Source organism: Tachyglossus aculeatus, chromosome 2 (genome assembly GCF_015852505.1).
Source record: "Tachyglossus aculeatus isolate mTacAcu1 chromosome 2, mTacAcu1.pri, whole genome shotgun sequence".
Classification (NCBI taxonomy): Eukaryota; Metazoa; Chordata; class Mammalia; order Monotremata; family Tachyglossidae; genus Tachyglossus; species Tachyglossus aculeatus.
In genome coordinates, this window is record NC_052067.1 from 74,917,810 (window position 1) to 75,435,587 (window position 517,778).

Below are 517,778 nucleotides of genomic sequence, written 5' to 3' on the forward strand. Positions count from 1 at the left end.
AGCCGGTGGGACGAACGAGGGGCGGAGGATTCCACATCCTTAAAGGAAATTCTCAGGCCGGGAAGAGACGCACGAGGTTCGCATGGCAAGTAGGGGCTGGCTCTCCTGGGAGTTCCCCGTTTGGAGCAGAGAGAGCTCCCTCCAGCTGGGAGAGGCTTCACGCGGAGCTTGGAAGGCCTCCCTCTCCTCTCCCGCCCCCTGTCTGTCCAGTGCACCGACTTCCCCCTCCATCTCTGTGTGTGTGTGTGTGTGTGAATCCCTGTCCCTGGATGTCTCTGTCTGTCCCTGTATTCCCTCCCTCCCTCTCCCAGGACTGGTTTTTCAGGTCCCCGGGCGGGACGCGCTGGGGGATCCGATGACGTCTCCGGCGGAGCACTCCCCGCTCTCCCCTCCCCGCTTCCTTCCTCCCCTCCCTCTCCCCTTTCCCTCCCTCCCTCCCTCCCCTTGCAACTCCCGTTCTGGGAAGCGGTGCCAGGAATAACCCCCCCCCCCCCCCCGTCCGCCCGCGGGATCCGAGCGGCCGGGCCGGTCTCTCCTCCGGAAAACTGCGGCTCCCGCCTCCCAGCGCGGCCTTCCCCTTTCTCGTCCCCGCACAGTCACAGAAAATAAATGCAAGGAGAGAGGAGCCTGGGCTGTCGGGATCTCTCCCTGTCCTTAAGGAAAAGGCTGCCAGACACCCCCCCTTCCCACCCCCAGTACGCACGGGCTTAGCAAGGAGCAACCACAGCAGCAGAAAGAACAACAACAAGGGCACGGGGCGGGCTGGGGGTGGGGGTTCCTCCTCCTCCTCCTCCTCCTCCTTCTCCTCCTCCTCCTCCTCGGTGACTTTCCAGGTGAGCAGCCGCCGTGAGGATCCCTCGTCCCCGCTCCTCTGCGTCTCCCCTCTCCTCCAGCCGAAAGGGAGGAGGACTCAGGAGGAGGAGGAAGCCGGGGGACTGCCGTCTTTCCAAACGAGAGGAGGGTCTTTAAAATTTATATATATATATCTGATTGGGGCACCAAGTCCCTGCCAAGTTGTGCCTTGGACGTGGAGGTGACCAGCACCATTGCACGATTTTTTTTTTTAAATGTATAGACTTCGGGGTGCTGGATGCTGTCTCGGGGGGCGTCGATAATTTAGGAGAGGATCATCAGCAGACTGGTAAGTCACCTCGGTGTGGATCCCCCTCCCCCCCCCCTATTTTTTTTTTCCCATCACTTTAGGCTGGCCGTCTCTCCCTTCCCACCCCCACTTCCCCCCCCCCCCAAGGGTTTCCACCGGGTGAGGTGGGAGGGGGTGGGCGCGGGGGAGCCTAGGGGGAAGGTCTCCGGCGGGTTAGGAAATGTGGGGAATACCCTGGCTGTAAATCTATGCAGATTAGGGGGAGGCTGGCTTGCGTAATGTCCTGGGGAAGGGGGGGTGCAGAGGAGGAATGTGCACGGTTACTAATGAGAGACACGCACAGGGCACACACGGCTACTGCTTCTGCTGCTCGCTGTCCCCATTGCAAGGTAGCAAGGGGGGGGGGGTGCGATGGAGAAAGGGAAAACAAGGAGGGGGGGGGGTTGGCCGCTGGAATTTCGGCGACTTCCAGGAAGGAAGGAGGGCGGGGGGACGGAGGGGGGGGGGTGGGTGGGAAGGCATCTGTTTGCTTGGCCCAGCCGGGCGGGTGCCTTGTGCGCCGGGTGCCCGGCGGGTCTGCGCCTTTCTGTCTGGTCCCCCGAAGTGGGTGGAACCGTTGGCCCGCTCCGGGAATGTTCCATGACGTGGTGCAGCCACAGGAAGGGGGTTAACGAGGGGCTCGGCCGCCGCCGCTCCTGCCATCAAAGCAGATGTGCTCCTCCTGCCACCCCTCCTCCTCCTCCTTACCGCCCACTTCTCCCTCTCTCTCTCTCTTTTTTTTCCTAATTGTCTCCCCCTTCTTTCCACGCTGCGCGTCTGGTGGGGGAAGGAAGGCAAGGGGTGGGGGGTGGAAAAACATCGCTCCCTGTGCGTGTGCATGCTGTCTGTCGTGGCGGGCAGGGGAGGCATTCATTCATTCATTCATTCCATCGTTATTACTCTATTTTATTTGGACAGATTTATTCTAGACTGTGAGCTAGACATTCATTCATTCATTCCGTCATTATTACTCTTATTTGGACAGATTTGTGCTAGACTGGGAGCCCACTGTTGGGTAGGGACCGTCTCCGTATGTTGCCAACTTGGACTTCCCAAGCGCCTAGTACAGTGCTCTGCATACAGTAAGCGCGCAATAAATAAGATTGATTGATGTTGCCAACTTGGACTTCCCAAGCGCTTAGTACAGTGCTCTGCACACAGTAAGCGCGCAATAAATACGATTGATTGATTGATGTTGCCAACTTGGACTTCCCAAGCGCCTAGTACAGTGCTCTGCACACAGTAAGCGCGCAATAAATACAATTGATTGATTGATTGATGTTGCCAACTTGTACTTCCCAAGCGCTCAGTACGGTGCTCTGCACACGGTAAAAGCTCAATAAATACGATTGATTGATGTTGCCAACTTGTACTTCCCAAGCGCTCAGCACGGTGCTCTGCACACAGTAAGCGCTCAATAAATACGATTGAATGAATGAATTCTATTTATTTTATTTTATTTTATTTTGTTAATATGTTTTGTTTTGTTGTCTGTCTCCCCCTTCTAGACTGTGAGCCCGTTGCTGGGTAGGGACCGTCTCTATATGTTGCCAACTTGGACTTCCCAAGCGCTCAATACGGTGCTCTGCACACGGTAAGCGCTCAATAAGTACGATTGAATGAGTGAATGAATTCTATTTATTTTATTTTGTTGATATGTTTTGTTCCCTGTCTCCCCCTTCTAGACTGTGAGCCCGCTGTTGGGTAGGGGCCGTCTCTGGATGTTGCCAACTTGTACTTCCCAAGCGCTTAGTACGGTGCTCTGCACACAGTAAGCGCTCAATAAATACGACTGAATGAATGAATTAATTTTATTTGTGCATATTTATTCTATTTTATTTTGTTAATATGTTCTGTTTTGTCGTCTGTCTCCCCCTTCTAGACTGTGAGCCCGCTGTTGGGTAGGGACCGTCTCTGTATGTTGCCAACTTGTACTTGCCAAGCGCTTAGTACGGTGCTCTGCACACAGTAAGCGCTCAATAAATACGATTGAATGAATGAATTTTATTTGTACATATTTATTCTATTTTATTTTGTTAATATGTTTTGTTCTCTGTCTCCCCCTTCTAGACTGTGAGCCCGTTGTTGGGTAGGGACCTTCTCTGTATGTTGCCAACTTGTCCTTCCCAAGCGCTTAGTCCAGCGCTCTGCACACAGTCAGCGCTCGGTAAATAAGATTGAATGGATGAATGAATCGTACGGATTGAGCGCTGACTGTGTGCAGAGCGCTGTTCTAAGCGCTGGGGAAGTACAAATCAGCCGCAGATAGACACAATCTCTACCCATTCATTCATTCATTCCATCGTATTGATTGAGCGCTGACTGTGTGCAGAGCACTATACTAAGCGCTGGGGAAGTATAAATCGGCAGCAGAGACGGTCCCTACCCATTCATTCATTCGGTCGTATTGATTGAGCGCCTACTGTGTGCAGAACACTAAGCGCTGGGGAAGCACAAATCGGCCCCTACCCATTCATTCATTCATTCCATCGTATTGATGGAGCGCTTATTGTGTGCAGAGCACTATACTAAGCGCTGGGGAGGTATAAATCGGCAACATAGAGAGGGTCCCTACCTATTGATTCGTTTATTTCATCGTATTGATTGAGCGCTGACTGTGCAAAGCGCTGGGGAAGTACAGATTGGCAACAGATAGAATCCACTTCTTTAGCCTTTCAAGCCCCGGCCGTTATCGCAGATTTCTGTTTTATCCGCATGGGCCTCCCTCCTTCTCCTTCCTTTCCTTCCACTCTCCCCCCCCCATCCCCAATTCTCCTCTCCCTATTATATAACACCCCCCTCCCCTCCACAAGTGCAGCAGATGGATAGGAGAAACCGCTACCCAGAGCAATCTAGCCCGGAACGCGGGAGGGAGAAAAGGTCAGAAAGTGTCGGTGGGGGTTATCCTTTCTGGATGATAATAATAATAATGATGGCATTTGCTGAGCACTTACTATGTGCAAAGCGCTGTTCTAAGCGCTGGGGAGGTTACGAGGTGATCAGGTTGTCCCACGGCGTGGGGAGGGGGCTCACAGTCTTAACCCCCATGAAGTAACTGAGGCCCAGAGAAGTGACTTGCCCAGAGTCACACAGCTGACGCATGAGGGATTTGAACCCATGACCTCTGACTCCGAAGCCCGTGCCCTTTTCCACTGAGCCACGCTGCTTCTCGGATCTAGCGGTCCTTCTTCCCCTCCAGGGTTTCTCTGCTTGAAAAGCAGCTGACCCGCTTTGAGGGCGGGCCTGGCCAGGGACAGCTGCGGTGGGGGGCGAATTGAGGGTGGGCGCCGGCTCTTGGGAAGCCTTTAGCTCCGGGGTTACCGACCCCCCAGAGGAGGGAGGCCAGGGGGCCCGGTGGGCGATGAGAGCTCACCTCCTCCAGGAGGCCTTCCCAGACTGAGCCCCCACCCTCTCCTCCCCATTGCCCCCACTCCCTCCCTCTGCCCTACCCCCTTCCCCTCCCCACAATTTGTACATACTTACTACTCTATTTTATTAATGATGTGTATATAGCTATAATTCTATCCATTTTGATGCTATCGACGCCTGTCTACTGGTTCTGTTTTGCTGTCTGTCTCCCCCCTTCTAGACGGTGAGCCCGTTGTTGGGCAGGGACCGTCTCTGTTGCAGAATTGTACTTTCTAAGCGCTCAGTCCAGTGCTCTGCACACAGTTAGAGCTCAGTAAATGCGTTTTATTTTGTTAGTATGTTTGGTTTTGTCCTCTGTCTCCCCCTTTTAGACTGTGAGCCCACTGTTGGGTAGGGACTGTCTCTATATGTTGCCAATTTGTACTTCCCAAGCGCTTAGTACAGTGCTCTGCACATAGTAAGCGCTCAATAAATACGAGTGATGATGATGATGACTGAGGGAATGAATGAAGGGACAGCGAGCCGGGCCACAGGGGAAGCGGGCAGTGCAGTGGCATCCCTTCACCAACCCGATTCTGTTGCATCGGAGGCGTGAATTTAGGACACCTGTAAGGCTTGTTTTTTAATAATGCACACAGGCAGCATTGTGTGTAACTGTCATAGCTAGAGCCACAATATCCCCCACCCCATCGCTTATTAGTTTAGACCCACAACGGACTTAAAAGGACTTGTTTCCGGTACTTCCTTTATAATGGGTATTTGAGCAGATTATTCCCCCCCCCCCCCCCCTTCCTCTTCTGCCCTTAGGACAACTCGGTTTAATCCTCGAATGAGGGTTCAGGCTCTTTTTGCAAAGGGCAACCCCAATAATTCACTGCAGGATTCGTTTTTCTTTCCTAGATTTCTTAGAGAAATAGAAAGGGTATTGGTTTTTTTTCCTTCAGCTCTGTTGTTTCTTCGTACTGTCTAATCAAACCCAGAAATTACTTGAAATAATAACTAGGCCCGTATTAATTGAATTTTCAATGACCCGGTCTCCTAGAAAAAGGGATTTTAATATTATTAGAGACATTTCCTTTGGTAATAGGTTGCTTCTTTGTCCTTGAGAAAACAAAACCCCCCTGTAACATTTGGACCTGTATACTGGCTCGTAAACAAGTTGCAAATGCCTTTTACACCTGATGTTTAGAGATAACATTTTAACAAGCAGAAACAGACTGAATCCTTATCGTGGTTGGCTTAGGACGTAAATTATTTATCTAAATAGACAATAGAAGTAAACATGTAAGCAGCATCCATTAGCAACATCAAAGATAATTCAGTGTTAGATGGGATTGCTGCAGATATTACTCTTGATAGGCAGTTAGGCACCTGGAAGAAATAAATCTCATTTTGCTAATTCAGAAAGATGTACTAATACGTGAACTTCAAGCAGGCTGTTTGGAAAGTGCCATAATCTCTTTTGGCCACTAGGCTTGACTCTTGCAGCCTATTTCCGTTCATATTTTGAAAAGCACATTTTTCCTTGCATCCGGAGTCAGCTCTGAAGTACTTGGTAGGCAGTCCGTTTATGTTTCCAGGTGTTGAACTATCTGGAGACCCCTTTATTATCGTGTTTTGGGATCTCTTTTTTTTTCTTTAACGTCCTTATTAGTCTTTAGCATGATTTTGGCCGATGGTAGTTCAGCTTTGACCCAGAGCTAAAATGCCATCGTCGATTTTGTTATATTTGGATGGCATAGTATTAAACTTGAAATAGAAAAAACAAGTTACCGCAAACGATCATTTTAATGGCATTTTAATGTACGATCATGAGAATATCATCTTAGGAGTCTTTTGTTTGATTGGACTCCCTTTACATGATATTTGTTTACAAACCTTCTTGTTACTAGGAAGACAAAACAGAGAACTGCATGTATTGAGGCGTTCCTTGTGGAATAATAGTACATGTGTCTGCTTGAGTGTTTGGCACTCTGTCACTATTCAGGGTACCCGGTGGCCTAGTAGAATACCATAGTCCTTCCCTTTTGCAGCACTAGCTGTAAATGTAACCCACTCATTACAGAGTTAAAGAAAATTCCACTTGAATTTTTCCATCAACCAGTGGTATTTATTGAGCACTTACTTTGTGCAGAGCACTGGGACCCTAGCTTTTCAGTTTATAAATCGAGACTAGTCATTTCAAACGGGGAACCTCACTTAAACTTGAGAGGCTATTAATTTGGTGAGAATGCTTGTTTTCTTGAACAGACCAGATTACAACTGCTCTTGAGCAAAAATGAAAGTGACAGGTACTATTTTTGTGTGTATTTTTTTTTTAGTTCCAAAGTTACTTACGAAGACAGAGACTGAAGTTAATTTGAAATTCTAACTGAGGGAAAAGTCAGATGGAAAACAGAAGTATCATGAGAAAGCTTTTATGCCCTGCAGAATGCAATGAGGATAATTCACAGCAGTAATAATAATGGCATTTATAAAGCGCTTACTAAGTGCAAAGCACTGTTCTAAGCACTGGGGAGGTTACAAGGTGATCAGGTTGTCCCACAGGGGGTTCACAGTCTTAATCCCCATTTTACAGATGAGGTAACTGAGGCACAGAGAAGTTGTGACTTGCCCAAAGTCACACAGCTGACAGTTGGTGGAGCTGGGATTTGAACCCCCGACCTCTGACTCCAAAGCCCGTGCTCTTTCCACTGAGCCACGCTGCAGTAGTAAGATATTGTATTCTTATTGTGGAAGAAAGCTGATTATCCAAAATCCTGCTCCTTTTGAACAACCATTTATCCAAACTGAGGTTCCCTTAGAAAATTCTACCCCAAAGAAATCGAATAACCGACCATAATTGAGCAAGCACCTGTGGGAACAGCCAAACTCCATTTTTGTTCTATTATCCAAATTTTCATCCAGTTATCTGAAAACTCACTTCGGATGCCAGTGGTTGGATAATTGGTTGGAGAAACAGCGAGTCCTAGTGGAAAGAGCACATGCCTGGGAGTCAGAGGAGCTGGGCTCTGATCCTGGTTCTGCCACTTATCTGCTGTGTGACTTCGGACAAGTCATTCAGCTTTTCTCTACCTCTATTCTCTCATCTGGACAATGGGGATTCATTGAGCCCCACGTGGGAGATGGACTGTTTCCAACTTCATTATCTCGTGCCTACCCCATCGCTCAGTACAGTGCCTGGTACGTAGTGAGTGCCTGTTAAGTACCATTAAAAAAACCCATTTTTTCTACCATGTTGTACCACAATAGAACATGATTAAGAAGATCGATCAGTTATATAGCAATGAATCAGATGCACCATCTGTCTAAGAAAATCTTAATTTCATTGGAAGGGGAGAGGGTGGCGATATAACAACTACTAGTTTAACACCTAAGTTTTGTACTTCAGTCTTATTGATGGAGAAGGGAAGACTAAAGCTCCTCCTAAATTTAAATTTCTGGTAGTGAGTCGCAGACAGGAGAATATTCCAGTGTATGAGCTGATGGGTAAACACATTTCATTGTATAACCTTTTGACTTAAATCCTTCATGGTGGTAAAAGAAACAGTGTGGCTTAGTGGAAAGATCCTAGGCTTGGGAGTCAGAGGTTGTCGGTTCTAATATCGGCTCCGCCACTTGTCAGCTGTGTGACTTTGGGCAAGTCACTTAACTTCTCTGTGCCTCAGTTACCTCAGCTGTGTATAATGGTGATTAAGACTGTGAGCTCCACGTGGATCAACCTGATAACCTTGTATCTACCCCAGTGCTTAGAACAGTGCTTGGCACACAGTAAGCGCTTAACAAATACCATCCTTATGAGAAGCAGCATGGTGTAGTGGAAGGAGCATGGGCTTGGGGGTCAGAGGATGTGGGTTCTAATCCCGCCTCTGCTACTTGTCTGCTGTGTGACCTTGGGCAAGTCACTTATCTTCTCTGTGCCTGTTACCTCATCTGTAAAATGGGGATTAAAAGTGAGAGCCCCACGTGGGATAACCTGATTACCCTGTATCTACCCCAATGCTTAGAACAGTGCTTCGCACATAGTAAGTGCCGAACAAATACCATCATTATTTATTATTATTCTTAAAAGGGAAAAAACGGTGGGGTGAACCAGCCAGTTGTCATGTTTTCCGGTCATCTCAAACCATGTAGTTTAGAAGGTTAGTCTCTTGTTCTCTCATCACACACATGTATTCCTGATTGTTGTACTTTTGCATGTAGAACTGTTTGAGCACATTCCAGTGAAAGCCAGGTGGAGGAATGTGTCAGTTGGTCCCCTGGGTGAGCTCCGAATGGACACTGAAGGAAAGATGAAGCTGCGATCTCTGAGGAATTCCTGGGAATGTCTGTTATGGGGAATATTAGTATTCTAATAGGACTCCAAATATTTGTAGGGGGTGTTCAGATTGCACAATTGAAATTACTCTTCTTGCTAGCCTTGCGTTTTAAGAGTACCAGAAAGTGTGATTTGGGGAAATGTTTATTTGCAGGTACTTCTGTGGCTCTGAACTCCAGTCCTTTCCTGAGCATGTGCTTCAAATCAGCACTAGAAAGATATTCTCTAAACAAAAAGGAGTTGTTGCCCTCAGTGATTTTTCTTATTGGCTTCTTGGAGACTGATGAGACAGGTCACAATTTTTAAGCTGACACAAATGTGTAGACTTCAGTTCCACATTTGGTTATCCTAGAAGTTTGGTCGCTGTTGATGGGAACTAGTAAATAGCTTTGGTATTTTGGTGCACGTTCTTGGACCTAGGGTATTAGGAAATTTGTTTGATTTTTTTGTTGACCCAACCAGGTCCTCGACTAAAACAGATGCTTCTTCTGGTTCTTAGGTAGAAGCAGCGTGGTCTAGTGGAAGGAGCACGGGTCTAGGAGTCAGAGGACCTGGGTTCTAATTCTGGCTGTGCCACATGTCTGCTGTGGGACCTTGGGCAAGTCACTTAACTCCTCTATACCTCCGTTACCCCGTCTGTAACATGGGGATTAAATCCTACTCTCTCCTACTGAGACTGTGAGCCTTAAGTGGGAGAGGGAGAGTTTCCAACCTGAATAACTTGTATCTACTCCAGTGCTTAGAATAGTGCTTGGCACATAGTAAGTGCTTAACAAGTACCATACTTATTATTATTACTATTATTTTGTAGAGACACGAGGAAAAGGGTGCAAAGATTTCCAGTTTAGGGGGTCCTATATGTTATTGTGACATGGATAGCTTGTATTCTTGTGCAATTTAAGTAAGCTCATACAAATTCTAGAGTGCTTATGAGTAGATATCTTTGGATCCACTTGTAAATATGAAAATAATGTTGATCATTATTATCTGTGGTAAATATTAGACTGATGTCATGTTTTCTAATGTGTGAAACTTTAGAGTATGATATGTTGTATTAGATTTTTTTGACTATTTGTGTAGTAGCTTTTATCTACAATGCCTTTTGCTTGAGTGTGCCAGTCATGTGCCTCAGGTGTGAAATGCCCCTAGAATTAACAAGAAATTTGGCTTCCAAAAGCCTACAGTAAAAATGCTTTAGAAATAAACACGAGGTTAACTTTAGAGTATTCTTTTATTGGTACACAACTCTACCCAAAATTGATTCCATACTTAATTTAATGGTTAGAAATAAATTGCTCTGTTTGGCAGGATTCAACTTGACTATTTCAATTTCATTTTTTAAAAATCTGTAAGTGGAAAATTCAATGAAACCATCATGTGTTCATTATAGAAGAGTCACTTAATTTTGAAAGCTCAGCAAAATATTCTTTTTTTAGCTAAACAGACTGCGGGTAAAATTAGACATTGGTCAAGTTCATTTACTAAAATATCCCCATTAATATTAACTGAAGAAGCTAGTTATGGATTAAAATTCTATGAAAGACATTTTAAATTATTACCCTTGTAAGGTAGTTCTAATCATAAGTGTGGCTGGAAGTGGTTCTTTTTTCAACAATGGTTGTATAATTTATATATAAAGAAGGCCACAGGAAAGTTGATTTGCATGAGGTAGTTTTGTTCAGTAAAAAAGTTAAAGTGCATTGAACTTTGGTGTTTTATTTCTTTGGAATAAGTGCAAAACTAATTTAAAGGTCTTAATATTAAATACTAATTTGGGTTTTTAATTAACAGCAATTACGTTGAGATTACTATACACGTTTGTTAATCATTTGAAAATGGAACCGGTTATGTATTTTGTTTTTGGTATTTTATTTTAAATCACCCAGATTGTAAATGCCTTGTTCTTTAATTATGATGTTATAAGGAACAATCATGTTTTTATTGGCCCTTTTGCCAATTTAGCAAGCCTATCATAAGGTAGAAAGCAATTATTTATTGCTTAAGGGTATTCTTTAAATTTTGTAAAGGCCTTCTATTTAATGGGGAGCCATTTTTTTTATCACCCTCTTGTTTCCTAAATAATGGCTGCAGAGATTTCAGGGGAATCGAGTTGTTCATATGGGGATCCTCCAGATGGGAAAATCTTCCTGGGGAGAGAGGGTAGTGCCCGATTATGCCCTAAAGGGATATTCTGAGAAGGGATGTGATCGTGAAGGAAAATAATTCGCTAAAAATTGTAAGAGAAGCTTGAGAATCATGTCTAATGCCAGAAAGGATCCACAGTGGAAAAGTTTGGGAACCACAGTAGCTGCCCCCAAATTATTAAATAACATTAAGGGTAGGATGTAAACATTTCAAAGCAGCTTTTTTTGGAAAAAAGATTTAGAATGCCTAGTGCCAAAGATACTGTCTGTTAAAAGAAACAGAAATCAATTAATGGCATTTATTACTGTGTGCAGAGCACTGTACAAAGTGCTTGGGAAAGTACAAGAGAACAGATATGGTAGACACGTTCCCTGGCCACAAGGAGCTTACAGTCTAGAGGGGGAGATGCACATTAATATAAATAAATAAATTACAGCTATGTACATAAGGGCTGTGGGGATGAGTGTGGGGTGACTATCAAGTGCTTTAGGGTTATAGCTCCGTGTTTTTAGGGTACCGATCCAAATGTTCCCCTTCTTTGATACTCATCCTAGTCCTACTCCCTCAGCACTTAGTATTGGTGCTGTATTTGCTAAGCATCTCCTATATAAAGAGAACTGTTCTAAGTGCTGGGGTAGATACAGATTAATCAGGTTAGATACAGTCCCTGTCCCACATGGCACTCTCAGTCTAAGTAGGAGGGAGAACAGACATTGAATCCCCATTTTACAGTTGAGAAATGGAGGCACAGAGAAGTTAAGTGGTTTTCCCAAGCAGTTGGAACTCAACAAGCAATTGGTAGAGCTGGGATTGGAACCCAGACCCCCTGACTCCCAGGCCTGTGATGTTTCCATTAGAGCATGCTGCTTCTCACATCTGCCATTTCCTGTCTTTATTTGACTATCTCCCTCCTGCCACTAGACTGTAAGCCTCCTGAGGTCAGGGGTCATGACTACCAACTCTACTGTACTGTGTTCTCCCAAAGTGCTTGGTACAGTGCTCTGGCACACAGTAGTCAATAGCAAGTATTCAATAAGATAACATTGATTGATTCATTGAAAGGATATGATAAGATTAGGCCTTAATATATATTTTTTGTTGCCTCTGGGGAAATTGAATTATATTCAGGGTACCCTTTGGGGTTGGTGTAAGGGACCAAAGAAGGTGATTCCCCTCTCCTAAGTTTCAGTACCCTAGGGCTGGAAAGCAGTGTCACCTGATGGAAAGATCAGGGACCTTAGAGTCTGAGGACTCTAAGTCAGAGGTTCTAATGCTGGCTCTGCCACTCGCCTTCTTTGAGACTTAGGGCAAGTCACTTCATGTCTCTGTATATCAGTTTCCTCATTTCTAAAATGGGGATGCAAAATCTATCTCTTCACCTTTCGACCAATCTATGGAACACAAGTTAATGACATTAATTAGTTGCTAGTAGCTTTGGTGAAAGGGATGAAAGATAGGGAGAAGATTGACACTATTGGTTAAAATAAAGATTTGGAATTGCCTGTGGATTTCACTCTGATAGTCAATCTCTTTTCTTGATAAATATTGATAATCGAGGGTTGGATATAATGGAAAGTAGCACATCAATTAGCCTGGCCTTCTGAATAAAACGGAAGACTAGAAGTTAGGCTTTACAACTGATTACCAGTTGTAGGGTTCCTTTCTTCCTGTGTAATTTATAATTTGTTTATCAGAACTACCTCCATGGCATGTTTTAAAGATTAACTGACAAGTCATGTTATTATTTTAATAATTTGATTACCAAGAACATATTTGGAATAATTCAATTGTAGACTTTAGTATACAGCAATGTGTGTATTTGTAATAATCATTAAATGTATTCTCTTAAGATAGTGTGATGTTATTAATACAGTTAATTGCAGCCATATGTCTTTGTTTTCTGAAAAACAATGGCCAGCAGCTTGTTGCAGTATTTTGCCATGGGAATGAAATGTGTATCCCAGATCCAGGAGGCCTTCCCAGACCCAGGAGGCCTTCCCAGACTGAGCCCCCCTTTTCCTCTGCTCCTCCCCCCCTCCCCTTCACCCCTACTCCCTCCCTCTGCTCTACCCCCTTCCCTGCCCCACAGCACTTGTGTATATTTGTACATATTTATTACTGTATTTATTTTATTAATGTTGTGTATATATCTGTAATTCTGTTTATCTATTTTGATGCTGTTGATGCCTGTCTACTTGTTTTGTTGTCTGTCTCCCCCTTCTAGACTGTGAGCCCATTGTTGGGTAGGGATTGTCTCTATCTGTTGCTGGATTGTACTTTCCAAGCGCTTAGTACAGGACTCTGCACACAATAAGCACTATGATTGAATGAATATATTTCACCACCGCACATGTTTTAGCAAACTTTATATCAAGGGACTCAATCAGTTATATTCAGAAAGTATATATTACTGCCAATTTTCTTTAATTTAATAACCTTAGAGTGGATTTGTTAGGCAATTTCTTGAAACAAATATAAGAAGAGCCTTTAAGATAAATAGCTGTGAAATGAATCATAGAAAAATATGGGATGTGATGAATAGTTGACTATTTGGAAAACTATTAAGGAGTTTGGAAAGTATATTCCTTAATGTTTAAAATGTGGGGTATAGCTGTCATCTGTTGATTTTTGGCCGTGCTTGGTAGGAGATTTGCTAATGCTGATCATGGCTTAAAAAATGGATGAGATAGTCATGGGTTCTAATCCCAGTGCCACCACTTGTCTGTTGTGTGATCTTGGGCAAGTCACTTCACTTCTATGTGCCTCAGTTCCCTTATCTGTAAAATGGGAATTGAGACTGTGAGCCCCAAGTGGGACAGGGACCATGTCCAACCTGATTTGCTTGTATTCACTCCAGCGATTAGTACAGTGCCTGGCATGTAGTAAGCACTTAACAAATATCATAATTATTATGTATTATTATCATTAGGCTCTTATTACCCCATAAACTAATGGAGCTGATCCAGAAAGCATTTTCTGACCTCCAAAAATTTTATTAAAGAGCTTGTTGCAAAGAAATTGTCTCCCGATTATTTTTGGCCACTCTTTTTACTGAGTTAATATGATTGGAAGGAAGGTTATTTGAAGAGTCCAAGACAAGATGCTCTGATTTTATTAATGGTCAGAGTTGCCGGTGTGTGCCTGGTGGGGTGTGCATTTTGCTAACAATAATATTTTACTTCCCAATTAACCTGCAACTGTTAAAAAACCCCCACGCACAATAAAGAAATGAAGGGAATTTATTTAAACGTTTAGTTGATTATGTCTTAATTGACCCACGTTTGTCGATTCTTTCTCAGTTTACGTACACTGTCATGTGTTAACTTGTTATAAAAATTTCAAGATGCCCTTCTTTTAAGAAAGCAATTGTAAGAGAAACCAGGATTCAGAGCCACAGTTACAGCTATTTGTTTAGGTTGGATTAAACAATGGCTGATGCTTTCTTAGAGTGCACTTTTTTCCCCCTTCTGGGCAGGGGCTAGAAAGCTATAACCTTTGTATATATTAGCTCCTTTTGTTGCTTTATAGAATTCAAATGATCCCTTTGGAGAAGAAATGTAGTAAATGATAGTGTTGTGACCCAAGAAATTAAAGGCACCTCCGAAAATCCCTAAATTAAACTAACTCAGTTGTAGGATCTAGCCTGGTGTGACAGAGGGGGTACTTGGGAAGGGTACCCTGAAAGGGATCATTAATAGAATATTGTGCCTTTTATTGCTGTGTTATCAGTTGCCTTTGGGTTTAGGTTGATCATATCCAAAAATTGTTCCTGTCCAGCAATTTCTCTGAAATGAGCTGGTTGTCTCCATCTCTGCCCTAGTAGACCATCTCCAACTGAGAGTCTTGGTGAAAGTTTCAGCAAAACAGACCAGGAAAGTTGGACAGTGGAGAATGAGCTTCCTGTTGTCTTTGAAGCTTAGGTTGCCCCTGAACAGTTAAATTATCTTCACCATCATCACCACTACCATCATCACCATCATCGTTATCATCACCACCACCATCATCATTGTCGTCATCATCAGTCTGCTTATTATTCTCTAGGTTTTTTAAACACCCTTGAAATGAAATATATTAAAAAAACAGATGGATGTATGACATTTTCTGTAAAAAAGAAAATCATGCAATAAAACAATTATTCAAACTTTGCAGTCTGTACACTTTTATTCACATATTTGTTGGAGTATACTGAATTTGAGTTTTGCATTGGCTTATTGTTATTATCGTACTATCATTATTGTTCACTAGTGTTTGATTTAAAAGAATGATAGGGTAATAATATCCAAATTCCTGGGTTAGAGACATTTTTCTTAGCAAACTCATTTTTTTCAAACCAAATTGACCTTATATATTAAGCTCCACTCCATGTATTTTTTTATACACATTTTTACACTGATTCTGGGACAATGTAAATTAATGTCATTTGCTAGAGGAGATTTAGCTGTAATGGATTTTATCTTAGAGTAATGTATATTAACTTTCTTCTTAATCTTATGATTCTCATTAACTCCAAACAGCTTTATTTTTATCAGTCTGTCCATCAGCGAACCTTTTTTGATCACCAAAGAGCAAGAGCATTTTACTTGATGCTGGTTGGAACCACTCTCAGTGAAATGACTGATAGAAGGTGTTCTCCCCCATTAGATTGTAAACCCTTGATGACAGGAAGTGTGTTTTGCTTCTAGCATTTACTACAGGGCTCGTTACTCAATAGATACTCAACACATTTAGTTGATTGAAATTGTTAAAATAATTTATTACTGTATATGAGACAGACCCTTTCCCTGAGGCCTAGTAGCATCGATCAAGAATTATGTATGCAATAAATAGTAAAGGCTGTGAGGTTTTTAATAGGCATATACTTCCCAGAGAATGTAGGCTTTTATGAAGTATTCGAAGGAGTTGGGGAAGGGTACTTGCTAAGGCTGTGAGGTTTTTAATAGGCATATACTTCCCAGAGAATGTAGGCTTTTATGAAGTATTCGAAGGAGTTGGGGAAGGGTACTTGCTAAAGACTAACTGAGAAAATGATCTGCTACCAATGCAATCAGTCACAAATCTTATGAACTCACAAGCTCCGGTTTCTACTCTTATCCAAATAACCTAATGATAGCAGTCACAGGTTCCTCATGAAGAATCCCTGATTTTTTTTTTTTATGTGAATGTATGTGTGAGAGGCAAGACTTACAGAATTGAGTAAAATAAAAGTTCACTTAGGAGAACAATGATGTTGGATAATTGCTATTTAAATGTTGACTACTTGAACATTGTTTGCTATTATCTAAACTATTAACCTGTCCTTTTAAAATAATAATAATAATAATAATAATAGAAATAATATTATTTATGTGCCTACTATGCAGTAAGCACTGGACTAAGCACTGAGGCAGAGAGAAGGCAATCAGGTCAGACACATTCCCTGTTCTACATAGAGTTCATAGTCTAGAGGAGAGGGAGAACGGGCATTTAATCCTCAATTTGCCGATGAGGAAATTGAGGCACAGAGAAGGTAAGTGATTTGTCTAAGGTCACACAGCAGGCAAGGAGTGGAGTGAGGATTAGAACCCAGGTCCCCCGACTCCCAGGCCCATACTCTTTCCACTAGGCCTTGCTGCTTCCTTTAATTTTGAAGATGCTGCTACTGATGGTTAGGTCTTACCGAGTGTGTGAATGTGGCTGAAAATACCATTTTGGGATTAATACACCTTTCTGAATTGTTCACAAGTAAGAATAGATCCTTCCTGTACTAGTGGGGTCTGCCTCTTTTGAACCTGCCTCTTGGCATCGTGGTCTTCAGGAAGCCTCTTCTCTAGGAGGGCAATCTGTCACGTTGTTTTGAAACTGTAACTTACAGTGTATCGTGTCTTTAAAATAATTTGTCTGCCTTCCAGGATTGTGTGTGATCTCTTTTAGTTCCCCATATACCAGCTGCTTCTGGATGGGGTTGTCATGCATTTTTTTCACATGCCCCAACCAGCAGAATTGTGTTGCTGTGAGCATAATAATCATCTTCCTCCCCTTCATCCTTCACCTCTTCCTCTTCCTGTCTTCTTCTGTCTTCCTCCTTCTCCTTTCTTCTTCTTTGTAATAATAAGACAGTGGTCTTTGTTATGCACTTACTATGTGCCAAGTTCTTTGTTAAGTGCTGGGGTAGATACAGTGTAATTATATTGTATGAGAAGCAGCATGGCACAGTGGATTGAGCCCGGGACTGGGAGTCAGAAGGTCATGGGTTCTAATTTTGGTTCTGCCACTTGTCTGCCGTGTGACATTGGGCAAGGCACTTTAATAATAATAATAATGGCATTTGTTAAGCACTTACTCAAAAATCTCCAGTGGCTGCCAATCAATCTGCGCATCAGGCAGAAACTCCTCACCCTGGACTTCAGGGCTCCCCATCACCTCGCCCCCTCCTACCTCTCCTCCCTTCTCTCCTTCTACAGCCCAGCCCGCACCCTCCGCTCCTCCACCGCTAATCTCCTCACCGTACCTCGTTCTCGCCTGTCCCACCATCGACCCCAGGCCCACGTCATCCCCCGGGCCTGGAATGCCCTTCCTCTGCCCATCCGCCAAGCTAGCTCTCTTCCTCCCTTCCAGGCCCTACTGAGAGCTCACCTCCTCCAGGAGGCCTTCCCAGACTGAGCCCCTTCCTTCCTCTCCCCCTCGTCCCCCTCTCCATCCCCCCATCTTACCTCCTTCCCTTCCCCACAGCACCTGTATATATGTATATATGTTTGTACATGTTTATTACTCTATTTATTTATTTATTTTTCTTGTACATATCTATTCTCATTATTTTATTTTGTTAGTATGTTTGGTTTTGTTCTCTGTCTCCCCCTTTTAGACTGTGAGCCCACTGTTGGGTAGGGACTGTCTCTATATGTTGCCAATTTGTACTTCCCAAGCGCTTAGTACAGTGCTCTGCACATAGTAAGCGCTCAATAAATATGATTGATTGATTGATTTACTATGTGCAAAGCGCTGTTCTAAGAGCTGGGGAGGATACAGGGTGTTCAGTCTGTCCCACTTGGGGCTCACAGTCTTCATCCCCATTTTACAGATGAGGTAACTGAGGCACAGAGAAGTTAAGTGACTTGCCCAAAGTCACACAGGTGACAATTGGCAGAGCTGGAATTTGAACCCATGACCTCTGACTCCCAAGCCCATGCTCGTTCCACTGAGCCACGTGCCTCAGTTACCTCACCTGTAAAATGGGGATTGAGACTGTGAGCCCCATGTGGGACAGGGACTGTGTCCAACCCGATTTACTTGTATCTACCCCTGAGCTTAGTATAGTGTCTGGCACATTGAAAGTACTTAACAAATACCATAATTATTATATCAGACACAGTCCATATCCCACATGGGGTTCACAATCTAAGGGGTTGAGAAAACAGGCGTTTAATCCCCATTTTACAGATGAGGAAACTGAGGCACAAAGAAGTTCAGTGTCTTTCCAAGCCTACACAGTAAGCAAGTGGCAGAGTCAGGTTAGAACTCAAACTTCCTGACTCTCAGTCTTTTGCCCTTCATTCATTCATTCATTCAATCATTTATTGAGCGCTTACTGTGTGCAGACCACTGTACTAACCGCTTGGGAAGTACAAGTTGGCAACATATAGAGACGGTCCCTACCCAACAGCGGGCTCAAAGTCTAGAAGGGGGAGAAGTGCCCTTGCCACTAGACCAACTGTTCTAGGACCTTGTTATTGGTATTGTGCATGTTGTGTTGGTTATGGTTTCTAGGTGAGGCTGACAAACCTACTCCAGGAGCTGGATGCATCTTCTGTAGAAAAAGTCTAGCTGTCACAGCTGTATATAAGGTTGGTCATTACAACCACCTTGTAGATCTTCAGGTGGATATGGCGATTGATGCCTCGTGTGTTGTCCCTCCACTTTGAAGTCTGCTGAAGGCCATGCTGGCCTTTTTAATTTCATTTTTTGGCCCCATTCCTTCCCCACTCTGTTCTCCCAGAAAACCCCAGCTCATGTTCTTCATCCCTCTCAAGGTAACTTACTCACTGTTGCCTTTTTTTTTTTCTATCCTTTCCTGTATTGATCTCTTGTCATGCCTTCCCCTCTGCCTGGCAATTCCTCCCGCTTCATATCTGACAGGCCAAAATTCTTCCCATCTTCATAGGCCTCCTGAATTTGCATCTCTTTCAGGAAGCCTTCCCCAAGTAATTTCTGATCTTCCTAGCTTTTATCCCCCACAATTGCCATCTCTGTTCTTCTGTACCACCTAAGGTCATAAGTGCACACAACCTCCTTTAGTAGTTATATTAGCTCATTGTGGGAAGGGAATGTGTCTCTCAACTCTGTTATATTGTACTCTCCCAAGTGCTTAGTACAGTGCTCTGTACACAGTAAGTGCTCAATAAATACGACTGATTGATATATCTTACTCCATCACTTCCTCCTGTTGGTAATTTATTTTATGTTCTGCTTTCCCCCCCTCTATGCTCTCAGCTCCTTGAGGGCAGGGAACAGGTCTACCAATAAGTTTATTAGAGCAGTATTTAGTTAAGTGCTTACAGGGCTAAGTACTGTGCTCTGCACCCAGTGGGTACCTGATAATTGATGGAATAATTGATTCTGACAGTGATGGGAGAGGGTTAGACAGGGTTCCTTCAACTCTAACTCAGCCAGCCATTCCCACAGTAGCCTAAGGATCTTGATAAATGTCTCAGGACAGCTGATTTTACTTTGCACTTTCCAGAAGTCCTGATCTGTTATTGGTGTCAAGTGCTTTTGTAAGGTCAATGAACACAGTATAGATGTCTTGTTGCTCTGCATACTTTTGCTGTCCATATCGGGCTGCAAAGATCATATCTGCAGTGTTGTGTTTTGGTTCAAAGCCACATAATCATCCAGCTAGCACACAGTTGATTGTGCTGTTCAGTAATCTGTTCAGAAGGACTTGGGCTACTATCTTGTCTGCAGTGGAGAAAAGGGAGATTTCATGCTAGCTTCTAGTCAGCCCTCTCTCTTTTATAGAACACCAGCACTGCCTTAGAACTTGAAAAATGTTCAGGTTTAAGATCCTGAGAAGGAGAGATAGTTCCTTAAGTTTCAGAATGCTACCTAACTAATGTTCTTTTCAGTGTAACTAAAGGCAAAAGATCATGGGAAGCAGCAAGGGCTAGTGGAAAGAGCATGGGTATGGGAGTCGGAAATTCTGGGTTCTAATCTTGACTCAGCTACCTCAGCTATGTGACTTTGGGCAAGTCACTTAACTTGCCTCAGTTACCTCATCTGTAAAATGGGGATTAACTCCTTCCCATTCCAGTTTAGACTGTGAGCCTCATCTGGGACAGGGACGAGGTCCAACCTGAAGCTTTTGAATCTACCTCAGTGCTTAGTACAGTGCCTGCCACATAATAAGTGCTTAACGAGCACTTCTCAATGAGCCCTGAGATTCAGGGTGGCCTAGTGGATAGAGCACGAGCTGCAAGTCAGAATGACCTGTGTCCTAATCCCAGCTCTGTCACTTGCCTGCTGTGTGACCTTGGACAAGTCACTTAACTTCTCTGTGCCTCAGTTACCTCATCTGTAAAATGGGGATTAAGACTGTGAGCACCATTGGATTGTGTCCAACCTGATTAGCTTGCCTCTCCCCCAGTACTCAGTACAGTGCCTGGCACATAATTTGGGGAAGGCACATAATTAAAAAAAATCATAAAAAGAGACAAGTAGGTAGTCTGTTCAGAGCTGAATGTAGGTGCACTCAGAACAACTCTCCACAGGACAGAATCTGTAAAATTCTGTGTCAACTGTAACTCCCAGGCATTTTTTGGGATCAGCTCCAAAGAGCGAATATTGCAGTAATCTATTTTGAACAGGGACCAAGCCTTTAGTAATTGTACAAATTGTCCTCTAAGGAAGGATCACAACCAAGAGGAAAAAGAAGAAAATATTTTGTCTAGAAATCTAAAAGCAGGTATTGATCTTATTGGTGATGGAAACTGGAAAGCAAATGTTAGACCATTCATTCAGTCATATTTATTGAGTGCTTTGTGCAGAGCACTGTACTAACCGACCATCTGCCTTTCACACTCGGAAAGGCACATCTTCTCCAGTATTCCTTCATCAGACCAGCCCAACTTTCTTGGGCAGGAGATTGCCCGGTGAATTGGAAGAGAGGGATGGTGACGCATCTTAACTTCTGGCAAGTTTTGTCTGCTGTGGACGTTGTTCAGACCATTAAGAGAAGCCAAACCTGAACCTTTGCATCTGATTTCTCCAGTGGGTCCTGGGACTGAATCAGATCTAAAAACATTATTTTGGGTTATATGTGTGCACCCATCAACTGGTGTTGTTTGAGGAACACATGCCTGCTATCTGGATACTGTTCTTAGGCCTGGTTCAGACCCAGGAAATGAAGAGTTCTCATTTCATTGAGCGTTCAGAACCATAAAAGTTGCAGCCAGGCAAGGATGGGGCCACACTTACTTTCAGTATTTCTTTCTTAAACTTACTACTTTCATTTGGTTGAATTTCTGTATTTGTTATCTACACCTGTTGTCTCCAATACCTCTCCTCCTTGATTCCCTCTGATCTGGTTTCCACACCCTTCACTCTTCCTCTAAGGTCACCAATGACCTTCTTCTCACCAAATCCAACAGTCCCTACTCCATCCTAATCCTCCTCTACACCTCAGCTGCATTCAACACTGGACCACTTCCTTCTCCTGGAAACAGTAGCCAATCTTGGCTTCACTGATACTGTCCTCTCCTGGTTTTCCTGCTGGTTCTTGCTCTCTGATGCTCTTTTCCAGGCTCTTTTGCTGGCTCCTCCTCTGACAGGGGGAGTCCTCAAGGTTTAGTTCTAGGTCCCCTTCTATTCTCAACCTACACCCAGTCCCTTGGAGAACTCATGTGCTCCCATGGCTTCAACTGTCATCTTTCTGCAGATGATTCCCAAATTTACTTCACCAGCCCTGACATCTCTGTTTCTCCACAGTCTCACATTTCCTCCTCCCTTCAGGGCACCTCTACTTGGATGTCCTGCTAACACCTCAAACTAAATGTGTCCAAAGTTGAACTCCTTATCTTCCCATCCAAACCATCCTCCCCCTGACTTTCCCATCACTGTAGACAATACCACTATCCTCCCTACCTCACATGTCTGCGCAATAAATACCACTGATTGATTGATTGAATTGTAGTCTAAATTATTGGATGAATATTGGTTATGTTGGAATAACTCAGCCATGGGATGCAAGATGAAAATAAAATGTGGAGCTGAATTAGAAGAGCACCCTGGTGGTCTGTCATCCCTCATTACTTCTCTTTGGGGCCTGACTTCTGTTCACAAACAGTAGGAAGAGAGACAAATGATAGGTGAGAGCTCATGTGGAAAAAATGTAATTACTTAGTGTGACCTCCCTAACCCTCCTGAAGAGAAGGATAGAGGCCCTATAAGTTCATCTTGTTTATCTTTGTGCAGTTTGTGACGTTGGGTTTGGCCAGATCTCTCATTCAGATTTTTTTTTTATCAGAAACCACTGAAAAATCTGAAAAATCGATTCCAGTAGGCCCTGGTTCTTTGCTAGAATATGACTGTCATTATCGTCCTTGTTCATTCTGGTTTGAGACCAGCCTGATTGAAATCTAGGAAGCCCAAGGAATCAGGCTTAGAACAGATGCTCATTCACCACTTCCTCCAAAGCCTACCTGGAAAAGAGGAAGTCAGAAATGGGTGTAATTAGTCTGCCTGTTAATGGCAAGGAAGATTTTAAAGAGTGATAAATTCTTTACATAGGAAACCTAAGTTTGACTTCATTTTTGGATTTTTGGAAACTGGGACTTGACTTTTTTATTCTTTAAATAAAAATGAACAAGTGGTGCTTTTAATTTTTTTGGTCGCCCAAGTGCTTAGTACATTGCTGTAAACACAGAAGGTGTTCAAATATTACTGATTGATTGACTGATTGAAACCTGTATAGTCATACATCTTTAGTTTGTATTAAAAAATCACCTTTTTGGATTGACTCATTAGCATCTTTTAAACTATTATTGTTATTCTTAATATTAATATTAATCATATTTATTGAGCACTTACTGTGTGTAAAGCACTGTACTGAGCACTTGGGAAAGTACAGTACAACATCAGACACGTTCCCTGCCCACATCAAGCTCACAGTCTAGAGTGGGAGACAGATATTAATATAAATAAGTAGGTAAAATGAATAAATAAATAAATTACAGATATATACATATGTGCTGTGGGGAAGTGAGAGAGGATGAATGAAGGAGCAAGTATTAGAGGCGCAGAAGGGAGTGGGAAAAGAGGAGAGGAAGGCTGTCATGGAAGGCTTCCTGGAGGAGATGTGCCTTCAAAAAGTCTTCCTGCTGTCTTAGACATTCAGGAAAGTTGTAATATAGTTTTTTTTTTTTTACCTGCTCTGAAAATTGTCTCCCATTTTGCCCAAGGTATTTATCTTTATTGAAGAACCAACAATGATATAATGATACATGGGAGGTTAGTGAGCATCAGTAGCCTGATTTCTTTTATGGCCAGCCCTATTTCCAACAGTACTTAGCCTGTGTTACTAGCAGTAAAAATAATCAACTGTAACAGGTTACGGTTATGACATATCATGATGTCAACTTGAATGTTTTAGGGAGTACTCTTTAATTTTCACCAATGATCACAACCAGCAGTTCAGTATAAATCAGAAAGCAGGAAATTTTAATTACATGTTTAGTGTTCAATACCAATTTATAACTTTATGGTATCTGTTAAGCACTTACTATGCACCAGGCTCTGTACTAAGCACTGGGGTAGATACAAGCTAATCAGGATGGATACAGTCCTTGTCCCACCTGGGGCTCCCAGTCTCAATCCCCATTTTGCTGATGAAGTAACTGAGGCACAGAGAAGTTAAGTTACTTACCCAAGGTCACACAACTGTCAAGTGGCAGACCCAGGATTAGAACCCAGGTCATTCTGACTCCCAGGGTTGTGCTCTATCCACTAGTCAACTTGTCTGATTATTATAGGCTTATAAATAGAAGGATGCTGTTTTGAGATTTAATCAGAGTCCCTAGCAATTGTAGAAAATACAATGATAGGTAATGAAAGACTGGATTTTTTCTATGGGGAGGGAATGATTAGATTGGGAGGGAGGAAAATTGGTTCCTGTCCTCCCCAATATGGATAGTAGGGAGTAGTTTGGTGTGGGTCCCATTCACCTGCACATTTGTACCAAGAAAGACAAATTTTCAAAGACCCTGAAAGGGTTTTTGTGGGATTAATTGGCTGCAGGGAATAGACTTCCTCACTTGTAGATCCGGGGGTTGAGTGCTTGGTTTGTTTCTGATGGAAACACTGCTAAGTTTAGAGACCATAAACTCATTATGAGCCCGGAAAGTGTCTGCCAATTCTGTTATAGTGTACTCTCCCAAGCAGTTAGTACAATGCCCTGCACATAATATGCACTTAATAAATATGATTGATCGATTGATTGCTCCCTCTCCAATAGTGGATAGTGGGGGCTTGGAGGGTTGATTTGGGGTGGACCCTTACCTCGATGTAAAATTGTGCCAGGAAAGATGGAATTCTGTATGTGCATCAGTGATGATGGGGCACCCCTCTTTTTTTCAACACCTTGCATTCTCTAGAGGACTAATTCATGCACATGAAAAGTACACGTTAATGCCTGCGTCTTCTAGCTTGTTTCAGTACTCAATTGCCCTGGTTTTCGCAAAAAAAAAAAGAGCTTAACTTTTGTATGGCAGCTGGCAGAGTGGCATATGAAGCTGCTCCTTTAGACTATAAGCATGTTGTGGGCAGGGAGTGTCACTGTTTATTGTTGTACTTTCCCAAGCGCTTAGTACAGTGCTCTGCACACAGTAAGTTATTAATAAATACGATTGAATGAACGCATGAATGAATGAATGAATGGTGCAGTGGTCCAGAGACTTCTGTTCCGGAATTAGAAACTGTACCTACCGCTTTTGCCAGATCCATGGGGACCTGCTGAGAAAGTGTGGATTGCTCAGCACAATCCATCAATACTCATGAAAAAAAAGTCACAGGCCTGTGTGCTGATTTTCTTCTTCTTTCCTCTCCCAACCTGAACTACAGACCTAAGACCACCCAGTTTTGTATCCCAGAAGAATCTTGGAGTCTGAGTTGCCCCATTTGAGAATGAACAGCTCACTCCAATTGTTAGACTACTGCCAAATGTATGCAGTTGGAAAACGTCGTCTATTTGGCCACACAAATGAATGTAATCTCACCATCAGTTGCTTCACCTTCAAAGAACAAAGACAATTCTCCATTATATGTTTGCATATATAAATTTATAGGACAAATAACCATATAATACATCTCTAATATATGTTGGTTTGGGGCTCTGTAACTTTCTAGGTGGTGGTGATACTCCTCATTTTATATTAATTTATTACTTCACACATATCCTGATGTTTTAATAATAATAATAATAATGGCATTTAAGTGCTTACTATGTGCAAAGCACTGTTCTAAGTGCTGGGGAGTTTACAAGGTGATCAGGTTGTCCCACGTGGGGCTCACAGTCTTAATCCCCATTTTACAGGTGAGGTCACTGAGGCACAGAGAAGTGAAGTGACTTGCCCAAAGTCACACAGCTGACGAGGCGGAGCCGGGATTTGAACCCATGACCTCTGACTCCAAAGCCCGTGCTCTTTCTACTGAGCCACGCTGCTTCTCATCTATATTTGATACTCTATGTCCAATGATAAATGGATTCCTTAAAATGTGTTACAGTATTCTGCTTGCAAATGGTTATTATAATGCCTTGGGTAATGAGTTCTTTCTCATGCAGGATTGGCCTTTTAATACAAAACTGCCTCTCTGATATACATATGCAATCTGTGATTTTCAGTAGAGGTTGCTAAACTTGAGTTGATGGAGAGAAATCTGCTTGCTGTTTGCAATCTGTCAACTATTTAAATATATTATATTCATATCCAGGCCTGTATTGATGCCTCTGCTTATACTTTAAAATTATTTGGGTTGTATCTTCAACTCCAAGATGCTGTGGTGTGTATAGGCCATTTTTCTCATAGAAGTCTAGTAATAATAATGCTCATAATACTAATAATGGTGATATTTGTTAAGCCCTTATTTGGCGCCAAGCACTGTGCTAGGTTGAGGATAATCAGATCAGAGACAGTCACACAGTCGCACTTAGACTGGAGTCACAGTCTAAGGGGGAGGGAGAACAGATTTTTAATCTCTAATATTTAGTTGAGGAAACCGAGGCTCAGAGAGTTTAAGTGACTTGTCCAGGGCCATACAGCAGCAGGAAAGTCCCCTATAGACTCTAAGCTCCTTGTGGGCAGGGGGTGTGTCTACCAACTCTCTTGTATTGTACTCTCCCAACTCTTGGTACAGTGCTCTGCATACAGTAGGCACTCAATAAATACCACTCATGGAAGTGGCATAGTCGGACTTAGAACCCAGGTTTCCTGACTGCTAGGTCTGTACACTTTCCACTAGGCAGGCTGCACCATCCAATTCTAGGACTTTTTACATTAATTATGCTTTTATAGTCATTCAAGTTGACGTACTCCTCAATGCCAACAAACCCTGTGCTCAAGAGGCTCATGTTTCCTGGTCCTGGGGAAACCCAGAAAACCGGAGTAGCCTAGAATTCCAGGAGCTGTAAGGCCTTGGGATTGCAGGCTTCGATTCAGTCAATCAAACAGTCATTTATTGAGCGCTTGCCGTGTGCACAGCATTGTACTAGGTGCTTGGGAAAGTACAGTATTTCAGAGTTGGTAGACATTTTCCTACCCACAAGGTGCTATGTAGTCTAGAGGACTTCCAGGAGATTTCAGGTCAGCATGGAAATTCTACCAGGGATAGGGTGGTTCTGGAATCCCCAGTGGGAGGAGGATAGGAAGGGGCATTTCACTGAGCTCTGGGAGGCAGAGGGCTCAGATTCCAGATTTGGTCAGAGCTTTTCTGTGTCATCCATTCTAACTTCTCACAGGGGTTCCCAAAATAGGGTCTCCACGATCTATCTGAACTCCTTAGGTGCGCCCCCCGCCCCCCAGCTCTACTGGGTTTGAAATGCTAGTGGGGTTGTAGATGGCTAGCTGAATCCCAGCGTGCGGGAAAATCTTCCTCGGATGAGAAGCACCCCCAAATTATATATCTACTCAACATTTGATTTAACTCCTCACCTTCGGCTTCAAGGCTGTCTATCACCTCTCCCCCTCCTACCTCACCTCCCTTCTCTCCTTCTACAGCTCAGCCCACACCCTCCGCTCCTCTGCCGCTAATCTCCTCACCATGCCTCATTCTTGCCTGTCCCGCCATCGACCCCCGGCCCATGTCATCCCCCGGGCCTGGAATGCCCTCCCTCTGCCCATCCGCCAAGCTAGCTCTCTTCCTCCCTTCAAGGCCCTACTGAGAGCTCACTTCCTCCAGGAGGCCTTCCAGACTGAGCCCCTTCCTTTCTCTCCCCCTCGTCCCCCTCTCCATCCCCCTCATCTTACCTCCTTCCCTTCCCCACAGCACCTGTATATATATATATATGTATATGTATATATATATATATATATATATGTTCATGTTTTTTACTCTATTTATTTTACTTGTACATATCTATTCTATTTATTTTATTTTGTTAGTGTGTTTGGTTTTGTTCTCTGTCTCCCCCTTTTAGACTGTGAGCCCACTGTTGGGTAGGGACTGTCTCTATATGTTGCCAGCTTGTACTTTCCAAGCGCTTAGTACAGTGCTCTGCACACAGTAAGTGCTCAATAAATACGATTGATTGATTGATTTTATTGAGCTATGAGCATGGCACAGTGGATAGAGCACGAGCCTGGGAGTCAGAAGGTCATGGCTTCTAATTCCGGCTTTTCCACTTGTCTGCTGTGTGACCTTGGGCAAGTCACTTCACTTCTCTGTGCCTCAGTGACCTCATCTGTAAAATGGGCATTGAGACTGTGAGCCCCACATGGACAGGGACTATGTCCAACTCGATTTGCTTGTATTCACCCCAGCACTTAGTACAGTGCCTGGCACATAGTAAGCACTTAACAAATGGCACAATTATTATTATGATGGTGATGATTCCACACCTCACATTAAAATCCCATAAAAGTACCAGGCTCCTCCACCAAAAAGCAAGTAAAAACATTTCCCAGCAACTCATTTTATTGAAACCGGAATGTGGAGATTTTATTCCTTCCTCATTTCTTGCTTCTTGATGGTTTGGCTTTCAGATCTTTTTCCTAAAGCATTTTGATGTGTGATTTGTCTCAGGAAGGGGCTCAAAGAAAACAGGTACAGGTGTAGTGTCATGTTTTCTAACATGGTATCTCAGAGATAAAAATGGTAAGAAGCAAACTTACCCTTCCACCTCCCTCTTCTCTGCTCCTCTCTCTCCACCCCTAGAGAAGAATCAACCCCAAAGCCATAGTGAAAGGGTAATGTTGAGCTGGGTGGAGTGCGTGCTCTGCTGTTTCCAGCAGGGCCAGCTTCAGAAGTGTCTACGGATGTTTTACCAAGTCTGTTTTATCCTCCGAAGTGCTTAGTACAGTGCTGTGCACCCAGCAGCCACCCAATAAATACCACTTATTTCAACCATAAATACCAGTCTGAACTGACTGATTCAGAGGGGAAACAGCTGCCTCAGGCACATCATCAGAGAGGTGGCTGTGGTGTGGTGATGGGTGAGACAACTAAGCTCTTAGTACAGTGCCTCTGCACACAGCACTCAATAAATACGATTGAATGAATGAATGAACTATGGGACAGCAGTCAAAAATTCAAAAGCAGCCAGCTTCCTTCTGCCCAAGTCAGAAAATGGTGCCTGTGTGAACAGGGACCTTGAATGGGAAGACACTGGCTCTGGAACAAAGGGTTCTGGGGTTCAGGCTGACTTTCATAAGAAGCCGTACGTTATGCTATGTGCCTGACTTCAAGCAGTCATATCATAGGGACCAGGAAGAGGTGGAAAATTTTTCCTTCCTTCAGGGCTGCCCTATAGCTGAAGCCTGACCAGTTTTGTGGGGCTTTTTGTTTTTATGGTTTTTGTTAGCCACACGGCAGTTAGCATCTGCCATTCACGTTCTAAGCACTGGGATAGATACAAGCAAATTGAGTTGGACACAGTCCCTGTCACATAGGGGGCTCACAGTCTCAAACCCCATTTTACAGAGGAGGTAATTGAGGCACAGAGAAGTGAAGTGACTTGCCCAAGGTCATACAGTAGACATGTGGCAGAGTGAGATTAGAACCCAGGTCCTTCAGACTCCCAGACCTGTGTTTTATCCGTAGCTCCCCAGATTTTGATTGATTTTCTATTTAGCCATTTTGTATTTTTGCGGTTTTAGGAAATATTTTGGTTCCATTTGCTTATATGAAATGTTGACAATTTTCGATTACAGAGGACATGCTAAAGTGTTGGCTTTATAATGAGTTTTACAGTAATTATTAGCCTTCCAAATTTTTTTCAGCCTACAGAATTCACTGGTCTTGTTTGAAAGGTAAAGTAATGATTTAGTGAGAACTAAAGTGGCAATGTGGTGGGTTGAATTTTGAAAATTTTAATTAAAATTCTTACCTGCCACCTGTTTTGTGAGCTGGCATAAATTCTTACAGGCTGTGGAAGTGTGAATCAAAAATAATTTATAATATATTAGAATAAATTATACATCACTATTACCCATTTATGCCATATTTTCCCCAACAACAGGAAAATGGAATAGGAAATTTTTTTCTGTAATCTGGTATGTGCCATTTTCTGTGACTTCTGAACTCTTTGTAATACCTTTTAGTTCAATCAGGTCATTTCAGTAACCTCAGGTTTCCTTCTTTCAGTGTAGTTCCCAAAGATTACTAAAATTCATTTTTTCAAATGGAAAAAAAAAGCAATATGCCTTTCGATCTGTACCGCTTGCCTTGTCCTGTCAGGGTATAGAATTCCTATTATGGTGAAATTCCCTGGGTTAAACAGTGCCTTGGAGCTGTTACACAGTTCCCTGTTGGCCATAGAATGCAGAAAAGTTTTACAGTGAGGGCGTGGGATACACTTCTCTTCTGAATAAAACTATGAATGACAGCTTTACTTGAAAACTGTAGGGGTGGATCCTTCTTCGAAAGATGTGTCATTTACTCATGGCAGTGTTAGTTAGGTCACTGAGGTGTGATTTAGTACAGGACCATGAACACAACACACAGTAAGAGCTTAATTGACGATGCTGAGGAAGATGAAAATGGAGGTTTTAGGTGCTTTCTTTTCAGCTACTATGTTCTTGCTCCGTAGCACATGGTGCCTTAATACTGTAGCTTTCCATTAGAGCCAAGGGGAAGGCAGGAATTGCAGGGATAATTGAAATTAATCAGCCAGCCCACAAGTCTTTATTGAATGCTTACAGGGTGTGGAGCAATGTAATCGCCAAACCATATTCCAGCTATTAGTTTCAGGCCTCTCTCCCATCAAACCTTGTACCAGAGCTGCTAACAAGAAGCACATGGGCCAGTTTGAGTGTCAGGCCTCTGAATTTCCTCTGCCCTTCTGCTGGGCAGACTGATTGGGTAAGTGTAATGGCCCAAAGCAGGCCATGGCAAAGAAGGAGAAGGAAATGACACAAAGGTCTTGGAAAAAATGAATAATCAAGTGTTGACAGAGCCTGGATTAAGATAGAGCTTGGGTGGATCAAGGCCCCGGGGAATCTAAATTAGTGATCTCTAGGGACTCCCAGTGCCACCTCTTCCCTTGCAGATATCTATATCTCTGCTAGTGGTTGAACCTGCATGGGTTTTTTCACAGTCACTTATGTGTCCAGGGGAAGGGAGGAGGGGAGGAGATTTTTGTGTGTGTGTATGTGTGTGTGTGTGCTGCCCTGTGGGGGCTACTTATATACCTGAAACTGTGGCTGGGATGGAGCTAAGAAGTGGGTGGCTGTCGGGGAAACCACCAACTGACCCCATTGAGGCCAGTGGACCCTGGGCTGCAGGATGGTTAACTCAGAGGGAAACCCAAATCCGGAGCCAAGAAGTCTGTTGATTGACCTCGAAAGCAACTGCTTGTAGCATGTATTCTTCATTAGGATGGCTTCAATCAATCAATCAATGCTACTTATTGAGTGGTTACTATGTGCAGAACACTGTTTTAAGTGCTTGAGAAAGCACAATGCAACAGAATCCTGCCCCCAATGAGCTTTTCTTAATCTGAACCTCGGAAATGCCTTTATCCTTGATTTTTTAAAAAATATATAATTCTAATTTTGAGGTAAACTGGGAAGTTACGTATTCAATCTCACCAAAGCTTCACCCATATGACTGGACATGCTTTTGCGGTAGTTTCAGGCTGCCTGGCCTATTGGAAAGAGCACAGGTCTGGTGGGAGTCAGGAGACCATGGTTCTAATCCAGGATTTGCCACTAAACCTTGGGTAAGTCACTTAAGCTCTCTGGGCCTCAATTTTCTCATCTGCAAAATGGGCCCAAGGTGCCTGTCTCTCCTGTCTCACTGATGGTGAGCCCATGAGGTATGGGGACCATGCCCAATCTGAGTCTCTTATATCTACCCCAGTGGTTAGCACAGTTTGGCACATAGTAATAATAATACAGTTTGGCTTAATAAATACCGTAATAATAATGATAATAATAAAAAATATTGCCTCTGTGGTGGAGGGCTACAAAGAAAAGACCTCTAACTCTTGCTTCGGCACAGGGGAGAGGAGTTTTATGCTCAGCTGCTTCTGCTCCTTGCTTCCCAGAGGGACCTAGATTCGGGTCATACCAGGACTTGAAATCAAATGAGAAATGTTGCCTTGGATTCCTGAAAGTGATCTCTGAAAGGAACATTTCCATTTACCCCCGCGTAGCACAAAGGGCTAGAATATGACAGATAATCTGGGTCTTGTGCTTGTTTACATAGCAGAAGCCATTTGCCTGATTTTCTAAGTAAGGAGCTTAAGACATGCATTTTTGGGAAATGCCTTTTAACTTTTTTTGCAATCTACTTCACTGTAACTCTAGTGCAGACACAGCCTTAATGGTGAAATAGTTCTACTGAAAACCTCGGGATAATGATGATTTCATTGTTACTTGAAATAAACTTACAAATATTTTAATTATGGGCTTTAGTGATGCAAAGCCCTGTTTTGTTTCTGGGGCTTGACCAGATAATATCCGGAGGTCTCTTCCAGCCCTGAGTTCTGTGATTCTGTTACCCAAATAAAGCTTCATGTAATTATCTCTAAAGGGAAATGAATAATCAAGTATAATCATAAGGTAAATTTAGAATCATTTGAAGATATAATTTTTTGAAAAACAGGCCATGTTCATAAATCACTTTAATGACAGATAGCTGTATTTTGATGCTGGTAGCCTCTTTGCCCAGTATCGTCTGCTTCACAGGGTGAAAATCTTGCTTGGGGATTGGCACCTACTGGCATTTGTGCCCAATGGTCATATGTTGGGCCATCCCACCTGGTGTTCCAAACTCTGACCCGAAGTCTGGGGGTACCTGTTTATCTTGTGGTTCCAGGGTCCCATGTGAGCCCCTAGGCACCTTTACTGCAGCTTCCTGCAAGACATCTTTCATTCATTTATTCATTCATTCATTCAATCATATTTTTTGAGCACTTACTGTGTGCAGAGCACTGTACTAAGCACTTGGGAAGTACAAGTTGGCAACATATAGAGACTGTCCTTACCCAACAACGGGCTCACAGTCTAGAAGGGAGACAGACAACAAAAAAAAACGTGGACTGGTGTCAAGTCGTCAGAACAAATAGGATTAAAGCTAAATGCACATCATTAACAAAATAAATAGAATAGCCCACCCTGCAGTGAGATATTTACGGAAAGCCTTCTGAGTGTAAAGCACCATGCTTGGGTGCTTGGGTGAGAGTGAGAAAAGTAAGACACATATTCCCCGTCCTCAAGCAGCTTATTGTTTGTTAGGTGAAACAGACAGATAAAAATCATTTACAAAGAGTAGGAACAGGAGGAAAGAACAAACACATCAAAGGGAGTATGACTATGTCAGAAGGAATCAATTCCCACATGTTTATTCCTTCTCAGCACTTAGGACAGTGCTTGACACAGAGTAAGTGCTTAACAAATATCACAGTGATAATACTAAGTTGGTTAAATGATCAGAATGCCTCCATATGGGGAAATTGGGGCCTTTAGTAGAGTTTGGTAGCCACCAACAGAACAAGATGTGAGAGGAAATTTGGCGGTACCATGATCTTCTAGCTCTAGAATTCCTCATCTCATAAATTCCAAAGGTGATTTTCATTTTCAAGAGCACTGGCCAAAAGGTTTTTTTACAGTGAAATTGTAGTTGAATTTGCAACCTGAAGGTAAGCATATCCAAAAAATAATTCACTGAGGCTTCCAGTGGCCTGGTTGTTCAGCCCTGAGGCCACTGTTACCAAGTGGAAGTCTATTTAATTCAAGAAGCTACGATAAAAAAAAGTGGTGCTGTGATCCAGGGTTCCTAAAATGAAACATCTGAGGCACTTTTTCCAGACTGGTAGCAAAGAGTCTTCCTTCACCTAGAAAGTGCTCTAAGTATGAGATTACCTTTTCCCTTTCAACAGCTGGAATTGGGATTTTTTCTTTGAAGAATCTAATGGCAGAAGTGGTAGAGAAAGGAAGGAGAACAACAGAAGAGGACACTTGGACTTTTCTGACTGCAGCGTGATAATAACCCATAAAAAATACACTAAGAATTTCATCAGTTTTAAACAAAAAAAGGCCCCAGACAAGATGGTTGCCTTTAAACTCCTTTAAGCATATGCGTTTTCATTTCTAAGTGTGGTGTAAAAATGAGAGCAGTAAAATCTCATTGACATCTTATTGTGTGTAGACATTGTCAGGATAACGTTTTATCCTGAAAGGAAAGTCAAGAGTAGATCATGCAAATTATTGCTACTTGGGTACATAGAGCTGTTTGCCGCTGGGTCCTGTGACATGTTCTGCGTTTAAGGGAAAAAAGCCACCCCTCAAAAACCTTCTTCTTTTCAGCGCACTGGAAATGATTGAACTTTAGCCCTCAGTCGGCTGACCCCCTGAGGGAGTGTGAATGTAATGACGTCTTTGCTTGTTTCAACGGCACAACAGGAAGCGTTCATGGCCTCCCCTTCTTCCTGCTTTGAGAAAGTAGTGCTCATTTTTTTTCCTTCCTGCAGTAGAGCCGGCAGAGACCTAGTTTTAGGTCTGCACTCTGCAGCCAGCCAGTGCTAGCTAGCCTAGAGTTCTGATTGATGTTTCCTTCCAGCCGATTCAGCCAATCAGCTGGCTATTGCTGTGCTTTAGTGGTGATGTGAGAAATATTATTTTTTTTTTCCCAGGGAAGTGACAGAGAGGGGAATACAGTTATATTGCAACGGCTTACTTTACAGAGCGTGTCAGTGGATACAGCTGAGCAGAAAACACCAGGCTGGTCGGTCGCTTGTTGGCCTGGGGGAGACTACATCACTTGCCTAATATAGAGGACACATGGTCAGGTGGGCATAAAGCATTAAAGGGTTCCTGAAATTTGGTCCAAATAGTGCTGAATAATGCTGAATATAAAGGGATGGAATAGATCTCTTTGCCTTGATGGAATACAGAATTTTGATTTGTCACTAAATGCCGACAGGAAGCACCGCGCTTAACTCTAACAGCCTTTTTTTTACTTTGTTGCAGAAACACAGATATAAGCAAGAATGCTTATTGCAAAGCACAAATGCTAAGCTGTTGTCTGGAGTGTCAGAATTTTGTTTTATCCAAGTCATCCAAAGCATTAAAGCAAACCATGATTTTTACTATTTGAGAATAGATAGCTCTCAGTATTCCATTTTAGATATATCTTTCTATCTCCATATATAGATATATGTGCATATGTATTTCAAATATAAGATATAGATGTAATACATAGATAAATACATAGATGTAGTATATATACACAAGATATATATATAATATAGATGTAATACATCTATATACAGCTAAACATCTATACATATATAGATTTAACAGTGGTTAATCTCATTTTAAATAAAGTTTATGTCCTCATGAATATTTATAATGTGAGAAATTTCAGAGCTTTGTGTGCATTATCTTTCATTTGAAGATGATAATTGTTAATGTTTTTATTTGAGCTGGGTTTCTTTCAATCAGTTGTCTAGAGAGAGAACAGTGTTAGAGGGAGGAATTCTTCACAGGTGCAGTTTGAGCTGCCCCATTAGCTTGCCAAACTGTCCATCAGAATGGATGTACTAATCTATAATAATCTATTTTTTACTAATCTGAAATTTTATAATGCAAATCTTGCACATAAGCCTTTCCTGCAAGGGCAAAATAAGAGTTTAATTGGTCAGAAATAATAATTATCATTACTTCTCTCACTGAGTTATGATTGGGGTTTTGAGTCATATATTGTTTATAAGTACTTTGGGTCACAGAACCAAAATATCAAAGTTCACTGGGAGAATGGTCAAAGTTCCATATCAAAAGCTTGATGTAGAGAAGTCTTTCTTGATTCAAACAATGGCTCATTTAACGATGGGAAAAATCTGAAGGAAGTTTGTGGGTTTTTTCCATTTATTAAAATATTTTTTTTGCTATAAATCACTCCAAATTGGAATACCAAAAACAAAACAAAAACCCAAACAAAACAAAATGGGTTCTTAGCTGTACCTAACATGCTTAAACTAAATAGGATAATGAATCTGATCTCTGGTCTTCTACTACTTCTATAATTGTTACCTAAATATTTTTCTTTCAAAAATCCCCAAGGGGTCATTAGGCAAGTATATAGTACTACAGTTTTTCCCTTGAGAAATTGTACAACTGATTTACATAACAATGAGAGGAAAGGTTATTTCAGTGCAACTGGCATAAGAGCTATTGATTTTAAAATTAAATCTTCCTTTAATAGTTTTTCCCTGGCAAATTATGGCACCATTATTTTCTTTTATCTTCATTGCCTCACCCATGATCCTAATACTGGTGTTGTCTAATTTTGTTATTAAATGCAGAAAGTATATGTCTATATAGTCTCAAGGTTCTGGACAGGAATTGAAGTTAGTGGTTTAGAGTAGGGGAGCATGTGAGTCAGGACAGATGAATGTTATATCCAGTTCTCTACTTACTCATAGAATGACCTTGGGCAAGCCTTCACTGCTCTAATTCAGTTTGTCCGTTTGTGAAATTTATGTAATAGATGCATGTGACTCTATCCCATTACCCCTTTAGAGGTAATAATTTAAGTGACTACTTAGGGCTTTAGATACATATAGAATATTAATTCACTAAACCTCAATGTAGCCATGTAACTGTGGTAAAAGGGAGGAATCTCTTTACCTTCCCACTGAAACACTTCTGAAAAAGTAGTATGTTTCTTAATAAGAATAGTTGTGGTATTGGTTAAGCACTCCTGATGTGCCATAAGCACTGTACTAGGTGGGGTAACTCTGATATATTGTACTTTCCCAAGTGCTTAGTACAGTACTCTGTACATAGTACAGTGCTCTGCACATACTAAAACACTCACCTGATTGATTGATTTGGGTAGTTACAGTTGTGAGGCTGGGCACAGTCCCTGTCCCACAGGGGCTCATTAGGCTCATTAGGGAGGGAGAACAAGTATTTAATCCCCATTTTACAGATGAGGAAAATAAGGCACTGAGACATTGAGACTGTCCAAGGTCATATAGGAGGCCAATGACAATCCTAAAGAAGCAGCGTGTCTCAGTGGAAAGAGCACGGGCTTTGGAGTCAGAGGTCATGGGTTCAAATCCCAGCTCTGCCAACTGTCAGCTGTGTGACTTTGGGCAAGTCACTTAACTTCTCTGTGCCTCAGCTACCTCATATGTAAAATGGGGATTAAAACTGTGAGCCCCCCATGGGGCAACCTGATCACCTTGTAACCTCCCCAGCGCTTAGAACAGTGCTTTGCACATAGTAAGCACTTAACAAATACCATAATTATTATTATTATTATTATTAATGACAGAGCTGGGATTAGAACCCAGATTTTCTTACTCCCAGGCCCATGTTCTTCCCACTAGACCTTGCCACTTCTTGCCTTCCACAGAAGGAGCAGTTCTTTCAGGCCATTTCAACTCCCTTGCCTAACCCCCTATATGGAATCTGAGTGGCCAGAGCGTTGCTCTGCCTCCCACAAAAGTTTATTCCCATCTCATTAGGATCAGGATGAGTAGGTAAAGTGCTCGGAGAATCTAGGAGGAAAGAGCTAGATCAGTAGATTATTGCTATGTGGCATATTCTTGGGAGGAGCAGAACAGGCACCGGTGGCACCCTTGCACATGTTTATCTAGGTGACAGGCTTGGCCAGGGCATGTCAGGAGATGAGTGGTGGAGTTGTTGGCAGAGAGCACCCTGTATGGTGATTCCCCAGGGTGTTTCTTTCTGGCTTTCCTATGCACCTTTAGGGACATTGAACCATGCAAATTCTCAGTGGGAGTCACTGTATCCGTCTGTGTCACCAAGCAGTGGGGTGTTTCATTCTTGGTCCATTGAGGCAAGCCTCAGCTGTGATGCACCAGAGATTTGGAGGCCTTCCCAGACTGAGCCCCCTCCTTCCTCTCCCCCTCGTTCCCCTCTCTATTCCCCCATCTTACCTCCTTCCCTTCCCCACAGCACCTGTATATATGTATATATGTTTGTACATATTTATTACTCTATTTATTTATTTATTTATTTTACCTGTACATATCTATTCTATTTATTTTATTTTGTTAGTATGTTTGGTTTTGTTCTCTGTCTCCCCCTTTTAGACTGTGAGCCCACTGTTGGGTAGGGACTGTCTCTATATGTTGCCAACTTGTACTTCCCAAGCACTTAGTACAGTGCTCTGCACACAGTAAGCGCTCAATAAATATGATTGATTGATTGATTGATTGGTAGATATTTGACCTTTTTTTTCTGCCGGAATATGCATTGCTAGATTCATCCTGGATGGGAAAGATAACACTGTACTGATTAAATGCTTCCTCTTTGCTCTGGCTTTTTTCAGTCATAGATCCTTTTTCTGGTTGCCTTCATTTTTCTATTATCATTATTATTATGGGTAATAGTGGCCCTGGTACGTATGCCACATATGGAGAATATGAACCAGTGGATATCCAATTTCAAAATTTGCTATTACCTCTGGCATAGTTTCAGGATTTAGTATAGGTTTGGTCTGAATCATTCCTTTCACAGGTGGTCATTGGGGACTTTTCAGTGGTGTGTGAAGCAATGTTGGTAAGCTTTTCTGATCTAATCTTGTTCTCTTTTGAATCGAGTATGGGTATACCGAGTAGGTATAGTGGGAATCACTGTGCTGCTGATGAAAGCATATCGTCTGCATGAGATTTAAATCCTGGTGATTATAAAATATCCAGTAGAACATTTTTTCCACCCACAAACCTATAGGTGTGGACGCCCATTTCTAGACAGATTCGGCTTTGAATGTGGAAAGCACCTTGATTACAAGTAATGTATTGTCTGTGGTCTCTTTCATTATTTTTGGCACTTAAGGCAGCACCGGTATTCCAGAATGCTCTGTTTTACTGATTCTGTCCCCATTTCACTAAGTGTTTGGAGTGGGTATAATGGCCTCTGTTTCCTGCCCCAAATTGTATTGGATAGGGTGAGCAATGACCTCTTCTTCAGTGGTGTATGAAAAAAAGTAAAACAAACAAACAAAAAACTTCTATTGTTCATACTTCAGTTTGCAGATGGTTTTTATTCTTTCCAGTAATACATATATGTATATTATAGTTGTCTGTGATATTCAAAGATGATGCCAGTGTTGGGGAAATTTACCCGTGGGTACACGTGTGGCTGAAAAGGGATCTGGTAGTTCTGACCACACCTTACACTTACAAAAACTATTCCCTATTCTGCTGATGTATATACTGCTTCCTATGCCTGGTGCTATTTTCTATTTTGCCTCAGTCTCATGATATTCTCCAAATGTGGGGAAGAATTCAGGAGTTATGGCAGTTCCTGATAAAATGGCTTTTGAATTGAGATGGGTTAGGGAAGGAATAAAAGGATGACTTAGTACTTCTTTTCAGGTGAGTGATTGAGACTTGAACATAAGTCGTGGATTTAAATTTCAGGAAAGTGGATTTTTTAGTGTGGGCATTAACAACATTTATTGAGTGCCTGGTATGTGCAAAGCAATGTACTACATGCTTTGAGAAATATACAGAAGAATAAAGCATGGCTTTTGCCCTTGGAGAGTTTACAATCTAAGGAGGGGATCACTTAAGTACATAGCTAATCATGCCTCCTTGTTTCAGTTATGTATACTCTTTATTCCATGTTGTTTTTATCTGCCCATAATTTATTTTCATATCTACCTCCCTTGCTGGATTTGTACGCCCTGAAAACAGGTATCATGTCTACTAAATCTATTGTACTTTCCTAAGCGCTTAGTACAGTGCCTTGTGCAGAGTAAGCACTCAATGAATACTATTTATTAAAATGTATTATTAGGCATAAATCAACTATATCAAAGTTGAGTGAGTAAATAGATAATAGATACAAGTAAATACATACATAACATAAATAAATGGGTAAATTCACAAGGTTAGCAGTGTAGAAAAACTTTCTCACTGTAAGAGTTATAAAATTCCTGAAGTGGTGATTGAGGGAAAATCACCATCTCTCTAAACTCAGACCTGCATCTCTTTGGAGTGATAGAGGTTTCTAGACTGTGAGCCTGTTGTTGGGTAGGGACCGTCTCTATATGTTGCAAACTTGTACTTCCAAAGTGCTTGGTACTGTGCTGTGCACACAGTAAGCACTCAATAAATACAATTGAATGAATGAACCCAGGAGTAGCCTGGATTAGCTGGATTTCTGAACATGCCCAGTTCGGGTTTCTTATGTTTCTTTCCCTGTTCTAATGGCTTACTATTGTACCCTTTTGCATTTCCCATAGAAATCTTGCCAACCCTCTTGTCATGTTTGATAATGTTCCTCTTGCCAAGATTTCACTGAGTACCCCTGGACGTATTCCCTGGCATTTACAAAATTAGCAAATGAGCTCCCTACAGAAGTCACTGAAAATGTATCCTAGGGTCATAGTTGCTGCGGTGGGTTCCCGTAACATGAGCCTTCCATTTGGGTGGTGAAATAGAAGAAACACCAGTAACATTGCCTAATAGGGCCATGAACAACTCACTGTGATGCATGCAGACTGGAGAGGGACCACAGCCTTGGTTGGAGAAGTTTTATAAGTTGTGAATTAGGAACAACAAAGTATTAAAGAAACAAAGAGGGAGGAGAGAAGAGAAGAGTGTTTTTCAAGCAGGGGCTGCCTGGTAATTTAGGCAGGGCAACCCACAATAAAATCAAATAATCATGTTCTCATTGAAAATGTCATTTTTCAAATAATTTGTTAAATTCCTTTTTGCCTAGATTCTTTCACCTTAAATCTATTTGTCATTGTTAGCTTAATTTAAAAAATACAGCTGTAAACATATTGTGGTGGATTGACTATCCCGCTGTGAAATAGTCCCTGGAAGTCATTGGCAAAGAGCCCTAATCATGAATTCACGAGCCCTGGGGTCTCATTTAACCCAGGTTCCTTAGTAATTGTGGGACCTTTGGATGCCTCTGAATACCTCACGAGGCTCTGATAATGATAAAAGAAATGAAGTGGAGTCTGTGTATGGAATCAGCTGCCCCTTAACTATAAGATATTATGACCATAATGAAATAATGCTCATTTGATGAATTGCCAGTTAGCTGGAGACAAACCTAATGGGAGGTGTGGACACACAATCACTTCTCAAATTGGAGAAATTTTCATGGCCTTTACTTCAGTCTTCAGGGCCCTGATGAATTCCTGTGAATTAGCCAGCTTGCTGGAGGAAGTTCTAATCCTTGTGCTTTTTATTGCAACTCATCCCAGTGGGGTTGAAAAATGTCCTATAGACAGGACATGCTTTCTGTGGGATTGAGTTCTTGCATGGGCCTCCAGTGGTAGGGAAGGGCTATATGATGGAGAATTCTTGGTAATAATAATAAGGATAATAATAATTATGATGGTATTTGTTAAGTGCTTAATATATGTCAGGGACTGTACTAAGCATGGGGGAAATACAGGCAAATTGAGTTGGACACAGTCCTTGTCCCACATGGGGCTCAGGGTGTTAATCCCCATTTTACAGATGCGGGATCTGAGACACAGAGAAGTGAAGTGACTTGCCCAAGGTCACAAAGCAGACAAATGTCAAAGACAGGATTAGAACCCAGGTCATTTTGATTCCCAGGCCCGTCCTCTATCCAGTAGTCCATACTGCTTCTCATAGGCCATGCTATTTCTTTCTTTACCCTCTCTGTTGCCTGTCCGTCCAACTCTGGGGATTGTTGTGAGCTTCTGCTGCCCCTCCCTCTCCTTGCTTCTCCCTTCCCCCCAAAGGGGGCTCACACCCTTACAGAGGGACAGCAGTGTTGCTGGGGATGATTAGAAGATGGCCGAGGACTGGAAAAGCCCAAAATACAGTTTATCACTTGGGCAGATATGCTCACATTGGTGTTCCCGGGACTGGCAAATGTGTGTGACTCCAGGCAGATGAATTCTCAGTGTGAGGTGCAAACCACTGCTGCTGCTGCTGGACTTGCTTTATATAGCCTGGGGAAAACAACCAGCTTTTTTTCAAGGAAAGTAGTTTTAAAGAAGGCCACCACGTGAGAAATCAGCTAGTGATGGAAGCTTTGTTTTCCTGTTCAAAAAAGATTGGAAAAAAAAAGTGAAGAATACCATGAGAAGTATTTATTTTTTTTAATCTAAAAGTTGAGAAATTTGAAGGTGTTTCTGGTTGTCATAAGCCCCACCCTCTCCCTCTGAGTTGAGACTGTGGTTCCGTTCAGAGGCGTTTGTGCTTCCTTTGGTGAGCAAGATTCTTTGGTGGGCTACAAACACATTGACTACTCTGGGGCCAGCATAATTTGGTTAAAAACATCTAAGGCGCTCCTGGAACTAGTTGTAACAAATGTGTGCAGCATTACCAGTGTCATTTCAGGGAGCTCTACTCATAGGAAATGACAAAAACTAGAAACGGTATCTTGTTGGGCTGGATTTCAGTTGTAGGGTAAGTGCATCCAAGGGCATTCAATTTAGAGGGTTGGTGAGTGGGCGTCATTGTGGGGAATGTGAGATGAGAGGGTATTACTTTGCCAAAGAGGATATGGGACTGTGTGGAATAAGGCATGCATCCCATTTTAACAGGTGAGTGTAAAAAAACCCCGAAAGCATCTTGGGCTGAAGACAAGTATTGCTATTCTGAAATCCTTTTATGAGTGGCAGGGGGAATAGTATGACCTACCCTTTGTTTTGCAGATATCCTCTGAAGGTGTTGGGGAATTGGGTGAGTGAGATCATATCTACTGGGATAGGCAGGCCCACAGCAGAGGTTTGGACTGCAGTTGTTACAGCATCTGTCTGGAGGAGCCTGCCTTGGTAGGGTTGCCATATCTTATCTGTATGTTAAAAGTGAAAGAATCAGTGGCTTGCAGGTTCTTGTTGAATGAGCAAGTGTGTCCCTACCCTGGACACATTCTTGAGATAACCCAGTAAAGCTCTAACAAGGAAATTGTTGTGTAGGGTTTTCGATCAAATATAAAGGCCAGGTTACTGGTTGGAGGTTGGCCGGGGAACAGTAGGAAACAACACAGTATTGTCAAAAGGATATTGAAAATTTAGCTTTCATATATGTATGCAATTTTATATGAAAGAAAATATGCAGAAATTCCGTTTAACTTCTGAGAGCTTTATTTGCATGGGTTTGGATAAGGCTGGAACAAAGTCCAGGAAGAAACAGAATGTGTGTAGGGGAGGAAAGGCAGATGTACCATGATGAATGGATAAATAGAACAAGAGGATCAGCGAACTGGGAAAGCCTTTAGATTAAATTTAAATCATTCATCCAGTTCAGAAAAATGCCATATTGAAATGTGCATTTTAAATCAAAGTACTCCTGTAGAGAATTGTGATAATTTTTGAAAATGTGGGGTATTTTCTTTTCCTTTCAGCTGGGGTAGTGCCCAGATATGGGAATGGAAATTATTTGCCTTGGGAACTCTAACTGTATTACTGCTAAATTACTTTTATGCCATTAAATGATTTCCATACTGGTGAAGCTGGGAGGTCCTTGAATTGTATTGCTGTGTGTCCCTTTCTCCGTTTCCATCAGGGGAAGTACACTGAGTGAACAAAATCCCATATTCATGCATTGGCCTGCTCTTGAATTACTTATGCAGTGGTTTAATAGCGTTGCCCATGAATTAATATTAAAAGTAGAAGTACTCTACATGGCTTGGTGAATAAGAAAGTAGGCTTTGGAGTGGTTTATTTTTACAGCTGTACTTAAGGGTATCAGGTTAAAAAGAGATTTGTTAGGCATGGCCATACGGATGAGTCTTAGGGAGAACATTCTCCTGAAACAGCCATGGGCCTGCAGAGTTGAATAGCTGACACTTCAAACACTCCTAAAATTGGGATGCATCCACACTGCATTAATGCTTTAATGCTTCTTTACTTAGTGGCATCTAAATTCAAAACTACAGCCAAGGATATGAAGAACAGTGGGGTGGCAGGCACAGTGGGGTGTAGCTAGAAGGAAGCAGTACATGTTCTGCATCCGTGAAAACCCCTTGAGTTGTCCTGAAGATTCATCTCTGCATCTGTTTAATGGTAAAGAAGGGACAAAGGTGGATAGAAGGGAGTTAGAGAGGCAGTGGTGGTGATCCTATCCAATTGGTGGTATTATTCACATTAGGATTTCTGGAAACGTGCAAAAATTTTGTAAGCATCTGAAACTACCCAACGAAGTTATGGAGGGAGTAGAAATGGAGGACTAGAACTCACACAATGTGGTCGCCATTTCAGGATACTGGCTGATTATTGCATGCATTTTTACTCTCTCTCTCTCTCTCTCTCTCTCTCTCTCTCTTTCTCTCTCTCTTTCTTCCTTCCCCCGCTTCCATCTCTAAATTTGCTCATAATGTTTCTTTCTAAAGAACAAATCTGATTCTCACATATCTCTTTACAGTGCAAATGTTTCCAGTCTCATTTTTAAATCCCACTGTCCTGATATTTCCAGATGGTGTGAAATCCTTTTCTTTAGTCTGTACAGACTAGAATTTTTGGCGGTGTTATTGTGCTCTCTACTTTGTCAGCTGCTGCCCCAATGTGCTGCAAGGCTCTACCCTGCTACCTCTCTCCTCCCTGCCAGCCCTCCTGGAGCCTGAGGACTGCCATAAGGCCATCCCAGGATGACAGTAGAATGGGGGATAAGGCTGGGGCCTGAATAAAATAAAAATGTTCTCTGTTGGGCAGTAGATTGGATTAATGTCAGGGTTCTTGGGGCAGACTCAGAGGTGGAACAAGAGGTCCAAGGCTTCAGGGTCAGTTGAGTTTTGGGATAGATGTGATCTCTGCTCACTAGGAACCCTGAATGCAGAGTCGGGAGCAGCACAAAGAAAGGGACCAAACTTTACCCTTAACTGCTTCTGGAGCTCCTTTTTGGATGTTCAATGGGGAGGAAGGTATGGGGGTGAATGGTAATACAGTGATCAATGCCTCCCCTTCCCCTGCTCCCCTTTAACAGGACTCCTTTCTTTGCCCTTGTTTGAGGATTCTAATTTTAAGTTAGATTCATTCATTCAGTCGTATTTATTGAGCACTTCCTGTGTGCAGAGCACTGTTCTAAGCACTTGGGAAGTAAAAGCCGGCAACATATAGAGACAGTCCCTACCCACCAACGGGCTCACAGTCTAGAAGGGGGAGATAGACAACAAAACAAAACATGTAGACAGGTGTCAAAATCATCCGAACAAATAGAATTAAAGCTACGTGCAGGTTCGCTTTGTGCAATTGGGTCAAAAGATAATTTTTCACTAGAAATATTCCTGAAAAGAAATATATCTGACCCAGTGCAAATTTGCCTGGTAGTTCAGAACTTTTGACTAATATCCTGTGAGGGCAGATCCAGTCCACATGTTAGTACAATCAATCCATCATATTTACTGAGCAGTTACTGGGTGCAGAGCACTTTACTAAGTGCTTGGAGAGTATGTTACAACAGAGTTGGTAGTCACGTTCCCCACCCACAAGTAGCTTACAATCTAGATGGGAACACAGGCGTTAAAATAAATTACAGATATGTACATAATTGCTTTGGGGTTGAGTTTGGGGTGAATAAAGGGTACAAATCCAAGTGCAAGGATGATGCAGAAGAGAGAAGGAGTAGGGAAAATGAGGGCTTAGTTGGGGAAGGCCTTTTGGAGGCAATGTGATTTTAATAAGGTTTTGAAGGTGGAGAGAGTGATTGTCGGATATGAAGGAGGGGGAGGGAGCTCCAGGTCAGAAGCAGGACGTGGGCGAGGGGTCGGCGGCGAGATAGACGAGATCGAGGTATAGTTATTAGGTTGGTTTTAGGAGAACGAAATGAGCATACTGGGTTGTTGTAGGAAATCAGCAAGGTAAGATAGGAGAGGGCAAGGTAATTCAGTGTTTTAAAGCCAGTGGTAAGGAGTTTCTGTTTGCTGCAGAGTTGGGAGGAAACCACTGGAGGTTCTTCAGGAGTGGGGAAACATGGACTGAATGTTTTGTTAAGAAAAATGATCTGGGCAGCAGAGCGAATTATGGGCTGGCGTGGGGAGAAACAGGAGTCAGGGAGGTCAGCAGGGAGGGTGATGCAGTAATCAAGATGAGATAGGATAAGTGCTTGGATCAACATAGCAGTTTGGGTGAATTAATAATAATAATAATAATAATAATAATAGGATTTGTTAAGTGCTTACTGTGTGCGAAGCACTATTATAAGCACTGGGGAGGGTACGAGGTGATCAGCTTGTCCCACGTGGGGCTCACAGTCTTAATCCCCATTTTACAGATGAGGTAACTGAGGCACAGAGAAGTTAAGTGACTTGCCCAAAGTCACACAGCAGACAAGCGGCGGAGCCAGGATTTGAACCCATAACCTCCGACTCCCAAGCCTGGGCTTTTTCCACTGAGCCACGCTGCTTCTCTGTGTAGAGAAATGTGTAGAGGAAAGGGCAGATTTTAATGATGCTGTAAAGGTAGAACTGACAGGATTTGGGGACAGACTGAATATGTGAGTTTAATGAGAGAGTTGAGTTGAGGACAATGCCAAGATTTGCAGGCTTGTTGGACAGGGAAAATGGTGGTGCTGTCTACAGTGATGGAAAAGTCAGTAGGATGACAGAATTGGGGTGGGAAGATGTCAGTTTTGCGTAATAATAGTAACAATAATTATGACATTTGTTAAGCGTTACTTTGTCCCAAGCACTGTACTAAGTGCTAGGGAAGTTACAAGTTAATCAAGTCGGACACAGTCCCAGATCAGGCTCACAGTCTCAGAAGGAGGGAAAACAGATATTGAATCCCCATTTTACCAAAGAGATCTCATAATGAATGTGTGGTTTAATAAAAGTGCATGGACAGAGAAATATCAAAATCTTTATTACATTTAGAAAATGTCACCTCTTTCATCATCATCATTATCACTAATTAATAATAATAATAACGGCATTTATTAAGTGCTTACTATGTGCAAAGCACTGTTCTAAGCGCTGGGGAGGTTACAAGATGATCAGGTTGTCCCAGAGGGTGCTCACAGTCTTAATCCCCATTTTACAGATGAGGGAATTGAGGCACAGAGAAGTTAAGTGACTTCCCCAAAGTCACACAGCTGACAATTGGAGGAGCCAGGGGTTTGAACTCATGACCTCTGACTCCAAAGCCCGTTCTCTTTCCACTGAGCCACGTTGCTTCTCTAATTGAATACTGTTTATTAATTCTGCCTGCATCCGGACTCCATACGTTGAACAAAGTGACAACATCCCTGTCCTCATCTGTAATAGCAAATGCATTCTTCCACTCAGGAAATTTTACAGTTGGAAATAGATTTACTAGGGGCAGTACCTATCTGCTTCATTTACCGTCATCATCATTCAGGGGATGAAACGTCTTTGTTTTATTTTTATTATAAAGGTCTTCAGCTTTTTCTGGTAGTCAACTAGATTGGATTTCCTGTAGCTCAGAGAAATGTTAGAAATGCTGCAATATCTGATGATTGCTATGAAGATGCATTATTGTAGTGGTTGCCTACAGTTTGACCTTCCAGCTACTTCAAAATAATTGAGACTATGGCTTTTTCAGCTGTTCTAAGACTTTTAGTTTGCTTCCCTTTTAAGCCAACGGCTATATGCAAATTACCACACTGCTGCAGGGTATAATGGGATAAATTTTTCTGGCACAGGCAGAATATTTTCCTGTTAAGAGACTAGTTACTGTGGAAGAGGTTTTCTTGCTTTGCTAATTCATTCACTCGGTCTGAGTTGGAAAGAATTGGAAGGCACATGAGGTTTTAAAGATGTGTGGGTTTCTTTTGGTTTTGGCAAAAAGGCCACCAGGTTCTAGAGAATAAAAAGGATTCACTTTGAATTCTAGTTATCCCTTCACTTTTGGAGTGAAGGGAGGGTGAAGTATTGGATGCATTAAATGCTTAGTCCTGACTCTGCTAAGAGACTGGTTTAAACTGGTTGGTGTTTCTGTGTCTGCTTCTGGTATAATCAGAACAGACCTTTGAAGTCAGATGACTAGTTGCTTACTGGTCTTCTAGAGTGTGAGCCCACTGTTGGGTAGGGACAATCTCTATATGTTGCCAACTTGTACTTCCCAAGCACTTAGTACAGTGCTCTGCACACAGTAAGTGCTCAATAAATATGATTGAATGAATGAATGGTCTTTTATGAACATTTCTAGAATTTCAGCTACCTTCAGAAAGTAAAGGGATTTCTGGAGTTGTTACTTTCAGCATAAAAATCTATAAACAGGATGAGCAAAGAGGTAAAATACTACAGTCACTTCTTAAATGTGACCTAAAGTTGAGACTGGTCATAAGGAGAGGCAGTATTTTGGCTGTTTGTTGTATTAGATGAGAAGGGGTTTATAACTGTAAGGTGTTTTTCTGGTATTTGTCTCCAATTAAAAAAACATAACTGCACTAGGATATGTCCTGAATGTCTTTCATGTGACACTTCCCATTTACTGCGTTCAACATATATAGTCATTTCTCACCATCACAGGCTATGTATGTCTCTGTGGAAGGCTTGGGCTCCAGTGGCAGGAAGTTTGCTGCTTACTTGCAGCTCATAGTACACCAGATCAAGGTGTTTGCATAGCCTGTCTGCTGAGCTTGCCTCTTTCCACCAAACTGAAATTTTAATTAAGGAAAATAAAATGTCCAGGGGTGGTTGGAGGGAATGGAAGAGCACAAACTAGAGACTTTTTCATGAGAAAAATGATTGTTTTTTAAGCCCAGTTCTGTATTTCATTTCCTCTGAAGACCATGCTCGGCATCCCCTTACGATCTTTATCTTGGATCTCACCGATTATCATCATTTGCCTTTTACTGTCTGTGTTTCTGCCTGGTTTCATTTCCTGTGAAACTACCTTTTTCTCAGTTCCAAGGCTGCACTGAGGCATCTAACTTCCAGGGGATGTTGGGAAGTATTTAGGAGCCTCCTCGGATCTTTGGTGCACAGCTGAGATCACATGGTTTTCTGAACTAATTAGACCAGCCAGTAAGTGGGTGACAGTGTATACCTGTGTTAACCTCTCGCTACCTCTTGGTTTCTGCACCAACATTCAACTGTTTGCACTGTTCATCCCAGGTAGTGCTTCTTGTCCCTTATTTTTGTTTTTCATGTGATTCACGGTATTGTTGCCCATTGTTGGGTAGGGAGCGTCCCTATATGTTGCCAACTTGTACTTCCTAAGTGCTTAGTACAGTGCTCTGCCCACAGTAAGCGCTCAATAAATACAATTGAATGAATGAAATGAATGAATTGTTACTTAGGGCCATGTGTCAAGATTGAAAAAAGCCCTCTTTAAGTGAAATTGCCATTTAAAGAGTATCTCAACTCCCCAGAGGGGAGTTGTTAAAGTAGACACACCTGGATTTTATGGAGGTCATTTGTGGTAGCAAAAGGAAGAGTTGAAGGGATGAAAGGGCCCTGAAGATGAGGGGCCTAAACCCAATTTGTTCTTCAGCGAACTGATCCATCGATTGCATGGAACTTTGGCCAGTTTTGCAGAGGAGATTTGCAGCATGCTATATATGTGTTGGCTGTGGCCGTTTGACAAGGCAAACAGAATAACCTCTTCTGCTGTGTGTCAGCTAAGTAAGCTTTTGGATGTGCTTCTAAAATGATTTCATTCTCTTTCTCTGATATCTGCCCTGCATGCTAGGTCTTCCACCCAGGCCTCTTCTAGATCTCCTTTTCCCCCTTCCTTTTAATCCTCACATCTGTGATTCAGGCTCTCAGTATGGTTAACTGCACATTCTATTTCGTATCTCTCACTCACCGACAAATAGAAGTTTGAAAGTTTAAGTGGAATGTTGCCTGACACTAGAGCTAACATTGAAGGACACACACTTTAGATCTTGCTTCTCTGAAGGTTTGGCATCTTGGTGACCTCGTGCAGTAGTTAAGCTAGGACACCAGCTCAGGATAATGATCTTTAATGCTGATCAAGGACAGAAGGCTCCAGACATGTTTACCATCTGGCTTGATTTGTTGGGAATGCTTGCTCTGAGACACATACGAGTACAGTGGAATAGGAGAGAGGATAAGGTTAGAGATGGTGTATGTTTGATCCAGTTGATGGTGCAGACGAAGGTGCTTGGATTTCTCTTGTGTCAATCAAAAGTGGGACACTCATTTTGATTTGTGAATCTTACACCTGTGTTGGATATGTTTCTCTTTTTTAAGCCCCTTTAGTTTAAATTCCCCAATAGTCACCATTTATCTACTTTAAATTAAGGCTAGGGTAGTTTCTGGTCAGTTGTCTAGTCCCCAAAACCCATGTTTCAAGGCAGGTGCAATGTATGGAACCATTTTCTGATTTATCATATTTCCTATTTGGCTTTTCTTGTGAATTGACTCTCCCTCTGTCCTCTTCTCCTTCTCCCTCTGTCCCCTTCTCTTCCCTCTGACCCTCCCCTTGTTTCTCTTGGCACATGCTAAGGGGCTGATGCTGAATGGCATTTTCCAATTGCTTGTTCCATTTATGGCTAGTAGAAATAGAAAGAGGGAAGGACCCCAAACTGACACCTTGAAATACAGGGCATGCCTATTTGTTAACAAAACTGATTTCCACTCTCCTAAATGGCTTCACCAAGTGTCCTGTTCATTTAAAATTCAAAATTAACTGTCAGTTATTCATGCTGATATGGGCAGGGCCAGCTGGAGAGGAAAAAGGAGCCATGGAACATGAACATAAGGAGTCCTCTCCAGGTCTCCACTCAGAAACTCCCTGACTTTATAATGATCCCTTGAAGGAAAGGGCCCCTCCTTAGACCAGTCCTTCTGTGCCCTAGAATGAATTGTGGCTAATGCATCACTCTTTCTGGATGTTAACAGTAATAATGATAATAATAGTGCTATTAAGTACTTATGTTCTGAGCACTGTGCTAAATGCTGGGGTGGATACAAAATCATCAGAGTGGACATAGTCTCTGTTCCACGCGGGGCCCACAGTCTACGGAGAACTAGTATTTTATACCCATTTTACGGTTGAGGAAACAGGAGTACATAGAGGTTTAAGTGACTTGCCCAAAGTTACTGAAAGGAGCAGCAGAGTCTAGTAGAAACAGCATGAACTTGGGAGTCAAGAGGCCTGGATTCTAATCCTGGATCTTCCATTTGCCCACCCTGTGACCTTAGGCAAGTCCCCTAACTTCTCTGTGCCCTGGTTTTCTCATATATAAAGTTTGATTTAATGCTTCCTTGTCCTTCGACCGTGAGCCCCATGTTGGACATGGACTGTGTCCAATCTGATTATCCTGAGTCTGCCCTAGCATTTAGGACAGTGCTTAACAAATACTACAATTATTATCATTAAGCGTCAGAGCCAGGACTATAAGCCAGGTCTCCTGTTCCCCATTCTGGGCCCTTTCTGGTAGGCCACACTATCTCCCTGCTATTGTGGGTATGATTCTGAATGGATATCCATAACGATTCACATCTGGACAACAAGGTCCCCCCGTCCATCCTGTACACAGGACTGGAAAGTAAAGCTGTGAACTTAGACTTGCAGAGCAAAAGAAAATATTGAATTTGAAACATGTAGCTAGCTTCTGTCTCCTTCATTTATAATACTTGCTCAATGTTACCAGAAACAGAGTTCTCTAGTCATATTTTTCACTCTCTCCCTCCTGGTGATGTAGCCTATTTATGGTTGTTACATAAATATTAGGGATTCTCCACCCCTCCCCTCCCCCTCACCACTTATAGAAGAGGAAAACCTCCATTTACCCACTTTTAGAGCTTCTCTAAGAAGTGTTGCTATTGGGTGTCTCTTACAGAGGTAGCTTGCAAAATAATAATAATTGTATTTGTTAAATGCTTACTACGTGCCAGACACTGTACTAAGTGCTGGGTGGATACAAGCAAATTGGGTGGGACAGTCCCCGTCCTGCATGAGGCTCACAGTCTCAATCCCTATTTTACAGATGATGGAACTGAGGCACAGAGAAAGGCCAAGGTCACACAAGTGGTGGAGCCGGAATTAGAACTCATGACCTTCTGACTCACAGGCCTGTATTGTATCCCCAAAGCCACACTGCTGTACAATATGCTAAGGAAAGACTCCTGGAAAGAGTTCCAGACGTGGGTCGTGCTTCATTGGTAATCTCAGCAGAGATGCCAAGGTGTGGATAGGCCATGTGGTCCTCCCACCTCAGAGGAGAGCTCCCTCAGCAAGGGAGGGCTGTCTGTGAGTTTGTTGGGAAGATGAGTTATACTAGAAGGCTGCAGAGCTGCTGATGGTGCCCTGTCTCAGGTTTCTTTCAGCATAGATCTGAGTAGAGAAAGCTGTCCTTCAGGTCTGTCTAACTGACTCCTTGTATCATAATGGTGCTAGTTTTTAGCACTTGTTATGTGCCAAGCACTGTACCAATGCCGAGGCAGATACAAGGTCATCGGATAGGAAACAGTCTCTGTACCATCTGAAATGTACCCCAAGAATTCTCTTAAAGAGAAACACTCATTGAGTAGAAGAGTGGAATCAGGCTTTCTGATTTGAGATACTTCGCTACAGAATGCAATTAACCAAAACGGTTGTAACTTTGATGGAATAATTGGCATTCAAAATTATTAAAATACCAACCCTTCTGACCGGGTGCTTAAATAATGTTCAGGTTGAAACAGATGGCAGGAAATTAAAAGTTGAATTTGTTCGTCAGTGGCTAATCCACACTATTGTGTGAAGGCGAAAAAAAAAATAGGATGTGATAAGATTGGAGAGTCAAAAATTTTGGATTTCTTCGTTGGTTTGAGTCAGGTTTTATGTACATAAACATAGTTTCTTTGTTTTTAATTTCCTTGTTTCTCTTTCCTTGTCCATCTTTAAACAAATTGCATTTCACTAAGAAATACAATCTTGTTTCTTAGATTACAAATGGACATTATATAATGGAATATTTTAATCAGCTCACAAACATATGGCTAAAGTCCTTTAAGGAAGGAAGCTTTCTTTCTCTTCGTCTAGGTAGATAAATGTATCAGAGACTTTTTAAAGTTTTTCTAGAAATGCCCAGTGCATATTGTAGATCTGTTTAATCAACTTTTGATAGACCACACAGTCTGTGCTGGAGTTTGATCCACTCTATTAAACAAATAGATATTTTGGCATGCAAACTCAGTTTGCAAATGAATATTATTTGCTCAGCAGACATGAGGACTCCATATTTAGGCACCTTCCAAGATGGAGGAGATAGTTGGCATTGTTGCGCACCGTGTGTCATTCTTAAGAATTTATCCTTGAAGGTTTTTGCCCTGGTTTACAAAAATAAATGCATAAGTACTCATGTGGCTGAAGATGTGGCATGCCTGGGAAGTAGGATGGCTAATGCTGGTATTTCAAAAACTGGACTCTTGAGATGTACATAGTGTCCAACATGCTCTGCCAGCACGCAGCATGGTTCAATGACTTCTTATGGCTGCCATTTTTGCGGAAGTCCTCCTGACTGAACCTGGATTTACCTGAACCTTTGTCTTTTATATTGTTATACCTTACTCTCCCAAGCGCTTAGTACAGTAATAATAATAATAATACTAATGTTGCTATTTGTTAAGTGCTTACTATGTGCCAAGCACTGTTCTAAATGCTGGGGAGGTTACAAGGTGATCAGGTTGTCCCACGGGGGGCTCACGGTCTTAATCCCCATTTGACAGATGAGGGAACTGAGGCACAGAGAAGTGAAGTGACTTGCCCAAAGTCACACAGCTGACAAGTGGCGGAACTGGGATTTGAACCCATGAACCCTGACTCCAAAGCCCGTGCTCTTTCCACTGAGCCACACTGCTTCCCTATGTGCAGTTACTCTGCACACAGTAAGCACACAATAAATATGATTGACTGACTGACCCATGACCTTGGACATTAGGTATCCTCTCCACCCTCACCCCCTCAGCATCTATGTATATATTTGTAAATGATTTATTTATATCAATGCCGCTGTCCCCTTCTAGAGTAAGCTCACTGGGGGCAGAGAACCTTTCTACCAACTCTATTGTATTGAACTTTCCCAAGTGCTTAATGTAGTGCTCTGCACACAATACATTAATTAATCAATACATACCATTGATTAATGATTGGCCATGACCCTCTTAATTGTTCTGGAGTCTTTCTGTACCCCTCCCAGGTTCGTGTGAACTTAGATGTCTGTTCTGAGTCAGGAATTTGAAATTAGGGATTATAACTGAGGGAGGTTGGGTGCAGAAAATTAAAACAGTGGTCTTAAAGGCATCTAGCACAGAATCTGCGACAGTCCAGTTGAAAACTGGAAAACTGGCCACTCTACTGAGAAGATGGGGGAATTTATTAGGGAATGCCTCCTGGAGGAGGGGGCTTTTAAAGAAGGGAAGGATGTGGTTTGACAAGGCTGAGGTGCAAGGAAATTCCAGGAAGAGTAGTAATAATAGCATTTACTGAACACCCATTGGGTTATTTGCAATAAGTACTTGGAAAGTACAAAACAAGTAAGTGAAACATTCCCTGCCCACAAGGAACATACACTATAATGGGGAAGGCAGGCATTAAAAAAAATACAGAGTACTCAAACTGAATAATTGAAAGTAAAATGTAATGGACTATATACAGAAGTGCTGAAGATAGCTATAAATACATGCTGAAGAGAGCTGATGGATTTATATGATTGGGAATGCTGGGAATTAATTGGGCAAGGCTTATTGGAGAAGGAGGTAGGATTTCAGGAGGGATTTAAATATGGGAAATAGTTGTCTTTAAAATTTTAGGAGGGAGAGAGTTTCCTCAGGAAATCAGCTGGAAGAGGTGGACTGAACTGGAAGATTTGAGAGTGAGGTACAGTTAGAAGGTATATGGGAGGAATAAAGAGACGAAGTTGGAGTGGCAGGTGAATAGAGGAGATGACTAGGATGGGGACAGATGTAGAGCGTTGAAGCCAATAGTGAGGAGGTTTTGTGTGATGTGGAGGGACACAGTAAGCTAGTGTTGTGTTTTGGGGTGTGGAGAGATGTGTATGGACAGCTACGTCAAGAAGATGATCTGTTCAGTGATACATAGTATAAATTGAAGGGGGCAGAGCCTGACGACCAGGGCACCACTGAGGAGATTGATGGAGCAGTGGATTGGAGGTTTGAGCATCTTAGAGAGTTTGAGCTGGTGTATAGCAGAACAGAATAGTGATTTTGTAACTAACTATACTATAAACTTCTTTCTCTGTATTGTGTAAATGAAAACAAACCCATGCGATTTTACCTGAGTGATCATTCCAAATCTCTCAATCAATCAATCAATCAATCAATCGTATTTATTGAGCGCTTACTATGTGCAGAGCACTGTACTAAGCGCTTGGGAAGTACAAATTGGCATCACATAGAGACAGTCCCTACCCAACAGTGGGCTCACAGTCTAAAAGGGGGAGACAGAGAACAGAACCAAACATACCAACAAAATAAAATAAGTAGGATAGAAATGTACAAGTAAAATAAATAAATAAATAAATAAATAGAGTAATAAATATGTACAACCATATATACATATATACAGGTGCTGTGGGGAAGGGAAGGAGGTAAGATGGGGGGATGGAGAGGGGGACGAGGGGGAGAGGAAAGAAGGGGCTCAGTCTGGGAAGGCCTCCTGGAGGAGGTGAGCTCTCAGCAGGGCCTTGAAGGGAGGAAGAGAGCTAGCTTGGCGGATGGGCAGAGGGAGGGCATTCCAGGCCCGGGGGATGACGTGGGCCGGGGGTCGATGGCGGGACAGGCGAGAGCGAGGTACAGTGAGGAGATTAGCGGTGGAGGAGCGGAGGGTGCGGGCTGGGCAGTAGAAGGAGAGAAGGGAGGTGAGGTAGGAGAGGGAGAGGTGATGGACAGCCTTGAAGCCCAGGGTGAGGAGTTTCTGCCTGATGCGCAGATTGATCGGTAGCCATTGGAGGTTTTTGAGGAGGGGAGTAATATGTCCAGAGCGTTTCTGGACAAAGATAATCCGGGCAGCAGCATGAAGTATGGATTGAAGTGGAGAGAGACAAGAGGATGGGAGATCAGAGAGAAGGGTGGTGCAGTAGTCCAGACGGGATAGGATGAGAGCTTGAATGAGCAGGGTAGCGGTTTGGATGGAGAGGAGAGGGCGGATCTTGGCAATGTTGCTGAGCTGAGACCGGCAGGTTTTGGTGACGGCTTGGATGTGAGGGGTGAATGAGAGAGCGGAGTCGAGGATGACACCAAGGTTGCGGGCTTGTGAGACGGGAAGGATGGTAGTGCCGTCAACAGAGATGGGAAAGTCAGGGAGAGGACAAGGTTTGGGAGGGAAGACAAGGAGCTCAGTCTTCGACATGTTGAGCTTTAGGTGGCGGGCGGACATCCAGATGGAGATGTCCTGAAGGCAGGAGGAGATGCGAGCCTGGAGGGAGGGGGAGAGAGCAGGGGCAGAGATGTAGATCTGGGTGTCATCAGCGTAGAGATGATAGTTGAAGCCGTGGGAGCGAATGAGGTCACCAAGGGAGTGAGTGTAGATCGAGAACAGAAGGGGACCAAGCACTGAACCTTGGGGAACCCCCACAGTAAGAGGATGGGAGGGGGAGGAGGAGCCTGCAAAAGAGACTGAGAAAGAACGACCGGAGAGATAAGAGGAGAACCAGGAGAGGACGGAGTCTGTGAAGCCAAGGTCAGATAACGTGTTGAGAGAAGGGGGTGGTCCACAGTGTCAAAGGCAGCTGAGAGGTCGAGGAGGATTAGGACAGAGTATGAGCCGTTGGATTTGGCAAGCAGGAGGTCATTGGTGACCTTTGAGAGCGCAGTTTCCATGGAATGAAGGGGACGGAAGCCAGACTGGAGGGGGTCGAGGAGAGAGTTGTTGTTGGAATTCTAGGCAGCGCGTGTAGACAACTCGTTCAAGGAGTTTGGAAAGGAATGGTAGGAGGGATATGGGACGATAACTAGAAGGTGAGGTGGGGTCAAGAGAGGGTTTTTTTAGGATGGGAGAGACATGGGCATGTTTGAAGGCAGAGGGGAAGGAACCAGTGGAGAGTGAGCGGTTGAAGATGGAAGTTAAGGAGGGGAGAAGGGATGGAGCGAGAGATTTCATAAGATGAGAGGGAATGGGGTCAGAAGCACAGGTGGCCGGAGTAGCACTTGAGAGGAGGGAGGAGAGTTCCTTTGAGGATACCGCTGGGAAGGATGGGAGAGTAGCAGAGAGTGTTGAGGGCCGGGGGGTTGGAGAAAGGGGGGAAGAGACTTTGGGGAGGTCGGACCTGATGGATTTAATTTTGTTAATGAAGTAGGAGGCCAGATCGTTGGGGGTGAGGGAAGGAGGAGGGGGAGGAACCGGGGGCCTGAGAAGGGAGTTGAATGTACGGAAGAGCTGGCGGGGGTGATGGGCATGGGTGTCAATAAGGGAGGAGAAATAGCTTTGTCTGGCAGAAGAGAGCGCTGAGTTAAGGCAGGAAAGGATAAACGTGAAGTGAACGAGGTTGGCATGGTGTTTAGACTTTCGCCAGCAGCGTTCGGCAGCTCGAGCATAAGAGCGAAGGAGGCGGACAGTGGCAGTGATCCAGGGCTGTGGGTTAGTGGTGCGAGAGCGGTGAAGGGAAAGGGGAGCGAGCGAGTCTAGCTGAGTAGAAAGGGTAGAGTTGAGAGCAGTAATCTGATCATCAAGACTGGGTAGAGAGGAGAGGGCGGCGAGGTGGGGTGTGAGGCGCTCCGAAAGATGGGTGGGGTCCAGAGAGCGGAGATCTCTGTGAGGGAGTAATACGGATTTACAGGGGAAAGGAGTGTGAGTGAGGAGGCAGGTGAGAAGATTATGATCAGAGAGAGGGATTACAGAGTTGGTGAGGGTGGACACAGTGCAGCGGTAGGAGATGATGAGGTCGAGGGTATGACCAAGTTGGTGAGTGGGTGAGGTAGGGTGGAGGAAGAGGTTGGCAGCGTCAAGGAGAGATAGAAGGCGGGCGGCAGAGGAGTTGTTAGGGATATCCATGTGGATATTGAAGTCTCCAAGGATCAGAGTGGGCATGGAGAAGGAGAGAAGGAAGATGAGGAAGGGGTCAAAGTCGTTAAGTTGGAAGTGGGGCCCGGAGGGCGGTAGATGACGGCTACAAGAATCTGGAGGGGGTGGTAGAGGCGAATAATGTGGGCTTCAAAGGAAGGGAAGGAAAGGGTACTCTCCTGGTACCTTTATTTTTTCACTTGTTTGGCTCACAAAAATTATGAGTATTTGCTTGCCCATAGTTATATTACATACTTCTGAAGAGCAGCATGGCGTAATGGAAAGAGCATAGGCTTGGGAGTCAGAGGTCATGGGTTCTCATCCTGGCTCCGTCACTTGTCAGCTGTGTGACTTTGGGTAAGTCACTTCACTTCTCTGTGCTTGTTACCTCATCTGTAAAATGGGGATTAAGACTGTGAGTCCCACATGGGACCACCTGCTTACCTTGTATATACCCCAACGTTTAGAACAGTGCTTGGCACATAGTAAGTAAACAAATACCATCATTATTATACTTCTGCCTTGGTTTTTGTCTCTTTGTACGGTTTGTATTTGTGCCATTGCTAATATCTCAGTCAAAGAAAGGCGGGAAGAGTTTGGGGGCCTGTTTTGCTCTGGCCTCTGCAATTCCCTTCAGAGGGCTTTGTACATGGGGAGTAATTTAGTAAATCCCATTGAAGGAATGAATGTAGGATTGAATAGAATCCTAAAGTATGCCAGTTCTGTCATAATGTGTATTTTCACTCCTAGGGAATTTTTACTGCTAGGGAATTAGGGAATGTTCTTCAACAACATAAGCCTGCTTCGATTCACTGTGACCTTAGGATGGAAGCAACAGTTTTGTTGCATATATGAGTGTGCATAACAATGGACACCCTAAAAATTACAGTGGAAGTTTTACAACAGCTCCTATGTAATAGGAGAACTGAGCGAATCTAATTCAGATGCTCTGTAACAATAGGGGTTTAAGATTGTGGGCATTTTCTTGAGTTCAGTGAGTACATAGACCCAGTGTAACTCATTACTGTGAGAGCTGATAGGATGAGCACACTTAGCCTGGATTTTTCATCACTGTAGGTTCCACGAGAGCCCTATATGGGCTGGATTTGCTCGACCCAAACCGGCCCCGATTCAGGTTCCATTCTGTTTGACCTGAGCCCAGCTCCCTGGCCCAAATCCAGTGCAGACTGGGATGTGTTTCCTGGGACCTCTGACACATCCTTCTGGTGAGTTCACTAATACATGGTGATTCCCCATATGTTAGCTGGTTATCCATGCAGTCTCCCAGGGACCCACTGGACATGCCTTGCTAACACCCCAGCCTGTACCATAACCCTTTACAGCTGACACTTTCCCTAGGTGGTGGGGATGGGGACACCGGATTGGGGGAAAGACAGAGTGGGGAGAGACAGGGCCCTGAGGCCAGCTGGCCAGATTTTTTTAGGTGCTCAGTGGACTCAGAAACAGTGGGTCAGGGCCAGCTCATTCAGGGTTTGATCATATGAATTGTTACAGTGGGAGTTTAAAACTTTATGGCCCTGTGCTCTCCAGTGAAAGAGAAAGATTACCCTTGACCTTAAAAATTAAGGTCATGCCTGTAGAATGGGGTGCAGTTTTTGAAGATCATTTTCTTGTAGGAGATTCTGGTTAGGGTCTGAATCTGTGTGGGACAACCTTAATGCTGAATGGTGATTATGGTATTTGTTAAATGCTTACTATGTGTCAGGCACTGAGGTAGATACAAGTTAATCAGATTGGACTCAGTCCCTATCCCACATGGGGCTCACAGTCTAATTAGAAGGGAGTACAGACATTGAATCCCCATTTTGCAGAGGAGGAAAGTAAGGCACTGAGAAGTGAAGTGACTTGCCTAATGTCACCCAGCAGGCACATAGCATTGTAGAAGCAGCATGGCTCAGTGGAAAGAGCCCGGGCTTGGGAGTCAGAGGTCGTGGGTTCTGATCCCAGCTCCGCCACTTGTCAGCTGTGTGACTTTGGGCAAGTCACTTAACTTCTCTGTGCCTCAGTTACCTCATCTATAAAATGGGGATTAAGACTGTGAGCCCCACGTGGGACAACCTGATCACCTTGTATCCCCCCAGTGCTTAGAACAGTTCTTTGCACACAGTAAGTGCTTAACAAATCCCATCATTATTATTGCAGAGCTGGGGTTAGAATGCATGGTAGTGTAACATTAATGGAGACTGTGCTGACCAGAAGAGCCCACTGTTGGGTAGGGACTGTCTCTATATGTTGCCAACTTGTACTTCCCAAGTGCTTAGTACAGTGCTCTGCACACAGGAAGCGCTCAATAAATACGATTGATGATGATGATGAATGACTTACTATAATCCTGATTTTGAGCCTTCCTGGGAAGCTATGTCATCTGAACATCCCTATTAATTGATAATGTTGCAGTCATTTTCACATGTCTTTCCACCAGCCCTGATAGCCCACCCCGCTGTTATCCGGAGTCTAAGCAGATTGATGGTGCAGCACAGAGAACAGGTCAGAGATGCCGGTAGCCCTAGGTGTGCTCTTCAAGGTTCTCCATCAACTCTCGCCATCTTATATATTGGCATCCTGTACCTGGTATTCCCAGCTTGCACCCTGAATTCCAATCCTAGCTCTGCCACTCCTTGCTGTGTGACCTTGAACAAGTCACTTAACTTCTCTGTGCTTCAGTTAACTCATTTGTAAAATGGATGAAGACTCTGATCCCCATGTTGGACATGGATTGTGTCTATCCTGTTGATCTGGTAGGTACCCAGGTATTTAGTACAGTGCCTAGCACACAGTAAGCGCTTAACAAGTACCATAAAGTAAAAACAAACAAAAAACCCTTCATTCTTCCCAAGCTTCCATTCTAACTTTATCTCACATAAGGCCTCTGTCCTTCTGCTCATTCTAAAGTGGGAACTTAGCATGGCCTGGAGCTTTCTCCCTGACAAGTCCTCCAGACAACAGTTCTCCCCATCTTCCAAAGCCCTCCTAAAATCCCACTTCCTCCTGGAAGCCTTCTCCAAATAATTCACATCGTAGTCACATCCCAACAGCTACCTTAAACCTCATATTCTATTTTATTCCTGTCTTCAGCATTTTGTGTGTATGAATATTTATTTTTTCATTTATATATTCAATTATTCTACTACTTTAACCCAATGTACTTGAACTACTTCCTGTTTATTCTTCTATGCACATAATTTGTAAATGCTTTTTGTCTCCATATCCTCTTTTTGACTGTGAGGTCCCTGAAGCAAACAATATGTCTTCCTTCTGTTCTACTTTCCCAAGAACTTAGTGAAGGCCTTCACATTCAGCAGATGCTCAATAAATACTTCTGTGTGATCGATAGGTGCTGTCCATCAGGAAGACCCTTAGGCCTCTAAGGATCCAGGCAGGGAGAATCAACCTCTTGGAAAAATCCCATATATACATAACCTCAAACTGTTGATCATATTTATTGAGTGATTATTGGGAGCTGGACACTGTACTAAGTGCATGGGAAAGTACAGTACATTAGAGTTAGGAGACATGATTCTTTCCTTCAAGCACTTTACAGTCTAGTGGTGGGAGACAGACATTAAAATAAACTACAGGTGGAAGAAATGTGGGGAGAGGCTAGACTGTGAGCCCGTTGTGGGTGGGAATTTTCTCTATTTGTTGCTGAATGTTACTTCCCAAGTGCTTAGTACAGTGCTCTGTACACAGTAAGTTCTCAATAAATACGATTGAATGAATGAATGAATGAGTGTTCATAAGTGCTGGGGGCTGGGTTGGGGGAAGTACAAAGTGCTTAAGAGATACAAATCCAAGTTCATTGGTGATAAAGAAGGGAGGGCAGTTTGTGGGGAAATGAGGGATTAGTCAGAGAAGGCCTCTTGAAGGAGATGGGAATTTAGTAGGGCTTTAAACTAGAGAGAGTAGTGGTCTGTCATATATGAAGGGGGAAGGAGTTCTAGGCCAGAGGGAGGACATGAGCAAGAGGATGTCAGTAAGACAGAGGAGATCAAGGTAGAGAGCATTTATTTATTTATTTATCTTACTTGTACATATCTATTCTATTTATTTTATTTTGTTAGTATGTTTGGTTTTGTTCTCTGTCTTCTAGACTGTGAGCCCGCTGTTGGGTAGGGGCTGTCTCTATGTGTTGCTGACTTGTACTTCCCAAGCGCTTAGTACAGTGCTGTGCACACAGTAAGTGCTCAATAAATACAATTGATTGATTGATTGATTTAGAAGACCCAAGTGTGCAGGCTTGAGTTGTAGTGGGAGATTAACTAGACTAGGGAGGAAGAGGATTGCTGATTGAGCACCTTAATGCCAGTGATAAGGGGTTTCTGTTTGATGAGGAGATGAATGGATAATCACGAGAGGTTTTTGAGGAATGGGGAGATATGGATAGGGAAGCAGTGTGGCCTAGTTGATAGAGCATGGGCCTTGGAGTCAGAAGGACCTGTGTTCTAATCCCAGCTCCACTACTTGTCTGCTATATGACCTTGGGCAAGTCACTTCACTTCTCTGTGCTTCAGTTACCTCATCTGTAAAATGGAGATTTGGAAGACCAAGTGTGGCCTTTGGAAGGCCAAATGACTTGATTTAGATTAGAGTATTTTGGACACATCATCAGGAGGACTAATTCTGTGGAGAAGATACTAATGCTAGGAAAAAACCAAGAAAAATGTGGAAGACACAGGCCAGCAGCTAAATTCATTCACCCAGTCAGTCGTATTTATTGAGCACTTACTATGTACAGAGCACTGTACTAAATGCTTGGAAAGTACAGTTCGGCAATAAAGAGATAATCCCTGCCCACATCAGGCTTAAAGTCTAGAAGGAGACCAACCATAACAACGATAATGGAAGAGCCTTTAGCAGGATTACGGATTATGGCAGAAGATAGGACATTTTGGAGAAAATACGTTCATAAAGTCACTATTAATTAGTAATGATGGTGTTTATTAAGTGTTCACTATGTGCAAAGCACTTTTCTAAGTGCTGTGGGGATTACAAGGTGATCAGGTTGTCCTACATGGGGCTCACAGTCTTAATCCCCATTTTGCAGATGAGATAACTGAGGCTCAGAGAAGTTAAGTGACTTGCCCAAGGTCACAGAGTAGACAGTAGACATGTGGCAGAGTCGGAATTAGAACCCATGACCTCTGACACTGAGCCAGGCTGCTTCTCTGAATGAATCGGAAATGACTCAATGGCATTTGATAGTAATAATAATAAAATGGGGATTAAGATTGTGAGCCCAGTGTGGGACAGAGACTGTATACAACCCAAATGCTTTCGTATCTACCTCAGCGCTGACACATAGTAAGCACTTAGCAAATACCACAATTATTATTATTATTATTATTATCATCATTATAGAGACTGAATTTTTTTTAGAAAAATGATCTGGGCAGAAAAGTGAAGTATGTAGTATGTAGGAAGAGACTGGGAACTGGGAGGTGAGCGAGGAGGCTGGTGCAGTTGTTGAGATGAAGTATGGTAAATTCATGGGCCAGTGTGGTAGAAGTTTGGTAGGATGGGGTGGATTCTAGAGATATTGTGAAGGAAGAATGGAATGCATTTGGTGGCAGACTGAATATGTGGGTTGAATGAGCAAGGCGAGATGAGGGTAATGCTGACTTCAAGGATTTGTGAGACGAAGGATGGTGGTGTTGTCTACAGTGATGGGGAAGTTGGCAGGAGGACAGGTTTTGGGCAGGAAGGTGAGTTCTGTTTGGACATGTTATGTTTGGGGCATCGGTGGGATATCCAAGAATAGATGTCCTGAAGGCAGGAGGAAATGTGGGACTGCAGAAAAGGAGAGAGGGTTGGAGAGGTAGATTTGGGAATCAACTGGATAAAGATAATAATAATAATTATGGTATTTGTTAAGCACTTACTCTGTGCCAGGCACTGTACTAAGTGCTGGAGTGGATACAAGCAAAACAGGTCAGACACAGTCCCTGTCCCATGCAGGGCTCACAGTTTCAACCCCTCCATTTTACACATGAGGTAACTGAGGCCCAGAGAAGTGAAATGACTTGCCCAAGGACACAGAGCACACACGTGGCAGAGCCAGGATTAGAACCCATGACCTTCCGACTCCCTTGCCATGCTCTATCCACTATCCATTTGAAGCTGTGGAAGTGAGTTCCCCAAGGAAGTGGGTGTAGATGGAAAATAGGGAATCAAAACTGAGCTCTGAGGGACTCCCACAGTTAGGGAGTTGGAGGTAGAAAAGGAGCCAGGTAAGGAGACTCAGAATGAGTGGCCAGAGGCATAAGAGGAGAATCAGGAGATGAACAAGTGAAACCAAGATTAGAAAGTGTTTTCAGGAGAAGGGAGTGGGCCACAGTGCTGAAAGCAGCTGAGAGTCCTAAGGGGGCTGGGATGGAGTAGAAGCCTTTGGATTTGTCAAATATGGGGTCATTGGTGACCTTAGAGAAGGCAGTTTCTGTGAAGTGAAGGCAGCAGAAGCCAGATTGCAGGGTGTCATGGAGAAAAATTGAAGAGGAGTGGAGGCAGCACAACTCTGAGTTGAAAGGAATGGTAGGGGAGTAATGGGTGATAACTGGAATGTGCCATGGGGTCAAAGGAAGTTTGTTGGGGTCTTTTGGTAGGATACAGGAGAAGTGGGCATGTTTGAAAGCAGGGGCAAAGGAGCCATTAAACATTGAGTAGTTGAAGATAGTGGTCAGAGACAGAAGGAGAAAGAGTGTAAATGCTTTTTTTTAAGGAGCAAAGGGATAGAGTTGGAGGCACAGGTGGTGGAGGTAGATTTTAAAGGAGGCAGGGGATCCCCTCTTGAGAAACTGCTGGAAAGGATGAAAAAGTTGAAGACGGGGTTGGAGGAGGAGGGGACTGAGAAATGCAGGGGAAAATATTGGGGAGATCACACCTAATGGTTTCAATGTTATTGATAAAATAGGAAGTGAGGTTGCTAGGGGCAAGAGATGGAAAAAGTGGGGGAAGAAGGAGTTTAAAGAGGGCGATAGATCAGTCAATCATTTATTAAGCACTTAGTGTGTGCAGAGCAATCAATCAATAAGTGGTATTTTCAGAGTGCTTACTATGTGCAGAGCAATCTACTAAGCACTAGGGAGAGTAAAATATGAGAATTGGTAGACAGGTTCCCTGCCCACAAAGAGCTTATACTCTAAAGGGGGAGACAGACATTAAAATAAATTATGGCTACGCACATAAGCGTTGAGGGTGAGGTGAATAGAAGGTACAAGTCCAAGTGCATGGGCGACACAGAAGAGAGAGGGAATAGGGGAAATTAGGGCTTAGTTGGGGAAGACCTTTTGGAGGACATGTGGTTTTAATACTGATTTGAAGGTAAGGGGAGTGATGGTCAATCATATATGACGGGGGAGGGAGTTCTGGGCCAGGCAGGATGTGGGCAAGGCCTTAGCGATGAGATAGATGAGATTGAAGTACAATGAGTAGGAGGCTATTAGAGGGCAAATTGAGTGCAGTGGGTCATATTAAGACATATGTGAGATAAGATAGGAGGGGGCGAAGTAGGGATAGACAGGAAGGTCAGCAAGGAGACTGATGCAATAGTCAAAGTGGGATAGGGTAAGTGCTTGGGTGAGTGCTATAGCAGTTTGGATGGAGAGGAAATGGTGGATTGTAGTGATGTGAAGGTAGAACTGATAGGATTTGGCGACATACTATTTGGGTTGAATGCGAGAAGGATAATGCCACGGTTGTTGTGAGACGGGGAGGATGGTGGTGCTGTCTACAGTGATGGGAAAGTCATGGGGAAGACAGGGTTTCGGGGGGATGATGAGAAGTTCTGTCTTGGATGTTTTTAAAAAAACATTTTCAAAGTTTTAAAAATTGTTTTAAAAATTGAAACATCTGGCATGGGCATTGAGCATGGGAGTCCATAAAGGTGGAGAAGTATTGTTGCTGAACCAAGGAAAGGGCAGAGTTTTCGCAGGTAAGGATGAGATTGAGATGGATGAGAAATGCCAACTCTATTGTACTGTCCCAAGCGCTGAGTAAGGGGTCTGCACATAGTAAATCCTCAATAAATACCATTGATGATGACGAATTTGGCTTGTTGTCTGGCTTTCCACCAACAGCTATCCTTGGTACACGAACAAGAGTGGAAGAAGCGTACCGTGGAAGGTGATCCAGGGCTGAGGGTTATTGGTATGAGGTCAGTGGAGGGATAGGGGAGCAAGCCAGTTCAGAGGAAAGGGCAGAGTTGAAGATGTGAATTTGTGTGTTGTGAGAAGGGAGGCTGGATAAGGAGACCAAATGGGGCATGATGGCTTAGGATAATTGGAGGGGGTTGAGAGAAGGAAGGTTTCTGTGGGGGAACAAGACAGATTTATGGGATAGGGGTGTGTGGGAAAGAAGGCGGATGAGGAGGTTGCTGTCAGAGAGAGGAATTGCAGAGTTGGTGAGGATAGATATGATGAGATCAAGTGGATGTCCAGATTGGTGCGTGGGTGAGGTGTGGTGGAGCAGGAGGTCAGTGGAGGAGAGAGAGGAAGCGGGTAGCCGGAATATCGTTGGTAACATCCACTTGAATATTGAAGTCCTTGCAGATTAGCGTAGGGACAGAGGAGAGAAGGAATGTGAGGAAGGGATCAAAATGATTCTGAAAATTGGAGGTGGGGCCTGGAGGGCAGTAGATATCGGTGACCATTAATTGGAGTGGGTGGTAGAGATGGATGATGTGGGCTTCGAAGAAAGGGAACGAGAGGGATGGGCACGTGGGATGGTGCGAAAGTGTTACTGTGGAGCAAGAAGCGAGCTGACTCCTCCCCGTTTTCCCAGTGAGTCTTGGAGAGTGGGAGAGGACGAGACCCGCTTGGAAGAGAGAGTTCGGGATACTGTCATCTGGGGAGAGCCAGGTTTCAGTGATGGTGAGGAGGGGCAGTGACAGGGCTAGGAGCTGGTCATGGATAATAATATCAAGGATAAACTAATGTTTTTCAGTGCTTCCATGTTGGATTGCAGCCATAACGACACTGGTCATAATAACACTTTTCAATACATTAACTCAGTTATATATCATACAGAACCCAATGTTCAAATCAGTCCAAGAATTCAAGCAAAGGGATATTTCCCTATTCTCTTCAGCATTTGTCTACAAAGCTTTTAATTTTCTGGTCCCTTGACTGCTATTCAAACCAGGTCCTACCTGAAGTAGCAAATCCCTTTGGCTAATGTTAGGTAGCTAACGAGTGAGCTATTCTTAATACTGTAAGGATGCAGTGAAATCTTTTCAGCCTGCTGTTAGGTTTGTCCCAAGTAGGCACTGTGTAAAGGTCAATTCCCTATGCAGTAGCAATTGTTGGTGGTTGAAAGAGTTGTTTCTCATGCCATGTATTTTTTCACTTGTGGAATTGCACCTCATGGATTTTGTTTCCATTTGAACAGAACACCCTATTGGGTCACTGTTTGTGGGTTTAAGTGGGTCACAGTAAATCTGTGAGCGAGAGGATAGTAAGCACTGGACCCGAATTTGTTGGCTTGCTCTTAAGGGAGGGGGCAGGGCTGGGCTAGGGAAGAAGGGAGGTGTCTCCGCAGCTGGGTGTGTCTGAATGGGACATGCTTTTTCGAGGGAAGAAAATTTCAGAGGAAAATTTTGTTTGTGTCTCAAATTTGTATTGAGTAAATCTCACACAAAGCATTCACCCAACCACCCTGGTGATTGAGCCAGACAAGCAAAATCAACATGAGTACAGTTGTTAGCGTCACTGGCCCCATCTACAAGACTGCCCGAGAACCCTGAATTCTGACAAAATTTCAGACTTTTCCATCCCCTTGACGTTGTCCTGATGACCTGTGTGGACTCAGGGAACTCTACTGAGGTTACCACTTGGCTGGCTGGCAAACGGCTAAGGAAAGAATGTTAGGGCTACTTCTGGACTGCATCCAATAGTCTAGCAGAGCTGTGGGCCATCACAAAACAATCCCTACCAATACTATAGGCATTGAAAGTTATGGAGGTGGTATAGGAAAACATGGCACAGTAATCTGAGTAATTTGGCTTTTAAATTGCTTCAGAAAACTAAAATTCAGTCTATAAGGGCTATGAGAATTTAAAACATGCACAACTCTTTTTAGCCTTTTAGGGATGGGAAAGCTATATTTCTATTCTTGGATTCATTGATTTGCTTCATCTTCACTGTAGGATGGTTAAGGGTTATTGGGATAGTTCAAGAAAAAGTATATCTGATTTTCAGATCTTTACAGGCTAAGCAACTGCAGTTCTTTACAGTGCTAGGTTCTTTATTTGGAATATTTTGTATAAACTAAAAAGTGAACTTATTTCATGCTTTTTAAGAAATCTCATTCATCTTCAGTTCAGAAATCAGTTTTTACTACAAACTAGATTTTCAGTTTTCCAAGTGTCATACAGTTCAGTTGTTGAATCATAGTTCTAAAAAGCCAATATAAATCCTGTTGTCAAAGAAAAGGGAGCAATAGATACAAGAGATCCATTGATATGGAGCATGGGAACCTTCTTTTGTGAATATGTTAATCATCTTTAATTTTCACAGCAGATGATTTTTTGCAGAGGTGCTCAATCAGCAGTCATTAATGACATTTTTTTATTAAGAAAATGGATAGCTTGCTTAGCCAAGTGCCATATGGTTAATAAATATTGAGAGAATTATCATCATCATCATCATCAATCATATTTACTGAGCGCTTACTGGTTGTGCAGAGTACTGTACTAAGCGCTTGGGAAGTACAAGTTGGCAACATATAGAGACAGTCCCTACCCAACAGTGGGCTCATAGCAGGTGTATTACATGAGTACAGCTAGTTTTCTCAAACAAATATCTATAATTTTCCTGCTCTATCTTTGGTATATTTGTAGATATTTCTTATATTGTCAAGCACGATAAATTTGGAGTTGCCTGGGTGTAAAAGTCAAAAGCAACCCAATTTTATGTTGAGTTGATTTGCTTTAGGCTACCACGGTGTTTTGTGTCTGAGGAGCCTCCCAGCTGCATTCTTGAGCCTGATAAACAGATTCAGCATGGATTAGTGGAAAGAGCATGGGTTTGGGAGTCAGAGGACGTGGGTTCTAATCCCAGGTCTGCCACTTGTCTATTGTGTGACCTTGGGCAAGCCACTTAACTTCTCTGTGCCTGTTACCTCATCTGTAAAATGGTGATTAAGACTATGAGCCGCATGTGGGACAACCTGATTACCTTGTATCTACCCCAGTGCTTAGAACAGTGCTTGGCACATAGTAAGCGCTTAACAAATACCATAATTATTAATTATTATTATTCAAAATAAGGTGGTTTAGGGTGAACCTTGCCCTCTCTCTGCTCTATCTTTCCTCCTGTATCCCTGTGGTTCAGTGACATGTGTAGCAAAATGTACAGCAAGAATTAAGTTGGAACCCAAGTCTGCTAGGGAAGAATTCAGGCATCAGCACAAGCTGTTGGCATGGCTTTTACATATTTTTTTTCTCCTTGAAATGAGGAATCTGAGCCTTTGGGTTCAGATCAGACTGATGCCTATATAGTTGGGGCAGTACCAGTTTTAGACAGATCCCTGGATTCCAGCCAGTGGGCAAGTGAACCTGGGCAAGCCAGAGGTACCTGTATGTTTTTTCTGGGAGACATCTTGGTGCTTGGTGGTGGCCTGGCACATAGTAAGCACTTACCAAATACCAGAATTATAATTATTAATATTATTATTATCATTATTACAAAGGACCCTGTACTTCATGGCAGTGTCTGTGGCCATGAATTCCAGATCACTGCCAGTTGGGCTTGCAATAGTTTAACCCAGTGACACAGTCAACTACCTTTTGTCTGTCACCCCACTATGTGATAAATAGAATCTGTGTGTGAATATGGTAAGTAGCATGGAGTATACCTGAATGTGGAGCTATAATGGTTTTATCTTCAAGTAATAATAATAATAATAATGGTACTTGTTAAGCACTTACTACGTGTCAGGCACTGTTCTAACCGCTGGAGTAGATACAAGTTAAACAGGTTGGACACAGTCCCTGTCCCACATGGGGCTCATATTTTCTTAATCCCCGTTCTATAAATGAGGCAACTGAGGCCCAGAGAAGTGAAGTGACTTGCCCAAGATCAAATAGCAGAGATGCAGTGGAGCTGGCATTAGAACGCAGATCCTTCTGGCTTCCAGGCCTGTGCTCTATCCACTAGAACACAGCTGCTTCTCTGTCTCATGAATCCAATTTACTCACAATAATATGACAGTATCAGAGCTACTTCTCAGTAAGGTTATGGCATAAAGTTGTGTTTCCGCTATTAGTTTTGGCTAGAACCTTGCAAGGGAATTAGGGAGCATCTGTCTGATAGCATGAACCTGTTTGGTTAGAGTACCCTGCTGATCTGGAGGAATGGCCCCTGACCTTTTGAGCAGCAATTGTCACTTGCCACAGTACTGCGTATTGGTGGCCTGCTTTGTGCCCCGTATTGGTGCCAAGGGGGAATTTACAAGGGAAGAATCGTTGCTCAATGGAAAGAGCATGGGCTTGGGGGTCTGAGGTCATGGGTTCAAGTCCCAGCTTTGCCATTGTCAGCTGTGTAACTTTGGGCAAGTCACTACTCTGTGCCTCAGTTATCTCACCTGTAAAATAGGGATGAAGACTGTGAGCCCCACATGGTACAATCTGTTCACCTTGTATCCTCCCCAGTGCTTAGAACAGTGCTTTGCATGTAGTAAGCGCTTAACAAATGCCATTATTATTATTATTATTATTAAGAATGACACAGTTCTTGCCCTCGAGGAACTTAGGGTAATTTTGTTGGAATTCTTATATATATTCTTAAATATACACTTGTCTGCTGTGTGACTTTGGGCAAGTCACTTAACTTTCTGTTCCTCAGTTGCCTCATCTGTAAAATGGGGATTAAGACTGTAAGCTTCACGTGGAACAACCTGATTACCTTGTATCTCCCCCAGTGCTTAGAACAGTGCTTGGCACATAGCGCCTAACAAATACCATCATTATTATTAGTATTATTTTGTTGGGCAGTACTCATAAGGGCACAATGTCCGAAGACTTATTGCCAATTCTAAAAGAACTGATGGTCTGATTCTAAACAGGGAATCATCATCCCTGGCCTGCCCTGTGGAGCAGTTGTAATTTTATGAGTTATTGGCAAAAAAGGGGAAAACACTGAGGAAAAACCTCTTAAGTCTTTTCACTGATTCCAAATGCTACAACAAGATGACACTGTTGAGTCCAAGTAGTTTCAGTAGTTGAGATATTTTTCCCCACATCCTGTTTCATCACAAATATTTATCATTGTATTCATCAGTTCTCCACCCTCTTTGTGGGCTGCTGTGGTTGCTGTCGTTCATCCAACAGGGTTGGGGAATGCCTATCTGAACAGAATGATACATTGCCCTGGGATGCTCTGAGAGCCCTGCTACTCAGTGACGTTCAAAGATGGTCCCTGAGTAGCACCAGAGTGGGTGTCGGCCTCTAAAGCCTGATCAGATAACTGGACTCTGGCTGTGGATCAGCATTCCTTAGTTGGATTGACTTGCTTAAGTTTAAAAGGGTTTTTAGAAAGCTTCCGTGAGAGGCTGGGACCTATTAACCTGTCGCTCCCCTCAGAGATGAATCCTGGGGATTGGAATTGAGGCGTGATAATAAGGGGTGGTGGGCATGGATGTCCTCCTCTGGGGAGCGTAGGGCTCTGGAAAAATTGAGACCCCCAGTCCCCAGAGATGTTAGTTGAGTGTAGTTTGAAGGCATCAAAACCCAAGCAAGAGGAGAAAAATGGTGAAGAAAATCACTAACAGGAAAAATAAAGAAGACTTGAGGGCTAGGTTTGCAGTTTTAGGCCTGGGTGCAGGGAGCATTATTATTAGTGTTCTGATTATTATCCCTTTAACCACGTGCTTTTTGGCAGTCTGTGCCCATTTAGTCTTGCAGACAGTCTTAAGATGTCCATTTGCTTAGGCATAGTAGTTAAAGATGATTCTCACTGAGGAAACGGCCTTCTCGAATTAATGAAAAGTCAGAAATGCTTAGATTTTGAAATCAATATCCATGTAAAGTTAAATCACGCAATATGCTGAAAAAACTCCACATCTTTAACCAAAAGAAAATTGTGGAAAAATATAAACCACAATATATAAGTGGACAATTAAAAGGTTTAAAAGAGATTTGTTCTTATATAATGTGAGTTTTAGACTGTGCCAGCAACATAACTTGGAAGCCTAACTGAAGGAGAGGCGTGAGGACACGTTGCACCATTCTTTGGTGTTAGTTACCCCCTGGCCAAGTTTAAGCCTCTGGTTTCGGCTAGGAGCTTCAAAATACTGAGGCTCTGTGTAGAATGCATCACGCACCTCACTTCCTTCTCCTCCTCCTCCTTCCTCTCTTCCTCCGCCTCTTGCACATTTTTATGCTCTCACCTTTTAAACACATAGATTCACTTTTATTGTTTTGATTAACACTAAAATCATTTTCATAGTCATCCGTACCAGAGGTTGCTAGTGTGGTTGGATAGTGGGAGGGGGAAGTCAGTGGGCAGAAATCTTGCTAGCAAGTGGGAGAATCTATGTAAGTGACAAAGAGACAGAATGAGAAGAATTGGTCTCTGACTAGGAGGTTGCCACCTGCAGAAATTAGATTTCCAGGTAGGAAAATTAAATCTCTTTTTTGCAAAAGACAGCTCATTCATTTCACCAAGAGATGCAGATATTGTTCCAGAGATATATTAGTCATGTTGAATATGTAGATTTCTGTATTTTGTTTCCAAATGATATGAGGAGACTGCTAAAATATGGAAAGGTTTTCATAGGTTTTTGAAATCAACCCGTAATGGAATTTGAGAAATTGATATGATCTCATTTGTTGATGATCAGTGTTTGCTCATCATACATTAGACAGTAAAACAATCCTGAGATATGTCACTTTCCAAGAGGAACAGTTTTTCTACTAGGAAGTAATACTGAACAGAGATTGTTGTATACAATCTATAGTACATTTGCTAAACCTGTATTATGTTTCTTTATCTCTTAACCTGTTCCCCGATCAAAAACCAGTTCTGACCAAAAGGAAGGGCAAGTCCATAGTTCAGTTTATGAGCCTTAAAAATATGTTCGGTTTGTGACTTACTACTTTGAAAATGCAAGAATCACTCTGCCAGCTGCTTCCACTGTGATGTGCTATTCTTACATGGGGTGAGAGAAAAAAACATTGTGGCTGCAGAACATTTAGACAAGATGCTGAAAATCTGCAATACTAGTGGAGCTAATGTTATGCAGCGATTTTTACCTCTGTTTTAGGAAGTGTAAGAGCAGTATACTCCCTGGCAAACATCTCCATTTGAACTACAAAGGTTTCAGTTCCATGGCAACAGGAAGAAGCCAATTGTGTTGGAGGTGTATATACTAATGCATTCAGAGTGTGGGGTTGGGAGGGAGTTGGAAAAAAAAAACCCTCTAAATCTTACCCACACATTTATGAGTGAATATATAATAGACCCTTTGTACTGAGACCAGAATTGAAGTGCATGTAAGTGTCCCTCTGCTCATGCATATGATCTTGTTTCCACCTCCTCCTCTTCCTCCCCCATCCTGCAATTAGAAATGTTCCTGGGATGGAAATGCTGACTTCTTTGAAGTCAGCAAATCTATTTTATTTTAAAATCTGACTAGGAGGCCAACAGGCTGCTGTGTGTCGTGGCCGCACTCCTGGGTGGCACAGTCCAAGTTCAGGTTTCTGTGGCTTCTCAGCAGAGGCCAGGAGTGCAACAATCAGCCTGCTTGTTTGTGGGCAGGAGACTGCTTTGTGTTCCTCACCAGCTGTGCCCCTTCTGTTGACCCAGGAACCACAGTGATGGACTGTCGAGTAGTGGTTACTCAACTTTCTATGCCAAGTATGCCCTTTGGCACTTGGCTAGAGTCTGTGAGTTCCCGTTCTGTTTTTATGCTTAAGGTTTCCTCCCAGCCAGGTCCAGCAATCAGATTTATTTTCACAGCACCTGCAGGTCAATGTTTTCCCTCCCCCTTCTCCTCACAAGAGTTGTTACCCCTGTAGTATTTCTCCAATAATCCCAGATAGGAGGTATTCATTGGTATCCGAGGGGAAACTTGAGAATGTCTCCCGTGGCCATATTTGTTGCTGCTGTTGCCTCATTCTTGGATTTTCCAGACTGAGAAGGAAATAAGAGAGTGGCAAAAGGCTGTAGCTATTGCTGGTGGATGCTGCCATAACGATTGGCTTTTCTTCTGGAACTGCTGCCTAAATTTCGGGTCCTATCCAAAGCTAGAATTTAGGGGCTGTATGTGATCCCTATCCCCCTGATGTGATGCTATACCGATGGTTGGTCACAGAAATGGAAACGAAATGCTCCCCGATTCAGACAACTATCAAAGCCTGCTCCTTTTCTCTCAGAACTTTTTTTCCTTTCATGACCCTTCCCTTTCTCCATTCTTGTCTTTGACTCCTCCCTCATAGGGTCAGTGGGTTCTGGAGTCGAAGGCACCACCCAGAACCATAGCTTAACTTCAGAGAGTCCAGATCCAGCTAAGATCAGTGCTGCTGAAGAGGAGCATGCTCCCCCTGCCTGAACGACTTATGTGGGGTATAGAAAGAGAGCTGCAGTAGAGAGGTTCCATAAGGAAGTAATCCAAAGATGTGAGTCATTCCTGATTGTAGGCAGTGCATATTCTGTCATCTGCTACAATCCAAGAAGCAGGAAATGGATTTTCATGTCCTATGGAAACCAAAATATTTGAGGGTCTGAATTTTCTCATTTATCATTCTGACCTATGGATGTCCCTCTTATATGCCGATTTGTACTTTCCAAGCACTTAGTACAGTGCTCTGCACCCAGTAAGTGCTCAATAAATACAATTGAATGAATGAATGAAAGACTCCTGAGGGGTTTTCATTTTGTGTTTTTTTCTACAATCCGGCATAATTAACAGAGTCTGAAATGTCAAAGCCTAGTCAGTGAAAGTTCTTTGAGGGCAAAAATGGAACCTGATTAACCAGACTTTACCCTTAAAAGCAAATAAATAAATAAGCAAATTGATAGGGAATTGAAATCTGCCATTTCAGCAGCTCTTAACTGAAACAGGTTGAGCATGTCTCATCAAGTATTTGCACTTGGTGTCTTTTTTTGGATACACTCCCAATTTTGTTACTGTGGTTTCTGGTTGCCGCACTAACTAATTAGCTAAATAAGTACATAACCAATAGACTGCATTCAAATTTTAGGATTAAAATGAGTTTTCAAATGGCCATAGATGATGGTGACACCTTTCACTGCACAATTTCTTTTCCTAAAATCCCATTACTAAAAGAACAAGGCCAGTCAGTTAGACCAATGTAGGAGGAGAGGTTTGACATCTCCATTGTTCCAGAGCAGGTACCTCTCTCTGAGAGCTTTTAGGCTTGAAAAGTCCCCAGTATGGCACCTTATTCAGTCATTATTACAGGGAGGACAAAGGCAACAATTTGAAGGAAAAAAAAGAGTGGATTTAGTTCTGCCATAATGAGTGTTCTTACTACACATTTTGGATAGAATACTCTTGGGAAATTAGGAAACATTCTTCCGACACTGTGCGCCTGTCCAGAGAAGCAGCATGGCTCAGTGGAAAAAGCATGGGTTTTGGAGTCAGAGGTCATGGGTTCAAATCCTGGCTCTGCCAATTGTCAGCTCTGTGACTTTGGGCAAGCCACTTAACTTCTCTGTGCCTCAGTTACCTCAGCTGTAAAATGGGGATTAAGACTGTGAGCCCCCTGTGGAACAACCTGATCACCTTGTAACCTCCCCAGCGCTTAGAACAGTGCTCTGCACAAAGTAAGTGCTTAATAAATGCCATTATTATTATTGTTATTATATAATGCATTTCAAATGCTTATGGTTCCATAGCATATGGGCGCACTGTATGGTGTACTTTACTGCAGGATTTATTATCAGTGGTACTAGTAGTAGAGGTAGTAATAGTATTTCTCAAACACTTACTATGTGTGGAATACTGTACTAAATTAGGATAAAATACACAGGTGTGAATTAAACATGGTCACTGTCTCCAAAGGGGCTCACAATTTTCATTGTCGCATTTATTGAGCTCTTACTTTGTGCAGAGCACTGTACTAAGCTTTTGGGAGAGTACAGTATAACAATAAACAGACACATTCCTTGCCGTCAGTGAGCTGATCAAGTGGGAGAAAGATTTGGCCATAGGCATATAAGGAAAGATGGAACGATGAAAATACCAACAACATAAAAGACAAGTGCAGTGATAAATAGAAAAGAGCAGTGGGGTACTGTAGCTAGAGGAGCAACATTTTGGGACACTCCGTATCTCAGCTTAACAGCCAAACTAAAAAAAGCAGTGGGGCCTAGTGGAGAGAGTGCAGGCCTGAGAGTCAGAGGACCTGGGTTCTAAGCCCAGCTTTGTCCCTTGTCTGTGGTTCTTGGGCAAATAACATATTATTATTAATAATAATAATGCTGGTATTTGTTAAGCGCTTACTATGTGCCAAGCACTGTTCTAAGCACTGGGGCAGATACAAGGTAATCAGGTTGTCCCATGTGGGGCTCACAGTCTTAATCCCCATTTTACAGATGAGGTAACTGAGGCCCAGAGAAGTTGAGTGACTTGTCCAAAGTCACACAGCTGACAAGTGGGGGAGCTAGGATTAGAACTCACGACCTCCGACTCCCAAGCCCTTGCGCTTTCCACTAAGTCACACTGCTTCTCTGTGCCCCAGTTGCCTCATCTGAAAAATGGGGACTAAGACTTCAAGATTCATGTGGGACATGGACTCTGTCCAACTTGATTATCTGGTATCTACTGCAGTTTCTGGCACCTAGTAAATACATAACAAATAACATTAAAACAAAAAAAACCCCCCTCAACCTGCTCATTGTTCCGCAAGTAGGGCAGGCTTCATATTATTGGTCTCCTCACCCATCTTGGGCAGGAGCAGGGGCTAATGGAAAGTCCCGTGGAGTGAGGGTTGGACAACTTCTCTCCTGGGCTGCAGATGTTGGTGTTCTTGTGGGCCTTGGTGGTCCAGTGGAAAAAGGGAATGTAGCCCCCGGGTGTAGCAGAATTGAATTAGTTGGTAATTGATTGATTATTGGTGAGAAAGTGAGGGGAAAAGAATGGGGAAAGACAGTGAGAGAAAGGCAGAGGAAAAAGAACCACAAGGGGAAAACAATCTATATTTACTTTGCGGAAACTTACTACCAAAAGAAAAGAAAAAAATAATTCACTTTTGGGAGATAAAATGAAAGCAAATCAAAATCTAGAAGAAAGAAATGTACAAAAGAAAACATTGTAAACAACAAGATATGGGCTGTAATCACTCTACTTTTTAGTAGGGACCAATTAAAAAACAGACTTTAAGCATTCAAAGTTAGAGTGCTTATAAAGACCACAGGTAAAAAAAAATACCTTGCAGTCTTGTTTATTTTGGTGTAGCAGTGTTTTTGCTGACTCTTACTGTTGGTCATGACCTGGGTTAACTGGGCCAGTATTTTAAACTGTAGTGTGCAATAGCAATAATTTCTTTTCTAAATGTCTGTAGTAAATCTAGTGGATGAGAAAATCAGTCTTGTGTTTTGAAAGCTATTGTCCAATTGTAACACCTTTGTGTAACAGCAGCTGATGTCATGCTCCTGCTAGAGGTATTTATACTGTGCAATTGAGCACTCCCTTTTGAATTGACATTCTTTGGTCGACCTAGAAATTTAAGAGATTTATCAATTCAGAGCGACTATAGGAAAATGACTCTTCGTAGATGTCTTCAATACACCAATGCCAAAGTTTTTGTATGTACGAGTTTTGGATAGTGCTCATGCCAAAGTCTACAAAGGAAATAAAGTAGGCTGAAAGTTAGCAGAGTCCTTTTTTAAATTATGTAGGATATGTACCATATCATTGAAAATTTCTTTGTATTTTCAAGCCAATTAAAAAAGAGGGGTGATACAAGGGAAAGATATCAATATTTAATAATTAAGCTATCATTCTCTATTAAATTAAGCTGAGAGTAAAGGAAGGGAAGTTGGCCATTTTAGCATACAATGGCAGTGTCTTTATCTTACATATGGAAGTATATGGTTTTTTTGGTGTAAGTATGAGTTATTTAATTTCCAATGTTATTTCTAAAGATCTATGGTGGAAAGTCCACAATATATTGATTTTTTTCTTTAGTGATACACTGCATTTTCTAAAAGTCGTAGGCCAAAAAACTAAGTAGATTAATACTTAAAGCAGTGAGATTATTGTACAGCTCAAGGTAGAATGCAATTTAATTAATAAACTATGCGTCACAGTTTTCTGGAGTCAAAATAAGAAAAACTGATTATTGTAATAGAATTGTCTTTTGAATTTGGTGACTTATAATGTCTTGTTCTCAAATCTTGATCTCAAATCAAAGAAATAAATAATGGATTATATTTATATTACGGGGGTCCGGGCTCGTGTCCACGCGAGTGTACTGGTTTTTGCCCCGCACCGGTTGGTTTGGTCATTCATTCAGTCGTATTGAGTGCTTCCTGTGTGCAGAGCACTGTACTAGGCACTTAGGAGAGGACAACCGAGCAATAAACAGTCACATTCCCTGCCCACATCGAGCTTACATCCAGAGGCGGGGGTAGACAGACATCAGTGCAATTAATATTTGTCAGGTCATTCGTTCAGTTTGTCATATTTATTGAGCGCTTCTTGTGTGCAGAGCACTGTATTAAGTGCTTGGGAGAGTACAGAACAGCAGTAGGCAGACATTTTGAGAAGCATCATGGTGTAGTGGATAGAGCATGGGCCTGAGGGTGAGAAGGTCATAGGTTCTAATTCCGGCTCCTCCACTTGTCTGCTGTGTGACCTTGGGCAAGTCACTTCATTTCTCTGGGCCTCAATTTCCTCATCTGTAAAATGGGGTGGTGACGGTGAGCCGCACGTTGGACAGGGACTGTGCCCAACGTGATTTGCTTGTATCCACCCCAGCGCTTAGTACGGTGCCTGGCACAGAGTAAGTGCTTAACAGGTACCACAATTATTATTATTATTAAATCCTCATATTTTTCGCCATCAATCATTTACTTTGCTCCTGTCTCCTCACCATATTCTGTTCTTGAAGGCAGAAGGAAATGTATTAGTATTAGTACACAGTAAATACAGATAGTGATAGGGGAGGCTCGTTCCTGTGTGAGTATGGAAAATCAAATGAAGAAGTCTTTTGTTTCAGTCTTATTTATGTGATTTCTAAGATGAACTTTGTGTTTGCCTGTTGAAATGATATTAAGAGAATATTCGTAAAATGGCAGAAAGGGACAGAAATCTTTCCTCCCATATCTTTGTATGTCAGTTAGAGGTCAACATAAGAGTGAGGGTTCCATAATCCTGGCTTTGCCTCTTGACTGCTATGTGACCTTGGGCAAGTTACATAATTTCTTTGTGTCTCAGATTCCTCATCAGTAAAATGCAGATTAAATACCTGTTCCCCTTACCTCTTAGAACCATGAGCCCCATGTGGGACAGGTATGGTGTCTGACCTAATAATTTTTTATCTACCTAGCCCTTAGCAGTGTTGGCACATAGCACTTAAGGAATACCACAATTATTGCTGTTTACTTGAGAATGTGTCTGCTTAGTGAAGAACAAAATGATAGCATGACATTTATTTATTAACGGCCTGGACGAGCTATTAAAAATGGCTTACTAGTAGTCCAATATGCTTTCTATAAGTTTACCACACTTTGTAACTTACAAAATCTATATCATCTGTTAAAAAGGAAGTGCAGGACAAAGTTGAATTCAGCTTGCTCTGCAACATTTCAAGAATCTGCTCATGTTAAGGACTCTTTCCATTTCACCAGACATTATCTGTGCTCCAATTTTCCCTGGTATTTTTAATGAAAATACTGTGGGGAGGGAATAGCCATTTTACATTTATTAGTTTATTTCAAAACAATTTAGGTGCCCTAAGTGATTCTGAAATTCAATTTTAGGGGTAGTTGATGATCAAACAATAATGTATTGAGTGGCTGCTGTGTGCAGAGCAGTGAACTGCTTGGAAGAGTACACTAGAATTAGTAGACATGGTCCCTGCCTTCCAGGAGCTAACAGTCTAGCAGAAGAGACAGACACTAAAATAATTTTTAGATAGTACTGATGTTGAAGTATCTTATGGATCTTTGTGATTACTTTCCAATTCTAAGTGCACCTTTCTCTTTGTTTCTGTACCTCCAATCTCAAATAGATTTTAGACCTTGGGATGAACTGTGGAAATTCTGAGAGTCCTGCAGTCATTTGAAAAGGAAGATTATTAGTTTTTAGACCACATTTCCAGAGTACACTGACAGTTTAAATCCAGTACTGTAGCACAGACTAGGCCTCTATTTTACCTAGCTATTTTCCCTAGAGCCTCAAGAGCTTCTGACACTTTAAGGAAGAGAATTAGAGATAATTAAAGCTGGGTGGCATTTAGGAGGCAGAAGCAGGAATGAGGGTGCAGAACCGGATAGCACAAGGGTGGGGTTGAGGACTATGGATGGGTGTGGGATCCATAGACTGTAGACTCTAGATTCTCTAGTCTGTAAACTCGTTGTGGGCAGGGAATGTGTTGTCTATTATTAACTGCTTAGTACAGTATGGTATTTGTTAAGTGCTTACTATGTGCCAGGCACTGTTCTAAGCGCTGGGTTGACTACAAGCAAATTGGGTTGGACACAGTCCCTGTCCCGTGTAGGGCTCACAGTCTCAATCCACATTTTACAGATGAGGTAATTGTGGCACAGAGAGGTGAAGTGACTTGTACAAGGCCACACAGCAGACTTGCACACAGTAAGTGCTCAAAATATGTGATTGAATGAATGAATAATTAAGAAATAGAAGCAAGTATCCATGGGATGCTGCATGGGACACTTAGGGTCCCAGGGGAACTTTCCTCAGGCCAAGAGCTTATTGCCCCAAATAATAATAATAATGATAATAATAATAATTGGTATTTGTTCAGTGCTTACTATGTGACAGGCACAAAGTGCTGGGGTGGATATAAGGAAATTAGGCTGGACAATATCCCTGTTCTGCATAGGGCTCACAGTCTTAATTCCCATTTTACAGATGAGGTAATTGAGGCACATAGAAGTGAAGTGATTTGCCCAAGGCCACACAGCAGACAAGTGGCAGATTCAGGATTAGAACCCAGGTCCTTTTGATTCCCAGTCCCGAGCTTTAGCCACTAGACCATGCTGCTTCTCTATAAAAGTATGGTCCTGGAAAAACTTGGGACAGATGGGGCCCCAAGCTCACAATCTCTATGCTTTCTTGTTATGATTTAGTCAGTCAGTCAATCATATTTACTGAGCACTTACTGCACGCAGAGCACTCTACTAAGTGCATGGGAGAGTACATTATAATAATGGACACAGTCCCTGCCCACAACGAGCTTAGAGTCTTGAGGGGGAGACAGACATTAAATAAATACAATTACAGATATGTACATAAGTGCTATGGATCTGGGAGAGGGATGGATAAAGAGAGCAAGTCAGGGCGATGCAGAAAGGAGCGGAAGAAAAGGAAAAGGGGGTTTAGTCAGGGAAGGTCTCTTGGAAGAGTTGTGCTTTCAGTAAGACTTGGAAGGTAGGAGAGAGTAATTGTCGGATATGAAGTGGGAAGGCATTCCAGGCCAGAGGCAGGAAATGGGCGTAAGGTCAGTGATGAGATAGACGAGATCGAGGTACAGTGAGAAGGTTAGCATTAGGGGAGCAAAGTCTGCGGGCTGGGTTGTAGCAAGATGAATTAGGAGGGAGCAAGGTGATTGAGTGCTTTAAAGCCGATGGTGAGGAATTTCTGTTTGATACGGAAGCTCAGTTGACACTAAGCATGATAGAGCATGACACCTTTAAGTTACACTGCATCGTAACTTGAAAACCGTATTCATGCTGTTTCTCCTAAATTCCAAAAAAAGTGAAAGCTCTCCCTTTAATCACAGGTTAAAGTGACACCATTGTGCAGTTTAGGCCTCAAGCAAGTGGGAAGTAGCAGGGAACAGAACTAACTGCTCTTTCTACCATTTCTTCGTTTCATAGCATGATCAAAATACAATAATTTACTTATTTATAATGGCTTTTTTTTAACGGCATTTGTTGAGCACTTACTGTGTGCCAGGCACTGTTCTAAGTGCTGGAGTAGATACAAGGTAATCAGGTTGGACACAGCCCGTGTCCCACCTGGGGCTCACAGTTTAATCTCCATTTTACAGATGAGGTAATTGAGGCACAGAGAAGTTATGTAACTTGCCCAAGGTCACACAGTAGAAAATGTTGGAGCTGGGATTAGAACCCAGGTCCTTATGACTCCCAGACCTGTGCTCTATCTACTAGACCACACCGCTTATTTGTTCTCTGTTTCATGGCATATCTTTTTATCATTTGCATTTAGACTCTTCCTCTTTTAACTATTATATATTTGGCAATTTGTGTGCACTTAGATTGAATATAAAATAGTTGAGGAGGGCAATGTGTTCATTGAGAAGCAGCATGGCTCAGTGGAAAGAGCATGGGTTTTGGAGTCAGAGGTCATGAGTTCAAATCCTGGCTCTGCCAATTGCCAGCTGTGTGACTTTGGGCAAGTCACTTAACTTTCTGTGCCTCAGTTACCTAATCTGTAAAATGGGGATTAAGATTGTGAGCCCCCCGTGGGACAACCTGATCACCTTGTAACATCCCCAGTGCTTAGAGCAGTGCTTTGCACATAGTAAGTGCTTAGTAAATGCTATCATTATTATTTGCTTTTATTATATGTTCTCCAGTGCCTAGAAGCAGTGCCCTACACCCATCAATTCTGCTGTTGAGAATGAAGTCCATAAATCCAGAGAAGCAGCGTGACTCAGTGGAAAGGGCCCGGGCTTTGGAGTCAGAGGCCATGGGTTCACATCCCGGCTCCGCTAGTTGTCAGCTGTGTGACTTTGGGCAAGTCACTTCACTTCTCTGGGCCTCAGTTACCTCATTTGTAAAATGGGGGTTAAGACTGTGAGCCCCCTGTGGGACACCCTGATTGCCTTGTAACCCCTCCAGCGCTTAGAACAGTGCTTTGTACATAGTAAACGCTTAATAAATGCCATTATTATTATTATAAGAGGGGAATAGACTGGCTTTGGGGGCAGGAGATCACCTTCAGTGGGGCAGGGCAGACATTAATACAGACCTGGATGCCATGAAATTCCCCAATAAGGTTCCCTTCCTTGTTTTCGGGAAGAAGGATGTGATGATGGCTCACTCCCTCATTCTCTCCTTCCTCCCGCAGGCCTCCAGCCTTGCCAACATTGTTGCCACTCTCACTGAAGTGCATGGGCTGAGAGCCATGTTCTCAGGAGGAAGCAAATTGTACAAGTTAGGGGAGGCGGAGGGAGATGTTAGGTTGGAGCAGGAGGGGCTGGCTCCACTTTTTAGCCTTTGGGTGATCTAAACTGTGGGTCCATACTCACTTCGGGCTTGGCTGCAGAGAGAAAAAGAGAAAAGAGTTCAAGGCCTGAGAGGGAGCATGGTGTAGTGGATAGAGCACAGGCCTGAGAGTCCGGTCATTGGTTCTAATCCTGGCTCTGTCACTTAATAATAATAATAATAATAATAATAATACTGGCATTTATTAAGCACGTACTATATGCAAAGCACTGTTCTAAGCGCTGGGGAGGTTACAAGGTGATCAGGTTGTCCCACGGGGGGCTTGCAGTCTTTATCCCCATTTTACAGATGAGGGAACTGAGGCACAGAGAAGTTTGTGTGCGTGTGGGCAAGTCACTCCACTTATCTGGGCCTCAGTTACTTCATCTGTAAAATGGGGATTGAGACTGTGTGTCCCACGTGGGATAGGGACTGTGTCCAACCCGATTTGCTTGTATCCACCCCACCGCTTAGCATAGTGTCCGGAACATAGTAAGCGCTTAACAAATACCATAATTATTATTATTATTCTTGGGGCTTTCTGTCCCTGGCCCTGTAAATGGAGTCTTAAGAGAGGATGGAAGGTCCTCCCTCCAGGTGACATCATCATATCCTCCGTGCCCAGGGGCCTAACGTGTGATGTCAAGGGTGTAGAGGCAAGAAATCTATTTTACTTGCATCCATGCATACAACAAACAGTTTTGGTAGCATGTGGGAATCAGAAAGTGAAAGTGTATATAGCCAAAGTCAGACTCATCAGTGTAGGGCTGTTTCATTGACCAACGTATTGAGTAAAGTCATCTACTACAATGGAAGGAATGATAAAGATATAAACTGTGTCAGTACACACATAAATGGAGCCATTTCAAAATGTTTTCACGGGAGCAAATGGTGTTGAACAAAGAATGTTTCTGTTGGTTCTGATATGTGACATTCTTTTTTGCAGTCTGGTCCGGATAATTGGATACTGAGGTGTGTTCATCTGGGGTAGGTGAGTGTTCCATAAATGCTTTTATAATTTAGTCATAAAGAATCATCAGATGTGATTATCTGTGTATCTCAGTTTTTAATAGTTCAGTGTAACTTTTCTATGATACATAACAGATGTTGCACTTGGAAAATTAACATCCCTGACGCAGCTGGATGTGCCAGTAATTCTGTTGCAGATTTCAAATAATCTAATATATGAATACAGCCAGGGTGCTGTTTGTTTAATGGTATTTATTAAGCAGTTACTGTGTTTCAAACATTGTTCTAAGCACTGGAATACATACAACTCAATTAGGTTGTACACTGCCTTTCTCCTGCATGGGGCTCACAGTCTTAAGTAGGAGGGAGAACAGGGGAACTGAGGCACAGAAAAGTTAAGTGACCTGCCCAAGGTCACAGAGCAAGCAGTTGGCAGAGCCAGGATTAGAACCCAGGTCACCTGACTCTTAGGCTTCTGCTCTTTCCACTAGGCCATGCTTCTGCTTGGCCAGATACTTCTGGCCAAGACTAAGCCCCCCCTTTTCCTCCACTCCTTCTCCCCTCCCCATCTCACTGACTCCCTCCCTCTGCTCTACCTCCCTCCCCACCCCACAGCACTTGTGTATATATGTACATATTTATTATTCTATTTATTTTATTAATAACGTGCATATAACTACAATTCTATGTATTTATATTGTTGCCTTTTTACTTGTTTTGTTTTGTTGTCTGTCTCCCCCCTTCTAGTCAGTGAGCCCATTATTGGGTAGAAATTGTCTCTGTTGCTGAATTGTACTTTCCAAGAGCTTAGCACAGTACTCTGCACACAGTAAGTGCTCAATAAATACGATTGAATGAATGAATGAATGAATTCTGATTCATTGCTCAGGAGAGTCTGCTAACCAATCAGCACCCATTTTTGTGCTTTCCCCAAAGATAAGCAGACTGAACAAGCATGAGGAGGAGTAGCCGGAGTCATGGAGAGACCCAGATAATAATAATAATAATTATGGTATTTGTTAAGCGCGCTTACTATGTGCAAAGCACTGTTCTAAGTGCTGGGGAGGTTACAAGGTGATCAGGTAATAATAATTGGGGTCTTTAAGCACTTACTATGTGCCTGGCCCCGTATTATGTACTGGGGCAAGCCTAGCAGAGTACAGCCCTTCCACCTTCTCCCTCTACCACCGCTTCGGGCAACTCAGGGAGATGCTGGAAGAACTACGTTTCCCATGGCTGGGTCTCTCCCAAGTCTCCTATTCCTTCCTATTCCAGGGACTGTGTCCAACCCGATTTGCTTGTATCCACCCCACCGCTTAGTATAGTGTCTGGAACATAGTAAGTGCTTAACAAATGCCATAATAATTATTATTATTCTTGGGGCTTTCTGTTCCTGACCCTGTAAATGGAGTCTTAAGAGAGGCTGGAAGGTCCTCCCTCCAGGTGACATCATCATATCCTCCATGCCCAGGGGTCTAACATGTGATATCAAGGGCATAGAGGCAAGAAGTCTATTTTACTTGCGTCCGTGCATACAACAAACTGCCAGCTATCTTCTAATGCTTCTCCCACCACCTATGCCGGCTGGTCAGTTGATATTATTTAGTGGACCTCTGCTGTGTGCAGAACACTGTACTAAGTACATGAAAAGGTGCAAAATAATAATAATGATGGTACTGTTAAGCATTTACTATGTGCCAAGCACTGTACTAAGCACTGGGGTTGATATGAGCAAATCGAGTTGGACACACACCCTGTCCCATGTGGGACTAGTGGCCTTAATTCCCATTTTACAGAGGAGGTAACTGGGAAATGAAGTGACTTGCCCGAGGTCACACAGCAGACAAGTGATGGAGCAGAATTAGAACCCAGGACCATCTGGCTCCCAAGCCCATGCTCTTTCTACTAAGCCAGGCGGCTTCATGATTCCTGCCTTCAAGGAATTTACAATCTAGTGGGGGTTACAAACACTAAAATACATTACGGTTAGGGGGAAGAAGGGAAAGGGGGCATGTCAGCATATGTCAAAGTTTGTGGGCTTTTCCTCATTTTTTCTGCTCCGTATTTTCTCAAAATGCAGTCATCCCAGTGAGTGTTCCCCTATTGTCATCGGCACTGTGGAATTTAATTACTTTAAGCGCTAATATTTTTTTCTTTTGCCCAGAATTGAATTGCACTCTTTGGACATTGCTGGGGAAAATGGGGTGGCTAATAGAGAAGGGAGGTGAAGAGAGGAGAGTGTAAAAGTAGCCAGGGAAAAGGAGGGCAGCACACAGGTGTTTCAGAATGCCATATTCTTAATCAACTAGAGGGCACTAGCGAACATTTCCATCTAGATTCTTCAAACTAGGCCAAATAGACTGTCAGCACATATGCACAGGAGAGAACCGTGAGTGCTTTGCGCAATCTTAGTGCTAAAAATAATTTTGATTTGTATTTATAGCAGTATTATCATAGTAGAGGAAAGTGAGGTGAAACCAGTTGAGGAATAAAACACCTTGGTTACACTCTTGTTGCTGGAGGAAGAGAGGATCACAAGCCACTTTATGTTCTGCTGTTTAAAGATAAAGACGTTAATGTGCTGGTTAAAAGCCGAAGCAGTGTTGCTAATATACTGCTTCTAATTGTGTAGGCAGGCAAGCCGATATCATTAAGAGGTTCAGATAAATTCCATTACTAAGAGATTATTTGGAAGACCTTAAATAAGATCAAGAAGTAAAAAGATTAATGATAGTGATAGGGTGGCCAGAAAAATCCCATTTGTTTTTGTCTTTTGCCTTTTAGATTGGAATTCATGCAGCCGAAGAGGGAAATTAAGTGGGAGATAAATGAAGTCTAAAGCAGAGTTTGAGCTAGTAGTTTTGTGTAGAAGCCCCTACTGTTGTTTATAGAAGTGTCAGCCCAGAGGATGCTGGAAGAGATAACACATTAGAAATTCAAATGTTAAAAAAAAGACAAAAATTCAGCATTAATAGATACCAACACCATGTGAAAGATCTAAAGTGTAAGCTATCTAAGCATGTGCATAGGTTGGAGGGGAAAAAACTTTTTCACGTTGAATAGATGACTTGAGAATTTTTAAATGCAGTGCTTATGTCAAAAAGTCACTCTTTTGCATAAAATAAGTACCAAGGACCTCTAGTTAAGGGTAGGAGTGTTTATTTGTGTCTGATTCTTTAGTTAAACAAGATATAACAAGGCACAGCATAGTCGTGTTCATATTTGCTTTAGAATTGACCACAAATCAATTTGGACAGATAGTTGTATAAACTGGATTCACTGCAAGAGGTGGAAGTTAAAATGAAACAAATTTTTCTTGTCTGAAAATAGAGTTCATAAAGAATGGGTAGTGTAGTTTAAATTGAACCCATTTTGGCATTTTATTTCAATGTACTTATGCTGAGAGAGGAGAGTAATTTGCATTCTTTTGTACTGATTTTTAAATTGATTTCTTTGTCCCTTTTTTAAACAATAAGCAGTTGACTGAAAAGGAATATAAATGAAATAAATATAAGATTGTGAAGCAATATAGAGAACCTTCCTTGGTGGTTCTGTTTAGATTTAATGCTTCCTGCAGTGTTAAAATTCATAAAACAGCTTGCACTTGCAGTAACTTATTTGTATTTGTGGTTATAACTGTTGAGGAAGTTTAAATTTCAACTGCCCCCAACCATTTAACAGCAGCAGATTGACTTCGGGTCTCTTGTAAGAAACTCTAAATGTAGGATGTTGAATAATCCCTCTGAGGGCCCTGTAACTATTTTTATGCCTGGATATGCGTCATCAGTGGGTATTTTCTCTGGTGACTAGCTTGCATCAGGTCTCCTACCATACATTCTATCAGTGAGTGACTTATGATTGATGGGAGCTACGGCTGTTGTTTAGCTTTTATCTGTGACCTCAGCGAATGGACAACAGGAATTTCCAGGCTGTTAAATTCTTTGAATGCCTGAAGCTATGGGATCACTGTGCCGATAAATGCAGGTAGTACAGAGATATGATTCACCGGCAAAGGAGGCATTGGGGGTGCTTGGGGCTGGCTTGGGGGTGGCGGTTGTGGTGAGGAGAGCAGGAAGGAGGGAGGGAGGAGGAGCAGGAGGAAAGGGGAGTTCCTTGTGTGACCCACGGTAAATCTGGCTTGGCTTGCTTCCCAACCCTCTGTGGATGTGTACATGGAAAGGTATGTTTCCTGGACCTGAGGAAAGTAGCCACATTGGAGCACTTCATATGTGCTTTACCAAGTAACCCCTTGGTGGTTTGCTGGGAAATTAGTTTAGATGAGTTCAATTAGCTAAGCTTTGAAGGTAGTTTGTCAGTTTTATCTGAGGTCCACGTGTTGAATTCAAAAACAGAAGAGAATGGCTTTGAATTTAAAGTAGGGTGTCTGTTCTTTCTTGGTGATGACTGAAAGTGAATTTATTAACTTGTTTAAGCCAGATTTTATCTGTATTACATATGGAGGAACACTGGGTTAGACGATTTTTTTAATGTTGAAATTGCACTGGTAACTTTGCCTGAGCTGTTTATTTCCTGACTTTCAGAAACTTGAACTGTGGAAATGAATATGTTGAACTCATAATAAAATGTCTTCCTTTTCTCCTTTTTCTACCAATTCTGTCTCTCATTTACACAGACACACATGATGGAGCTACAGTGCTGTAGTGATTTTTTTTTTCTTTTGTTGTCAGGGTAATGTGCTGAATTTAGTAACTCAATATTTCTGCATAGTAAAAGGAAAGACATTTTTCTCTCTCTTTGTCCTAATTCCTAATCTTACATATAAAAAACGATTCCTTGCATGCCCATCTAATTAGAGCAAGTTCATCTACAAGTAGATGCAAGCCTCCAATTTGTAGTTTAGGGTTTAGCAAACTGTTCTACTTGTACGCATATTTATCAGGAAACCACAGTTGGATTACCTCTATGTAAAGACCCGTGGGATGGACCTAAATCCCAAATTTTAGCTTGAAAGTGTATCGAGAAAACTAAGTGAGCAGAAATGTCAAGTGGGAATTCCATATAAAAAGGACCTGGAAAATATTATAGAGATCAAAATTGTGAAGGAAGATTGACACCAATGCGTAGAACTTATGACAAGTGAGTTATAGTTTAAAATTTTTAAGAGGTTCAGTGAAAGCTTGATTAATCTTGAGTCGCTTGGTAGTTGAATGAATTAAGCCTTCCCAGAGCATGGCAGTTGAAGGATGTTAAGTTTGATAATGTATGGGTGAGTGGCCATTATTTATGTTTACTGAAATGTTCCACTAGCCGCTAGTCACCTACTTCACTTTTAGAAGGCAGGCGTAGGTGTTCTCTATGGGTTGGTCCTTACCACAATGCCCTACTCATATGATCATATTTAAGAAACTTTTTTTTTTGGTAGGGGGAGTGAAGTTGCATCACTTGCCATTTTGCCAGACAGTTATGTATTTTTCAGTTTAAAAAAAATTCCTCAAAGATAACAACTTGTGTAGGAGGCAAATAGCTGCTTATCTGTGAGGTCAACGAGGTTATTCCATGTAGGATTATGTGAGATTAGGCGTATAGCCTCATTTTGTTTTGTGAAAACAAAACTGGTAACTCTCCATGCTTTGAAATTAAAGTATAATTCCCAGCTTCCATATTGATGAACTGGAATAGTTGTTTTTTTCTTGGCAGAGTTTCCTACAGAATCTGAGATGGTTTTTTTAAAATTACTGCAGTAGATAGTTCAGGGCTCTGCACAGAGTGAATGCTCAATAAATACCACTGATGATGATCTTCTCTTAAATTCTATTAACATTTTTGCACTCTCATAACCCACAACCTCAAACAGATGAGATTCCTAGCCCAAGGCACCCAGAAATGAGAACTGCCAGTCCATCCCATGGGGACAATAGCGGAGATATTCTAAAAAAACAAATAAGTAGCATCAGGTCTTGGATTATGAAATGTTTCCAAATTTTTAGTTAAGCTGGAAAATCCAGATGTATGGTAATCTTGAAAATAACTAAACTGGAATAATTAAATTGGAATTCAGTGCAATGCCCAAGTGGGAAACTAAGTAATACTGAAACTTCGGGTCAGAATGAAACTGTATTGCGTAAAATATCCGTCGTTATCATAGGGTTCCCCGGTATGTTTTATTTCTATGGATACCTTCTGGGTCTTTTTTTTTATGTTTTCTGTTAAGCATTAATACATGCCAGGCACCGTACTAAGCACTGGGGTAGGCACAAGTTAACCAGATTGGACACAATCCCCGCCCCACATAGTGCTCACAGTCTTAATTTCCGTTTTACAGATGGGTTAACTGAGGCACAGAGAAATTAAGTGACTTGACCATGGTCCCACAGCAGACAGGTGGCATAGCCAGGATTAGAACCCAGGTCCTCTGACTCCCAGGCCTGTGTTATTTCCACTTAGCCAAGCTGCGTCTCAGAATCTAGGTTATGGTAATACGGCTATGAGGAGGTTTCCAGTGTTTGAACTGTGACCAAAGACAGGTGGATTAATCCTGGGCAGTGAGTCGGTTGACTCTTTCATCAGCGATGTTTGGTTGCCTGGGGCCTTGCTCCAGGATATTGCATTGGAAACATCATTCACAACGATCTTGGCATACGTACCTGGACTACACTGTGAAACCAAAATGATTGAGGCGATTGAGCTATTCTTCAGAACTTGGGTCCTAAATTTCCTCCCAGAGAATTCACTTACCCCTGGAGAATTTGTCTGGCTCTTGAGAAAATCATTAAGAACAGCCTTTGGAGCCAGGCTCTGGGAGCCTCACAAAGACAGGATAGCAGTGGCTTCTCCGGAGCCCAGTCAACAAGAATTTATTGAGTTCCTACAGGGTGCCTAGCACTACAAGCTCTTGGCAGGCTTCCTGCCTGGACTGAAAACACATTGCAAAGAAGTCCTGAAAATTTTCAGCCTGCTAGGACCTCGGGAGGGGCTGGCTAAAAAAAAAAATGAAATGAAGTGGAAAGACAGAGTATGTGGAGACTTTCTGGAGTTTAGACCCTCCCTCTATTTAGAATTGCTCAGACTTCTAGACCACCCTCAGCCTGATTCATTACCTCCTCTCCTCAATTGATGAATCATTAAATCAATCGATTGTTTTTATTGAGTCCTTTTCTTGCCCCTCATTCTGGGTTAATTTTCTAGTTTGCCTGGAATTCTTATGGGATGTCCCCAAGGAATACAATTATTGCCCTTGGGTTCTGGGTGCAAAACAACTCCAGCAGCAGGGATAGTTTCTATACATGTAAATCCCTTTTCCACTGCCAAATCCTGTAATAATAGGAATGGCTTGGGCAAGTGAATGTATAGATATGCATATAAGTAGTTTTGGCATGACCTGTCAAACAGTCAATCAGGGGTATTTAGTGAGTGCTTACTATGTGCAAAATAGTGTACTAAGTGCTTGGGAGAGTCCATTGTAACAGAATTGGTAGACATGTTCCCTGCCCACAAGGAGCTTATGGTCTATGTTGTCAATGTTGGCAGTGTCAACATGGATTATTTGTTAGAATAATGTGCCCAGTTCTGGTTGCTTGGATGTAGTTTGCCAATGTATGCTAAATGGGGTGGAAATTGGAGGTTCAAATAGGAGAAACTTAGACTGAGCATATTATGACGCAGAAGTAATGAGGTGATGGTGATGATGATGGTATTTGTTAAGCGCTTACTATGTACAAAGTACTGTTCTAAGCAATGGAGTAGATAAAAGGGAATTAGGTTGTCCCATGTGGGGCTCACAGTCTTAATCTCCATTTTACAGATGAGGGAACTGAGGCATAGAGAAGTTAAGTGACTTGCCCAAAGTCACACAGCTGATAAGTGGCAGAGCTGGGATTAGAACCCATGACCTCTGACTCCTGAGCCTGTGCTCTTTCCACTAAGCCACGCTGCTTCTAACTGCTTTGGAGCGTATGCTATCTTAATGGCAAAATGTATCCCAAAATATACCTGGTTACAAAAAAAGACTTTAGGGAGAATAAAGAGAATTCCTCCTCCAACTCCTTAGTCATGAATAGTAATAGTAATTATTAAGTACTTGCTTTGTGTAGAGCAGAGCACAGAGTAAGAATTTAGACTCTAAGTCTGATAGGGGACAGGGGCCATGTCCAATCTGTTTATCTTCTTGCTGTCCTAACACTAATTGCAGTCCTTGAAACCTAGTTAGTGCTTAATAAATACCACCATTATTATTGTTATTATTAGAGCACTGTACTAAATGCTGGAGGGAAATACCATAGGAGGTCTAGTTTCTGCCAAAGAAGTGCTTATAATTTAATGAGGGAGGAAGAACAAGCACAAATTGGGCAAAAAGATGGAAGTACTGGGGTATGAAAATTAGGAATTCTAATTTTGCATATATTCATTCATTCAATCGTATTTATTGAGCGCTAACTGTGTGCAGAGCACTGTATCAAGCACTTGGGAAGGACAGGTTGGCAATATACGGAGACGGTCCCTACCCAACAACGGGCTTACAGTCTAGAAGGGGGAATATATATATATATGTATGTATAGTGTATAATAATAATGGCATTTATTAAGCACTTACTATGTGCAAAGCACTGTTCTAAGCGCTGGGGAGGTTACAAGATGATCAGGTTGTCCCACGGAGGGCTCCCAGTCTTCATCCCCATTTTCCAGATGAGGTAACTGAGGCACAGAGAAGTTAAGTGACTTGCCCAAGTCACACAGCTGTCAATTGGCGGAGCTGGGGTTTGAACCCATGACCTCTGACTCCAAATCCCATGCTCTTTCCACTGAGCCACACTGCTTCTCATATGTATAGTAGATGTACAGAGTGAGAGAAATATGTGTTTGTGTATATATATATATATATTTAAGATTTTCCGGTGTGTAGAAGAATAGACAAAAAGAGATAGAAAACCTGATTAAGAAGGCATATGCTCTTCAGGGGACTGAAAGTGTATGAAACCAATATGACATCAGTGTTTAGACCGTGCCAGAAGTAAGTTCAAGAGTGCAGCGAAGTAGCTCTGCAGTGCTGTGTAGTGAGTAGTGTGACTGAAATGTAGGGCAGGTGGACATTGATAATTTGGGAAGGCTTTGTGGATTAGATGAGATTTTTATAAGGCTTTGAACTCGGAGAGGGATGAGACTTGGTAAAGTGAAAAGGGCAGGACATTCATTAGGGAGGAAAAGAGTGGCAGGTGCAGTGAACAGTGGTAAGTGAACTCCTCTTTGCACAGGGACTACCTAACTATGCAGGTGTGACGCTTATTCATTCTTTGAGAAGCTGGTTGTTCTGTTCTCATTTTACAGCTGAAGAAACCAAGGCATAAGGAAGTTAAGCAATCTGCTCAGGGCCACATGGCAGAGTAGCAGCAGATGCAGAATAAGCACTTAGAGCCTGGGGTTTTCAAACTGGTTATCTAACCCATGAGTAACATGGTCTTTTTTGAGTTCTGATTTGGGGACCTACTCTTCCCCTAGCCCAGGGGGTATTAATGGAGCATCATGGAACAGCTGAACATTTATTTTCATTTGAACAGCGCTTATGGCATCTATTACCTCGACACACTCTCTTGTGGGAAGAGGTTAAAGACTCCTGTTTGGTCACTGCTGTGTAAGATACCCTCAGGTGGCAGTGAGCATCCCAAAGCAATAGGCAGGCATTCACTCAATCAGAGCAATAAAACCATGATGGCCTGTGATCTCCAGGAAGGGATTTTTTTTAAGGGTGTCTGTTAAGCACTTCTTATGTACCACACACTCTGCTAGGTGCTGGGGTAGTACAAGATAATCAGCTTGGACATAGTCCCTGTCCCACCTGGGGCTAACAGTCTTAATCTCTATTTTATAGATGAGGTAACTGAGGCAAAGAGAAGTGAAGCGACTTACCCAAGGTCACACAGCAGACAAGTGGCAGAACTGGGATTAGAACCCAGGTCCTCTGACTCCCAGGTTTGTGCACTTTCCGCTAGGCCACACTGCTTCTTTCTGTGAATTCTTTGTGAAGGGGTAGACTCCTCTGCTCAACTTGAAAGCTCAGTTCATTGAATTTTTCTGTATCACTGTTACTTTTGTCTCCTAATGAAGTTGGGTTGGGCTTCTAGGTTCTTGGATGAGGTGGGCTTTGCAGTCTGGTAATAAACGTTCCTCTGAAAGGAGAGAGCCAAGAGGACTTGGAAGAAACCAAAATTCTTGATTTCCCACCACCCCTCTGATGGAAGGGAGAAGTTCAACTTGCACTATTTTGGCTATGTAATAGGCATGGATATCTTGTAAAAATTTGGAGGAATTGTTTCAGTTGGGTTTCAGTCTGTGGAAACCCAGATCTAATAATTAAAATCTGGACGCGAAGTAAGATTTAGCATTTCCTTGGTCTGCTCAATAATAATAATAATAATGACATTTATTAAGTGCTTACTATGTGCAAAGCACTGTTCTAAGTGCTGGGGAGGTTACAAGGTGATCAGGTTGTCCCAAAGGGGGCTCACAGTCTTAATCCCCATTTTACAGATGAGGTAACTGAGGCCCAGAGAAGTTAAGTGACTTGCCCAAAGTCACACAGCTGACAATTGGCAGAGCCGGGATTTGAACCCATGACCTCTGACTCCAAAGCCCGTGCTCTTTCCACTGAGCCGTGCTGCTTAATCAGATTGCAGTACACTTTGGCCAATATGGCTTAAAATGACAGCACCGGGCAGGTTGTTGATGGCATACCCACTTTATAGATAGGAAACCTGAGACCTGGGGAGAGCAAAACGATCTGACCAAGATCACCCAGTTAAAATTAGAATTGGTAATGCATGAGTCCCAGTACTGAGCTTGTTGTCTGTGTAAATGCTGCCTTCTATTAGTTCAGCAGTTTAAATGCAATCTTTGTTCATGAAACACATTTCATTGCTCATTTTTCAATCAGATTAGCTGATCAAAGTCAACTAAATTTATTTTTAAATTAGCTTTAAATATTTAATTGAGTTCCTTTCTATGTACCTCCCAACTACTTCTCTCTGTCCTCACCCCTCCCATCTCCCATCCTCTAAAAATCCTTCCAAATTTTAACTGTAAATTGATAGAATTCCTAAAATTCAAATTTCTGAGCTGTTTGATATGGATAGTTCCCTATTAGTTTTCTATGAAATCACAGCTCGGAAATTTGTGTGATGTTTTTGCCGAGAGTGTGAGGCTGCACTTGAGACTTTTTTTTCTGGTGTTATCTGGCACTGGCTAATTTGTGTTTTTGAGGATCGGCATGTCTGTGATTTCAGGCTAGTAGGGCAATTCTCTGTTTTCCCAAGGTCCTGAGGTCCAGAGAGCTAAGAGGCTTTTAGCTTACCCACGTAGTCCCTTTGTGGGGCAACCTTGTCCTTAGGAAGAAGCTGTAATAGGGGCCTATTTTCAGGGGGAGTTTCAGAGCATTAGGAGGAAGCCATGTGCATCTTCCAGGGTCATTTAATTCCTTTTTTCTTTTTTTCTCTTTGTAGTTAAACTTGAGGACTCTTTGTATCCTGGATGGAATTTGAATAACTACCTGGGATTTCTCTGATTGAACAGAATTAATTAAAATCTCACTTCTTCCATGCTCCCCTCAGTTCCCCCGAAGCAATGGAAGCCTTCCATGAATAAAATTTTAATTTGCCTATCCAACTTGTTCCAGTAAACTCCAACACAAAACCACAAATATATACCTTGTAAATAATATATTAGCTTTATCCAATGTTGAGGCCACAGCATTTGGCCTACATTGTGTGGTGCAGTCACAGAACTATCTGTCTGCCCTCCACATGCCTGTTTATATTTTTGTCCTCCATTTTAGAATATAAGATGCGAAATGTCACTGACCATCCAATATGTGAATGTTGAATTTGTTCTGTGTAGAGCATTGAGCCCAGTGTCTTATTTCTTTGTGTGCCTCAGTAATTTTTGATGAATGCAGTTTTGGATCCCCAAATTGAAAGGCATCAGAAAGAACAGTGAGAAAATTCAGGGTTTATTACTGGAAAGTAGTATTGGTTTGGAAAATGGGATATATGAAGAAAATTTGAAAGAACAGGGAATGTTTGGCTTGGAGAAGAGAAGGGCGAGGGATGATTTTAATAATGTTCTTAAAAAACCCTAATTCTTTTTCACCACCACTAAGAGCACAAAAATAATAATGACTTTTAATTATAGCAGGAGGGACTCAGATAGAAAGATGCACTTCCTGACAGAGAGTTGGTAAACACAAGAAATGGTTATTGAAGGCTACTTTAGTTTTTAAAAGCAGCACAAATTGTCCATCTGTTTGGACAAACAGCATGGAGAAGCAGCATGGCTCAGTGGAAAAAGCCTGGGTTTAGGAGTCAGAGGTCATGGGTTCTAATCCCAGCTCCGCCACTTGGCAGCTGGGTGACTTTGGGCAAGTCACTTAACTTCTCTGTGCCTCAGTTACCTCATCTGTAAAATGGGGATTAAAACTGTGAGCCCCCTGTGGGACAACCTGATCACCTTGTAACCTCCCCAGCGCTTAGAACAGTGCTTTGCACATAGTAAGTGCTTAATAAATGCCATTATTATTATAATAATTATTATAATTATTATTATTATCAGTTTAAAATAGCTATGGGGTGGTTCTGGTATAGGGCATAGAAGTGATTAATGGCCTCCTAAGGTCTTTTCAGGCCCTGTGATTCAGTGAGGAGGAAGAGGGGTAAGGAGGAAGACAAAAGGAGAGGAGGAATATAAACAGCCTCGTTTTCAGAGGGATTGTGGGGATGCCTCCCTCCAGCCACCACTGTCCTATTTTTGTCACCACTCAGTAGCCATGATCCAGAGCCATCAGCTGTAATTTTTCCTGGATCCCTTATTAGTCCGATCGGCAAAAAACTACCTTGTGTCAGTACATCTGGGAGGCACAGAAAAAACGCTCCATTCTTCCCCAGTGCCATCACTCTCTGCTGGGTTGTTTCATAGGGAACCTGGGCTGGGTTGAATTACTGATGCTACCTCTGGGAATGGAGCGGCCTTGGGCAGTCATAAGACAGGAGTAGTCATCTTTCCATTACTGCCTCCAAGAGGGTGTATTGCCTATTGAATATGGTACACGCACTCCCATCTCCAGATGGACTGGAGTTCTGGACTGGCAAACAGTTTGTATTTTGATTTATTGCTGTAATTAAAAAAAATCCACGTGGCTTAAATAAAAGAAGCAGTTTAAAATTTGGGGTTTATTTTGGCCCAAATGCAATATCAATAATAATTTATAAATTTGTTAACTTTGAAATCTGAGACTTGTCTGCAAATGTGAAGGCCCATATAGATCTCTAATTCAAACTTCATGTTAAAATCAGGAACATTTGTTAGCAATGAAATGATTAATGAGTTCATGTTAATATGCACAATTAAAGAATACAATGTGTTTTTGAACCAGTGATTCTCTCACTCTAATGTAGCCAGCAGTGGATTCTAACAAAGTTTTCAAATAATTTTCATCATCAGCTCTTTAAATTTGGAGACCCACAGTATGCCTAACAATTCAATATTCTTTCAAAAATTTCCTTCTTTTCTATAATTGGTCATTCAGAAGGTGGGTATAACAGGAATGGAGTTTGATATACCTTTCAGTCCTCTCTACCTGGCCCCAAATTCCGATGTCAGTTTGGAAAATGTGGGCACTGATTTTTTAAATTTTGGTTTCTGTGTTTAGAGGAGGCTTCAAGTGAAAAAAGTCCACTTTCCACTGGGCTCAATTCTGAAATCTTTAATGATTTTGTTTTTGAACCCTCCTTGTTTGTCATCCTCATGTAATGTTGTGTCATCCCAAAGGGGGAGGTAAAAGAGTAAGTAGCAGGTGGGAATAGAACTTCCAGAAAACTGATTTAATATGCGTCTTACAGGACGTATGGACAGTCACCAGTGTGCTGCCAACCTCTACTTTTCCCTCTAGTCACTTTAGTTCTGCTAAATATGTCAAATTGAGATGAGATACAGCTTGGATTTTGATAAAGAAGCCGTTTTGAGAGACACTTGAAGCACAGAGGCTGGAAGGTCAGACTAGCAAATTTTCCTGAAATATAATTGTGATCACCAACTGATAATACTCCCTTTGCTTTTCAAACAACCTCTTAAATGTATGTTTTTAATAAATCTTTGGCACTGTAATCTGAAATATATGTACTTGTACATACATATATAGTTGCATAGGCTTACAAGCAAAATTCCACTACAGGTATGTGTTTGGGTGAAAGACAATAGTACACCCATTTCACATACACTGAATCAGATTTATATTAAAAAAAGAATCATTCACTTCATGAGAATTGAGTAACTGAAAATGCTTCTCTGAATTAGAAAAGAATGAGTTTTGTGAATACAGTCATTACAGTAATGTATGCATTATGTGAGTTATTAGCACACCTGTTGGACTGTACAGTTGGTTAACATCAATAAAATCATATATTATTTTGTGCGCAAGCTGTTCACCAGCTTGTAAAGTAGAGGCAAGTAATAGGCAACAGTGAAAATAGACACGGTGAAGCAATGAATGAGTGATAGTGAAGATATACCTTCATGAAGGATCTTATGAAATGAGGTGCCACTTTTTATAAAGCCACTTTTCTACCTTCTTTACCATGGCTAATGTTGAGATGGTCTCTCTGTTAACCTTCATGTGGATTATTATATACTAGTACATGAAAGCAGAAAGCTCTTTGAGCTGCCTTATTACTTCTGTTGAAAAATTTATTTTCCCTCCAGAAAGTTCCTTTTCCAAGAAATGTCATTTTCACAAGTTTTTAAACAAATCAATGTTGACTCCATCAAATATTTTGAATCTAATGTAATTTATGGCCAAGCTAAAGTCAAATTCATATTGTTCATAGCTATTTGATACTGACAGTTTTGGGTATAGGTCTGAAGCTTCCTGAGAATTGAGCAATATGTAACGTGAATGGGAAAAATTTGTTTTATCAATCAGTCATAAGTGGTATTTGTTGAGTGCTTACTGTGTGCAGAGCACTGTACTAAGGGCTTGGGAGAGTATAATACAATAGAGTTGGTAGACATGATCCCTACCCAGAAGGAGCTCACAGTCTACAAAGGAAGGCAGACATTAACATATATTATGGTTAGGGGAAATGGCAGAGAATACAAATATGTACATAAGTACTGTGAGGCTGAGGGTGAGGTGAATATCAAGTGTGTAAGGAAGACAAATCCAAGGGCAGAAGTGACACAGAGGGAAGGGCAGGTAGGAGAAATGAGGGCTTAGTCAGGGAAGGCCTCTTGGAGAAGATATGATTTTAGGAGGGATTTGAAAGTGGTGAGATTGGTGGTCTATCAAATATGAAGGGGGAAGGGAGTTCTGGACCCAAGGGAGGCTGTGGGCAAGGAGTCATGGTGAGAAAAAATCGAGATACTGAGTGTAGGATGGCTTTAGAGGAGAGGAGGGTGTGGGTGGGTTGTAATAGGGTGAGGAGAGGGAGAGGGCTGATTGACTACTTTAAAACCAATGGTAAAGCGTTTTTGTTTGATGTTGAGGTGGCTGGGCACCAATTGGAGGCTTTTGAGGAGTGGGGAGATATGGAATGAATGATTTTTCTGAAAAATGATCCAGACAGCAGAGTGTGGTACAGACTGGAAAGGGGAGACAGGAGAAAGGGAGGTCAGTGAGAAGGCTGATTCAGTAGTCATTCATTCATTCAATCGTATTTATTGAGCACTTACTGCATGGAGAGCACTGTACTAAGTGCTTGGAAAGTACAATTCAGCAATGAAGTCAAGGAGAGATATGATAAATTCTTGGATCAGTGTGGTAGCAGTTTGGATAGCGAGAACAAGGTGGATTCTGGAGTTACTGTGACAGTAGCTGTATCGTTTTACAATGGTATTGATTATATAGTTGTGTGAATATGACAAGAATGAGAGGTTATTTTCTTTTTAATCTCAGGTCATTGTACAAAAAAATAGCAAGAAGCTATTGTACAAGGTAAAGTAACTCAGGTTTTTCGGAATTTCCGTTTTGGCTCCATTTGGTCAGGCATTTGGAATTCCAGTGAGCTCTTTGAAAATATCCCTCCTACTCATCTTTAATATACCCTTCCTTCTTATCTTCAGAACAGCTCACTTCTTTTTATAGCATATAGCTGAGTGGCAGGGAAACACTTGTAGTGTGTAAATTTGCATGCAGTATAATAATAATAATAATAAGGCCAACTCTTTCCTTGACCCCCTCCAATTTGTCTTCTGTCCCCTACACTCCCCCGAAACTGCCTTCTCAAAGATCACCAGTGACCTCCTTCTTGCCAAATCCTATGGCTCCTACTATATCCTAATCCTCCTCGACCTCTCAGCTGCCTTCGACACTGTGGACCATCCCCTTCTCAACACGCTATCCAATCTTGGCTTCACAGACTCCGTCCTCTCCTGGTTCTCCTCTTATCTCTCCGGCTGTTCATTCTCATTCTCCTTTGCGGGCTCCTCCTCCCCCTCCCATCCCCTTACTGTAGGGGTTCCTCAGGGGTCAGTTCTTGATCTCCTTCTGTTCTCTATCTACACTCACTCCCTTGATGAACTCATTCGCTCCCATGGATTCAACTATCATCTCTGTGCTGATGACATCCAAATCTGCATCTCTGCCCCTGCTTTCTCTCCCTCCCTTCAGGCTCGGGTCTCCTCCTGCCTTCAGGACATCTCCATCTGGATGTCTGCCCGCCACCTAAAACTCAACATGTCCAAGACTGAACTCCTTGTCTTCCCTCCCAAGCCCTGCCCTCTCCCTGACTTTCTCATCAGTGTTGACGGCACTACCATCCTTCCCGTCTCACAAGCCTGAAACCTTGGTGTCATCCTCGACTCCGCTCTCTCATTCACCCCTCACATCCAAGCCGTCACTAAAACCTGCCGGTCTCAGCTCCGCAACATTGCCAAGATCCACCCTTTCCTCTCCATCCAAACCGCTACCTTGCTGGTTCAATCTCTCATCCTATCCCGACTGGATTACTGCATCAGCCTCGTCTCCGATCTCCCATCCTCCTGTCTCTCCCCACTTCAGTCTATACTTCATGCTGCTGCCCGGATCATCTCTGTGCAGAAACTCTCTGGGCATGTTACTCCCCTCCTCAAAAATCTCCAGTGGCTGCCAGTCAACCTACGCATTAAGCAAAAACTCCTCACTCTTGGCTTCAAAGCTCTCCATCACCTCGCCCCCTCATACCTCACCTCCCTTCTCTCCTCCTCCAGCCCAGTCCGCACCCTCCACTCCTCTGCTGCTAACCTCCTCACTGTACCTCATTCTCGCCTGTCCCGCTGTCAATCCCTGGCCCACGTCCTCCCCGTGGCCTGAAATGCCCTCCCTCTGCACATCCGCCAAGCTAGCTTTCTTCCTCCTTTCAAAGCCCTACTGAGAGCTCACCTCCTCCAGGAGGCCTTCCCACTGAGCCCCTTTTTCCTCTCCTCCTCCCCGTCCCCCCGTCCTACCTCCTTCCCCTCCCCACAACACCTATGTATATGTTTGTACAGATTTATTACTCTATATTTTACTTGTAAATATTTACTATTCTATTTATTTTGTTAATGATGTGCATCTAACTTTATTTTTATTTATTCTGGTGACTTGACACCTGTCCACATGTTTTGTTTTGTTGTCTGTCTCCCCCTTCTAGACTGTGAGCCCGTTGTTGGGTAGGGACCGTCTCTATATGTTGCCAACTTGTACTTCCCAAGCGCTTAGTATAGTGCTGTGCACACAGTAAGCGCTCAGTAAATACAATTGAATGAATGAATAATAATAATAATAATGGCATTTATTAAGCACTTACTATGTGCAAAGCAGTTACAAGTCAAAGTTATGGGAATGGTTCCAGGAATGGTGTAAGTATGTGTTTATTCTTTGAAATCCCACTCCCTGAGGGTGAGGTGACAGTCCATTTTCATGAACTGAAATGAATTAAAAAATAGGCAAGTTTTTTAAAAAATAAAGCCCCCAAACTCCCCTTCCTGAGTTTTTACAGAGTATATATTCAATTCCAAATTTCAATTTTTAAATGGGACCAATTCTCTCTCAGTAAAATACTTTAAAAGTGAACAGGCAAGATACAGAAATTAATGTGTAATGAAAGCCCATGTAGTGCCAATTGAAACATGAAAATAGTTAATAGGCCTAACTAATAATTCAAATTTTTAAGTATTGGAATATGCTTCATTATTCTTTAATGTCAAATCTTTATTTTGTACCAGAGCTTAATGATCAGTTTCTTAGGGAGCTCCCCAAGTCTTTAAATTTGAAGAATTATAGTGCCCTCCATTGCTCTGTGGGCAGTTTCAAGCACTGCTGTGGAAATTGGGATTACTCATTTAGCTCACAAGAGAAAATTATCATTTCAGAAAGATAAAGATAGAGGAGGTGCTAATTTCCCATTAGAAGTAGAAGTGTGTCCTAGTAAGTAATTTCCATAAAACATAGTGCAATTAGGGCACCCAACAAGCAGAGATAACTGCACTCCTTTGCAATAAGATTTACTACTAATAGGAAGTATTATGTAAAACGTGGCCTTTCATTTTGGCATATTTATCAATGCGCACACTTTCTAGGGGTCAATATTTGGAACAAATTTACATATATATATTTATGTATATATGATACACATTATATAGATGATATAAACATATACATATTACATATACATATTAACCAAAATAAGAAAGATATGAAAAAAATAGGATTACCCACCAGCTGAACTTTAGAAAGCAACAACCAAGTGATTGTTTAAATAGCAGACGCGATCCTGGGTTGTGTAACATGACAGAACTGTGAAGAAATGTTATTTTACAAGACTTTGAGAGTCTCTTGTCCCTTTGGGTTCCACTGTAGAGAATGAGAGAATTTGAAGAGGATCCAAGGAGACTGACAAAACTGATTATAATTTGGAAAATGGGGCCTGGGAGTCAGCATAGTAGGAATTGGGACAATTTATCCTGCAGGAGGGAAAGCTGATGGGGTGTCTTAATAAGCACTTCTTCAAATTCAGTCATGGAGCTGTTCTCTTCCAAGATAGTTAAAAAGGAAGAAGCTGAAATTTTGGCAAGAGAATTTTAGACCATACAAGACGAAGAAGTTGTGGAACCTCCTTTTTTGGAGGTACACTATTTATTCTTCTTCTTATGATTATTATTGTATTTAGGTGCTTACAGTGTGACAAGCACTGTTCTAAGTGCTGGGGTAGATAAAAGGTAATCAGTTCTAACACAGTCCCTGTTCCACTTGGGGCTTACAGTCTAAGTAGAAGGAAAGACAGAGATTGAATCCCCATTCTATAGATGACAAAACTGAGGCACAGAGAAGTTAAGTGACTTTCCCAAGCAATGTCAGTTCATTGTGGGCAGAGATTGTCTCTCTTTATTGCTATGCTGTACTTTCCCAAGTGCTTAGTACAGTGCTCTGCACACAGTAAGTGCTCAATAAATATGACTGATTGAATGAATGAATGAGTGAATGAGTTGGGACACAGTGAGCAATTGGTATAACTGGGATTAGAACCCAGGTCCTCTGACTCTCTGGCCCATTCTCTTTCCACTAGGCCTCATTTATTTAAGAAAATAGGATAAGTACCCATTGGTCATGGTGGTTTATATTCAGTGGAACTTAGAAGCTTGGTTTGCATGACCTGTGACCAGAGTCGGGGGGTAGGGAGGAGTACTGCAGTGTAGCTGCCCATAAATAGTCCAGGCCATGCAAGACCCTCTGTTGGCTGAGGAGACAGTGGATTCACAGAACTCACTCCTTTGGCACTCTGAAACCAGTCAGGGTTCCCGCTAGAATATCACACCTCCCTGAGGTCAGAGAGGTGGGCAGCCACAGGGACGGTACCACAGACCCGGCCATAGCCTTAAGATGGGACTGCTTTTTGTTGGAAACTCAGCCTGGTCAGAGTGATCTGTGGCAGTAGTGCGGAGCCTCCTCTGTCACGCCTCGCCACCCACAAACTGTGCTATTCTAGGGCTGAGGTCTCCCTGTGCCTTGGCCTGTGCCAAGATTTCTGCTTTGGTTGCTTGCCTTCCCGAACCCAGGTCAGTGTTCCTTCCTAGAAGTTCCCCCAGCCCAGGCTCTACCAGTCTGTCGGGGCAGAAGCAATATCAGGGACCTGGGGGTCGAAGGGAGCTGGGGGGCTGGCTTCGCTCGGCTCCGTGGTGCAAACATGACATGGTGATACCCCGGGGTCCTCCTGATCCCAACAGGGAGCTCTGGTTTGGAGGCCCTTCCATCCTTCCTTAACTCAGTCTTTTACAAGGAGTAAACAGCCTTCCCTAATAATAATAGTTAATAATAATTATGGTACTTGTTAAGTCCTTACTGTATGCCAAGCACTTTTCTAAGTGCTGGGGTAGATACAAGTTAATCAGGTCGGACATAGTCCCTTTCCTACCTGGGGCTCATATGCTCATTCCCATTTTACAGATGAGGTAACTGAGACCCAGAGCAGTGAAGTGACTTGCCCCAGGTCACACAGCACACATGCGGTGGTTTAGAACCCAGGTCTTTCCAACTCCCAGGCCCTTGCTCCATCCACTAGACACGCTGCTTCTGCTTCCCTGTCGAGAAGGATTTTGGAGATGAATTAGTAAAATGAAATTAGTATCATTATTTAAGAAAACAGTAAATCTCTCAATAGTGTACAGGTGGAGAGGAGGTGCTGAGCTGAAATATAAAGGAAATAGAAATGCTTTCCAATTAGGAATTGGGTGTGTAATGAAGGTTATGCCTCTTTCTGGCTTGTTTTATTATGGTATTTGTTAAGTGCTTGTTATGCGCCATACCCTGTACTAAGTGGCTTGTCCAAGGTCACACAACAGAGAAGTGGTGGAGCCCGGATTAGAACCCAGGTCCTCTGACTCCCAATCCCGTACTCTTTCCACCAGGCCATGCTGCTTCTCTGGTTTTCTGACAGTATTGTAGATTGGGGGTAGGGTAACAAGTTCTGGTAGCCCCTCTGGCAAAGGAACTCAGGGAATTAACCAATAAATCCAAGTTCACCCCTTCCCCACACTCCTTAGTCCCTTGCCCCTTTGTCTGCTGGATGGGTAATGTGTTGCCAGGAAGGGCGGGCCCATGGAGGTGGTGGAAGTAGAAAATATTTGAGAACCATTTGCTAGGTGGAGGTCTGAGATGGGCACCTGGCAGTATATCCGGCTGATATAAATAAGCATATTGTTTTATGTCTTCATGGCTTAGGTTGTAAATCACATAAATCACTCTTGTGTTACAGGTGGATTGCTTATGGAAAGTGATTTAAAGGTGGAGACCCTTTAGCCAAATACAAAATGAATGCCTCATTTATCCCACCTCCTGCTCAAGCTCAGTCTACTTGAGTAAAGAGGGCCGGCTACTTTCTATCACTTCCTGTTTATTTGCAGGAAAAAGCAACATTTTTAGTGTCAGTTCCTCTTGCTTTTGAACTAAATAGCATTATTCTCTGTACTTGTAGGGCAGGCTTGTATTTTCTTTTGTTTCTTATGGTATAGTCGTGGATACTGTTTAAGTGAGTCAATATGCCCTTAGATTTAAAATATATATGGGACATTGAGACATTGTTTTATCTTCTTCCCAGTGTATTCACTGGGAAACTTTTTAGTCAGCCTAAGCTAGTTCAGCAACTGTTTCACCAAACAGGATTGTGGCTCATATCAAATATTTGCTTTAGCAGGAAAAAGTGGCCCTTTTTGTTTTTAAGAAAATTTTGATTTGAAAGATTTTATGAGATCACTGTCCTTTTCAATTAGTTTACACAGGCGACTGCCCGGATTTCTGTTTTGTTCTTAGTTAATCATAACTGTTTAGGAAAGATTGCTGCTTTGTGGATGGAACTCCAAAGACTCATTGTTCCAGGCTTCGGACATCCTCATGTTATTCTGGGCCTACAAGTACTTGCTCTTGCTCTGAAACAGATTAATTACTAAACTCTCAGTTGATAATTAACCATTTGACTTGTTCTGAAGTTACACACTCTCTGGGATAGAAATGATTTCCCAAACTACTGAGATAAGGAAAGGTTATTCCTGGTTTCACAATGTCCCCATTGTTATTGATGTGTGTATAGGAGAGAGAGAGAGAGAGAGAGAGATCAGCTGATACCTACACAAGTCTGGTCCAGCTTCTCATTCAAACCACTTCCTGGGGTTTTCTCGGGTAATGGCAGTGATTCAGAAGATACCACAATGCTTTTAGGGAACTGCTTATTGTGCATTGCTCTGAGACTGCATGAGTCTGGGATCTGTCAAATTCAGAAGAAAACTTTTGGTTGAAATGCAACTAAATTTCCATCCCTTTCTGGCCCCAGGCTTGGTTTCAATGTGATTGTGTGTTTCTGTGCTTTCAACTTTCTTAATCAGTATCCAAGAAGCTGTTGTGTGAGGTGCCATTTATAAAATGGACATGTTCTCAGATAGACCCAATTGTGGGTGGGATTAAAAAAAATTATATATATATTTTTTTTTTCAATGCAGATATGTACATGTATTTTGTGCAAGTATTTTAGTGCCTTTGAAAGCTTATTTTGGGCAGTAGCAGTATGTGATATTCAGATTGATGCTGTCAAGGTGGATGAACTTTAAACCCCATTATTTCACCTTCCTTAGGGATGAAACTTTGGTTTCCTAAAGGGCACTGGATTGATAAAAATGTGTTTCTTCCCTAGTACCACAATTCCACTCCTAGGCAACACTCTAAACATAACAAACCTAAGGCTCTAGTTCCCTCTATGGCTGTCTAGCACTTGGAATGCTCTGTTCTGGCACTCTGCTCTTCTCCTTGGAGCAGGCAATGTGCACTACACTGTATTCTAGAGTTCACTACTTTGAACTAATGTTTAAACCATGGCTTGCTAGTATCTGGTACAATATACTGCACGTAGTATTTGATCTAACATTTAAAGGGACTGTTAGCTCAGTGTCCTCAACACAGTGGACATGAGTGGGTGTAAATAATAATAATAGTAATAATAATACTGGTATTTGTTAAGTGCTATGTGCCAGGCAGTGTTCTAAGCACCGGGGTAGACAAAAGGTAATCTGATTGGACACAGTCCCTGTCCCACATTTCATTCAATTGTATTTATTGAGAGCTAACTGTGTGCAGAGCACTATAATAATAATAATGATGGCATTTGTTAAGCACCTACTATGTGCAAAGCACTGTTCTAAGCACTGGGGGGGATACAAGGTGATCGCATTGTGCCACGTGGGACTCACAGTCTTAATCCCCATTTTACAGATGAGGTAACTGAGGCTCAGAGAAGTTAAGTGACTTGCCCAAGGTCACCCAGCAGACGTGTGGGGGAGCTGGGATTAGAACCCATGACCGCTAACTCCCAAGCCCATGCTCTTTCCACTGAGCCACGCTGCTTCTACTGCTGCTATTACTATACTATACTATACTGTAGTACACTTTCCCATGCACTTAGTATAGTGCTTGGGAAAGTGTAATACAACAATAAACAGTGACATTCCCTGCCCACAACAAGTTTACAGTATAGAGGTGGGAAGACAGACATCAATACAGATAAATACAATTACAGATATATACATCACATGGGGCTCACAATTTTGATCCCCATTTTAAAGATGAGGTGACTGAGGCAGAGAGAAGTTCAGTGACATGCCCATAATCACACAGCAGATATGTGGCAGAGCCAGGATTAGAACCCACATCCTCTGATTCCCAGGCCCATGTTCTTTCCACTATGCCTCAAACTGCTTGTCTTTAGTTTAAAAGTGGTGGTACAGATTTTCCATTTGACCAGCTCACGATGTTCTTGTATTCATCTTAAAGCTATCAAATGTATTGAATGGCAGGTTTTGTCTTTTTTAGGAAGAAATAGGTTATGTTTGTTTCATTCTTCCATGGGTAAAACACTGAATTTCAAAGGAGCTTAATCTGTGTGCAGGGTCAACTGAATTGATATATCTCTTTCAAAATGTAACAATTTTGTCACCTTTCCTTTTTCACCCATTTTTCTCCTTTAAATTTTATTTTTTAATTTTTGGATGTGATAGAGATCATTACTACAAGCCCCCACTCAAAGTGCGAAATGGGATTGCAAGGGTGGAAGGGGATTCTTCAATCAATCAATCATTGGTGCTTATTCTCTTGTATCGTACTCTTCCAAGAACTTAGAACAGTGCTCTGCAAATAGCAAATGCTCAATATATATCATTGATAAGTGCTTGGGAGAGTACAATACAGTGGAGTTGGTATATATGAACCCTGCCTTCAAGGACTTTACAGTCTAATCGTAATAGTATTTATTAAGTACTTAACTATGGGCAGAGTACTTTACTGAGCACTGGGAGAGAATAGACAGATGGAGATGAGGCATGGTCCCAGTCCCTCTGGGGACTTGCCATCTAGAAGTGGGGAGAAGGTACCTAGAGATAGACACATCAGGTATAATGAAACATGAAAACACAAAGTGAATCTCCCAAATGAGAACAAAATCAATAGGGAATTGTGGCTAGAGGAATAGAGTTTTAGGCTTCTTGGAGCTCAGGGTTCAGCCACCAGTATTCCAGGGATTCATGCTCCAGGTGAGTGTGGGAGTAGCTTTTATCCCTGTCCAGGAGCAGGGATCCTTGGTGGCTGGAGGGACAGCACAGTTATCACGGATGATTTTCTCGGCTATATGGAAAGGGTCTGAGAGCATGTGGGAACAGCTTTTATCACCACCGGTCACGTTCAGAGCATGCTGGGAGCAAGGACCCTTGGTGGCTGGAGGGAAGCCTTGGATCAAGAGATTCATTCATTCATTCAATTGTATTTATTGAGCACTTACTGTGTGCAGAGCACTGTACTAAGCGCTTGGGAAGTACAAGTTGGCAACATATAGAGATGGTCCCTCCCCAACAATGGGCTCACAGTCTAGAAGGGGGAGACAGACAACAAAACAAAACATGTGGACAGGTGTCAAGTCGTCAGAACAAAAAGAATTAAAGCTAAATGCACATCATTAACAAAATAAATAGAATAGTAAATATGTACAAGTCAAATAAATAGAGTAATAAATCTGTTCAAACATATATATAGGTGCTATGGTGAGGGGAAGGAGGTAGGGCGGGGGGGATGGGGAGGAGGAGAGGAAAAAGAGGGCTCAGTCTGGGAAGGCCTCTTAGAGGAGGTGAGCTTTCAGTAAGAGATTTCCTTAGTTACCCTACATGTCTTTAAAAGGAACCTAGGTTTTCTGCTTTCACAAGCCTGTAGCCCCAGTTTGTGGTGGGAAGCGGGCTTTGCTTGCCACTCCTTCAGAGAATGCCTGAGGCATATCGTGGATTTTTCCTCTGGGTTATTAAGTCAGGCCCCAGATTCTTCTCCATTTCCCCAGCCCTGCTCACTGAACTGGGTGATGGCAAGAAGCAGTTTCCTTAACATCACAGACTGGAGCTGCAAATGTGGGTCCCATTTCAGTCCCTGGGCAGGAAAGGAGAAGCAATGGGCCACACATCATCCCCTCTCTCCCCACCAGCAGCACCCTCTCAGCTCTTGACTTTTGGGGAAGGAGAAACCAAATCAGAGCTTTTGCTTCTTCCACATGCAGGTACCAGAGCAGTCTGAATTTTCTTGACAGGCAAGGTCAGAAGACCGCAAGCGAGAGGGCTCTCTGAGCTGATCTGGCTTCTGTTTGAGTAGGTTGCAGGAGTGAACAAAGCTGTGTTTCTCAGTCAGTCTCCACTGACTTGGCCAGACTGTTTGAGGGCCTAAGAGGGAAGAATAGTATCTCTCTCCTACCCAGAGTTGTCTCTTCAATAAGGTAACCCAGCCAGTATTCATCCTAGAAAGGAAAGAAATGCACTACCCAGTTCCCTTCCGTCAGTAAATAGTATTGAGCACAAACTATGTGCCAAGGCCTGTATTAAGTGCGGGGTCAGTAAATGCATATTGGCATTTTATCCTTCTCAAAGGGAGGCCACCATCTTGGTGGGAGACACCTAGATTTATACATTTATATATTTATGAACACAGTCACAGACAGACGTACACAAATTAAAGCCTTGGGTGAGTCATTGTCCCAACATGTTTTCACCTTAGTCTGAACTCTTAATTCCATCGTAAAATCTGTTAAGATTAAATTACTGTCATGAGTTTCAAATGACCAAGAATCTACAGGCCTTTTGTTGTAGATGTTTATTTTTGAATCACTAGATCAGGGGTCACAAATAAGCAGTGTTGCTAATGGATAGAGCATGGGCCTTGGAGTCAGAAGGAAGTGGGTTCTAATCCCGGCTCTGCCACTTGTTTGCTGAGTGACCTTGGGCAAGTCACTTTACTTCTCTGCCTCATCTGTAAAATGGGAATTAAGACTGTGAGCCCCTTGTGAGATACAGACTGTGACCCACCTGATTATCTGGTATCTACTGTGGTGCTTAGGACAGAGCTTGGCACGTAGTAAGTGCTTAACAAATATCTTAAAAAAAATAAGATCTTTGGAGAGAAGGCTCTGTGATTCTTAAAACTATGCAAACAATATTTATTGAGGCAATGTTGGGTGAGGGCTAGTCTTTTACCTCCTACGTGGCTGTGAGAATTTGGACTCTCCCATAAATGTATTCCTGGTTTATTACGTTTTTCATCAGTGTGTCTCTTATAAGCCAAATATATTGTCAGATGGCAAGACAGGTTGTCATATGGGGTATTTTGGTCTATCAACCTTGAAGTTATGCTTTCTTTACTTCACTGTGTAGAAGATGGACATCATCTGGAAAACCTGTAGTTGCTGTATGTGAGCTGAAATGGGGTGACAGTGCATGATAGCTGGAGTCAAATGTTGTGAGGACATAGAGCTGGAAAAGTCCAAGCAGTATAACAGAGCCAATGGTTCCATATTAGGGGCTGCTCTTTACCATGTGCATGCTGACACTCCAGGATATGTGTGTGTTCTGAGTCACGTGAATCACAAACTACAGACTTAGCCAGCTGAGGGGAAGGAATTTGTCTGCTGTACTGTAAAAGGAAGTATTTACTGTGTTATTATAGTACATGGCCTATTGCCATTTTTGATAAAGTATTGAAGTGTCGTGCACCCAAAGTCTACTGCCCTCTTGACCTCTCATCAGTCATCAGCTCTATAGTGAAATCAGATGAAACAGCCCAATAGGAGAGCCATTGTTTAAGTATTGTGCAATTCTTCTGAAAAAATTACCAATGGAGGAGTATGTTGCGATTTGATGGACCAATTTAGCTTTAAGGTCGTCTTGAAGCATTTATTTCTCTTTTGCACTTAATCTGGGCCCAAAAGCACAGTGAGAACTTGCAAAGTTGAACTTTGTGTTATGCAAGTGGGCTAGCTTGTGAGACTTGAAATTTCTTTTTTCTTTGCTAAAATATGCAAACACACGAACTTTGGATTATTGCACTAATGTTATTTAAAACATTTCTGTACATAATCTTTTTCCTGTTACTCTAATGCTTGAGAGTATGGAACATTTGCCTTTAAACCTCTAGGTTATTTGAAAACAGGCTGCTTTAGAAACAACCCTGTTTAACCACACATCCTGTTTTTACTGACTGGTTCAGGAAAAATTTAGCTATGAGGCATGTCCATTATTCACAGATTTATGTTATCCAATCCATATATTTATTCTTTTTGCTTCAATAAACAGAGAACTATATCGACAGCAGCTGTTGCTGACCTAAGAGTAACAGAAAGAAGGAAATCCAGGAAATTATATTTTCAGGGATGCTAAACTAAAAGAGGATCTGCCACTCTGAATCTGTGTTGAAAGCAACTGACTTATGGTTAACAATTCAAGCCTGATGTGTTTTTCCCCTTTGGCAAAATCAAGATGAGATCATTGTTATAGGGAGAGAGAAGAAAACTGGTCGGGTTTGTAATCTGCCTGACATGACATAGGCTTTTCTTCTTTTCCTCTTCTGAAATAAGGTGCTCTAATTAGTGTGTACTCTTCGTTGTTTCTTGGTACAGCCTCTGTGGAAGTTTGGCATTCAATAAATTGATTTTTATTAACAGGGTGAAAGGGAAACTCAAATGACACTGTGATGATAGCAAAAAAAATTGGAATTTGAGGACTGCTTGGGATAGCAGCAAACAATTTTTTTTAAGTTGTGTAAGCTTAGTTGGAAAAAGAAAAAAATTCATTCTTGGATTACTGGGTAGTCAGTTGGCTAGAAGCGTATTTAAGTTGTGTAATTCATATGGGCGTCATCTCTGTCAGTCAGTCAGTGGCATTTATTGTTACCCTCTTTGTTGTGTTCTCTTCATCTTAATATACGTGTCAGATTTTCAAAAATAGAAAATAAGAGAACTATCTGACAGTTACAGAATATAACAAAATCTATATGACAAGTTGTGCCAAGGTTTTCTTAACCTCCCCTTCCTTAGAATCCTTCAAATTCATTTATTCTCCCTCCTTCCTTCTCTCCCACCCTGAATACTTTATAATTCTTTATCTCCCACTAATATTACCCAAGTCCAAGGATTCCCCAGAGAGAGGGAAAGAGAAACAGCAGTCACTGCCAGTTCTTCTCCTCTTCTTCCTTTTTGTCTGTAGGTGAAGTCTGGGGGCAGGAAACCATGTGTTGATATTTGGGGAAAGTTGAAAAAATGGATAGAAAAGAGCAGTGGAGACTTATGTTTCACCAAACATATCATATCTTATCGTATGCACTTACAGCCTGTCTGGACTGCTGCAGCAGTCTCCTTGCTCTCCTCCCTCCCTCCCGTCTCTTCCCGCTCCAGTCCATTCTTCACCCTACTGCCAGAATGATTTTTCCACAAAACTGTTAAGTCCATGTCTCCCCACACCTCAACAGCATCAGTGGTTGTCTATCCACTCCACAACAAACAAAAACTCCGTTGCATCAGTTTTGAAGCACTCAGCTCGCCCCTTCCTCTCATACCTCACTGATTGATTTCCTACTACAGTCCAGCCCACCCACTTTGCTCCTTGAGCGCCAGCTTGCTCACAGGACCTCGATCTCATCTATCTCACCATTGACCCTGCGTCCACGTCCTCCCTCTGACCTGGAACTCCCTCCCCCTCTGTATCTGTCAGCTCATTACTCTCTCCTCCTTCAACGCCGTATTAAAATCACACCTCCTCCCAGGTGCCTTCCCCAGTTAAGCTTTCTCTTTCCCAACTCCCTCTCCCTTCTGTGTTGCCTATGCACATAGAGCTGTACCCATTAGGTACTTGATATTCACCCCACCCTTAGCCCCACTTCACTTATATACATATCCCTAATTTATTTATTTGTATTAATCTCTGCCTCCCCCTCTGAACTGTGAGCTCCATTTGGGCAGGGAATGTATCTATCAACTCTATTTTATTGTACTCTCCTAAACGCTTAGTACTGGGCTCTGCACACAGTAAATGCTAAATAGATACCATTGATTGATTGATCAGAGGATTCTTCTGGGATGAACAAATTGTGTGGCAAACAGATCTGGATGGAATTGTGTTGTGCATAGAAAGTTAAGATGGCTAAGCAGGCAGGCATTAGGACCTTTGAGTAGTGTGCATTTGACAGTCTTCAATGAGTTAATATACTTGCCCAGAAACAAGTTCTTTCTGCAGATTCGAGCAGATTATTTCTCAGAAGCAAGGTAGGGAAATGTAGCCGGGAAGGATTGAGATTTACTCCACCTTGGAATTCTCAGGAAAACATGTGAATGTCTAGGGAGATAAAGTGGGGATGAAGCAGCCATTTGAATTTTGCTTGGTTTAAAAGGAAACTTTTGCAGCTGGATGGAACCATTTTAGCCTAATAAGTGTTTACGTCACTGAGAGCCCCATATGCCAAAAGTTCAGTTGAAAGGAAGTGTTGCCAGTAGTCAGAACCATATAAAACCCCTAATTCTGCTGTAGCCTAAAAAAGGCGTATGTCCCTGTCATTACTTTGTGCTGTTCTTCATTTCACTGTGGCTTTCAGCAGACTGTACTATTCTATTCCTGTTTATAAATCTTTTAAGTGTGCACATTAAAAAAGTAATTAAATTGTCATTATAATTTATAGTATGCCTGAAGTCAATCACCTAATTAAACTGCAAGGGAAGAGAGGTAGTGGGTTCATAAGCATTTATTAAGTACTACTGTATTAATTATGCAGGGCTTTTGAACCAAGTAAAAGAGGAAAGGAGTAGAAACACCATTCTAAAAAGGCTTTCTGTCATTGTCCCTCTCAGTTGAATAATTTGAGACCCCCACAAGTTGGTAACATAATCCTAATGCTTTTTTTTGGTTAATATTTAATGAAATTATTTTTTTTTATGACTTTCCCTCACAAGCATTTTCCTGTAATGCTCCTGACAGTATTAATGCACCCCATCCCACATCCTAATTGAATAAGCAATTAGAAATATAATAGAAAACAAAATCTGAATTCAGTTGGGTTATATATAGCTATCCGAATTCCTTTTTGATTTTTAAAATTAGGTCACACATTGGAGACCTGGAATCATCTTTAGGAAGACTGGTATGCTGACAGTTGGACTGGTTATCGAGAGGCCAGTTGGCTTTCTGTAACAATCATAATGATGGCATTTGTGAAGCACTTACTACGTGCCAGGCACTGTACCAAACAAGGGGTGGATACAAGCAAATCGAGTTGGACACAGTCCCTATTCTGTCTGGGGCTCACAGACTCAATTCCCATTTTACGAATGAGGTAACTGAGGCCCAGAGAAGTGAAGGGACTTGCCCAAGTTCACACAACAGACCACTTGCAGAGCCAGGATTAGAACCCATGATCTTCTGACTCCCAGTCTCGTGTTCTATCCATTATGCCATGCTGCTTTCTGTAGAACCACATGCCCTAGAATAAAAGAGGGGATAGAGGGGATTTCACTTAGAGTAACTTTTATTCATTCATTTATTCATTCATTCAATTGTATTTATTGAGCACCCACTGTGTGCAGAACACTGTACTAAGCGCTTGGGAAGTACAAATTGGCAACATATAGAGATGGTCCCTACCCAACAACAGACTCACAGTCTAGGAGGGGGAGACAGACAAAATGAAACAAGTAGACAGGTGTCAACACCATCAGAATAAATAGAATTATAGCTAGGTACACATCATTAATAAAATAAAGTAATTTTTATATACAAATATACACAAGTGCTGTAGGGAGGGGGAGGGAGTAGGGCAGAGGGAAGGAGAGGGGTGATGGGGAGGGGAGGAGGAGAGGAAAAGGGGGGCTCAGTCTGGGAAGGCCTCCTGGAGGAGGTGAGCTCTCAGTAGGGCTTTGAATGGAGGAAGAGAGCTAGCTTGGCAGTTGTGTGGAGGGAGGGCATTCCAGGCCAGGGGAAGGAGGTGGACTGGGGGTCGATGGTGGGACAGGCAAGAATGAGGCGCAGTGAGGAAGTTAACAGCAGAGGAGCAGAGTGTGCGGGCTGGGCTGTAGAAGTAGAAAGTGAGGTGAGGTAGGAGGAGGCAAGGTGGTGGAGAGCTTTGAAGCTGAGAGTGAGGAGTTTTTGCTCGATTTGAAGGTTGACAGGCAGCCACTGGAGATTTTTCAGGAGGGAAGTGACATGCCCAGAACCTTTCTGTGCAAAGATAATCAGGGTAGCAAAGTGAAGTATAGGCTGAAACCAGAAGAGACAGGAGGTTGGGAGATCAGAAAGGAGGCTGATGCAGTAATCCAGTCAGGATAGGATGAGAGATTGAACCAGCAAGGTAGCAGTTTTGATGGAGAGGAAAGGGTGGATCTTGGCGATGTTGTGGAGGTGAGACCGGTAGGAATTGGTGATGGATTGGATATGTGGGATGAATGAGAGAGCAAAGTCAAGGATGACACTAAGTTTGCGGGCTTGTGAGATGGGAAGGATGGTCATGCAGTCCACAGTGACGGGAAAGTCAGGGAGAGGACAGGGTTTGGGAGGGAAGATAAGAAGCTCAGTCTTGGATATGTTGAGTTTCAGATGGCGGGCGGGCATCCAGGTGGAGATGTCCTGAAGGCAGTAGGAGATATGAGCCTGGAGGGAGGGAGAGAGAACTGGGGTGGAGATGTAGATTTGGGTGTATCAGCATAGAGATGATAGTTGAAGCCGTGGGAGTGAATGAGTTCACCAAGGGAGTGAGTATAGATGGAAAATTGTATGGCATAACTGAATGACCTTTGCTGTACATGAAGCGCTCTGCTTCTTGGGAAGTGGCTGAAAACTCTTGTGGAAATAGCATAGGAATGGGAGGCAGAGGACCTTGGCTCTAATCCTTGATCTGCCACTTGCCTGCTGTGTGACCTTGGGCAAATGATATAACTTCTCTGTCCCTGTTTCCTTATCTGTAAATTGAGGATTAAATACTTGTACTCTTTCCTTTCCTCTTAGACTGTGAGTCCCATGTGACACATAGATTAATTTGAGCTTTTTGTTGTTGCTGTTTTTTTAAAAATGATATTTGTTAAGTACTTACTTTGTGCCAGACACTGTACTAAGTGCTGGAGTAGATACAAGATCATTGGGTGGACTCAATCCTTTCACACGTAGGGTTTACAGCCTTAGTCCCATTTTATGTATGAGGTAACTGAGGCACAGAGATGTTAAATGATTCACCCAAGGTCACACAGCAGACCAGTTGCAGAGCTAGGATTAGAACCCAGGTCCTCTGACTCCCAGACTGATACTCTTTCCACTGGGCTATGTGTTTGGCACATAGTAAACACTTAACAAATATAATAATTATTTATTGTAGCTTGTTATGGTGCTGTGACATGGCATGACCTTTAAGGATAGGTTAAGGTTCATCATGTGGCAGTATCTCTTCGAGTAACACAGGAGGCAAGCAATGTTACTCCCCTCCTCAAAAATCTCCAGTGGCTACCAATCAACCTACACATCAGGCAAAAACTCCTCACTCTCGGCTTCAAGGCTGTCCATCACCTTGCCCCCTCCTACCTCACCTCCCTTCTTTCCTTCTACAGCCCAGCCCGCACCCTCCGCTCCTCTGCCGCTAACCTCCTCACTGTGCCTCGTTCTCACCTGTCCCGCAGTCGACCCCCAGCCCACATCTTCCCCCTGGCCTGGAATGCCCTCTCTCCACACATCCGCCAACCTAGCTCTCTTCCTCCCTTCAAAGCCCTACTGAGAGCTCACCTCCTCCAGGAGACCTTCCCAGACTGAGCCCCCTCCTTCATCTCCCCCTCCTCCCATTTCCATCCCCACAGCACCTGTATATATGTTTGCACATATTTATTACTCTATTTTACTTGTACATATTTACTATTCTATTTATTTTATTTTGTTAATATGCTTTGTTTTGTTGTCTGTCTCCCCCTTCTAGACTGTGAGCATGCTGTTGGGTAGGGATCGTCTCTATATGTTGCCAACTTGTACTTCCCAAGTGCTTAGTACAGTGCTCTGCACACAGTAAGCACTCAGTAAATACGATTGAATGAGTGAATTGAATGAATGAATTATTCCACTCCGGGAAATTATTTTTTCTTTTCCATTTGCTTTTCTTTCTTCTTTCCCTTTTTAATCTTTTCGTTGCTTCTCGATTTACTGGAACAGTTTGAGTCAGAGGAAGCGATTCTAAAAAGGTGTGAGATTTTATTAGCATTTGAACAGTGCCTAGCACATAGTAAACACTTACCAAATTAGAGAAGCAGCATGGCTCAGTGGAAAGAGCACAGGCTTTGGAGTCAGAGGTCAGAGGTTCAAATCCTGGCTCTGCCAATTGTCAGCTGTGTGACTTTGGGCAAGTCACTTAGCTTCTCTGTGCCTCAGTTACCTCATCTGTAAAATGGGGATTAAGACTGAAAACTCCATGTGGTACAACCTGATAACCTTGTAACCTCCCCAGCGTTTAGAACAGTGCTTTGCACATAGTAAGCACTTAATAAATGCCATAATTATTATTATTATTATTATTATTAAATACCGTAATTGAAGGTTATCAGTGTAGCTTTTTTGCCCAGTTATAGGTATGTGTACACACACACACACACACACACGTGCGCGTTTGCCATGATTTTTATTTGATGCTTGCTCCAGTGTTTATAGTACCATGCCTAATCATTAGTGCATTTTATTAACATATGTTAAATGCAATTCACTGAAATTGGAAGATCAGAGAAAACCCTAAGGCATTGGGCAGGGAATATGGCTACCAACTTGTTTTACTGTATATTCCCAAGTGCCTAACAGAGGTTCACAGTGGGTGCTCAATAAGTACCATTGATTTACTGATTGATTTCAGGGACCCACAGAAAGCCAAGTATGCCATGGATGTATAAGATAGTGTAGTAGTGTGAAAACTCTGATCCGAGATATTTTTTAAAAATTTAGTGCAGCTCTGAAATGACCTTAAATAGTTATTTATACCACTTATCCTTTTCATGCCTTTTATCCTTTGCATCTGGTAACCATTTCAATCTGTAGGCACATTCATTACGGGGTCTTTGACATTAGCCCTTTTATTAAAGCCGCTGTGTGCTGCAGTAGTAGGTTCTGAAGGGTTTATCCTCTCTGTGAAGAGTTGTGCACTAGAAAAGTTATTGACTTTGCATAGTAACTCTTATGAAGTATTTATAAGTGAGATATTCATAATTTAAAAATAAATAAAAGGGCAACTCTTGGACATAGGAAGACCTAGGCTTAAGAATTAAAAAAACTAAGTGGTGTTTTAGTGTCTTGAATGTTGACAAAGCAGAGAGAAAGAAATGAAATCCTGCACTCAGGGCATCCCCTGAAAGACAACTAGCTACTTAAGTTCATAGTTTGTTTAAAAGTCTTTTTCTGCCATAAGGACTTCCATATTAAGTTTTGTGGCTTAATTATTGGGCTGTGAAAGGGGAATTTATAAGAAGAAGGCAACCACAGCAGTTACTGCACATTTTATTTGCTGCCTTCAATGCAGTATTAGTGCCATAATAACTCATAACTCATTTTGCCTTTATTCTCATTGGAAGTAGTACTAATGGGGGCCAGGTGCAGTGGGCAGCAAACTCCAGCCTGTTGCATCTGGAAGCTGATGTTCACAAGGTCACTTATGTCACCAGTTGCAATAAAATGGATCATCCCATTTCTGCCTATAATTATTCTTGTTGCAAAACCACTTCACCAGTTTAAAGAGCTGACACTGTCAGTCACGGTGCTGTCCTCCGATCTGGAAAACTCACAACTGAAATAACGTGGCAGCTGCAGGTGAGGATTCAGGTCTTGGATTAAGCTTCAATTCTTAAGTCTTAAGAAGTTGTTTGGCCAGTGCATCATCTATTTCCTTCTTCTGTAATTCATCGAGAAGCATTAAGAAGAATACAGCATATAGAAGGACACTCTTTATTTTTTAAAAATCATTTCAACAATCAGTAGCACTCAAGTCACATAATAATAATAGCATTTATTAAGCACTTACTATGTGCAAAGCACTGTTCTAAGTGCTTGGGAGGTTACAAAGTGATGAGGTTGTCCCACGGGGGGCTCACAGTCTTAATCCCCATTTTACAGATGAGGGAACTGAGGTCTAGAGAAGTTAAGTGACTTGCCCAAAGTCACACAGCTGACAAGTGGTGGAGCTGGGATTTGAACCCATGACCTCTGACTCCAAAGCCTGGGCTCTTTCCACTGAGCCACGCTGCTTCTCACATCCTCTAGTAGATCCATCAGGTCCATCAGGTCTGACCTCCCCAAAGTCACTCCCCCCCCCTTCTTCAACCCCCCGGCTCTCAACACTCTCTGCTACTCTCCCATCCTTCCCAGCAGTATCCTCAGAAGAGCTCTCCTCCTTCCTCTCAAGTGCTACTCCGGCCACCTGTGCTTCTGACCCCATTCCCTCTCATCTCATGAAATCTCTCGCTCCGTCCCTTCTCCCCTCCTTAACTTCCATCTTCAACCACTCACTTTCCACTGGTTCCTTCCCCTCTGCCTTCAAACATGCCCATGTCTCTCCCATCCTAAAAAAACCCTCTCTTGACCCCACCTTACCTTCTAGTTATCACCCCATCTCCCTCCTACCATTCCTTTCCAAACTCCTTGAACGAGTCGTCTACATGTGCTGCCTCGAATTCCTCAACACCAACTCTCTCCTCGACCCCCTCCAGTCTGGCTTCCGTCCCCTACGTTCCACGGAAACTACCCTCTGAAAGGTCACCACTGACCTCCTGCTTGCCAAATCCAACGGCTCCTACTCTATCCTAATCCTCCTCGACCTCTCAGCTGCCTTCGACACTGTGGACCACCCCCTTCTCCTCAACACGCTATCCAACCTTGGCTTCACAGACTCCGTCCTCTCCTGGTTCTCCTCTTATCTCTCCGTTCGTTCATTCTCAGTCTCTTTTACAGGCTCCTCCTCCCCCTCCCATCCCCTTACTGTGGGGGTTCCTCAAGGTTCAGTTCTTGGTCCCCTTCTGTTCTCGATCTACACTCACTCCCTTGGTGAACTCATTCGCTCCCATGGCTTCAACTATCATCTCTACGCTGATGACACCCAAATCTACATCTCTGCCCCTGCTCTCTCCCCCTCCCTCCAGGCTCGCATCTCCTCCTGCCTTCAGGACATCTCCATCTGGATGTCTGCCCGCCACCTAAAACTCAACATGTCGAAGACTGAACTCCTTGTCTTCCCTCCCAAACCCTGCCCTCTCCCTGACTTTCCCATCACTGTTGACGGCGCTACCATCCTTCCCAACTCACAAGCTAGAAACCTTGGTGTCATCCTCGACTCCGCTCTCTCATTCACCCCTCACATCTAAGCCGTCACTAAAACCTGCCGGTCTCAGCTCCACAACATTGCCAAGATCTGCCCTTTCCTCTCCATCCAAACCGCTACCCTGCTCGTTCAAACTCTCATCCTATCCCGTCTGGGCTACTGTATCAGCCTCCTCTCCGATCTCCCATCCTCTTGTCTCTCCCCACTTCAATCCATACTTCACGCCGCTGCCCGGATTGTCTTTGTCCAGAAATGCTCTGGGCATGTTACTCCCCTCCTCAAAAATCTCCAGTGGCTACCAATCAACCTACGCATCAGGCAGAAACTCCTCACCCTCGGCTTCAAGGCTCTCCATCACCTCTCCCCCTCCTACCTCACCTCCCTTCTCTCCTTCTCCAGCCCAGCCCGCACCCCCTGCTCCTCTGCCGCTAATCTCCTCACTGTGCCTCGTTCTCGCCTGTCCCACCGTCGACCCCCGGCCCACGTCATCCCCCTGGCCTGGAATGCCCTCCCTCTGCCCATCCGCCAAACTAGCTCTCTTCCTCCCTTCAAGGCCCTACTGAGAGCTCACCTCCTCCAGGAGGCCTTCCCAGACTGAGCCCCTTCCTTCCTCTCCCCCTCCTCCCCCCCTCCATCCCCCCCACCTTACCTCCTTCCCTTCCCCACAGCACCTGTATATATGTATATATGTTTGTACGTATTTATTACTCTATTTATTTTACTTGTACATATCTATTCTATTTATTTTATTTTGTTAATATGTTTTGTTTTGTTCTCTGTCTCCCCCCTCTAGACTGTGAGCCCACTGTTGGGTAGGGACTGTCTCTATATGTTGCCAACTTGTACTTCCCAAGCACTTGGTACAGTGCTCTGCACACAGTAAGCGCTCAATAAATGCGATTGATTGATTGATAGTAGACCTGAGCCCCCAGCTACTTTTGGAGATAAGGGTTTTAACTGTTGAATCCTGAGCTATAGGCATGCCACAGAGTTTAGTCTCCCTCTTGTGCATGTCTTGCTTGCTTGCTGGGCGCACTTTGCAAAGGAAACTTTTTCAGGACAAATTATTTCAAGCTACCTTCCTTGGGTTTCTTACATCTGTAACTCAAAAGTATAGTGCCAATGCCAAGGCATACATACCTTCAAGATCCTCAGGTACTCCTTGCATTAATGTCTAGTCGTGGATGGGATCTCATTTGTGCCTCAGCCTCTCTCACTGGTTAAAAATGTAAGCCCCCTGCAATGAAGAATTTCCACTTGAGAGCACTTAAGTTGGGGTGGCAGCATTTCAGCCACATTGCATTCCAGCACACGTGTCCCTCCAGAAAGTGATCTCGGAAGTGTTAATATACTGCTGATTTAACTCCACTGGCTTTCAGTTTTCCTTTAGGAGAGACACCTCAGTAGATGTGTGAATGACAATAGAATTGTTTCTCAATTAGCCATCTCTGTTCAGCCAGCCAAAGTGGATAACAGCATAGAATTCTCCGGTTCATATTAGGCATGTGCTTTTTAATGTGTCTTTCCCTAATTGTGAACCATATGTTGTCCACATGCCCTTACCATGCAGGTCAAAGCTTTTCATTAAGTTACATATTACAGTTAAATAGGTCATAAAACTGAAAATGGGCATCTTCTGGACAGTATAATGGGAAGGGTCTGGGTTAACTTAACCCCAAAACATCAGAAGTGAATTCCAAGGTCAGGGTTAATTTATGGTTGTCTGCAAGTGCACTTAACAAGACCCCCAAACAGCTTCAGCTGTGACACAGGAAGATTCTTCAATGGGGGAGTCCACTCATTGCATAGACTTCTGCCAGAGGTGCCCAAAAGAATGACAAGTAGGGGTCCCAGAAGTGGTGGGGCTTTTGTTATATTTGCCATTTGAAGGTTACATTTTTTTTTAAATCAAAAAATATACTGAATTCTTATGACCCTGAGTTGTAAATTCAGTTCCCTTAATTGCCCAATGTGGATGAGCAAAGTTTAACCAACTAATTGATCTGGCCCTTAATGGGAGCTCTCTGACAAGCGTGCACACACACAAGCGCACACACACACACCCCACCCCCAATTGTGAAACTTACACATGGTGGGGCTCGTATGTTTTCTTTTGTAAGAGTCAGAAAAAGATGGTAGACAGTCCAAGGCAGTAAGTATTCTGGCTGAATTTCCACTTTTCCCTTTAGAAATGGGCTTCTCGCGAAAATGTTCACCCTTTGTCCACTGTTGAGAACTGTAGCCAAAATAAAGATTGTGGTTCCTGATAAATCCTTTCACCTCAAACATCACTCAGCCTGTTTCTTTGGAAAAAGCATGAAAAAGGCATTTCACCATAGACATGATTTGGGGAGAATTCTTTAAGTGGTTTTTTGTCTCGCTTATTAAAAAGTTCATTCCTGTCATGAGGTAAAAACATTATTAAGTTTTCACTATAACAGATTTGTAGAGGCTTTGGATGCTCCATTGCTGCACATTTGGGCAAGTGCCATTTGCATGTATGTCAGGACTAGAGGGTTTTGCATATTAAATATGCACCCTTCCATTTGGTCAAGGGCAACTGGGAATCAGACAGTTCAAATTGTCTTTCCCTGGCCTTGACTGGCTGAGTGTTGGGGTCCTCTTTCCAGAGTTTCTGGGGTTCCACTGGGTATGCAGTCCCCATCACACTGAAACACAGAACAAAGAGCCAATAGTAATATAATAATAAATAAAAAAAGTAATATGATAAGTATGGTTTTTGTTAAGCATTTGCTGTGTGCCCAACACTGAACTGAGGGCTTGGGTAGATACAGGATAATCAAGCTGGACACTGTCAATGTCCCAGATTGCCGCAGAGTTTCAATGGGAGGGAGAACAAGGTTTTGGATTCCCACTTAACAGATGAGTAAACAGAGGCTCAGAAGAGACATTACATAGCAGACAAGGTTCTACAGCAGGCAGGGGCAAGAGTTGGTTTTAGAACTCAGATAACCTGACTCCCAGACTTGTACTCTTTTCACTAGATTTCCTGCTGAATATCCTTCCTGCTGCCTTGACCAAAGGAAATATTTGTGTGTGTGTGTGTGTGTGTGTGTGTGTGTGTGTGTGTGTGTGTTGAAGAGAATGTAGGAGAGTGTGTGCGAGAGTATGTCTTTGTTTTTTCTTTCCTTTCTATCTCTTTCTTGCCTTTTCTCAACCTTATCTCCCTCCTATAGGAATCATTCAATCTAATGTTATATATTTCTGTATATATGTATATCTGTTTGTATGTATTTGTTACTCTATTTTATTTGTACATATTTATTCTATTTATTTTATTTTGTTAATATGTTTTGTTCTCTGTCTCTCCCTTCTAGACTGTGAGCCCACTGTTGGGTAGGGACCATCTCGATATGTTGCCAACTTGTACTTCCCAAGCGCTTAGTACAGTACTCTGCACACAGTAAGTGCTCAATAAATACGATTGAATGAATGAATTGAATATATATGCATTTAATTAATATTTCTATTTAATACATTTTTTTGTTCCTTTCAATAATAGTGTATTAGTTTAATTATTTTGCAAAGAACATATTAGAAGTGTGGCCCACAAACAGTTGTAAAACTGTACAGTGGCCATTCTGTAGGAAGGAATTTGACTCCTTTCTTCTAGTGTCAAAATAGTTACAAACGGTGAAGATTATATACGAAAAACTATTTCCTCCCTAAAACTTTTCCAGAAAGAAGTCTGTCCTAACTCCCAGGTCAGCATATTTGTACCACCTAAGCACCAAATACTTCAGCCCCCAGAACATATATACTTGATTACTTCCTCCTCTTTGTAATTTACTTTAGCATGTCTGTGCTACTATACTGTAAGCTCCTTGAGGGCAGACATCATGTCACTAACTATTGTACCCTTCCTAGGTTTCCAACAAGTATGATTGATGGGTTGGAATACGCTAAATGAAAAAGAGAAGCAGCATGGCCTAGTGGAAACAGTATGGACCTAATCCTAATCTAATCCTGGCTCTGCCATTTGTCTGCTAGGTGACCTTGGGCAAGTCATTTAACTTCCCTGTGCCTCAGTTTTCTCATCTGTAAAATGGGGATTAAATCCTACTCTCTCCTACCTACACTGTGAGCCCCGTGCAGGACAGGGACTGTATCCAAACTGATAACCCATATCGACCCCAGAATTCAGAACAGTGCTTGGCACTTAAATAAGCACTTAACAAATACCATAATTATGATTAATTATCATTAAATAAAATGATTTCGGCAAAAACGAGCCATTCATGACAGTGAATTTCTTTCAATCAGTCGTATTTATCGAGTGCTTACTATGTACAGAGCACTGTACTGCGCACTTGGAGGAGTACAATACACCAGAGTTGGTAGTCATGTTCCAGGCCCTCATTGAGTTTACACCCATTGCCCTTTTTGGAAGATTATTTTAATTGCTGATTTAAATATCTAAGTGAAAATTTAGGTTTTGCGATTCCCACCTGCCTCTCCACCTGGTAGGGGGCAGAGCCGTAGAAACAACCCTGTCCGGTGGAATGATGGAGCACTGGAATGTTGCCAAAACCTTGGCCGAATTTCGGCTTCTTCCAAGTGGCAACTTGACCCTCCTCTCTCCGTCTTTCTCTCTTGCCTCCTGCTCAACCCTCTTCTCCGGTGAGGAGTCAGCGGGAAGGAAGGAGGGAGGACAGGAAGGCCTGTGCTTTTGTCGGTCGGAGTTAGGCCAAAGAAGAGGAGAAATGGGGGTAAAGGGGAGAGGAGTTCATAGCCATGAGATACCGGCGGCACCTGCCAGAGGGGAGGAGGCAGGACTGAGTGGAGCTGTCAGGCAGCTGTTTCTCACTGTAAGCGGCAGGGAGTGGAGGAAGCACCTTCCCCAGAGTAGCTCCTGGAGCCTTGCCAGGGGCTGCCTCCTCCTTCCCCCGCTGTTGGCAGCTGTGGCTTCTGCTCCTCTCCCTTTCTCAGACGGTGGCAGCGGCATGACGCTGTTCTCGTCCCCCCCTCCCACACACGTGTCTCAGGGAGATGGAGGCGGGGGCTTGGAAACATACAAATCTGATCTAAATTTAAACACTTCATTTTAATAGAAGAAAGAGGTCCATGATTAGGTGTTTACAACACTTAATCTTTAACAATTAAACAGCGGTGTGGGTGGGGTAAAAAATAGCAATGCCCACACTGTAGGTTTTGAGAAAAACAGGAAACTAGTCTTTTTTAACCAGTGATGCCCAGAACTGGTTATTGCACAAAGGTTTGTTTTTTCTAATGCATTGTGGTCACCGCAGCTGGGACAAAAGTAGATTCCTGGATGTTTTGATGGATTCCTGTGGATTTCTTTAGTTGACAAACCTATAGACGAGTGAGCATAATTATCAGTATGAATGTGCTCATTATGGCTGTATGATGCTAGGAAAACAATCTGCCCAAGTATTTACTGCCAATAGGTGGGTATTTGATAGGAGAATCTGGAGACTGTTCCATTATTTCCCCAGGTGGAAAATGACAAGGGCCTAGGCTAGTGCTGAACAATTGTAGGTTGTAGAAAGACCTTTATTATTTTTATCTTCATTTTGATAATACTCATGATTTTGGCAGTTCACAGTTTTCTTGGCAGGGGTGGTAGAAATTTTCTGATTCGACCCATTTACACAAATTCCATTGAGCATATTTACTAAAGCACCTTCATGGTGTTAACACTCACATTAGCTTTACACTTGATTATGGTGAAATCATGATTAAATTCATGCTGTTGACTGCTTTTGAGGTCACGGTGACAGTAGTAATGCTTTTCTATTACTTGAGAAGCAGTGTGGCAATGGAAAGAGCACAAAACTGGGAGTCAGAAGGCCTGAATTCTAATCCCAGATCCGCCACTTACCTGCTCTGTGACTTTGGACAGGTCGCTTAACTTCTCTCTTCCACAGTTTCTTCCTCGAAAAAGTGGGGATTTTTCCAAGGAACTGTGGACAGCAACTGTGTCCAGCCTGCCTATCTTGTATCTACAGGGCTTAGCACAGTGTGTGGAATATAGTAAGTACTTAACAAAATAGGGCTTGTCGGTTCTGATTATGCTATATCTACTCCAGAATTTAGTATGTTGCTTGGCACATAGTAAGGGTTTAGCTACCACAATTATTATTATTAATTATTATTGTCTCCCCCCGGCCCCCACATACACACACCCTCATCAGTACAAGGGAAATGAGGGCATAGGGAATGGTTGGGATGCTCCCCATTGATAGTCTACTTTTCTTTGTTCTCTACCACTCAGTGAAATCAGTTAATAACTAGAACAATAACCAAATGGAGATCACTCCCTCCTCCCATTATCAGCAACCCCTTCTCCTACTGGGTACCTCTTTGAAGGTCCCAGTGAGTATATTTGAATGCTCCTTTTGTAGATTGTAATGCAGTCAGTGGGGTTCCTCTGAAGAAGCTGTTCCAAATGGATGCCCCCTCTCCCTGAGGCCACTGGACCAAAGTACCAAAGAGCTGGGTGAAAAAGGCAATCAGGTTTTGAGTGTTCTACAGCATAATTCGAATTTGGTTATAAAATTCATTTTTTGGTAAGGTAACCAAGCTTTTGGGGTATACCCGGAAGCTTAATTGCTTGACTGCTTATATTCATTCTGATCTCTTCAATAAGTAAATTATTCCCATCATGCTATTGTTAGGCTTATTTTCAGCATCTCTCTATCCAACTGCAGAGAAACTGTAACGAAGGCAAGAGCAGCCTCTCCAAATACTTGCTTTTATTGATTTTTTGCAATACAGTAGCCATGTTGCAGTTATTAGCAATAGAGGTTAACTTTACATCAGTGTTTTTAGTACCACCTTGAAAGAGAAGTACAGTGTTCATTTTCTTCAGGCAATGTCAGAAACACAATGAATCAATCAATCAGTGGTATTTATTGAATCCTTACTAGTACAGAGCTCTTGATAAGATATTATCTGATAACACGAATAATAAATAAATGAGAATCATTGGGGCCTAATGTATAGAACATGAATCTGGGAGTCAGAAGTACCTGGCTTCTAATCCCAGCTCCTTCACTTGTCTGCTGTGTGACTTGGGCAGGTCACTTAATGCCTCTGTGCCTCAGTTACCTCATCTGTAAAATGAGCCCAATGTGCAACATGGACTGTGTCCAACCTGATTAAGCTTGTATCTACCCCAGCACGTAGAACAGTGCCTGGAGCATAGTTAGCAATTAACAAATACCATAAGAAAAAATGAGAATTTTCCCTTTTTAGGAAAACTCAGCAAGCAGGTGAATGGGGGCTCAGCTTTGCCCCTTAGTGTCTCTTTCTGCCTTTGCAAAATTGGATGGCAGAAATTGACACCAACTACCTCACCAGGATGTGGTAAAGATTAATGAGATTATGTGTGTCGGATGCTGTGGAATCCAAATGACAGGTGTTTCATAAGTACTGTCTTACTGAAAAACATTTTCCATCTGAGGATCTCAAAGAACTTTAGAGACAAATATTTCAACTCTCAGGGGACAGAGAAGGTTGGTGATATTCCGGAAGAGTAAGACTTTGATGAGTAACCCAGTTTTTTAGTTTTTTTGTCTATTTTTGCTTAACTCTGTTTTTACAGCCAGGCTTTAAACTCTTGGGTTAAGAAACTCAGAACGTAGGTACATGAAGTTTCCATGTTTGGTAAAACATTTCAATTATTTTAGAAGGATATGGACATATTGTCATTATATTTATACACAATATCTAACCATGGCATTTGGACATTTGGTGGAAAAATTAGATAAAAGCTCCCCCTGCTCAATCCTGTTTGTTTAGTGGTCCCAGGAGGTGATTGTATCTTGGCTGCTTGGAAAAGGCCCCAAACCTTTTTGGGGCATACTTTAACAGACACCTCTATGTAGACATGGATGTTGCTTTCTAGCCTCAGTGAAGTGGACATGGTGGACATCAAAACCAAAATAACCATCTTCCCATTTGCTATGACACTCAAATATGCCCCTTTCTCAGTTTATGATAATATTGATTATTAGGACATTTCCAAAAGTTACAAAAAAGCATACAGACATTTAAAATGACAATTGTTAACTTTTTTTGGAGTGAGGTGGAATCTGGTTGTTGACATAATGGATGATGTGTAACTTTAGCTTCCAAAGATTTTTGTACCATCAAATATTTTCCAGTGGAGAAAAAGCTACCATTTCTGGTGATTTCCTTTTCAGGGTTAGGAGACATTGGATGAAGGAATTGTGATACTTGGGCATCCTCCACTCCTGCTTGGTTCTCTCCTGTTGTCACATCATCTTAGTCTTCATTTTCTTGTCATATGATCAGGGAGTGGATGTCAACTTCTTGATAGGTGATAAAGAAGACCAGGATTGGCCCCCAAAGGTACTGACAAGAATAGCAGCAGTGATTCAGAGCTAGGACCTCTGGAAAATATGTATTGCTTCCAATATCTCCCAATCATCTATCAGAATATATCTTGGGCTAGTGTAAGATGGCAGTAGAATCAGTCAATCTATGGTATATATTGAGTGCTTACTATGTGCAGAGCACTGTACTAAGGACTTGGGAGAGAACAAGACAACGGAATTAGGGACTTGTTCCCTGCCCATAATGAGCTTACAGTCTATGGAACATTCCGAGCTCTGGTTAAGGCATTATTATAGAAAGTGACAATTCCTTATTAAGGTTTCAACTTTCAGAATGATGTTTCAGAATGTTACACATTGAGGTAGAAAATTCAGTTTTGAACGTAGTACCGTCATCCCCTGGTTTGTGACCACCCTGATAACCTTAGCATCCCAATGATGTCTGCTGTAATATTAGCTGATTTACCTCAGCATTCATATGTCTGACCTCAGTGTTATGTTCAATCCCTGCAGATGTGTAAATTCCTTCTACTCCCACCCAGGCCTCCCATCCCCCTGCACGCCAGACTTTTTCTTTCTGTGTTTGAACTTTAATTATAGCCACAGCTGTTGTTGTGGACGTCACCACTACCACTTCCCCTTCCACCCATTACCCCTGGCTTGTGTTTCCACCTCCCTACCCCAAAGAAAATAGGGATGGGGTCATCTGGTACTGGATGGGGGAGTGGCAGTGATGGTAGAGATTTGGAAGGGATGGGAGAGTCTCGCCTCCTCATTCTCCCGCAATCCATACCTGTCCAGTTCTTGTGGCTTTGATTTGTGGGGAGGCTGGACTGCAAGCAGACAAAGGGTGGGTGGGTGTGACCGTTCCTATAGCAGCAGTGTTGCAGTGATGAAAGGTTAAATAACACAAAAATACTGCAGGTGCTCAGAGTAGCTAGGACTAGGGCGGTGGAGTGGAGCTGAGGTACAGCATTAAGCCAATAGAAACAGGATCGGCCGGGAGGGATTTATGGTGAAATTTTTATTTAACTGCATTTATCCGTGGTACTTGGATGCCATTTTGGACTAGTTCCGAAACAGACCCTCACTAATTCCATATGAATCTATGGGAAAACACGATCCCTTGCACAAGCACTCACAGAACATTTACATTTTTGAGGACCTTAATCTGGTTGTATCATGGGGTGTGCTGTAGTACTTTCAAAATATACATATATTGTGAAGTAAGCTAAGTTCATGTCCTCTGGCAAAAGATCTACAGTACTACAACCATATATTTTGGGCTACATGTAACTTTATATTCTAATTTTCAACTTAACTTCATAATTTAAAAATCAGTGGTTAATGCTTTTCAGCTAAAATGCTCTTTGTCAATCAACTGAATTTCCCAGGTCCTCAATTTAATGCATATATTTTCCCTCTAAGTCTTGTATCTGAAACGGTTTTGTTGGAAGTCGCTGGAAAAAGAAGACCCAGATATTACAGTTAAAAAACCATCTTAGATGTAGGAGGACATCTGGGACTTGTTTGGGGACATTTGGGACACCTGGGACCCTCTTTTGTCAGGAAATGTCTCCCAGTGTTTGTAAACTACCATGCTAAGAAAAGCAGCATGCTGTGGAATCTGACAAATTGTAGAAAGTTCATGAGAGAATAACCAGTAGTTGGGAAAAGACACTGAGAAAGGAAATATTCTGCTGGAAGCAAAATGGGTGAGGGGAGGTAGCTGTCTTCAAATATGCAGAGGTGTATACCTCAGAGTTCTGGGACTATTTTTATTTATCTATAAAGATGAATGAAGGACTTCAAACTCCATTAGGGAGGATCGTCGTTAATTACAAAATAAAATCAGATACATTTACTAGTCAATCTAATTGTTAGTGTTTTTTCTTACTACATAAAGTAACATTGCCAAGCATGGGGATGTTCAAGGATAAAATAGGCAAGACAACTTAAAAATGATAACCAATTCAGCTCTGCTCTATTGTAGGGTGATGATAAATGACGGAGGCGTGGGCTTTGTAATCCCAATTTAGCAATTTTTCTCCTTTTCTGTAATTTCAGTTGAATTTCATTGCCTACTAAGGATCAAGCAAGTTATTCCTCTGTGCTTATGGAACAAATCTATGCAGGATATAATGTAAGTTTGGTAGCCGAGGACTCATACTGAAACACCAGAAGGAATTCAACATTTTCTGCATAAATATACATTATTTATTTCAACATGCAAGAATGATAGCATAATTGCAACTATATTAATGACAGAAATTTCTAAATAGTGAATTCCAAAAATATTCTGGAGAATACATTAATAAGAATGAAGTCATATTTCGGTGACCATATTATCATGCCTCATCGGACTGCAGGGGTAACAAGTTATCAAGAACAAAAATGTCTTTTGCAAAATATAGTCATAAGTGCATGCCCTCCGAAACCAATCTAGGAGACCATGGCACTATAAAGTCCTCTAGGTGCATCTGGGTTACCTGAAGACCAAAAACCCCATTCAGTGTCAATGATGGGTAGAATAATACTCTTTTCTGGGATGGAAATTTTGGACTAGTAGGCAAATTGGAGAGTGATGATTCTCAGGGTAACTGTTAAAACATTCCATAATTATTGTGTAAGGAATTAGTTGACTGGCCTATCACTTCTGCCATATGATTTAGCCACAGCGTTTAGTCAGTGAGGAATCAAAGATGTCTTCAGTGCTTTGAAATATATTTACCCCTTCTCTGGTTTTGCAGTGATGGCCTCTGACTGGCATGCCTATATTCCAGTATGTGTGTGTCTTTGCTGGGTTTATTCTGGAACTGGAAACTGGATAACTTATTTTACCACAATAGTTGCATTTCTCTTGACCTAAGAAGCCCTTGGCCTCCCAGCAGTGGACAGGTCCTTTTATTTGAGATTTTTGGGAGCTTATTGAGCCAGTCTAATTTTCCTAGACTGGAATGTTCCCTAAGATGAATTCTGTCCAGCCCATTGGATGTTATATCCAGGACTTCAGTTTTCTTTTCAGTCTTCTTCAGTTTTAATCCCAAGCCTTCAAACTTCCTGTTCATGGAAACCATAGCAGCCTGGATGAGTTCCAGGCTGCCAGAAATATCTATCCTGTGCCTTATAAAGAAATTAGATAATGCTTGTTGGGGGCGAGGGGCTGAGGAGAGGAGGGGTGGTGAATGTGCATCTGGGCGTGAAGAAACCACAGTTCTGAGGCTTGCCAAACCAAGGTCAAGTTAAACCCAAGCTACGTGCCTTGTGAATGCAGTGTCAGATACCTTTCTAGTCCACACTTATTTAAGGGCAGATTAGAGTTGTTTTATAATTTCTGTCCTCTAATAAAAATCCTCACTGTGGATAATGATCCTATTCAAGACATAAAAGAATGGTGGAGAAAAACCTAAAGCATAAATGTAAAGGAGTATTGGGAAGGTGCTTTTGTAATCCCTTGATCCCCAATAATAAAAAAAATCACTTAGTTTCCAAAGAATTTTCACTGAATAAATGACCTTTGGTTTTTGGTCATCATTGCACAACATAAAATTCACCACACTGGAATAACTCAGCATGTTTCCTTTGGTGCCGTTACTGTTTCATGTTCACAAAGGGATTTACGCTAGTTAGAACTTAGAGCCTTTCAGAAAGAGAATTACTATTGAGCCTGAACCCTATTGCACAAAGGTGAGTTAATATTTTGCGGTTAGAGGGAAAAACAAACTCTTTCTTCAGGGTACCATTGGTAAATTATTACATTTTGGCCACCACTGATAATGAGGATAATGATGCTACTAGTAGTAATAATAAGTGTTATTGGTTAAGCATTTACTAATCTCCAAGGACTATACTAAGCTCCGGGGTATCTATTTCAGTTACAAGGTAATCAGGCTGGACACATAAGACTCCCAGAATGAAGGGATGGGAAAACAGGTACTGAATCCCTGTTTTATAGCTGAGGAAACTGAGGCAGAAAGTAGTTAAATGACATGCCCTAGATTATACAGCAGACAAGTGGCAGAGTTGGGATTAGAACCTGGGTCCCCAGATTCCCAGGCCTCTGTTCTTTTCACTACACCGCACTGCATCTCATTAATAGCACTAATTGCACTAAAAGCAGGACATGAATTGGAATTCCTGAGCCAGCTCCTAGAGAGAGGGTGGTGGTGATTGTGGTGGTGGTGATAATGGCTATCAATAGTGGAACATTTATGACATCAGGAGCATAATTTCACCAAAGATAGGTGTCATCCATCATCCATCCTAGCCAGCAAGAGGTTGGTTCAAGGACAGAGGTCTTTCTCATTTCAAAGGGAATTCCACATTTGGATCAGATCCTGACCAATCAATCAATCAGTCACTTCATTCACTGAAGTGACTTCATTGATTCAGTCGTATTTATTGAGTGTTTACTGTGTGCAGAGCACTGAATAAGAACTTGGGAAAGTACAATACAACAGAGTTGGTAGACTTGATCCCTGCTAATTAAAGGCATAATTTGATCCAATGAGATTTCTTGATTTATACTTTGATATTTTCAAATTTATTTTTATTTTGGATTTGTCTTGAATTCACCTGTTTCTTTTTTCCCTTTCAGAAGATTCATTTATGAAATTTTACTGGTGTTTTGCCATATTTTCCAATCCATTTCTTTAAAGGCCCACTGTTATGAACCCTGGACAGTTCAAAATAAGTTGTTGACATCCAATTTAGTTACCAACACTTTGGAAAATATGTGACAAACTAGAAAAATGCTATGAAATTCACCAGGGACCTGGGCAAGATACTACAAGTGCAGATAAAAAACCAAATCCAAATACAGCATGGGGAAAAACTGGCTGGATACAAACATGGTGGCAAAAGATCTGGCGTCATAACTGACCAAAAAGTGAATATGAATAAAAAATATGATAGCCAATAAATAGGAAATATGCCCCTAGAGTTATGACATGCAATAGAGTACTGGGTCTGTATTTACATTCATCATCATCAATCATCAATCGTATTTTTTGAGCGCTTACTGTGTGCAGAGCACTGTACTAAGTGCTTGGGAAGTACAAGTTGGCAACATATAGAGACAGTCCCTACCCAACAGTGGGCTCACAGTCTAAAAGTCTATATTACTAGACCTTTTAAAAAAAGGATATAGGGAACCATTCAATCAGTTAATGAATGGTATTTATTGAGTGTTTACTATGTGAAGTCTAAGCCCCCCTTTTCCTCTGCTTCCCCTCCCCTCCCCATTGCCTTGACTTGCTCCCTTTGCTCTACCCCCAGCTCCCTGCCCTAGAGCACTTGTGTATATATGTACATATTATAATTCTATTTATATTAATTATGTGTAAATATCTATAATTCTATTAATTTGTATTGATGCTTTTGATGCCTGTTTACTTGTTTTTATGTCTGTCTTCCCTCTTCTAGACTGTGAGCCTGTTGTTGGCAAGGATTGTTTCTATCGGTTGCTGAATTGTACTTTCCAAGCACTTAGTACAGTGCTCTGCACACAGTAAGTGCTCAATAAATACGATTGAATGAATGAAGTGAAGAGCACTGTACTGAGCATTTGGGACAGTACAATACAGTAGAGTTGGTAGACAAAATCTCTTCCCTCAAAGAGTTTGTGATCTGGTGGAGAGAAAAGTTCTAGAAAAGAGCAACACAAATGCTTAGAAAAGGAAGGGGTCTTGTGAGGACAGGTTAAAGGAATGGAGATTGTTTAGCTTCAGAAAGAAGTCATCAAGGGTTGGCAATAATTCTTTTGAAGTTTTTGACCACTTTTTACTGAGAGTCAGTTGTTGCAAGTAGACCAACATGGTGCACTGCAATGAGGAAAGAAGTGTGGCACTGTAGGAGCAGAAGCTCCATGAGGATCATAAAGAAGGAGGCCAGAGCAAAATCACTAGGCGCTGCAGGCAACAAGCTAAACACTCTGTTTGTGTAGAATGCTACCTGACTATGGGTCCCACATCAGCCTTTTCAGACACACACACACACACACACACACACACACACACATATCTGTGGGTGAAATTTTACTGTCTGTGGCAGCATCTTCAAATACTTATGGGGAGCATGCTGACCTATTGTTCTCCATGGACACTGTGGATTGAAAATAGGGAGTGGACTTAAGGCAGGAGAGTGTCAGTTGGACACGAGGGCCAACTTTTCTACTGAAAGATTGGATTAAGTTACTGAAGGAAATGGTCATGTTTCCATCCCTGGAGACCATTTAAGAAAAGACCAGTCAACCATCTCCAGTGGGTGATTTGCTCGTTCACCTGCCCAGAGTCCGGACTTTGGAAAAATGGTCTCTAGAGGTTCCTTTAAGGATTTTGATTTTATGATTCTACAGAAGTTTTTAAGAGGGGTAATGTGTAAGGCATTCTATTCTTGGGAAGAATAAAACTTATTTTGATCATCTTGTCCAAATATGTTGGGTATAAATGAGGTGGGAATTTTTATTATGCTTGCAGATGGCAGCATATTTTATTTTTGGACTTTGTAATTGAAAATCTGTCTCCAGAGACAATTTTTCATCTTGCTCCCTAGCCAGCAAGAGGTTGGTTCAAGGACGAAGGTCTTTCTCATTTCAAAGGGAATTCCAAATTTGAATCAGATCCTGTCCAGTCAATCAATCAGTGAATTGTATTTGTTGAAGCTTACTGTGTGCAGAGCACTGTACTAAGAGCTTGGGAGAGTACAGTGTAACAGAGTTGGTAAACACGTTCTATGCCTTAAACAAGCTTATAGTCTAGAGGGGGGAGACAGACACTAATATAAATAAATTATGGATATGTACTTAGGCAGCATGGCTTAGTGGAAAGAGCTCGGGCTTTGGAGTCATTGGTAAAGGGTTCGAATCCTGGCTCCCCCACTTGTCTGCTGTGTGTCTTTGGGCAAGTCACTTCACTTCTCTGTGCCTCAGTTCCCTCATCTGTCAAATGGGGACTAAGACTGTGAGCCCCACGTGGGACAACCTGATAACCTTCTATTTATCCCAGCACTTAGAACAGTGTGTGGCACATAGTAAGCGCTTAACAAATCCCATCATTATTATTATTATACATGCTGTGAGGCTGAGGGAGATGTGAATAAAGGGTACAGAAGAGAGTGGAAGTAAAGGAAATGAGGGCTTATTCAGGGAAGGCCTCTTGGAGGAGATGTGTCTTTAATAAGGTTTTGAATGTGGGGAGAGTGATCATCTGTCATTCAGTTATTCATTCAATCATATTTATTGAGCGCTTAATGGGAGCAGAGCACTGTACTAAGTGCTATGAAGGGGAAGGGAGCTCCAGGCCAGAGGATGTGGGCAGAGGGTCATTCATTCATTCATTCATTCAATCGTATTTATTGAGCGCTTACTGTGTGCAGAGCACTGTACTAAGCACTTAGGAAGTACAAGTTGGCAACATATAGAGACGGTTCCTACCCAACAACGGGCTCATAGTCTAGAAGGGGGAGACAGACAACAAAACAAAACATATTAACAAAATAAAATAAATAGAATGGTAAATATGTACAAGTAAAATAAATAGAGTAATAAATCTGTACAAACGTATATACAGGTGCTGTGGGGAGGGGACGGAGGTAGGGCGGGGGGGATGGGGAGTGGGAGAGGAAGGAGGGGGCTCAGTCTGGGAAGGCCTCCTGGAAGAGGTGAGCTCTCAGTAGGACTTTGAAGGGAGGAAGAGAGCTAGCTTGGCAGATGTGCGGAGGGAGGACATTCCAGGCCAGGGGGAGGACGTGAGCCGGGGGTCGATGGCGGGACAGGCGAGAACGAGGCACTGTGAGGAGGTTAGCGGCAGAGGGTCGGTGGAGAGATAGACAAGATTGTGGTACAGCGATTAAGTTGGCAATAGAGTAATGAAGAGTGCAGGCTGAATTGCAGTAGGAAATCAGGATGGTATGGTATGTGAGGACAAGATGAATGACTGCTTTAAAGCAGATGGTAAGGAGTTTCTGTTTGATGCAGGAGTGGATGGGCAATCATTGAGAAGTGAGGAAACAGGCTGAATGTTTTTGTAGAAAAACGATTAGAGCAGCAGTGTGAAATATGGACTGGTGTGGGGAGAGATAGGAGGCAGGGAGGTCAGCAAGGAGACTGATGCACTAGTCAAGGTGGGACAAGATAAGTATTGGATTAAGGTGGAAACAGTTTGGATGGAGAGGAAAGGGTGGATCTTTGCTATCTTGTGAAGGTTGAATCAACAGGATTTAGTGACATTGAATATGTGGGTCTAATGAGAGAGATGAGTTGAGGATAACACCAAGGTTACAGGCTTGTGAGACAGGGAGAATGGTGTTGCTGTCTACAGTGCTGTCTGAGGAGAGACAGTAACCCTATTTTAGACACTAAGAATGATGACCATTTATGATCAGGCTAAATTGTCTTAAATTCAAATTCATAAATTCAGTGGTTCCATCCCTAAAGAGGAAGTCTTTCTCTCCAAAAGACTATATTTGTTCATGCTATTGAGGTTGAAAAGGGAGTCTGAAAAGGACTCTGTGAATGTTTAATGGTAGTACATGACTCAGTGTAAATCCACTGATTGATAGGTCTTTAAGACTAGATTCCCCTATTCATTCACCGTGTAGATTGAGTAGCACTGAAAACATTATTACACCTGGATGCCAAGAGACCTTAAACCTGAATTAGTGTGATTGACTCTTTCTATACATGTGAGTACCATTATTTAGATGTCCAGGTGTACCTGTAGCTTACAGATGATCTTTATCTCTGCCTTTTTTTGTTTAAGGAAATTTGATTTATATCCTAATTTATCCAAAATTCAAGCCTTGCTGGATAATCTAATACTCTGATTCTCCTATTGGTTCTTTGCCATCTCCTGTTGTACCTCTTTGCTACATAAATGTTGTCGTCGAACGATAACACCTTCATTCATTTTGTGATTAGCCCACATACATGGGAAAGCAGTGGGTCTAAGTGGAGTGTTTTACTCTCTAAATACATATGAAGCTTTTAAATTGGCATATAATGACACTGTAGCAAGGTTTGGATTTTGTTCACAAAGAACGAGGTACATTTTTCTAACCAACGAATCAATCAATCAATCAGTTGTATTTATTGAGCGCTTACTGTGTGCAGAGCACTGTACTAAGCGCTTGGGAAGTACAAGTTGGCAACATATAGAGACAGTCCCTACCCAACAGTGGGCTCACAGTCTAAAAGGGGGAGACAGAGAACAAAACCAAACATACTAACAGAATAAAATGAATAGAATAGATATGTACAAGTAAAATAAATAAATAAATAAATAGAGTAATAAATATGTACAAACATATATACATATATACAGGTGCTGTGGGGAAGGGAAGGAGGTAAGATGGGGGGAATGGAGAGGGCGAGAAGCTCTGCACTTTATTGTTTCTTTGCTCTGCTAAGGGACACACGGTCTGAGAAAAGTGTCCTGCATTCTTAAGCTGCCGAGTCGTTTCCAACCCATAGTGACACCTTGGACACAGCTCTCGCAGAACGCCCTGCTCTCCATCTGCAATCATTCTGGAAGTGTATCCATAGAGTTTTCTTGGTAAAAATATGGAAATGGTTTACCATTGCCACCTTCTGTGCAGTAAACTTGAGTCTCCTCCGTCGACTCATTCCCATGCCACTGGTGCCCAGCATGGGTGATTTTTGACTTTTAGCAGATTGCCTTCCACTCCGTAGCCACTGCCCAATTAGGAATGGAATGGGTAGGCCTCTGCTTGACTCTCCCTCCCATAGCCGAGACTGGTAGAGTACTGGAAACTCTCCAGGTGTGACCCTGAGAGGGGGATCTGGCACTCTAGGGATGATTTAATCTCCACCAGAGCTGCATCCTAGTTAGGGTGTGTAGTTGGTATGAGCAGAGATTAGGGAAAAGTGTGGTGCCGTATTGGGTTTTGGGGTTGAGAAGCAGCGTGGCTCGGTGGAAAGAGCATAGGCTTTGGAGTCAGAGGTCATGGGTTCAAATCCTGGTTCTGCCAATTGTCAGCTGTGTGACTTTGGGCAATTTACTTAGCTTCTCTGTGCCTCAGTTACCTCATCTGGAAAATGGGGATTAAGAGTGTGAGCCCCCTGTGGGACAACCTGATCACCTTGTAACCTCCCCAGTGCTTAGAACAGTGCTTTGCACATAGTAAGCGCTTAATAAATGCCATTATTATTATTATTATTATTATAGGAACTCTTTTCAGTAGGGTGGGTTTTTGATGTGTGATAACTTTCTAAACTGGGCATAATTTTTTCTAATATGGGATGATCTCTTTATTTTTAAACTTTGGAAAAAAACCCTTTGTATCTTGCTATGAAATGAAGATGGAGAAAGCAAGAAATAGGGGGAGACAAGGAAGGAGACATGGGCACACAGATGGACAAGCTACACCAGCTTAGTAATTCAGTCTGGGTTGTATTTGGATGGTAGAATGTTTGGGAGCCCCAGGTGCATTTTTGCTGCATCAGGTGTCTTGGGACTAGGCCTGATAATGCTATGAGGCCCTTTCCAGCTCTCAGACACTGATTAAATGTTGAACCATCAACATTCCAGATTTCTCTGCTTTTCAGAGTTCCCTGCTTTTAACAGAAGCAGCGTGGCGTAGAAAGAGAAGTAGTATGGCATGATGGATGGAGCATGGGCCTCAGAGCCAGAAGGCCATGGGTTCTAATCCTGATTCTGCCACTTGTCTGCTGTGTGATCTTGGGCAAGTCACTTAACTTCTCTGTGCCTCAATTACCTCATCTGTAAAATGGGGATTGAGACTGTGAGCCCCAGGTGGGAGCAGAAACTGTGTCCAACACAATTGGCTTGTATCCACCCCAGCACTGAGTACAATGCCTGGCACATAGTAAGTGCTTAACAAATACCATAATTATTGTTATTATTAATTATTATTAAAAGATTATGAAGATGTGAACTAATTGTTAGATAATAGTCTAGCCAAAGCTCTAAGGGTATTCCATTGGGTGAAACATTTTGAATGATCATTTTGTTTACAAGGGAAGCAGTGCAGTGTAGTGGAAAGAGCACGGGCCTGCAAATCAGAGGATCTGGATTCTAATCCAGGTTCTGTCACATGCCCGCTGTTAAGTGACTTTTCTGTGCCTTGGATACCTCATCTGTAAAATGGGGATTAAATCCTTCTCCCTGATACCTAGACTGTGAGCCGCAAGTGAGACAGGGATTGTTCCCAGCCTGATAAACTTGTATCAACCTCAGCGCTTAGAACAGGGCTTGGCATATAGTAAGTGCTCAACAGCAGCATGGCTTAGTGAAAAGAGCATGAGCTTGGGAGTCAGAGGACATGGGTTCTAATCCTGGCTCCGCAACTTGTCTGCCGTGTGACCTTGGGGAAGCCATTTAACTTTTCTGTGCCTCAGTTACCTCATCTGTAAAATGGGGATTCACTATGAGCCCCATGTGGGACAACCTGATTACCTTGTATCTACCTTGGCACTTAGAACAGTGCTTGACACATAATAAGTGCTTAACAAATATAATAATAATAATAATAATAAGTAACATTATTATTAGTAGTAGTACTAAAGGATATTAGGATGAAACGGACATTAAAATAATGCAGTATGAATTAACACTATGAGAGATTCTGATTGTGCACATTATTAAAAGTCTCCAAAAAAGAAAGCTTGTGGGTCCACACTCCAGTGCTTCTTTGTGCCAGTACAGTTATTCATTCATTCATTCAATCATATTTATTGAGCACTTACTGTGTGCAGAACATTGTACCAAGTGCTTGGAAAGTACAAATCGGCAACATATAGAGACGGTCCCTACCCAACAACGGGCTCACAGTCTAAAAGGGGGAGACAGACAACAAAACAAAACAATTAGGTATCAGTACTATCAGAATAAATAGAATTATAGCTATATACACATCATTAATAAAATAGAGTAATGAATATGTACAAATAAAATAAATAGAGTAATATTTAGTTAGATAACAGTAGAATGTATACTACTTCCCTACAAATTTAAAATGCCTTGGACCAGAGCACAGTTTAGGAAGTAAGATTTATAGCATTCAGATGTACCTGATACAAGCTCCTGGTCTGGTGAAACAAGGCACTAAATTGTCTTTATTTAAGGGACTTTAATGCTTTCTGTTAAGAAATGGTGGTAGAGTCAAAAGAAGTTGTGTAGATATGTGACTACTCAATAGATTGTAAGTCCTTTGAAGTCAGGGACCACATCTTTTGCTTCTGGTGTTATCTTCTAACCATTTGAAGCAGCGTGGTCTAGTTCATTCATTCATTCAATCAATCGTATTTATTGAGCGCTTACTGTGTGCAGAGCACTGTACTAAGCGCTTGGGAAGTACAAGTTGGCAACATATAGAGACGGTCCCTACTCAGCAGCAGGCTCACAGTCTAGAAGGGGGAGACAGACAACAAAACAAAACATATTAACAAAATAAAATAAATAGAATAAATATGTACAAGTAAAATAAATAGAGTAATAAATACGTACAAACATATATTCATATATACAGGTGCTGTGGGGAGGGGAAGGAGGTAAGGCTTGGGGGATGGGGATGGGGAGGAGGGGGAGAGGAAGGAGGGGGCTCAGTCTGGGAAGTCTAGTGGCAGGAGCCCGGGCTTGGGAGTCAGAGGTTGTGGGTTCTAATCCCGGCTGCGCCACTTATCAGCTATGTGACTTTGGGTAAGTCACTTAACTTCTCTGTGCCTCAGTTACCTCATCTGTCAAATGGGGCTTAAGACTGTGAGCCTCACATGGGACAACCTGAATACCATGTATCTACCCCAGTGCTTAGAACAGTGCTTTGCACTTAGTAAACACTTAACAAATACCTTCATTATTCTTATTATTCTTTTTCTTATTATTATTATTACTACACAGTGAGTACCATAGCTGTCCTTCGGATTTGAGAGTGATTCCCCCGATTGTGAGGTTTTTAATCTGTGTTTATGGGTGTGGCTCCAAAGGCTAATAGGCAGCTGACAGTCTCTTCTCCACAGTGTGAATGGAAAGGTTACCCTTTCTGTGTAGCTGCATTCCTTTTCCTGCAGTGACTGTTGCCATTTTTGACGTTGACTACTCGTATCATATTCTTCTCCACGTCTCTGGCCTAAAAGAGTAACCACATGACTGCTACATGCCAGGCTGGTTCATCTACTACTACTTTTTCCCAGCTGTCTGTAGCTATGCCACATTGCTTTAGGTTATGTTTCACTTAGTCTGCAAGCATTTTCCTGCCCTTCTTATTTCTGGGGCTTTCCACTCCAGCACACTGTCAAGCAGCTGTCTGGGGAGCCTGTTTTCATCCCGCCACATACCACTCAACGAAGGGGTGTTACAACAAGCATTGTTTCAGTCCTGGTGGGTGGACTGGGTTGCAAGGCCTCTCTCTTGTGATCCTTTCATGCCATTTGCTATTGATGAATTTTATAGAAAACACAGAGGGAACCATTCAAGAAATTGGATAGGATATCTGTGTTGGGGAGGTTACAAGGTGATCAGGTTGTCCCCCGGAGGGCTCACAGTCTTAATCCCCATTTTACAGATGAGGGAACTGAGGCAACGAAAAATGAAGTGACTTGCCCAAAGTCACACAGCTGACAATTGGCGGAGCCGGGATTTGAACCCATGACCACTGACTCCAAAGCCTGTGCTCTTTCCACTGAGCCACGCTGCTTATATTGTACTCTCCCAAGTGCTTAGTACAGTGCTCTGCACACAGTAAGCACACTCAATAAATACAAATGCCTGACTGGCTGACTGACTGACTTCTCAGTCTACCAGTCTGCTCCCTTGTTCTGAGTAGTGCCCTGGTGGAGATGCTGCTGCACTTGGTACATGGTCTGGGGCTACCAGAGGAGGAGAGCAGACAAGCTAGTCCCACCTATCATCTTCAGTGGTATTTACTGAGCGCTTATTGTGTGCAGACCACGGTACTAAGTGCTCGGGACAGTACAATGCAGCAGAGACAAATTCCCTCACTATTCCAGGCAGGGCATAGCAAGGGTGGAAAGCAGGGAGGGATGTGGTGAGGAGATAGATGGAAGAGAGTGAGATAGGAATACTTGTGATACTTGTTAAGCGCTTACTATATGACAAGCAATGTATATTAATCAGGATGGATAGAGTTCTCACCCCACATGGGACACACAGTAAATGTGAGAGGGAGAACAGGTGTTTCTTCTCCATTGTACAGATGCGGGAACTGAGGCACAGAGAAGTTAAGAGACTTAAGGTCACACAACAGGCAAGTGAAGCAGTGTTGCCTAGTGGAAAGATTATGGGCCTGGGTGTCACAGGACCTGGGTTCAAATTCCAGCTCCACCACTTGTTTGCTGTGTGACCTTGGGCAAATAACTGAACTTCTCTGTGCCTCAGATACCTTGCCTGTAACATGGGTCTTAAAACTGTGAGCACAATGTGAGACATGGAGTGGGGCCAATCTGATCAGTTTGTATCTCCCCCTGCACTTAGTACAGTGCCTGGCACATACGAAGCATTTAGCAAGTACCATTATTACTATTTTATTATCATTATTATTATTAGCTATACCTTGAGGGTAGTCAGCTTTTTCTTGTTTTTGTAGTGCTAGCAACTCTTCCCCCTCAACCCCAGAAGTGGCTCCACAGGAGGCTGCTCTCCTAGTTCCCCACCTGGCCTCCAGCTTGATTCCTCCCTTGAGGGCTGGAGGTTGTTGCTGGGGGAAAGGGAGGGAGACAGGGCCCCAGGGCTTTACAGCAGCTGTAGGAGTAGCAACTGTACCAGAAAGGGGAGACCCAGAGTGAAGGAGGGAGAGAAGGGAGACAGGAAGGGAGTGCGGGAAGAGAGGCAAAGTAAGGAAGTGAGGGAAGTCCTGCTTTCAGGAAATGGGCCTTGGACTCCCCTTTTCCATTACTTCCCCAGGTAACACCTTCTAATCATTCTGCTAAAAATTTTTTTTTAACTCTTATCCCTGTTTTATAACTGGCATTAGCCATTCTTTGTTTTAAAAAAATGTGCCAAGTGTTGGGGTAGATATAAGATAATCAGGTTGGGCTTGGTTCATGTCTCATTTGGGCTCACAGTCTTAATCCCCTTTTTACAGATGAGGTAACTGAGACACCGAGAAGTTAAGTGACTTGCCCAAGCTCACACAGCAGACAAGTGATGGAACCAGGATTAGAACCCAGGTCCTCTGAACTCCCAGGCACATGGTTTTTCCACTAGACCACTCTGTTTTTTCTTTCTTTAAAGTTATCATTTTCTGATTTTTTCAGAAGTCACTAAAACCCTATTGATCAATATGTCCAAAAACATCCCCTGTGAGGTCTTGATTGTCAGTAGTTTACAGAAGAATTAGTTGAACACAAATGCAGAAAAAGTTGCTATCTGATGCCACAAATCCTGTAAACTCATCGTGGGCAGGGAATATAATAATGATAATAATAATAATGATAATAATAATAATGGTATTTGTTAAGTACTTACTATGTGTCAAACACTGTTCTAAGTGCTGGGGTAGATGTAAGGTAATCAGGTAGTCCCATGTAGGGCTCACAATCTTGACACCCATTTTACAGATGAAGTAACTGAGGCCCAGAGAAGTTAAGCGACTTGTCCATAGTCACATAGCTGATAAGTGGCAGAGACGGGATTAGAACCCACGACCTCTGACTCCCAAGCCTGTGCTCTTTCCACTAAGCTACACTGCCTCTTGTATGTCTTCCAACTCTGTTATATTGCTGTAATTCACTCTCCCAAGCACTTAGTAGTGTTCTGTAAAGTAAGCACTCGATAAATACACTTGATTTTTTGATTGTTGCCATTTCCTAAAACCTTATGCCAAGAAATTTAGAATATATACAGAGATATAGTCTCTCTCTCTCTCTCTCTCAATGTATATATATATACATATATATACATATATATATACATATATATATATTCCTATATATGTGTGTGTGTGTATATATATATATGCCCTGCCTGGAATGTGTATATATATACATTCAGAGAGAGAAAGAGAGAGCAACTATTATGTCTGTATATATTGTAAATTGTATATATCGGTCACTTCTCCCCAACCACTGTCCTTAATTCATATTTGAGGAGAGAAGGATTATCTCATAGCATTTCTTCTCACAAAAGGTATGTTTTTAAAAAATGGGAACAAAATGGCTTTGAAGCCGGTGTTGGAGCTCGTGCGATGATTCAGACACTGAAAATAACACTCCACTTCATGCACTCAACTCGGACTCTGTGCTTTGGCATCCCCCCCTGGATTAGCAAAGGAGTTGAAGTCATACCTCCCCCAGCATGCTATTAAGGGTGACATGCCATTCTATGACAAATTACTGGCTTAACTGAGCATGTGCTACTAGAAAAATGTTATTGGCCTGCCCTCCATCCACTCAGAAGCTCCTCCAAGGAAATCCACAAGACTCTGCGTGTTCTAATAAAGCTTTTCCATGATTCCCCCTCCCATACTTGCACCCAAGCATGTCAGTAATATAAATTTTCAGGCTTCCAGTTGTTGTGTCAAAAGGAACAATTGTAGTAGTTATCAATCAACCAATCATATTTATTGAGAGCACTTACTGTGTTGTAGAGGACTGTACTAGTAACTTGGGAGAATACAATATAACAAAGTTGGTAGACATGTTCCCTGCCCACAAGGAGCTTACAGTCATACATCTTGTTTGTTAAAGCTCTTATTAAGTGCTTGACATTGTATTAAGCACTGGGGTAGATTCATGATGTGTATATCTGGCCGAGAGTACTTAAAATATATTCTAGGCCGTAAGCCTGATGTAGGCAGGTAATGGGTGTGTCAACCTTGTTATATGGTACTATCCCAAGCACTTAGCATGGTGCTCTGCACACAGTAATCACTCAGTAAATATGTTTGATTGATTATATGGTTGCCTGGTCCCGTTGGACACAGTCCCTGTCCCTCCTAGGGCTTACAGTTAAGTAGGAGAGAGAACATTAGGAGAATCATAAGAATATATTTGGGGCTTTGACCTAAGGCTGTGACTCATTATATAGAGGATAGCATGGTTATTTGAGGATGAATCTTTTTTATTTTCCTGTAGCAGGATCTAGACACAGTTTTATTCAATATGCCGTAAAAGGAAAGTGGGACAGAGCAATAGAAGGAATCCCAGATTAGAGTGGCTTCTAACTCCTTTGAGCTACCATTACAGGAAGTGCATGGATTGCTGTGAACTTTCTAGGGTTGATCCTCCTGAGTCCCGGCTTTTAAGGCTAGCGATAATGACTTGGTTATGTCTCCGTCTCATGAAGTTATGCTTCATATACAAGGTCAAACTTTCTAAACCAGTCCTAAGCCATGACCTGTCAAATAAATGTAACAGCCAAGAACTGATGAATGTGTAAAGCGGCCTCTGCTCAGCTGAACTGACAGATTTCTAACATAATATTCGCATTGAAACATCGTAGTTTGCATTTAAATGGTCATAATTACTCTATAGAGTTAATGCCCCATTAAGATGAATGGATGAATAGCCCGGCTCACTTAATACTGTTGTTTCAGACAGTCTGTCTGCCGGCAGAGGGCAAGGGTGCATCGGTTTACAATATGCCTTTGCTAGCTTGGAGGTTTAAAGAAAAATTCCCCCCTCATCCCACCTCCCAGCCCCCCTCCCTATTCCCTCCTTCCCTCCTCCCCCTCCAGGTCCCCTCCCTCCCTCCTGCATAACCTAGATCACCTCCCTCCAGAGGAAATGAAACCATAGCCCCAGTGGAACAGGGTAGAAATCTCCGGGAAGACCTCCCCAGCGTTTGGAATTTACAGACTTTTCCACGTCCCAGCTTTCTATTGTCCTCAGGCAATGAACTCCCCTGCTGGTATTGTGCATCTTTGGCCAACTGCCAACCTTCTGGGGCAAGTTTGCTTTTATGTGTGGTTCAAGCTGTCCTCTGTTGCCGTTGCTTTGGCACGGGCTTACACTCAGGCAGAGTACCAGCAGGGATGTCCTTTCTTGTGATATATAGTTCAACAGTCCAAATAATTGTCAGAGCTTTGAAAGACCCCTGCTGCAGTGAGACCATGCCTGTCAGCCCCAAGTATCTGCTGCGCTCTGCTCCTGCTGGTCCCGTCTTTCCCGCCCCCCAACTCCCACCTCCCTCATACCCTGTCCAAGTCTCCATTTGTCTGTCTGTCTTTCTCTCTCTACCCGCCTCCCTCCCCTCCACCCCACATAGGTGTCTGCAAGTACAGTAAATAGGTTTGTGTGGCAGGGCTGTCGCACAGGCGAGGAGCTTCCTGCCAAATGGAAGACACTGAGTCTTCTCACCGGCCTGCCAGTTGGAAGGATTTGTCTTTGCATGGCCCCCTGGCACTTGCTAAACAGGTTGAGCGGCTTTCACTGGGGACCCTGTCACCCTTCACGTGGACTAGGACAGGGAGTCTGGTTTTAGAAAGGACGCAGATCTCAGCTGGGGAAATCTAAACTGGACTGCTATTTTTCTGAGGTTACAGCTCTGTAGTTAGGGGGATGCACCATTACTAATTCAGTTGTGGTAGACTGCAAATGCAGTTTTCTGTGAAGCGCAAAAGCAGTTGGCCCCATAGATTGACAGGACAAGACCCAGGGGAAATTAAGAAAGGGACTTGGAGGATTTATCAAATGTGATAGCTGGGCAGAAAGATTTTGGAACTACTGAGTCTGCCCCCTCTTCGCTACCAATGCTTAAATAAGACCACAGAACAATATTAAGAGGGAGCAACAGTATTATGACAGTTTTATTTCTTGTGATTTTTTGAAAAACTATTCATGATTTGAATGGGACCAAGTCCAAAAGATGCTGTGAAAGATTTAATATTTGAAAGTTGGCTTCATTCAGATCTGTAAGCCAAAGGTTTTCAATCATTGATCCTGCCCAGCGCCCCCTGACCCTTCCAGACTCTGCTTTTGAGCCACCTTAACAGCTGGGGAGGAATTTACCAGACAGTTTATAGCAGCTGGGGAACTCACCAGGAGGCTTGCAACCCCACCCCAGTGGGATTTGCAGGATGGGCTGGGCTGGACTGAACTGAAGAAGGTAAAACAGGCCCAGTGAGTACTGTTCCTCACCATGGGAGAGCCCTCTGGCCATAAATAGCTCGGGCACTGTCCCCTCAGCCAGCTGGAGAGAACACCTAGGGGATTTGAAGCTCACGGGTCATTGAAGGAGGTGTATCAAGAAGGTGCAAGTGGGGTTGAGTGGGGTCACTGTAATAGTTCCGGGATTGGCAGGGGGTATCAGGAAATAACTTGATATTTGCACTGCAGTGCAATGTTTTTATTTTTTACAGCAATTAGGTGTCCATTCATCCAGTTTTATACTAGGTGACTTGATTTTCATCTGGTGTGTTCTTTGTGTAATTCTGAGAGCATTTAGGGTGTCCACCAGTGGCCACCTTAACAACCCAAAGAGATAGTGCATCACCCTTGCAGTTGGTTTGCACCCCTTATTCACCTCACCCTCAGCTCCACAGAGCTTCAGTACATATCTGTAATTTATTTAATATCTGTCTCTCCTCTAGACTGTCAGCTCACTGTGGGCAGGGAATGTATCTACCAACTCTATTATACTGTGCTCTCCTAGCCACTCATAATATCATTGATTGAATGATTGATTGGAATGTTATACAACCCAGTACCCCACCCATCATATAATGGAGGGTTCTGAGAAATTGATGGGGGGTTGGGAAGAAGAGTTCAGTAACTCCTGGGTTCTCTGGCTGCCAAGAGCTTGAGCTCATTGATTGCAGCTGGAAAGTTGCTCTGGAGCACTGTGATGAGCCTAAAAAGTGTTCCATGTAGCGTGTGTGTGTGTGTGTGTGTGTGTGTGTGTGTGTGTGTTTGTAAAAGCCATCTGCACTGAGAAGGAATTCAGAGAGCCCAACCCAATAAGTCCCCAGGCCAGCTATTTTCTACCACTTTCTTGGCTAGCATTACCCTTCTTCCTCACCCTTCCTTTGTTGACCACTGTCTACTCCCCATGTTTCAGAACTCCATGGCCAAGCTTGAGGGGTAGGATGGCCATTGATGGCATTAAATAATTCTGGACCTCTCATTACTGCTTTATCTAAGCAGTTGACATCTGTGTGTTTCCTGTATTACATAACCAAACAATGTAATAGATAAGTGCTGTAAAGGAACACCAACAGTGTTCTTTGCAGAATCTGTAGAACTTATACATTAATCAGGAAGGCAGCATTCTAAGAAAAAACAAATACATAATTCATATAAAAACCCCATTCTCTTTCTGGGCTAATTTTTTTCCTGTTGGAAGTTCATTCATTCAATCAATTGTGTTTATTCAGCACTTACTGTGTGCAGAGCACTGCACTAAGCGTTTGGGAGAGTATAGTATAACAATAAACTTACAATTTCCCTGACTACAGTGAGCTTACAGTCTAGAATGGGGAGGACATTCCATTGCAAAGGGTGTTGGTGGCGTGGAGCATGAGCCACTGGAAAAGTATTTTACTTATGGAAAAAGGTGTTTCCTTCTGCCATTGAAGTAAACTCCCCAAATTCCTAATGTGACTCTATTGACTTCCCTACTAAACCAAAGAAGATGGCCAACTTTAAACATATTATAACATGATTATATACATAGTTGTTGTGAAGCCTGCTGTCATTGTAGCCATTTCACTTTCAGATTTCCATCCACCTGTTTTTTGATATTCTAAAACAGGTGCCTTAGCTGTTTAAAAAACAAAGACATTTTCTCTCTCCTCCAGAGAGAGAATTTGGGTGAATATTTTTCAGAAGGGATCCCTGAAAATCTGACTTCTCTACCCTGACCTGTTTCTGAGCTTTAGCCTTGTTTCAGTGTTCCCCGTTTAGAGGTTTGAACTGCTCCAGCAAAATTTGAGGTTGTCATCTCTGTTGCTGGTGTGTTGTACCCCTCTGTCCATCAGGGCAGTTGACCAAATAGTACATCTATTTCCTTCTCCCTTAATTGGTCTATGTCTGCTTTCTTTGCTCTTAAAGTGCTCACACCCACTCCTTTTGCTATTTTGAACTCTGGAGGTAATTGCCATAAGAAAATTTATCAGCATCTTGTAGTCTTTCAGGATAAAAGATTTGCTGCATTTTCTATATGCTTTGCCTGAAAGTGAGCAAGCATGTCAATCACCCTCTCACTCAGTTTGACATGCATATGACTGTTTTCAGTGAAGAAGCAAAGAATGTGCCTGGCACTTTTGTTTGTGCTTATGTCCAAGTCCCTGGGGGGTAGTTTATGATTTTCCTTCATCATAATTGTTACTTCTTTTCAACACGGCCACCAGAATTCCTTCCCTCTGCTCCAAAAATCACAAAAGTAGTAGAGACCTGCTCCCCCCGCCCACCACTGACCTATGGAGTGGCTTGTTAAGTGAGGGGCATGGTAAAATGGTGAATTCTACTGGACTTCCCTTTTCTTTTTTTAAATGATATGTAAGCACTTGCTAGAGAAGCAGCGTGGCTCAGTGGAAAAAGCATGGGCTTTGGAGTCAGAGGTCAGGGGTTCAAATCCCGGCTCCGCCAGTTGTCAGCTGTGTGACTTTGGGCAAGTCACTTAACTTCTCTGTGCCTCAGTTACCTCATCTGTAAAATGGGGATTAAGATTGTGAGCCCCCTGTAGGACAACCTGATCACCTTGTAACCTCCCCAGCACTTAGAACAGTGCTTTGCACATAGTAAGCACTTAATAAATGCCATTATTATTATTGTTGTTATTATGATTATTATCATGTGCCAGGCACTCTTCTAAGTGATGGGGTAGATACAAGGTAATCAGGTTGGGCAGAGTCCAGGTCCCGCATGGGGCTCACAGTCATAAGCCCCCTTTTACAGATGAGGTAACTGAGGCACAGAAAAGTTAAGTGACATGCCCAAGGTCACACAGCAGACAAGTGGTGGAGCCAGGATTAGACTCAGGTCCTTCTGACTGCCAGGCCTGTGCTCTCACCACTAAGCCATGTTGTTTCTCTGGGACCCAGATCCAAGAATGGGGTGAATGGGAAGGGCACATTTACATTTGCATATGATTTCCATGTAGTTGGTATGAGTCCATACTCTCCAGTAGTTTTCAGGTTAAAATTTTATTGTCATCTTTAAGTTTATCCCTGAATTTTTTTCTTTTCTCTGACCTTTATCAACTTCTAATAAAACTGACCCATATCACTTAAACCAATAAGGGACAGCTAATCCGTTCCCTGAGAGTGAATTGGGAGAGCCTGAATAAAATGTTCAAAACTAAGAAATCTGGTCCCACTGTGACTTATTTTTACTTTGTTACATCATCTTGGAGACAAAAATATAGAAAAGGCAAATACCTTAAATGAGAAAGCTATTGGGAAATGTGATCAAATTATACCAACTGCAGTATTAACTCAATCAGTGGTATTTATTGATCACTTACGCTGTGCAGAGCACTGCACTAAGTGCTTGGGAGAGTACAGTACAGTAGACTAGGTAGACATGATCCCTGTCCACATGGAGTTTACGGACTAAAAAAGCTGACAGTGATTAAAAATCCATGTTTATTCAATCTTACAGCAGACAAGTAGCAGAGTTGGGATTAGAACCCAGCTCCTCTGATTCCCAGGCCCATGCTGTTTCCACTAGGTCACACTACTTCTCAGAATTTCACTCGAAGAGAGTGAAAATGAAGACAGGGAAGAAGTGTGGCTCTTGCTATATAGGAACTCTCTTTAACATGGTGGATGACTGGCATACGGTAACTTTAAGAAACATATGTTCTCGTGAGATAGGCTATGGTGAAGTAATGGAAAAAAATGAAAAAGAATAGGGAAGAGAAGGTTTGGGGATAGTCCTATTCTCAAAGAATGAAGGACTATTCATATTACAGATAGAAAACTTAATCTAGCTTTAGAAAAACACCTGCCGTGTTCCATCACATTTAATAGATTTTCCATATTTGCTAGGAAAGCTAAAGGGATCATGGTTAGAATTGGTGAGCGCAAATAAGGAGACCTGTGTATAGATGTCCTTCCATTGATGCCATGACCTGGGGGGAGTTACTCAAGTGTTCTGTCACAACTCTCCATTTGTAAAGATGAAATTACTATTAGTGTGAATAAAAATTAGTTATGCATTATGTTATGAACTAGAAGAGATTGCTTACCTATAAGAAGTTTGTCAAAGTACTGACTGCCATTTGGAAGTTCTTTTGAGATTCTTCATTGAAAGAGACTTTCTCCCACCAACAAACCCTTATAGGCAAAGTATTTTCACTTTTTAAGATGTCTAGTGTTAAACTGTACTGTATGTATCTGCACTTCATTATTCAGATTCATGTTTGTTGATTTAAAATGATTTGCCCTCCCAACCAGTCCTAATAATTCAACAGTTGTCATTCGTTCTACAACTTCTTTTTTTTCCTGGTAAATCCCAACAATGAAGATTAAAACCATTTGGTCCTTACTATTCAGATATTCCAGTGTGGCCTACTGACATTATTTCCAGATGTTTTTCCTAGAAAACTATACGTTGACTTTGTAAAACAAGAAAGTCTGAAGCCTGACATATGTTTTCTTATAAGTTCAAATGCTTCCCTAAACCAATGTTTACATTACTGGTTAGTAACACATAATTGCCTGTTGGTTTTTCACTGTTAATAACAAACATTAGAATGGCATAAGAGCAAATCCCTCATTCTTTGTGTGGGCATGTAACATGGATACACATGCACACAAAGTAATGGATATGGACAAGCAGGCATGCGCACAAAGGTACGAACACAAAAATACGTGGAGAGGCATCCAGAACAGACGTGAGAGGCGATGAGAAAGAAGGAAGGGGAAGGGATGGGCATGTAGATCTGACTCTACTGCTGCACCATTCTGTGGAACAGTTCCATGTTTTGAAGATGGCCTCCATGGATCCTTCCACGTATCTGACAGATAATTACTCTCTCCCACTTCAAAACTTTATTAAAGGCACTTCTCCTTCAAGAAGCCTTCCATTACTAAGCCCTTCTCTCCTCTTCTCCCACTCCCTTCTGCACCGCTTTTACTTGCTCCTTCATTCGTCCTCCCTCCTATTCTCACAGCACGTATGCGTATATCTGTAATTTATTTATTAATCTATTTATTTATTTAATCATTTATATTAATGTCTGTCTCCCCCTCTAGACTGTGAGCTCATTGTGGGGAGGAATGTGTCTGTTGTTCTATCATACACTCCCAAGCACTTAGTACATTGCTTTGCACACAGTAAGCGCTCATAAATATGATTGAATGAAGGAATGAATCCTCCACTGGCTTTGGCCACAGTACTTGTCCTGCTCTTGCAGATGGTTATGTTGAGAATATGGCAGATGCAACATTGTGTGTGTTGTGTCAGGGAAGAGGGAGCCTTCTTGGGGCATAGAAAGACCCACTTTTCTTAGACGCTTCCTTGAGGCTCTAGCCTTCTCAGCCAGGCACTGCCTGGGAGCCTTCTTCTAGTTAATCAAAGCTTCCAAGAGCAACCCAGATGGCAACACTTTCTTCATGTATATAATATGCAAATAAGTTTTTCTACAAGGCAAGTCTTCACTAGGTGTCTTAAGGATAGTAATTCTAACAGTGCATGTCTGTCTGGATAAAATCAGATCTTCAAAACACTTCTAAAATTATATCTCCTCCAGGAAGCCTTCCCAGACTAAGATCATATCCCCCTGACTCCATTTTCTCTTCCTACTGCATCTCCAATACACTTAGTCCCATCTCCTGAAAACTTAGGTAGTTCCTTTATTCATGTAAATGTCTGTCTCCCACTCTAAACCGTGTGCTCATTTTGAACAGGGAAGATGTCTGCTAATTCTGTCGTACTGTACTCTCCCAAGCACTTAGCACAGTGCTGGTTTTAATGCCAATGTCACCAAAAGTCTGTGGCCAGTCTTGTGTGTTGTGAGAGTGTTTGGATATGGGTGGACATGGTGAGCGAATAACTCAAGGCCCTCTGTTTTCAACATGCCTCCATCACTCCTCAATCAGTCATATTTTTTGGGTGCTTATTTTATGCAGGGTACTGCACTAAGTGCTTTGGAAGAGTACAGTATAACCGAGTTGGTAGACATCTTCCTATTTGATTCCCGGAGTATGTGAAAGCATGAAGGGGACACTTTTTAGAAACCCTTCCCTCATTCTCCCTGCTGCGTTTTCAAGGAAAATGAAGGGAGTATAGGAGAAAAGATTAGGAAAATTAAGTTGTGGTTGTAAAAATGGCCAGACACTCATTCTTGATAATATTCATAATTTTTAATTGTTACTAATGTTGATTAAATTATGATTAGAATTAGGTGTTCATTAGAAGAATCAGAAGTTTGAGCATTCAGGCCAAAGGAGCCTTTATAAACTTCTAGAATTTCTTATGGGGTTTTAATTAACATCTAAATATTAATACATATTCTCCAGCCCTTATTGATTATAGCTAAGGGGCCAATCTCCTCTAAGAAGAAACAGCTTGAACAATTCCAATTTAAAATATGAATCAACTTTTCAGTTACCAAAATTAAAGGAATGAAATCTGAAAACAGCATGCTCTCATTTTCTGTCTCCCATCTATTATTTGAAAAAAATTGTCTTTTTTTTTTTGTCGGGTCAGTAGGGAAAGTTTTGTGATTATGTCTCTGCCCCTCCAAGGCGGGAAGCTTAATGGAGCTGCCAGATGGAGCTGCTCTTGTGCATATTGCTGAGCACACAGTGTGCACTAAAGAAATACCACTACTCCCATCAGGTTTAACATTATAATACCTAGGAATAAGGCCTTCATACTTAATATTATTTTTCCTTTATTCATTTGTGAACCCCTTCATGATAAATTGGGATAGGCTCCATAATGCTGTTCTTTGTTTTCTCTTCCTGGTTAGGTGGGTACTTTGATTTATTAAAGAAGAGTGTCACTAGCAAGACACATCCAAGTAAAGCAGCAGACTGCCCTGGTTGGAACCATTGTTTCATAATCTTTGATATCAGCAGTCAGGTAAGTTGAACCAAATGTTGTCCAGGTCTTTTTTTTTTAAACTAAGTGTTAGTTATATGATTCCAGTAAAGCTTTACACCATGCAATAGTGGTACTGTTTCACATCCCCAAATAAACATTTTTTGGAAGTCTTTTGACAATACACTTTGAATTTCCCATTGGCTAGGTAGAGTCTCTGCCCCATTTTCCAAAGAAGAGATGTCTGTATGTTTTCACCTCTTTTCCTTTTGTCATAGTGTCATAGTGGAAGGAATGTTATTCATCTTACTCTTACGTCATCATGAACTTGAGATACCAGGTTTTTTCCTCTGATATTCAAACCTAAGGACAACTCTGTATACATTTTTTATGGTAGTTGTTAAACGTTTACTATGTGCCAGGCAGTGTAATAAGTACTGGGGTGGATACAAGCAAATCAGGTTGGACACAGGCCATGTAATAATAATAATTGTGATATTTGTTAAGCACTTATATGCCAGACACTGTACCAAGTGCTGGGGTGGATACAAGCAAATCGGGTTGGACAGTCTGGCATGGGGCTCAGTCTTAATCTCCATTTAACAGATGAGGTAACTGAAGCACAGAGAAGTTAAGTGACTTGCCCAAGGTCACATAGCAGATAAGTGGTGGAGTTGGGATTTGAACCCAAGTCCTCTGACTTGCAGGCTCATGCCCTTTCCACTAGGCCATGCTGCTTCCAATTTTGAAACCAGATCTCATGCCAAAGGGGAGCCGTCTTTATAGGTTTTCACCGTTTTTCTTGTTTTAAAACCAGGTTCCATGGATTATTAAGTCCTGAGTATAGTGCATTGCACCTAGTGCATGCAGAATATAAATCAATCAATCATATTTATTGAGCACCCACTGTGTGTAGAGCAGTGTACTAAGTGCTTTGGAAATTCTGTTGCCAAATTGTACTTTCCAAGCACTAGTACAGTGCTCTGCACACAGTGAGCGCTCAATATACATGATTGAATGAGTGAATGAATGAAAGTACGATATAACAGAGTTAGTAGACACATCCCTGCCCAAAATGAGCTTTCTGTTCTGTGGGGGAGACAGACAGTAATATAAATGAATAAATTACAGATGTGAACTAAAGTGCTTGGATGGAGAGAGGTGAATAAAGGGTGTATGTAAATCAAAGTGAAGCAGCGTGGCTTAGTGGAAAGAGCACGGGCTTTGGAGTCAGAGGTTATGGATTCAAATACTAGCTCCGCCATCTGTCAACTGTGTGACTTTGGGCAAGTCACTTAACGTCTCTGTGCCTCAGTTACCTCATCTGTAAAATGGGGATTAAAACTGTGAGCCCCCCGTGGGACAACCTGGTCACCTTGTAACCTCCCCAGCACTTAGAACAGTGCTTTGCACATAGTAAGCGCTTAATAAATGCCATTATTATTATTATTATTAAAGTACAAGGGTGATGGAGAAGGGAATGGGAGAAGAGGAAATAAGGGCCTAGTCAGGAAAGGCTTCTTGTAGGCAATGTGCGTTCAGCAAGGCTTTGCAGGTGGGGAGAGTGATCGTCTATCGAATATGAAGAGGATGGGCATTCCAGGCCAGAGGCAGGATGTGGGCAAGAAGTCAGCAGCAAGATAGAGAAAATTGAGGTGCAGTGAGTAGGTTGGCATTAGAGGAGTGATGTGTGAGGTCTGGGTTGTAGTAGGAAATCAGGGAAGTAAGGTAGGAGGGGACAAGGTGATTGAGAGCTTTAAAACCTCTGATAAGGAGTTTAGTAAGAATAAGTACTATTATTACTACTGGGCAATTTTCAGGAGCGTAGGATAGGCTGAGACTGGCCAGTTTTTTTTTAGTAGATGCATTTCTGTCAAGTTACTGAGTTTGTTGTGATACATGAACTAACGTATAGACTATAGACTACATTGGTTAAGATGTTCAGGTAAGAAAAATTTGAATACATTTTCGATCAGGTTCGGGTCAACATTCCTCATAACATATGATTTATGGCCAGAAGTGAAAGCAGTTTGGGGTTTGGGCCGTGTTTGGGTTGATATTATAAAACGTATATTCTAGTTGGGTTGGGCATCGGTGAATTCTTAGTGGGTTAGGGTCAGGCTCAGGTTAAAATTTGGCAGACCCACATATCACTATTGTGTCATGATAGGATTTGCTAGAATAAAATCCATACCTTCCCTTAAATTTTTCCAAACTCAATAAAAAACATCACACCATTTTAAATCTGGGGGAGGACTACATTTCCATGTGAGAAATAGAAACTTTACAGCCTCCCAGAATTCCATTTACGCACCATCTCTAGGACAGAGACCTCCTAAAGAAGAGGCAAAGACTGTCCCAAATTTGGCTACACTTTTCAGTTCTCCTAAATCAAGTACTTAGTGGTTAAAGGGGACTTTAGCTCCCTAAATGTCTGTTGACAAACAATGGCCATAAAGATGGTCATACTCTGTCAAACAAATCTTAATGTGTATTGGGCAACCATGGAAGCATAGAAGCAGTGTTGCCTAGTGGATAAAGCATGGGCCCGGGAGCCAGAAGGACCTGGGTTCTAATCCCAGCTCTACCACTTGTATGCTTTGTGACCTTGTGCAAGTCATTTACTTTCTCAGTGCCTCAGTTACCTCATCTGGAAATAGGGATTAATATTGAGAGCCCCATGTGTGACATGGACTGTGTCCAACCTGATTAGCCTGTGTCTACCCCAGGACTTAGAAGAGCCCGTTGTTGGGTAGGGACTGCCTCTATATGTTGCCGACTTGTACTTCCCAAGTGCTTAGTACAGTACTCTGCACACAGTAAGCCCTCAATAAATACAATTGAATGAAAGAATGAATGAATTGCCTGGCATATAGTAAGCCCAGAAGCAATACCATAAAAGAAAAAAAAAGTAAAATGACCATTATCTGATATAGTTCAGTATTCTGAGTTCGGGATTCCTTAAAATAAGGAAAATGATCTTTAAGAAAGCAGACGTCATCAGGAATTAGGAACTTCAGGAATTAGGAACAGGAACTTCAACAGGCTCTCCATCACCTCGCTCCTTCCTACCTCACCTCCCTTCTCTCCTTCTACAGCCCAGCCCGCACCCTTCCGCTCCTCTGCCGCTAACCTCCTCACTGTGCCTCATTCTCTCCTGTCCCACCCTCGACCCCCGGCCCATGTCCTTCCCCTGGCCTGGAATGCCCTCCCTCCACACATCAGCCAAGTTAGCTCTCTTCCTCCCTTCAAAGCCCTACTGAGAGCTCACCTCCTCCAGGAGGCCTTCCAGACTGAGCCCCCTTTTTCCTCTCCTCCTCCCCATCCCCCCTGCCCTACCTCCTTCCCCTCCCCACAGCAGTTGTATGTATTTGTACAGATTTATTATTCTATTTATTTTACTTGTACATATTTTCTATTTATTTTGTTAATGATGTTCATATAGCTTTAATTCGATTTGTCCTGATGATTTTGACCCCTGTCTACATGTTTTGTTTTGTTGTCTGTCCCCCCTTCTAGACTGTGAGCCCGTTGTTGGGAAGGGACCGTCTGTATATGTTGCCGACTTGTACTTCCCAAGAGCTTAGTACAGTGAACTGCACACAGTAAGCGCTCAATAAATACGATTGAATGAATGAATGAATCAGATGAATCGCTCTACAGAAATGAGATATAGTAGGCTAGGACAGCAATCAATCGAGTGTTTTTATTGAGCTCACACTGTATGCAGAGTATTACAGTGAATGCTTGGGATACTACAATATTAGAGTTGGTTAGACACACTCCCTGCCCACAAGTTGCCAAGAGAACTACTTGTTTCTTAAGCAAATAATATTAAAGACTAAACCCACCATCCCCATGCACAAAGGTAGGTGAATAGGTAGGAGAAAACCTTGGCAGGGGTGTATGGAATTACACAGACACAAATAGGAGTGCCTGAGACAAATGGGACTAATAGGAAAGTGGAACCAAGGAAAGATTACAAAGAAGGCATACAGATAAAGAGTGAAGGCTTGTAGAAGTAAAATCTGAAAAGCTAAAGCAGGAAATGAGATGTAATTTGCAGAAGATCTAAAAGGGAATAGAAAACATTCCTTGAATATATCAGGAAAAAGGAAGATAAAGGAAAATGTATGCCATTGTAGAAATGTTTTGATTTAAGAAAGGAGTACCATTTGCTTGTAGAAGTTGTTGCTTTTTTTTCAAGTTAATAGGCAATTGTTTCAATAAGAAATAGAGAAAACAACAGTTCAACCAAATTGTTTGAAGTAGAGAACTGCAAATATTTTCCGCATCAGAAGATTATCCCTGTAATAGAAGAAAATTTATACCATGTTTCTCTGAAATATGCAGACTTTTAAATTCACCAGCCAGGGTCCATAAACTCTGGTTTTAGTGATCCCATGGGTCCACCACCCTGCTGTCTCATTCAGTTATATTTATTGAGTGCTTATTGTGTGCAAATCACTGTATTAAGCTCTTGGGATAGTACAGTGTAACAAAGGGACACATTCCCTGCCCACAATGAGCTTACAGTCTTGAGATTAGAAAGCACTTAGTACAGTGCTTGGCACATAGTAAGTGCTTAACAAATACCTTAAAAAGAGACCTTACATTTTTGAGGCCTTCTGTTTTCTACTTGAAACATTTGTAACTTCATCTGCTGAGACTTCTTCTTCCTAAATGGGTGAAATCTATGCCCACTGACACCTCTGCCCCCTCCTCTTGGCCCAACTTTTAGACTCTCCTCTGTAATACCTCCTCCTCAGGAACAATGTGAAGGATAATTTCTTCTTGCACTCGTGCAGATCATTCATTAATTCGATCGTATTTATTGAGCGCTTACTGTGTGCAGAGCACTGTACTAAGCGCTTGGGAAGTACAAGTTGGCAACATATAGTGACAGTCTCTACCCAACAGTGGGCTCATATTTCTAGGCATTCTGATCATTCCGATGACCTCTCCCCTCCAGCTCTTCCTTATCACTATAAATTGTGTCACTTGTGGCCAGCATCTTCATATTTTATATCTACTGCTTTGACTATTCAGGTGAATTTTATCTTAGACATTGAATACGTTAAATCCATAAGGGCTAGAACTTGTCTTGTTTTCTTCTTTGTAAATGTCCAGTTCCATTCCCTAAATGTCCAGTTCTTTGTCCCCCACACAATGAATGTTCAATAAATACTGTCAAATGGATGAATCAAGTTTTGGTTTAGAGGATGTGGAATTGGATCATTCTATAGTGTATTGTTCTTTCTTCAGTGACAGCTTTTCATTTAGCCATGGATTTTGGAGGGTTAGTTTAAGACACAGGGCACTAAATAACATTGTGACTCATAAGATGGATGAGACCTTTCCTACATGTGCTTAGACAAACTTCGGCTGGCACACCCAACAGTGGTAGTGGCAGAATTAGAAAACATCTCAAGGGTTTATAATAATAATAATGGAATTTATTAAGCACTTATTTTGTGCAAAGCACTACTGTTCTAAGTGCTGGGGAGGTTACAAAGTGATCAGGTTGTCCCATGGGGGGCTCACAGTCTTAATCCCCATTTTACAGATGAGGTAACTGAGGCACAGAGAAATTAAGTGATTTGCCCAAAGTCACACAGCTGACAATTGGCGGAGCTGGTATTTGAATCCATGACCTCTGACTTCAAAGCCTGAGCTCTTTCCACTGAGCCACGCTGCTTCTCAGGGTTTGATTTAATGCTTGCCCTAGGATTTATCCTTGTTTTGCCTCGCTGTAAAATGGAGGTGTGCTGAAACTTTTTGCATTTTGGTAAGATGCTTAGAGATCCTCCACTGGTCCTAGAGAAGAGCAAACACTGTTGTTTTCTAAGAGTGCTGTTGCAAGCCAAGCAATCTCATTCTTCTTTAATTTTGTCCAAAAAAAAAAAAAGAAACCTAGAAGACAACAGTGTTTTCTTTCAGCTTCCCTGTTGCTGGAACTTGTGCAATGCTAGATTTGACCTGTTAGCCTTTTCTCTCATGGCAGTGGGATTCCACTGTGGATCTTGACTGTGTTAGTGCAGCCGTAAGCCCTGTGAGCATTCTGTATGTTTAGAGAGGTTGGGAATGAAAAAACCGCAGGAAATCTTTGATCCTGCTTCAGTGGGGGCATGACACAGCATTTTCATTTGTGACAGTCAGTTTTCATTGCAAACGATGCATGGCACCATTTGAAAGATTTCTGGAGCAAAACCTTGACTAAGAAAGGATAAAGGTGAAAAAAAATTTCTCAGGCACAGAGTGATTTAAAAAAGTAGCAGTGTTATTTCCTGTAAGAAGTGCTATAGCCACCGGGGGACAAGAATGAATTTCAGCCTCCGCTACATTATACATTTCCGTTTCTCCCCATAAAACCTTTTCAATTCCTTCAGTGTAAAGTCAACTAATAGGTTAAAATATTAGCTCATCAGCTGGTGGAAGCCCATCTAGAATCAATCTCAGGTGCCAAGCTTGGAGAAGACCCTGGAAACAGGTGCTTCCTGCTCTTCTAGAGTTTGAAGCCCATGCTAGGCATTGAAATTGACAAGATTCCTACTGTCCAGGCACTTAGCATAGGCGTAATCATATCAGTTTTGTCCCCTGCTGCCTACTAAGAATGATGTTGGTAGGGAAAGTTTAGGAAGGCTTGCTCCCTGTTCTCGCTGGACTCCTTGCTCGGTCTGAGGACTGAGTGTCTGAGGATTGGGTTTTCTTAGCTGAAGAACCAGAATTTTAACATTATTACAGCATCCTTCACCTCACCCACCCAGAGTTTCAGGATCTTTGCAGCACTTGGCACTGGGTTGCTGCTCAATTTTGTGAGTCCGTTATCAATAAGAGCTGTGGCTACACAGAAGGGATTGGGTGCCTCCATCGCTGAATTGCCAGGACTAACCAATGACCCATGTGTTCGTTGTTAGCACATTCTAAGTTGACTGTGCTGATATGGTTATGCTCTCTGGATTGGGGGTGTCTGAGCCTTGGGTGGCTGGGCATATGAAAGCACTCAATAAATCCCATTGGTTGATGTGTTGTACTCTCCCAAGTGCTTAGTACAGTGTTCTGCATATAGTAAGTGCTCAGTAATTGTCATTGATTGATATGGGGCTGGCTCAAGGAAGCTGCAGGCTTCTGAGCCCCTTCCTTCCTCTCCCCCATGTCCCCCTCTCCATCCCCCACATCTTACCTCCTTCCCTTCCCCACAGCACCTGTATGTATGTGTATATGTTTGTACATATTTATTACTCTATTTATCTTACTTGTACATATCTATTCTATTTATTTTATTTTGTTAGTATGTTTGGTTTTGTTCTCTGTCTCCCCCTTCTAGACTGTGAGCCCGCTGTTGGGTAGGGACTGTCTCTATGTGTTGCTGACTTATACTTCCCAAGCGCTTAGTACAGTGCTCTGCACACAGTAAGTGCTCAATAAAATGATTGATTGATTGATTGATTGCAGGCATCTTGTGGGGCTATTCCTGAGAATATCATAAGGAGAATGCAGAGACAGCATGGCCTAGTGGAAAGAGCACAGCCCTGGGAGTCAGAGGACCTGGGTTCTAATCCCATTTCTGCCTCTTGCCTGCTGTGTGACCTTGGGCAAGTCACATAACTTCCCTATACCCCAGTTTCCTCAACTGTGAAGTGGGGATTCAATACCTTTTCTTCTACCTACTTTGACTGTGGACCTCATGGGTTAGGGACTGTATCTAGCCTGTTAAACTTGTAATGACGGTATTTGTTAAGCACTTACTATGTGCCAAGCACTGTTGTAAGCACTGGGGTAGATACAAGGTAATCAGGTTGTCCCACCGTGGGGCTCACAGACTTAATCCCCATTTTACAGATGAGGTAACTGAGGCACAGAGAAGTGAAGTGACTTGCCCAAAGTCACACAGCTGATAAGTGGTGGAGCTGGGATTAGAACCCATGACCTCTGACTCCCAAGCCCATGCTCTTTCCACTAAGCCAAGCTATTTCTTGTATCTACCCCAGCACTTAGAACAGTGTTTGACACATAGTAAGCACTTAACAAATACCATTAAAAAAAATGGGGCAACCCCAAAGCAGACTGAAACGCCAAGGATAATCCCTGGGGGCTTAGCAGTTCTGGAAAAACATCCCAGACCCATGTCTGGATCCCAAAACATTGACATAGTTTATTCTGGGTAGGATTATGTCCTTCACCTTCTCTGACTCTGGATTTTCTTTCCCTTTGTGAAAAATTATTTTCCCTTTTATTTCTGCATACTCTTTCAACCACATTCATGCTTTCCCACATTCAGTTGGTCACACACTTTCACAAACATACCCAGCACACACAGAGACACTTACAAAACCATGGCCTCCACACAAATCCCCCTTCCATGTTCTTGGTAGATTCAATCAGTGGTATTTATTGAGCACTTGCTAGATGCAGAGCACTGTACTAAGCACTTGGGAAAGTACAACAGAAGTGAGATATAGAAGATGGTCTCCCTAAGGGGAGGAGTCTAAAATATTGTATTTGTAAATAATCTGAAAATAATAATAATTATGGTATTTGTTAAGCACTTACTATGTGCCAATCAGTGCTATAAGTGCTGGGGGAGGTACATGTGGGGCTCACAGTCTCAATCCCCATTTTACAGATGAGGTAATTAAGGCACAGAGTAGTTAAGTGACTTGCCCAAGATCACACAGCAGACAAGTGATGGTGCCAGGATTAGACCCCACGACCTCTGACTCCCAAGCCCGTGTTCTTGTCACTAGGCCATTCTGCTCCCGTAGTAATAATTTAAACTCAGAATACATTGTATTTGGGGGAAAAAGTGATAAGGTCTTTATCCTTCTAAGGATAAACAGCATCCCTTGAAATGAATGCATTTTTCAAGTGTAATCAAATGTTCCTGGTTTCAGGTTTCATAAAACAAAATATCTCTTAGATCAATATGCATATAATTTCACATGCATAGTTTTATAGGAATAAGATTTACAGGTGACATGTAGAAGCAGTGTGGCTTAGTGGATAGAGCATGGGCTTGGGAGTGAGAAGGACCTGGGTTCAAATGCTGACTCTGCCACATGTCTGCTGTGTGATCTTGGGCATGTCACTTAACTTCTCTGGTCCTCAGTTACATCATCTGTAAGATGGGGATTAAGAGTGTGAGCCCCATGTGGGACAGGGACTGTGTCCAACCAAATCAACTTGTGTCTACCCAGTTCTTAGAACAGTGTTTGGCACATAATAGCAATTATAATGATGGCATTTATTAAGCACTTACTACGTGCAAAGCACTGTTCTAAGCTCTGGGGAGGTTACAAGGTGATCAGGTTGTCCCACGGGGGGCTTACAGTCTTCATCCCCATTTTATAGATGAGGGAACTGAGGCACAGAGAACTTAAGTGACTTGCCCAAAGTCACACAGCTGACAATTGGCGGAGCCGGGATTTGAACCCCTGACCTCTGACTCCAAAGCCCGGGCTCTTTTCCACTGAGCCACACTGCTCCTCAAGTGCTTAACAAGTACCACAATCATCATCATCTGAGAGCTCACCTCCTCCAGGAGGCCTTCCCAGACTGAGCCCCCTCCTTCCTCTCCCCCTCCTTCCCCTCTCCATCCCCCCTGCCTTACCTCCTTCCCCTCCCCACAGCACCTGTATATATGTATATATGTTTGTACGTATTTTTTACTCTATTTTATTTGTACATATTTATTCTATTTATTTTATTTTGTTAATATGTTTTGTTTTGTTCTCTGTCTCCCCCTTCTAGACTGTGAGCCCACTGTTGGGTAGGGACCGTCTCTATATGTTGCCAACTTGTACTTCCCAAGTGCTTAGTACAGTGCTGTGCACACAGTAAGCGCTCAATAAATACGATTGAATGAATCACCATCATCATCACATGTTTCTTCTACAGTCTTTCTCTAGAGTTGGAAAATGAATCTGGAGGGCTCTATTTGGGAGCCGGTAGCTCAGTGGCTGTCTGGAGTCTTTCCCTGGATTGTTTCCTACTGTTCTGACTGGCTTAGTGAGCGTTGTATGTGTTTCTAAAACTATTCAATAGATACGTATATACTCCAGATCAGGTCCCAAACTTGAACCATGGAAGCTCAAGAAAAAGTATTACAAAAGTTAATCGTATATCCTTAAGCCCATAAACTGCCACCCCGAGTAGCAACAGAAGTTAGGAAATTCAGTCCACAGAGGTTTCATTGTCCAAAAGGCAAGAGAAGTAGAACAAAATTATGTGAGCTAGACTGATTTAACATCCTCACTGACACCTGAGGCAGCCATAGATTGGAAATTTTGAAAAATAGTGGTAAATTTAATGATTTTTATTGGAAAAGAATGAATAAAATTAATTAGCATCATACTCCAAACTTCAAAAGCATGAATGCCATGAAATTATCAATCTCCCTCCTCCACAACCCTTGCCCCTCCTTCCCACAAAAAAACAAAACCAAAAACACAACACCTTGTTTTTTTTGAAAATCGGAAAGCTTTTACTTTCAAGAGTCCTCCTCACTCCACTCTTGGGCAACTGCCTAGAAGACAGTTTCAACAATCTCTTGGAAAGAAATAAATAAACTAGTTTACCTTCCTTCTCATCAGGAAGAAACAGTCCAATTCATATATCATGAATATCAGTGTGGATGGTTACGGTTTCCAAACAGTCTTTGAGGTTTTCAGGCTTTAATGAAGTGAAGAGCTCGGGAACTTCCCATTTCTATCCGAGCATGGTGCATATGTGACGGGATTGTCCATAATTCAGGTCTTCTAGTAGGAAGGCATTTTGATAACATTTCTGCTAGCTGGAAAAGAAGTGTGACCTAGTGGATAGACCATAGGCCTGGGAGTCAGAAGGACCTGTGTTATAATCCCAGCTCTACCAGTGGTCTGCTGTGTGACCTTGGGCAAGTTAGATAACTTCTCTGTGCCTCTGTCACCTTATCTGTAAAATGGTAAAATGATTAAGACTGTGATCCCCATGTGGGACATGGACTGTGTCCAACCTGATACAGTGCTCTGCACGTAGTAAGTGCTTAATAAATGCCATTATTATTATTATTAGCTTTTATCTCCCCCAGTGGTTAGTGTGGTTCCGGGTACATTGTAAGCACCTAAGAAATACCATTTTCAAAAAAAGTGAAATAAAATTTCATGAGAGCAAGCCTGTTCCTGCTATGCGTTGGGATATTTATTTGATCCCAAGAAGGGGGTCCCTTTACCAGTTGGAAATAGAGGGCTAGTCCACCTAGGTCATAGTCCCAAACCGGGGCTGAAGTGCACAAATCCTTCCCTGATAGGGATGTGAAACCCCATTTGAACCAGAAGTAGACTTGAACTTATTTCCTGGTAGGGAAGGAGGGGAGAGCTGTTCTCACCTTACCCTTAGGGCCCAGTGAACTCCCATCCACGGATTAGTGATTTCCTGGAAATGAGGGCCTGGATTGCTTCCAGTTGGCCCATACTCAGCCACTGTACTTCATTTCCCACACCACAATGTGCCAGACGGAAGCTGAGCCTGATTTTGTTTTCAAGACCCAGAATCTACAAGTGAGGCCTCGTCCATATAGGCTCTAATAATAATAGTAATAGTAGCATTTATTAAGCGCTTACTATGTGCAAAGCACTTTTCTAAGCACTGGGGAAGTTACAAGGTGATCAGGTTGTCCCATGGGGGGCTCACAGTCTTGATCCCCATTTTACAGATGAGGTCACCGAGGCAAAGAGAAGTTAAGTGACTTGCCCAAAGTCACACAGCTGACATTTGGCAGAGCCAGGATTTGAAGCCGTGACCTCTGACTCCAAAGCCCGTGCTTTTTCCACTGAGCCACACTGCTTCTCTAATAAGGCTGGGCTGGTCAGAGGTGGAAAACTTTAGGAACTTTTTGTCCCTCCTCCCAGAGTAAAAATCCTGCTTTTACTTCATCTGTTCTGAAATGTGTGTACTTGTCTTAGTCCACTTTGCCAGAAGTGTGTCCCTGGGTCTCTCAAAACAAAAACCTAGGGGAAAAATGACTTCTTTTCCTTTTGAGGCACCCAACTGTTGCCAACTCACAGCTTACTGAAATAGCCTAGGAAAGAGTAGTATTTGGCAGAATGGATATGGAAAATTCAGGAAATCCATGGGTGTTCACATTCTCTCACACATTTTCTCTCTCACTCTTTGTCTCCCCCACACTTACACTCTTGCTTTCTCTCTCACAGTCTCTCTCTCTCTCTCTCTCTCTTTCTCTCCCTCTCTCCCCTTTTATTGTCCTTTGATGGAAATGGAGCCTGAAAAGAAGAAGCAAGAGCATTTTTAAATGGATACTTAAATCTGCAAATTTTCATTAGCCTGTCTGAACTGTGTGGTCCTCTCAATTGGGGCATTTCTTGATGTAAACCCCAGATGTTCAAAAGGCTGACGCTAGAATTGAGTTGGCTGGTTCCAGCATGTTTTACATTTTTTTCATAGAGTAGTTTTTGAATTTCAGAATAGATGCTCTTGATTAAACCAGCTGAAGACTGTGTTAATGGTACTGTAATTACCATTTGTCATTACCTTGTGTGCTAATGATTAAAGCAAACATTTAATAACTGTAAGGTAGTAAATATACTTTGGAGTTTGATCCATAAAAAGATCCCCATTAACAAGAATGCCTTTGTATATGACTTAATCATTCATCGGCTATTCTAGAGCCTGATTCTGCAATCAGACTTAAGTGAAGGTTTTGAGTATGCCAACGGTTGCAAAAACAAGCACTAAAATGGCTTGATCACAGTTTTTCTCACATCTTGTCCTAGGATTCTTTGCTATTTATACATAGGAGTATAAATGCATAATAAACAACTATTCCTGGTAGGACTAATGATCCATCGAGTCCACTGTTCTGTGTCTGGCAGTGGCAGCAGGGTGCTTGAAGAAACAGTGGTGATGGTTTTCTTCTTAGGCATTCATTTGTGTTTGATCAGTAGAATTGGACTCTTTAGTGGAAACTCAACTTTGCTTGGGAACCTGGAGGAGTAGATGTATCAAGAAGAAGGTGAAAGGAGAGGAAAAGGGTGGTAAGAGGAGTGGCTTTTCAAATCACTCAACTTCTCTGTATCTCACTTTCCTCATCTGTAAAATGGGGATTCAATGCTTGTTCTCCCTCCTACTTAGACTGTGACTCCCACTTGGGGCAGAGACTTTATAATAATAATAATAATAGTGTTGGTATTTGTTAAGTGCTTACTACGTGCAAAGCACTGTTCTAAGCACTGGGGTAGATACAAGGTAATCAGGTTGTCCCACAAGGGGCTCACAGTCTTCATCCCCATTTTACGGATGAGGGAACTGAGGCCCAGAGAAGTGAAGTGACTTGCCCAAAGTCACACAGCTGACAAGTGGCGGGGCCGGGCTTTGAACGCGCGGCCTCCGACTCCAAAGCCTGGGCTCTTTCCACTGAGCCACGCTGTAATCTAATTAATTTGTATCTGCCCCAGAACTTAAAATGGTGCCTGATACATAGTAGGTGCTTAACAAATATAATGATGATAATAATAATGATAATAATAATGTCTCAGGGCATGATAGCCACCACAGAGAAAGGAGAAAAGAAGAGTTTAGAGAAGCAGTGTTGTCTAGTGGAAAGACACTGGCCTAGGAGTCAAGGGGCCTGGGTTCTAACCCTAGCTCTGCCACTTATCTTCTGGGTGACCTTGGGCAAGTCATTTAACTTCTCTCTACCCCAGTGGCCTCATCTGTAAAATAGGGATAATGACTGTGAGCCACATGTGGGACATGGACTGCTTCCAACCTAATTAGCTTGCTTCTATCCCGGCCGTAGTACAGTACGTGGCTCATAGTGAGTGCTGAACAAAGACCATTGAAAAAGAGTGGTTTACCAAGATCTATTGAGCTGAAAGCAGTATGGCAAGAGAAAGCATCTTTAGGTATGTTGCTAAGTCTCATTGGTCCTGCACTAAGGCTTCCAGGCTCAGCCTTGCATTTGAAAACGCAGTGCCGATGGGGGACTCAGCCAGACATGTAATGAGATCTGTGCAGAGTTGGCCAGGAGAAGACCTCTTAAAGCCTGGGGATGAATCTCCTCTGCCCTAGGATACATTTGCAAGTTAGCAGCTTATCATTTCCAGTTGATTTTGTAAAGCTAGCTCCACATACCAAATAGAAATACAGATGCTGTTCACTCTCTTTGGACCATAGACGTGTAGACGTGTGTGGTGCTTATGACAGTCAGTTGTCTTTTCACGAAGAACCCTGTGTGAAGCAAAAGTTGCTTGTAGTACTCCTTCTGAATCTGGAGCTTTGCACTGACAACAACCATTTCTTCCAACACCACCTCATCTTCTCTCTGCAGAGGTTCTCACTGGTCAACAGCATAATAACAATAATGATAATGATAGTAATATTAATAACGGTATTTATGGTATTTGTTAAGTGCTTCCTGTGTGCCAGGCACTGTACTAAGCGCTGGGGTATATAGAAGCAAATAGGGTTGGAAAAAGTCCCTCCCTGTCCCATGTAATAGTAATAATAATAATAAGAATAATAATAATAGCATTTAGGGCTCACAGTCCCAATCCCCATTTTACAGATGAGGTAACTGTGGCACAGAGAGGTGAAGTGATTTGCCCAGTATCATACCACAAATAAGTAGCAGAGCCAGGATTAGAACCCATGACCTTTGACTTCCAGGTCTGTGCTCTATCCACTACACCGTGCTGCTTCCCAAGCATTTATAATAATAATAATAATAATGGCATTTATTAAGTGCTTACTATGTGCAAAGCACTGTTCTAAGCACTGGGGAGGTTACAAGGTGATAAGATTGTCCCACGGGGGGCTCACATTCTTAATCCCCATTTTACAGATGAGGTAACTGAGGCACAGAGAGGTTAAGTGACTTGCTCAAAGTCACACAGCTGACAATTGGCGGAGCCTGGATTTGAACCCATGACCTCTGACTCCAAAGCCCGGGCTCTTTCCACTGAGCCACGCTGCTGTGTAGTGAACATATGTGTTACGGGAGAACAGGCTGTAATACAGATATGTGGCAAATTAAATGTAGCAATTCCAGTTGGTTTTCCTTTGGACTTTTACAAATTAAACAGACCTAACCCAAAGTTGGGATCTCATTCTAGACTGTTAGCTCAATGTGGGCAGGGAACATGTCTGTCAACTCTTTTATATTGTACTCTCCCACACACAGTAAGCATTCAGACAATACAATTGATTGATTGATATAACACTTTGCATATCATCTTATCCCAGGCAGAAGGTTCATGCTGGCCACTATCCCCTTACTAAGAGTGTAAGGGGAATGAATTGGGAAAATGGCAGAGCGTGGGGAAGAAGCAGTTCCCGTTATCCCACTCATGCCCACTTTTCCCCAAAAACACCCAAACCCATGATCCTTCAGGAAATCTTGTATGGACAGGAGACTGCAGGAGAGGTGATTTGCTCCAAAGTGGATGTATGTGGTTTAAAATAGAATATACTGTATCTTATGCTTGGATTCTGACCAGGAATGGTCATAGAGTCTCCAAGATGATTTCTCTGTCAGGATCTCAGGAGTTATGGGCACATGTGTGCATCCTCAAGGGGAGGCCTATTGGTTAGATCGCCTTTATTTCTTCGACTTTAGCTGAGGATCTTTCAACTTTGTGGAGGCCCCATTGAATTTGCTGGTGGCGAAGCCTGAGGAGACCAGAGGACAGATCTTCCCACCCTCAGGGAATCAATCAGTGTAGTGGTAATGATAATGATAATAATAATGACAATAATGTTTCAAAGTGCTTATTATCTGCCAAGAAATTGCGCTTTGTCAGTGTGACTCACCTTTTAACTCTTTCTCTTTTCTTCTCATTTCACTGCTTTTCTTTACTTTCCTTCATCCTCCACCTCACTCCCAGCAGTGGCAATACTGACAGACCGCGTTATGTCTTACTGTCATGTTCCCCTTGCTCTGCAGTCATATTTTTAGTTTTACGACACCCAAAAGCAATCTGTCAGCATTTCCCCATTCAGTCATTGCCTTTAGCATATATTCTTGAATAGCTGAATGTCAGCTACTTACTAGCTTGTGCATTTTACTTCTAGCCCACTGAAAATACAAATTAGGCTTTTTAAGCTTTGGGACCTTCTACAAGGAGAACAATTAAATATATATTATTTTAAGTTTCTGAAGATTTTCTTTTTTTCCTCATAAAAGTAAAAGATGTCCTTCAAACCAAATGAGAAAAATGATTATTCTTTTACTGAATTTAAAGCTCATACAAAAAACACACTCAGTTCTGCCAACTTACAGGTATTCATTGTATGTTTTGGCTAAAATGCAACAGCAGAATTGGGGATTATAATGTGCTGTTCAAGCTGTTTTTGTGCATGCACTTGTAGGTTCTTTGGTGGAAGTTTTCCTTACCACGGGAATTTGCATTCATTTATTCAGTTGTATTCATTGAGTGCTTACTGTGTGCAGAGCACTGTTCTAAACGCTTGGAAAGTACAGCTCAGCAACAAATAGAGACAGTCCCTACCCAACAACGGGCTTACAGTCTAGAATACCTCCCCAGCCCCTCTCACCCCTGCTTTATAGAACTGGGGCAGCTTACATTTAGTTGGTCAACAAGCTGGCCCTATGTAATTCAGGGGCCTGAAGCAGCATTTGATAGCTTTCCTCAATGGAGTTGTATGTTAATTTTCTAAGGCTGGGAATATTTGAGGGATGAGATACACACAGCCCACGTAATATGGGGCAGTTCTCAGACTCTTTATTAGACTGAGAAGCCCATGTGAGACAGAGACTATATCCAACCAGAATGTCTTGTATCTGCCATAGCCCTTAGTACAATGCCTGGCACATAATGAATGCCACAAGTATTATTTTCATCCTATAACCTTCCTCCACCCTCATCTAGTTTCCCCAGAGTTTTGTTCCTCATAATAGCACAGCGGATTGGGAGGGAATCCAGAGAAGGTCCAGCGGGGGAGGAAGCTGTCTCATCACATTCGTGGAGTCTGCGGTCGGCGTGGGCTCTGTCGGACAGCTGTTCTGCAGCCCCAGATGCTGTGTTCCTTTGGGAAGTCCCTGGAAATCCTCAGGGGTCTTGACCTCTGTTTATGAGACTGGGTGATAAGTCATCAATAGTATTTATTGTGGGACTGTTGGGTGCAGAGCACTTAGAAGAGTACAGTAGAAGGGAGTGTGAGCCATGTCCCCAAAGTTTGTATGGCTAATTGGTATATATTTAAATAGGCTAAAAAACCAAGGCAGTAGTATTATGATAACACCCTTTGAGGGAGAAGTTGGGAGGATGAAAAGACCTTAAGCTGGATTAATTCTCTTTTTCCATTCCTGAGCCCCCAAGTGAATTGTGTTTTTGGCCTGGCTTTTGCGGCATACATGATACAGTGCTCTGCAAACAGAGCTCAATAAATATGATTGATTGAATGAATAATAATAATAATTGTGGTATTTGTTAAGCACTTAACTGTTTGCCAGGCACTGTAGTAAGCACTGGGGTGGATACAAGCAAATCGGGTTGCACACATTCTCCGTCCCACATGGGGCTCACAGTCTCAATCCCCATTTTATAGATGAGGTAACTGAGGCACAGAGAAATTAAGTGACTTGCTCAAGGTCACACAGCAAACGAATGGCAGAGTCGGTATTAGAATCCATGACTTTCTGATTCCCAGGCCCGTGCTCTATCCACTACACCATGCTGCTTCGGCTACATACATCTGCACCTGCACTCATTTTTGGTGCCAGTTGGCTTCGCCCCTCCTACAAGAAGCTTCCAGGTCTCAGGGTCTTGTGTATCTTCCAGCATCACTGCTTAGAATAAGTTGAACAGGACCAGCATGGGCCCACATTGCAACTCTGCTTTACCCTTTTCACTGATCAGACAGATCATCTGGTGGCCATATTGTCGTAAAGTTCAGTTAGAATCATATCAAAATTGTCAGAGTCTCCTGAATCCCCTCGCTGTGCTCTTCCCACAGGAGTAATAACAGAGAACCCATGAACATTATTAACTGACTTACAGACCGATTGATTTGGCTTATCAGTCTCATTGGGAGGATCTCAAGTCAGCTAGGAAAAAAAGCAGCGCATGATTGGAAATAGGAAAACTCTTGTTATTTATTGGTAGGAAGACAATTGTTAACAATTGCGAAAAGACACCATATTCCCCAAATACTTTAATTCTGTTTCTTCTCTTAACAAATAAGAGATGACATGCAGTGGGTCCCTAAATTATTCATAAATGTACACAAACATCCATATCTTTAATATTTTCGAAGGAGACAGTTATCTGACAGCTGACAGATGAGAAACATTTTTCTAGTGAAAAAGTCCTTGAACTCTCTTGAATCTAAGTATAACTTTCCTGCTAAGAGAGATAAGAAAACATTTGTGATGATTGCGTATTTTTTAAGTGTTGTGTACATTTGGATAGTTTATCAGTTGGAAATCAGCTGCAAACTTAAATAGTTTATATCAAAGAACCAGTGCCAATTAACTAGTCAGTTCTGTTTAATTGAAAGAATTATGAAAGGACAAACTCTGAAAGGACTCACTGAATCACATATTATACCACACACATTCTTCATTGAAAGGGCAGAGTTGACCTACAGGGCATGGGACAAGGCCTAGTTGTTCTGATAGGAATTTACCTAGATTACAAAGGCGATCTATCTGATAGAAATCGGGAGGCCTTTTTATTGAAGATATTTTATTACTCAGTTTTAATTATTTATTGCTACTACTATCATTATTACTAGGTTATTTTATTATAGATGTGCCCTGAGGCTTTTATACATTGTGTGCATTTTGGAAATCTAATGAATAAATTAAATAAAAATAATTAAATCCACTTTGTGGTAGGCCCTGTGAATTACCGTTCAGAACAGATGCTGTTAGTTAACATTTTTAGAAGAACAAATGATATTGAATCTTATTACTCAGAGTGGTAACAGGATTACTCAAATGTTATTTTATACACCTGATAAGATTAAGTTTAGAAAAATGTCATATACAATATATAAATCTCTTAAACAAATGTTAAGAGTGGTTTTGTAGTTTGTAGCTTCAGGGGTTTTGTACCAAACAAGATGAAGTTTTCTAAAATTCAGTGAAATTTGCAAAAGAGTGATGAACCATTTCAAAATTCAATTACTGACCTGTATTACGTGTTTCTATGGGTTAAAAACCCTAATCACAGTTTACTACAGTTGGTGATGTCACACTGTTTCTGGTAAGGTGACTTACTGTACCTAGAACCTTCCATGCTTCTCTGCTGAATTCTCCTTTTTGAAAACAATGTAGATGATATTATTTTTCAAACCTTATCTGAACCCTTGATTTTGGAAAAAAAAAAAAAGAGGTATTGTTTCTTCCCCTGTCTCACTGACAGGTTGCCAGCTAGTTAAGCGACTGCAAAAATCAGTGCCGTCTGAGAAGCTCAGATTGATGTAAGCAGGCTACTCCAGATGGCTGTTCTCTGTTTTGTACCAGAGTTTTATAGAATCTTAGTGGTTGCATACTTGGGGTTATGAGGTGTACTGTTCCACTTGTTTTTGCCAGAAATGTACAATGCATTGTGTGCTTGTTTGGGGCACACAAAATAGTTTAAAGCAAAGAAGATGGGGGAGGAATCAGAGTGAAAGGAAGTAAACATGTAGATGTTTTTAGTGGCCGGATTGACTGGTAGATACAAAGTCTTGCAGTCTAGAGCTTCATTGACATCGGTCCAAAAAGGATACAGTTGAGCAATATGCAGGAAGCAATCTTTTCCTAGAAGTATGCCTTTCCACTCCTTTTAAATTATGCTACAACTCAGACATGTCTGGAGGCTGGACTTTGAGCATCAGACACCATTGAAAATAGATCTGCTTATATCAGAGCAGCATACCAATAAATAAATCCCAAATATGATTTTTAAAGGAAAAAAGTGTCTAGTCTGGTGAAGTAGTAGTGATAAGGCCAATTAATCAGTTCTGGTGCAGCTGTTTCCTGACATTTCTGCAAATTGTTGTGGAAAAATTAATGAAGGTTAGTTCAGTAATGGTTTCAAGCTTCACTAGTGGAAAATGTGACAGTATTTCCATCAGCAATTAAGAAGTTGGTCTGATTTTTTTTTTTCTATAGAGGAAGTGGTATCGTGCTTGCATTCCACAGGAAACGGAAAACGACATTCAAATGGGCGGTGGAGAGAAGCCCTGGTGGGTGGAAGCCACCTAGTGGTATTCCTGTGCTGCCCAAAATAGTTGAAAGCCAAAATTAGGACATTGCTCAGAACATAGTTTTACAACACATAACTCTCAAATCATTCATAAAAAATGGTTACGAGAAGAATGCCGTGATACTGTTTTGGAAGATTTTGACTCTACTGTGCTAAACTTTCTTTCAAAATTTAGAAAGATCAAAAAGTATTCTTCTTACGTTTGGGAAACATAAGGTAGAAGTTCTTACAAACAGAAAGTGAAACAGACCAATTTACTCCTACAGCTCAATCGGATGGTGGTGAGGACCGGTCCCAGTTCACATCCTGTGTAACCCTGTGGGATTTTCCCCGGTATTACTTACAGATTTTCCCATGGGGTCATACAGGATGTGAATTAAAGTAAACACGTGGCATGAATGATGAAAAGGAAATTGGCTTTTAAAAAAATCATTTTACTGTTAGCATCCCAAGCTGTTATTAGGGACATAGGAAAGGATTTCTTTTACATTTACTGGGTTGTAAATAGCCAAATGCAACACTGACATATAAACCGTATTCTTTCAAACCTAATATATCTGGAGTTTAAGGTGACATTTTCTGGTTTAGCCCGTCCTCCCCTATCTTCCTTCTGCCGCACGCAAAAGAAATTAATGCTTCATATTTGGATGTAATTTTATATAGTAAATAGGTGATTCTTCACAAAGTCACACAGCCATCTCTCTCTTTGTCTCTCTTCCCCCTCTCTCCCCTTTACCTCTCTCTCTCCTTCTCTCCCTCCCTTTCTTTCTCCTTCTCCTTGTCCCTCCCTCACCCTCTCTCCCTCTTTCTTCTACTCTCTCTCTCCGTCCTTTTTTTACTGGCATTTGTTAAGCACTTACTATGTGCCAGATACTGTAATAAATGCTGGGGTAGATACAAGGTTATCTGGTTGGATACAGTCCATGTCCCACATGGGGCTTACAGTCTTAAACGTGTTTTACAGATGAGGTAACTGAGGCACAGAGAAGTTATGTGACGAACCCAAGGTCACACAGCAGATAAATGGTGGAGCCAGAATTAGAATCCAGGTCCTTCTGACTCCTAGGCCTGTGCTCTATCCACTAGGCCATGCTGCTCCTCTTTCTCTCTTATACACACATTGTTACATACTCAGTAATTTTGTCTCTCATTCTTTTTTTAATGATATTTGTTAAGTGCTTACTATGTGTCAATCACTGTTCTAAGCTCAAGGGTGGAGACAAGTTTATCAGGTTGGATACAGTCCCTGTCCCACATGGACTCACTGTGGAGGTTGAAGGGAGGAGGATTTAATCCTCATTTTACAGATGAGGTAACCAAGGCACAGAGAAGTTAAGTGACTTGCCCAAGGTCACACAACAACCACTGGGCAGAACCAAGATTAGAATCCACGTCCTTTGACTCCCAGGCCCAAACTCTTCCCACTAGACCATACTCCAAAAATAGTGAATCTGTGGGGAATTTGGCAAAAAGGAGGAGCGTTGCACATTGTTAGTGCTTAGTAAATATCATTGATTGATCTCTGTCCATAAAGAGGTCTGCTTCATGGTACATGGTAGAGGGACCCTGATCTCTGCTCAGTGATAGTACATTCCTGGCAGCTATATATAAGAAAAGAGACCTCGACATTCATATTATCTCCGTCTCATAGGCGATTAAGATGTAGAGAGGCCAATTTTTCAGTTGTACTGTTGGAGTGAAAAAAGGGCAAGCATTTTAGCAGGGTAGAGGACTGGGAGTGGACAGGCTTCCAAGAGCTAGGGAAGTCAGAAAGCCACCATTTTAAGTCTTGTCAGCCCTGATTGGAAATTCTCAAGTCTTGTTCGAAACCTTGATAAGCAAGTCAGTTTCTTTCCTTTTTCCTCTCCTCCTCCTCCTCTTCTCCCCTTCACCCTCCTTCCCTCCCTCTGCCCTTCCCCCTTCCCCTCCCCACAGCACTTGTGTATATTTGTACATATTTATTATTCTATTTAGTTTATTAATGATGTTTATATAGCTATAATTCTATTTATTCTGATGGTATTGACACCTGTCTACTTGTCTTTTTTTTTGTCTCCCCCTTCTATACTGTGAGCCCGTTGTTGGGTAGGGACCGTCTCTATATGTTGCCAATTTGTACTTCCCAAGCGCTTGGTACAGTGCTCTGTACACAGTAAGCACTCAATAAATACAATTTAATGAATGAAAGTCAGGGAGCCCAGTTATCAGAAAACTCTTGAGGAGATCATCGTAGAATACTATCTGTGATGAGCTACTGAAATCCTTGTAGACAGTATCTTCACCAGCCTTGTGTGGGAAGAGGGGGAGAGATGCCTACTCTCCATTCTACCTTCTCCATGAACAGTCGACGGTCAATGATATTTACTGAGTGCTTACTTGGTGTGGAGCACTGTACTAAGTGCTCCATAGACTACAATCTCTGCCCATAAGGAGTTTACAGTCTAGAGGGGAAGACAGGTGTTAATATAAATAATTTATAATATATAATTAAAATATAGAGCACCAGATAACATGACCCATTTGGGGTTGGGTCATTACCCAAGGATGTCCAGTAGATGTTCTAATTGTGAGCTCCACCCCGTGAGGGATGGGGATTGTGTTTAATTCCCCTCTGAGCATTCTATCCCAGCACTTAGAACAGTGCTTTGCACACACAAAGTGCTTAAGTGCTACTACTAATACCCTTACTACTACTACTCAGTACAATTCATAGGCAAAGAAGTTGGCCTGGCTCTGCTTCTCTGCTAAAACTCCTCAGAAGACCTTACAAAGCTCTTTAAGAAAGAAGTGGGGTTGGCAGATCCTGCTCAGGTAATGGTTCTCCATATGACGTCAGCATATAGTGCAGAGGGAGGTTGATTTCCCCATTTCTGCCACCCCACCCTCTCAGGAGCCTTGGGTAGGACAGTCAGGCCCATCTTTCCACCCTTGGCCAGAATCCTCAGGCTGGCTAAATCAGGGCCTCGATTCTTGTTTAGTTTTTTAAAATCAGGTAAATTATTGATGATTGAAAAATAAAATAAAACCAGAAGACTAAAAAATAATTAGATGTTAGTAACTGATACAGGCGGGGGGGTTTCTTCCATCCCTAGAGACATGAGAGAATTCCTCATCTCTCCTTCTCCCCCTGCCTTTTCCTCCATCACATTTGCCTTAACTATCATAATGGGAGGCACAGCTCTCCTTAGTTTTCCAAGTTTGAAACCTTAGAGCCCTCTCCTGTTCCTCATTTTCTACCCCCCTTCCCATTCAGCCAAAAGTCCCTGAGCACTCCCTTTGGCTTGTGGATAGCAGAGCCAAACAAGTTACTTCAAGGGCCTGAAGTGAGTTATTGGCTTATTAAGCCATTGTAATACTTACAAGTTACTATTACATGGTTTAGTAACTGCTACAGACCTAACAGCTATTAGCTCACGGACAGAATACAGTTGTAATTTGTGCTAATGTCATGTGGTATTTGGCCTTTCAAACACATTTACACAAATGGACACTAATACCATTAGCCCCATTGTCTTTGAGAAAGACTGTGGACTTTAAGTATCGAATTTATGTAACACTGAATCGTTTGAAGAGGTTGAGAAAACTTTTAAGCAACCATTTCTTCTTCAACCCTATCATCAACCTCATCAGCATCATTAGCATCAAAAGCATCATCAGTTATTATCATCAGTACAGAACGCAAATCTTGGTAATAGATGGAGAGTCAGTTTTTGGTTTTTTTTATATTTGTTAAGGACTTACTATGTGTCGGGCACCCTACTCAGTACTGGATAGATATAAACTAATCAGTTTGGACACAGTCCATGTCCCATATAATAAAAATAATGATAATAATGATATTTTTGAGTGCTTACTATGAGTCAAGCACTTGTTCTAAGAACAGGGGTAGAAACAAGATCATTAGGTTGAATACGGTCCCTGCCCCACATGGGGCCCATAGTCTTAATCCCCATTTTACAGATGAGGTAACTGAGGCACAGATAAGTTAAGTGACATGCTCAAAGTCACACAGCAGACAAGTGGCGGAGTTAAATTAGAACCCACATCCTTTTGACTCTCAGACCCGTGCTGTTATCCACTAAGCCATGCTGCCTCCCATTTAAGTCTCACAGTCTAAGTAGGAGGGAGAACAGGGATTGACTCCCCATTTTGCAGATGAGGAAACTGAGGCCCAAAGGGGTTAAGTGTCATACCCAAGCTCACACAACAGAGAAGTGGCAGAGCCAGGATTAAAACTCCGGTCCTCCAACTTCCAGGCCTGGGCTGGAAGGCCACACTCCTATCAGAGACCAAACTAATGGAGTCTTTGAGAGGATCCAAGTTCACCGTTTTCTGAGTCTTAATACCCATTTTTCGGATAAGGTAACTGAGGCTTAGAGAAGTTAAATGACTTGCCCAAGGTCCCACAACAGACAAGTGGCAGAGCTGAGATTAGAACCAACCCGGGCCTTCTGATTTATAGGCCTGTGCTGTATGCAGGAGGCCATACTGCTCTTCAGTTGCAAGGGAGAGTGGCTTTTGATAATGTACACTGGAAGCGCATTCATGCCGGAGGTATAGAATTTCCCCACCCAAATACTGCAGGCTCTGCTCAGTGTCCAAACCTAAGTATTGCTCTTGGATCCATTGCCTCAAAGGGGGTGGGGTGTGGAGTGAAGCCAGACTATGGAAGGAAAGCTATCACTGGGGCAAATAAGGTTTTTAGTGGGGTCTATTCCCAATGCTAGGAGTTCCCTGTCTGGGCTGCTACAACTGTCCAAGATCCAGAGGTCACTGGAATGGGAGAAGTCCTGGATCCTTACTAAAATGAAGAGTACAGGAGGGCTGGGCCCCAGTCCTTGGGGCCTTTTAACACATGTGTTAAATCAAGGGTGCCAAATTTTCAATCAGTAATTCAATCAATTTTATTTATTGAGTGCTTACCATGTGCAGAGCACTGTACTAAGAGCTTGGGAGAACACACATAATTAGTAGACGCATTCCTTGCCCATAGTGAACTTAGAGTCTAGGAGACAGACATTAATATGAATGAATAAGTCATTTACAATATGTCATTTAAAGATATGCACAAAGTGCTGTGGGATTGTGGGTGGGGCAAATATCAAATGTCCAAAGGTCACAGATCAAACTGCATAGGTGACAGAGACGGGAGAGCAACAGGGGGAAAAGAAGACTTGATCGGGCAAGATATCTTGGAGGATGTGTGACTTTAGTAGTGCTTTTAGTAGTAGTGGTGGTCTGGCATAGATGGAAGGAAAGGAAGTTCCAGGTTAGGGGGAGGATGTGGGAATGGGGTCTGTGACTTTCTTTGGAGCATGGGGATGAGCTTAGAGAAGCAGCGTGGCTTAGTGGAAAGAGCACGGGCTTGGGAGTCAGAGGTCGTGGGTTCTAATCCCACTCTGCTGCTTGTCAGCTGTTTGACTTTGGGCAAGTCACTTCTCTGTGCCTCAGTTACCTCATCTGTTAGATGGGGATTAAGACCATGAGCTCCATGTGGGACATTCTGATTACCTTGTATCTACCCCAGGTAGATACATGTTCTATCACCTGGGCAGCCGCAGCTCCATTCATTCATTCATTCAGTCAGTCATATTTATTGAGCGCTTACTGTTTGCAGACCACTGTACTAAGCGCTTGGGAAGTACAAGTCGCAACATATAGAGACGGTCCCTACCCAACAACAGGCTCACAGACTTCAAACTACCACTCAAGAAGACCACTGGGAGCCATGGAGATTCCAGTCCTCCTTTGCATCCTAGCCCCCCAGCCCATACCTATCTCCGTCTCATGCTTTGGAGACCCCATTCCCCACTGTAGTATGAAGACCCCAATCCTTAGGTACTCTGAGGACTCTGGTGCCGGCTGGCAAGGTGCAAGCAGTGATGTCACTATCTTGAATTCTCCTCTGATTCTTTCTCCAATCATGGGAGTGTCAGGATAGTTTATGCTCTTCCCCTCTAGACTGTAATCTCATTGTGGGCAGGGAGCGCGTCTACCAACTCTGTTATAGTGTACTCTCCCAAGCGCTTAGTACGGTGCTTTGCATACAATAAGTGCTCAATAAGCACCATTGATGAAGATGATGATGATGATGATGATACTGTCCTCCCTGCCTGAAAAACTGTGCAAGTACCGCAGTTGTTGTAAGAAGTCACTAAGAGTCATGGTCCTACCAAGTGAGCAGCTATATTTTAAACACAGAAAGGAATACTGTTGAGGGAGCCTGAGACTGCACTCTAACCTAGAAGTTGTTTAGCTGCAGGATATGAAGGAAATAATCGAATTTCATAGTCTTGAAGACATAGGCTATCAGGATGGAGTTAGGATCTGGTCAACTACTGCTTTCCAAGTAAGGTGTTAAAATCATTGTTGTGAAATCTTTGTTTTAAATCTATCCACTAATTCCTGCTGCCCTCAAAATATCCATTTGGCATTTAATCATTAACTTTTTTAAAAAATCAACTATTAAATTTCCTCACGTCACTGAAATTTCTCTGTGGCTGCCTGGTCTTTTTCCAAGATGCCAAAATAATAGCCTTTTTTTCTGCTCTTTTCTCAATCTGACAGTTTTGAAGATAGTCACAGTATGTGGCAGGGGAAGGGGGGAAAGGAGCTTGTTACATCTATAAAATTTAAGTGTTGCAAAAATTAAAGGGCTGGAAAAGTAAATAGCATTTCCAACTCTTCATAGTTATGAACTCAGGTGTCTTAAATTAATCCTAAATAATCATTTTGCTTTCAATAATCTTGCAGTAATCTGTGTATTGAAAGAGGAGATTTTTTTGTGTGTGTTGATTTTTAAGGAAGATGTGTCTCAGTACCTCTGAGGTCATTCTATTGTGGAATGCTATCAGATCACACACTCATGCACACAGACAGAGCTAATGAGGACAGAGAAGTTTTCCAGAGGAAAATTTCTTGACGTATTGTTCTTTGAATATGCCAGCATTTGTTTACATAAGGAACAAGAAATTAGATTTTTTTAAAAAAATTGTAAACAGAGAAACGCATTTTCCACATTGATTTTCCCCAACATAATTTTCCTAAATATAAATACGTACTTCTCATGGTTTGAAAAGGTTGGGGATGATGAAAAATTTATAGAATTGTGTGTATCCTGTTATCCAAATTAAATATGAAATGTTAGGTGAATACTGCCCTCCAAATGATTTTGAAATTTAAGGAAAAGCTGTGTGACTCTTCCGCACCTCATAATTTCTGTCTGAACTCCAACTCCATTCTCTCCCTCTCCTTTCTCTCCTTTTGATTGATAAAATTTGAGATTTAGATTTTATGGAGGTTTTGTGGGAGGTTTTGGGGTTTTTTTTTTTGTTTGGTTTGGTTTTATCTCTGTGCCCTTGTCCTCTGATACCAAGAGCAACTGGAGCTTTCAATCACCTTTGAACAAGAAGTCCAATCAAACAATAGTCAAATAGTAAAGAAATTGAAGAAGTGGGAATAGAGGGAATAGGAAATAGAACTGCCTGTATATAAGACAAAATGGAATGGAAATTTATCAATTATCTAATTAATTGAATTTAGACAGCCAAGCTGAATAATTCAGGATTGAACTGATGAAGCATTTAAATCTTTCAAAACAAATAGAAAATGGTTGAAACTCTTGGGCACAGATAATTTTAATGCGGGTTGGCATTAGCATGAGAAAATAAACGTAGGCTTAGATATCATGCAAAATATGCGGTCTTGCAAGTGTTAAAATTACCAGACCTGTGGCTAATATTTGCCATTTAAAAAAAAAATCCAGGTTATCATCTGTGTAGGTCAAGCAGATATTGGCATAAATCTTTGCCTAGTCACACTGTGTGGGCATATTCCATTCATTCATTCCAAAACCAAATCTCCACCCCCAGGGATCTGTAAAAATTGAATGAACTTATGTCCTCTAGACTATAAACTCATTGTGGGTTTTTTTTAATTTTTTATTTTACTTATAATAAATAAATATATTTATTATATATATATAATATACAATAAATATATTTATATATATATAATAAAATATATTTATTTTATTTTGTGAGTATATTTGGTTTTGTTCTCTGTCTCCCCCTTTTAGACTGTGAGCCCCATGTTGGGTAGGGACTGTCTTTATATGTTGCCAATTTGTACTTCCCAAGCGCTTAGTACAGTGCTCTGCACATAGTAAGCGCTCAATAAATACGATTGATGATGATTGATGATGATGATGATGATTCATTCAATCATATTTATTGAGCGCTTACTGTGTGCAGAGCACTGTACTAAGCGTTTGGGAAGTACAAGTTGGCAACATTAGAGACGGTCCTTACCCAACAACGGGCTCACAGTCTAGAAGGGGGAGACAGACAACAAAAGAAAACATGTGGACAGGTGTCAAGCCATCAGAATAAATAGAAATAAAGCTAGATGCACATCATTAACAAAATAAATAGAACAGTAAATATGTACAAATAAAATAGAGTATTAAATCTGTACAAACATATATACAGGTGCTGTGGGGAGGGGAAGGAGTTAGGGCAGGGGGGATGGGGAGGAGGAGAGGAAAAAGAAGACTCAGTCTGGGAAGGCCTCCTGGAGGAGGTGAGCTCTCAGTAGGGCTTTGAAGGGAGGAAGAGAGCTAACTTGGTGGATGTGTGGAGGGAGGGCATTCCAGGCCAGGGGGAGGATGTGGGCCGGGGGTCGATGGCGGGACAGGCGAAAATGAGGTACAGTGAGGAGGTTAACGGCAGAGGAGCAGAGGGTGCGGGCTGGGCTGGAGAAGGGGAGAAGGGAGGTGAGGTAGGAGGGGGCGAGGTGATGGAGAGACTTGAAGCTGAGAGTGAGGAATATTTGGTTGATGTGTAGGTTGACTGGCAGCCACTGGAGATTTTTGAGGAGGGGATTAACATGCCCGGAGCGTTTCCGCACAAAGATGATCCGGGCAGCAGCGTGAAGTGTAGACTGAAGTGGGGAGAGACAGGAGGATGGGAGATCAGAGAGGAGGCTGATGCAGTAATCCAGTTGGGATAGGATGAGAGATTGAACCAGAAAGGTAGTGGTTTGGATGGAGAGGAAAGGGCGGATCTTGGCGATGTTGCGGAGGTGAGACCGGCAGGTTTTGGTGACGGATTGGATGTGTGCGGTGAACGAGAGAGTGGAGTCGAGGTTCACACCATGGTTGCGGGCTTGTGAGATGGGAAGGATGGTAGTGCCGTCAACAGTGACGTGAAAGTCAGGGAGAGGGCAGGGTTTGGGAGGAAAGAAAAGGAGTTTAGTCTTGGACATATTGAGTTTTAGATGGCGGGCAGACACCCAGATGGAGAAGTTCTGAAGGCCAGAGGAGACCTGAGCTTGAAGGGAGGGAGAGAGAGCAGAGGCAGAGATGTAGATTTGGGTGTCATCAGCGTAGAGATGATAGTTGAAGCCGTGGGAGTGAATGAGTTCAACAAGGGAGTGCGTGTAGATAGAGAACAGTGAGTATTCCAGACTTACCTCGGTGAAAAAAAGGAACTGTATTGCATTTAATAATATTTCCTTCAATACATCTAACCATTATCCCCATCACTGGTATTTCCTGAGCAGCTACTGAGTGTGAAGCACTTGGGAGAATACACATAAGTCAGGCATATGACCATCACTCTGCAAAAGCACTCAATGAAATCAGGTCGGATAGACTGACAAAAATCATACAGGTATGGGTCTCAATTTTTAGCAAAATGATTGGAAGCTTATCAGTCTTCAAGGTCTAAGTGCTTTTATTGTCCCAGGGAGCATGTCTACCAACTCTTATATTGTACTCTCCCAAGCACTTCATATGGTGCACACAGTAAATTCTCAATAAATACCATTGATTGATTGATTGTAACTACAATACAAAGGTTAATATTCTATTTGATCATTATATTTGAAAGTACTCAGGCTGATTTAAGTATCAGCTGCTGTGCAGTTTACTGAATATAAAAGAAGACTTCTCCAACCTTTACTTGCATTATTGGGTAATGAGGATGAAGCAGACATGTGAAACTTAATACAATGCTTGAGAATATTACATAATCTCTTAATACTATTCATTCATTCATTCAATCGTATTTATTGAGTGCTTACTGTGTGCAGAGCACTGTACTAAGCGCTTGGGAAATGCAAGTCGGCAACACGTAGAGACGGTCCCTACCCAACAATGGGCTCATTCATTCATTCATTCAGTCGTATTTATTGAGCGCTTACTGTGTGCAGAACACTGTACTAAGCACTTGGGAAGTACAAGTTGGCAACATGTAGAGTGCTCTGCACACAGTAAGTGCTCAATAAATACGATTGAATGAATATAAAGACGGTCCCTACCCAACAAAGGGCTCACAGTCTAGAAGACGGGCTCACAGTCTAGAAATCTTAAAAGACAATTAGAATTTGAAGATTGTGCCTTCTGTTTAGGAGCTGAGTTCTCCCCATCCTTAGTGTGAGGAGGGCTGAGCCACACTGGCTGGATCTCTTCTCAAGGTGCATGATACATAACCCCAAATATATATAACCCCGTTTTGGGGGTGGGCCAGTTGCTATATGCTAGTAGTGATAGAGTGTAGTGGCATAGCAGCAGCTGGCATGAGTAGCTCTTATTGAGCTCATATTGGGGCTAGAATCTCATGGTGGCTAAACTCTGCCACTTGTCTGCTGCATGACCTTGGACAAGTTACTTCACTTCTCTGTGCCCCAGTTACCTCGTCTCTTAAATGAGGAATAAGACTGTGAGCCCCATGTGGGACAGAAACAGTATCCCCCCAGTACATTGCCTGGTACATACTAAGTGCTTAACAAATACTACTATTATTATTCTTATTATATTATTATTATTATTGTTATCCTGTATCCGCCAGGAGTTGGCCTGGGGCAGCCTCAGGGAGATTCCAGCTACCATTCAAGGATTCAGCCTAAGCCTGGCCAATTCCCAATTTAGAGAAGTGGTGAGAAATTACAGTCTCACACACCATCCCATCCCCCTGTGGAGATTCCCCCAAATGGAAACCTGTGTGGTTTGAGCTGGATCACCTCAAAGCTGTCCCACACTCTTAGAAGGATGGAGTATGCGGCATACGCTATTTACTCTGGAGTTCAGGGACTCTTGACCAGGAAGCATCTGTTTTCTGAAGCAATGCAAACACACATTCCTGCTTCAGACACTGAATTAGGGCAAAGGAGAAGGGAAAGGCCCCACACCATCTGAGTGGAATTGACACATCCCTATGTGCTCCCTTTGGAGATTCCTGAATTTTCCATCTCTTCAGTCATCGAGACATTTTGCTGTTGTTCTTACTGAAAACATAGTTACCTTCATTAGTATCAGCAGTCAAGGAAAATATCTCACTGGATACTGAGTAACTCAAACACACAAATTCAGAAAAGAGTGGGAGGTTGTTTGTGAATTGAAATGGAAAGGAGAAAACAAAAAAATAGCTATATAGTTGCCCCATTCTATCTATCTGTGTAGATAGATAATATATGATGCATATGTATTATATGCTTATCTTTCATATGCATCGCATATTATGTATATGTACCTTTTATACAAATATAGTTTGTATACACATGATAGTTTGTACATGTGTAAGCCTGTGAGTACTATAAATTAATTTATATATGCCAACGGAGTTTTTAATCAGTTCTAAAACTCTTGCACTCAGCATTTGCTCTAGTAAATACAAGAGATAGGTTAATAAAGGCTAGCTGTAACTATGTTTTTTCCCTCAAAGATTGGTATAGCCCTTTGCTCATCAATATTATTTTTAGAGACTGCTGGTAATAGGAGGTATTCCACATTACAGAACTCACTTTGAGAAGTCTCACTAAAGGAAAATTGAGCCTCATAAACGAAAACGCCTCATCTGGTCCATTTCAGAAATCATAAACTCACGCCTGGTGAACTTATTGACTTAACAACAGCCTACTGGATTTAAACCATCATTTTGTTTAAAATATAAAACAAATCCCTACCATCTGTGAACTTAGGCAATCGGTAAACTCAATTGACATTGAAACCACCTAGATATTAAAATGCCCAAATTAGAGGTTTGTGATGGAAAGCCTAACTGAGCCTTAGTTAAAGTACCACTGCAAGACTGTGCCTCCCAATATTTTAGAAACTAAGCTCCAAAATAAACTGGACCACAGATAGACTCCGTCATCACCCTACTCAGTTTCTCTCCTTACTGTTGGTATATTTTGGCTCTTTGCATATGACTCTACCCTCTCCCAAATATTGCCTTATTATGTGGTGTTTCTTTTTCAGAGACTGGTTTAGTTGCAATAATCTAACCTCAGCCAGTTGAACTCTTCACCCCCGGGGACTAGATCTTGTTCTTGTATTTCATTTGTTTTGGAACAAGGGGCCGTGCTTTGAGGAGTTCAGTGAGTAAGTTATTCACTTATTTTTCTGTTTTATTAAGTTTTGTTTTTTAAAATGGCAGGTTGGTAGGTCCAAATCTAACAACCATACATAGATTGGAACATCGCTGTTACCTTTGGTTTGGAACTGGGTGGATCCAGTCAGCTAGTCTCCAGAGCCCATTCTGGCCTTCTAGGTCTTGTTTGGGTTTTGGGTGTGGAGGGGGTGGAGGGTTGGAGGGTTTAAAAAAAATGCACAACATTTGTCAAAGAAAGTAGAATTTGTAAACCTTTTAGCAAGGCATTTCCAATGATGGTGTGGTTGCATTAAAATTTTCCTCTGCTGGAAAATTTAGGTGGTGCCCTCCAATTTGGTGGACACATCATCAACCCAGAGTTCCATGTTGGCTCCCAGGAGCATGTCTGGAGCATGGTCTATCACAATTTTCTCCACACCAGACAGTTTGGTTGACAGTTCAGTAGGATTGAGAATGACCTGGGGATGTCCAAGGCTGAATCGATGGAAGCAAGTTGGTTTCCAGTGCAGAGCAAACTGAATGGTACTTCGACTAACCCTTTGCTTTTCCAGCTGTTACTCCTTTGCAAGGTGGAAGATGCAGTGGCTGCTGTTCCCCCTTCCTTGAACTGTGTTGAGGAAAGGTTTTTCACCCCCTTCTACTTTTTCTGATTCACTGTTTGGGGAAATGCAAATGAGTCTGCTGAATGGCAGGCTTTTTCTGGGCCTGTCTCTCCTTCGCAGCTTGTAAGTCCTCTTTGGAGGCAGTCATTCAGTCAGTCTTATTTATAGCACACTTACTGTGTGCAGAATGCTGTACTAAACACTTGGGAGAGTTCAATATAACAATAAACAGACACATTCCCTGCCCACATTGAGCTTAAAGTCTAGAGACAGGAATCTATCAACCAGTGGAAATAATTGGGTGTTTTGTTGTGCTTTATTGTGTGCTCCGTAATCATGTCCTCAGGACCACCTTGACCTAGAACATGACATAAGCAAAATGCAAGTATTCCTGGTTTAACAGTAGTTAGGTTTTTGAAAAATGCAACTTTAAGTGAAACTAAATTAAGCCAATCTAATTTCCTCGTGAGAATAAATGTAATTAGATCTCAGGCAAATTTTTTTCAGAAGACAAAAGATATTGTATACACACATGCAAAATGTTTTTAAAAACTTAAGATAAACATTTTAGTACTACTGTATGTTTTAAATTATTTCAGACCTCATATACTAGAACACAGCAGTGCTTGCAAAGCTTGGTTGAGATGGTGGAGACCGAGATGGAAAATTGTCCAGTTTAGTATTCAAATTATTGGTTTTCATGGCTTGCTTACATGGAATTCTGGGCACCCCAGTATCTATTACTGGCATATTTAAGCTCATGATGTTGGGTGATACAATTACACCAAATATTCAGGAAATATTTGAACTGAGATAATACACAGTGGCTTCAACACTGAAGTGTGAGATTTCTTGAATTACATTAGGAAGGTAGTAACCAAACAGTGTCTTTGTAGAATGCTGTGTGACTTTAAATGCATTAATTCCCTAGCAGATAATATAAAAATAAAACAATACTTACAACGATGATACTAGGGAGGCATTCCTGTACAGTCCTGAAAGATAAAATTAAGGATTCACTAAATCAGTCAATACATATTTATTGAGCTCTTACGGTATGCAGAGTATTATACTAAGTTCTTGGGAGAGTACAATATAACCTAGTTGGTAGACAGATTCCCTGCCCATAACCAGTTCACAGTCTAGAGGGGGAAAGTAGTTTCTTGAGAATATCAGATCATTTTTTCATGGTTTAGAAAGCCTAGGTTTAGGGGTCCTGGGAGATTATTGTTATCGGATTAAAATAAAGTGAAATGATTCTTTAGGCTTTAGACATTTAAAAGTCTCTTTGGATATACCATCATTGGAACATTGTGCTTAATTTCACACATTTTCCTCAAAATACTTTTACCAACTTCTTAAAATATTGGGTACATTTGCAATTGAAGGCCAAAGTTTTGACTTTTGAAGTATATGAGATTGATTTTACTGCTGTGGAATTAGGTGGGGTTCCTTTGAGGAGAATGAATCATATAAGACAACATAGAGTGTCATATTATTAAATTTATGTCTCACACTTGGCATACTTAGTAATTGATACTTAATGTATGTCCACAATGATCAATGTTATCCAATGGCAATTTAATGTTAAATAAGGTCCTTAAAATTTAAACAAAGGTTCCATTTAGGAAGTGAATATAGGTGACTTTTTAAGATTCCATGTAGATGCCTTTGGCACACCTCCTCCAAGAGGTCTTCCCAGATTCAGCCCCCTTTTCCTCAACTCCCCTTCCTTTTTGTGTCACTTCTACTCACTCCCTTTGCTCTGCCCCCCCGCCCCCCCACCCCTCGGCACTTATGTATATATGAATATATCTATAATTCTATTTATATTGATGCCTGTTTACTTGTTTTGAAGTCTGTCTTCCCCCCCCCCCCCCCAAAACTGTAACCCGTTGTGGGCAGGTATTATCTCTCTTTGTTGCTGTATTGTACTTTCCAAGCACTTAGTACAGTGCTCTGCACACAGTAAGTGCTCAGTAAGTATGATTGAGTGAATAAATGAGCATATATGTTGGGTACAAACCTACCCAATCATTCCTGTAGGTAGTTTATAGTGACAGCTCTAACTGGGTGTTCTTCTGGGAACACAGGTGTTGGCAAGAAAGGGAAAGTTTTTAATCAATCAATTTATTGACCACCGAGTACAGTGCTCTGCCCATAGTTCAAGCGCTTACTGCGTGTAGAACACTGTATTAAGCACTTAGGAGGGTACAGTATAATAGATCTGGTAGACATGTTCTCTACCCACAAGGAGCTTGCAATCTGGAATATATTTTTCAGTATCCTTGGGCAGATTTATGAAGTTCAACTTGTTGGAAAAAGCCAGCATAAACACTACCTGAAACCAGATAGGTGTCAACATAGCTACTATTTCATTTTAAGTTGGATCCTTGTTTGAAGAGAGTTTGTCTCGTTATGAGATAATAGTGTCCTTGTTTTGTTTTGTTTTTTGTAAACGAAGTAAATTTAAAATTGATTAACGCAATCAGGTTTGCTTCTTGTTTAAATTTCCAGAAATATGGTGGGGATTAGAAATGGGTTAGGCAAAGTACAGCTGACCATCAAGTCTAACCTCCCCAACTTGTAGAGGCTATTTGAAGACCTCTGAAGTTAATTTTAAAGATTTCCAAAGTGAGCCTTTCTCTGTAGGAAAAAAAAAAAAGCCTCACGAACAGTTCTAAAATAACCCAAGTGACATGACAGTACATTAAAACTAAGTCATTCTGTGATTTGAAGCCAGAGTGTCCTGATGTCACTTTTGAGAAGAGAATAAATGGCTCATTCCTTAAGTTGTGCAAATTCTTTTAGATTACTGATGCCCCTATTACAATATTCTGAATGGTTGCTTATTAGTGGTCTGAAATAATTCATGCACTTCCAAAAGGGAGGGAATGACCTCCTTCCTTGTAGGTGGATTAGGGCTAATTGTTTTGCTATGGACTTGCTTTTCCTCTAAAACTGCCCATTGCCTTTGGTCTGCTTTGCTTTCAAAGCCCACTAGTTTGCTAATCGACTTCCTTCGGTCTTAATTAAAGTTAGAGATTCTATCACTAAGGTCAGCAGACACAGTTCAGTGTCACTTGGGAGCTCCTTGAGCAGCTATTTTAATTTTCTCAAATTGGGTCAATTTTCCAGTGTCCTCTTGAGGGGACTGACCAAATGGCTCAGGTTTAAAGGAAGCAAATGAACAGCTGGCTGAAATTTCTCCTTGAGCAAGGATGAATTGATTGTCTCCCTTTTCCTCTCTGTTAGTGTTTTAGTTCCCTACTGACCGTTGACCCTCCTTCCTGTTGACAGCCTCAAACATGTCCATGTTTCTCAGAGAGCTATCCAGATGGTATTGTGAAAAGTGATGGGACATTCTTTGACTGAATTCAGTGTCATTTCCATAGTAATCCAAGGAGTAGATTACTCTATATAATTCATTCTGCTTTCATGATCCTTATCAGTTCTTCTAGTATTGAAATTACTGCATCGTATTAGATTTTTATAGCTCCATCATCATCATCAGTGGTATTAATTGAGCACTTATTATGTGCAGAGCACTGTACTAAGTGCTTATAATAATAATAATAATAATAATAATAATAATGGCATTTGTTAAGCGCTTACTGTGTGCAAAGCACTGTTCTAAGCGCTGGGGGGGATACAAGGTGATCAAGTTGTCCCACATGGGGTTCACAGTCTTAATCCCCATTTTACAGATGACATAACTGAGGCTCAGAGAAGTTAAGTGACTTGCCCAAGGTCACACAGCAGACATGTGGCGGAGCCGGGATTTGAACCCATGACCTCTGACTCCAAAGCCCGGGCTCTTTCCACTGAGCTACGCTGCTTCTCTTATATGTGGCTTAGTGGGTAGAGCACAGTCCTGGGAGTCAGAAGGACCTGGGTCCTAATTCCAGCTCTGTCACATGTCTGCTGTGTGACCTTGGACAAGTCATTTCACTTCTCTGTGCCTCACTTATCTCATCTATAAAATGGGGATTAAGGCTGTGAACCCGATGTGGGGCAGGGACTGTGTCCAACCTGATTTGCCTGTATCTACCCAGCACTTAATACAGTGCCTGGCACATAGTAAGCACTTAACAAATACCACAATTATTATTATTACTATTACCATCATCATCCAACAGAGTTGGCACATACAATAATACCTGCCCACAATGAGCTTAAAGTCTTCACAGGCACTCAGAGAACTCAAAACACTCTCCAGTCTATATTTCATTCATTCATTCAATCGTATTTATTGAGCGCTTACTGTGTGCAGAGCACTGTACTCAGCACTTGGGAAGTACAGGTTGGCAACACATAGAGATGGTCCCTATGCAACAGTGGGCTCACAGTCTATTTCACTTTTCCCCTGGCAAGATTCCAGTATGGCAAGTTTTATTCAATCAAAGTCTTTTCCCTGTGTAGCAGAAGAGTGGGCTGATGTCAAAATCTGTGGAGGTATAAGCCAGGCAAGTAATAAAAAAGGTGGGGGAGAATGCATTTTACCTTGTTTCCTGGGTACAAGATGCTACCCGGATGGGGTACACATTGCTACAGGGCTGTGGTGTTTGGAAGTACCCTGCTTTCAGGCAGGCCCCCTGGGGCTTGGTATCTAGTGTACAATGTACAGCCATCAGTACTCCCTGCTCTGCTAGGTTCAATCAATCAATCAATCGTATTTATTGAGCGCTTATTGTGTGCAGAGCACACAGAGACAGGTTCCTGCCTAGTTCTGTATCCCCACAGCTCCTAGGCCACACGGGAAGGGGAGCACAGCAGACACTGACCACGACACTGTCAGGGTGGGAGGAGAACCGCAGAAGGCCCATGGCTCCTCTGGAAATAGTGCTGTGCCTCTGTGTGCCCCAGTGATGGACTTGCAAGTAATAAATAATAATGATTATGGAATTTGTTAAGCGCTTACTATGTGCCAAGCACTGTTCTAAGCACAGGGGTAGATACAAGGTAATCAGTTTGTCCCACATTGGGCTCACAGTCGTAATCCCCATTTTATAGCTGAGGTCACTGAGGCCCAGAGAAGTGAAGTGACTTGACCAAGTCACACAGCAGACAATAATAATAATAATGGCATTTGTTAAGTGCTTGCTTACTATGTGCAAAGCACTGTTCTAAGCGCCGGGAAGGATACAGGGTGATCAGGTTGTCCCATGTGGGGCTCACAGTCTTCATCCCCATTTTACAGATGAGGGAGCTGAGGCACAGAGAAGTGAAGTGACTTGCCCAAGATCACACAGCTGACATGTGGCGGAGTCGGGATTCAAACCCATGACCTCTGACTCCAAAGCCCGGGCTCTTTCCACTGAGCCGCGCTGCTTCTCTAAGTGGCGGAGCTGGGATTAGAACCCATGTCTTCTGACTCCCAAGCCTCCTGTCTTGCCAATAGACCATGCTGCTTCTCAAAGTTAATCAGTTAATCAAGTCAAGTCACTTAACTTCTCTGTGCCTCAGTTACCTCATCTGTAAAATGGGGATTAGGGGTGTGAACCTCAGGTGGGACAGGGACTCTGTCCAACCTGATCAACTTGTAACTACCTCAGTGCTTAGAACAGTGCTTGGCACACTGTAAGCTCTTAACAAGTGCCATCATTTTTAATATTGTGTTTATTATTACTGTTTGCAGAGTCAGGGTAAACCTAGCCATTTTCAAATGGGGAAATTGAAACAGTGAGCGAGGTGAATTGATCTGCCAGAAGTCACCCAATAAGTGCCGAAAACCCAACCAGAGATGTTGGGCAGGGAGCTCTTACCCCTCACCTGGGTTTTCCAGCTCTTCGGGGCTGGGGCACACCTGCTGCTTCTCCAAGCACACCTCACATGGTCTTCGTTGGGCCCCTGGTAAATAGGATGTGTGTTTCTGTGGTAGATGCTACTGGAGAAGCAGCAGCCCTTGTTGTGCAGGTGAAAACCCTGCGAATGTCTTGTATCACTTGGATATGCTCAGTCATGTTCTCACTCAGCTTAGGCATTGCCTCCCATGTTTTCCAGTTCCCACCAGTTTGGCAGTGCACCCCAATGCACTTCCCTAAATGTAGAAAGTCATGGGTTCTAATTATGGCTTCCCCGTTTGTCTGCTGTGTGACCTTGGGCAAGTCACTTCATTTCTCTGGGCCTCAGTTACCTCATCTGTAAAATGGGGATCGAGACTGTGAGCCCCACGTGGGACAAGGATCTGTGTCCAACCCGATTTGCTTGTATCCATCCACCCCAGTGCTTAGTACAGTGCTTGGTACATAGTAAGCACTTAACAAATGCCATAATAATAATTATTACTATATTAAATATAGACCCTATCCCTTGGCCTGTAAGCCCAAAAAGGAGGAAGAGCAGGAATGAATCAATCAGTGGTGTTAATGATAATGGTATCTGTTAAGTGCTTACTATGTGCCAAGCACTGTTCTAAGCACTGGGAGAGATACAGAGTAATCAGGTTGTCCCATGTGGAGCTAACAGTCTTAATCCCCATTTGACAGATAAGGTAACTGAGGCACAGAGATATTAAGTGACTTGCACAAAGTCACACAGCTGACAAGTGGTGGAGTTGGGATTAGAACCCATGACCTCTGACCCCCAATCCCGTGCTCTATCCACTAATCCTATTTATTGAATTCATTTATTGAGCACCTGCTTTGTGCAGAGCACTGTTCTGTGTGCTTGGGCGAGTACAATATCAGACATAAGGATCTTATGTTATTCTCATCTTGCAAATTAGGAAAGTGAGAGGCCCAGAAAAGTAAGGTGACTTGGCCAAGGTCACATAGCAGGTAAGTGCCAGAGGTGGCATTAGAACCCAAGCCTCCTGACTCCCAGTCCTGTGCTCTTTCCATTAGGCTAGGATGTTTCTTTAGAATTCTTCATTGCTTTTTTGAGATGGGCTTTCCTCCCAACTTCTGAAGCAGAAACTTCCATTTAACTGAGCATGTGTGACATACATGGCAGGCAATAGCAGCATGGGACTATACAGTCTTTAAGGAATTAAACTTAACTTTCCACCTCCCTTCAAAGCCCTACTGACAGCTCACCTCCTCCAGGAGGCCTTCCCAGACTGAACCCCCTCCTTCCTCTCCCCTTCCTCCCCCTCCCAGTCCCCCGCGCCGTACCTCCTTCCCCTCCCCACAGCACCTGTATATATGTTTGTACATATTTATTACTCTATTTTACTTGTACATATTTACTATTCTATTTATTTTATTTTATTAATATGTTTTGTTTTGTTGTCTGTCTCCCCCTTCTAGACTGTGAGCCCATTGTTGAGTAGGGACCGTCTCTATATGTTGCCAACTTGTACTTCCCAAGCGCTTAGTACAGTGCTCTGCACACAGTAAGTGCTCAATAAATATGATTGAATGAATGAATGATCTAAAATGTAAGTGAGTAAAGAAACAACTATTAAGCCAGAAAGCACTATTTCTAAAATTCATTGCATTGTATTTATTGAGTGCTTACTATGTGCAGAGCACTGTACTAAGTACTTCTAAAATCAATTCAGAAACAGGATTCCAAGAAACATGTAGAATTACTCTGTAAATTTGATGACCAGAACAGAACTCTCAATTCCTTCTTCTAGGTCATCAGTAAGGATATTGATTGGAACTGGTTTCAGGAAACTTTGCTGTTCTATAATTATTCGTTTTCAACTTTGAAAGCTAATTGCAATATGTAAACACTGCTTTTATAACAAGGGCTTTGCAGTAATAATTATGGTATATACTGAGCACTTACTGTGTGCCAAGAGTGTGCTGAGAGCTGAGATACATACAAGGTAATCAGGTTGGACACAGCCCCTAAAGTAATAGTAATAATAATGATGGTATTTGTTAAGCACTTACTATGTGCCAAGCACTGTTCTAAGCGCTGGGGGAGATACAAGGTAACCAGGTTGTCCCATGTGGGGCTCCTAGTCTTAATCCCCATTTTACAGATGAGGTAACTGAGGCACAGAGAAGTTAAGTGACTGGCCCATAGTCACACAGCTGACAAATGTTGGAGCCGGGACCCACATCCTCTGTCTCCCAAGCCCGTCTCCACTTGGATGTCTGCCCGCCACCTAAAGCTCAACATGTCGAAGACTGAACTCCTTGTCTTCCCTCCCAAACCTTGCCCTCTCCCTGACTTTCCCATCTCAGTTGACGGCACTACCATCCTTCCCGTCTCACAAGCCCGCAACCTTGGTGTCATCCTCGACTCCGCTCTCTCATTCACCCCTCACATCCAAGCTGTGACCAAAACCTGCCGGTCTCAGCTCCGCAACATTGCCAAGATCCGCCCTTTCCTCTCCATCCCAACCGCTACCCTGCTCATTCAAGCTCTCATCCTATCCCGTCTGGACTACTGCATCAGCCTTCTCTCTGATCTCCCATCCTCGTGTCTCTCTCCACTTCAATCCATACTTCATGCTGCTGCCCGGATTATCTTTGTCCAGAAACGCTCTGGGCATATCACTCCCCTCCTCAAAAATCTCCAGTGGCTACCAATCAATCTGCACATCAGGCAGAAACTCCTCACCCTGGGCTTCAAGGCTGTCCATCACCTCGCCCCCTCCTACCTCACCTCCCTTCTCTCCTTCTACAGCCCACCCCGCACCCTCCGCTCCTCCACCGCTGATCTCCTCACCGCACCTCGCTCTCGCCTGTCCCGCCATCGACCCCCGGCCCACGTCATCCCCCGGGCCTGGAATGCCCTCCCTCTGCCCATCCGCCAAGCTAGCTCTCTTCCTCCCTTCAAGGCCCTGCTGAGAGCTCACCTCCTCCAGGAGGCCTTCCCAGACTGAGCCCCTTCCTTCCTCTCCCCCTCGTCCCCCTCTCCATCCCCCCCATCTTACCTCCTTCCCATCCCCACAGCACCTGTATATATGTATATATGTTTGTACATATTTTTTTTACTCTATTTATTTATTTACTTATTTTATTTGTACATATCTATTCTATTTATTTAATTTTGTTAGTATGTTTGGTTTTGTTCTCTGTCTCCCCCTTTTAGACTGTGAGCCCACTGTTGGGTAGGGACTGTCTCTATATGTTACCAATTTGTACTTCCCAAGCGCTTAGTACAGTACTCTGCACATAGTAAGCGCTCAGTAAATACGATTGATGATGATGACTAAGCCAAGCTGCTTCTCGGTGCTCTTTAATCCCACATGGGGCTCACACTCTAAGTAGGCAAGAGAGTAGGATTTAGCCCCCATTGTATGGATGAGTAAACTGAGGCACAGAAAAGGTAAGTGATTAACTTAAGTTTAACAAGTTTTACCCAAGATTTGCTCAGCAAGCAAGTGGCAGAGCAAGGATTAGAAATTAGGCCCATGCTCTTTCCACTCGGCCTCACTGCTTCCCATGGGCCATGCTGCCTCTTAAATTGTTTCTGTTCATAATTTATAAACACGTACAGTTTTCTATCTAAGCCCATTTTTCTGCTAAGAAATTTTTCTATTAAGGAGTTTTTAAAGTAACTGACCTCATTAAAATAATCTTAAAGATAATTTTAGCATATTTACTGTAATACAATTCAAGTTATAAAATAATTAAAGAAAGGTCTCTTAATCCCCTCTTTCTGGATATACTGTTCTTTCTGGTACTTTACATCAGTTGATGAAAATCATTTTTCACAAATTAGAAAGGATGTTCAGTGTTTAGGTGTAGCCAAAATAATTAGATGTGATGCATAATAATTTCGTAGGCTGATAAAATGTATTATGGTAAATTATCTCAACTAGTTTCGAGTCCACTAGTTGATCGCTGTTTGCAGCATGGAAATGCTTGAAAAGATCACGGCAAGACCAATAAGATTTTCAACACTGCGGACATACAAATGCATGTCTTCACTTTAATAATAATAATGATGGTATTTGTTAAGCACTTACTGTACAAGCAAGTTGGGTTGGACATAGTTCCTGTCCCATGTGGGGCTCGCAGTCTTAATCCCCATTTTACAGATGAGGTAACTGAGGCACAAAGAAGTGAAGTGACTTGCCCAAGGTCACACGGCACACTTTCAGATGTAGTTGGCAACGTCTTTCCACAGGCAACGTGTTCTAGTGGATAGAGCATGGGCCTGGGAATCAGAAGGACCAGTGTTCTAATCCTGGCTATACCATTTGTCTGTTGTGTGACCTTGGGCAAGTCATTTCACTTCTCTGTGCCTCAGTCCCCTCATATATAAAGTGGGGATTAAGACTGTGAGCCATGGACTGTAACTGACTAGATTAGCTCGTATCTACCCCAGCTCTCAGTAGAGTGCCTGGCACAGGAGAAGCAGTGTGGCTCAGTGGATATAGCTCGGGCTTGGGAGTCAGATGTCGTGGGTTTTAATCCCAGCTCCACCACTTGTCTGCTGTGTGATTTTGGGCAAGTCACTTAACTTCTCTGTGCCTCAGTTACCTCATCTGTAAAATGGGGATTAAGACTGTGAGCCCCAGGTGGGACAACCTAACGACCTTGTATCTATCCCAGTGCTTAGAACAGTGCTTGGCACATAGTAAGCGCTTAAGAAATACCAACATTATTATTATTATTATTATTAACAAATACCATTAAAAAGCCATCCAATTTCTGATTTCTTTGTGCTGTACTCCTGCAGCTATACTGGGCCTTATTTTGTGAAATTGTTTCAGGGCTATCCTGTCCCCCCACTCACCCTCCCATAGTTGTCCCTTTTCAGCGTGCTACACGGCAGCTGCTCTGGTAGCCGGCTGTCATTCGTCTCCGCACGTGTCCAGCCCAGCGGAGTTGGGTTGCACCGAGCATTGGTTGAGTTGCTGGTAGGCTGGCCCCGCTCCAGGACCTTGTAGTTAGTACTATTTCATGGCACTGATGAAACTGTTCAAGAAGCTGGATCGGACATCTGTGCCAAGTTCCAGATCCTGCAGTCATGGAGAAGATGGGAAACTACCTCTCTTCTGTTTCAAGTTTGCTATAAATTCCTTCTGTAGACCTTGGTTTAAGACTGAATGGCACACTGGCTCCTCACTTTGACAGCTTTCCAGAAGAAATGTTGATCACTTTAATTTGGTCAGCATGCTTCCTAGATAGTAGGGTTCACAGACTCCTTTCAGCTGTAGAATGCTGAAAAAAATAGCTTTTTTTCTGCACAGAGGGTTTCCCTGACACTTGGCACTAATTTCTCCAGGTTCATAGGGAATACTTAAGGCAGTTAAACAGAAGCTACTCTCTAATTAGAGAAGCAGCGTGGCTCAGTGGAGAAGAGCACGGGCTTTGGAGTCAGAGGTCATGGGTTCAAACCCCGGTTCCGCCAATTGTCAGCTGTGTGACTTTGGGCAAGTCACTTAACTTCTCTGGGCCTCAGTTACCTCATCTGTAAAATGGGGATTGAGACTGTGAGCCTCACGTGGGACAACCTGATCACCTTGTAACCTCCCCAGCGCTTAGAACAGTGCTTTGCACATAGTAAGCGCTTAATAAGTGCCATTATTATTATTATTATTATTAATGATGACTATGCTCTTGAAGATCATTGACTTGTTCCCTGTATTCACCACCCCCCAACCCCACAGCACCTATTTACATATCTGCCATTTATTTCTTTATGTTAATGTCTGTCTCCCCCTCTAGACTGTGAACTAGTTGTGGATAGGAAATGTGTCTGTAATATTGTTGTGTTGTACTCTCCCAAGGGCTGAGAACAGTCCTCTGCACATAGTAAGTTCTTGATAAGTGATTGATTTTCATCCTCAGAGACAAGGGATCATGAATTTGGCTTAGTTTGATGGCCTGCTGCACCTTGTTCAGGACCAGCACATACATAACAGTTCAACAAATATTTGATACTGATACTGACCCGTATCCCATTGTGATTATGAACTAAATAGAGTCAGCACAACTTGAATAATGGTGTCGTAGACTTGATTTCCATTATAAAATCTCTTCTGACCTAGTCATTCCATCAGCAACATTTAAAGACTACTTACTGGCTGTGTCTGCCTGTGGCAATCCCAAAGCTAAAGTTCTCAAATGAATCCTAGAAGAGATGGTTTTAAATGAAGCAAACAGACCCTGCTTTGCTTTCTCTCTAGCTGCAAGGATGTTGTGAGGATGTGCAAATGCTGGTGAAATGATCTGGTATTGAGTAGCTGCATAACCTAACGTTAGCCTGGGAGTCAGAGGACCTGAGTTCTAATTTTGGCGCAGCCACTTGGCTCCTGTGTGACCTTGGGCAAGTTACTTCACTTCTCTGGGCCTCAATGCCCTCATCTGTAATTTGTATATATGTATATATGTTTGCACGTATTTATTACTCTATTTTATTTGTACATATTCATTCTATTTATTTTATTTTGTTAATATGTTTTGTTTTGTTCTCTGTCTCCCCCTTCTAGACTGTGAGCCCACTGTTGGGTAGGGACCGTCTCTATATGTTGCCAACTTGTACATCCCAAGCGCTTAGTACAGTGCTCTGCACACAGTAAGCACTCAATAAATACGATTGAATGAATGAATGAATCTGTGAAATGAGCATTAAATACCGGTTCTCCCTCTTCCTTAGATTGTGAACCCCAGGTGGGATAAGGACTCTGTCTGTCAGTCAGTCAGTCGTATTTATTGAGTGTTTACTGTGTACAGAGCACTGTAATAAGCTATTGGGAGAGTACAATACATACAATAAACAGATACATTCCCTGACTACAGCAAGCTTACAGTCTAGAGGGGGAAATCGACATTAATATAAATTATAGATATGTACATAAGTGTTGTGGGACTGGAATTATGGGGCAGGCTTGGGGGGAGGTGAATAAAGGGAGCAAGTCAGAGCAACTCAGAAGGAAGTAGCATTGTCTGACCCGATTATCTTCTATTACTGCACTGCTTAGTATAGTGCTTGGCACCTAGAAAGCATTTAACAAACACCATGATTATTATTATTGGTGTGGGGCTGGGTACAGAAAAAAAATTGATTACGGTATTGTGCTTTTATGCATATCTTATCCTGGTTTGTCCTGCTGGTCTTTATATTTGTCTCTTCTACTCCCTACTTTAATCTATAGAAAAGGAATCTGTAGCAAACTTGAAACATGCTCCTATGTTATTACATTCAAATTATAAGCACTTTGCATCCAAAAGGTGACACTTCTCTGTGTGCACAGCAAACTGCTCTCCTTTAATACATGAAAGTGTGAACTCCTCCAATTCTAATTTTAATGAGCAGTTGTCTCCACTCAAATGTTAACCTTCCTGATGCAATTGTTTGTCTTCAGCATTATCCTGGCTTGGGGTGTTTCTTGTCCTTGAAAGATCTACAAAGAGTTCATTCAATTTGTCCATAGCCAGGGCCACATAAGCCCCTGCTAGGGCATGGGATTAATCAATTTTGAAAGAACCTCCAACTAGATGCGTGATGTTACCATGTCACACAAAGCATGATGTTTTTGAGAGAGGCAGCAGAGAGAGCAAAGCTCCCCGGCAATTTCCGGGACTTCCTTGCTATCTCCCCCTTGGCATATTAAACCAGGATCCAGGGTGGGGAGGCATACCTGTCCTCACGTATAGCTAGGCTCACATCTTCCCAAGCCACATGGCCTGGCCCCATAAAGGGCAGATTCACTGGTGGGTGGTCAAATGAGTGGCTACCTCGGGCCTCCTGAGTAGGGCAGACCATGTCCAGTTGGCTGGGAAGATGAAGAGGAGGGGCAGCCACCTACTTGCTGGCACTGTATGTGTGGAGATGGAAAAGTATTTAACCAGTTACTAATTCCTTTAACACCACTAACCCAACCTAGGTCTCTTTGCCTGTGCGTGACTGCTGCTTCCCAGGGAGAAACTCCAAATTCCTGATTCAGGGATAAAAGCCAATGATCTTACAGTCCCTCTAGACTGTAAACTCGTTGTGGGCAGCGAATGTGTCTGTTGTATTGTACTCTCTGAAGCACTTAGTGCAGTGATCTGCACACAGTGCGTGCTCAATGATTATGATTGACTGACAGTTTTTTCCCCAGCTTGTTCTTTTTTTTTTTAAGTTAGGAATTTGGATATGTTCCCCGCGATATACAGGCTAAGGGAGCAGGATCAGGTACTATGGCTGGCAGGGGCACTCCAGACTAGATGTGGCCTTAGGGAACACCACTGGACAGGACCAGCCAGCTGGGGAACTCTGCTGTCTCCTTCTTCTCCCACTGACCTAACCCATGCTCAGCTCTCACCTACTGTCACCTCACTCCCTGTTCCAACGTCTTCCCATGCCTTCTGTCATTCACATGCAGGGATTGCCCCAGGCAACTGGCCAGAACTACAGGGAGGGGAGGGAGGTTTGGCATGGAGAGGAGTGTGATTGGTGAGGAAGCATGCCCAATTCAGCTGCGCTTGAGGGTAGCTTTTGGCAGGAGTGGAGGTTCTTGCGGCACTAGCAGCTTGCACGACTGTGGGCCACACATTGGGGTTTTTGAGCCCTTGCAGTAATCCGGCCTTAATCACTGAATATGTTTTTACAGTGCATTTTGATTAGCATGCAGTAAAGGAGGTAGGGAATTTTTGTCCAACAACACAGGCCTGTTTGGGTACCATGCAACGCAGTACTGGAAGAAAGGGTTTGTGTGCATGCATGTGGCATCTGAACAAGTGAGTATTACAGCACAAGTTTTCCTCAATGTGGGTTTTGCAAGGATATATCCCCTCTGTTATAGGAGAACTGGAATTCATTGATAAATAGCAGTCTGGAGAAAGGAAACAGTTGGCTCTTTATAACAAGAATCTCCAAGTCTGTGCAAGTAATGTGGGTGTAAATTCACCCCGGTGCTGATGAAGCTAGTGTTTTCTACAGTCCTGACTCCCTCTCAATCTCATTTTCCCTATGTCTCAGAACCCTGGCCTGAGCATCATTCCCGCACCTCATGTCTGGAGTTAGATTGGGCTGAACACCCCCTCAAGAAGAGGATAGCCTCCCCCACCCCCCATTATGGCCCCTTAATCCTTTCTTTTGACCTCTTCCCCCCAGGGTCAAGGTTGGGGCACATCTCGCAACTTTTCCGCCATGCCTGAATGATTCTCCTCCAACTCTTCAACCTCTATATCTTCCAGGAGTTCCAAGGAGATCCAGGAAGAACATTGTTTTTCTCTGTCCTTGCCCTCCTGTGTTTTTATACTGTCCCTCAGCATTCTTCCATCTCCATTTTCCTTTCAATCCTCTCTGGTTCCCTGCCTGTCGTTCTCTCTCTCTTCCTGATCTCCCTCTCTTTTCTCTCGGGTTCTATTTCTAGTGATAGTCTCTGTGCCTTTCTGATCTGAACTCATGTCTGGGCACAGCCCTGCGGTGCCATGGTAGTTGTGGTCTTTGGGCATGTCTTTGGCTGCCGTTAGGACTGGGACTGTTGGGCTCTCTTGGTGTGGTCTCTGGCTGTGTCTCTCTTTCCTGCCCTTTTTCTAACCCACCTACCTGAAGCCCCATCCTTTGACAGTTGATGAGCCTGTTTGTTCCCGTGCCCAAAGTGAAAATTTGGTACCTAAGGTGGAGTCACAAAAGAACATGGTATATGTAGTCCCTGCCTTCAAAATATTCCCGTGTAATAATCCAGGCACTTTAAACTTAAAAATTTTTCACTTGTATTTAACTCTAGACACACACACACACACACATACACACACATGTAAAAGAAATGTTATATTTTGTGTTAGACATATAGAAGGATGACTGAAATATGTAAAAATCTCAGTTCATTCTTGTGGTTTTTTTTACTCTGTCATTTTTAGGGCAGGAGTTGGCTAGTGACAAAGTAAGGCTTGTGGGTGGAGATCATGTTTATTAAATTCTCCCGAGCATCTAGTACAGTGCCGTGCACACAGAGTAATCGATCAACCAGTACCACTGATTGATATTGAAATTACATTTCATGAAAACACTCAAGACAATGAATACCTACCCACAAGCCTAAAATACAGTCCTCCCACCTCATCCCAAACTATGGCCTAATGGACACCACCTGGCCTGAAGGCCATTTGTTTTTCCTTTCTACATCCTTTCTGTGGAGGGTTCTTGGATTTGACATGAAGCTTAGTATCCTTGCCAAGGCACCGAAGCCTTTGTTCTCTTATTAAGCAGTAGAGGAAGACTGAATTAATTTGAAGGAAAGAGATGGGAATTTGAAGGGAATAAATGTAAGTGGGTTGTTAAAATTTTTGGAGGCCAAATGCAATTTTCACAGGACTCATGATATTTTAGGGTTAGATTGAAAAGAACTTTTCTCTGTTTTACTCTGTTAGTGTTATGAATTTAAACTTTTCTTTAAATCATGGCTTGCAAAAGCATGTTTATTATGACTAGGCATAACACGGCCACATTAAGGTTTGGTCAATGTTTTGAACTACTTAAAATGAATTTGGTTTGGCAGAACATGAATTATATATTCCAAACACTGTCGCTCTCAATTTTAAATCCATGTGAATATGTAAATTAAATCATGAGTACTGATTAACCAAAAGCAGCATGGCTCAGTGGAAAGAGCACGGGCTTGGGAGTCAGAAGTCATGAGTTCTAATCCTGGCTCTGCCACTCGTCAGCTGTGTGACTTTGGGCAAGTCACTTAACTTCTCTGTGCCTCAGTTCCCTCATCTGTAAAATGAGGATTAAGACTGTGAGCCCCACGTGGGACAATCTGATCACTTTGTATCCCCCCAGAAACTAGAACAGTGCTTTGCGCATAGTAAGCGCTTAACAAATGCCATCATTATTATTATCAAAATGATCTTAAATGAACTTTCTAATGACTCAAAGGCCAAAAATATTTTTCAACATTTAATAAATAGCTGAACTCCAAAATGTGGAAATTATCTCGAATTTTGAAAATATAAGAATTGAGTTGGGTCAAAACTTAATAAAGTGTAATTTACATATACTGTGGTGGGCATTCAACAAGTTCTAACTGATCATCTGAAACTTTTAAAGCATGACCCACCACTTGTATGTAGGCTATGCCCATTTAACTTGTCTGTCTCCAAGAGAATGTCAAATATAGTTACCATGTGTGTATCTGAGCTTTGGCAGTAGCTGCAATTCTGACCACAGTCTCAATGGTAATATAATTTGGCAACATCATTTCCACCCTTATGCCATCCCCTGGAGAGAAAAAAAATAACTGTTTCCAGTGCTTTGTACTCATAAACCCCCATTTTATTTGGTTGTATTCATGGGATCCTTTTTTTTTTCATCGTCAGTACATTTGAGGGCTGAGAGTAGAGAAAACAGCAAGTTCACATACATAAATTCACACCTTATCAAACATTTCAAGGGGATACCAATGGATTAGGTTTTACAACAGTGCTGTGGAAACCCCATTAGGCAAATGGATTTGATCCAAGAAAAAAATTTGTGTTGTTGGTTCATAACTATATTTGTTAAAATATCTATTAAAATCTTCAGTTATTATTGGCTGTTAATGGATGTTTAACTAGAGTGAACTATAATTTCATTAAGAATAACAAGCTTTAAGTGCTTTAGAGAAACTATTAATAAACCAAGGCCAGGTATGTAATTTAGAAATCTGTGACATGGAATCATTAGGATAGTCCTATTACTAAGTCTTGATCAAACCACAGAAAATAATCATCACAATCAACATCAAAAAGTAACGGAAACAGTGGCAGTTGGAAAGTAAATGGAGATAGAAGACACTGTAAGGACATAATCAGTGCCGATCCTGAGACAGACAAATGGCCATTTCAGCCTATCATTCTAAGTCCCGTTGAAGCCACAGAATATATGAAGGAGTGGTATGACAGTTCCCCACTTGGGAGCCATCATAATGGTGAGGAATGAGCTATTTAACGCTCCTAACTTTTCCTTGAACCTCCCTAACGTTCCCTTTAGTAGCCCTTTATGACCTTCTTGTCCATGGATTTATACAGACCACTCTGGAGTCTAATATATTCCCACTCTTCTACAGTGCATACCCTTGAAGGTGCTATAGTGTACCCTAAGAGCTGCAGAGAGGAAACAAACCCATCTTCCCCTTGAGTTGAAAGCAGGCTTATTCATGTCCCCTCCAGAGCATCCACAGTGAGCCTCCCTCAGAGCCCTTTCCTTCAGAATCTGGATCGTTTGGGCAGTGTTAGATTTTGGAATGGGGAGACCATGACTATACCATTGTGAGAAAGTCAACCAATCAATCATATTTATTGATCATTCATTCATTCAGTCGTATTTATTGAGTGCTTACTGCGTGCAGAGCACTGTACTTGGAAAGTACAATTCAGCAATAAAAAGAGACAATTCCTGCCCACAGTGGGTTTACAGTCTAGAAGGGGGGGGACAAACATCAAAACATTTACTTGCAGAGCGCTGTACAAGAGGACAATACAACAGAATTAGCAGACATGTTCCCTACCCAATTGAGCATACAGACTAGAGGAGGAGTCAGACATCAAATTTAAATAAGTGATTCATAGTATAAAATTTAAAAATATGTACATGAGTGCTGTGGGGTTGGGGGTGGGGTGAATATCAAATGTCCAAAGGTCACAGACCAAAGTGCAGCGAGCTGGGGAAAGGTTGGCTTAATCAGGGAAGGCCTCTCGGAGAAGATGTGACCTTAATAATGCTTTGAAGGTGGAGAGTGGTGGTCTGGTGCATATGAGTGGGGAAGAAGTTCTGTGTTAGGGGAAGGCCGTGAGAAAGGGGTCGGTGGCAAGGTAGACAAAATCAGGGCACAGTGAGTAAGCTGGCTAGAGTAGTGGAGTTTGCGGACTGGGTTATATGTAGTAGGCGATTAGTGAGGTGAGGTAGGATAGGGAAAGGTGATTGAGTGCTTTAAAGCCAACGTTTTGGAGTTTTTGTTGGATGAAGAGGTGGATGGGCAGCCATCGGAGGTTCTTGAAGAGTGTGTTGACGTGGACTGAACGATTTTGTTGGTAAACGATCTGTAAAGCAAAGTGGAGTATGGATTGGAGTGGGGAGAGGCAAGAGGCCAGGAGATCAGCGAGGAGACAGAAGCAGTAGTTAGGCAAAATAGGCTAAGTGCTTGGCTCAGCATGGTAGCAGTTTGGACGGAGAGGAAAGGGCAGATTTTAGAAATGTTGTAAAGGTGGAGAAGCAGCGTGGCTCAGTGGAAAGAACATGTGCTTGGGAGTCAGACGTCATGGGTTCTAATCCCAGCTCTGCCGCTTTATGGCCGTGTGACTTTAGGCAAGTCACTTAATTTCTCTGTGCTTCAGCGACCTCATCTGTAAAGTGGGGATTAAGACTGTGAGCCCCGCGTGGGACAACCTGATCACCTTGTATCCACCCCAGTGCTTAGAACAGTGCTTTGCACATAGTAAGTGCTTAACAAATGCCATCATTATTATTAGAAGTGACAGGATTTAATGACATATTGGGTGGAAAGTCCAGGAATATTCCCAAGTCACCCGCTCCCAGTCAACCCTCAGATATGCCTCTAAACAGAGCTCAGTTTGGCAGTGAACTTTGGTGTGCAAGGCTCTATTGTTTGACTTTAAGTCCGTAAGGGAGAATTTTGTGCTTCATCCTATGGAAAGATATTGCTAAGGGATTAAGGCAGCCATTTGCTCCCTCTGCTGTGGAGAAGTGGACATATGTACATGACTTAGCTGTCCAGGAATGTCAGGACTTTGGCTATGTTGAGGGCAGTTATTCATGAGTGCAGGATGACATATCAAATGGCTAAAGACCAACAGTCACTAGGTGTAGAAAATAGGCAGCAGAAATTGAAGTTCAGGCCCTGGAAAAATTAATCTCTGACCGATTAGAACAGTTCCCTTTTTCAAAACCTGGGAAGTAAGTTAGGGCAAAGACTTGGGTTAAGGAAAATTTTTCAGTATGGGGTTTGCATAACTTGTGGAGCATCAGTGATTTAACATTTTGGTCATTGGCTGGGTTCACAGTTTGATTTATCAGCATTCCTGTGTACCACTTAAGAAACAGGGACTGGCCTGCTTGTATCTACTTGTGTCTATATGCTTAGTATCCATATGCTTAGTACAGTGTTCGGCACATAGTAAATGCTCAATAAATACCATAATTATTATTATTAATTATTACATGAAGCCCTTTGATACTCCAGCCCCACAGCAGTTATAATAATAATAATAATAATAATAATGATGGCATTTACTAAGTGCTTACTATGTGCGCAGCACTGTTCTAAGCGCTGGGGGGGAATACAAGACGATCAGGTTGTCCCACGTGGGCTCACAGTCTTCATCCCCATTTTACAGATGAGGGAACTGAGGCCCAGAAAAGTGAAGTGACTTGCCCAAAGTCACACAGCGGACAAGTGGCGGAGCCGGGATTCGAACCCAGGACCTCTGACTCCAAAGCCCGGACTCTTTCCACTGAGCCATGCTGCTTCTCTAGAATGTAGATATGTAGTTATGTACATATCCCTCTAGTATTTCCCCTATCAGTAATTTATTTTAATGTCTGTCTCCCAGTGTAGACTGTAATCCTCTTATGGGCAGGGATCATGTGTATCAACCCTATTTTTTGTACTTTCTCAAGCTCCTAGAACAGTGCTGTGCACACAGTAAAACCTCAATAAATACCATTGATTGATTAAAGAGATTATTCTGAGTAACAAAGGAATTCTTAAGCTTTTTTCATGCCATGACTCCCTGAGGGGAGCTATGGCTTTTCTTTGCCTTGAATAACCCTTCTGGCAAGCCAAACAAAAAGTCTACAGTTTGTCTTCCCCTTGACAGTGTGCATATCTTAAAGGCTGGAAGGAAAAGGAGTGCCGGGGGGGGGGGGGGGGGGGGGGGGGGGGGGGGCTAGCTTTCCTCTGTGGTCCCACCACCAAATAACCATCTGCAGCCTTCAGTGCCCCCCGTGGGACCCTTCCTGTGACTCACTGGGTGTTCCAATTCCCAGTTGGAGAGGAGAGGAGGAATAGAAGGAAAAAGGAAAGCGTGTTTGGATAAGCCAAGACTCCTTTGTCCCTGTGTCACTAGCACCTGGATCCAAACCAAGGTAATGTCAGATCTACTTACAACAGCATCAAGGGATTTTCATCAGAGCTGAATCAAAAAATGCAACCCTTTTAATGTCGTGGGCAGGCATAGGTAACACCAAATCTGACTGGCAAAACTCAGTCTGTACCTGCATCTGATTGCATTCAAATGCACTTAATCACATGCACTTAAAACCTTTGCAATCACCTTCCAGCCCCCAAATCTATTGGCAGGGAGTTAACTATTAATAGCAAGTCAAATAATTGTAGATGATGTACAGGTAATTGTAGTTAAAGGAGATTGGCCTGGTTGTCCACATGGTTGTGATGGCAAAATATGATGAAATGAGGATTTTTCAGAAGTTGGATTGTTACAGGTGGACAGGCTCTAAATAGGGCCTTATTATAGAGGGTGTTACTCTTGCCTTTGAGTCTGTTCCAGAAACTTGTACAAGTAGGCTTTGGGCAGATAGACTCTAGAAATTCTTCTTCTTTTTTATCTAGTAAAGGATTATTTGTGGCATTTTTGTGGGCTGTGGCACAGAGGTTTCAGCTGGATTTCTTGACAGCATTTGGTCTGATTTTGATTGAAGTGGGAGGCTTTTCCCTGAGAAATGGGTTGCCTTGAGGCAAGGTCAGGCTCTTTATTCTGAGCATATTAATGGGATTTGATGTTTACAGATTCATTTTTCCTTTTGGCATCACTTACGTAAACCAAAGTAAACATCGGCGGCCTCCTTCTCTGGCTCTGCTGTGGAGAGAACTTGAGAGAGGAGAGCCTATCATTTCTCAAGTACTCTCCTGAACAAGTCAGAGGAAGGGCCCCCAGAGAAACCCGAGCACCGGGCAAGATGAAACAATGCATTGCAGTTATTACTTTCCTGTATCAGGTTTCTCCCTGGACAATTGTATTTAGGTGGGTGTGCTTTGGTTTTTGTATCTGTTCCTGTAAAATAGCCACTCAGATTCTCCTCATTTTAAGAAAAAAAAATATCAGACCATCTTGCTCTCTTCATTTCAGTGCATAAATACTGGCTTGACAAAGCGACCCAATTGCATAGATTTTCAGAAGAGAAGAGCGGAAGGATATGCAGCAGATGAGAAAAGAAGATTTTAATAATACAAGACATCTAATTGGTCCTGCCCTTTTGCAAAACAATGTGGTTGTACGTCAGTCTATGGGACAAACAGTGCCTGTGGCAGTCTGATTACCATATCCGAACAGGTCGTCTTTGTAGAAATTTGGCATTATGTGCCAAGCTGCTTACCTTCCGTAATTGTCAATAAAACATTAATCCTTACCTTTGGGAAGATGATCTATGGCCTGTGTATTTGTTTTGGAAAGTTCATCTTTGTAGTAAAAAGTTCCATAGAAGAAAGTAGGTATAGTGGAAAATGAGTTATGAATTGAATAATTATCTCTGTTTTTGGTCTTCAATCTACTAATATATTTTTTTCAGCTTACATTTTGTGGATTTTTAGTAAAGTGAGCTGTTTGCTTTGTAAGCTAATATTCATTTTTCAAATTTAATGTGCATTTTTTCTCATTGAAGAAAGGAACATAGTCAGGCAATCAGTCAATCATATTTATTGAGCACTTACTCTCTGCAGAGCACTGTACTAAGCACTTGGGAGAATACAATATAATAGACATATTCCCTGCCCACAACGAGCTTACAGTCTAGAGGGGAAGACAGACATTAATGTGAATGAATAAATTACAGATATGTACATAAATGCTGTGGGGCTGGGGTATGGTGGTGAATAATGATGATGGTATTTGTTAAGCGCTTAGTATGTGCTGAGCATTGTTCTAAATAATGGGTTAGGTAAAAGGTTATCAGGTTGTCCCATGTGGGGCTCACAGGCTTCATCTCCATTTTACAGATGAGGTAACAGAGGTACAAAGAAGTTAAGTGAAGTGCCCAAATTCACACAGCTGCATGTAGCGGAGGTGGGATTAGAATCCACTACCTCTGACTCCCAAGCCCATGCTCTTTCCACTAAGCCAGTTAGGGAGATGCCGAAAGGAGTGGGAAAAGAGGAAATGAGGGCTTAGTCAGGGAAGGCCTCTTGGAGGAGATGTGCTTTCAATAAGGTTTTGAAGATGGTCTGTCAGATATGAAAGGGAAGGGCATTCCAGGCCAGAAGTATGATGTAGGTGAGATATTGGTGAGATCGAGATACAGTGAATAGTTGGCATTAGCAGAGCGAAGTGTGTGAACTGGGTTGTAGCAGGAGAGTAACAAGGTGAGGTATGAGGGACAAGGTTATTGAGTGCTTTAAAGCTGATGATAAGGAGTTTTTGCTAGATGTGGAGGAGGATGGGCAACCCCTGGAGGTTCCTGAGGAGTGGGGAAACATGGCCTGAATAGTTTTGTAGAAAAATAATCTGGACAGCAGAGTGAAGTATGGACTGGAGTAGAGAGAGACAATAGGCAGGGAGGTCCGCAAGAAGGCTGATATAGTAGTCAAGGCAGGATAGGATCAATGCTTGGATTAACATTTTGGTACCAGTTTGGATGGAGAGGAAAGGATGGACTTTAGTGATGTTGTGAAGGTTGAACCAACAGGATTTAGTGATAGATTGAATAGGTGGGCTGATTGAGAGAGAGGAGTCACAGATAAGGCTAAGGTTACAGTGGATGGTGGTGCTGTCTACAGTGATTTGAAAGTCATGGGCAGGATAAGGTTTGGGTGGGAAGATAAGGAGTTCTGTTTTGTACATTTTAAGTTTGAGGTGTTGACGGAACATCTCAATAGAGATGTTTTGAGGGCAGGAGTATATGCGAGACTGCAGAGAAGGAGAGAGATCAGGGCTGGAGATGCAGATTTGGGAATCATCTGCATAGAGGTGGTAGTTGAAGCCATGGGAGCAAATGAGTTCTCCAAGGGAGTGGGTGTAGATGGAGAATAGAAGGTTATCCAGAACTCAACCTTGAGAGATCCCCACAGTTACGGGATGCAAGGCAGAGGAGGAGTCCATGAAAGAGACTGAGACTGAGCGGCAGGAGAGATAGGAGGAGAACCAGAAACGGACAATCTCAGTGAAACTGAGGTTGGATAACGTTTCCAGGAGAAGGCGGTGATAGGCCGTGTTGAGCTGAGAGGTCTAGGAAGATTAGGATGGGGTAGAGACCTTTTGATTGTCAAGAAGGAGATCATTTGTGACCTCTGTGTTTTCTGTGTTTTCTGTGGATTAAGGGGATGGAAAACAGATTGCGGGGGGTGGGGGGGGGGGGACTCAAAGAGAGAATTGGAGGAGAGAAACCTGAGACGGCAGACGTAGACAACTCTCTCAAGGAGCCTGGAGTGGAATGGGAGAGAGATGCAAGAGAGATAGGGTGATAACTGGAGGAAGCCATAGGGTTAAGGGATGTTCAGGTTAGAAAATGTTAAACATAGACTCTACCGTTAGTTATTTTACATCTACGTCTGCTTGAGTTGTTTTATTTTTAGACCTAGCTTAAAAGTAGAACTACAGTGACTTTGAATAAACAGAGTTTTCTTACTGGGTTTCAATAATAATTTGAGTAAATACATATTAGACTTTGTATTGTTGAAAAGGAGGACAGGAAACAAGGATATTATGATGAGCAGCTTGAATGATATGATTGCATCAGGGAGAAACAATATATTATCATATTGCCAAGTTCAGGGGGATTTACTCTTAAAGTGATGTTGCTAAGTTTGGTTGATACGTACCATAAAAGATGTTGGGATTGCTTTGAAAGAGGGTTCTTGATTTCATACTCCTGGTTTTATTTATCTACCATATTGTTTTCTCTTTCTACAAATTTTATCTCTTATAGTCTTATATGATCTGATGAACATTTGCTTAACCTCAGTTCCAGAGGGAAAGATACAAGGCACTTCACATGTGTATGAGAGGAATGCACAAGAAAACACTAACCTCATGCAAAAGTCAGCCAAAAGGCTCGTGATATTAAAGAACAGCCCTGACTTCCCTATTAAAAAGTCATTTGGAATAGGAAAGTATTGAAATATCAAAGAATTCTTCCAGCAATGCGTATTTAGAACAAATGTAAAGAAATAAGGAAACTGTAACTTAGCAGGACTCTTGTTTACTTTAGTGATAATAAGGCACGAGTATCCAAAACTGTATGGGCAACGCCAATAAATTTTGGAAAATCCATGCTTAGGAGCCACTGGGATAGAAATTATACTATATAAATCATTTGTCACAAATAGAAGATAACGGATGTGAAATATATCATTGTATTTGTTCCATGTTCCTAAAGCCAAGCAGAAAAGATTTTTTCCCATACATTGGTGAGGCTATACATGCTTTTTTAACTCTTTCCTATAAAAATGTAAATGATGAACAGCTTCAAATTAGGAATAGACATACCTCTGTGTGTGTGTGTGTGTGTGTGTGTGTGTGTGTGTGTATGATTCAATTTAGGAAAGGGGTCATGACTGGACAGAGATCTGAGATCTGGTATCTCAGGAGTCCTGTGAACCATCAAGGTGTTTTGTTTGATGGAATGCTTGTGAATACTTTCCACGTGAAATGTGAATTCTCAGGCACACAAAGAATTTTGTCTTAGCTTCACCATTGCTTATTCAAAACATTCTGTAATAAATAGCTGCTTTTTCTAGAACATTAGTATGTTTGTAATCATTTCTGAACACCGAAGCAGGCTTTTTGAAAAAGACTTTTTTTTGTATTCGTGGATAAAATGAAATTCATGAACAAACTTAAGGATTACTATAACTTCATGTCTTTATATCCACTGGCCACCTAAGGTAATTATGAAAGTTCCTGTAGAAAAGTGATTGAATTCCTTGTAAAACTTATCAGCTGTGGAACCACTTTCATCTTAGGGTTCAGTCATCCTTATTTTATCTCCTTCTTTAGAAATCTTGAGTATCTGAAAGGCAAGTATTGTCATCATTACTGCTTTACAATGGGAAGCATAGAGATTCTGGTTTATCAGAAAGCACAGAATGTGCCCAGGTCTTGCCCTCCATTACCTCATCTAGTGTTTATTCCGGGACACACCTGTCAGTGCCGGTAGCTTGGCAGCCCCGTATCCCTCCTCCAACGCTTCCTGCTTTCTCATCCTCCCACTTCAGTCTCATTCTGGTCCTCGGCTCTGAAGTTCAGAAAGCAGGGACAGTTATTTGCAGAAGGGGCCAGGACATAGAAGGTGGGGCAGCATGTCTCTGATGGAACAGACCCATTTTTTAGCAGCATTGCAGCCGCTAAAAAATGGGTCTTTTAACTGACCCATTTATATAGAACAGGGCAGCATTTGGAGACTAGGGAAAAGGGTGGGCTAGTTTGGGGTGTAGATAAGCGGGGCAGGAAATCCAAAGTCTGTGAAGCGGGGAGAACTAGGTTAGGGGAGAGGGAGCAGGGGTGGGGAGATGGTTAGGTTGAGAGGGGATGTTTCTCTCCTGGGAAATTCTCAAAACAGAAACCAGTGGCAAAACATTTCGACAGGAAGTGATATCTGGCAAGCTGACATGGACTCATACTGGGTTTTAGAGGTTTGTTTTCAACCGAATAATGATAATTGTAGCATTTATTAATCATTTGCTCTATGCCAGGCACTGCCAAGTAGTGGGATAGGTACAAGATAATCAGATAGGACACAGTCCCTATCCCATATGGGGCTCAAAGTCTCGGTAGACGGGAGAACAGGTATTTTAATCCCCATTTAGTAGATGAGGAAAACTGAGGCCTGTCCTCTTTCCATTAGACCACATTGCTTCTCTGAAGGATCACTTCTGTTTATGGGAATGTGGTGGAGTACTGATAGAGATGATGATACAAAAATTAAATGAACCTGTAAAAGAAAAATAGAAGAAATCCTGAGTTAATCTAATTAAAATGGCATTGAATTTGAACAGAAATTGTAAACCTAAAAAGTCAGAGCAGTTGTATTTAGCTCAGATGATAAGCCAAAGGAAACCATTGTAAAGTGCCTAACTGAGGATGTCGCCTTTTACAGATTCTTCCTAGTTTTATTAGAAGTCTCTCAGAAAGATTGGTTGACTCTAATCCAGTTGAGAGAGAAAAGGAACGAGATGAGAGGGAGTGTGGAATGCTGCTGCTGATGGAAATGCTGCTGCTGTTGTTGTAAGAATAGTAATTGTTTATTAAGTGTTTATTGTGTGCAGAACTCTGTACTATGCGCTGGAAGAGAATACATAGGAGGGAAGTAAACACAGTGCTTGTCCTTCGTGGGGCTCACAATCTAAAACTGCAATACTTCATTAGCCGTGGGAGGTGTTCTCCCAGGAGGCCTATGCTGCAAAGCCACACCAAGAAGGTGTTCAGAAGTGGCAAGAAGTTGCTTCGTTCTTGATGGTGGTGGTAGGGTGCTGTAAGTTTACAGCAAGGAGCAATTGCAGCTCTACTGTCAATATAACAAGGAGGGCCACCACATTGGTCACAATCCAATGGGTGATCTCTATTGGGAACAGTGTCAACTGAAGAGAGTCATACTGACTGTTGAAATTTACCCTCTTATACACCCTTCCCACAGGTCCTGTTCTCCCACTACTGATCCTGTTCTTCATCTGTGTCCTTCTGTGATTGGTTGGTCGAGTGTGTTGGTGTCAGGTCCTCACCATAGGTCCCCATCTCCTGATCTCAATCTGCTTCAGCTAGGGCTTGCGGTGGGTTCTTGCTTCCATGCCTCTTGCCGATTCTTCTCTTCTTCTCGTGGTTAGTATTTCCCAAGCCTAGCTTTTCATTTTACACCTGGGCCTTACATCCTTATCTGCATTCCTGGCCTTTCATTCATTCATTCAATCGTATTTATTGAGCGTTTACTGTGTGCAGAGCATTGTACTAAGTGCTTGGGAAGTACAAGTTGGCAACATATAGAGACAGTCCCTACCCAACAGCAGGCTCACAGTCTAGAAGGCCTTCCACTGTACAATCTTTGGTATTCCCTTTGGTATGGCCTTTTAATACATAAACCTACGTTCCTCTCCTTACATTTACACTTAATCATTGACATTTATTTTCCTCTGTATGCTCTTTGGACAAAAGCTCTCCATGTCAAAATATCATAATTTACTATGAAAGACTAATATAAAGTACCAGTGTACCTGTTTTGGAAATCTTGGTTGATCAAAGCATTAGTGTGGTAATTGTTCTTTATTTTCAATCAGGAAAGCCATACTCACCCAGAGTTTAGGTCAACCTGTCAAGTGCCAGATTGATCTGAAAGAGAGAGTGTCTAGTCCTAAAGATAAGGTTGTTATCAAAATAGCAAATTGGTGTCTCAGATTCAAAAGTACAAATATGGTAATCATTTAGTTTTTTTGAACCCCCAACACTACATCACTATAACTCTCTACCAGTGCCTCCTTGGAACTCGCAAGTTTAGGCAGAGGAGAACTTGTCAGGTATCATATATCCAGTGCTGCAAATGGTTAACTTGAGGCTAGGAAGAAGAGACCTGAATTTTTTTTAAACTAGAAGACAAGTGTTCTCTTAATAATTTGCCCTTTACAGCAGCAGAACCTTATCTGACCACCCACATTCATCTGGCTGCTGACGTTGTGTTTGCTTCATTTGCACAAGCTATTTTTACACCTTTTGTATCTTTTGAGGAACCAAGTGGGCCCGTTGACTTGTGATGATTCACTTCTCAGTGTGAACAGGGTGTCCTGAGATGTTGCTACAGTGATGTGCAGAAGGGAAGGAGGAAAAATGGATAAAGCAAACTAATTAATTCTTTTAGGCATGGAATATGCTCAAATCGGGTGGCAATGATAACATAGTCCAATTATCATGTCTTAAGTGCCTTTGGTTGGCAACATAGCTTTTTAAGCCATTAGGTTTTGGATAATCAGTTGTCTAGAAGAATCAGTGATGTTCTGAAAAACCAAATAAGCCTACTCAACTGCTAATTTGCATGGGCTGCAAATTTATGTCTTTTATCCTAGGAGAACAGCCTGCCGCAAAAGGTTTGTACTTTTTGAATGAGCAACTAGAATAGTATTGGGTGGTTTTGTTTGCCTCAGTCTGAATGTTCTTGTTAATCCAGGAAGATGATTTGTTCATGATTTCCTATGTAAAGGACAGTGATTCTCAACTTTCTACTCTACTGCAGTGAGTCTCGCAAACTTGGGAGAGAATTTGTCTCTGGAACAAGGGTTGCAAGATTCCCATGCTGTTGGGAAAGGGAGATTGTTGGTAATGACTTTCTTTGAAAATTCCAGGAGAGGTGATAATAGCAGGCCTAAGGGGACTGAGGAGAGGTTAGGGGATGAGGTGGAGAAATGACATAGGAGCAAGCCTAGTGAGTAGGGGAAAAAAGAGAGAAAAGGTGAATTTAAGGTGGGTGGAGTTTATCTCGAGGTTAGAACTATTTTCCCATTCACCAATGACTCTGAGTTCAGTGATGACTCTGCTGACAGTCAGATTGTGTCCAGGACCTCGAGTTTTGTTGAGAGAGAAGCTCTTGTCAGGAAAATATAGTAGGTTAACTTTGCTTGTCCCTTGTCATTTGGAGTAAGCCTTGCTCAGACACTGAAGGTGCTATCAAATGACATTTCCGAGTCTCCCTCAGCTTGAGATTAGTTTGGGGCTGCCTATGTTTCATAGAATATGTGCCAACCCAACAGTCAGCTGTCTAGAGCTCCACAGCTACCATCTTAAAGACCTTTTCAAACCTCTCTCGTGACCCCCAGCGGGTCTCAATTTCCAGTTTAATCAACTCTGGTGTAAGCAATTCTGGGAAACTACTCTGGGATTTTAAAATAAGGTTATTATCCTAGTTGTTATATCACTTGATATATGTCTACCATTCCCACTATTTTAAATCTTCATCAGGTAAAAAGATATATTTTTTCTTGAACCAGAATCCTTTGAAAAAGAAATAAATGTTCTTTTCCAAAGAAAGTAAGCTCCAGTGGTATAGGGATGGGAAGTTCTTGGTTAATTAATAATAAAGATGGAATTTATTAAGTGCTTACTATGTGCAAAGCACTGTTCTAAGCATTGGGGAGGTTACAAGGTGATCAGGTTGCCCCACAGGGGACTCTCAGTCTTAATCCCCATTTTACAGATGAGGTAACTGGGCCACAGAGAAGTTAAGTGACTTGCCCAAAGTCACACAGCTGACAATTGGTGGAGCCGGAATTTGAACCCCTGACCTCTGACTCCAAAGCCTGTGCTCTTTCCACTGAGCCACGCTGCTAGTTAATTCACACCAACGATACCTCTTCATCTGACTACTTATTTAATTCACCCTTAGTGTCTAAGGACATTTGCAAAGAGTTCTCTGGGTAGGCTTTTTTCACTCTGGAATGTAAAATAGGGTATTGTACAAAGTTTCCTATGCAATAAAATGCTAATAAACATGAAGTAGCCCTTCATCATACTTATCTGATTTAATTTGAAGTAAAACTGGATACAGCTGTTTTTAACCCCTGTACTTATGTACAAATTTGGCTCTCTTTAAAAATTGGAAAGAAATGATATGGTTTCATGCTTTGGGCAACAGAAAAAGTTATGTAGTTTCAATTACCATTTTTCATGAAAGTATTTATTAGGTGAAAAACTGTCCCTCTGCTATGAAAATTTGCAAAGGATATAGGGTTTATAAGTCGATTGATTTCAAACTGAATGAATCTTGTTTAATTTCCCAGGTAAAACTGCAGGGTCCCCCTGCTGGGACTATAAATCAAAAGACAAAATTGGTTAATTTGGTGGAAATGGAGAAAATATTCTTGCTTTTTTCATGTTTTTGTTGCTGTAAATAAAATTTTTAAGTTTTCAGTGAATTGTGTGGTTCAGCCTGGAACTAGGGAAGTTTTGTGGAAAGAGTGTGGGCCTGGGAATTGAGGGGACCTGAGTTCTAATCTCAGGTTCATCACATGCCTGCTATATGACCTTGGGCTTGGACAAGTCTCTTAATGTCTCTGTACCTCAGTTTCCTCATTTGTAACATGAGCATTAAATACCTGTTCTCTCTCCTACTTAGACTGTGAGCCTTATGTGGGATATGGACTGTTTCCAATCTGATTATCTTGCATAACAATAATAATAATAATAATGGCATTTATTAAGCGCTTACTATGTGCAAAATAGGACTTACTATATCTTAATCCCCATTTTACAGATGAGGTAACTGAGGCCCAGAGAAGTTAAGTGACTTTCCCAGAGTCACACAGCTGACAATTGGTGGAGCCGGGATTTGAACCCATGACCTCTGACTCCAAAGTCTGTGCTCTTTCCACTGAGCCAGGCTTGGCACACAGTAAGCAGTTAAAAAATTCCAAAATTATCATTATTACTTGGAATTGCGTGTCAGTTCTCTTGGTTTAGGAACGACTGTAAATGTTGTGTATGTAGCCCCTCATTTTTTTCATTATTCCTTTCAAAATGAGCTATGTCACCTACTACTTAGTAGTTGGGTTGATTTAAGTTGTTTGAAACATGCTAAATTATTTTCCGTATGATGTAAAAGAGTTAGTGTTTTACATATTTTGACTAATCTTGTAAGAAATAAGGAACATAGTGAAAATGGAGTTCATTGTTCACTCCTTAAATTTCTTCTTTGTAAATTCAAGTTTCTAGGATACACATAATCCCCAAAAGTTATGATGCTGTCCTTACTGGAGCATTATAAACCTACACCAGAGAACCAAAACAGCTTTATTCCAACAGGTTTACACATTTGCCAGAATTTAATACAAATTTTAAATTAATGTTATTAACCATTCATCAACATCTTTTTACCATCGAAACCTTCTCTAATTAACTGAAAAGTTTTTTCATAGCATTTCAGTGCTTTCCCAATATTAGTTTTTCAGTTCAAGAACTGTGGCTTGTATGGGAATCTTGACCAATAAAAGAAGCATTTAAGATGAATTTGGCTCTCAGATAGCTAGTCATCCTGTGGAAATAAGTCTGTATTCAGTTGGACTCTGGCACTGCTCAGACTTTTTTTTTCTTGAAGACATTTTCCATCCGGTTGCTAATATGTACATTATGTGTGGTGGTGAGGCAGGAAATACTGATGTATTTTGAGTAGGCAATCCTTGTCATTTTAGTGAAAAGGTCAGTGTTAAAGTAAATCCTCTTTCAGATTTCTGTGTGTTTCCCTAAACGTTTTTATACTTGAATTTTTAGTATTCATATAGGTACTTGCAATTTTGTATCTTGGGAAATTTGTATAGCACCTGATATAATACATAATATAACAGGACTCACATAGTATATGTTGATAGTTGTGATAAGAGTATCTAAAATGACTGCAGTGATGATTACATTAGATTATGAAGGTTATGAAAGAAGACATTTGCTAATCTCAAACTATCATTATGTAGGAGATTACCATTTATTGCTCAGTTGCCTTTTGCTGCACGTAAGTAATATCAATTTACTGAGGTGGTTCTTTTTTCTAAGGTTTATTTTTCTAAATGGATTTCTGGGCTTGTTCAAGGTCCTAGATCAACAACCCTAGAGGCAAAAGCCCTTTATTTACTGGCAGAGTGAGGCATAATAATAATAATAATAATAATAATAATAATAATAATGGTATTTGTTAAGCGCTTACTATGTGCAAGCACTGTTCTAAGTACTGGGGGGATACAAGGTGATCAGGTTGTCCCACATGGGGCTCACAGTCTTAATCCAAATTTTACAGATGAGGTAAATAAGGCACAGAGAAGTTGTGACTTGCCCAAAGTCACCCAGCTGACAAGTTGCAGAGTCAGGATTAGAACCCATGACCTCTGACTCCCAAGCCCATTCTCTTTCCACTGAGCCACGCTGCTTCACCCATTCCAGTTCCTAACCTGAAGGGACCTTTGGAAAGGTTGAGAGGTGAGGTAGATTCCAGGTACTTCCTTTCTGGAATTTTATTTTGCAGTTGCCCTCTAGGCTGTCAAATACTACCAGATTAAGTTTATTTTTGAAGAATCAGGTGAATAGAAGGCAAATCACATTTTTAAGCTAATCAGTCAAGCGTGGTATTTATTGAGTGCTTAGTGTATGCAGAACATTGTCCTAAGCATTTAGGAGAGTACAATCCAACAGAATTAGCTAACGCTTTCCCTGCTTATCATGAGCTCATTCTTTCATCATGTTTTTCTCCTTGATATGGTAACTAGTACATCACGAAGTGAATGCTTTTTATGATGAATGGCGGTTGTCTTCTTGGGCAGTATAAGTGTTTGGTCTTCAATACCCATTTCAATTGAATTCTGACAGGGCTGTATATATACCCAAGCCCCAGGCATCAAAGTTGCCTCCAGGGTTCATCACAGGAAGCTTCAAAGTGGAGGCCATTGCCCAGGAAAAACAGAAGTAGAACCAGATTCTGCCTTGATTACTACTTTCACTCTTTTGTGAACAAGGCCATGGAGCTGACTTAAAGTCCTCAATAAAGACAAGATTTATTTTGGTATTTGTTAAACACTTACTGTGTGTTGAGCACTATGCTAATAATAATAATAATAACAATGATATTTGTGGTATTTGTTAAGCACTTACTGTGTGCTAGGCACTGTACAAAGCATTGGGGTAGACATAAGATAATGGTTCAGGCATAATCCCTGACTACGTAGGGCACCCAGTAACTGAGGCACAGAGAAGTGAAGTGATTTGCCCAAGATCACGCAGCAGAGAAGGGATTAGAACCCAGGCCCATGCTGTGTCTAGTGGGTCATGCTGCTTTAAAGCCTGTCGTAAGGGCTGGTATAGATAATACAATTAGATTGGACACAGTTCCAATACCATATGGGACTCATAGTCTAAGTGGGAGAGAGGACAGGTATTTCATCTCCATTTTACAGGTGAGGAAACTGAGGCACAGAGAAGTTGAGTGACTTACATACAGTAGGTAGGTGGCCAAGCCAGGATGAGAACCTGACTATACCAGGGTTTGTAATACCTAACTATACCAGAGGAAAAGAATAAGAGGAGAGGGAAAATCCTACCACCACTGACTTCTTCCCATCTTCTTTCCCTTTCCCTCTTTCTTCCTCTGAGACCTTCCACATCCTGATAGGGGTCAAGAGGACAAAGAATTGGGGTTGTTCAATTTCTTATGCTTACCTTTTCTTCTCTTCTTGTTGGATTCTACCTTTTTCTTGTGGTTGGCCACAGGGATGGCCATAATGAATGAACACATGGATGCCTAAGATGGTATATCCTCAAAAACCTCCAATGGCTACCGATCAATCTGCGCATCAGGCAGGAACTCCTCACCCTGGGCTTCAAGGCTGTCCATCACCTCGCCCCCTCCTACCTCACCTCCCTTCTCTCCTTCTACTGCCCAGCCTGCACCCTCCGCTCCTCCACCACTAATCTCCTCACTGTACCTCGCTCCCGCCTGTCCCGCCATCGACCCCCGGCCCACGTCATCCCCCGGGCCTGGAATGCCCTCCCTCTGCCCATCCGCCAAGCTAGCTCTCTTCCTCCCTTCAAGGCCCTGCTGAGAGCTCACCTCCTCCAGGAGGCCTTCCCAGACTGAGCCCCTTCTTTCCTCTCCCCCTCGTCCCCCTCTCCATCCCCCCATCTTACCTCCTTCCCTTCCCCACAGCACCTGTATATATGTATATATGGTTGTACATATTTATTACTCTATTTATTTATTTATTTATTTATTTATTTTACTTGTACATTTCTATCCTACTTATTTTATTTTGTTGGTATGTTTGGTTCTGTTCTCTGTCTCCCCCTTTTAGACTGTGAGCCCACTGTTGGGTAGGGACTGTCTCTATGTGATGCCAATTTGTACTTCCCAAGCGCTTAGTACAGTGCTCTGCACATAGTAAGCGCTCAATAAATACGATTGATTGATTGATTGATTGTATATGCGTAATGCCAGGCACACAGCATAATAGATAATAATTACATATACACTATTTTGGGGAAGTTGGCCCAGGGCCACCTGAATCTATAGTTTTCTATGGGAGGTATCCGAAGCTATTCCTGAACTACAGATGTCCATGGCAGGAACCTGATCTCCCTGAGGGCAGAGATCATGTCACCTTACTCTGTTGTATTGTACTTTCCCAAGTGCATAGTATATTGCTCCCCATCCAGTAAGCACTCAATAAATACCATTGATTGATTGATTAATTGAGGAGCCTAGGTAGAAGGAAGTTAGGTAAGGAAAATTCAGATATCAGCCATAAAGTTGTACAATGCCATATGCATACCAGAGAAGGAACATCCTGCCTGAAGGTAAGATTGTGAGATATGAAACTAGGTGAATGATCCCTCTAGGTAGAAAGTTGATCCCAGAAAACTAAGTACTGTTTGCTTAGTGGGGATATCATTTTGCTGTAGTTTCTTTTCTCCTCCTTATTGGTTTAAGATTTTGTAGTATAACACCTAGATCTTTTAAGGGGAGAAGGGTAAAAGCACAGTCTGGTCAAACCTCTGGACTCCCAGATCCTCTGCAGACTCTAAGTTCCTTGTGGACAGGGAATATGTCTACCAACTCTATTGTACTCTCCCAAGTACTCAGTACAGTGCTCTTCATATGGCAAGCATTCAGTAGCTACTAGTGATTGATTGGTAGCCTTGAATGTGATCAAATGTGATATGAGCATTGTTGTTTTTTAATTAATTAATTCATTCAACCATATTTATTGAGCACTTACTGTGTGCACAGCACTGTACTTAGCGCTTGGAAAGTCCAATTTGGCAACAGATAGGGGGGAGACAGACAACAAAACAAAACAAAACAAGGAGACAGGCGTCAACAGCATCCAAATAAATAGAATTATAGCTATATACACATCATTAATAAAATAGAGTAATAAATATGTACAAATGTATACAAGTGCTGTGGGGAGGAGAAGGGGGTAGGGCTGGGCGGGTGATGGGGAGGGGAGGAGGAGGAGAGGAAAAGGGGAGACTGAGTTTGGGAAGGCCTTCTGGAGGTGAGCTTTCAGTAGGGCCTTCAAGGGGGGAAGTGTGATTAGCGGCTGTTCATTCATTCAGTCAGTCAGTCATATTTATTGAGCGCTAACTGTGTGCAGAACACTGGACTAAGCGTTTGGAAAGTACAATTCGGCAACAAATAGAGACAATCCCTGTCCAACAACGAGCTCAGTATCTAGACGGGGGGAGACGGACAACAAAACCAAACAAGTAGACAGGTGTCAATACCACCAGAATAAATAGAATTATAGCTAGATACACATCATTAATAAAATAGAGTAATAAATATGTACAAATGAAATAAATAGAATAATAAATATGGACAAATAAAATAAATAGAATAATAAATATGGACAAATAAAATTAGTAGAGTAATAAATATGTATAAATAAAATTAATGAAAAACAGGTGTCCAAACTTATTTCATTTAAGTTTGTTGAAGTCAAATACATTTAATTTTCTATTATGATAGCCTTGATTTTACATGATAATTTATCTGGTATTTTAACACTTTATTGTTTTCCAGTATATCAATTTTTTAGAAAATCCTTCCAATTTAACTTTCCACTCATGCATCTATTTATGGAATAAGGTATGGATAATCAAAAAACAAATGTCATTACAATAGGAATACACCTAACTGGTAATGTGCCTGTTAAGATTGGAACAATAATTAACAGAAGTACCCTCAATAATCCGAGCACTGGGAATAGTGTAATTACTGGCGTGTAGTTACTGAAAAGATGGTTATTTTTTCCTCTGCTAAAATTGTCCACTTTCTCCAAATTGCTTTAAAAAAGTGCATTCTAAGTGTTTCTTTTAGATGTGTGCAAAGGATCCCAAATAGCAAACCTTTTAATGTTTCAACCCCTCAATCACAGTCATCGTGGGGTCATATTCTCTGAACTTAAAATGTAAAAATACATATCTCTGATCGGAATGAGAAAGCATCTGAAAGTCAAGAGGAACACTGAAGAAAGTACTGGAGGATCGTTTAGTCATTTTTTCCTTCAAGAGTAATGGGCAATAATTGAAGTAAAGACATTACCAAAATGAAACGTTTATCTCTCCCTCCTTTAAATGATGAAAACTATTCCTAGAGAAATAATATATAATTTATGGGCTATATGGATCTTTACATTTGTTCAGTTTGTAAGGTAATGGGGACTGCCGATTGGTTAGTAATGAGAGAACAGCTTCCATATTTTTTAATGGTTTGTGAATGCGAACAGTTAAAGGTTCCCAAAAGAACTACCTCTCCTCTGCACTCCTACCTCTGTATCTTATTACCCTTCTGAAGCTTCAAGAAACCAAAGAATGAAGTTGTTATGTAGATAGTGGCTCAGATTAGCGCTCCCCAGGGAGAGAGTAGGAAGTGGTAATGCCCCCTTGTAATATTTTAAAATCTTGATTTAAAAGGTGCATTTGACATCAATATGGTTCCCAGATTGCCAGTAATATCTTTGTACTTAAGATTTTCATGGGAGTGAAATGCGAAATGCGAACCATACTAGTTCTGGAAAAAGAAACTTGATTAGAACTCCAACTTGAGATAGGGAAGCCAAGATTGAATGTTCTTCTTAAAGTTGATCTCTGTATCTCTCACTGCCCAGGACCCAATATTGATAATTCAGTGGGTGGTTCTCTGTCATTAGCAGAACACAGCTCTCCAAAAATGAAGGGAAAAAAGTTATTTATTTATGTTAATCATTGATAAGATTTTGATTGTGCATGTTTCTTCCTGCCACAAATGTGATTCCCAAAAGTAGTGTAGCAAAAGGTTGGCATGAATCTGCAGATATTTGAGTTAATTACCACTGCTAAAGTCATGTTTAATTTCAGTTTTGCACACAAGTAACTCTCTTTGTGAAAGGTTTAGGGAAAATAGGGAAATTGGAAACTTGTAGTTTCCCATTCCAAAGTAATTTATTGTAAAGTAAATTTACATGAACTAGGTGTCTCTCTTTTATTCTCTCTGTGATTCATGCTTGCCATCAGAGAAGATTTCTGTTCTGTCAAGGAATGACCATAATACTGGAAGGATAAAGGACTCTCAGATCTGCCGGAGGACTCTCTCCGGGGAGCCAAAGGGTCTTTTGTGGCGAAAGCTCATCATGTCCAATTTTCCTCCCAGCAAAGAGGATGAACAGATAGTTTTAGATCCATGTAGGACTCCCCATGGAAGCAAGAGTGGGGATCAGCGTTGCTTGATTGATTGCTTATAGCCCAAATCCTTGAGTGCTAGCATTAGGTTTAGTCTGGAGTCTACATTCTGCTTTTTTAAACCCTGACTGGGTGTGGAGCCATGGACTACTAGTGATTCTGCCTCTGTCTCTCTGTGACTTCTTAATTTGCCTCAGCACACATTTGGGGAGGAATGTCTTGACCAGCAGCTCAAATACAAAGGAGGGGTAATAAATCAATCAATGACATTTTTTGAGCGCTTACTGTCGGCAGAACACTCTACTAAGTGCGTGGGAAAAGTCATTGCAGTGGAGTTGGTAGACATAGTCCCTGCCAACCTTGCTTCAAATTAATGAGCGACAGAGCACACACACACACACACACACACACACACACACACACACACACACGTTGGTTTTCTTTTTGTTGCCATCTCCAGATATTGTTTTCTCTCTGAGCACCAGACAGTGGACTTGAGCTGCCCATTGTAAATAGACTATTCAGCGCCATTTGTTAGTTCCCGCCTATGGATTTTTTGCAGTCTGGGCATTGCCTTCAGCAAGCCGTGATAGAATTGGAGTTGTTTACCCAAATTTACAGTTATATGGAAGAGTTTTACAATGTATGCTGATAGGAAAATTATTTTAAATGCATCTTTTGACTCTTAAAATTTATTTAAGAAAATGCATCAATGCATGCCTGTTCACCTTTACTAACTTAAGGTTGTTATAATACAGTTTACCTGACAAGATCTAAGTTAAATTACAATAGCCTTACGCCCTGGAAAGTGTATTAATGGACTGTGACCATTTTTTCCTTATGAAGTCATCCTTGGAAATTCTTCTTTATAGGGCTTATTGGACCATTATTGTAGAGATGCCAGAGATTAAGTCCTGAACATTGCTTTCGTGGTGTTTGTGAGCTCCTCAGCATTGTCCCAGGATTACAAAATCAACTTTTAAAGGGAGTCTTTTTTACATTTGCTGAACACAATATGTGGGCAACCTGGATGAACTAATTGCATTTTGTTTTTACTGGTTTTCAGGAAGCGAGAGGACAATCATGCCTAGTAGAGCTGTAGAAGATGCAGGTAATCAGTGTGTTCTTTTTTTAAGAAAATAATTTCAATTTTCTGGTTTCTGCCACCTTTTCTTCAGCCCCATCCTTGATCCGCATAGCCTTGGGTTTAGTGACTGGCAGTGTTTCCTTTTGAGTTGGGGTCCAGTTTCCTACTCATATCACTGCTCTTTTCTTTTTAAAAATGTAGTCAGTTCTTCTATAATAATTGTCTTCATTATATCAGTTGTATATAACCTGATGAGAGCCCTAGGGAACGTTCTTCTCTCAACATGACTGTGTTCGGAGTACACGAATTGGCACAGGGAGGTTTGATGTTGGAAGAAATAATTATGTCCTTATATGGGATCTGACCATGTGCTAAGACTATGCTGTGTTTCCCAGCCTCTGTCTTAGTTACTATGCTCTACCATTCTGTACTTGGTTCTTTTTTTTGCAGCTTTACATTTTTTCAGAGTAAAGTAATGGTAAATCAATCAGTCATATTTATTGAGCTCTTACTGTGGGCAGAGCACTGTACTAAGTGCTTGGGAGAGTACAATATAACAGAGTTGGTGGACATGTCCCCTGCCCACAATGAGTTTACAGTCTAGAGGGGCTTAAGAATGAAGAAAAGCCTACAAGTGGTGAACATAACAATAATGGAGAAATTGGTCTTGAAAAATGTCAGTCCCAGTGGTATATCTGGGAAGCAGCATGGCCTAGTGGATAGACCACAGGCCTGAGAGTCATAAAGACCTGGGTTCTAATCATGGCTCTGTCATATGTTTGCTGTGTGGCCTTGGGTAAGTCACTTAACTTCTTCGTGCCTCAGTTACCTAACCTGAGAAATGGGGATTAAGACTGTGAGGATTGTGTCCCACCTTATTAGGTTGTAATCAGGAAGCAGCGTGGCTTAGTGGAAAGAGCATGGTCTTGGGAGTCAGAGGTTGTGGGTTCTAATTCCGGCTCTGCCACTTGTCATTCATTCATTCACTCATTCATTCAATCGTATTTATTGAGCGCTTACTTTGTGCAGAGCACTGTACTAAGCGCTTGGGAAGTACAAGTCGGCACCATATAGAGATGGTCCCTACCCAACAATGGGCTCACAATCTAGAAGGGGGAGACAGACAACAAAACAAAACATGTAGACAGGTGTCAAAATCGTCAGAACAAATACAATTAAAGCTATATGCACATCATTAACAAAATAAATAGAAAAGTAAATATGTACAAGTAAAATAAATAGAGTAAAAAATCTGTACAATTATAGACACACGCTGCAGGGAGGGGAAGGAGGTAGGGCGGGGGAGATGGGGAGGGGGAGAGGAAAAAGGGGGCTCAGTCTGCGAAGGCCTCCTGGAGGAGGTGAGCTCTCTCAGTAGGGCTTTGAAGGGAGGAAGAGAGATAGCTTGGCGGACGTGTGGAGGGAGGGCATTCCAGGCCAGGGGAAGGACGTGGGCCGGGACATGTCAGCTGTGTGACTTTGGGCAAGTCACTTAACTTTTCTGTGCCTCAGTTACCTCATCTGGAAAATGGGGATGAAGACTGTGAGCCCACGTGGGACAACCTGATAACCTTGTATCTATCCCAGTGCTTAGAACAGTGGTTGGCACATAGTAAGCGCTTAACAAATACCATCATTATTATTATTATTATTGTATCTACCCTAGCGCTTAGTCAAGGGCACATAGTACGTAAGCACTTAACAAATACCATAAAAAAATCTATCCCCTGACTCATTAGCTCCCATTAAATCAATAATGACTATAACATGATTTTTCTTCTACCCTGAGGTACTTCAGCTACTGTGTTATAGCCAAAATGAGTACACATAGAACCTGGGAGACACTGCAGTTAAGCACAGCAAATTCTGAACTCTGTTGAAGAGCATGAAATCCTAAATTAGTTTTTTAAATGACATTCTTATTTTTCATATTTTACCCCCCCATTATTATAAATGCATTCTTCTCAACGAACAGAAGTAGACCTATCAAAGCTTCTCTATGATTTGATGATTTAGGATGAATTTTAATTCATTAGTATTCATTCATAAAATATGTAACATAATATTCTATTTTATCAACTACAGGGAAATCAGTATGACTAAGAAAAAGAAAATCCATAATAAAGCTTTCAAAATAATTTTTCTGTTAGCAGTTTCGGTGAGCATCTTCCCAGTTTGCCCATGATGTTTTAGTTGACCTTTTTGTGTCTCTGTTAAGTGCAAGAAATCACTCTATCCATTTATTTTTTCTTTTCCTTCAGATCGTTTCATCTTATTGAGATTGGTGATTGAGTCTCTGCTGTAGTCTCTCAGCAGAAATCCTGCTAGATTATTCTTCAATTCAGTATTCCGTCACACTTTTCCCAATGCCATAAGAAGTCTTCACAGAGCCTCATTTAATCTTCTGATGCAAGTTTTCCTGCAATGGGCAGAACTGTGTGAGAGAGCAAGCGGGAGCATTGCCATCTAATGCCTATAGACTGCTGGGTGAAAGGTTCCAAGGAGAAAGAGAACCTGGCCAATCTGCAGAACCCTTGAGAAAATGGGAGCAAGAAAGCTTTAAAAAGCCCAGCTTTGGACACACTCCATGTGTCTTCCCAGCTTTCAAGTGAACTAGCACTTAAGACCTTGTGGAACAAAATGGACTCTGGGGACACAACCATAGGGCAAAACGCTACCTCAAGGTCTGGAGAAATTGCTCAAGTACCAAGTAGATGGAGACAGGAACACTCAGCCCCTATTAAGATGAGCACTTTTGGCAACCCAGAAGGACAGAGGCCACCACCGATAGAGCCTGAAGCAATCGGAAGCCCGGCATCCACACAACTTTTTGGTTCTGGGAAACTGGCATCATCCGGCGAAGTGGGCCAACAAGTCACAGAGAAGCAATATCCACCCCACCGCCCCAGTCCTTATTCATGCCAACATTCTCTTTCTTTTCCTCAGCATTCATTGCCACAGGGGTTCATGCACAGCACCAAGCCACACCAGAGTTTGGAAGGCCACTCCTGGCCATTTCCAGGCCACTTACAGTCTGTTGCCTCAGAGGACTTGTTTCCTTTCCACATACACGGCCACGGTGGTGGTTTCTCCCGAAAGAAGATTTCAAGTCTGAACCCTGCTTATAGCCAATACTCCCAGAAGAGTATAGAACAATCAGAAGAGGCTCATAAGAAAGAGCACAAACCCAAAAAACCCGGCAAGTATATATGTCCCTACTGTAGCAGGGCTTGTGCCAAACCGAGTGTACTGAAAAAACATATTAGGTCCCACACGGGTGAACGGCCATACCCTTGTGTACCTTGTGGTTTCTCTTTCAAGACAAAGAGCAATTTGTACAAGCACAGGAAATCACATGCCCATGCAATTAAAGCCGGATTAGTACCTTTCACAGAGTCAGCTGTATCTAAGTTGGACCTAGATGCCAGTTTTATTGATGTGGAAGCAGAAATACATTCAGATGGTGAACAGAGCACAGACACAGATGAAGAGGCCTCATTGTTTGCTGAGGGCTCTGACAAGCTGAGTCCCGTTCCACAGATCCCATTGGATATTGCCAGCAGAAGCAGCTTCCCTGGATCTTTGGAAGAATCCTTAGGAGGCCCAATGAAAGTGCCGATTTTAATTATCCCCAAAAGTGGGATTCCTTTGCCTGCTGAGGGCTCCCAGTATCCTGGATCTGACCTGCTGCAGAACCCATCTTTAAATACTAAAGCTGACGACTCTCATACGGTAAAACAGAGACTTGCACTAAGGATCTCAGAGAAAAAAGGACAAGACTCTGAGCCATCGCTAAACCTCCTGAGCCCCCACAGCAAAGGCAGCACTGATTCGGGTTACTTTTCCCGCTCAGAAAGTGCGGAACAGCAGATAAGCCCCCCAAATACAAACGCGAAGTCTTATGAAGAAATCATCTTCGGAAAGTACTGTCGGATTAGTCCCAGAACGCCAAGTCAGGAGCGCACTACCATGGGACGGAAGGGCAAGATGGAGGCGCCGCCTCATGGGAACACCAGGTTAGATGTCAAGATGCTTGAAGATCCTAATTCCCAGCTGATTCCCGGGAATGGAGATGGCCTCGACCCAAGCCAGTTGAGCTCTCTGAAGTCAATCAAATTCGGCACGCAACCCAACCAATCCCAAACGATCACCCCGGCTGTCAAAAGTGAAGCCAAGCTTTATCCATCGAATCCTCAGGGCAGTGCCCCCATTCTCTTAGAAGCTGCTGCAGATTCCTCACCACTCATTAGGAGCAACTCCATGCCAACATCCTCAGCCACTAATTTAAGCGTCCCCCCGGCTTTGAGAGGAAGCCATTCCTTCGATGAGCGGATGACCGGTTCGGATGACGTTTTTTACCCAGGCACTGTTGGAATAACACCCCAGCGCATGTTAAGAAGGCAAGCTGCATTTGAACTGCCTTCGGTTCAGGAAGGGCACGGAAGCACCGAACACCACGGGAGGCCAGCCAAAAACAGCTCCGTTTCTTCTAGCAAGGCAGCCGTGGGTGAAAAGGGGGCCTCCCTCAAGGAGAAGAAATTGGCGGGGGACAGGCCTGGTTATGACTATGACGCTTGCCGGAAGCACTATAGGAAGTGGGAAGAAGCAGATGTCCAGAGGCAAAACCTCAGGGATGTCCAGGGCTTGGGGGGGTTAAAACCCGGAGGCGAGTATTTCATGGATCCCTCGGGGCCGTCCCAGTCAGGGCCCAGCCTGTTTGGAACAACATGTGAAAATAGAAAGCGCAGGAAAGAGAAGAGTGTTGGTGATGAAGAGGATACCCCGATGGTATGCAGTGGCACGCCAAGTACTCCATCTGGCCTGCCTTCTTCAGAGTTTGATCCCAAACTGCAGCTACAGGAAGGATCGAGGAGCGACAGCTTTGCTGTTGCCGGTCATGACAATCCTTCCCATTGTCACCCTGAGCGCTTCGAGACAGCTAGACCCCACCTGCAGACCGGAAGCCCATCCGCCGGATCCGAAGAGTCCCCAGTAGCTGCCGATCCGGAGAAGACGGGAGATCTGGTGAACCGGAAGCCTCCCGGAAATGTCATCTCGGTCATCCAGCACACCAATTCACTCAGCCGACCGAACTCGTTTGAAAGGTCTGAGTCTACGGACCTCATCACTTGCCAGCCCGATAAAGCCTATTCTCCCTCAGAAACCTGTGACAGTGAGATTGCCGAAGCCCCAGGTAGTCCAGAATGGGCCCCGCCAACAGACAGCGTGGAGAGTGCGGGCAGACCATCTCCATCCCAGCAACCACAGCCCTATCACATGCAGCCCAGACTCGTGCGTCAGCACAATATCCAGGTCCCTGAAATTCGGGTTACAGAAGAGCCAGATAAACCCGAGAAGGAAAAGGAAGTTCCGAATAAAGAGCCCGAAAAGCCAGCTGAAGAGTTCCAGTGGCCCCAGAGGAGTGAAACACTTTCCCAACTCCCAGCTGAAAAATTGCCCCCTAAGAAGAAGCGCTTACGTCTCGCAGACATGGAGCACTCTTCCGGGGAATCCAGCTTTGACTCCACAGGCACGAGCCTGTCTCGGAGCCCTAGTCAAGAAAGCAATTTATCCCACAGTTCAAGTTTTTCCATGTCCTTCGAGAGAGAAGAAAGCATAAGGTTTGTCACCCCTCCCAAGCAGGATGAATTTGGGAAGCCGTCGGAGTTTTTAACTGTTCCGGCTGGCGCTTACTCTCTGTCTGTACCCGGACACCACCACCAGAAAGAAATGAGGCGCTGCTCGTCGGAACAGATGCCTTGTCCTCACCCGACTGAAGTCCCTGAGATCCGGAGTAAGTCTTTCGACTATGGGAATCTGTCTCATGCTCCCGTGACAGGAGTGTCATCGGCGAGTCTCTCCCCATCTCGAGAAAGGAAGAAATGCTTTCTCGTGCGGCAGGCTTCCTTCAGTGGTTTCCCAGAAATCTCTCAGGCTGATCCGAGCATGGAACAGGTAATAAAGCAGGAACAGATGGAGCACATGCATGCTGGTCTGAGATCTGCTTGGCATCATTCCCCGTCCTCCATGCTTCAACCTCTCCAGGCAGAGGATTCTGGGAAGCAGATGGTCAGTGCTTGTATGCAACTCGGTAGCACTTCCCCTTACCTTGCACAGCAGCCAGCCGTTCACATGGACAGCCCAGAAGCGTTGCTAAACCCTCTGCTACAGCCAGCCCCTTTCATTTCAGGCAAGCACCCCTCTGACCAGCCACATTTATTTGGTCATCCAGAAAAGATTCCGTTTCCCCCAGTACCCAATGCCTTGTTTCAATTTCAGTACCCCACCGTCTGCATGGTTCACTTACCCGCTCAGCAGCCCCTCCTGTGGCAGACATGTACAGACTCTTTACAGAGACGTTTTCAGCATCACTTTGTGCAGCAGTTACAGAAAGGCTACGTCAGGTCCCCCTTCCAGCCAGAACTCCACACTGGTTATCACTTGGAGCCTGCCCCAGACCACGCAGGAAAGAAACAGGTTGACTACGCACAGGCGAAAGAGCAAAATATCCAGCATTATTCAGGAACATCTGGGCAGCACTCAAAGAATGCGCTTACAAAGTTTCAGATGGAGCCGAGCCCCAACTCCACAGATTCTCCCTCTGAACAGCATCTTCCAACTGGTTTTGGCTCTCAGAACGTTGGCCCCGTTCAGTCCTTACCAGGAACAGTGGTTCCCGTACGGATCCAGACGCATGTGCCATCCTACGGGAGTGTCATGTATACGAGCATTTCCCAGATCCTTGGCCAGAACAGCCCGGCTATTGTCATCTGCAAAGTGGATGAGACCATGTCTCAGAGAACGTTGGTTACCAGTGCGGCCATGCAAGGCATTGGATTTAACATTGCACACATGTTAGGGCAGCATTCGGACTTAGAGAAATATCCCATTTGGAAAGTGCCACAGACCTTGCCCCTGGCTTTGGAGTCTTCCATCCCATTGTGTTTGGCTTCCAGCTCAGACACCGCCTCCACCCTTGGAGGGAGTAAGCGCATGCTGTCTCCCGCCAGCAGTCTCGAGCTCTTCATGGAAACCAAGCAGCAGAAAAGGGTCAAGGAAGAAAAGATGTACGGGCAGATTGTTGAGGAACTGAGTGCAGTAGAGCTAACTAATTCAGATATCAAAAAGGATTTCCCTCGCCCCCAGAAACCCCAGCTGGTTAGGCAGGGCTGTGCTTCTGAGCCAAAAGAAGGCTTGAGGTCTGGGTCTTCCTCCTTATCTTCGCTTTCACCCTCCTCATCTCAAGACTATCCGACTGGAGGTGTGTCAACCAATGACCCACTCCCCCCCAGCAGAGAAAAGCTTTCCAGCTTCAGTGCAACGCCTCCAGGACAGAAGTCCAGTGGTCCTTCTGAAGGCCGAGAGTCCTCAGATGAATTAGACATCGATGAAACAGAATCAGATATGAGTATGAGCCCACAGAGGTCATCACTGCCACCAGCGGAAATTCAGCATGAAGAGCCAGGGAGGCAGCAGAAATTCCCAGTCGGCATGCTGGTCCAGATGGCCTCTGGCCCAAGCGGTAAAGCAACAAGCTCAACGATTCTTCTAACAGACGTGGCAGATTTCCAGCAAATTCTTCAGTTCCCCAGTCTGCGTACGACTACGAGTGTGAGCTGGTGCTTTTTAAATTATACCAAACCCAATTATGTGCAACAAGCCACCCTCAAATCCTCTGTTTATGCTTCGTGGTGTATTAGTGCATGTAACCCAAACCCATCGGGATTGAATACCAAGACTACTCTAGCACTTCTGAGGTCCAAGCAGAAAATTACCACAGAAATTTATACTCTGGCCGCAATGCATAGACCTGGAACTGGCAAAGTGATATCATCAAGTGCTTGGAAACAGCTTGCTCAGGTAATTTATTTTATTTTTTAGAAAGCTTTAGTACCAAGATAGGACAAGGTGGGATCAATGCTGGTCCAGAAATGATCAAAAAATTTTAAAAAAAGTAAAATATAGGTCTGGGGTTGAAGGGCTCTGGTGCTCCTTAGCAGTTCTTGTGAAGTTAAACTGATTTAATACATCGTTGGCTAAAGGCTTGGGTGAGATGCATGCTGGGTTATTAGCTGTTCTTTAACTGTAGCAATAAACAGCTCTCAATAGGGAAAAAGTTAAAGAAATACTCAAATCAGAGAGTGTGGAATTCATTTGTAAATATTTTTATTGAAATGGAAGAATTTGTAAAGTTCCTTTCAAGTTTCCTTTTACCAATTTTTATAATGCTTATATATTCATTTCGGAATGTCTTGTTCATATAAAATATTGTAGGAGCTTATAGTCTAAGGTGATTGCCTTTCTCTTCTTATTTCTTTCTTGTCACCCTTCTTCCATAAGATGAGAAAATTCTCCAAATTCAGTTCCATAAGTATTTACTCTGTTGGCATGAGTCTTGTTGGCCACTTTCAAAAACTCCCAAAGAGGATCCCCAAGTGGGACAGGAACTGTGTTTGTGATCAGATTGTATTGATTTTTACTTCGGCACTTGGCATGTAGTAAGTATTTAACAGAGATCACAGTTGTTGTTATTAGTGCACAGGGCTCTAGTCCCCTCGAGGAGGAGTAAGTAGTGTGTCATCTTTCTAGTGGATGCTGTTAGGGCTGATCCAGTACTTAGCAGTTTTGTGGGAAGCGCGCAGGGCATGTTCCTTGCTAGGCACGTATGGTTGTGTTGGGTCAACAGGTACAGCCTCTCCATCCCTTCAAAAACCCAAAACAAAACAAGTAAAGGATTTGACACGTGTTTTTAGCCTACGTCCTGGCAAAGAATCACAACACGGGTTTCTGCTTTTGTCTCACAGATGAAACCAGAAGCTTCATTTTTGTTTGGCAGCAAACTTGAACGGAAACTAGTGGGAAGTATCCTGAAAGAAAGAGGAAAAGGAGATATCCACGGAGATAAAGATATCATATCCAAACAAACCGAGCCGATTCGGATTAAAATCTTTGAAGGAGGGTAAGGAAACAAAACTGGAAATACCACATCAGTTTTCAGTAATGCCTCAGAGTAAACAGACTTGGATGTCAGTGGGAGTCAATTAAAGAGAAAAATGACTAGTCTTATATATGGCTGCTGGGTTTTGCGGCTCCCAGAGTAGTCCATTTCTGGGCATACTTTGGAGGACTGACTAGCTATCAAAGAAGATAATGGAACTGGAGTTCTTCTTTTAAGGGTTGCTATTATTGCATATATGCTTTTTTATACGTTACTGACATCTGCTTGAAGTAGCCATGTCCTAAGTTTGAGAAATGAGGTAGATTAAATCAATGGGCTTTTGATACTTTCCAGATTCTTCTGTTGTCTAACATTGTCCTTGGGGACATCTTTATTTAATCAGTTGCTTAATGGCTTGGTGCTTTTTAACGAGATTGTGCACACCTATGAAATGTGCTCATTTATTTTAGACTGTTAATTTTCAGAATGAGGAATTCATGGAAAATAAACTCCAAGCAAGTAGAGATTAATTTTAAAGGGAAATAACATTAAACCAATATATAATTTAATAATTACTTTAATAGAAGTTCTTTACCAATAAAATTATATGGAAGCTAGTACAAAGTATTAATGCAAACCAACGTTAGCATAATTCTTGAGGCATGGAATAACAAGCTTTTACTAATTTTGTCAGACTCGTACATAATAAATTTTACCTGCATGGAAATTTACTGCAAAGGAAGTTTACGTAAAGACCCCAAGAATATTGTTTATTACAGACCTTTAAAATCCAGTGAAAGTTTTTGAGGTTGTTTTTTTTTTCAATTTTCAAGACCAAATCTCTCTACGTATTATGTCAGAGATCCCAGGTCACAGACCATTTCAGTGGAATCAGAAATTCTATTTTAAGACCTTCTCTTTTTAACTGTGTATTCCTAGCAGTCTTACAAAAATTGTCTTGCAATTCTCAAATGCTTAAAAATATTAAAAAATAAAAAAAATCATTTTCAGATAATCTGTCTACCTCTAAAATGTAATGGAGGGACCAGGTTTTTAATCTTTCTCCAGAGACTGAGAGGGTCATTGGGACTCGGGGAACACTCCTAGGTTCTACTTCCTTTTCCTTAGCTTAGAGAGACCTTTCAGTTCAGTTGCTGGGCTTTGTTGGGAAGGAGGAAAGTGCTGAAATTCATGTGAGCATATTTTATCTCTGAATTTTGATAATCTGCTAGGATTGTGATCACATTTTATTCTCTCTCCCCCTTCCATGGTCCATGTTTGGGCTTTATCACAACTATTTTTAACTTAAAAATGATTGTGGTCAGGTCAATCAATTTCTTTCTATTTTGTATCGAGGGTTTTTTTTTTAATGTGATTGTAACTGTGTAGTGAATGGGGTTTCTGTGACGCAAAGGCCAGTTCTTTGAATGGATCTGATTACTTGGTTTATTAGAAGATTACAGTCATCTTTCAAAACTGATTCATTCCTTATCAAATTTGGTGTTTTTGTTTTCTGTGAACTTTTGATACCACAAGGGCATTATTTATTCATGTTAGGTGTATTCCAAAATGTGCTGATTTTACAATGGCATGTTTACCAGCCAAGATAGGTCAATTCAGATGTTTTAATTTGAATAGGAAAATGGGTTTTCTCACAGCTAAGACAAAAGTTTCACACTGTGGTTCCTCCCAAAAGAATATTAGACCTGCATAAGGTTTCATAAGGTCATTTCCTCGGCATCCCAACAGTCTGTTTCATGCACATAGTTACAGGGCATTTTGAACATAACAGGAAATCATACTTTTGGCTCTTCAGATGTCTTGCTATTTGATGACAGTATACTGACTTAAATTGTAGGTTGAACTGAGTTTTGAGGGAAGGGAGAAATTGGGAGCTCACAATAAGAAAGACATCTCTGAGGCTCAGAGCACAGGTAATTGAACCTATAAATTTTTGAGTCAGGTGCAAATCTAATCTACTTTGGCCCCATCAAAAAGCAGTTATCATCTAATGGGTTGATGCTATGTAATATTAGGAGTAGAGCTGTTGATTTCAGTCCAGTTCCAATTGGACATTTCACCCAAGAGGCCCAGAATAGAGCTAGATAGGAAAACTGAATTCCTCTCCTATGCTCAAAGTGGATTCCCTGGAACAGGACTGAGGTACACTGCCTCTTAAGCTTAGGGTCCAGCATGGCTTTCATTGTTCAGGAAAAAGCAGAGGAGTTGAGATTTTTGCATTATATATCTGATGCCCTTTAGTAAATGCACCATGAGGGAAAAATTAAGAAGGCATTTTTGGATACCTCTGACTTTTGTCAAATAGAAAAAAAAATTAAAGAAGGAAAGCAGTATATTGTATCTTTACTGCACTGCTATAACTCTGGCACCAGTGTGGGGAAAGAGAGACTGGTTGCAGACAATATTTACTGAAGAGTTTACTATCAGATATTCCATTTTTAGATGTTACTGAATGTTTTAAACATTTCTTTGCTATACTTTTCTTCTTTTAGCCAAAATGTTGCCCTTCTTTGTATTGACTACTGACATTTCATTGAACACTTTCTGTGTTTTACACTGCTGCTGTTAACATCCTGCCATTCCTGGATTGTCTCAGAGAAAGAAGAGCTCCAAGGCACACAATCTGATTTAATCCAGTCTATTTCTGGCCAATACTAATCTGAGCAAGGAACTGGAATTCTGTTTTGCAATATTCCCAGTCACTCAATCCCTTCCTGTCTAAATTTCCAGCTTAACATATCTCTTCTACTCCATAGGATTATTGGGTAGATACTTGGTTTTGGAATAACTCTAAAATATAAAATGCCATAGATAATACTTCTTATGGCCTATTTGAGACAATATTATACCCTGTTTTCCAACAGATATAAATCAAATGAAGATTATGTTTATGTTAGAGGACGAGGACGGGGAAAGTACATTTGTGAAGAATGTGGGATTCGCTGCAAGAAGCCGAGCATGCTGAAAAAACATATCCGCACTCACACCGATGTTCGGCCTTATGTATGCAAGCTGTGTAACTTTGCCTTCAAGACAAAAGGTAGGTGGCTGTCGTTACTTGAAAAAAATCACCTCAGTTTACCTAGTCAATCAATGATATTTATTTAGCATTTACTATATGCAAAACACTGACCTAAGCACTTGGGAGTATGCAATACAATAGTTAGTAGACACGATCCCAGCTAATGAGGATCTTACAGTCTAGAGGGGGAGACAGGCATTAAAATAAGTTACAGGTTGGGGAAAACAGAAGAATGTTTAAGTTAGTTATGAGCAGGGAACATGTCTGCTATTCCTGTTATATTGTACCCTCTCAAGCACTTAGTACAGTGCTCTGCTCATAGTAAGTTCTCAGTGAATACAGTTGATTGATGTAGCCATTGTGATTGTGGGGCTGGGGGTGGGGTGAGTATCAGAGTGTCTCAGGGTAATAATAATAATAATATTGGTATTTGTTAAGCGCTTACTCTGTGCCAAGCACTATTCTAAGCGCTGGGGTCGATACAAGGTAATCAGGTTGTCCCATGTGGGGCTCACAGTCTTCATCCACATTTTACAGATGAGGTAACTGAGGCACAGAGAAGTTAAGCGACTTGCCCAAGATCACACAGCAGACAGCTGGCAGAGTCAGGATTAGAACCCACGACCTGTGACTCCCAAGCCCGGGCTCTTTCCACTAAGCCACACTGCTTCCCTAAATGCACCCAGATGCATAGGGGGCTGGGTACAGGGAGGAGGGCAAATAAGATAGGGAAATAAGGGGTTGGTCTGCAGATCCTGCAGATCACCCCTTCAAATGCAGTTTCTAGTCAACAGGTGGTGGATTTGTTTATGAATGGGCGACTCTACAAAATGTATGTTCTTCATTGCCTGACTGATCAAAGGATGTACGTGAGACATGGAGACTTCTTGGATAACTTAAGAGCTGTAGGCTTCTCTCCAACCCAGCTGTCTGCAAAGGAAGTGGCATAAGAATTGCCTGGCAAATACTACTTCATGTTAAAAATGTTATGTGGTGCAGGTTATAATTGCAGCCTATTGAAATACCACAGGGCAGACAACACATTCAGGGGCAGCATAGAAGCCAAGCCTCAGCTGAAAAGAAAGCATGTGCTCATGGCCTTTACAATGGGTCAGTTTCAAGTTTATAAATAATGTAAAGATCCACAGACTCCCAGGTGGGCCACTCCATCCACAGTTGCATTAATTATGCATAGCGATCTGATAGCTTGTGTTCACATGTATTTATCGGCACAGAGAAAATCTTCCATTTGTTACCCTGAGGCTAGAGTTAATGATATTCACCGAAATTAGGATTTGCCTTCAAACCCCAAACACACTTTAAAAATCTCTAAAGATGTCTGGGTTTACTGAAAACACATTTATGCCAGAAGGTTATTGGACCCTCTCTCTCTCTGGTGTTTCAGTCCCAAGATGGTTCCTAAAATCCAGTGTCCTGAACAGGCAGAGACAAGTGATTTAGAGAGTGGCCGGACCCTAGATTCTTCTATGCATTAGGAGTCATCTTTTCATTAGCTGTAATGGTTCTTACCATTCACCCCCAACATTTCCAGGGGCTTGATTTTAAATTTCACTTCCAGCATGCATTGTTTCAATCCCCTTCGAGAAATTCAGGATCAGATAAAACATCCATTTTTGGAGGAACAAGTGTGTACGCTCTGGTGGAGACAGCAGTCAGGATTCCAAGTTGCTCTTCCTTACTGTTCCATTAAAGCATGGAGGCCTAAAATACCTTTCCTCTTATTGTGTCCTGCCCTGTTCCTGTAAAATGAGGTTGATCAGGAGCCCTGTACTTACCCTGTATAAAAGGACATGGAAAGGAGGGCTTTTTAAACCCTGTGGGCATTTGCAGGATTAAGTGGGGTGGGAAGAAGAGGATCACATTCCATGGTTTCTCTGTGTTAGCCGGGTGCCTCTGCTCATCCGTGTTGGTGAGCAGAGGTATTTGGGGCTGAGGAGGCCGGTAGTGATCCTTAATGTTTACGCATCCTTTACTTCCTTGCTGGTCATGAGACCACTTCAGTTTCACCCCATTCTTGGAATCCTCTGGTCCCACGATCGGATCCTGAGGCTTTTGTTTTTCACCAGAACGTGAAGTGTCCTAGCATATGTGGGCCCCTTGGAGAGACTCAACTTTAGTATGAACTACTTAAAATATGAACTGCTCTGGCCTAGAACTCCCTCCTGCTTCATATTAATTATTAATGATGGCATTTATTAAGCACTTACTATGTGCAAAGCACTGTTCTAAGTGCTGGGGAGGTTATAAGGTGATCAGGTTGTCCTGCATGGGGCTCAAAGTCTTAATCCCCATTTTACAGATGAGGTAACTGAGGCACAGAGAAGGTAAGTGACTTGCCCAGAGTTATACAGCTGACAAATGGCGGAGCTGGAATTTGAACCCATGACCTCTGACTCCCAAGCTCGTGCTCTTTCCACTGAGCCATGCTATTCTCCAAAAGGCTATCTCTTTCCCCATCTTCAAAGCGTTATTAAAAGCACATCTCCTCCAAGTAAGGGAAGCAGCGTGACCTAGTGGATAGAGCGTGGGCCTTGGAGTCAAAAGGACCTGAGTTCTAATTCTGGCTCCACTACTCATTCATTATTTATTGAGCACTTACTGTGTGCAGAGCACTGTACTAAGCACATCTGCTGTGTGACCTTGTGCAAGTCACTTAACCTCTCTCTACCTCATTTACCTTATCTGCAAAATGGGAACTAAGACTGTGACCCCATGTGAGACAGGGACTGTGTCCTGCCTTATTAGCCCGCACCTAACCCCAGTACTTAATACAGTGCCTGGCAAAGAGTAAACACTTCACTTGTATTGTTGTCTGTCTCCTCTGCTCTAGACTGCGAGCCCATTGTAGGCAGCAATTGTCTCTCTTTATTGCAAGCACTTAGTACAGTGCTCTGCACACAGTAAGCACTCAATAAATAGGATTGAATGAACGAATGAGTATTAAGAAGTTGCCTTTCCCGACTAAGCCCTCATTTCCTCTATTCCCTCTCCTTTCTGCGTCACCCTTGCACTTGGATTTGTACCCTTTATTTATCCCTTCCTCAGCCCCACAGCATTCATGAATACATCTGTAATTTATTGTAATGTTTGTCTTCCCCTCTAGACTGGATGCTCCTTGTGGGCAGGAAACATGTCTACCAGCTCTGTTATATTCTAATGTCCCAAGCACTTGGTAAAGTGTCCTTCACACAGTAAGGACCCAATAAATACAATTGATTGATTGAATTGGAAGATGTAAACAGGCAAGCCTGAGTCTTTCTTTTGAGAGTTCTGGCTTCCAGTAGAGAAAACGAGGGAATCCAATTCACTCCAGAACTCTCAATCTAGAATAGATCCAAGCCCCCAGATCTGATCCAAACCAGTCTACCAGATCTAGGGTTGGCTATGGCACTGAGTCAGAGTGGAGAAGATTCCAGGCCTGCCCTTTTAGAGCCGGGAAAGATAAGCAGTATTGACCCGTGTAGTCTCTGAGTGAATTCTTCTCACTGTTGGCATCCAGGAAATGGACAGATTACTGGTAACACATTATCTCATGTTTGTGCCTTTGTGCAGGAAATCTGACAAAACATATGAAGTCCAAAGCACATATGAAAAAATGCCTAGAGCTGGGAGTATCCATGACATCAGTGGATGATACCGAAGCTGAAGATGCAGGTATTTCACAGTGAATTAATTTAGCTTGACTGCCTTTGCAGTATGCAAATGAATCATCCACACTTTGGCTCTGGGGTTAAGGTGGTAAGATAAGTTTAGCATTTTTTAGGGGAAAAAAAAGCTTTTTACTTTTCACTTAAGCAAGCACTAAATTTAGAAAACAAATTTGACGCATTGACTAACTTGAGACCCAGCTGAGATGGCATGTGCAGTAAAGATGTGACTGGAAAAAAAGGATCTTACTATGAAAATGTCTCTTCTAAGCACCTTGCTTGAAACCTGTTGGCTCTTGATAGCGAGAATGGTGTTTGCCTCCCGTATGAAGAGCCATGAGGCTATTGAAAATATTTTATTGTGTTGGCTAAGAGGAGATCAACAAGCCCGACGTAATTCCAGGGCAGCAGCAGTTCCTTATCCCCACTCTCTCATTGACTTACAGGAGTTATGATGGCTCTCTTGCCATCCCGTGTCCGGAAAAAAAAAAACCCCAAACTCTGTCCAGACAGTCCCTGGTCACCCATGCCTGCATTGTGGGCTTCTCCATTCTGCCAGGGAGAGCAAAACAGACTCTCTCTGCTGCATAAGGAAACTTCTGTCACAGAACAAGTAGATAGAGCAAGCCGTTCAACTGCTTGGTACCTTTAGTGGTCTCCCGGAGCGTTGCAATGAGTAATCTTATGACTGAGCTCCGTGCAAATCGAGACAAATCTGTTGGTGACATCAGTTGAAATCTGTTTTCCCCGGTCTCTAGACCATAAAACACCGCGTGGTCCATGCCTGGCCTCCACTAACTATCTTCTATTGTTTCAGAAAACATTGACGATTTGCACAAGGAAAGAGAGAAGAATAGCATGTCAGGATTATCAACTGATCATCAATTCTCTGATGCCGAGGAATCGGATGGTGAGGATGGAGATGACAATGATGATGATGATGACGACGAAGATGATTTTGATGACCAGGGAGATTTGACACCAAAAACAAGATCAAGAAGCACTAGCCCGCAGCCTCCCAGATTTTCTTCTTTGCCCGTGAACGTGGGGGCAGTGCCCCATGGAGTTTCCCCTGACAGTTCCATGGGACATTCTTCCCTGATTAGTTACTTAGTCACTTTACCTAGTATTCAGGTTACACAGCTGATGACACCTGGCGACTCCTGTGAAGTGTCACAGATGACAGAGTATCAGAGGTTTTTCCATAGCAAAAGTACCGACTCGGAGCCAGACAAAGACCGGTTAGACATACCCACATGTATGGATGAGGAGTCCATGCTTTCCTCAGAGCCCAGCTCGTCTCCTAGAGACTTCTCACCCTTGAGCCAGCAGTCTTCACCGGGATATGACTCTTCACCCTGTCGCGATAATTCACCAAAGAGGTATCTAATGCCCAAGGGGGATTTATCACCCAGGCGGCACTTGTCCCCAAGAAGGGATATTTCACCCATGAGACATCTTTCACCCAGGAAAGAAGCCGCATTGAGGAGAGATTTTTCATCCAGGGATGGTTCGCCCAGGCGCCATCTGTCACCGAGGAGGCCGATGTCTCCAGGGAAAGATATGGCTGCCAGAAGAGATCTCTCTCCCAGAAGAGAGAGAAGATTCATGACCACCATAAGAGCACCGTCACCCAGAAGGGCTACATCCCATCACCCAGCATTGTCCATGGGGCCGTACTTGCAATCTGAGCCAGTTTTATTGGGGCCTGCAGTAAGTATTCAAATTTTTTTTTTCATTTTTAAAAAAGGTTATTTTAACCTAGTACCTCTTGAAGATTTTTCCTAATACCTTGAAACCGTTGCCTATTAGGTACACTACCATAAACTTTAACTAGCAAAAAAGAAAATGGAGATCTGAAAACCACCCAAAACAAGAGGGGAGAATACTGGACATTTATAGGGAATTTCAGTTAGTAAGAAGGACTTATGCCTCAGTCAAATGCCTTAACTTCCATATCATGATTCAAAAATCAACTCAACACCTTCCCCTCAAAAAACAGGTTTTTGAAACCAAGGAAAAGTGTATTTCTGGGAGCTGTGTGGCCTCCAGTGGCTCTTTTGAGCTTCCTTTCCATTCCTGCCCTTCTCCACTGATGCTGAAAAACATTTTGGGCATTATTCAAACCATCTTTAATAAGTGCTGTGTATGTGTATTGGTGGGAGGTGTCCATCCGCCTTTCAGGTTTGGAAATGACACCACTGATGGTGACATTTGTATTGGTGTTTGTGATTGTAGCTGGTGAAACATATCTGACCTACAATTTCTTCCATACTGGAAGCAGGCAAAAATTGCCACTTGCTGCACTGCAGCATTTATTCTGCCTGCAGCCTTTTTTATTTTATCCCTCTTTATGTCATAGTGTTTTGGAGCTATGTTTTAAGAGCATCGTCCTGGTTCTGAGTGCAGCAGGGCATGCTGGTCTGGCTCCTGTGCTGTCTCCCAAGTGTCCTTGGCTAGACTACATCATTTGCAGTTGGGCTACCTCATGTCTGTAAAACATTTCTTCTGACTTCCCTGGTTACAGTTTCATCACTTTAGCTCACCATTCAACAGCTCTCGTTGTCCATTCTCCTTTCTTGTCCATTGTAGACCCTGCTATCTCTCCACCTCTCAAAGCTTTGTTCTGTAATGTTAAAAGCACTTTGTTGAGGCAGTACTATTTCTCTCCTATTCATAGTGGGTTTTTTTCCTATTTGCATTTTTTTCTGAATGCTATCCTCTGTGGCTTCTTGAGAAGTCTTTTGGAACCACGTGGGCCTTAGCAAAGCAGGTTAGGCAAGCAGTAACATTGCTCCAGTCTGGCTCACTGCTGCCCTGAGATTAGATTGATTCTTCCTCCACCTCCATTTTCATCAGCCACAAAATTCTTCCCTCTCTGTGGCGAGAATTAGTGTGAGCTCGAACAATTAGTCATCTCTAAACTTCAGAATTGAGCCCCTTCTGCACACTCCCAGACATCCACATAATCTCTCCAGGATGTGCAGTTTTGCAGCCCAAAATACCTAACAACCAGCCTTCATTTCTCTTTAGCAAATGAAGTTAGGAAACAAAGCAGATAAATTGTCCATAATTCGATAGTTGTGGCATCTTGAAATCCCAGAGTGGGAACATGGGGGTCTCTCTCTGCTGTTAGCACTGTTGCAGTACGAATAGGTAGTGACAAGTCTCCTGAACTGCTCCGAAGCCAGTTTTTCAGATTGTATTGTTTTCACTGGTACAGGTACAGTACTGAAGGTTTAATGATGCTGAGACGTGCTTAGCATGCCATAGATGCCATCCTGGCTCATGTTAAACTACTTACCCTGCACCGTGAGCCGTGAGTGTTTTTGAAATGTCAGACCAGCTTTGATAGCGTACAATTTTGAAAATATGCCTTCAGTGCTAGGGCATGGCTATTCCACAAATAAGCAGCAATCCACAGTAACCTTGGGTAAGGCAACAGAAAGGAAAGATCAAAAGGGCTCATCTAATTTGGAGGAATCCAAGCTCAGAAAGAACATTGTGAGAAGTAAGATAGTTTTTTATTTTACAATATTTGCCTCAAGATGTTTGGCAGTACCTGTCTTCCATGTGATTTATGGAAAATGTAGAGGTCTTGGAAACTGCTGAAAATTAAATAAAATTGATAGAACATAAGGCTAATAATAAGGCTAACATGTAGAAACCCTCCTGATAAACTTTATTGGAAATGCAAAGGTTGACATCATGCCCCATAATAATAATGCTGATGTTACTAATACCGATATGAATACCTTGTTGCTGTTTCGTTTCAAAGAGCTCACAGTGTACTAGGCACGGAAGAGAACATAGGCACTCCCCAGTCCCTGCTGTCTTAGGAACCTCACAGACAATGCTAGCATTTGTTTCTGGTGAGTGGAGGAAAGCATTAAAATGACCATTCTTAGCAAGTTCCTACAGGCTGTGGAAGAATGGTCTGTACACTTGCAGCAGTGATAACTACACAGCTTGTGAGGGACCCATTTTATGTTGTCAGACAGCACCAGGATCCTGGCTTTGGGATGATGAATGGCTATCGGAGGGCCAGGATATGTGAACACTTTAGGAATGCAGAATCTTTGCTGCAGTACCTTAAATCACTTTGGTGTTCTGCCTGGAAACAGTGACATCCAAAGGGGGAATAAAGGTGAAAATTACCCAAGACAGTATCCTGGAGCTTTATAATGTGCTTTGTGTAAACATGACCACTCTGCAGTTACTGATTTTTTTAATCTGAAAGTTAATTGCCAATATTGGAAAGGAAAAAAGTGTTGACAGGGGTTGGGGCAGGAGGGAGGCAGGCAGTATGTGCGTGTTTTTGTGTGTGTGTGTGTGTGTGTGTAACTATATCTCCCTGGAATAGAAACAAATCATTTGACATTGATTTTACTATATTTTAAAGTCATCATTTTAAATAGAAGAACATTAATAGCTGGTATCAAAAGTGTAAACTTTTTAATAAACTTGTACTTTTGTGAATTCTTAGAAATGTATAATGTGAAAATTTCTGGATAATCTTGTTCCCCTTTTTTTTGGCAAAAGTGAACAGTAAGTTGGGATAATATAAGGTTTGCCTTTTTTTGTAATTAATGCTTTTGGACTAAATTTCTAACCTCTGACTGAAGGTGAATTATTCTGGAAAGTTTGAGAAAACTACAGGGAACCAGTTTGATTTAGTCATGCTTTTAAGAAAATCTTTCCATTTGAACAGTTTAAGATTTTGCTCATGACTTAATTTGTTCGTAATTTTCCCAACAGAGCACTGTATGTGCAAGCATAAGGAAATTGAGGCACTTATCTGGCCAAAAAAAAAATATAGAGGAAAAATTGGAGAGGGCTGGTGTCACGGGAAGGGCAAGGGGTGTTTGCCTGAATGATGAGAAATTGCTGTCTACATTGAATAATTTCTAAGCGTTACATAATTCCCTACTTCCCTTGGCCTGGGTAGACGAAGCCTTATTTGACTTAGAAACTTTAAACTATTGCCATGTATTGTCCTTTCTGAACTTGGAAGAGGAACATTTGATGACAACTGTAAATGACCCAAATGCCCCCCGTCCATTCACCAAATAGAACTTGTCTGTGTAATAGTTACAGTGTTTCCACGACTATGATGTTTTTCAAACATAAAGTGTGTTTGATAGTTATGTAGTTTGGCTAGAGTTGGGATCCCAGCTTCTTGGCAGGAAAGCCCTGCCATGGTCAGGAATAAGAGGAGACACCCTGACCCAATTTCCAGTGCTTGTCATTTCTGTGACTTATGTTGCATTAGGTCAGAGTTATTTGGCCAGTTCTGTGCTAATCAGAGGGTGGGAGTGAACCAAAATCTTCTGAAGTAGAGAGTGGCCCCTGTGTTTCTTTAGGATAAATAAGACTTCTAAATTTCATGTTGAAACATCTTCTTCCTGCAAGATATCGTACAAATATTAAATGGTAGCATCTCACATCAATTAGAAGAATTTCAGATACTTGGGCAGGAGTGGTATCCCCTTTGATATCCACTCAACAATCTATTGGTAGAATGGCTGTGTTATAATTGTTGTTATCATTATTATTATTGTGTTTGTTAATCAATTACTCTGTGTCTGTTTTGAGCATTGTACTCTATACTCTGTTTTAGGCACTGGGGTAAATACAAGTTAATTAGGTCAGACATAGTCCCTGCCCCACATGGGGCTCACAGTCTAAGTAGGAAGGAGAAAGGTATTGAATCCCCATTTTACAGATGAGGAAACTGAGGCACAGAGAAGTAAATAACTTACCCAAGGTCATACAGTAAGTCATGGGTTGAGGTGGACTATCCTTTTTTGGTTTTGTGCAGCAGCATTCAAGTAGCTCCAATGTTAGAGAAGCAGTGTGGTCTAGTGGGAAGAGCACGGGCTTGGGAGTCAGAGGACCTGGGTTCTAATCCTGGCTCTGCTTGTTGCCTGCTTTGTGGCCTTGGGCAAGTTGCTTCACTTCTCCGTGCCGCTATACCTGTGCTCCCCTTCTACTTAGACTGAGCCACGTTCATTCCTACATTGTCATATTTATTGAGCACTTACTGTGTGCAGAGCACTGTACTAAGCCCTTGGGAAGTACAATTCAGCAGCGTGGCTCAGTGGAAAGTGCCCGGGCTTGGGGGTCAGAGGTCATGGGTTCTAATCCCAGTTCCGTCACTTGTCAGCTGTGGGACTTTGGGCAAGTCACTTAACTTCTCTGGGCCTCAGTTGCCTCATTGGTAAAATGGGGATTAAGACTGTGAGCCCCAGGTGGGACAAACTGATCACCTTGTATCCCCCCCAGCGCTTAGAACAGTGCTTTGCACATAGTAAGCGCTTAACAAATACCATTATTATTATTATTATTATACAGCAGGCAACTGGCAGAGCAGGGTTTAGAACCCAGGTCCTCCGACTCCCAGGCCACTAGATCATGCTCCTCAAATATATTTTTATTGGTATTTATAGTTACATAAGTAAGTGAATGGGCCTATTCCACAATGCATTTGTACATATAATCTCTATAATTACTCCCCAGGCAGAATGAAAACTAATTTGACCATAAAATAAATCCATATGCAGTTTTCATCATGTGTCATTCAGCCTCTGACTAGAAAGGAAAATCCAGAAGTAGAGATAAGAAATAAAAATGGTTCTGCCTTATCAATTACATAAGTAGACAGAGGTTTTTGAATAACTGGCTGATTCCAGCCCCTAATAGAGACAGGGTCTACCTGCTAGCAACCCAGGACCAAAATACCACAGTATATGTTAGCTATAACTACAAGTTTTATAACGTTTTTTGAGCCCTAGTGTTTGCTGTTTGGTCCTGGTTTTGTGCTGCTCCAGCATTATTAGCCAAAATAGAAACAATTGGGGAGATAAATGGGGTTAAAAATGAATTTAAAAAATACAGATAAAACACTTAAAGGGTGGCCAACTGGTCAGAAAATTATTCAAAGAAGGGATAGGAGAAAATGGCTTATTGAGGTAAAATGTCCTATTTCAGTTCATAGCAACTACTAACTCTGTTTCTGTTACTGAGTGATCAGTTGTTGTGATCACTGAAGACCTGAATGTGAATCTTTCAAACAGAGCTTGAATAAAATCTCATATGGAATTTGAACATACCTTTAAAAAAAATCTTCATTTTCATTTTTCTTAAATTCAAATGTATAAACCAAATCAGAACAGTAAGACCCTAGGAAATAATAATAATAATGTTGGCATTTATTAAGCACTTACTATGTGCAAAGCACTGTTCTAAGCACTGGGGAGGTTACAAGGTGGTCAGGTTGTCCCCCGGGGGGTTCACAGTCTTAATCCCCATTTTACAGATGAGGTAACTGAGGCACAGAGAAGTTAAGTGACTTTCCCAAAGTCACACAGCTGACAACTGGTGGAGCTGGGATTTGAACCCCTGACCTCTGACTCCCAAGCCCATGCTCTTTCCACTGAGCCACGCTGCCTCATTCCTATCTTAATGAGAAAATGTGAGTTACTTGGAATATATTTTGAATAAACAGCCCAACCAACCCCTTTAAGATCGATCATTCCACTCTAACCTTTCTTTTCAGACCAAGGGAACAAATTCTTTTCAGATTCCTTCCTTACTTTTTAATTTTGTAATATTCATAATTAAGCTTCCTACCTGCTCTTGGGGGCCCTTACCATATATTCATGGTTTTCTTTGTTGTTTCTTTCCCTTAGCTCAGCTCCTCTGTAGCTATCTAGTCTGACACCGGATGCGGTGACAGTGATTGGGAGTCAGTAGCTAAGGAAACAATCTGGCACACTAACACTGACAAAATAAAAAAAAAAAAGCTATATTTTCACTGGCAGACTGAGTCTGGAAAGGCCAGTGGCTTAGAGGATTTCGAAAGCAGACCCAAGGGAGTGGAGATGTAGCCCCTTCAGTTCCAACAGGCTAGTTGTGTGAGGAGGACTCTTTCCCTAAATCCTTGGTTGATTTTCTGTATCTGGAGAAACCGCATTCAGCACTCAGGCAGCCTCATGCAGAATTTAAACTTTTTATTCTTTTACCAACAAAATCTCTACCTCAGTCCTTCTTTAGTTTTAAGAGATCCTCTTGATTATAGGTTTGGTAAGCTCATGTCACTCTGCCCACACTTCCGGTGAAGGGATTTATATCCAACATGAGTAAACTACTGTGCAGTGTGAGAACCGGGCGTGGCATTAGGTAGCCTAGGTAATGAATCATTAACTGTTCCAAAATCAGTCACCCTTTATAGGTTCAAGGGGTGAAAAGTGCTTTAAGAATAGCAATTTCCCTGAACTGTAGAAATTAAAGGTCCATTCAAGACCACAGATCACCTAGCCTAGCGCCATAGACTAATACAGGTATTAGTTGCTTCCTACAAAACAGACTGATTCGGGCTTTGATTTGACTGCTCAAATATTCGGGGTTCCAAAATTCTTACAGATACTAACGTCAAAACCCAGGTGATAATTGTTGTAGCTTTTAGGTGGCAGCTATTGCATTAGATAGTCATGTCACATTTAACTAGGAATTAAATATATAGGCACCAAGTCAATTGGTTAATTAGACAAGTGTATTTACTGAGTACTTACCGTATGCAGAGTACTATACTAAGCACTTGGGGACAGTATGATACAACAGAGTTGGTAGACACGTCAGTAGTCACAGGTATTTCTTGAGGGGCCATAGGGTGCAGATCATTACACTGGGCACATTTTCAAAGGCAGAAATGGAATTTGAGCTCCTTGATTCTCCTCAGTGGGCCCAGAGCCTCTGTGGTCCAGTTCGAACATTTATAATCACCAAAAAATACTACCCAATCTAAAACAAACCAAAAAAATCCCCAACTACAGTAACTGCAATTAAGGGAGAGAAAAATATACAAAGGAAAGACAGTCTCACCAATGGCTGCCATTTCCAGATTCAAGTCAGGTATTATTATGGTTTTTATTACATTTTTTAGGACTTCCATTGCCCAAAGCACTGGACAATGGGGAAAGGTACAAGGATATTACTTGAGATTTAGTCCCTAGCCCACAGCAGTTCGTAATCCAAAAATCATTATTGGATTGTGTGTTGGGTTCATTTTGTTTTCCACAGAAAGTTGTTCTCACCACAGCTGACATTGATATAGCTTTCTGTGGTCCCGTAGTGTTAAACTTCTTGAAGAAGCTAGGAATCAAGTCCAAGGACTCATGGTTCTAAAAGAGGCCAGTGGCAGTTTCTATCAGATGCACTTGTGGCACATTGGCTTCAACAAGATGGGGAAACATTTTCTGTAAACTAACACTGCTCCAGCTTTGCCTGTTCTGTGGAGAACTTCAGGGTTTTGGTTTCAGCGTCACATCTGTAGAAAATGAAAAATATAAAATCAAATCTGCTGAGCATCCAGAGAGGCAATACTCTTTCTTAGGAGGTTTAACTTACATAAATCCTAGCTGGTTTGATAGAGCTAGGATAGTAGAAGAAAAAATTAAGTGGGATTTTAAACAGGCAAACCCAACTGTGGTTTCCTGTCCTCCAACCTAAAAAGAAGCATCCTTGGAACTAGGGGCCTTTCAAGTGACCCAGCATACTGTTGCTTAAAAACAAACAAAAATAACCTCATCTCTGAGGCTGAGACTTTGTGGGAGACTGGGACAGATTCCTGAGAAATTCCTTTGGCTTTGTGAAAACGAAAAAGAAATCACTAAGAACAATAGATAGATTGAGAATGTCACTAGGAGAGTTTCATATAAGAACCCTTAGCTCCTAGGTATATTTGTATATTCAATTGTACATTGAATTTATTTATTCAGTTACATCATCCTGAAATGCTCGTGCTTTTCTAGCTGATCTATCCTTGCCCTTCCCCCTGTGCCTCCATTAGACAGTAGGTCCCATGAGGGCGGGGACTTTTTCTTTTGCTTCTGGGGTACTTTCCCTTGTGCTCAGTGCTCTTGACATAAGTAGGTGCTCAGAAACGCCTACCGTTCGATTAGATTCAATCTGGGAATGCTCAGTGCACTGGGAATGCTCAGATGAAGCAGTGAAGATTTTGCAGTTGATTGACATCCCTTTTGTTTCCTTTTGCAGGGCTTACGAAGGGGACTGCCACAGGTTCCGTTCTTCGGTCTTTACGGGGAAAAAGAAGGGGCCCTTGAGCATGCCAGCCCTGGCCCCTTTCCCGAGGGCCCGACTGACTACATCTTCAGTCATCTTCCACTCCACTCCCAGCAGCAAGTTCGGGCTCCCATCCCCATGATGCCCGTTGGGGGCATCCAAATGGTCCACTCGATACCCGCCTCCATACCTGGTTTCCATCCTCCCCCCACGATGCCTCTGCCCGTGGAGGGCTCTGAAGAGAAGCGAAGAGCTCTGGCGGAGAGCATCTCAAAGGAGCCCTACGCTATTTTAAAGCCCCACGACAGACTCACTTCTAATGCTTTGCACTCACCCGCTCCCTCCAGCACCCCCTCCATGCCCTTGCTATTACTGAAGCAGAGCACTTCCGAAGACAGCTCGTACGCGACCGAGAGGGAGCAGGAGGAAAACATTCAGACTTGCACAAAAGCCATCGCCTCACTCCGGATTGCCACAGAAGAGGCCGCTCTGCTTGGAGCAGATCAGCCATCCCGGGGGTTGGAGCCTCATCAGAAACCTTCAGAAAGTGCACATTTTGGCATTCGGCACTTTAGTGGGCCTGAGGCAGGCCACCAAACCTGCACCTCAGCCACCCATCCTGACTTGCACGACGGTGAAAAGGACACTTTTGGCTCACCCCAGACTGCATTAGCTCATTCCACGTTTTACAGCAAGAGTTGTGTGGATGTCCAACAGTTAGGCTTTCACTGCAGACAAGAATCGCCCTCAAGCACACAGGAAGGACTCGATCCCTCGTCAGAAAAGAGTAAACTACATTGATCCGAGATGCATGGAGACTTTTGCCCATACATTTACCCATGTTTTTTCTAGAGATAGAAGTAATCAAGTTTCTAGCATGCCTGTCCTAAGTTACAGTAGTTTGCTATTATGTCTACTTTTGTTATATCAAAAGAATTAGATAAAATTACAAGTCATCGTGAGCCTGACCAAAATGAAATTTGAAATTATCCTCCCGGGTCTGGTACTTTTAAATTGTACAGATGTTTGTGCCTTTTCTTTACTTTGCTTATATTCTTATAAGCATTTTTTAGCAGTAATTTGTACATATTTTAGAATTTGTGTATCTGCTTTGTAATAAATGTAATTTCTTTCCTTTTTTGGACACTTGGATCTAAATGATGTAAAGCAAAACAGCATCAATATATATGTGAGGTTGCACTAAAACATATTTTTATAAGATTAAAACTGAACAGCTTTTATGTACAGCTCTGATTCTGTAATACTAATATTTATTTACTTTGTTTCATAAATTGTACATTTTTCTTAATGTTGTGGATTGCTTTTCTATGTGAAGCATGGGATTTACTGTTGCGTAATTAGAACAAAAATGTATATTGTAAACAAGATATTTAAACTAGAGTATCTTATCTTATTCTGCACTTATGCATTAGTTACAAAAAAAAGATAAAGGATGTATCAGTCAGTTCATAACTCTTGTCATTTTTTTGGGTCTCTTGTTTGCTGGATTGACTATAACTTAAGTGCTGACGTGATTTTAAACCGATAGTACCGTAAAGCATTAAAGTAAAACAATGTGCTATTGTGAGTTTTTTCAAAGCTTTATAAATCAACTATAAATATATTAAAAGTATTTGGTCTTATGTGAAACGTGGATCTATATACGCATCTAAAAATTATGGGAAACATTCCGCCCCATGTAAATATGTACAAGTGCATCACTGGTACAGTTTTATGTAACGCTCAGTTGGACACTGGGTTGCCACATACCGATACTGGAGTGTCTAGAAGAATTAAAGTGACAAAGCACATCTGACTGTATAGAACCTGGTTTTCGGCCGGCCCCGGTGGCTTGCCAGACAGTGCTGGGCACTGTGCTTGGGGAAGACCTGGGTGTGGGGGTTTCCCTGGGACTCGCTGCAGCAGGTGGCGAAGTTTCTCAGGTGACATGTTGTGTGGGGGTTGGGGGGGTGGGGGAGTGGGGTGACTGGGGAGGGACGAAGAGGGCGAGGGACATCCGCTCATTGCCTCTACTGCCGGCAGGTCCCAGCGGGAATAATAGGGTGGCACCAGCGTTAGGGGAGTGGCTGCCCTTTGGCCAGGGTCAGAGGATTACATCCCGGCCAGCAAAGGGATACACGATTAGCTGTGGCCTGGAGGTGGACAGAGAGGATGTCCTGAGGATGCCGTTCAGAATGGTTTCCTCACAGTAGGAAGCAAAGGCAGGGATGTCTGGAAGAATGGAAGAAGTGTGTGGGGGGGAGGGTACAATCACACACACACACACACACACTCTGGGTTATCTTTGTGCTATTTAGTGGATTATAATTCTGTGAAACCAAGTTTGTATATTGAATTACATTACATTAAGGAGTGTTCTTTAAAAAGAAATAAATAATCAATTACATGCATACCTTGCCTAGCTCTCATGTGTTTTCCTTCTTTTTATTTTCCAAACTGAGTTGAGGAAGCACCTGGAGCGCTGCCGCTTGCCGTCTGTACTTTTGACGTCCAACTGCAAGACTCCGCCACTTAGGGGGTTGTCGGGCGTAGGCGTTGGTGTGTGGGTGTGTGCGTGGGCGCACATTCAGCGGGGGAAAACGGGGCTCACCTTTTGGCCGGCAGCTGGGGTTGATTTTACAGTCAAGGAGATTAACCGTATATCCCACTGTCCTCCCCAGTCTTCTGGGTGCTGGTGGTGGTGGTGGTGATGGTGGTGGCGACATTGAGGGCCGTGGGAGTTCATTTTGCCAGTCAAGGAACTGAGGCACCAGAGCGGTTAAGTGACTCTCCCAAGGTCACACAACAGACAAGTGCTGGAATCAGAATTAGAACTCAGGTCCTCTGACTCTCACATAGATCATATAAAAGTAGACCTTTGAAGACAATATTAATCATATTTACTGAACGCTTACTGTGTTAACACTGTACTAACCACTTGGAAGAGTGCAACATAAGTTGGCAGACACAATCCCAATGCATTTATCACCTGCAGGGCCTGATATGGCCTTCAAATCCACCTTTCAACTCCTGATCTTCAAGTCGTTGCTGCTCTAGTTCCTGTACAGATTGCAGTACACCAGACTAGCCTGGTTGATAGTTTCTGGTTACTGTCTCCTAACAGTCAACTGTTGGACCATAGTGTATGAAAGAGTGTTTCCTTGAGACTTTTGAACATCTGTCTTTTCGGCTGGAATGTGTGTTCTTTTTACGTATCCCACGCAGCAGACCTGGATTTCCTGAGCACTGGTACTAACTCCACTCCGGGTTTCATCATTAATAATAATAATAATGTTGGCATTTATGAAGCACTTACTATGTGCAAAGCACTGTTCTAAGTGCTGGGGAGGTTACCAGGTGATCAGGTTGTCCCACGGGGGGGCTCACAGTCTTCATCCCCATTTTACAGATGAGGTAACTGAGGCACAGAGAAGTTAAGTGACTTGCCCTAAGTCACACAGCTGACAATTGGCAGAGCCAGGATTTGAACCCCTGACTCCAAAGCACGTGCTCTTTCCACTGAGCCACACTGCTTCTCTTGTGACCTTGTTTTTTTTATGGTTTTTGTTAAGCACTTACTATGTGTCACTCTAAAGTACTGGGGTAGATTCAAGAAAATCAGATTGAACACAGTCCCTTACCCCCATGGTCCTCACGGTCTCAGTGGGCGGGAGAAGAGGTATTGAATCCCCATTTCACAGATGAGGAAATAGGCATGGAGAAGTGAAGTGACTTGCTCAAGGTCACACAGTAGGCTAGTGGTGGAAGTGGGATTAGAATTCAGGTCCTCTGACTGACAGACCCCCTGCTCTTTTCTGCTAGTTCATACTGCTACCTTGTTAGGCCACACTGCTTTCTTGTCTTGCTCAATAAAATGAAAATTGCTTATCTGTCCCTTTTGAGACAGGGGTGCAGTATTATTATTGCCCCATCTTACAAAGGAGGAATCAAAAACCCAAAAGACCCAAAAACCATTTCAAATATGAGATATGTGTTTGTTTCAAAGACTCTGTTTGAGGTGATTCTACCTACTGCTCCTTGCAGGAATGTTCCTAGATTTTTTTACAATCTGATTAGAGAAGCAGCGTGGCTCAGTGGAAAAGAGCACGGGCTTTGGAGTCAGAGGTCATGGGTTCAAATCCTAGCTCTGCCACTTGTCAGCTGGGTGACTTGGGGCAAGTCACTTCACTTCTCTCCCTCATCTGTAAAATGGGGATGAAGACTGTGAGCCCCCCGTGGGACAACCTGATCACCTTGTAACCTCCCCAGCACTTAGAACAGTGCTTTGCACATAGTAAGCGCTTAATAAATGCCATTATTATGGGAGGGAATAATAAAGAATACATTTTTGTCAACAGGAGCCAGATTAGCCTTGGGAACAGTGTAATAATACTAATGATGGTATTTGTTAAGCACTAACTATGTGCCAAGCACTGTTCTAAGAACTATGGTAGGTACAACGTAAGCAGGTTGTCCCACGTGGGGCTTACAGTTTTAGTCCCCATTTTACAGATGAGAGAAGTGAGGCACAGAGAAGTCAAGTGATTTGCCTTATGTCACACAGCAAAGTGGGACAACCTGATCACCTTGTAGCCTCCCCAGCGCTTAGAACAGTGCTTTGCACATAGTGCTTAATAAATGCCATCATTATTATTATTAAGTGGTGGAGGCAGGATTAGAACCCACGACCTCTGACTCCCAAGCCCGGGATCTTTCCACTAAGCCATGCTACTTCTCTACCAAGCACTTAGTACAGTGCTTTTCACACAGTAAGTGCTCAATAAATATGATTGAATGAATGAATACTGGGGTAGGCTCCCTGGTAGAGTGTACTCTGCTAGGGAAGTACAGGTTTTATGTATGAGCTTTGTCCTTCATCCTCAGAGTCCTGCACAGATATCCTTGAAGTTGCACAGTCTCCCCTCAGGGTTGCACCAAAAAAACTTGCTTTCCATAATCGCATTTTTAGTAGAAAACTATTTCAGAATGCTTCCACCACCATTTGCACAAATACACTGCCCAGGTCCTGCCTGTGTGCCTGCTTCAGGGACTCTGCGGGGGAGCAGGGGAGTTATGTTGGGGTGGGGGGGCCATGTGGGGCTGGTATTAGCATGACTTCCTGATTGGCTATGCATCTCAGGTTTTTCCAATCCACCCCCCCCCCCCCCCCCGCCCCCTATTCCTTCATCTTCCTACACTGCTGCTACCTAAAAGGCCTCAGGGTAGTTTCCAGTTCAGAGCTTAAGCCTGTAACCTGGAGGGGGAGGAAGGAGAGGACTGCCCAGCATTCTGTACTTCCCACTCAGCTGAAAGACATATGCCTCCTCCTCCTCCTCCTCCTGGACTGAGCAACTGCACATCCCTTGGTTGAGCCAGTATGGAGAATCCCTACTGTTCTTTCAGGTAGTAGAAAGAACCCAGCTTTGGGAATTAGGAGACTGAGGTTCTGATTCCAGCTTTGCAAATAGGACGATGTCTATTAGGGCTATCCCTGCCTCCAGTGGCAAAGGGTTTCTGAGTGAAGAACCACCTAGAGCATGATGCTTTGTTGTCTGTCTCCCCCTTCTAGACTGTGAGCCTGCTGTTGGGTAGGGACTGTCTATATGTTGCCAACTTATACTTCCCAAGCGCTTAGTACAGTGCTCTGCACACAGTAAGTGCTCAATAAATACGATTGAATGAATGAATGATGCGAGATGGCAGGCCCATCAGGAATCCCGTAAAACAGTTGCCTACTGTGGGTGGCCAAGATGATAATGGCTACCAAGGCAACAGCTTGCTAGATTACGACACCAGGGCCCATTGGCCTATTACTACAATCAGTCAATCAATGGATGATATTTACTGAGTTCTTACTGTTTGCAGAACACTGTACTAAGAACTGCAGAAAGTACAATTTAAACAGAGTTCTTAGAAACATTCCCTATCCATGAGGTTGCAGTCTGGAGAGGGAGACATGCATTAATACAAGTGAACAATTTGTAGATAGGTATGTAAGTGCTGCAGGGCTCTGGTCATGTCAGCTGGAACTGGGGCCTGTATGTAAAACATTTTCCATACACTTGGTATTTTCTGGCACCCTTGCCTGTTTGCTCACTTGTTGTATCCCATACCTCAGCAAGAACATGATTGGCCTGAATGAGAGAGTGCCAGAGGCCTTGCAAAATCCTCTAATATTAAGATCACTTTCTTGGCACAGGTTCTTGGTCCAAAACTGTCAGGATTGAGGCTCATCCATTGTTCTTAATGGGATCTCAGACCTTCTTAGCCACCTAAATATTGAAGTTATCACAGCATCCTAACACTTATGAGCTGTATTACTTCTCCTACCTGAAATTGAGTTAAGTGTCTGTCTCTTCTGCTACACTGTAACCTCCTTCAGAGCAGAGATCATGTCCTGTAGCCCTCTATTCTCTTCCAAGCACTTTGTACAGTGCTCTGCACACAGTTAGAGAAGCATCATGGTTGAGTGAAAAGAGCACAGGCCTGGGAGACAGAGGACATGGGTTCTAATTCTGGTTTTGCCACTTGTCTGCTACGTGACCTTGGGAAAATCACTTAACTTCTCTGTGCTCAGTTACATCATCTGTAAAATGAGGGTTTATACTGCGAGCCCTGTGTAGGACAGAAACTGTGACCAATCTGATTATCTTGTACCACCCCAGAACTTAGTACAGTGCCAGTGCCTGGAACATAGTAAGCTCTTAACAAATACCATTAAAATAAAATTTACTAAGTAGCTATTGATGATGATGATGATGACGAAGAAGGAGGACTAAACAGTAGTGGTAATAGGAATATTTATTAAGCACTCACTTGATGCTTAATAAATATTACTACTACTACGATGACGGCTGTGCACTGTAACAGGTGCTTGGGAAGTACAGAATAGAGAAGTGACATTTCCAGCCTCAAGAAGCTTAGACTCTAGGGGGAAAACAAATGTAAGAGTATTTCCAACTGGAGAATTCGTGAGTATTAAACAGGGTGTAAATGAGTTCTTAAGTGCTAACTATAGCTAAAGGATAATATGGTTCAGGGTATTTGGAAATCATTCAGGAAAAGCTTGTTGGACGAGGATGTTTTTCAGGAGGGATTTGAATATAGGGAGTGCTGTGGTCTGCCTGATGTGGAGAGGGAGAGAGTTCCAAGCCAGGAGAATGGCGTTAGTCAGTTGTATTTATTGAGTGCTCACTGTGTGGAGAACATTGTACTAAGGGCTTGGGAGAGTACAATGTAACAATATAACAGACACATTTCCTGCCTATGATGAGCTTACAGTCTGAAGGGAGAGGCAGATATTAATATACATAAATTAATTACATTCAGCTTAGTGACAGGAGATGGATATGGGAGTCAACCGTGAGGTACAGCTCTTGAAATAATAATAATAATGGCATTTATTAAATGCTTACTATGTGCAAAGCACTGTTCTAAGCACTGGGGAGGTTACAAGGTGATCAGGTTGTCCCACGGGGGGCCCACAGTCTTAATTCCCATTTTACAGATGAGGTAACTGAGGCCCAGAGAAGTTAAGTGACTTGCCCAAAGTCACACAGCTGACAATTGGCGGAGCCGGGATTTGAACCCATGAACTCTGACTCCAAAGCCCATGCTCTTTCCGCTGAGCCACACTGGCTCAGCCTGGTAACCAGGGTGCTACCAATCAGATTCATTAGGAGAGAATCACCTCTAAGCTGTAAGATCTTTGTGGGCAGGGAACATGACTACCAATTCTGTTATATTGTACTCTCCCAAACGCTTAGTACAGTGCTCTGCACACAGTAAGCATTCAATAAATATGATGGATTGATTACTGGTGTTTGACAACGCCTGGCAAATCAGTGCATTTAAAGGCAGTCTTATGTGATACTGTTGAAACACAGATCGTGATGTCCAGCAGGCGTGACCATATTATGAATTATCAAAATCAAGAATGTTAACTCATTTTAACCAGTATTAGCTGTTATGATCTTGATAGCAAAGATCATATCTACCAACTCTATTGCACTGTACTCTCTTAAGTGCTTAGTACAGTGTTCTCACACAGTAAATGCCAATGATTGAGAAATTAATTGGTCAGAGAAATTAATCATTTTTACTTGCTTTTGCCTTTGCCAGAAGATGTTCAGACATGGATTACCGTAAGAATGTTACTTTGACTTTTCCCTAACTTCTGCTCTTTGTCTAGGAGGGGATGGCAATGTCTGTGATGGGAGTGGATTGCTCTCAGTCTCACTGCCCAAGTTATAATCTCCGTAAACAGTAAATCTATCTGTCTAGTCTCTGTAATCCTCAATTTTGGTCCAACTTTGTGTCTTTGCCTCTGTGCTGTCTGCTACCTCTAATTCGTAGATTCTTGTTCATCAACATTCACCCACGAAATTATATTGTTTATATTTGGTTCATCTTCTAGAGTTCCAGATTGTTCATGCTGGACTGGATCTGTGACCTTCAGCAGTTGTGTATAATGCTGGTTACTGATTGTTACCTTGCTCCAGGCACAGCTGCAATGGTACTGCAGTTTGGTTTAGTGGAATGAGCATGGGCTTGGGAGTCAGAGGTCATGGGTTCTAATCCCAGCTCTGCCACTTGTCTGCGATGTGACTTTGGGCAAATCACTTAACTTCCATGTGCCTCATTTACCTCATCTGTGAAATGGGGATTAAAAGTGTGAGCCCCACGTGGGACAACCTGATAACCTTGTATCTACCCCAGTGCTTACAACAGTGCTTGGCACTTAGTAAATGCTTAACAAATACCATCATTATTATTATTATTTTTATTATTGTTATGGCCCCACCTTTGTGACAGTGCTGTAGAGCACTATACCGTATTGCTTGCACTGTACTCTCCCAAATTGTTAGTACAGTGCTCTGCCCATAGTAAGCACTCAATAAATACCATTGATTGATAGATGAGATTCTTCAAGCAAGATGCCCCTTCATCCTCATTACTCACCGAATCTTTCTACAGTTCTCTTTATTATTTATAGAGTTTATTAAGGACCTAACATTATAGTCTTGTAAGCACTTACTAATGAGTGCTTAATTAACACATCTTCCCAATCCACAAAAACCTCCATTATTTGCCCATTTCTTCATCAAGCAGAAACTCTTGACCATTGGTCACTCAACTTGCTCTCTTTCTCCTACTCATCCATTCTCCTCTACCATTACACCTCCACTCACACTCTTTCTTCCTATCAAGTTCACCAGTTTACTGTACCTCCTTCTCATCTCTCCAGCTGCTGACCTCTTGTGAGTCCTATCCCTTATCTGGGGTTCTCTTCCCCTTCACATCCAATAGACAATAGTCCTTCCCACCTTCAAGGCCCTTCTGAAATCACATTTCTTCCAGGAGGCCTTACCTGCTTATTTTCTAGTTCCATTTTAAATTATTCATGCTTAGTATAGTGCTCTGAACACAATAAGCGCTGAAATACCACTGATTGATTCCACTTCTACCTTTCCTTGTCACCTAAGACCTCACAAGTTAATAGCACTTATGCACATATCTTATGCCTGCTACTTCATTCCAAATTCTTGGATAGTAAACTCCTTGAAATCAGGGATCATGTTTCTACTGTATTTTCCCAAGTACTTTGTAGAAAATATGCACAGAGTAGGTGCTCAGTAAACACGATTGATTGAAAGCCCATTGTGGGCAGGGAATGTGTCTATTTATTGTTATATCATACTCTCCCAAGCACTTAGTACAGTGCTCTGCCAACAATAAGTGCTCAGTAAAAACAATTAACTGGGAAATTTGATGGGATTAAATTTACAACAAAGGATTTGCTGATTTGTAACCCATATTCAGTACAAACTAAAATGTTAATTGTCTAATCTATTACTGCCACGGAAACCTTCACTACAGCAAATATGTGATTGCGTGGCTTAGTGGTAAGAGCATGGGCTTGGGACTCAAAGGTCATGGGTTCTAATGTGACTCCCAAACTTGTCTGCTTTGTGCCCTTGGGCAAACCACTTAACTTCTTTGTGCCTCAGTTACCTCATCTGTAAAATGGGGACTAAAACTGTGAGCCCAATGTGGGACAACCTGATTACCTTGTATTTACCCCAGTGCTTAGAACAGTGCTTGGCACATAGTAAGTGCTTAACAAATACCATCATCATTATCATTATTATTATATAGCATAATTAAATAGTTGTCCTTTGCATTTAAAGGATCTTCCTTTTTTCCATAGTGGTTTTCCTTGTCCATAAATAGGTTTATTATACTAATGTGACTTTTAGAATTGCTGGTTGCAGAAGTCTTTCCAAACCAAGTTCAATGTCTGCCCTTTGTCAATCCATATTTAAGGAGTGTCAAAGCTCACCTAGCATTGTATAAGACTGTTAGTGCACCTTTTAAAGGGCCAACAGCAATTCTGCCCTTAAGGCGTTTCCTTGTTAATGATCTTTCCACTTATCTAATCCTCAAGTTTCTGACTGGTTGGAAAATCAACCACCTGGCAATTTACATGAAGTGACCAAATCCAAACCACTGATTAAAGTGGATCCCAAAATAGGGTAAAATTGCATATTCTCCGCTGTTCCTATTGTTGACATTTGGTCTGGGAGAGGAGAATAAAGTTGTAATTTAAAGTCAGTCCCCATCCAGGAAAAAAATGGGAAAGCAAAGAAAGATTGAAAACAAAACCAAACTGAGCAGCATTTCTTTGCTTCCTTAGCAAACTCCAGTTTCACTTTACTAGGATTTGTGTTCTGAGGAGGTGAGAGGAGTGATATACTGCCCCCTTAAATGGACTACTAAACAATATCTCCACATAAACTAGCTTTTCACATGCCCTTGGAAAGGAGTGACATCTTTCAATTAAAATACCTCTTTTGAGGCTACCCAGTAACTATAAACAAAAATGTAAACAAAATGATTCTGGGATGGGAAGAGCTGCAGGAAAAATCAGAAGTGTTGCTGCAGGACCCCATTTCTTTTCGTTCATGACTAGGGCTGGGTGGCCCCGGAAGAACTGTGAATACAGAAAAACAGTTTCAACAATCTGTGAAACAATTTGAACTCGGAATCCTCTCAGAATACTCTTACTTAGACCTCCGGCCACTTCATTTTCAATCCTGAGGGGGATTGAATGATGTCTGTTCTTTGTTTGTTTACACTTCATTTGTCAAAATGTTGTGACATAAGAGCTGTGCACTGTCCCAAAAGCCCTGGGAGCCTACATTTACAAGCTTTTCCCATTTGAATGGGAAACTGCCCCTTTCCAGTGCTCAGTGGAGGAGCAGCATGATGAAGTGGAAAGAAAGACCACAAGCCTAGGAGTCAAGGGACTTTTATCCTAATCCTGGCTCTTACTTGCTGTATGACCTTGGGCAAGTCACTTAACTTCTCTGTGCTTCAGTTTCCTCATCTGTAAAATGGGGAATAAATATTGGTTTTTCCCTCCTTTTTAATGGGAGCCTTGTGTGAAACAGAGACCGTGTCTGATCCGATTATGCTGTATCTACAGTAGTGTCCAGCACATAGTAAGTATTTAACAAATATCACTATCATTATTATTATTACTTGGATCTGTAGTGGCCCATAGTCAAATACACCAATCAGGATTCAAGACCCTTTGATGGAGTGTTCTCTGAAATGGATGGTGTGTACTTATCCAAACTGGAGATAAATTATTATTATTATTAAGTACCATCGAGTCATTTCTGATTCATAGTGACTCCATGGATATACTTTCTCCAGAACGTCTTGTCCTCTGCCATAATTCTCAACCTTTCTAATGTTCTTCTGTTATTGTTGTTATGGTCTCTATCCATCTAGCTGCTGGGATGCCTCTTCCACGTTTTCCCTGGACTTTTACTAGCGTTAGTGTCTTCTCCAGAGAATTAGCCCTTCTGATTATGTGTCAAAATATACTAAGTCTAATCATTTGGCTTTCCAAAGACCACTTTGGTTTAATTTGCTCCAAAATCCATTCATTTGTTTTTCAGGCAGTCCATGGTATTCACAAAAGCCTTCTCCAACACCACATTTCAAAAGAATCAATGTTCTTTCTATCCTTCTAGCTTTTTGGACCCATAAATTGTCACTGGAAACACCATAGAGTTGACAATTGGTATTTTTGTGGCAGTTGTTATATTTTGAGCATGTTGAAAGGATTCAGGGAATAAGAACATAAGGATGGGGCTTTGATTGTGAAGAAGACCTGGAACCATCCTGGGACAAACATTAGGGTACATAGTATTTTTTTATTTCAACTTTATTTACAGAATTATTCTTATAACATCTAGTTGTTCATCCTTTGATAACCCAAGACTACAGAAGCTATATTATGTTTCATATTCATGGATCCCAGAATATTAATGTTAGCTCTTAAATGATTTCCATCTTGATGTAGAGATGCCATTTTACTTGACTGGCTCTGGAATAGTTCTTTGTTTTTCTGGGTGAAACTATTGTTGTTTTCACTCATTTCAATCAAGAATGCTACCTGTTGTACCAGAGGACGAAAAGGCCTGGATTCAGAAGATCCAATTGGTGACCATCTATGTATTGGGAAAATCAGACCTGTGAAAATAATGTGTGAATGGCTTAGACAATTTGATTTTCTATTAAGTCATTCATTTACTTGTATTTTGAAAAACAAACTGACACTTGACAGCTTTACCCAACGAGGCCTTAGTGGAGTTTCAAGACTGTTGTTTTGATATTTTTCAATCAGTTTTATTTATTGAGCACTTACTGTGTGCAGAGCACTGAACTAAGCATTTGGAAGAGAATAATACAATAGAGTTGGTAGACAAGATCACTGCCCTCAAGGAGTCATCATTCATTTGAAAATGTCAATGGTGCAGTTGGTTCCTAATACTAAGGAGTGCTGCTGTTGGTCCAGCGGAAAGATCATAGCTCTAGGAAACAGTCAGTCAATCAATCATATTTATTGAGTGCTTACTGGGTTCAGACCACTGTACTGAGCACTTGGGAGAGAACATTACAACAACAAACAGACACATTCCCTTCCCACAGCGAGTTTACGGGAGCCCTACGTGTAGTCCTAGGTCTGTCTGCTTGGGCTGTGTCATCAGGGCTGAAAACATCTGCCCAAAGAACAACCCAAGGGTTGTTCTACAAGGTAGAGAGCCACAGCAGGAATCCTAAAAACTAGCAGGCCAAATGTACACAAAGATCATAGTGATTACCAAGTCATGGAGCTATGGCACTAAGATGTGGTCACCTTGGCTATAGATTCAATAAAAACATTTGCATGCACCCTTGCCCACCTAATTAGTTGCTGCAAGCCTGTGCCCCAGGGGGAACATGGTTGGCAGAGGTGGGTAACTGAAAGTGGAGCTGTGCAAACTGCCATTAGTAAAATCACTTCTTTGTTTCTTGGCCCTGAAGATTCAGGGTTAAGGCTTGTCTATCATTCTCAAGTGTAGGTTCCATCAGACCTGCCAACTAGGAATATTAAGTAGAAACTGTTGTTGATTTTGTGATATAATGACAGCCCCTTGTTTATCCATGTACTGCTTAAACACTCATTTATGTTTAAACAGAAATTACCTAATCCATGATTGGAGTTTTAAAGTCATCATTACCAAATGGTTTGAAACAGGATTGTGAAACTTGTAGCAACTGCACATTTTCCAAATTTTTACCCTAATTGAAAGAGAGAATTTTCAGCAAAATGAAAGAAGAACCTTTTCATATTAGAACAAATGAAATGTTACAAAGGGGTTTGAATGTGCAAAGCGGCTACAACAAAACATGAGTGTGCAGCTTTCAACACCAAAATGACTTGCTGGCTAATTAAATCTTGCTGCAATTGGGATTTCATTTTTATTTTTGATGGAAAAAGTGGTTTATTACATTTACTTGGCTGTCATCCATGGATACAGCTCAATATGAATCAAGCAAAGTTAAAGGCCTTCTGCAGCAACATATGGCTTGTTTGGGAAGTATGAGTCATAAATGGAAACAGATGCAAAAAGTTATAAGAAGGTAGCAACTAGCCTCAGGCAGATGCTGATACTGTTCATTTTGATGCGGCTCCTACCTTACTGTGAAAAATTTACATCTGCATACTATCAGACTCTCCAGTTCACAGAAAAGAGTCTGTTTGAAATCTCAGTGGTTCCAGAAGTATGCTTGGTACTTTTCTGGATCAGGGCACAAATTAAATCCTGTGACCAGTTCATTAGGATAATATTTATTTGGGTGTTTCCTCTTTTAATTTGTCAGAGTGTTGGGTTTTATTCCTGATGAAGTGGCCACGGAGGGCACAGTCCATTGAACCCTGTTCCAGACCCCCGAGTTCAGGCCGGCTGAGACCTGGGTGAGAGAATCTGCAGACCTCCAGACGTCCATAGGAAGCACCTGTCACTTGAGCCTTCATCTGGGCCAGTCGGGATGCATCTGTGAGGAAGCAATTTTACAGCCTAACTGCCTTGTTTCCACAAGGCTTACTCACTGTGCCTCATTCTCATCACTCCCGCCCCCAACCTCCCACTTCATATCTGACAGATTACTGCTCTGTCCATTAATCAGTATTTATTGAGCACTTTCTGAATGCAGAGAACAGTATTAAGTGCTTGGGGGAGTACAACAGAGCTGGTTTCCCGTCTTCAATTTTTTTTTTGAAATTACATCTTCTTCAGCAGACCTTCTCAGATGAATTTCTAATCTCAAAACATTATGTCTCCCAACTCTTAATTTCCAGTCTCTCACCACAGAGAATAATAATGATGGTATTTGTCAAGCGCTTACTATGTGCAAAGCAGTGCTCTAAGTGCTGGGGTAGATACAAGGTTATCAGGTTGTCCCATGTGGGGCTCACAGTCTTAGTCCCCATTTTACAGATGAGGTAACTGAGGCACAGAGAAGTTAAGTGACTTGCCCAAGGTCACACGGCTGACAAGTGGCAGAGACGGGATTAGAACCCACGACCCCTGACTTCCAAGCCTGGGCTCTTTCCACTAAGCCATGCTGCTTCTTAGTAGTAGTAGTAATAGTGATGGTATCTAATGGTATTTTAATTATTTCCTCATTCTGATTAACAATTAATATCAATGCCTCCTGGACTGCAGGGTATGGTCTTGTCTGTGGCAGCAGATATAGTAGCAATTTTTCTATTCCTTTATTCACTGAACTATAGCTTCAGTAATGCCATCATCATTAACATCAACATAGTCATTATCACAGTCTCGTATTTATTTAATACCTAAGTGCTCATATCTCTCACCTCAGTGCTCAAAAGGCAAGTTAGATATAATTTCTCCACTCCAGAAGGGAATTGTCATTATCAAAAATATCTAATGTCTGTTGGGAATGTGGCACTAGGCATTAATGTCCTTTAAGAACTTTAACTCTAAGTGGGAAGAGAAGGCAGATGAGAGGATTTTACCCAAACTTACATACCCAACCACATGAACACATAAACCAAGCTATGCGCAGGCAATCTCTCCACAGTCCCACTCTAATACAGTGAGTGGTGTGCTGAATACCAGCTCTGGCTAAATAAGGACACTTTTTTACAGGGGAGGCAGATTTCAAATAGAGATTCAAAGGATGGAGCCTGGTGGGTGGGTTTAATTTTGGAAAGCCAGTTATTTAGAGGACAAGTTGATTTAAAGACTTTGGGCAAATCGGGGTTTCCACCTCCCCCGAACGATCCCTGAAAACAAATAAAAAACCTCCTCAGTACAGATATTTTCCTATTCTCTCGTTACCTATTGCCACCCTGCATGGTGGAGACATTTATTTTCCACCTGTCATCAGGTTTAAGTCACATGAAGAAAATGATTCATAATGTACCTACTGATTCATTTCCTCCAGTATCAAGCTGTTGAACTGTGATATCCAAACCTCCTTATTTTGAGATCTCCCTAATGTGATCATTACCTTGAGTACAATGTACACTATCACATTGAAGGAAATGATGTTCTTATGTATTTTTGAGAGAAGTATTATTCTACTCTATGTGAGTGGATTTGTGTGTATTTCTATGTATTTGTCTATATAGGGAGAAGGAGAAAGTCAAAGACTGAGTGATTTATTTTAGATTTAGATTTTCCAGCCCTGACTTTCTGAAAATGTACAAAAATTACTTATTTCTAAGCCCCCTTTTATTGGGTAAAAAGCAAGCTGTAACTTTAGTGCTGCTTAGAAACTGGGAGAATCTATTCATGGGAGAAGGAGAGAAGAAGAGAGAGAAGGTAGAGTGCTGTGAAAAGTTTTGATGACAATAATAACTGTAGAGGCTTCATATTTCCAGGGTGGAACTTAAATGAAATAGTTCAACCTGGCACACACCCATCCCAGGGCATCCTGAAAATAAAAAATTGCTACAAGAGACACTCTCTCTCTCTCTCTCTCTCTCTCTCTCTTTTTTTTTCCTGTCCAGGCCCCCTCTACACTCACAAGTCTTTGTCTTCCTCCAACTCACCCCTGATCTGTCTGAGCAGAGCCACAAGGGATTCAACCAGCAGCCACAAACCCCCAAAATTTAGAATGTCAGCAAGAGTCTGGTTGTGACCGTTGGATTTTGGACAGCCTGGGTGATAAGAAGATGGCAAACGGCTCCTTCAAACACAGCGTTCTCTATCTTCTCATATTGTTTGGTCTTTCTATATTAAATCCCTCCACATGTGCTCAATGCCAAACTACCATTACCCTATTTAGATTGTGGACTCACTGAGGACCAGAGACTTATTTGTCTTCAGTAACAATTTTCTTCAGTACTTATTACAGGGCTTTCCACCCAGTAAGCTCTTAAAAAATACCAGTAAATTAATGAATGAATGAGACACACACACACATTCTCTCTCCCTCTCTTTCTGTCTCAGAGTCAAAGTAGGAAGGAATCCCTGCTTCTCTAAGTGGACATATATTTCCCAGCCACTGATAAAGAGGAACAGTAGGTGATGACACCAAAACTGATTTCCTGTCCACTCTGACTTGGGGCCCTGTTCTCCCACATCTTGGATACATTTTCCAACTTATCTGAAAATCCTGAATGAGCCTGGCTTATTTCTGGAGGTGATGAGAACTATGCAAAAGAGAATTTCCGGAATGAAATTAACCTAGAGGAGAAATAAAATGGTTACTAAGGATAGAGTCTCTGTAATATTCTATATGCACTCTCCAAGTGACCATTATTCTCCTGCATTTTCTGTATGGTCAAGGCTTGATGAAAAAGGGAGGGAGAGGTCTTCTGAGGGTATATGGTCATTGAGTTTTGTCATTTTTCATCTTTCAAGAAACCCGAATGTTTCTTTTGCTGTGCAGAGAGGAAGTTGAGGAAACGGAAGCAACACAGGACACAGGGACAATTGTTTTTGAACTGAAAAGTATGTGGGAATGTAATTTCTTGAAAGAAGCATTTGGACTCAATTTTTCCATGACGAGACTGCCCCTGCTGAAACTGGGAGCAAAGATGGAAGTGTTCTTGTCTGGAAAGTTACTCCCAACAATGTCCGGAACTCCAAATCCAGATCCACATGGACGCTGGAAGCCAAATTGGGGATTTAGGTTGATGCAGGGCCATTGGAGGACTGTGGTAGTCCCCTGTTTCCCCACTATCATTCTGAGGGAGAATCCTGGACTCTCCCTCCCCTCCTCTAATAGATCAGAGTGGAGTCCTGGATCTCCATTGACAATCAGTCAATCAATCAATTAATATTTCAATTATGTATTGAATGCTTCTGTTTGCAGAGCACTGTACTAAATGATTGGGAAAGTACAATATAATAAAGTTGGTAGATATGATCCCTGCCTACAAGGATCTTGGGAGAAACATAAACTATGGATAGGGAACACAGTAGACAGTAAGGATATTTACATAAGCGCTGTGGAGCTGGGTTGAGTATCGAAGTGTTCAGTCTCAAAAGTGTTCAGGTGTAGAAAAGCCTGAGAGCTGAGTTAGGCTTCTCCTTCTCTCTCCGCAGTCCAAAGCTGGAAGACTTATGACAGTTTTTCACTCAGTTTTTCCCTACAGTTTTGAGCAAATGATCCTGAGTGAAAAACTATCATCATTAGTCTTTCAGCTTTGGACAAGGGGGAAGGGCGGGAGTTAGAATTGTAGGCCATCTGAGCATTTTACAGTAACGTACTGTTAAAACTGCTGCTAAAAGTGTTCAGTTGTTCCATTCTATCTTTTTCCCTTTGACCTTTTCCTTTGTGACTCTCCTCCTATTCCCTTCCCCCCCTCCCCTTTAAAGAATGTGAGTCCTTTGTGGGACAGAGACCATGTGTAATTAATATTCTTGTGTTCTTCCCATCTTTCTGTCCCGTGCTTTGTACACTGTGAATGCTTAGTAAACATTATTGACTATTGATTAAAATGATCTAAATTTTGAACTTTAAATGAAAATTCAGTGGGCTAAAAATTTTTGCCAATACTGCTTAGATTGAATAAATACACTTATTGCAAGTAAAACACCAGGGAAAGGCTAAGGAACAGCATTTATTTCTTGGTACTTTGGTAACAATTTCCTGGTAGCAGTTTCAAATGAGGTGTTATCTGTAACCCTGCCAAAGTCAGAGTGTTTTGCAATTTGTTTCAATTATGGTATTTGCAATCTTTAATTGTTGGCAGGTGTTCTGGGTGTGCCTTTCTGTACGGAAATCCAGATTCTTTTCTGTACAGTATTTGGAGATTCCCTTACACTCCCTGAACCAGAAGGATTAGCAAGCATGTGCTCATACACTCAGCCAAAAGGGTTCAAGTGGATTCCCAAGGAGATATGGGACTCTTGCACAACTATATATCTGTTCATAGAACTTTTAACCAAGACTACAGAGAGGCTGCTGTGTTTGCAGAGTTATTACTGAACGGTTGAATGAGAAGATATTGAAACCTGTACTGGTTGAAAAAATCACCAGGTTTAAGAAGGGTCTGGGTAAATATGTGAGTGTGTTCATCCATAATGGCTTACTACAGGGAACATTAGGAAGAAAAGACATTGATCCTCATTTGACGAGGAAATTGAGGCACAGATAAGTTAAGTGACTTGCCTGAGGTCTCAGAACAGAGCTTGGATTAGAACTAGGGCCTTCTGACTCCCACACTTCACTCTATAATAATAATGATGGTATTTGTTAAGCACTATGTGCTGAACACTATTCTAAGTGCTGGCACTGTCACAATGCTTCTCTAATTACTTGGTTAGATGCCAGGACAGCAAGCGTCAAGCTGCACCTACAAGCATCTTGTTAACATTATCAGAAGCAAAATACTGGACTGGATGGATGGTTGATTTGACTCAATAATGGCATTCCTATGTTCATAAGAAACAACCTCTGACATTTTCTTGGGTCATAAAAGTCAAACCAAGGTCTCATTTAAAGATTAGCAATCAGGGAGGAATCTCCCATTTAACAAAGTAGTTGTCATCCGAGTCCAGGAATCCAAGATCAAGGTCTGGAGGAAGGTCATTGCTTCTAGAAATTTAAGCGTCGCTGAAATGATTACTCTGAAACCTGGAAGTTAACCATGTATCTCACTGAAAAACCAACGCCTGAAATTCCCAGTGACTAATGGAGATTGAGACATCTTCTAAGGAACCCTTCAAACACCTCTGTGTGGACTGGAACAAGGCACTATTATTCCCATTTCATACATTAAACCCCCGAGGCTTAGAGGGTGAAATGGTATTCTTGCAGTCATAGACTGAGTCAGTAGAACCAGGAATATCCTGATTAGGAGTTTAGTTCACATCCTCCTTTCAAGCATTTTAAGAGCCTGTGTGATGCAACAAGGAAAAGATGGGAAACTGGGGCATTTAAAGTGAAACTCTCAGGTCCCTGAAAAGATTTTATTCTGCCATGAAACGGATCAAACTCTGCACTTTCATTTTCGCTTTTTCCCTCTGGAGAATCAAGAAAAATAAGCCACTTTACTTTTGGGGAAACCATAACTTGAATTCATTTTGGAGTCATGACAAACCTTCAACATTGTCTCAAAATATTTATTTTTATGTTTGTATGTCCATGTTAAGTACAGAAAATGCTGTAAGTTTAAGATCATTTCACAATGTTCTAGACTGAATCAATTATTTTTTAGGGAACAAAAATGAAAAAAAAATCCTCAAAAAACCAAACCTTCTAAATAATTCTTTTTGGTCATTGTAATTATTGTAAAAAAGTAATTATAATTAAAATTGTTAAGCTCTTACTATGTGCCAAGCGGTGTACTAAATCCTTGAGTAGGTACAAGATAATTTAGTCAGAAACAATCTCTGTCCCACAGGTAGCTCACAGTCTAAAAGAATATTTAATTCCCATTTCACAGATGGGGAAACTGAAGCACAGAGAAGTTAGGAGACTTATCCAAGGTTACACAGCAAACAAGTGGCAGAGCTGGGATTGGAACCAAGATTCTCTAATTATTTGGGGTCACAGCTCTGCCAATTGTCAGCTGTGTGACTTTGGGCAAGTCACTTCACTTCTCTTGGCCTCAGTTACCTCATCTGTAAAATGGGGATGAAGACTGTGAGCCCCCTGTGGGACAACCTGATCACCATGTAACCTCCCCAGTGCTTAGAACAGCGCATTACACGTAGTAAGCACTTAATAAATGCCATCAATATTATTATTATTATTATCTGGAGAAACACAATGTACGGAACCATAAGTGTCCGCGAATAAGCATTCCATATCACCCCAAATCCAAGTAAAACTGAATTTAAGGTGTCTCCCTTAAATTTGACATTTCAGAATTATTTACATAGCAAACCATAACCAAAATGGATATTTTAATAATGTTGATAATAAAGATAATAATAACTATAATGATTATGTTATTTGCTAAGTGCTTACTATGTGCCAGGCACTGTACTAAGTGCTGCGATAGATACAAGCAAATTGAGGTGGACACAGTCCCTGTTCTGCACAGGGCTCACAGTCTTCATCACCATTTTACAGATGAGGCAACTGAGGCAGAGAGAAATAAAATGGCTTGCCCAAGGCCACAAGGCCACACCATGTTTTAAGCTCACTGTGGGCTGCTTAGAGAAGCAGCATGGCTTACTAGATGGAACATGGACGTGGGAATTAGAAAGACATGGGTTCTAATCCGGCTCCACCACATATCTGCTATGTGACCTTAGGCAAGTCACTTAACTTCTCTGTGACTCAGTTACCTCATCTGGAAAATGGGGATTAAGAGTGTGAGCCCCATGTAGAAGAGGGACTATGTCCAATCTGCTTAACTTGCATCTGCCCCAGCATTTAGGACTGTGCTTGGCACGTAGTAAGCACTTAACCAGTACCAGAATGATTAGGAAACGTGTCTACCAACTCTCTTATATTGCACTCTCCCAAGTTCTTAGGATAGTGTTCCACACACAGTAGTGTTCAGTAAATAGCACTGATTGATTGAGCAAACCCTGTGACAAGTCTTTATTAGCTTTTCAATCATGATTGAGTGCATTCCCTCATGTCTCTTCACTTTCAGTAAAATGCATACCAGTATGGCCATTTCAAATCTTCTGTAGAACTGGTACATCTGAGCTGCTATTCTTTAGGGAGGGGAGGCATGGATGGTAGATGGGAAGTGCTGAGGAGTTGTGGGGAGATGGCACATTCATTATCAAGGATTTATTCATTTATTTATTTATCTGTTTATTTATTTATTTAGGTATATTAATGTCTGTCTCCCCCTCTAGACTATGAGCTCGTTGTGGGAAGGGAATGTGTCTGTTTGCTGGTGTATTGTACTCTCCCAAGTGCTCAGTATAGTGCTTAGCACACAGTAAGCACTCAATAAACAATAATAATAATGATGGTATTTGTTAAGCACTTACTATGTGCCAAGCACTGTTCTAAGCACTGGGGGAGATACAAGGTAATCAGGTTGCTCCACGTGGGGTTTACAGTCTTAATCCCCATTTTATAGATGAGCTAACTGAGGCAAGAGAAGTTAAGTGACTTGCACAAAGTCACACAGCTGACAAGTGACAGAACCGAGATTTGAACCCATACCTCTGACTCCCAAGCCTGCGCTCTTTCCACTAAGCCAGGCTCCTCCTCTAAATATGATTGAATGAATGAATGAATGTGATGAAGTTGGGAGTTGCCAGGGCTTACATTGTATTCTGCTCTTTTCCACAGCAAACTCTATCACTCCCACATTATCATTCTTCATGACAGACAGACCCCTTGCCCCCCACACACACACACACACACCAACCTCTACCCACTTGTCCATGCAGCCAGGCCACAATAAGCACTTGTCTGCTATGGGACCTTGGTTAAGTCACTTAATTTTTTTGTGCCTCAGTTACCTCATCTGTAAAACGGAGATTAAGACTGAGAGCCCTGTGTGGGACATGGACTGTGTCCAACCAGATTAGTTTATATCAACCAAGGCATTTACTATAGTGCCTGGTACATTGTAAACACTTAAAAAATACCGTTAAAACAAATTGCTAGCTGGGTGCAGGTGGGGAGACAGAGGCAAGAGCAGATCTATGAGCCCGTTGTTGGGTAGGGACCGTCTCTATATGTTGCCAACTTGTACTTCCCAAGTGCTTAGTACAGTGTTCTGCACACAGTAAGTGCTCAATAAATATGATTGAATGAATGAAAGTCAGTGCAGAGCTGGGGAAGAAATCCTCAGCCAGCTATCATGGGAGGGAGAAGCAGAATGGATAGGAAAGTTCTGGCTCCCAAATCTAGAATGAGTGGAGGTACCACATATTCTCCACCACACTGACATACAAACATGTGATTCCTGTGGTTTACACCTCAATATCTTGTACTTGAAATAACAGTAGCAATTCTAGTAAATGCCCAGGTGTTTCTCTGAAGTACAAATTCCTGGACAAATGGAGGGTGGCAGGTGAGAAGTGGCATAGACTAATGGAAAGAGAAAGGTCCTAGGAGTCAGAGGAACTGGGCCTCTCTGCCAGTTGTCTGCTGTGTGACCTTGAGCAAGTCACTTCAAGTTCTCTGTGCCTCAGTTACCTCATCTGTAAAGTGGGGATTAAGGCTGTGAGTCTTGTGTGGAACAGGAGCTGTGCCCAGCCCAATTACAGTGTGTCTACCCCAGTGCTTAGTACAGTGCCTGGCACATAGTAAGTGTCTAACAAATTCCTTAAAAAAAAAAGGTGATAGAAAACGCTTTTGAGGAAGACCTGGATAATGAAGGTGTGCTTTTTTTAAGTCCGTGGAAGCTTCTGGAGAATTTTTCTATTGTAATAAGTACAGTTCTGGGCTCTTAAATTGTAATCAAGAAGTGGTTCTTTGCTATTTTGAGCTAAAAAGGACAAAACACCTATTTGGAGTATTATAATTTGAAGAAATTTTGTACACTGGTACTCCCGACAGGTGAATAAGAAACTGTTTCCAAATCCAAGTAATTTGGCTGTCAGAGCTAATCATGCTTCTTTAATACATACCTTTGGTAGCAATTTAGGAGACCTTACTTTATCTAGAGGCAAAATGTCTAAACTGATTGATTTTTGAAGTTACTTTGGGAAACCTTCAGAATTTTGAATGAGTCTTTAAGGCTGTAATCTTTTTCTGATGTATATTTACTAGCTCTGAAGGACAGATGGAAAGTTGGCTTCAGAATAGTTAGAATATTGCATGCCTGATATTTTGAACTTAAAGTGGGTAACCAAGAGCTTAAATTATGACCGTGCCAAGTTAAAAATTCAGTTAAAATCTGCAATGCCTGATCTAGGCAGAAATAGCAAAATGAGTATACACAGAGTTCCCACAGTGTGTGGTAAATAATGGTCATCCCTACCGAATGATTTTATTTCCTTCAGGAAATCCATTTGGGCATCTGTTTTTCCATGTATATCAAAATGTTTATTTTGGAGAGGCTTGGGATATCCAGTTAATATGAATGGAAAAATTCATTTCCATGGTCACTTGGAATGATGAAAAGTTTAACCCAGCCGCAGTATTCAGTGTTCAGTAAAAACATGGGTTTTTTTTAACTCGCTGCCCTTTAGCAGTTAGAGAAGTCTCTCTTTGCCTGTCACAGATAAATTCCTAATAAACTCCATTCCACCATGTCCTCAGTAAAATGGCAGAGCTTTTCACTAGGTCTTTTGAACATGAAATTTTCTTTATGACTAGATGTCCAGTTATCAAGAATACATGTTTGAAGGGTTCATGATGTAGTAAGTAGAGATAGATCTCAGGACTGAGGTTCACCTGTAATTCCCCAAGAGAGATGCTATTATTAAGTAGAGATGTGAGTTATAGTGTATTATTTATGGAAGTCCTATTCCTGGTGTTTTCACCCAACTACCACTACTAGAGTTGCTTATGGTTTTAGATTTTATTTATTAATTGCCTTATGTTTTTAAAATGCTCTATCATTTTCCTCGTGTAACAATGCTTTCCAGTGGAGAAAACAGACACAGAGGGATAAGACTACAAGAGGGTAAGACAATGAAAGAGTGACTGGAAATGAAGAACAAAGGTATCAATTTGTAGTCAAAATGGCCCCTGTGTTCAGATACAGAATGCCCATTTTTCCAACAAGCTTCCTGTGTTTCCTTCCTACCATATTCATTTTTCTGTTCATCTAAAATATGATTCTGTAGCTTTTACAAGATCACTAAACATAAAACTTACTGTATTTGTTGAGAACAAATTCAAGGGAGTGTACTCTGCAGATGTTTTGTGATTGTTAAAGGCCTTCTTTAATGGAAAGAGCTGTTTGATAAGAGCCACATTTTGACCCTTTGGAAGTCTCTTACAAAGACCCTGCCCTGGGATATGGTTAGGGTAACTTCAGGACAAGATAGTTTAAAACTAGGTTCAGTTATTTTGAAATGGATATTTTCCTTGTTTGATTTGGATATAATGCCTTCAGGGAATTTGGGAGCAGTGTTCTTCCTCCTTGAATTATGCTGTATGGAATTAAGTTCTCTTCAGAGAAAATCAAGTCTAAGAGGGAAGTACCCTCCAGCCACATTGATTCAGTCATTTAAATTTTAGGGGACTCACCTGCCTAGCAGAGAACTTTTTACACTTCATTCATTCATTAAATCGTATTTGTTGAGTGCTTACTGTGTGCAGAGCACTGTACTAAGCGCTTGGGAAATACAAATGGGCAACTTATAGAGACAGTCCCTACCCAAAACCAGACTCACAGTCTAGAAGGGGGAGACAGACAACAAAACTAAACATTAGACAGGTGTCAAAATAGTCAGAATAAATAGAATTATATGCACATCATTAACAAAATAAATAGAATAGTAAATATGTACAAGTAAAATAGAAAGAGTAATAAATTTGTACAAATATATACAAGTACTGTGGGGAGGGGGAGCAGGTAGGGCAGAGGGGGGGATGGGGAGGAGAAGAGGAAAAAGAGGGCTCAGTCTGGGAAGGCCTCCTAGAGGAGGTGAGCTCTCAGTAGGGCTTTGAAGGGAGGAAGAGAGCTAGTTTGGTGGATGTGTGGAGGGAGGGCAATCCAGGCCAGGGGAAGGACAAGGGCCAGGGGTCAATGGCGGGACAAGTGAGAATGAGGCACAGTGAGGAGGTTAGTGGCAGAGGAGCTGAGGGTGCAGGCTGGGCTGTAGAAGGAGAGAAGGGAGGTGAGGTAGGAGGGGCTGAGGTGATGGAGATCCTTGAAGCCGAGAGTGAGGAGTTTTTGCTTGATTAGTAGGGTGACAGGCAACCACTGGAGATTTTTGAGGAGGGGAGTGAAATGCCCAGAGCGTTTCTGTACAGAGATAATCCGGACAGCAGAGTGAAGTATAGACTGAAGCAGGGAGAGACAGTAGGATGGGAGATCAGAGAGGAGACTGATGCAATAATCCAGTCAGGATAGGATGAGAGATTGAACCAGTAAGGTAGCAGTTTGGATGGAGAGGAAAGGGCAGATCTTGGCGATGTTGTGGAGGTGAGACTGGCAGGTTTTGGTGACAGATTGGATGTGTGGAGTGAATGAGAGAGCAGAGTCGAGGATGACACCAAGGTTGTGGGCTTGTGAGACGGGAAGGATGGTAGTGCCATCTACAGTGATGGGAAAGTCAGGGAGAGGACAGGGTTTGGGAGGGAAGATAAGGAGCTCAGTCTTGGAAATATTGAGTTTTAGATGGTGGGAAGACATCCAGATGGAGTTGTCTTGAAGGCAGGAGGAGATAAGAGCCTGGAGGGAGGGAGAGTGATCAGGGGTGGAGATGTAGATTTGGGTGTCATCAGTGTAGAGATGATAGCTGAAGCCGTGGGAGCTAATGAGTTCACCAAGGGAGTGAGTGTAGATAGAGAACAGAAGGGGACCAAGAACTGACCCTTGAGGAATCCCTACAGTAAGGAGACGGGAGGGGGAGGAGAAGCCCCCAAAGGAGACTGAGAATTAACAGCCGGAGAGATAAGAGGAGAACCAGGAGAGAACCGAGTCTGTGAAGCTAAGGTTGGAAAGCGTGTTGAGGAGAAGGGGGTCAACAGTGTCGAAGGCAGCTGAGAGGTCTAGGAGGATTAGGGTATAGTAGGAGCCATTCAATTTGGCAAGAAGGAGGTCATTTGTGACCTTTGAGAGGGCAGTTTTGGTGGAGTGTAGAGGACTTTAAAAACGGACTCTTTAAATGCATTGACTTATCTCCACTCAACCCCTTGTAGGAAAGAAGGGACCTACCAGTCTGTGTTTCATGAGGTTAATCTGCAAAGGCTGGGGCAAATAAGTGCTGTTGAGAGCAGAAACCCCAAACCACGTGGAGGCAGAGGCAGGTAAAGTGCAAGGTAGGAGAAGCAGGGTATTTAGGACAGCCTGGTGAACAGGGTGTTGCAATGATGGAGAGATTTTTTTCCCCACAATTTTAGACACCTCAAAATAAAATGGGCACAAAATAGTTTGTCCATGATGGGCTTTTTTCCTATTTCTTTGTCCTCCCACTCTGCTCCACTAACTGTAACAAGCTGAGGCCCTCAGGTAGAGAACAGGAGTAATTACCAGGTGTTACCTTGACAATTTACAGTTTCTCTATTTGGAGCTGAGATGACTCGGGGGAAATTGTAGAGCAGGTGGGGACATTCTCCAATCTCTCCCTCATCCTTACTCTAAAGCAACATATTCTGTATTGCCTTGTTTGTTTGTAGAGCTTTGTGGTGCTTCCTTCAATGCAGCAAAAAGTGCTTACAGAACATTATCATCAAAGAACTTATAAATTTATAGGAATTTATATAAAATGTCATCCAGGGTGGTGTCTTCAAACCATCTGGCCTTAATTCTCTAATTCTCACTGAACCAGTGGCTTTTCCATAGTAACCCAAGATTCTCCAGCAACAGCATTATAGCAGATCTGGGTGTTCAAAAATTTGAAAATACTAAATTCTTTCAAACTCCAGAGTGTAATTGCAAAGTGAGGAATTTTCAGAGATGCATAGTGAAAGACTATAGCTTTAGGCAAGTGAAGATGTCAGAGAAGAAAAAAAAATAGGCTAAAATGAGGTTTTAGGATTACTTGTGGATTTCATTAGCCAGTGCTCTCTGTGTTAAATAGATTGATCAACCAGTGCTTAATGGTGAGTGATTTGGATCCTAGTGAAACTAGGAAGTTCTGGGAAATAATTTCCCACAGTCTCCCAGTTGATTTACCCAGTACGGTTTTCTACCACATGCACCAAAGAGTGAAAACATCAGGAGCACTAGCAGCATCAAATGCAGATATGCATTTTTGGATATTTGGATATAAAGGAGAGACACTGGTTTTTCTGGGGCTGAAATTCTCTAGGTAATCTGTTGTATTTCATAAGAAAGTTTCCATGAGATTTGAAGAGCATTTTCCCCAGCAAAGCTACAGGCTTTCAAATTAAAAATAACAAGAGAAACACATTACTTTCGGGGTCTTGTTTTGGAAATGGAGGAGATTAAAATGGTTTGCCTAACCATCAGTGAATGAAATGTTTATGTACAATTAGGGAAAAACATAGATTTTTTCTGTCATTTTTGAACTGAAGGTAGGTTGAATGTGTGCATGTCAAAGTTTATCATCAGTGGTGCTCTTTTCAAATAGGAAGGAAAGTGTAGGAATAGATGTAAAAATGTAAAATTATAAATAGTTGTATACCATTTTCTCCTAAAGGCAGAAACCAATGTCTTTTGTTGAATACTCCCATGCACGTACCACAATTAAGTGCTATAGTACTAGTAGTAATAATAGAATTTATCCTGTGTTCAGAGCTCTGTACCAAGAGCTGGGGAAGTACACAGAGGTGGGATTTAGACACAGTCCCTGGCCATTTAGGAGCTCCCAAGATAAGCACACTAGATACTCAAAACTGATAATGATTTACCAGGTGCTGTGCAGTGTTTCTTCAGAGTGGAGCAAAACCTATTTTGGATGGGGTGACAGGATGTTCACTTCAAAGGGGAATTACCCTTACTGGTACAGAGCAGTGTTCCTCTAAGGAGAGAAAAGGAGGAAGTGACTAAGAATGAATGTAGTTCATGCTCCAGACAACCATATTTCCTAGGAATACAAAATAGGAAGGGCGAGACTTTCGAGATGAACCCCCAGAGGGGTGATTTTGGGTCCCATCATCATGATAGGCTATTCTCTTTTAAAGCCAAATCTTTATGTATTTGGGAAGAGAATAGGTCAGCAGCTTCAGGCAGTATGTTTCTCTATCAGGTTCTCTAGTTTCTGGGGCTGAAATTCTCTAGGTAACAAGTCAGAGGGATTCTAGAGAATGGCTACTAATGGCAGAAGAAACTCTCTGCCTTGCTCTTCCCTGACATAGTGTGAGGTTGGCGGGTGGGGGCGGGGGGCAGGTGTCTTCCTTTTGCACAGGCCTGTCTGGGAGCCAGAGGACTCCCAGAGTGTTATGGGGCACCTATTATTTGGCATCTAAGGAACCTCTGTCAACTCTGTCTCTCATTGCTGGGAGAGCTGTGATATCTTATTACAATGTCAGTGACACTTATTCTGCTGGCATTGATGGGTTTCACAAAATCCAGAGGTACCTTGTCAATCAATAAATAAATCAATTGTATTTATTGAGCATTTACTGTGTGTGGAGCATTGAACAAAGTACTAGGGAAAGTATCATATAACTGAGTTGGTAGACATGTTCCTTGTTCACGAGGAGTTTACAGTCTAGAGGGGGAGACAGACATTAAATAAATAAATTATGGATTTGTACATAAGTGCTGTAGGGCAGAAAGTGGGGACACTAAAGAGTACAAATCCAATTGTAAGGGCAACAGAGAAGGGAGAGGGACTAGGGGAATTGAGGGCTTAGTCAAGGAAGGCCTCTTAGAGGTGATGTGATTTTAATATGGCTTTGAAGATGGGGAGAATGATTATCTGTTTGATATGAAGAGGGAAGGAGTTTCAGGCCAGATGCAGGACGTGGGCAAGGGGTCAGTGGCGAGACAGAGGAAATCAACATAGGGTGAACAGGGTGGTATTAGAGGAGCAAAGTGAAAGTTCTGGGTTGTAGGATTGATTCCTTGCAACCTTAGCCTCCCTTTTTACTGTCCTAAGACCCTTTTCCCCACCCTCTTAGGGTTGCATCTGGAGAGTTTCCAGTACTCTACCAGTCTCAACTTCAGGAGGGAGAGTCAAGCAGAGGCATATCCATTCCATTCCTAGCTTGGGCAGTGGCTAGGGAGTGGAAGGCAATCTGCTACAAGTCAAAACTCCCCTGTGCTGGGCAGCAGCAACATGGGAGAGAGTCGAGGGCGGAGACTCACATTTACTGCTTGGAAGGAGGTAATGGTAAACCACTTCTGGATTTTTACCAATAAAACTCTATGGTTAAACTACCAGAACGATTGCAGATGGAGGTGGGCCGTTCTGGGAGAGATGTGTCCATGGTGTCTCTGTGGGTTGGAGATTCATTCATTCAATCATATTTATTGAGCGCTTACTCTGTGCAGAGCACTATACTAAGCGCTTGGGAAGTCCAAGTTGGCAACATATAGAGACAGTCCCTACCCAACAGCGGGCTCACAGTCTAGAAGGGGGAGACAGACAACAAAACAAAACATATAAACCAAATAAAATAAATAGAATAAATATGTACAAGTAAAATAAATAAATAGAGTAATAAATATGTACAAACATATATACAGGTGCTGTGGGGAGGGGAAGGAGGTAAGGCGGGGGAATGGGGACGGGGAGTAGCGGGAGAGGAAGGAGGGAGATGACTCGATGGCATAAGACTAGACAAGATCCTTTTCAGTATATCGTTAAATTGCAAGCTCCTTGAGCATAGGGATGACTACCCCTTATTTCCCCTACTCACCCTCCCTTCTGCATCACCTAGGCACTTGGATCTATTCCTCCCCAATCACTTAATATTCACCACATACTCTAAGCACTTTATATTCACCTCAACTTCAGCTCCGTAGCACTTAAGTATACATCTTTACACTCTGTGATTTCCCTTATAAGTCATCTATTTTAATGTCTGTCTCCCCTGTAGACTGTGAGCTCCTTTTGGTCAGAAATTATGTCTATCAACTCTATTGCAATGTACTCTTGCAAGAACTTAGTGTGTGCTCTACAAACTATAAGCACTCAATATCATATATTGATGTCTTTTTCTTCTATTGTACCATTATTAGGTACGCAGTACAGTGTTCTGCACACTGTAAGTGATTAGTAATGCTATTGATTTAGGATTTTTAAAATTACATTAAGCCTTAGGAAAAATCACTCATGGTTTTCTCTCTGTTTGCGGATAATTTCACTACTTGAGAGGCCCCTCCTCCACTAAGAATCAGCCTTGTCCAGGTGCGTGGAATGGCCTCCTCAGAAAACACTATGGACTCCTTTCTGAGCTTTCTAGACTGAGTGAACCAATAGAAGCTGCCTTGAGCCTTGATATTCCCCCCTCCTCCCCACCCAACCCCCAACCTGAACCCTCACCCTTTTCCAACCAACACATCATGTAGAGAAGCAGCATGGATCAGTGGAAAGAGCCTGGGCTTTGGAGTCAGAGGTCATGGGTTCAAACCCCAGCTCCACCAATTGTCAGCTGTGTGACTTTGGGCAAGTTACTTAACTTCTCTGTGCCTCAGTTCTCTCATCTGTAAAATGGGGATAAAAACTGTGAGCTCCCCGTGGGACAACCTGATCACCTGGTAACCTCCCCAGCACTTAGAACAGTGCTTTGCACATAGTAAGCGCTTAATAAATACCATTATTATTATTATTATTATTATCATGTAAAGGCTTTTGTGGTTCCTTTAATTGTTGTTCTCTATCCTCATATATCCAGGGGAAGACTCAATCAGTGGTATTTACTGAGCACCTTTTTCCACTTTTATTGGGAAAATACAATAAAAAAGAGTTAGTAGGAACAACGTCCAACAAAGAAGTGTAGCGTGAGTGTCGGGGAGAGTGTGGCCTAGTGGATAGAGCACACACCTGGTAGTCAGAAGGACCTAAGTTCTAATCCCAGCTCCACCACCTGTGTGCTGTGTGACCTTGGGCTAGTCACATTACTTTTCTGAGCTTCAGTTACCTCATCTGTAAAATGGGGTTTAAGACTGTAAGCCCTATATAGGATAGGGACTGTGTCTAACCTGATTAACTTGTATCTGTCTCAGTGCTTAGTACAGTGCCTGGCACATAGTAAGCACTTAACAAATGCCATAAAAATGCTGTAGCTTACAGTCTACAAGGGGTAACAGTCATTAAAAAAATTATAGTTTGGAGAAATAGTGAAGTATTAGAATATGTACATTAGTGCTGTGGGGCTGGGGGGAATATCAAAGTGCTTAGGGGATACACAGCCAAATACATAGGCCATGCAGATGGGAGGGTGGGAAAGGGAATGAGGGCTTAGTCAGGAAAGGCTTCTTGGAGGAGATGGGATTTTAGGAGTGTTTTGAAGGTGGGGAGCATGGAAGAACTGGGCTAAGTCTCAAAAGAGATCGCATGGCAGGAAAAAAAACTAGTTTTACTAAAATACATTTTTGAAACATTCAATGTGATATACCCAATTCCTGCAGTTCAAATGAGGGCAATACTGTAGCAGCCTCATTTCTCACTGCAAGCTCATTACTTTCTTTGATGTCTTCTAACTACTTCTTGGAAACCTCTATTTGTGGAGGAGAAAACTCTGAAAACAGTTTCAGATAGGGTTCCAGGTTCTGGCAATTTTAAAATGCCCAGTACCTCATGTATTGTGGCCAGGGAATGTGCTAGCTCATTATTCTGTCCTTCCCAAGCACCAAGTACTATGTACTGCACCAAGTGGGTTGCTCAATAAATGCTACCACTACTGGAGAAGCAGCATCACCTAGTGGATAGAACACGAGCTTGGGAGTCTGAAGGACATGGGTTCTAATCCTGGCTCTGCCACTTGTCTGCTGTGTGACCTTGGGCAAGTCACTTCACTTCTCTGTGCCTTAGTTACCTCATCTGAAAAATGGGAGTCAAGACTGTAAGCCCCACGTGGGACAGGGACACAGTCCAAACCGATTAGTTTATATCTACCCCAGTTCTCAGACAGTGCTTGACATAAAGTAAGGGCTTAACAAATACCATCATTATCCTTATTGTTATTATGACTACTATTACTATTACATCCTATTCAGAAATTTGCAAAACAACACTGTCAACAAAATTATGACCAAGGATTCTCCAGGAGAGTCTTCCCACAAAATTTATTAACATCATCTCACCAGAAGTCCTTTCCTGTTCAAAATGTAGAAATTGTTCTTTGTAAAATGATATCTTATTCTCGGTGGATTACAAATGAAAACCATTTACTCTTCTAAAACCCCAAAACGGGTAGCATGATCTTTGAAGAACCAGGCTAGAATTTAATCTGACCACGGCATTTGGAGAAGGGTTCAGATATAAGCAGCATGAAGCTGTGTCTTGGAAGTCAGGATGCAAAGTTCACTACTATCTTTCAGATCTCTTGTTACATTGTCAAGCACGAATGTGCAGAATAGGTTGAAAAGGACTAACAACTCTATTTTATTCTTTTAGTGACAAGGAAAGGTTTGGTTAAGGCAATTTCATCATCATCATCATCATCATCATCAATCATATTTATTGAGCGCTTACTATGTGCAGAGCACTGTACTAAGCGCTTGGGAAGTACAAATTGGCAACATATAGAGACAGTCCCTACCCAACAGTGGGCTCACAGTCTAAAAGGGGGAGACAGAGAACAAAACCAAACATACTAACAAAATAAAATAAATAGAATAGATATGTACAAATAAAATAAATAAATAAATAGAGTAAAAAGTATGTACAAACATGTATGCATATATACAGGTGCTGTGGGGAATTTCAATTCTGACATGAATGGTGATAACAACATAAATTTGGCTAAGGATCTTCAAAGATTTCTCTGGTTAGCCACTCAATGTGGCTGCTTCTTGAGATACTTAAGATGGTGCTATAAGAAGGGACGTGATCAAGATGGCCCCTAGACCTATGCAGGGTCCTGGCGATCTTCCTCTGGCATTGCGCACACATGGTAGCCCTCTTTGCTTCTGTCATTGTCATTTATTGAGTGCTTACTGTGTACAGAGCACTCTACTAAGTGCTTGGAAGAGTACCAAAGAACAGAGTCGGTAGACTCATTCCCTGTCCAAAAAGAGCTTACCTGTCTACAGGGGATCAATTTTCAGTGATCTTCCTTCATTTCAGCCCTCTTGCTTCCTGTGGAAAAAAAGTTTATGCCACAAGGTAAAATTTATTTTGTATTTAAGTCCTGAGAGAGTCCAGCTGGGAGAGTGGGGGGGCTTTGAATAGCATGGGGCTTGGAACGTGGACAGAGGTAGGAGAGGACGGCCAGGTGGGTAGGAGGCAGAGGGAACCAGGGCCCTGTGGGTGGGGCAGGGTGCGGCAGTGAGTTGCGAGTGGAGTGGGAATTCTGCAAGCTAGAGCCTAGACTCAGCCCCACCACACTGGGAGAAGGGGATAGAGGAAGCACAGAATCTGGAGGGAGGCACTGGCCCTGCATCTAAGCACTCAATAAATATGATTGAATGAATGAATGAATTCCATATATCCCATCTTGCCACTTAAATAATTCAAAAGTCTAAGCCCCCATTTTCCTCTTCTCCTCTTCCCCTCCACATCGCCCCAGTTCCCTCCTTCTGCTCTACCCTCCTCCGCATCCCACAGCACTTATAATGGTACTTGTCCAACTTGTACTTCCCAAGCACTTAGTACAGTGCTCTGCACACAGTAAGTGCTCAATAAATACGATTGAATGAATGAATGAATCTCTCCAGATTATTGCATCCCACTGACTTCTGAAACTGCAGAAGCCCAAAGCTGCCATAATACCCATCCTGGGATGGGAGGTGCTCTGGGAGTCCCTCATCCACAGGCCGAGTCAGGGTTGGGACCGAGGGTCCGGAGCTGAAGGGAGGGGAGCCCTACCTGCTACCTGGTGCTATCATTACTGGGCTCTATGGAGTGCCCATCCCCTTTCCCTGTTCCTTCAGGCCTGGCACCTAACCTGGCACCAGGGCCCAGAGGGTAGCCAGGCAGTGCCAAGGACCAGAGTGAATGGCCCCAGAAAGTGCTCCATGTTTGCCATGTGGGATATATATGTATATATCATATATACATATGATATGTATATATCATATGGCATTCCATGTTTGACATCATAATATATATATATATATATTATGATTATGACATATATTATATATATATAATGATGTCAAACATGGAATGCCATATGATATCGGGTCACATGAGGGGGTCAGCGATTCAGGCTTTTTCCTCCAAGCGCATGTGGTCCTGGAGCCAGCCCTTCTCAAAGAACTGTAGTGAACAGTGTATTCTGACAATGTCCCATAATTGGCAGAGAGAAAAATCAAGAAAATAAATCATGTCCGTTGGCTGTCAACAAAATTGTGACAAAGGATTCTCCAGGAGCCTTCCCACAAAATTTATTAACGTCATCTCACCAGAAGTCCTTTCCTGTTCAAAATGTAGAAATTGTTCTTTGTAAAATGATATCTTATTCTGGGGCGGGGGGGTTCCAAATGAAAACCATTTAATCTTTAAAGCCGCATTACGCTTCTGGATCTTGTTAATGTTTCCTGTTAATGATAACTTTCACAAGCGATTCTGAATAGGATTTTGCCAACAGGGAGAACAATGAAATCGTGATGATTTCTGCAATCCATTTTCTAGCCTTTCTTCTTGAATGCAGAAATGCTGATAGTGATTTTAAAATCATGGACATTTTCTAGATTTTTCAGATGTTGAAAAAGAGCCTATATAGGCAAAGGTAGACCCTGGAGGGTTCTGTCCTCAGATTTTGGTGGTGTTCCATTTGTCATTGTTCCAAGGGGGCTCACATTTGTGTCCCTTAATGGATCCCTTGCAATTCAAAGTCCCCTATTCCAAGCAGAGAAAGGTCCTTGAAATCTAGTATTCTGCAGAGCTCCTGGGTTATGGCCTAAAATCTATTCTGTGATGCAGGCACTGTGTGTGCATGGCTTAATAATGTAACATTAGAGGTCCAGCCACAATGTTGTCCAAACAACTACACTAGAAATGAAAACGATATAGAGTTTGTAGAGTTCAGTAGACCTGTCACTTGGCCTAAGAGCCATTTCAAATCCCTGCTCAAACTTTGAAAAATATGTTTAAATTATTTCATTAGCATGTCCACAGACATCTATAGTATATGTTATTGAGAGCAGTGGATGGATGGTCTGGTTTACTACAATTAATAGTGTGGCCAGAACCCATGCTGTGAATAAACTGTTTTGTTTTTCTCATTAGCAATGGTGAGTTTACTAAGAACTCCAACTTGGCAAACAAGAGCTTGGTTACTAATAATAACAATAATAATGATGACATTTATTAAGCGCTTACTATGTGCAAAGCACTGTTCTAAGCTCTGGGGAGGTTACAAGGTGATCAGGTTGTCCCACCTGGGACTCACAGTCTTAATCCCCATTTTACAGATGAGGTAACTGAGGCACAGAGAAGTTAAGTGACTTGCTCTCCCTCTGCATATCCTCCAAGCTAGCTCTCTTCCTCTCTTCAAGGCCCTACTGAGAGCTCACCTCCTCCAGGAGGCCTTCCCAGACTGAGCCCCCTCCTTCCTCTCCCCTTCCTCCCCCTCCCCATCCGCCCCTCCTTACCTCCTTCCCCTCCCCACAGCACCTGTATATATGTATATATGTTTGTACATATTTATTACTCTATTTTATTTGTACATATTTATTCTATTTATTTTATTTTGTTAATATGTTTTGTTTTGTTCTCTGTCTCCCCCTTCTAGACTGTGAGCCCACTGTTGTGTAGGGACCGTCTCTATATGTTGCCAACTTGTACTTCCCAAGCGCTTAGCACAGTGCTCTGCACACAGTAAGCACTCAATAAATATGATTGAATGAATGAATGAATACCCAAAGTCACACAGCTGACAAGTGGCAGAGCTGGGATTTGAACCCATGACCTCTGACTCCAAAGCTCGTGTTCTTTCCACTAAGCCACGCTGCTTCACTAGTGAGCACTTCCAAGGTTCTCCAGTGCTACCATATTTTACAGCTCACACCATCTCCCATCCAACGGCTGCCTCTGAGGGGAAAAAAATGAGCATGATTACTTTAAGGAGATTGCAGATTTGACATGTCGTTCACTGTATCCTTAAGGGAACTGACTAGAGAATTCTGACTCCCTTAGATCCAAGACAGTTTTAGAATAAAGAACTTAGCTCTTTACCCCCTGACCTCAAACACACTTTCATGACTCACCAGGAGGGAAATGACACAAAGTGAAAAGCGAAGACATCTGGAAATGATGTAGGAGTCTTTTCTTTAGTACGGTTACAATTTTCTGTAACCTCTGTCTCAATATAGAGCAAAGCACATCAACCATCCAACATTTACAGAAGTAAGCAATGAAAAAGCAGCAGGCTAGTGTGGGAATGAGATAAATTTGAGTGACTTTGTAAGAAGGCATGGTTGAGAAAGATGAGGAGGGGCTTTATATACCTGTATTCAAGGCTTAATGGGGCCAGTTAAAGAGCAAATTTCAGAATGGGAGTGAGCTAAATCCCTAACATAAGCTGGAGTCTTCTGAAGTGTGAGTGAATGAAATAAGAGCTGTGAAAATGCATCATGCTAAAAACTTCTGTTCTTCTTAAAAATCTCCCTCAGACAGGAGCAATTGCAAAGACCTAAACAATTAGGGCACCGAGTTCCTTCCCACAGAAGAGTTTGTTCCCACTGCCTTTTTTCAACCCTTCTGTCTGGCCAGTTGGATATCATTCATATGATGTGACCTCCTTCATTGGTGGGTCCATCTGTGGATGCTGTCAGTAAACATTTCCAGACATTCATCTGAATTTAAAATGGGTGGGTGTAATCTATCTGAGATGTAAATGTGGCTCATTGGTTTCTAATTACTGTGACTCTAGGCACCTCTAAGTATTGTTGCTAGACCTGGGAGAAATCTCTGTACTAAACAACATACCAAAATAATTCTGCCTGACTTGGGCTTTCATTTGGCATGAATCAATCATTCAAACAATGGCATGTATTGAACACTTACAGTGTGCCGAGCACCGTACTAAGCGCGTGGGATGATACAATATTAGAGTTGGTAGACATGTTCCCTGCCCACAACAGCCACCACTCTAATTCAAGCACTCAAAATATCACAGTTAGACTATTCACTGATACTCCCTGTCTCCAGCCCATTAGTCCACGCTCCACTCTGCCACTCGGATTATCTTCCTGAAACTTTACTCAGCACATGTCTCTCCATTCCTCAAAGACCTCCAATGGTTGTCCATCTCCCTTCACATCAAACAAAAACTCCTCACCTGGCTCTCTACCAGCCCTCTTCCTCTTACACATTAACTCTCTTCTCCCGCTTTCACTCAGATTTTACCCTTGGCTCCTGCCAAGCTTACGTTTTAATAAATGAACTCTGCTTTCATCTTCTGTGATGGGAGGGAACCCTCTATTTTCTAGGTTATTCCATGATCTAGTGTTTAAAAGGCACAAATAAATCCAAGTTTACTTCTGAAGTTCACTCACGTGAAACTTTCAACCAGTCTATCCTCAGAACCAATCTTCCTTTTTCAGTGGGGCTAATTTTGAAGACAAGAGGTCTTCTTTAGCCGAGGCCTTTGAAGTGGCCAGCTTTCGCGGTCCTTATATTCCATTCTATTGCTTTTTCAATGATTCAGATAATCAAAGCAATTTTCTGATACTGTGTCCCAAGTGTTCAGTATGATTTGGCTGGGATAGATCTAGGAATTCATGGTCCCACATTTCCTCCCCTCCTGAGTTAGCAAACCAAACTTTATGCATCCTTACTAATGTGGGCCATAAATCATCAAATTCACCCAAAGGGTTTTCTCTTCATTTCATTCTTCTTTACTTCGTTCTCACATATCAGCATTGTTTTAAATTCCCTAGACCCAGAAGTTTCCATCTCCACTATTATTCATTTCTCCATTTCCTCAACCCCACCACATCATGGTGAAACAGCTTTGTTCCAAAATGAAATTAAAAGAAGGCGATTTCAAATTAGATCTAGGGAGAGAGATGGCACAATTCCAGGGTGTACTTCTGTAAAACTTTGTTGGCCAACTGCCAATGCAATGCAAATTTCAGAGAAGCTGAAAATAAACTTATTTTCATAGGATGTACATTAACATTCATCTGGAGGGTGCAGAATGCAGTGCCATTTCAGGCTATCCTTGTATTCTGGTGATTATCTCACAAGATTTGGGGTTTTTTTTGTGGCCTGCTAAGTGGAGCTATTTCTCTCTCATCAATTCAATTTTTTGCAGTATTTCCCAGAATCAATCATATGCCTTTAAAGGCCATTCCTCCCTCTCTGATCCCAAAGCCAACCTCTCTCACTTTACAACTTTTCTTCTGTGAATTGCTCAAAACTGATATTAACAGAGGTTCTGGATCTGAAACAAACACAGGAGAGGCGGCAAATATCCACACTGGAAATTTGGATGGAGGAGAAAGGAGGGTTTCATATGCTTGATATGAGAAGTGAGACTAGGTAGGTCCTTCTACAATGTTATAATTGAAATGAGGGACCTAGTGGAGGAGAAGGGAGGGTTTCATACACTTGAGAGGAGAGGTGGGGCTAGATAGGTCCTTCTACAGTGTTATAATTGAAATGTGGGACCTAGTAAAAATAGCACTAGCCTGGGAGTGAGAGGCCCCAGATCCTAGTTCCAGCTCTGCCACTTGCCTGTTGGATGACCTTGGGCAAGTCACTTAACTTCTTTGTGCCTCAGTTTCCTTATCTGTAAAATGGGGATCCAATTCCTATTCTTCTTAGTCTGTAAGCCCTTTGTGGGACAGGTACTGTGTCCAACCAGATTGCAACACCTCTACCACAATGTTTAGCATAATGCTTGGCACACGGTAAGTGCTTAACAATTACTATTATTATTATTTTCTGTGGTAGAAAGTATTGCTAATACTGGTGTATATATACAGTGCTTTATTCCATAGGTTAGTGGCCAGAAATCTCTATTGTGAGAAAGGTCCTATGCAAGAACACTCACATATATCAAACAGGGGGTTGTGGTGATATTAACAGAGCAGAGTTTTGTTTTGATTCTTTTTTTCTATGGGTACTTGTCTTTGGTTCTCTTTAGAAACACATATACAGATGTATCAAATAATAATAATAATGAAGATATTTGTTTAATGCTTACTATGTGCCAACCACTGTTCTAAGCTTTAGGGGTAGATGCAAGGTGAACAGGTTGTCCCACATGGGGCTCACAGTCTTAATCTCAGTTTTGCAGATGAGGAAACTGAGACACAGAGAAGTTAAGTGATTTGCCCAAAGTCACACAGCTGACAAACTGTGGAGCTCACATTAGAACCCATGACCTTTGACTACCAAGCCCATGCTGTATTTGGGTATTTCAAAGCAACTCAGTGGTTTTTTTTTCAGTACTTCAGAAGTAAAGCAACTCACAGATATGTCCAAAACCATGCTTGCCTCAGACCAGGGTGCTGTAGGGAAAAATGAAGGGTTAAGCTCACCACATTTCTGACTTGAGTTCATTAATTCATTTCAACTTCCCCATGAATTTATATGTTCTTAAACTAGGAACTAAATATTGACATCCATTTGTCTCTTAGTTGAATAATAATAGTAATAATGGCATTTATTAAGCGCTTACTATTGAACTACCTACCATCTGCACTGTCCCTACCCTATTTCTTAACAACCTTTCCAAGAAAGAGACCTAATAAACATAAAGACACCTGTCTACATGTTTTGTTTTGTTGTCTGTCTCCCTCTTTGGGTAGGGACCGTCTCTATATATAGCTGACTTGTATTTCCCAAGCACTAAGTACAGTGCTCTGTACACAGTAAGCACTAAATAAATACAACTGAATGAATGAAAGACCCAGCCAAACACAGAATTCATGACTGTTTGCATTTATTCTAACTTTTGAAGAAGTCTCTACTACTATAAAACCACACAAAAAATGGAAAAGTATGTAGATGTGAATTTATAATGAATTTATAATAAATGAATTTATAAGCAAAGTAAGGACATGATGGAAAAACTGAAGAAATGCCACAGGACTTCAAAGACACCATCACACTGAATATCTTCTAGAAGTGTATGAGGTCACCCTAACCAATCTGTAAACTCTACCAATCAGCACTTCAGCCTACCAATGATACAGGGGCAAACTTCGCCAGAATGATCACTTTTAGAGAAGGATTTTACAACATTTGAGTCCTCCCCAGGATGTTGTATGGCTACCTATGGTGTTTTCACTCTAATATGATCTGCTAATATGCAAATATTAGCACCCTTTAATATTGCTAATTTGATAACAGCACTGCTTCAACTCTCATTAATGTCTATTTTTCTAGTTCTGTGTGCTCTTGAGAGTGTTTTGTATAAGATCTTCTTGGGTTTTGGCAGTGCAGAGTTTGTGGTTATGATTATTATTATTGTTGTTGTCTTTAAGTACTTCTATATGCCAAGAACTGTAATAAGTGCTGGGCTAGATATAAGATAATCAGTTTAGAGTCAGTCCCTGTCCTACATGGGGCTTACAGTCTAAGTAGGAGGGAGGGGGATTTTATCTCCATTTACAAATGAGGGAACTGAAGCATAAAAAGTTAAGTGACTTGCCTCAAGTAACACAGCAGACAAGTTACAGAGTCAGGATTAGAACCCAGGGCCTCTGACTCCCAGGACTGTGCTCTTTCTGCTTGGCCATGCTGCTTCCATGCATGGTAATCTTATCATATCATGCCGATGTGATTAACTAATTACCTCTCCTGCTACCACCAGCTTCAACACAAAATTGTCTCCTAATTCAATCAGCAAATAGTCTTGTGACTATAAGCCTGTCTACTCCTCCCAATCTTAACTCAAACTGGTAAAATTTAGCTTTGTTCTTAAACTAGAGAGGGCTCTTTAAGATTAGATTTGACTAGGGGGTGGAGGGTGGTGGGGTCAAAAATGAGGTAAGTGGCCCCTTGGGAGGAATGGAAAATGCAAATCGAGATATCTGAGAATAGTTGAAGCAGCATTGCTAGAAGTCAGAACATTAGGGTTCTAATCCTGGCTCTGCCACTTGCATGCTGTATGACCTTGGGCAAGCTACTTAACTTTCCTGTGCCTCAGTTTCCACATCTGTAAAATGGGGATTCAATATCTTTTTTTATTTCTTCTTAGATTGTAAGCCCCATGGGCAAAAAGTATCGTGTCTGACAAGATCATTTTGTATCTACTCCAGTGCTTAGTACAGTGCTTGGTGCATATGAAGTACTTAATAAATGACACAATTAATATAAAGTGTACAGAGCTGAGAGGTGTTGGGGTGCCTTAAAGCCAAAGGTGAGGGATTTCTATTTCATGTAGGAAATAACTTTCCTAGACACAGAGTGTAAAGTCCTTGTAGGGAAGATAAGAGATGTTTTGTTGCTGTTGTACTTTCCCAAGTTCTCAGTACAGTCTGTGCAGTTATTTGCTCAGTAAATACCATTATTAATACAAGCCTTCATTGACCACATTCAGTGGAGTCATTGTTAAAAAAGTGTCATCCGTGGAGTGCTAATCTGCAGTCCGTCACTGAATGCATCAACTAGTAGCCCTGTGCTTATCTTTCTCTTTTATGAGTGAAATAACATATTGCAGGAAGTGTGTTCACCCATTGATATACACACTCAAGTGTGTTGCCTCGTCCAAAATGATAAGGGCTTCTTGGCCTGGAACTGCAGCCATCTGATTTTGTCAGATCAATAGATATAAGCCTGGCTTGGGACTCTACAAAGTGTATTGTTTTTTTTTTAAAAAAATCACTTCCTGCAGATGAAAGCACATATTCATCTTGGGTGCACAATTTTGAGTCATGAACAGAGAATTTTGAAAACTTCAGCAAAATGGCAGTTTTAATTTCGAAACAGGGCCCACTTACAAGCTTTATATCAGGCTATATCAAATGAATCCTTTTCTGACTCCCATAACGTGTCTAGCAAAACATCCCAAATTGATATCATTAAAACCGATCAAGCTTTTTTCTGAGGGATCAGTCATCACCACACAATACGGTGCCTGGCACCCACCAAAACAAAACAACAATTCAACAAACAAACAGGCCTAAGAGTTAAGCCTCTGATGGTGACTCAACTAGGGTCCTGTGAGCATAAATGGAAATAAGGAAACTGAAAAGGCAATTTTGCTCTGAAAGACTGACAAGAGTGAACATTCTGGCTGATTTTAAAGTGTACTGATTGTATATAAACCTTTTTTTTTTGTTTCATTCCACCAGTATCATCAAAGGAAAATTGAAATTTTGCTTTAAACAAGCACTCATCAAGAGGCATCACTATATTACAATTGTTGCTCTTGTACACTTCAGTTGAAGTAATTTTCCTCAGGTGCCCTTTCTTTTATTTAAAGTTTTATAGCCCTCCTTCTTGTTTATCCTTGAGAAAAAAATAGCCAACTCCATAAGAAGAGAAGAAATGCCAACTTAAGTCACATCAACAATCCATCTGGTTGAATATGCTTTCACTAGCAGTGGAATCAAAGTGTTCTTGAAGGAAGAGTATGAAAGTTGCCCTTTCTGACATCCATTCTTGGGTATGGAGATGTGTCTTCTAAGAACCTTAACATTTCCTCTCATGAGCTAATATGGACCTATCATCCATGAATATCTAGACCCCTTCTTAACTCATTGATATTTTCTGCTTGGACAATTTTCTGTGAAAATTCCATATGCTTGCCACTAAGAATTCCATATGCTCATGACTCATTGTGTGAAGAGTACCATATTGAATGTAAAAAAAAAAGATCTGAAAAATGATGTAATCTGTAATTTTCATTTTTTTGTTCCTTGGGCCATCATTTCAGTTTACTACCTGAAATGCTAACTGTTCATCATCAGAGTGGTCAGTCAATCAATCAATCAATCAATCAATGGTATTTTTATGATGGCATTTATTTGATTACTTATTGTGTCCTGAGCACTGTACTAAGTGCTTGGGAGAGCACAGTACAACAGGGTTGTTTGAAATGATTCCTGTCCACAGTGAGTTTACAATCTAGAGGTAGAGACAAACATTAATATGAATAAATAAATAATTTGTGGCTATGGTCTACAGAAAAGAGCACAGCCCTGTAAGTCAGAATTCTAATTCCAGATCTGCCAGTTGCCTGTAGTGTGACCTTGGATAAATCACTCAACTTCTCAAAATTTGCAAATGAGGAAACATGGCCATATATCCCTTCTAGACTGTATCTCAATGTGGGCAAGGAATATATCTATCAACTCTGTTTTATTGTACTCTCCCAAACACTTATTTTGGTGCTCTGCACAAGGTCAATGCTCAATAAATAGCATCGAATGATTGACTGATTGATTGGATTTATTTCCATTAGTGGTTTAGTGTGGCTTTACTCATGATGCGAACCATGGAAAAAAGTGAGCACATAGGTCATCAGAAGTAGGTGAAATGTGTGCAATAGAATAGTTAGCCAATATTTAAATCTAAATATACATAATATGTGTGTGTTTGAAGTTGCACTCTCTCTAAGTGCTCTCTTTGGCTTAGTTGTAGCCTAGAGAAGTGCCACTTGAGGTAACTGGTAAAATTTTCTTCAGGAAGATTTGTCTACTCTTCTTCTCGTTTGTCATCATCATCATCACCATCATCATCAGCAGCATTATCTATTCAGTTGTTAAGGTCCTCAGCTCTTTCCTAGGAGCTGGTGGATTTGCATGAGTAATGGTGCCTGTCTTCAAGGATATAACAACCTAAGGATGCATGTAGAAAAATACATGTAGAAAACTCCAACTTTAAAATAGAGGAAATGATGAAACAAAAATCACAGTAGGAATGAAAATGTCCGCCAGGAGAGTCACAGTTCATCATTTAAATATGATATTTCCAGTCTGATTCTGAAAGACAAATCACCCTTGGACTTACAGAATGACTAGGAAGAATAGCAGACTCATTTTTTAATGATATTTGTTAAGTGCTTATTAGGTGTACTAAAAGCTTGGGTAGATACAAGCTAATCAGGTTGGATACATTCCATGTCTTAATTCCCATTTGACAGAGGAGGTAACTGAGGCACAGAGAAGTTAAGTGATTGCCCAAGGTCGCACAGCAGACAAGTGATGAAGCTACGATTTACTGTCTTTACTCAGACATTCAGATACACATACCTCATGCTATAGTTCTGGCAGCACTGAAGGTAGGTGGAGAGCAGAGTTTCTTGTAGATATTTGTAAGGTAGACTATTCTAATAGAGCAAACACTGGAAAATCAGAAAACTTAGGTTGTATTCCCAGATTTGCCTTCAACTTTTTCTAAATGACTCCTGGAATCACATTTAATATTTCTTTGCCTACTTCTTGCATGATTCTTCCTTATATTATTTTTATCATTTTGTTGTAGTTGTTATTAAATTTGTTATACACTTACTATGTGCCAAGCACTGTTCTAGATGCTGGGTTATCATATTGGACAAAAGTCCCTGTCCCATATGGGGCTCACAGTCTAGATATGTGACCACTTCTCTTCCAATACCACCTTATTGGGTAATTAACAGAATCCTAGAGATCTCATTAAGAAAAGACCCAAAACACTCTCTAGTTAGTCTCTGGCCAATGCAGGACTCAACTATTCTTTACAACAATCCTACAGGTATTTTATCACTTCTGGTTTTAAAGGCAAGAAGCTTTCTCAACTTGTCTTTTGAAAACCCCTTACATTTGATAACTCTTCTAGTCACTTTTATATGTTATTCAACCTAAATTTTCTCTTAGGTGTGACAGCATTTCACTCAAACTTTTTTCTGTCCATCTGTGGTGTGTATACATCCTACGTCTTTCCTCAGACACCACACAGACAAAATGTATACAGTTACAAGTCCTGGTATTTTCACATAAGTCCCTCTGTCTCCTTTATCATTTTTATCATGCTTTTCTCAGCTGTACATTGTTTCCCACCCCCGTGGCTGGTATTGGCTTACAGGTTTGTTATCACCCGCTTGTCTTGTGGTGTGATGTGCTGTAATGCTTCTTTATTTGCAGTGTCAAAAGGACCCCAAACAAGGTCATTCAGTAAACCGGTGACGGAGGTAGGATTGGAATTTAAGTTTCCTGATCCCTTCGTCTGAGCTTCAAATAAGAAAACTGATCTTCTATAGGAAAGGCCACAGAGTCAGGCGGGTCCTTTTGCCCTTTCTCCCAACTTTGGTTAGGAAATAAAAAATTCCATCCTGCCCTACATATCCTTACTCCTTTTAAGATGACCAGGCCATTGTCCCCACTAAATTGGTAAGGTCCTACTGGACAGGGATTGTATCTAGCAACTCTATTGTATGGTACATTCCTAAGCACTTGATTCAGTGCTCTGTACACAGCAAGCACTCAATAACTAACATTGATCAATTGATTGATAGCAGGAGAAGTGATGGGGGCAAGAGAAACTGCTCCTATTGTTTCCACTCCAATTGGCGACCTGGAGTTTGTGCTTCCCAACACGCTCCTGGACTGTGTCCATCAGCCCAGGAAAGGCAGGAGGACCCTTAGGGAGATTGATTAACTGAGTGCAAATCAGGTTGGAAATAGTCACTGTCCCACGTGGGGCTCACAGTCCTATTAGGTGGGAGAACAGGTAATAGATCACCTTATTATCGATGAGGAAATGGAGGCACAGAGAAGATAAGTGACTTGACCAAAGTCATCCAGAAGGCCACTGTCAGAGCTGGGATTAGAACCCAGATCCTCTGAGTTCCAGGCTCATGCTCTTTCCACCAGGCCACCCTGCTTCCAACAGACAATTACTCTCCCCCGTTTCAAAGCCTTATCCAAGGTACATCTACAAGTGGCCTTCCCTGTCTAAGGCCTCCTTTCCTCTTCTCCCACTCCCTTTTGCATTGCCCTGACTTGCTCCCTTTATTCATCCCCCCTTCCAGCACCACGCACTTATATACATATCTGCAATTTATTTATATTAATGTCTGTCTCCCCCTCTAGACCTTAAGCTCACTGCAGGCAGGGAATGTGTCTGTTATTGTTATATTGTACTCTCCCAATTGCTTAGTACAGTGCTCTACACACAGTAAGTCTCAATAAATGTGACTGACTGACTGACTGCTTCCCTTGGAAGAGAAAATGCTGGTTCCCAGAACTAGAAAGATGTCCAAATGCCCTGTTTCACTCTCCAGAGTTTCTTTGGCATACAGTTCAATGATACTATGGTTATGAATTATTTGAATAAAATGCCCCACCTCCCTGAAAGAGGCTCCAGGTGTTGCAAGGTGATTCATAGAAACATGGCAACAGGTTAACAAACTCTAGATAAAAAAAGTCACTATGTAAAGCCTTACGAAGAAAGTCTTTCTCTGCTTGAGGAAAATGTGAGAGAGGACCATGTTGAAAGGGGTGCGCCAAGATCAGAAGTGGGAAATCATTTTGAAAAGGATATTTTGGCACAAAATAATGGGGCAATGGTTGGGATGTGAGGGGTGAAATACAGGAGCCAGTGCTTCACTTTAGTGTTTCACTCCAGGAAAAATAGGTTACTGTGTTGGGTTATGGCAACTATTGGGTTGTCAGAAGGTGTGACTCGCATCACCTGTAGCCAAGATATACTGTATGAGGGTTGTCCAAACAGTGAGGAACGATGAGCCTGACTGCAAACGATAGGGAAGACCAACCGTTTCAGAATTTCTACTCTTGCCCGATATGTGATCTATTGTTCATCTGTTCTATAATCTTACTTTTCCTTCAGGAAGAAGTTTCCCAAACTCTGTTTTAGCCCAGAGATGGAAGAACTGGCAAATATGACCCGTATTGGCTGAAGAATTTAAAGGAGGGAAATGCTTAATGCTTTTTCCAATTTGCCAAAGGACATAGCTTACTCAAAGGATTTGGGAAAAAGGGAAGGCAAGGGGATCCAACTTCACTTCTCACTTTGCCTCCTTGAGGAACATATTTGAGAAAGAAAGTAACAGAATCTGAATATTGATTTCCAAGCTGGCCCTGAAAATCAGTCTCTGGTGGGAACACTTTGCCTAATTTTTCATGGCATGTCAAACTAAAATGCAGGAACAGGATGTTAAAAATGGGCCATTGGCTAAGAATTAGATGGCATAAGATGGCATAGTGCATGGGCACTATGTAAATGGGTTGGCTGTTCAGGCTGGGCCTTTGGCTACGCTGTAGGGGTGATAATGAGGAATTTTACAACTCCATAGTGCCCCAGTGTGGACTACCCAATGGCTGCAGATATTTCCCCTGTGCAGAACTCAGAAAGTATAAAGGTAAACTCACATGCCCAACTCTCAAGGTTGCTATTACTTCGGAGTCTTTTCCTTTATTTTTCTCTCTATGATGCAAGAAACTAAAATCAACAGATAATCACACATTTGGAATGAATATTTACAAAAAGGAAAAGGCCTTCACATCATGCGCGTCGATATTCTCACTTCCCTTAAGCAGATTATGTTGTGGAGAATGGGACATTTTCTCATTCCTTTATTTTTCAGTTAAAATCTGCATCCTGAGATTTCACGTAAGGCAAGACTTTTAATGTTGCTTAAAGATGGTAATAAAGTGATGCTATTTTGATATCTGCTTTATGAGGAGATTTGATAGATTACAGTTCATCTTCATTCGAAAGGACATTTTCTGTTGTTTGAGAGCTACCTTATTTTTTAAACAAACCAAGTGGTGTTTTTTATGGTATTTGTTAAGCACTTACTACGAGCTAATCCAATTAGACACAGTCCATGTCCCACATGGGGCTCACAGCATTAACCCCCATTTTACAGATGAGGTAACTGAGGTGCATAGAAGTGCAGTGACTTGCCCAAGGTAACACAGCAGACGTGGCAGTGACTGACTGACTGACCGACTGACAAAATCAGGATTAACAATAACAATAATAATAATGTTGGTATATGTGCCAAGCACTGTTCCAAGCCCTGGGGTAGATACAATGTCCCACATGGGGCTTACAGTCTTAATCCCCATTTTCAGATAAGGGAACTAAGGCACAAAGAAGTTAAGTGACTGCCCAAAGTCACACAACTGACATGTGAGGGAGCCGGGATTAGAACCCATGACCTCTGACTCCCAGTCCCGTGTTCTTTCCACTAAGCCATCCTGTTTCAGTGTTCTAGAGCTTTCTTAATTCATCTCTATCCAGATCATATTTCCACCTAGAGGAAGATTAAGTTTAAATGTGATGTGGGAGAAGAGGAATTGGATAATGACAGGGGGATTTTGATGGAATCCAGTGAACAGAGAATTCAGCCTCGATACAGCATGCCTGCCCATTACTCTTCTACTTAAGGGCTGTAATCACTCTCTCAAGACATTATTGATGTCAGTGAGTTATAATGAAGAATCCCTTTTGCAGCAACTAGGTGAATAGTGGAGAGATGTTTCCCCTGAAGTGGCCCGTCTAGCAGTCATGAGGACTTAAGCCAATAAAACAAAACCAAGCAGAGTGTGTTGCGCCCGCCTCCCCTGAAAGCGATGGCTTAGAAGAGATTAATAAATATCTTGTTAAAAAGGGATCATATGTCTAGCAATCTGAGCACGATGACAACAGAGACAGGACAATGTTGCTCTGATTGGATTAAAGAACTAGTAGCCAGCTGCACAAGCATCAGAGACTTTTAGAGAGAAGGAAACACACCCACTGACAGACAGTATGATTGTGTGTGCTGGTGCCGGTGACTAAGTATATTTCATCGGGGCTGATGGAATTATGTCTTCCCATCTGAATCTGAGAGGCTGACATCAAAGTGGTAAGCAAAGAGGGGGTTATTAACAACTTTAAGGAAAGAGACTTTCTCAACCTGGTCCAGGATTGGTCTATTATTTGTCTCACTAACCACATACTTCATCATTCTTTCTGAGTAGAGCAAGGGAGGAAGCTAAAGGCTAGGGGAATAGCTATATGGGTAAGAAGCAGTGTCAGGGGAGGGCAAAGAGAAAGGTTGTGGATTTGTTGGTGAAAGGTAGGGTCTAGGGTGAGTGGTTGTCCTTCCTGCAAATATTCAATCAGGGAAAGTTTCCAGGAAGTGGTAGCAGCCGTAAATCATTTGGTAATTTTAATAATAACTTGGATTTTCTGGCTGTTTTTATTTTCTAAAACATCGCTACAAAAACTCATTCATTGTCCCTACAATATTTCTAGGAGAAACAAGTATTTTCACCCCCATTTACGGATAAAGAAACCGAGGCACAAAGAGGTGGTGCTGCGGCTTGTTCCAGGTCCCTCAGCAGGTAGGGGCCAGGTCTGAGACAAGAACCAAAGTATCCTGACTCCCACTGGGGTGGCTACACTTTCCATTAGACTAGTTTTGTCCCTTATCATATTGTGAGAGATTAGTGACAATAAGACAGATAGCATCACAGAAACAGTGTCAGATGATCACTAGTCAGTGAGGCAGGACAATTCCCATGACGCATCTAGGGAAGGCGTTTACAGGTTTGATAATATCCCATGTGACATCTCCAGATATGTATTAGGGTCCCAGCAGGCCCTGGGATTTGACTGTTCTTGGTGGGGCTGGCTGTCAGTGGAGGGATCACAGCTTGTGGGAGAGATGTGCCCTCAAGTCTCTCCAGCTGTCCAGTTCCTTGCCCTTCTCCCAAAATGGCATCATTCATTCAATCATGTTTATTGAGTGCTTACTGTGTGCAGAGCACTGTACTAAGCACTGGCGAGAGTACAATACAACAATAAGAAGAGTTAGAAGGCTGTGAGCTCATTGTGGGCAGGAATGTGTCTGTTGTTATATTGTACTTTCTCAAGCACTTAGTACAGTGCATTGCACACAGTAAGTGCTCAATAAATACAATTGAATGAAAGGAGGTTTTTCCTAAAAATTAAGAATTCAGGATTTTTTTTCCCAGATAGATGTCTGTTTTGCCCTGTCTAGATTTAGTGAGTCATGCCCTCATTCTCTCGCCTTTATTTGTTCATTCATTCACTCAATCATATTTATTGAGTGCTTATTGTGTGCAGAGCACTGTACTAAGTGCTTGGGAAAGTACAAGACACCAATAAACAGTGACATTCCCCGCCTGTGAAAAGTGAAAATCAGTAGCCATTTCCTTTTTCCCTAAAGGAAAGGGATGTGTAGCTCACACACCCATGTAGATAGGAGGAACATCTTGAACAGTGACAGAACATTTAACAAATGTCTCCATTGTCTATACTTCCCATTAATCATTCAGACACCTCTAGCACTTAAATACTTAATTATTGACCACTATACTAAGTACTTGAGACAGCACAATAGTGTCATAGGCATAGGTTCTTGTCTTCAAGGAGCTAGGTTCTTATATATTTGTTTATAACCCCACAGTACTTAAGTACTTATCTGTAATTGAGAAGCAGCTTAGCTTAAGTGGAAAGAGCAAGGGCTTGGGAGTCAGAGGTCGTGGGTTCTAATCCTGGCTCTGGTACTTATCAGCTGTGTGACTTTGGGCAAGTCGATTAGCTTCTGTGGGCCTCAGTTACCTCATCTGTAAAATGGGGATTGAGACTGTGAGCCCCACGTGGGACAACCTGATTACCTTGTATCTACCCCAGCACTTTGAACAGTGTTTGGTATAGTAAGCAATTAATAAATACCATTATTATTATTATTAATTTACTTATTTGTATTAATGTTTGTCTCCTCTCCTAGACTGTAAGCTCATTGTGGACAGGGAACATGTCTACCAACTTTGTTATAGTGTACTCTCCTATCAGCTTAGTACTGCGCTCTTCACATAGTAAGCGTTCAGTAAATGATTTATTAATTGATATTATTCGTCAGTATTTGTGTATATATGTATCATTGACTGTACACTGAGTTGCTTATTCTGGTTACTTTATTCGTAAATATTTTTACATCCTTCTCTCCTAATACAGTATAAGCCCTTTGAGGGCAGGGAGTGTTCCCCTGCTTTTCTGTTGTCCATTCCAAGAGCTCAGTACAGTGCATGACACCAGTGGAAGCTTAATATTTATTATTATTACTACTATTCTTTCAATCGTATTTTTGAGTGCTTACTGTGTGCAGAGTACTGTACTAAGCGCTTGGGAGAGTACAACCATAAGCAAACACATTCCCTGCCTACAACAAGCTTACATTCTAGAGGACAAAGCCTACAGTGCTCAGTACTGTCACACAGTCTCCCATCCAAGTATTAACCAGACCCAATCCTACTTAGCTTTCGAGATCAGATAAGATTGGGCGCGTTCAGTTGATATCATCAATCGTATTTGTGGAGCGCTTACTGTGTGCAGAGCACTGTACTAAGCGCTTGATATGGCGATATCAAGGTGATATGGCTGTGGGCATAATTATGGTATTTGGTTAAGTGCTTTCTGTGCACCAAACACTGTTCTAAGCACTAGGGAAGATACAAGGAAATCAAGTTGGACACAGTCCCTATCCCACATGGGGCTCATAGTCTTAATCCCCATTTTACTGATGAGGTAATTGAGGCACAGAGAAGTTAGCTGCCTGCCTAAGGTCACACAGCAGACAAGTGATGAAGCTGGTATTAGAACCCACATCCTCTGACTCCCAAGCTTGTGCTGTTTCCACTAGGCCATGCTGCGCAAATTGGATACCTCTCAGCACACAGGTGTAGTCGACTCAGACTATCAGGCAAAAGGCCAAATATCCTCTGGGGATATTGGGACAGAAGCTGGACTGTCTCAATGAGGCCAGGAAAAGGATAGATCCAGAAGCACCTCCAGTGGCGTCACCATTAATAAAAACCTTTTGCTAGGGTGAGTTTATGCATGCAAGTGTGGTTGAAGCTGCTCTAACCCATTGTCCTTCCTGTTACTAAAGATATTCAATGGTGTCACGTCTGCTGGTTCAGAATCTCGGCCTTTGAAACAAAAGAGAAGGATTTCCTGTTCGGGAAGAACATTGCGGCTCATAATGGCATATGGCCCAGGAGGCTGCCCTAGGAAGGCCCTCCAGCCTGGCTCAGTGCTCAGTGACTAGGAAGGATTTGGGCTGAATGCCAGAGGCCATTGTATAGGCTGCTGACAACGAGGTCAATTAAGAGGGAGTCCTCCTTCCTCAGAAACGTTTTTCATTTTACATTCTAAGGTTCTTGGCCTATGTGTTGACCTCATCATAGAAAAAATTCAGTCCTGCACTCTGCCTAGAGTGTGGATGGTAACACATGTTGTAGTTTAGATTCATTCATTCAATCTTATTTATTGAGCACTTACTGTGTGCAGAGCACTGTACTAAGAGCTTGGGAAGCACAAGTTGGCAACACACATATAGAGATGGTCCCTACCCAACAACGGGATCACAGTCTAGAAGGCGGAGACAGGCAACAAAACAAAACATATAAACAGGTGTCACAATTGTCAGAATAAATAGAATTATAGCTATATGTACATCATTAATAAAATCAATAGAATAGCAAATATGTACAAGTAAAATAAATAGAGTTATAAATCTGTACAAATATATACAAGTGCTGTGGGGAGATGGGGAGGAGGAGAGGAAAAAGGGGGCTCCTTCTGGGAAGGCCTCCTGGAGGAGGTGAGCTCTCAGTAGGGCTTTGAAGGGAGGAAGAGAGCTAGCTTGGTGGATGTGTGGAAGGAGGGCATTCCAGCCCAGGGGAAGGATGTGGGCCGGAGGTCAATGGTGGGACAGGCCAGAACGAGGCACAGTGAGGGGGTTAGTGGCAGAGGAGCAGAGGGTGCAGGCTGGGCTGTAGAAAGAGAGAAGAGAGGTGAGGTAGGAGGGGGCAAGATGATAGAGAGCCTTGAAGCTGAGAGTGAGGAGTTTTTGCTTGATTAGTAGGTTGACAGGCAACCACTGGAGATTTTTGAAGGGGGGAGTGCACTTGAATGAACTTTTCTTATCTAGATGTCAACATCACAGTCTTTCAGGACTTTCTTAAAATACATTTCTTTGAGAAACATTTGAGGTGCTAGAGAACCTTAGAGAGATATAGAGACAGAGAGATAGAGATACTAGACTAGAAGTTCGTTGCGGGCAGGGAAAGTATTTACCAACTTCATTATATTCTACTCTCCCAAGTGCTTAGTACAGTGTACTGCACACAGTAAGTGCTCAATAAATATGATTGACTGATTCTTGCTAAAGAGTAGATATTAGTGGTGTTAAAGGAAAATATTAGTATTTACCTTTACACTTGAACAAGCAAGGGAGGGAATTTGGAGTCCTAATTTTCCATGACTCCAATTTCCTCATTTGGCCATTTTTCTCCCGGAGCATTCTTTATGGTGTGGACAACAACATTTAAACACCTATAAGGAGATCAGTGCTGTAAATGGTATCTTAAGGGAATAGTACTTCATTCCTAGCCTAGCCTCATCATTCTAATTGCCCATGTCACATTGAAAGTCATTCCCTTTGTTCTGACTGAGGAACAAGGCAAACTGAAGTAGTCACAGGTAAATGCTTGAATCCTTCTCGATGGCTCAAGTGATCTTGTGTTGACAGATGGATGGTGTTACCTCATGAAAGGAACAAAGCTAAATGGTAGCCAGATACTTAGAAACAAATATGGCCCTAAACTCTTACCTTCCTCACAAAGTCCACTGCTATCCTGCTATCAGGTTTGTGGCCCTGCTTTTCCACCCCCTTTCCCCTCAGCACTCCCTGAGAAATTACACTTATAAAAACTTACTTTAGGGCGAAAGCATCTCAAATACTGTGACAAATTCGAACTTAGGCCACTGTAGGTCAGAAGATAAATGTGCCCTTATGTGAAGCAATTTTCAGTCATAAATGGCTGGTGGTGGTGTGGCATCATGGCGATGGATAGAAATTTTAAATGACCCAGTCTGAGTCCAAAGCAGCTTGGGTATGAACAGGAACTTGGGAAGGGAATGCAAGGGGAAGCCCTGTGGTCTAGAGGAAGGAGCAAGGCCTGGGAATCAGAGGACCCAGGTTCTAATCCTGCTCTGCCACCTGCCTGCTGTGTGCCTTTGGACAAGTCAATCAACTGCTCTGTAAATGGGGGTTAAACATCTGTTCTACCTCCTACTTAGACTGTGAATTGCTGTCCTATCCTGTGTCTTATCTGATTATCTTGAAACTGCTCCAGAGGTTAGTACAATGCTTGACAAACAGGAAACACTCAACAAATACCACAATTATTATTATTACTGTTACTAAGCAAGAAGTCCCTATGGAGAAGGGTTCTATGTTTATAAAGAATGGTGGGGGGAAAGGGTGCAAATTTGCCCCTACCTCAAGGGGACTAAGTGTCTGGAGCTGGTGCTGACCTGGATTGTCACTCACCCAAACCCTCTGGAAATAGTCTGCAGCAGGTAGAGGATGCCCATATCCCTCCAGTTATTTCAAAGGAGCATGGTCTAGTGGGAGAAGCCAGAGCCTGAGAGTCAGAGGACGTGGGGTTTAATCTCTGCTCCACCACATAACCGTGGCTCAGTGGAAAGAGCACGGGCTTTGGAGTCAGAGGTCATGGGTTCGAATCCCAGCTCCACCACATGTCTGCTGTGTGACCTTGGGCAAGTCACTTAACTTCTTGGAGCCTCAGTTACCTCATCTGTAAAATGGGGATTAAGACTGTGAGCCCCACATGGGACAACCTGATCACCTTGTATCCCCACAGTGCTTAGAACAGTGCTTTGCACAAAGTAAATGCTTAACAAATGCCATTTTTTTTTTAAAAAAGTACCAAATGACAGGCCAGAGAGGCAGGCTGATCTCATTCAGCACTTAGAACAGTGCTTTGCACATAGTAAGTGCTTAATAAATGCCATAAAAATGCCATCATAATCACTTGTCTTTTGTAGGACCCTGGGCAAGTCACTTAACTTCTCAGTTCCTCAGTTACATCATCTATAAAATGTGAACCCTATGTGGGACAGGGTCTGTGTCCAACACAATTATCTTGTATCCACCCCAGTGCATAGTACAGTGCCCAGTTCCTAGTAAGTGCTTAAGAAATACCATTAAAAAATAAAAGGAGCTTATGGAGTACAGCCATTATCAGTCATAGATAGTAAGCAGCACCTGACCATGCTATGGTTAATCATAAAATGAAAACTTCCATTTAGACAATCAATTTCCCTAAAGGTCCTGCCTTTGCTGGGTGGACAGACACAGTCCAGGAGGTAGTCAGGAAGCCCAAACTTCAGGTAACCCATCAGGGTGGAAACAGCAGGAGCAGTTTCTCTCACCCCCTCGACCTCTCCTTGCTAACAGTCACTCAATCAGTGGCATTTAGTGAGAGCTTACTGTGTGCCGAGCACTGTCCTAAGCACTTGGGAGTAAACTAAACTAGAGTTGGTAGATGTGATTTCTTGTCCTCAAGGAGCTTATAGTCCAGTAGGAGAGGCAGACATTAAAATACAGGAAGGGGAAGTAGCGGAATATAAACTACATAAATTCTGTGGAGCTAGGAGATTAGTACCAAAGTGCTTAAGGGGTACAGACCCCAGTGTAAAAGTGACACAGAGGTGAGGGTGACTAGGGTAGGGAAATGAGTGTTTAAATCAGGAAAGGTCTTTTGAAGGAGACATGATTTTAGTAGGGCTTGCTGAGAGTTCTTGACTCCTTCAACTCTGGCAAATATTCTTCTGAGTGTGTGAAGAGCAGGTGAGTAAGTATTAGTGTAGAGTGATATGGGGGGATGAGGATGTGAGGAGGGTCATACTTGGTGAAATTATAAGACCTAGAGGAGACAGTTTTACTATAAGGTTGAAAACCCTGGTCAGGAGACCTGAAGTAGCTTGATTTCTGAGCAGCGTGCTTGCCACAGGTGAGCAGCATTTCCAATCTGTGTTCAGAGACAATGATGAGGCTCCTAAGCAGGTGTGGGTGATTTGGTACTTTCAGTCTAACAAGAAAGTGCTGCCATTTGGTTGGTTTTTGTCAAACCAGAACAGCATAGCTCTACTCCCAGACTACTTTTTCTTCAGCACACAGTTTCCTGTTTCTATGGCAATGGACAGACTTCTCTCTACTGAAAAACATTGAAATTGCTATTGGGGGAAGGTAAGATTGACAAATGAGCTCTACATAGGAGGAGGGATAGCACAGGAGAGAAAGGGAATTAAAGAGTTGCTAAGGAGAAAAACCGAGTGACACAATCTCAGCTTTTCAAGCTGGCCTTCTTTATAAAGATATCCCTGAGAATGTGTGGGTTCCTAAAACAAAATATATATGAATTAATTTGTTTGTGAATGTGTTTGTTAAAAATCTTGTAAATAGGAAAAAAGCAACAATTTGGTCATGTGTATAATTTTTTGATAACTCACCTCCTCCAAGAAGACACACCCAGAGTATATAAGTATTCTTTTTCTATTCTATTAATATACTTTGCTGCTTTCTCCAAGCAATTAGGTGAGGTAATTTTTCCAAGGTAGGTGGAAACATAAGTAACAATGAATTATTAGCTACCGGTAAATCTAATTTATCCATGAATTTTCTACCTCTTGACATTTTAGTATACAGTGGAAAAGTCCTCCAAAAATCTCTTTAAATTGGGTACTGAGAATATAAGATATTGAATTTTCTGGGTGAAAGGACAGCTCAAGTACTCAGAAGAAATCTTATGGGGAAAATAGGAAACCTTGATGTGGGGTTTATGAAGTTTAAATGATAGACTTTTCAGATGAGGCTATTTTTTATGAGTGGATCCTTGAGACATTCAGACCAGTTTCCTTGGCTAGTGGGTACGGAAACTGCAGTCTTCTATTTCAAGCTGCATAAATGTCTATTGTGATAATAAAAACAGTGGGACCTCATGAAAAAAGGGAACAGGACTAGAATTCAGGAGAATAGGACTCTAAACCCAGTTTCACCACTTGTCAGCTGTGTGACCTCAGGCAAGTTGTTTACCTTCTCTGATACTTGTTCCCTCATCTGTAAAATGGGGATTAAATGCCTGATTTCTTTCCCCATTAGACTGTCTCGGACATTTGGGACAGAGACTGTCTGATCTGATTGTACTGTATCTATTCCAGTTCTTAGTACAGTACTTGATACATAGTAAGTGTTTAACAGGTATTATTATTATTAGCTCTGCACACACTAGCATTTTCTAAGTCACTGTTGTTAGATCCTCCGCCTGCCATTGTCGTTTAGTGTGGATGGAGTTAGGTGTCACCCACAAATTTTTTAACACTGAAATATGAGCCATGTATGTCAGCTTGAAGAGGTTTGCGCTTTTTTTATGAGGACACACTGCTGAAAGAAGTCTCACATTTCCTAAGATTCTTCATTGCTTTTCTTCTTCATCGTATTCCTTTAGGCTTCCTGCTGCCAAAGCATTTTCACAAACAATTTTTTAAAATGCCACTGTGGGCTCCAGGTTTGGAGCTTGAATGTGGGCTTGAATAGTGAGGCAAATAATCACAGTAGTTTGTTTAGATTTTCTAGGCATTTTAAATTAATGCAATAAAGCCATTTTTCCCCCAACACCCCTCCCCGCCACCCCTACCAATGCCCCCAGCAAAAATGAACCAAGGTAAGAAACTTCAGAAAAACTCAAATTATTCATTCATTCAATTGTATTTATTGAGCACTTACTGTGTGAAGAGCACTGTACTAAGTGCTTGGGAGAGTACAACACAACAATAAACAGATACTTTCCCTGCTCACAATGAGCTTACACTCTAGACCGGGGAGACAGACATCAATACAAATGAATATTACAGATCTGTACATAAGTGCTTTGGGGCTGGGCAGGGGGAAGAGCACAGGGAACAAGTCAATTTGTACTTCCCAAGCGTTTAGTACAGTGCTCTGCACATAGTAAGCGCTCAATAAATACGATTGATGATGATGAAGTCAGGGCAATGCAGAAGGGAGCGGGAAATAAGGAAAAGTGGGGCTTAGTCTTGGAAGGCCTCTTGGAGGAGATGTGCCTTCAGAAGCAGCGTGGCTTCGTGGAAAGAGCACAGGCTTGGGAGTCAGAGGACATGGGTTCTAATTCTGCCTCTGCCACTTGTTTGCTGTGTGACCTTGGGCAAATCATTTAACTTCTCTCTGCTTGTTACCTTATCCGTAAAATGGGGATTAAAAGTGTGAGTCCCACTTGGGACAATGTGATTACCTTGTATCTAACCCAGTGCTTAGAACAGTGCTGGGAATTTAATAAGTGCTTTACAAATACCTCTCTCTCTCTCTCTCTCTCTCTCTCTATATATATATATATATATATATAACGGCTTTGCAGGAGGGGAGAGTAATTGTCTGTCGGATTTGAGGAGGGAGGGCATTTCAGGCCAGAGGCAGGATGTGAGCGAGGGGTCAGCAGCAAGACAGAGTTGTGACAACTTACTGAAGTAAACACAACAAATCTGTTCATTAATAAATGAAATTTCATCACTACCTCAAAGTACTCCCTGATGACCATAGACATTTGCAATTTTAGCCTTGATGTCTTTGTAGTCCCCAACATCCCTGATGCAAATGGAAGCCCTGAAGATTTAATATCAATTAATAAATTTAATTTACAAGGTGCCCTTCTGCCAAAATACTTGGGGTGCTGGTCATATAATAAATATCACAAATTCAGAAGGAAAATGAAGCAGCAAAATAAGTGGGAGAGCAGAAAGCTCCAGGACTGAGTGAGGGGAAAACAAATGTTCTTGAGAGGAAATGGAAGTTCATTACTGATTTAGGTAGGAGCACATACAAATAAGAATGGTTAAGGAGATGATTCGAGGCCACACAGTGGAAGAGCTTTGTATCCACCTGCCATTTGCTGACACTGTTCTTAGACCCTCAGCTACGCTGTCTCTCTAGAATAGCATTTGGCAGAAGCATAAAATAGAGCTGAGAGGAAAGCCAATGAGAGTCTGCATCGTTGGGACAACAGCCTGCTAAAAAGCACTCCATAAAGGAAATTAAAGTTGGAACAACAGAGGTCAAAGAGAGTTAATAACCAGATTCTGTGGGGTAGCAGCCTGAGGGGAAGGGGCTGAGCACTGCCGAAGTGGAGTGAGCAAAGAGGGGGCGACGATATACTGGGCTGGGGGTAGAGGGGAAGGGGAGGGCTGGAGTTACTTTTTAAACAGCATTTTGGCCTCTAGGGCTAATGAGCATACTTGTGATCATGAAGACATTGGAAATAATAAAGGAAAAACTGTGGGGAAAGAGGGATTCTAACCGCTAGGAGCAACAACCAGGACTGGACCTAACTGATGAATCTTAGTCCTTCTACACCACCTAGTGTGGGAAGCACTGTAGTTTCTTGGTTACTGAACTGAGAGGAGACTGAACCACTACTTCCCTGAGCTATTTCCTTTAATATTTTAGGAAACCTGGAGAGAAAATGAATTAGAAATCTGAAGTGGAGTGTTGGGTTTGTTACTTTTTCAATAAGTAGGCTATACAAGCCAGCATGAGTTAGTGATGTTGTTAATAAAGAAAAGCAAACTGCAGCACTACAAAACAAAACCAGCAAACACAGAAATTTGGGGGCAATCCTCCATTTTATTTAGTGAGGGGCCTGATTATATCCTGTTTTGAGTCCCACAACTTGAGGAATGCAGAAAACTTCCATAGTGCCCCGAGTACTGTGGCAAAAAATGATTTAGCAAAAAAGCATTGGAAAATTAAATTAAGGAGGAAAGACTAAAGGAACAGGGGTGTTTTATCTTCATTCAATCATTTTAAGCACTTACTGTGTGCAGAGCACTGTACTAAGCACTTGGGAAGTATGTCAGCAACATATAGCAGTGGTCCCTATCCAACAATGGGCTCACAGCCTAGAAGGGGGAGACAGACAACAAAACAAAACATTTAAACAGGTGTCAAAGTCATCAGAACAAATATAATTATAGCTATAGGCACATCATTAACAAAATAAATAGAACAGTAAATATGTACAAGTAAAATAAATAGAGTAATAAATCTGTACAACTATATACAAGTTCTGTGGGGATGGGAAGGAGGTAGGGCAGAAGGGGGATGGGTAGGAGTAGAGGAAAAAGGGGGCTCAGTCTGGGAAGGCCTCCTGGAGGAGGTGAGCTCTCAGTAGGGCTTTGAAGGGAGGAAGAGAGCTAGCTTGGTGGATGTGTCGAAGGAGGGCATTCCAGGCCAGGGGAAGGATGTGGGCTGGGGGTCGACGGTGAGGAGGATAGTGGCAGAAGAGCGGAGGGTGCGGGCTGAGCTGTAGAAGGAGAGAAGGGAGGTGAGGTAGGAGGGGGTGAGGGGATGGACAGCCTTAAAGCCGAGAGTGAGGAGTTTTTGCTTGATTCGTAGGTTGACAGGCAACCACTGGAGATTTTTGAGGAGCAGAGTGACATGCCCAGAGCATTTCAGAACAAAGATAATCCGGGCAGCAGAGTGAAGTATAGACTGAAGCAGGGAGAGACAGGAGGATGGGAGTTCAGAGAGGAGTCTGATGCAGTAATCCAGTCAGGATAGGATGAGAGCTTGAACCAGCAAGGTAGCAGTTTGGATGGAGAGGATAGGGCGGATCTTGGCGATGTTGTGGAGGTGAGACTGGCAGGTTTTGGTGATGGATTGGATGTGTGGGGTGAATGAGAGAGCGGAGTTGAGGATAACACCAAGATTGCGGGCTTGTGAGATGGGAAGGATGGTAGTGCCATCTACAGTGATGGGAAAGTCAGGGAGAGGACAGGGTTTTGGAGGGAAGATAAGGAGTTCAGTCTTGAACATATTGAGTTTTAGATGGAGGGCAGACATCCAGATAGAGAAGCAGCATGGCTCAGTGGAAAGAGAATGGTCTTTGGAGTCAGAGGTCATGGGTTTGAATCCCGGCTCCACCACTTGTCTGCTTTGTGACTTTGGGCAAGTCACAACTTCTCTGAGCCTCAGTTACCTCATCTGTAAAATGGGGATTAGGACTGTGAGCCACATGTGGGACAACCTGATCACCTTGTATCCCTCCCCCAGTGCTTAGAAAAGTGCTTTGCACATAGTAAGTGCTTAACAAATGCCATCATTATCACTATTATTATTCTCCAGATGGATATGGCCTGAAGGCAGGAGGAGATAGGAGCCTGGAGGGAGGGACAGAATGCAGGGGTGGAGATGTAGATTTGGGTGTCATCAGCATAGAGATGATAGTTGAAGCCATGGGAGTGAATGAGAAGAGAAGGGTGAGAGCTGGAAGGGAAGGCAATGTCAAAGTCTAGTATTTGAAGGAATGTGGTAGACTGATGAGGAGGGCCTGAGCTCTATTTCCAGGAAACATGGGTGTGAACCCCCTTATTTGCTTAAAGTACTGAAGGAACATAGCATGTAAAGCACTGAAATTCATTACCAAGGTGGGTTATCAAGTTTCCTGGCTCAGAAAAGAACAAAATCAACCAATTAAGAAAATCTTTTTTTTTAATGGCCTCATGTTGAATGGTGCTGAATGATTGACAGACATTGTCCCTATTCTCAGAAGTTAGAATCTAAAGTAGAGGGGGTAGATGCAGACAATTTGATACGGATCTTTAGTCTGTAAGTTCCATGTGGGCTGGGATCACACCTACCTACTCTATTATATTGTACTCTCCTCAGCACTTATTATTCGGGCTCCACCCCTTGTCTGCTTTGTGAACTTGGGCAAGTCACTTAACTTCTCTGTGCCTCAGTTACCTCCTCTGTAAAATGGGGATTGACTGTAAACCCCACATGGGACAACCTGATTACCTTGTATCTAACCTAGTGCTTAGAACAGTAGTTGGCACACAGTGCAAAACAAATACCATAATTATTATTACTGTGCTCAGCATGCAGTGAGCACTCAATAAATATCAGTAATTGACTATCTATCTATCTATATTATATCTATCTATCTATCTATACATATATATATATCTGTCACTGCAGCTGTCATATTATCAGCTCCCCTGATACAGGAGCTGCCTACTCATTTACCGGGTGTCTCTGCTGTTCACCTTCTACTCTCACTTTATTTTTTAAAATGGTATTTGATAAGCACTTACTATGTGACAAGCACTGGGATAGATAAAAGAAACTCAGTTTGGACACAGTCCCAGTCCCACATGGGGCTCACTTCACCAGAATCCCTGATTTGGTCTTCCCAAATCTAAGCCAAACTAGTTCTCAAAGTCAAGTCACATTTTCCCAGTACCATGCTTTTTTACTCCCTCTTGTTGCCTAGCCTGCTTTGTCAGTACTTTTTACATTGCAGATTTTTAAGTGTTTTTTTCCAATGTCAGTTTCATGCATTGCCTTCTACAATACTAGGTACAGGTGAAAATTGGGCCCAGCCAATGATAACAATATTACCTGTTCCGTGCTTTGCATCCTGTGAGCACACAGTAAATGCATTATGAGGATAACAATGAAGATGGGGAGAAGGATTATGGTTTAGCTACTGAGCCATTATAACTGTGACATTCCTGGAGCACTACTTCTGCTGGAAGCAAACCTGGAAAAAATTTTTGGAGACAATTTCTGAGATTGATTTTAGTTCAGTCTTTTCATAAAGCAGCAGGCTCCTTTCCTATCATGATTTTCTGTGACTTTACCCATTTCAAGAAATTGTATTTTTCAGTCAATGCCTCTTCATGCCACTGTACTTTTCAGATAATGTTTTTCTCCTTGCCACTGCTATTCATAGATTCACTTCATATGTAAGCAGAAATGTGCTGTTTTACAATGGCGTGCCATCCTCGACAATGGGTCAGGTTTTTTTGGATGTGATCAGATATTATTGAAGTTCTCTGCTGAGGATCGTTTTTCTTCTTCTCTGGAGCTGTCATCTCTAAACTCCTTTGTCTTGCATGGATTGAGCTTAAATTAGAGCCATCTAGATGGGAGGACTTTAAGTTGCAGAGAAGTTGTGTTATGAAAGGGTGACACTGATCGACAACCTTTGGGATCCAGAGAGAATGTTTCTCCTAAATATGGAAGAGGATCCAGGGCTGACTGCCGCCTTTTCACATTCCATGGCATCTGCTTTTATGATACTTTGGAGATTGTTCTTGGAGTTATCTAACACTTAGGAATCACTGTTGAAATTTCTGCACTTCTCTAAACTTGTTCTGTATAACCTAGCAGCTATTTTAGGGAGGTATTCTCAGTTCAGAATGTTAGCTTTTATTTGCTCCTTACTAGTCACTCACTGGCTATATTCACCCAAGTGCCTAATACAGTGCTCTTCAACCAGGGGGTTGTTGCTCAATAAAGTTTTTGCTGATGTTGATGTTAATGATTATAATAATCATGGCATTTAAGGATTTACTATATTCTAAGCACTGGGGTAGATACAAGATAATCAGGATCCACATTGGGCTCACAGTATAAGTAGGATGGAGAACAAGTGTTGAATCCCATTTTGCAGGTGAGGGAACTGAGGCACAGAGAATTTAAATGATCTTCTTAAAGTCATATAGTGGGTAGGTGGTGGAGCTAGGATTAGGATCATGGCCTTTGAATCTCACGCCCATGCTCTTTCCACTACACCATGTTGCTTCTTGCTGCGAATAAATTACGTTTTTGGGAACTTCAATTAGTAAAAATGAGCCTTTTCTTGCCATAGTAATAACTAGCAGAAATACATATTTGGGGTCTAGGCATTCCCTCTCCCTCATATCTACTTTGGCTCTCTCCCTGTCATCATTCCCATCAGTGTCTTGGTCTTCCCAGTAGGCTCAGCCTCTGCTTCCTCAGCTACTGGATCTTCCCCTTTTCTCTTTGTGGCTTTTTTGATAGTTACAGTTGCTGACATGACTGCTTTCTCCTCCATTTCCCTACCAATCAATGGTATTTATCTAGTGCTTGTTGTGTGCAGAGCAGTGTACTGTTTGGGAGAGTACAATACAACAGTGGGTAGACACATTCCCTGCCCACAAGAAGACAGTCTAAAGGGGAGACAGACATTAAAATAAATTACATACTGCAGGTCTGAGGGTAGGGTGACTATTGAGTGCTAAAGGGTACAGATCCGAGCGTAGAGATGACCCAGAAGGGAAAGCCAGTAGGGGAAATGAAGGTTTAGTCAAGGAAAGTCTCTTAGAGAAGATGTGATTTCAATAAGCCTTTGGAAGCAGGGAGAGTGGTGAAGGGGGGGAGAGTTCCAGGCCAGACAGAAGACATGGGAGAGGGGTTGGTGGTGAGGTAGATAGGATTGACATACAGTGGGTATGGTGTTATTGAAGGGTGGAGTATGTGAGCTATGTTGTAGTAAGAAATCAGCAAGGTAAGGTAACCATTTAAAGCCAAGGTAAGGAGTTTCTGTTTGAAGAGGAGCGGGGAGACAAAATTTGAACATTTTTAAGAAAAATGTTTTGGGCAGCAGAGTGAAGAACTGGAATGGGGAGAGACAGAAGGCGGGGAGAGACAGAAGGCAGGGAGGTCAGTAAGGAGCCTGATTTAGTAGTCAAGGTGGAATATGACAACGGCTTGGATCAGCATAGTAGCTGTTCAGATGGAGGGTAAAGGATGGATTTTAGAGATGTTGTTGAAGGTAAAAGGGACAGAAATTGGTGACAGATTGAATATGTAAATTGAAAGAGAGATGAGTTGAGGCTACTGCCAAAGTCTTCCCATCTAGTCTTCCTCATATTTTCCCCTTCCTTTGCTCTGGTTTCTGCTTCTGGCCCTCCCATAAACCATTCCTTCCAATCTAGCATCAAGGAGAAATTCCAAGGCCACTGGAGCAATGGACAGTGACCTAGGCAATGACAACATTGACTTTACAGAGAGCGATATTGGAGTGTCCCAAGTAGGATTGAGAGGCTAGTGGTCTTTCCTGGACAGTGGTTCTGTGAAAGGACTTTTCTATTTAAATTGAAAGTCTACAAGGCAAAATCACATTGATTCCCCTTTTTACAATCTATTCAGCAACTAGTATGTTAATACTGGGCCTCTGGGCCTCAGTTATCTCATCTGTAAAATGGGGATTAAGACTGTGAGCCCCATGTGGGACAACCTGATTACCTTGTATCCCCCCCGCTCTTAGAACAGTGCTTGGCATATAGTAAGCGTTTAACAGATGCCATCATCATTATTATTATTACTGTCTCTGTTCCCAGGAACAGTAACAATTGAAATAGTAGAAGTAATTACATATTATCAATGGTATTGCAGTAGCTAGCAGTTCATAGGCTAATAAGTTGTTAAGATGAATTTATGAAATTACTGGAGAAGTGATTGCAAAATTTATAGAGACTCTTTATCTCTAAAGAACTCTTAAAGAATTTCCAATTTTTTCTGAACATTCCTAGGAGTATGAGATTTGAATATAAGTAATCTTCATGTGAAAAAGTTCCTGAAAACTGTTTCTGAAGTCTAAATAATATAATGCTTAAGCACTTAGTACAGTGCTTTGCTCACAGTAAGCACTCAATAAATATGATTGAATAAATGATGGTATGTCAAAACCAATTTTTCATAGGAACAGAATTATAAAGTAGGGAACAATCTAATTAATACTAGAAATGTATATTATAAATAGGAACAATATTATAAAGGTTCTTGAACCAAGGTGGAATTTTTTTAACAAAAATGACTGAGAATTGTATATTCCATCAGTGATAGATATAATGATATGTTTGAAACTTTCTACTCAGTAATATATTTTTATTGAATATAGAGGTTTCACAATAGGATAGCACTTAGTACGGTGTTCTGCAGATAGTAAACTCTCAATAAATGCCATTGATAATCATAGTTAACTTTCATTACTTGTACTCCAAGCTCCTTTTTTGCAGGGATTGTGTCTACCCACTCTATTTTATTGTTCACTCCTGAGCACTTAGTGCAGCACTCTGCGTACAGTAAGTGCTTAATAAATACCTTTGGAAGTAAAATGGATTTGTTGACTCTAGTGATTCTGCATAGCAGTCAGGTCATTCTTTCCCCACTTAGAAGCAGCATGTTGTAGTGATACAGCACGGGCCTGAGGGTCAGGAGGTCATGGGTTCTAATCTCAGCTCTGCCACTTGTCTGCTGTGTGCCTCAGTTACATCATCTGTAAAATAGGGATTGTGACTATGACCCCGAGTGGGACAGGGACTGTGTCCAACCCAATTTCTTTGTATCCACCCCAGTGCTTAGTACAGTGCCTGTCACATAGGAAGTGCTTAACAAATACCACAATTATTACTATTGTCCCCCCATCTTCCAGCCTTTCCCATTCTGCTGTGCCCCCCATAACTCTATTTCTACTATCTCCCTTCTTCCCTACATCAGAGCTTTATATTTTGTTTCCCTATTTTGCCATGGTGGCAATGCTGTTCTGGAGCTAGTGCCATAAAAGGGGCTAGTGATATAAAGTCTAAACTGATGTTTTGTGAAGCTGAATTGGGGTGTAAACACTTTTGAAAGGGAGCCATTTATCATAATTTGAAACATCTTAAAGTGAGGACTGCAAGTATCACCGAGTAGAACTCTGGGATTAAGAAATGATCAGTCATATTTATTGAGAGTTTACTGTGTGCAGAGCACTGTACCTTGTGCTCAGGCAAGTACAATATAACCCACATTCCCTATCCATAATGAGCTCACAATCTAGGCAGTCTTTCAGTTTATGTGGCAAATTTCATAGAATGTAATAATAATAATTGTGGTATTTGTTGAATGCTTATTATGTGCCAAGCACTGTATTAAGTGCTGGGGTGGATACAAGCGAATTGGGTTAGACACAGTCCCTGTCCCACGTGGGGTCACAGTCTCAACCTCCATTTATCAGATGAGGTAACTGAGGCACAAGGAAGGGAAGTGACTTTCCCAAGGTTACACAGCAGATGTGGCAGAGTCAGGATTAGAACCCATGTCCTTCTGACTCCAAGGCCCATGTGCTATCTACTATACCATGGGCAAACACATAATAGTGGGTTCTAATCATCTGTTTCTACTACTTGCAACAAGCTACTGAGCCCGATTTTGAAAGGCTTTTTTAGCAGATTTCCTTTTTGCATTGGAATTAATGGAATTTGTGATAATTTGTGAAACAACTTCAGAATGAACTGACATTGAACATAATTGACATTCCCTGCCTCTCGTCCCCCCAGTGTGGTGCAAGTGATCATATTAATAGCTCTCTAAATATTTCAGTGAATACAGACCAGTGCTATTTTGTTTTACAAGTAAATGTAAAATTTGTATTGCCCCCAAAAGAAAGGTTGTAGTAGGAGAGTAGTGAGGTGAGGTAGGAGAGGGCAAGTTGATTGAGTGCTTTGAAGTCAACTGTGAGACATTTCTGTTTGATGCAGAGGTAGATGGGCAACCACTGGAATTTCTTGAGGAGTGGGGAAGCATGTCCTGAATATTTTTGTAGAAAAATGATTCTGGCAACAGAGTGAAAAAGTGAAAGGACCATGAGAGACTTCAGTGGGGAGAGACAGGAGGCTGGGAGGTCAACAAGGAGGCTGATTGAGTAATCAAGGTAGGATAGGATAAATTATTATGTTAACAATGATGGCATTTAAGCACTTACTATGTACCAAGCACTGTTCTAAGTTGGATGGAGAGGAAAGGGTGGATTTTAGCAATGTGGAACTGACAGAATTTAGTGATAGATGATATGTGGGTTTCAGAGAGAGGAGTCAAGGATAGCACCAAGATTATGGGCTTGTGAGAGGAAGGATGGTGGAGCCAAGTACAGTGATGGGAAAATCAAGGGAAGGACAGGGTTTGTGGGGGAAGATAAGGAGTTCTGTTTTGAACATGTTGAGGTGATGGGAGGACATCCAAGTAAAGATGTCTTGAATGCAGGAGGAAATGAGAGACCGGAGAGAGATCAGAGCTGGAGATGTGGATTTGGGAATCATCCGCAGAGAGGTGATAGTTGAAGCCATGGGAGCGAATGAGTTCTCCAAGGGAGTGGGTGTAGATGGAGAATAGAAGAGGAACCAGAATTGAACCTTGAGGGACCCCCACAGTTAGGGGGTGGGAGGCAGAGGAGGAGCCCATGAAAGAGACTGTAAACTCTTTGCAGGCTGGGAACGCATCTTCACCTCTTCCAACTCTATTACATTGTTCACTTCCAAGTACTCTGCACACAGTAAATACTATTGATTGGTTGACTGAGGGAAGTCATCTCCAAATCTTGAACTAAAATCCCCTTTCCAAAGTCCCAGCAGGATAACTCACTGGCTGGCACTTCAGTATTGGCACATAACTGAAAGAAGTAAGCTTTGAAGATATACTTTATTTTTGGTGTCAGTGGGAAGGAAATACCTACAGCAATCTGACAGCTATCAAAAGAGAGAATTAATAAAAAATTGAGATCGAATCCTGGGTGAATCTTGGGCTGCTGATAGTGCTCATATCACAAGAGGCACTGGTTTCCATTTAGTCTCCCCTTTATAGGGGCTGGATTCTGTTGTTGAAGCATTACTTCTTGATTGGATCTGCTACTGAATATCTGACAACCACCCACTTGACTGAATGGGTGTAATTCCCCCAGAATCAGGAACAGCACAGAAACCTTCTTTGGAAACAGTGGCTGAAAGGGGCTTCCCAGCAAACATCAGAAATATGGTGAGGGACCTTGCAGGAATGAACTGGTGTGCACAGATGCTTGACCCTCCCCTTAAGATTTTTACCATCTAGTAGGTTAAGAAGTTCACATGCTCCCTCAGGTAACCTATTCACTCACTGTATCTCATTTTCAGTTGTCCCACTTCCACCTCTTGTTCATGCCCTCTTCTCTGCCCTACCCCTTCAAATTCGAAAGAACACAATTCCCCATTCATCTCCTCCAGAAGAATTCCTTTATTCCAATATTTATTAGCAACTGTCTTCAAGGTAGCATAATTGATCCACCCCAATTTTTGAAGAATAAATGAAACGATTCTTTTTTTGTATCACATAATTGTAAGCAGTGATAGCTGTGTGTGTCAGGGGAGGGTGAAGAACAGGAGTGAGAATGAGACAACACAGCAGGGATTTAAGAATTCCAAGTGCTTATTACAGTGCTCTGCACACAGTAAGCCCTCAATAAATATGATTGAATGAATTAAGATTGAGGGAAAGAGAAACAGAAGGGAGTTTGGACAACACAATGTGGAGAGAGGCAAGCTAATTCATTGAGTGCCTATTGTATGCAGCACTTGACAGTGTGTAGTAGAATTAAGAGATGCAGGTCTCCTAGCTTCTTACCTTCATAGTCAATTGCCCCTCCTTTCTTCATTTTTGTTTTTTCTCCTTTTACTGTGTAACAGCCTCTCCCCTATTTGGGGGTTGCAAAAATGTCCCAAAATGAGTCAATTATGTGAATAAATACTGTACTTCTATTTGGGGGCCATAAAATGTGTTGACTATGGAATGCCAGGGTAATTGCTGTTCACTAATGAAGGTCCACTTATCGAGATGTAAATTGAATTGTGGTACCTTATTTAGAAGCTTTATAGTTGAGTTCCCTCTAGTGCCTGGGAGAATAGATGTATATCTTCCTGAAAAGACAAACATAATTTGACCACATTTATGCAGCAAAGTAGTGTTTCATGAAATCTTTTAAGACTGAGGGGAATCAACACACCCTCACTGGTCTCTGCAGAAGAAAATTGGAAATTGTCTCAATCCTCTGCAGGAAAGAATTCATGGCTCTTGTACATGAATTTGAAGATGTTGAGGACAGCTTTGTATAAAGTAGACTATGCTGATCACTGATCCCTGATCCCTTCTAGACTGTGAGCCTGTTGTTGGGTAGGGATTGTCTCTAAATGTTGCCAACTTGTACTTCCCAAGTGCTTATTACAGTGCTCTGCACATAGTAAGCACTCAATAAATATGATTCAATGAATGAATCACTAATAAATAAATCAGTAGAATTTCTAGAGTTCCTACCCAATGCAGAGCATTGTGCTAAGGACTTAGGAAAGTACAAAAGAATGCCTTGTTCTAAATTTTTTAGATCCCACTGGAGGAGGAACAGAAGTCAAGGGACTGAAAACGTTTTCTAACAGGGTCTGCTCTCTGTGAACAGGAGTCAAAATGTCTCAGGCTTGTCTTCCCCTTATGTCTATGAACTCTTTGGTGTCATGGAACCCATATTTCACCTTTCTATTGTGTACATTCCAAGTGCCTAGTAGAATGCATTGAACCAAGAGAGCATTCAATAAATGCTAATGCACCACCTACTAGAAATCTGGGAATTCAATAAACCAGAATAATTTTTAAAATGCAGGTGAGAACACTTTAGCTTCCCAACTCCATATCTGCCTGACTGTGCTCTGGTAGCTCTGCCACATGTCCTGCTCCTGAACACATAAAGAACTTTGCATATACGAGGAAGGATGTTTAAATCTGTAATGTATTTACTGATATTAATGTTGGTGTCTCCCTCTAGTAATTATAATAATAATGATATTTGTTAAGTACTTACTCTGTGTCAAGCACTCTTCAAGCACTGGGGTAGGTACAAGTTAATCAGGTTGGACACAGTCCCTGTCCCCCACAGGGCTCATAGTCTTAAAACCCATTTTACAGATGAGGTAACCGAGGCACAGAGAAGTTGCCCAAGGTCACACAGTAGACAGGTGGCAAAGTCGAGATTAGAACCCAGGTCCTTCTGACTCTCAGGCCCCTGCTTTCTCCACTAGGCCATGCTGCTTCTAGGCTGTCAGCTTGTTATGGGCAGGGAATGTGCCTGTTTATTGTTATGTTATACTCTCCCAAGCACTTAATATAGTGCTCTGCAAACAGTAAGTTTTCAATAAACAAGATTGACTGATAGCTTGAATGTAAATGGAAGGTTGTATAGCTAATGTAGTGCTTGCATTTGAATCTAGATTGACTTCACCTTTTCCTGAGCATTTAAGCTGTCTGTGGCTGTGTTCTGTTTGAGAAATGTCTGGAGTTTCCAAAACTTTCCTCTTGCTTTCTCTACCACTAATCCTGGTAGGCCAACACTCACTGAATGCTACATGGATAACTGCATTCATTTATTCAGTAGTACTTATTGAGCACTTACTGCATGCAGAGTACTGTACTAAATGCTTGGAAGAGCAGTCGTGTGGCTTCATCTGTGGCATCTCAAAGACATAGAAGCCTAGCACTGTCTTACGTTCTCTGCACCGAAATGACAGTTTGAGATTTCTGGATTCATATGTTAACCTGTAAAACTCATAAATTTTTTGTTGTCTGGACATATAAATGAGATGGCTCAGAAACTAGAAACCATCATTGTGGGCTCCCTATCCTATTAACAAGCTAGTGATTTATTTTTCCCAATCACTATGTACTTTCTGTAATAGATCGCTATGACTTATTTGGGTATGAAATAAGGTCATACAGGAAAGTGGCAGTTATTGAATTCTGAAAGAATAATGCCCTAATTTCTACATGGGGTTTAATCATTTGAGGGAGAAAATGTGAACATATTGTCTGCAATTCCAAGCAGAGCAGGGTTGTATGGTGGTTGCTTATTTTCTAACTATTCTTAAATTAGTGCTTTTCAGCCATTACATAAATCTCTATTTTCTTCTGGGTTCAGCCAGCATTTTAAGATTAAATAAATCAGATATCCCAGATGTCATTCCTTGTGGACTAGAGACAAATCACAACCCAAGAGCTCAGTGGGATTGCTACGATTGCTTCAAATGTCAAGGAAATCTAATATTACTGCCTCAGATTTTTTTTTCTAAGAAACGAAGGAATCATTCACAATCAATTGGACATGCGAGAAGTTTGTCTGACTCCCAATATCAGGAATAAATGCTGTGGATGCTTTATGCAGTCTGTAACTGAATAGGATTCCTCTTTTATTTATGAATTCCTTTCTTTCCCATCCCAAGGGTTACCTAGGAGAAGCAGAACAGAACTAACACTGTATTTTTTGATCACTATGTTAAGCTTTCCATTAGGGCCCATGGAAGATACTAATCTTATTTGTTGCACATCCACTGACAATCAAAAGGTTGCAAGTTGTGAGCCACTGCAAGTCCAGAAGGGAAAGCTGCCATATAAAAGACTTCTTTAATGTTCTTACTATCTGGTTTACTAGAGGCCTGAAAGGGTTAATAGCACTTTTCCAAAGTGCCTATTCTTCTCCCAAAGGGTAACAGACTCCCTGGGAGAATCTGGTGACTTTAAAGAACATGATTTTTTAATTAGCCAAAGTTAGAGGTGAAATGAATACAAATATGAAGGACAGTCATCCCATGAATACTCCCGGAAATCACTTTGTCATTGGCATGCTTTGAGCAGCCATGGTGTTTGCAGGGATTACATCATTAAGATGGAATGACTCCGAAATAAATGCATCCAAAGGCTTTCAAGTTTTGAAAGAATGGGGGAATGAGTCCAGCTTAATGCAAATCCTGGCAAGAGAAAGTGAATACTGATATTTCAGCATAATTCAGTGGTGTCTAGTGCCCCCAATCATTAAATAATGTCAAGGTTGATGATGAAATCTGAAACAATCTATGTTTCGCCTGCTTTGAGGTTTCACTTGAAAACCTGGGCAATTTTTGCGGATATTAACGAGCCTTTGGTTAAACTTGAGACAAAATTTGAGGGAATTCATGCTTCTGTTAAGTGTTGACTTACTGAGGGAGATGTAGAAGTATTAAATGCAGTGTTTCCATAGAACGTTCACTGGAAATCAGATTGGTAATATGGGATGCTTTTCCCAAGTCTTTCAGGGAACACACAAATTAAATTTGATTGAGAGCGTTATATTTTATGTGTGTTTGTCTTTCTGCTCAGAGACTTTATTGATGAGGCTCTGCAATTTACATTTTAAATATTGCAAATATTGGCCAATGGAAGTACCAGATTATCTCTCAAAAATAATATCACACAAGAACTCTTATGAGGCTTAGTGCCAGTTTCAGGGAAAAGGATCTGAGATTGCATTCCTCGCTGGATTTGTGAGGGTCCCCCTGCCCTCCCCCCCAAAAAAATGTGTATATGTGTGTGTAGTATATGTATATATATTTTAGTATTATGTGTTAACTAAATGCTGCTGTAGATACAAGACTAGCAGATTGGACACACTCCATGTCTTACATGGAACTCACAATCTGTTTAATCCTCATTTTAAAAGTAAGGAAACTGGAACCCAGAAAATGTGGCTCAGTGGAAAGAGCATGGGCTTGGGAGTCAGAGGTCATGAGTTCAAATCCCTGCTCTGCCACTTGTCAGCTGTGTGACCTTGGGCAAGCCACTTCTCTGTGCCTCAGTTACCTCTTCTGTAAAATGGGGATTAAGACTGTGAGCCACACGTGGGACAACGTGATCACCTTGTATCCCCCCCCAGCGCTTAGAACAGTGCTTTGCACATAGTAAGTGCTTAACAAATACCATCATTATTATTATTAAGTAACTTGCCTAGTGTCACACAGAAGGCTAGTAACAGAGTAAGGACTAGAACCCCTGATTGCTGATTTCCATTTCTATGCTTTCACCACTAGGTCACTTAACAAATACCACAGTTATTATTATTAGGTAAAGTGTTCACTATGTGCCAAGCATTGTACTAAGCACTTGGATAGATACAAGATAATAAGGTTCCACAGGAGGCTAGCAATCTAAATAGGAGGAAAATGAGGTATTGAACCTCCATTTTGCATATGAGAGAACTGGAGCACAGAAAAGTTAAGTGATTTGACCAAGTTTTCGCAGCAGGCAAGTGGTGGAGCCTGGATCACAACCCATGTCCTCTGGCTTCCAAGACCGCACTCTTTCCATTAGTCCACATTGCTTCTCATCTACCTTTCTTTGTTCCTTATGGATCTCAACTAAACTAATTCAAAGATGAAGTTCATACACATAAGCACAGCAGGAAGGATTATGATGTTATAATTTTGCTCCAAAAGTTAGATTCAGTGGGAAGTGAAACAATACAAAGGTTTTACTGTAACAGCTCTACATTGGCCTTTAAAACCATTCATTCAATCGTATTTATTGAGCACTACTGTGTGCAGAGCACTGTACTAAGCGCTTGGGAAGTACAAGTTGGCAACATATAGAGACAATCCCTACCCAACAGCGGACTCACAGTCTTAAAGGGGGAGACAGACAACAAAACAAAACATATTAACAAAATAAAATAAATAGAATAAATATGTACAAGTAAAATAAATACATAGAGTAATAAATATGTACAAACATATATACATATACAGGTGCTGTGGGGAGGGGAAGGAGGTAAGGCAGGGGATGGGGAGGGGGAGGAGGGGGAAAGGAAGGAGGGGGCTCAGTCTGGGAAGGCCTCCTGGAGGAGGTGAGCTCTCAGTAGGGCTTTGAAGGGAGGAAGAGAGCTAGCTTGGCAGATGTGCGGGGGGAGGGCATTCCAGGCCAGGGGAGGACATGGGCCCGGGGTCGACGGCGGGACAGGCAAGAACGAGGCACAGTGAGGAGGTTAGTGGCAGAGGAGTGGAGGGTGCAGGCTGGGCTGTAGAAGGACATTAGGGAGGTGAGGTAGGAGGGGGTGAGGTGATGGAGAGCACTGAAGCTGAGAGTGAGGAGTTTTTGCCTGATGCATAGGTTGATTGGTAGCCACTGGAGATTTTTGAGGAGGGGAGTAACATGCCCAGAGCGTTTCTGCACAAAGATGATCCGGGCAGTGGCATGGAGTATGGATTGAAGTGGGGAGGGACAGGAGGATGGGAGATCGGAGTGGAGGCTGATGCAGTAAACTCTTGGTCAATATGACTGATGAGAATATTAAGCCGGATATTTGAGCACACCATACTGCAGGTCAGCATTGCCCAAGACTGGAAAGGGCAGGGTTAAGGCTGGCTAATCATGAAGCTAATCTGACTTTATGAAGCACCTTGGACCAGCTGGAATATCTACCAAGGTAAACTCCTATCCACTGCATGGCTCAGTGGAAAGAGCATGGGCTTTGGAGTCCGAGGTCATGGGTTCACAACCCAGCTCTTCCAATTTCCAGCTATGTGACTTCGGGCAAGTCACTTCACTTCTCTGGGCCTCAGTTCCCCTCATCTGTAATATGGGATGAAGACTGTGAGCCTCCCGTGGGACAACCTGATCACCTTGTAACCTCCCCATCACTTAGAACAGTACTTTGCACACAATAAGCACTTAATAAACGTTATTATTATTATTATGGACTGGAGATCCTCCTGTTTTGAGACTTCCCCAAGACTGATGGATTTTGAGATGGCTTTATGAGAGTGACTATTGTCTTTCTCAAGTCTACCAAGGTTTAGTTTTGTCACTCCTAGCACAGAAGTGGTGGGGTGGGAGGAGAAGTCATGGTGGGACTTACTTCACAGCTGGGTCAGGGGTGCAAGTTCAGAGAACCATACCCTCCATTTCCTGGGGGATTCACTTGTAACTGGGAAGGTGGGAAAAAGAAGCAGGTCTACTCCTCTCTGGAGGAGTCTGTTTATGGGTGCAGAAGTGGAAAGAAGCCCCCAGGGTCTGGACCTTCATCTCTCTCACCCCCACAGGGTTGGAGTTAGATAGAGCTGGGGCTCCAGTCTGGTTTGGGGTGAGTATGAGAGCACCCCACCGGAGGGAGAAAGAGAGTGCAGGGACTCCGTTGCTTATCCCAATCACAACCAACTGCTCTCCCTCCTCCCCTGTAAGCTCCCACAATTTCTGATTTTTTTTTCCTGGGTTTTTGCTTTTTCTATGGTACTGATAGTCAGGAGTCCTGGGGAGCAGAGTGCTGCTGCCTTGTGAAGAGAGCATGCAGTGCATACTGAGCATCCCCTGACCCACTTTTCCCTGTGCAAACCCAGAGGGGAATGTGTCACTGTTGTGGGGGACTCAACAGGCAGATTTTCCCACCATTCAGAGCCTGCTTGGAGGAACTAATCAGAGGAGATGGTGGGAGAGTCAAATCATAAGCCAAAGTTTTAATTGGAAGAATCCGAACAAGAAAGGTTTCCCAAGGCCTTTCAATTTTTTATGGTATTTGTGAAGCAGTGGCATTGTACTAGCCCCAGTTGTAGATACAAGCTAAACATCTTGGACAGAGTCCAGGTTCCTCATGAGGCTCAGAGTCTTAATCCCTATTTTTTAAATGAGGTAACTGAAGTACGTGGTCACACAGCAGACAAGTGGTGGTGCTAGGATTAGAACCCCTTCTGACTCCCAGGCGCATCCTCTATCCAGTAGATCGTGCTGTTTTCATTTATTGTGGGAGTGGTAGATTAGCAAATTACAGACCTATCCTCTACCTTTAATATATTCTACTCCTGCTGTGTTGTGCTACTGTCCTCCAGAAAAAGTCCAAGTGCCAGATTGGAGACCCCAACTCTGAAGTTGGGCTGTTTGCATTTTATTCCTCTTTTGTCTTTTTCTAAGTTAATAGCCATATACCAGGTATGATTTATTCTTACCTTTCCCTACTCCCTCACTTGTTCTCACATCTCCCTCCAACTCAAACTTTATCAGAGTTCGGCTAGCACTTTTTCAAGTTTGCCCTCAACTCGAACTTTGTAGATACTCCCTTAATCTACAATTGACTCCCACCACCTGGGTTTCTGGTCTACCACTCATTTGACCTGGTTTCTTTTTTTTTCCCCACTTTCTACTTGGTGGGCATCTGTGATAGATTTTTATTCCAAAAGATAGCATTCAGGCTGAGCCAGCTCTCACACAATGTCCTACCCAGAAAGTTGAGTGTGTCAGGGAGGACAGACCACCTCTTGTGCTTGTCTACATGCATTTCAAGCCAGCTAAGGTTGCCAATAAGGGGCCCTGTTTTGGCTGCAGTATGTGGTGCTGCAGATACTTGACCTCTGTGCTTTGGATTGAGTCCTATTAGTTTGTTTTGCACAAATCATACAGCAGTCATCAGGTAGCAGTGTTTCTCTTGCTTGACTGAATTCAGACTTAGTGAATTAGGGATTTAAAAAGAAAAAAAAAACCACTTGGGATTTTGCCTATTAACAATCCCCTAAGTCATTTGGTCTTCCCTCTCATTTTTTTCATGAGCTCCTCCTGTGTTATCAGGGGTTGGTCTATTCCTTGCCCTGAAGGCATCTGAGGCTTAGAACAGCTGAAATCCCATATGGGGTAAAAAACCCCCCACAAAAAACCTGTTTCCCTGAAATTTTTCAAAAACAGTGTCTTATTCAGAAGATTATATGTTACATGAGTAAATGTTAAAAAATGGGCACGTTTTCAGAGCTTGCCCTTATTAGAGAGATGTGCTGAAGGAACAGCAGATAAAAGACCTCTGAAAGAAGCAGGGAAAATTTAGCTAGAGCAAAGCTCACAAATTAGAGAGATGTTAGCTTAAACATTACTTTAAATTGCATGAAAATGATGATTCTCAATTCTTGTTTTTGGATATATTTTAGGCTCTTTTTGAGATCTTTTGAAAATCAAACATGACAAACATCACCTTTGAGGATTAACAGAAGGGTTAATTCAGGTCTAAAATTCATTTTATCTTAATTGTATGGCTAATTCAGACTACCTTTGCCAGAAATATGTGACTATTAGCATCTAAAATATAATTTTAAAGCCTGAGGTCCAATTGTATAACTGACAACCCATTAGCATTTTCATTCTGCCTGATTTCATTTCCCTTATGCAGGATGGTGAGGTGTCCTAGTCAACTAAAGATGTCTTAAATGCTCTTATATTGAGTGAGAATAATAATAATAATAGTTGTGATATTTAAGGGGTTACTATGTGTCAAGCACTGTACTAAGCCCTGGGCAATACAGAAGATAATCAGGTCCAACATGGGCTCACAGGGAAAATCCCTATTTTGCAGATGAGGGAACTGAGACACAGGGAACTGAAGTGACTTACCTGAAATTACACAGCAGGCTCGTGGTGGACCTGGAATTGGAAACCAGGGCCTCTGACATGCAGAAACATTTTCTTTCCACTACTACCTACCATCCACTCGCCAGGACTCCTAGATCTCACTGAGGGACAAACGGTCATCTCAACTTTCAATCAATCAATCAATTGTATTTATTGAGCACTTACTGTGTGCAGAGCACTGTACTAAGCGCTTGGAAAGTACAAGTTGGCAACATATAGAGACAGTCCCTACCCAACAGTAGGCTCACAGTCTAGAAGGGGGAGATAGAGAACAAAACCAAACATATTAACAAAATAAAATAAATAGAATAGATATGTACAAGTAAAATAAATAGAGTAATAAATATGTACAAACATATATACATATATACAGGTGCTGCGGGGAAGGGAAGGAGGTAAGAAGCTGGGATGGAGAGGGAGACGAGGGGGAGAGGAAGGAGGGGGCTCAGTCTGCAAAGGTCTCCTGGAGGAGGTGAGCTCTCAGTAGGGCCTTGAAGGGAGGAAGAGAGCTACCTTGGCAGATGGGCCAAGGGAGGGCACTCCAGGCCCGGGGGATGACGTGGGCCGGGTGTCAATGGCGGGACAGGCGAGAACGAGGCACGGTGAGGAGATTAGTGGCAGAGGTGCGGAGGGTGCGGGCTGGGCTGTAGAAGGAGAGAAGGGAGGTGAGGTAGGAGGGGGCGAGGTGATGGACAGCCTTGAAGCCGAGGGTGAGGAGTTTCTGCCTGATGTGCAGATTGATTGGTAGCCACTGGTGATTTTTGAGGAGGGAAGTAACATGCACAGAGCAGTTCTGGACAAAGACAATCTGGGCAGCAGCATGAAGTATGGACTGAAGTGGGGAGAGACACGAGGACAGTTTCCTCTCTCTCCTTGCAGCTAGGCCTGAATATGCAGTAATGAACATCCAACAGGGGTGGCTGTTTGACACCCTAGTGAAAATGAGCCAATTATTTACATATAGATAGTTATCTACCTTCACATTAACCCAGCCCTCTGTTTACTCCATTGCCTTTACTTTCAAGGACCCACATTCAATTCAGCAATTAATCATGACCCACCATATTAAGCAGTTATTGCTGTTGACGACCTCACCTACAGCCCCTAAACTTCTCTAATTCCACCATGTTCCCACAATCCCTGCCCTCCAATCAGCCCATCCCTGTCCTCCCTTCACGGCACCCCCACCTCCATCCACCAACCCCATCCTTGTTCTCCTTCCCGGCACCACCCCTCATCTCCCTCCCCTTGCACTAGCCCAGTTAGCTCACTCCCTCACACTGTCTTCTCCCCACCCCCCACAACTCCTCCCCTATAGCCTCCACCAAATGGAGCCTGTGAAACCCCTACTCCATTATGGGAAGGCTTCTCTTCATTGTTCATTCTGGTTTCTGTCCCTTTTACTCCACTAAAGTGCCCTCTCAGAGGTTGCCAATGATCTTCTTGCCAAATCTAACAGCCTCCTACTCCATCCTAATCCTCCTTGACTGCTCAGTTGTCTTTGACCCTGTGACAAAGATAACCCTGTGGACCCTCCTATCTCTTGGAAAAATGATCCAACCTTGGCTTCACTGACACTGTCTTCTTCTGGTTACTTTCCTACCTCTCTGGCCACTAATTCTGAGTCTCATCTGAGGGCTTCTCTTCTGCCTCCCACCCCCTAATCAATCAATCAATCAATCAATCGTATTGAGTGCTTACTGTGTGCAGAGCACTGTACTAAGCGCTTGGGAAGTACAAGTTGGCAACATATAGAGACAGTCCCCCTCAAGGCTATCCAAACCTTGTTCTTCCCATGAATTTCCCATCACTATAGACAGTACCACCATCCTCCCTGTCTCGCAAGCCTGAAACATTGGTGTAATCCTCAACTCATCTCTCTCATTCAACCCAAGTATTAAGTCTCACCAAATCCTGTCAATTCAACCTTTACAACATCACTAAAATCCACTCTTTCCTCTCCATCCATTGTGCTACTACTTTAATCCAACCACGTATCTTAACCCACCCTGATTACTGCATCAACTTCCTAGCTGACTTCCCTGGCTCCTGCCTCTCCCCACTTCAGGCCACACTCAATAATAATAATAATAATAATGGCATTTTTTAAGCACTTACTATGTGCAAAGCACTGTTCTAAGTGCTGGAGAGGTTACAAGGTGATCAGGTTGTCCGACGGGGGGCTCACAGTCTTAATCCCCATTTTACAGATGAGGTAACTGAGGTACAGAGAAGTTAAGTGACTTGCCCAAAGTCACGCAATGATGGTATCTGTTAAGCGCTTACTATGTGCAAAGCACTGTTCTAAGCACTGGGGAGGTTACAAGGTGATCAGGTTGTCCCATGGGGGGCTCACAGTTTTAATCCCCATTTTACGGATGAGGTAACTGAGGCCCAGAGAAGTTGTGACTTGCCCAAAGTCACACAGCTGACAGTTGGTAGAGCTGGGATTTGAACCCATGACCTCTGACTCCAAAGCCCGTGCTCTTTCCACTGAGCCAGGCTGCTTCTCTTATATTTACACTTCACTTTCCTGCCTGTATCATTTTTCTACAAAACTGTTCAATCCATGTTTTCCCACTCATCAAGAACCTCCATTGGTTCCTCATCCACTTCTGCATCAAACAAAAACTCCTTACCACAGGCTTTAAAGTAAGTACATTACTTACTTCGATTCAATCTCATCTATCCCCTCGCCTATCCCTTGCCCATGTCCTTCCTTTTGGCCTGAAATGCCCCCACTCTTTCTATCTCACAGGCAGTCACTCTTCCCACCTTCAAAGCCTTAGTAAAATCATATCTCTTCCAAGAGGCCTTCCCTGACTAAACCGTCATTTCCTCTTCTATTAATCCCTTCTGTGTCACCCTTGCACTTGGTTTTGCACCCTTTATTCACTCTTCCCTCAGCCTCACGGCACTTACATATATATCCATCATTAATTTATATTATTGTTATCCCTTCTAAACTGTCAGCTTATTGTGGGCAGGGAATGTTTGTACCAACTCTCTTAAACTGAATTCTACCAAGTGCTTATTACAATGCTCTGCACACACAAGCGCTCAGTAAGTACAATTGATTATTGAATATGGAATGTGCCCCATGGCAACTTGCAAGGATTGGAGAGTTGTGCTGCACAAACCACAGGTACTCTCATCAATTCTTTCTCACAGGTTCTTGGTTCTGAAGTCTCACCATGCAACTTGTCCTTTCTTTTTGGAAAAAGATTCCATCATCATTGTGTCCAAATCACTGTACTCAACACTTAGACCAGTCCCTGTCGGACTCCTTCCTCTCTGCATCTCTGGACATAAGAGACCATCTAACCCACTTTATAGCCGAAGAAATTGTGAGGTCAAAGTGTTACAGTCCCTCTGCAAGATCTGGAGACTGTCTGCCTTTCAGTGAGATGCCTTTGAAAGTCATATTGGCTCGGGCCAATAAACCTAACCCAATAGTATCTTAGTATCCTGTAGAGAATATTTTTGTAAGTATCTGGGAGCATCTGGCTTAATAATAAGAACAACCAGAATAGGAAAAGATTAAGAGGAAAGAGACATGGAGAGGAATGAAAATGAGATTCTGGCTGAGCTGGATCCCTCTCCCCACTATTAGTTTAATCCCTTCCACAAAACAGTTTCACATAATGAAACATTATTTCAATATGACAATGCAGTGATATTGCTTCCTTCTCCTGGAAAATTCTGAGTGCCTTAGATGTCATGGAAATGACCCTGAAAGAATTTAGACAGGGCCTGAAATAATCAGTTGAGTAAGAATTGAGTATAAATTTTGAAATTATGGTTCTTAGACTGCTGCAGTCATTTTGGTGTTTTCTGGGGGGAAAAGATTTTGCAGGCTTAAAACTTCCACACATAAAGAGGCCTTCTTTTTTTGACTTTACCTGGAAGGTTCTGCTAATGGTTAAGGAAATGAAATTCATGCCACACTCACAAATTCAAATAGGATGTATTGGATCATTTTCCAGGGAGATGAAGAAATAGAGGGGGCATGTGTGCCAGGGAGACATGGTACCCTTCCTTTAATAGACTTTTTCTTCCTTCTGACCTCATTGTCTGCCTCCCCCACTGCATTATAAAGTCCTTGATGACAGAAAATGTGTGTCTTGTTTCTGTTGTATTTTTCCAAGCACTTGGTAACAGTACTTCACTCTCAGTTGCTCAATTAATATTGATTGACGGTGTGTGAGATGGTGTGAGCCTGTTGTTGGGTAGGGATTGTCTCTATCTGTTGCCGAATTGTACTTTCCAAGCGCTTAGTACAGTGCTCTGCACACAGTAAGGGCCTCAGTAAATACGATTGAATGAACGAATGGGGGAGAATTAAGGAGGCGTGCTAGATTTCTACTGCCATCAACATCCACCTCTTTCACCTCTATACACAACTGAGAGTTTCATTGACAGAGCATACAATCTAGTGGTGGAGTTGGTGGAAGACAGACAGTAAAGCATCAACATTAAAGATATGTACATAAGTACTGTGGGAAGCATGGGGTGGGTTAGTAAGTGCCTAGAGAGTGAGAAATCAAATGTGTAGGTGTTGGAGGTGAGATGAGAGATTAGTCGAGGAAGGCCTCATGGTGAAGATATAATTTTAGTAGTGTTGAGAGAGCAGGGATCGGTCAGATATGAAGGGAAGGGAATTCTAGGCAGGAACGAGTGCGGGAACAGTAGGTCGATGATGAGAAAGATAAGAGTGGAGCACAGTGAGTAGGTTGGTATTAGAGATTTGGAGTTTGTGTGAAGTAGCTTGTAGTGGGAGAGGAGTTAGGATAAAGTGGGGAGAGCGCTACAGCGCTGATCGAGTGTCTGAAAGCCAATGGTCAGGAGTTTTTGCTTGATTCTGAGAGGGATGGGCAACCATTGGAGGTCTTTGAGGAGTGGGGATATGGGTGTGAACAATATTTCAGAAAAATGACCCAGGGAGCAGATGGATATGTCCTGGAGTTGGGAGAGAATAGGGCCAGGAAGGTCAGTGAGGAGGTTGATTCAGTAAGGGAGGAGTCTGAGTCATTGTTTCAGTTAAGGGATTTCCTGCATTACCCAGAATTACAGAGCTTGTTGCTAAACTTTTTATTTTCTCTGAATTTTATTACTTTCTTAAATGTTCACACTGGATGATCCCAAAAGGGGCAGAAAAGGGCTGATGAAAGGGATAATATCTTCACTAGGAAAAATGAATTATACCAGTCACTGACATCACATAAAGTGAAATATAACCCACAAACCAAGCTACTACAGCCTCCAAAGAGATCAAAATCTTTTATAATTGTTCTAATTGGACATATTCAAACTGGACCTCGGACCAGCTGGGATATCTACCAAGGTTAACTCCTATCCACTGTGTGGCTCAGTGGAAAGAGTACGGGCTTGGGAGTCAGAGGTCATGTTTTCAAATCCTGGCTCTGCCAATTGTCAGCACCTGTGACTTTGGGCAAGTCACTTAACTTCTCTGTGCCTCAGTTATCTCATCTGTCAAATGGGGATTAAGACAACCTGATTACCTTGTATCCTCCCCAGAACTTAGAACAGTGCTTTGCATGTAGTAAGTGCTTAACAAATGCCATCATTATTATTATTATTATTTTACTGAGTCCTGCTCGTGTTTGAGCACTTCCACACCTATCATCCTTTATTAAGGGGTTCAAACCGAAAGCCTCTTTGCAACCCAGAAGTCAATGAGAGCTCCATGTCATTAGGAATCTCAGCCCTGGGGTCTTTAAGAAGTTACTTTCACAGGAGCTGGGAACTAAATAAATAATAACTCAATTGTCTTGTGAAGCCCAAAGTAAGCAATGCAGCTAGCTGCACAGAGAAGCAGCATGATATAGTGGATAAAGCACATGCCTGGGAGTCAGAAGGTCATGGTTCTAATCTTGACTCTGCTACTTGTCTGCTGTGTGACCTTGGGCAAGTCACTTCACTTCTCTGGGCCTCAGTTCCTTCATCTATAAAATGGGGATTGAGACAGTGAGCCCCATGTGGGATGGGGATGGTGTCGAACCTGATTTGTTTGTACCCAACCCAGTGCTTAGTCCAGTGCCTAGCACACAGTAAGCACTTAAAATATGCCATAATTATTTTTTATTATAATTATGAAAGAAGATGAATTTTCTAAAGACAGAAATAGAGTAGAAATGAGAAATGATCTGAGGGATCAGAGCTTTTTATCTTTCCAGAAGAAATGGCCAAATTTGAAAGAAAACTGGGGCATCAACCTTCTTCTGAAGCCCTCTCTCCACTGAGAAGTTTCCAATGAGATATTTTAGCGTTTCCTGAGAACTATGAAAGAGGGTAGAGTGAGAGTAAAGACTTAAATTGTGTTCAAGAATGAATGTAGTTCAGTCATGAATGGTTTTCTTTAGAGTGCTGGGGACACTAGTTGGATAAGTGGAGTTGTCGAAGTGAAAGTCCAAACACAAGCAAATACAAAAGTGTAAGGGAATTCAGAACAAAAGGAAAATAACTTAATGATCATGAACATTTAAATCTTTAGAAATATTGTGGATGAGTCTTGGAAAGCTGCTAAAACTAAAATTTACAGTTTTATCACCTCCCCAATCAATCCTCCCTCTGGGATGCATTCCCTGATAAATTTTCTTTTGTCCAGATCATGTAATCCTTGCCTACCTTAGCACTTACAGCCACCAGTAGCATTTTTTACAGAGCAGTTTGCATACCCCACTGTTGAAGTCCTCCTGCTTCCTCTGCCATCCAGGAGATTGCTACCTATATGTCCTAATAGTACCCTAAACCTAACATGTCCAAACTGAACTCTTTTCCTCCCTCAAATCCTCTCCTCCACTTCTTTTCCATCACAGTTGACACCACCACCATTCTCCCATCTCTCAAATCCCTAAACTTGGTAACTGTTCTTGAATCCTTTCTCTCTCTTAACCCCCATATTCTATCTGTTGCCAAATCCTGTTCTTCCTCCACAATATTTCCAGAATCTGCCCTGTCTACTCCATCCAAACTTCTAAACACTTGTCTTATCCTGACATGACTGTTGCATCAGACTCCTGGCTGACCTCTCTGCCTTCAGGCTCTCCTCTCTCCACTCCATACTTCACTCTGATGCCCAAATCAGAATTTCTAAAATATATCCTGCCTGTCTCCCCATTCCTCAAAAGACTCCAAAATGGTCACCCATCCTCTACACATTAAACAAACCCCTGATCATTGTCTTTAAAGCAGTCAACCAACTCTCTCTCCCCTATTCATTCATTCATTCATTCAATCAATCGCATTTATTGAGTGCTTACTGTGTGCAGAGCACTGTACTAAGCACTTGGGAAGTACAAGTTGGCAATGCATAGAGACGGTTCCTACCCCTATCCTTGCATTTCTCCAAATACATCCCAATTTGCATACTTCGTTCATTGTCAACATACTATCAGTGTCTCATTCTAATATCTTCTACTGCTGAACTCTTGCTCACACTCTCCCCTCAGCTTGGAATTCCCACTCCTTTCATATCCAGTAGACCATTACTCTCCCCATCTTCAAAGCCCTTCAGAATTCACATTTCCCCCTAGAGACCTTCCCTGATTAACCCCAACCTTATATCCTTCCTTACTGCTACTTCAGCCCTTTCTGTCACTTAAGCACTTGGGTACTTATCCCTGTTGTACTTGCATGCATATACTTATACTTCCTTCTGTCCATAATTTAGCTAAAGTCTTTGTTCTCAGCTCCAAGAGGGCAGGGATCATGTCTAATAATTTTCGTACAATAGGCTGCAGATTGTAGGCTCTCAGTAGTATTGGTTACTTATTACACATCTCTCCTCCTCTCCCCCCCAGTTCTAAATACATTTCTATCCATTTCCCCTATCATTGGAAGCTTCTTGAGGGCATATATTGCATCTTTTATCCCTGTTGTACTCTTTCAAGACCTGTTATTTGTCAGTCAATCATTTGATAGTTGAGCTCTAACTATCCAGTGTCCAGAACACTGTACTAAAAACTTGGGAAAGTACAACACAATAGAGCTGGTAGGTGTGATCCCTGCCTATAAGGAGCTTAAAGCCTACAAGAGAAGATGGATATTAGAATATAAAAATATTTGCATAATTACTGTAGGGCTGGGGTATCAAAGTGATTAAGGGCTACGCAATCAAGTGGATAGTCAATGCAGAGAGGAGGATGGATAGGGGAATAAAGTATTTAATCTGGGAAGACCTCTGGAGGAGGTGTGATTTTTAGGAGGGTTTCAAAAGTAGGGAGAGTGATGGACTTTTGGATATGAAGGGGGAGGGAGTTCCAGACCTGAGGGAGAACTTAGGCAAGGGATCCTTGGAGAGAAAGATAAGATTGAGGTACAGAGAGAAGGTTGGTGTTAGAAAAGTGGAGTGTGAGGGTTGGGTTGTAGTAGATGGATGAGGTTAGGTAGGAGGGAGAGAGGTGACTGAGTGCCTTAAAACTGATAGGTGTTCTGATGGATTCAAAAGTGGATGGGCAACCATTGGAGGTCCAGGGGAAAGAACAGGAATGGGAACTCCTATGAGAACCAAGAGACCTGAGTTCTACCCCTGGTCTAACTCCTGGGACTCTGCCCATTATTACCTAGAATGTAATAATAATAATAATAATAATGGCATTTGTTAAGCACTTACTATGTGCAAGGCACTCTTCTAAGCACTGGGGAAGATACAAGTGATCAGGTTGTCCCACGTGGGGTTCACAGTCTTAATCCCCATTTTACAGATGAGGTAACTGAGGCACAGAGAAGTTAAGTGACTTGCCCAAAGTCACACAGCTGACAAGTGGTGGAGCTGGGATACTAAGAAGTGCGTGGCTCAGAGGAAAGAGCATGGGCTTGGGAGTCAGAAGTCATGGGTTCTAATCCCAGTGCTGCCACTTGTCAGCTGTGTGACTGGGCAAGTCACTTAACTTCTCTGTGCCTCAGTACCCTCATCTGGAAAATGGGGATTAAGTCTGTGAGCCCTGTGTGGGACAACCTGATTACCTTGTATTCCCCCCAGCGCTTAGAACAGTGCTTGGCATATAGTAAGTGCTTAACAAATGCCATCATTATTATTATTATTAAGTGGGCAGGCCCAGCAGGAGTACCAAAAATAGCTGGCTAGTATGGGTGGAAAAATTGTAGGAGCTACCAAGGCAATCACTTGCAGGGTCATGGCACTACAGCACAACATGGGCATAATGCTTTGGTCACTCGGGCAGTAAATTGGTCCTGCACATAAAAATGTCTTTACTTGCACTGTGTGGTATGTTGAAACCCATTCCACCTACTTGCTTGCAGCACTGCATGCTGCAGCAAGGACATGGGAAGGAAGACAATGTGATTGCAGTGCTAGCAGTTTTCACATAGCCGATCAGTTTCTCCACACAGATTCTCGGTCCTGAATCAGTCAATGATATCTATTGAATGCTTAATGTGTGCAGGGCACCATACTAAGCCCTTGGGAGAATCCAGTGCAACAGAGTTGATAGGCATGTTTTCTGGCCATAAGGAGCTTTAAAATCTAAAGGGTCAGAAGCCATGAAGTTTCAGTAGTAGTAGATTTAATGGTGTAGCTTAAATATTTACCATGTGCAGAGTCCTGTGCTGAGCACTGGGAAAGGGTATGCAAGTGGGATTTAGACACAGACACTGTCCCTTGAAGGGCTCCCAATCTATGAATAAAGGTGGGTGAGTGGACTTAAGACAAGATACATCAGAAGCAATGAATACATTAAAACGGCTTAAGAGACAAGGTCAAATACACAATACACAGAATAAAACAGAAGCCAGTAAGGAACTGTGGCTGGAGGGACAGAATTTTAGCTCTTTGTGATTGAGCCTAAGGCATCCAAAGCCACAGAAATCGCTACTGTGGCCACTAGTCTTCTCGAAGTTTTATGGAGGTCTCATGTTGTGGGTTCTGTTCTCTTTCTCACCAGGGTTGTGAAAAGCAGGTGTGGAGGGGAACTGGGGCCAGTTCTTGAGAAGGCAGCATGGCTGGCCACAGAGCATGTTGGGGGCAGGCAAGGAGTTCCTCAGCTTTGGTGGAGGGGGGTTGACGGTACACAAGGAGGCAAAGCTGCAATTACCAGATGCTCTGCTTGACTGAAGGTGAAGATGGTCTGAAGAGGTCCAGAAGCAGCTTTTATACCAAGCCTGGAGTGCATAGAGCATGTTGGGACCAAGCTGAGTTCCTCAGCCACGGTGTCAGTGGGCCTGGGACTTATGCATCGTTCCTGATGATGGGAGACTCCATCACTCTCTAAAGCACTTAACACAGTAGCCACTCAACAAACACTATTGATTGATTGTTTTATTTTAATCAAAATTTGTCACTCAGCCATCATATCCCAAAGTAGAAGGGAGCTTTATAATTGATCTGCAAGGAGAGTTGGATAAGGGAAGATTTTTATTTTTTTTTCCTCTTTTCTGCTTAGAGGCAAAGGAAAAGGGATGCCAGGTCGATATTTAAGCTGGAAAGGAGACAAAATGAGGATACCTTTTTGAAAAGTTGAAGAACACATTGTGTCTGGCAAAGGGATAGAAGCATTTAATACTGTTTGCTTCTAAAATCAGGCATCTGGGCTTTTCTCCCAGGGTAGAAAGCTGAAGATAAGGGCAGAATCTAATTTTAATTTTATGGTATTGGTTAAACACCTAGTATATGCCAGGTACTATATTAAGCACAGGGGTAGATACAAGTTAACCAGTTTTAATCCCCATTTTACAGATGAGGTATCTGAGGAAAAGAGAATAATAATAATGATAATGATAATAATAATGATAGTGGTATTTAAGTGCTTACCATGTGCCAGGCACTCTTCTAAGTGCTGGGGTAGATACAAGCTAATCAGGTTGGACATAGTCTATGTCCCACTTGAGGCTCACAGTCTTAAATCCCACTTTTACAGATGAGGTAACAGGCACAGAGACGTGAAGTAACTTGCCTAAGGTCACACAGTATGAAAGAGTCCCACACTAATCTTCTCCAATTTCTCTCAGCATTTATTGATGAAAATTGAAAGGGTTGGGCTAATGACAATGGATAGATTGTTCCTGTGGTAGAATGATAGGTAATCTAGATGATAATGTGTTTCAGACATAATTGTCTTGTGATAGATTGCATTAGATTAGAGAAGAGTTTTTAAATGATGCCACCCATTGGGCATCTCCTGGAAACAGCAACTCCACTGCTATCCTAGGGAAGCCAGGGGATACCAGTGGAGTCATGGGACAGTGTCTCTGGATAAGAGATAGTGGCCCATTTGTCTAGACTAATCAGGAATGTTTATAGGTTGGATCATTCCAACATCCAAGCTTTAAATACCAAATGCTCTAACTTTTGGCGAAGAGTACACATCTCTGGACTGTAAGCTCACTATGGATAGGGAACATATCTGCCAATTCTGTTGTTTTGTACTCTCCAGAGCATTAGTACAGTGCTCGGCACATAGTAAGTGCTCAGTAAACACCATTGATTGTGCGTCATAGCATCTACAATATTGCAGATATTTAATAAATTAGAAATGTCTGTAATAACCATAAAGATGATAAAGTATCTGGTCCAGTTTAATGGCAGGGATTGATCCTGCTTTTCATAGCATGATACCCTTGGTTAATTATTTAACTACCCTATTTGGGGCAGCTAGGACAGTTCATCGAGACAATCTAGGCAGAATTTTTTTTAATGTTTTAAATCAAATAATCCAGAAATAATTGTACAATCCTATATTTTGCTTGGCCTGAGTAGAACAGCCAATGTAATACTAATTGGTATGTATGTTTGCAAGATGAAGCCTAGATTCTAGTGCAAACAAAACACAATGTGTGCTTCTGTGTGAGTGGGCATGCTAATGTGTATGTAGTTAGGATTTGAGGTGGAATATCCTAACACTACTGTATATGTGATTTACTATTCATGCCACTGCAAAGTACATCATTAAGCAGAGTTTCAAGAGATACCAGACTTACTGAAACTAAGAGAAAAGCAGACATACAGATTTGAGTGGATTTCTTGAGAACTTCTGTATTGACAAATATTCTTCACTATTAGGTAGAAATGCAACTCTGATTTACATTAACCCTACTATTACATTTTCCCCCTTAACAAACTGTAGTAATCACATCCGGATGTAGATTCAGACAAGGTCATTAAGACATTTCCAATTGGAAAAAAAAGTCTACGCGGGAGTTAAAAAAAGCTTTCCAACAATGCAGATTTAATGCCCCCTGTTTTCACTAATGAAGGCAGTCCACGTCTAGCAGCAAAACAGTCTATTGGATTGGCGTTTCCAGAGCTAGTCTTCAGACAGAACAATTAGAATGTCTTATTGGAAAATGAAGAGTCATGGTATTCACTAGAGGAAAATGAAGCAGGTGTAGAGCGCAAGATCCAGGTAGGACCGAGGAGCCCAAAGAAGGATTTAGGAATAGCAGTCAAAATCCAGTAGAAGAGATAAGTTACAAAGATTCCTAGCCACCCTGGGTGTAAGTCTAAGCTCTCACTCTGAAGGCAGCCAAGTTTACCCTCTTCTTGGCTTATCTTTTTGCTATTCCATTTTTCTGTGATAATGCAAATTAATAGAGTACACCTGTGCTTGTACGGCGCTACCTGAAAGCTACTGGTTTTCAGTCATGGTCAGTTCAAATAGATCTTAGATATTCTCCAATAGGGTAATCTTTAGTCCAGTTTTCAGGTAGAACCTCCAATCCTTCTCCTGGGAAACCTCCAAACTTTGACTGGACCCATTTTAGCCCTGTGAGTGACCATCAAGACAATAATAGGGGGCAATCCTGCTGGATAACCACAGGGACCCCATTCATGGACTTTGATTTCCCTCCCTTCCCACTCCCCCAGCCTGAATCCTACCTAGTGGAAAGAATGCGGGCCTGAGAGTTTTAAGATCCGAGTTCTAATCCTGGCTCTGCTGGGTGACAGTGGGCAAGTTACTTAACTTCTCTGTGCTTCAGTTTCCTCATCTGTAAAATGGGGATTAAATCTTCCTCCCTTTTATTTTGTCCGTGAGCCTCGTGTGGGACAGGGACTCTGCCTGATGTGATTAACTTGTATCTGTCCCAGAGCTTAGAAGTATGCTTGACACATACTAAGTTCTTAACAAATACCATAATTAGAAGAAAAGAATGTGACTCGTGGCCACTGTATGAAGCTCTGCTTTGCTGGGCTGCCCTTGTTGCTGGGATCACAAGGTATCTGCAGATCGGAGCTCCTGCTTCATGAAATCATGATTTCCTTCCAGATGGGCATACTTCCTATTTTGCCTGGGCAGAAGGAAAAGAAGCTTTAGTCAGCCATGGAACTTCCATGGGGATACAAAATGGGGATTTTATTTTGTTTAAACAATGCCTTATGCTGTAGTGTTTTTCTTATGGAAACTCAATCTTCCATGTCTTCTGCTTGTCACCATCATCCATTTATTTTCAGCCTTTTTCAAGGTGATATTGTCACCCTCCGTCTTCTGGGTATTTATATTCACTCCTCAAGACTACCTGTGAGGTTGGCAGAAGAGGGATGTTAAACTGTGAAATGAAAAGGGCTGGGATAACACAGAGAGCTTATTTTAAGTGAAATGAAGAGTTCAGCAGTTCTGCCTGGAAATCTCAAGAGAGAAAACATTTACACTGATGGAAAAATGGACTGACACTGGCAAAGCAAACTCCCAAATTGATTCAAACAATGTTGACTTTTATCTTAAGACAGACCCATGTTATTTTCCACAGCAGGCTTTTAAAAGTCTAACATCTCTTGTGCAAAGTCTCCCAAGATGGCAAAATATGGTTTTGCTTTTGTAGATGAAAGTCTCTGAAGTCGTCTTTTTCTGTAGCACTCATAGGAACTGCTACAATACTGTCCTTATTTTGCAGCCGTGTCTATTATTTTAGCCTCAAAGGAGACATTTAAACACCCTAAAACCCTTTAGCCTCCCAATTCTGAGTGGCATTTTCAAATACCTTATTAAAATTCTGGATTTTAAAATGATCTCAATAAATTCGGGAGCCTGCTGAATGATTCTAGGAGCTCCCAAAAGGCAAGGTTTTTCACAACTCTTTGTGAAATGCCCTAGATCCCTTTTGTCTTACTAGATTGTAAGTTCATAGAGGTCAGAGACCAGCTCTTCCAACTCTATTGTATTGTACTCTCCCAAGCCCTTAGTACAGTGCTCTGCACACAGTATATGCTCAGTAAGTACCATTAAGTGAATGTTTGATTGGCTCTTCCCACACTCTTCTACCTTTAGAAGGACCTATTCAAAATAAAATTCAGCAGTTCTCTATTTCAGTGGAAATCCAGGGTTATTCACAAGGAAGCAAATCACTTTGTTTTATACCAATATCACATATATAATGGTCACATTATACATTTATAAAGAAACCACTCACAGTTGCTTATTTTTTGCAACAGGAGACAAAAAGTCAGTCAAACAGTGAGACCATCTGGCATTTTAACACTTATTTCTATTTAATTTTACTTTCTATTTTCATGTACCATCTCAGATGACTAGTGGATGGAAAATTCTAATTTGATAATTGATAAAACAAGATTTTGGATTTAATTGTATTTGGGCAATTTTTTTCTCTTCCCACCCCTGCCCCCGAGGAGAAGAGGCACTTTTGTTGGTCAGTGTCAAGAACTACAGTGGAAGGTGAAAGTCCCCTATGTCCCCTTGACTTACTCCAGTAATTCACAACACCATAGTTACACCATCTCAACATTGACCCTTACATATTTTTCTTCTACCCTCTGTACTTATGCATACACAAACACACATATCAGTCAATCAGTGGTATTTATTAAGTGCTTTCTGAGTGCAGATCACTGTATTAAGTGATTGGGATATGCAATTACCTGTTTACTGATAGTTGACCTGCTTATTAAATCCTTGTCCTTTTCCCTGCTGCCACTATCTGTTGATAATTCTTGTCTCTCTGTCTCCTTCTTTGGGTTCTAAGCTACTTGTTGACAGGGAACATGCCTGGTATTTGTGATGCTTTCCCAAATGTTTAATGCAGTACCTTGCACTCAGGTGCTCAATAAATAGTATTGATTGATTGATCAGGTACAGTGGGATAATGGGCATGGCTGCTCTCCTGTGCATACCTAGAGTTGATCAGCCTCAGCTGAGGCTTGGGCTTGAATGGGAAGTGAATGAGCACAGGAGAGGGCATTTTTCTAGAAATTCTTTCTAGCTCCTTATTTATTCATTCATTCAATTATATTTACTGTGTACAGAGCACTGTACAAAGCACTTGGAAAGTACAATACAGCAGTAGAGACAATCCCTGACCACAACAGGCTTGTAGTCTGGGGGTGGAGGGGAGACAGACATCAAAACAAGTGAATAGGCATCAATATAAATAAATATAATTATAGATACATAAATATATACATAAGTGCTGTGGGGAAAGGGGGGAAGAGCAAAGGGAGTGAATCGAGGTGACGTGGACAGGAGGGGGAGCTGAGAAAAGGGGGCTTAGTCTGGGAGGGCCTCTTGGAGGAGGTTTACCTTCTGTAGGGCTTTGAAGGGGGGAAGTGTGATTGGCAAATTTGAGAAGGGAGGGCATTCCAGGCCAGAGGTAGGATGTGGGCCAGAAGTTGCCAGTGAGAGTGAGGGACAGTGATAAGGTTAGCACCAGAGGAGTGGAGTGCACAGGCTGGGATGTAGAAGGAGAGAAGGGAGGTGAGTTAGGAAGGGGCAAGGTGATGGAGAGGTTTAAAGCCAATAGTGAGGAGTTTTTGTTTGATATGGAGGTTGTTAGGCAGCCACTGGAGATTTTTGAGAAGCAGGGTGATATGCCCTGAATGTTTCTGTAGAAAGATAATCCAGGCAGTGGACTGAAGTATGAAGTGGGGAGAGGCGGGAAGTTAGGAGGTCAGAAAGGAGGCTGATTCAGTATCTAGTCGGGATAGCGCTAGTGCCGACTTCCTAGAACTAAGTGGAATATCTGTGTTTAGAGAGAGGTTTGCTGGCTGACATGCTAGTGGGGGATTCTCTGATGTCACTAGGTGAAACCCAGAACATATTAGAGAATATGGAATTGCCCCTCCAAGGCCAAGCCATGAAGGAGAGAATCAGGTCCATTCAATTTGCTCCTTAGTCCTTTCAGCTACAATCAATCAGTCATATTTGTTGAGTGCTTATTGTGTTCAGAGCATTATACTAAGAGCTTGGGAGAGTATAATACAACAGAGTAGACACTTTCCCTGACTGCCCCTGCTCTCTCTCCCTCCCTTCAGGCTCATGTCTCTTTCTGCCTTCAAGACATCTCCATCTGGATGTCTGCCCGCCATCTAAAACTCCATATGTCCAAGACTGAACACCTTATCTTCCCTCCCAAACCCTGCCCTCTCCCTAACTTTGCCATTGAGAAGCAGTGTGGCTCAGTGGAAAGAGCACGGGCTTTGGAGTCAGAGGTCATGGGTTCGAATCCCAGCTCTGCCACATGTCTGCTGTGTGACCTTGGGCAAGTCACTTAACTTCTCTGAGCCTCCGTTACCTCATCTGTAAAATGGGGATTGACTGTGAGCCCCATGTGGGACAACCTGATCACTTTGTATCCCCCCAAGCGCTTAGAACAGTGCTTTGCACATAGTAAGCGATTAACAAATGCCAACATTATTATTATTATTATTATCACTGTTGACGACACTACCATCCTTCCTGTCTCACAAGCCCACAACCTTGGTGTCATCCTCGACTCCGCTCTGTCGTTCACCCCTCACATCCAATCCTTCACCAAAACCTGCCGGTCTCACCTCCGCAACATCGCCAAGATCCGGCCTTTCCTCTCCATCCAAACTGCTACACTGCTGGTTCAGTCTCTCATCCTATCCCGACTGGATTACTGCATCAGCCTCCTCCCTGATCTCCCATCCTCCTGTCTCTCCCCACTTCAATCTATACTTCATGCTGCTGCCTGGATCATCTTTCTGCAGAAATGCTCTGGGCATGTTACTCCCCTCCTCAGAAATCTCCAGTGGCTACCAATCAACCTATGCATCAGGCAAAAACTCCTCACTCTCAGCTTCAGTGCTCTCCATCACCTCACCCCCTCCTACCTCACCTCCCTTCTTTTTTTCTACAGCCCAGCCCGCACCCTCCACTCCTCTGCCACTAACCACCTCATTGTGCCTCATTCTTGCCTGTCCTGCTGTCGACCCCCAGCCCATGCCCTCCCCTTGGCCTGGAATGCCCTCCCTCCACACATCCACCAAGCTAGCTGTCTTCTTCCCTTCAAAGCCCTACTGAGAGCTCACCTCCTCCAGGAGGCCTTCCCAGACTGAGCCCTCTCCTTTCTCTCCCCCTCCTTCCCCTCCCCACAGCACCTGTATATGTTTGTACATATTTATTACTCTATTTTACTTGTACATATTTACTATTCTATTTATAATAAACAGGTTTCCTGCCCACAGCTAGCTTACAGTCTAGAAGACACTGTACCTAGTGCTTGAGAGAGTACAGTATAACAAAGTTGGTAGACACCTACCCTGCCCAAAATGAGCTTACAGTCTATTGTCTCCCTGCCTCTGAGACTCCCAGTACAGGGCTTGGAAAATAATAAGCACTTAATAAATATAAAAAAATAGGGACAGCTATATATTCATTAAGAAAAGTGATTTCGGCATTTGCAGTCCCTGGGGAAAGAATCAGATGGCTGGAGAGAAAAGAAAAGTCATAAGGAAGATGAGGTAAAGGGAAATATGAATAACATAGCCACACATTGAGTTTAGGTAATTCCCTATATCCTTCCATTTCCGAGGTCTGGAAAATGTTCTCCTTGTTACTTTGAATCATTTCCCTAAGCACTTGTCCTTGGATGCATCAGCTGCCGGGTAGTCTCTTGACACTTGCATTTTCTCATATTCTAATGCAATGTATTTCCATTTCATTCAGTAATTTTTCACTCCAATTGCACACAATGAATCAGACTCCTGTTAGAGTGAATTTGTTTGCGGCCTTCCCCAGAGCCAAGAACCACCGGACAATCTTCATCTGAGGATGGCCAGTGGGTTTGTACAGTGCCTTCCACTCAATTTGAACAGCAGCTAATTTGATTTTCTGTTTTATTTGATCATGAACCAGATCATTTGCATTGTAAATAAAACCACTTCCAGTCTTTATTTCCATCACTTTTGATTGCTCCTGGCTATTAGCTTGGATAATTCAATCCCAGTCCTTATGAAAGAGTGAAGGAAAAAATTCTAAATGAGGTTAAGGGAAGAGAGTTCAAGGAAAATCTGTGGCAATGAAAGAGGCTCCACCATTTCCGATTTCAAACTTTGTGAACCTTTGCGGATGTTAATAGTTAACTTATTGACCTTGGGTACCCATAGGAGTGTGGGGGGAATATGTGTCATCTAAGTACTTATGTATTTTGACCTAAAGGTTGGAAATGGATTTGGTACTGCATGTCTAGAAGTTTATAGATTGGACCTTAGTAATTCCTCAGCAGGACCCCAGAGTCTGGGCTTTTAACAGCGGCCCAGGTGGAGAGACAATGGGAAAATAGCCCTCCTGCTGAGCTGCATGGGGAGCCTAATAGCCTGATGCTGTTTCATCACAGATCCTCAATTTTGATTCCTTCCACTACCCTTCATAGCAAGGCTGTGATGTGATCCCTAACTTTTTTTCGTTTGATTTTTCCCATGGATTTAGGTCTGGGGAAGAGGTGGAGGAATATTTTTTAACACTGTCATGCTTGTGAATACAACAAGGAACTTGAGAAACATGATTAGAATGCACTTCTGGCCTTTGAAGAAACCATATTGTTCCACAGGATGTAATCAACAGAGCCTTATTTTACTGATGACTATGCACATTTAGACAGGCATTCAAGATTATGCCTCTCTACGTGGCATCAACAAAGAGTCAAAGCCTGCCAGTCTGAGGAAGGCTTAAGTCAGGTGCCAGTCTAAACCAGACTGTGAGCTTGTTGTGGGAAGGGAACACACAAGCTAATTCTGTTGTACTGTACTTTCCCAAGTGCTTGGTACAGTGCTCTGCACATAGTAAATGCTAAATAAATACCATTGATGATGATGTCAGAGGTTCTCATTACAGATCAATTAATCAATGATATTTACCAAGTGTTTGCTCTGTAAGCAGAGCACTGTACTGAATGTATGGGAAAGTACATTCAATAGAGTTAGTAGACCCAATCCCTGCTCACAAGGAGCTTACATTCCAGAGTGGGAGACAGACATTAGATTACGGATAGGACAAATAGAAGAGTATAGAGGAATATGTATGTAAGTGCTTTGGGCTGAATATTAAGTGCTTTAAGGGCAGATTCTAGTGCAGAAGTGACACAGAAGGGAAAGAAACTACAGGAACTACAGGGCTTAGTCAGGGAAAGTATCTTGAAGCAGATGTAATTTTAGTAAGGCTTAGGAGGTGAGGAAAGTGGTGGTCTGTCATCTATTAAGGGAAAGGGAATTCCAGGCTAGAGAAAATCTGTGGGCAAGGTGTTGGCAGCGAGATTGATGAGATGGAGGCACACTGAGTAGGGTGGTTTTAGGGGGTGTGAAGTGTGTGGGCTGGATCGGAGTAGGAGATCAGCAAGGTAAGGTAAGATGGGGAGAACTGATTGAGTGCCTTAGAGTTGATGATAAGAAGTTTCTGTTGGATGTGGAGGTGGATGAGCAAACTTTGGAAGTTTCCGAGGATTGGGGATTTGGGGGCTGAATTTTTTTTAAGAAAAATGATTCAAACAGCAGAGTAAAGGACTGAGGAAGTAGATTTGGCAGTCAGCCACGTAGAGATGGTAGTTGAAGCCATGGAGTGAATGAGTTCTCCAAGGGAGTGGGTGAAGATGGAAAATAGAAGGGAAACTAGGATTGAGCCTTGAGGGAGTGGGAAAGTGGGAGACAGATGGAGGAGCCTGGGTAAGAGACTGAAAATGAGCAGCCAGAGAGATAGGAGAGACAGCATCAGGGAAGTTAAGGTTAGATAATGTTTCCATATGAAGGAGGTGGTCCATGGGATAGAAGGCAGCTGAGAGGTCAAAGGAGGGTTAGAATAGAGAAGATTCCATTTGAATTGGCAAGAAGGATGTCAATAGTGATTTTTGAGAGGGCAGTTTCAGTGGAGTGAAGAGGCCTGAAACCAAATTGGAAGGGGGCAAGGAGAGAATTGAAGGAGAGGGTGTGGAAGTAGCAGGTATAGACAGCTCCCTCAAGGAGTTTGGAAATGTATGATAGGAGAGAGATGGGGTGATAACTGCACCAGGGTCCCATTGGGCCAAAGGAAGCTTTTTTTTCTGGATGTTTGAAAGTAGTAGAAAAGCAGACAGTGAGTGGTTGGAGGTGGCAGTCAGAGATAGAAGAAACAAGGGGATAAGTGTTTTGGTAAGGTGCAAAGGGTTGGGGTAGGAGATGCAGGTGGAAGGGGTAGAATGTGAGAGAATGCAGTAGCTCTCATTTTGAGACACTGCTGGGAAGGATGACAGAGTTGAAGAAGGGGCGGGTGGACGGAAGGATGGAGAGAAGCAAGGAAGAGTTTAGGGAGAAACACCACTGATAATAGTTTTATTGATAAAGTATATGGCAATATCTTTGGGGGCAAGGTATGGAGTGAGGACAGGGGGTTTGAGGAGGGAGTTAAAAGTGAAACAGCTGGCAGAAGCAATGGTCATGGCAGTCAATAAGGAAGAAGAAGTAAAGTTGCTGGGTGGAGGGGTGGGCAGAGTTACAACAAATGAGGATGATATGTGTTTGAGATGGACAAGATTGGTCTGGTGTCTATATTTACAACTGCAGTGCTCCATAGCTCAAGTGTGGTGGAGGAAGTGTATTATGCAGATGATATAGGTCTGTGGGTTAGTGGTATGTGATCAGTGAAAGAATAGGGGATGGAAGGAATTAAGTGGAGAGAGGAACGGTGTTGAGGGCCTGGAATTGTGAGTCAAGAAAAGGTAAATTGGATAAGATCAAATGGCACAAGATGGCTTGGGAAAGTTCGAAGGGGTCAACAGATTGAAGGCCTTTATGTGGAAAGAGGACATATTTGTTGCTGTGGGGTGGATAAAAGGGAAGGCAAGTAAGGAGGTTGTCACCAGTAAGTGGAATTTCAGAGTAGGTGAGGTTGGAGATCATACAGTGAATAGAGATAATGAGATCGAGCATATGTCTGAGTGGGTGAGGTGGGATGGAGCAAGAGGTAGGTAGCATTGAGTGAGAGAAAGCCAGTAGTGAGATGAGTGACAGGAACATACTTGTGGATCTTGAAATCCTCAAGGATCGGTATTGGGAATGGAGAAAAAGAGAAGGAAAGTGACAGAGGAATCAAAATGGTTCAGAAAGTTGGAGGTGAGGCCTGGAAGAGCAATCAATAACAGTGACCAGTAATTGGAGTGGGTGGTAGAGGCTGATGGCATGGGCTTGAAAGGAAGAGAAAGACAGGGATTGCAGGTTGGGATTGGGTGAAAGTGACATTGGGGCAAGAAGTAAGTCAACTCCTCCTTTCCCAGTGAATCTTGGGGAGTGGGAGAAGATGAGGCCCCCTTGGGAGAAAGTGGTAGAGGAGAGCCATGTTTCAGTGTTGGCAGTACAGAGACGAAAGCTGTCATTGATTGCTTCCTCTGTCTTGGCAGTTCACCAACAAATTATGCACTGAAAGACAAAGAAAGTAGAAAAGCATTGAAATCCCAGTAGGTTTTAGCATGAATGCCTGAAAAATGTACGGGATCAAGCAAATTTCAGACCAAATCAATGCCTGACAATAACTGTGGTATTTGAACTCTATTTTGCAAATGAGGAAACTGAGACACAGAGCATTTCAGTGATTTGTCCAAGGTCACCTGGCAGGCAAATCACAGAGCTGGGATTAGAAACCAGATCTCATGTTCTTTCCAAGGCCTGTGTTCTTTCCACTAGGCCATGCTGTTGGGTAGTTGTGACCATCATATTGATCTGTGAGAGAAATAGCTTTATGAGCTGGCCACTAGTGTCATTGCTGCAGCACACTCTAATCAGTGAAGCCAAAGGAGTTCTGAACGTCAGGCAATCCCTCATCACCCCAGCCTTTCTCTTGTGACTTGTGTGATACCTGCATAGGATGAGTGACAGCAGGATATCTAAGCAGCACCTCAATAGTGACCTTAAAGTAGGAGAAAGTTGGACAGAGAGAAGAAATACTGTGAAGACTTGCCAGAAGCAGCAAGTCCTAGTGGAAAGAGCATGGTTCTGGGAATTAGAGGACCTGGGTTCTCCCACACTTTCCTGCGGTGGGAACTTGGGTAAGTCACTTAACTTTTCTGTGCCTAAGTTGCTCATCTGCAAAATGGGAAGTCAGTGTCTGGTTTCCTTCCTACTTATAGACTGCGAACCCCATGTGGGACCTGATTATCTGTACCTTAGCTATCTTGTACCCAATGCTTCACCCTCTCAGGATCCACCTGGAGAGTTTTTAGTACTCTACCAGTCTCACCTAAGGGAGGGAGAGTCAAACAGAGGCATACCCATTCCATTCCTAGCTTGGGTAGTGGCCAACAAGTGGAAGGCAATCTGCTACAGGTCAAAACTCACCTGTGCTCAGCTGCAGCGCCTTGGGAGAGAGTCGAGGGTGGAGACTCAAGTTTACTGTGCGGAAAGACAGGGTAAACCACTTTCCTGTGTTTACCAAAAATCTCTATGGATACACTACCAGAATGACAGTAGATGGAGATGGGGCATTCTGGGAGAGATGTGTTCATGGAGTCACTATGGGCCAGAGACGACTTGACAGCATAAGACAAGATAGGAACTCTAGTGCTTAATACAGTGCTGGTACAGTTCAGTACAGCAAGCCGGTGAGGGGCCCGTGGGCGCTGCCAGTCAGAGCAAATCTGTTCCATGGGCTCGGCGGTCCCGTGTGTAGGCAGGCAGGCTGATGGGGCCCCTGTGAGATATTGGGTAGAAGGCACCCCAGTGGAGGTGGAGAGAAAAGCGAAGGGGGACCAGGCTCACAAACGGACCCCTCACTCTCCCTCCCTGCAATGCCTTATTGAAGGCACATCTCTTCCAAGAGGCCTTCCCTGACTAAGCCCTCCTTTCCTCTTCTCCCGCTCCCTTCTGCATTGCTCTGACCTGCTGCCTCTGTTTTTCCCTCATCCCAGCCCTACAGCACTCATGTCCACATCTGTCTTTGATTTATATTAATGTCTGTCTCCCATTCTAATAATAACAATAATAGTGATTGTACTTCCCAAGCGCTTAGTACAGTGCTCTGCACACAGTAAGTGCTCAATAAATACGATTGATTGATTAGTGATGGCATTTATTAAGTACTTACTATGTGCAAAGCACTGTTCTAAACGCTTGGGAGGTTACAAGGTGATCAGGTAGTCCCACGGGGGGCTCACAGTCTTCATCCCCATTTTACAGATGAGGTAACTGAGGCACAGAGAAGTGAAATGACTTACTCAAAGTCACACCGCTGACAATTGGCGGAGCTGGGATTTGAACCCATGACCTCTGACTCCAAAGCCCATGCTCTTACTAGACTTTAAGCCCATTGTGGGCAGGGATATGTCTGTTTACTGTTACATTTTACTCTCCCAAGTGCTTAGTACAGTGTTCTGCACCACAGTAAGAGCTCAATAAATACAATTGAATGAATGAATGCTTGGAACATAGTAATCACTTAACCAATACCACAATTATTGTTGTGAAGAATTTCAAGTAGTTGAGCCCGGACAATGGACTGCAGAGAAGCAATAGCAAACAGAGGGACTTTACTAGTAGGAGTCAAAGATGGGATGGCTGGTTTTGAATAAAGGTGTTATGCAGGCTGTGAGGCATAGATGAAGGCCCTTAAAGGGAAGCAGGACCTGAAAGATAACTAAAATGTGTGCTAATTCTAGAAAGGACAGAAATCACACACTGAGCTAGTACAGCTAGCAGTATCGTCAAATAGGAAATAACACAGGAGTTAAAAGAAATAACAGAGGAGGCGCTTCTCTTTATAAGCCATTAATGATTATTTAGATTAGGTGATCAAAGACTTGTCAAACTTCCAGGGCTGGCTAACCTTTGGCAACTTCGCTGGAACTGGGAAGTGTCTGTGGATTGTGGATGCCCTGGAACTGCCTGGAGTTGAGGGTGGTCTTGGAAAATTTGGGTCAAGGTCCAGGAATCCCGAGAGATGGGGATCAAGTCAGGGTGTCCCTAGTTTGGGGAATGACCCAAGGGTTAGGGTGGTTCTGAGACTTCTCTGAGGTTCCAGCATTGTGATGGAGGATCACAGACCAGCCTGGATCTCGTTATAGGGGCTGAGTGATCATGAGTGATCTGAGTGCCCCAGAGAAGCAGTGTTTACCTACTGGAGAGAGCACGGGCCTGGAAATCCGAAGAACCTGGATTCTAATCACTGCTCCTCCACTTGTCTGATGTGTGACCTTGGGTAAGTCATTTAACTTCTCTGTTCTCTGTACAGTTCGCTCATTTGTAAAATGGAAATTAAGACTGTGAGCCCTGTGTGGGACAAGTTCTGTTTCCAACCTGATCGACTTTTATCTATCCCAATGCTTAATACAGTGCTGGCACATAGTAAGCACTTAACAAGTACCATTTAAAAAAAAAATCCTGTGCAGAATCTGGGAGTCCCATAAACCAGCATGGAGTATTGGAGTACTAATTGTAATTGCCAACCCTAGCAGCTGGTTGGTCCCAGCCTGCCAGGAGGAAACCTGCATATATTTTGCTGTTTCTTCAAGCTGTCTTTAGAATGTGAGCCATCTTACCTGAAAAGGAGTCTTTTTCTATATTCTTTATAGCTCTGAGCATACTGCTGGTCCTCAGAAATTATCAAGAGCTATAATTTGACGTTTGACTAGAAAGTGATTAGGCAACTCTTTGAAAGAAAACCATTTATTCCTGTGAGGCTGGTGAGCATTTTTGAGGCACCATGAGAATTTGGAAGAGAGATTTCTTAATTTGTAATTTGTTTCTGTCTCTTCATTAAATGTTAAGCCCTTGAGGTCAGGAATTGTGTTTTGCTAATGTAACACTCTTTGAGGCACTTAGTACACAGCTTAATGCTCATTAGGCAGTCAGTAAATACCAGATTGATTCTAAATGGCACCACTGATGTCCCTAAAGCATGTAAGCAAGCTTTTGCAAGTTAGCCAAGTTTCCAGTCAAAATAGATCACAAGATGGCTGGAACATAGTTCCAGTTTCCAATTCAGGAGTCCTCTAAGTAAAATGTTTCTCATCTACTTATTAACAAACTTCTAGAAATGAGCTTGCATTTGGCTTCAGTGGAATATTATTTTTCAAGGACCAAATCAAAATGAAAAACAAGTTTTTTTATACTCAGAGGCTTCCTCAAAGTACCCAAAATGCCTTTTTATAGTCAATGATCCTGATCCTTATTGGTAATCTCACATTCCCAGTGTAAGGGTTAGAGTCATAGGAGTACCATCCCATTCAGAATAAAATGGAATTAATTCATGATGAGATTGAAATAAGCAAGTGATTAGTGTTAGCAACTTCAGAAACTCCAAACAAATTGCTCTAAAGTTGGATATAGTCACATAAAACAACAGGGGAAAATGTCAGATATGCAAACAGTGAGGAAAATATAGTATTAAAACTGATTATGAAGTAAGTAACTGCAATAATGCCTAAGTCTTTCAGTGTAAATGAAGAACGTATCTGAAGTGTTAACAGTGCGGTTTGAGATGGGGGTAAAATCGGTTGTAATAGGTGTTGGAAACTTTTGTTGAGGTCTCAGCTAAACTATTTATTTTCTGACCTGAAGCAGGTTTTTTAGCGGGGCCACGGAACTTTGATCCATGAACAGGATGACAGCATTTATGAGTTGGCGGGTAACATGTCTGCTAATTCTCTTGTAGAATGATTTCCCAAGAACTTAGAACAGTGTTCTGTACATAGTAAGTGCTCAATAAACACTATTGATTGAGTTATCTACTTAGAGTGAAAATGCAGTATTAAGGAAAAGAAGGGTTTTTATAAAAATGGTTGCAGAATGAATAGAATAACACAGGGCAGGGGAGACAGTTCTTGCATCCCCATATGAAGTGAACAGACCCTAATAATTTTTGTTTGCGGTACAGCTTTATGACAGCCCAATTTCCCCCGCTGCAGGAGAGGAATTGATCTCACCAGGTATCTGAGCTGTTCAAAAAGCACGTGTCACCAGATAATTTGGGAGGAGATGATAAAGATAATTGTGAGCGGAAAACAGTTCTCCATTTGACATAGAATAATTAAAGTAATTTCAAATATGCATATTTAAGAGAAACCCACATTCAGCTAGTCAGTCGCAGGATTATTAACCATGCTGTTGGTCTGGTGGAAAGAGCACTCCTCTGGGAATCAGGACACCTGGGGTCTAGTCCCAGGTCTGCCTGTAGCTAGCTCATTAAGACAAAGACCTCACATCACAGAGTGTTGGACCTCTGCTTTTGTTCTCGTTGCATTCAGAGCCCCACTAGGAATATAACTGACACAGGCAAGAGACTGAGAAGCAGCCTGGCCTAGTGGTTAGAGTGTTAGTGCCTGGGAATCAGAAGGACCTGTGTTCTAATCCTGGCTTTGCCACTTGTCTGCCATGTGACAGTGGGCAAGTCACTTAACTTCCCTGTGCTTGTTACCCCATCTTTAAAATGGGGATTAAGACTGTGAACCCTAAGTGGCACAGGGACTATGTCCAACCTGATTATCTTCTAACTACCCCAGTGCCTTGAACAGTGTCTGGCACATAATAAACATGCATCAAATACCACAATTATTATTAATGCTGTGCAAACCACTAGAACTACAATCAATGCCTTTGCACAAGTGTTCCTTCCTGAAGTCTCAGGACCAAGGCTCCCCCATTATTTATTCATTGTCATATTTATCGAGCGCTTACTGTGTGTAAATCACTGTACTAAGCACTTGGGAGAATACACTATGACAACAAACACACATTCCCTGTTCACAAAGAGCTCACAGTCTAGAGGAGGAAATAAACATTAAGATGCATGAATAAATAAATAAATTACAGCCATATAATGATGGTATTTGTTAAGGACTTACTATTTGCCAAGCACTGTTCTAAGCACTGAGGGGGGATACAAGGTAATCAGTTGTCCCATAAGGGGCTCACAGACTTCATCCCTATTTTACAGATGGGGTAACTGAGGCCCAGAGAAGTTAAGTGACTTGCCTAAAGTCACACAGCTGACAAGTGGTGGAGCCCGTATTAGAACCCATGACCTCTGACTCCCAAGCCCGTGCTCTTTCCACCGAGCCTCACTGCTTACTGCACACAATAAGAGCTCAATAAATATGATTGGATGAATGAATGTTCTAGGCACTGTACTAAGCACCTAGATAGATATGTTGCCAACTTGGACTTCCCAAGCGCTTAGTACAGTGCTCTGCACACAGTAAGTGCTCAATAAATACGATTGAATGAATGAATACAAGCAAAACAGGTTGGACACAGCCTTAATCCCCATTTTACAGATGAGGGGAATCAGGCACAGAGAAGTCAAGTGACTTTCCCAGACTCACACAGCAGATAAGTAGGAGAGTCAGGCCCTTCTGACCCCAGGCCCATGATCCTGCAATAGGCCATGCTGCTTATCTTGTAGCTACCCCAGCACTTAGTACAGTAACTTAACAAGTACCATTTTTTTTTAAAAAAAGAGTTTTAGCCTCAGGCTTGTTGAGGAGCTGGTTGGAATTTTAAAGGGTGATGCCCTGGGAGCAAGAGCAAATGTGAAGTTGGATGATAATTCATTCATTCATTCAATCGTATTTATTGAGCGCTTACTGTGTGAAGAGCACTGTACTAAGTGCTTGGGAAGTACAAGTTGGCAACATATAGAGATGGTCCCTACCCAACAGTGGGCTCACAGTCTAGAAGGGGGAGACAGAGAACAAAACAAAACATATTAACAAAATAAAATAAATAGAATAAATATGTACAAGTAAAATAAATAAATAAATACATACAAATATATAGACATATATACAGGTGCTGTGGGGAAGGGAAGGAGGTAAGGCGGGGGGATGGGGAAGGGGAGGAGGGGGAGAGGAAGGAGGGGGCTCAGACTGGGAAGGCCTCCTGGAGGAGGTGAGCTCTCAGAAGGGCCTTGAAGGGAGGAAGAGAGCTAGCTTGGTGGATGTGCCGAGGGAGGGCATTCCAGGCCAGGGGGATGACGTGGGCCGGGGGTCGACGGTGGGACAGGCGAGAACAAGGCACGGTGAGGAGATTAGCGGCAGAGGAGTGGAGGGTGCTGGCTGGGCTGTAGAAGGAGAGAAGCGAGGTGAGGTAGGAGGGAGAGAGGTGATGGACAGCCTTGAAGCCGAGGGTGAGGCGTTTCTGCCTGATGCGTAGGTTGATTGGTAGCACTGGAGATTTTTGAGGAGGGGAGAAACATGCCCAGACCGTTTCCGGACAAAGACAATCCGGGCAGCGGTGTGAAGTATGGATTGAAGTGGGGAGAGACAAGAGGATGGGAGATTGGAGAGGAGGCTGATAATAATGATAATTATAATAATTCTGGTATTAGTTAAGCACTTACTATGTGCCAGACACTGTACTAAGCACTAGGGTGTATACAAGCAAATCTGGTTGGACACAGTCCCTATCCCACATGGGGATCACAGTCTCAATCCCCAATTTATAGATGAGGTAACTGAGGCACAGAGAAGTTAAATGACTTGCCCAAGGTCACACAGAAAAAAAATGATGGAGCTGGGATTAGAATCCACGACCTTCTGCCTCCCAAGACCAAGCTCTGACCACTATGCCATGCGCTGGAAAGAGGTTGGGACTAGAAGGGAAGAGGGGATAGTCATTCTTTTCATGGAATTTAAGTGCTTACTGTGTACCAGGCACTGTCCTAAGCGCTGACTAGTTAAAGTTAATCAGATTAGGCACAGGGACTCCCAGTCTTAATCTGTATTTTCCAGATGAGGGAAAATCAGATGAGGGAAAAGCATTGGGAAGTTAAGTGGCTTGCCCAGGGTCACATAACAGACAAGTGTCAGAGCCAGGATTAGAACCCAGGTCCTTCTGATTCTGATTCTTTTAGACTGTGAGCCCCTTTTAGACAGTGAGCCCACTGTTGGGTAGGGACTGTCTCTATATGTTGCCAATTTGTACTTCCCAAGCGCTTAGTACAGTGGTCTGCACATAGTAAGCGCTCAATAAATACGACTGATGATGATGATGATTCCCAGGCCTGTGCTTTATCCACTAAGCAACCCTGCTTCTCATTACAGAGAGGAGGTGGCTAGAGCTCAGGGATTTTTGTTTGCTTAGGAATGTAATGGCTCCAGACCCCTGCACCTGACCCTCCAGCATTTCTCTGATTGAAGTGGCCATTTACCTATTTCTTTCAGAGATTCAGGGTATGTGTGGCAGCTTCATCAGGAGCTGTAGGAGGGAATATTGGGTTAAATATTCTCCTAAGTGCTAAGAGGACTACTCTGTTATTTAATAATAGGAACATGTTTAGGCTAATTTCCCATCAGTGTTTCTATGATATTCACCTTTTTCCTTATGAATTTCCTTTGACATCGGGTGGGAGGATGCCTGTGAGTAGATATAGTGTTCTCTCTCAGCAGAGGAGTTGGAAATTGGGTTAATGATCATTTATATGAAAAAATTAATTTAAAACCTAATATAAAAGCAATATAGTGCCAAGTATGTTCCAAAGCTCATGCCAAGACCTGTATGCCTGTGAAATTTCATAGATATTAATTTACTTCTGCTTAATTTGCTTCTTCAAAAAATATTAAGAAGTTGAACATGCATTTTCCATATTTTTGTTCTGAAATTCTTCACAATTAAATCACTAACTAATGTGAACTCAATGCTTTTACAGTTTGCTTCTCACGCAAGTTTCAATACTTGCTTTGTTCAGAAGAAAGCCCAGGTTCCCAACAGATTCATCATCTGTAACTGGGTCATTTGATGATAATGGTGTGTTTTGGGGGCTCAGTGTTGGACTCTGAAGGACTGTGGAGTGTCCCAGAATGTGAGTTCTAAACGCAGAGCTACTGTGACATCTACCTGACTTGTAGCTTTAGTTGATCTGTTAGGAGGGTAAGAAAGAAGCCTGGAAAGAAGATATTCTGCCTCCAAACATCTCACAAACACAAATGTTTGGGAGAGTTTCAAGTTAAATTTCAAGACCACTTGTCTGCTCTGTGACCTTGGACAAGTCATTTAACTTCTCTGTGCCTTAGTTTACCTCATCTGTAGAATGGGGATTAAGACTGTGAGCCCTATGTGAGACAGAGACTGTGTCAGTCCATCAGTTGTACTTACTGAGTGCTTACCATGTGCAGACCATTGTACTAAGTGCTTGGAGAATGCAACATAACAGTTGGTGGACATGTTCCCTGCCCATAAGTTTACAGTCCACAGTCTTTGTCCAACCTAATTAATTTGTATCTACTCCAGTGCTTAGTACAGTGCCTGGCACATTGAAAGAGCTTAACAAATACCATGAATAAGGTATTCCAAGATAGAGGGAAAAGAAAAGACCAAATTCAAATTACACAGTTCTTAAACCTTACCAACCAGTTTCCTCAAAAGGGAGTCACTTATATAATCAAGGTTCTAACATGGTATTACTACACCCGGCTCCTGGCCTGCCTTTCCCCCTTTCTAAATAATAATAATAGTAATGATGGTATTTTGTTAAGTGCTTACTATGTGCAAAACACTGTTTTAAGCACTGGAGTAGATACAAGGTGATCAGGTTGTCCCATGTGGGGTTCACAGTCTTAATCCCCATTTTACAGATGAGTAACTGAGGCCCAGAGAAGTTAAGTGACTTACCCAAAGTCACACAGCTGACAAGTGGTAGAGTTGGGATTAGAATCCGTGACCTATGACTCCAAAGCCCAGGCTCTTTCCACTGAGCCACACTGGGAAGCAGGCAGAGAGAGAAACTAGCACAGCAGAACAGAAGGCAAAAGCTAGGCTGTCGACAGAACACCCTTAGAGAAGAAGAGCGAGTGAAGCATAGCCATGAGCACAGGCTCCAACATTAGTCAGTCAGTTGATCAATGGCATTAATCAAAATGGGGCCAGGTTCAGGCATTCAACTGTCCTACCCGACACCATAATGTCATACTGTGTATCACGTCAGGATGTAATGCCACCCTCTCAGTCACCTTTAACTGAGCACCCTGAGCAGTTCAGCTCCAAGACCCCACCTTTGTGCTCCACCAGTGGATCACCTCCAACTTTGAGAAGGGCAGTGACATCGCCACCTTTAAGAGGAGGTGCATGATGGCCACCATCTTTGAGAGGACTCCATATGGCCACTCCCAACTGCAAAGCTCTCTGAGGTGACTGCCTTCATTTACTCTCTGCAGCTAGCTCTGGTTGAGCACCTGTGGAAGTCAGAGTATTGTCCTGAGTACTTTGGAGGGGGTAACAGGAGCGAGACAAATCATCTGGGTTCTTAAGGAATTCATATTCTAATGGGAGCACTATATCTAGTTCTCTACCTGATTGCAAAACCAAAATGATTCCCGATTTGAAAAGATTCTGGAACGGAAAGTCCTTGGGTTGTCTTGGAGTTGGACACTGAGCACTGCCTGTTCTCCCTCTGACTCAGACTGTGAGTTCAGTGTTAAGCAGGGACTATGTCCAACCTGATTAACTTGTGGTTAAAACAATGTTTGACATCATCATCATCAATCGTATTTATTGAGCGCTTACTATGTGCAGAGCACTGTACTAAGCGCTTGGGAAGTACAAATTGGCAGTATATAGAGACAGTCCCTACCCAACAGTGGGCTCACAGTCTAAAAGGGGGAGACAGAGAACAAAACCAAACATACTAACAAAATAAAATAAATAGGATAGATATGTACAAGTAAAATAAATAAATAAATAAATAGAGTAATAAATATGTACAAACATATATACATATATACAGGTGTTGTGGGGAAGGGAAGGAGGTAAGATGGGGGGATGGAGGGGGGACGAGGGGGGGACATATACTCAGCACTTAACAAACATAACAATAATAATAATGCAGTTCCTTAGGTGAGGTTTTCCTATTTCAATTTTGAACCATCCTTCAGGCGTTAAATATTAGCCCTACTAATGCGCAGTTTCCTTTAAACATTAATTCCAGTCTCCTACCATCCTGTCTCCCTTTTCCCACAATCTCTATCACTTAGGACTTTGAATCAATCTCCAATTTTGGAAGTCTTTTAGTTTTAGTCTCCTTTGGACTACTCCACTTGCCATAGAGATATTTCTGTGAAACTTCTGTGTTTTAGTAATAGAAATATATTAAACGTTTGCTCAGAATAAGTTTTCTTCTCTATTGTCCAAAATAATCAGATTGGATTCTGTTAAGGTTAACAGACATGTCCCAGCAGTATCTCTGATTCTACTAAGCTGATACATTATTATTGCTATCCTGTCATATATTGCATTTATAGAGCCTTTTTTCTTTCTAAAAGTCCTGGGCATTTAATGATATGCAGTTTGATTCATCTTTGCACAAGCCTGTGAATTAGGAAAGGGTAAACTTCCCTAAAAGGAAATTAAAAGGAAGATAAACTCATGATCTCCTGAAATGTGAAGTATCTGATTACATTTTTTCCTTCGGAACATTTTCTCTAATTCAGATTTGATTCATATTCTAACATTATGTTGGAATTGAAGTCTTAAAATAGGATTTGTTTGCATTTTAAACTAGTGTAAATTGGATAAACCCGAGCCTTATCGTCATGACTTCAGGTTGCATATGTGTTTGGGTGCTCATTATGAAAGATGGAATGGGAAGCTGAAAATAGGATTGTTTCCTTAAGGTTAAAGAATATAAGTTATGCGTAAGGCTTCCTCCAGGAGTAAGCATAGTTAGAATTTGTTTACCTATGTTCTGCTTACTTCCCATAATGCCTTGGACAGCCAACTCTCAACTGCTCTGGTGACTGCATACCAATCCAAGTTATGGATTATCCAGGCCTCTTAGTTTCAAGCCCTCATTTCCCCTATTTGCCCTTCCTTCTGCTTCACTTTTGTACTTAGGTCTAAACCCCTAATGCATTTTGATATTCATCCCCATTCCTACAGCACTTATGTCTGTCTCCCCCTCTAGTCTCTAAGAACCATACTGAAAAGGGACTGGGTCTACCCACCCTTACAGTACACTCCCTCAAGCACTTAGTACGGCGCTCCGTACAGAGTGAGCACTGTGCATCGTCTTTGTATCATCTTTGTATCGGATCATCTTTGTGCAGAAATGCTCTGGGCATGTTACTCCCCTCCTCAAAAAATCTCCAGTGGCTACCAATCAACCTACACATCAGGGAAAAACTCACTCTCGGCTTCAAGGCTCTCCATCACCTCACCTCCTCCTACTTCACCTCCCTTGTCTCCTTCTACAACCCCGCCCATACCCTCCACTCCTCTGCCGCTAACCACCTCACTGTGCCTCGTTCTCGCCTGTCCTGCCATCAACCTCCAGTCCATGTCCTCCCCCTGGCCTGGAATGCCCTCCCTCTGCACATCCACCAAGCTAGCTCTCTTCCTCCCTTCAAAGCCCTACTGAGAGCTCACCTACTCCTGGAGGCCTTCCCATACTGAGCCTCCTCCTTCCTCTCCCCCTCCTCCCCCTCCCCTCTGCCTTACCTCCTTCCCCTCCCCACAGCACCTGTATGTATGTATATATGTTTGTACATATTTATTACTCTATTTATTTTACTTGTACATATTTATTCTATTTTAGTTTGTTAATATGTTTTGTTGTCCGTCTCCCCCTTCTATATTGTGAGCCCGCTGTTGGGTAGAGACCGTCTCTATATGTTGCCAACTTGTACTTCCCAACTGCTTAGTACAGTGCTCTGCAAACAGTAAGCGCTCAATAAATACGATTGAAGGAATGAATGAATGAAAGAAAGTGCTCAATTTGCACCATTTATTGATTCATTTATTTTCCTCTTTTTATCTCTGCTACCTTCCTTTGGGCACTTTTACTGCTCATTAATTTCTCCTGCAGGGGATGAGCAGAAGAGGGAGGTGATACTGTTTTCAGTCATTAGGCTATTTATACAAAAAAGCCAATAAAAGCCACAGTGTAAGAGGAGTTTGAAATTACTAGTTGAATTACATTTGGGGATCAGTACCCTTTCCACTCTCTGCAAACAGTGCCCAAATGACCAAGTCCTCTTTGATCACCATCTGACCCAGTGGATAGAGTACCAGCCTGGGAGTCAGAAGGACCTGGGTTCTAATCCTGGCTCCACCTCTTGTCTGCTGTGTGGCCTTGGGCAAGTCACTTCACTTCCCTGTGCCGCAGTTACCTCATCTGTAAAATGGGGATTAAGACTGTGAGTCCCACGTGGGGCAGGAACTGTTTCCAACCCAATTTGCCTGTATCTATCACAGTGCTTAATTCAGTGCTTGGTAAATGCTAAGCACTTAACAAATACCATTATTATTATTATTATTATTATTATTATTATTATTATTATTATTATTACCATTACCGGTATTTTGTGCTTTGGAAACAAGTGTCTTACTCAACAGTAGTGAACAAACTGGATCTAGGCAACAGGAGGGCAGGAGGTAGTATAAACCATTTCTCTTTTATATATATATATATGTATATATAAATATATATATATATATAAAATGGCATTTATTAAGCACTATGTGCAAAGCACAGTTCTTGCAATGTCCTTTCATTGGCTAGACACAGAAAATGGGTTTTGGGGGAGAATTATGGTTCCCCTATAATCAGTCAATCAGATTTATTTGGCACTTTGTGCAGAACACTATACTAAGTGCTTGGGAGAGTAATAATAATAATGATGACATTTGTTAAGCACTTACTATGTGCAGAGCACTGTTCTAAGCACTGGGTACATTATGACAGAATTGGTAGACATGTTCCCTGCCCACCATGAGTTTATAGGCTGCCTTGGTGTAAAGTGAAGGTTCTTAGCTTTTCCCACCCTGGTCCTTCACCATCTATGAGAGTCACTTTCATGTTGTCTCCCACCCCATCCCTACCCCCACCAGGCAGGATGCTGTGTGACAATGAGAATTCCTTGCCTGGAAAATATGGCATCGCTTGTAGCACATAGACTGGCTGTGGATAGAGCATGAGCCTAAGATTCAGAAGTCATGGGTTCTAATTCCAGCTCCACCACTTGTCTACTGCTGTGTGACCTTGGGCAAGTCACTTCACTTCTCTGGGCCTCAGTTACCTCATCTGTAAAATGGGGATTGAGACTGTGAGCCCCATGTGGGACAGGGACTGTGTCCAACCCCATTTACTTGTGTCCACCCCAGTGCTTAGTACAGTGTCTGGTACATAGTAAGCACTTAAAAAACTACCACAATTATTATTAGTATTACTTCACTGGGCAAGGCTCTATGTCTGTTGAACTGTGGTTCATGGAGATGGGATCTAGATGAACTTGTTTAGGAGAGGTCCTTTTCTCATTGGAATGATAGCTGAGGGAGGTTGGTTGTGGACTTCGACTACTGCCAGCAACAAGGGCTTCAGAATCTGCTCAGAGGTAGACAGGTTAACTTGTACTTCCCAAGCGCTTAGTACAGTGCTCTGCACACAGTAAGCACTCAATAAATACAATTGATTGATAACCTGGAAACATATGCTGGCTACTAACATAGTCATCTTACTCACTGCATACCCACTGCTCTGATGCCTCTGCTCTTCATCAGTTTTGGGCTGTCTACTTGTGCAGTGGACTATTATGTATTTTTTTTCTTCTTCTGTGACTGTTTTAGGTTAATCTTGTCTTTTGCTTCTCACCTTTTTTTTTTCAAGAAAATATGAAAAACTTTTTCCCCCTTCCCCAACACTTTCTCATTCATTCATTCATTCATTCAATCATATTTATTGAGTGCTTACTGTGTGCAGCACAGCCACTCTGATTATCGTACTCAGTGATGGCTTAACAAATGAGGCCACGGTGGTATCTGCTCAGATAAATCCTGTTTGATAATGACAAACTGCACTCCATTCTCCTTACAAGTTATCTTCTAATGCATATCCTTAAGCACATGGGGCCTGGGCGAGAGAGTGTGAATCATCCAGTGCAAACCATTACCGTTGCTGCCAAAAAAAAATTCAGCAAATGTCCTGTTGAGGGTAGGACACAGCACAGTTTTCCTCTAATTCTTGGTGTCAGGAAAATGCACAGAGAAGTGTAAAGGGGCCAGAAAAAGTGGACTACTCTATTTTCAAGGACAAAATATGCACAATTGACAAATATTTTTCTCAGGCACTCACATTCACAGTTATCAAACATGGCAATGTCATCTTTGAACCCACTGATAGCTTTATCTAATACATAAAATTAATGCTAATTAGTAAAGATGATCTTGAAGAATGTACAACATGCCAAGGAGTGCAAAGTTTTAGTAGGAATAGTATTGTCAAGAGCCCACAAAATTCAAGTTATCTAAGAAAATAAAAATATAGACAATTAGAATGATAACTGTTTCATCTATTATTATTCTATCTATTATTCATCTATCATCATTATTATCTAAATTTCTCCAAATTCTTCACTTTTTAAACCTCTAAAAATTCTTACAATCCCGGCATAGTGTAATTAATAGGAAAAAGATGGTGTGTGGGGGAAATGAGGGGGGAGGAAAATAAGCTTTAGATTATTTCCTTGACACTGGGAATCAGGAATCTGAATATAATTAACAGTCAATGAGACCAGCCCTGGCTGCCGTCCCCAAGGGGTCAAAAAAAATGCAGGGCAGGAAAGCACAAGGAGTTCCAGGGAATATTGTGTGGACAAGGCATTCCAGAATGTTAAACAGCTGTATTGTCTCTCAGGATGACTCTGTTGTGAGCTATGTAATTACAAGTTTATGTATGATAAATCTGTTTTGTGCCCCAAGAGTTCTGAAGTATTAATTCCCGTTGAAGAATGACAGGTGGCTTTGGGGGTCTGTGGCATGTTGCAAGTGGACAAGCGGTCTGATTCCTTCAGACAGGTTACATACCTGATGGAAGAAGGTTCTGCCTTAATCATGGTGTTTGCATTTTAGGTGCATGTAGTAAGAATTGTTTGATTTTGGCTTGAAAGAACAGGCTTATTATTAATTAAAGTAACTGGGAGAGTGCAATAGAGGGGGTTAGCCTAGTGGAAAAAGCATGGGATGTTTGTCAGAAGGACTTGGGTTGTAATCACGGCTCCACCATTTGTCTGTTGTGAGACCTTGGGCAAGTCACTCCACTTCTATCTGCCTCAATTACCTCATCTGTAAAATGGGGATTAAGACTGTGAGCCCATGTGGAAGAGGGACTGTGTCCAACCTGATCGGCATGTATCTATCCCAGTGCTTAGCACAGTGCTTAACCCATAGTAAGCCATTCCACCCTCCTAATAAGATTGATGAGACGGCTAAAATTAATAGTATATTCATGTTAAGGGTTGGGGAGGTTTGGTAAATAATTGAGATTGGTGCTAGTTTTTGTCAGGTTAATAAGATTATTCCTGATAATAGGGGTGACCCTTGAAGGACTTCAGGTACTCAGTAGTGAAATGGTGCTAGGCCTAGTTTTATCGCTAGTGCAAATGTTATAATTGCAGATGGTACTATATTGTTAATTTGCATTAGGGTTCAGTGTCCTGTTAATCAGGTATTGAGGGATGCTGCAAATATGAGAAGTATTGATGCTGTTGCTTGCATTAAAAAGTATTTAATTGCTGAGTCGGTGGATCGTGGGTGTTTTTTACTAGTAAGGAGGGGGTAAAAGCCAGGGTATTAATTTCGAGTCCCATTCATATTAATAATCAGTGAGAACTTGTTAGTATAATTATTGTTCCTATGAACAGGCGGGATATTACAATTAGATTAGTTATGGGTGTAATTAGTATGGGAAGGGTATAAACCAACATTTTCGGGGTATGGGCCCGATAGCTTATTTAGCTGACCTTACTAGAGTATAGTGTAATTAAAAGCACGAAGGTTTTTGAAAACTTAAATGTGGGTTTGAATCCTATTATTCTAGAAATAAGAGGACTTTAACCTCTATCTATCCCAGTGCTTAGCACAGTGCTTAACCCATAGTAAGCACTTAACAAACACCATTATTACTATTATTATTATTATTATTATTATTATTATTATTATTAACAGGGAAGACACACAGAAACAAAATTGCTTAAAATCGGTGGGAGAGAACGAAAGGGTTAAAAAACTTGAATTGCAAAAGTGAGAAAAAATGAATAGGAAATATATGATACTATTTATTCACTCTAAGGTGATGACACAGCCAACCTTGATGCTCCACCCATGAGTGTCAGTGTCTTTGCAAGAGATTCTTCCACAAATGGTGATTAATTGTCCTGGTCATGCAGCACCCCAGTTAGAGGGGGTTTGATATGGTTATATATATGTTGGCATCAGGTAGAAAGTGTTAGAAATCCACATTCTGTATCACACTAGACAGAAAGCCAGAAGTAAGACACCACAATTCTCCAGAAGCCTCTTTTTTTTTTTGAGTTGAACCCTTGGAAGGACATACAAATAGAGAAATGACTTTCCTGTCTTGCTGTTCTCCTGTTGATTGGATCCAGTTTGTATGCTATTGTAGAGTGAGACCCTTACAGTACACAGAATATTAGCAGTCAAAAGGGGTTTGGTAATTAAGGTACAGTGGCAGATGGTGAAAGTGAGAAAGCAAGAAATGAATTAAAGATAAATGCAGTTCCCATGGATTTAGGTGGATTTACTCCAAGCTAATCAGGAAGACTGTGACTGGGGAGGTGGGGGAGGGTAGAAGACACATTTTCTCCAGAGATCTCCCTCAACTTTCCCAGACTAAGCTAGTGGAGGGCCATAGATTTCAAAAGAAAAATAACTTATTCAGAGAGAAAGGGGGCTTACCCTACTTACAGCCTGATCTTGCATCTGGCTCCAAAGTAGGATTCTTTCCTCCTTTCTAGCCAGTTCTAACCCTCATTCCCTCCTCATTCCCTCCTGCTGAGAGTCCTCTGATAAAGCTAGTGTAAACTCAAATAACTTCACATTCAGGGTAGAGAGTGTGCCAATCTATATAAACATAGATGTTGCGTGTTGGCTGCATTTCCATAGAGGCAAAGATGGATGTTGGGGTGATGTGAACTACAGGAGTGTAATTAAATTGGGGAGTGCTTCTTGGAGGAGGTGGGATTTTAAGAGGAATTTGAAGTTGGGAGAGTTGGGATCTGGAGAATTTGAAGATTGGGGTTGGGATTTCATGTGAGGGGAACGATATGAGCAATGGGTTGGATGTTGGTAAGGGAGAGGTAAGAGGAAGGTGCAGTGAGAAAACTGGGTGAATGTGGTCTCAGTGGACTGAAAGGAGTGAATTCCAGATTATAATGGGTCAGTAAATCTCTGAGAAAATTCAGCTTTGCTTTGTGTCCCAATTGATAGATGCTGTCTATGTGGTGCCCCAACTCAAATTCCAAGTCCGTGTACCACTCCTAGAGCTTTTAGACACTCGGGACCTCCCTATATAAGGTAACCAGCTCCATTTAGGCTTTTGTCCTCGAGTATTGGAGCCTCCAAAATCTATCCATGGTTTGGAGGTGCCTTATGGCCATAATAATAATTATTTTTAAGCACTTAATCTGTTCCAGGCACTATACTAGGCTTTGTGACAGATTCAAGACAATCAGGTTGGACACAGTTCCTATGCTGCGTGGGGTTCACAGTCTAAGATGAAGATATGTCCTCGCGTGCCTCACTCTTGACCTTTGAACTGTTTGGCATGCCATGCACTGTGGCACCCTTTGGCCCTCTGAGTTCAGATGGCCTTGGGTGGGCCTACCAGACTTTCTTGTGAATACAGTACCATTTTGGTTCTGTTTGTCTGCCTTGCAATTACTGAAAAATCTCTCATCTCTGGACTCTGATCATCAGGAACAATCACCATTTGCACTTATTTCTTTCTGTAAAGAGTAGAGAACATATCCAAGGGATCTCAGTCAAAAACTACGAGATGATAACATTTTACTTTTCCTCATCAAACACTCAATCACAATTCCCTGGGAAATTCTGCAAGCAAATAATGTCTGACAGTTTACATGCCTGGCTGATTAATGCATGGCAACACATCCTTGTGTCTCAGTGAAAGAAATGCTTATCCTTCTACCTCTGACTACTATATTTAATTTTAAATATTACCCTAATAATGTGCAAATAGTCTATAGATACTCGATTTTCCAAGTGAATGTTCTGGCCTGAAGTCCAAACTGCTCAATCCTCCCCCTTACAACCGAGAGGCCAGGAACCACAGCCTCCCTTGGGCTTCCATCTGATTCCCTGGCTTTCTCCCAAGAATCAACCAGCCCCCACCTGAAACCACATTTCTGGAGTAGTCAGAGCAGTCTCATTGCTGCTGGCAGAATAGCCTCCTCAAACATGCAGTTTGTGTGCCCTAGGCAGGGGCTTGGGGGAACTGGAGATAAAAGAGGAATGCCCTGTTCTGAACTTTGGCAGCCAGTCTTGTCCATGTCATCGTTACTGGGGCTGAAAAAGCCCTGTTGTACCCATCCCTAGACGGGAAATTCTCATTCTCACTCCCAATATAAACATTCTCCATTGGAGCCCATTCCTACCATGCAAGGAGGGAAATTGGGTTCATTAGTTAGGATCTGTAAGCAAAACTGTTGCCAGAAATCCCATTATGCTCACACTCTCCTTCCCCACCTACATTTTTCTTTCCTTTGATTTTTTCAATGCCTATATATAGCTAGATGAAAATACGCGCGCGCGCACACGCACACACACAGACAGATCCAGTTTTATCTTTTTTTTGAAGGTGAAATACAGACCTACAGGGTTGATCGGTTTGACTAAAGTTGTGGATCAGAAGTGAGGCTGGGACGCCCCGATGAGCCCCATGTTCAGGATGAGGAGGGTAGTGCAGAGTTAAAACGGGATGATACTCCCAACTGGCCCAAATGAAAGGTGCAGGAAGATCTCTTTGGTTTTCTTAATGCAAAACCCTGATGCTCAGGTAGAACTTAGGCAGAGGATTTGAAGATCAAAGTATGTGTTTTCTATTTAGGTTGACCTGAGTCTATAATCAACCTCTCTCCCTCTCCCTCTCCCTCTCCCTCTCCTCTCTCTCCCCCCCCCTCGCTCTCCCTCCCTCCTCGCTCTCCCTCCTCTCTCTCCTCTCTCTCTCCTCTCTCTCTCTCCCTTCTCTCTCTCCCTTCTCTCTCTCCCTTCTCTCTCTCCCTCCTCTCTCTCCCTCCTCTCTCTCCCTCCTCTCTCCCTCCTCTCTCTCTCCTCTCTCTCTCTCCTCTCTCTCCTCTCTCTCCTCTCCCTCTCTCTCCTCTCCCTCTCTCTCCTCTCTCTCTCTCCTCTCTCTCTCTCTTTCTCCCCCTCCCCACCTGAAGGGCCAAGTAGAACTCTTTTTCCCCATTCTTTTTTCAATAACTATAGATCATTTAACATATATTTTAGGTATAATTTAATACGTGCTTTCAATAAAAATATAGACAAGGCTGGTATTCACAAAAAATTAATAAACAGTTCTACATAGGGAAAAATATTCTCAAACTTCACACACGATGCTGTATCTGTGACATTTTTACCCTCTAGCCCTTTGATATTTACCAGCCACCATGATTTCAGACAAATCAAATAATTCAGGTAAAGCCCTAGTGGGCAGGGTGAATATATCTTTTGCTCTGGTGTACCCTCCAAAACACTTGTTACAGTTGTTTGTTATTCGTTTATGGAATTTGTTAAACACTTCCTATGTGCCAGGCACTGTTCTAAGCGCTAGAGTAGATACAAGTTAATCAGGTCCCACATGGAGCTTAATCTCCATTTTACAGATGCGGTAACTGAGGCACAGAGAAGTTAAGTGACTTGCCCAAGTAGTAGAAATGAGACTAGAACCTAGGTCCTTCTGACTCCCAAGTCAATGCTCCATTCACCAGGCCATGCCACTTGTCAATGCTTTGAACTTGGTACTACAGGTTGTCCTTTGGCTCAAAATTGCATTCATGAGTGTGACCATCATTGAGAGAGAGTCTCTTGCACACTTTATCCATGAAAATAATCATGCACCTTTTCAGGTCTCTGCTTATTTAGGTGAATGTTATTCAGATACCAGTGGTTAAGAGGAGAATGGTTCTAGTCTACTTCCAGCAGGACATGCACATGGGTTGTTTTTTCAGTGGGTGTCATGGCTGGCTGAAGCATGCATTCTATCTCTGCCCAGTGGCACCCAGTACAACATGGCTGATAGGGACTATGGAAGCAGATTGTCATTTAATAAAGTCCACTGGTGATGGACCCCAGGAGGCCGCCCCTCATTCATTTCTAATCTTTTTTTAATAAAAAAAATCATTAAATGTTTACTGTGCACCAGGCACTGTACTAAGAGCTGGGGTAAATACTAGATGAGTCAGGTTGTAAACAGTCCTGTTCTTCATAGAACAATCAGTCTTAATCCCCATTTTACAGATGAAAAACTGAGGCACAGAGAAATTAAGTGACTTTCCAAAGGTCACACAGCGGTTAAGTGGTGGAGCCAGGATTAGTATCCAGGTTTTCTGACCCCCAGGTCTGTGCTCTTTCCTCTAGGCTGCATTGCTTCTCCATTTTATATCCTCCCCTGAATTACCACACCAGCATTTTTGTGCCACCTTAATCACTACCCCTTGTAGCCCTTCTGTACATACCCTCTCCATACTCTATAAACTCCATTACTTACTCTTGTCTGTAATTTGCTTTAGTGTCTGCCTCCCCTGCTAGACTGTAAACTTCCTGAGAGAAGGGATCTTATCTACTATTTGGCTTGCACCCTGTTAAGTGCTGAGAGCAATCATCTGGATAATTAGATACATACTAGAGATTGATTAATAAGTCTGGTAACAGCCTAAGTAGATGTTTCTACTTATGACCAAATTGATGCTCTGAACAGCACCTTCTCTACTGAACTCCACTCATTCGCTCCCATATCCTTTCCTCGATCTCATTGTAATAATAATAATAATAATAATAATGGCATTTATTAAGCACTTACTATGTGCAAAGCACTGTTCTAAGCGCTGGGGAGGTTACAAGGTGATCAGGTTGTCCCACAGCACAGAGAAGTTAAGTGACTTGCCCAAAGTCACAGAGCTGACAATTGGCAGAGCAGGGATTTGAACCCATGACCTCGGACTCCAAAGCCCGTGCTCTTTCCACTGAGCCACGCCCTGCATCACCTCCATAGTCCACCTTCTTTGCTTCTGTGAACAATCTGCAGAGCACTGCTGGTGAACATTTAGATATCAGGCCGACTTTGTCCACATCAAGTTTATCCTTGCGTGCTTTAGCTCTGCCCTCTCCTCTCCCTGGTGAAATGATTTCTCCACCCTTATTTGACACCCATGCCCATCACACTCACCAGTTGTTCCAGACATTTAATTTCCTCCTCAAACCCTCTGCCCTCCACCTCTCACATCCCTTGCCCTCAATGACTTGGTCATCTACTCTGTTAAGGAAATTGACACTAGCAGGGGTGATCACCCTAAAACTGCTCCTATCCCTCTCCAGTCCATCCCCTTTCCTGCCCCTTCTTCAACTCTTCCATCTTTCCCAGCAGTATCTCTAGAGGACATCTCCTGCCTTCTCTCAAAATCCACCTCATTCCTTTGCATCTTATCAAAGAACTTGCCCCCTCCCTAACATCCATCTTCAATTGTTTGCTCTCCAATGGCTTCTTCCCATTGCTTTCAAACATGCCCTTATCTCCCCTAGCCTTAAAAAAAACCCTTTCCTTGACCCCACGGTTCCCTCCAGTTATCACCCCATCTCCCTCTACCGTTCCTCTCCAACTTCCTTGGGCAAGTTGTCTACACCAGTTATCTCAAATTTCTCTCCTCCAATTCTCTCCTTGGCACCATCCTATCTGACTTCTGTCCCCTTCACTCCACAGAAACCACCCTCTCAAAGGTCACCAGTGATCTCCTTCTTGCCAAATTCAATAACTTCTACTCCATCCTAATCCTCCTCAACCTCTCAGCTGCCTTCAACATGGTCAACTACCTCCTTCCTCTGGAAACATTATCCAATATTGGCTTCACTGACACTGTCTTCTCCTGTTTCTCCTCTTGTCTCTCTGGCTGCTCATTCTTAGTCTCCTCCTCTGCCTTCAACTCCTTAAGTGAGGGTGTCCTTCAAGGTTCAGTTCTGGGTCCCCTTCTATTTTCCATCTACACTCACTCCCTTGGAGAAATAATTTGCTCCCCATGGCTTCAATTACCACCTTTAAGTGGTGGTAAATAAAATCTACATCTCCAGCCCTGATCTCTCTCCCTCTCTGCAGTCTCACATTTGCTCTTGCTTGCAGGGCTTCTCTACTTGGCTGTCATTCATTCATTCATTCATTCGTATTTATTAAGGGCTTACTGTATGCAGAACACTGTACTAAGCACTTGGGCAGTACAAATCAGCAACATATAGAGACAGTCCCTACCCAACAACGGACTTCAACAATGTGGACCATCCCGTTCTTCTCAACACATTATCTAACCTTGGCTTCACGGACTCTGTCCTCTCATGGTTCTCCTCTTATCTCTCTGGCCATATATTCTCAGTCTCCTTCGTGGGCTCCTCCTCCCCCTCCCATCCCCTTACTGCAGGGATTCCTCAAGGGTCAGTTCTTGGTCTCCTTCTGTTCTCCATTTATACTCACTCCCTTGGTGAACTCATTTGCTTCCATGGCTTCAACTATCATGTTTACGCAGATGACACCCAAATATACATCTCCTCCCCTGTTCTCTCTCCTTCCCTCCAGGCTCATATCTCCTCCTGCCTTCAGGACATTTCCACCTGGATGTCTGCCCACCACCTAAAGCTCAACATGTCCAAGACTGAGCTCCTTATCTTCCCTCCCAAACCCTGTACTCTCCCTGACTTTCCCCTCACTGTGGATGGCACTACCATCCTTCCCATCTAACAAGCGCACAACCTTGGTGTCATTCTTAATTCCACTCTCTCATTCACCCCTCACATCCAATCCATTACCAAAACCTGACAGTCTCACCATTCAGTTGTTTTTTATTGAGTACTTACTGTGTGCAGAGCACTGTACTAAGTACTTGGGAGAGTACAATGCAACTATAAACAGTTACATTCCCTGCCCACAATGAGCTTATACTCTAGAGGCAGGGAGACAGACATCAATACAAATAAATAAAATTATGTCACCTCAAGCTTAATATACCTAAAACAAAACACCTTGTCTTCTCACCCAAACCCTGTCCTCCACCTGACTTTCCCATCACTGTAGACAATACTACCATCCTTCCTGTTTCACAAGTCCATAACCTTGGTGTGATCCTTGACTCCTCTGTCTCATTCAATCCATCACTAAATCCTGTCAGTACCACCTTCACAACATCACTAAAATCCACCCTTTCCTCCCCATCCAAACTGCTACTATGTTACCCAGTCATTTATCCTATTTCATCCATCCTATTCCTCCTTGATTACTGAATCAGCCTCCTTGCTGACCTCCCAGCCTCCTGCCTCTCCACACTCCAGTCCATACTTCACTTTCCTTCCAGTACCATTTTTCTACAGATATGTTCAGGACATGTCACTCCACTCATCAAGAAACTCCAGTGGTTGCCCATCCACTTCCACGCCAAACAGATACTCTTCACCCTTGGCTTTAAGCCACTCAATCACCTTGCTCCCTTCTACCTCATCTTGCTACTCTCCTACTACAACTCAGCCCACACACTTCTCTCCTCTAAGACTAACCTTCTCACTGTACCTCGATCTTATCTAGCTCACCTCTGACCCCTTGCCCACATCCTGACTTTGACCTGGCATGCCCTCCCTCCTCAAATCCAACAGACAAGTACTTTCTCCTCTTTCAAAGTCTTATTATTGAAGGCACATCTCCTCCCAAAGGCCTTCCATAATTAAGCCCTCCTTTCCTCTTCTCCCACTCCCTTCTGCGTCACCCTGACTTGTTCCCTTTATTCATTCCCTCTCCCACCCCCAGAGCACTTCTGTACATGCCTGTAATTTTTTTTATGTTAACGTTTGTCTCCCTCTCTAGACTGTAAGCTCATTGTGGGCAGGAAATGTGTCTGTTTATTGTTATACTGTGCCCTCCCAAGTACTTAGTACTCTGCACACAGTAAGTGCTCAATAAATGTGAATGAATGAATGTTTATGAAATTTAGGCTCATCATCTTAAAATATGAAGGATAATTCCTTGCATATAAAATATCTGAAGAACATGGGGAATTAAATTGAAATATTAATACTGATAATAATTCTGGTATTTGTTAAGCATGTACTATGTGCTAGGCATTGTTCTAAGTGCTGAGTTAGATACAAGCAAATTGGGTTGGACACAGCTCCTATTGTACTCATAGTCTCAATCCCCATTTTACAGATGAGGTAACTGAAGCACAGAGAAGTGAAGTGACTTGCCCAATGCCACATAGAAGACAAGAGGTGGAGCCGAGTTAACAACCAAGGTCCTTCTGACTTGCTCTATCCACTAGGCTAAGATGCTTTTCTAGTATTCCATATTTACATGCAAATTGTCTCTATATATCATTTCCCATTCCCTACCTGATTTTTGAGGGGGAAATAAAAGTGTTTTTTTTTTCTTCTAAGCAGTGATGGGATAAGAAAAAAGCTGGGGTCAAGATGCTGATGATACAGGCTTGAGCTGAGATGCTTTCTGTTTTGAAATCTGCACATGTGCATGGGAGGGAAGAGAAGAGAGGGGGGTTAGCTGCAATTTAAGTCGATATTATGCAGCACTTGGAAAACTGCAATAGAAATGTGTCAGCCAGTCAACCGCATTTATTGAGTGCTTACTATGTGCAGAGCACTGTACTAAGCACTTGGAAGAGTATAATACAATAATAAACAGACACATTCCCTGCCCACAATGAGCTTACAGTCTAGAGAGGGAGACAGCCATTAATATAAATTACAGACATGTGCTGTGGGGCTGGAAAAGGGGCAGAATAAAGGGAATACATCAAGGTGATGCAGAAGGGAGTGGGAGAAGAGAAAAGAGCACTTGATGAGGGAAGGCCTCTCGGAGGAGATATGCCTTCAGAAAGGCTTTTTAAGGCGGGAGCGGGAGGAAGACATTGTCGGATATGAGGAAGAAGTGCATTCCAGGGCAGAGGCAGGTTGTGGGAAGAGGTCGGCCAGATCTAGATACAGTGAGAAGGTTAGCAAAGTGTGAGGGCTGGGTTGTAGTAGGAGAGTAGCAAGGTGAGGTAAGAAGGGGCAAGATGATTGAGTGGTTTAAAGCCAATGGTGAGGACTTTCTGTCTGATGCAGAGGTGAATGGGTAACCAATGGAGTCTCTTGAGAAATAGAGAAACATGTCCTGAATGTTTTTATAGAAAAATGATCTGGGAAGCAAAGTATGGACTGGAGTGGGGACGGACAGGAGGCTGGGAGGCCAACTAGGAGGCTGTTGCAGTAATCAAGGCAGGATAGGATAAGTGATTGGAGTAATGTAGTAGCAGTTTGGATGGAGAGGAAAGGGTGGGTTTTAGCTATGTGTGAAGGCAGAACTGACAGGTTTTAGCGATGGATTGAATATATGGGTTGAATGAGAGAGAGGAGTCAAGGATAACACCAAGGTTGCAAGCTTGTGAAACAGGAAGGATGGTGGTGCCACTGGTGCCATCCTTTAACTTTCTTTTCCTCCTTCACTTCTTTCCTCCTACTTTTTTTTCCTTTTTTACCTTCTGCACTTGTTATTGCTAGTCTTAATTCTCCACATAATAGTTACCCCCTATTTTTGGGGTCGCAAAAATTACTCCAAAAAGTGGGACATTTATTTGAGTAAAGGTGGTAGTTATGAATCAATTGCTATAGAATCAGCTTTGTAGATAAATTCAGAAATTGTATTTACTTTGAAAATGATATACTTGTTACTCATGTATAGCAGATATTCTTAGACTTCCAGTGCAATTTTGATGGGTTGCAACTGTGGGATCCTCCAAGTCATATAATATAATTGTTGTGGGTTGTATTTTCCATTGGTATCATACATTCTTAGTCATTTCCTTGTTTACAGAATGGTCTAATTTCTTTTATGCTCTGGAGTAATGGGTCCATCCAATCTAATTTCAATGATTTTCATTAGAGCCACTAATTGTCTCCATTGTTGCATTTTATCCAAACAACTCTTTAAGTTAGTACAAGAGAGGCACTGGGATTTGCTCCTTAGTAACTGGACAGAGGAGCAGCAATGGTTCTTAACTACTACTTGAACAGAGCTGCCTTTTGCTATCATGACTAAGTGAGACACAGAAAAAAATCCCTCAGCCGGTCTTTTGGGTGACCAAACAATTTGAGCTCGTCCCACCTAATGCAGGTTGGATGGACACTTTAGCCAAGCCCACCTGAGCTAAAACTCAGTGCTAGCCCTACCTAACAAGATGGCCCCATTCTCTTCTCTCTCGGTTCACATCTCTCAGTGTGATTAAGCTATTCTTGATCCGCATATTGAGAGCTTGCAGCTGAAACTGAATGTTTCCTTTATCTTCTAAATTAGACCATTTCTCTCATCTTCACGTTCATTAATTGTGGTAATATTTGCGATTTATTAAATTATGTTTTAATGCTTCTCAAGGGCTAAGGTTAAAGAGGCTGAAATCTCAGTGGAACCATAAGTAGGTAGAGAAAGTAATGACAGCTGCAAGGCAGGGCTCCAAGCCAGTCATCACTCCCCAGGGTGGACTCCACCGACTGGGCTGCTGGTTGACCTGGGGCCAGTTACTTTGGGCAGCCTAGGTAACAAACATGCCTCTGCTCAAGAAACTGTGGCACCAAGTCAATTCAGGAATTCTTTGAAATTTATCTGCAGGTATAATCAGCTACCTTGTTCAACACTGCTTCCAAATTCAGTGGGTCTCTGGATTTGAGGAGCAAAGGACTAGGGTATTTGTGAAACCTCACAGTGGATTGGAGGGATGACCTGGAGCCTGGATTCCCTTGAGTGCTAAGCTGAAACTATGTGGTTTGGGCATCAGGACAAAGTTACAACATTTGTGCCAGTCACTGCCCGCATGTTGTAGGGCTGAAGGCAGAAATGAAAGAAATCCAGCAGGGAAGAAATCTATTTTTTAATACATTTCATAGGGTGAAATTTTAAAAACACTGATGACTCCAATTTTCTAAGCTTGTGGTGTGCACGCACACATACCACACACACACGCACACTCTCTCACCCTCATGCACACATCTTACCTTCTTCATCTCTGGCCCTCATCCCTTTTATACTTCTATCTGGAACCACCCCACCTAATCAGCAGACTTTTACTGTTGTTGTTACAGCCTGTTTTCATTTCTTTTCTGCCTTATGTGCTTGTGCTCCCCGGTTTAGATTTTGACCCTCCTTTGGATCAGAAACTAGATCTGGTTCAGTGCCCAGGCATTCTTCCCAGGGTTTCTTACAGTGCTGTGCATATTCCAAATGTTTAATAGCTATCTTGATTGATTGCTCGAAGTATTCGCGAAGTATGAAACAAGCTCCATGTTCAACTCTCTCCTGAGCTGTACTGGTGATGTGTAAAGGGAGGAAGTGGTGGTGGAGAAGAGGAGGTTTAAAAAGATGTACTGAAACTTTTGAGGGAGGTAGTGTGGCCTAGTGGAAAGAACAAAGGAATGGGAGTCAAGGGGCCCGGGCTCTAATACCAGCTCTGCAACTAATCTTCTATGCCTGAGCTTCCTCATCTGTAAAATGGGGAATATATCATTTGCTTTCCTTACCCTTTGTATTGTGAGCCCTGTATGGGACAAGCACTGTCTGATCTGATTACCTTGTCTCTACCGTAACAGCTGCTACATAGTAAGGTATAATTGATACCATAATTGCAATTGATCTTAAATTTCCCGAATAGATCACATGGGCAAACTTCTTTCTTAGAGGAAAGCTCAGAAAATAAGAATTGTAGCCACGTGGCCCTGGAAATAGATTGGTCCTGTATTGGCCCCAGTCCATTTGCCTTGAATGCAATTTGGAAAGTGATTTGGTAATAGAAGGAGCTGGAGCCAGCAGGGTTGCTTGTGTCTGATCTTCCTGGAGCCATTGACTCACTTCATTAACTGGGTACCTGGTGTCCAGACCTTTGGATGAGCTTTACAGGGCAATGACTAGAAAATCATCTTTTAAAGCTGTTTTCTGCCTGAGCAGCATGGCTCTCTGTATTATAAGCTTAAAACTCAATTTTCTCCCTTTGTGGTTTCTTACGTAAATCTGCTTTGGGCTATTTCCTGATCTTGAAACTGGCTAGAAATAGAACATTTCTTAACACCCACTATCTTAGGGAATAAGAACTCTGTCTCTATTTTATTCCTCACAGAAAAACTGCTTTTCCTAGAGTCTAATCTTACTCAGAAACATGGGCACTGAAATTACTCCAAGGTTTCAGTGAAGGCCTTCTAGTCCATCCCCCTGCCTCCTGGATGGTTTTAAGTATTTTAGAGAGAGGAGTATCTACTGTATTCTTTAGTCACCAGGAAAACAGATTCCATAACCTTCTCTATTGTTGCTCAATAACTCCTCCTATCAGGAGGTTCATCCTTGTTCTAGCCCATTCCCTCTTTTCTGATTGCAACCAAGGTGGAGAAAGTTGGTAAGCAATGTCCTCACAGAAGCCCTTTATGCTTAGTACATATTCAGCATTAACTGCACTAAGACTGCTTAGGCTTATGAAGAGAAGCACATATGAAACAGGAAATCAGGAGCCACCATTTTCACTTGTGACACTTCAGCATTCCCGGATGTACTTGCATAGAAGGCCAGTTGTCACCTCCCTATCTTTCAGAATGTTTGAGTTGGATAACAAATCATATTTTTATCTTCATCATCTCCATCATTCCGAAGGCATAGTTTCTGCCATTAAGCAGGTTATAACGATTAAGGAGATGGATTTTTCAGGAGGTGCCTTTCTCCATGGCGTCCTGCCCCTACTGTTCACTCAGAATCTTTTCATTTATAGTTAAAGCCCAAATCAACAGCTTAAAATCTTCCCCTTTTGGTAAAGCAGAATGTTTGGTTTAATGATGGTGAGCGAGTGAATACCTGTTCTGTGCTCACAAAATGCCAACATTCATAATCTACAAATAGTGACCTCTCCTAACACAGATGTTAATGTTGGCATTCGAGACCCAAACAAACTCAGAAAGTAATGAAAACCTGCAATGCAATGCATTTTTCCTTAAAAAGCAATTTAGCTGCTCTGTAGAACAGAAGGGAGCCAACTGGATGGAACTGAGCACTGAAATCACCTCGTTGTTCATAGAAAGGCTGAGAAATTTCCTCCAGCCTGCCTGGCTTGTGTGGCTTCAAGAAGGCCTGAGGGACTGATCCTGGAGGACACTTCATACTCTATTTGAAATCTGGACTCTCTAGAAAGGTGGCTGTGAGTTGTGTTGCATGTGATGACAGTTTTGAACTAGCTTTGTTCACAAAAAGCACTGTGTGACTAAGGTTCCTGAGATCTGGTGACATGTCAGACTGTTTTGGGAGCTAGAGAATAAAACTGTGGCTAGAGCTGAAGTCCTCTAAGGAACGTTGGCATCAATTCCAGGAACAGTCATCATGCCGTATCATGCCGTATAGATCAATCAGTCATATTTATTGAGCGCTAAATGTGTGCAGAGCACTGTACTAAGTGCTTGGGAAGTACAAGTTGGCAACACATAGAGACGGTCCCTACCCAACAGTGGGCTTACAGTCTAGAAGACTAGATGGTCTTTCCTTTATCATCTGTGAAATATGGAGGTATCACCATCTGGGTCACTGTCTTTGAGTGCAACAGTTTGGCCCAGAGTCATTTAATATAGCAACATGGCCTAGTGGAAAGAACATGGGCTCTGGTGTCAGAGGGCCTGGGTTTTCATCCCGATTCTGCCACTTGCCTGTCTTGTCACCCTGTCATGTCACTTAATTTATCATGCCTCAGTTTTCTCATCTGTGAAATGGGGTTTCAATAGCTGTTCTTCCCACTATCTATTAATCAATCATATTTATTGGATACTTAATCTGTGCAGGTACTATGCCTTCGGGATGATGGAGGTGATGGAGATAAAAATATGATTCATTATCCAACTCAAACATTCTGAAAGATAGGGACAACTGGCCTTCTATGAAAGTACATCCAGGAATGCTGAAATGTCACAAGTTAAAATGGTGGCTCTTGATTTCCTATTTCATATGTGCTTCTCTTTATAAACCTAAGCAGTCTGTAGTGCAGGTGACACTGAGTATGTACTAAACATAAAGGGCTTCTATGAGGACAGTGCTTACCACCTTTCTCCACCTTGGTTGCAGTCAGAGTAATTAATCATATTTATTGGGTGCTTTGTGCAGAGCACTGTACTAAGTGCTTGTTGGGAAAGAACAATATAACAGAGTTGGTAGATGTGCTCCCTGCACGACTTAGATTATGAGCCTGATGAGTGGTAGGGACTATGTCCAACCTGATTAACTTGTATCTACTCCAGCGCTTAGTCCAGTGCAAGTTCTTGGTACACAGTAAATGCCAAATGGATACCACTATTGTGATTATGACTACAAGTACTGATTAATTTCAGGCTAGAATGGCTGGGGATGCCCAACACAATCTCCTTCTCAAACACTGCAGTCCAGAGCAGCATGACTGCAAAGAAAATAGCCAAGGGCAAGTGTGTGCCAGGGGAGGCCACCTGCCACTCTAGCCCCAGATCCCTAAAGGGCCAGAGAGGGGTCTGAGTCTCCTGGGGAGGGAATCAGGTCCCCAGCCTGCTCCTACGATCTGTGGCAGTTATGTTCACATTCAGAAACCCATGAAAATACATGGTTGCTCAGACAAATAGACTCATATTAACACACATAAGCACACATTTGGTTCTAGGCAGACCTGCAAAAAATGAGAAGCAGAGCAGAAGTGATAACAGGAGAGGTTTAGTAGAACCACTCCAAGGATGCTGTGGCCGGCCGTCACTGTTGACTGGCAGAAATTTCTGCTAAGGATCCCACAGGAGCCGAGGAAGCAGGTCACTGGGCCAGCATGGGTGGTTGTAGTGACGGAGCCTGCCACACACAGAGCTGCAACAGCAGCGGGAGCTTGGAAGACAAATCACAGCCAGGTTAAGCCACTACCACCATTCACGGAGCTGGCTGCTCAATCAGCCTGATCTGTCAGATCATTTAAAGTCTACACCCAGAGTCCCAGCCAACTAATAAAGGCCCTGGCAGAGATGACTGCATCCAGGGTGGTTTCGCTTATTTTCTTCTGGGGTCACTGGGTCTTTCCACCAAAGATGTTTGTGTAGACTAGTGTGTCAAAATCTGTGTATGTTTGGGCGGGGGGGCTGAAAGAATGAATGATGAATCCACTATTACTCTATTTATTTATTTATTTATTTTACTTGTACATATTTATTCTATTTATTTGGTTTATATGTTTTGTTGCCTGTCTCCCCCTTCTAGACTGTGAGCCCGCTGTTGGGTAGGGACTGTCACTGTGTTGCTAACTTGTACTTCCCAAGCGCTTAGTACAGTGCTCTGCACACAGTAAGTGCTCCATAAATATGATTGAATGAATGAATGAATTCATTCTACTCAGCCCTCCTGTCCCGCCTTCGACCCCCGGCCCACGTCCTCCCCTGGGCCTGGAATGCCCTCCCTCTGCCCATCTGCCAAGCTAGCTCTCTTCCTCCCTTCAAGGCCCTAATGAGAGCTCATCTCCTCCAGGAGGCCTTCCCAGACTGAGCCCCTTCCTTCCTCTCCCCCTCGTCCCCCTCTCCATCCCCCACATCTTACCTTCTTCCCTTCCCCACAGCACCTGTATATATGTATGTATGTTTGTACATATTTATTACTCTATTTATTTATTTATTTATTTATTTATTTATTTATTTATTTATTTATTTATTTATTTTACTTGTACCTATCTATTCTATTTATTTTATTTTGTTAGTATGTTTGGTTTTGTTCTCTGTGTCCCTCTTCTAGACTGTGAGCCCACTGTTGGGTAGGGACTGTCTCTATATGTTGCCAGCTTGTACTTCCCAAGCGCTTAGTACGGTGCTCTGCCCACAGTAAGCACTCAATAAATATGATTTGATTGATTGATTGCTTACTGTGTGCAGAGCACTGTACTAAGCACTTGGAAAGTACAATTCAGCAACAGATAGAGACAATCCCTACCCAACAAAGGCCTCACAGTCTAGAAGGGGGAGACAGACAACAAAACAATAACATCAAAATAGATAAATAGAATTATAGATATATGCACAACATTAATAAAATAGAATAATAAATATGTAGTGCTGGGGGGTGGAGAAGGGGGTAGAGCAGAGGGAGGGAGTAGGGGTGATGGGGAGGAGAGGAGGAGCAAAGGAAAAGGGCTCAGTCTGGGAAGGCCTCTTGGAGGAGGTGAGCTCTCAGTAGGGCTTTGAAGGGGGGAAGAGAGCTAATTTGGCGGATGTGTCTTGTTTTGCTGTCTGTCTCCCCCTTCTAGACTGTGAGCCTGCTGTTGGGTAGGGACCATCTCTATATGTTACCAACTTGTACTTCCCAAGCACTTAGTACAGTGCTCTGCACACAGTAAGTGCTCAATAAATATGATTGAATGAATGAATGAATGGGAGAAGGGAGGGCATCCCAGGCACGAGGTAGGACGTGGACCAGGGATCGACGGTGGGACAGGCAAGAACGAGGCCCAGTGAGGAGGTGAGCGGCAGAGGAGTGGAGTTTCTGGCTAGGCTGGGCTTCCACCCCCAGATTGACCTTGTGGGGGTCCGTGTCCTCCTGGAATTCAGCGGTGAGTTTAAAGACCAGAACAGGCTGAGCCGAAGCAGCATGGCTTAGTGGAAAGAGCCCGGGCATGGGAGTCAGAAGGTCATGGGTTCTAACCCTGACTCCACCATTTGTCTGCTGTGTGACCTTGGGCAAGTCACTTCATTTCTCTGTGCTTCAGTTCCCTCATCGGCTCTGAGATGGTTGAGGTGGTCCTAGTGCCTGGATTCCCTCCAAAAGTACTCCGTGGCATGAGTGGTTTGATGGTGCTCTAATCCTGCTGGTTTCCCCCGAGCTTTGTGAAGATAGACCCATGTCAGAAGAGTTTCAAGGAGTCTGGCCCCCCGCAGCGTGCCATCCCGGTTCAAGTCTTAGGTGCTTTGGCCTCTGCCCCAATAAGGTGTCTCTGAGCAGGTCTTATATTTTATGCATCTCTGTCTCCTTGTCACCTTGTCTCTTCACTGTTTCCCCATATCAGATAGGCCCAGATTGCAGGGAGTGCCAGTGGTATGTTTCTCGGAGGCCAAATTTTTGAGGGCTTCCAAATCTTCCATTCTCTAACTTTTCACATTAAATTTAACATATCATGAAATGCATTTTTTCTTTGAAGTGTTAAAAAAAATAGGAAACAATGCAATGATTTTTAGAGGACACAAATGACTATGTACTGCATTGGAAGCCATGGAAAAGTAAAAATGCTTAAGATGGTTTTTAAATTTTTAGTAAAGAAGGGATCCAATTCTTTTCCTGGCAGCAGGCCCCCCAGAATCTACATCTGGGCCTGTTGTTTCTTTTCTCCCATGCTGTTTATCTCTGACTCCCTTAGTTTTTCTTACTGTCCCTTTTTATTTCTCTCAAGAAGCCTCAATTTTTTTATTAGTAAATTTATACCTTGATATGATGACAAGGAAAAATCATCCTGCGGTTCTCTTCGGCAGCTCTCTAGTATAGTCCTACCTTTGGGATTGCTGGAGTTATTTAGGGGCCCTCATTTATTCATTCATTCATTCATTCAATCGTATTTATTGAGCACTTATTGTGTGTAGAGCACTGTACTAAGCGCTTGGGAAGTACAAGTTGGCAACATATAGAGACGGTCCCTACCCAACAGCGGGCTCACAGTCTAGAAGGGGAAGACAGACAACGAAACAAAACATATTGACCAAATAAAATAAATAGAATAAATATGTACAAATAAAATAAGTAAATAGAGTATACAAACATATATACAGGTGCTGTGGGGAGGGGAAGGGGGTAAGGCAAGGGGGATGGGGAGGGGGAGGAGGGGGAGAGGAAGGACGGGGCTCAGTCTGGGAAGGCCTCCTGGAGGAGGTGAGCTCTCAGTAGGGCTTTGAAGGGAGGAAGAGAGTTAGCTTGGTGGATGTGTGGAGGGAGGGCATTCCAGGCCAGGGGGATGATGTGGGCCGGGGGTCGACTGCAGGACAGGTGAGAATGAGGCACAGTGAGGAGATTAGCGGCAGAGGAGTGGAGGATGCGGGCTGGGCTGTAGAAGGAGAAAAGGGAGATGAGGTAGGAGGGGGCAAGGTGATGGAGAGCCTTGAAGCCGAGGGTGAGGAGTTGGTCACCCAAAGCCATACTCTACAGAGATAATTTGGGGGTTGACAAATAGCAGCATGCCCCAGTGGAAAGAATGCAGGACTGAGGATCAGGCAATCTTAGATTCTGTATTATATCGAACAGCCACTCTAACATAAACATCCCCCCTACCCCTTTTTGTCCAAACTTCTGCATCCAACTGTTCCTTCCTTGCATGTGTCCACACTCTCATGTGCTGGTTTGGGTTATCAGGGCCTGTGGTACTTGCTGGCCTCAAGAAGACAGACTAGGAAGTTGGCTACTGATCCTTAAGGGAGAAAAGAGAAAGAAGAGAGGAGTGACAAAACACCCATCATTCAGCCAATATTAAGACTTCTGTGGGATAGTACACTAGATGTAACAGACATGATCCCTGCTCACAAAGAACACACAGTTTAAGGGGGAGACAAATTCATTACAATTTATATAGATTAGTCATCAAAGCCTTGCTCTGCTTCACCCTGAAAAGATCAAAACGGCCCAGCGGAAATCTGGTACTTGGGTGAAGCAACTAGCCCCAGCCATGAGACTTGATTTCCTGATAAAGCAAGTGAATACCCATGTATACTCTATGGAATACTTTACTGCTTAGCAACAGTACTGAAATGATGTGGCATAGTTGTGAATGATCGTGAGAGAACAGCAGTAGGTGCAGGAGCCTGGCAAGTAGAAATTGGTAGTTTTTTCAGTATCATAGACTTTGAGATGATGATAATGATAGCCGAAGGCAAAATAGAAATTAGCAATGCAAATATGAAACACTACAAAATAGAAATGCAACAGGTTTTGCCAAACCATGCCCCTCCTCTCCTTGAAAGGGTTTTTTTTTAACTACCATGTCTTCAAGGCAGAATTTTCATTTTATGTGAGAAGCAATTTGTAGCTACTGAAGGGTTTTGAATAGTGAATATTATGCTCTGATTTGTAGAAAATATTATATTTTTATATATTATATGCAACTGGGGGAGATTTGAGATATGGGAATCGGTAAGGGGAAGGAATCAGAGGAGGTAGATTTAATTAGGGAAGACTTCTGGGAGAAGGTGAAATTTCAAAAGGACTTTGAAGATGGGGAGAGCTGTTGGATGTTTGAAAAGGGAAGAAGTTCTTCATAACAACAATAATACTAATGATAATAATGATGGTATATGTTAAGCACTTACTATGTGCCAGGCACTGTTCTAAGTGCTGAGGTAGATTCATTCATTCAGTCAATTGTATTGAGTGCTTACTGTATGCAGAGCACTGTACTAAGAGCTTGGAAAGTACAATTTGGCAACAGATGGAGATAAATCCCTACCCAACAACAGGGTCTCAATCTAGATACAAGCTAATAAGTTTGGACAAAGTCTAATGTCCCACTTGGGGTTCAGAGTCTTAATCCTCATTTTACAGATGAGGTAACTGAGGCCCGGAGAAGTGAAATGACTTGCCCTAGGTCACACAGCAGACAAATGGTGGAGCCAGGATTAGAACCCATGACCGTCGAACTCCCAGACCCAAGCTCTATCCACTATGCCATGGGCATGAGCAGGAGGTTGGTGGGAGATGAGAATGAAGCACAACGAATAGATTAGCTGGAGAGAAATAAAGAGAGTAAGATGGGGAGTAGTGGGAGAAGAGAGTGGTTAATAGGTTTAAGATGGCAGTAAGAAAGTGGGAAGAAGTCACTGAACCTAGTAGCAGCCAAGAGGTGATGAAGTTTTGTAAAGGGAGGTGATTGTACCCTTGGAAAGGAAGGAGTGGGTCTGTGAAATACAGAGGAAAAGTTGGCAGGAATAAGACTGTCTGTAGAAAGAGAATGGGAGCGAAGGAATCAAAGATGACCCTAAGGGTGCCTGTTTGACAGAGACAAGAGAGATGTTGCTTGACTAATTTGGGAAAGTAATGAAGAGAAGATTGTGAGAAGGATATGAGAAATTTAGTTTTGGGCATATTCAGCTAAATGTGTCATTAAGTTTTCCAAATGGAAATGTGCCAAAGTTACGAGTAAACATAAGTATGTAGAACAGTTAAGTCAAGGTTAGAGTTATAGATTTTGTAATCAATTGCTTAGAAGTGGTAAATTGAAACTATATGCAAGATTTTTTTAAAATTATATTTCTTAAGCACTTACTATGTGCCAGGAACCATACTAAGAGGTGGGGGAGATACAAGCTAATCAGGATGGACACAGTCCATATCTCAAATGGGGCTCACAATCTCAATCTCCATTTTACAGAAGAGATAACTGAGGCCCAGTGAAGTTAAGTGACTTCTCCAAGGTCGCACAGTAGATATGTGGCAGAGCTGAGATTAGAACCCAGGTCCTCTAACTTTCAGAGCTGTGCTCTTTCCACTAGGCAACACTGCTCCTCTTGATGAGTTTTGCAAAAGAGTGAGGGAGAGGGCTTGGGATGTAGCTTTTAAGTGCAACTCTTCCTAGCCCTTCCTCTCATTTTCTTGCTGTGAGTATCTCTCAAGGGTCCTTTCCTTGGTCTACAGCTCTTCTCATTCTATACTCCCTGCCTTTGGGAACTCTTCTATTTCCAGAGCTTCAACTACCACTTCTTTGCAGGAGACTTTCAAACCTATCTTGCATGCCCTGACCTCTGATCTCCTCTGTAATCTTGCATTTCTTCTTTCCTCTTGCCATATAGATGTCCATTAGCACTTAACTTCAATGTGCCTAAAGTTGAACTGTTCATCTTCCCTCCCAAATTCTCTCTTCCACCTAACTTTTCTGCTATTGTCAACCACCCCATTACTTTCCTTGAGCTAAAATCTACAACCTGGGAATTATCCATGACTTCTACCTCTTTTCCAAACCCCATATCCTGTCTGTCACTGAATCCTGCTAAATTTCTTCCACAATATTGTCAGGATCCTCCTTTCCTCTCTTTCCAAACAGCTGGCTCAACCACTTGTTTTATCAGTCAATCAATGGTATTTAGTGAGCACTTACCATGTGCAGAGAACTGTAATAATAATAATAATGGCATTTAAGTGCTTACTATGTACCAGGTACTGTTCTAAGCTCTGGGGTAGATGATAGAAGCTAATCGGATTGGACACAGTCCCTGTCCCACATAGGGCTCACAGTCTTAATCCCCATTTAACAGCTGAGGTAACTGAAGCACAGAAAAGTTGTGGCTTGTCCAAGGTCACATAGTAGGCAAGTAACCAAGTCAGGATTAGAACTGAGGTCCTCCTGACCCCCAGGTCTGTGCTCTATCCACTAGGCCAAGTGAAGTGACTTGTCCAAGGTCTCAAAGCAGACAAGAGGTGGAGCCGGGATTAGAAATCAAGGCTTTCTGACTACTGGGCTTGTGCCCTATCCATTAGGCCATGCAGAAAGCACAATACATATACGTTCTATATGTACTCTAATACTCTTGGGTGAGGTAGTCATGTTCCTCGGCCACAATGAGCTGTATCAACCTCCTTACTGACTTCCCTCCCTCCTTTCTTTCTCCTCTTTAGTCCACACCGTTCAAATTAGTTTTCTAAAATATCTCTCCTCTCCTCAAAAATCTTCAGTGGCTACCCATTCTCTTCTGCACCCAGCAGAGACTACTGACTCTTGGCTTTAAGGCAATCAGTCAGCTCTCCTGTTCCTACTTATCCACTCTCTTGTCCCACTAGTCCCCAGCTCACCATTTTCATTTCTCTCCAACTGACCTATTCACTGTGTCTCATTCTCATTTCCCACCTCCAACCTTTTGCTCCTTGACAGGAACTTCCACCCCTTTCAAATATACCTGACCACAGCTCTCCCCATCTTCAGGGTCCTTTTGATATTTTACCTCTTCCCAGAAGCCTTCCCTTATAATAATAATAATAATAATAGCATTTGTTAAATGCTTACCATGTGCAAAGCACTGTTCTAAGTGCTGGGGAGGATACAAGGTCATCAGGTTGTCCTATGTGGGGCTCACAGTCTTCATCCCCATTTTACAGATGAGGGAACTGAGGCACAGAGAAGTGAAGTGACTTGTCCAAAGTCACACAGCTGACAACTGATGGAGCTGGGATTAGAACCCACAACCTCTGACTCCCAAGCCCGTGCTCTTTCCACTGAGCCACACTGCTTCTCTGAATTTCCCACCACTGTCACTTTAACCCCTCTGCACCAAGGATACACTTGTGTACTCATAATCACCCACAGCACTTCTGTACATGTTGACTTGTGTCCCTTCCTCTTGGAGCACTAACTCTCATAATAATTATAATAATAGTATAAGTGCTTACTATGTGCCAAGCACTGTTCTAAGCACTGGGATAGATACAAAGTAATCAGGTTGTCCCACATGGGGCTTACAGTCTTAATCCCCATTTTACAGACGTGGTAGCTGAGACACAGAAAAGTTGTGACTTGTCTAAGGTTACACAGCAGACAAGTGGTGGAGCCGGGATTAGAACCCACATCCTCTGACTTACAAGCCAGTCCTCTTTCCACTAAGCCACATATTCATTCAATCATATTTATTGAGCACTTATTATTTATTCAATTGTATTTATGGAGTGCTTACTGTGTGCAGAGCACTGTATTAAGTGCTTGGGAAAATACAATATAGCAACAAAGAGTGACAATCCCTGCCCACAATGAGCTCACATACAAACATAAATTAATAAATTGCAGATGTATACCTAGGTGCTGTGGGACTGGAATGGGAATTGAATGAAGGAAGCAAGTCAGGGTGACGCAGAAGGGAGTGGAAGAAGAAGATTCTTCATTGTCTTATCTATAAATGATTTCAGTTTCTGCCTCTTCAATTAGAATATAAGCTCTGTGAGGGAGTTTCTACTCTCCGAAGTGCTCAGTTAATACCGTTCACGGATTGATAAAGTTTAGGGAAGGACACTGAGTTAGTAAAGAGAACTGAGAATGAGCTCACAGAGATAGGATGAAAACCAGGATGTTGGCAGAGCCGGGATTTGAACCCATGACCTCTAACTCCAAAGGCTATGCTCTTTCCACTGAGCCACACTGCTTCTCCAACTTCAAAACTTCAAACCTAAGACTGGGATGAATTTGTACGAGGAAAGGATGGTGAACTGTTTCAGAAACTGAAGAGTGTTCACAGAGATTAGGGCAGAGACAAGATCATTAGAACTTAGTACGGTGCTTTACACACAGTAAGAACTCAAATACCACTGATAGATTGATCATTAGACTTACTAGAAGAAGGCCATTAGGAGATTGTTCAAAATGCTCTCAATAGAGTCTAGAGGATGAAATCCACATTGAAGAAAATCTGGGAAAGAGGCAAAGAGTGAAAGTAGAGACCCTGGGAATACCAATCGTTTTTTAATCAAACATATTGAGCACTTACTGCATGCAGGACACTGTACTAAGCACTCGAATATTGATCCAATCTGAAGAGTTTAGGCAATCAAAACATGAGATGGGGAAATCACTGGAAAAAGTAGAAGGATAAATGGATTTTTTTCAACATAGGCAGATTTAGATACGTCCAAGACAGTGGGGAAGCAATCTGAGGAGAGCAAGCTGGTTAATTTGGTAGTAAGAAAGTGTAGAGAGAGGTAAGAAGAGATTGGGTCCAGTTAGCCCTCCTGGATGAGGAATTTTTGAGAGACAGCAGAGAAAGAAGGAAATTTAGATGTGGAGAGGAGAACATTGAGGAGATGAAGGGGTGCTATTGGAGAACTCACAACTGATAGCTTCTGGCTTATTAACAAAGTGATATCCTCAAATGAAACCTTTCCTGTCAGAGCCCTACTGGACTCCCAGTTGCCTTTCAATTCAAAGTAAAATACCTATTATATATAGTATAGTGCCACTTATGCAGTGTACCTGTGTGTTCTTAAGATGTTCTTGACTGACTCATGAAATATTGGCTATCCACAGCCCATATGCTAACAGATGGTGTGCTAGATTGCCAGGGGATCCTGCTCTTTCTGTGGCTCGAGGAATACATGTGCCTTCTGGTAGTGCCCACAATGCCATGCCATCCCAGGTCCCTGCCCTCTTCCCTAACTGGCTATATTTCTGTTTGGGTGAAAGGAAAACTATGGAAGTCCCTAGACCCAGAATCAGCTAGCTTCCCAGGAGCTGGGATAGCAGCAAGGGCATTGGCAGATAGAGCATTGACTCACAGTAAAGGAGTGACAAATTTTCATTTTGATGCAGGTGTGCAAAAGGGGTCAGGGACTTTAGTGGGGCTGAGCCCTGAGATGGAGTAGGCTAATAGGACAGAAACCATCATTTTGCATCTTTTCACCACTCTTGGAAGCACATAGGTCTTGTCAGAAACTTGGGATGAACAAATCCTGGAGTCCAATTCCAAAAACCATGGAAATAATTGCCTTGACTAACCATCCCAGGAGTGGACACTTTGGCTCCAGTGTATTTGGTTGCAATAGTAGTAGAATTAGTAGTAGGAATAGTATTGATTAAACACTTGCTGTGTGCAAAAAAATGTATTGAGCTGGGACAGAGGACCCATGAGGGAATTGGACATGGTCCCTGTCCCTTGGGGAGCTCACAGTCTAAAATTAGGAAGGGGAAGAGAGGGCTGGTGACTAGTCACCCCCCTTTTTCCTTTCACTGTTTTCCTTCCTCTATGTCGGTCCCTTCTTCTATGGTTTCTTCCTCCTGGTCTTTACCCCAAGCCTAAATTGGTGTCTGTGCAAGATCAGATAGAGCAGAGGTTTTCAACAATTAGTCTGAATGGATACACCCCAAACCCAAAATCTGACTTTCATTATTTTCACAGGAATGATTATTGTAATAAAGTGTTTTGTGAACTTACATAGCAATTTGAACTTTGAATTTAGGCAAGCATTACAGGTACAGATGGTGTAAATTCAACTCGTAGATGGGGGAAAAACACTGAAACCTATCAGTGTAAAAATAAATACTTTATCATCTAGGAAGGGGATGAAACTTAGCATAAAAATGTGTGAGTCAAAATAAAATTCAGCACTTCAGCATGTTTTGCACAGACAGAGGTGTGATACAGTGTATGCACTGGCACTTTAGGGATTTGATTTTCCTGGATCAGTGTTCTTGAATAAGGGAAGGATGAATTTTAAATCTATGACAAAGGAGAAGAACATTTTGGGGATTTTAATTATTAAATTTGAGTATCTATAGGGCATATAAAGGGCCAAATATCTTAATTGTAGTCATCTCAGGTAATAATAATGATAATTAATAATGACTATGGTAATCTAAGGATTGAGTTCATATGACAATATTCTGTGTGTTTGTTACATGGAAAATGTTTTATTGCAAATACGTTTGTACTGGAACTGCATGTGAACTTTTATAGATGCCTTCTCTTCAACTCTCCCATACTTCACAGCAGTATTTCAAGAGATCTCCCACCTCCGCTCAAAGTCTACTCCTTCCATCTGTGCTTCTGGCACATTCCTTCTTAGCTTATCAAAACAATTGCCCCTTCCCTTCTTCCCTTCTTAACTACCATCTTCAACCACTCCCTTTCCAATTGCTCCTTCCCCACTGCTTTCAAACATGCCCACATATCCTTTATGCTAAAATACCCTCCCTCATCCCCCAAGGCACCCTCCAGTTATTGCTCCTTTTCCTTCCCACTATTCCTCTTCAGGCTCGTTGAGCAAATTTTCTACACTTACTGCCTCCACCTCCTCTCCTCCAATTCTCTCTTTGACCCCTACAATTCGGCTTCCTCCCTCTTCATTCCCTAAAAATGGCCCTCTTTAACATCAATGACCTCCTCCTTGTAAAATCCAATGATCTTGTCTCCTTGAAACATTATCTAATCTTGGCTTCACTGACACTGTCCTCTCCTGCTTCTTCTATCTCTCTGCTCTTAGTCTCTTTCTCAGGCTCCTCTTCCACTTCCTACCCTCTAACAGTGGGAGTCCCTCAAGGCTCATTTCTGGGTCTCCTTCTATTCTCTATCTATACCCACTCCCTTGGAGAACTATTCCCCCTCTAGACTGCATGCTTTGTGTGGGCAGGGAATGTGTCTGTTAGATAATTGTGTCATGCTCTCCCAATCATTTAGTACAGTGTCCTGCACACAGTAAGAACTCAGTAGACACGACTTATTGATTCATTCATTCCCATGGCTTCAACTGTCCAAATCTACATCTCTAGCTCTGATCTCTTCCCTTCTCTGCAGTCTCACATTTCTGCCTGCTAACAGGAAATCTCTATTTGGATGCTCTGCCGATACTTCAAATGTAACATGTCTGAAACAAATCATCATCTTCCTTCTCAAACCCTGTCCTCTCCCCGACTTTCTTATCACTGTGGACAACACCACCATCCTCGGTGACTCAAAACCTATAATCTTGGCATTATCCTCAACTCAAATCTCTTATTCAACCCGTACATTCAATGTCATGATATCCTTTCAGTTCTACCTTCAGTTCTCCACCTGTTCCTCTCCATCCAAATTGATGCTATGCTGATCCAAAGACTGAACAATTTCCCACCTTGACTACTTCATCCTCTTCCTCACTTATCTCCTTGCCTCCTGTCCCTCTACTCTCCAGTACATACTTCACTCTGCTGCCCAGATCATTTTTCTGAAAAAAACATTTAGTCCATATCTTCCCGCTCCTCAAAAGCCTCCAATGGTTGCCCAGCCACCTCCACATCAAAATTCTTACCTTTGGTTTTAAGGCACGCAATCACTTCTCCCCCTCCTAACTCACTTCACTAATCTACTATAACCCTGTCTGGACACTCTGCTCTGCTAATGCCAACTTGTCTAGGTCTCAATCTTGTCTGTCCCATTATTGGCTCCTTGCCCATGACTCCTTCAGGCCTGGAACTCCCTTTTCCTTCATCCTTAACAGTCCACCACAGTCCCCACATCCAAAATCAGAGGTCTTCTCTGATTAAACCCTCATTTCCCCTTGCCTACTACCCCTTTGCCTTGACTATATACTTGACTGTCTACCCATTCAGCACTTTGATGATAATAATAATAATAATAACGGCATTTATTAAGCTCTTACTATGTGCAAAGTACTATTCTAAGCGCTGGGGAGGTTACAAGGTTATCAGGTTGTTCCACAGGGGGCTCACAGTCTTAATCCCCATTTTACAGATGAGGTAACTGAGGCACAGAGAAGTTAAGTGACTTGCCCAAAGTCACACAGCTGACAATTGGCGGAGCTGGGATTTGAACCCATGACCTCTGACTCCAATGCCTGTGCTCTTTCCACTGAGCCACACTGCTTCTCTACTTACATAAGCTAACCCACACATATAAATATTCTTATACTCTATTTCCTCCATTCATAACTCATTTTAATGTCTGTCTCCCCCTGCAGAATGTAAGCTCCTTGTGTCCAGGGATCATGTCTACCAACTCTGATGTATTGTACTTTCCTAAGGGCTTAGTACAGTGTTCTGTTCCCAGTAAGCACTGAATAAATACCATTGCTTGATTGATGATGAGTAATGAACAACAATGAAAATGTAAATGGGGATGCGGACAATAGGAATATCATAAGATCACAAAAAGGGTGCAGCAGCTTTTAGGGGCAGACTTCTTAAAGAGAGAAGGCCTACTCAAGTATTATTCGCAGTTACCTGTAAGGCATTAGGAAAATCTGTGGTTAAATCAAGAGCAGTTTGTATTAGATTTTGATTGAATAGTTCCAACTGCATTTATTTTGATTTAATCAGTCAGTCAATCATATTTATTGAGTGCTTAGGAAAAGAGATTTCTTGAATAAATACTATGATGCTCTCTTCATTGTAGCAGTTTGAATATAAATGTTTCTGTCACATACAAATGCCCAGTCAGTCAATTAATCATATTTGTTGAGCACTTACTGTGTGCAGAGCTCTGTACTAAGCACTTGGGAGAGTACAACACAGCAGTATAACAGACATATTCTCTATGCACAATGAGCTTGCAGTCTAGAGGGGAGACAGGCATTAAATAAATAAATTACAGATATATATTCATTCATTCATTCATTCAATCGTATTTATTGAGTGCTTACTGTGTGCAGAGCACTGTACCAGGCGCTTGGGAAATACAAGTTGGCAACATATAGAGACAGTCCCTACCCAACAGCAGGCTCACAGTCTAGAAGGGGAAGACAGACAACAAAACAAAACATATTAACAAAATAAAATAAATAGAATAAATATGTACAAATAAAATAGAGTAATAAATATGTAGAAACATATATAAATTTATACTGGTGCTGTGGGGAGGGGAAGGAGGTAAGGCAGGGGGAATGGGGAGGGGGAGGAGGGGAGAAGAAGGAGGGCGCTCAGTCTGGGAAGGCCTCCTGGAGGAGGTGAGCTCTCAGTAGGGTTTTGAAGGGAGGAATCAATCATATTTATTGAGTGCTTACTGTGTGCAGAGCACTGTACTAAGTGCTTGGGAAGTACAAGTTGGCAACATATAGAGACAGTCCTTACCCAACAGTGGGCTCACAGTCTAGAAGAGACTAGAAGAGTCTGGGAAGGCCTCCTGGAGGAGGTGAGCTCTCAGTAGGGCTTTGAAGGGAGGAAGAGAGCTAGCTTGGCGGATGTGCAGAGGGAGGGCATTCCAGGCCAGGGGGATGATGTGGGCCGGGGGTGACGGCGGGACAGGTGAGAATGAGGCATGGTGAGGAGATTAGCAGCAGAGGAGCTGAGGGTGTGGGCTGGGCTGTAGAAGGAGAGAAGGGAGGTGAGGTAGGAGGGGGTGAGGTGATGGAGAACCTTGAAGCCAAGGGTGAGGAGTTTTTGCCTTATGTGTAGGTTGATTGGTAGCCACTGGAGATTTTTGAGGAGGGGAGTAACATGCCCAGAGCATTTCTGCACGAAGACGATCTGGGCAGCAGCATGAAGTATGGATTGAAGTGGGGAGAGACAGGAGGATGGGAGATCAGAGAGGAGGCTGATGCAGTAAGAGGAGGCTGAGGCAAGGAGGCTGATGCATATATATGTAAGTGCTGTGCAGCTGGGAATGAGGGGATGAATAAAAGGATCAAGTCAGGGAGATACAGAAGGAAGTAGGAGAAGAGGAAAGGAGGGCTAAGTCCGGGAAGGCCTCTCGGAGGAGATATACCTTCAATAAGGCTTTGAAGATGGGAAGAGTAATTGTCTGTTGGATATGAGGGAGGTCATTCCAAGTCAGAGGCAGGATGTGGGTGAGAGGTTGGAGGAAATTTGAGATTGAGTAGGTTGGCATTAGAGGAGATAAGTGTGTGGGCTGTGTTGTAGTAGGAGAGTAGTGAGGTGAGGTAGGAGGGGGCAAAGTGACAGGGACTCAGTCAAATTTGATGAACTGGTCTCTACCCAATACTTAGAACAGTGCTTGTCAAATACTAAGTGCTTAACAAATGCCATTATAATAATAGTAATTTTCTCCCCCTACATTTCTGACAGACCAGTGCTCTACCCATGATCAAAACCATATCTCCTCCAGAAAGCTTTCCCTGACTAACCTTTCATCCCCTCACCTATTTTCCCTTCCTGTTGCCTTATCAGAGCACATAATCCCCCAACCAGGCACTTAGATATTCAACCCATCTACATGGCACTTATTCACATATTCTTTTCTCAATTTCTTCCTTTGCCCATAATTTGTCACAACCTTTGTGTGGCTGGTGGTCTCCACTTGCCAGGGTTACAAACTAGCTAGAATAGGGTAGTAGGGAGGAGGGAAGGTGTCAGTGGAGAAGGAGGAGCAGAGTGGGGAAAGAATAGTTCTGATGCTCCCCTGAATCCCATTTCCTCCTCCTCTACCCTCCTCTTCTTGGCAACATAACCCAGTCCCCAGGACCTCCAGTTGGCAGCGGTGACAGAAGCAGTAAAGATCACTAGTGGAATCCAGCAGCATTGTAGCATTAAAAACTGGAGAGGTGGGATATATAGGCCTGGGGAGATGGGGTGATAATTTGGGTTGCAGGGAGAAGAGGCAGGAAAGTTCCATACCCCAAGAATAGGAAGAAAGGGATGAGGCTGGCTTTGCATATGCATTTACTTAACTTGGAGAGGATGAGACAAACTGCAAGAAAGGCAACTTGTGTGGGTCACATCTAGGGTTCCTAGAAGAGTGAAATTCACCTATCTTTTCCAAGGACTAAATTTTTCAGTGAATTCAGTTCACATCTAGAAACATCATTAATCTACAATTTGATCATTGAGGTTTCAATGTTAAATTTTAGAAGTATAACATCTCTTTGAATGCTAGACTCCTTCTAGAAAGAAATGCACAGTAAATGTTTGAGCAAATTAAATTAGACTTCAGCACCCGACAATTAATAGACTTCTGCTTATCTCAAGCCCGTGGGACAACTCCATCCCTCTCTTCCTTTAAGTCAGGCATTTAATAAAAACTATAAAATAATAAAATAGGAAAACAGTAAATCTGCTTCTAATATAATGCTTGTGGAATTTCAGCAGTGGGCAAGTAATCAGTGTGTTCTTACTTTTATTGATGTTTCCCTCCGGCAGAGCAGAAGCAATTCTAGGTAGAATGTGGTTGATCTCCCAAGAGGCATAGCAACATTAAAGACTTGTTTAATGTGCATCCCTGCTTAAAGCTGTGCAAAATAAGCATGAATCAATGATTGCATGCTTAGCAAATTACACCTGGCAAAATACACGGCATTAATGAAGGTGTTTTTTAAAGTGCATTTGATCTGTATTAGTTTCCCTTCTCCAGTGTTTGTAAGATTCAATGTCTGGTGACCTTGCAAGAATGCAAATATGACAAGCAGTGTAAGATCATTTCTGACTCTGGCATATTTTTCATCCCTTAAAAGTTTCCCATCACTGGGCCTATTGAGTAGAGCTGGAAATGGAGGCCCAGGGAGGATAAGGGGATTGACTTATTCCACCTGGCAACAGGGTTCTAGCACAAGGACAAAGGTGAGGACTCTTGATTGGCAAGTTTGTGCACCTCCAGTTCCATGTTAATTTCTCATTAATTTCTCAATTTTTCAAAAGACTGAGAGCCCCATGTGGGATGGGGACTGTGTACAACCTGATTAATTTGTACCTACCCTAGTGCTTAGAACCGTGCTTGGCACAAATGATTAACAAATACCACAGTATATATATAGTCTATATACATATATAATGCACATATGAGTATGTACATATATAAACATGCATCTATATATGGGAAGCAGTGTGGCTCAGTGGAAAGAGCATGGGCTTTGGAGTCAGAGGTCATTGGTTCAAATCCCAGCTCTGCTAATTGTCAGCTGTGTGACTTTGGGCAAGTCATTTAACTTCTCTGGGCCTCAGTTCCCTCATCTGTAAAATGGGGATTAAGACTGTGAGCCCCCATGGGAAAACCTGACCATCCTGTAACCTCCCCAGTGCTTAGAACAGTGCTTTGCACATAGTAAGTGCTTAATAAATGCCATCATTATTGTTCTTATATGCGCACACACACATAATGGAGTCAGTCAATTGTATTTATTGTGTGCTTACTGTGTGTAGAGCACTGTTCTAAACACATGGGAAAGTACAATCTAACAATAGAACAAGCACATTCCCTTCCCACAGTGAGTTTACAGACTAGAGGGGGAGACAAACATTAATATAAATACATTACAGATATGTACGTTGGTGATTTAGGTAGACAAAATCGAGACACAGTGAGAAGGTTAGCATTAGAGGGGCGAAGTGTGTGGGCTAGGTTGTATTAGAAGAGTAGCAAGGTGAAGTAGAAGGGGGTAAGGTGATTGAGTTCTTTGAAGCCAATGGTGAGGAGTTTTTGTCTGATGCAGAGGTGGATGGACAATTACTGGAGTTCCTTGAGGAGTAGGGAAGCATCCTGAGCAATCTTCTTAAAAAAATCCTTCACCTTGTAAGTGTCCAGAAGTTAAATTATATCAGGGATTCTTATTTTGGTCTTGTGTGAACTCTGTGTTATGAGGTTGCATCTGCTTGAGGGCAGAGACAGTGCCTTCTAACTTTTCTACTCTCCCAGGCACTTAGTGCAGTGTTCTGCCCAGAGTATGCTCAATAAATACCATTGATTGATTGCTATTGGTTTAGCTTTAATTCTATTTGTTCTGTCAACTTTGACACCCATCTACATGTTTTGTTTTCTTGTCTGTCTCCCCCTTCTAGACTGTGAGCCCGTTGTTGGGTAGGGACTGTCTCTATATGTTGCCAACTTGTACCTCCCAAGCGCTTAGTACAGTCAGTGCTCTACACACAGTAAGCGCTCAATAAATACGAATGAATGAATGAATGTATGAATGGAAAGAGCACTGCTCTAGAAATCAGGAGATGTAGATTTTCATCCTAGTTCTACTTGCTGGGGCTACAGCATCAGTAATGAATGATAATAATAATGGCATTTATTAAGCACTTACTATATGCACAGCACTGTTCTAAGCTCTGGGGAGGTTACAAGGAGATCAGGTTGTCCCACAGGGGGCTCACAGTCTTAATCCCCATTTTACAGATGAGGTAACTGAGGCCCAGAGAAGTTAAGTGACTTGCCCGAAGTCACACAGCTGACAATTGGCAGAGCCAAGATTTGAACCCATGACCTCTGACTCCAATGCCCGGGCCCTTTCCACTGAGCCGCACTGTTTCTCTCGTGACTGAAGAACCACTTAGGGCTTTCTGCATGATGGACAAGCTGAGCAGGAATTCTGAAAGAAAAGGTCTGTTTAATGTGGGCAGTGAAAATGGCAGTGACCACTACACAGCCCCATAGCTTAGTATCGATACTATGCTGTGGTTACTTTGGCCAAAAATATGCCATGGGCAAAAAAGCCTTTGGGTGCACCTCTACCTGCCTACTCATTCATTGCATGCCCTGAACTTCAGGAGGAACAGAACTGGCAGGGAAGAGAGAGTGTGAATGTAAACCACTAGCACTGGAATCAATTCCTTCATGCAAGTACTAAATCCCAAAGTCACAAGACAGAAATTCACCCATCACTTCTGAAGAGAGATTTCTTCACCATCTTCAACACACTGCATAGGTGATAGACAGTTTAAACTACATTATATGCATCAAAATATGCTAATAAGCCAACAACATGTGCTAATTATTCTAGCATGAAAACTGAGAGTTCTGAAGAAATACTCAGAACGATTAAGACAGAGCAATTATACCTTTACTTTCCCTTATAGGAATATGGAAAATTTATCAGGTTACCAGAGATCCCATAGTAGAAATTAAACCTTACTGCAATGGCAAAGATTTAGCCTTGAACCACCTTTTTGAATTAGAATGGTCACTAGTAATCAAACATGGAAAAACATAAGGTGACTATGTAAATGAACATCAGGTCATGTTTTCAGAAATGTATGGCATGGAGTCCAATTAGGATGGTCTGCTCTCCTGCTTTGAACAATCTCAGTTGCATTCTCCTATTCTGAGTAGTTAAGAAAATCTAAGGGAGTTCCTCAACAATAATAATAATTTTGGTACTTATTAACTGCTTAATATGTACTGAGTACTGGGGTAGATACAGGATAATGAGACCAGGCACAGTCCCTATCCCACACAGAATTCACCATCTAAGGGGTGGAGGAGAGAAACAGGTATTTAATTTCCATGTCACAGATGAGTAAATGAAGGCACAGAGACGTTAATGGATCATATTTGTTGAACACTTACTGTGTGCAGAGTACTGTAATAAGGGCTTGTGAGAATACAGTATAACAAATTTGGTAGAGATATTCCCTAACCGTAATGAAGTTGTGACTTGCCTAAAGTCACACAGCAGGAAAGTGGCAAAGCCAAAATTAGAATCCAGGTCCTCTGACTCCTGTGCTATATCAATAGGTAATTCTGCCTTTCTAGAGGCTTTTTATTCATCAAAGCACTAATTGTATTTGCTAACCTGCTCTGGAAAACTTATGAAGTAATGTTCACTGGGGGGAAGTATTGCTAGAATGCTTGCTGAATTTTATCTTGGCATTGGAGTTGTGAAATTTTCGGAGTCAGAGGGCCAGGATGTGTTAGTCACAGGATGAGAGATTGGTTTCAGACGTTAGGCTGTGAATCCTTAAGGAGGATTTGGAGATCAAAGGTAGCAGTCTTAAGCCATGTAATAAAATACAACTGGGTAGATAAGTGGGAGGCACGTCCTGCCCTTTAAGCAGATAGTTTCAGGGCATGGAGGTTGGAGAATGTTCCTTTGCCTTGAGAATTGAAAGTTCATTGTTTTTATTTCCTTTTCTGTCATTTCTATGATTTAAAACTAATTGGCTGTGTTCCATTTAATAATCGTTCATCAGAGAAAGTATTCTCCAAACCCATAAAGAAGAATTAATGCACAGCAGCCTTTTCTTGCTCATTTCCAAAAAAAATAAAAGGTAATATTGCAAGTCCTTTTCTTCTAGTGCTGGGACATCTATTCAAATAAAGACATCCAATCCTTAGATGGGTCAGTTAATTTTCTCAGGTCAAAGTTAAGTGCCCTTATACTGTTGGTATTGACATAGGTATGCAGGTAATTTTTGAACTTGATAAAATAAAATCACACCATTATTGTTAAGGCTAAATAGCCAGAGAGTATGAAATCTTAAAGTACAATTACCTTGGCCAGTATTTCATCATCATCATCAATGGTATTTATTATGCAATTACATGGGGCTAAGCACTTGGGAGGTACAATACAACAGAGTAGGCAGCCATGTCCCCTGCCCACAGTGAGCTAGAGGGAGAGACAGATATTAATATAAATAATTAAATTTTAGGAGATTCCAGACCCTGCTGCTGCTAGAGAGAGGGATACAGGGAAGTTGGGAGACAGCATAAGAAAGGGATGATAAGACATGATAAGAGCAGGAAACTTTCAAACCAAGTGCAGAGAGTTGTCTTGGGAGTTTTGCTATATTACCAATAAGAATAGATCTCTCAATTTGACTCAGTGGGTAAGAACCTATCAATCCAGCGCTTAGAACAGTGCTTTGCACATAGCGCTTAACAAATACCATCATTATTATTATTATTAATTTAGTGACCTTGAAATGGGTATTTGGAAACCATCCAAACTGCTCTGGAGGTGTGGTGAAACACATCCACATATTCTGTATTTTGGTGTGGGTTTGACTTTTCAGGGCCATCCTGGGGGTATTTTTGTGTTCTCATCCCATTCTTACGCTGTCTCCCAACTTCGCTGTAACCTTCTCTCTCTAGCAGCAGGGCCTGGAACCTCCTAAAAGAACAGACATTTTTGCACCCTGTCCTTTTTTTGTCTCCCTGTCTTACAGCAGAAGAGGTTTAAGTGGCAGGGAGCAGGGCGTTTTAACATCACCTCAAACCACAGTCACACTTTTAGCCCCCTCCATCATTGCTTGTTGTAGAAAATCAATCAATCAGTGATATTTACTGAGCTCTTACTGTGTTCAGAGCTCTGTACTTACAGCTCAACAGTGTAGAGTAGGTAGACACGATTTTGTCCTCGAGGATCTTACAATCTAGTGAAGAAAATGTTTGATCTTTGACTGGAATCCAGTGCCTAGTGTTAGTGAGAAGCTAGTAGTGATAAACCTAGGGTGAAGTCGACTTCTCTAGCATTCACTGAAGAAAGAATAATCTCTTCCTAGGATATCGCTAATAATAATGATAACAATAGTATTCAAGTACTTACTATGTGGCAAGCACAGTGTTTTGTGCTGGGGTTGATTCAAGATAATCACTGTTCCTGTCCCTGTTGATGACTCACCGTAGCTTAGCCCATCTTATCATGTTCAAAGGGCTGCCAAGATGCTGACTGGTAGTTTCATCTCAATTCTTGATTCTAGTCAGCTGAAGTGGGAATGACTGGCTCCTATGACTTTTAGATCAAAATGAGGGGTAAATAAGATTTCCAACTTCCTCTTCTTCTGGAGTTTTCGTTTCTGAAGTCATGGTAGAAAAAAATATGTGCTGCACATAATGTAATGACTATAATTATTAAGTTCCTCCCCTGCACAGTAATGAATAAAAATCACCTCATGCAGAACATTTTATGCTCCCCCCTCCTCTTTTATTAAACTTTAGGTAGTAATAATCTATAAAAAGAATCACCAAGTGATCCTGGTTCATAGCTGGGGTTCTGTGTGTTTTCCTCCTTTATCTGTGATTGACAAAGTGATGGGAAAGGCTATCAGAGCACTTAATAATGCTTAAAGCAGGTATTAATCAATCAATCATTTATTGAGCACCCATTATGTGCAAAGCACTGTACTAAGTGCTTGGGAGACCACAGTGCAAAAGAATTGGCAGGCACCTTCCCTATCCACAACGAGCTTACAGTCTGTAGTCTATAGACTATGGTTTATAATTATAGTCTGTATTTATAATATATAATTTAAAGATGTATGTAAGCATAGTGGAGAAGCAGTGTTGTCTAATGGATAGAGCACAGGTGTGGGAGTCAGAAGGACCTGGGTTCTAATTCCAGCTCCACCACTTGTCCCCTATGTGACCTTGGGTGAGCCCCTTAACCTCTCTGTGTTTACCTCAACTGAAAAATGGGGATTAAGACCGCAAGCCCCATGTGGGACTGGACTGTGTCCATCTGATTATCTTGTATCTACACTAGCACTCCCCTCTCAGGGTCGCACCTGGAGAGTTTCCAGTACTCCACCAGTCTTAGCTTTGGGAGGGAGAGTCAGGCAGAGGCATACCCATTCCAATCCTAGATTGGCCAGTGGCTAGCGGGAGGAAGGCAATCTGCTACAAGTCAAAACTCACCCATGCTGGGCAGCAGAGGCACGGTAGAGAGTCAAGGGCAGAAACTCAAGATTATTGCTCAGAAGAAGGCAATGGTAAACCTCTTCTGTATTTTTACCAAGTAAACTCTCTGGATACACTACGAGAACGATTGCAGGTGGAGAGCGGGGTGTTCAGGGAGAGAGGTGTCCATGGTGTCGCTATGGGTCAGAAGCAACTCGAAGACATAAGACAAGACAAGACCCCAGCACTAAGTACAGTGCCTGGCACATAGTAAGTGTGTAACAAATACCAGAAATAAGATAAATGCTCTGGGTTGAGGGTGGAGTGAATATCAAATGCCCAAAGCCAACAGATTCAAGGTAAAGTCAGGAAGTTCACCTAAATCTATCTCTTTTGAGTTGACTGTTCCATCCACCACCCCCAACCCTTTCCATTCTTCACTACCCCATTCAGTGGTTTTATTTTCCTTTTAAAAAGAGCAGAAGCAGCAACAGTCTTCAGTGGGTGCTTATTTCCTTATTGAGCTTGTCTCTCTCTCAAAGGAAAATCCACTTGCTAATAATGTGTTAGGAAACCACTCAGCTCTTAGTTAACTTTATACTGGCAGGCTTTCCTTTTGCCCTGTTCTTATTGTGTGATTGATTGGGCCACACAGCCTCTGCTCAGTACTCTTATCTTGACACAGGCTATTGCCTTTAGAGGTAACATTAGCTATTTAAGGTCGTCTTGTTGCCAGTGCTCATCAGAATTGTTTTTCCAGTCTCTTATTTCTGCCTCATTCGAGTGGCAATCTTTTCTGTGTTCAGGATTACTGGAGTCCTGGGATCATTCTGATTGCTCTCTGTTTCATAGAATTTCTGAGGAGTTAAGTAATGATCAAGGCTCATTATAGTATTCTGAACTGGATATCAAGCATGAGAACAAAAATACTTTTTCCCATGTAGTGCTAGAATTTCATCTTTGTTGAATTTAATACTTCTGGGCATCTCTCAGGAGTTCATGTACTATTGGGGAATGCCACCACTTAGAAGTATACACTTACTTTCCATCCTGTTCTTCATTAATGTTTGTTATCTGCCTCAGCAAGGAGGTATATTCCCTTTTTCTTTAATTGCCTTAGCATTTCTCCTGAGGTATTGTAGAATTTTAACTGTGATTTTTATTCATTCATTCATTCAATTAGTACTGTGTGCAGAGCACTGTACTAAGAGCTTGGGAAGTACAAGTTGGCAACATATAGAGACGGTCCCTACCCAACAACGAGCTCACAGTCTAGAAGGGGAAGACAGACTACAAAACATGTAGACAGGTGTCAAAGTCGTCAGAACAAATAAAATTAAAGCTAAATGCACATCATTAACAAAATAAATAGAATAGTAAATATGTACAAGTAAAATAGAGTAATAAATCTGTACAAACATATATACAGGTGCTGTGGGGAGGGGAAGGAGGTAGGGCAGGGGGATGGGGAGGAGGAGAGGAAAAAGGGGGCTCAGGCTGGGATGGCCTCATGTTGCTCTGAGCATCAGGAACAGGACAAGATCCTTGACCCCCATGGTTTCTGAAGTGACTGGTAGGTGGAGCTTCTGTGCATCTTCATTTCTCTAGGCCTGAATGCTTAAGGGATAGGGTTCATGTCCAGTATACTTTAAAAACTTTGTCAAGCTCATGTATATTTTAGTCCTGCTGAATGGCAAATCAAACAAACACTCAAGAAGTCACTGATAATAATAATGATAATGGTATTTGTTAAGCACTTACTATGTACCAAGCACTGTTCTAAGCACTGGGATAGATACAAGGTTATCAGCTTGTCCCATGTGGGACTCAGAGTCTTAATCCCCATTTTACAGATAAGGTAACTGAGGCAAAGAGAAGTTAAATGACTTGGCCAAAGTCACACAACTGACAACTGACAGAGCAGGGATTACAACCCAGGACCTCTGACTCCCAAGCCTGCGCTCTTTCCACTAAGCCACATATTTGTTTAAGCACTTAGTATGTGTCAACCACTGTTCTAAGTGCTGGGATAGACCCAGTCCATTTCCCACATGGGGCTCACAGTCTTAATTCCCATTTCACAGATGAGGTAACTGAGGTACAGAAAGTTAAGTGACTTGCCCGAGGTCACACAGCAGGCAAGTGGCAGATCTGGGATTAGAATTTATGTTGCCAATTTGTACTTCCCAAGCACTTAGTACAGTGCTCTGCACACAGTAAGCTCTCAATAAATATGATTGAATGAACTCAGGTCCTTCTGATTCCCAGCCCGTGCTCTCTCCACTAGGCCATGCTGCTTCACTGTGAATATTTCACTGATGATGACAAAAACTGATGCTCATGCCAATACAACCAGTCACTGAGAGTGTGATTTTATTTATCTAAATTGATAGACCAGCCCTCTCCAGCCTAATGGAGGTTTCAGATCGGTGTCACAGTTTCCCAGTACTGATATTTAGTTCTTGTGGCACTCAGATATTTATCCCGTTGTTATCATTATTGTTATTATTATTATTTTCACTTCTCTGGGCCTCAGTTCCCACATCTGTAAAATGGGGATAAAGTCTGTGAGCCCTACTTGGGACACCCTGATAACCTTGTACTACCTCAGCATTTAGAACAGTGTTTGGCACATAGTAAGCGCTTAACAAATATTATTATTATTATTACTATTATTCACTTCTCTGGGCCTCAGTTCCCTCATCTGTAAAATGGGGATGAAGTCTGTGAGCCCTTTGTGGGACACCTTGATTACCTTGTACTACTCCAGTGCTTAGAACAGTGCTTGGCACATAGTAAGTGCTTAACAAATGCCATTGTTGTTATTATTATTATCATTAATATCATTATCCCAAATCAGTTATGCTAGCCTAATAGTCAAGGAACACAGTTCAATCCAAAGTATATTTACCAGCATATATTCCTAACACACACACACACACACACACACACACACACACACACTCTCTCTCTCTCTCTCTCTCTCTCTCTCTCTCTCTCTCTCTCTCTCTTTCTCTCTCGCTCTCTCCCTCCCTAAATCTCCTTCTCCCTCTCCACACCACTATATACTTTTTAGTTGGCCAGGCTATAGGCAAGGTGTTGACCTGAAGCTGGGAACTCACCATGGATGGGACAAGATGTAGTGGTTACAAAGATCTTAGCTCTTTTGCACCCTGTGTAGACTGTACTTTGTTTATGAGCATTCAGAATGCTTAAGCACCAGGTACTCATTTTAGCTCTTTTTAGCTTATCTTTCTCTGGAACTGATTGGAACAGTTTCTGCTGACCTTTATATGTTGCCAACTCTGCCGGGAACACATTATTTTTCAGAAATATGAAGTGTTACCAAGACTATGCAGTTGTCAGAACGCCTTTTCTGGGTATAAGAACCATTCTTCAAATATCAGGGAGTGTTACCAAGATGATTCCGTTGTCAAAACTCTTCCTCTGGTTGCATATCCAGGAATATTTCATAGTTGGCATGTACAGATGTATTGGTGGGATGCATTGGTGTGTTTCTGTACAGTAATTTCCAGTCTTCTGTCCTTTTTAGCTATTGCACAGCCATCTTCCACAACACTCAAGTTCACATTTATCATGTCCATATATCCTTTTTCAATTTTGTGACATTGTCAGAAATTCTGTTGATCTGGACCAACCCACCCTGTCTAAAGTTAGAAAGTTTCTGATCAGATGAAAATTCTCTTCCTCAGGGCAGGTATCTTTCACTGGGTACATTTCTGAAGGATTCTAGGAGGGTGAAGTCCTACTATCCCCATCTTCTAAGATTTTTGCATTCTAGTTCTAAGATGGCAAATAAACAGTAGCAGCTGTACTCACCACAGTTTATTTGAACTGAATTTTGGAGGAAGGATAGAAAGGAAAAGCGACAAAAACCCAAGTTAATCAGGGTGGAGCAGGAGGGAGGTCAAGCAGGATGGGCTTCAGACAGTAATTAAGGTAAGCAGTTGCTTCAGAGCAGCACTGAGCAGGGCTAGCAACTTGTTTCTTCATCCATTCAAGTTGGCCACCTCCTGAGACTGTAATAAGCTGGTTGCCATTGCCAGCTCTTATAAAGATAGCCACTTCACAGGTGCCGTATTCCCACTCTGATGCTGCACACAGTGTGGAGATGGGAACTGATGAGCCGTGGGCATTGAAGGGAAGTGAGGAGCGCAGTGGAGTGGCTGTGTACCTCATTAGGCCAACCAAGACAATCAATCGATTAATGTCATATTTATTATGTGTTTATTGTGCAGAGCCCTGTACTAAACACTTTAGAGAGTGCAATACACCTGAGTTTGTAGACACGTTCCCTGTCCACAATAAGCTTATAGTCTGGAAGCCCCCTCAGTAAGGGTATGTGGGTCCCTGAGGGAGAGAGTGTTCTTTCTCAGCACTTTCTGTATCTGGGGAGCAGGTCCTTCAAAATATAAGATGGCCACTGTCATCACCCCGACTCTACTCTGTCCCACGATCCCAATCCCCATTTCCAACTACCAATTTTGGAGTGCAGGCAGCCCCGTTGGGGATGTCTATTATTTGAGCTTCCTGGAGGTATTTGGACCAAAGTAGTTTCACTAGCAATCAGGGGCTTGACCTGCCATTTCCACCACTCTTCTCTCAGACCCATCACCGCTTCTGCCGCCTCCGTAGTAGTTAGACAGAGGAGATGTCCAGATCCGAGCTCCAGCCTCCCACCTGACTGTCTGCCTGCTGCAGTAGAGAAACAGGTATAGTGGATAGAGCACAGGCCTGGGAATCAGAAAGCCATGGGTTCTAATCTCTGCTCTGCCACTTCAATGCTGTGTGAACCTGGGCAAGTCACTTCACTTCTCTGTACTTCAGTTACCTCCCCTGCAAAATGGAGATTAATACTGTAAGTTCCATGTGGGGCGGAGACTGTACAACCTGACAGTGCCTGGTGTGGAGTAAGTGCCTAACAAATACCACAAAAAAATTGAGCCCTGGATTCCAATCCTGGCCCTGCTGCTTGCTTTGTGTTCTTGGATAAGTCCCCTCACTTCTCAGTTACTCACCTGAAATCATGGGAATTTAATACCTGTTCTCTTCCTCCTCCTTTCCCCACTTAGACTGTGAGCTCCATGCCAGACAGAAACTTTGTCTGAGAAAAATAGCTGTGGTATTTTTTTAAGTGCTTATTCAGGCAAAAGGAAGCAGAACAGGTCCTGAACTCCCATTTTACAGATGAAGAGACTGAGGCATAGTTAAGTGATTTGTCCAAGTTGACTCAGCAGGTTAGTGCAGAGTCAGGATTAGAACCCAGGTCTTCTGACTATCATGTACACTTTTCACTAGGCCAAGCTGATCTGATTTGTTGTATCTACCTCAGTACTTAGCATAGTGTTTGGCACATAGCTGCTTACCAAATTCCACGATTATTATCAATACTATTATCATCATCATCATCATCATCAATGGTATTTATTGAGCACTTACTATGTGCAGAGCACTGTACTAAGCGCTTGGGAAGTACAAATTGGCAACACATAGAGACAGTCCCTACCCAACAGTGGGCTCACAGTCTAAAAGGGGGAGACAGAGAACAAAACCAAGCATACTAACAAAATAAAATAAATAGAATAGATATGTACAAATAAAATAAATAAATAAATAAATAGAGTAATATTATTATTATAGTATACTATTACTATTATTACTATTATTATTATTATTGATGTTTTTGTGGCTAGGCTCCATCTTGGCTGACTCTGGTTGAGGAAATGCAATGGTGAGAGCCTCTGAGGGCAGACTAGGCTTTACCTGCTGGTGGAACAGCAACAGCAGATAGTAGCTGATGGGACTTGTGCCTCTGTAAAACACTGTATATATGACACCATCATCATCATAATAGTGATGGCATTTGTTAAGCACTTACTATGTGCCAAACACTGTTCTAAGTTCTGAGGTTGATGCAAGGTGATCAGGTTGTCCCACGCGGGGCTCACAGTTTTCATCCCCATTTTGCAGGTGAGGTCGCTGAGGCCCAGAGAAGTGAAGTGACTTGTCCAAAATCACACAGCAGTCAAGTGGCAGAACTGGGATTAGAACTCATTTCCTCTGACTCCTAAGCCCATGTTCTTTCCACTGGGGGTGGTGGGGGGCATCTTTAATTCCTGCCTATAGGTGATGAAGTGTCTGAAGCTGTCCTGGTCACAAGCCCAAAAGATGAATGAAGAAAATGTCCCATTTGCCCCAGGTGGTCTCGGTGTCCTAGTCTTGAAAGACAAAACAACTCACACTTAAAAAAAAAAAAATCAGATAGATATTTCATCATTATTATGGTTATTATTATTGTGGTATTCTTAAGTGCTTACTATATGTCAGGCTCTGTTTGAAGCGCTGGAGATTGAGACTCAAAGCTCCTGGTACTGCTGGCCTCCAATTCTCTAGCCCTGCCTTCTGGAGTGGGAGAAGGGGACAAGGGGAGAAAGAGAATTCTGAACAGTCAACTTGGGCTGGTTCCTGACTGATTAAGTTGTCCAGTGGCTGAAGAGCCAATGACTTGAAATTGATTAATGGGATATCTTTTGTTTTTAATGGTATTTGTTAAATGCTTACTATGTGCCAGGCACTGCACTAATCGCTGGGGTAGATACAAGATATTCAGGTTGGACACAGTCCTTGTCCCAGGTGGGTCTCTCAGTCTTAATTCTCATTTTACACCATCAACACCAACTCTCTCCTTGACTCCCTCCAGTCTGGCTTCCATCCCCTACGTTCCACAGAAACTGCCCTCTCAAAGGTTACCAATGACCTCCGGCTTGCCAAATCCAATGGCTCATACTCTATCCCAATCCTCCTCGACCTCTCAGCTGCCTTCGACACTGTGGACCACCTCCTTCTCCTCAACACGCTACCCAACCTTGGCTTCACTGACTCCGTCCTCTCCTGATTCTCCTCTTATCTCTCCAGTCGTTCATTCTCAGTCTCTTTGGCAGGCTCTTCCTCCCCCTCCCATCCCCTAACTGTGGGGGTTCCTCAAGGTTCAGTTCTTGGTCCCCTTCTGTTCTCGATCTACACTCCCTCGGTGAACTCATTCGCTCCCACGGCTTCAACTATCATCTCTACGCTGATGACACCCAAATCTACATCTCTGCCCCTGCTCTCTCCCCCTCCCTCCAGGCTCGCATCTCCTCCTGCCTTCAGGACATCTCCATCTGGATGTCTGCCTGCCACCTAAAACTCAACATGTCCAAGACTGAACTCCTTGTCTTCCCTCCCAAACCCTGCCCTCTCCCTGACTTTCCCATTACTGTTGATGGCACTACCATACTTCCCGTCTCACAATCCCGCAACCTTGGTGTCATTCTCGACTCCGCTCTCTCGTTCACCCCTCACATCCAAGCCGTCACCAAAACCTGCCGGTCTCAGCTCCGCAACATTGCCAAGATCCGCCCTTTCCTCTCCATCCAAACCGCTACCCTGCTCGTTCAAGCTCTTATTCTATCCCGTCTGGACTACTGTATCAGCCTCCTCTCTGATCTCCCATCCTCTTGCCTCTTCCCACTTCAATCCATACTTCACGCCACTGCCCAGAGTGTCTTTGTCCAGAAATGCTCTGGGCATGTTACTCCCCTCCTCAAAAATCTCCAGTGGCTACCAATCAACCTACTCATCAGGCACAAACTCCTCACCCTGGGCTTCAAGGCTGTCCATCACCTCGCCCTCTCCTACTTCTCCTCCCTTCTCTCCTTCTCCAGACCAGCCCGCACCCTCCGCTCCTCTGCCGCTAATCTCCTCACCATGCCTCATTCTCGCCTGTCCCACCGTCAAACCCCGGCCCACATCATCCCCCTGGCCTGGAATGCCCTCCCTCCCCACATCCGCCAAGCTAGCTCTCTTCTTCCCTTCAAGGCCCTACTGAGAGCTCACCTCCTCCAGGAGGCCTTCCCAGACTGAGCCCCCTCCTTCCTCTCCCCCTCCTCCCCCCTCCATCCCCCCTGCCTTACCTCCTTCCCTTCCCCACAGCACCTGTATATATGTATATATGTTTGCACGTATTTATTACTCTATTTTACTTGTACATATTCATTCTTTTTTTTATTTTGTTAATATGTTTTGTTTTGTTCTCTGTCTCCCCCTTCTAGACTGTGAGCCCACTGTTGGGCAGGGACCATCTCTATATGTTGCCAACTTGTACTTCCCAAGCACTTAGTACAGTGCTCTGCACACAGTAAGTGCTCAATAAATACGATTGATTGATTTTACAGATGAAGTAACTGAGGTACAGAGAAGTTAGGTAACTTGCCTAAGGTCACACAGCAGATATATGGAAAAATGAGATTAGAACCCAAGTCCCCTGACTCCCAGGTCTGTGTTCTTTCTACTAGGCAAACTGCTTCTCATGTTGTTTGCCACTCTCTTATATTACCTATTAGCTAAAGGGGGATATTGTTGATACTGCAAGAAAACTTCTAAATCCTGGTGATAATCTTGATTTTGGACTCTACCAAAAACATACTTTTCCTTGTGATTCTGATATAGATTGCCTCGCTCTGAGATTTGAAGCACAAGCATGTTCTTAGAGCACTGGAATAGGTGGGATTCTAGATCTGTCTCTCAATCCCAAAAATGAAGTGAGATCTGGATCTGGATCACAGCTTTTAGACTGTGAGCCCACTGTTGGGTAGGGACTTTCTCTGTATGTTGCCAACTTGTACTTCCCAAGCGCTTAGTACAGTGCTCTGCACACAGTAAGTGCTCAATAAATATGATTGATTGATTGATTGGATCAAATTAATGTGTCTGCAATCCACAATTTGTCTCAACTTTAAAAAAAAATGGAAACAGTATTTCCTCCTAGAGATGTCACAAATGCTAATTTGTTTCCAGTCTTCTGAATGCCTTTGAAGTTGGGAACTATGTAAATTCTTAATTGTATAATTTATGGGGAACTTTGGGTTCTCTATATGCTTCTTCCTCCTATATATGGACTCTTCCCCTCCCTGAGTTCTGGGATTATTGACAAGTATGTTGAGTCAGTATATCTTCAATGTTCAGGACTCCCTTTGAGGTGACTTAAATACAGGTAATAATCAAATGCAAATTACCCAGTGACCCCTTATCCTTCCTTCCAGAGTAAATCATTTCTCTTCAGACTTAGTTCTTGAGTCTTGGGTTGAAATTGAACATGTGGCTCTAATCATTACTCAGTGCTTTTTCTGTAGTAAATTCTGTGAGTTAGTTATGATATTTATTCATTAAGGATTAACCTATGTGCCAAGCACTGGAGTAGGTGCAGTAAATTATATCAGTGTTGGCCTAGTGTTAAGAGTGTGGCCTGAATGTCAGAGGACTGCTATATGAACAGACCAGAAACAGTCCCTGTACCTCTAGAGCTTGGGTGTAGACAGATAAAGACAATGATAACAATAGATTGCAGCAACAAGGAACAGAGTCAACAAGTCTAGCAGGTAAGTAAAATAATAGATCTGTCTTAAAATCCAAATATTCCCCACTGGTCCAGGTGAACAGCCCATAGTTGCAAAACATTTTAAGGGTGTATAAGGCATTTTCAGGCCCCCAGTTTCCTGCAGTGCTGCAGGAGACTTGTCTGAAGGATGGCAGCAAATCTCAAGTCTGGATCTAGAAAGGCCCTTTCTGTCTTGTATCTGGTCTGGTTGGGTGAACTGAGTGGTTGTGATCAAAAAGTTTGATTTTGTCATTAAGACTTAGCATAACATTTAGGAAAGTCATTCATTCATTCAAATTGTATGTATTGAACACCCTGTGTGCAGAGCACTGTACTAAGAGCTTGGAAAGTACAATTTGGCAACAGGGAGAGACAATCCCTACCCAACAACGAGCACACAGTCTAGAAAGGGGAGACCGTTAACAAAACAAGTAGGTAGACATCAATAGTATCAAAATAGATAAATGGAATTATAGATATATGCACATCATTAATAAAATAAATAGAATAATAAATATGTACAAATATACAGCAGCGCTGTGGGGCGGGGATGGGGGTAGAGCAGAGAAAAAGAGAGTAGGGGTGATGGGGAGGGAAAGAGGAGCAGAAGAAAAGGGGGCTCAGTCTGGGAAGGCCTCTTGGAGGAGGTGAGCTCTCAGTAGGGCTTTGAAGAGGGGAAGAGAGTTACTTTGGCAGATGTGAGGAGGGAGGACATTCCAGGCCAGAGATAGAATGTGGGCTTTTAGACTGTGAGCCCACTGTTGGGTAGGGACTGTCTCTATATGTTGCCAACTTGTACTTCCCAAGCGCTTAGTACAGTGCTCTGCACACAGTAAGTGCTCAATAAATATGATTGATGATGATGATGTGGGCCGGGGTCGACAGCGGGACACACAAGAGCGAGGCACAGTGAGGAGATTCGTGGCAGAGGAGTGGAGTGTGCGGGCTGGGCTGTAGAAGGAGAGAAGGGATGATATTTAGATAGCAGTAATGCTGATTTTGCCACACACTACTAATGTTTTAAATAGAAAAGCACACAGTACTGCTTAATTCCCCCCAACCCAACACACACACAGACACACACACACATACAGACACACGCGCACTTTTTTTTTTAAATCTCGAAGTTGTTTTCGAGCATTTCTTTTTTGAGTGTTGGATTACGTTCATTCCTGGAGTCGTGAACTTTCTATAAGTTAGAGACTAGTATTCTCTCACTACATCTCATTTCCAAATTTCTTGCAAATGATGTGTCAGACACCGAAATGATTCCAGTTTGGCTTACGGTTTGAGAAACTAAACTTCTCAATGCTTTGAAACAGATTCTGGTTCAGAGCAAGTTTAAAACACCACTGTCATTCATTGTATTTACATATAAAAAAAACTCTACAGGAACCTTAAGTAAAGAAAGAAAATCTTAAACTTGACCATGGCAGGTCACATTTGTGTCTCCCAATTCATACACATTCTGGAATGATATCAGATACAAGATATAACTCAACCCTCTGAAATCTCAATTCATATCCTGTTTTTCTTGTTAACACTTTCACCTTCACCCCCTCTCTGTGAGCGTAAGACCATTTGAACAATGGAAGATGTTTCTTAGGTGTATAGTTCACTTTAAATAGGTTGCGGTGGGACAAAACAGATTTGCAAGCCAGCAACAGTAGTGCTTATTTTTGAGCACTCCCCACTGAAACTATTATGGTCAGATAGTTCAGAAGTACTGGGGAGGCTAAGAGAAGATCAAAGAAATTGGAGCTGTAGGATTTTAAAACTGCATGGTCTAATGGAAAAAAAACAACCCTACAGACCTGTGAGTCAGAGGAACTGGGTTCTGCTCCTGTCTCTGCCACTTGCCTACTGTGTTATTTGGGGAAAGTTCCTTACTTCTCTCAGCCTTACTTTTCTCATCTGTACAGTGGGCATTCAACATCTGTTCTCTCTCTTCTTTAGACTGTGATCCTCATGTGGGACAGGGACTGTGTTTGACCGCTTAATTTGTATCCATCCCAGTATTTAGCATTTACTAAGTAAATGTTATCAACACATTAATAATAATAGTAATAATAATCATTTCATGGTAGCAAGTTATAGGCTTAATGAATGCAGTGAATGCTTGTCCAATTTCTGGACCATTGGCCTTCTCTCCTTGCTGCTGTAATTTAAGAACATCTAACAGAGGGGCCAGAACTACACTTCTCTGAATAGATGACTGGTAACAATTGCAAAAGAATCAGTAATAGTTATGGAACATCTACTAAGTGCAAAGCACTGTATCTAGTGCTTGCGAGAGTACACCTGAATTAGTAGGTGGAATCCCTCCCTCCTAATCTCAAGGAGTTTATAATTTAGCATGGGAGACAGGCAGTAAAATCCTTTACAGATAGAAGGAACTAATAGAGTACAAAGATATGTAAGGAAGTGATATGGGGTTTGGGGCATAAGTGTTTTAGGCAGTACGGACCTGCTTAAATTGCAGTTGGGGTTAAAAGGTGGAACAAAAAAGGAATTGGAAGAGAGGATTTAAGTTTATGTTTGGAGGAGAGGTGATGAGGGGTCATAGAGGAATGGGGTTGGGGGTGTTCTGAGGGAGTTATGTGTTAAAAGTCATTTCATTCCTAGAGTATGAATAGCTCTTTTTCTGAAGTGTTTTTACAGGAGAGATTTAACTATCCTTGCAGCTGTCTCTCCTCAGTTACCATTTAAGAAAATTGTTCTCCAAACTTTTCTCCAGGTCGCTGTTTGAGTGTCAAATGATGCTTACTACTGGTTTTCCATATCCTGAAAGTTGTCTTTGGATTTCAAGTCAGTGGGAATTTTCCAAGCATTGAACTCAGGGAGATGCCAAGAACACAGTCCTATATTTTGATCAATATTTGCAGCAACAGTAATCACAGATGTATAAGTTACGAAGTACAAGTCATTTTTGATATGGCCAGGAAATGTCAATTCATCATCTTTGTGAAGACCAGGTAGGAGAAGGGATAGAAGGACATTTGTGCTTCTGTCAAACTGTTTCAAGTTGAAGCTATTTATTGACTACTGCTTATAGCGATAAAGCTTGAACACTGAGTTTTGGATACCCACCAGCGTAACATCAGACCAGTGATGTTCAGCCAGTCCCCAGTGTGAAATAAAGTTGAGCCAGCAATCTTGTTCTTGTAAACACAACTTTCACTTGAAAAGACAGAGAATTTAGCCTTGCAATCCATATAAACATGTCCACTCTGTCTGAAAATCCTAGTTACGGGTTCAACAGCAGCATCTGAAAAAACTTTCCTTAGCATGTGGAGCACTCTATTTTATACCTCTGCGATAAAAGCCACAAGCTGTCTCCTGAAGCTCACATTCTAATTAATCAGTGATATTTATTCAGCACATCTAGTGTGCAGAGCACTGTACTAAGCTCTTGAAGAAAGAATTGGCAGACGTGATCCCTGACTACAGGGAGCTTACAGTCTACAGTGGGAGACAGACATTAAAATGAATTATGAATAGGGAATATAGTGAGGTAAAAGGATATTTGCATAAATGCTGTGGGACTAGGGTGAGTATCATAGTGCTTAAGAGGTATACAGTCAAGTATATAGTAAACAGATGAGAGGGAGGATGGGGAAATGAGGGCTTAGTCAGGGAAGCACTCTAAGAGGGGAGACAAAAGCAATGTGTATTTGTTTTATATATAGCACTAATAGAACAAGTGATAGCAATGAATTGGAGGAAAAGAATGTTTGAAATTGCTGAGAGTAAAAGTACAAGTGGTAGGCAGGTAATTAAGGACACCCTAACAAATCACTTCATGGGTCTCTGAGCACAAGTTGATGGCAGTCCCTATCATCTTTTCCATTCCCTCCCATCTCCAGCAGTTGCCCATCCTGCTCTGATTACCAAACACAGTGCAGGAAATTAGGTAATGTCAAGAGTGGAAAGCAATTTCTCCCATCCTTTCTGCCTTTTTTTCTGCACAGATGTGGCCCCTTTTGCCCCGTTATGTAGTTCCAAAGGTGACTCTGACTCGGAAACTTTAATTCATAGGCCAACAGGGGCAGGAAGGAACTTGAGGAGACTAATTCATTTTGTGTCTGCAATTGCCTTTAGCCCCAAATCAAATATTTGAAATGGATTCTGCCTCCAACAGGCAGGTAGGAATTAAGCAGGAACCCATCTCCTCAGCTTTCCAGAAATGCCTTGCCACATTCCCTCTACTGGCAGGCAGTGATTAAGTTGTCCAGGGAGTGGAGCCCTGGTGCTGAATATCATCCTCTGTCCCAGTCTTCAGTCTCCTGGCTGTAAGACTCAAGGACAAGAGAGGAATTGAGAAGCTGAAACTCTTCTACTTTCAGGGACCAAGTGCTAAGGTTTCAGATGTTGCATTATTCCACCTACTAGGGTAAAGTGAGAAAAGCTCTTTTTTATGATTACCTGAGAGGATAGTTGGGGATTTTCTCTCCCCCTTCCTCTGGGGATTTTACATCTTAGGGGTCTGGGCTGGTGTTGAGCCGTGGTGTAAATGAAACACTACTGCCAGTGGAAAAATTGGCCCTTTGAAGACTTTCTGAGAAATACAGTATCATGGCTAGAAGCCTGTGAATTTTGGTTGGAAGGTAACCTGGTAGATCAGATACTTACAAACTTTGCCCATCTACTATACTTGCTTCCAGGCCAGTAGCCCTTTATGTGTCAAGCACTGATGTAAAGCACTAGGTAGATATGAGAAAATCAGGTAGGACATAGGACACAGTCCCTGTACTATTTTAGGCTCGCAGTCTAAGTGGGAAGAAGAGCAGGTTTTGCATTTCCATTTCCTAGAAAAGGAAACTGAGGCATAGAGAAGTTAAGTGACTTGCTTAAGGTCACAGCAGGCAGACAGGACGCAGCATAGCTTGGTGGAAAAAGCATGGGCCCAGAAGTCAGAGGATTTGGGTTCTAATCCCGGCTCTCCTACTTGCTTCCTGCATGACCTTGGGCAAGTCACTTAACTTCTCTGTGCCTCAATTTCCTCAACTGTAAAATGGGGATTCAATATCTGGTCTTCCTCCTACTTAGACTGTGAGCCCAAAGTGGGACAGGGACTCTGTCCTAACTGATTAGCTTGTATCTACCCCAGTGCTTAGAAGAGGGTTTGATACACGTAGTGCATAACAAAGACTATTGTTATTGTTGTTATTATTTCATGCTTTTTCCACTAGGCCATACTACAAGTTGGTTTATGGTGGTCCTGCCTAAACATGTCCAGAGAATTAGAGGTAAAGTGACTTGTGAGCTTATAGAAGACCTATTAATGTCTCCTGCAGCCCTAAGATACTGCAACTCTATGAAACTTTTTCCTTAGCACTTTTCATGAATTGCCTGGTCTACTTTTCATAACACCCAGTTGTATTACCTGCGTGTTCCAAGAACTCAGTACAGCATGTCCTGCTACTGACTGGCTGCTCTACTGAAAGTGGTGTTTGTTTAAACTGGAAATTCTCATTTCCTGACGAACTTACGAGGTCAGGCTGCTTTAACAACTTCAAATGTCAAAGAATTCAGAAAGAATTAAGGATTTTAGGGGCAGTTCTACTGGTTCACAGTCAGCACTAGTGAGAGAGCCACTGCTGAAAAGTTTTCATAAACACGTGTTAAGTCTGAAAATCCTCACTTCCAGGTTGGGGCATAGTCACTGCTGGACATTGGTCTAAGTTTTCTCATCTTTCATTTGTCAGGAAGATGTGAGGTGATTTATATGCTGAAATCCCAAGATGAGACAAGGCAAAATTGTCCTTGGATAAACATGGTCAACTTTGATTGAACTCAATAGGAATTGTCAACATGTATCTCAGGTAGAATTTTCTTTGGTCTGTAGTCATGCTGAGGAATGCCAGGGATGTTGGCAAGCCATTTAAATTCTTTCAGAAGCTCTTGATTTGCACATGGAAAGACTCTTCTGTTTTCAAACTAATTTAGATTGTGATGATAATCCTGGGTAGCCATGAAAGTCCAGTATTTAAATAGTAGTCAATCAATCAATGGTATTTGTTAATCACTTATTCATTCATTCATTCATTCATATTTATTGAGTGCTTACTGTGTGCAGAACACTGTACTAAGTGCTTGGGAAGTACAAGTCAGAAATATATAGATACAGTCCCTACCTAACAACGGGCTCACAGTATAGGACCCTGTATTAAGCACTTGGGAGAGTTACAATACAGTTGGTAGACATAATCTCTAAGGGATCCTACTGCCTAGCAGGTTAACTATCCAAATAATAATAATAATAATGTTGGTATTTGTTAAGCGCTTACTATGTGCCAAGGACTGTTCTAAGTGCTAGGGTAGATACAAGGTGATCAGATTGTTCCATGTGGGGCTCACAGTCTTCATCCCCATTTTACAGATGAGGTAACTGAGGCACAGAGAAGTTAAGTGACTTGCCCAAAGTCACACAGCTGACAAGCGGTGAAGTCGGGATTAGAACCCATGACCTCTGACTCCCAAGCCCGGGCTCTTTCCACCAGGCCACACTGCTTCTTACGAGTTAATTGACCACAGACAGTATAATTATATGCTTGAGAATTAGCATGGTCTAGTGGAAAGACCAGAGGGTGGTGGGGGGGGGGGCCAAGCGACCTGGGTTCTAATCCATTGCTTACCTGCTATGTGGACCTTGGGCAAGACATTTAACTTCTCTGTGCATCAGTTCCCTCATCTGTAAAATGGGTATTAAAGATTAGTCCTTCCTTCCCCTTAGACTGTGAGCCTTGTGTGGCACAGCAACTGTACCTAATCTGAATGTCTTTTATCAACCCCAGTGCTTAGCACAGTGCTTGGCATAAAGTACTTAAAATACTACAATTATTATTATTTCATAGATTTGGTAAGTGGCTCTCTGGTCATGTGAACTTCATAATGCTCTTCAGTCTGAAAATCTTCGTTGCTATGTGGTTTATTACACATATCAGCATTTCTTTTGAAGAAAATTGAAGGCGATAGTTCGTTGTTCCCTTTGTGAAACTGATGACAGTGCGGTTCTCGGCACTGTAATGAGCATTTCTGACTCGACACCCACACATTTGTTTAGCATCTACCTGTAGTCAGTAGCAGCCTCTCAGAAAAGATTCTGTTGGTTCAGAACTGTGCAGTATTGTATTTTCTTAAACAGGGATGCCTTTTTTTTTTTCCCCAGACCAAAAGGAGTCTATCTGACAATCAAACGGGGTTTCCCTGAGGTGGATTATGGAGGGATATGAAACCCCAGGACTAATAGCTACCATATTCATTCCTTTGGCAGATATTGGGGTTGGACAAAAGTAAGAAAGGATTAGGAAGTTGCCCAGACTTCTCTGAGTACAATCAATCAGTAATTATTTGTTTAGACTTCTGTGTGCGGAAAAGCATACTTAGCACTTGGGCGAGAACAATAGAATTGGCTCTGATCCCTATCTTCAAAGGAGTTTACAATCAGTCAATCACATTTATTAAGTGTTTACTGTGCACAGGGAAACGCCCTCCCTCCAATCTGACTGACAACTGCTCTCCCCACCTTCAAAGCCTTATTGAAGGCACATCTCCCCCAAAAGGCCTTCCCAGACTAAGCTCCATTTTTCCTCATCTCCCATTCCCCTCTGCATAGCCCTGACTTGCTTTCTTTGCTCTTCCCGCCTCCCAACCCCAAAACACTTATGTATATATCTGTAATTTAATTTACCTTTGCTCTCCCCCCCTCCCCAGATCCAAAGCACTTACTTATGTGTCTGTAATTTTATTTATTTGCATTGATGTCTGCCTCCCCGACTCTAGACTGTGAGCTTGTAGTGGGCAGGGAATGGTCACTGTTTATTGTTGTATTGTACTTTACCAAGTGCTTAGTACAGTGCTCTGCACACAATAAGCGCTCAATAAATACGATTGAATGAATGAATGAATAGAACCTAAGGAAGTCCATAGACAAGTTCCCCGCCCACAACAAGAGAAGCAGTGTGGCTCAGTGGAAAGAGCATGGGCCTTGGAGTCAGAGGTCATGGGTTCGAATCCCAGCTCTGCCAATTGTGAGCTGGGTGATTTTGGGCAAGTCACTTCACTTCTCTGTGCCTCAGTTACCTCATCTGTAAAATGGGGATTAAGACTGTGAGCCCCCCATGGAACAACCTGATCACCTTGTAACCTCCTCAGCGCTTAGAACATTCATTCATTCATTCAATCGTATTTATTGAGTGCTTACTGTGTGCTGAGCACTGTACTAAGCGCTTGGAAAGTACAAGTTGGCAACATATAGAGACGGTCCCTACCCAACGACAGGCTCAGAGTCTAGAATGGGGTGACAGACAACAAAACAAAACATGTAGACAGGTGTCAAAATCGTCAGAACAAATAGAACCATAGCTATATGCACACCGTTAACAAAATAAATAGAATAGTAAATATGTACAAGTAAAATAGAGTAATAAATCTGTACAAATATATGCAAGTATTGTGGGTAGGGGAAGGAGGTAGGGCTGGGGGGATGGGGAGGAGGAGAGGAAAAAGGGGGCTCAGTCTGGGAAGGCCACCTGGAGGAGGTGAGCTCTCAGTAGGGCTTTGAAGGGAGGAAGAGAGCTAGTTTGGCCGATGTGTGGAGGGAGGGCATTCCAGGCCAGGGGAAGGACATGGGCTGGGTGTCGACGGGGGGACAGGCGAGAATGAGGCACAGTTATATAATGTGACCACAGCTGATGTGTACTCATGAACCACCCAATTGAGTGAGATCCAATTCAGGTATATGGCTGAAAAAACCTGTGTGAGACCTACAACCCCTTCATTTTTGGATGCTCATGGAGTTAATCTCCACGATGCATTACTCCATTTCCCTCTTACAGCCCTTGTTATGACTTTTAAATTTTCTCTTTGGGACCCTGGTCACTTCTAAGTCTGTTTGTAAAGCAATCCATGTCCTGATCCTTGCAAGGCAGGCTGAGTTACCTGCTCTTGTTTGTGTGTGTGTGTGTTTATTTTATGATATTTGCTAAGTGCATACTATGTGCCAGTCACTATACTAAGTTCTGGGATAATAATAATAATGATGGTAGTTGTTAAGCGCTTATTATGTGCCAGACACTGTACTGAGAACTGGGGTAGATACAAGCAAATTGAGTTGGACACAGTCCCGGTCCATGTGGGGCTCACAGTCTCAACCCTCATTTTACAGATGAGGTAACTGAGACAGAGAGAAATGAGGTGACTCACCCAAGGTCACGCTACAGACATGTGGTAGCACCAGGATTAGAACCCATGACCTTCTGAGTCCCAGGCCCATGCTCTATCCACTATCATGCATGCTGCTTCTCAGTAAGTACATTCTAAGTTGCTTCTCAGTAAGTAAATTCTAAGTTGTCTTTTGTTCTTTCAGACTGTTAGACTACTGGTTATTAAATTATTGCTTTAGCTATCGTTTCTGCATACCAATTAAAGTGGAGCATCTCCAACAGCACATAGGTATTCTTTCCTAGGAAATGATCCCTACCCCGATTTTCCTGGTCTTTTCTAAAGCAGGGCAAAGAGAGTTCTTATTTTAGGTGCCCTGGCTCTGCTGCTTTTGGTGTAGCTGTGAATGAGAACTTTCCCCCTTGAACAGGAGCTCTCCCCCTTTATATTTGTTCTGCCATTTGTTAAATGAGAAAAGAGACATAAAATAATGTTTGATGGAATATCCAATTATCCAAATAAGCTTTGAGTAGAGAAGATGCTTCGTGGATGTTGGAGCCAGGCTTGTTGCTATGATTCTTGTCATCCATCTTGGATATGCCTTAAGGGAGACCAAGAGTGGAGCTCTGAGGTTGCTCTATTTGCCTCTGCCTTCATACAGATGGTTGGTGTTAGTGCGGTCTGGTAGGGAGAGCACCAGGGGAAGTGTGCAGATTTGGAACATAGGCTGTGGTTCAATAGAAAGCAGCTGCTTCCAGGGTTGTCAGCCCAGTATCTATCACCAGCACTAATAACACTAGAAGAGGAAAAAGAAAACAAATCAAGATACCCCAGTGCTTCTGCTATTATCTGCGCCCTAAACATTCCATTAGGAAGCAAGCATTCAGGAAATAGCCTAAATTGATTTATGGAAACTGTCAAAAATGTCAAACTGGGGCATGCATTAAGATGTGTTGAAACATTGTGAGTAGATGACTTCCTGTTGGTTAGCTCAACAGCAACCAAGAGGCCAAGTTAATCGTTAACTGTCATTTATTATATTCATTATGTGTTTTATGCTCCCCCTTTCACATGAAGAAACTAAGGCCATGGACTGATATTTAACAGGACTAGCTCAAGACTTCAGAAAATGGTCGAGGAGCCACAGCCTCTGACTGTGTAGTCTGATGGAAAGACTATGTGGCCTAATGAAAAGAGCATGGATCTGAGATTGAGAGGTTCTAACTTCTAGGCCCAGCTTTGCCCCTGTCAATGGCATGAATTGAATTCTTACTATATGCAGAGCACTGTACTGTTTAGGAGAGTACAATAAAGTTAGTAAAGATGATCCCTGCCCAGTTTCAGGGAGGAGATTACAATCTAGTGCATCGCTGTGGGGCCTGCTGTGTGACTGAGGACAAGTCACTTCTTAATCAATATATGGGGTTATATCAGATTTTAAGTAACATGAAGGCAACTTTGGTTGTTCATTATATACTCAAACTATCCAATGCCACATTAATGAAGTCTTTCCAAAATCCAAAATTGATGATGGGAGGCTCAGGACTTGGACTCCAAAGATGCTTTGAGGTGGTCCAGTGCCAACCACAGATTTTCAGAAGGTTAAAACCAATTATCATGTTAATGGAGATGAATTGGATCTCTCCTCCATAGTGTAGGAGGTCAGGGTCCGCTACTGAACCCAATTAGCAAACATCTTGAATTTGCATAGCACTTATTTTTCCAAAGCTTTCTTGAAACTTATCTCATTTTAGCTTCACATCCCCAGAGAGAGACAGGAATCATTATTATCATTTTACAAGAAATCATTTTGGTGAAGAACAGTGAGACTATTTACGTTCGCATAACAATAATAACTGTAGTATTTAAGCACTTTATGTTGAGCACTCTACTTAGGGGTAGTTAGAGGATAATCAGGTTGGACACAGTCTCTGCCCCACAATGGGAGAATGCTTTAGAAATATCATATTTGAAGTTGCTAAGCAAAGACGGTACTTCTAGGGATAAAAAAAACACACAAACTGGAATCGGGAAGTTATTTTCCCCATTTCAAACTTAAAGACTTATAATTCATCCTAAAAAGTGCAAAGCATTCCAATTGAATAGTTAATAGATCTAGGTCAGGGATTCAAGATAACTTAAAAATGTTTCCCAAAGGACTATGTAGGAAAATTTCCTGAGTTTCATCTGTAAAAGTATATCAGGCCCAGAGGAAAATGTGGATCTTCACTTTGTCAATTTCTCTGGATATCTAAAACATGAGCAAATTTTATTTTTTTCAAGATCTTTGGTACGGCAACATGATCAATTAAGGTTATGTGAAATCTCAGTTATTATTCAAAGAATCTTAGCAGCACATACAAGAAAATTGGTTTCTGGATACCAAACACATTCATTTTAATACTGTTGAATGAAATATTGCATTTTACCCCTTTGATACTTAGTTGGAAGTTTTTGTGCTAGTTGTAATTTTGGAATTGGAATAACCAGGTACTTTGAAAGAATTTATTGTTAATGGAGTGCTAAATTAGGCTGCAGGGGGAAAAACAAAAAAAATAGTCCTTCAGTGGCCTTGCCAAACTGTAATCAAATTTGATGCCCCAGACTATCACTGTGCTGCATGACTCTTAGCATATGTTTTAAACCATCCTTAGTGTCTGAGCAATGTTCACCCTGAATGGCATGTGACAGACATCATCATCATCATCATCATCAATCGTATTTATTGAGCGCTTACTGTGTGCAGAGCACTGTACTAAGTGCTTGGGAAGTACAAACTGGCAACATGTTCATAGGCACAGTGCACAAACGTACAAGAGAGTCTCTCTCATTGGAAGTCACACTTTTGGGTACAATTTCACCAGCAGCAGTGTTTTCAATCTAAGAACATCATCATTACTACCAGTCTAATGGGTTTAGTGACTTTCTCAGGACGGCTGAACTTGCTTAGTAATCATCAGAACTCAACTCTGGTGTCAGATGATTTGGTAGCCTTGGTTTTGCACTGTACATCTTTTCTGTATCTGTCATGCTATAATGCTCCCATCTTCTGTATTTTGGTCTGAAGCACGTTGTGATTCCCGTCACGTACAGTCATCTCTGTTCAAAGGTTTGCCTGGAATCTTGCTAGAATTCTCTTTTCTTTTTGAAGATGGTGACAGTGATGGGATTTGGGAAATTTTGTGTTGATTCTGCAGTATTATGCAGATATATAAAAATTAGATTCCCCTACTTGGAGTGGATCCTCTTTTTCTTGCATAAGCCTGGGAGCCAGGGACTTATCCCAGCTCCACCTCTTTCCTGCTGCATGACCATGGGCAAGTCATTTACATTCTTACTTAATAAGGCCTCAGTTTCCTCATCTGTAAAATGGGGATTAAATACCTATTCTCTCTGCCCCTTAGACTAAAAGCCCCAGGTGGGATAGGGACTGTGTCTGACCTGATTATCTTGTATCTTCCCCAGTGCTTAATTCAATACTATAATTATTATTATTATTATTAAGATTTCAGCAAGAGTCCCATCAGATCAGGGTGTTTTTTTTCCATTTTTAAGAGCTTAGAGCTGTGAAAGTTACTTCTTCAAAAGTTGGAAGGAAAGACAGGTCTTCACACTTTGGTCCATTTTCTGTGCTGCCAAAAATCTCCTCAGTGATGAGAGGCAAGTTCAAAACATCATAGTATTTATGTCATCTGGTAAAGTTCCATCCTTGACTGTGATGAAGGTGTTTCCAACTGTGGGTACCTTGATAGAGTGGATGAGACCATAGAGATTCTTTGTGCTGAGTTAAAGTTTCTTCAGTGTCGTGACTGTCAGAGTATCTCTGGAGTTTTGCAGCTTTGGCATTCCATCACTTGTTGCACATCAGTTAATCACTAGTATTTACTTAGTACTTTGTGCAGAGCACTGCATCAAGGGCTTGGGAGAACATAATGGTATTAGTAGACCTGATCTCCGCCTTCAAGGAGCTTGTAATCTAGCAGGGGAGACACACAAAAATTCGTTACAAGTAGGGAGAAGGAACAGAATTTAAAGATCAATCAATCATATTTATTGACCACTTAGTAAATTCTTTATATATGGATATATATATATATATATATACACACATATATGTATATATATGCACATATATATGTGTATGGTTTAGTATAACATATATTTAAATATGCTATAAACCATAAGTGCAGGTGCAAGAAGGGGATGGAGTGTCTGAAAACTTGGGTGATGAAGAAGCAGCATGGATAGAACATGACCCTGGAAGTCAAAAGCATCTGGGTTCTAAGACTGAATATGACATTTGTCTTCTCTGTGACCTTGGGCAAGACACATACCTTCTCTATACCTCAGTTACCTCATCTGTAAAATGGAAATTAATACTATGAGCTCCATTTTGGATATGGACTGTGTTCAACCTGATTAGGTTGTATCTACCCCAGGACTTAGTACAGTGCCAGGCACATAGTAAGTGCCTAACAAATGCTAGAAGAACGGTTCAGGAAGGGAATGGAATATCCAAAAGAAGTGTTGAAGGAGCTTTAGTTGGGGAAGTAGAGTGGGGAGATGTGACATTGATGAAGGAAGGCCTCCTGGAGAAGATGGGATTTCTGAAGGCCCTTGCAAATGGGGAGATCAGTGGTCTGCCCGATGTAGAAGAGGGGGTCCCAGGCAGGAAGCAGAGAATGAGCAAGAGGCTCATCTCCAGCCTTGATCTCTCTCCTTTTCTACAGTCTTGTATTTTCTCCTGCCTTCAGGACATCTCTACTTGGATGTTCTGCTGACATCTCAAATTTGGCATGACCAAATCATAACTCCTTATATTCCCACATAATCCCTGTCCTCTACCTGACTTTCCCATAACTACAGGCAGCACCACCACCCTTCCTGTCTCACAAGCCCATAATCTTGGTGTTTTCCTCAACTCAACTCTCATTTAAACTACATACTCAATTTTGGCTGTTGCACTGGGCTGTTGTCCAAGGCCTCTCAACTCCTGACCCAAAGTTTGGCTTAGGCTTCTGCTAAGCCTCTGTTGACCACTGCAAAGCCTAGAAAGGCCCAGCTTGCAAACCTAGGTGGACTTCACCCCATTGCTAGATGCTGAGGAGGAACCTTCTAAGGAGCAATTTGTCCATCATTGTCATAGGCAGAACAGGCCGGTCTGGCATTGCTTGAACCAGGAACTGAGGGATGGGCTGTAAAGGATAGACCAAACTTGAAGAATCTTTGCAGCTGAAGTGGCAATGATTCTGCAGCTGATCTGGAATCCCAGTGGTCTGCCTGGTGTTGGGGACACCCACACCATAACCTCTGAGACAACAGTAAGGGCCTCAAAGGGTTCCCTTGGTGAACACTGGGAAATAGCTCCAGGGAAGGGTAGAGATATCAAATATTGGGCAAGGGATTGCTTTCTCCCTCCCACCTCACAAACTCTAGCAAATCAAGGTTGCACACTGGTGCTTAAGTGGCAGCAGGAATATATGCATGACTGAGCTTGTGTCAGGAAGAAGTAACAAGCTGGTATTTTTCTATTAACGTGTCTGTTTTGTCAATCCTGTAAACATTACTCACAGAAATCCAAAGGACGTCTCACCTCAATAGCCTGCCAGCCTCACTGTCCTGTGCAGCCAGATTGAAGGAGGTGTAGGACATTGACACAGGACAGGAAGTCCACAGCAGCAGACAGGCCAGCCTAGTTGGTCACAGTGGGAGAAAGCTTGTTCTCTTCTAGCTGGGGTTCTGATAATAATAATAATAATAATGGTATTTGTTAAGTGCTTATTATGTGGCAAGAACTGTTCTAAGCCCTGGGCTAGTCACAAGGTAATCAGGTTGGCCACCGTCTTAATCCCCATTTTACGGATAGGAATGTGTGGCACAGTGACGTTAAATGACTTGCCCAAGGTCTTACAGCAGACATGAAAGACAGGGTTACCAAGAGGACAATTAGAAAGCAACTAGAAAACAAATTTTCCCTGATTTGGAAAAACGTATTAAGCAATAAGGAGCTTCCCATGACCACAATGGGAAGGGTTGCGATTCGCAGTGTGTGGTCAGGCATTGTCTTTTCACATGCACGGCTGGGATCTCTGTGTAGTTAGTCTCATCTTTGGTATAGATCCATAGATGTTTGAAAGTAGGCTGAAAATATGAGGAATCAAATTGGTAATGGCAGAGGTCAGCCTGGTTTGGGATTTCTTCGAAGATCATTCTGGCATGCAAATGGAAAAGTAGATAAAGCATATTGGCAGTGGGGGAAGGTTGAGCAGGATGTTCATGACTAGGGATTAGCACAAGGTAACCAGTGGAAAGACCACCATATAGCAACTCATTTTCCTCACATGTTGTGCCTGCAAAACTGTGTTGCAGGTGCACACACTGCTGGGGGACAGTCTGGATTGCATTACAAAACCTCGTTGTTAGTTATCCTGTGTCTTGCTGTGTAATTGTATACTCCTGCCAGGCAGTGATCAAATGTCTTGCTTCCTTTGTATTTTCCCCAGTCCTTAGCACAGTGCTTTGTACTCAGTAGGCACTCAACAAATACTGATTATGATGAGAATGTTGTTGGTAAATGTGGTTTGTAAGTGTTGTTGGTGGAACTGCTACAGAGTCAGATGTGAAGCACAGTGCAACATGAAGCATTTGTAGGCAAACATAAGTCCGAGAGAGCATATCAGACACACACGTCCCTACCAGAAGTGGCTTGTCAACTTGGACAGATTGCTCTCCATCAATCCATGAGCATTTACTACATGCTGACCACTACTAAAGACACTTGGGTGAATACAATTTAGAAAAGATGGCCCTACCTACAAGGAGCTTATAGTCTAGAGGGGGAGACAGGCATTAAAATAATTTATAGAGAAGTGAAATGGGAGAGGGCTAATCAGAGACACATCTAGTATTTCTGTGGAAGAACTGAATCTCATCTGGTTCTTCTCCTTTTGCACTTTCCTCCCCTCCCCCTACAGCAAAATAAATATCGTATACATTCAACCACTCTCACATCCTTGTTCTTCTCTCTATTCCCTTCAGCAAGATATTGGCAACCATAAGAAGTCTGGCAAGAAGGCAGCAGTCTTAGACAGTGAAGAAGTGGGGGAAAAAATCATTTAATAAATGTGGAGCCCAGAACTTCACACTCTTCACTACTTCCCCTGCCTCATGTTTGACCCCATTCCTGAACTAAGTTGGCATAGGGCAATGAAGGGCAAAAGAAGGGGTTATAAACAAAAGGAGGACTCCCCCTACTTGCGGCTCTTTTGCCACTTTCCTCCTGTATAATCTCAGGAAAATCACTTAACTTCTCTGGGCTACAGGTGGGCTTCATCTGTAGAATAGGGATTAGATATCTGTTCTTTCCGTTAGGCTGTGAGCCCATGTGGGACAATGACTGGGCCCAATCTGACTACTCCAGTGTTTAGCACTGTCCTTGGCATATAAAAAGCACTTAACAAGTATACTACAATTAGTATTATTATTATTGAGTTCTGCTGCCTAATTTCAGCTCTGGTGCAGTCAAATGAACAATATTTCATGGATCCTGCCTGAGTCAATAGCCTGTGTTAGTAATATTGGAGCATTGCAAATTCTGGCACAGTGTAAAAATTCCCTTTGGCCCTGTAGATAGCTGAGGCAACCAATCATTTTTAGAGGTGTCTATGGCCCCCTCCAGCTCTTACATGTCCGTTTCTACTCCTCCCCAGCATTTGTGTCAGGACCTAGCATACTTGGCACTGTACTAAGTGCTTGGGAGAACAAACAGAAGCAAGCACAAATGCAATTTTATTATACGCTTCAACTATATGTCCCTTCAAGGCCAGTGCCCAGCCCTTAAACTTTTATTTTATCTCTAAACAAACAAAAAAACCTAAATATCTAGAATCTAGATGCTGGCATGTTCTCTGAGAAAACCACGTGCAGCATAGCAAATGGTCAAGAAGAGGTTGCTTGGAGAGCTCGAGAAACTGGGTTAACTGGTCACTGAATTTCCATCATCTTCAGTCAGTACATATTAAAACCTTAGTTTGTATGCTCTACAAATTATGTTTAACAAGTGTTTCCCTTGCCCTCTAGGACTTACCTGACCTCTACCTCTTCTGCCTTTGTACCTTCAATTACACTGATTTTATTTTACATGTATTGTTTTCCTTGAAGCAATTAAAAAAAAAATGTCATTTACCTCCCAAGTTTTCTCACAGTCCATCCAAACAGTGTAATTTGGCTAAATTGAAGGGGTTTTTCTAAAAGGAAAGGGAGCATAAAAAACATTTGAAAATAAACCCAGAGCATAAGATGGCCTATTAAGGAAAGAATAGATTCTGCTTTGATGAAGCTACAGGGAATTTTAGCAAATGATCCACATGAGGAATTGACTAACAGAGATTGGTGGGGCTAAAGGTGGTCCTGTTCTCATCTGGACCAAAAATGTTCTTTCTGCTTAAGAACCTATGGCTCAAAGAAAACCAGGTGACTGGGAATTGAATGTTCTCAAGATTTTTATTCACTTATGAAAAAAATATCTGCTCCAGAAGAGTTTCCAAGACTGTCAATGCATCCAAGGAGAAATGTTACCTAAATTTATAGGATGTCTAAAAGTCTTGGCTTCAGTTTGAGAGTTTTTGGCTTTAAAACTTCAACAGCTGAGAGATCAATTTCTGTATCCCATTGTTCAATGTTCACTGCGGAGTGAATTACCAAGTGCAAATGGCAGGGGAAAACTGGCCTTAGGCAAGAACTTTGGGCACTGTGAATAATTTGGAAAGACTAGCTCATGGCAAGGGACGTTGTAGTCTCTTTTTCTCCCGGAAGGATCATGTGGGCTCAGAGACACTTAAACGGACAATTAAGTAATATCTGCCAAGAATCGGAATAACCAGTCAGCAAAAAAAAATAATGGAAAACTGAACTGATTTTCTTTGTTGATTTAGAAGTTCATTGTGGAGACAGGCTAAGGGGAGTGGGGCAGGGGTTGTTGGGGGCGGGGGGGGGGGGAATCAAAGCAGCATGTGTGAGGATGGTTCAAGGGATTGGAGTTGAGCTTTGTGCGGGACCCGACTCTTGGGATGTGACCCACCCAACTCTGTGACTTTCGGGTATATTCCCGGTCCAACCCCTAGCGATGTCCAGACTGAAGGATGGGCCATGCGTGCCCAGTGGGCTGTGTCTGAGCACCTGGATTTATGACTTGAGATTCCTGTAGTCATATCAGGCACACATGGACTTCAGCCTTTGCACATGCTTGATGCATTTCATGCAACATCACTGTGTTTGCCAGAAGCCACAGTTTCAGGATCTTGGTCAGTCAACAGAAAGCCTTAACAGCTTCACAACAGGGTGGTGGCAAGGAGTGTTGAGATAAGGGAGATAGGAGAATGGGTCCCCTCCAGCCTATCTTTCTATGATGCAAACAGGGCTCTAGGGTATGGCACCTCTTGGCTCCTTATTGTATAGGTGACTAGGGATTCCTAGGCACAGGAAGTGGACAAATGTCATAATGCAAGGAGGGGGAGAAGGCTTGGAGGCCACTGGCCCCTGGGAAAGTTAGAGGACCTCACAGAATGGCCTAATATGTCCTTGATCCGTGGTGGAGAAACACCTGCCTTTTTTCCCCCACATATCAATCAATCGTATTTATTGAGCACTCACTGTGTGCAGAGCACTGTAATAAGCTCTTGGGAAGTACAAGTTGGCAACATATAGAGACAGTCCCTACCCAACACTGGGCTTACAGTCTAAAAGGGGGAGACAGAGAACAAAACCAAACATACTAATAAAATAAATAGAATAGATATGTATAAGTAAAATAAACAGAGTAATAAATATGTACAAACATATATACATATATACAGGTGCTGTGGGGAAGGGAAGGAGGTAAGATGGGGGGATGGAGAGGGGGATGAGGGGGAGAGGAAGGAAGGGGCTCAGTCTGGGAAGGCCTCCTGGAGGAGGTGAGCTCTCAGTAGGGCCTTGAAGGGAGTTAGAGAGCTAGCTTGGCGGATGGGCAGAGGGAGGGCATTCCAGGCCCGGGGGAGGACGTCGGCCAGGGGTCGATGGCGGGACAGGCTAGAATGAGGCACGGTGAGGAGATTAGCGGCAGAGGAGCGGAGGGTGTGGGCTGGGCTGTAGAAGGAGAGAAGGGAGGTGAGGTAAGAGGGGGTGATTGAGAGCCTTGAAGCCCAGGGTGAGGAGTTTCTGCCTGATGCGCAGATTGATTGGTAGCCACTGGAGATTTTTGAGGAGGGGAGTAACATGCTCAGAGCGTTTCTGGACAAAAACAATCTGGGCAGCAGCATGAAGTATGGATTGAAGTGGGGAGAGACACGAGGATGGGAGATCAGAGAGAAGGCTGATGCAGTAGTCCAGACGGGGTAGGATGAGAGCTTGAACAAGCAGGGTCGTTCTGCTATGACTGATATCAGCAGTCATAGGTCAGAAAAGATGTTCCCTACCATTTTGGGGAGAACAAAGCTGAGGAAACCCTTCAAAATCTGACAGAAATCCTTGGATTTGGGGGAGTCTGCTGGTGATCTGTGTTGTGGGTGCAGTAGAGGTAAATTGGGTCTGTCTGAGCCATACAAGGGGCTCCTCTGACTCCTCTGAGCAACTTGGAGGAAAGGAGTTGGGAGCTGTGAGGTGTTGGGGAGAGAAGAGGCTGGAGAGAGAGAATTCCACTGCAGCTTCATGCCCCCAAATCAGAAAGCAGGTGCTACAGGGCTTGAGTCCTCCCAGGTTTTGTGTTAGAAAAGAACAAGTCTATTGGCCTTGACCCTCTCCTCTGCAGTAGCCAACCCACAGAGAGGCTGGGACAGGAATAATAGCAGAAGAATAGACGAGCTCTTTAAGCTTTTACTCTGCTGTCTGTTCCCAAGAATGTAGGGATGTATTTCCAGAATCCAAACTGCTGCAATGCTGGTCCAGGCACTTGTCACACACCCCTCGACCTGAGTACTCCCTCAGCCTCCTCTGTGTCTTCCTTACCTCCAGTCTCTCCCCTCTCTGGGCCATGCTTTACTCTTTTTCCTCAACCATTTTTCTGCACCCATTTCCCTATATCTCCAAACCTTCAATGACTGCCCATTCCTCTGCCCCTAAAGCAGAAACTTCTCACCATCATCTTTAATAATAATAATAATGATGATGGTATTTGTTAAGTGCTTACTATGTGCAAAGCACTGTTCTAAGCACTGGGGGGATACAAGGTGATCAGGTTGTCCCACATGGGGCTCACAGTCTTAATCCCCATTTTACAGATGAGGGAACTGAGGCACAGAGAAGTTGTGACTTGCCCAAAGTCACACAGCTGACAATTGGCGGAGCTGGGATTTGAACCCATGACATCTGACTCCAAAGCCTGGGCTCGTTCCACTGAGCCACGCTGCTTCTCTAGACACTCATTCAACCACTTTGCCCACTACAACCAGCTCACATGCTTTGTTCCTCTCCAGGCAACATAATCACGATGCCTCATTCTCATCTCTCTTTTTGCTGACCTCCTGCTCATACCCTCCCTTTTCTCTGGAAGTCTCTCTCTTTTCACCTTCAGTAGATCATTGCTCTCCCCATCTTCAAGGCCCTTCTGAAATTACATTTCCAGGGGCCTTTGCTCCATGATAAATCTCTCTTTCTACCCTATATCCCTCAACTGCTAGTTCAGCATTGCTGTATCACCTAAGCACTTAGGGTACTCACACCTTTTATAGCTCTTAAGAACAAATCTTTATTCTCTCTTACTTCTTCCTACCTATAATTTATATATATATATATATATATGTATATCCATGTAGCTGGCTAGATTGTAAATTCCTTGAGGGCAGGAAACATGTCAACTGTTTCTTATATACCAGACCAGAGAGTTCAGTGCCAAATCAGTCAGTTAATGGTATTTATTGAGCACTTGCCAAATGCAAAGCCCTGTACTAAGCACATGGGGAAGTTAGAGTTATTAGAGGCAATTCCTGGCCACAAGGAGTTTACAGTCTGGAGTGGGGGTGCAGGGGGCAGACATTAAAATAAATAAATTAGAGATCCATACATAAGTGTTGTGGGGCTTAGGGTGGGGTGAATATCAAGTGCTCAAAGAGTTTAGATCCAAGTGGATAGGTTATGTAGAAGGGAGAGGGGGTAGGGGAAATGAGGACCTATGGAAGGACTCTGGGAGGAGTACTTGTACTTCCCAAGCACTTAGTACAGTGCTCTGCACATAGTAAGCGCTCAATAAATATGATTGAAGATGATGATGATGATATGATTTTATTAAGGCTTTGATGGTGGGAAGAGTTGTTGTCTTTTGTAGATGAAGAGGGAGGGAGTTCCAGCCCAGAGCTCAGTAAATGCTATTGATTGATTAACAATAAGTACAGTGCTCTATATGGAAAGTTCAAGGAGTGCAGTTGATGATTTTCCTAGATGAACAAGGGCTTTGTTTTACAATCATGCTTCCTAGGTAGGAAACCCTTGGCTTGGAGGTACCTGCACTTGAGGTGCCTGACCGTGCATAGCAGTGCTTAGCACTATGTTCTACACAGAGGAAGTGCTCAAAAAACACTTGATTGATTTTAGCTGCAGATGTCTGACTGTTTAAAAGTAATGCGCATTGTTGAGTCATTCCTGTAGGATTAGTTTTCAGAATGTAAAATCAGCTCATATTACTTTCAATTACTAAAAAATTTGGGATGACCAATCACAGGCCCAGATAAGAGCTACCCCAGCAGAGCAAGTTCTAATTGGTATAGCAATGCTGAGAGGAGGCAGCTGCATTTGAACCTGGTCGCTCTGGGGCGGTGGGTCCAAACAACACTCTGCTCATAACTATTAAGACCCTCAGGGTTGGGTCCCTGATCTTAATTTTTCCAGGTTCACCTGCAACTGAAACAATGAGCTGGAGGAATAGCATTGGTGCACACAGCCTCTGGCTTTAAACTTGTTCATTCATTCAATCGTATTTATTGAGCGCTTACTGTGTGCAGAGCACTGTACTAAGTGCTTGGGAAGTACAAGGTGGCAACATATAGCTTGTTACCTAGCTACTCAGGTGCCCTATCTAACATTTGTACCTCAGAGGTTAGGGAACAAAGATTGGGGTTGGAGTTCAAATCCTATTTTTGTCCCTGGCCTGGGTCCTCTCACTCTTCATATTTAGAGAATTACCTTTTACTCTGGCTCCTGGGGGCTTCACTCCCTCCTTTTTTATGACATTTGTTAAGTGCTTACTATGTGTCAAGTATTGTTCTAAGTGCTGAGTTTAGATGCAAGATAATCAAGATGAACAGAACATTCTAAATAGTAATTTTGACTTTAAGAACTTCTTCTGGGCCAAGCACTGTACTATGCACTGGTGTAGATACAAGATAATCAGGTCCCACAAGAGGCTTACAGTCTAGGAGGGAAAACAGGTATTGAACAACCTATTTTGCAGAAGAGGAAACTGAGGCACAGAGAATTTAAGTGACTTGCCCAAGCTCACACAGTGGGTAAGTGGTGGAACTGGATTTAGGACCTCTTTCCACTGTACCATACTGTTTCCCTTCCTTTGGCTGGGACCCTGGGTTGGGTGGGGAGGACTCTCATTTCCTTGTCTCCAGTCCCCTGAAATTTCTCTGCAGGAAAGAGGATGGGGAAATCTTTGTTAGCACTCTGAGTGTCCTGAAAGGACAGCAGTGTGGGTGAGGGGCAGAAAGTCCACAACCTGTTTCTGAAAGGGGCCAATAGGAGAAAGGGCTAATTAAAACTGTAGAGTCTTGGTGTCTGAGTACTTTGGCAACTGGGTCACAGGACTTACAAGGTGGAAGGCAGAGTAGCATGCAACGTCTACATAACAGAGGGAAAATCCAGGAGCTGTGAATTTTACCCCTTGTCCTAGGGCTTCATATCAGGGTTGGCTCCAGGAATTTTAGCCCCTCCCCACTATGTCCTGAGTACTATTTGGGAAGATGAGGGGAAGAGAGAAAGAAATCAAGGAAACATTTTCTTTTGTCCCTTAGGCCCAAGAGAAATCCCTTGCACTGAAGCAGAAGAATGTAAACAGATGGGGCCCAACTAGAGGGACTACCTTTTTTCACCTCTCCCCAGCCAGAGACTTCTAGAATAACACGTATCCTGTTCTCCTCTCTGTTCCCATTCTTGGTTCTGGAGGCGGTTATATCAATTATTGAAGTGGGTCCAACCTACACCTTCTTGGGCCAACAGTTTAATCATTGGAATGGCAGTAACTTAATTTGGATCATTTGCTAAATGGCCTTGGACACCTCCCCTGAGTGGTGTGGCTAAGTGAGTGTTCTTCCTCAAGGTTGGTATTCCAGCAGAGAGAAGGCTGTGGCTGGGAAGGAACTTGAGATGTCTGCTAAACTTTTCCTAGCCCCCGGGTCGGATGGCGAAAAAAACCAACCCAGGCAGAGTGTGGACCCCACACTCTTTCTCAAATTCTCCAGAGAGGGCGAGTCAGCATTTTCTCTTGGCAACACATTCTAAGACCTTATAACCAGTGTCTCTATTTGTGTGGCTCCTTTTCAATAAATGGAGATGAGATAATTTAGTAATTAACACTGGCTGGAGCTGACTTGAATGTCACACGTCGATGTATGCAATAATGAAATTAGAAGGAAAAGAGGCTACCTAATGCTTCACATCCCTTGAAATGTAAGGTAAATGGTGGGCGGTTGTTCTCAGTGGAGTAATTAGCAATACATCACTTTTTTTTTCCCAGAGGAAACATTGTTCTCCCCTGACATTCTGCCAAAGAAAGGGGAACAGCGTGGCACAGCGGAAAGAGGACTTAAACCCACCTCCACCACATACCTGCTGTGTGACCTTAGGCAAGTTGCTTAACTTCTCTGTGCTTCAGTTCCCTCTTCTGCAAAATAGGTATTCCACATAAGTTGCTGGTGACATTGGGAAATGTATTTGGTGCCATCTACCTTTGTGAGAGGTTGGCTTAATTTACAAACAACATCAAAGAAAATGTCTGATATTTTCTTATCTTGGGTTCAATATGGGATATTGAAATCCCTAGCAGACTCTTAATTCTTTCTATAGTTGTACAGGAATTTATTTTCTCACCAATGCATGATGGCTTTCTTTCCCGTTCAACTCTAAGTTTCTTGAAGACATAGAGGGCATCTTATATTCCTTTTACAGGATCCCAAGAGCCCAGGATGACACTCTGTGCACAGTAGGCATGTAATTCATTCAGTCGTATTTATTGAGCTCTTACTGTGTGCAGAGCACTGTACTAAGTGCTTGGAAAGTACAATTCAGCAACAAATAGAGACAATCCCTGGCCACAACAGGCTCACTCTAGAAGGGGGGAGACAAACATCAAACCAAATAAACAGGCATCAATAGCATCAATAGAAATAAATAGAATTATAGATATATACACATCACTAATATCAATAGAATTATAGTTATTAATAAGTACATATATACACAAGTGTTGTGGGCAGGGAGGGGCGTAGAGCAAAGGGAATGAACCGGGGTGATCGGGAGGGGAGGGGGAGCAGAGGAAAAGGGGGGCTTAGTCTGGGAAGGCCTCCTGGAGGAGGTGATCCTTCAGTAAGGCTTTGAAGGGGGGAAGTGTGATTGTTTGGATTTGAGAAGGGAGGGCATTCCAGGCCAGAGGTAGGACGTGGGCCAAGGGTCGACAGAGGGACAGGTGAGAATGAGGCACAGTGAGGAGGTTAGCCCCAAAGGAGCAGAGTGTGTGGGCTGGGATGTAGAAGGATAGAAGGAAGGTGAGGTAGGAGGGGGCAAGGTGATGGAGAATTTTGAAGCCGATAGTGAGGAGTTTTTGCTTCATCAGCACAGTGTTGGTTGAAATATGCTGCTACCAATATGCTTTCTGTCAAGGCAAGCACTGTCCCATCCACGCTGGTCCTCCTGCCATCCCCCACATAATAATAATGATAGTAGTAATTATGATTAAGCACTTACTATATTTCAGGCACTATTCTAAAGAGCATGGGCATGGAAGTCAGAGGTCATGGGTTCAAATCCTGACTGCTATTTGTCAGTTTTGTAACTTTGGGCAAGTCTCTTAACTCTTTGTGCCTGTTACCTCATCTGTAAAATGGGGACTAAGTTTGTAAGCCCCACGTGGGACAACCTGATAATGTTGTATCTGCCCCAGCACTTAGAACAGTGCTCAGCACATAGTTAGCACCTTAAAAATCCATCATTATTATCGTAATAAAGAAGCAGCATGGCTTAGTGGAAAGAGATGGGCTTGGGAGTCAGAGGTCATGGGTTCTAATTCCAGCTCTGTCACTTATCAGCTGTGTGACTTTGGGCAAATCATTTACCTTCTCTGTGCCTCAGTTACTTCATCTGTAAAATGGGGATTAAGACTGTGAGCCCCATATGGAACAATCTGATTACCTTGTATCTGCCTTAGCACTTAGAACAGTTCTTGGCACATAGTAAGCACTTAACAAATACCATGATTATTATTATTACAAGTTAAGCAGGTGGTACACAGCTCCACATGGGGCTCACACTCTTAATCCCCCTTTTACAGATGAGGTAACAGGCCCGGAGAAGTTAAGTGACTTGTCCAAGGTCTCACAGCAGACAAGTGGCAGAGCCAGAACTAAACCCCAGGTTCTTCTGAATCCCAGACCCGTGCTCTATCAACTGTCATGCTGCTTCTCTGCTGCATCTTAATCTTCACTGCTTCATCATCATCATCATCATCTTTATCTTCATTATCAAGCATATGGAAGAGGGGGAGAGTATGTGTGCAAAAAAGATATCTTCTGTTTTCAACTACAAACCTACTGATGGTGAGAACCTATTTGTTGAACCGTTTCCATGACTACTTAAGATAATTTAATTTCCTGGAGAAGTGGCTTTTGGTTGGTGATCCACTTTCTCATATTCATCTGCCAGATAGGTAAACCTGTACCTGCTCTTTCCGGGAAGCATGAGCTGGGGAGCCAGGGGGATTGGTGAGGTGTGGTGGAGGCAGGAAAATCAGAGCAAATGGTGTTGGAGAGCAGGGAGGTAGAAGGGCGGGGGCTGCTACTTAGCTTGACGGGTAGCTTGTCATGAACAGGGCCCTCTGCCCAGCCACGCAGCAAAAATCTCTTCAATCTTCAGGTGTCTGTGGAGGTGTTTTCATAATAATGTAGCCTAGCCTGGTGGTGGACCTGTATTCGAATCCTAGCTTTACCACTAGCCTGCTGTGTGACCATGGGCAAGCCATTTAACTTCTCTGTGCCTCAGTTCCCTCATCTGTAAAATGGGGATTAAGACTATGAGCCCCACATGGGAAAACCTAATTATTTTACATCTACCCCAGCGCTTAGAACAGTGCTTGGCACATAGTAAGCACTTAACACAATCATTAGCCCCTTCCTTCCTCTCCCCCTCGTCCCACTCTCCATCCCCCCATCTTACCTCCTTCCCTTCCCCACAGCACCTGTATATATGTATATATGTTTGTACATATTTATTACTCTATTTATCTTGTACATATCTATTCTATTTATTTTATTTTGTTAGTATGTTTGGTTTTGTTCTCTGTCTCCCCCTTCTAGACTGTGAGCCCGCTGTTGGGTAGGGACTGTCTCTATGTGTTGCCGACTTGTACTTCTCAAGCGCTTAGTACAGTGCTCTGCACACAGTAAGCGCTCAATAAATACGATTGATTGATTAGTAGCATTATCATTATTAAGTGCTTATTATATACCAAGAACTGTTCACAGTGCTGAGGTAGATACACAATCATCAGGCTAGACACAGTCCCTGTTCCATATGGGACTCACATAAGAAGGAGTAGGATTTAACCCCCATTTTACAGATGAGGAAACTGAGGCACAGACAAATTAAATGACTTACCCAAGATCACACAGGAGACAAAAGGTGGAGTGGGATTAGAACCCAGGTCCTTTGACTCCTAGGCCCACGCTCTATCCACTAGACCACACTGCTTCTCAACAGTTTCAGTTTTGTGACCAAAACCTTTGTTTTCTAAAACATTTGCTTGGATGGCAGCCTTTTCTTTGTTTCCCCCTAATCTCTACAGTGCAATTTACAACTGCGCAAAGTGCCAATGCACACTGATATTGTGTTAATATTTTCAGCAAAGAAACATGATTTGCACATTAGGTTGTGACAGATCAAGACTACGGTACAAATAATACAGAGTTGTTTGGAAATTGTTTTCCATGCAACTATCAAGAGATGTATATTTAAATTTCAGAATTTTACTAATTATTGGTGTGAAGTATTTACTAGGTCACAATATATTGAATTTTTTAAATGGTATTTAAGAGCTTATTATGTGTCAATCATTTTTCTAAGAGCTGAGATTGATGAAAGATAATCAAGATTGGACACAGTTCATGTCCCACATGGGCTCACAGTCTTAATCCCCATTTTAGAGATGAGATATTTGAGGCAGAGAGAAGTGACTTTGACCAAGGTCACACAGCAGACAAGTAACAGAGCCCAGGTCCTCCTACTCCCAAGCTTGTGCTCTTTCCACTAGGCCACACTGATTCCCAATTACTTTGAAGAACAAAATAATTGGCTGTAGGGTTATTTTGAAATAATGCCTGTTAATTCAAGTTAAAAATATTACTGGGGAAAAAGTGATCCCAGAATTCAAATTCATTCTAGGCAATCCAAATAAATTCCAACTTCCCCATTGACGCCTATTTCTACTGGTGCGATTTTCTGCTGCAGTTCAGATTTCTGATGAAAATGATCAGTCAAAAATAAACATTTAAAATTATGTCATCACAACAGATATAGCTGCATGTAGAGTGCTGACTGATGATGAGGATTTTACTACCAGCAGGAGAAGATGGATGTTATGGGGGAAGAGTTGAAGAAAAAGTTCTTTATCTTCTAAATAGTGAATTCCCGCTACTCAAGAGAACTGAGGAAAAAGCCACTCCACCAAAATGAGGCCACAAATTTGAACTTTCCTAAATTTGGTACAATATAGTTATAGTGGACGTTGGTTCCCAGACAACATTAATCATACTAGACTTCATCAAATGTGAAATAGAAACTGGCTCAGCTCCTTTTGATGGTTTTCTAGATTATGTAGCATACAGTCCTCAGTCAATCATATTTATTGAGTGCTTACTGTGTGCAGAGCACTGTACTAAGCACTGGGGAGAGTACCATAGAACAATGAATTGACACATTACCTGCTCACGAGCTTACAGTCCAGAGAAGCTCACTGTAGGCAGGGAATGTGCCTGTTACACAGTTATATTGTACTCTCCCATGTGCTTAGTACAGTGCTCTGAACAGAGTAAATTCCCTCATCTGTAAAATAGGGATTAAGACTGTAAGCCCCACATGGGACAACCTGATTACCTTGTATCTACCCCAGCGCTTAAAACAGTGCTTGGCACATAGTAAGGGCTTAACAAAAACCATTGTTATTATTATTATGGTAAGCACTCAATAAATATGATTGACTAGAAAGCGCTTCTCTTTGCACTAGAGAAGCAGCGTGGCTCAGTGGAAAGAGCATGGGCTTTGGAGTCAGAGGTCATGGGTTCAAATGCTGGCTCCGCCACTTGTCAGCTGTGCAACTTTGGGCAAGTCACTTAGCTTCTCTGAGCCTCAGCTACCTCATCTGTAAAATGGGGATTAAGACTGTGAGCCCCTTGTGGGACAACCTGATCACCTTGTAACCTCCCCAGCGCTTAGAACAGTGCTTTCCACATAGTAAGAACTTAATAAATGCTATCATTATTATTATTATTAGAAAGAGAAGCTGTTAATAGTAGTCAAAGTATTCCTTTAGTATCTATTTTTTGCGCCATGCACTGTTTCAACAGACTATAGGAACCCTTGACCCTGATTCTTTATTTTGGTTGAGTATAATTTGAGAGCGATGAGTCAACATGAAGTCCTAAAGATAAATTTAGTCCTGCTCCTTTCCTGAGAGCAATTCATTAAAGCTGTGAAAGACAAGCCCTAAAACTGACCTTCTATGGATCTTAGACAAAATGGAAAAAAAAAAACCATGCCTTAATGTTTATTGCTTGACCTCACAGTTAATTCCCTGGGCCCCTGAAGCAACAGTAACTCCTTTTCATATGTGTACCACTTTCATAGGTTTCTTAGAGAAGAGTAAATTTCACTGTCTTCAAATGCTCCTTACAATGCACTGTTTCCACCAATGATCCCATTCCTGGACTGCACCTGTTGCCCCAGGTGTGATGGGAGTGGAATACTGGAGCTCTCAAACAGCTTGTGGCTCAGTGGAAAGAGCCCAGGCTTGGGAGTCAGAGGTCACGGGTTCTAATCCCGGCTCTGCCACTTATCAGCTGTGTGACTTTGGGCAAGTCACTTAACTTCTCTGTGCCTCAGTAACCTCATCTGTAAAATGGGGATTAAGACTGTGAGCTCCATGTGGGACAACCTGATTACCATTTATCTACCCCAATGCTTAGAACAGTGCTTTGCACAAAGTAAGTGCTTAAATAATACCATCCGTATTATTATTATTACTAAAATATATGCATAAAGGTTTTTTTTCAGAAGCTCCAGATATGGGATTGATATTTTGGCCTTCTAGTATAAGTGTGATTTCTTCCTTGTGTTGGTCCTTGATCACTTTGGTTTTACTAGAAGAAAGTCTACTACATGTGAAAATCTGGCAGGGGAACTAAAAGGATGGTATTCCCTGCCGCTTCTATTGCCTTTTTCTCTGATTTGTTTGAGACTCTGATTGTGGGAGGGCTGAGTATATTTGCTGCAGGCAATTTGGTTTGGTCATAACCTTGAAGTGAGAGGAGCAGTAGAGAGAAGTGGTGATGATGATGAGGGTGAGAGGAAATGGGAAGGGTAGACATTGAATTGATATGATGGTGGTGTCGATTATCACAGGGGCTCTAGGGTCTTAATCTCCAGGCCCAGAGATAAAGACGACCTGTAGTGATTCAGAGGTCCCGTCCCCTCAACATTTTACTTCTATGTTAAAGTCCTACTAAAGCAGTGGTTTTGTATCAGAAACACTCTGGGCATGTTACTCCCCTCCTCAAAAATCTCCAGTGGCCTCCAGTCAACCTACACATCAAGCAGAAACTCCTCACTCTTGGCTTCAAGGCTCTCCATCACCTCGCCCCTTCCTACCTCACCTCCCTTCTCTTCTTGTACAGCCCAGCCCGCACCCTCTGCTCCTCTGCTGCTAACCTCCTCACTGTACCTTGTTCTCGCCTGTTCCACCATCGACCCCTGGCCCACGTCCTCCCCCGGCCTGGAATGCCCTCCCTCCGCACATCCGCCAAGCTAGCTCTCTTCCTCCCTTCAAAGCCCTACTGAGAGCTCACCTCCTTCAGGAAGCCTTCCCAGACTGAGCCCCCTTTTTCCTCTCCTCCTCCCCATCCCCCTCACCCTACCTCCTTCCCCTCCACACAGCATCTGTATGTATGTTTGTACAGATTTATTACTCTAGTTTACCTGTACATATTTACTGTTCTATTTATTTTGTTAATGATGTGCATCTAGCTTTACTTGTATTTATTCTGATGACTTGACACCCGTCCACATGTTTTGTTTTGTTGTCTGTCTCCCCTTTCTAGACTGTGAGCCCGTTGTTGGGTAGGGACCGTCTCTATATGTTTCCAACTTGTACTTCCCAACTGCTTAGTACAGTGCTCTGCACTGTATGAATGAATGAATATGATGCCACTGCCATTTTATTCCTGCCATCTTCACTTCCCATCCCTCCCCATGGCCTACTGCCACCACCATCATCTTCCAACCCCCATGGTGCATCTACGGGCATTTCCCACAACTCCCAGCTTCCCTCTCCCCAAGCACCTGTGTCACTGTCACCAAAGCATCCCATACACTAGGGAGCTGTGTAGGGCTTCATCCCCTGCCAGCCAGTTTCTCCCAGTTTGCTGAGGCTCTGTGTTCCAAGAAGCTCCCTCCTCTCCACTCGTTCATTCATTCAGTCATATTTATTGAGCGCTTACTGTGTGCAGAGCACTGTACTAAGTGCTTGGAAGTACAAGTCAGCAACATATAGAGACATTCCTTACCCAACAATGGGCTCACAGTTTAGAAGGGGGAGACAGACAACAAAACAAAAGAAGTATACAGGTGTCAAAACTGTCAGAATAAATAGAATTATAGCTATACTCATATCATTAACAAAATAGAGTAGTATGTATAAGCAAAATAAAGTAATAAATTTGTACAAATATATACGAGTGCTGTGGGGAGGGGAAGGAGGTAGGGTGGTGGGGATGGTGAGGAGGAGAGGAAAAAGGGGGTTCAGTCTTGGAGGGCCTCCTGGAGGAGGTGAGCTCTCAGTAGGGCTTTGAAGGGAGGAAGAGCGCTAGCTTGGCAGATGTGTGGAGGGAGGGCATTCCAGGCCAGGGGAAGGACGTGGGCCGGGGGTCGACCGCAGGACAGGCGAGAACGAGGCACAGTGAGGAGGTTAGAGGCAGAGGAGTGGAGGGTGCAGGCTGGGCTGTAGAAGGAAAGAAAGGTGGTGAGGTAGGAGGGGTCGAGGTGATGGAGAGCCTTGAAGCTGAGAGTTAGGAGTTTTTGCTTGATTTGTAGGTTGAAAGGCAACCACTGGAGATTTTTGAGGAGGGGAGTGACATGCCCAGAGCGTTTTTGTACAAAGATAACCGGGGCAGCAGAGTGAAGTATAGACTGAAGCAGAGGATGGGAGATCAGAAAGGAGGCTGATAGCATGAGAGATTGAACCAGCAAGGTAGCGGTTTGGATAGAGAGGAAAGGGCAGATCTTGGCGATGTTGTGGATGTGAGACTGGCAGGTTTTGGTGACAGATTGAATGTGTGGGGTGAATGAGAGAGCAGAGTCAAGGATGACACCAAGGTTGCGGACTTGTGAGACAGGAAGGATGGTAGTGCTGTCTACAGTGAGCAATCACTGCCACCATTAAAATTCCTGGAGGCATATGATGTGAGTGTGTACATGTTTTCTGAAGGGCTTTGAAGCTGAGGGGACCTGTAGTCTGGAGGATTTGAAGGGAGAAGAAGTTAACTCCTGAGTGGAGAGGTACATTACAGTGCAATGAAGTATATTGCTGTGCAATGATATAATCATTCATGCTGAATGTAATGTTGCCACCCCATGGAACACACACCACGCCATCTGAGTCAAGGGTAACAGGGAGTTTCTGGAGATCCTCAAGCCCTAGGCCAAAACATTCCTGGATTCTCTCTGAATATAGGGATTAATACAGATTTCACAAAACAAACGGAATGTTTGCAAGTCCCCTGTAGTCACTGAAGAGTGATAAGGAGTTTGGAAATTATTTGCGAGACTGACCTCACAGTACACTGGGAGGGAAGGGAAGGGCCAGCAGTAAACACAGATCCTGGAAAATGAATACAGCATCCACCAGGGCAGCATTTTGTGGCTGGAGCAGACTAGGGATGGCCCACGAGACAGCTAAAATCTCTGCAGAAGTCCAGAGCCCATAACAATGAGGACATCCTTGGCCTTTGCAAAAAGGAAGCCAACAGAGTTTGCTAACTTCAACCTATCTCTAAGAGAAGCACCATGGGGCAGGGAAAAAAAAATGGATCCAATCTGTAAAGAAACAGTTGTTATTTCACTTTCAGGTTCCTCTAAGGAGATGGCCAAAAATGAGAATACAAAAGTGTTTCGCAAATGATCTGGCAAGTTCCCTTTCAAGCCAATTAAAGCTGCCTCAGATTGAAAAAAGATTATGAGCATGTTTTTCTCATTTTAAGGCGGGGTTTGAGGTTCATTTGTGAGAAATCAATGTAACCACATTTATCCTTGGCCTGGTATCGAAAAAAATATAGTTACAGTAAAATGATTTTAGTCTTCTGAAAATGTGGGGAACATGAGTGATTCTGACAGAATGGAAATTTTAAGCTAAGTGTATGAAATTGCTATTCAATATTGATGTGAATTTTTTTTTTTGGAAGGTGAATTTAATTCAACGACATGTGGGTAATTTGTGTGCAAAAATTGTAATTGTGTTCCCGTAAGTGAAGTGACCCTGACATTTTTGTTGGGGTGGGTTTAATCAAACTGTGATAAGCCCGCACAATTTGAATTCTTGTTCAGAATATGCCATGAAAGTTTAGCGCCGCTTCTGGTGACAGTAAGCTTTGCTGAAGCCAACATGGGGGAAATAGTTTCTCTCCTGCTTCCCACTCTCCACAAATAGCATCAACCATTCATTTGCAATTTGTCTCTATTAATCTGTTTTCCACTGATGGCAGTTATAGAAAAAAGGAAGATTTTCGCAAGAAAAAGTCAAGTTAAGTCAAACCAGCTTTGCTCACAACAAGCATAGAAATTGGTTGTTTTTTATTCAGAACTCCTGCAACATATGTTTCGAATTCAAAAGTGGGATTATATACAAAAAGATTCCATTATCCTTAAATTACCCTTGTGTGTGTGTGTGTGTGTGTATTTTGTAGGTGTGTGGGAAGAGGGAAGTGTGGTGGAGGATGTTGGGGTCAACAGGAAATGGTGGCAGAGGAAAAAATTCTGCCCTTTCCATTTCCCACGGAAACCCCTCTATAAGTCAGTCACTCCCAGGGAACAGAATGAGTGACCTTTTTCCTCCTAATGTGTGCATCCTCGCCCAGAACAATTACGAAAATTTCATTTTTAGTGTCTATTGCTGCCCACTCCAATCACTTCAGCTCCCCCTAGTGCTTTTGTTACCTCCTTGAAGGATATTTTTCATGCTTTGTGCTTTTCTTTAGTACCTCTTGTGGTGTAAGCCTCCCATTCCTGTTTTGTATCTACCTAAATGTTTGTGCATTTGTTTTTTCTCTATCTCTTCAATTAGGGGATGAGCTGTTCAGAGGCAGAAACTGGGTTGCATCTTTCCATAAAACTTAATCCAGTTCCCTTCTCTCTCTAAACATTTGTCAGTACTGTTCATTGACGGACTGACCCGTTCCCAAGCTGGAATACACTCCAGTGGCCCCAGTTGCCTGCCGTCAGTCGTGTTTAGGGACATTGCTGAAAGTAACTTGGAAGAGGTGGGACAAAAATCTTACTGACCATATGCTAAACCAAAGACCAGTGTTGCTAAAGTTAGCCCGTGTCCTGGAAAAAAGAAGTCACTTCCTCAGTTTGATGGTAAGGCAGTGGCTGAGCTCAGACTAATTAGAAAGACAGTTTCAACCGTCCAGGTGAACCTGCCCCATGCTGTGCAAACTGAGTGTGTTAGCAAAATACTTTTTAAATACTTGGAAGTATATTTTGAGTATATAATTTTCAGGTGAAAATCAATCCTTGGGCAGCCAAGTGGAGGGAGAGGGAAAGGTGCCAACCGGCCTCTTGAAAGCCTCTTGAAATTTCGGGACTCTTGCTCCTAGGCATCATTTCCATGACTGTAGGCTAACCAGGAAGACATTTGTAAGGGCCACTTAGATATCACCATCACCTGCTAAGTGGGGCAGGAAGCCTGATGGAGATTCGAGCACCCAGTGAGATAGAGACTTTAGCTGATCTGATTGTCTTGCATCTATTCAAAGCCTTATCACACAATGCTTGGCAAAGAATAGGCACTCAGAAATATCAATATTATGATGATGATGTTGATGCCTTGGGCTCAGTTCAGGGTTTATAAAGGTGGTTTATAAAGTAGGTTATCTGGGATGTGGGGAAGGAACTGCCTCAAGGAAAGGATAAACACATAAAATCAAAGTCCTAGGGACCCTTTTAGTTGGTTGCCAGTGGTAAAAGTTCTCACTGGCAAATAATTTTTATGAAAATTCTAGGCAGTATAAAGGCATACACAGGGCTTTGATATGTGGTGCTATGGTTAGCATATACTACTGTATCTTCATTCGAAGAAACATTTTTACCTTATTGTGAATGCTTAGGCCATTTGCAAATGGAGATAATTTTGGTTGGCTAGGTTTAGAAGTTTGGGTATTGGACAAAATGTATGCAATGTATAGAGCTTTTAAAAACAAATGAAAAGGCAACCAGACAATGAAAAAAATATTTTTGTCCCTTTTAGAGAAGATGCATTGATTTTTCTGAAAGTCAGCCTGGCACACACTAAATAAATATATGGGAAACAGTGTGGCCTACTGGAAAAAGCATAGGCCTGAGAGTCAGAGGACTTGGTTTCTAAACCTGGCTCCGTGACATACCTTCTGTGTGACCTTGGGAAAGCCTAAACTTCTCTGTGCCTCAGTTCCCTCTTCTGTAAAGTGGGACTTCAATACCTTTTCTCCCTCCTACTTAGAAAGTGAGCTCTATGTGGGACCTGATTATGTTGTATGTACCCCGCTGCTTAGTACAGTGCTTGGCAAATAGTAAGTACTTAACAAATACCACTATTATTATTTATTATTATTAACAATAATAATAATAATAAGTAACCTTGTCATGCTTTTCAGCTCATGGTCTCTTTCAGACTCTGGGATATGAAAAGATGTATATGCTTCTTCTCATTCTCATTTGTTTCTTTTTCACCTCATCCTCTATTGCTGTCCTGAAAGGAAAAAGAAGGACAGGTTTTTTTTTCCTTTTAATTTCAATGGTATGAATCTCCTGTGCTGCATCTATGGGAAGATTCTTGGGAGCCTCTTCATTTTTAACAACTTTCAGGTGACAGAAGGCAGAAGAAATGGATCGTTTTCTGGGCTTCATGAATATCTTAAAATGTTCAATACAGAATACTTACCCATCAGCTTGTTTTGGAAAACACCCACAATTCTTTGCATATTTGTGTTACGTTGGAACCCAAGACAGACATCCAATTCTCCTACAGTGAAAGGGAAGATTCTCAGTTAATTAACGAATAAATCTGGCCTGACATGATTAGAAGTCAGTGCAGAGTTTGTGAAAATGGTTGATTTATGTTATGATTTTTGGTCTCACAAGCTTGCCACCCCTTCTGGCTTCAGTTCACGTCCTTGTGAAGCTGCATGCTGAATTTGGTTAATCTCAGCATGTGAATCCTTTCCATCTCCTCCAAGGGTGTTTCCTAATGGTCCTGTCTTGATAATGTGAGTGTGACTGGGAGAATGAATTGAGCTGGAAAGGGCTGTGAATAATGGAGATAGAGATATTTACAAAGATTGTTCAGATTCTGTGGCGTTGATGAAACAGGCACTAGAATTCAGGAACCCACAGATCTGCGTGGCATTGCTCCTGCTTTGGATCTACCCAATATGTTCTGTGGCCCTTCTTCCCTGATAATAATAGTAATAATAATAATTACTGTATTATTTGTTAGGTGCTTACTATGTGCCAGGCACTGTACTAAGTGCTGCGGAGAAAACCAGGAAGTGAGGTTGGACACAATCCCGGTCTCACATGGAGTTAACAGTCTCAGTAACTGAGGCACAGAGTAGTGAAGTGATTTGCCCAAGGTCACAAAGCAGACAAGTGGCAGAGCTGGGATTAGAACCCATGACCTTCAGGCTCCCAGGCCCGGCTCTATCCACTAGGCCATGCTGCTTCTCTATGCAACCTCTTTGTGCCCAGGCAATGATTTCCTAGTGCTCTTTGTCCACCTAATAGTAATAATAAGAGCAATGATAATAATGGCAAAGTGCTTACTATGTTCCAAGTACTGTACTAAGTGCAGGGGTAGATACAAGATAATCAGGCCATACACAGTCCATGCCCCTATGGGTCTCTCAGTCTAAGAAGGGAAAACAGGTGGGGAATCCCCGTTTTACAGAAGGGGAAACTGAAGCACAGAGAAGTTAAGTGACTTGTACAAGGTGACACAGCAGGTAAATGGTGATGCCTTAATTAGACCCCATTAATAGCTGACATCCAGGCTTAGGCTCTGCCTACTAGGTTGTGGTGCCTTTTTTCTCCAAGTCTTTTTTCTCCAAGTGCTCTAAGTGCCAAGGCTCACATCAGATAATCATATTTATGAACACTCGTGTGCAGGGTACTGTACTAAGCCCTTGAGTACACTATAACAGGGTTGGTAGACACATTCCCAGCCCACAGGGCACTCAATCATATGAATAATAGTGCAGTGATCTAGGCCTGTAAAATGAAATGGTGTTTACCACAAGTGAAATGGCTATAGACCATCAAGTCAAGAGGAAGTTCTGGCACAAATTGAGCTCGGATGTGCCCTGACTTCCCAGAGGAGGTTCCAGAAGGATGGCACCTTAGTTTCTCTTCTAGACTACCCTGAACTACTTTAAACTGAATATGGACTCCTCAGCCTTCCTCCATTCTCTTGGCTTCCATACCTCCTTTCTACCCATCCTTCTACCAAGGTAGGGATGAACTTTTAAAGATTGTGGATGGGCTGCTGACTCTCCCTTTGAAAGTCAAATATTGGCAGATGAACCTTCAGAGTAAAAAGTGAGTTGGGAGGAAAGAGGAAGGAAAGGGGATGATTAGGGAGGTTAGAGTAGGGGGAGCAGGGTTAAGATTTCTCTTGGCAGAAAGGGTTATCTAGCTTCCTCCCACTGCTGGCTGGGGCTCAATGTCTGGCAGCCCATTGTGCAGGAGACACTGAACTGCTGGAGAGGCTTTGGAGTGCTTAAGGATTTGGCAAATCCCAATATCTCATACTTCCTTTAGAATCCAGAATTTGAGACTGGAGACATTATCCAGATGTTTCCTCCCTGGTGGAGTTCTGTATGCTCCTTAGGGTTTGCCATATAACTGCCCCAGAATTCTGGAGGGAAAAGTACTTATTTCTTCCAGATATATGTCTGTCTATCTATCTATCTAGATAGATAGATAGATAGATACACACTCTCTCTCTCGTGCTCTCTCTATCTCTCCCTCTCCTTCTATCTGACATGGCTTCCTCAGAGAGCTAACTTTAAAGGTATGCTTTTAATTTGGGGGCAGTGCAGAATAGCGTTTATGAATAAGAGATCAACAATCAAACTTCATAATAATAATAATAATGATGGCATTTATTAAGCGCTTACTATGTGCAAAGCACTGTTCTAAGCGCTGGGGAGGTTACAAGGTGATCAGGTTGTCCCACGAGGGGCTCACAGTTTTCATCCCCATTTTACAGATGAGGTAACTGAGGCTCATAGAAGTTAAGTGACTTGCCCAAGGTCACACAGCAGACTTGTGGTGGAGCCGGGATTCGAACCCATGACCTCTGATTCCAAAGCCCAGGCTCTTTCCACTGAGCCACGCTGCTTCATGTTTCAAAAGCTCAAATATTAGTATCATTTAGCCAGATGGATGTTTCAGGTGATTACTTGGTAGTTGCCAACTTGTACTTCCCAAGTGCTTAGTACAGTGCTCTGCACACAGTAAGCACTCAATAAATATGATTGATTGATTGATAGTTCTCCGGCCTACACTGATGCTCGTTAAGCACTCTAAGTTATGGGGGCAAAGGAGAAAACCTTATTTCCTGCATATTTAGTCTAAGATTAGTCTTAATAATAGTAATGATGGCATTTATTAAGCGCTTACTATGTGCAAAGCACTGTCCTAAACACTGGAAAAGTTACAAGGTGATGGGGTTGTCCCACGGGGGGCTCACAGTCTTAATCCCCATTTTACAGATGAGGTAACTGAGTCACAGAGAAGTTAAGTGGCTTGCCCAAAGTCACACAGCTGACAATTGGCAGAGCCAGGATTTGAACCCATGACCTCTGACTCCAAAGCCCGTGCTCTTTCCACTGAGCAACTCTGTTTATGTAATAGAGACTATGTATAGTCATGTAATATAACTATATATATATGTCTAGTAAAACTTTCACTTGCCCCCCAAAATCACCACACAGGTTTTGGAGATGGTTTGACCAAGAGATCTTCAATTAAGTGAGAAAATTTAGGCACTTTATCTTCATATCCTGGCTCAATCACTATTTCCCAGTATACTCTCATCTTATTAAATCTCTCGCCCCTTCCCTCCTCCGCTCCTTAACTTCCATCTTCAACTGCTCACTCTCCACTGGTTCCTTCCCCTCTTCCTTCAAACATGCCCATGTCTCCCCCATCCTAAAAAAAACCTTCTTTGACCCCACCTCCCCTTCTAGTTAAAGCCCTATGTCCCTCCTCCCCTTCCTTTCCAAACTCCATGAATGAGTCGTCTACACCCGCTGGCTCGAATTCCACGATGCCAACTCTCTCCTTGACCCCCTCCAATCTGGCTTCCGTCCCCTAAACTCCACCGAAACTGCCCTCTCAGAGGTCACCAATGACCTCCTCCTTTCCAAATCCAGTAGCTCCTACTCTATCCTAATCCTCCTCAACCTCTCAGCTGCCTTCGATACTGTGGAACACCCCCTTCTCCTCAACACGCTATCCAACCTTGGCTTCACAGGCTCCATCCTCTCTCCGTTCTCCTCTTATCTCTCTGGCCATTCTTTCTCAGTGTCCTTTGTGGACTCCTCCTCCCCCTCCCATCCCCTTACTGTAGGGGTTCCTCAAGAGTCAGTTCTTGGTCCCCTTCTGTTCTCTATCTACGCTCACTCCCTTGGTGTACACATTCACTCCCACAGCTTCAACTATCATCTCTACACTGATGACACCCAAATCTACATCTCTGACCCTGCTCTCTCCCCCTCTCTCCAGGCTCGTATCTCCTCCTGCCTTCAGGACATCTCCATCTGGATGTCTGCCCACCATCTAAAACTCAGTATGTCCAAGACTGAGTTCCTTATCTTCCCTCCCAAACCCTGTCGTCTCCCTGACTTTCCTGTCACTGTTGATGGCACTACCATCCTTCCCATCTGTCAACTTACAAATCAAGCAAAGACACCTCTCTCTTGGCTTCAAGGCTCTCCATCACCTTGCCTCATCCTAATTCACCTCCTTTCTCTCCTTCCACAGCCTGTCCCGCATCCTCCGCTTCTCTGCCGCTAACCTCCCCACTGTGCCTCGTTCTTGCCTATCCCACCGTTGACCCCTGGCCCACATCCTTACCCTGGCCTGGAATGCCCTCCCTCCACACGTCTGCCAAACTAGCTCTCTTCCTCCCTTCACAGCCCTACTGAGAGCTCACCTCCTCCAGGAGGCCTTTCCAGACTGAGCCCCCTTTTTCCTCTCCTCCTCCCCATCCTCCCCCGCCCTACCTCCTCCCCTCCCCACAGCATCTGTATATATATTTGTACAGATTTATTACTCTATTATACTTGTAAAATATTGTAATAATTATGGTATTTGGTAAATGCCCAATAAGTGCCAAGCTCTGTACTAAGCTCTGGAGTAGATAGAGGAAAATTAGATTGGACACAGCCCCTGTCCCACAGGAGACTCACAGTCTAAGAGGAAGTGAGACCAGGTATTGAATACCCATTTCTAGGTGGGGAAACTGAGACATAGAGAAGTTTAGTATTTTGTCCAAGGTCACACAGGAGGCAAGTGGCAGAGATGAGGTTACAACCCAGATCCTTTGACTTCAAGATCCATGTTCTTTCCACTAGACTCGCTGCTTCTATGCTTTTTTCACACTGTCAGGTGATCTCTATAGCAGATGGACCAGCCTGGTGGTCAGCAATTAGGAGAGAGGGGCTTCTCTTTAGGCAAAAGCTTCATAAAGATCTGGTCAACAAGGAGCAGGCTCAAAAATCAGTCAGGCCCTGCCTGGAACAGACCTATGACTGCAGCTAAAATCTATTCTCAAGTGCAGACAGCATGGCATCCATGTATGTGAATGTAGTCGAAAAGACCTATGGTCCCCCATTGGTCTTCTCAGCCACACACACACAAAGAGATTGATCTTATTGTCAATAGCATCATCTTTGAAAAATGAGACAGGTATCATTCATGCTAATACAAGCCCAATGCAGGATGGCCTAATGGAAATTGAATAGGATTGGGTACTAATCCTGGATCTGCTGCCTGCCTGCTGTGTCACCTTGGGAAAATTCATTAAATGGTATTTATTGAGCACTTACTGTGTGCAGAGCACTGTTCTAAGTGCTTGGGAAGTACAGGTAGGCAACATATAGGGATGGTCCCTACCCAACAACGGGCTCACAGTCTAGAAGGGGGAGACAGACAACAAAACATGTAGACAGGCGTCAAAACCGTCCAAATAAATAGAATTGTAGCTACATGCACATCATTAACAAAATACATAGAATAATAAATATGTACAAGTAAAATGAATAGAGCAATAAATCTGTACAAATACATACAAGTGTTGTGGGGAGGGGAAGCAGGTAGGGTGGGGGGATGGGGAGGAGGAGAGGGAAAAGGGTGCTCAGTCTGAGAAGGCCACCTGGAGGAGGTGAGCTCTCAGTAGGGCTTTGAAGGGAGGAAGAGAGCTAGTTGGGCAGATGTGTGGAGGGAGGGCATTCCAGGCCAGGGTAAGGACGTGGGCCAGGGGTCAACGGCGGTACAGGTGAGAACGAGGCACAGTGAGGAGGTTAGTGGCAGAGGAACGGAGGGTGTGGGCTGGGCTGTAGAAGGAAAGAAGGGTGGTAAGGTAGGAGGAGGTGAGGTGATGGACAGCCTTGAAGCTGAGAGTGAGGAGTTTTTGCTTGATTTGTAAGTTGACAGGCAATCACTGGAGATTTTCAAGGAGGGGAGTGACATGCCCAGAGCATACAAAGATAATCCGGGTAGCAGAGTGAAGTATAGACTGAGGTGGGGAGAGACAGGACGATGGGAGATCAGAGAGGAGGCTGATCATCATCATCAATCGTATTTATTGAGCGCTTACTATGTGCAGAGCACTGTACTAAGCGCTTGGGAAGTACAAATTGGCAACATATAGAGACAGTCCCTACCCAACAGTGGGCTCACAGTCTAAAAGGGGGAGACAGAGAACAAAACCAAATGGCAGCAAACCTTGTGACTCCCAGGCCCCTACCCTGTCCCCATGCAGCAGATAAATGGCAGCAAACCTTGTGACTCCCAGGCCCCTACCCTGTCATCAGGCTGATGCAGTAATCCAATTGGGATAGGATGAGAGATTTAACCAGCAAGGTAGCAGTTTGGGTGGAGAGGAAAGGGCAGATCTTGGCAGTGTTATGGAGGTGAGACCAGCAGGTTTTGGTGACAGACTGGATGTGTGGGGTGAATGAGAGAGTGGAGTCGAGGATGGCACCAAGTTTGCGAGCTTGTGAGATGGGAAGGATGGTAGTGCCGTCTACAGTGATGGGAAAGTCAGGGAGAGGACAGGGTTTGGGAGTGAAGGTAAGGAGCTCAGTCTTGGACATACTGAGTTTTAGATGGTGTGCAGACATCCAGATGGAGATGTCCTGAAGGCAGGAGGAGATACGAGCCTGGAGGGAGGGAGAGAGAGCAGGGTCAGAGATGTAGATTTGGGTGTCATCAGCGTAGAGATGATAGTTGAAGCCATGGGAGCAAATGAGTTCACCAAGGGAGTGAGTGTAGATAAGAATAATAATAATAATAGTAATAATAATAATAATGACATTTGTTAAGCGCTTACTATGTGCAAAGCACTGTTCTAAGTGCTGGGGGGATACAAGGTGATCAGGTTGTCCCGCGTGGGGCTCACAGTCATCATCCCCATTTTACAGATGAGGGAACTGAGGCTCCAAGAAGTTAAGTGACTTGCCCAAGGTCACACAGCAGACACGTTGGTGGAGCTGGGATTCAAACCCATGACCTCTGACTCCAAAGCCCGGGCTCTTTCCACTGAGCCATGCTGCTTCTCTAGAAGCAGAAGGGGACCAAGAACTGACCCTTGAGGAACACCTGCAGATATGAAATGGGAGGGGGAGGAGAAGCCCGCAAAGGAGACTGAGAATGAAGGGCCGAAGAGATGAGGAAAATCACTTCATTTCTCAGTGCCTCCATTTCTTTATGTGTGAAATGGGGATTAACTATCTCATCTCCCTCCCCTTTAAACTGTGAACCCTATGTGGGACAGGAACTGTGTCTAATCTGGTTACCCCAGTGCTTAACTAATCAGCCCATTCTAGCACTTATGAACTTATTGATATCCATCCTCAGCATTCTTGTATAAATACCTATTCAATCGTAAATTCAGTTATTTATTTTGACCACTCCTTTAAATAACTTTACAATCCCCGATAAAGTAGCAAGCCCTTTGTGAACAGGAAACCTGCCCCTTTCTCTTTTCTCTACCTCTTAAGCACCAAATACCAAGTGAACTATCAATAAATACTGTTATTAGCATTTTTATTATATTAAGTTGCAATAGTAATGATTATGGTATTTGTTAAGCACTCACTGTGTTCCAGGCATGGTACAAAGCTCTGGGGTGGATGCAAGAAAATCAGGTTGGACATAGTCCCTTTTCCAGCTGGGGCTCCATTCTTCTAACATGTCCTTCCCAGTCAGTCGTGTTGCTCTGAGCATTATTTCAATTTGTGAACTGAACGCTCTCCTTGATTTCACTGTTGATCATATTGCTTTGCCATTTGATGATGAATAGCTTGTAGAGGGTGCGGTGAAACTACGCAGGAAGCTGGGTATATCTGCTGTCTTCTGGATCAGCCTCCAGGGTAACCACTCTGCATCCAGCCTCTCCCCTCTCCTGTCCAATCTTCACTTGGCTGCCCTATTTATCCACACTCCTCTTCCACTGCAATCCAGCCCTCACACTTCACTCCCTCCCTCTGCCCTACTCCCTTCCCCTCCCCACAGCACTTGTGCATATTTGTACATATTTATTACTCTATTTTATTAATGATGTGTATATATCTATAATTCTATTTATTTTGATGGTGTTGACACCTGTTTACTTGTTCTGTTTTGCTGTCTGTTTCCTCTCTCTAGACTGTGAGCCCAATGTTGGGTAGGGACTGTCTCTATATGTTGCTGGATTATGCTTTCCAAGCACTTAGTGAAGTGCTCTGCACACAGTAAGCACTCAATAAATATGACTGTATGGATAAATAATACCAACCTACTCACCCTATTCTGCTCTTGCCTCACCCACCATCCACCCACTGCTCACTCATTTCCGCCTTCCTAGAACCTGTTCTCCTTCTGTGTCCAACAGACTGGCACTTGGTCCATAGCAGACTAACACCTTTCCCATATTGAACAGGAAATCCTTCCTTGACTTAATGCCTTCATTCCCTCACCCTGTTTTCCCTCCCTACTGCCTCATCCATGCACTCAGTCCCACCCCCTAAGCACTTAGGTACTCAACCCACCCTTACCAACTTCTGCCACTGCATTTAGATACATAGCTTTATACCTGCTTGCTTCCCTTACCTGTAAGATTGTAAGCTTCTTGAGGACAGAGATCATATCTCCCAAATGTAGTATAGTCTCAATACAGTGTTCTGCACAAAGTGCTCAGTATATGCTATTGATTGATTCTGTAATAGGACTATCTATAAGACTGAACACCACTATATTTCTGCAGAAGTTGTGTAGTATATGAAAAACCCAAGGGAATTAAATATTGTCCTTCGTGCTCCCAAACGTGCAGCACAAAGAACTACTGTGATGACTCCATTTCAAAATACGTGTCTTTTCTTCAGCCCTTCCAGCTGTCAAACCAAAGCTAGGATCTGTATTCTCTCTTTTTCAGTTATTTAGGCATCATATCTATTTCAATGTACTAATAAAATTCAGTGGTACATTTTCAAGGGAGCTGTTTAAAAATGAGGTGAACCACCCAGACTGGTGCCTGACCTTGGTTTTCTTCAGGTTTGTCGTCAGTCTTTGGCACTGTCGACTCTTCAAAGTGATTCATCATCATATCCATGTCTCTCTTGGGTATGTGCCTGCAGTGAGCAATCATAAGCCTACAGTAGTTCTAGGATGACCAACACAAAAGACTTTCAATAATATTCCTAGTCCACTGAATTGGAAGTTCAGTACCATATTCTGATTCCAGCTTCTGTGTCTCTTGTTGGATAATTCACTGTGGTGTTGTGGGCAGGGAACATGTCTACCAATTCTGTTATATTGTTATATTGTACACTCCCAAATGCTTAGTACAGTGCTCTGCAAACAGTAACTGCTCAATAAATGCAGTTGATTAATATGGGATAAATTGATGGTAGCAAAAGGGTTACACAATTATGAGAAGCAGCATGGCATAGTGGATAGAGCATGGGCCTGGGAATCAGAAGGTCATGGGTTCTAATCCTTACTTTGCCACTTGACTGCTGTGTGACCTTGGGCAAGTCACTTTGCTTCTCTGTGCCTCAGTTACCTCATCTGTAATACAGGGATTGAGACTGTGAGCCCCACGTGGGACAGGGACTGTGTCCAACCCAATTTACTTGTGTCCACCCCAGTGCTTAGTATAGTGCCTGGCACACAGTAAGCACTTAACAAGTACCGCAGTTATTATTATTATTATCATTACACAAGGCATCTTCATCTCTACTTTGTCAGGGCATACCACTGACCATGCCAAAGACCTTGGTGAATTTCTTAGATTAGCCAAATTTGCTTAATAGTTGCCAGAACTCAGGTCTATTTATAGCATCAAAACCAGTGTAGCCTTTGATTTACGAAAAGGACTAGGGGCCTTAGTGTTATTTCCTACACTTTTCCTGTATCTGTTTTTCTGCAAAGATCGTATCTGTACTGAAAATTTGGTCTGCAGCCACAGTGTGATTCAGTTAATGCATGGATAATTATATTTTCCATTAGCCTGTCCAGCAGGATCCTGGCTAGAATATTCCTGGAAAATGGAAAGCCATGAGATATTCTAGGGATTTCCACAGTCATCTCTTTCCCTTTCTCCTTGAAGATGATGTTTATGGTGGTAGCTTTGAAGTCATGGCACAGCTCCTCAGGATTCCACATGATAGGAAAAAGCTCATGCAGACAGCTGAGGTTTGGGTCCCCTCCAATCTTGTAGATTTCTGCAGGAATAATATCAGATCCAGATGTTTTCCCACTTTTCATGGCTTTGAGACTGGAAGTATTTCCTCAAAATTCACATTTTGCCTATGGTAAAGTTTCAGAGGGCCTTTTTCTTGGTGTTGGAAGGCTTATTCAGAGGTCAATGCAGTGTTCTTGTTATCTGAATTGGATTCACTTTTGGTTCCAACTGGAGTCTTCAGCAGTGTCATGGTTGGGTACCTTAAACACTCTTCAGTGATGAGTCTACCTCCTTTGCTTGGTCCTTCTAGCCTGGCTTCTCTTCATCTGTTGCTAATATTTCTTTGCTTAATCAGTGTATTTTGTTGTCAGTTTTGATAAGCTTCCTTTTGTTATAATAATCAGACATTCAAGGTAGAGAGACTGGCATAACTACATTCATTCAATTGTATTTATTGAGTACTGTGTGCAGAGCACTGTACTAAGCTCTTGGGAAAGTATAACACAACACTTTCCTCTGTCCTATGGCTACCCATAGCAAAATGTGAATCATTCAATAGAATTTAAATGTAGTGCATAGATCACTGTCCTATTCTTTGGGAGAGTTAGAGGTAAAAAGCACAATCTTTTTCCTTAAGGAGTTTGCAATCTAATGGCTGAGATAAACTCTAAATGATTAGCAGAGGAGAAAGATGGATCAGCAAATTATTATTATTATTAAGTGCTGTAGATCAGTAAATAAGGTGTTTAAATAGTAGTGCATGTAAATATTTACTTACAAAAGGGCTATGAGTGGCAGTGAGCACATAAATGTGGGAGGTGGTAGTTGGAGGGATATGGCCTGGGGACGATAACATTAATCAGGGGATTCCTTCAGAATGCTAATGGGATTTCAGGAGGACTTTGAAAATTGGAAGAGCTGTGATTGGACAAATTTGAAGGGGAAACAAAATCCAGACAGGAAAGTTGTGAGCAAGGTATCAGTGTGGGAGGGTTGACAACAGGGCACAGTGAAAAAGCTAGTTTAGAAGAAACTAAGAGTGAAAGCTAGGGAGTAGTAGGGGAAGAGAGCTGATAAGTAAGAGGTAGAAAGCTGGTGGAATGTCTTAAAGCCAGTGGTCACTATTTTCTGCTTCATGCAGTGAGGACTGGGTAACCTCTGGAAGTTGTTGAACATTATAGAGACATGTAGAATGACATGTAGTTTTAGGAAACTAGGGCAGTAGAGGGAGAGGTGAAAGACTAAATGCAGGGAGACCTGTGGGAGACAGATAGAATAATCTAACCAGGATATGATGACTGCTTTTTGGATGAAGAGGAAAGGGTGGATCAGGGAAAATTTGTGTAGGAAAAATGGACAGGATTTAACAGCAGATTGAAAGTGGAAGATGAAAGGAGAACCAAAGAGTTATGCATTATGTCAAGGTTGTAGGCGGGATCATAACGATATTGACTCTGGTGGAAAAGTTAGATGGAAAAGGAGATTGTGAAGAGTATCAATCAGTTGTAGTTATTAACCAACCATCTGCTATGGGCAGGGTACAGTATTAAATTCATGAGATCATCATTTATTGAGCGCTTACTAAGTGGAGAGCACTCTACCAAGCACTTGGGAGAGTTCAATACAATGGAGTTGGCAGACACATTCCCAGGCCACAAAGAGCTCACAGTCTATAAGGACAATATGTTAGAGTACAATAGAGATAACAAAACTACTCCCTACTTTTGAGGAGCATACTCTTTATATGAGAAAGCCAGATCCTAAAATAATTTAAAGGTAGGAAGAAAAAAAGTGGATATGCACATAAGTTAATGCTTAAGTAATTAGATATGTAAGATATGTACATAAATGCTCTGAATGGGTTGTGAGAACAAAAGTGCACATCAGGTGCCAAAGTGATGGCAGTTTGGGGTGAAAATGAGAAAGTTAATTTTAGACATTGGAGCTTGAGGTGCCAACTGGACATTCATGTGGAATTGCTCAAGAGGCAAGAGAAAATACCAAGTTGCAGACAAGTAGTAATAGTAATGATATTTATCACCTGTTCACTGTTTAATGCATACGTACTTGCATTTAGGAAATTACGAGACACATTTTCTGCCCACAGAGATCAGAAGAGCTGAATGTTCAGAGCTAATGAAATTGAATTAGAAGTCATCTACATAACTGAAGCATGGACCAGAGAGTAGAAGCGTGGATGAAGCACACAATAAGGGTGAGTCAGTCAGCCTAAGGTCAAGAGTTTCATATTTGATGTGTGAAGCAATTGGAGATATCTAAAGCTTTTGAGGAGGGCAACATGATTGTTTCAGTGTTTCAGATATCTGGCCTACCAACTCACATTGTACTCTTCCCAAGCCCTTAGTACAGTGCTCTGCTCAGAATAAATGCTCAGTAAATACCATTCATTGAAAGGAAGATCCATCTCATCTATTACAGTACTCCTCACCCTTGGCTTCAAGGCTCTCCATCACCTTGCCCCCTCCTACCTCTCCTTCCTTCTCTCCTTCTCCAGCCCAGCCCGCACCCTCCGCTCCTCTGCTGCTAATCTCCTCACCGTGCCTCGTTCTCGCCTGTCCCGCCGTCGACCCCCGGCCCACGTCATCCCCCGGGCCTGGAATGCCCTCCCTTTGCCCATCTGCCAAGCTAGCTCTCTTCCTCCCTTCAAGGCCCTACTGAGAGCTCACCTCCTCCAGGAGGCCTTCCCAGACTGAGCCCCTTCCTTCCTCTCCCCATCGTCCCCCTCTCCATCCCCCCATCTTACCTCTTTCCCTTCCCCACAGCACCTGTATATATGTATATATGTTTGTACATATTTATTACTCTATTTATCTTACTTGTACATATCTATTCTATTTATTTTATTTTGTTAGTATGTTTGGTTTTGTTCTCTGTCTCCCCCCTCTAGACTGTGAGCCCACTGTTGGGTAGGGACTGTCTCTATATGTTGCCAACTTGTACTTCCGAAGTGCTTAGTACAGTGCTCTGTACACAGTAAGCGCTCAATAAATACAATTGATTGATTGATTCTTACTAGGATGAGGTTGAGAACCCAGTACCACTGGGATATAGGAATTGACTGATGTCTGAGCTTTATCCAACATGACCATGAAATCATGGATTTGAGTGTGGTTGTGGGAGGAATTCAAGTGCAGAGGGGAAATTCCTAAACTCTGAAGTGGTAGTAACTGTGGCACTATCAATATTTGTAATCCTACAAATGTCTAACTGGACATTGCCTCATGTTGGCTGCATAGACACAGCCTCTCTAATGACTTATCATTATGGTATTTGTTAAGTACGTCTTATGCATCAAGCACTGTTCTAAGCACTGGGGTAGATATGTTAAGCAGATGGGACACAATCCCTGTCCCACATGGAGCTTACAGTCTAGGGAGGAGGGAGAACAGTCATTGACTCATCATGGTCAGTCACTGGCTTCAGAAAAGAAAGGTTTCCTTCTTACATTGCCTCTTGCTTCTAGCCTGTCTCATCCACTCTTTCCAGCATTCTGAACTGTTTCACATTCTGGGGTGTTTTGTGGCTCAGGCTCAGGAACAGGGCAAAGTGCTTGTTGTTTCCAGGATTAGCCATTTTAGGGGACAGCAGGGAAGAACTTTAAGCATTACTGTTCAGTTGGCTTAATAATATCTAGGTTTAAGAAGCCTTTCGAATTTGTCACTCAGTGTGTCATTCAGAAGGCAGAAACCACCAAGATGAATGTTTGTGCCCAAGAGACCCAGTTCCTCCCAAGCCCGAGTAGAGAACCACAACCTCCGAGGGAACTATTCCAGATTTGAAGTTTGTGGAGTTGAGTTCTCACATGGGATTCCATCCTCTGAAATAGGGACCATCTCTATATGTTGCCGACTTGTACTTCCCAAGTACAGTGCTCTGCACATAGTAAGTGCTCAATAAATACCATTGAATGAATGAATGAATGATATTTATTTCTTTGGGGCTTTGGGCGGGCATTGTGGAGTCAGTCAAGCAGTGACTTTCAAAGCTGTGAAAGTTTTTTTTTCTTAACATCAACTCTTCTTGCACATTTCAAAATAATATTTCAGCTAATATTTCAAACTTGCAAACCTTTTTCATTTGGCTGTGGAACTTAGTATCACTAAGGCTAGATTCCTGGAGCCTGCCAATTGCTTTTCCTCAGAGGTGGGGTGGGGAGTCAACACAAAAACAAATCAGTGATTGATATGATCCATGGAGATGGTGCAGAATAGTTCAAATTTTAATTTGCTCAGTTTGTAATAAAGAAGAGGTCCTGGGATCCTGAAATCTTACTTAACTCGCTCATTATTTGGCTGACACAGAGAGTGGTGTTGCCAAGGAAAAGTGTTTCCTTCATTTCTCCACTTATGCTGACATAGATGTTTTTTGCTCCTTAAAATTGAATAGTTTGAAAGTCCTAATTAGAAGAATGGGGTGTATTTGTTAATACAAGTAAGTTTTTTTGGTAGCTATACCTTGTGTTCTGAAACTGCATTTCATTTGTGTAGAAGCAATTAATATTGAAGTCTTTTGGCACAATGCAGCTGTTTATACACTGATACCCTTCCACCATTGAAGAGGAAAGGAAGCCTCACTTGCAGTATACCATTTCAATGAAGGGTTGAAGTATCATCAATGTTATTTATTGAGTGCTTACTATGTGCAGAGCACTGTACTGAGCCCTTGGGAGAGTACGATACAACTGCGTTGTGTCTACAGGAATATTTCATGAAGTGTAAGAAGCACTGTTTTATGATGTTTCCAGATAAGAGGGCAACTCAGTAGTGGCCTGCCTATTCTAAACCAATTAATGATAATAATAATAATAATAATGGTATTTGCTATAGATAAGCAGTATTGGAGAAGCAGCATGGTTTAGTGGAAAGAGCCCAGGCTCGGGAGTCAGAGGTCATGGGTTCTAATCCCTGCTCCACCACTTGTCAGCTGTGTGACTTTGGGCCAGTTACTTGGGCCAGTACTGAGTTACCTCAGTTACCTCATCTGTAACGGCACTGTTCTCTGTTCTCTGTTGACGGCACTACCATCCTTCCCGTCTCACAAGCCCGCAACCTTGGTGTCATCCTCGACTCCGCTCTCTCATTCACCCCTCACATCCAAGCCGTCACCAAAACCTGCCGGTCTCAGCTCCGCAACATTGCCAAGATCCGCCCTTTCCTCTCCATCCAAACCGCTACCCTGCTAATTCAAGCTCTCATCCTATCCCGTCTGGACTACTGCGCTAGCTTTCTCTCTGATCTCCCATCCTCGTGTCTCTCTCCACTTCAATCCATACTTCATGCTGCTGCCCGGATTGTCTTTGTCCAGAAACGCTCTGGGCATGTTACTCCCCTCCTCAAAAATCTCCAGTGGCTACCAATCAATCTGCGCATCAGGCAGAAACTCCTCACCCTGGGCTTCAAGGCTGTCCATCACCTCGCCCCCTCCTACCTCACCTCCCTTCTCTCCTTCTACTGCCCAGCCCGCACCCTCCGCTCCTCCACCACTAATCTCCTCAGTGTACCTCGCTCTCGCCTGTCCCGCCATCGACCCCCGGCCCAAGTCATCCCCCGGGCCTGGAATGCCCTCCCTCTGCCCATCCACCAAGCTAGCTCTCTTCCTCCCTCCAAGGCCCTGCTGAGAGCTCACCTCCTCCAGGAGGCCTTCCCAGACTGAGCCCCTTCTTTCCTCTCCCCCTCGTCCCCCTCTCCATCCCCCCATCTTACCTCCTTCCCTTCCCCACAGCACCTGTATATATGTATATATGGTTGTACATATTTATTACTCTATTTATTTATTTATTTATTTATTTTACTTGTACATTTCTATCCTACTTATTTTATTTTGTTGGTATGTTTGGTTCTGTTCTCTGTCTCCCCCTTTTAGACTGTGAGCCCACTGTTGGGCAGGGACTGTCTCTATGTGATGCCAATTTGTACTTCCCAAGCGCTTAGTACAGTGCTCTGCACATAGTAAGTGCTCAATAAATACGATTGATTGATTGATTGATTGATCTGTAGAACGGGGATAAAGACGGTGAGTCCCACGTGGGACACCCTGATGACCTTGCATCTACCCCAGCGCTTAGAACAGTGCTTGGCACATAGTAAGTACTTAACAAATACCATAATTATTACTATTATAGTGCTTACTATGTGCCAAGCACTGTCCTGAGCTCTGGGTTAGATATAAAATAATCGGGTCACACACTGTTCCTGTCCAACATAGGGCTTACAGTCTTAATCCTCATTTTACAAATGAGATAACTGAGGCACGGAGAAGTTAAGTGACTTGCCCAAGCTTACATAGCAGACAAGTGGCAGAGCTGGGATTAGAACCCAGGACCTCTGTCTCCCAAGCCCATTACTCTTTCCAACAGGCCATGCTGCTTCTCTTAAGTTCTCCCCATCAGAAGATCAAAATAGATGGAAGTTTGTGTGAAAATTTTTAAAATAAAGGATTCTTAGAAGACAAAAGAATTCTCTGGGATTGCTAACTTCTGTCATTCTGTTTATTTCTGTCTGGTGTAATCATTCTTCAACATGTTGTTGCATTGTGTGCATTTATCAGGTGCCAACCGTGTGCTGGATCTTTGGCAGTTCATTGAGTGACACCAGGTCTTTTCTTGTGGGATCACAACATATCACTGACAAGTAAAGCAAAACTTTTTAAGAAAAGGATAGACAAATATTCATAGGAAGGACTGTTTTAAATTTGTAACAACCTGAATCTATATCCTCCTAACTCTCTATGGGCTTTCAAGTTAGGCTTCCTGAGACAAGTGGCCTACTCAGAAGAATTGAAATAATGGAAACTATGTTTGGCTGTGACATTCTTCTGGGTGCGTTTCTCATTTGGGAAATATGTACTGGGAAAATCCTCCTCAAATAATGAATCTCTGGTGTTACTTTCCCTGCTGGCTGGTAGGAATAGATGATTTTTTTTGAAAATGCATGTCTATTTGCCATTGACTGAGTTCATGTCCTGGTCTTTGCTCTGGCTCCTATGTTTGTGAACAGGGAGATATTTTTCTTTAACATGAGCCATCCCAAACTGGGAGCAAGGAGTTCACACTTTCTCCAATGTTGTGCCTCCCTCTCGCTAATCTTAGTGTCAAATGGTGACATTTGGCAAATAGTTGAAATTATGCTTCTGCACGTCTTGGTCCTTAAATGGGATAGTTCCAGCCCACTGATGTGTTAGATGAACAATTGGTGCCAACTATTTGGAAACTTCCCAGTTCAAATCTAACAATTTCCATACTGATGGTTTTAGACGAATAATTCAGGTAGGTAGTAGTGTTTATTGAGTACCTGCTGTATGCAGAGTACTGAAAAAAGTACCTGGAAGAAAGTACAGTAGATTCAAAAGACACAAACCTTGCCCTCAAGAATCTTACAGTCTGACAGCAGGTTAAGAAAAGTATAGGTAGGACTATGAATCTCAAAAACAGTCTAAAGGTTCAGATTCCAGCTAGGGTGCAAGACATTTAATCAATAAATTATTGATTAATGGCATTGTCCTAAGTACTAAGGAAGTTATAAAAGGCTACTGTGACATGATTCCCACTAAGGAATATCCAAATCTCATATATTTAATTCTCTATTAAAAGAGACTACCTATTAAAAATCCCACAGTGATACCTTATTAAATAATTACAAAATCTCAATTATGCTGCACCTTAGCAGAGGAAGCCTCTATGCCGTAGGGTTATTTGAAGTCTCCCATTATGGGTGATTTTGCCTCATCTCTTATATTTTTGATACGTCTACCTAGTGTGTACCAGAGTTTGAAGATTCAATTTTGGTGTCCAAAAATATCTGACAAAACTGTACAAACTTAATAAATGCATTCAATTGTAACCTCCTTGTAAGCAGAGGATGTGTGGTTTGCTTCCATTTTTCTCCCTCTAGCACTTACTACAATGCTTTTCACACTAGGTTCTTATAATATCACTGACTGATGATGATGAGGGGCCTCTTGCCATTGACCAGAATGTTGAGGGGGTTCCAAGTAGTTGGGAAAGGTAGAAAAGGAGGAGCAGGTTGTCTGTTTCAAGTCTCTAAAAGAATGAATGAATCAGTGGTATTTATTGAGTGTTTAGTTTGGACAAAGCACCGTACTAAGTGCTTGGGAGAGTGCCATACAGTTGGGAGATATGATCCCTGCTCTCAAGGAACTTACAGTCTAGTGGGGCAAACAGGCAGAAAAATTATAGGTAAGAGAAGCAACTGAGTATAAGGCTAGGTACATAATGGCTGAGGGGATTGGGGGAGTACCAAAGTACATGGTGGGACTAAGATCTTGGGTGAGTCAATAGGAAAGGGAAATAGAGTGGGGAAAATGAGAGCTTAGTCCAGGAAGGTTTCCTGGAGGAGATATGATTTCAGTAGGGTTATGAAGATGGGGAGAGTGCTTGTTTGTCAGATATGTAGGGGGAAGGAATTCCAGGCAGGAGGGAGGGCTTGAGCAAAAGGGTCGAGGTGGGTGAGGTGAGAACAAGTGACTGTGAGTATGTTAGTATTACAGGATGTGAAGTATGTGGGCTGGGTTACAATGGAAAAAGACTGAGGATAACTAAGGGGGAGAGAGATGATTAAGCACCTAGAATTAGATTAAGGATTTTGTGCTGGATGCATATGAATAGATAACCATTGGGGACACTTGAAGAGTAGGGAGGCATTTACAGAGTGATTTTTTTGTTTGTTTTCACAAAGATGGTCCAGGAAGCAGAGTGAAGTATGCACTGAAGAGGGATGAGGCTGGAGGCAGGGAGATCAGCAAGCAGGCTTGATAGGACAGTCATTATGGGAGATGACAAGTACTTGCACCAGTGTGATAGCAGTTTGGAAGGAGAAGGAGGAGTAAATTCTGGAGGTGCTTCGGAAGTAGAATTGACAAGATTTAGTAACTGAATATTCTAGTTGAAGGAGTCACGGATAATGCCAAGGTTACAGGCTTGTGAGACAGGAAGGATGCTGGTGTTGACTATAGTGATGAGAAAGTTGGGAGGAAGAGAGTTTGGGAAGGAAGATGAGAAGTTCAGTTTTGGACATATATTGAATTAGAGGTGATGGCAGAACATCCAGGTAGAGCTGTGCTGAAGGCAGGAGGAAATATGAGATTACAGATAGAGGAAGAGGTCAGAGCTGGATATGTAGATTTGGGAGTTATCAACATATGGATATATGGTTGTACATATTTATTACTCTATTTATTTATTTATTTATTTTACTTGTACATTTCTATCCTATTTATTTTATTTTGTTGGTATGTTTGGTTCTGTTCTCTGTCTCCCCCTTTTAGACTGTGAGCCCACTGTTGGGTAGGGACTGTCTCTATGTGTTGCCAATTTGTACTTCCCAAGCACTTAGTACAGTGCTCTGCACATAGTAAGCGCTCAATAAATACGATTGATTGATTGATATGGATAGTAGTTGAAGTTGTGAATGTGAATAAACTTTTCAAGGGAGAGGATGTAGATGAAGAATAGAAGGGGATCCACAGCTGAGCCTTGAGGAACTCCTACTGTTAGAGAGCAGGAGACAGAGGAGGAGCCCATGAAAGAGACTGAGACTGAGTGGCCAGAGAGATAGGAAGAGAACCAGGGAGGACTGTATCAGTGAAACCTAGGTTGGGTAAGGTTTCTAGGAGAAGAGGGTGGCTCACAGTGTAAAAGACAGTTGAGAGGTCCAGAAGAACTAAGGTGCCATAGAGTCCATTGGATTTGGCAAGAAAAAGGTAATTGGTCATTTGGGAATGAACAGTTTCAGTGGAGTAGGCAGAAATCATACTGCAGGGATCTACAAGGACGTTGGAGGAGAGGAAGTGGAGGCAGTGGGAGTAAACAACTTGTTCAAGGAGTTTGGACAGGACTGGTAGTAGGGAGATGGGGTGATAGTTGATAGGGTCAGTGGGCTCAAGGGAGGGTACTTTTAGGACAAAATATATGTGGGCATGTCTGAGGCAGAGAGTGAAAAGTAATTGGGGAATGAACAGTTAAAGATATTGGTGAGGGAGGGAAGAAGGGTAGGGGAAAATGCTTTGAGGGTTCATGATCTGGGTAGGTAAGGGGGAGATTTAAAGGAAGAAATTTCATAAAGAATCCTTCATTATAAAATTAACCTCACTCTACTAGATGTTCCCAAACTCTTGGAAGACAGGGTAGACAGAAACTACTAGAGTAGTTCGCACTTGGGAGAGTAATAATAATTATGATGGTATTAAGCGCTTACTATTTGCAAAGCACTGTTCTAAGCACTGAGGAGGTTACAAGGTGATCAGGTTGTCCCGTGGGGGGCTCACAGTCTTAATCCCCATTTTACAGATGAGGTAACTGAGGCACAGAGAAGTTAAGTGACTTGCCCAAAGTCACACAGCTGACAGTTGGCCGAGCCGGGATTTGAACTCATGACCTCTGACTCCAAACCCCGTGCTCTTTCCTCTGAGCCATGCTGCTTCTTTGGTAGATATGTGCCCTGCTTACAAGGAGTTTACAGTCTAGAGGGGGAGACAGGCATTAAAGTAGATTACAGATAAGCGTGTAAGTATCTGTGCTAAGGGACTGAGTATGGGGTGAATAAAGTGTACAAATCTGAGTACAAGGGTGAAACAGAAGAGAGAGGGCATAGGCTCTCTCTCACGCTGCTTCTCTATATGCTTGGCATACAGTAAGCACTTAAAAAAAATACTATAATTAGAGGGAGTGGGGAGACATAGCAGTTAGAAGCCGGAAAAGCTGCAAGCCATAGCTTAGTCACTCAAGAGAGAGCCAAGTAAAGTTTAGGTGCATTCTCAATAGAAAGCATACAAGGGATGGTCAACTGTAAGCCCCTTGAGGGCAGGGATGGTGTTTACTCTCTCCATTGTACAGTGCTTTGCATGTGATAGGCTTTCAATAGGATTTCCCCCCGCTAATCTCCTCACTGTACCTCATTCTCGCCTGTCCTGCCATCGACCCCTTGGCCCACGTCCTCCCCCGGGCCTAGAATGCCCTCCCTCTGCCCATCCGCCAAGCTAGCTCTCTTCCTCCCTTCAAGGCCCTACTGAGAGCTCACCTCCTCCAGGAGGCCTTCCCAGACTGAGCCCCTTCCTTCCTCTCCCCCTCGTCCCCCTCTCCATCCCCCCCATCTTGCCTCCTTCCCTTCCCCACAGCACCTGTATATATGTATATACGTATATACATTTGTACATATTTATTACTCTATTTATTTATTTTACTTGTACATATCTATATTTATTTTATTTTGTTGGTATGTTTGGTTTTGTTCTCTGTCTCCCCCTTTTAGACTGTGAGCCCACTGTTGGGTAGGGACTGTCTCTATATGTTGCCAATTTGTACTTCCCAAGCGCTTAGTACAGTGCTCTGCACATAGTAAGCGCTCAATAAATACGATTGATGATGATGATGATGATAGGGGAAATGAGGGCTATGTCAGGGAAGGCCTCTTGGAGGAGATGTAATTTTAATAAGGCTTTGAAGGTGGGGAGAAGGATGATCTATCATACATGAAGGGGTAGGGAGTTCCAGGCCAGAGATGAGATGTTGGTAAGGGGTTGGCATAGAGTTAGATGAGATAGAGGTAGAATAGGTAGGTTGGTGCTGGAGGAGCAAAAGTGAGCCTCCTGGGTTGTAGTAGGGAATCAGAAAGGTAAGACAGGTGTGGACAAGGTGATCAAGTGCTTTAAAGCCAAAGAAATCTGGACTGAGCCTGCTAAGTACAGTAGTCATCAGTGGTATTTATGACTGCGAGCTCGTTGTGGACAGGAATTGTCTCTGTTGTTTTCCCAAGTGTGTAGTACAGTGCTCTGTACACAGTAAGTGCTCAATCAATATGAAATAATAAATACAGTACAAGAGGTGGTAAACATATTCCCCACCCACAATGATCTTACAGTCTAGAGGGACTAATTACACCTATGCATATGTCTAACAGCAATATGTTGTATTTCAATAACTTCTCTTTCCAAGAGATTCAAAACAGTTTCAATATAGGTTTTAAAAATATTTATCTGCTCCCCTAAGTTGTTTTAAGACAAGTTTTTGCTACACTTAACCAGTTCCTTGCAGTCTCATCATGCAATGCAATTCAGCAGCTCGATGAAACGAAGAATTAGAAATATAGTTCAGTTTCAGTTCTTATTAATCTTTCACTTTTTCCTGCCATTTGATTTCTTTGGTCTGAACTCATTTCTCTCAGGTCTTGGTTCCAAGAAAGTGTATTTTGGCTGGGCTCAGAATATTTTGAAATCTTTTCATTTATCCCAATTCTTTCCCCAAGCAAGAAATATGTGGAAAATACCAAGAAAATAGATGTTGTGTAATGAATTCAAAACTAAAGGACTGACACATCCTGCATGAAAACATTTATATTATTTTATGCCCTATTGTTTAGACATGCTGGGAGGGACACGTTGCAGATTGTAATTTAACATTCTGTCTTGAACTTTCATGTATTTTAATGCCCTTTTCTACTTATTAAGCATATTAATTCAGAATTAGATCAGGAAAATGAATTTTATTTCATTATTGCTTTCGATGTATAAATGTCTCCATGACTAACTACTAGGGTGTGTACTATTTGATGCTTTCCTTTCTATAAGTTTTATTTTGTTTATAACTAGTTTTTTTTCTAACAGCTTTGGCCTTTGCTCATGAAGAATCTCTTTTAGAGTTAGTCTTTAATATGGAAAGCTTGAATATGTTTCTAATATCCAATTTTCAAAGGGTTATTAATCAGACTTACAGTGCATTTGCATTTTGCATTTACAGTGCATTTGCATTTAATAGTGTCAAATAGAAATTGTCTATTTGATTTTCTGTGCCATTTGACGGGCAGATTGCTACACTTTCTGAACAACAAACAACATCAGAAAGAAGGAGAAAATCATGGGATCTGTATTTCTCATTTATTCAGACACAGATGGAAAATAAACTTCCTGTCTTATGGACAGAATTTAGATGCAATTACTTACTTGGCTGGACTCCTGTGATGTCTCTTTCAACTGTCTCCTAGACTTGGTGTCCAAAGACATTAGAATTATCTTTGACTCCTGAAGGAAATTATGGGATGTGTGTGTGTGTGTATTTGTACAGGCTGTAATTGTGGGCTGTTCTTTGCTGTCCACTGTGGTTAACATTTCATCCAGGTTTCACTGGACATTTTCAGGATGTCAGTTTGTGCACTGAAACCAGGTCAAAACATCAAAAACTCTGAAAATATTACTGACCACGAAAACCAACATAACTAAATATGCCATTAGGATAAATGGAAGATGTTGAATTTTGGTCCCCACTAGCTACCAGGATGACATCTGTCAGTGTTTTGGAGCTACAGAGCATGAAGTGGTGAGATGGAGGGAGTGAAGAAGGCAGAAATCTGAACTGGTCAAACTTTGGCCTGAAATGGGTCTTGAAAAATTTGAAGTTATCAGTTCTGTTTTTCAAAAAAGTTACAAAATCTGAAGGTGTGGGACATTGCCTAGGGTCATTGTCTAGATACTAATATCCTAAGGATCACCCAATCCTTTACAGAAATGGGCCATTTGGACAGTCCCAACCCTGAGAAGACTTATGATGTTATGCTCAGAGTGAACTGGGAACTATGCATAGCATCAAGAGAGTTAGCATCACTGCTTTTAGACTGTGAGCCCACTGTTGGGTAGGGACTGTCTCTATGTGATGCCAATTTGTACTTCCCAAGCACTTAGTACAGTGCTCTGCACATAGTAAGCGCTCAATAAATACAATTGATTGATTGATTGATTGCTAATCCCCCACCTTTCCTGTCATGCTACCCCATTAAGTCAACTGAGCACTTAAGCTATCCAATTAATATTTAATGTCTGAAAGGACTTGCATTCTAAAGGAGGGGACATATTTCAGCTTTCTTTTAGATATTTAACAAACCATTATGCTAATTTTGTCTTGTGCTCACAAGACATGTTTGTCTTGTGTTTTAGTTCCCCGGTGGGTTCAACATTCCTGACTTTTTGAAGTGTGGGAAGGAGCACAAAAGGAGCCCCAAAAGACTTGAAAGGTGACAGGAATAGGAATACTGGTTTTGGACATATTTATGTGTTTTAGGGTTTCTGTTGGAGGAAGAGATAGCTGAGAGAAAATGAGAAGAATGCATTTTTGATGCAAGAAAATTGAGACTGTGTGTTGTCTCTTCCTCTGCTTAATTGCTCTGGAATTCCTTTTTCTTCATAAATTCCTTTTTCTTCATTTCTCAACTCTTGTATGTGGAACCAAATGATTTGAGATGGATAGTTTATTTCCATTCTTTCTATCCCAGCCTTGGTTATGTGGGGGCTGGAAGTGGTGTATCAAGTGTTGCACCATAACTAGATCATTTGGTTATTTGTTTTTATTAAAAGGATTTCTGGTTTCCAAGCACAAATACAAAGTAAAATAAAGTGCCAAAGAATTAGATGAGTATAATAGTGAAATGGGCTGCTTTTAGTGTTGAATTCTGGTCAGAGGTAAAGAAGTCTGGTTACATCAGATCGTCTGTTGATGTTTAGTGAAGACGGCTTTCTTTTTTAAGACTTTCAGCTGCGTTTTCTTAGGAGGTGACTATATATCTCAGAATCTTTCACTTTCCCCAGAATAAATATAAACTTTCCAATTTTAAGGGTGATAGTTTTATACTGTCAAATTAATGTGAAACTGCAACCCTCATATGGAATCTGAAATCCCAATGGTGGCATCTCTCACTAATTGTCTTAGAACAGTGCTTTGCATATAGTAAACACTGAATAAATGCCATTATTATTATTGTTATTATTAATTGTCCTTAATTTTCACAACAATCGTCCTCTCCAAAGTTTGCTTTGAAGAGCAAGTCTCTTCCATCTCAGTGTTATGTAGAAAGATAACTGAGAAAAGTATAAATCAGCGTGGCTCAATGGAAAGAGCACGGGCTTGGGAGTCAGAGGTCATGGGTTCAAATCCTGCTCCGCCAATTGTCAGCTGTGTGACTCTGGACAAGTCACTTAACTTCTCTGTGCTTTAGTTACCTCATCTGTAAAATGGGGATTAAGACTGTGAGCCCCATGTGGGACAACCTGATCACCTTGTATTCTCCCCAGTGCTTAGAACAGTGCTTTGCACATAGTAAGCGCTTAACAAATGCTATCATTATTATTACTCGCCGCCCTCTCCTCTCTACCCAGTCTTGATGATCAGATTACTGCTCTCAACTCTACCCTTTCTACTCAGCTAGACTCACTCGCTCCCCTTTCCCTTCGCTGCTCTCGCACCACTAACCCACAGCCCTGGATCACTGCCACTGTCCGCCTCCTTCGCTCTTACGCTCGAGCTGCCGAACGCTGCTGGCGAACGTCTAAACACCATGCCAACCTCGTTCACTTCAAGTTTATCCTTTCCTGCCTTAACTCAGCCCCCCCTTCTGCCAGACAAAACTATTTCTCCTCCCTTATTGACACCCATGCCCATCACCCCCGCCAGCTCTTCCGTATATTCAACTCCCTTCTCAGGCCCCCGGTTCCTCCCTCTCCTCCTTCCCTCACCCCCAACGATCTGGCCTCCTACTTCATTAACAAAATTAAATCCATCAGGTCCGACCTCCCCAAAGTCTCTTCCCCCCTTTCTCCATCCCCCCGGCTCTCAACACTCTCTGCTACTCTCCCATCCTTCCCAGCGGTATCCTCAGAGGAACTCTCCTCCCTCCTATTAAGTGCTACTCCGGCCACCTGTGCTTCTGACCCCATTCCCTCTCATCTTATGAAATCTCTCGCTCCATCCCTTCTCCCCTCCTTAACTTCCATCTTCAACCGCTCACTCTCCACTGGTTCCTTCCCCTTTGCCTTCAAACATGCCCATGTCTCTCCCATCCTAAAAAAACCCTCTCTTGACCCCACCTCACCTTCTAGTTATCATCCCATATCCCTCCTACCATTCCTTTCCAAACTCCTTGAACGAGTTGTCTACACGCGCTGCCTAGAATTCCTCAACAACAACTCTCTCCTCGACCCCCTCCAGTCTGGCTTCCGTCCCCTTCATTCCACGGAAACTGCGCTCTCAAAGGTCACCAATGACCTCCTGCTTGCCAAATCCAACGGCTCATATTCTGTCCTAATCCTCCTCGACCTCTCAGCTGCCTTTGACACTGTGGACCACCCCCTTCTCCTCAACACGCTATCTGACCTTGGCTTCACAGACTCCGTCCTCTCCTGGTTCTCCTCTTATCTCTCCGGTCGTTCTTTCTCAGTCTCTTTTGCAGGCTCCTCCTCCCCCTCCCATCCTCTTACTGTGGGGGTTCCCCAAGGTTCAGTGCTTGGTCCCCTTCTGTTCTCAATCTACACTCACTCCCTTGGTGACCTCATTCGCTCCCACGGCTTCAACTATCATCTCTACGCTGATGACACCCAGATCTACATCTCTGCCCCTGCTCTCTCCCCCTCCCTCCAGGCTCGCATCTCCTCCTGCCTTCAGGACATCTCCATCTGGATGTCTGCCCGCCACCTAAAGCTCAACATGTCGAAGACTGAGCTCCTTGTCTTCCCTCCCAAACCTTGTCCTCTCCCTGACTTTCCCATCTCTGTTGACGGCACTACCATCCTTCCCGTCTCACAAGCCCGCAACCTTGGTGTCATCCTCGACTCCGCTCTCTCATTCACCCCTCACATCCAAGCCGTCACCAAAACCTGCCGGTCTCAGCTCCGCAACATTGCCAAGATCCGCCCTTTCCTCTCCATCCAAACTGCTACCCTGCTCATTCAAGCTCTCATCCTATCCCGTCTGGACTACTGCACCAGCCTTCTCTCTGATCTCCCATCCTCGTGTCTCTCTCCACTTCAATCCATACTTCATGCTGCTGCCCGGATTATCTTTGTCCAGAAATGCTCTGGCATATTACTCCCCTCCTCAAAAATCTCCAATGGCTACCAATCAATCTGCGCATCAGGCAGAAACTCCTCACCCTGAGCTTCAAGGCTCTCCATCACCTCGCCCCCTCCTACCTCACCTCCCTTCTCTCCTTCTACTGCCCAGCCCTCAACCTCCGCTCCTCCACCGCTAATCTCCTCACTGTACCTTGTTCTCGCCTGTCCCGCCGTCGACCCCCGGCCCACGTCATCCCCCGGGCCTGGAATGCCCTCCCTCTGCCCCTCCGCCAAGCTAGCTCTCTTCCTCCCTTCAAGGCCCTGCTGAGAGCTCACCTCCTCCAGGAGGCCTTCCCAGACTGAGCCCCTTCCTTCCTCTCCCCCTCGTCCCCCTCTCCGTCCCCCCATCTTACCTCCTTCCCTTCCCCACAGCACCTGTATATATGTATATATGGTTGTACATATTCATTACTCTATTTATTTATTTATTTATTTATTTATTTTACTTGTACATTTCTATCCTATTTATTTTATTTTGTTGGTATGTTTGGTTCTGTTCTCTTTCTCCCCCTTTTAGACTGTGAGCCCAATGTTGGGTAGGGACTGTCTCTATGTGATGCCAATTTGTACTTCCCAAGCGCTTAGTACAGTGCTCTGCACATAGTAAGCGCTCAATAAATACGATTGATTGATTACTATTTGAGTAGCCGGCTACATTTGCTTAATGTCCTTGTGGTAAATCAGCAACTTCTAAACTTTTATCAGCAGGCAGAACTTTTACTATTGTTAATATTTAGTAGGATGACTATTTATTTAACCCTGGCTCAACTTCCCTATAGTTACCAGCAGACTGCTCTAAGCCAAATGGCCTGAGTGATGAAATATGTCTTGCCAGTGAGTTGCATGCCATAGGTTTGGATTGACAGAGGTGTCGAGGAAAATATCAACTGTCACTGATATTTTTTCCTTCAGTAAACAGAAGTTATATAGGAAAGATTCAAAGATATATACAGGAGTGGAAGTGACTTTACTATGCACAATGGAAAGGGGTAAAGAAAAAGAACGTGGAAGCGGGGCCTGAGACAGGAAGTCCCTTGGGGAGTCAAAGGAAGCCAACTAGATTAGATGAAATTCAAGTACCCAAATGCTTTTAGGATATCTGAGAGATAGCCTGCCAAAGCAGGAGATAGGGAGGGAAAGGGAAAGGAAAAGGAAGAAGGAAATCTTGACTAAGAGAAACCATGTAAGCTGAAATGAAAAGAGCAGATGGTACTCTAGTTTGGTGTCGTCTGATCAACAGGACACATATGTGTGTACACACACACACACACACACACACACACACACACACACACCCCACCCACCCCACCCCCCTTGCACTCCCCCAACAAACCCAAGATCTCTCAGGACTTGAGACAGGCTACTCAACACTTAATGCAGTGTAATACAGTGGTGCCTGGCACATAGTTAAGCACTTAACAAATACCATCATTATTACTATGATCAGTATTTTGTTATGCTCAAATTGGAGAGGGACTGCACGTCAGGTTCTTTCATTCGTATGAGCCCTAGGTACCATGATTTTTGGCATATATAAACCAACTTTGCAGATAGTTCTACTACATTCGAGAAAATGAAGCAAGTGAGGTTTTTCTTCTGGTGATTATGCAGATATGAAAAGGGAAAATATAAAGAAATTGATGACACATATGAACCATTATCTCTCTTGGTAACTTAGGGCTTAAGGGGGCATATTAACTCTTGAGCCACATGTGGTGCCAGTGATATACTAGTCTTTTTAGTCACTCTCTCATTCATTCATTTATTCATTCATTCAATCGTATTTATTGAGCGCTTATTGTGTGCAGAGCACTGTACTAAGCGCTTGGGATATCAGTGTGGCTTAGTAGAAACAGCATGAGCCTAGGAGTCAGAAGAACTGGGCTCTACTTCTGGCTCTGCCACTTGCCTGATCTTTGTCCTAAGACAAATCACAACTTCTCTGTGCCACAGTTTTCTAATCTGTATAATGGGGATTGAATATTTGTCCTCCTTTTCTCTTAGACTGCTAGTCCCCTCTGGGACTGGCACTGCATACAGTATGGCTGTATATTTTGTATCTGCCCTAGTGCTTAATACAGTGTTTGGCACATAGTAAATACTTCACAAATTCTGTTTTATTATTATTATTATTTCTAATAATTGTTATTATCTTTGCCAATGTCTATTACTGGACAAATATGTGTGTGTGTTTGCAATATTTAAGACTGCTGTAAATAGAATCCTAAAAGAGCATAACACTTTTAGAAACTGCCTAAGCAAAGGGGAGAAAGAGTCCTTCATAGTGAAAATTGCAATGTGGCCCCATTTACAAATTTTGCTCAGTATCTCCCTTGAATGGAGATCAGTTAAAAGTCTCTAATATCTCCACCATGCCTGGTCATCTACAGGGAAAAGTAAATGAACTTTTGAATTTAAATGGGGTATTGTCCACAACATCTTCCTTATTGTGAACGGAAATTGCCTCTGGTAAACTGAAATCACACTTGGGAAATAATTAACTTCTGTAATTTGTTTATGGAATTTTGGTGCAATTTATAGATCCCTTAGCACTTGACATTTTTACATTTCCTTTCTCTCTGCAACTGCTTGAGAATCCACTTTGAGTTTGTTTTTTTATTACAAAACTTTTTACTGAGCCTGCATGAAGCAATAGATTTTTGAATTTGAAAAGGAAATGTAGATGATGCATCTCAAATGCTTGTAGATTTGGTTGCCTTCGGGACTGCAGATGAGAGATGGAGGTGATGGGGGCAAGGCAGGTCCATATTTTAATTTCCACCCTATGGATAGCTGGTACCTACTGCAATTTGACCCTCTGTTCTCTTTTGGTATAAACTCTCAATAGGACATTCCCAGGTGTGAGCAGTGTATTAATGATTTCTCTGCTTCTTCTGTCCTCGAGGACTGTTTTTTTTCCCCATTTCCTTCAGTGTGGAAAGAAACATATTGAGACATTAAGAATTCAAAGAATTGAGCCAGTGAAAGTGTAGCAGCATTCTGCCTTGGACATTGACTTCCAAATTCTTGAAAGTCTATTTCTAGTCTTCATTTATCCCAAAGTTTGAGAAGCCTCATGTATCTGAAGCTGCCACAAACATTGCACAGTTAGGATACTTCAATCTGGAAAAATGAAATCTTAGAGGAGACTTGATTAAGTATACAAAATCATGAAGGGGTGGACAGAAACACAAGAATTATTGTTTCCAAACCCTACCACTGGGTAGCCATTGGATGGTAGATTCAAAACAAACAAAAAAGAAATTCCCTCTAGACTCTAACCTCTTTGTGGACAGGGAATATACCTACCAACTCCGATATATTGTGCTCTCCCAAGCACTTAGTACAGTGTTCTGCACACAGTGCACACTCAGTAAATGCAATTGAAATCTTTGTCCACTGTGAAGTAGGTACTTAGAACTTGTTATAGGAAGTTGTGCAGATTGAAAAGATCAGGTTCCAGAAGGGTTTAGATATAACTATGGACAAGCCACCCATAAGGGCTTTTAGAAGAAAGTCTAGAGATGAGGAGAGGAAAGAGCTGTTAAATGACACTCCATAAATACTAGACATTAAGAATCTCCAGGAGGGCACTCATCCCGTCGGCTCCTGTTGGAGACCAGGTGGATGGACTATGGTCCTGAGCTAAATTTGGCATTTCTTGAGTTCTTAGACTTTTTGGTCTTAGTTAACAGAATAACCTCACCTCAGACAGTTCCAATAACTTTAGGTATTGTCTTCAACTCAGGTGCCTTTTCTGTGCTCCCACCACTTTCAGGACTGGGCTTGAAATTTCCTGTCAGAAAGACAAACATTTCCTCACTGAATTGGCCTGGTCTAACGAACACAGAAGCAGCCTTATAGGGTGGTTATGCTGGACTGGAAAAACCTGCTATCAGCCCCGTTCTCTGCCACATACATCCTGATGCAGTGCTATCAGGAGAGGAGTGCTTGGCATTTCCAACAGCTAGTGGAACATTGGTAGTCTTGACTCTGTCCCTGCCCCTCAGGGAGGTATGGCATACCGATGAGACTCTAATGTCATGATGGAGTCTCTCTGGTCTGTGACCAACTACTGAGCTTTATGAGGTTTCTGAAGGACCCTGACCCATGTTGGAGAGTGTGTGCTCTGTGTTGAAGGCCCGCAATCCTGGATCAGGAATGATGGTCTGGATTAGGCCATGGCTTTTCTAGCATAGACCAATCAATGGTTTATATCAAGCACTTACAGGGTGTAGAGTATTGTACTAAGCACTTGGGAGATTACAGTACAATAGAAATGGTAGACATGCTCCTCAAGGAACGTGCAATCTAGTGGGGACCTTAGAGTTCAACGAGGGGCTTATAATAGGAGAGACTGACCCAGGTTTAGACCACTTTTCTTAGTACAGCTGAACCCCCTGACCCACAAGGATGCCTCTACAATGACGTGGTGTATATCAGTGCTAGAGAAGTTTGTCTGGTCTGGAGAAATCCATGGGGGAGAAGATGGAGAAGGTAGAGAGCATAAAGAGAAATGCAGGGAGAAAGGGAAGAAAGGAAGGATTAAAAAAAAAAGAGAAACATGCAGCAAATGCTGATGCATACTCAGAGAAAAGGATGAATAGCAGGGATTGAAGGTAATTTAGAAATTATAGGGGTGGTTCAGTAGAGGTGGATTAATGGGGGTCAGGAAAAATTAGAGGAGCTGACTGAGGCTGGACTATAGGGAAGTGGTGGTTTCGTTGATTGAGAGCATTGCCTGGTAAGGCTTGCTGGCCTTTTGAAATTTTATAGTATACACAGGGCAATTTGGAGGCTCATTTACTGGTCTAGTGTCAGTAATAATAATTGTGGTATTTGTTAAGCACTTACTATGTGCCAAGAACTGTTCTAAGCACTGGGGTATATACAAGGTAATTAGGTTGGACATCGTCCTTGACCCACATGGGGCTTACAGTCTTAATCCCCCTTTTACAAATGAGGTAACTAAGGCACAGATAAATGAAGTGACTTAACCAAGGTCACACAGCAGACACGTGGCAGAGCCATGATTAGAACCCATTTCTTCTGACTCCCAAGCTCGTGCTCTTTCCACTACACCATGCTGCTTCCCAAATAACAGTCAGTGATATTTATTGAGTCCTTACTATTTGTAGAGCACTGTACTAAGTGCTGCGGAGAGGAAGATGGCACACATAGAAGAATGTAATGCAAAACACAGTACAGCCTAGTGGAAAGACCACGGACCTGGAGTCAGAAAGATCTGGGTTCTAGTACCAACTCTGCCACTTGTCTGTTGTGTGACCTTGGGCATGTCACTTCACTTCTCTGTGCCTCAGTTACCTCATCTTTAAAATGGGGATTAATACTGTGAGCCCCATGTGGGACAGGAGCCGTGCCTACCTTGATTATCTTTTATCTACCCCAGCACTGGTACATTGCCTGGCACGTAGTAATCACTTAACAAGTACCATTAAAAAAATTAGATTTGGTAGGCATGTTTTCTTCTCTTAGGGAGCTTACAGTCTAGAGGTGGAAGAGAGACAGTAAAATAAATTACAGATATGTACATAAATGTGCATAAATATGATGGGGCTGAGGGTGGGGTGAATATCTTAAAATCTCTTGTCTTCAAGGAGGCAGTCTGCTCTTGCTCAGGAGAGAAGGCAAGCAACTCCATAAACAAGGACAATTGCATCTCCAAAGGAAGCAATGGTTGTATCTGGATAATGAGACTCTTACACCCAGAATCTTCCCACAGGAATTGCTTGTAGTGTTAAAGCTTAAGTAGCACCATTTGTGCTCCATCATGTTGGAGTTCAACAAACAAGTAGATCTGTAGGGGTATAGCATTTTGTGTCATGGTAGCTAGCTATAGGTAGAAAGAGGACTAGAACTCAGGCCTACCAATCAATCAATCAATCAATAGTATTTATTGAGCACTTACTGTGTGCAGAGCACTGTACTAAGTGCTTGGGAAGTACAAGTTGGCAACACATAGAGACAGTCCCTACCCAACAGCAGGCTCACAGTCTAGAAGGGGGGATTCAATTGCCCTACCAATTTCTAGGGCAGTGCCAGAGACTTACATAAAAGGTTTTTTATTTTTTTTATTTTTTTGGCATTTGTTAGGTGCTTACTATGTGCCAGGCCCCGTACTAAGTGCTGGGCTAGATACAAGTTAACGAGGTTGTACACAGTCCCTGTCCACATAGGACCCACAGTTTTAATCTCCATTTTACAGATGAGGAAGCTGAAGCACAGAGATGTTAAGTGGCTTGTCCAACATCACACAGCAGAGAAGTGGCAGAGCCTATGCTCTATCCACTCGTCCATGGTGCTTCTCTACAGGTGGTTCTGTGGAAATGTGGGATTGTTTTATCACTTTTCCCTGCTTCCAGCTAACCAGGCAGGAAAAAGGCCCTGATATTTATTGAAATCCATGGAAAAATGAGTAGTGGCTATGGGGAAAGAGGATCATTTTAACAAATCAAATTAACTGAGGTAATTAATGATAGTGTAAAATGAAACTTTCTCCATGCTAATGTGCTGCTATGGGAATTAGCAGCCAAGCCACTGTCCAAAAGAATTAGCGTTTCATTTCCCTGGTAAAGAGGCTGTTTACCACAGCAGGGAAGAGGGGACACTCCCCACTCAGTATTGTATTTGGAAGAGAAAAGAACAAGGATTGAGCTCAAGTTCATCTAAAAAATGTTTGACAACCACCTGATGCTTCAAGCAGCAGCTGATAAAATTTGCATTTTGCTACACCAAGCTGTGGTTCAGCTCCATTCTGGGTCAGGAGATCTGCCTCCTAATTCCCTTTTAGGTACATGAGAGGGGGATTTGTAGTCTCAGATTGGTCGTTACGTCAAATTATCCAGAATCTGGCTATGGTTGTACAGGAGTAGTTCAGTAGTCGTCTAGGTTGAATTTGATAGAATAATAATTTGCCCCATTTCCTCCTCTGGAAACCAGTAAGCTCATAAAGTAGCTTTATATCCTCTCTGTATTTTAAAATAAGATGAAAACCACCTGGTGTTTGACTGGGGGTTAGGAATCCTAAAGACAAAGTCAGATACGATTGTATCCACCGGGTTTCTACTGAAACCAAGAACGTTTGGCTTTTTGCATTGTGGAGCGATGCTCTGAGCTTCTCTGAGTTTATTGGAGAGGAGGGGCCTTCACTTGCAATTTGTTAAAGGAGGTGGTTAGAACTAATGTGAAGTGGGCGGGAAAGGCATGATGAGAGGACTGAATCCACTTAAAATGCAAGCCAAACTCTGATTTGTTTAATAATGAACTTTGAAGAAGTTAAGGTTTGCATCTGGAAATACTGAGAAAACAAAATACTTCCTTATTGCAATCAACGTTTGCATCCTGTGGGCTCATTTTAGCATTAAGTGAAACCCCCTCCAGCTGAATGTTTATTAAAATATATATGGAAAGGCAGAACCGAATGAGGTAAAGTTTATATGGCCTTGCATCCCTGCAACTGATTGTTCAAAATCATTGGACCACAAAAATTGGACTTGAACCTTGCTTTGACCCTACCTATGCTTATCATTGGCAACTCCTCTCCCTCCCAGGCACTTCCTCCTGTTACTGCTCACAAAGTGATGCCAACAGAGCCCCAAATGTCTGCCTCAGAACACACCTCGAGAGAGCCCCCACAAACATCATTCCCATGCAAACCAGAGGAAAGAGGGAACTCAGTGGAATATGATGCCTTTGGGAGCTGCCAGATGCCTCTGAATCTGGGAATATAGGTCAGGCTTTATTCTCCTGATGGCATGTTCCTATGGAATTTTCTTCCTCTTTATAGCTGGAGAGACTTTAATTTTTCACTACTAATTTTTACATCCCTACAACTCGAATGCAGTGGCACAGTGCTAAATAAGTTGAGGCCATTTTGATCTACTTAGCATGTTTCAAACACTGGTCTAAGTTCTGGGGTAGGTACGATTAAACAGGTTAAACACGGTGCCTGTCCTACCTGGAGCTCAGAGTCTAATTAGGAGGGAGAGCAGGTCTTGAGTCCCCATTTTACAGTTGAGGAAACTGAGGCACAGTGAAGTGACTTACCCAAGGTCACACAGCAAGCAACTGGTAAAGCTGGGATTAGTTAGAACCCAAGTTCTTTGACTCCCAAGTCTGTTCTCTTTCCACTAGGCCATACTACTTCTCTAGATATCTAGGTCATGCTGCTTCTCTTGAGGATTGAGGAGAATTTCTATCTTTTGGTATTTAACCTGAATCCAACTACCGTGAAATTGCTTCTTATATATATGGTGGGACTCAAGAATGAGCAATAATAGTCTTTCTTTTAGTCTTTTAGAGAAGCAACGTGGCTCAGTGGAAAGAGCACAGGCTTGGGAGTCAGAGGTTGTGGGTTCTAACCTCGGCTCCGCTATGTCTGCTGTGTTGACCTTGGGCAAGTCACTTAACTTCTCTGAGCCTCAGTGAACTCATCTGTAAAATGGGGATGAAGACTGTGAGCACCACATGAGACAGTATGATCACGTTGTATCCTCCCCAGCGCTTAGAACAGTGCTTTGCACATAGTAAGTGCTTAACAAATGCCATTATTATCATTATTATTTATGGTATTTATTAAGTGCTTACTATGTGCCAAGCACTGTACCAAGCGCTGGGGTGGATACAAGCAAATTGGGTTGGACACAGTCCTTGTCCCACATGGGGCTTACGGTCTTGATTCTCATTTTACAGATGAGGTAAATGAGACACAGAGAAGTGAAGTGACTTGCCTAAGGTCACACAGTAGATGTGGCATAATGCTCTGTCCATTATCCATACTGCTACAATCCTAAATAGCAGGGCTGTAAGTAAAGTCCTATTTTTTTATTTCTTTTATTTTTTGGTGATTACTTTAATCCCGGCCTAGTTTGAAGTTCCAGTGCACCTACCTGAAACTGGATTATTTTGTATCATTCACGATAGGTAGGGCCAGGTAGACCAGCTAGGTTCTTTATTTTTATTTGTGATCTACTAGTTAGGCAGAACGGATTTCTGGCTTCGCTCTATATTTTTGCTTTAGCTGTGAGTTATATTCAGTAGCCCACTGGGACTCATAATGTTATTCTTCCTGATCCTAACAATATAATTCTGTTGGAGAAAGAACCATTTGTTGATGATCATTCTTTAAAATGTACTTTGTGCTACATCGAGCTACAGTGCCTGTCTCTTCTTCCACCTTTGTATATTTAAAGTCGTCTCATTTTTTTCTCTTGGCTTTTGCATCCTTCATGGATACTTAAGTGGGTAAAGAGATGTACTCTGGTCAACTGTACAGGCTAATTGGTGCCTCACCTTGGTTTTATTGAGGTCTGTCCATCTACAGCACTATGCCACTCCTTCAAAGCAATTCATAATCATCTCCATGTCATCTTGCGTATGTTCCTCAAAAACCACAACCATCAGCATCCAGCAGTTCTGGATGACTGTTTTGAAGATTTTCGATGATGTTGGTGAGTTGGGAGAGTTTCCTGGTGCTCTGGTCTCCTACCAGTATTCTACCTTCTGGGTCCCAAATTGCATCCTCAGGCATGAATTTCCTATTTTGGTATTGCTGTTTACTCATGGACTGAACCCCCTCCTGATAAAGACATTGTCAGATTTCATTACTTCTGTAATCAATCTATCTGTTGCCTAATAATAATAATTATAATGATGGCATTTATTAAGCACTTACTATGTGCAAAGCACTGTTCTAAGTGCTGGAGAGGTTACAAGGTGATCAGGTTGTCCCACATGGGGCTCACAGTCTTAACCCCCATTTTACAGATGAGGGAACTGAGGCACAGAGAAGTTAAGTGACTTGCCCAGAGTCACACAGCTGACAAGTGGCGGAGCCGGAATTTGAACCTATGACTACAGACTCCAAAGCCCATGCTCTTTCCACTGAGCCACACTGCCTAGTAATAATAATAACAATAGCAATAACAATTATTATTCATTCAGTCAGTCATATTTATTGAGTGCTTACTGTGTGCAGAGCACTGTTTCTAAGCACTTGGTAAGTGCAAGTCGGCAACATATAGAGACGGTCCCTACCCAACAACAGGCTCACAGTCTAGAAGGGGGAGATAGACAGCAAAACAAAACATGTAGACAAGTGTCAAAATCGTCAGAACAGATAGAACTAAAGCTATATGCACAAAACAAATAGAATAGTAAATATGTACAAGTAAAATAGAGTAATAAATCTGTACAAATATACAAGTCCTGTGGGGAGGGGAAGGAGGTAGTGTAGGGGGGATGAGGAGGAGGAGAGGAAAAAGGGGGCTCAGTCTGGAAAGGCCTCCTGGAGGAGGTGAGCTCTCAGTAGGGCTTTGAAGGGAGCACTTACTATGTGCCAAGCACTGTACTGAGCATTAGAGTAGATACAAGATAATCAGGTAGGATACAGCCCCTGCCTCTTGTGGGACTCAGTCTGAGAGAACAGTTATTGAATCCCCATTTTACAGATGAAGAAACTGAGGCATAGATAAACTAAGTGACTTGTCTAACATCACACAGCAGGGAAATGGCAGGGGCAGGTTTAGAACCCAGGTGCTAGGTCTTCCAGGCCGAGATTCTTTCCACTAGGCCAAGCTGAACCAGTTTCATTGTTGCCACAGTAACAAAGAGGTAGGGGTAGGGGCATCAGTTGGTAACTTGTAATCCTAGGTGTGTTAGCGACTCTAGAGACTAATGCTGCTTGATTGCAAACCCAATACTGAGTGTTCTGAAGAGGGAAGATTTCTCTGGAAAGAGGGGTGTTTGGTAACTTTCCTTCATCAGATATCCTAAGTACTGAGCCAAATGTGTCCCTGTCTGCCTGGTTCACCTGCAAGGAGTTCTGTACTTTTTTAAAAAATGTGGTATTGGAGAAGCCTTTTTCGAAGGCTTTCAGGACTGCCTGAAAGACAAATGGATTTTACAGCAAATTAAACCAAAGTGGTCTTTGGAAGGCCAAATGACTTGACTTAGATTAGCATATTTTGGACATACATTCAGGAGGACTAATTATCTGGAGAAGACACTAATGCTAGGAAAAGTCTAGGTAAAACATGGAAAAGGCAGACCAGAAGCTAGATGGATAGAGACCATAACAACGATAACGGAAGAACCACTTAAAAGGTTGTGGATTGTGGTAGACGACAGGATGTTCTGAAGAATGTATATACATGGAGTTGCTATGAATCAGAAATGACTTGACAGCACATAATAATAATAATAATAATAATAATAATAATAATAAATCCTCTAGGGTGTAAGTTCGATGTGGACAGGGAGCATTCTAATAATAATAAGTGTGATACTTGTTAAGTGCATACTGTGTGCCAGGCACTGTACTAAGCACTGGGATGGATACAAGCAAATTGGGTTGGACCACAGTCCCTGTCCTACATGGAGCTCACGGTCTCAATCCCCATTTTACAGATGAGGTAACTAAGGCACAGAGGTAATAATAATAATAATAATAATAATAATAATAATGGAATTTATTAAGCACTTACTGTGTGGAAAGCACTGTTCTAAGCATTGTGGGGGGGGGGGGTGGTTACAAGGTGATCAGGTTGTCCCCCGAGGGGCTCACAGTCTTCATCCCTATTTTACATATGAGGTCACTGAGGCACAGAGAAGTTAAGTGACTTTCCCAAAGTCACACAGCTGACAGTTGGCGGAGCCGGGATTAGAACCCATGACCTCTGTCTCCAAAGCCCATGCTCTTTCCACTGAGCCACGCTGTGAAGCAACTTGCCCAAAGTCAGACAGCAGGCAAGTGGCATAGCTGGGATTAGATCCCATGACCTTCTGACGCCAAGGCCCATGATCTTTCCACTATGCCACATTTCTTCTCTGTTAAAATGTTATTCTACAAACTGTACTTAGGCAGTGCTTGGAACAGTGCTTGGTGCATGGTAACAAATGCCATTATTATTATTATTACTCAAACACTTAGTACAATGTTCTGCACACAGTAAATGCTCAATAAATGTGATTAATTGATTTGGTCCTGGTCACATGATGTCTTGATGATAATGACACAATACTGTGTTCATTTGTTTTCCCATTTATTTTAGACTGTAAAATTAAATCATTAGGTCTTGAATCTGCATTACCTCTGAGCCACACTCAACCTCAGATGGCAGGAAAAGACTATTAACAATGAGGTCCTGGAATGCAGTTAAGCCACCAGTGTGGAGACATTACTCTTTGCAGCACAGTATTGTTGCACATTGATTTGTGGAACACACAGTCCACAGCATAATTGCATCTGTTAGGGTGAGTGTCTTTGGAAAAAAAAAAATATCTTGCATACTTGTAGACTGTGCTTATGAAGATGCAGTAGGGGGAACTCGTCTAGTCTGATAGCATTTGGGGTGAGCCCTGCACCAATATAAGTGGGAAAGATGGGAAAAGTAGTAATAATAATAATGGTGTTTGTTTAGCACTCACTATGTTCCAAGCACTGTACGAAGTGCTAGGGTAGATTCAAACAAATCAGTTTGGACACAGTCCCTGTCCCACATGGGGCTCCCAGTCAATTTCCATTTTACAGATGGGGTAACTGAAATCTAGGGAAGTTAAGTGACTTGCCGCAGGTTACACAGCGAAGTGGCAGAACCAGGTTGAGAACCCAGGTCCTTCTGATGCCCAGGCCCATGCTCTATCCACTAGGAAATGCTGCCTCCCCTCGCCACAATGCTTCTCCTTGAATGTTTCTATAGTAGTGGTGTTGGTTGCCTCGTCCTCCTTGGCCAGCTGGTAGACAATATGGATGTAGTCAGTGGACACAAATGAGAATATCTCTGAGATCTCAACAGCAGCGGACAATTCTGTGCCCTCACCCATTTGGTAAGCCATCATGAGGTATGATACAAAGAGTGCCTTGGTGAGAATCGAGGTATTTTCAACCTGTTTGCAAAAACCAGGAGAAAAGCAAAAACGATGAACTGGAGCATTAATGCAAATCATAAACAGGAACGGCAGTTCTATTTGGGAGCAGCAAAGCTGTACCAGAGCTCTGGGCAGATCTGGAGATTGTAAACTTGTTTTGTGCTGGGAACACATCTTCTAACTGTTATATTGCACTCTCCCAAGCACTCTGTACAGCGCAAGTGCACAACAAATACGACTTACTAATTGATTGTGAAAGTACCCATCAGCTACCGATGAAGAAAGACTTCAACCGAACAGGTGCATCTAGATCTAGTAATTCTTTAAGTTCTCCAGGCTTTCCCATGCTACAACTGCCCAAACATTTGAAGCAATGAGTTCTCAGAATCACATTAAGCCCTGGTCACAGTGAGTGCCATATGGAAGGTATATTTAATAATAACGGTATTTGTTAAGTGCTTACTATGTGCCAAGCACTGTTCAATTTGTAGATAGTGAAGGATTACAGTGGAGATCAGCCAGGAAATCAGGAGGGATGAACCATAATTTCTCCAAATCCCCCTTTTCTGGTTGGAATTTGTGGAAGGATAAATAAAAGAGAGAAGTAGTTTCCCTTGCTTGCTGTTCTCCTGTTTTCTGGGTCCAATTTGTTCCCTGCTGTTGGGTGAGACACTCATTCCCAATGTCCAAAGTATTGGCCATCAAAAGCGGCTTATTAACAGAGGTGCAGTTTGCAGATAGTGGAAGAGCAACCCAGCAGTTGGTAGAACAACTGATGTTAATGGATGATAGCAGGATTCCCAAACAACTGCTGGGTGGTGAGCTGTAAAAGGCAACTAGAAAGAAGGGAGTGAAGAGTAAACATTCTGAAGACATAATGTGGCACAATCTCCATGAAAGTGACCCAGAATTGGACTACTGGGGGAGATCACTGCTGTAAAATTGTTGGGTGGCAATCAGAAGAGGAGATCTATTTATTTATTTATTTATTTTACTTGTATATATCTATTCCATTTATTTTATTTTGTTAGTATGTTTGATTTTGTTCTCTGTCTCCCCCTTTTAGACTGTGAGCCCACTGTTGGGTAGGGACTGTCTCTATATGTTGCCAACTTGTACTTCCCAAGTGCTTAGTACAGTGCTCTGCACACAGTAAGCGCTCAATAAATACAATTGATGATGATGATGACCTACAGGCAGAGGCTACCCAAAGATGGTCTTAGTAAGGGACAATTCTGAAAACAGCAACAATCCTCAAATATTGCAATATCAATATTGCAATGAACTGGGACAGTCCTGGGAGTTAGAAGACCTGGGTTCTAATCCCAGCTCTGCCACTTGCTTGTAGCGTGACCTTGTTCAAGTCACTTAACTTCTCTGTTTTGGATTTTTCATCTGGAAAATGGAGATTCAATTTCTGTTATTCCACCTATTCAGACTGTGAGCCACCTGTGGGACAGGGACTGTGTCTGTCCTGATTTTCTTGAATTTACCACAGTGCTTAGCACTGAGCAAGCACTTAAATTCAATAATAGTAATAAAGGTGGTAATGTTTACTATTCACTTGCTATTATTATGGTATTTGTGGTATAATATAATAATAATGGAACATAATGTGGATTGGATCATCAGTTTTATATATTTTTTCGGGTACCTCTACCTATATGGATAAAATTAATATGAGTAGCATCACCTTTGAAACCAGATTGCCATATGTGGATGTGCATATTTCAAAAATGCACACACATATTGTAATACATGGCATGTATACATATGTATATATTTCAAATAATCATATTACTTGACTAGAGACCTTAAATGGTCAGTGAATGACCATATTGCACTTTTAAGGGAGGAGGACCTTGAGAAAGCTGTGCCAAATCTGTTACTCCAAAATACCTAATCTTGAGAGCATCATTGACATAGATATCATTAGAAGCAGTGCGAGTTGGAAAAACTCCTTTCATAAATAAAAGTGCTTTGCTTATTTTAAAGATCCATTTTATCCATTTTTTTCTTTACACACTGTTTTCTATCCTCTAAATAATTAAACTATGGGCCAGCAGTAGTCCATTTATCAGCTCTATACCCACCCTGACACATGGCTTGCTGTTGGAATCCTGAGGCATTTTAAAGTTATTAACTGAGCTAGGTGTGGAGTGCAAATCACTTTTGGAGAAGAATGAGACCATGAATGTGACTCAGAAAAAGCTCTGGGTGTGTGTAGCTCGGAGGCTTGGAAATGACTATTTGCATGTCTAGAGGATAAAAGGCTGCATTTTAGCTGATCTGAGGTGCTAATTAATATGCAACCTTAGATTCTGAATTTTGGAGCCTTCATAGCATCCAGAGCACCATCACTGGCAGGTATCAAGTAATTAAGGGACAATCCCATTTACCAGTGATTTGCAAACGGCGATTAGAAGATGTGCTCAGTGTCGGCATGGCGTAGTGGGTAGAGTGCGGGCCTGGAGTCAGAAGGTCATGGGTTCTAATCCTGGCTCTGCCACTGGCCTGCTGTGTGACCTTGGGTAAGTCACTTCACTTCTCTGGGTCTCAGTTACTGCATCTGTAAAATGGGAATTGAGACTGTGAGCCACACATGGGACAGGGACTATGTCCAACCCAATTTGCTTGTATCTACCTCAGTACTTAGTACAGTGCCTGGCACATAGTAAGTTCTTAAGAAATACCATAATTATTATTATTAATATGGGCCCCATGGCTTAGCGTGGCTCAGGGGAAAGAGTCCGGGCTTTGGAGTCAGAGGTCATGGGTTCAAATCCCGTCTCCGCCAATTGTCAGCTATGTTACTTTGGGCAAGTCACTTAACTTCTCTGGGCCTCAGTTACCTCATCTGTAAAATGGAGATTAAGACTGTGAGTCCCCCGTGGGACAATCTGATCACCTTGTAACCTCCCTAGCGCTTAGAACAGACAGTGCTTTGCATGTAGTAAGTGCTTAATAAATGCCATTATTATTATTATTCTTGACCATTGCTTCAAGCTCTTCTTCTGAGTCTCTTTGGACTAAACAATTGTTCTTTCTGGTAGGGTACAATGAGAGAATAATAAGCTAAATACTGTATGTACTCATATATCACCTACGCAGCATAATTGCTCCCCTCTCATTTTGAGGAAGAAATGTAAAATTGTTTTTGGTACTACATAGCTGTAAGCAATGACATGCCAAGGAGGAGGAGCAGAAGGGTGAGAGCTTGGCAACACATCAGGAGTGACTGTGGTATGCAGCATATGGGAGAGTAAATTAGAAGAGGTGCTGTCTAAAGTGCCCACTTACCTTCCTTTTATTTTTACCCTCTTTTCCTCCTCCTTTTTTCTTCTTTTTTTTTGGCTAGACTTAATTCTTGTATGATCCGTTTCAGTCCTAACCCTGCTGTTTTATTGTTACAAAAATTATGCCTGAAGTGGGGAAATTTATAAGAGGAAACATGGTATGTGCCAAAGCAGCAAGTAATGGTAATTCCAAGCAGTCAGACCTGAGGAAACAACCAGTAGCGTTCCCTTCCATGAGTCAGAGAAACCTAACCAAGTGTGGTCTCCAATCTCTTAAAGTGGAATGTGTGGTCAAAGCACAATAAAATGATGTTGCTCATCTGAGTAAAGCAATTGGTTTCCTTGCTTTTTCCATCAGAACCCTGAGAGTGACTCAAAACCAAAGGGGATGAGGTGTCTCTGTTTCTGGAGAGAAAAATGAGAAATGGAAGTGTTATTGTCACTTTTGAGGAATTTTATTTTCAGCTCTGACTTTGAGGCCAGAAGTGAGTTAAGATCTCACCCTTCAAGGCCTTTAAGAATAACTTCATAGTTGTATTTATAGCACACTCGTTAGGATGGTAAAAATGGGCTCATTTAATTGGATATTATCTAATTTCTCTAATGGAGCTTAAAAGCTTCTGGGCCAGTCTTTTAGTTAAGTATTTCAATGACTTTATAGCAGAGACAGGAACCATGGGACCAGTTAAGCAGTTTTGGTATGAAATATTTCAAAGTGAGGGCTTTTTTCTTTTCTTTTCTCTGCACTGTGACTAAAGAAGGGGACTGGCATGTCTGATCAAGATGTTGAACTGGAGGCTCTAAACTGGAGATTCCATGGCAGGATTCCAGAAAAGGATTTTTTTCAGTATTAGATAAGACTCCCACATGTTTGAGGACAGACATCTCATCTGCCTTTGCCATTGTAGACACCCCCTTCTCCTGGAAACATTATCCAACCTTGGCTTCATTGACATTGGCTTCTCTTTATTCTCCTCCTATCCCTCTGGCTGCTCATCTTCAGTCTCTTTTGCTGGCCCCTCCTCTGCCTCTTTCCTTCTCACAGTGGGGGTCCCTCAGTGCTCAGTTCTGGGTCCCTTCTTATCTTCATCTACACTCACTTTCTTGGAGAATAATAATGTTAATAATAATGTTGGTATTTGTTAAGCACTTACTATGTGCCAAACACTGTTCTAAGTGCTGGGGTAGATACAAGGTAATCAGGTTGTTCCACGTGGGGCTCACAGTCTTCATCCCCATTTTACAGATGAGGTAACTGAGGCACAGAGAAGTTAAGTGACTTGCCCAAGGTCACACAGCTGACAAGTGGTGGAGATGGTATTAGAACCCATGATCTCTGACTCCCAAGCCCGTGCTCTTTCCACTAAGCCACACTGCTTCTGGAGAACTTACGTGCTCCCAAATCTTCAACTATAACATCTATGTGGATGTTTCCTAAATCTATATTTCCAGATCTGATCTTTCTCCTCTGTAGGCTCACATTTCCTCTTGCCTTCAGGACACTTCTACCCTGCTGACACCTCAACTTAACATGTTTAAAGGAAACTCATCATCTTATCTCAAACTCTGTCCTCCTCCTGTCTTTCCCATCCCTGTAGACAGCACTACTATCCTCACTGTCTCACAAGTCCATCACCTTGGCATTATCCTTGACTCTCTCATTCAAGCCACATATTTAATGCCACCAAATCCTGTCAATTCTACCTTCACACTATCTCAAAAATCTGCCCTTTCCTCTCCATCCGAACTGCCATCACATTGATACAAGCACTTATATCCTACCTTGATTACTGCATCATCCTCCTTGCTGACCTCCCTGCCTCCCATCTCTCCCCACTCCAATCTATACTTCATCCTGCTGCCCAGATCATTTTTCCAAAAAAAAAATTCAGTCGACATCTCTCCACTCTTAAAGAACCTCCAGTGGTTGCCCATCCACCTCCACATCAAACAGAAACTCCTACCTTTGGCTTTAAAGCACCCAGTCAGCTTGCCCCCTCCTACCTTACCTTGGTAATTTCTTACTACAACCCAGTCTATGTACTTTGTTTCTCTAATAACAACTTAGTCATAAAAGCTCATTCTTATCTATCTCTCCACCAGCCTCTTGTCCATGTCTTCCCTCTGGCCCAGGTCTTTCTCCCACATGTGAAACAGACTATCACTCTCCCCATCTTCAAAGCATTCTTAAAATCATCTCTCTTCCAAGATGCCTTCCCCTCATTTTCTCTATTCCCTCTCCCTTCTGCATTGCCTCTGCACTTGGATCTGTCCTTTTTAAGCACTTGATATTCACCCCTGCTCAACTCCACAACACTTACATGCATAATTATAATTTATTTAAATATTTGTCTCCCACTCTAGACTGTAAACTCCTTGTTAGGCATAGAACATGTACCAACTTGGTTGTATTGTATTGAACTCTCCTAAATGCTTAGGTCAGTGCTCTACACACAGTAGTCCCTCAAAAAAAATGGATTGATAGATAAGACAGAATGATCCAAGAGGGAGAAGTTGAAGATAATGGTAGAAGAAGGCAGCAAGTGTGATTAAGAGATAGAGGAGATGATATCAGGAGTATAGATTGGAGATGAGCAGAAAGCAGGAAGGAAAACCCAGAGATTGTACAGATCAGGGTCTGGTCAATTGATCTCTCTGCCAAAGTAATCCCTGAAGCCACACTTAGGGAGAGGGTTTGTACTCTAGAGAGTATCCACAAGATGTCTCGGTGCTCCAGTTTTCCCCTTCTATGAATGGGAAAAGTTGGGAAGCTCCTACAAGAGCACCCCAATCCTCCACACCTCAAGTTGCCACTGCCACCAGTCCTTGGTTCTCAAATAACACAGAACAGGAAGGGGGATCCGGGGAAGCAGCATGGTATAGTGCATACAGCACAGGCCTGGGACTTGGGAAGGTCATAGGTTCTGATCCCAGCTCCACCACCTGTCTGGTGTGTGACCTTGCCCAAGTCTCACTGAGATTAGAACGCTAGCTGGGTGTTTAATAGAAAAATTGAAGGGATATTTAGAAGTGTCTATTTGGCAACAAGTATGAAAGCCACCACACAAAAAATCCCTTAACCCACTCCCCTGCATCAGGACCTATTCTATTCTCCTGCAGATGTCTTGGTGCAGACTTTCTTTAAATCCATCAATAATATTTATTGAGCACATATTTTGGGCAGAACATTGTATTAAACATTTAGGAGAATAAAATGGAATTAGTAGACACGATCTCTGCCTTCAAAGATTTTATAATTTAGCACTGAGGTAGGTATTAGATTAAATCACTACTATGGAAGCAACAGAGTAAAAAGATAGGAACTGTGAGGATGAGTACCCAAGTGCTTGGGTGACATGAACGTTTGGAAGTGGTAGTTGAAGAGGAAAAAGGATGGGGTGGAGATTAGAGATTAATCAGGGAAGGCCTCCTGGAGGAGATGTGATTTCAGAAGGACTTAAAAGATGAGAGAACAGTGGTCTTCCAGATATGAAGGGAAAAAGAGTTCCAGGCAAGGGGGAGAGAATAAACAAGAGGTCTATGTGGGTAATAACAAGGCAAATGGAGTAGATTGGTTTGAGAGGAGCATATGAGCTGAGGTCTAATGAAAGAGAAGAGAGGACAATTGGTAGAAAGTTGACTGTTTTCAAAGTGATGGTCAGACGTTTCTCCTTGATATGGAAAGGAAAGAGTAACCATTGGAGGTTCTTGAGGAGTGCGGAGATGTGCATAGAATGATGCATTAGAAAATTGATCCAGGAATCAGAGTGAGTTATGGACTGGAGAGGGCAGAGCCTGGGGGCAGGCTGATGAAGCAGTCAAGGCAGAATTCAAATTCCTGGACCAGTATTGTGATAGTTTGGCTTGGAGAGAGTAAGCGGTAGATTCTGGAAAATCTGTGGAAGACAAATCAACAATCTGGCTACAGACTGACTATGATGGTTGAAAGAGAAGGGAGGAGGTGACAATAATAGCTAGGTTATTTTCTTGAGAATAATAATAATTATGGTATTTACTAAGCACTTCCTATGTACCAGGTACTGTACCAAACACTGGGGTAGATACAAGCAATTTGGGTTGGACACAGTCCCTGTTCCACATGGGGCACACAGTCTCAATACCCATTCTACAGATAAGGTAACCTAGGCACAGAAAAGTGAAGTGACTTGCCCAAGGCCACACAGCAGACAAGTGGTGGAGCTGGGATTAGAACCCATGACCTTCTGACTTCCAGGCCTGTGGTCTACTCACTACACCAAGCTGAAAAGTCAGGAGGATGGTGGCACTTTTCATTAATAGGGAAAAGTTATATTGGGGAGAGGATTTGAGAGCTAGGTGAGGAATTCAGATGGAGACATAGTGAGTTTGGAGTGCTGGCGGTACATCCATGTGGAGATTTTCTGGAGGCAAGAGGAAATGTGAGACTGCAGGCAGGGAGAGATGTTGTGTTTACTGAGAGAGATTTGAATTTCAGATCTCATGTTTGCCTTCTCCTGATCCTTCCCTCAGGATTTTGGGATGCCAGGGTGAAACAAATTGTGTTCCGAATAAGTATTTCTCTGACTTGGTGGTATAAGCCTCTCTCTACTGCACCCCAATCCAGAGAACATTTTTTTATGTCCTGTCCCCAGGACAGCCAGTCCCAACTAGAAATGGCTACAGGTTTCTTCTCTTCCCCCAACATGGCTTAGCACTTCTGTGTCCCCTAAACACTTGTGTACTCACAACTCTTGTAGTACACACATGCATATAATATTCCTATTTCTGTGCTTATCTTTATAATCTATTGCTTCTTCCTACCTGTCTACTAACTCTACTGTAGTCTCCTAAGCTCCTAGTATAGTGCTGTGCTTTCAAGTATAGGTTTACAATAACTATTACTGATTGATCCAGGGCACAGGGCTGTGGTGTGAAAATGACAGAAGGAAAGAGGGATGGGAGGGAAACAAAAGGTTAGCAGAGCTGAGACAAGTAAAAGAGTGAAAGGCCATGGAATCAGAGGATCAGTAACATGGTGGGTGAAGTCCCCATGGACCAGAGTAGGTGAAGGGAGGAAGAGATGGAAGGAAAGAAAGATGTCAAAGGAGAGTGATTGATCACAGCACCTGGTTGTCATATTGGGTGATACAGATGGATGATATGGGATTCAAAGCGAATGAGAGAGAGGATGAGAATGCCACACTGGAGGGCAAGGAATCTGCTGACTCTTCTCCTTTCCTCATAAGGAGTGCCACCTTTCCATAATCCAGGAATCTGCAAGCCTAACTAAAGCTCCAAACAATTCCACTGCCAGTTTTCCAGAAATGAAGAAAGGCCTTGTTGAAATAACCAACGTTTCTTTTTTCCTCTTTGCTATTTCTGGTTGGACATCGCACTCTCCTGGCCACAGGAATAACTACAACCTTGTTTATTCAACTGAAACTGTAAAACATTGTTTTATGATTTTTCCCTGAGTTTGATAGTACAGTGCTCATCTAGTAATAATAATAATAATGATGGCATTTGTTAAGCGCTTGCTATGTGCAAGCACTGTTCTAAGCACTGGGGGGATACAAGGTGATCAGGTTGTCCCACGTGGGGCTCACAGTCTTCATCCCCATTTTACAGATGTGGTAACTGAGGCTCAGAGAAGTTAAGTGACTTGCCCAAGGTCACACAGCAGACATTGGTGGAGCTGGGATTAGAACCCATGACCTCTGACTCCCAAGCCCATGCTCTTTCCACTGAGCCATGCTGCTTCTCTAATACAAGTTATGAGTCAGGTAATTCTGGTAATCTGGCAAGATTAAATCCACACCCTCTTTATGTCAGATAACCTCATCCCAATAGTGAGAATGAAAAATCTCAATAATCAATCAAGCTGGAGGTAGAGGAAGGAACAGTCCCTTAGAAGGAACAGCTCTGAAACTGAAATTCAGATTTCTTTTTGTCAGGGGAACTAGTAACAAGACAGGGGCTCCCTGTAGGTTTTGGAGGGTGGGGAGGAAGAGAGAGAGAAAAAGTGATCACACACACTAGCTGGAAACAAGGCACAGGACTGGTTTCCTTTGGAGGGTGGGAGACCCTGAGTCAGACTGAAGTGAGCTGCAAGATTCTAGAATTACCGGAGGGACCTCCATACTAACTGTCAGCGTTCTTGACCGTGGCCGGACTTCTTCTTGAAGTGTCTGAGTGCTCTTTGGCTTGGGACCTGGAAAGATGACTGTATCCTTTAGTGCACCATCATCTGAAGGACCACTTTTGCTTGGTAAATATTCCAGACAGCGATCCATAGAGCATGTCTGCTGAGATGGCTTTTCAGGGACTCAGTGGGAAAATAGCATCACTTAAAGGAAAAACTTCACATTGTTATACCTACTTTTGTCCTAAGAAAATAGTCTGAAGGACACATCAAATCCTGGAAATTGAATTCCAATAGAAATAATCACAACATTGGAAATTGGGTTGGAATTTCCCAGAGAAATTCTCCAGTTCCAAAATAAGCTGAATACCTGCACATCTATCTCAGTTTCTTCCACTCATACCCCAATGACGGGCCTCCTGATCCTAGGCTTGAGAGAAAAGGGAAAGCAGTTTGAGGAGTGAAAACTCTTCTACTGTCTGAACTAAGAGCTGAGGCCCCAGGCTGTGCATTACTCCTCTCTGTGGGGGTGAGTGCCAATCTATGTAAATGAGACAAGCTATTTTTGTGTTTTGGGATCACAAAGTTTAGAATTCCTGCATTCCTCTTTTGGGTCAATTTACACCTAGATATCCCAAGGGACTCTCCACACTGTTCAGTCCACTTCCGCCCTGGGAGAATCTGTAACGAACTCTGATTTTACAGGGCAGGAGATGAGTAAGTGTGTGACCTAGGCCAGCATTTTTCCATTTAGGGACCAATATTCCATGGTAGAGTTGCCATTTATGGCCCTCCTGTAGACCATACAAAGATAGTCACATGATGTACGACTCAATGCACTTGACTCATGGTGTAACATGAGGACATCACAAGTGTGGTTTTCTGGAATTATGTGAATTTCATGTGATCATAGAACATTTCTTTTGGAGGACCCCTAAATCCTCAATTTACACCACCCCCTTCCCTCCCCAGGTCAGTGTGATGTCCAGTGCAGCACCTGAGCCTCAGGATTTGACAGCAAAAGTCTTGCAAAGGGAAACTCAGGGCCAAAAAAATATGTATTTTTAAAAGCGTCCAGTTATCAGAACTGGAAAGAGGGTGGTCCAGGTTTTAAAGGGTATATAAAATGTAAAACCAATGACTAATCTCCCTCTTCACCAATCTTGGGTTCCCTTCTAGGATCAATCCATTCATTTATTCATTCATTCAGTCATATTTGTTGAGTGCTTACTGTGTGCAGAGCACTGTACTAAGCACTTGGGAAGTACAAGTTGGCAACATACAGAGACCGTCCCAATGGGCTCACAGTCTAGAGCACTTGGGAAGTACAAGTTGGCAATATATAGAAACCATCCCAACAGGCTAACAGTCTAGAAGGGGGAGACAGACAACAAAACATGTAGACAGGTGTCAAAGCTGTCAGAACAAATAGAATTAAAGCTAAATGCGCCATAATTAACAAAATAAATAGAATAGTAAATATATACAAGTAAAATAGAGTAATAAATCTGTACAACTGTATATACAAGTGCTGTGGGGAGGGGAAGGAGGTAGGGCGGGGGGGTTGGGGAGGAGGAGAGGAAAAAGGGGGCTCAGTCTGGGAAGGTCTCCTGGAGGAAGTGAGCTTTCAGTAGGGCTTTGAAGGGAGGAAGAGAGCTAGCTTGGCGGATATGTGGAGGGAGGGCATTCCAGGCCAGGGGAAGGACATGGGCCGGGGGTCGATGGCGGAACAGGTGAGAATGAGGTACAGTGAGGAGGTTAGCAGCAGAGGAACGGAGGGTGCGGGCTGGGCTCTAGAAGGAGAGAAGGGAGGTGAGGTAGGAGGGGACGAGGTGATGGAGAGCCTTGAAGCCAAGAGTGAAGAGTTTTTGCCTGATGATTAGGTTGACAGCCACTGGAGATTTTTGAGGAGGGGAGTAACACGCCCAGAGCGTTTCTGCACAAAGATGATACAGGCAGCAGCGTGAAGTATAGACTGAAGTGGGGAGAAACCGGAGGATGGGAGATCAGAGAGGAGGCTGATGCAGTAATCCAGTCAGGATAGGATGAGAGATTGAACTAGCAAGGTAGTGGTTTGGATGGAGAGGAAAGGGCGGATCTTGGCGATGTTGTGGAGGTGAGACCGGCAGGTTTTGGTGATGGATTGGATGTGAGGGGTGAACGAGAAAGCGGAGTCGAGGACGACACCAAGGTTGTGGGCTTGTGAGACAGGAAGGATGGTTGTACCATCTACAGTGATGGGAAAGTCAGGGAGAGGACAGGGTTTGGGAGGGAAGATAAGGAGTTCAGTCTTGAACATATTGAGTTTTACATGACGGGCAGACATACAGATGATGTCCTGAAGGCAGCAGGAGACATAAACCTGAAGGGAGGGAGAGAGAGCAGGGGCAGAGATGTAGATTTGGGTGTCCAACCACTGGATAAGCCAACTTGATCACCTTGTAACCTCCCCAGCTCTTAGAACAGTGCTTTGCACATAGTAAGCGCTTAATAAATGCCATTATTATTATTATTGTTACTACTGCAACTGCCTCCTTAATAACCTCCCTGCCTCCTGCCTCTCCCCACTCAGTCCTCACTTCACTCTGCTCCCCAGATCATTTTTCTAAATAAACATTCAGTCCAGCTCTCCCCACTTCTCAAGAAACTCTATTGGTTGCCCACCCACCTTCACATCAAACAGAATCTCCTTAACATTGGTTTTAAAGCATTCAATCAGCTCTCTCCCTCTTACCTTACCTTGCTCATTCATTCGATCGTATTTATTGAGCGCTTCCTGTGTGCAGAGCACTGTACTAAGCATTTGGGAAGTACAAGTTGGCAACGTATAGAGACGGTACCTACCCAACAGTGGTCTCACAGTCTAGAAGGGGGAGACAGAGAACAAAACAAAACATATTAACAAAATAAAATAATTAGAATAAATATGTACAAATAAAATAGAGTAATAAATACATACAAACATATACACATATATACAGGTGCTGTGGGGAGGGGAAGGAGGTAAGGCGGGGGGATGGGAAGGGGGAGTTGGGGGAGAGGAAGGAGGGGGCTCAGTCTGGGAAGGCCTCGTGGAGGAGGTGAGCTCTCAGTAGGGCCTTGAAGGCAGGAAGAGAGCTAGCTTGGCAGATGTGCGGAGGGAGGGCATTCGAGACCAGGGGGATGACGTGGGCCGGGGGTCAATGGCGGGACAGGTGAGAACGAGGCACGGTGAGGAGATTAGCCACAGAGGAGTGGAGGTGTGGGTGCTGATATCACTACAACCCAGCCTGCACACTTAACTCCCATAACATCAACATATTCCTTGTACTTTTGATTTTTTTTTAAATCTCACTGCCGATTCCTTACCCACAACCTGGCGCTCCCTTTCTCTTTATATCTGACAGACCACCACTCTCCCCACCTTCAAAGCCTCACTAAAATCCCACCAGAGCCCTTCCCCAACAATGCCCTCATTTCTCTACTCCCTCTCACTTATGTATCACCTGTGCACCTGCACCTGTATGACTGGAGAAGCAGCGTTGCCCAAGGGAAAGAGCCTGGGCCTTGGAGTCAGAGGACCTGGGTTCTAATCCTGGCTCTGCCCCTCACCTGCTGTGTGATCTTGGGCAAGTCACTTAACTTCTCTGTGCCTCCTCTGTAAAATGGGAATTAAGACTGTTAGGCCCACAGATTAGGTTCTATCTACCCTATCACTTAGTACAGTGCCTGGCACATAGTATGTGCTTAAAAGATATCAAGAAAACGTGAGCACTTAATAGTCACACCATGCTCAATCCCAAAGCACTTACATGCACACCTGGAATTTATTTTAATGACTGTTTCACCTTTCTACACTGTAACTTCTGGAGGGAAGGGAAACTGTTGAACTGTACTTTTCTAAGCACTTAGTGCACTGCTCTGCACATAGTAAATGTTCCGTAAATACCGTTGATTGATTGATTAATCTGTAATCACTTTGAGAAGTGATTTCTGCCCCACTCTGGTGTAACCCACTTTGGTAGAACTACAATTCCAAGCCATTCCAAATAGATGAACCTGTATTCAGTTGTAAAGTTCATCAGAATGAACCACGTAGGTTTAGCTGGGTGACTTTGTAAACTCAGGCAGGGAATACGTGGTGATTAGTACAGTGCTCTGTGCCCAGTAAGCACTCAATAAATACCAATGATTAATATTGAAGCCAAAATTGAGCTAAACTAAGGATGCATTTGGAATCTTTAAATCCATCCCAGAAACTAGAGCTGTCAGATATGTTTGTTTTTAGGTTGGATGATGTTCATTATATAATAATAATATATATATAACTGAATTGTGGATGGTCAGTACTGTCAAGAAATTTTTCACGGATGCTCTTGGCTCCTTTTGAGATGCTCCTCAGATTTTGTTTACATTGGTATCTGAGAGACTTCATTTTTAGGAAACAATATTGTCATTGGCTTCCATGGATCAGTTTGTCAACAGAAGCAACAACACTTCATGAATCCCTTTCCTGGTTTTCATTTTGTTCCAGACCTCACTGAAGGGAAAAATGTGGCCTATTTCTCAGTATGCTGCATTGAAGCAGTATGATCTAGCAGAAAGAGCCTAGACCTGGGAGGGACCTGTGTTCTAATCCCGGCTCCACCACTTGTGTGCTGTGTGACCTTGGGCAAGTCACTTTACTTCTCTGTTACTTTGCTCATCTGCAAAATGGGGATTCAATTCCTGTTCTCCCTCCTACTTATACTGTGAGTCCCATGTGGGATCTGATTATCTCATGTCACTTAGTATGATGCTTAGCACATAGTAAGGACTTACAAATCCCATTATTTTTATTAATATTAATGCTATTAGTTAGGTCTAAAGGTACCAGGAGGAGGAGGGAGGGTAACATCAAGTTTTGACAAAGCAGGTTAATTTGTTGTTTGACAAAAACCAAAACCCAGTGGTGAGAAAAGGAACAAAAACACAGCACAGTCTAATTTAAGGGTAAAATAACTTCAGCTGGTGTTTATTTCAGTAACCACATCTCATATCTCTTTTGAATAACCAATTTTACAATGGTGATGGTATAAGATATCAAGCTTTCACATAGCTAATCCTGATGAAATCACTTATTATAGCTGGGTCTCTCACCCAGTCTAAAATTCTCTGGCAGCTTGTTTCCAAGATCCATATCAGCATATTCAAGGGTGGTGCAAAATCAGTGAACCAATAGGATTTCTTGAGTGCTTCCTCTGTGAAGTGTAATCAGTCAATCAATCATAGTATTTATTGAGCATTTACAGTATTTCTTCCCCTTCTAGACTGTGTGCCCATGGCAGATTTGTACTTCCCAAGCGCTCAGTGCTCTGCACACAGTAAGTGCTCAATAAATACGACTGAATGAATGAATATGCAGATCATTGTAATAAGCACTGGTAGAATATAGTCAAGTTAGTAAATATGATTCCTGTCCTCCATAAGCTTACTATTTAGCAGGGAAAGACATCAGTAAAATACATTACAGATAGATGGAAGGAACAGAGTTTAAATATGTGTAAAAAAAAAAGTGCCATGGGGGTTGGGAGGAGAGGTGATTACCCAAGTATTTAGGGGGTGGACTCAAGTACAAAGGTGACAGAACAGTGTTGAGGTGGTAGCAGGGTGTGGGGGCCTAGGGAAGGGGTATTAGGATAGGGATATAGGAGATTAGTCAAGGAAGCCTTCCTGGGGGAGATGTGATTTTACTAGGGCTTTGATAATGGGGTAAGTAGTGGTGTGCCAGATATGAAGGGGAAGGGAGTTCCAGGAAAACAATCAGTGGCATTTTTTGAGCCCTTACTATGTGCAGAACCTTGCACTAAGCAATTGGGAGAGTACAATAAAACAAAATAGCAGACATGTTTTCTGCCCAGGCAGGAGAAATGTGTGAGAGAGAGTTTTTTAGGAGGGTCAGAAGCCCTTAGAACACCAACACTGATGGTCACAGAAAATATGTATCCAAATTAGAACAGGATAAGTGGTCCCAGATTTCTATAAGTGTCTTTCCCTAAAAATTTCAAATATTCTTTAATTTGATATCAAATAGAGTCATATGAAGTAACTCCCTGAGGGAGAGTTGTACTTCCTTGAGGAGTGGGGTGGGAGTCAGAGCTGAGTGACTGGGAGTGGGAATAGGCAGGAAATCACAAATCCAGGGCCTCAGATAAGTGAGATCCAGGGAGATCTCAAATACTGACAGTGTTGGTACCTACTGCTAGATCTCATCACTGAAAGTAATTAGCAGAGTGACCAATTTGTTGAAAAGACAGGCTTGCTCTGTCAAAAGTATTTCTTGTCTTTCCATGACAGTCCCAAGGTAAATGCAGCCTACTAGAAATAACATGGGCCTGGAAATCAGAGACATGTGTTCTAACCCTGGCTCTGACACTTGCCTAAGTCACTTAAGTTTTCCCATGCCCCAATATTCCCAGCTGTAAAATAGGGATTAAAATACCTATTCTTCCTCCAATTTAGACTTTGAGATCCACGTGGCACTCTCTTGTATCTTCCCCAGTGCTTAATACAGTGTTTATCACAATATTAGCATGTAAATATTATAATTATTAATTATTATTATATTTACCTTGCTGAGATTGAGGACTTTTAATAGAGATTTTTATGGTTATGAAACTTGCTTTCTTCCTCATTAGGACTACTAGAGATCAAACTTACCTTCTTTTCATGCCCCAAGTCTCACTTAATTTTGGGTGATTTTTTTTCTTGAACACTATGGAAGGGCCATCTTGACAGAAGATGTGAAATTCTTCACATGGCCCCAAACCAACCCAGGGAACTCAACTGATAGGTGCATTTTTAGAGAAATATAGGGAACATGCTATTCTGTTTCTATCCCTCCCTTGCTGTAAAATTCATCATGGTTAAGAATTTTGGCTGGGGTTCACAATCGAGGGATTTCATCTGATTTGTAAGAAATTCATAGAAAGATTTTGCAGGGTTAGGGTGTGATCTGTGTCCTGAATGATGGTGTGTGATTGTTTTGTAGACTATAACACAGATGATGGGTGGAGAAAGAAAGGGGAGGCTTAGTAGGGCCTTATTTTCTTACAGTAATTTGAAACACGTCAGAAAATCAACCCGAAGAAAGTGCTGCATGAGATGTTGAAAATCCTTAACTAAATTCCTGAAGGGGATTTTCACATTCAAATAATTTCTGAACAATTATTGACTAAATGAAATAGCAGTACAAATATTAAGGAAAAACAAATTATTTGAAGGAAAAAAAACCAAATTCCAAATGAAATGGACATTATTTGGAAGAAAGCTACAGCTATGTTAAGAATCCTATATAGCTTTTGTGGATAAGGGAAAAAAATAAAACTGTTTCTCATGACGAAGTACTGATTATTCTAAAACTGTGGTAAAATTCTCTAGGCAAGTGATTCTAATTAATACATTTGTAGGGAATTTGATCTGGATTTTCATGGGATGAGCAGGGCCAGGTTAGGAGATAATGTGACTTGACTGACTCTACCAATGACTCTAACAGCGACTGAGCCAGTGCCCTGTAACATAACAGCTTTTCCTGGAACTACAAGGGAAATGTGCAAATGCCATCTTGGGACCATTGTGAGATTGAAATAATCAATCAGTTGTATTTATTGAGCACTTTCTGTGTGCAGCACACTGAACAGAGGTAGAGGGGAGCTTTGAGTCTGCAGTCAATTCCACTCTGATTTTTGGTGTCCATATAAGGCTTTCTAGGATTGAAAGGGAACCTTGTAGGCTTCTGGAGTGCAGGGGACCTAAGATGTTTATTAAATGGAGGCACTTAATTTTACATTTTTGATTTGTACAACAAGAGACACTGTGTGTCTGAGCAGAGCTAGGGGGAATTGCTGAATCTGGCTTGCTGTTTGCTGCTTGACTGCTACTGTTAGGGAAGAAGCATAGGCTATGGGAAAGATTATGGACCAGAGAGTCAGAGGATCTGGATTCTAATCCTGCTATGCTAATTTCCTGCTGTGTGATCTTGGGTAAATCGCTTAACTTCTGTGTGCTGTTAATAATTGTGGTATTTGTTAAGCACTTATTATGTGCCAGGCACTGTACTAAGTACTGGGGTGGATACAAACAAATTGGTTTGGACACAGTCCCTGTCCTGCATAGGGCTCACAGTCTTAATCCCCATTTTACAGATGAGGTAATTGAGGCACAGAGAAGTGAAGTGATTTGCCCAAGGCCACACAGCAAACAAGTGGCAGAGCTGGAATTAGAACCTATGACCTTCTGATTCCCAGGCCCATGCTCTATCCACTGCACCATGCTGCCTGTTGTCCCTCTTACTTAGACTATGAGCCACATGAGTGGCAGGGACTACACCTGGCCTAATAATCTCCTTTGAACCTTAGAGTTTAGTAGTAGTAGAAGTAGCAGTAATAGTAATTACTAAGCATTGGGAAAAAAATGGGGGAAAGTGAGGAAAGGTGGGAATTTGCTCACTCACCATGGTGTGTTGCCCTGTGTGACTTGTTCTCCTCATGTTTATTCTGGGAACATTCTGACCTGGAATAAATGTGACCATGCACCACATTCAAAAAAGCTTTACTGACTTGATAATTTGATGATAAATATTTGATAATAGAGCTTCAAATTTTAAATTTTGTGACATGTTTATTTTCCCAAAAGGGAGGAAAAATTTAGTGCAGGCTTGTGTTCAGAGCAATATGCCTACCAACTCAGCTATACTGTACTCTCCCAAGTTCTTATACATGGAAAGTACTCAGTGTGGCTCAGTGGAAAGAGCCCGGGCTTTGGAGTCAGAGGTCATGGGTTCAAATCCCTGCTCCACAATTTGTCAGCTATGTGACTTTGGGCAAGTCATTTAACGTCTCTGTGCCTCAGTTCCCTCATCTGTAAAATGGGGATTAAGACTGTGAGCCCCCCGTGGGACAACCTGATCACCTTGTAACCTCCCCAGTGCTTAGAACAGTGCTTTGCACATAGTAAGCACTTAATAAATGCCATTAAAAATAAATTAATATGATTGCTTCCTTGCCACACAGTGCTTAACTATGTGGCTTAACAAATATCACCTAATTGTTATGAATTATTATTTTAAGTGTTTTCCCCATGGGGTTGTACTACTGAAATACAGAGATGGACTATATTACTTTGTGAGGGGATGGATCATTAATACTAAGCAGTCGCTGAGAGACAATCAGGGCTTTCTCCATCAGATCTTTCAACATAATGATTTCCCTAATGTTGAGTGGAATATCTCTTGGTTTCCGAGCTTGAAAGGAAATCTGTTCACTTAACTACTTCTCTAGTCAGAGGGCCAGACCAAATCGGTTTTCTTTCCAGCATTTGTGTAAAAGAGAAGGACAAGGACTAACAATCTCACAAGAAAATGGAGCAAATGTAGGTCTGCAGTCCTTGACCGAATTTAGAATTGCCATTTTGGACTCTGCGCCTTAGTGAAATGAAGAAGATTGTGTAAAGCAGGGCTGGAACTGAGAACACCACAAGGGAGAATTGTGTCATCTCTGCACTTGGATCACTGCCCTTTGATTCTACCCATTCTCAGCACCGCCCCCCAAATTTATTTGCATATAATAATAATAATGGCATTTATTGAGCACTTACTATGTGAAAAGCACTGTTCTAAGTGCTGGGGCAGTTACAAGGGGATCAGGTTGTCCCATAGGGAGCTCACAGTCCTAATCCTCATTTTACAGATGAGGGAACTGAGACACAGAGAAGTTAAGTGACTTGCCCAAAGTCACACAGCTGACAATTAGCGGAGTCGGGATTTGAACCCATGACCTCTGACTCCAAATCCTGTGCTCCTTTCACTAAGCCACACTGTAAATTAGCTACTTATATTAATGCCTGTCCACCTTCCTAGACTATAGCTCAGTGTGGGCAGTAATAATAATGATAATAATATTTAAATGCTTACTAAGTGCTAAACACTGTATTTAGCTTTGGGATAGATTCATCAATCAATCATATTTATTGAACACTTACTGTGTGCAGAGCACTGTACTAAGCGCTTGGGAAGTACAAGTTGGCAACATATAGAGACGGTCCCTACCCAACAGTGGAATCACAGTCTAGAAGGAGGAGATAATCAGATAATCAGATTATTACATGATAATCAGTTCCCAAATGGAGCTCAATTCTAAGTAGAAAAGAGAACAGGTATTGCATTGCCATTTTGCAGATGAGGGAACTGAGGCACAGAGAAATTAAGTGACTTGCTCAAGGTGACACAGCAGGTATGTGGCAGAGTGTTCTCTGATTCCCAGGCCCATACTTTTTGAACTGGCCACATTGCTACAGCTTAGAGTTTAGAGGGGGAAATAGGCATTAACTCTGTTTATTACACAATAAATGCTCATAAAATACCAATGATTGATTGACAAGGCAATAGGGCAAGGCTGACCTGCTTCTTCAGTGGAAGTTTTACAGTACTCAATAAGACAAAAATACATCCAGGGCTTGCGTAAGAATCAGTGTGGCATAATGGAAAGAGCCCAGGGCTGGAAGTCAGAGGATCTGGTAATAATGCCAGCTATGCCACTTGCCTGCTGTATGACCTTGGGCAACTCACTTCTCTGTGCCTCAGTTTCCTCATCTGGAAAATGGGAATTAAATACCTGTCTTTTCTCCTACTTAGACTGGGAGCCCCATGTCGGGCTGCATTGCACTTGATTATCTTGTATAGTGCTTATTATAGTGCTTGCTTACTTAGGACATTGAAAGCATGCAGGAAATATGATGATGATGATGAATATTATCATTATTGAGAAGCAGCATGACCTAGTTTATTCAATTCAAGTGTATTTACTGAGCGCTTACTGTGTGCAGAGCCCTGTACTCAGCACTTTGGAGAGTACAGTATAACAATAAACAGACACATTCTATGCCCACAATGAGCTTACAGTCTAGAGGATGAGCTTACTGTCTAGTGATAGAGCATGGGCCTGGGTGTCAGAAGGACCTGGGTTCTAATCCCAGCTCCAGCACTTGTCTGCTGTGTGACCATGGGCAAGTCACTTAGCTTCTCTGTTCCTCAGTTACCTCATCTGTAAAATGGGGATTAAGACTGTGAGCCCCACATGGGACATGAACTGTGCCCAACCTTTTTAGCTTGCATCTAAACCAATACTTAGTACATCTACATCTTAGTAGATCTACCCCAGTGCTTAGTATAGTGCCTAGCACATAAAAATTGCTAAATAAATACCATTTTAAAACTATTATTGTGCCTCTCTAACCACATTCACTTGCCAATATAGTACTCTTTTAAGCAAAATTATAAATTGTGTAGGAATTGAAACCATCCAGAATAAACCCGTAGGCTCCAGAGTGGAGAACAAATGACTATCAGGGGGAATATAACTTTCAAATACAATTAGTTATCTGGTGTGTGGCTATAAATTTAGTTTCTTCTTCTTATCTGAAGGTACAGCTTGGGATCAGGCCCATCAAGCAGACTATGTGATCATAAATTGAGGCGATTCAAATGACTCCTATAGGTCTTTTTGTCTATTACTCATTGCTTTGTTTTAATTAATAGGATGTTTTAGGTTAGCTGTTTTGTATTAGTTTACAAACCTTAAAGGTTTAAGGGAACATGTCTACCAATTATTCTGTACTGTACCCTTCCAAGGGCTTAGTACAGTGCTCTGCACACAGTAAGTGCTCCATAAATACCACTGATTGATTCATTCATTCAATCATATTTATTGAGTGCTTCCTGTATGCAGAACACTGTACTAAGCCCTTGGAAAGTACAATTCAGCAATAAAGACAATCCCTGCCCAAAACGGGCTTACAGTCTAGAAGGGGGAAAACTGACATCAAAACAAGCAAACAGGCATCAATATAAATAAATAGAATTATAGATATGTACATATATACACAAGTGCTGTGGTGCGGGGAGAGGGGGATAGGGCAAAGGGAGCAAGTCAGGGTGATGCAGGGGAAGGAAGAGCTTAGGAAAAGGGGGGCTTAGTCTGGGAAGGCTTCTTGGAGGAGGTGAGCCAAGCCTTCAGTAGGGCTTTGAAGGGGGGAAGTGTGACTGTTTGGCAGATTTGAGGAGGGAAGGCATTCCAGGCCAGAGGTAGGACATGGGCCAGGCAGGGGTCAACAGCAGGACAGGCGAGAATGAGGCACAGTGAGAAGGTTAGCACCAGAGGAATGGAGTGTGTGGGCTGGGATGTGGAAGGAGAGAAGGGAGATGAGATAAGAAAGGGCAAGGTGATGAAGAACTTTAAAGCCAATAGTGAGGAGTTTTTGTTTGATATGGAGGTTGGCAGGCAACCACTGGAGCTTTTTGAGGAGAGGGAGTGACATGCCCAGAACATTTCTGTAGAAAGATAATCCGGGCAGGAGAGTGAAGTATGATAGGTTTATGTTGATATGAAGTTTTGTTTGATTTATGTTTGTTGTTGATGTAGTAATAGGATGCTCAGGGTTTTGGACTGTTTCTTATTTTACTTGTTGGTTTCTTGCTTTTGTAAATTGCTCCATTCTATGTTAATTAGAAAAAATGTGCATGGTATCTTTTGATCCCAGGGTTAGGCTAGTAGACTGTGCTCTAGCTTAACTGTTATAGAGTTGTGACAGAGTGGAGAGAGCACAGGCTTGGGAGTCAGAGATCATGGATTTTAATCCCAGCTCAGCCACTTGCTGCTGTGTAGTTTAGGCAAGTCATTTCACTTTGGGTCTCGGATACCTCATCAATAAAATGGGGATTGAGACTATGAGTCCTGTGAGGGATTTGCTTATATCTACCCCACACTTAGTAAAGTGCTTGGCACATAGTAAGCATTTAACAAATAACATTCTTAGTAGGTGCATTAAGGCAGTAAACATGTATTGTTTCCTCATCTTTAAAATGGGGATTCAATACCTGCTCTCCCTTTTACTTAGACTGTGAGCCCAATTTGGGGCAAGAATTATGTCCAAACTGATTTTCTTCTATCTACCCCATTGTGTACTAAGCATGGCTCATGATGGCTCAAGCTCTCGAGTGTCCCGAGGTCAGCTACTATTTTCCTTTTCATCCTTTATGAAAGACAAACGCATTCATGGTGCTCTCCCATAGAGAAGCAGCATGGCTCAATGGAAAGAGCATGGGCTTGAGAGTCAGAGGTCATGGATTCAAATCCCGACTCTGCCAATTGTCAGCTGTGAGACTTTGGGCAAGTCAATTAACTTCTCTGTGCCTCAGTGACCTCATCTGTAAAATGGGGATGAAGACTATGAGCCCCACATGGGACAATCTGATAACCTTGTATCCTTCCCAGTGCTTAGAACAGTGCTTTGCACATAGTAAGTGCTTAACAAATATCATCATCATCATCATAAAGCATCTCATCTGGTCCCTCTCTCTCTCGCATCCTGTGGCTTTGGCCTTGCTGAGTTCCTCTTGGTATGGTGGGTGCCCTGGGTAGTCCAGGTTGTGGGGAAGCAGCCAGGTTCTCATCAGGTGTTTCTTTCCTCATAAAGCATAAGATCCCACATGTCAATTCAGTTTGGTCCTTTCCAGGCAGGGCTAATGAAGAACAGGGAAAAAAATTGGTGGTAAAACAAACTCCATCTTTAGTGGCTGAGTCCATGGCATATTGGGGCACCTCTAACCACCTCTTTCCAAATCATTTCTTTTAAGTCCACAATATGTGCCTGGTAAGAATTATGGAAACTCCTTTTAAGTTTCCTTTCCAGAATAATATGACACCACAACAAGGGATCCCATATTGAGCTTCTCAATCCCATGAGTATCCTTAGGTAAATTTCACCATCAGTAGCATCACTGAATATGAAGGACAGTGGTGTGTGTGTTTGTGTGCCTCTTAGCTAAAACAACACTAAAAGGGAAGGAGATAGAAATAGGAAAAATGTAGAATTAATTACTAGATTACAAGTTTTCATTGGCAGGATTCATAACTTGTACTACTAGGCACTTCGTATATTCATTCATTCATTGTCAGAGAAGCAGCATGGCTCAGTGGAAAGAGCATGGGCTTTGGAGTCAGAGGTCATGGGTTCAAATCCTGGCTCCACCAATTGCCAGCTGTGTGACTTTGGGCAAGTCACTTAACTTCTCTGTGCCTCAGTTACCTCATCTGTAAAATGGGGATTAAGATTGTGAGCCCTCCATGGGTCAACCCGATCATCATGTAACCTCCCCAGCACTTAGAACAGTGCTTTGCACATAGTAAGTGCTTAATAAATGTTATCAATATTATTATTATTGTCAGATTTATTGACTTATTGTGTTCAAAGTACTGTACTAAGCGCTTGGAAGAGTACAATATAATAATAGACACAGTCCCTGCCCACAACTAGTTCACATGTAGGTTTTCAGTGAGTACCACTGATACCACCCACGATCAACTTGCAGGCAAGAATCTTCTGAAGTGGGTTAAATCTGGGGAGAAGAATCTGCAGAAGACCCCAAAATCTGTAATTTATTTAGCATATAGTATCCTCTACGGGATTTGGTACACATGTCTGGGGACTGGCTCTGAATCTTAGTCACACCCCCATTAATCTAGGCTAATTGTTCAGTACAAGAGAGACACTTTGGGGCTACTGAGTGATAATCAGAAAGGTATTTAAAATGTGAGACTAAAAACAATTCTGGCTCTTAATGGAAAAATGAGCAAACATGACAAATGGAAAAAAAAGCACAGAATTCATTTATTTCTCTTTTTTTGCTCTAATTCCTCAAAAGTATTATTTATTGAATTTAGTGTTAGTGAAAGATCTTGAATCTACAACTTGGGCACCTGATTTCTGCTCTTTAACCACATTTGATGTGCCAGTCCAGCTGATTGCTCCACTCCGGTGTACCAACCTTTTACTGGAGGTGGAGCCACTAGGAGGAGTTTACTCTCCCTGGAAAGCTACATCCTTCTTTACACTCACAATTCCACAGTTGTTGACAGTGACCTTGGCTGTTTTAGGATCAGGAATATGCAGCTTCACCTGGTGGCATTCTGGTCTCATACTGTAACCCCAAATCTTGTGAACTCTCAATCTTGAACAAACTGTGTCCTCCAAAGCCCAACTCTCCAAGGACTTGTGTTTTCCAGGACCCTTGTACTGAGCTCTAGAAGAACAGATGTGCATGGAGGTTGAATACAACTTAGCCACGGGTTGCACAACTCCATATTGACAGAAATAGTGGGAACATTGAGTTGAGCAAAGTGTATGGGTTGTAGAGATGCAGAGAAGATGTTGAGGACCTGAGGCAAAGGGATGGGACAGGTGACAGCTACATCCTGAATTAGGCAGGAGGAAACAGGGCAAATCAATGGAAACATTGTGTCTTACCCTTTATTTAAAAGTGGCTCGCAGTCATTTTTATTGAAAGAATACTCATAATGGTAGGGAGAGTCTGTCAGATGGTCCAAAGGATTGCTGCCTAGGTGACATGGCATTCGAGATGAGCTTGTTGCAGGCAGGGAATGTGTCTGGTTATTCAATCAATCAATCGTATTTATTGAACGCTTACTGTGTTCAGAGCACTGTACTAAGTGCTTGGGAAGTACAAGTTGGCAACATACAGAGACAGTCCCTACCCAACAGTGGGCTCACAGTATAAAAGGGGGGAGACAGAGAACAAAACCAAACATACTAATAAAATAGAATAGATATGTACAAGTAAAATAAATAGAGTAACAACTATGTACAAACATATATACAGGTGCTGTGGGGAAGGGAAGGAGGTACGATGGGGGGATGGAGACGGGGGCGAGAGGGAGAGGAAGGAAGGGGCTCAGTGTGGGAAGGCCTCCTGGAGGAGGTGAGCTCTCAGTAGGGCCTTGAAGGGAGGAAGAGAGCTAGCTTGGCAGATGGGCAGAGGGAGAGCATTCCAGGCACGGGGGATGACGTGGGTCGGGGTTCGATGGCGGGACAGGCGAGAACGAGGTACGGTGAGGAGATTAATGGCAGAGGAGCGGAGGGTGCGGGGTGGGCTGTAGAAGGAGAGAAGGGAGGTGAGGTAGGAGGGGGCGAGGTGATGGAGAGCCTAGTACAGTGTTCTGCACACAGTATATGCTCAATAAATATGACTGAATGAATTAAAGAGCTGGAAAACTATGCCACAAAGTCATCTGAACCAGTTATGTGCCTCCATTCCAATTCTCCTTTAAGTGTAAACTCTTCAGTCCTAACTACAGGAATCATTTTTGCTTAAATATATAACAATTTTGATAGGTGACTTCTGTCAATGATTTTTGGATGCAATTAGAGAACTGTAGAGCTAGAAAGAACCTAGAGAGATCATCTGGCCCAACCTCCAGGCAAGGTGAATTCTTTAACAGTCCAGGACAGATGATTGTCTATTCTTTTACCACTTGGTTTTTAGAATATTGAGGCATGCTTTTCAAAGCTTTGGGTTTATTTTTACTTCACTTTCTAACATTTCTGCTAGGTTTTCAGCTATGGTGATGAAATGAAAAATAGTTTCTTATTTTGATAGGCTGTGGAATATGAATGCAAGCATTTGACATTTTCACAGTTATTTTCATTTTCTCCAGGGGAGTAGAAAAACAAAGCAGTTACTTCAACCAGAGTACTATGAAATGGGGAAAAGGGGGTCTTTAGGGTTGAGAGGAATGATATTTGTGTGTAAAACACAATTTAAAAACCCCCCAAATCCTCCAGAATTCAAACATATCAAAAATACATTTTATCTAGTAGGACATAAATTGGAGAGGTACATCAAATCAATTTTTATTTCTGGAGTTTCTGAAGTAACACTAATATTTCTGTAAATGAGCCATTGGCAATTCTAAGTGTTTTTCTTAATATGGTTTGGCTGGATTTATGGCAGTTGGCTAAGCGGATCTTACACTGTAGTGATTAGATGACCTGCTGCACTAGTGAAAGTTCAGCATAAACATTTATGAGGAAGGATAATAATAATAATGATAATAATATCTGCTATTTGTTAAGCACTTATTACCTGCCAGACACTGTACTGAGCACTGGGGTAGATGCAAGATACAGAGCCCCTGTCCCACATAGGGCTTACATTCTTAATTCCCATTTTACAGATGAGGTAACTGGCACAGGTAAGTTAAATACTTGCACAGGGTAACACAGCAAATAAGTGGTGGATCCAGGATTAGAACCAGGTCCTCCGACTCCCAGGTCAGATTTGGCCTGGTTGGGGGGGGGTGGGGGGGATGTCTCTGGGGAAGGGGGTTACCCTGAAGTAGAATTAACAGTATTTACTAAGATTGGGTGCAGAACATTGTACTAAGCACTGGAAAAGAGTAAACAGGTGGGAATTAGACATGGACCCTGTCCCTCAAGGGGCTCACAATGTATGAAGGTCCTTGAAGGCAGAGATCATGCTTACCTACTCTAGTATATTCTACTTTACTACTATATACTATACTACTATTACTACTATTCTACTCTATAGAGAAGCAGCGTGGCTCAGTGGAAAGAACCCGGGCTTTGGAGTCAGAGGTCTTGGGTTTGAATCCCAGCTCCACCACATGTCTGCTGTGTGACCTTGGGCAAGTCACTTAACTTCTCTAAGCCTGTTACCT

At 42.4% G+C, this 517,778-nt stretch overlaps 1 protein-coding gene and 2 non-coding genes across 8 annotated transcripts; all 3 read left to right on the forward strand.

Moving 5' to 3' along the window:
• The first annotated feature begins 912 nt into the window (after window positions 1-912).
• On the forward strand, window positions 913-254,543 carry HIVEP2 (HIVEP zinc finger 2). 6 transcript variants are annotated; one of them, XM_038741911.1, is made up of 11 exons: window positions 913-1,141; window positions 83,850-83,894; window positions 130,880-130,955; window positions 154,666-154,778; window positions 226,980-227,024; window positions 229,262-234,860; window positions 235,805-235,959; window positions 238,824-238,999; window positions 242,555-242,656; window positions 243,467-244,362; window positions 252,706-254,543. In XM_038741911.1, the coding sequence occupies exons 6-11, from the start codon at window positions 229,641-229,643 to the stop codon at window positions 253,531-253,533; spliced, it is 7,377 nt and encodes a 2,458-aa protein (XP_038597839.1). In that variant the 5' UTR covers window positions 913-1,141; window positions 83,850-83,894; window positions 130,880-130,955; window positions 154,666-154,778; window positions 226,980-227,024; window positions 229,262-229,640; the 3' UTR covers window positions 253,534-254,543. The 6 variants fall into 6 exon arrangements, with proteins under 6 accessions (XP_038597839.1, XP_038597831.1, XP_038597862.1 ...); XM_038741903.1 differs by lacking the exon at window positions 130,880-130,955 and adding an exon at window positions 187,209-187,331; XM_038741934.1 differs by lacking the exon at window positions 130,880-130,955 and having other exon boundaries at window positions 243,467-244,031; window positions 244,119-244,362.
• Window positions 254,544-282,179: 27,636 nt separating this feature from the next.
• On the forward strand, window positions 282,180-282,317 carry LOC119924704. The gene has a single exon (XR_005449400.1). It is a non-coding gene; the product is annotated as a small nucleolar RNA SNORA7 (small nucleolar RNA).
• Window positions 282,318-405,636: 123,319 nt separating this feature from the next.
• Window positions 405,637-405,774, forward strand: LOC119924639. Its single transcript, XR_005449341.1, has one exon. It is a non-coding gene; the product is annotated as a small nucleolar RNA SNORA7 (small nucleolar RNA).
• Window positions 405,775-517,778: the final 112,004 nt, after the last annotated feature.

Excerpts from the sequence above, each read along its gene's own strand:
- HIVEP2 (XM_038741911.1), top strand. The coding sequence starts at position 229,641 with ATGGACTCTGGGGACACAACCATAGGGCAAAACGCTACCTCAAGGTCT. Across the intron at positions 235,960-238,823 it reads ATTAAAATCTTTGAAGGAGG|ATATAAATCAAATGAAGATT; the intron begins GTAAGGAAACAA and ends GTTTTCCAACAG. Across the intron at positions 239,000-242,554 it reads CTTTGCCTTCAAGACAAAAG|GAAATCTGACAAAACATATG; the intron begins GTAGGTGGCTGT and ends GCCTTTGTGCAG.